Genomic DNA, 547,816 nt, shown 5'->3' with positions numbered 1-547,816 from the left:
GAGTATCTACCGCAACTCGTAGTGCTCGCTGTCCAATTATTTATAACCAACACCCGTCATATTTAATGACATTTGACACAATCGTCCGGCATAATCGCACAGGTATTTAACACGTCGATCGTAAACAAATAAATCGAAGAGAGAGAGAAAGAGACTGAAAGAAGAGCGCGGAAGATATTATTCACACTAAACGAAGATTTCGGGGGAGGTTACGACGAATCCATTCTGTTTTGCATCTCCCCCGAGCGGGGGAGAATTAGATTCACAGTTGTCGAGGTAGTATTCCCGTGGTACGCGACACACGATTTCACGTTATCCAGATGTTACTCCGTGATGGTAACAGGAATTTCCCTGTGCTATCCTCTCGGTTCTAAAAGACGACGACCATGATGGTAACGACAACGGCGATGACGACGGCGGCGGCGGCCATACGTCGGAACATGCCCGGCAACGAAGATAGGAACGATAGGGAGTACCGCGGGCGAGCGCACCAGGCTACTAGTAGGACACACACATACACACACACAGGCACGCACACATAACATGTACACACCACTCTTGCTTTGCGGCCAAGCGCGCGCGCGCGCGCGCGCGTGCGACACGACTCGACGAAGACGGTGGAAGAAAACGAGGAAGAAGAAGAAAGAAAAGAAACACTGCGAAAAAGCGTGATCCGCGTCGACACCGGATACCGCGCGCTAGCTTGCGATAATCGGCTAGCCCTTGTGCACGGACGTACCCGAGAATCTCTCTTGGAGAGACTCGTCACAAAACTTGGAGGGAGAACGCTCTCGCACCCTCGCAGATCGTGTCCCTCCGTGTCGCGCTGCCAAGCGCGCTCGCGCACTACGCACCACTCCGCTATCCGCCCCTTTTGCACCCCTTCCTTTGCCCACCCGCTGATAACCTCCTCCACCCCACCCCTCCGGCACCAGCTTTTTTCTTCTATCCTATCCTCTATTTTATATATATATATATATATATATCCTTCTCTCTCTTTCTCTCGCACTTTCGCTTTCTCTTTTCTTTTCTTTCTCCTACTTCTCAATTCGCTCTCATTATATCTCGTTCTCTTTCTCCATTGTACGTGCACTCGCTGTTTCCTCCTTCCATTCTTTCAGTTCTAGTTTCCTTCTATTTAAAATTTCTATCTATCCCTCTTTCTCTCACCTTATCGCTCTCGCCCCTTATCGCGGCAGGAAGAGATTTGCAGGCTAGAATCTTTCTCCTCGCGAGAGTTGCGCCACCTGTATCTTCATCTTTGCGCAAAGATGAAATTAGTTTTTTTTAACATCGGCGACACTGATGGCATTAACCGTTGTGCTTATCGAGCAACGCATCATCATTGCAATATTCAACATTCGGCGCTTCACATCCCTCATCCTCGAGTACGTTATCGATGACGATGAGATGGGTGTCGGACACGGACCGCCATCTTCGTTTTCGCACCGCTCCCTGTCCCGAGGACGGCGGCCTCGAGCACTTCCACCCTCCGTTCAACTTGTTCTCTCCGCATCTCGCGTATCCTGCGCCCCTTATCGCTCTCTCCGTCCATCCCCGCTGATCCTTTCGGACCACCCCACCTTTGCTCTTGTTTTCCCCTTCACCCCTTCCGTTCACTGCCTCTTCCATCTTCTTCCTCTGTCCTCTCTCTTTCTCTTTCTTTCCTCTCCTGCTCTTTGTCTTCTCTCATCTTAGATTCGTAATAATTTTTCTGTCTCTATTTCTTACCCTCCTTTTCCAGCTCCCTTTTTCCAGCTTTTGTCCATCTTTGATATACAAGGCGCTATATACGATCACTTTCCAACTCTTTTAATTCCGATCCCTGTTTCCCTGGCGGAATCCCGCCCCCGCGGAGAGATCGCAAACCTTCGTCCTCTCCTGCCATTCCTCTTCTTTTTCATTTCCATTCTTCTGACATTCCTTAACATATTTGTTCGGACCAGTCTTGCCAATGCCGATAAACATGGCAGTCGCCGAAAAAAAGAGAATAGAGAATAGAGAAACTGGTCCAAGTATGATCTCTCGCGCGCGCAGCGCAGTATGGATTTGTGCTCGTTCCGAGATTCGAGCGACCGTCCGAACGACCCGAATATATCGACGGCGGCCGCGCGCTGTTATATACGTTTCGACTTCGATCGGTGTCGAGGAGGTCGAGAGGCCGACTGAACCGAACGCAAAAGATAGAAAGAGATGTACCGCAAATTGTGAAGGAAGAGAGAGAGAGAGAGAGAGAGAGAGAGAGAACGCATGCTTACAGAAGCTTGGACTAATTTCGCATTCGTCCTCGTCTCGTCGACTTCCGATTACGACTGCTTTTCTTTGCGATGCATTGGAACAGTACAGACAATGTTTCAAGGAATGCTATCTTCTCTGGAGCAATGATGGTAAATCAAAAGCACATGTGCAAATTTTAACACGCGAGAAGATAATGTTGGGATACGACCAATTTTCTCATGCATTTATCTTTGTAAACATTTTAATTTTTACATTTTATTTTGTCTAATTATTTTAAAGTTAATGTAACGTTATTTCAAAGATAAACTATTCAAAAATATGTCTTTTTTGCGATATCATACCTTATGATATGCCACTTGATTATAATGTCGTTTTCAATTTTTATTATTGTGCCCTATTTAAACTCTTGTATTTGTTATCACTATCCTAGAGAGTTGGAGTTATCACATTCTCGCATATGCGGTAACATTATCATTCATGGAATTTACCGATTTGTCGAAATTGAGATGGCCTGCAAAAGCAACAGTTATAATAAAATTAATTTTAAAGCTCAAAAACGATAATTATTTTTACATAGCTACGATATATACATAAAAGCGCACCGTTTCTCTCTCTCTCTCTATAAGTTTTAATAAAATTTAAAAGTTAACTAGAAATTATTGCAAAGGAAATGAACGCTTATAATGGTTGATTGAAATTTAATGAAATTTTAACTTATCTGAATTTTTTACTATAAAACGTAACTAAAACACTATATATACATATATAGAAAGAGAGAGAGAAATTATCTTCATTTCTATACATACTTTTCTGCGAAAACAACTTATTTACATTCCATAGATCTTCCTCCTCTGTAAAAAGGTGTGATATATATTTGAAACTGATGTTACGTTATGATGTAACATAAGGCGAGGTTTAAATAAAATTCTAAGCGCGCTCGCAACATCTGCAAAGATCTTCTATCTCTATCTTTTGTCATCCTTTAAGATCCATTTATGCTTATCTACACTATATCCGGTAGAATGAGATGCAAATTTTTCAAAACTCATGCGAATATTTCGATCTCAATATATAAAAACAATTACATAAATTTGCATTTGCATTATTACTACGTTATATTAATTATTATCCTCTTGAGCATATTAAAACATACAATAATAATTCAACAAATTCATAAATTATTTATATCATAAATTATATTCATATCTATATAATGTATCCTATTTATTATTTATATCATATATATAAAAATTATATTCATAAATTATATTATTTATAAAATCACAAAATAACACCTTTAAACTTAAGTTATTATCATTCGATATTAATTAATACGTTTAGAAAATGTTTGTTTAAACAAAAGGTGTTGTCATCGCAAATACAAGTAACGTCTGATAAAATTAGTAAGTTTGTAACTGTATATATCTTGTGCATGCACGCACATTAGCATATTAGCAATGACATCAGTTTCCTTTTTCGATATAGCGCAACATACATGCACGCATATATATGTATCGCGCGCCGCCGCACTTCATCGATGTTGCGTGTGTGACCCGCTTTTTTCTCTTATGTTAAACTCAAGGTAGAGCTAGGGGTTGCGCATGACCATGAGTAAAGAGAAATTTTCACAAATCAATATTGCGACCAGCTGTAGCGATGAGTAAAGTCACGCAGCTTAAAAATCTTGTTGTTACTCCATCCGCCTATAGGCAACTCGTTGGAACTACTTCCGCTGTCCTCGCCTTGCCCTTTCTCCAGTGGCGCTCTTGCTCGCAGCAACCTTTCATAGTCGCATGACTCATGAAAGGAATCACGATACATGCTCTGACGGTTTGACTACATTTCCGCCCCCCATTACGTAAGTGATATTTGAGCATACATGTACACATATGTACCAGAGTAAGAGTCATGTATCAGCAGAATTTTTTGGAGAAAAGCTAGATCATTACTTTCCAAAAGTTATACTTAAAGGATTTTTCAAATTTATATCTATATATATATATAAGCCAAATACCACTCACTCACTCACTCACTCACTCACTCATCAACGTGCAGCCCGAACCACTGCACCTATCGACTTGAAATTTTAAGGGTATATTCCTACTATCACGTAGGTGCTCACTAAGGGAGGGTTTTCCGAAATTCCACCCCTAACGGGTGAGAAGGTGTAAAATGTGTTTTTATTTAACTCTACACATAAATATCGCGGGCGAAGCCGGGACGGGAGATGCTAGTATATAATAAGAGATATGTATAATTCTTTAGATTGTCTTTATATTTCTTATTTCTATTATATTATTAGTTGAATGTAGTTCTTGAAAGAAATTATTCTTTTAAGTCTTGTGATATTATGCATTTTATATATATTTACAATAAACAATTTTCATTACTATTACTTCAAAAATATCATGCACTTTTCTTGTTTATTTTCTTGTTTGTTGTTTTCTTGTTTGAGCATAATCAGGTAGAAAATTGTAATATTTTTAAGTTATTTATCTTTGAACTAAATACAATCAAATACCTCTCATAGTTACACATGACGCATAACTTCACTCTTTATAACGTATTAAAATCAAAGAAATCCGTGAAGCGTTCTATCTTTTTTGTTCCTTTTATGAATAATTATCGAAAGTCATTTAAACCTTTGTTCACAATGTAAAGATTCTGGTTTTTCTTTTTCTTTATTCAACATCGATCATCACGTGTTATAACATCGATGACGATTTTATGAAAGAGCCCGAGAAACCATAAAAAGTCTTTCTTAAAGGGGGGATTAACGAATCCATGTAATCGCGATTGAAATTGCACGATACTACGATTATCGCATTGCCTGTTTACAGAGTTTGCAAAGGCAGCGGAAAAAGGGAAAGATGAAGGAGGACAACGAAAGAAGAGAGTATGCAATTGTTGGAGGGTCTCGTCGGGATTGCTGCGATAGCGAAGATGGAAAGAATGCTTCTCGTGCCAACGGCGGTAACCACGGATAGTGGAGAAAAGTGGAGATCTTTCCAGCGAGAGGCGAGAAACTTACAGAAACAGGCGCAATTTCTTACTACCACGAACACAAAAGTGTATATACATTTCAATGCACTGCGAAGCAAGGAAACGTCAAGCGGCATTGTGCCGTCACGTGCGACCACTTGCCGTTCCATAAAGTGTTATCCCACTGATGCTTCTTTCTTAATATAGTAATATATAACACTCGAATTTTAAGTATTTACAATCGCAGTAGCATTTATCAAACTCTTGCAAATATATATCTTATATTATAAAATATCGAAAAATATTCTTACAAAACTAGAGGATAAAAGCTATACAATATAATAAAAATATAAACATATTTTATTTTTATTAGTATATTACATCTATACATAGTTAAACAATAAGGTATATAGCAAATACTTTTGCATCTTGATTTGAATTATAAAAACAAATGAAAACATCCTTTCCTACTGCTTGTACATGCATGTGTGTGCGCGCGCGCGCGCGTGATGTACGTGTAAGAACTTTTCCAAGTGCTATTTACAAATATTTATAATCTTGCCACATTCCATCTTATTCACAATCTAATTCCGATTTTCAACAGTTAGTCTATTATATTTTTTTAAATTAAATATTACATGTGTCTCTGCAAATAAAATATTATTTATAGTTGGTTACGTTTTCATTTTCACAATATTCACAATATTCCACTCTCAGATCTAAATTGAAATAATAGAAAACCGTAAACATTACTATTAACAAGCCTTCATATTTATGCATCTCATTTAATTACATATATGATAGTCTCTTATTGTATAACCGCATAATTTCAATCGATATTGTTTGCATTGATAAGAAATAGAATACAGGCATTAGCGAAATGTGTAGATAATTGCCGACTATACAGTTGATTTTCATAAATATTCTACTCTACCTTTTATATAAAAGTTAGTTTATACAATACTTTGGATAACAGCGAATATTTTTCGTAAAACTAAAGGCTAAAGGTTAAATTTCATCAACTTAATGTCTAAAAAAACTTGCAAATATTTATACAGTTCACAGTATCCTATGTCCTGCATTGAAATAAATCTGTACATTTTTGGTCTCTCCATTCTGTTATACAGGGTGTTTCTTATTTCGCGCCCACTAATTGTAAGTAGTGTTATTCCTTATGGAAAGTTGAGTCGAAGAGTCCTAAACTTTTTTTTTCTACGATGTTTAGTGAAAAAGTTATTGTTAAATTCCAGCAAATCATCCAGCGCAGTCTTTTACACATCCGTGAGTCGCGTGCGTGAATACTCCGCCGTCATGGCGTGCCCTCACGCCGCTGCGTTCATGCTGCTAAGACAGCCTGTGTGACTTGTAAAGAACGGCGGATTCGCTGGAATTTACTTAACAATAACTCTTTCCACAAGGAACAACACTGCGTGTACTTGGTGGGCGCGAGACAAGAAATATCCTGTATAATATATAATAATATCTAAAGAAATAATATTTACAGATCCGATATCGACAAAGGGGCTAGATTCATCACTTTATAACAACACCAGCGTTCGTCATTTAGTACTTATTGTAAACTATCCAGATACAAATACATGATTATGCATACATACATATGTATGCATGGGCGCGCCTTACATCGTATTTCTGTTGGTAATTAAACGACAAGAAGTACATAAGAATTTTTAAATGGATTCAATCTCGTGGAGCACAAATCAAATAGGCCATACTGGTGTACAAAATAACATTAAACGATGTAAACTAGAATTGCAGTCTTATTTATGTTTTTATTGAAAATAGCTCCGATTAAGAATTTAGTAGGTAGTAAAATGAAAGAATAACGTAATGTACATCTGGAACGAAATAACGGATCGTTGATATCGATTCCCACAAATCAAATTTAGTTAGAAAAACCTCTCTTGACAAACGTCGCAATTAGTATAAAATATAAAATTATCAATGCATAACAATCACTGCACATAGTACTCGTCGCGGAAGAGAACAATGTATATTATCTATATTACGTAATCCACCAAATACATGCCTGACGTACCAGCGCAAAAAAATATTTGGTATGAAGCAATGTCATAATATTATATGAGAGAAGTATAATTGTTTACATATATATATATTAAAAACACTATTTTATATTCATCGTATCTTGATCGTTCTACGTCATTTCTATCAACACCGCTTGTACTACGTCCTTCCATGAAGAAAAACAGGATCCATGAGCATCACAGCTGTCAGGCCATTACGTAACAATATCGTTTCTGTCGGAACTGGCCGATGCATCTACCGACATGTTATCCAAAACTTCGACATGACGATCAGAACTTGATATTGCGGGAACTGCAGCGACCCTTAGATGTCTCGTTGGTGCAATTTCAACAACGGATGGTGAGAGTTCTTGAGCGTTTGCATATAAACTTACCGTATGTGGCTTGGTGCTGCTGACCGATCGTTCCAATTCCTGTTGTTCACCTAATAATCGCATAAATATGAGTTGCAAGTGTTTCACGCATAGCGAATAAAATTAGCGATGAACCTTACCGTTTATACTATGGGTGTCCGATACCATGAAAACAGGTACAACGTTCGATGATTCGCCAGTGTTATTACTAACAACATCGTCAGTGGTGACAAAAGACTGTTCAGAGTCAGAGCTATTATCACTAGAATTACTAATATCCTGTCTGATTTGTGATCTTCTAGCTCTATTGAAAGGGTTCTCTCGTTGTCGCGCGAATGTTCCACCTTGTGTACCTAAATTATTATTTTTCACATTATTCGCGCTCTAAATGGATAAGAAGCGCAAATAGCTGATATCTATACCAGAAGAAAATATCTGCTCACCTTGATGACCATCGCGAATGAGAGGTGTTGTATCATCAGCATCTGAATCGCTTTCATCAGTCACAACTTGCTCGTCAGCCGTAAAAACCTTCCTTTTACACACGGGACAAATCCTTCGATTTTTTGTCAACCACGGGTCAATACATTTTGTATGATAAGCTAAAATTCAATGTTCCTTAATAACATTAATTTAATATTTTCGCATTTTTATTAAACACTTTCGCTACAATTCGCTGAAAATTCAAAGTAAGATGCACGGAGATGCAAGATAGTTAATATTCCATACTAGGGAAACGCCAGGAGTTATCATTGTTGAAATTAAAGATTTCAAGAATTTTCCCATTACCTGGGGGTGAACCCCTATCACCATGCGAAATTTGGTGTTTCTACCATGTCGGGAAGTACCCGATCAATTCAACGACAGACAGAATAGGGATTTTATATGTACAGATTACCTTACGTTAAGCGGTATTAAACGCCGCTTGCAATCCATAAAAAACAATTACGCAAATATTTTTATTTATAAATTTTTCTTTACGAAAACTTGATTAAAGTTTCATGAATTATGAAACTTGTCACAATTATTATATTACATCATTTATAAGAACCTAACATATACATACATATGTGCATCTTTCATAGGAAAAAGTTGAAGTAATTTTCAATCGAATAACTAAAAAGTCTTTGTTACAATGTAATATATGGAAAATAGTTTGAAAAAAATATTGGAAAAACATACCATGTGCACATGGCAAAACCCGTAATTTTTCTCCTTCCACGTAATCGTCTAAACAAATGGCACATGTCTCGTATGGGTCACCCTTCGTGTACTTGTGCGTGGGTATCTTCTTTAAACTGGAATTTGGTAATCTGTGTCGTCGCTGTCGCCTTCTGTCTTTTATACATCTAACAATCTGTAAGACATATAAACACCGTAAATAATAACATAATGGTCAGTAAAATTTTGACATGTCATGTCCGTAACTTACCATAAAAATGACTATAATTAGAAAACATATCCCAACAACGATAGCGAAGGGCAAGAGTAAATGTGTATTAATATTGAATGGCAGATCATCGTTAATTAATACAAAATACTGCTGATCATATAAATAATTTTCTTTTATAACTACTCCCGTAATATCACTAACAAAGACAGATGGTATCAAAATTCCTATTGGATCTTTTGCTGACATTGGTTCTGAAATCAATGATTTTAGCACGTTTTCACTAGAGAACAGATAATCTTTTTTTTACTTTCATTGTTATCAATGCGCAAGTAATTTACCTAATTCATTACTGTTTACATTATGTATGATAGCAGCATCGTATCCAGCTTCCTGTGCCATTCGAACTTTTATTTCGAAGCTACAGTTGTAACGTCGTATTAAAACTATCCAATTACTGTTGTAATTGGTATCATTTGGTGGAGGTTTTATTTTGTGACACGCAGCTGGAGGATCGGCATAAACTACCATACCCTAATAAAATTATCAATATTACATAAAGTGTCAATTTGTTTTTAATAAATATATCTATCATAAAATAAATCAGACATACCTTAATTCCTTCGGGTGGTATTATGCCTCCAAATTTAGCAGGTATGTCACGAAATTCTTCTTCAATTTGATGTCTCGCCATTGCAGAAAATACTAGAATATCTGCACCGCTATGGGCAGCATACGCAATCAAGAAGATAAGCCATAATAGGACTCGGTGATTTAAATAAAACTGTTGCATCTTGAATCTGTCCAAGCATCAACCTTTGTGTCAAATTTAATATTTCGCCAAGACTTATCTTGAGTGGATCATTATACAACTGCCGAATCTACTTTGTGGATGTTATACAGAGAGAATCCAACGTAGATGCAAAGCGCATTATCAAATTTGTAGCCAGGCTAGAAAAGCAGATATATTTTATCTTATTTTTTCGAACAATATTCTGTTTAATAAATCTTTATTATCTAATTAATTACGTAGAGCATATAGTGGAATCTTACTAATGCGCACTCAGCTACATAACCCAATTACGTCCAATGTAATATTTAACAATTTCGCTTCGTTAATTGTATAAGAGAAATTGTATAATTACAATACATGCATGATAAACATGCATACGATGAATCATAATACGCAACCAAAGCACAAAAAAATATAACGAGGTAAACAAACAAGTTGACCTAATAATCGGTCCGTTCTTTGTGATCTGCAATTTCGTTGTGCATCCGATTGCACGATTTGGTAAATTACCATAAATTTAACAAGACAAAGCGTTAACACAATGACATTCACTTATTAGCGTTGAAAAGTGATTAAATTAATCATTGCGCAGCTTCGAAGATCCATGCTGCACCGAGGCGAGGAGACCCTCCACCCGCGATCGTTGACAACGCCAGTTAATGAACGAGTTAAACACGTAGTAATGCCGAGCGACGATAAGAGATGCGAGCAACACCTGTTGTTCATGGAAATTCGGTCGCAAAATAGGTCACTGTGAATATCTGGTCGCGTGACGTCGATAAGTGGACTTTTGCTCATCCAGACGGCAGAACGCCGCAATGGTTCCCACTGATGCGTATCAATTAACGTGACGAGAGTAGCATTTTAACGCGTTAACGAATATACGCATCAATGTATCTGTGCGCGTGCGAGCGTACGAGAGTAACGAGACGCAATGTCCATTCGATCCGCGACCGTAACACCTTAACGCGTAATATCGCGACGATGACACGGCAGACGGGATACACCGCGGAATCGATTTCGGAAGAAATCGATCAATCCCACAACTGTCAGTTTTAAGCACGTTATAATTGTTTTTCTACTTCAGAGCGACGATCTTGCTACTCGTATTCGTATTTTCGCATCCAAATATACAATATTGCAGAGTTTTAAACGAAAACGGTGAGGAGGAACGCTCTCCTTCGTATTACCAAAATATCCATATCTTTGATACTTGATACGTACTTTGTAAATCGCATTTGCACGCGACCATTAGTCACTTTGTTTCATAAACTCCTCAACCGGCCATTAATGAAGATGATTCTTGGAGAATTCTTTTTTGCTTCCTCCCGTATCTCTCTCTTTCTCTCTCTCTCTCTCTCTCCCTCTTTCACACTTGCACTCTTGAATCCCGAATTTGGAATATTTGTCTCTCCGACAGATATTTCTTCGTCGTACGCGATTGCTCGTGTAACCGCGACGACAAAAAGAACGAACGTACACATTCACGACAAGAACATCATAATCGTTGCTTTGAGGTTAGATACATCTTACTCGGCAACTAGATCATCGAACGCAGGATGAAAATGTTGGATAAATGACAACGACCCTTCTTGGATCAGCGACAATGAATTAACGATGACGAACGATGATCACCGTAACATCAATTAAATTAAATGTTTATAAATCAGCTGAAACTTGATCGAAAGATCAAACGAACTGTCAGACACGAAATGCGTAGGAATCGTAGGATACGACCAATCGTGTGCGTGCATGAGTAAAGCGGACTCCATCCCATCAAGCACTTTGAAGTTTGAACTAGAATCCAAGACGTAACTGCACGAAAGCATGCAAGATTTATAGTGAACCAAACGATATTTGTTAACCGGTTAACTAATAGTAAACAGTGAAATAAAATTTGCAATTACCTGCGCAATATCGCATGTGATAGTTGTCATCAAAAATATAAATCGATAGTAAAGAATGTGCAGAAGAAATTGGTAATTAAAATTATTATGCACGATAACATATTTATATCGATATTTATATTTACTGTAATGTATGCATTTTGAAATAAAAGAAAGTAAAGACTTGTTCAAGTATTAATTATACTATTTTGTACTGTCTCACCTATAAAAAAATATCTATGATAGATACGTATATTTTTATACATTTATAATATCACTGTTCATTTGTACCTTATATATTATCGTAGTGTTATAAATATGATAAATATTGGAGGGAAAGTAATAATTGCAAAAGCTTTGTCTGAAATATATTATACATTTGTTTTATAACACGTCATAATAATATGAAATTAATTAGTCAAGTTGACAGTAACAACTTTGATCGATGTGATGCATTTTCTTTCCAATAGATTGCACGCATGGAACATTGCAAATCTTTTACGAGAATTATAATTAAAATGACATTTCAAAACAATCAATTTCTGTTCAATATTGTCTGCAATTATAAATATTATGTATGAAATATCACAATAGAAAAGTACGAATTATAAAGCTAAACTAATAGCTAAATAAATGTTTAAATTATTATTAATCGACAGAGATAGTAAACATTTTCCTAATTCAAGGCACTAATCTGTAACAATTATACTTGATATCAAATTTAATTTCATATTATTTACAGTTATCGCATTTCTATTACTATTCATGCCGCTCTTCGAATATTAAATTTGTCCGCGCGAGAATCTATCATCGAGCAACCGTGCTTTTAGCAAAACAGTCTTCTTTTGCGCTTGATCGAAGCGAATTTGCAGATCAGTGTTTCTATCGAATGGCCTTCTTGTCGATATTCCAGTTCGCTTCGCCTCTTCTTCTTCATTCTAAAAGCCAAAACATTTGCATTACGTAAGATTACTGTTGTAACGAATAAATGGATCATTATTCTGTTATTTAACAAATAACGGAATAAAAAATAGTTACAAAATTAAATTACCTTTTTTCTTTTCGCAACTTTTTTTTGGTGCATCTCTAACAATGATTTTTCGCGTTCTTTGCCTTTGTGCTGCCTTGTGCTTTCTTTGAGAGAGTCTTTCACGTTGTATTTTGTATCTGATTCTATCGCGTTATTGTATACTTTCGCCTCCTAAAAAGATATAATGAGCTTTAACATTAACGTATATGTACAATTCGAAACTTTTAATTGTATAAATATCTTTTTATTTTCGATTAAAAGGAAACAAATAACAGCATAGGTTTATTTACCAAGCTTTTTTGCTTTTGAGCCTTTTGTGCAGGGGTATCGGTCCAACACGATCTGTCCGAAATATCTGGACCATCTCGAAGCTTGAACTTGCGCGGGCCTAATCCGAGATTAGCAGCTTGAACTGGTGGTAAATCGGTCATCCATTCTTCACGTTGATTTTTCACATCAATCTGCAAAACAAATATATCCTTTCTTTTTCTAGCGAGAAAATCGTTTATTCTTAATGTAATATATTATTTTACCGTTTCCAAACATCTTTCGTCCCTAATTTTTTGTGCTCTCAAATTTAATTGTTCGTACACACGGTTGTTTCTTAAAGCTGGATGATCCATAGGCAACGGACCTATTGCACAATCATTGTCAGATTCCGAAGACGCACCCGAATCTTTTTCACATAATTTTGCAGTAGTCGGCAGTACAGGTCCGATAATCTCATTTTGAGAGTTATCTCTACATTGTTGCTGTAACAAATGTGGCGGTAATGCTGGTCCAAAAGTGACGTTTCCTTTCGCTGTAGATGTAGCGATGGTTTTCGCAATATTGCTTTCTTCCTCTTCATTTAATCGAGGTGACAAGCGAGGTCCGATCAAATCGCTTTTGTCATTTTCGTCAATGTTTTCATCGTGAACAGTTGATATCTCTTCAAACTTATCACTGTCGAAAGTGTCGGGCAGAAATCCTGGTGGCAAAAGTGGACCATATACCATTCGTTTTGCGTCTTTTTCTAACAACTGCGTATCATCGGAGGAAACGTTAAGACATCGCGGGTATCTTTCTTCCAAACTCGGACATTTGCTAGTATTAGTGTAAGCAATCGTTTTCTCCTGCTCGCAGTATCCGGAATTTTCTCCCTCCAAATTCTCCTTCCAAATTTCTTTTGTTATCGGAAGTGTCGCGGATAATGCAGCGTTCAATGAGGAATCTGAAATGGTACTAGGAATATTATTATTCGAACCAGATCTTGTGTCATTCCTTCGTTTTACCTCGTTCAATTCTTCCCGTTGTTCCATCTTACTTGTTTCGTCATCGTCCTCTCTCGTTCGTTTTGTCGAGTTTCCGACTTCAGTTTTCGAATCGTGCCTTTTAAGTTTTAACTTGGTGTTACGCGAGCGTAAGGATAATGTTGGACTCCTGGAATTCCGATTACCAGACGCATTTTCGTCAGTCTCGAAGACGTCAAACTGCGACAAATTCGAGTCCTGTATGTCTCTCTTTACTGATGGATTCCTTTCAAGATTAATGCTCGAATGGGCATTGTTATAGCTGCGCGTTTGCTCGACATTCTTCGGCGAGAAATGATCTTTGAAATTTTGCGACCTGTTCTCTTTTACCGATGTCTTCTTCAACGAATCGTGTCTCCTTGATCCATGATCGTCTCGAGACCAGTGATCACTGTTCGAAGACTTGATTCTGCTTGACTGATGAGACCTGTCCCGACTTCCATCGCGAGAACGATGTTTGTACCTTTCGTGACACCGACTTCTATGTCTATCGTCGTGATGATTCCTGTCGTATGAACGTTCTCGCGATCGTTGCGACTGGCTTCGATTTCTGCCAGTTTGCCATTTTGAATCTCGCGATCTTTCCCATGTATCATCGCCACTGAAATTCTTCGAATCTCTATCGTTTGAGGCAGATTCAGTGGATGCATCCCTGCTATTTTCTTGTTTCGAGCTCCTCGATTCGTGTTTCGAATGTTTCACGGAATGTCCGAAATCCTTATGGTCCATTTTTCTACCGCTCTCGTTTTTCGATCGTTCTTTTTTCTCCCGATAGTGCTTACTGTTTTCGCATTGGGATTTATGCTTGGATTCCTTTCTCAACGATTCCATCGTGTCTATTGATGCAACCGAGTCCTTACGTGTAGTCTCGAAACGAAACCGCCGTCCATCATCGCTATCTTGGCTCGCCGAATCCGAGTCCATTGTTGTCATGATTTAGGCCTGTACTGAAAGCAAATGAAAATTATCATAAATTAAACTTTTAATGACACATATGTAAATTATCTCTACATAATATCTGTTTTGTCTATTTTTATTAGCTAAGATACGTTAACGCAAGAAACGTTCTGTTCTCTCTCAATGAAACGAAATATCCTAAGAAAAAAAAGCTTATTGTAAAAAGTATGAAATTATACATATGGCCCAATAAAGAATATATCACACTGATTAATTGGAATTATCCACTTTATTTGGGATATAAACTACTTGGGGTATAAGAATTTGCAAATATACATAAAGTCAGAATTAGTTCTCTAAAAGATTAACAGCAATTACTCGACGCGCTTTTCAGTGTCCTTCGTCTCTGTCTTCTTTGCAATGGTCTCAACAATCTTATGAATTTTGCTCGAGTCCGGCTCCTTAGTCAGGATACGCTTAGGAGGGCTTGACTGCAACATCTTTATTATCTTGGCGCTGCTGTATTTAACGGATTTTACAAGACCTGCCGTTAAAATCCCTTTTAGACTCTGTGTCACGCTGGACCTCCAAACAATTTCCTTTAACGATCGTTCCAATATTTCACAGCATTCCGGATCGTGTGCGATAGCACGTAAGCAGTCCTCTGTATCTTTTGACCTCGGTCCCTGAGACCATGCCCTGACCAATTTAACTTGAGGTGTTCTAGGCAAATGATTCAGATGGTGGATCTTAGTCACTGGACTTGTATCTTGACGACATGTAACAGCTGCATCATCTGATTTCGGAATATCTACATAGTTATCAAAATGTTTCAGAATTGGTTCGTACAGTTGCTTGAAGTGATGCAATTGCGGCAACACAATGTTACTGATCTTTTCTTTGTTTTCACCAAAGATCATTCGAAAATCGCCGTAGTAAGATAGACCAGTGATCTTTTTAAAAAGATCGATCTCCGTGAAATGTTCAGGTAGTAATAACAGAGCCGCGTGTACTGCCGAGTGTAAATTCTGCACGAGAGCGGTACGTAATTGGGAAGTTTCATCTGGTTCGATCAATACTTTAACTGGCTTGTGCAATCTGCCTGCCAAGTACAAATGATTCCAGTCTAGCAAATCTATCATCAATGAAACTTCCGAAATTACTCCATATTTGATCAATTGACCTTGGCTCGTTCTGACCAATGTGTTGTAATATACGTTAGCACCTGCTCTTTCCTGCACATTAGTGATCGCTTTGTGGCCAAGAAATCTCAATGGCTGGGCATAATGCTTCGGATTACTCGCCAAGTTTTCAAGGTGCCACTTATTAGGATTACGTACGACGAATATAAGATCCAACATATTATTATCGTTATTATTAGCCTGTTTTAACGCACCTGATCCATAAGCGAAGCAAAATTTCATATTTTGGGGGAACTGCTGAATTAGGTGTTTTAAATAAGACACCTCTGCAATTTTTCCCAACATCTTGAATTACTCGGATCTTCGGTGTAACAAAACTTTTCCGAATATTATCTATGGATATATATATATTTACTTTCGCATAAATCTTACATTTAATTTCACGTCAAACGCATCAGAGAATTATTGCTACGTTGGCGCTTTATAATTACAAGCGATGTTACGATTCGCACTGTGAAACGCCCGAGGCAGTGACGATCATTCGGAGAAACGTCGAGTAAAGGTAATGAATAAATTTCAAGATTTTACATGTGTCCCTCGTTAGTGTCCTTCGTGCTGATGACTCGTGCTTAAGAATCTCCGCTCGAGATCAACCGTGCCCTTTCCCGATGCGAGGCGATCGCCCGTCTAACCTAAAAACGCATCTGATAAATAAGTTAATTCTCGAGTTACTCGAAAAGAGATTAGAGAGATTTCTTTTATATCAAGAAAGGGAATGATAGGGCCCGTTTAGATTGCACTTTTAACTTGGAACAAGCCAGACACGAGAGTACAAATCGAACGTAGTTTGCGCTGACGTACGAAAGCACAAGACAATAACAATAATTAATGTTTTTTTTCTTCCATTCCCACAATTTTCTCAATCAGATGCTCGAGTGCATTCGCGATCATTTTGCGACGAAACGTGAGCAGAATCTTACTTGATGCTCTGACTGAATGCTAGTCAAAAGATGAGCGTATCACACATTGAAATACTCTCACATAAATGAAAATGTTTAATTACCTTTTAATTGTTACACACTGAAAAAGCTTTACAATTTTCTTATGAACGATACGAGGTAACTTCGTAATAAAACGCTAACATCAGAGAGAGAAGTACGCTGAATTACGCTGATGATGATCAGTGACGATCTAGCCTGATCTAGCCCACTATACTCCACTTTTAGATGACTTTAGTATCATATTGATGAGTATCACTATATTGTGCTAGTATTAGGTTTGTTCTTTTTTGGTGCACTTGTAAAGTTCGAAACTAGTTACGATACAATCAAGGTCGATAGATGGAGGAACTGGCGAAGTAAGGTCCTCGCATCCACTTCACACGATTTGACCCGAAAATGGCGGCAAAATGCAGGTTATTCTCGTTTTATGCGGGATACATTAGTAAGAACGGTGAAGTATTTTTGCATAAATGCAGGTTTTGGCAAAACAACCTAGCATTTTTGTTTCACAACACTCTGTTCACTTTGTTGTCGACTTTGCCTGCTGACTGACATACACATCAATATACATGTATATATCATGATACTACGTGTACATACATACATACATACATACTCGCTGTCCCGAAAATGGCGGTCATGAGAGGACCTTACTTTGCCAGTTCCTCCATCTATCGACCTTAAATACAATCGTGTAGCCAATGAACTTGTAGTTTTTATGGGAAAGCTGCAAGATGATTGGCCACCGCGTTGCCGCGTTGTCCAAGGCCGGTATTCATAGTCGGATCTTATATTTAAGACCGTCTTAAGTGTATCTTCAGATACTCCATAGCCAATGAAATACCGCCGTATAGTTAGCAGACAAATATGATAAATCTTTTTTTTTTATTGCAATCGTTGGGGAATCATTTGGGAAAGTTTAGGAAACAACTGTTAGAGTTTGGGAAATAATAGTTTTTTAATAATTAATGAAAATTAGTTGAGTGTATAGTTAACAGACATCATTCCAGATAATTTTCTTTTTCGCTTCTTTCAACGCCAAATCATTTGGGAAATACGCCTATAATGTTTTCAGAGTTTGGGAAATAATGATTTCCCCTCAAAATCGAGTGAAAGTCATCACCCAGATGTGCAGTATAATCTAAGGAATAATCTAGGAACTTTTTTACTATAGGCTATATAATGGAAAAACGTTTATAATCTTTGATATTTCTCATTGTTTTCCATTTCAATAATTTGGGAATCGTTTGGAAAAGTTTAGGAAACTACTTTTAGAGTTTGGGAAATAATAGTTTTTTAATAATTAATGAAAATTAGTTGAGCGTATAGTTATCATTCCAAATAGTGTTCTTTTTCGCTTCTTTCAACGCCAAATCATTTGGGAAATACACCTGTAATGTTTTAGAGTTTGGGAACTAATAATTGCATCTCAAAATAAAGTTTCATGTCATCAACCAGACTTCAAGCCAAAACGCTAGGGATTTTTTGACCATAGCCTATATAATGGAAAATGTTTATAATCTTCGATATATCTCATTGTTTTCTAATGTTTTCTATTGCAATCATTTGGGAATCGTTTGGGCAAGTTTAGGAAGGCACTTTCACAGTTTGGGAAGCAATAATTTTTATAATTAAGGTGATCCTGGAGTGACTAGTGAAACAGTGTTGCCATTTGCACAAATATTACAGTTAAAATGCTTTTTACAAAAATTTGGCAATTTGTACACACAAGATTGAGGCGGTCCCGTATCAGAATAAAATAAAGGAATATAATGAAGATTTTAGAAGTGACTTTGGAAGCATAATAAAAAAGAAAGGTGTATTCTTCTTTACAGAATACAGAATACATATAAACTTCCTTACTGTAATATTATTAATTTTTTATACTGGGAAAGTATATGCTTGGGTGGAAGAGCACGAGGAGACGGGCTTCGCCCGTCACCTAGTACTCTTCCACATAAAAAAAATAACAAAACTTTCAGATGACCAAAAGTACTGCGTGGAAGTTACAATATAGAACCTTGCTTTGCGTGGAACCTCGCTTCACATGAATTGAAAACCTATTTGGAATCGTACTAATTGTACTTGCAATGCAAATTAGTACGGCGGTCAATGAAATGATCCATACAGCATCTTCAGATAAACTTAAGACGGTCTTAAATATAAGATTCAACTATGAATACCAGCCCAAGTGCAGCGAAAAAGAACAAACCTGAGAATTGCATATCGAGATATCGACTTCAACCTTCGGCAGACCAGCGCAACGCGGTTCGCGATGCGCGATACGCGACGTGCGATATCCAATGAGCGTACAGCTTTTCCATAAACACTGTACGCTCATTGGATATCGCACGTCGCATATCGCGCATCGCGTGTCGCGTCGCGCTGGTGTGCCGGAGGCATTCGGAGTTTCGGACGTGCGGACGTTCGGACGTTCGGACGCAAATAGTTTTCCTTTTGCGAACGCAACTTATAGAGCGAAAAAGGTCGACACGATGGCTGTCTGTACTCGTTTGCGTTGATCACCGCTGATTGTTCAGGTCGGTAAAGAACGCGGCATACATACGTCCTGACAGATTAGAGAAATTGTGTGTCGTCAACCCTACTGATACGTGCGGTCTCTCACTGCCCGAACTTTTCGCGCATTAAATCGCAAACGACCAAGACCGCAGAAAATAAATCTCGTATTAGCGAGGAGAAGGAGGTGACATGGACGTCGACATATCCACGGATAACAATACAAATGAAAATACAGCGATGGAGATCGACGAGGACAGCTCCGAGAAGAATACGAAGATGTCCGGAAGCACCATCAAGGTCATGGCATCTTCGGGTACCATCGGTTCCGTATCTGTCAGCTTGCATCCGCTGGTGATCATGAACATCAGCGAGCATTGGACCAGGCTCAGAGCTCAGGAAGGCAGTGATCAATTGGGTTAGATTCCTTATTACTAAATTGTTAGATTCCTGGTTAATAAATAATCTGATAAAGATATACTGATTTGTATTCCAAGTAAATTCTATAAAGATACATAAATTTTATCAAACATTCTTGTTTTTTTGACAATTGCAAATTTTCATTTCAATTACAATTATAGTTGTTACTAATATACAAAATATTTCTAGTGTATGGTGCTTTGATCGGCAAACAGAAGGGTCGTAACATAGAAATTATGAACTCGTTTGAATTGCTGTTTACCTGTATCAGTGATGATGTCATAATCGATAGAGATTATTATAATATAAAGGAGGAGCAATTCAAATTAGTTTTTAGTGAAATGGACTTTCTGGGTTGGTACACCACTGGTGATATGCCTAATGAGAGAGACATAAGAGTGCACAAGCAGCTCTGTGAGATAAATGAAAGTCCTGTATTGTTAAAATTAGATCCAAGACCAAAAAATACAGAGGCAAGTTCACCAAAATCCATGTGTCTGTGTCGGAATAAGTTTCTCTTTCTTACAGAAGCAATATATTTAGAATAATTTCAATCATTTTTAGCATCTATCCGTTTCCATGTACGAATCAGTGATTGATTTAGTTAACGGCGAAGCCACCATGTTATTTGTTCCATTAACTTATACATTAGCGACGGAAGAAGCTGAGAGGATTGGTGTTGATCATGTACAAAGAATGTGTAATAACGATCAAGGCGAATGCTCAGTAGGTAGGTAATATAACGTAGTTTAGACAATGCCTATACTGCAATTATTTATTACTAATATGTTATTAATATAAAAAAATATATATATTATTTTTGTATTTTAATAATAAAAAAATGAAACGATGCGAACGAAATCTTTCGATTTCAGTGGCTGAACACTTAACAGCGCAACACAGTGCCATTAAAATGTTGCACGCGAGAGTAAAGCTCGTCCTAAGATACGTACAGGCTGTACAAAATGGAGAATTGAAAGGAAATCACGAGGTTCTTCGAGCGGCTTGTTCTTTAAGCCATCGACTGCCTGTTTTAAACAATCCAAAGTTTAAAGCTGACTTTTATAATGTTAGCATCACATTACAATTATAATTCTTCTAATTAATTAAGAGTAACTTATTAAGAGTATATTTGAGAATAATCCGTCCGTTTCTATATTTCCAGCAATGCAACGACTTTGGTTTGCTGACATATCTCGGTATCATAACTAAAGGATGTAATAATATAAATCAATTTGTCAACAAATTCAACATTCTGTACGATAGACAAGGCGTGGGCCGACGTCTACGAAGTCTCTTCTTCTGATGTGTAAATGGAATCTGTTGTTTTTATACGCATCTTTTTTTACGTTTTAGATATGTAAGTATAGATAAGTAAGATATCGAACTCAGGTTAAAGTTGAAACAGCCAATTTAATCAAGAGAATTTGAATATTCTAGACACACACACATATATTGTATCAAAAATAAATAAAAAGTAAGGAAATTATATAAAAGTTACATAGCAGTTTTTTGAAGCAAGATATAACGGGAAATGATAGCAAGTAACGATCCAAAACACGTAGTATTTCGTCGGTAATATTATTTGAAAATAATATTTATTGAATGCTGTCTTGTATAAGTGCTTTATGTTTAACATATTTCAATTGACGTGTGATATTAATAAAAACTGTGATGCATTCATAAGAAACATCTCTTTATGTTTTCTGTTAATATCCGCATTTAAATCTTAATAATCTCAAATCTTAATAATAAAAAGGAAAGATTCACATTTTTATTGAAGTAAAGAAGTAAGTATAAATGAAGATTAGGGTCAGATAGATAATACCAAATGAAAGATTTCACATTGTAATATATATTAATATATATATAACCCATGTATGTATGTGTATATATCTGCAGGTGTGTGTGTGGGGGGGGGGGTGTTGTGTATGGTTTTGAAACATTCCTATCTGCTTAGAATGGGAAGTATATTGAGATTACACAAGTCGTAAAACAAATACTTTCACATGTTTCATTTCAGCAATGGAAGACCTCATTTTAATTGATTTGCATATTATCAAGCATAATATTCTTTTTCTAAGCTATGTCACCTATTCTACATCCGAATTTACGATTTCACAGAAAAGCGACATATGTATATATATCAATTTTATACTTATATAAAAAACGTCTCTAGTAACATTTTATTATAAAATATTATTAAAAACTTTTTTCTCTAAAAATCTATTTGCATACTGTATATACATATACATGTACACACAGGGTGTCCTATTTAAATTGCCCTACATGAGTAATTTTGTAATTATTTTGTAATTATAACATAAGAAAGTTTCGAACGAAAGTTGAGTTGATTTCAAAACATAATTTGTGTTTCAGCACTTCTTTTTATAGATATGAAGGCTTAGAAAATATGAACAACCATAGCAATATCGTTTCTCCAAAGGGAATTATATATTTTTTAATGTATCGTTTGATGCAACTTTTTATTCTTTCTTTCATCAAAAAGCATTCAGGTGATTATGTCGAAAAGTCATTGGTTTAAGAAACATTTTAATTTTGTCGTTGCAAGTAGTACTCATATTCATCATCTTCGTTACAGTTATGCGCATTTAACTATTATGCTTGTATTCATGTTTGTAAATAAATATTATCATTAGAACGTTTTCAAGTATTGAATTGCTTAAGCTTTACTTATCTCGCAATTTCGATTGTTATCGTAAATGAATAGCGAGATTATTAAAAATGACAAGTTACGCTCTAATCAAAATAGTTGACATAATTTTAATGTTGGGGCAGCGTCATCAGAATCGTTGTATCTGAGATATCTGAGATATGTATACTACTTTACAATAAAATTAAAATATCTCCTAATGATTTTTTAACACAACCACTTCAATATCTTTTTTATATAAAATGAAGAACTGCATCGCCCAATTAATTAAAAAATATATAATTCTATTATTAAAAAAGATTGATCTTGATCTTTTTCCTAAGCTTCTAGTTATAGAAAGCTAGAGCAAGAATTTTTGAAATCATATCTCATTCTAAATCGTTTAACCTTTATTAGGAACTTTCTTAACTTCGATTTAAATGGTACACCCTGTATGTTTATAGACTTAAAAATATAGAAATATAGAATTACTTATAAATATTATTGTAGAAAATATAGTTTAGTATATATTGTTCTTCATTAATTATTGCATGTAACTGCATATTCAATTATTCGTTTTGCATAAAATCAGAATTGATCTATCATACGTACATGACTAGACCGTTATCGCAAAATAAACTTACAATGAGTATTCTACGCTCTCTCATGACAACGTTATAACAATTTTATACCTGACACGTGTCATCATGTTACTCTCACGTGCTGCTTCTCGTTGCAGCAAGTAATTCAATTTGACTTAATAATGTGACAAACGTTACAAACTAGAAAATATCGTAATGCCTACATCTCACCTTATTTGATATATTGCTTTGTACAATTTGTGCCGGTTTTGCCTGATATTATTTTGATATGCTAGATGTGAGTTTAGGATGATTAAAAAAAAAGGAAACGGAAATGGCTCGATTGTTTTTTTCCCCCGAAATAAAATTCGAATAACACATCTCAATTATCTATGAACCTGTTATTTATAAATAATTAGATTAGATAATTAGATCCTCGATATGAATTATTTTCACCATAAATAAATACCCGCTGTGATCTTTTTATTCTTCTCGTAGAAGGCTGCATCGATGTACTAGGTTGCCAATAGGCCGTCTTCGATCATAGTAGCCAGCACGTCTACCAGGACAGACAGTATTATATTGGGCTAAGGACTCGGTTTGTCCATACCGATAATTTCCTCGAACAGGCTATTCTTGCCCTCCACCTGTTCCTCAATAATTTGTACAGCGTATTTCAACGTCGCAGCGGCCAAATCACCAACTGACCAACGTCTATCAATCAGAACTCTGCTCACAGTGTCCAACTGAAAAATCAATTCAAATGCAGTGAGCATTTTTCATGCTTAAACAGCAATATGCGAACTAATGGTAAATTATCACTTTATGTAAAAAAATCTAAATAGACCTGATGAATAAAAACAAACTGAACTATTTATTAGTCGTAATTTAATTAGTTTATACATTAGTTTATATAGTTAATGGCCAACATACTTGAAAATACAACTTTTACGGTGAATAAAATTATGTTTATTTTGAATATTTAAATTCTAATTTTCAATCAAAATTTGTGATGATAAAAATTATACTTTTATACTGTTCATACAAAAATAAAAAATAAAACAAATTACATTTTATAAAAAAGCTTATAACTTTTAATAGATTAATTAGAATAGAAAATCTCCCCGAATAAACTACGTTTACGACGCAATAGTTGATTTGTAAAGGTAAATTTGTATTTCAATATTAATTCAAAGGCAATGAACGATGAAAAATTCCTATTCACGTTGCTTCTTACCTTTGATAAGCTGGGATTGCCAGATGTATAATAGATTAGCCTCGGTACGCCGGCCAAGGAAGAAGCAAGCCATTGAATCACGAGCTTTAATTGAGGATCGCCTTTCAGTCTGGTTCCACATCCCCAGTTACCAGTAGCCACCGGTAACAATCCTCCTCCTTGAGGGCTGTTCTCGTGCGGCAACTGTGCATAGTAACATACGCAACCTATTATAAATTATTTTATTTCTCACTACAAGGAATATTAAGATTAATACAGTTCTGAAATTCTTGCTGTTATGAATGTAATTAGACTGAATATTAAAATCGCTGAAAATAACATGTAAAGATGGCATTGTAATTCTTTTAGTTATTTAGGTAAAAAAATTGAGTTCTTGCATCGTAACAATAGAAGGATGGAAATACTTTCGTTCAATAGTTAATATTGCATAGGCCATAGAGAAAAACGTGTGAGAGATATAAGCGTAAACCTGTATAAATTAGAGATAGATTGAGAGACAGATAAATTATTAGTCACAATCTTAAACGTCACAGACTGCAAGCCGATTTCATATTTTATGCCCATGCATCAAGGTGAAAAAGAAAATGTTTTATTTTGACGAGAAAATATCTTTTATTGAAGAGTTTCTCGACGTGAGATACGTGAGATGTGCTCCCTCTTCTAAGCGATTACAGATACAGATAATCTAGTTAACACTAGGTAACAGTTGTCTCATGCATTGCAATGTATAATACATGATGCGATCAAAGCCATCGTGAATCACCTCGAAACTGTGCGTGTTCACTTCGCCTGATAAAGCGTGATATGATTTATGCTTGTTTGCTCTTTCGAACGATTCGAGTTCGATGATATTTGATGCTTTTACGGGCGGTGTGGATAGGTGTATGGTTGTTTCATCATCTACCAACGTTTGCAACATTTTCGTAAATGTAACGACCCAAAGTTTCCTATGTTCGGCGTCCTTTGCTTTTCGTATCTCATTCGAGGCATTTTCATGATGATCTGTATCTTCGGACTTAAATACCTGCATAGCACATTTCGGCCGTAGCTCATAAACTTAAAAATCTTCATTTAACTTGCTTGATTGAACCGATTTAGACTGTCTCTCATTCCATCTTAATATATATTCAGTAAGAATATTTATATTGTTTGCTCTTACATTAAAAATGTACAAGTTATTTTTATCAGCGAGATTAATAGATAATAAAACTGGTATTGTAATTTAATTAATTCTTTCGTCTCACTTTTGGAAAAAGATATTCAAATAAACAAGAAAACGATTTTCGAGTTATTGTTAACCTGTTCTATTTATAAGATTACATACGATAGCAAAAAATAATCTATAGTAAAATCTTTGAATTTAATGTTATCTATCTCAGAGAATTCGCAAATCGTTCGCAATTCGTTTTATTATTAAATTATGTTCGTGAGTATTTTGCAAATATTTCATAAGTGAATATTATTTGTCGTATTTCTGTAAAGTGCCGCAGTCAGTTTTGTCGGAATAAATTCATGTTTTCCTAATTAAATCATTTTTTATAGTAATTTAAGATTCTTATAAAAATTTGCTGTTTCTTACCGATTGCTGTCTTCGAGTTTTCTGGCGAGCGAGCTCCAAGCTGAGACTTCTCACGGCTAGAGCTAGCTTGTGCCGGTGATTAATATCGTTTGTGTCAATAAAGGGCTGTGGTTCACCTTCCTGGACGGACACACCAGCGAAAGACTCGCTCAAAGCGCGTTTCAAGAGCGAACCGGCGAATCGCACGACTGCACGATCCCTCGGATCAAGTTCCCGGTTTTCATCCGCCACTATTGGATCTTCCAGCCACTTTGACAATTGCTCGTAGACTTCCTCCAGCTCGGAACAGAAATCTATGCGCGTGAAAGAATTGAGCTTTATAATTTGCCTGAAGGCAGACATCGTTCGCTCATACAGGCTATTTTTCTAATACTCACCGGAATTGTATTCGGTGCTAAAGCTATACTTGCTACTCGCGCTGGTGTCCTTCCGTTGAAACATCGGTCCCTGACTCTGTCGAAATCTGCCTAGCCACTTTTGCTCGGCTTCTAACGACTCCTTTAGGAATTCTTCGTCCACCGTTTCATCTCGCAAAACGAAACCCCTTGAACCTCCTCTTTTTACCCTGCAAAATTACATTGCAAGCAACTATTTCATATATTATGTTCTATACATAACTATTTATGTTATTGATAAAAAAGTAATGAAGTAATGATAGTTTGTTGAAATAATCTAGATCTAGATTGATTTTTAGTTGAGACTCACTTGATGTCCTGATCGCCAACGTGACTACCGCTAATACTTATACCAACGGCGTAACTGCTCTCGCCGGAAGATGTGTCCGATGTCATCCCGGTTGCTGTGCTCTCCCGTTTCAGAGCGTCCTTTAATCGCTGCGCGAAAGTTTCTCTTCTTTCGGATATGTCTGATTGTGCGCTATCACGTTTCATCACCTTTTGCTCTTCCTCTTCTGAATTGATTGCAAATTACATTGATACATATATTATATAATATATGTATATAATATGTATAACGAGATACCTACCAGGTTCCTCATTGATCGTCTCCTTAGCACTGTGAAAGCTGTCTGTGCTTTGACTATTGCAGCTGCTGTAGACTGACATCTGCCCGAGTGATTTACGCGTGATCGGTAGGACTTCGCCGCTCGATCCGAGTACAATGAATTTGCTTCTTCGGTTTGTGCAGCTCGCGTCGTTGCACACCTTGTGAGGACTCGATGATCTTACAGATTTACCATTCGGTCCAGTACGTACTTCCGTTACGTTTTCTAATTTGCGATCGCTTGCAGATGCAGGTTTATCTATTTAGGCAAGAAATATTAGGCGAGAATTATAACAGAATAATTCGATGAAATAATTGTATTAAATTGTCTTGCATTTGTCTCACCTTTCTTGGAATTATCACACGCCGTGAAAACATTGTCTTCGTTTTCCATTTCTGGCGGAGTGCTACTAAAGCTCTCGCCAATTGGTGACAATCTGCGTGAACTCAGGCCAGTCTCCGTTTCTAGATCCGCTTTAATGGGATCCGTGGGACTGCTAGGCACGTGTCTCTGCCGAAATCCCAGTAGCGACTTGTTCATCTCTCGTAAGATGTTATCCTCTTCGAATTGCGTTAACGGCAACCGCGAGTAATCTTCGGGATCTATGCAGCAAACCGTCACCTGCACTCGGGAAACTGTACGATTGTTTATCCTCCTATTTCAAACGCCATGGAAAAGAAATATTTTATATCCTACTAACCACATTCGGCTTTGAGATGCCTTCGAACACCGCCTTGTGTCGCGGATCATTTATTCTCGATATATGCCTCACGCCTTCGATTATCAATACTTCATTGTCCTCCAACGCCTCGACGGATAATATCGCGACGAGCATTTCCGGATGTGTTGCTATCTGAAAGGAAAATCTGCATCTGCATCAATAAAGAACCATGAGATGAAAATTCCAGCAACTTTAAGTATTGAAATATTTTATTACTGGAATATAAGACAAGAGTATTAAAAAGAGTATTAAAACTTAAAAAAACTCCACGATTTATCATTACTAATGAACGATCGTAAATGTAAATGAATGTAAAAAACACAAACTGTCGTTATATTCTTCAATAATCGCCTCTTTATTTATTTTATATCTTGCCTTACTATTGCAGATTATCGGCTGGAATAATAGTTAATTTCTTTCATTTCTATATATGCTGATGCTTTAAACATCTAAATTTTCGTGATAATTTGTCCTGATTAATTACATGTACAGCCTCCTGCGTGACATCGTCATCGAGCACTCCGCCGCCAATTCTTGCATTCGCGAAACAAACTTGCAGCGCTTTCGATCCCGCCTCGATTCTTTCCAATCGACCCTCGTGACGTATCGTCAGTGGACACAAAGGTACACTACTCTCTAGCCAATCCTCGATAGTTAACCATTGCTTAGACATCATCACCTACGAGTGTAACGAAACAATTGCATTCAAAATGTTTCACGTACATCATACATGTTTTATTTGTTTGTTTTTAAGACAAGATTCTAGATAAATCTCGAATAAATGATTGCAACAACTTGGAAGAGACTTTCAACATATAATCATATCGTGAAAGATACCTGTCTGGAAATTATTAAACGACCATCGAGTGCGTGCTCCGTCTCGAGATAATTGTAGTAATGGAAGATGCTTTTGAGTTTGGCCTTTTGTGTGTTTCTGAAAAGAGTAACATATATTATAATAATATATTTCACAAATGCGTGTATACATGTAACGTTAAATGTAATTTTAATCAAACTTACTTGTAAAGATGTCTGAAAAAGTTTGTAAAATTAAAATCGCGTAATGTGGGATGGGTTTTTGTCGTTCTCTTCGGGTATGTTGAAAAAAACGCATTTGCGATTAAGGATGAAACGAAGGCGTAACTGTACTCGACGCTGTCACCTGCGTAAAACAAATTCAAGTTTATTTGATCTCTTTTATGCATGCACAATCGCTTTTTATTTTATATTTAAATAAATAACATCAATAATAGTGATACCTTGTTGTTGCAGACTAAAATGTAAACCTTGTGGAGGTTTGGTAGACTTTAAGGCCTTTGCTCTTTCCACCATCCGCGGTATTGTCTTCGTAAGCACCTGTTCCCTTTCCGCAAGGTCGAGGTCTTTGTCTAGAAAGGTCGCTAGCCTGGAGAACAAATCGGGATCCCGCACGTCCTCTTCATCGAGACTTATGCTGAATAATATAAATATGTAGTAATCAGAAGAATATGTTGGTGAGAATTTCATCTTATCTTACTATTATTTAATAAAGTAGCATAATTATTTTACACTATTCTGACATTGTAATCGGTAATTTTAAATATTGCTATCAATCCATTTTCCTCGGTTAGCTTTTTCTTATTTATATAAATTAACTTCAGGAAGTAGATATATGTTTATTAAATATTATAAATTATAAACTATAAATTTTTATATATTGTAACTTTTAGAAATTATATATTCATATGTATATATTCTAGAAAAAAATATAAAAGCGTTTATTTTAAATTCTCTCTCTCTCTTTCTTTTTTCTATTATTTAATTTTTAAGAAACAAATAAATAAACAAATACACCACGTGCGCGCGCACGTGAAAATGAAGCGATCATCATACTTGCACATGTCATGCAATCGTTGCATTACGTTGATTAGGTCAGTGGAATTTCTGGCTGTAGCAGCTTTGTCCAGTTGCTTTATAACGGCTGGCCACCAGGGCAAGTCGCATGGTAACATTATTAGAGCCATTATGGATCTACAAAAAAACAAAGGAAAAGTCAAAATGCGCAGTTTGAAGAATGGGCCGGAACTTATTAACGATTCTTGTTAATTGTTAATATGTCGTCCATCGATCAGGACGGTTTGCAATTTTCGATGCATTCGATGTACATAAACAGATTCGATACTTGGAAAACACATTGATCAATCTTAATTTGATATATCAAAGCGACGCGTAAAGTAGCATAATTACAAAATAAAATAGACAAGCGAATTAATCATTTTCTACTTATGTCAGGCGCGTAAATCTCTTGTCCTGTAATCATCTGATTGATGTAGTTACATACATGCAATTTTTATATTTAGCTGATTAATAAATTTTTTTATTAGCCTAAAGAACCATCTTCATAAAAGTTAAATGTCGTCATTCGTATTTTGCCGGCAAAGAGACATTGGCCATGAACGCAGGCGCGGACCGGAGAAGATTGGCTCTGACCAATTTCAGTGGTTAGTAACCTCGTTGCATGCGAAGCAATTAGTTTCTTTCGTTCACTTTCGGCAAGAAAATTTATTGGTCTAGGATCATCAATGAAATCACGGCAGGCATGGCAGTATTTTGCAAACCCTTTAGCGTAATTCGTTTATATAATCACCTTCTTCATTCACTACGATTTCGTTGTGGATCAGCTGAGCAACGAACAGTAAAGTCACGTCTTCATTGCCGTCACGGCGACGACACCGAGCATTTCGTTACGTCGACACACATAATTAGGATAACACATCCTCGTTCTATTTTTCCGATTATATCTCGAGGTTCTCTGTCTGCGCCTCAAGTACGGTATTATGGAGAAACCTGTTATTTCTAGTTGTCTGCGACAAATCTTCCACGACTCCAAAATATCATAATTTCTTGAGAGTCGAACCGTTATGGTTATATTGGCTTATTTTTGCGACAGATGCTTACGTGATCAGTTTGTCATTATTTCACTTTGTTAATTTCCAGTCGCAAACTATTGCTTAGTTTCATGAGCTCGGAATTTTTCCGAGACACCGTCGACAAATACTTTTAGTACGCGGGAGGTTTTTCGTGTGTGCGTTCGCGTCGATTTAATTGATCGTCGTCACGGCGGAAGGCGGAACGCGGAAGGCGGAAGGTGGAACGAGATCAAGCAACGAAGCAACATCCGTAAAGGGCCGCGACACGACAAAGTAGTCATTCACTACTACCTTCGCGTCGCGCTGCTCGCCTTCTATAACCACTGTCGTCGAACCCCTTACAAATACTCGTCGCTCGTCTCTACCACGAGCGATGGACGGCGTCGCATCCACTATTTATAGAGAACAGCGCCGGCGCCCTGCCAAACCCTATATAGATGCGACGTGTTGTGGCACGCCACAAAAACTGATTGTCGCAACTGTTCGCGACGAAACGTATCGAGATTTTCATGTCATATTTGAATCTCTGTTCTGTTAAATTTTAAAATTTTCTTTCTTCATTTCTTTGAAATCGGCCGAACACATTTCTTCGAAAACACGATAAATTTGAGAAAGCATAATCTTGATTAAAAATCAAGATTATTACAGAAAAAACATAATTATATAGTAATATGTTTCAAAAGTACCTCTCGACAAACATTATTCCAATCCATTACTACATAACACTACTTTGCCTTTGCCTTTGTTTTGGATAATTGCTTAATAAATGTACGAAAGTTTGTTGATATATAATTTGTACTTATTATGTTTGTGTACCCAGCCAGCAAAACGGTAATATAATGATCAGCTCTTAAAGAGGTCATATTTGAGAGTATGATGTCTTACAATACCATCAAAAAGATATAATGATATCATAATGTTGCCCAATGCGTCGATTTTAAAGGAAATGAAGACATCATAGAAATGATGTCGCAAAGAGTTCTTCAAAGTGACATGTAATAGATGTCACAAAAGCCTTTATATTAGGAGGTGGACAGTGACCGAAATAATATTATTAATAACAGGGCAGCGATCACTTAACTGTTCTCTTAGAGAGGAAACGTGATAAGTTTCTGTTAAGGAAAAGTAATCGTGCTTTATTCGGTTTGTATTCGCCGCCCAACGTGGGCCAGTAGTTTATATTACTCGTATGTATTGATAACGCCGACGTGCGGGCACGATCTATATATCAAAATAAGGGCAAATACAGGGTCGTACACGTACACGTAGCCGATTATTATTCGCAGTCGAACTGTCAAGCGTATCGGTCGTAAACCCTAGTTGCTCCGATATCGTCGCTCTTTGTTTCTACCCGCGTGGCACACTCATTGTCAATTATTCTTTAATAAAGTGTTTATCTTTCGCATATAAAAACGTTATTCTCTACACCCCACTGCGCCAACAGGTTATGGGCCCAGATTCACGATGGGTGTAGAAATCTTGTGCGAGAAAGGACCGGTGAATGAGAAGCGAAGAGTAGAGACACATGGCAAGCTTAGTCATCTTTCGCGAAAGTGATCTTCGAGTTCGTGTGAACAAGAAGTCGAGATGGGTGAGGAACTGACGGCAAGATACATCACGAAATTCGACGGTACGAATTTCCAAACCTGGAAATTCCAGATGAATGCAGTTTTTACTGCATAACGCTTGCTCGACATTGTAAATGGAACGAAAGCCATGCCAGCGAATGCTGAAATAGCCGAAGGAAAAGCCTGGATTAAGGAAAACGCGAAGGCAATGTTCCTAATCTCGTCATCCATGGAGAATCGACAAATGGAAAGCCTACTCGTATGCATGTCCGCGCATGAGATGTGGAGGAAACTGAGTGCAATACACGAGCAGAAGTCGGCTGCGAACAAGTTAATCCTGACTCAGAGATTTCACGAGTACCGGATGGATCCAAGTGACAGTTGTTCAACACGTGGCCAAGGTGGAAAATATGGCGATGAAGCTGAAGGATCTCGGAGAAGAGGTATCCTTCGTAGCAGTGATGGCCAAAATCATAGCGAGTCTCCCCTCGAAATACAACTCGCTCAAGACAGCGTGGGATAGTGTGGTTGCTGCAGATCAGACGGTGGAGAATCTGGTCGAACAACTAATCAAAGAAGAACTTCGTCTAACGATGGAAGATGAAACGGCCACAGCGCTCGCAGCGATGTCGAAGGACAAGAACCAAAAGAAAAAAGGCTACAGCGAAAGACACGACGGTGCACATGGTAAGAAAAATTATAAAGCCAGGAATGAAGTAGAATGTTTTTCGTGTAACAAAAAGGGCCATTACGCGCGTGAGTGTCGAAAGAGAAAGAAAGACAGAGAACCAAAAAACGATGGTTCGACTGCTGCCTTTCTGGCAAGTTCCAATCATCATGGCGGAAACTCGAGATCGTCACGTCATCGCGCAAGGATTGCCAATCGCGATGTCGATCAAGCTACGTTATCACGCGAGTATGCGGAAAAGTTTCTCATGCTAGATGTCACCGAAGTGTGGTTGACTGATAGCGGCGCCTCACGACATATCACAAGCCGGAGAGATTGGTTCATCGATTATCGATTGTGCGGGGGTGAAACAGTATCGCTCGGTAACGATTGTGAGTGTGAAGTAAGTGGCCGTGGAACAGTATTAGTAAGCAGATTAACCGAAGGACAGTGGGTAGATGCGCGCCTTGAAGATGTGCTTCACGTACCGCAAATTAAGAAAAATCTTTTCTCGGTGGAAGCGTGTATGGCAAAAGGCTACAATGTTACAATGTTAGTTTCGAAGGAAATCGAGTGTATGTGAAAAAGAATAACAAACTGATGGCCGAAGGTGTGAAACAAGACAATGACTTGTATAGAATGTTTTTTAAAGTGAAATCCGATCTCAAGCAGACCGAGGCGAATGTCACTGATCTACGTGTGTGGCACGAAAGATTAGGACACGTCAATCAACGGACAATCAAGGAAATGGCTGAAAAAGGAGCAGTGTGTGGACTGAAATTATCAAGAACCAACGATTTCTTCTGTGAGTCGTGCCAATACGGCAAGGCCCATCGACTCAAGTTCGAACAACGAAAATCTGTCGTGAAGAAACCAGGTGACCTGATATACTCTGATGTATGCGGACCAATGTCGGTGGAATCCATTGGAGGAGCCAAATATTTTGTTAATTACAAGGATGTCGCAACTGATTACAGACACGTATATTTTCTTAAACTTAAGAGTGATGTATTCGATCGTTTTAAAGAATACAAAGCAATGTTAAGAAATAAATACGGGAAAAGTATCGGAACACTTCATTCAGATAATGGTCTCGAATATTGTAATAAGAAAATGACAAGTTACTTAGCAGGAAAAGGAATACAATTTCGAACCACCGCACCTTATACCCCGCAGCAGAATGGACGGGTCGAACGAGACAACCGCACGATAACAAAATGTGCGAGGACTATGATGCAAGCGAAGGATCTACCAAAGTTCTTATGGGCAGAAGCCGTAAACACTGTCATGTACATATTAAACCGCACCACTACGAAGAAAAATCCAGACAAAACACCCTTCGAAGAATAGACAAAGAAGAAACCGGACATAAGTCATGTACGTACATTCGGTTCCATTGCGTACGTACATGTACCGAAACAACAGCGTACTAAGTTAGAATCGAAAGCGAAGAAAATGCTGCTGGTGGGATATCAGGGAGAGTCCCACAACTACCGATTATACAACCCACAAACGAAACAAGTAATAGTTTCCAGAGATGTTGTATTCGACGAAGAAGCTCAGGCAGTGTCACCAACGAGCGAAGAAGAAAAGTCAATTGTTTTCAAACAACGTGAGGTTGATCAAACGGCGGACGAAACAGTCTCGTCTGAGGAAAAATACGCAGATGTATTGTCGCAGAGCGAAACGGACACGGACGAACCTGCAGATCAGTCAAAGTCTGATGGAAGCCCTCAACGATCTACAATGAAAACTTCGAGCACGAGTGGAACACCGGCCAAGAACCTTAGAGACCGAACTAAGATTCAGAAACCGGTAAGATATGAGGTAAATGTTGCAGAGTATAATATACCTGATTCTTTTGAGGAAACTATGTCAAGTCCTGATGCCGATCAATGGGCCAAGGCAATATCGGAGGAACTGAAATCTCACAAGGACAATAAAACGTGGATCATCGTTAAAAGAGACAGCACTCACAAGCCAATTGATTCTCGCTGGGTCTTCAAGGTAATAAGAGACACCGATGGAGAAATACACCACTACAAAGCACGTCTATGCGCGAGAGGTTTGCAGCAGCAACCTGGAATAGATTATTCAGAGACATTTGCTCTGGTCGCAAGGTATGATTCGTTAAGAATATTCTTAGCTATAGTCACACAACACAATCTTGAAATGATCCAATTCGACGTTAAAACGGCGTTTTTATTTGGAGATTTAAACGAGGACATTTATATGAAAGTACCTGAAGGAGTTAATTTTGATTGCGATAAAAATAAGTATTGTGTAAACTATAAAAATCTCTATATGGTTTTGTTATAATTTCGATAGGTATATGGAATGAAGATAAAGAACGTGTGACCTGGTCTGTTGATCTAGACAAAGTGTATTCAAATTCAATCGTTACATATATTCGTTCGCTTTGAATTCCGAACAGATAGCGGCACCTTACGGCGCGGTAATAGCGCCGCGTATTCGCACATTCGCCCGCGATATATAAAGTCATCACAAGGAAGTGCATTCACGCACTCTCCAACACGCCCCCTTGAATGTTCTTCCTTGCATGTAGACCTAACAAACTTGCCAATTTAATGTGCTTTGGTTTAGGCAATGGTTTAGTAAGGATATCAGCCACCATCTCATCCGTTGAAATATATTTTACTCTAATTATCTCTTTCTGTTGCATTTCTCGTACAAAATGATGGCGGATATCGATATGTTTCGTTCTCTGACTACAACCCAGTCAGAAATGACTCGTCGATCGACGTCGAAATGATGTCGAATCGACATTGATTTGACGGTTTCGACGTCGATTCGGCATCGTTTCGACGTCGATCGACGAATTATTTCTGACTGGGAACTATTATTCTTTGACAAACTTATCGCGCCACTATTATCACAATTTAATACAATGATATCGTTCGCAAGTTTCTCAATTTCCATTTCATTTACCATATTATTTAACCACGCGCCCTCTTGGCATGTAGATGCTAACACGATGTATTCGGCCTCTACCGATAACGCCGTAGTCCGTTGTTTCTTGCTATGCCACGCTATGGCCGCTCCACTTAATAAGAAAACGCATCCGGATACAAACTTTCTATCTCTTCTGTCGTTTCCTCAGCATCGCTATAACCTGTCAATTTATCAGTATTATTGTTACTATATTCTAAATAAAAATCGGTTGTCCCTTTAAGATAGCGAAATATATGTTTGACCGCTGTCCAATGTATATTTTTTGGGTCCTTGCAAAATCGGCTAACCGCGTTTACCGCCTGCGCTATATCCGGTCTAGAGAGTTGTGCTATATATAACAAAGATCCTACTGCTTCTAGGTACCGTTCCTTTGATACCTTGTCACGCGCTTCGTCCGTAATCTCATTACTGCCGGGAGTTTCATCTCCAAGATTAACATTTGGATCCGCTGGTGTTCCTACCGATTTGCAGTTGACCATCTCGAATTTCTCAATTGTTTTCCGTATATATTTTGATTGAGATATTTTTATCTCACCCTTCGCTACATCCTGGTGTATCTCGAGGCCTAGAAAACTTTCCGCTTCACCTAAATCCTTCATTTCGAAATTCTTGGTTAAATACGTTTTCAATTTCCTTCTTTCGACTTCATTTTTCGTTAAGATTAACATATCGTCTACGTATACGGCTAAGATTAGCATTCTCTCTCCACTTTCTTTCACGTATACGCACGGATCGGCCTTTAATCTGTTCATTCCGTATTCTCTTAATTTCTCGTCTAACTTGTCATTCTATGCGCGACCATTTTGCTTCAATCCGTATATCGCTTTCCCCAATTTCAAGACTTTGCCTCCTTCACCATTTGGTATTCCTTCTGGAGGGATTAGGTAAATCTCTTCTTTCAGTTCGCTATTCAGGTACGCCGTCTTTACGTCCATATGAGTAGCTCTTAGTCCATTCTTTGCTCCTACGGCTAAAAGGAATCTTATGGTGTTATATTTAACTACAGGTGAAAATACCTCTTCATAGTTCAGTCCTTGAATTTGTGTACATCCTCTTGCCACCAGTCTCGCTTTATAACGTGGTTCTCCAGTATTTGACTCCTTCTTTTGGAATATCCACTTGGCGCTAAGAGGTTTTATTCCTCGCGGTAGTTCAGCTTCTTCCCACGTATTATTCCTGTCTAACGCATTGATCTCTTCTTGTATCGCCTGCATCCATTCCTGATGCTCAGCGCTATTCATTGCTTCTTCATACGTCTCCGGGATTTCGGCAATCTGTTCCGTTGTTAAATAGGATACATACCCCGGTCTGGATACCGGTTTCCATTTTCGTTCTCCGTGGTGTATCTCGCGACTGTTGGTCCTTTCGAGTTCTGTTCGAGGTTTCTTGTGTCGTTGGTTGTATCCGGTGATTATTACCTTCTGGATCCCTTCTTTCGCTATCATCAGCCTGCAGAAATTCCTCCTCAGAGGATTCTGATTCGCTCTCTTCTTCTGAATCCTGCTCCTCTGTCCGTGCTTCTGCTATCTCATAATTAAGCAGTTTCCTGTCTTCTTTCTCCCCGGCTGGACTGGTGTTTCGCACATCTTCGCGGAACATCACATCTCTGCTGACAGTAATTTTCTTTGTCTCAGGATCGATTAATCTGTAACCTTTAATGTGACTATCATAACCAATAAAAGTCAATGCTTTAGCTTTCGGTTCCCACTTATCTCTCTTCTCTCGTGGTGTATGCGCCCAAGCCTTGCAACCAAATACCCGAAGATGTGTGATGCTTGGTGTTTTTCCTGACCAAAGCTCCTCCGGTGTCTTTCCTCGTAACGCACTGGCTGGGTTCCTATTTAATATATATGTCGCCGTTGCTTCTGCCCAGTATTCTCTCGGTAGGCCGGCATCTATCAGCAGACATCTAGCTCGTTCTACTATTGTCCGGTTTGCTCGCTCAGCTAAACCGTTCTGTTGCGGGGTGTAGGGTACCGTGGTCTGATGTACAATACCCTGATTCAGCAATATATTTCTAAACTCTTTGTTTACATATTCGCGCCCGTTATCCATCCTAATTGCCTTTATTTTTCTTCCTACCTGAGTTTCCGCAAACGTCTTAAATTTCTTAAACGCATCAATCGCTTCGCTCTTATGTTTGAGAAGGTACACGAATTTCTTACGACTAAAGTCATCTATGAATGTTATAAAATATTTCGCACCCCCTAGCGAATTTCGCGACATTGGTCCGCATATATCTGAGTGGATTAAATCTAACAATGCTCTGGCTCGCTTACCACTCGACGTGAACGGCTTTCGGCTCTGTTTCCCTTGGATACATACATCGCAAGTCTCCTCACCGGTTGCACCCTTGTAGAGATCCTTGCCGTAGGTTTTGGCCAACCGCTTCATCCCGCTGCCACCGATGTGTCCAAGTCTTCTATGCCATACGCCCCCTCGTTTGTCAGCTTCCGCGGATGCACAGGCCTGTTCCATTGCTAAGTCCAGCTTGTAGACATCCCCATGCGGCCTGGCAGTAGCCACCACGTCTTCTCGTGCGTCAGTGATTAAACATCCATCTTTGTTGATTTTTATTTCATAGCTCTTGCTCACAATCTTTACTGCAGAGAGCAGATTTGCAGCTAGGCCGGGAATGTACAGCACGTCCGAAACTGTGATCCGTTGTTTAGTTCCCTTGACTATTGTTTCGATCTCTGCATTCCCTACGGCCACTGCTTGCATTTTGCTATAATTAGCGGTTACCACTGTCTTCTGGCATTGCGTCATCTCCTTGAGACATGATTTCTTGCCGGTCATATGCGAAGACGCGCACGAATCCAAATACCAATCTTCCGTCTCGGTCGTACCGTTTGATATTTCAAATGCGGCAAACACTTTATTTGATGATTCGCCTTTGTCTTTGCTTTCTTCCTTTGGTTTGCTCCGACAGTTTGCCGCGTAGTGACCTAGCTTCCCACAAGCAAAACATTTTTTCTTAAGTTTGTCCTTCACGCTCTTCCTTCTTGTTTTTGTATACAGGGCTGCTTCTCCTGCTGCCGGTACCGTTCCTCCATTATGCTTCACTTCCTGTAATAGTTTTACTTTCATGGAATCTCCATTTATGGGTATCCCTGAGCTTTCGAGTCCCATAATCATCGGTTTGTATACCTCGAGTAATCCAGACAACAGCAACGCTCCTACCATCTCGTCGTTTACTTCGAGACCGAGCTCCTTAAGGCTGTGAGCCTTCGTTGTTATACGATTGACATATTCTTCTATCGAAGTACAGTCTTCTAGCCTCGTCGAGGTAAGGGTTCGTAGCAAGCCTACCTTTCTAGTGAGACCGCTATCTTCGAAAGCACTCCTTAGTCGATTCCAAGACTCCTATGAGGTAGTTGTTCCTTGTATATGTCCATAGTTTTGTTTTTGGATCGCTAAAATGATTTTCGCGCGTGCCTTACTCATCTTCTTGGCGTCGGTAAGGTACTCTGGGGCTCCTAGCACACATCCCCATAGGTTCTCCGCCTCTAAGCAAGCCTGCATCGCGAACTTCCAGGAGTTGTAGTTTTCCCGGCCACTTAATTTCTCAATATGACCAAGACTTTGATTTCCAGACTCTTCCATGGTCGTAGCACGTGGGTCTCTTAAGTGGTCGACACAATTCTGCCACGTTGCACGTGTTCACCACACCGTAATTCGGCCTCACGCACTACTTTACGCGAACGGAAACCTTTCTACCGCACTTCTTTAATAGTTCAAGCTTCTATTAACTCTGTGCGACTTATTCCAGAACGTTTAGGCGTCTGGGCCCATAACCTGTTATAATTTCGATAGGTATATGGAAGGAAGATAAAGAACGTGTGACCCGGTCTGTTGATCTAGACAAAGTGTATTCAAATTCAATCGTTACATATATTCGTTCGCTTTGAATTCCGAACAGATAGCGGTACCTTACGGCGCGGTAATAGCGCCGCGTATTCGCACATTCGCCCACGATATATAAAGTCATCACAAGGAAGTGCATTCACGCACTCTCCAACAGGTTTAAAGCAAGCTCCAAGGTGTTGGAATGTAAAGTTTTGCGATTTTCTTAAAGAAATCGGATTTGAACCATCCCAAGCTGATAATTGTGTAGTTTTTGGTAATTATCACGGCGAAGCTATGTATTTAGCATTAATTGTAGATGACGGACTGATTGCAGCAAAATCAGTGAAAACTTTGAACGCTATTGTAGACTCTTTTCGAAAAACGTTTGATATAACTATCGGCGATGCACACTACTTTGCGGGAGTAGAAATTAAACGCGATCGAAAAATCAAAACGTTATTTATACACCAAAAGGCGTACATTAATAAAATAATTGAAAAATTTGGAATGAAGAAAGTCAAAAGCGTTAGCGTACCCGCGGATCCACATGTAATTTTGTAACCCGTTGAAAATGAATATTATGATTATAAGAGAGTACCTTATCGCGAGGCCGTAGGCTCATTATTATTCTTAGTTACTGTTTCGCGCCCAAATATCGCATTTTCAGTCAGTAATGTAAGTAAATTCCTTAGTAAACATAACGACGAACATTGGAATGCGGTTAAGCGGATAATGCGTTATCTCCTGGGAACGCAGGACTATGGTATTTTGTACGAAGGAGATACCAATCATTTTAGTCTAACAGGCTACTCTGATGCAGATTATGCAGGCGACCGAGAGACGAGAAGATTCACTATAGGTTATTTGTTCAAACTCGCCAATGGTCCAATTACATGGTTGTCGCAGAGACAAAAAATAGTTACCTTGAGTCCGACTGAAGCAGAATATGTCGCAACTTCCGTCTCAGTATAAGAAACAATATGGATCCGTAGATTATTGCGTAATCTTAATTTTGCACAACCTGAAGCGACTAATATCTACATAGATAATTATAGTGCAATTAGACTTACGAAGAATCCAGAGTTTCATAAACGTACGAAACATATTGATGTAAAATATCATTTTGTTAGAGAAAAAGTCGCAGATGGTGAAATTAAAACTGAGTACATACCAACCAGTGAACAGCAAGCAGATATTTTGACGAAGCCTCTTTCCAAGGAAAGATTTTGCTACTTGCGTTCACTAATTAATGTAATAAAAGAACCAATAAAGCACTCATACGGTGGGAGTGTTAAGAAAAAGTAATCGTGCTTTATTCGGTTTGTATTCGCCACCCAACGTGGGCCAGTAGTTTATATTACTCGTATGTATTGATAACGCCGACGTGCGGGCACGATCTATATATCAAAATAAGGGCAAATACAGGGTCGTACACGTACACGTAGCCGATTATTATTCGCAGTCGAACTGTCAAGCGTACCGGTCGTAAACCCTAGTTGCTCCGATATCGTCGTTCTTTGTTTCTACCCGCGTGGTGCACTCATTGTCAATTATTCTTTAATAAAGTGTTTATCTTTCGCATATAAGAACATTATTCTCTACGCCCCACTGCGCCAACAGTTTCATTGATATATATGGAATTTATCAATGACACTTTTCGCGTTTTTTAACATACACAATTTATAGATAGGTTTTTAATTAACACTTTTAAATTTTGTAAAAAGTTTCTAAAAAATAATACGAATATTATGGTCACCAGGGCCGATAAGGGTCAGACGACTGTTATTATGGACAAGAGTTGGTATGTCGACCAGATGAACATTATACTTAATGATGCAACTACGTACAAAAAATTACCTCGTGATCCTGTTAAAAGGTTGACAAATAGAATTAATGATCTCGTTAAATTTTGGTGGGACAACAAACTTATTGATGAGAGGACATATAAAAAATTGTACAGAACTACATATAATCTATCCACCTGTTACGGCGTGCCGAAGGTATACAAACCAAGGTATAGGCAGGAGCACAGACTTTTGCATAAGCGCATAAAAAGATGCATAAGGAAATGAACCAATCAAATTCCTTATGCATTTGTTTATGCGCTTATGCAAAAGTCTGTGCTCCTGCCTTATCCATTACGGATTATAGTTTCTGCAGTTGGTAGTCCAACATATGTTATGGCCAGCTTTTTACATGACATTCTTAGCAGGTCGGTTCCAAAGCCGTCCTCGTTCATATTAGACAGTTGGACATTTGCAAAACAAATCAAAGACATAAAAATTAGAAACGACCATATGTTAGTATCACTCGACGTGACTTCGCTTTTTACGAACATTCCAAAGGAACTAGTAATTAAAGCCATAAAAAAAGATGGACTTGTATAGAAAGGAACTACGCTTTCAATTTTGATCAATTTAAGTATGCTATTGAGCTAATTTTAAGTTCTACAAGCTTTAGGTTTAATGACAGTTTTTATGAACAGACCTTCGGCACCCCTATGGGGTCTCCATTATCGCCAATATTAGCCGATATTGTGATGGAGGATTTGGAGGTTTCTTTGTATCGACTCTCTAAGTTTTACATTGCCGACTTATCGCAGATATATGGACGATATTTTCACAATTTTTACCTATTGACAAAATTGACGAAGTGGTTCAGGTTTTCAATAGTTACCACCACAGATTACAGTTTACCATTGAAACGGAACACAACAATAGGTTGAGTTTTCTGGACATTTCAGTGATTAGAGAAGGTAGTGAACTAATAACAAATTGGTATCAAAAACCGACTTCCTCTGGGCGATATATCAACTTTTTCTCGAACCATTCCATCAAACAAAATTAGCGTTGTAAAAGGCTTAGTGGATAGGGCGTTACAGTTATCTGACCCACGTTTCCATAAGAGTAACATCGATTTAGTCCGAATGATTCTGTCTGATAATAGTTATCCGATTGAGTTCATCAACAAACATATTAATAAAAGAATCAAAGAGATTAAACGCAGAAATCAGCTTGTTGATAGTACAGGCAGAGTTACGGCGGACAGAACGAATAAATACGTTAAAATACCGTACATCGGAAGTGTTAGCGAGACACTACGAAAAATTCTTAAGAAGTATGGTCTGCCACTCTTTTTTCTGTTCCTAACAAGCTAAATAATATCATTAAGTTAGGTAAAGACAGGATAACGAACAATCAAAAGATGGAAGTAGTATATAGGATAGATTGCAATGACTGCGATTCATACTATAATGGCCAAACGAAGCGAAAGTTAGAAACCCGCATTAAAGAACATGTGACCGATGTCAACAAACATGCCAATTTCCATTCCGTTGTTAGTAAACACCGTCTCAATCATGACCACGATTTTAACTGGCAGAATGTCAAAATTTTGCACCGAGAGAGTAATTTGATGAAAAGAGAAGTGGCAGAAATGGTTTTTCTAAAGCGCCATGACAGGACAATTAATTCGCAAAACGACACTGAGAATTTACCTATCATATAGGCTGGTATTCATAGTCAGATCTTATATTTAAAACCGTCTTAAGTGTATCTTCAGATACTCCGTAGCCAATGAAATGATCTATACAACATCTGCAGATAAACTTAAGACAGTCTTAAATATAAGATCCGACTATGAATACCGGCCATATAACAGTATTTTGATGAAGGCTTGAACAGTATTGTTTTGTCTCATGTCTCAAAACAAGTTCACCCTCAGATGACGATGTATGTACGTTTATCCGTGATGGTTGGTGACACGTCTTTTCTCTTCACTACAACGAATTATGGCGGTAACATTCTGCAAGTTCGTGTCTTGATGGCTCTTTTATAATCGCATATAGTTATACCGTAATTTGTAACAGATTGTTTATTATTATTTATTATTATTTTTTAGAATGTAACTTAATGGTACTTGGCACTTGAAAAGGACCGAAACCGACGGCCGAAACGTAGTGCTGTGCTAATTTCACTTATTATTTGCCGGCTTGGTCTTCAATAAAGTTTTCACAATAAATGTTATCAATTGCCTTACCAACTTCCTAATTTTTTAAGCTCAATGGGACAAGAGAATGTCAGCATTTTCATTTAGTTTTATATCTATTTACTGTGTTCTAATATACCCCACACAGCACATTTTATCTGAGAGATATCCCATAGATATAATTTTGGGATATCGCAATAGCCATAAGATATCCCAAGATAATTTCAATTATCCGTGGGATGTACAAAATATGCACAAGTATCCGCCTAAAATCCGTCTAGGGGATATCCTACAGATATCGCAGACGACATCCAGAGGATGTCCGAGTGATGTTATGAGATATTCCATACAGCACAAAAGTCCGAGAGACATCGAAGGGATGTCTAAAGGACATTTTATATCCTGTGAACATCCCTACGACGTCCTTCAGACTTTTGTGCATGATGATATCCTGACATGCGGATGTCCTGCAGATATCCTGTCGATATCACGCGATACGAAGATTTCAGTAGGATATCGTAAGGATATCCTTTTGGGATATCCTAGATGCTACTTACTTGGATATCTCTGGGATTGTATTAGTAAATCTGCGACAATTTGAGATATCCTCAGGATAAAGTGTGCTGTGTGGGACGATATTGGACATATACTTCCGTTAGTCTTGGAGAGATAGCATAGAGTGAAATAGATACTGATGCACTTACTAGCTACAAACAAATACATTTTCCTCAGTTTACCTTTCTCATTACCTTTAAACAATACATTATTCATATGTATTGTATGTCATTAAATATATAACTTTACCGACGCAAAGCTCTCTATAGATAATGTAAATAATCCACCACTATTCAATGTGAAAGCATTTTTTTACTTCTTTGTAATAAGAACAAGATCAACTTCTGTATCTTTAATGGTACTAAATACCATGGAGTATTGTATCTATAAAAAATGTGGCATAGAATTGACAATTTGAGAAGCATCAATTCTATTATTTTTAAAAAAGTATTGGTTTTTAAAATTATGGAAGTATAGAAGTATAGAATTATTAATAAGATGTATGAGCGCTTTCATCACTGAAAATTACATCAATAAAATTATAAAAACCACAGATAAGAATATTTCTTACACCGTAAGAAATATATGATTATTACAATCCGTAATTTCCTGTCCAGCATAGTTGGTTGCAAACATAAATATAAAAAGACAAATGATAGTAAAAATAGATATCCTTCTATCTTTTCGGTTTCTTGCATAGGTGACTTAACTTGCAATATCAAAAACACCATCATTATGCAATTAATACGTTAACATCTCTAATACTATTTATATCTTTAAAATTAACCATTTTCTACACAATCTCTAGTAAATATTTAAAACTTTGTGTTTAAGCATTTAGCATGATATTTAGAATTTAGTTTCTTAATATGATTCTCTTAATAGGATATTTATCTTCTTATTAAAACTTTTTTTCGAATTAAATATTGTAAAACGTTACGTAGATCAGTCATAACCCATACAGCACCGAAAGATTGCAGAAACGTTGCAGAAATCTTACATTGAAAGATTGCAATATTGCATGGAAGTTGCGAAATGTCTCTACAATGTTGCTGCAACATTGCAGTAACGTTGAAATGTCCGCCCTAGGAAACATTGCAATGAAACATTGCAGCAACATTGAAATGTGTGCTCCCAGAAACATTGCAAAAAATATAATAGTATAGTAAAAGAGAGTAATTTATATTGGTCCAATATTATAAAGTAATCTGTTTTTAGCTAATACTTAATTATGATTAAATGGGCAAATTTAATGACTTCAGATGCTTGCGGCGTGCGTGAACGTTGTCCATGGGAACCTCTACCGCAAGTGCAAAAATTCTCAGAAAAATTATTACCATGCCAAGGAACGTACTTATATAACTATGAAGCTAAATCTTAACGTCGAGTAAGAACTCGACATATGCACCACCTAGTGGTGCGGAGCGAAAACGCATACAACTTTGCAGGATCATTTTAGTGCAATATTGCAATTGTATATCTCTGTAATATCTCTGTAATATCTCTGCAAAATTACATTGCAACTTGTAATGTAATTTTGCAGAGCGACGCCAAGTACATAAAGAGCGAGGTTCCGAGCGGTGAGAGCCACTGCATAGACGTCGCGCGCTACCAAGTAGCTTATTCGGAATTTCACGTCACCCCAACTTTCGATTAAAATATCTCAGAAACTAAAGCCTTATGTAAAAATCTAACGGCACTTTAATAACATAATATGGATGCAAGCTTTCGATCGTGACCACTCTGAACGCGATTGGTGCAGTCTATCCTGAGATATCGTAATCGTATGCTAAATTCGTAACGTTCCGTTTTTCAGGTTCAGGTTCAGACTCACGTACGTACGCCCGGGTTAAGATGGAATAACCCACCAATGTTTTATAATATAGAAATTATTATGCAGGCACGCCAAGTTTTTTGTTTCACTATGATATAAAACTTTTGTTTCATATAATTTTTTGATTAATTTTGCATAAATCTGTTGTTGTATATAATTATTGGATATTGCATTGACAAAATCCATTTTTAAAGAAATACTAGATAAAGTGCATTGATTTCATATCCATTTGTGAACAGTGCACTTTCGAATAATAACAACGATAACTTGGCTACTTGTATTGATTTCATATATATTTTTGAATGAATAAATAAATTTGTATACCCATACAGCACGAAAACATTTCAAAAATATTTCAGAAGTATTTCATCTGACAGATGAAAGCATCTCATAAATATTGCAAAATGTTTCTGCAACAGTTATGAGACAACTTCGGAATAGCAAAATATCCGCGACACTTGCATTCAAAACCTTATAGAAAGGTTGCTGAAAGGTATAGATCAATTTGCAACCTTTCTGAAATATTGCCGAAAGATTATTAAAATAGCTGAAATCTTTTTGATATATTACTAAAGGTTAATTGAAATAATTTTGAAACTTTCCTATGATGTTGCACACAAATTACAAAGCTCTTATTAAAATAAATTGAAAATACTTCAGAAATTATATTTAAATTTATTATACGAGTATTCAGAAGATTGCAAATACTAAAAAGTTATAATAAAAATTATATATAAAATGTATTTATTATTTTTATTGTATGTTTTTATTTAATATTTGCAATTTAAGTAATATAATAAATATGATTTCTGAAATATGCTTAATGAAAAAAATATATAATATATATAAGATGTATATAGATATGCATATATATCTATATATATAAGATATATAGATATACACATACATAGCTAAACCAAGTATTCACCAAGTTTCCCTTTAAAAAGCGTGAATTGTTGGCATATTGACAAAGAGCCATTCTTATATTATATATTTTCCTTTTTCTTCCTCCAAATAGTTGATTAAAAGGAAAGAATTATATAGATATATAATTCTCTGTTCAACCAACACTTATATTTGAAAGAAAAAAAGGATACGTGAAAATAATGCATTTTTTTGTCAACTGGTTAGCTTCACTAAAGATCGAATACTTGGTCTAGGTATATATGTATATATATAATTTTACTTTTTACAATATTCACATTTTTTCAAATTTATTGCATGTGGTAGGTTTTAGAAACATTTCTGTTGCAACATTTCATATGACATATTGCGGAATCCTTTCAGAAATGTTGCATATGAAATGTGAAATCTTGAAATGATTTTAAAACCTTTCTGAAAGCTTTCTGTATTAATCGGTGCTGTATGGGTAATACTCTTTTTTAGAAAGATTTTTTGAATTACACTGTTTTTGCAAAGTCCGACACGTTTTATGTACTTGGTGTAAATACTTTTTCTTTTTTTAAAAAGGGTTTTGTAGGGATCTCACTCTTTTTTGTACATTTTTAAAATTTCGATAGCATAGAATTTCAATATTCAAAAAATAAATTATTATTTAGAGATTATTATTTTTATTATTAATTATTAACAGATTGACTGTTATTAATAGATTATTTTTCTAAAAAAATATGTATGCACCCTTAGCATTTCGAGGCCAATGACAAATGTCAATGTCTCAACTTTTAAATCATTTACGGAAATCCATTTTGTATCCTTAGCTCGCAACATGTTCGTGTAATGTCCATTATTAACATTTTCACCATGATAAAAAATAGCACTGTTAACTTTAAAATATTTAGATAAAATAAGTACTTCTAGGTACATCTAGGTACTTCTAAGTACTTCTAGGTACTCGGCTAGTTAACTATTGATTTCATATTTAGTTTTGATTTTCCTAAATAGTTTTTTAAACTTTTTGTTGTGTACAAGGTGGAATTTTTTATGTACTTGGCGTACATTTTTACCTTTGTGAGATTCTTTTAGTGGGATCTCATTGCTTTTTGTAACTTTTTAAATTTTGAGATATCTCGAATCCGCTTGCGCAGTCTTCTTTAGAATCGTTTGCAGTTGTTTCGTTTCGTTTGTAGTTGGACCGAGATATTTCAACAAAAGTTAGCAATTTTTTATTTAAACAAATGTTAATAACTTTTTACAGTTCAACTATAAACCAAACAACTAGAAACGATTCTGGAAAAGACAGCGCAAGCGGATTCGCGATATCTTAACAAATGGCAAAGTTAGTTATTTTTTATTTAAACAAATGTTAATAACTTTTTACAGTTCAACTGCAAACGAAACAACTAGAAACGATTCTGAAAATGATAGCGCAAACAGATTCGCGATATCTTAACAAATGGCAAAGTTAGCTATTTTTTATTTAAACAAATGTTAATAACTTTTTACAGTTCAACTACAAACGAAACAATTAGAAATTCTGAAAAAGCGCAAGCGGATTCGCGATATCTTAATTAGGTTATATTAATTTAAGAGAAAACTAATTAATTAAGTAAAATTGTTGTTATTAAATTTGATTATTTCGATGAACCGCGCGCGTTGATCTTTACCAACGAATAAATTAGGGCGATACGCATACTATTACTAAGCGAGTCACTGTACCTCAGTTACATAAAAACGCGCCTTGGCGGACAAACTCGCTTTGAATACATGAAAATGCGCCTTGGCGACAAACTCGCTTTGAATGTATCGTGTGTATGTGAGACTGAATATGAACACTGGAAATCAAAAGTGTCATTTTACATGTACTCGACTCGAGATCTCGGGATTGACTACACCAATTTTATTCGGGTTACTCGCAATCGAAAGTGCGTATCAACATTATATAATAAAAGTATCATTAGATTTTCTATTATGATCTTTGTTTCCGAGAATATTTCATCGGAAAATCTGACAAGGCGAAACTCGAGATAAGGCTACTTGGTAGCGCCTCGACAATGCCGCGCCAGTGTCGTGTCAAGCAGCAATTTCTCATGCGGCTATTTATTTTTTATGTACTTGGCGTCGCGACGCTACCGCGTCGTTTGATACCTGCGAATCTTGGTACGTCTCCAAGAAACTTGTTTTCCAGGATTATCCCAGCAAACACGGGTATATAACTGTTACATTACCGTAATAAAACGGAATGTAACACGCAATATAACAAAAATGTACTATGTTATATACACGTTACGAGTAATTTCCTACTCATATGAATAACAGTTATTGTTAGAAATAGGATGTTAGATTTTCGATCGCGGATCGATAGTTGCGCATGCGCGCCGAGCGGAATCGATAGCGATGTTCGCGCTTCGATTCTCGTAGTCTCTCTGCCGCCATTGTGACTTTCGCGCGCACTCGTTATGTTAGAGATTTCCTTCGTGTACCATGTACGAATAAAAGCACTTTTAGTTTACTCTACATCAATTGTTTGATTATCCTGTACGTTACATAAATTGGCGACCGTGACAGGACTGAGGTATCATTTGTAACGTGCATACGCGTGTGAGAAAGATAATCAGCAAAGTGCTACGATGGAGAGGTTAAGAAAGTCACGCACTGTTCTTCGAGCGGCGTTTACTCGCAGTTTAGGATTGCTCAACGCAGAATTAGTGGAAGAGAGGCCAGACATACAAGAATTGCAAGTTCGGTTCACGATTTTAAGAGATAAGACAAGCGAACTTGACGACGTTAACCACAAAATTTTTGAGGCTATGATTAATGAGGACGCCGGCGAGGAACAATTATTACAAGAAACGGAAACAGCGGACGAGTACAAAACAAAGTATCAGTACGCCAAGATTGCAGTGAACACTATAATCGATTCTGTTCAACCAGCAACAGCTACGTCAGATAACGGACAGGAGGTTTATGTCAACAGAGAAAACGTACGTACATTTAAGTTACCGAAAATACAGTTGCCCAAATTTAGCGGAGAGCTTAAAGATTGGCTACAATTTTGGAGTTTATTCAAAACCATTCATGAAGATGTGACTATCACCAAAGAAGATAAATTTCAGTATTTAATTCAAGCAATGGTGAAAGATTCCAGGGCCAGTGAGTTAGTCAATAGTTTTCCACCTACGGCGGCTAATTATGACAAGGTAATCGTCAGTTTAAAAAATCGATTTGGCCGAGAAGACCTACTCGTCGAGGTGTATGTGCGAGAAATGTTGAAATTGGTATTAAACAAGACAAAACTAGCTGGTAATATCTCGCTGTCTCGCGTGTTCGACAGGCTCGAAACGCAGTTACGTGCACTAGAGTCCCTCGGAGTCACTACAGATATGTGTGCCGCAATGCTCTATCCGCTGGTGGAATCCTCGTTGCCTGAAGATCTTCTACGCGTATGGGAGAGGAACCCTAAGGCAATCGCTACTACGTCGAAACAGCGGTTAGACGAGCTAATGTCGTTTTTCCAAGCAGAGGTTTTGAGTGAGGAGAGAATAGCCATGGCGGTAAGTGATTCGGCTTAGGCGATGAGGTGACTGCACATCCAGATAAGTCCAAAAGAAAGGCAAAGCTGAATCGAAGGACGTCGCGACCGCTGCTGGATTTCTCGCAACAAAAGACACGAAACACATTTGCATATTTTGTGGACTCAACCATGAGAGTGCCTCGTGTGGTAAGGCGAAGAAGATGTCCCGCGAAGAAAGATGTCAAGTCGTCAAAGAGAAAAATGCCTGTTTTCATTGTTTAAAGAAAGGGTCATGGTTGTAAATTTTGCCATTACAAAGGTAAATGTGAATGGTGTGGTAAGAAGCACGTTTTATTGATGTGTCGTGGCGTATCCGGAAATGCTCTACCAGAAGGTAGCCAGGCAGAGGAGCACAACAAGACGCAGCAGCAGTCCAGTCTCACAAATGCTTCTCTTATTAGTGAAGTATTTCTGCAAACTTTGCGTGTCAAATTATTTAATCAAGGAAAGGAACGAGTCGTCAGAGCCATTCTTGACACCGGATCACATAGATTGTACGTGCTGAATCATTATGCCGAAGAACTGGGTTTTGAGATCGTAGGAGAACAGTAAGTTGTACATATGCTGTTTGGCGGTTCTAAATCAAAACCACAGTTGCACAAAGGATACAGGATTTTTATACGAAGCATGGACGATTCTTATTTTTGTCACATTACCACTTTAAGTCAGCATACAATATGTCAAAATATTCCTTCGATAAGCAGAGGATCATGGTTACAAGAGCTGCAACGGAAAGGGATAACACTCTCTGATGTCGATATTCAAGACCAGCCAATAGCTATATTATTAGGAGCAGATGTTGCAGGAAAATTATTGACTGATGGCCGACGAGAACTTGAGTGCGGAGCTGTGGTGCTGGAGACATTACTTGGTTGGACGCTAATAGGAAAAACAAATGTACCAGTGAAACCAAAGGAAGATACAACGCTCATGACATTGTCGTTGCTTACTCAAGAGGCGAATGTTTCTGATTTGTGGAGGCTCGACACGCTAAGCATTACTGATCCCATTTTACAGAAGACGAAGGATGAGCATCAAGCGGAAGTTCAGAACAATTTTCGTCAAACAATTAAGATCAACAGCGACGATCGGTACGAGGTATTACTCCCGTGGAAAGCGGATCATCTATCATTAGAGGTCAACAAGGATGCCGCGAAGCGTCGACTCGATTCTATGACGAAGAAACTTAAAGCTCACCAACTTTATGACAGTTATCAAGAAGTGTTCGAGCAATGGCGGACAGACGGAATTATTGAGAAGGTTCCGGACGAAGAAATATTAAAGGATAGTTATTATTTACCACATCGTTATGTACTCAAAGAAAACAGCACCACTAGAATTAGGCCAGTATTTGATGCATCGGCTGTTGGAAAAAATGGTCTTTCACTTAATCAATGTTTGGAGACAGGTCCTAATTTAATCGAGCAGATACCACGCATTCTTCTGCGTTTTCGACAACGCAAGATTGGTGTAGTTACGGATATTCGACGAGCATTTTTGCAGATAAGCATCTCACCGGACGACAGAGATATACTGCGCTTTTTATGGTGAAACAAGGCTCATCCTGAAGAAGTAGAGATACATCGGCATTGTCGAGTTGTTTTTGGAGTGTCTAGCAGCCCTTTTTTGTTAGGAGGAACCATTGAATATCATTTAGAGAAGATGCTGCAGGAAGTTGAAACTGAAGAAGAGAGAAAAGTTATTCAACAATTAATTAATGAAGTCTTTTTATGTGGATAATTGTGTGACAAGCGTCGATTCTGCAAGCAAGTTACTTCTGTATGAAGACGTGGCGAAGCGAGTTATGGCTAGGGGTAAGTTTGATTTACGAGGTTGGGAATATACTGCACAAACAACAAATTAAACATCAACCTCGGTACTTGGTTTGTCGTGGAACAAAACGAAAGATACCCTGGGCCTAGCTCCATCCTTGTTACAGTCACCTACCACCAATGCACCGATTACGAAGAGGCATATATTAGCGGCAGCTCAGCGCGTGTTTGATCCCATTGGTTTATTGTCACCTGTACTTTTAAAACCTAAGTTGTTGTTACAGAAGCTTTGGTCACACTGGATTGACTGGGATGATGAAGTGTCGCAAGATGTAAAGGCTGATTTTTTAGAGTGGCAGCACGACCTTTATTGGTTACAAGAGCTACACGTACCGCGATGGGCATTTCAACAAAATGAAGAGAATAGCCAGATATCTTTTCATGTATTCGTGGATGCCAGTCAAGACGCATATGCAGCTGTTTTGTTTGCACGAACGCAAGGACTTGAAACTGTTTGTGTACAGCTCATAGAGGCGAAATCGAGGGTGGCACCAGTAGGACGAAGCACGATTCCTCGGCTGGAACTACTCGCTGCTACAATTGGAGCAAGACTGTGGCACTCAGTAGCAAACGCGACAGAATTTGGAACAACGGAGGTTTTTTCTGGTCCGATTCCACCACTGTCTTGGATACAACAAGATAAACCTTGGAATACCTTTGTACATAACCGTGTGAAAGAAATACACCAGCTTTCCGATCCGTCGCAATGGCGCCATGTACCCAGGGCCCATGAATCCGGCTGACTTACCTTCGCGAGGTTGCAAAGCAAGACAATTAGTAGAATCACGATGGTGGGAGGGCCCAGCATGGCTCAAATTGTCGCCGAACTTTTTGCCTTCCGCTGATTATGTCACAGATGAAGCAGCAGTTGACAGTGAAGTAAAGAAGTCGACATGCCGCAAGAAAAGCAAGATTTTGGCAGATAACAAGCTATCAGATGAAACATGCCTGCTTGTTTTACAACAAGAAGAAGATGAAGGTTGGTTCATGAAGAGGCAATCCCGATATTTGCGGATAGTACGGACTATGGCATGGATCCTCCGGTTTATTGCTAACATTAGGATGCCTCGAACATCAAGATTGTCGAACGAACTAACTACGAAAGAATTTATAGCAGCAGAAATCGTCGTATTGAGGCTGAGCCAGCAAGAATCTTTTGACGCTACGAAGGAGCAGCGTTTAAATAGCATGGACATCTACAAAGACGAGAATGGATTAATACGGTTAAAGTCACCTATGGCCAATCGAGAGGATGAATACGATTTTCGCCATCCCATTGTTTTGGATCCAAAGCATCCTCTGACGAAGAGCTTAATCGAGTACACACACCAGCGACTCAATCATGCAGGAATCCATATCGTCATGAGCACTTTACGAGAAAGATTTTGGGTCCTGTCTTGCAGAGCGACAGTACGGTCAGTAATCCATCGCTATATAATATGTAAGCGACATAGGCTTAAAAAAATAGATGTTATTCCGGGCAATTTACCGAATGAACGTATAAGAGATGCTAATGTTTTCGAGATCACGGGCATTGATTACGTAGGCCCTTTGTTTTTGAAAGGTTCGCAGAAAGCATGGATTAGCTTGTTTACTTGCGCCATATATACAGGGTGTCCCGGGTTTTAACCGACAAACTGCGGGAGCATATTCTACTAGTGGAAATAAGAAAAAATTCTTATATCGAGTTTGCTTAGAAATGCTTTATTACAAAGTTATAAACCAATATTGAAAAGAAATATCAGATAAGTAACAACGGATTTTTTCACAAAAATAAAAATTATCTACGCAATGATTTAGTGACGCATTTCAAAATGTTGTCCTTGCACATCGATACAAGCTAGACATCGACGTAGTACAGAATTTGTTACAGTACGACATTCCTGAAAATTTTGTTGCATCTCAGTAACTGAATTAGTAATTCGTTGCTTTAAATCTATCTGGTACTCTCCTGTTAGGAAATCTACGTTGATACTCTCGTACGGCAGCTCGTGCATTTCCGTCACAGAATCCGTACACGAAATGAATATCAGTGTATTCCTCATTTGAAAACACTTTTGGCATTCTGATAGTAATTGCTAGTTCACACGACGATTGAAATCTAACAGCTACTGTTGTGAAAGTAACAATCATACTGAATCGTTTCAACATAGTGAACATGAATACATGTGAATACACATAACATAAACATCTTCGACCTTCCAAATTCTACACTATGTTCCGTTCTTACTTATCTCATATTTCTTTTCAATATTGGTTTATAACTTTGTAATAAAGCATTTCTAAGCAAACTCGATATAAGAATTTTTTCTTATTTCCACTAGTAGAATATGCTTCCGCAGTTTGTCGGTTAAACCCCGGAACACCCTGTAGAGCAATCCATTTAGAACTTATCACATCTCTTTCGACTGAAGCCTTTTTACAAGCTTTGCGCAGGTTTATTGCTCGCAGAGGAAGACCGTCCATAGTTTATACCGATAATGGCACGAATTTTGTTGGAGCCCGTAACCTGCTCAACAGGATCGACTGGGACAAAATTACACGTTTCAGTTCGGCACAACACATAGATTGGCGTCTCAATCCTTCCTCAGCTGCTTGGTGGGGAGGATGGTGAGAACGCTTGGTGAGAATAGTCAAGGATCTACTGAAACGAACCCTACGAAAAGCATGTCTGTCGTATGAAGAGATGGGCACAATCGTGTGCGATTGCGAGGCTATCGTGAATTCGCGCCCACTGACATATCTTGCAGAAGATACAACACAATTACAACCCTTGACACTGTTACGTCCAGAGACTGCACAGTTCCTTGCTTCCAAGGAATTTAGCGATATTTTTTAATTGTCGGTCAATGAGGCGACGCGTCGAGCCGGTCGCGTGCGATCAATAGGGCCCCAGTGAGGGATTAGAAAAAACGGTGACACAGCTGTGTCGGATCCGAGGAAATACCCTCACAAGAACCGCGGGTTGTGACGCACGTGTCCGGGCAGGCGCGATATTTGATCCGGATACCGAACCCTTTGGTCTTACTGATCAAGTTATAAAAAACAAGCAACAAATTCGGTCGCGCGTGACTGTAGGCTCGCGGTGTATCACTCTTTCTGGAAGAGAAATGATACAGCTGTGCCGGATCATCCCCGGGTAGATACCTCACAGGAGCCGCGAGTCCGGCCACACACGTACCGGTGCTTCCGGCTTAAAAAGAAACCATCTGTGGACGGTTTATTGCCTCATAGACCAACCGTCGATATTTGCAATTAAATTAACTAACGGCCCTCGAAAGGTGGTTTCCCGAAAACGCGGTTCCTGGAAAAGTTACCTCTTTTCCACGTCATCCCTATCGTATAAAAAGGCGATGACCACTCCGGAGGATAGCTCATTCATTTTTGTCCGTGTCCGCGAACATACCTTGTCAGCCTTCGCGAACGACACAATTTTTCTACAATAGTTTTGTGAAGTCAAGTGCCGGACCGTGAACACTAATTTTAGTGCGCGAGTTACATACCACCCAAGCAACTCGACATGCGTTTGACTGCTACACCATCCACCGGACGGCAGTTCATTGGCACAATCGGATTTTCGAAGTTTCTTCGCACACCTTCAAACAAGTGAGCGATTTTTTCAGAACTGTCACTCCTTATTTTTCTTTTGTTTTTCTTTTCTCCTTTTGTTTGTTCATCGACAATTCTCATTCACATTTTTCCTTCAGCTCTCTTCTACCCCTTTTCTATCCATTTTCTTCCGGACTCATTCCGTTTGCCCCTTTTAAGTGTTTTCCGGCAAACGATCCCGGAGTCCGTCTCCCTCTGCGGGACCATCTAGCAGCGACCAAGGGTCGTTTCCTGGGGGCCATCCAACGACGGAGCCACCGCGAAAAAAAATCGCGACCGAGATCGATCCGCGGCCCCCCTCAGCGTGTTCGGCCAGTTCATCGGTCATAATAATTAGATCCTTTTCGGCCTCCTTCCCCTGCCCTTTCCGTACAAACAGTTTCTTCCACTTCATATCGGGCATCCCCTGATTCTTCCGTTCAAATACTGGAACCCTTACCCCTGTTACGTCAGTAACCCTTCATCGGATGGAAGGTTCTCGAACGATCTTCGAAGGCTCCGGCAGGCAAGCCTGCTAGCCGTAGCGGGCGTTATCGCGAGCCCGGCAATAAATAGTATAAACATCCGCGCATACCAGCATCTTTCTAGAACCTTCTAGCACGTTCTAAAACCTTAAAATATATATATAATATCATATTATATATATATATAGCGATTTTATAATTTAGGAAACTTTATATTATTATTTTCCTGAATGCAAATGATCATATAGACGGAATTTAATACGATTACAGCCTTCAAAATAAGCATTATTTCTTTTAATACACATATCTTTGGATTAAAAACAGATACAACAACCATTCAAAATCCCAGAAGATCCATTTTGCAATCAGGAAATTAATACCGAGAGGAAAATATTATAATCATAAGGCGAACTACGTAATTAATTAACTTAGGTATTAAGGTTCTGTACGGGGATGTTTACGCGAAGGGCCTCCCTCCACAGAACCGAGATAACCGTCGAGACGAAGACGCGGGCCCGATTTTCCTAAACATTATTGGTGGAAAATCAGTCCCACCATCGATATTTTCAACCACCCGCCTCTTCGTCCACCATATAAAAGGGCCTGCAGAAGGCCAGGGAACTCAGTCATAAGTGCAGCAATAAGTAATCAATTTCATTAAGCGTTTTCGTAATCTTGGGTGTCGAGTCTGATCTCTACGTTTAAGAATAAATTCCGAGCATCTAGTGTTAGCGAATCTGTGGCGACTGCTCTCACTCCAGAGCCACGACAAGGTAGATTTATTTGCGACACTGCGTTTCCGAACCCGATCATCACACTCATATAGTATCAATAAATAACTTTACTTTAAAGGAACAGTTACTGAAAATTAATGAAGCTTCTTCTCTATATTTCTTGTTTTCGTTCAAATTGTTCATTCTGATTTCCTGGAGGATTTGCAACTGGCGCTGCCGAAGAGTGTGGCCCTAGTTGTTCAAGTTGGCGCTGCCGAAGAGTGTGGCCCTAATTTGCGACCATAATCCTACAGGAATCCGCGGATAAATATAATTCAATCCATTCCCATGCCTACTAAAAAAGGGCGCAGATTCCAAGAAAAGAAGCTCCGTTATCATCTCCGACTTGCTTACTCAAATAATCAGGACCCGTTTCCTCTCATCCAAAAATTAACGAATCTAGAAGCCGACCGAGCATTATCAAAGCAAATTCCGTACGTAACCCGCGAACTCACTTTGGACCACAATTATCCTGATTACCGCAACATCCGTAAAGGTGATCCTCGTCGAGTTGTTTATAAATTACGAGAGTTGTTCGGATTGAACCGTAAAGAAATCGAGATTCCGAGTTCATATCCAGTGTTACCACCCATCCAAGAGTTTAATGTACAAACAAGTTCTAATCACAACGGAATAAAACCGTAAACCAAACGTGTGATGTGTCGCGGAATATCGAACCCTTCCCGGCGTACTGATTTAGTACTAGAGTATCAACGGCGATCCGGCGTGGTGGCGTGCATGAGATATACGGCGTATCTCCGACCTATAGACCGTTCTCTATTTTGTATCATTTGCTTCGTTAATAGAATTTTTCCTTCACAAAAACAAAACTATACTTTGCTATCAAAACACGATTTAATAGTGGGGTTGAGACGACACGTTCCTACGTGCGTAATTTGCGATAGAGACCTTGCTGGGTACGCGCCGTTTTACAATTGCGAAATCTGCTCCGACGAATATTTAGAGTTGCTCGATCAATTAAATTCAACCGGAGAGGATATTTTTGAGCTTTCAGACCCGACAGTAATTCGATCACGAGAAGAGTCGACGGGATTTCTTTCCCTCGCCTCAGAAAACAATTAGCTTCGCGATCCTCGGGAAGTATCCTCGTATTTAAACATCCCTGCAGTTATAATCACGGACACTCGGGACGTAACACCCCGAACACCTTCCCCGTTCTCTGTCTCTTCAACCGTCTCCTTTTCCGCACCCTCCGTTTCTTCTTCACGCTCCTCTTTGCGTCCTTCAACCCCTTCAAGCGTCTCTCTTTCTCTTTATCTCCTCCTCCTTCCTCACTTACACCACCTTCATATTATTTTTCGCTATCTGAGACTTCCTCACGAGGAAGTCTTCAAGCGTCACCTCCTAGCTCTCCCCGTTACTCTCCCTCTATTTCTCCAGCTCCCTCCTCCCTACGCTATTCGCCTGTGCAACCTGGCGATTTGGAGAATTTTTCAAATTCTCCTTCTCCTCGTTCTCCGTCGCCCATCGGAGACGACGTCATAGTCGAAGAGTTCATCCAGCGTTCACTGGTAACTCTAGGAGAGCAATTCCTCCACATTTTCCCTCCGGTCGCACACCCTCTACCACCTAATAGACCCCGATTTCTTTCCCATTCCCTCTCTCAGGGCCTCCCTTCGACACACGGACCCAACCGTCGGGATCCCTCTTATTGTCAGAGGACGGCTATATCCTATCCTTTTCCCCGCTACACTCCTGCGCCGATATTTCTTAAGCAACGATTAATGTTAATCCTAGAAGTAGATTTTAGAAATAGATCGGTCTCAGCAATTTTTATTTATGTATTATTATATTGGCTGAGTTGTTTTTACTTCGTTTCCCTTGAAATAGAAGTTACTTGCAAAATAACCTTTAAAGGTAAAATATTTGGCATTAAATATGTTATCTTAGCTTATTGGATAATTAATAATGTTAAATTTAGAATTAAAACAAAATACTTTAGTTATTGCTTATGTCAGTTTTAGTTAATAATTAATTTGAATCTGCCAGTAAATTATTTTACAAACACACGTTTTATAACACAAAACAACATGAACACATCATTTTTCCCTGGCAGATCCAACTAATGTTTTTACCAAAATTGTATTGCAAGTGGAATTTTTTAAATATAATGTTAAAATTAACAAATTAACCGTGTACCGATCATTTTAATTCCCTCTATTCATCTCCGTCTTCCCAGATCGTACGGGTCCTATCCCAGGTAAAAGGGATTCAGTTCCCTGACCTAAAAAGGGACCAACGGACAGACCGTTCCACGGCCTACGGTAAAATCGACCTCCGTGGTCGTTGACCTTAAAGCCGAAACAAGTGGTCAGTCCGACTCGTGCTTTGGGGCCTACCCGCCACAAAGTACGAGAGGCGTTCTGCTGCGTCCTCCCTTCGAGCTCTCCCGAGCTATGGACGTAACAACACCAATGATGTTTTTACAAGACGTTTCGCAGTATGAGGTGCCAGACTTAGACAAAATAGACGTCGACCTGAACAAGCGGATGCAATATCGTCAAAGTTTGAGAAATACTTTACGAAAGCGGTTCCGTTCTGAGTACCTGGGGCAACTATCTCGATTAAAAACTAAGGATAGTCGTGTCTCAGTGAAAGAGGGAGACATCGTTTTAATAGGACAAGATAATTTGAAGCGATTGGAGTGGCCTTTAGCTAGAGTGATCAAGATATTCCCGGGTAAAGATGGTATTGTAAGGGTAGCCAAAGTTAAAACCGCTACCGGCGAGCTTGTTCGACCTATCCAGCGTTTGTATCCATTGGAAATATTTTCGACGACAAGGGCAGCCGAGGAAACAACTGATGCAGCTGACCAGATGGAGAAGGCAGATGATACTACTTTACAGGACGTTCGGAAAGATGTTCGAACCAGAAGTGGAAGGCTAGTGAAGACACCGGACAGATTTCGATTTTAAATTTTATTTTGTTTTTTGTTATTTAGTATCGTTTTGGTTACAGAGCGTTATATGTAATTCAAATTATTTTTTTTGTTTTTGTTGAGTTGATTCGAATTACTCTCACAACTCAAGGTGGGAGGATGTTAAATTCTCGATCACGGATCGATAGTTGCGCATGCGTGCCAAGCGGAATCGATAGCGATGTTCGCGCTTCGATTCTCGTAGTCTCTCTGCCGCCATTGTGACTTTCGCGCGCACTCGTTATGTTAGAGATTTCCTTTGTGTGCTACGTACGAATAAAAGCACTTTTAGTTTACTCTACATCAATTGTTTGATTATCCTGTACATTACAGTTATATAACATGTATATAACATGAAAGTAACGTGTAACATAATCGTTATGTTACATGAGTATAACACGTTTATAACATGTTATTAAATCTTGTTATATACCTCAACTTTGTTATTACATAGTTACATTGAGATAACTTCAGAATTAAACTTTTAACTATTATAGAAATAACAAAGGAAAAATATAAATATTTAATCATATATTATATTTTGCACTCGAAACATTAAAATATTTATATACATAGGGTATTGTTGTGTGTTATGGAGGCACTCTCTTTGTCTAAGGTAACCCAGGCAGCACACATTGGTTTCAAAACCGTTTCATAAACATTTTATTGAAACGTTTATTTAGGAGAAAAATGTCCACCAAAAAAACGTTAGGAGAAACGTTTCTTTTTCGGGAAAATAAACGTTTCAGAAACCGTCAGAAAAATATCAATTCTATATATCAATGCCTCAAAGATAGATCAGTGTTAAGTCACATTTTTGTAAAAAACTAGACTTTTATATTTTATGAATTAACTTAACATTTCCTTAACAACCTCATTCATAAAATATAAAAATTTTGTTTTTGTAAAAAATGTGACTTAACACTGTCTACCTCTGAGATACTGATATATTATGCTTTCTAAATATACTCTTTGTGCAATTAATAATAATGACAAATATTGCTTGAAAATTTATCAATGATGCTTCATATAAAATTTCTTTGGCAAATTAAGAAACAACATTTGTCACTTTGTTTTTTAGTGTACAAAAATCATTTGGAAAGCTGAACGTATATCTTTTTATGCTTTATCATATAAATAAAACTTTGATATATAAAAGTATTTTAAATGATTTCTGAAATTGGTATTGGTAATATAGAAAATTACACCTTATATACTATATCAAAGAAGACGCTTTCTTTGAGATTTCCCTTTATAATCATTCTACACACACAAGCTACAAAATAAACTAAATGTTAATGTAATATTAAACTAATACATAATATAAAACTGAAACATTATAAAATAAAATGCTAAACTGTTACTAATATTTTAATGGTATTAAAGTATATAATTTTTGTTATATCTTTTTACCACCGTCAAAGTATCAGAAACATCGCCAACTAAAAATGTGTAAAAGTATATAATAATGCACATTGCGTATACATATATGTACTAAGTTTTAAATGTAAGTTTTTAAACTAAAAGTTTTTATCGATTTTGGTTTTAATTTTTAATTACATAATTGTATTACGCATAACATTATAACAAAACAACTAACAGTGCTTTTATATTATCGGTCATCTTTGCGATACATTATTATGTGGTAAAGAGATATATACTTATTTTAATGCTTCAATGAGAACACGTTTCAGTGGCGAGTGCGAGTACATTGCAGAATACTATGATAATACATATTCCTAATTGTCCTGCAAATTACTAAATAACAAATCTCATATTCTTAAAATGAAATGAATAGAAATATGTAAATACAAAATAAACATTAATATCGAAACTGAAACGATGAGAAATTATACTTTTCTTGAATTTGTCTTCAATGCCCTGGAATCGGCTAAGGTTACACGAAGAGGTGCTAATTTGAGCCAATCTTTTATGGACTTTTCTACATCATATATTGCAGCATTTGGTTCAATAGCCTTGACAATAGCTAAAAAAAAAAGAGATAAATTTACATATGATCAAATGCCATATATTAAATGTGATTGTTGATCAATACTAAAAATTAAGACGATACAACAATAAACATGTGAAATTATGATTCAACAATAATGAAGTTTTTGGAAGAAAATTTAATCAGAAAATAATTTTTCAGCGCAAAACTTATATGTAAACATCAATAAGAAATTAACATATGTAATATCGTATGTATTGTCTATCATGATTAGTATTTATATAAAATTTGTTATAAAAGAAGAAAAAACAAGACAAACCTATGACTAAGTCCTTTATTTTAAGAATCTTGAGATTTCTTCGGTGTTCTTCCTGCCGTTAAAACTTCTAGCATAATTATTTGTAATTATTCTTTCCAGAGTCCTTCTACTGATCTGAGAAACAGTTGTGCCACCTGATATGCTTAAAGTATTAACCTATCAAACAACGATAATTAATGTGTTAGTTTTATATGAAAAACATAAAGCAATAAAAAAAGATAATCACAATACAAAAGAAAGAATTTCAAATTGTAGTGTTAGAATTTCAGTGTTCGAAACATAAAGTTTAACTTTAACACTATTTGACACTGATGAATAGATCAAATAAAGAGGACAACAGAAATAACAATTACCATGTACTCAAAATTTGTATTAGTATCCAAAAACCTTTCGAATTCTTCCAAATTTTCATCACTGTCAACTGGAAGTTTGGGAACACCTTCCATATGAGATACTTTCGATAGTCGGAAGTGTACTATAAGTTGCTTCACCATTGGAAGAAGTATATTCATTGAGTTTTCTAATGCTCCTAATTTTGTAATAATAACACGAAACAAATCTGAAAAGAACATGCAACGTTTAGACAAATAAAAGTATTGAAAAAATAACAAAATCTAACTTAGTTTGTTCGCAATCGATGCTAATCGGTGCTATTATGATTTTGTAAATATAAAAAAATCCTGTCAAAACCGTACCTGATGAGTGCCTAAGTATTTAATGGAATGTCATATAAGCGCTGTGAAGACTCAGTTCCTCTTGATGAGTAACTTTTCGAACTTAGTACAATATTACAAGGTGAACGTCTTGGAGATGAACGTCTTGGAAATAAACATGATAGAGAAGAAATTGTTTTTGACGAAGGTGTACACGTCTTATATTTTGATATAGTGCATATTTATTATCTATTAAGAATTTTATTTATTGAAATAATTTATCTGCTTTATTTAATTTGTCTTGCTTTCTTTACAATATCATATGATATTGTTATGTCCGAAGTCTGCCCGAACACGTAACAATATTTATAGGTTAAGAATATTCATGTCGAGATAACTTGTTTCAATAAATAAATTTCTGAATTAGGTAATAAATTCTCAATCATGTAATTAGAATATATTAATAAATCAGTACACAATGCTTACCTTAATAAACTGGCTTTTCCCACTTTCTGCAGAGAGAGAGAGAGAGAGAGAGAGAGAGAGAGAGGGAGGGAGGGAGGGAGGGAGGGAGGGAGGGAGGGAGGGAGGGAGGGAGGGAGGGAGGGAGAGGGAGAGGGAGAGGGAGAGAGAGAGAGAGAGAGAGATGAAGAAATCGAGCCCGAGCCTAACTCTTCTTCTTTTTGCGGAACAGAACAGCTTTCCGTTCAAGGCAATAATGAGAAATAAGGTTAATAATTCAATTAACCAAAGCGCCGATACTCGCAAGATAGCCTAGGCACACACAAAAGAAAACCCGATTGCATAATACACGAACGTGTACAAACAAGTGCGTTCCACTGCGCTCGACAATCAACAGGCCGATGCTTCGACGTTCGAATGTTTAGCGTAGAAGAAAACAATATATAGCCTTTTCTATCTCTTGTCTACCGATCATGCGAACGCGCGCTCGATGCCAGCGCGCGCAATAATTATGTTATTTTTCCGCGCAATGTAAATGTATAAATAAAAACATAAATTTAAAAATAAAATAGGTACAACTTTTTTTGTTTCACTTACAAAAGAATCATCACATCACATAAATGGACATGACATATAATAATCACATAAAAGGATGTATGATACATAAATCATTTTCAATGAAAAAATTTTTTAATAGCTTTTACATAATTATAACAAACAAAATCTCCATATATCCAACACTTTTTGAAATTTGCCAAGATAAAATTCATATAATTATTAAAATTAATCTCTGTATTTCAAGAGTGTAAAATTATGTATACTTAGGCGCGCGCGCGCGCGCGCACACACACACACACACACATACTTGTGTTGATTTTTGTCTCTTGTTCCATAATCGAGTACATTGAAACGATGTAAACTAATTAATACTCACAAATTAAACAGAAATAATTAATACTCACAAATTAAGAAGAACTTAAGAAATTATTATTCTTTCTATATTAATTATATAATTTCGAATCAATTTAATAAAATAAATTTTTCGTTTCTGTGGAAACGTGAAAAATACGTTGTTGAAATTTAGGTCTAGAAACGGTTTCTATTTAAACCGTTTCTCAAATGGTACTTTATGTTTCTTAGACATTAAATACGTCTAAGAAACATATATTAGGCTAACATGTGCTGCCTGGGAATCCGTTCTAACAGTAAAGTGTTAATTAAAAGTATTCAAAATATAACAGGTATTATAAACAATAAGTATTATTATATTATAAAGACAACTAAATATTTGTCCCTATAGTTTTACCAGTATTCTTTAACTTATTGCAGTTAATCTATGCATATGTAAAATGGTGTAGTAGATGCAAAAGTCGCATTGCAAGAATGCAACGCCGAGTAATTTCCACTTCTACGGGACATTTAGAAATAATTTCATTATCAATCATCTTTAGAGTTTCGTACATTTGATAGTGATAAGCATTTCTAAATGTTCCGTAGAAGTGAAAATGACCCGGCATTGTATTCTTGCAATGTGACTTTTGCATACATAACCTAGTGCACCATAACTTACACCATTTTACATATGCATAGATGATTAACTGCAATAAGTTAAAAAATACTAGCAAAAATATATGAACAAATATTTAATCTTTATAATAATACTTACTTTTAATCAATGTTGCTGTCAAAAATTAAGGATTACCTTGAATAAAGAGAGCACTTCCATAACACGCAACAACATACTGACACGATCGAAAGAACCAGCGAGAAACACTTTAAATATATATGTTATATTCATGTTATAATATATATAATAACATCTCTGCATAACACGTTATATAACATCAAAGTAATAATAATATAGCATTTGTAATATATATTACATGTTATGTGCAATTTATATTGCTGTTATATTATTATAACCAGTAAATAACAAAAGTTTTAAAACAAAGTAATATTACAGTTATAAAAGGAAATTATGTAGCCTCAATATTAATAGTGTATAACAACTGTTATATTACGTGTTACTTCTGAGATATATAATAGTTATATTCTGTGTTTGCTGGGTTTTGTGCAGACATTGGTTGGCCGAGATAAGTAAAATGTAAGAACATATGTTCAATATTGAAATTGTAATAGGGGAACACAAATCGATAAGAAATGACGCGAGAAAGTTCTATACCTGCGAATCTAGGAATGTCTCCAGGAAACTTGTTTTCCAGAATTTTTGTTAACGTATTAATATGTATTTAGGTTGTTTAATCGGATATCGATCATTTTAATGTACGAGCTAAAATATTCGCTAATATATGTTAACACACGTTCGGCGGCGTGCGTGTTCCGTATGATTCGGCCTTTTATATTGTCGAGCCACGTAGCAAGTCAGTCTGTGACGATCTGTCCTACATGAAAGATTATATAATATACACAGAGCTATCCAGTTATAAAGTATTTTCTATTATTTATTGTGTGTGACTTCACTTGTAACAAACACCATCTCATCTGCGCATCATCCCTTCTGACATCCAAGCCAGAGTAACACGCTGCCACGCAGAGTTCATCAAGCCCGCATAGTATTTCATCGGAGTCACCGGATTGCGCATATTTCATATAACAATTTTAATTTCGAAAGTTATCTCGATTTCTGGCCAAAATAAATTCATTTTGTGCAAACATTGGTTGCCGAGATAAGTAAAATGTAAGAACATATGTTCAATTTTGAAATTGTAACAGGGGAACACAAATCGGTAAGAAGTGACTCGAGAAAGTTCTATACCTGCGAATCTAGGAATGTCTCCAAGAAACTTGTTTTCCAGGATTTTCATTTCGAAAGTTACCTCGATTTCCGGCCAAAATAAATTCATTTTGTGCATACATTGTTTGGCCGAGATAAGTAAAATGTAAGTACTTTTAATTTTTTGTAACAGGAGAACACGAATCGGTAAGAAGTGACGGGAGAAAGATTCATAATTGCGATTATAGTAATTACTTCGATTTTTGGCCAAACGATTTATTTTGTGCATACATTAATTGTTTGGCCTAGATAAAAGTAACATATGGAATTATTTTTAATTGTTTTAACAGGAGAACACGAATCGATAAAAAGTGACGGGAGGAAGATTCATAATTGCGATTATAGTAATCCCTAAAAAACCTTTTAAAAAAAGAAATAGGGTGGAATTCTGAAAAGGGTACGGCTCCGATTTTAATGAAACTTTGTAAAAAGCTTCCTCTCAGGTTGAAATAAAAGTCTTTAAAAGGATTTTTGGCGACTCTCATAAAAAGGTCATTTTTTAATAATAAATTCTCAGAAAATTAACAAAGATCTCTATTTGTATTTAAGTGAATATGGACTTGAGTTTGACATATATTACAAAGGTCACCTTCCCGAATAACCTACACTAGGTTTCACCCGTCGCTCGTTGTTTGTTAAAAAATTATTAACAATAAAAGTTTAATGAATAGAGCATAATTTTACGATACTACCCACACAGCACACTTTATCCTGAGGATATCCCAAATTGTCGCAGATTTACTAATACAATCCCAGAGATATCCAAGTAAGTAGCATCTAGGATATCCCAAAAGGATATCCTTACGATATCCTACTGAAATCTTCGTATCGTGTGATATCGACAGGATATCTGCAGGACATCCGCATGTCAGGATATCATCACGCACAAAAATCTGAAGGACGTCGTAGGGATGTCCACAGGATATAAAATGTCCTTTAGACATTCCTTCGATGTTTCTCGGATATCATTTTGCAATGAATTATATATTATACATAAGAAAGTTGAGAATGTCATAGATATCAAGTAAACGCGTAGCGCGAGATCGCACCATGAATTTACGCAAGTCGGCGAGCTGCGAGTACCCGAAATTATCAGATCTCAATAACGAGTGAATTGATCAAGTTCTAAGTAGGCTCAATCGATAGCTTGGGTATGATTTGCATAAGAAAAATAATCTTATTTTTTCGCTATGTGCCCTACGAGCGGAGATATTGCGATGCAAAGTCCAAAGCAACGTCGTCGTCAACGTCGATTGTTGTACAGTTGCACTTTCTGCCGCGAGAAAGCGCTAGCGATATATCTAGACTAGTGACCCTCTAATAAGAGTCTGGCCATAGAGCGATTTGGTCAAAATCATGCGAGAGAGAAAGATATATATATTCGCTAAGAATGCGCTCACGCACGCGCTACAGATAGTCCACGATACATTTTAATCAGTATATACTCATTAAAATGTATCGTGGACTATCTGTAGCGCGTGCGTGAGCGCATTCTTAACGAATATATATATCTTTCTCTCTCGCATGATTTTGACCAAATCGCTCTATGGCCAGACTCTTATTAGAGGTCTCTAATCTAGACCTTTGTAGGTTATGGTTATAGATCGAGTGAGCGAACAAGGGATTAACAGTCAGCGAGAGAGTGATCGTGTACAGGAGTGAATTATTTAAATGAGTAAGAGTGAATAAGTATGCGATGTGCGTACGTGATGTGTGTGTGTGTATAAGAGAGAGAGAAAGCGAAATAAGTGAAGTCAATAATTGAATGATAACAATATATTATACAATTCGCAGCGAGGTTAAGTTACAGGTGAGCTTTAATCAATCATTAATTAATCATTTTCATTGTGCAGTAATGGTACGATAACATATTTATCATTTCCACATGGTATTTTAAAAAATTTTCGTTTTACTTTAGACAATAGCCACATTCTAGTTTGCGATTACGCTGATTCCGATTTCTGAAACGACATACGTGTCTAGTAAACCAGATGTGCAAGGAGTATTGTAAAAATATGTTTTTCGTACAAACTTCTTTCCTATTATCACAAAATCATTCAACTGCACATGTCGTACTATTTGTTGAATAATTATAATACTACCATCTTCTAAACCGCAACAATTATTATCACCATTTCGCAAAATTGTAGAGTGTAAGTTTAACTTATAATTGAAAAAGATATACATCATCCAGTTTTTTCAGTAAAGTACAAAACAATGATATTATTTTATTTTTCAGCAATTATAATACAGTTGCATAATGATGCAACACTACTGGGAATAAAAAAGTGTATTATAGACTGGCTAAGACATGCCAAAGAAAGATACATAAGACATTCGAACAATGACAATGAGGAAGCAGCAAGACCATAAACAATACTACTTTTATTACTTTTCGTATTATTTCGTATTTTATTACTTTTTGTATTATGTTTATGTTTCGTGTTATATCGGAGGTATATGTTTAAAGCTTTTTCTTTGTGCTGCAAGAACTTACAAGAATTTTTTATTTACTTTTAACACTTACAAACTTGTAATTAAATTAACTTGTAATAATTTTAAGAGGTACTGTTAAGAGTTATATTTATACAGTTTATAAAGTTTTCTTTTATAAATGAAAAGTTATGTTATTGTAAACTTTATGTTTTTTAAAAAAGATTTGTTACTATTATATAAGATTAATATATACTTCTACAGCCGATTTTTACATTGAAAGACTGATTATATAAATAAACATTTATTCTGCAATGTAAACTTCTTTCATATATCATCATCCCCTTCTTTATTTTATGAAATGTCAAAAATGTATTATTATGTAGCATTCAATATCGTAGATATGTAGATATCCCAGATAGCACAGAGAGTTAAAAAAATTCACTTGTATGTCACAAATTGTGAATTAATTTTCAGATGCAAAAAGAATTCTTTTACGCTCCATAACATTTTTTTCTATTCTTTTTGCTTCTGAAAATGAACTTAGCATTTGTAACATACAAATGAATTCTTTTTGAACTCTCTGTGCTATGTGGAATATCTATACATACGATATTGAATGCTACATCTCATACAGCAAAACAAAAGTCCGAAGGATGTCGAAGGGATGTCCACAGGATATAAAATGTCCTTTAGACATCCCTTCGATGTCTCTCGGACTTTTGTGCTGTATGCGATATCTCATAACATCACTCGGACATCCTTTGGATGTCGTCTGCGATATCTGTAGGATATCCCCTAGGCAGATTTTAGGCGGATACTTGTGTATATTTTGTACATCCCACGGATAACTGAGATCATCTTGGGATATCTTATGGCTATTGCGATATCCCAAAATGATATCTATGGGATATCTCTCAGATAAAGTGTGCTGTGTGGGCATATACGTTTACAAAAGAGTATATGTGATGGAATTTTAGCTTTAAATCAGAAATAGTTTTGGGTTAGGTTATATTTTCTGAAATTGGAGCCCCGGACACATACGCTCGGTTTTCAGTCCGCTTCGCGGGAGGGCAGGGTGGGAGGGACGACGACGACATTATCGTCGTCGTCGTCGTCGTCGTCATCGACGTGGTGCAACGTCATCGTCGTCGTCGTCGTCGATGTGGTGCAACGTCGTCGTTGTTGTCGTCGTCATCGACGTGGTGCAACGTCATTGTCGTCGTCGTCGATGATGTTGCTTGCAATTACTTGCAATTTATGTCTTTATTGTGAAATAAAACATTTCCTATGTATCACATTTTTTATAGTATTTGCGATTTATATCTTTATCGTAAAATAAAACATTTCCCATGTATTATTAAAACATTTTTATTTCATAATAAATTAAATCATGCATGTTTGAAAGTAGCTTGAGGGACAAATCGCTTTGCATGTGTATGTGCGAACATACGTACGTGAGTCTGAAGCAGAATACGGAAAACGGAACGTCACGATTCTAACATACGATTATAATATCTCAGGATTGATTGCACCAATCTTATTCGAATTGGTCGCGATCGAAAGCTCGCATTCACATTTTATTATACAAGTGCCGTTAGATTTTTGATTACGGCTTTAATTTCTGAGATATTTTAATCATAAGTTGATATGACCTGTCAAATGGCATGAATTCCAGATAAGCTACTTGGTAGCGCGCGACGTTTATGCAATAAAATTGGTAACACTCGATATTATACACCCAGTAAGCAAACTGTCAGCAGTATGTCGACAGATTGGCAGCAGATTCAATCAGAATAATGCAACAGATCCGGTACCATCTGTGTCCGCATTAAGATTGTGTTCTGCCAGCAGATCCTGCTAACATGATCTGACAGCAGATTGGCGACAGAAACCGAGCAGAGCCTGCCGACATAACCTGGCGGCAGATTGGCGGCAGAAATAGAGCAGGATCTGCGCAGTGTAGTTGGCAGCAGATTGGGAGCAGAAATCGAGCAGGCTCTGCGAGAAAGTGCCGTAGTAGTACAAATTTATTGGAGCAATATTGGTTAACAATATAAATCTAATTTTTTATGTGGGGTATGAATTAATTTCTTATATTGGTCCACTATTGTAATCTGTTTTTTTAATCAATACTTAATTTGATAAAATGGGCAAATTTAATGCCTTCAGATTGCTTGCGGCGTGTGTGGACGTTGTCCATGAGAACCTCTGTGCCGCAAGTGCAAAAATTCTTAGAAAAATTAATATTATTATGTCAAGACGCGTATATTAACTTATATAACTGTCAGGCTAAATCTTAACGTCGAGTAAGAACTCAACATGTTCACCACCTAGTGGTGCGGAGCGAAAACGCATATTCCTAGCCGTGTAAATTTGAATAGTGTCAAAAGCTGCAGATCCTGTTCGGTTTCTGCCGCCAACCTGGCGCCAGGTTATGTCGGCAGGCTCTGTTCAGTTTCTGTCGCCAATCTGCTGCCAACTACACTGCGCAGATCCTGCTCTATTTCTGCCGCCAATCTGCCGCCAGGTTCTGTTCAGTTTCTGCCGCCAATCTGCCGCCAGGTTCTGTTCAGTTTCTGCCGCCAATCTGCTGTCAGATCATGTTATAAGCAGGATCTGCTGGCAGAACACAAGCTTAATGCGGACACAAATGGTACCGGATCTGTTGCATTATTCTGCTTCATATCTACTGCCAATCTGTCGGCATACTGCTGACAGTGTGCTTACTGGGTGGATTTTGTACCCAATCTGTGGCCTCTCTGCTCACATATTTTGTCGAACAGATTTTGTCAATGTCTGTTCTTCGCAGGTTTGGCTGACTGGGCAGTGGCTCTCATTGTTCGGAACCTTATTTTTGATTATGTACTTGGCGTCGCGACGCTGTCGCGTCGCTTGATTATCGTTATACAAGATTTCATTTTTAATCATTTGTAATTTAATTTAATTTAATTTGTTCTAAAACATGTAACATTATCTTACAACAAAGTTGTCTATGAGTAATAATGTTTAATAAATGTGGTGGGAGACGTTCAACCACACTTGTAATCCTTAGACCTCGTTAATCTTATATGAAGTTTTAAAAGAATGAAGTTATATGATCCTAAGATATTTATTAGCCAATCAGATAGCTGTATTAGTATCTAAAAAGTACATTTAAGTCTATCTCGTTATAAGTTCTTACAATTCCGACAGGTGTCACCACCTTGTAGAATTATTTCTGCGATTGCATCTAATGAAAAATCCAAGGAAGTTACAAGGAAAGTATCACAAACGGTAGCAAAGACAATTATGGCTGTGTTTCAATATTTCAATACCAAAAATCTATAGTTCACGTTACATGTACTATAGATTTACAGTACTGACAGTGAATATCAGAACGCAGTCTATATAGATCTGTTTTTTGCAGTTGCACTACTTACACTTAGATCAGATATTAGAGAAAAAAAGAAAACACTACAAGTTGGTAGAAGATATATATATATATATATATATAGAACAAACTAATATGAAAAGTTTCAAGTAACCTTAGGATCTGTAACTGATCTATCCGATTTTTTACTATTACTATTATTATTATTGTTACTTATATCTTTGAAAATTCTTTGAAATTCGTTAAACGCAAAGTTAATATGACGAGCATTCACGGCATGTTGTTCGGCCCTACAGCGACAGCTACGGCCTACGGCCCTGTTTCCGTTACAATCGTGCGGACTTGACGGACCCACAACGGCGATTGTATTGGCGAACCACCGGGGAAACGCGAAGAGGAAGGGGTTTCTGAATGTCGGTTTAGTGAGCTCATGCACGAGCTCATCAACGTAAGGATCTGTCGCGGTAGTACATCCAAAAATGGCGTTCCTTGCGTAGCCGTAACCCATCGTCGTCATTATCGTCATCGTTCTCATTGTTGTCGTTGTCATTATCGTAATTGTTTTTGGGTCGTTATTGTTGTTATTGCCGCCGCCTTCGCCCAACTTGATGTTTATCAACGTCGTCACTATCCGTTAGTGTTTGCTGAATTACCTGGTGGAGTCGCAAGGCGCCAGTTTGAGGAAAAGTCTAACGTAAATATACCAGTTCATGCGCCATGCATTCTTGCATTCTGCGTACGTGCGGCTATGGACAACTCTGTGTGTGTGTGTGTTTCTCTTGAAATTCTCCAAATGAGCGCGATAATAATATCGCTTTGTTATAAAACAAATAAGACTTGAATCACTTAGATCGAGGTGCTCCTACAGAGGCGCATGATTTGCAAGTTTGCAATTCGGATGTTTCCCTTGAAAACTTTTTAAACACAAGGATCAACGAATTGAGCCGCGCGTACAACGGATTCGTGATTATGTAAGAACTGTCAAGCGTAAAACACAGGTAATGACAAGAACCTGTCAAGAACGAAGAAGCTTTTGATTTGAGAACGTACACTATTATTCCACGCAATCGAGAATGTGCGATTAATTAATGCATTCTTAGGTTCCGTGCGTGTGAATTTTAAAATTTAAATTCATTATATATTATATATGAAAATGGTTTTTTAATAGTTTTTTTTAATAGTTTTTTTTTAATAGGTTTTTAGCTTTTTACTTCCATGTTTTTGAACGACACGAATGAAACGAGATTTTCGCTTATATATACGTGCGTGAATGTAAATAAAATTTGAGAGTGCAGTGAAAGTTGTATATTGCTTAGCGTATTTCATTCACTCGTGTGGGTGCGAAGAGCTATCCTTATTTAAGCACACTCGATGAGTTCCAATAACTGTCAGAAGCTCGATTCGCCTTATTCTATGCAAAGTACGAATATATTTGAAAAGTATAATATTTTTCATATCAAATTGAATTTTTTTATGTAGCGTTTATTATATTTCTCGTCCATCATATTTAGCGAGTCACGCAATTTTGGCTCGTATATGTTCGCTTTCTTCATTTTATTCACTTTGCATAAAAATCGAAAGTGCACGGGCGTCATTGCTCTGGCTGAACGGGATCTCTAAAATCAAAACTTTTGTGTCATTTTAAACTATATGAGAGTAGTTTCAATTAAGCGTAGGAATTTTTGACATGAATTTGCAACAAAATGTACAGTTTAAAAAATAAAAGTTCAAAATTTATAATAAACTAAACCATAAACTATACTATAAAATAACTTTTTAAATTGTTTTTCAAAAACAAATTGTCTAATCAAAAAATCTCTACGCCTAACTGAAGACAATATTGTTATATACTGTCCAAATTGCAATTCGGGTAAAAATTGGCTGAACTACGCGAGCGCCCAGCTACGAAAATGTAGTTTCGAGAAAAACGCGTTCATTATCATGAAACCATAAAGTTTATGCTTTACCACGCATTTTAAAAAATATAGACTTTATTTTACATATAGAAAATCAATTAATTTGTTTTACATTGTTTATAAAACTGTAATACGTCATAAAGTTGCTCAGTAGACACTCCTGATTACTGGTGTTTATAAACAAGAATAAAGGTTCTATTTAATGTATATAGTATCAGAAAATTACGTTTTCTTTAGTAAATTTTTTTGTTAATAACTTTTTAACAAAGTTATTGCTCTTGCATCTTCCTAAAAACTTTCATATATTTCATTCTTATAATAATTTTATTGCCATTAAAAAATTGAAGTTTTTATTGGAGTTTGAGACTGGCACTTTTAGATGTTTACTATAACATAGATTATAAATAAGAAAAAAGAGAAGGAAGAAAATAATATATAGTAATCGAAAAGGGTAAGCTCATATAATATATAGGAACATATGAAGTTATTGAAAGAGTGGAATTAAAAAGTCAAATTGGAAATTATAAATTATGAATAGAAAACAAGGTGAAGCAATATGATAATAATAGGATAAGTGGGTAAAGTAATAACAGTTAAATTAGGAAGAAGAAGAAGAGGTAATGAAGAGGTATAAAAAATAAACTAAAGGGAGGAAATATATTTATAGAAAACGATTTAACATGAGAAGAGAAGATAAATAAGGGAAAACAAAAACAAAGTAGAGGGGTGGATAAAAATAGATGTAGAAAAAATAAGGATTATAAAAACACTAGGATCAAATAGAATCTGAATCGCCTACATCGATAATGCATTATTATTCATATCATCCATATTAAACTTATAAGAATCCTTATCATCACAAGATAAGTTCGCACATATCGCAAAATTGATTGCTAATTTATTGTTAATTTGCTATATATTAACAGGCACACAATTCACTATTTCCAGTAGAAATACGAAAATGCAGTCGACTGAACAACTACGACCGGATCAATTAGTGGGCTTGGTGGCCCGTTCGGCCGAAGGTACAGCGGCCAAAGGAATGCCGATCAAAGGGCACGAGGACCTTTGGGTGGAGATCCAGGCTAACACCTTCCGAAACTGGGTGAACGAACATTTGAAACACGCTGGTGATGTAGGCGGTGGGCCCGTTCTGGATCTCGCCGAGGATTTTAGAGATGGTACGCGTCTTTGTGCTCTGGTCGAAGTTCTTACGCAACGCCGTCTATCGCGATGGAATCCGAAGCCGGCGAATCAACATCACCATCTAGAGAACGTGTCAACGGCATTGCAGGCCATCGAAGCTGATGGTGTTAAACTTGTCAATATTGGTGAGTCGTAATGTGAATCGTAATTAAGTGCAAATAATTGATTTTGTTAGAAATTGAATTATTAAAATGCAACTATAGGAAGGAAAAAGTTGAATTACCTTGTTACTAAAAGTATCGAATTATTTTAATATGTAGATGAAAATTGTTTGATAAATAAAATTTTTGCGCAACGGAAGATAATAAATATTATGTTATGAGGATAGAAGTAAGTATATATACGTCTATGAATGCATGAAATCATCAAAGCGTTACACATGCATTCAACGTTCAGTTAGATCGCTCGTAAGTGGAATGACGGGCAATCGTCACTTGCGTACATAACATGTATCAAGTATTTAATTTGTTTTAATGCAGTATCATTATGTATAATATATACTTAAACCGAGTATCCGTAATTCGTATACTACTGCTATAGTTTAAAACAGAGCGTGGAAATTGAATTGGCTCGAAAGTTTTCTCATTCTATCCTATATGCAAGGTGGCGAATTAATTAATCGTCAAAATACATGATATGATTGTTTAAGATGCTAAAACCGAGATTGCTCGATTTTCAGGTAACGTGGACATAGTAAACGGCAATCTAAAGTTGATCTTGGGCTTGATATGGTCCCTCATCGTGCGATATCAAATAGGCAAATCCAAGTTCCCGCCAAGGAAACTCATGCTCTCATGGCTCAAGGTCAGTGCGCGATATAATTACACGACATTGGTTGCGTCGTTTATCGCATTATATCGCATTTGCAAATCAAATATTAATATTACTATTAAATGAATTTTAAATGAAAAATCACATTGCACTTTTAGGCTGTCCTACCGGAATGTAGAGTGAACAATTTTACGACCGACTGGAACTCTGGCGTATACTTGAGCGCACTTTTGGACTACTGCAAACCTGGTCTATTCCCGTATTGGCGGCAGCTCGATCCAAATGACAGGTAAAATGATAATTATAGTTAATGTTAATGTCATAGTACTACGCCGTTTTCTATCATTGCAATTTACATGAATTCGCAGTGTTTACAACTGTCGCAAAGCTATGGAGATATCGAAACGAGAGTTCGATATTCCGATGGTATTGGAGCCAGAGTACCTCGCGTCACCTTATTTGGACGAACTCTCGGGGATGACCTACTTGTCATATTTCATGAAGGAAGGTTCGCCAGGCTTCCATGCAACGCTACGATGGGTCAATTCGCAATTATTACATACCTCTATACGGAACTTCACGGTAGGTAGAGTTGCGGTATCCCGGTTTAACAGTACTTCGGTGCAATATCCCACGGTGATATCCAACGTTTTTTCTGTCATTTTCGCAGACTGACTGGAACGACGGTAGAACGCTGTGCGAAATTATTCGAAACTTGGGCGGTTCAGCGCCGCCCTATGAAAAACTCGGTACGAACCCCGCTGCCTGGGAACATAATTTGCAAATGGGTAAGATACTCGTTATTGTATTTTTCGAAAATAATTAAAATAATAATTTTTAAATTATTTATGCGATGAATTTTATTTAATTTTCACACATACGTATGAACACTTTGGTCGCGCGCGTGTATGTATATTGTATTATGTGTGTGTTATGTGTGTTATACAGAATATTCCAAGTTTTAATAATCTAACTGCGCTAATGTGTTCTATGGAAAAACAACTGATATATAAAGATGAGTTGAAAGAAAACATTCGAACAAATGAATATAAAAATATCCAATTATATCCATATGTTTTGAGACGCGTTCATTAAGAAATTTAAAATATCTCTTATATACTGTATGTATTATATACAGGGTGTCCCGGGTTTTAACCGACAAACTGCGGGAGCATATTCTACTAGTGGAAATAAGAAAAAATTCTTATATCGAGTTTGCTTAGAAATGCTTCATTACAAAGTTATAAACCAATATTGAAAAGAAATATGAGATAAGTAAGAACGGAACATAGTGTAGAATTTGGAAGGTCGAAGATGTTTATGTTATGTGTATTCACATGTATTCATGTTCACTATGTTGAAACGATTCAGTATGATTGTTACTTTCACAACAGTAGCTGTTAGATTTCAATCGTCGTGTGAACTAGCAATTACTATCAGAATGCCAAAAGTGTTTTCAAATGAGGAATACACTGATATTCATTTCGTGTACGGATTCTGTGACGGAAATGCACGAGCTGCCGTACGAGAGTATCAACGTAGATTTCCTAACAGGAGAGTACCAGATAGATTTAAAGCAACGAATTACTAATTCAGTTACTGAGATGCAACAAAATTTTTAGGAATGTCGTACTGTAACAAATTCTGTACTACGTCGATGTCTAGCTTGTATCGATGTGCAAGGACAACATTTTGAAATGCGTCACTAAATCATTGCGTAGATAATTTTTATTTTTGTGAAAAAATCCGTTGTTACTTATCTCATATTTCTTTTCAATATTGGTTTATAACTTTGTAATAAAGCATTTCTAAGCAAACTCGATATAAGAATTTTTTCTTATTTCCACTAGTAGAATATGCTCCCGCAGTTTGTCGGTTAAAACCCGGGACACCCTGTATACTCCATGAAGTGGATTTTGTTAAGGGGGAACACCACTGTGATGGCTCAAAAAATTGCTACTTTTCATGAATTTTTTTTGCAAAGAAATAACTTTTATGAAATTTTTTTTATATGTTCAATGTACATATATTCAATATATTGGAAAAAAATCATTAAAAAATATCTGTGCTTCCTGTGAGCGATGCCGTATACCAATGTTATAAAATCTGCATGGGTGCATGGGCGCTCGTGCTGCATCTGAGTGGGACCTCTGAAATTAAATATTTTTGTAATTTTAAACTATATAAATGTAGTTTCAGTTAAGCGTAGGGATTTTTCGATACAGTAATTTTCAACAAAATGGTGCAGCTCTAAACAAAAAGTTCAAAATTGAGCTAAAAAATTTGCCTCTTTTTTAATTGTTTTTCAAAAACTAATTTTCCAATTAAAATCCTACGCTTAACTGAAGACAATGTTGTTATAAACAGTCTGTCCAAAGTTGAAGTCATTCGGATTAAAATTGGCCGAGATACGCGAGCGCCCAGCAAGGAAAATGTCATTTCGAGAAAAACGCGTTTAAAGTTTTACAACTGGTTAATTTATATAGAAAGATAGAATTTCGTAACAAACCAAAATACATCCAATCCGGGTGCATATGAAGTTCCTTCTTTTTCGGCAGCAGCTTCTTCAGTTTCGTTGCGGGTTTTTTTAATAATCTGGCCTCATCGGTTAAAAACTAGTGCAGCGCAGGTAGAGGCTGCTGAGCGCAGTCAATCTCGTACTACTAAATCTCGAAAAATACTATAGTTCCATTGCGAATTTCAACATAATATTTTAGGAACATATTTTTAAGACCTTAAGCGTTACGAAAATGCAAAAAAATTCGAAATTTTTCAACCATCACAGTGATCACAGTGGTGTTCCCCCTTAAGGTAAAGACTAAATTGAACCCAACAATTGTGTGTGACTACTGTTTATAAAATATGTATTAGTATCAGTCGCACCAGAAGCTATACAGAATGTGTATATACGTGTGTAAATTAAATGAAATTTATTACATAAATAAAATCGTAAGAAGGAATGACGATTTATTAAAGTATAAATAAATTAATTTTTTTCTGTAAGGTATCGATGGCGGTAAAAAATTAGGTGTAGAACCGATTCTGAAAGCGAAAGACATGGCGGATCAGAATGTAGAGCATTTAGGTGTGATGGCGTACGCGGCGTATTTTCAGTGGGTGAAGCCTCGTCCTCAAGCAAGCCAACAGATTGCTGTACACATCGATAGCACATCTGCCCGAATACAACAACCGGTAAGTCATTGTTTGTTAATCGCATCGTCGTATCGCAGTTAATTAGCATTTATAAATTTTCACGTCACGCGTCGCGTGTCGCCTGGATCTTTCCCAATGGAAACATTTTAGAAGGAGAGGGTGCGAAACTCGGAAAATGGATTTGAACGAGACTTAACTGTATCAATAGCATTTGACTATTATTAAAACACGGTAAAATAATAGAGGCTAATGCTTTCTCATTTTCGAGAAAAAACGAGCGAAAAACAAGAAAAAAAGTGAATAAAGTGAATATGCAATTTTATTATAAACGATTATCAAGAAGCCGGCATAGTGAAGCCAATATAAATCAATATAACAATATATCAATTTTTCCTTATATTTCACTACTTCCTTGATTTCCTTGGCTTTTTTAATATTGATATCATTTTGATTAGGCTGTTTTTATATGCTGTCTTGTTTGTAACATGTATATATGTACAATAGTTTGTTCAATTGATAGGCACATTTCAAATTGGAAATGCTCACCAAAGATGTGAACGTAAGGGATGTGCGCGGCGAAATTATTAGTCCCAGTGGGCGTGTGGAGTGCAGACTTACGTGGAATGGAATTCATGGCAAAGGCACTTTCATACCTACGGAAGTTGGCATGCACAAGGTTGGTATGCATAAGTTTATAGAACAAATAATTATGAACTCACGAAACATTTAAAACGAAATTTTTAATTTACAAACTTTTGATCTGTTAAGTTTTAAGGTATCTTCAGATTTTTATTTTAATACATATGTCATAAAGTATATGATTCTTAATACATGTTATAAAGAGTGTATTTTTCATGAGCTCGATTTTTGTTTATTTTTCCCTTTTAGTTTATTTGTAACTGTAATTATTACTTATGTTTGTAATTGTTACTTATTAAAAATGTCTCCGAAAATTATTAAAACTTGTTTTTTTTTACGTTTTAGCTGATGGTGTACAACGACGACGAGCTAGTGAATGGGTGTCCATATTACTTCAGGGTTTTGCCACGTCTAACGAAAATTAGATCCCCGGGCATGGATCCTTGCGCCATAGAATCTATTGTTGAAGTTCTAGTCAACAGTTACGGTACATATCCGCACAGATGTATGAAAGTACTTGTTCGAATTATGTGTATTCAGAATCTGATCTTCTACATTTAGGAACTAGTCATGATGGTATTGACGTGACCGCGTGGTCTCCAACTGGTAGATCTCTACCGTGTCCCGTCAAGGAAAAAGATAGCGTGCACACGGCGACTTTTCAGCCTGACGAGACGGGAGAGTGGAGCATCGCGATAACGCACAAGGGAAATCATATACAAGGTGGACCCTTCACTTGCTTCGTCTTCGATCCTAATGGTATCAAGGTACGATCATAAATTATTTATTATTAATAATTTCGCGATTTAGAATTACATTTTTATCACTTGTATATTAACGGAGATATTAACGATTAAAGTTAACGTCAACGAGTGAGAGCGCGTCTCCTAATCTAAATAATTACAGAAATGATTTTTCATTATAGCTCTTGGACACTGACGGCGCCATACCGGGACAACCATTTTACTTCACCATCGATGCACGAGGAACTGGTGGTCTGGGCGACGTAATTATCGACATTGTCCATGATAAGCAATCGCTGACCCATAGGATGGAAGACTTTGGTCATATGCAGTACCGAGTATCTTTCGTACCTAAGAATGCCGGTAAATATCGGGTGTATGTATACTTCAATGGTTCGGACGTACGCGGTTCACCATTCTCCATACGAGTCGGCACGCAGAAAGGATCCCGGAGATCGAAGGAATCTACGTCCAGCTTGGAGCGATCCAAAGTATCATCGCTGGAACGACGAATGAATGACTTGAACATCTCCGCGACCGAACAGGCCAGTCCGACCCAGAAGATGTACACGTCGACCGTATATAAATCCATTAGCCCAATGCAACGTAGCTACTCACCCATCCATCAGGCCAACTCCGCCTACAAAACATCGAGCAGTAATTACGCAACTGAGAATACCATCGCTTCGACGTACCACAACACTCGTTCGCCAAATCACTTGAGCTCTCACAGCCCCGTGCAGAGGAACATGCATAGTCCAGCGATACTTAAAGAGACAAATGAGATTTATAATAGCGTGTACAACCATCGCTCAAGATCGCCAAATCAACAGAGCCCTCTCGATTTCATGAAAGAATCCAAGGATATATATTCGTCCGACGTGTTAAACAGTTCGCGATCACCGGACCTAAACTCGAGCGCACACGTCATTAAGGAATCTAAGGACATCTATAATTCGGGATCTCTGAAGAGATCACGCTCACCTATTCACAGTCCGATGGCGTATCACAGCGTTACGCAGAACCCGGGCAATCGCAGTTTCAGTCCAAGAAATGGCGATGATTGGGATGTTTCAACGTCCAATAGGCGCATATTCGTGGACAACAGTGTTGTAGATACCAGTAGCAACGTACGAGTTTCATCAATGATCAGCGGCACTTCCAGGCGTGACTCATGGGACGCGATTGCCAAAACGAAATCATTGTTGTCATATGGCAGCCTGGAGTCTTTAGCAAATCTGACCAACACGGAGAATCGCGTTGGCAGCCCGAGCAGCAGGGCTCTCAACAACAATTATAAGAATGCACAAAGCTATCCTGTGAAGAATGTTTCGTCACACGAGTCTACGTCTATCAATTACTCGTCTACGCAGAAATCATTAAATTCCGATTACGGTACCGCGAAGAAGAATAATAATAATGATTTAGCAAGCCAGACGCCTGCTCGTTATACCCACGGCATTTTAAAGAATAAGAACAACAATTATGGGAGGGGCATCGACGTGACGGATACCGCAACGCGCGACAGATATCTGAACAATAATAGTCCTGCCTATGTGTCAACGTCGATATCATCAATCGACAAGAGTGGCTCGATTGTCGCCACCGGAAGCGCATTGGAGACGCTGTCGGTGCACCGGCCGACTATTTTCAGCATCAATTCCGATGTAGACCCGGACATGGTTTCCGTCACCGTCACTGGTAAATCTTAATCTTTAATCTGGCGATCTTTTATTGATGACGTTGATAGGACATAAAAATAGGACGGCAAATGAATACGTATTATATAATAAAATCTGATTTTACGCTTTCCGCAGGTCCTACTGGCAAAACTGTGCCATTACAGAGGTCAAAGCTGCGAGGTCTGACATATAGCATCACTGCCGAGGAAATCGGTGAGCACATCATCCAGGTTCTGGCGAATGGTCAACACATCAAGGGATCACCTTTCAGGTTTGTTGAATGGCAAGAGTCAATATTCAATTATTTGATATTTATTATTAAGATTTATCTTAAAAACTCTGATTATCATTTTCATTTTTTTTTTTTTGAGATTATGTTCCATTTTATGTGTTTTAAACATTAATAAAATAATAACTCTTTAAAATAGCAAGATGGCGGGAAAATATTTTTATTCTCTTAAATAGCTATTAGAAACTGTTAAATTCAAGGCCGCAAATTAATTTATATACCTAATATCTAATTACATTTATTAATTACATAAATACATTTCATGAAATGTTTTCTGAGATTCTTAATTAAGACAAACTATGTATAAGGTTATACTTGCGTCAATTTCAGATCTCAAGCATATAATGCCCGAGCTATGCAAGTTGGCAACATCCCAAATGGAATAGTAAATGAACCGGTGGAATTTGAAAGTATATATCGAATGATTTATATGTCCCATATACATCCGATATTTATATGCATCCGTTAACGTTATCCAAAAAAAACGTTTTATTTGTCAGTTGATGGATCGAAAGCTGGCTCGGGAAATTTGGAGATCCTTGTAAACGGAGGACACGTCACGAGTTTTGTAAGAGCGCTAGGTAATCAGCGTTTCTTAGCATCGTTCGTACCACACGAAGCGGTTACGCACTTGGTCGAGATGACATTCAACGGAGAGATCATCCCTGGTAAGTCACTTTTAATAAAAAGATTAAAAAGTATTTCTATAGGAAATCGAAATTTAAGTAAGACAATTTTAAGCACGCATTATATATCGATGAAGATAAAAAATTTCTAAATCACCCTTAAGAAAGCTGCAATGCACATTTACCATCAAAATGTTGCTTACGAGTACAAATAAAGCCTCAACAATCGAAAATCAATATTTCAAAAAAAAATCACATTTTATATAAATATATCGTTTTCATTCGAGTATTCCTGTGTATATATCTTTAAAATTGTTACTTCAAAAGTTTTAGAATCTTAAAGAGAAACATTTTTTCCTCTGAAATTGTTCAATATATTATACAATGCACGTAATTTCGTTCTTTTCTGCAGTGGTACCTTTAAAAGTTTTTCATTAATTTTCATGCTTTGCATACTTTTTCATCAGATGAAAAATCAAAGCAATAGTCTCGTCATAGACCACGTATACATAGACGATTGATCGGATTCATCCACGTCCTAGACGTGTGAGAGAAGCAAGCATGTCTTTAAGTCAGCGGGTCAGGTCGAACAGGTCATTGCCTTGCGATTTCACGCAATCATGTGATGTCCTACTGACCCATATGCGACGTTATCGTTTCCTTTGGTTTCCTGAATGAATTTTTCCATTACTACCTCCATCGTTGGTAATAGTCACAATGTGCTAGACCGTGTATCGTGATTCACAATGTTAAATCACGCGCGAGTGTCTCTCACATCATTTAAGTAACACGTATTACATATCTAGACGGTAGAAAACGTTGTACGCGAACAACTGGCCTCATAAGAGCATGCTGAGAATGAGACTATTTCAGTTGAAAATAGTTAATTATATTGCAACACTGTTTAAGTCTGGTTGATTAACATTGGTTATATCTACCCTTATATAATCAATTTAATAATTATTAATATTAATTATTAAAGCATCGATAAAAATTGAACAATGGAAATACCTTAAAGGTATTGTCTATAGAAAGACTTGGAGATATGTAACTCTGCTACGCTACTGTACATGTGTAAATAACATTATTTATAGATATACAATATAACTTTTTTGCAATTGTAACTATATGTACGTATTCGCGTAGCGAAGTAATAACGCTCTTGTTCCCATCAAATACACGTTATAACAGTTATACAACATGGAAGTAACATGTAATACAACAAATGTTACACCTTAATTACATAACATTAGAGAGAGAGAGAGAGAGAGAGAGAGTTACAATAATTATTCTTTATAACATAAATTATTACATGAGTGAGACATTATGAGTATGTGGAACATAACGTGTACGTTATAATAAGAATATAAAAAATAATATATTACCTTACATTACAATTTATTGCGATAATATATATTTACGTTGTGTGTATGTTATTAGATTATTAGTTGACCTTTTTTGCGTCTGTCGACGCACAAAAGAAAAAAAGAAAAATAAGAAGAAAAGAAAGGAGTACAAATTCTCTCTCTTATACTTCTGAACACTTTTTGTATCTTGTATATTCAATATTTCTCTTGCATCCACAATAGACGTTGTGCGTAACAAATATCGTATATACGATTGCGCACGCATGTAGGCGCGGTTGTGACGCTTGTGTTGGCGCGTAGACGTATTTGGTTATGAATGAATAGATATACAAGGTGTCTCGTAATTAGTAATATTGTACAAACGAAAAGAGAATAATTTCTCTCTCTCTCTCTCTCTCTCTCTCTGCGTTTACAAATAGCAAAATCTTTTTATATTAATACAATTAACTTATTTTTTATTGATATGAGTTTTCATCAGTTTTCAATGTATATTCACTTGATTTGACTTCGTGTGGCTATTCTCAAAATTCAGGTTGACGATGAAAGGAAAGAGTTATGACACCATTCAAGATATCCAAAGGGCTTCGACCGCGATCTTGGAAATGATATCGAAAACAGAATACAATGACACTGCTTTGAAAATGTTGATCGCTTTTAGCGTTTTATTGAGTTAAGAGGGGTATTTTGAATACAAAAAATTAAAACAAAAAATAATTAATGTTTATATCTTTTTCGGAATGTGCTAGATTATGTTATTTATGGGAAAGTTCTCGGAGATGTGGCCGCTCGATCATCCTTAGTCGGTTTACCAAACTGAATAGGACCATCATCTCTTCGGAATCGCAATTTGTCTGCTTGCTAATCAGACAATACAGTGACAGTAATAACGTAAGCTACGAATGGCAGCAGACGCTAATAGCTTGACTCGTAATGTTGGGATTTCAAGTTCGATCTTGGCAGAATCGCAATTCTCCGCTGTGACTTTTTCCAAGTATTAGTGAATTTTTCTTCGCAGAGAATTGTCTTGCCACGGTAAAGAGTTTCGGCTGCCAAAAATTCAGCTCTATCTATTTTTCAGACAACCTACTGTCACTGTATAAATATTACAAATATGAACTAACGATAATGTGTATATTTGTTAAGATAATGGCATACTTTGTTACATATTGTGAATTATTATTATTAAAAAAGATTAGATTTTCTAGAAGAGATTTTGACATCTTACATTAAAAAGTTCGAACAAAATCTTTAAAAAAATCAATACTCAAAGAAATAATTTGTAAAATTACGTAATAGACAGAATTCATTAATACTTATGTCCATTGGATTTACAGCCGTCGAAACAAAAAATCTCAATGTAAAAATAAACTTGTGTAGAAATGAATTTTTACTTCTATTTAATTTAGTCTTATATTTATAAGAAAAACTTGAAACTTGAGAGTTTAGCTTTGCTCCATCACAACATTAGCTATGTATTAGATATACTAGTATGAGTCAAGCGTATTTGAGAGTCTGCTATTATTATTGCTGTCGAAACCCATCGCAGATATTGGCAATCGAGGGAATCGAGTACGCGAGTGCGCGCCATAAAGCATACGGCCCTGAGCCGAGTTCTGAGTTCCAGAGTTCCAGTCCCAGTTCGAGCGGTAGCGGTCCGCGGTGCCAGCGGTGCGGCACGTACGCTTATTCCATCGTCGTTTAGCATGGTCGACTTGGAATTATTCGCGCAGTGTCAAACCACGTAAATTCGGTTGCTCTCTTCAAGACTTCGTTCGATCTTTTTCTCGCGATCTTGTGGTTGATCGCACTGTGCGCTCGCACTGTGTATGTCATGTGGGTGTGTCTTGCGAGATTCCACGGGCCCCACAAGTGTCTTCCCGTGCGTTCCGCGTGATGCAGCTGCGAGAAACTGCAGCGACGTTGCGACCGTTGTTGTTCGCAGCGAGTAAGCCAAGTGGTTTTCAGTGGCCGTGCAGTGTCGAGTGACCGATACCGTTCGTTCGTTCGATCGTAGAATCCCGGAGTTGGTGAAAACGAAGAGTAAAGTGTCCCGTTCATACGCGCTCGTTAATCGCGAGATTAATCCGCGATCCACCCTTTTCTTTCCTTTTTTCTCTTTGATCTAGGTTGCCCCTCGGGCGTTTTTTCAGGTTTCTCCTTTTTCTCCTGTGAATTGCCTAGGTAATTAGCGATCGCTTTCGCGCGTTTAGTTTGTAGTGTCGCTGGTCACGCGATAATATAATTTCTATGCGATTGTTCTCGATGACAGGAACTCGGTGATGTCGCGCCAAGCCAAGTCTCTCTTTTCGTGTCTGCACATAGAATTAAACTTTCTCCTCTCAAGACGTTGCTTCGGCTTCAATCGCCGAGATGCGTTTCTTTCGCATCAACGACACGCTTCTTCGCGAAAGATTAATAATTTCTAGCAGACAAGTATTTTTCCTTTCGGAGCTGGTTTGACAGCGCGTTCGTCGAGCGTGTGGCAGAAAGGTTAGGCGATACTTGAACTCGACTGGTATGTCACGTTACACTTCCGACCGAGTCTGGAATTCGAATCAAAACGGCCGCAATTGCGACTGACGGCCTATATCGGTTACGGATACTGTTATAATCGGACGAACTGTGTAACGGTATTTACCAACGAGCGGTGCAGGGACGAGTGTTGTAATGTTGTTTACGCACAAAATTCTCTCGGAAGCGAAACTGTTTGCGTGAACACCTCCATTGATATCTTAATCGATTGATTATTGATGTTCGATTTAATTGATCGATAAATCAATATTCATCTCTCCTTCTATTTCCTTCTTTTTCTCTTTCTCTGACAAGAATATTGTAAACCTGCAGTCATTTAATGGAAAATGTAAATGCACAGATGCATCAAAAAAATTTAATAATGGCTAAAATTATGATTAATATGATCAGAAACTATAATTTGCAGCAGAATAGTACTATACGCGATAACTTATATATATATTATGATAGATATTTATAAACGTGCAGCATTTCTCGTACCTAGAAATTACTACTACTATTGAACCAATAGGATTTTAGTTTATTAATTATTGGTACTTTAATTGTGCTGTGTCTATTTTACATGATAAATTGACAGGATCACCTTGGCGAGTTGGCATCATGCCTGTACCCAAGATGTCAGTGATCGGTGATTCCATCAGATTGGTTCCTGCCGGCAGTCCTGCTGTCTTTGAATTGTCAGCGTTAGGTTTCAACATTAGTGAGATCGATGTTCAAATCATAAGTGAGTTTTAATTCGTTTTTTTTTATGAGCTTCTATGAAAGCATAAGTGCCACAAATGTATCTCTGATCAAATACGTACATTGACAAATCGCAGCACCTTCAAAGAAGCACATTCCTGCAAAAATTGACGAGGAATTGGGTCGATCTGGCGAGTTCCGTGTTGAATTCACACCAACCGAAGTGGGCAGTCACCTCGTGGAAGTGAGCATTGCAGGACAAAAGCTACCGGCAGGACCTCTTGTCGCCAAAGTATACAATAGCAGTCTGATCCAAGTTACTGACGTACCTAGCGCCGTAGTTGGTCATGCTTGTCAGTTTAGAGGTAACTAATGGACCTGATAAGAGCTTATACATTGTAAATCTCTTAAAAAATATACATCTTGGCCTCTTTTGTGGATTTTACGATATAAGAAACTTCTTTAATAAAATTATATATTCTTTTTTCGAGAGAAATTTGAACAAGTTTAATTGTCAAGCTAAATATTTTTGTAACATCTGTCATAGTGGATGCCAGCGCTGCTGGAGAAGGCCAACTAGAGATTTCCATAAACGAAGGAGAAGTACCGAATCATGTGCAAGTAGTAGGTGGTGGTCGTTGTCTCGTGTCTTTTACTCCCGAAGTCGCTAAACCTCATTACATTGACATAAAATTCAACGGAGAAGCAGTACGCGGATGTCCCTTTGTCTGCAACGTGTCCGATACGAGCAGAGTTACACTCGGCTTGAATCACTTGGAATTAATACCAGTTGATGAGCCTGCCAGCTTTCATATGGGAGTTGACGGAAGCGGCAGTGCAGAACTCGCGGTTTCTGTAAGAGGTGAGTTATTGCGTTAAACATAAATAAATAAAATAAAATGAAATGATATCTCTTAAGTGCATGTTTGATAATTTTTGAATCATCCTCGCAGATTTTGAAAATCATTTCAATTGCATTTTAGGACCGAATAGTGAATTGCCAGTTAAAGTTACTGGTGACATAAGCAGCGGTTTTACCGCAGAGTTTATACCGAGGGACGTGGGTGTACATTCAATTAGCGTGGAATACAATGGCTATCCTGTAAATGGCACGCCGTTTTTAGCCAAGGCGTTCAACGCGGATAAAGTGCTGATCGGGTCTGTAGCTCGAGGCAGCGTCGGCCAACCAATCCATTTTACTGGTACGTAATAGCGTATTAAATATTAAGGTTAAAGGAGATTAAATGTAAACGTTACTTTGATCTTCTTGTCAATAGTCGACGCGAGTCAAGCCGGTGAAGGAAATTTAGAGATCACGATATCGGCTCGCGGTCAAAATATACCAACGCAAGTAACACCACAGGGAAATGCACGATTTTCCGTCAGTTTCGTACCGTTTGAAGCGTGCGAGCACGTTATCAATATAGCCTTTAATAAGAAAACCGTGCCAGGATGTCCTATAATGACACGAGTCGGTGGTGATAGCCACGTAACTGTGAGTGGCCAGGCATTGAGCAGCGCTGGATTAGGACGGCAAAGTTATCTGACCGTCAGTAACGTTGCCGGTAGCTTGGAGGATTTAGAAGTTAATGTTGAAGGTAAATATCGATACATCGCCACATAAACTCCGTTCGTTTGTTAGCACGTATAGTTTGTTTTCTACTTAAATTGATTCTAGCAACACGTTATAAGTTATAACCCAGCAAACACAAAGTAACAGTAATATACATGTTAGTTATAATTTCCCACTCAACGATGTAATTGTTACATAACACGTATGTTATGTTGTATTTATATTAATGAGTGGGAAATTATAACTAACATGTATATACATGTTACTTTGTGTTTGCTGGGAATATACTATATAGTTACTACATAGTGTATTTTAGTTATAATATATGTAATAATCTTCATTAGAACATAGAAAGATTAGATTAGTAGTTAACATGTTAAGAAGTATAATATACTGTGATAGTTACAAGTATATAAATTGTTAACATAGATTGTTAATGCACATAGATTGTTAACGCACATAGACTTTATTCATGTTCAATGCAATGTGTGTGTATATTGTGTCACTAAAGAAAAGCACAGAAACATTCTTGTGTTAATTCACTTTGTAGTTAACATTGGGAAGTATTTCCCATTTTGCTCGTAAGATCATGTACGTCGATGTAATAGTCCTAGAGATTGTACAGGATCTATCCTTGTTAATCTGTGGCTTGAGAACAATTCTCTTTCTCTCTCTCTGTTGCAGGTCGGCCAGCTTTCAGACTACGACATTACTAGACTTCTCAAAAACTAATTTCACTCTTATCTTAACTTATGGACTATAACGAAATACACGTACGGTGGTGGGTTCCTAACTTAATCTTCCGAGACTCTTGCATAAGGATTGTCTAATTGTATTACCTTTCCTCCAATTACACAATTCTTTGGCTGGTGATTTTTTTACTTCACTTGAAATTATTAAGTGCTTAACTTTTATTTATTCTATTCATTATTAATTTTCTTCAATTATTAATTATGAGAGAACGGTGGAAGTTACGCATCTGATATTTCTTATTGATACTTGTACTCTCACTTTCCTTGTGTGCACGCAAAATATCTCTGACTGGCACGTCAAAGTTATTTTTATGGTGTTACACAGTTATACTTTAAGTTGTACATAATTATTTCTTGACGTGATAATATGTGTCCAACGATATAATATTTGTTTAATGTAACATTACAGTATGCATTTACATTATGTTTAGTCTCGCGAGAGAATGATGTCGTTACGGTAGTTAGATAGCTAACAACATTTATTTTGATACTTAATTTCTTAATGTATCTTTGCTCGATATATCGATTGTTCTGCTCTTTTAAACATGCTTTAAATTCGAATTAACAGATAATCTGATATTAGCTCTATTTTGCGTTTAAACGCAAGCTAGACTAAAGTGAACTAAAAGTACCAGAGATGCGGCTTTCTCCTATTAGTTACAGTAACAATTATTCGTAGTCACTCACGTGCAATCGACTCTCTTTAACATTGCTTAATGCAAGTTTACATAATAACAATTATCGAAAGCAAAATCGGACGTGCGCGACATCCTTTGCTACAGTCCACTACCCCAAGTAGACGCAGCTGTCTAAATTGATATTAAACAACTAACCCGCCGGACTTGATAGGGCCCAACGGACAGGCCGTACCTGCTCAAGTCACTGACAACAAAGATACTACATGCAGCGTGGCGTTTACGCCGAGAGTCGTCGGTGAACACCGAATATCGGTGAGTCACCGGAACGTTCCGGTAGTTGGCAGTCCATTCAGTTGCAAGGTATATGATGTCGCCGCGATAAAGGTGAAGGATGCTAAGCGAGGTGTCATCGGGATGCCGGTAACTTTCTTGGGTATGTTTTCACGTCACACGCATCACTGTAAAATCAATTTCCCAAGTCTTCATAAGTCTATTTTCTCATTTACAGTGGAGACTAGTCAAGCAGGACCAGGAAATTTAGAAGTCACCGTAAATGGTGGACGGGTACCAACATCGGCACAGGCGCAGGGTCCCCACACGTACGCGATCTCGTTCACACCCCGCGAATCAATTGTGCATACCGTGGACTTGCGATTCAATGGAGAAGACGTGCCTGGAAGTCCATTTAGCTGTCAGGTACTCGACATTTTATTGTATACTACGGAAACGCCTGTCTACGCCAGGCGTTATCATTGTTGAAATTAAAGATTTCAAGAATTTTCCCATTACCTGGGGGGTGAACCCCTATCACCATGCGAAATTTGGTGTTTCTAGCGTGTCGGGAAGTACCCGATCAATTCAACGACAGACAGAATAGGGATTTTATATGTATAGATTGCAACTTATATATTACAACTTACTCAGTAGTCTAATACTGAAATATGAAGAATCAGTTTTGAATGTGTTAAAACATTCTTCAACATACGTGGCATGTATTTTTTTATAAATACTCAATTCCACTCAATTTACAAGATCGAAACGATCCTTCCACTAGTTGTAAGGAGGTTGGCATGGACTTTCCAGTCAATCCAATAATACTACAATTCTATTTTAATTATTTAGGTTAGTGATACGGCGAAAGTGCTGATAACCGAGGGACTCGAGAAAGTTTCGGTGAATCGTATCGCGACCTTCACGATAGAGGCTGATGCATCTCTTGGCATGCCCGTTGTCGAAGTGCTCTCACCAACTAGAGAGAGTTTGCCTGTACACGTTAAGCAAAATAGTCACGGCACCTATACAGCTGGTTTTACTCCGAAGGATGTCGGTATGTATTTTAAAATTCATAAAATTCAAGAAATGAATTTCAAATAATTCAAACATAAAATTGTAAGATTATATTAATTTTAATTAAACGATCTTTGCGATATATAGGCGATCACAGCGTCGAAGTAAAGCTCAATGGATCACACGTGGAAGGTAGCCCGTTTCTCGTCAAAGCTTATAATGCCGATAAAGTCAAGGTGACGGATATAAATAGCGGAGTTGTCGGAAAATCAGTATTCTTCAGCAGTAAGATCACTTTCTTTATAATATATAATGCAACAAGTTGACATGTTTATGGAATGTACAATGTCTTTCATAACTTTTTTTAGTTAACGCCAGTCAAGCTGGAGCAGGAAATCTGGAAATTATAGTCGCGGTGAATGGCAAGAACGTACCGAATTACGTACAGAGCGAGGGCAACGCAAAATTCAGAGTGAATTTCAAACCGCAAGAAGCTGCGGTGCACAGCCTCAGCGTTCGCTTCAATGGAGAACCGGTACCAGGTAGAAAGAGATAGTATATTCGATTGAATCCTGCTGAAAACTTATCCGACTTATATTGACATTCTGTCTAAATAAATTCTGTCTAGGTTCACCATTTAGCTGTAAGGTGATAGGCGCGGGTCAAGCGACGGTTTCTGGCCACAATTTGAAGATGGGTGCTGTAAAACGGGTGATATCGTTTACCGTGGACCCGCAAACTTCGTCCACGAATTGCGATATCATCGTGACTCCACCATCGGGAATCGCTTTGCCCATCACGATCGAGCCCATCGACGGCAAATACAATGTGAACTTTATGCCGACGGAAGTTGGCAGACACAATATCAGCGTTCTAGTGGACGGTGAACCGATCAAAGGCTCTCCGTTCGCTTGTAACATTTATGATGTAACTAAAGTAAGTGTTCAGCAAATAACTAGAACGTAGCCTATAACTTTTTGATATTTGTTAAACTATCCTAATGCTTATAGGTACACGTGTCTGGTCTTACGGAAGCGTTGCTGGGCCAGGCAACCACGTTTACCGTCGACGCTGCGGAAGCTGGTGAAGGAACGCTCGAGCTGGTAGTAAGCACGGAGAACAACACCGTTAAAGCCGAGGTCGTAGCTTGCGCTCGTGGATTGTACGACGTCACGTTCGTACCACAAATAACGAGTGCGCACTATGTTAATATCAGTTTTAATGACGACAACGTGCCAGGTTTGTAAACGGTATCATCAATTTGACTTGGAAAAGATTAAAGAGGTTGACATTATGCTAATTTGCTCACATTAGGAAGTCCCTTTAAATGTCCCGTTGTTAGTGGCATGTTGCATAATCCGTTGATGGTTCGAGTGGGCAACACAGCTTACATAGATCTGGATATGTCTGATTTGAGCGGGCCTGTAGCAGCAGAAGTTACTGGTAATTATTAGTTTTAAAAATACTAATAAATTATGATTCTCGTTTCCTGTATATCTCGGTTGGCTCTATTGAAAATAGAGGGTAATTCCCATTTTCGGCGTATATTAATTGGTCCCCCAATAAAAGAGATGATTTCATACGGTAAATTAAAATGGAAATTTAAAACAGAAAGTAATTTACATGAAAATGGATATAGAAATATTATGGTACGAAAAATCATGCGAATTGGCAATAGACGTCCACTGATCGATCGCCGTAATCCGCAACTTTAAGATCTGGTATCGCCTTCTAAGATAAGAATCATTTACATTTTTGTCAAATACCGCTAAAAACTCAGTCACCTCTGATGTATAATATTTAATATTAAATGAATATGTTGGAATAATAATTATATGATATCTATACTAAAGTAGCAATTAATTAATGACATTAAATAAATTTAATATCGAATAAAAACGGAAAAAAACATAACGTAAAAGCACATAGTCGGCGGCCAAATATGCCAAGTTGAATAAAATTAATTTAAATGTGAGCGAGCTTGAAAGAAAATTTGCCTTGGTTATTAATGTTTTGCATTCTTTCAGGTCCGGATGGAATAATTATTCCATGCACGTTAACAAAACTGTCTTCCAGTTTATATCGCGTGGAAATTCGAACACGACAAGTGGGAACGTATAGTATAATATTTAATGATGGACATAAATTAGTTAATTCGCAGACTCTTCAAACTTTCGATCCCAGCAAAATTTGTATGAAGGAAATAGCGGACGCGGTTTGTCATCGACCTGGAACTATTTTTGGTAATTTTGCTTGATGATTGTCACTGTATTAAATAATTTGCATAAGATATAAGTTATTTATATTACAAATGTAAATAACGTTTGATTTATTTCTTGTTGTCGTTTGTAGTCATCGTACCGAAAGAGGCTGGTCCCGGAAAGTTATCGGTTAACGTACGCGCTGGTGGCGCGGACGTAGATAGCTTAGTGAGGGAGGGAGAGAAAGGTGTCTATGAAATCGTGTTTCATCCCACGCGTGCCGCACCTCACAGAGTTCACATAAAATACAATGAAGTCCACATTCCTGGTATCTAATATAGCATACAACTATAAAATTTTATGTGTTTTATCAATTTTTTACCTATAGATACTAATGGCTAAAAAAACTTTTGGAAGAAGAAATTAACCTGAGGAATACTGAAAGAATTATATCTTGATATACGTTAATTTAGCGTAAGAATACACATACATGTTTACAGGGAGTCCATTGGATGTGACGGTACGTGGACCAACCGGAGGACGGGAAGTGACAGCAACGGGATTAGGTCTATATCAGTCGTGTGTCGGGAAAGTGACGTCTTTTACAATCGAAACACTTGGACGTCCCGGTAAAGAATTCGACGTTGTCATTAGCGGGCCACAGGGTAACGCCGTACCTGTACGTTGTTACCAGCATCGTGATGGCAATCTGCTCGCTGAATTTACAACAAATAACATTGGTAAGATGGAATATAGCCTCCGTTGCACATAGAATGGTTGAAAATGAAACTTTTGTTTCGCGAAGGCACATACAAAATCGACGTATTGCATGGAGCGAAGCCGGTATTGGGCTCACCGTTTTTCTGCCAAGCGTTTGATGCCTCCAAAGTGAAACTTCAAGAGCTGGGTCCCACGACAATTTCAGTTCATGATCACATCGCATTCAAATGTGAGTAGTAATAAGATCACGTTTTCACGTACGAAGAAAGTATCGAGGTGATCGAGATCGAAATCGATTTATCTAGCAAGAGTAAAACGTGCTGATGACGTATAATACCACGCCTATCCTAGGTGTGAATGTATCTCACGCATTGCATCTTGTGCTTATGTAAATGTACGTATACCGTGTACGTACAGGCAGGAGAAAGCGTTAGCAAGCGTTTTCTAGTACACTATAATACGTTTCAAGGCCGCATTGAGAATGTAATTGCATCAAACAGCTCAACAAACGGAAACCACTTTCAAATAGTCTCGTTCACGCCGTCTCGTCGCGAAAAACATCGCACGATACCGTTGAAAAAGCGTGATCGTATTATTAAACCAGCGGTAAAACGCTAATAAACCTAAATAGAAATTATACAGAAATTATCGCAATTATCACAATTATCGATTGATCGTTGCAGTAATGAAAGCTGATGCTGGCATAGCTGATCTGGATGTAATAGCGACGAGTCCATCGAGTCAGGAAATCCCATTGCAAGTGACTCCACTCAACGACGGTGCGGAAATGATTGAGTTTTCGCCCAGCGTGCCCGGCACTTACATGATCAACGTCACTTATGGTAATTGTGTCGTTCTTTCGGCACAAGATTTTTATTATTTTTCCATTACTTATATTCTTTTTGTATGTATTTTTTTATTTCTATATTTCGACATTGTTTGTTGGCAACAGGAGGTTGTTTAATACCTGGAAGCCCTCTGGTATGCACCGTTGACGCAGCCGGACAGGCTCGTGCAAAGGGTGAAGGTTTGCTAAGTGGTCATGTGGGTAAACCAGCGCACTTTATCGTCACTGGCACAAGAAGTCCCCCTGCGATTCAGGTATTTGTTTATACGGCACAACGAATCGTATAGAGTATAATGTAGAATTTTTTAATTTGATCATTACAGGTGGATGGGCCGGACAGCGTTTCTAAGGCTACTATTGAAGCTGGTGTTAATCCAGCTACATGGAACGTATCCTACGTGCCAACTGAAGTCGGAGTATTTGATGTGAGAGTCGTCTGTGCTGGACAACAGCTGCCTGGATCTCCGTGGCACCCGAAGATCATTGATACGCGAAATCTTCGTGTCATCGGTAAGTATTAGGGGTGTGATTTAGTTTTGAGGGTTTTTTTTGCTCAAAAACGCATGTATTTAAATATGATAATGAATGAATACCTTAATCAAAATATTTTCCTTCGTTTTCTATCACTTTTTCCCATCTTTCTGGCAAGAGATGGATTCCACCACGATAAAATGACTCTTCTTTTGAGTTGATCCATTCGTCGACGAATTTTCGCACTTCTTCGAAATTATGAAAGTGTGTATCCTCTAAAGCGTGTTGCATCGACCGGAACAAATAATAATCGCATGGAGCAATGTCCGGAGAATACGCGGGGTGCGGTAAGACTTCCCATTCAAGCTCTAATAGTGTTTGTTTCATTGATAACACAACGTCAGGTCGAGCGTTGTCATAAAGAAGAATCACTTTCCGTCGTTTACTCGCAATTGGTGGTCGTTTTTGGTCCAATGCTTGCTTCAACTTGTACAATTGGTGTCGATAACGATCAGCCGTGACAGTCTCATGCGGATTTAACAGCTCATAGTACACTATCCCACCAAATACAGAGCATTACTTTTGAACCGTGAATATTGCGTCTCGGAGTGGATGTTGATGGTTCGCCTGGATCCACCCATGATTTTCTGCGTTTCGGATTATCAAAATAGATCCACTTTTCATCCCCAGTAACAATCCGAGACAAAAGACTCTTCTTTTTTTGCCTGGCGATCAACGAAATGCAAATGTTCAACCGGTTCGCAATGGCACTTTCCGATAATTCATGTCGAACCCATTTCCCTTCTTTCTGAATTTTTCCCATTTCATGTAAATGTTTCGTAACTGTTGTACGATCAACATTTAATGCTATGGCAAGTTCTGAAGTGGATTGTGTTGGATTTTCGTCCAATAATGCTTGCAAATCTGCATTTTCAAGCTTTCTTGGTTGTCCCGAGCGTTCTTTGTCCTTCACATCAGTATCACCACTTTTAAAGCGTCTAAACCAGTATTCACACGTCTTAATTGATGGGGCAGAATCACCATAAGTTTCCACAAAAATTCTATAACCGTCAACCGCAGTTTTCTTTTGATTAAAAAACAAAAGCAACGCATGTCGAAAATGCTGTTTCGGAAGTTGCATTTTTACGATGATACAAACACGACTGTTATTGCATCTATTGCTATAATGCTACTAAATGTCATGGATAATGTCAAGACTGTAAGAAACAACAGTTATCGGAAACAGCTATTGGAACAAACTGACACTACAGCCATCTGTTGCAAAACCCTCAAAACTAAATCACACTCCTAATAATTGACATTATAAAAGAAATATTCAAAGTCAATAATATGTTCATGATTATAGGAGGCTGGTCCGCTGTATGTGATGATATTGGCCGGTTAAAGCTGCATCCTTCGAATAAGATTAGCTTTGATATCGCGGACGCTGGACCCGGCGAAATCAATGGAACTGTTGGCGATCACCCTCTCATCTTCGAAATGACATCTAACAACAAACTGAGACTCATCTCTCCGCAGATTAGCAGTGGCGAACACCGCCTGGAGATATTATTTAATGGTACACCGTTTCCAGGCGCACCGAAACTCGCAGTTGTGCAAGACTTGGAGGTTTTTCATTAATCAAACTTGCTTCTTTTTTTATTGCGTTTGCTGCAAGTACGTGTCGCACGAGTTATCGTTGTGCGTTTTCTAGCTACCGACACAGGATACAAGTCGAGTCCTATTGAAAGGACGGGGATTGACATCGGCCAAGTGCGGTGAGGAGGTCAGTTTTACTATTGACGGTTCTCAAGCTGGTAACGGAATCCCAAAGGTGCAACTGTTTTCGCCTACCAACGAGCTTAATGTTTTATTGCAGCATCTAGGTAAGAAGAATCGTAATCTTCTAAACACGTGTCTAAAAAAATATGATTTTACCTACTTGATAACGTGATTGATAACATTGACAGGCGACAGCGTTTATCGTGCAAGCTATATACCACTGACACCGGATCCGCTTTTGATGACCGTATCATGGAACGGAAGGCAATTAAAGGGCTGTCCTTTGCAAATCAATGTCACAAGCGCGGCTGATGCTTCGAGAGTTGTCTGTTCCGGAGATGGTCTAAAGCATGGTATTGTTGGGCAAGAGATTCGAAGTTTTATCGATACCAGAAGAGCTGGGCCAGGTAACGAATATTGTTTTCACATTTGGCAAGATTATTTTTTATTTCTTTTTTAATTAGATTATTTTTGAAATTAAAAACCTACCCTGTAGGCGAGTTAACGGCGCACTGTGTTGGGCCACACAAAGTAGCGTATTGCGAGCTGTACGATCACGGTGATGCTACTTTCACATTAAATGTCAAGCCTCAGGAAGCGGGACGGCATGCATTAACAATTAAATACGCTGGCGAACATGTACCTGGTTCTCCATTTACATTACGCGTCTCTGGAGCTCCAGATGCTTCAAAGGTACGCTCGAACATTGAAATTTTTCAGAAACAGTTAATTCTAAGAAGTGAACAATGTTTTCAATTTTCTAACTTAACGATGTAACGTTCATGTCATTTAATGTGATACGTTCTTGAATCAGAGATCAAGATAAACACTTCGATTAAGAGTAACAATTAAAAGTATTAATCTATATTAATTCATATAAATCAAATTTTATTAAAATATACCGAATGTTTGAAATACCAGGTTCGCGTTTACGGGCCAGGGATCGAGCACGGTGTATTGGCGACTTTCCAGTCGCGATTTATTTGCGACACACGAGGTGCTGGCGCTGGCCAGCTTACGGTAAGAGTACGTGGTCCTAAAGGGGCGTTCAGAGTGGAAATGCAACGGGAAACTCAAAAAGACCGAATCATTCTCTGTCGATACGACCCAACAGAACCCGGGGACTATAGAGTCGAGGTTCGTTGGGCCGGTGTTCTGGTACCGGGTTCCCCGTTTCCCGTCAAAATTGTTGATACGCAGGATGAATTGCTAATGCTTACACAGGTATGAAAAATCCGAATTTTTTATCCGTGCATAGAAATTAATGATAATATAATTTCTACGATTACGATCAAAAAATACATAATTACTTTGATTATGTAATCAAAATTCTATATAATTTCATAAGTTTTATCATAATGGAATTTATATGTATATGTATACGTGATGAAATAGTAAACATTCACACGCTCGTGTGAAGAACGTGTCGCTGACATTCTTTTCGAATATTTTCTAGGCCATTGTCGCGCCTAGAATGTTACACTTACACCGTTACGTGTCGATAATTATTGTGTCGCGAAACAATATAGGACTTTTTATTCAATTCAATAGGCTACGAGCGGTAGCACCTTACCAGACATCCTATAAATGGATATTCGTAGAAATATATTGAATAGATTTTTATAAGAGATAGTAAAATGAATAATGCAACGTGATTTATTTATACATTTCAGGGTGGAGATAATTATTCGACGGGCCATCATACTATCACATCGTGGCGTGGATCACAAGCTATACTGTAAAAACGCTGCAGTTAAAATTGTTATTATTTTCTATGTACTAATATATTCAAAAAAAATATGGTATTGTAACTCATACTAACGTTTTTAATAAACTCAATATTTCACTAAATGCTTGGCATTTATTCATTTTAGCATAACTTCTTGTTCCTATGGAAAATTAGTTTGACGTAGAAATATTTTATGTAAAATATACACAATTCTTTCAACTATAAAATAGTTCATATATATTTTTTACTATTATTTCACCTGTCTTTCTTCAACTGCTGCTGTTTTCTCAACTTGTTGACTTTCTCCTGTGCAATTAAAATGGAAAATGCACTACAGAATACATTGTTATCTAATAAATAAAAAGAAAACGTAAAATACATAATTGTAATATTTAATTCGTATGAAATAATAAAAAAGAAAAGCATTTTAATAATGTCGGTTCAACATTGCTTTCCAACTGCCGATGCTTCCGATTTACAACCAACTGTTGGTCAATTAATACGTGCTGCTCGGGATGTCTCATTAGCTTGTGCATTCGAGACTTTGAGCTGATGCACATACATTTGCATCTTTGTATTTGAAGTTGCAAATAGACTTGAAAGTTTCGTCTCAATGCAACTGCTACTATTATAGTTTTTTCAGTTTTTCACACCAAAAACCTTCGGGCTCACCTATTTTGATGTTTGGTCGTGAAAGTTGTCCCGTGTTATTAATTTTTTCAGTTTCTAATTTATGTAGTTTTATAAAATGTTTTTATGAAAATTAATTTTTATACTATACACAATTTCGTTTATCGCATAATGCGTATGTGTCTGTAATATAAATTTACTTATTTATCCTTTCGCATTTACTTGATTATATTTAAGACATAATTAATTACAATAATAATAACAATAAAAATAACACCAATAATGAGGATGATCTGGATGATGACGATAATAACTATAGCGAAAATAAATATAGCGATGCACGTGAGTTCTGTTGATACGTGAGCACGTTGTACCTGTCATTGATAACTGACACACGTGTAACTTAATCGTCCATCTCATCCGCATTCTGTGAGTTGAGCTCAACTTACTCTATCTATATGCCGAGCATAGTCCTTCCTTATTCTCTTTTTGCTTTCGGGTATCATTACTGTCAACACTGATAAAGTGAGTAACTGAGTAAGTGAACGTGAGCGAGTGATCGAGAGTGAATGTGTATATGTGAGGGAAAGAGAAAGAGAGGATATTGCTCTTACACAATATTATTTATTATATCGAAATATTAATATTTATATAATAAAATAAATAATAAAATATTCATAATTGTTTAAAGAAGAAACATATTGTTACGTTTACAAGTATTTAACGATATTTTCTTTAATGTGATAATATGTAAGGAGCATTAGGAGCATTAGTCGGTTGGATACGATATCACTCGCATAGTGCCATAGTATGTACTTATATCGCAGCAACAACGAACGCATACATACATCATAACAGCACTCTGTCGCGTCGCGAGTGTGCACGCACGCGTGCGCGCTGTGGCGCGACGCGGCGACGCACCCACACGCGCTCCCGTGGATGGCCGTGTGGTTTAGCTCATTCGATTTCAGTCGAAAGCGAAAACCCGCTTGACGTTCACCGTTGTGTACTCACTCGCACGCTCGTTCGCTTGCTCGCTCGTTCGTGGGACCTCGGTCCCGTCTCCCAGCGTGTATCTCGCACGCATCAGCCGCATCGGAGTCGTCGGAGAATTTGGCGGGTCGCATCGAGCCGTATCACGTCGCGCATGCTACTATTTTAACGTTGAACAGCGACACAGTGCCACATGTCGCACGACTGTTGTGGCGATAGCCGCGTCGCCGGCGATTCGCTCACCAGCGCTCTGCGCAGCGCGCTGCATCTCCTTCATGACAGTCTGAGCGATTTCCTTCTTGTCTCCTCGGACTATCGCTCGTGGACTCTTCACCTTGCTGTCGTTAGCATGCTGTTACTGCTGCTGGCCCTGGCCGGTTTATTTGTCATAGTGCGTTACTACGTCACCACGAAAGTTACTAGACCGAAGGAGTAGATCAGTGATAATGACGATCATCATTTGTAGAAACGTACCGTTGGCGATCTATTGGCTTGGATGAGATACACTGATACACGATACGGAGATTCGGAAACACTGAATTGAATCAACTACAATTTGTCGTACGACTCACTTGGATAATGCAAGTGCGACAGTACGCGTCCCAAAGTTTTGAAGAATAAGAGAAGGCACGTCCAAGGACACGAACGATGCACTGGTCGACGGATGCATTGGAGACAGTCCTACAAATGCACTAGAGCATATCGCGACGAAGTAATCAATTTTGCAGTGGCTGACGATTTTTAAAAATAAAATATTAATAAACGTCTATGAATGTCGTGTAATTGCATATTTATATCGCTTACTAGCCTGGACTTCACCTCGTGAATATCTTACATATTATGTAGACTCATGTGTAGTCTGCCAATTCTTATTATTCTTTATCGTTATCTATTTAATTGCATATTTAATTTTATTATAATTGTTTATTGTATATGTAATTGTGCATTTGATTGTTTTTCATTCGAGACGCGTCCCTTGAAATCTAAATAAAACGAATCAAATTGCGTTTATATTTTATTACGCATTTGTTGAAATATTTCTTAATTTTCACTCGACAAAAATATAGCTCCTTAATGCTTATTGAACTATATATACTGTTCACAACATGCGTACATACATATATCATAACGATTCATCTTATTCGCGCAAATGTCATGCGCGAGCTTGACGCGTCGCGCGTCGCCTAGAAACGCGCGTGTAAGCACTGCGTCCGTCATTAGTTAAACATCATCTACCACGCGGTTCAAACATCGTTTGTGCCCTGTCAAGAGTGTAACACGGCAGGCATGTAGCACGCGGCGGACTCTATTGCTGCCGTGACTACTGTGAGCGCGCGCAATAGCCGCAGGTCACGTGACAGCGCCAACTCTGATTCGAATGCGCGCGATCACGATTTGCCGCCAAACATGGAGAACGAGTGACTGTGACTTTTTCATTACTACTGGTGCTGCTGGTTTTGCCGATGATACCGAGAACGTGCGATTGAATGAACAATTGATCAACACGGAAAGATGCGACGAACGTTGCATCGTGATAGATTATTGCTTGCTGCCTATCGATTTATGTCGAGGTGAGTACTTATTTATTTGTGTGGTCATTACTGCCGCGCTAATTTCGCATAAACTTACTTATCGCAATACGAAAGCGATATTGATACAAAAATTGCCTATAATTTTTCTAATAAATCGCATTTATTTCGTTTCGTACATATCGCCAAGCTGCTAGCATTCTGTGTTTCTTCTGCTCGCGTTAATATAGATACATTCTGAAATTTATTTATTTATAGCGAAAACTAGGAAACTTGAAATGTGTATTAATATATTTGGCTCAAAATATAATCGTACTAATGTATGAATGAGTTCCCTTAAAAGCTTGACGCGGGAAGAAGCTTTACCTTCGTCGTCGTGATCGTCGTGATCACGGAGGTTATTAAAATACTGAGCCGTAGTACGAATGTGCGTCGACTGCGAAATAAACACAGAAATAAACGTAGCAAATGGATGCGCGCCGAAAGGAAGGAAACGTGGCAGTAGACGGACCACGTGCTTTTCTATGCAATGGCTTCTTCTGCTCGTATGCAAGCGCGAGTACAATAAAAAGATGCAGAATAGATGCAGAAAACGAAATGTGATTTTTTAGAGTAACGCACACTTTTGTATTTTTTTCACGTTTACTTTCACGTTTCAATATAAATCGATATAAATGAAGAATTTGTAATTAATCTTATTATTATTCGGAAGTATATATGTATTTTAATATCTAGCTTTAAAATGTTAAAGTTAAAACTAAGTACAGTTTTTGACAGTCATCTATATCCTTAAGAACGGATTATTAGATTGCAATTCTATTCTTCGTTTCATAAAATCTTTTATAAGAACATCATCTTTCTTAATTGCAGGCGGTACGCTCTGTCCTCGTGTTTGACTACCAGTGGTATGGTAAGTTTATATTTTTTTCTATTCACTTTTCGTTACCGCGATGCTATTTCCCTGTTCTCTCATAAATATGACACACTTTTCTGCCGTTTTCTTTTTTTTGTGAAATAATAATGTGCTCAATGGTCTAGTGTTGAAGATACAGTAAAACGTACATATCTAACAATAAATAATATCTAAAATATATCTAAAAAATACTGTAGATGAATAAAATATAATACTACATTCTTCATTTTCAATTTGATTTAGCGTAATTGATAAAACTATTTTATAATAAGAAGTTATTGTTACGTATTCTAAATTTTTAAGTAATTAGCTTGGTGACTGCAAATAACAATGATCAATTACAATACGAACTTTGATTAAATTTGTAGCGGAAAGTGACAGTACTTACGCGTACGTGTATCTTTCATTGACGAATATGCATGTCACGACTGCATTTATTACACGTTGCATGCAATGTTTATGTAATACTCAATCAATGAGCTCGTTTCTGTTATATTCAGATAACTTAATTATTAACAATACAATTTATTAACTCATATTGTACAGCGTATACAATGATTCTGTCTTATTTTATCTTATATAAAGACATAAAAAACAAAGATGGAGAATAAATTTTTCCAAGTTTTGCAAACCAATTGCAGGTACTATAAAAATAGATATTAATCTCAAGATTACTATCGCGTGTAGTTATTAGATTGTCGTAATTGTGCAGTTTTACGTTAAAAATTACGAAACAAAATAATTGGTCTGTCTTACTAATCAGAGAGCTAATTGGGCGCTATTATTATTCAGCCTGTATATCTTGTTATATCTCCGAGCAATTTCGTTCCTTTTTTGCTGGAAATGCGTCACGAACATTATCGAATAAATTGAAAGCATTAGTGTGGCGAATCGAAGGTTAGCGTTTGCTATGACTGAGGCTGCGGCTATTTGATCTCGTCAGGCTCGTTATCCTTTTTTTTAGATACTCTTGATGCAAAAGGAGTATTTGACCTTTATGAATTTGAAGAATGAGATTTTAAGAACTTTATTTAATAAATAAGCACATTGAAGATCCAACACTTTTCTGGAATATGGCGAAAATATATCATCCAAATTTATTCTTTTTAAGATTGAAATTGGAAAGAATATTTATATACGTCATTAACTTAAATTGAACGAATATTTTCAAATCGGAAATGGATTTCTTAGCTGGTTTTCTATCGGCTTCTTGATATCGTAATAAAATGCTACATTTGCATATGAGATATAATTTAATTTAAAACTCATTTTGTTTTAATTGCAAGTTTTATTAGAGACTTGAATAAAAAGATGTTTAAATTTACATTATTAAAAGAAAAAAAATACGACATTTAGTTATATTCGCGATCCGTAAAAAGTGATTCTAAAATACTTCGGAGATCTACGATTAGACAGAAGTTGAGGAATCTAAATAGAAATTGAGATATGTTATATTGAATGTGTTTTGACATTTCTCTTGATATGGGACAAACCTGAATAACGACGATCTGATCGCAGATCATGAATAAACTCGACGAATTTGTATAAAACGCTCGTTAAAATGATTTGTTTTCCGTCGCCCGTTCAATTTTAAACGAAGCTTCCTAAATGCGCCGCAAATATCTGATGGGTTCTTCGGCGTCGCGAATTTTTATTCCCACCGCTCGTAAATCTTCACGAATGCACGGTGATTTTTTGCGGCATCCGGAAAGTTCGATATCCTGAATTTAAATTGCGCTTAATTTAATTTGAGGCCGCGTTGCAGTCGAGCGCAATATTCTACCGTGACGAGGTGTCTCGGTGGATTTCGATAGTTAAGATCCCGATATAAATACGCTGCTCGTATCGATCGTACAAATTGATGTCTGTGGAATTTTTTCGATAAGAGACAGGAGAGAGGAAAACAGAAAGAGTGGATAAATCCAGCATACAGCGCTTCGTTTCATGTCCTGGAAAAAAGCGGGTCGCGTAAATCAGTCGATTGCTGACAGGATACCGCTTGGCAAGGACGACTGCCCTCATCGTCATTGTTCATTGGCCTAAATCGCAGTCAAGCTAGTCACTACGTGCAGTGTGCTAATTCGGAGAAGGAATGCTAATATCGCATCCTATTTTAGCTCGATGCTGATCTTTCGCCTCAGTTTGTAGACAGTTTGTAATTTGTTGGGCGATTAATGAATTTTATGGCTATTTGGCACGTCTTAATATTCTCCTAGCTTATGACAATTGAGTAGCTATTTTATGATCTTTGTTTTTACTGTCGTGTATCTGGACCCAATTACTTACTTATTGTGTAGTCAGTTGATCAGAATCAGAAGATTGATTCTTTTGTAAATTAGTAGAATTTATACGAAACATACGAAAAATTTTGATCAAGTGTCTTTGGTTGTGTAGATAGTGATTATTAAATCTTGAAAAAATTTGAAGAAAAAAAATATATATACATATATACTTATAATTATTATTATAATTGTATTATTTACATTGTTGTTGTTGTTGTTAATTGTCAACCTGCGGGGAGTAATAGCTAGCAGTTTAACAAACTATAAATTAATTTGTAATGAAGAATATGACGTGCATACATAAGATGCGCAATTTTGAGCTTTCACGCAACATGTTCTAATTTGGCTTTTGAGGAGGTCTTGAGTTCTCTAAATTGTCGGTGGTGACCGCTTACCGGAACTCGATCGCAAGATGCGCCAAATTCGTTCTGAGAAGAGGACGAGTACTACGTTTCGGTCTATCTAGTATATTTATATATGACAGGTGCATTAATCTATGAGCGATTGCGGCGCCGCAAATACTTACATGCTCCGTAAAGAGAAAATGCAATATTACAGCTTATAAAATTAATTAACTATCAGATTGATGAAAGCGCAAATCATATGGCATTTATCTTGTATTGCAGGAATCTGAGATTTCTTCAGACTTCAGTTTCTCTGTATTTGAATTTAGTTGTAAATAAATAGTAATTTAATTTTTTTCACACCATTAGAAATCTTAGATTAGTATAACAATGTAATTATGCCTCATATCTAGATACAACTTTTTTAAATTTACTTTACATGCAGGATATCATATTTTTCTAAATTATAGTTAAATAATAAAAACAGTATAGATTAGCTTAAAGAAGTACAAAATTCATTGTTTGAATGTCAGCGAACATCATACATATTCCGCATTTTTCCACAATCGTTATATTTATTATATCTATTTGACATAACAGTCATTGAATTTTTCTTCCGTAAACGCTCGTATGAAGAATCCCAATGATATGATAAGCAGGTAAATTGTAAAAGGAAAAAATGACATTTTCCGTTATATCGAAATTCAACATTGCAAATACGTTATCTGCCATCAAGCGTTTCTTTTCCCTGTAGTAACTGGGTTAATTGTTTTGATTTGTCACGTACGAACTTTATAGTGATCGATAGCACTTTAAATTACGTTACGGATACCTTTCGTAAAGCGTGAATTTGTGAGCTTTTTCCTCAAATTTTATCATTTTCCGCTTCTTTGTCATCGCCGACATTTGGCGAAATGTAATCAAACTGTATTCTATTCTAGCATGACCCGATTGTACTCCGCAAAGTACATTTCAATTACGAAACTAGTATGATTAATAACTGTATTTTTTCAGTGACAGCCACTGATATGTTGAGTATTGTCACGTGTCAGAGCTATTGTAGATTAATAATGCTGCTATGTCTATATTGAGAAAAGCCAAAATAATTTTGTAGAAATATTCAAAATAATTTTGTTAAAATGACGTGTAAAACGCGACGTCATTTCTGCTCGCAAAATTATATCATACGTACGTAGTTACCTTTTCATCTTAAAAATTATATGAAAAATATATTATTTTCAATGTATGAAACTCAAATTTACATTTTAATTTATTTTACCTGAAAGGACAGAATCTAAATGAATACAATTTTCTATATTCAGTATATTTGAGTTTCATACATTGAAAATAATATATTTTTCATATAATTTTTAAGATAAAAAGGTAACTACGTATGATATAATTTTGCGAGCAGAAATGACGCCGCGTTTTACACGTCATTTTAATAAAATTATTTTGAATATTTCTACAAAATTATTTTGACTTTTCTCAATATAGACATAGGATCATTATTTATGTAATTAAAACCAATTCTTTTTTTTGTATAAAATTTTAATATTTCCTAGCATAGCCTTATAAAATGTAGATGATTTTTGTGTTCTCAAGTATACTTCATTATGAGTTCTCAATCAACCCATAATGACGCGGATCACATTCTCGTCAGGCGTCCGGTTACGTACTCCAGGGTTGTTTTCATCCGGCGAAAACAACCCTGGTCTGCCATGGAAATAGACGATCTCTTCTTCTTTCTCCTCCTAAAGCTGCGCGATGTGTGCATGTGTGGGAATGGGGATGATGCAGTTGGCCTGGATAAAGGTCGGTGGCCGACCTAGCCCCCCGGTGCGAACGAGCCGACCACCACCGGCTCATTCTCCTCGCTGCTGTGCCACCCATCTCGGTATTGATTTTGTTAACCTTCTAGATTCTAGCGGCTCTCTACCCCTTCCGTTCTAGTTCAACCTCTTCTCTCTTCTGCGTGACGACATTTGAAAGCTTACTCAGCGTTCTCTTAACATCGGGTCAATTCTTCGCACTTTTAGTTTTAGTTCAAAAGATCCCCCACCAAACCCCGTGAAATTGGGCCCCGGTGAAAATGACTGAATTTGAAATATGTTGTACCTTTTGGGTCACTGAACAAATGTTTCTTCAGGCAAAATGTCAAAAAATGGACAGTTTCGTCGTTTCAACCCTTCAAAGCCTGAAGTCAGACCAGCAAAGATATCACTTTCGGATCAATGTGGTTACCATTATAAGGGAACAATATGAATTTTTAGTGAACAAAATAGTTAAAGAATAATTTGTTTATGTGACAGTATTGTTTAAACGATTTGAAAATGTCATTGTTTACAAGAACTGATTGCTGATATAAATTCTGTGTGAAAAATCATAACAGCGTTTTCCTATATAACGCATTATTTGTTTAAAATAAGCAATAAACAAATGGCTGATAGTGAAACCTATTCCAGTAGCCTGACCCTTAGTTATGAAACAAGTACTGTTAAACAGAAACAATGATATTGAGTGTTTTTATTACACCTGCGATTAGCCTATATTATAGTTACCGGAGTCTACCACGTGGAGATTGCAGTGCGATTTTAGACTCCTTTGGGGTGCTTTGGGGTACAATATATAAAGGTCTCGTAAATATTCCGACGAAACTTTGCGCTCTCATACGAAAACGGGGAATTATTATACAGTCACGTGTGTGTGTGTGTGTGTGTGTGCGCGCGCGCGCGCGTGTGTGTGTGTGTCTGGGACTCCCCCAGGAACCCCGAATCGTGAGAGGCAAGGGGACTCACGTACAAAAAGCATCCCAAAGGAATCTAAAATCGCACTGCAACCTCCACGTGGTAGACTCCGGTAACTATAATATAGGCTAATCGCAGGTGTAATAAAAACACTTAATATCATTGTTTCTGTTTAACAGTACTTGTTTTTTCATAACTAAGGGTCAAGCTACTGGAATAGATTTCACTATCAGCTATTTGTTTATTGCTTATTTTAAAGCAAATAATGCGTTATATAGGAAAACGCTGTTATGATTTTTCACACAGAATTTACATCTGCAATCAGTTCTTGTAAACAATGACATTTTCAAATCGTTTAAAAAATACTGTCACATAAACAAATTATTCTTTAACTATTTTGTTCACTAAAAATTCATATTGTTCCCTTATAATGATAACCGCATTGATCCGAAAGTGATATCTTTGCTGGTCTGACCTCAGGCTTTGAAGGGTTGAAACGACGAAACTGTCCATTTTTTGACATTTTGCCTGAGGTAACACTTGTTCAGTGATCCAAAAGGTACAACATATTTCAAATTCAGTCATTTTCACCGGGGCCCAATTTCACGGGGTTTGGTGCGGGGTCCTTTGCCGTGAGGAAATTTTATTATATTTTTCAAGACCAAAGAAATATTTGGAAAAATTCCTATATGTATCCTATTTAATATTGGGTGAGTGCAAAAGTTTTGATGGGTTTCTCATATATGTTGTAACTGATTCAGTTCTACGGCAGTACTTAGAAATTCGTAGATGTATTATATACCGTTTAAAAGGTAATACTTCTAGCTATCGTTATAAATGGGAATTGGCTTGATTTAAATCAGTTTTGTTGTTTTAGAATACAATTGAAAATGAATATTGATAGAATTCATTTGCGTGTAATTATGATGTACGAGTTTCGGAGAGGAACACGCATTTCGGATACCGTAAAAAACATTTGCGATGCGTTTGGACAGAACGCTGTGTCGATTCCAACTTGCGAAAGATGGTTCGCAAAATTTAAACGGGGTGATTTTAATCTTGAAGATCAGCCACGCTCCGGTTGGCCTTCTGACATTGATGACGATATTGTGCGCAATTTAGTGGATACCAATTCACGAATTTCGACACAGGAAGGTGCTGAGAGATTAAATGTTAACAGATCAACCGCATTTCGACATTTAAAAAAACTTGGATACAATTTAAAGCTTGATGTTTGGGTGCCACATAATCTGACAGAAAAGAATAAAATAGACCGAGTCTCTATAGCTAATTCCTTGCTTGGCCGATTAAAAACCGATCCGTTTTTGGATCGATTAGTAACGGGAGACGAAAAATGGATCCAATACGACAATGTGGAACGGAAACGAACTTGGAGGAAGAGTAATGAAAGCGGTCAGCCAATGCCAAAGGCCGGTTTGCATCCTCGGAAGGTTATGATCTCAGTATGGTGGGATTGTAAAGGTGTGATCTTTTATGAGCTATCTGTTGGCGAAACGATCAATTCTGATGAGTATTGTCAACAATTGGATAATTTGAAGGCAGCAATTGAAGAAAAACGTCCGAGTTTGGCCAAACGGAAAGGCGTTATGTTCCATCATGATAATGCTAAACCCCATACTTCGATGCAAACGCAACGCAAGCTCAGGGAGTTAAATTGGGATCTTCTATTACACCCGCCGTATTCTCCTGATATTGCTCCATCTGACTATCATTTGTTTCGATCGTTACAAAATAGTTTGAATGGTAAAAAATTCGCTTCTTTTGACGATGTACAAAACTTCGTTTCTTCATTCTTTAACGAAAAGTCGGCCACGTTTTATGACAGAGGCATACGAATGCTACCAGAACGTTGGCAAAAGATAATAGAGAACAATGGAGATTACTTGACAGAATGCATAAATCGTTTTGCATTAAATTACTCAGTCTATTTTTCTATCACGATATCCATCAAAACTTTTGCACTCACCCAATACATTGCGGCAACCTCGAGTAAGCGCATCTTATGCACATAGAAAACATTTTCGCATAGCTATTTTAAGAAAACTATCCTTTGGAAAGATAATTTTCAACAAATAATAATTCTCTTTTTCCGCACAAGTGTAAGAAAGTAAGTTAATGATATGACATTGAAGATGGTAGCAGTATCAGGTATGTATAATAAGATGAGTATTTGAAATAAGATATGACTTGATACAGCTAATTACATTGGCTTGGTATAACATCGCTTCCACTCTGACACTTGTAGTCCCACACATACATGCAATATTCATATGTATTAAGCGAACATTGTAAGCGCTTCGTAATAATGGATTCTTATTGTAATTTACGAGCGAGGCATTCTTACGCCTACTCGTCGATTCATTCACCATGTTCTTTAGTGGATATCTGTATCTTCTGTTCTGGAAACAGTACGAAACGTTTTCCTCCTGATATGCTGCGCTCGCTGCAGATTACAGAGCATGCTATGCTTTTTAATCGACAGCTAAATGATACATATTATCTCATGACGAACATAATATATATTATCCCAAATTGCTTGTTTTGCAGCATTGCTGTGAATTTATTGATTAATTTGCTAGATGATTTCTCCGTGAGAAACATTTTATTTTCATATTTGTTTACGTTAAAATTTAGAGATTAAAATATAATTCAATAAATATTATTTATTAAATATGTAAATAACTAAATTTTATATTTTACAAAATTTTAGTTAAATTATTATTTTTTCCTATTTAATAAGTAATAAAAGTCATTTACTTTATCTCGTTATCTTCCCCCAGTTACATAACAAATAAAATATTGATAAAGGAAATAAAACTTGGAATATAATGCAATCTTCTTGCAAGTCTGAGCGATAACTTCACACGCACACATGCTTGTTCGTTACATAGGCGTATGTATAATGCAAAGCTTGTTAGAGGAATCCTAATATCGTGTATCTGTGCCACAGTGCGAATTGAATTCCAATTATACACTTGATTTACTTGTCATTCACTCGCAGCTCTTCTCGGATTGCATCCGCGGCTTTTGGCGCCGCTTCATCTTTGTTGTCATTGCGGGGACATCCAGTAACTATCTCATATAAAGAAAGCATCGGTATCTATTACGATTGTACATTTTTATCTTTTAATCAATTATACCTTTTTATGTTTTTTATTTTTATTTTTTAGTGCTGAAGTTTTAAAAAAGAAAAAAAGCAGAAAAATAGGAGTTTTTGATAGTTATATTTATTATTTCGTATATTTTCTTGATTTATTACTATGGATTGACATTATCGATTAAAGAGCCATGTGTTATCTCGTGCTTATTTGGGAAAAAACTATTTATTTTTACAAAGATGTCAGATAATGCAAATATTTATTTTTACAAAGATGTCAGGTAATGCAAATAGACTGCAACCTCGTTTTTCTGCTATTAAAATACGCGCACGTCATTAAACGTACTTTAGTAACGACATGTATATAATAGATGAAAAGAGCTTTTTTAATCGGTGTCTGTCGTTATAAAAAAAGGTCAAGATACAGTGCTTTTTCCATTCTGACGAGGATAGATGCTTCGTAAAAAGAGAGACCCTGGTTAATTCGAGGCTGTGGCGATAGAAACGAGCGACAGAAACTGGGCCACGTGACGCAGGTACCTACAATAATAGAGGGAGCAGAATGACGACCTAGTTCGGTCAATTCCAGTATAGTCGAGATTCACGCGAACGTTAAAGCAACTCGACTTTGGATTCATTTGTCTAATCAAATAATATAGAATATTTAAATAAATAAAAGCCCCCGCTGATGATATCCTACAATGATTCGCAACGAGCGAGTATCAAGATGATAGAGTATCAAGCAACAGCTTTAAAAATTTGTGTCTTATATCAGGAAATTTTAAATGAATGTGAGAACGTTAAAAAAATAATCAGATCCGAATTGTGTTGAAAAGATAGATGGGAATTAAATTGTTGTTTTATATTTGAGATTATTTTTTATGTAAAAGATGTAAGAAATGATAAAAAGGAGCTTTCATGTTTCAATAATAGTTGAACCTTGCATCTTTACCATTTCTACAGTCTTACTTTCACTTTTTTGGCAGTCTTTTAAAGTGCTCTGCGACTGCGAAGAGAAAGCATCGTTTTCTTCGCGTAAAATTAGCGAGATCTTCCCAACGTTCTGCACGCGATAAATCACAGGGCACTCTTAAGGGAACATTGTTTAGAAACTGGGCACAAAAGCTGCGGTAAGAATCAGACAAGATGCCGTGTTGTGTCGGAGTCCTACAGAATTCTACGAAAATAGCTTCAGTGTCGCTGCAGTGATGCCTTTTCTCCTTTGGACAGCTGGTAGCACACGGTCGGTCGTCATCACGCTACTGTAACAAAGTGTATCTCTGAAACTTTGAAATCGCAGGGCGAAGCGTCAAAACGTGTAATTTGTAGGAAATGGCCAGTTACTTCAATCGAGCCTGCCTCACCTGCGCGCGACGCAACATCACTTTTTACTACAATTATCGCTATTAACGAAACGCACCTCATGACCACAGCCTCATTTTGATCTGTGGATTTGTGGGCGTATAGCTCTGGGCCTTTTTAAATTATAGATTTGTTCATGTATAGACTAGAATTTGTTCTGTAAAAATTGTAAAGAAAAATACACATAATACATTAAAAATTAAAATTATAAAAAGAGTATAAAGAATGTAGGAGAAACATAATAAACATATAAAGAATATAGGAAAATAAGAGATACACAACATTATGAAAATTGCAGGTAGGCGTACTTTTATGATACGGTGGAATATTCTTGTTTTATCTTGACGCGATAAAAAGACATGTAAGTTTATTCTTAATTCCGTAAGCAGGAAAAGGCACCTTTTATTGCAGACCGGTGCAGGAGTCTCGCTGTTTTCCTTGATACATCTGTCTGACTCGACGATTGTGTATGGACCGTTATACAATCGAGCGCATAACAAGTAAGAAAGAACCACCGCAAAAAGGGTGCAAAAAATGCCCGTTTTTCCGTCCTCGATTTTTCAAATGAATTTTATGCCAAATGATAGCTCATGATGAGACATTAATCACAGAAAAATTTTACGATGAGCATATGATTGGTTTCAGAGATATAGAGGGTCAAAGTGGTTACCCTATACTGAGAAAGTATGACACTATCGACACTGTATAGCGTGAATTTTGGTTGACTTTTTTCGAAACGTAGTACCTATGTGTTCTTTGAGTTGCTGATTACGAATCTGATGTCAGATTTCCAAAATTCAGGATGGCGGATCCAATATGGCGAATATAAAATATAAAAAAATTAATTTCTCCAAAAATTGTTATCTAAGCGTGTTCAGGATCGCGCTTTCCTGTGCGACTCGCTTGCGATCCTGAACCCGCTTAGATAACAATTTTTTGAGAAATTAATTTTTTTTATAAAAAGAAATTATCACTCTTAAATGTCAAAAGTATGAAAAAATGGGCAATTAGAGTGAACGCTGATATTAGTGCGTATGTTGTCACAAGACAATATATAATTTCAATAGAAATACACTAAAGTACGTTTCGGCTCAAATTCGTAGCCATCTTCAGCAATATAAAACCAAAATATAATAAGTATAATAAATATAATAAATATAATAAGTATTGATTAAGGAATTTCCAAGCTGTCACCATAAGTGTTGATTAAGGAATTTCCAAGCTGTCACCATAAGTACGGAGGAATGTGAGAATATTTTGGTTTTATATTGCTGAAGATGGCTACGAATTTGAGCCGAAACGTACTTTAATGTATTTCTATTGAAATTATATATTGTCTTGTGACAACATACGCACTAATATCAGCGTTTACTCTAATTGCCCATTTTTTCATACTTTTAATTTTTTTATATTTTATATCCGCCATATTGGATCCGCCATATTGGATTCGCCATCTTGAATTTTTGAAATCTGACATCAGATTCGTAATCAGCAACTTAAAGAACACATAGGTACTACGTTTCGAAAAAAGTCAACCAAAATTCATGCTATACAGTGTCGATAGTGTCATACTTTCTCAGTAGGTGGTAACCACTTTGACCCTCTGAATATCTCTGAAACCAATCATATGCTCATCGCAAAATGTTTCTGTGATTAATGTCTCATTATGAGCTATCATTTGGCATAAAATTCATTTGAAAAATCGAGGACGGGCATTTTTTGCGGTGGTTCTTTCAGGCAATGGCATAATGCCATCACTATACGAACCTCTCGCACGACTCAGTGGATTTCTTATGCAGTTTCTGTATACCCCTTTTCCGTCCCTATATCCCTCTGGTTCTCTGTCTGGTTTGGGTGCTTAGTTTATATTTTAAACAAACTTCAAAGGTTTTATTACTGTTACATAGATGGATTATTATGAAGTGACATCGTGAAAATAAGCGCTATTTAAGGCGAAATCCACTGTTTTTCTTTTTTCTTTTGGTATTTCACTGCTATATACAATACGTAATATACTATTTTATTAGATATAATATAATATTAACTTATATGGCTGCATATTCCAATGGTAACAATTCGAAAAACTTAAGATTCATTATTATTATTATACACAGTCTTTCAAAGGCTCTGCAGTGACTAAATTTAAAAAATTTTTTCCTGCAGCACCATTTCTTGATGAGTGGTTGTGTTATAAAATATGACATTTCAGTTATGACCACTCAAAACTTCAAGGTGCTACATATCGGTGTCATTTCAATGTTAAATGTGACAGTACTTTATTGAAAAAAGCACACACATACACAAAATAACATTACTGTAATAATGAAATTGTAAAATATTTTTGCTTCTTATTAATAATTCTACGAACAGTTGATGGATACGCGGTTGAATGTTAAAATAGGAAAATAGCCTCATGCTGTCGATACCAAACGGATCTATCGTGACAGCAAGCATTTCTAATGTTTGGCGTTTGTTCTAATAGAAAAACTGGGCACCTGCCAGAGGTGGGTAGCATAGTAAGAATAACAATACCATGTATCTACGTGCGCATAATTATGAGATATTTGCGAAAAAGAAATCCTTTTCAGAAACACGATTTTCCTATATTAACTGTTAAATTAATAATACTAGAACAGTATAAGCTTGATTTCATTGTAAATACATTTTGTTGAAATATACAAAAGTGCTTTTTTCATGCTTAAATCACGCTTATAAAATATTTGCGAAAAAACATTTAGGAAAAGGCACTTAGCGTTTTTTTATGAATAATGCAAAGTTCCTTTTGATGCGTGTATTTTATCAAGAATCAATGATACTTGGTGGCAGAAAATTCTTTCGCTTTACAGCCGTTTTCCTTGATAGAAAATAAGTACCTAGATAAAAACGACAATTGGTCATGTGCCAGGAGCAATCGTGGAATATCAATGGGGATCGTTACGCGATCCGATGGTGGACGATGCACGACGCGTGCAGCAGAATTGCCGCGGAGAGCGTAACTACATGTAAGACGTATCGGGCGCGAGGCCACCGGTGCATTGTCATCTTCCCACACGCCCGTGATGCGCGCGGAGAAATGCAAAGCGATTGCAACGTGATGTACCGACTGGTGAAAATTATTGACGTTTGGTTTTTGATAATTCTCCGTTTTGTAAAAGATTTTTCACGATCGCTTTTGCAGCGACGTACTGGCTCTCCAAGAAAACTCATCTTTCCTTTATACGGAAAATGTCTTTTTCCTTTTTACGTTATTGTTTTTTTTTAATGCAATGGACATCATCTGTATCAGTTATAATAAGTGTATTTTGATCAACATAGTCTAATGCAAGAAACGGTAGAGAGCAAATTGAATCTCCAATAATTTTTTGGTAAAACTTTTCCTGTTTCATATTTTTCGAAGATTCTTTTCAAATAAGAAATGAAATACAAGATAAAATATAATGTTTTACTTTATTCGTATTTTGGCGTTACATTAAGTTTGGTTTACATAAATCTTTTGTATTGATAAGGGGAAGGAAATGTTCTTAGATTTTTTAAATTTTAATTAACTGAGATATAGTAAGCAGATAAAAAGAAATTTAATTATTTAATAATATTGTTTAACAGCACTCTTTGATTTACCTTTTATTGAATAAATGACATAATAATATTCACGAAAATGCTAATATAATTCATTGATGATGAGTTACATCACTTTCCTTCCATGCGATTAAGTTGATATCTCGCTTTCACCGATAATCATTTGTATTATTTATCATGAGCCTCTCAGTCCTTTCAAGTTCGCAGTATCAGGCTTTCGCGTAATAAAATAAATTATCACGATAATTCACGGCGAATTCGTTAGTGTGCAACTGCTTCGATTCGGACAACAATTCGGTGCAATAACGGTTCCGGATGAAATGTTTATTCAGTAGCTGTATTGAGTGTGTAATTGAGATGATACTTTGTCTCAAATAAGTAAATCAATGTTCTTTTTTGACAGATTTTTTGAAAGTTTATGCGTTACTGAGTTGTGCGTTGTGAGTTATCACAGTGTAGCAATGACTGATGAAAGTTTGGAAATTATCGAAATGCTTCCGTCTGCGGAGGAACTTATTTTTCTCTAAAAAGAGAAACCAAATTTCTCCCTTTCTGAAGATCTGTCCTTAGCATTCTTTCAGCTCTTGGATTATGTAAAATTTACAGGTTTCATCCTTAATTTTGGCTCTTCGCGAGGCATTCGATTTCTCCTGATGTAATCCTCGATTCTCCTGTAACTTAACGATCGATATCTCGCCAAGTTTCCTTAGAGGCACGTGACGAGAGAAAGGAAGCGTGGTTGGTGTAGAAATTACTTTCGATGATCTTTATTTCTCACTGCCGCGCGCGCGAGCGATACAATTATAAGATTATATAAACCGCGAATACTACATTTTATATCTCCATATCCAGGGAAATGCGTGACACTATTTTTGGTGTAATATTAAGAACTGACGTAATACAGAATTATCGATTTCTTTTTATTATTTGCTTCTTTTCTGCCTTTTGCTTGTCTTACATTACGAAGGCTGTAATCTATTCAATTAAGATATTGATTTTATTTTAATTGAATCTGTCGTTATGCAAATACGCAATGCGTACTTTTTGCCTCGCTTCTCATGGCTCTCTGTACTAGGCACTGTACACATAGCAAGTAAATGGGTGACGGGGTATAATACCCACACGTCGAGTCTAAGAATTATTGGCCTTCTGTCCTTCGACCGCACGTGTCGTTTTGCATTGCCGCCATCACGACAGGTTTTCCCCACCAGACATGAGTTTTTGTCTAGGAAAGGCGATACCTCTTCGGTTTGTTTCTCACCAGAATTTCCAAATCGCAGGAGCATCTTGGGCGCATCTTATGCGATTTTAAAACAAATATAGACGTTAATAATAATAATCTTGTTTAAGTCGATCAATATTTATTGAAGTAAAAAATGTTAATATATATATAGCTAATATTATCTTATCTTCTTTCAATTCACAAATTCCTAATAAATTGGACTTTCTACTTTACTTAATTAAATCGCAAAATATTATACGTTTAATAATAGTACCAGCAAGATTTGCTAAGAAAAACTACTGCAGATTCGGCAACATCTGCTGAAGTACATTATTTTTTTAGCACTTTACATATGACAAATTTGTTGCTCTCTAAACCCTTCAACGCCAAGCCACTCTGGAAAGAATCGATTAGCTGTACTTGGCGCGTTATCACGCATCTTCGCGGAACTTCTGACGGCACTCCTACCGCTGTCTTCCGATAGTTTTTCCGTTCGGTATTCAATCGAGGTAGTATACGGTTTCCGAAGCTTCCGAATAGCGAGACCGTTCGGGCGTGAGATAACGAGTTTTCCATCCCTCCGCGAGTTTTCTCAGCAGCCTTTGCGATTCCATAGCATCGATGAAACGACATGGAAAATGGCTGGGCCATTCGAGGAAGTAGGGAGAAGGGATAGAGGGAAATTTGGAAAGGGACAGAGTAGAGGGAATACACGGAATAAACGAGCGGATGCGTAAAGTAATGCGCTGGCAAAGTAATGCGATTGGGCTCGTATACGATGCCAGCGACAGCGATGGCGACAACGACGGCAAGGAGGAAGAGGCGAAGGTACGTGGTGGCGGGAGGAGAGCTTTATAATAGCTCAACTCTGGAATGAGGAAGTCTCGTACGAGACGACACCGCGAGAATACTAAAGTCTGGGTTACTAGTTGATTGTTGGTTACTTCGTGTATTCCAGACTCATAGCGCGCGTGCGCGCGCGCGCACGAGATGGAACTTCCAGGGATTGTATTTCCGTCTTGGATGCTTTTGCGTTTTTTTGCCGTTTGAGTGAGCTGTAGCTTGCGTGTGTGAGTAAATGAGGAAGACGCACCTATTTCTTGGTGCCGCATACAGAATGTTTGAGAACTAATTCTCAAAATCGATTATTTTTTGTCATACTGATCGAAACCGTATTCTCCTAAATAGGATAGGATCTTTAATCAATTTGATTTTGATTGAGTAAAATTTGATTGTGAATAAAATTAGTCATATCGCGAAATTTTTAATTATTGTCATAGATGGTTAGAATTAGATTTGGCTTTCGGATTAAAGTCACGTTTCTTGTCATGAATGAATTCTGGAACTGGAATGATCAAAGATATGGCTTCAAGTCCGAAGTTAAATTCAATTGTAAAAATTAGTCATATTTAAGTGAAAGTAATGAAATATGAAAATATCGCTGTTATGATATGAAAATCGCGTTAACTGATTTCGATACAATGCTCACTGATTGTCGATAATGTAATGAAATCTCTCATTAAATTAAGGAAGTTATTTGCAATTCTTTTACATAAATAAATATTTAATCGACTTAAACAAGATTATTTATTTAAATCTGTATTTATCCCAAAATTGCTTAACGTGTGGCATCCGCGATTTGAAAATTTTATTGGGAAACAAAGCGAAGAAACATCATTTTTCCGTCTTTCATAATAATAACTCATAATAAATTTAATTATTATATGCTGTAAATTTTGGCAAATTAAATGTATTTTATGCTTCATTTATTGTTAACATATATAATAATAAAATATACTTAATGTTGAAAATTGCTTTTATATAACGGCTCTATTATATACAATAAAAAGTAATAGAGTTTCATTCGATTGCATCATTTTACAAGATCATTGAATCTTATATGCACGTTGTTTTTTGTAAAAATACTAATTACAGTAAACATGTTAATTTCGAATTTTATAATAGTGATTAGGATAGTAGTATGTTAGTATGTAGAGAATGTTATAATAGTTAAATCCTGAAATGAGAAAAAAACTGCATATCGTATATTATTAATTAATTATTTTGCAAAATACAATTTCCATAGATCATATTCATGTCTTAGATAGGAATATTTATTTGCTTTACAAGTATAAGTAAAACTTTAAACATTTGCTTTGCTTGACGATTGATGATGAAATCAAAATAATTTTAAACATTTGTATACATTATCACGATATTAATATATATGCAAAATATCATGTCGCGTCGACGACTTTATCATGCGACTCACTGGCAACCGGTTTATCAGTTTTCTATGTTTTATCGTGATGTGTTGATTCCTGAATATTGTCTAGTTGGATGTTTTTACCGTCGTTACTTATGCAAAGCGAAAAGGCAGAAAAACTTCATATAGAGAATAAAAAAATATTTACACTGAAATTTACACTGATTCGATTTTCTTTTCTAATCTGACAAGTAATAGTTCTTTATATGAACATACCACCGCATCAGCTTGAAGCAGATTACGAATTTGTGTTACATATAAAACGTTTAATATGTTATTAATATTCAATTATAACATTCAATTAATCTGATATCATATCGATTATTTGCTAAAGAAAGAAGATAATTAATTAAAGTGAGCTCAGATAAATATAGTTAGAGGACGAATGATATTTTTGTGTCGTATAATTGATGTGAAGAAGAAAAACGTTTGGGAGAAATTCGAGTTTTTATTTAAGTGTTTATCGAAGCGCTAAAAATTCTTCACATTGACGAGAAACGATCTCGTTGGACAAGATAAATGTCGACCGCCGAATAACCGCGACGAGTGACTTTTTTACTACGCACTTGTTTCTCCACTTTTTTCCCCTTCGACGCATTGCGGTAAAGAAAGAAAATGGAATTCCGACAAAATGTATAGCCACAACTAAGCGTGAAAAAATAGTAATGGCGGCATGTTCACGTCGATTGACAACTTGGCCGCTGCACCCGCTGCAGATTTAGATCGCACGTAAGTCACTAAGATCCTTTTAATATATTTGAGTTTTAATATTTTTGTTATTTATCTTGCCTCCCTGATTATATTTAAAGATCCCATACCTAATTGAAAAAGTGCATATGTTTAAAACTAAAATATAATTTAATATTAGATATAATTAATAATTAATAATTTAATATTACGAATTAATATACAGTGTATAAGAATTTGTTTATTTCCTTTAATTTGTATTATTTATTGATCCAAGAAATTTAATTTTTAATTATAGATAAGGGCGATAAGGGTTAGAGATAAAAAAATGAACAATTTTGGCATCCAAAAACAGCGATACGATGGTTATCGTTAAAGTACAAATTCATCGACATCTCTCGATTGATTGTTCGCTTGTCGGATGACGGCTTTGTCGAGGCCAAATCATTAAACTGTTTATATATCAATCGACCAACATAATTGACTTTCGACTCGCAGTTCTTTCCCATTGCGCTCGATATGTCCTCGGCTTTGACCTACAACAACATCGCCGATGTTCGGCTCATGGCTTGGGCAAAGCAGGTGAATCAGTCTCTTAAGAGATTCGCCCTTGGCCCTGGTGCCGGGCTTCGTGATTCCGCTTCGTTGAATCGCTCCAATCTGCCGCGCTTGATGCACTACAGGCTTAGGCCAGGCGCACTACCGTAACAGAGAAAAGGAGAGAAAGATCGTTGAGAGAGCGGAGAATCTCTTTGCTCCGCATCTCTTCGCAATGACCTACATGTCTGTCCGAAATAATCTGACATTGCAGACAAGACCTTAACCGTGACCTCTGACTTTGGAAGAGGAATGTTCTTAACGAGCGAACTACTGTCAAGGCTTGCGGACGATCGAAATGTTGGGTGCAGAGTAAACAATTAGAATATTAGATATAGAGTGCTGCTTATTTAATTATAATAACAATAAAAAAGAATATAATAAAGGGTGAAAAGATAATATACAATTATGATTCAAAATAATTAACATTTATTAAGTTTTTATAGTTATGTCAAATATATGTCACATGTGTCTCACATTTAATATTAATTTTATTAATTGTAACATTTTTTATTGGGTAATATATATATAAAATATTGAGAGAGAATATTTTGTCAGAGATTCAGAACTTAGAATTGTCCGAGTGCAAGTATCGATTCCTCGAAGTTCGGTACAGCACTCAAAGGAGGGAACATCGACGGGTGTGGTCGAGGAGTGCGTACATCGATCGGCACTTTAGCCTCGGCGAAAGCACACCCTTCCACGCAGGGGAAAAGGGAATGGCTCGTTCTGTCACGACCGATAGTATCTCTCGACAATATTCCCTTTCCGGCAATTTTAACATTATCCGGAAACTTTAGAACTGTATCGAGCGAATCTACGCTATAATTATAATTATAAACCACGTTAATAAATTAAATGTTTCTCTTTACTATTTGTTCGACAGTAATCACATTATTTATATTACATAAATAATAGTTTAAAAAATATATCTAGTGAAGAAATGTATAATGTAAACAACACTATATTGTATAGTATAATATATATATATAATAAGGAGAATAAAAAGCACAGAATAAATATTGCTGAACTATAAAGTTTTACGAGAACAGAAAGCCTTAATTATATTAGTTTTAAGTTTATCAAATCTTCTTCGCAGCACATGACAACTTGAGTTGAGCTACAAATTCACCCTCTTCCCCTTCTTCTCCCTATCAGCTCGATAAATCAGTTAAAAAAAATCACTTTTCTTCCTTAAAGCAGAACCGAGCATCTATCTGATTCCATAAGCCCTTCATGCGTGGTCTTTTCGTAGCGGACAATTGTCGCACAGCATCAAAAATCATCGAAGAAAGGGTGGGCGTTTGCCTAGTCGCAGTGAGCTAGCGGGATGGACCGAAATTGATGCCGAGAATCCAAATGGATAGATCGGGTTCGTTCGTGGCTCATTCATCGAACAGTTTTCTCTTTTTTCTTTCCTGTTCTCGAATTTAATCCGCGAATGGGGCAGGCAGGGGACGTACAAAGAGGTGGATCTCGTCTAGACGGGCCGGTGACGTCACGAGACAAGGTCGGCCGTCGTCTGCGTCCGCCTGGTTCGTGGTGGCACACACGTGCGCCCTCGCTGTGATGATGCGGCTTCGTCTTTCTGTCTCTTTCTCGCTCTCTCGCTTCCCCTCTCTTTCTGGCTCCCTCTTGTCTTCTCTTTCTATACTCAGGGTAGTCTCTTTCATCCCCCCGTCTTCCGTTAGCCTCTTCTTGGCTCGCAGGACGTCCCGTGAGGACCCATGTCCTCTACCGGCGAGGATGGAACCGCCAAACCACCCCCATTAAGTAGGTGTTTCGTCTTTCCTTGCCACTACCGCGCACGTCTCGCTACCCCCGCCAAAACAGAGGGAGAGCAACCGTGAACTATAATGGATGCTGGGGATTCGGAGAGTTCCAAGGAAGGATATTCAAGGTACTAAACAATACACTGGATAAAGATGTATATATAAAATATATGCACATAGAATTTTATATGTTTTAAAAAAGTTGTTTTAGATATTATATTATATGTGGATTTCAAAAAATTAAAATCGAGATTTTTGAAGAAAAAAGGCAAAATTGAAAAATAGATTTTGTTCTACATTATATTAATGTCCTATAATTATTTAATGATTAATAAGTTTTATTTGACTAAAACTTTCGTATAGTTTTAAATTTATCATTGTTATAATTGTAATACTTGATATATTTATATATAATTAATGACATTAAAGATTATTAAAATTTATATATATTTACACTAAATATTTATTATAAATAGTATTTTTTTATGCACTTATTTCACACTAATATCTAAAAGTGAATAAGTGAAAATATTGTGTTTGTTTATATACACACATACTTTACATTATATCGTGTTTTCTACACTTTTGATCTGTCTCGCGTGTTTGTAGTGAATACATTTCTGTATACAGATACGATCGCATACGCATACATATTGTTGGTTTCCGCGCGATATCAGTTTTCAGAGCATTTCGTTAGCAATCGCATTTCTTTATCCTGCCGCAGATCGGTGACCTCGATAGACGTCTCCGGTCAAGACGACTGGTCATCAATCACGTTGAGATTGCCATCGCGACGCTTTTGACTGTCCACGAGACGAATAATATGTGAATTCGTGTCGTCCTGGTATAGCCGATCACAGGCTCATCAATAATTCAGTGGGTCCACGAGCGAGAAACTCGAAAACAAGGCGAAAGAGTCGGCGCTCTTGTGTATAATATATTTGACGACGGGAACGGTCGTCATGCCTTTACAAATTGTCACAGACGCCTAAGAGTTTAAGAAATGCTCATCGGCATAAGATTGAATTTCGATTTTTTGAGACGCAGTAGCGCGAATTGCTTACACCTTGATGAATGCGCGAACGAAATAGAACGCGTATAAAGTGGCAGCGGATGCAAAGACTGAAACATTCTGTTACGGTTTTGTTATGACTTGACAATTTTGCAACACACAGTTTTTACCTTGCGAACATTTATCTAATATGAACGGATATCTTGCAGTGAAAGTTTTCATTAAGAATTAATTTGCATTGAAAATGTTGATTTATTATGTGGACAATCGACTAGTAGAAAAATTACGTACAACAATACTGATCGATAAGTAAACCAGCGCCATTTAATAACATTTGTAAGAAGATATTATTTGTGAATTCTGATATCATGGAGGGCTATTAATATCATATTATTGAGAAACGCAAATTTAAAATAGCATGATGGGCATGATCAGTTGAATAAGGGATAAGTCGTTACATAAAAATAATGAGACCCGGATGGGTGCGTAAAATCAAAATGACACATGTTGCATGGTACTATGCACAATGTGGCAATGTGTGCACGAGCGGACGACAGCTGACATTGTAGCTTCAGAACGAGACGAGTGGAAGGTACAGATTTCAATCGAGATTTGACAATACGGAGTGCAGGCGAGCGCTAATTTACTAATTTAAACATAATTGCCTTCTCGGAAGAAGCAGACGAAATATATATTAAGCCAGGGTCAATGGTACTGCATTAGATGTAAAGGTCGCAATAATTAAGGACAATTTGGAGAGATCCTGCAATGCACCGTCAGATTTCGTACACATGGACGCATTATGCAAAACACTTAAAATGCCAATCAATTACATCGAGATATCCTCGCTATTTTCAACGCCTTCTTACATTAAAAACACTTACATTTTTTAATTCTTATAATTCCATAATTGTACTCTATTGAAATAAATAATTTTTTCCAGGCTCAGAATGATATTTACGATGAGGTTTATATACGCAAACTATAATCTGTTCCGTTAAGCCTTATTAGTAATTTAATGCGAATCAGGATACGATGTAATTTGTGTAATTATAACTACATTAACGCAACGTTTCTAAGTTTTCTGTCTGTAAATAAAGCAATTCGCGAGGACAGTTCCGATATTTTTCGATTTCTGTAATATACATTATCTGTCATTATTTTCATCCTAAATCCAACATTAATTTTCTATAAGTATGATTCGTATTGAATATCTAATTTGAATTGATTTAAAAAACCTCGAATACGTTTGTATTAAACTACGTGTAAAAACATTAACGTTTCGATATTACAACGCTATAGTGATGACACACAATAACAGTAATTTGATTCGAGAAAAATGAGCAGTTTATCATTGATCATACGAGCGTGATTCGTCGTGGACAAATCGGTTAGCGACGTTTGCCGTTTGCGTCGGTTGTCCAGGCAAGCGATCAACTTCGTTGTTCCCTGATGAATAAGTTAATCGGGTTAATCCATATGTGCTCGGTTAAACGCTAGGAGGATTTAATCACTTCCGTGTGTACACGGTGGTCAATGCTCTTCCTCGTTGGCCTCCGCGTTGGCCGCGTCGCGCGGAATGTGCGTGCACGCTTACGTTATTACGCTCATGTTATTGTAACATTATGAGATTATCCACACAGTCGTCGTCGGTTTCGTAATTTCTGTCTGGCCACGCACGAGCGTGAGACTGTCGGTTCGCGTTAGATTGGATCTAATTTTCCAATAGAGACTAACACGCTTGCTCGCATTCGCGGGTACCGTCGACATGTATGGCTCTCTCGGTTTATTCGCAAAACCCTTCATCTTTCCATTGTGCGTGAGATTGGCCTATTTTGCCCTTCAAGCGATGCGAGAATTGTGTGGATGTATCTTACAAAAAATAGGTGAATGCATTTTGTAAAAGAAAAGGAAAGAGAAACTTTAGTAGACTTATCTACTACTTGTATAACTGCATTTGTTATTCTCGCATTTGTTACATTATTTGTGCTATTCTTGTTACGTTAAGACATACAGTCTCTTTGCGTCTGGTCTCTTCGCGATTCTGCCGTGATTTCAGAATTCGATCTTATTGATATCAAGTCGGTGCTGCGTAACTTCGAAATTGGCATCGGAATGACGGGAGCGATGGCGGCTCGACGTTCCGGCAGAGGCGTGAAACGCATTTGCATCGATATCTGGGCCACAGTGTCTCGTTTCCCAATGAAGTCGTTGGGTCCGATCCGCCTAATGACGATTCATCGTCACAGGCTGTTTGGTTCAACGCACTTGCACTCCGATCCTCAGCCGCGCAAATAACGCAAATGGCGGTGACGGCATTCGTTCTGCACACGGTCTTCGATATCTTTACTAATGAGGAAATCGCTTGCGCGGATTAAGCGTATTCGGAACGCAAAGCTTGTGACGAGAAGCGAAATTGTGGCTGATTAGGATTGTGCGTCCAGCCGTGACACCGTTCGCCAATTTTTTCTGCGATACCTCCTACAATATCCACCACTGACTGTTAAATGTTGTTACGCGTTGTCCTCTCGAGAATGTGAATATTAGATTTACACGCGTTTTGATTGATTGCGATGAAAATTTCAAGTTTAAAGATTTGTAAATTCGTATTTAAATGATTAAAGTATCTTCTTAAAGTATTTTATCTAATCCTTAATCTGACTATATATTATTCACAATAAGGTCTGAGAATTATACGAAATGGATGGTACAGTCCTACGAACTGCCTGAAATATAAAAAAAAAAGATATTGAATTAATAATTTGAGATGTTATATCGGAAAGCCTCTTTTTGGAATTCCGCATTCGGGTGTTGCGCAAATCGTAGTTATATGTCACGAACAAATGTCTGAATTCGTTTGAATTCCTCTTCATTCGATGACGTAAGTGCGCCGAATTGCGCATTGCGTTCTGCTGCGCTGTGACTATCGTAGATAAGAATCGGAGTCACGTTATCGCAGTTGCCCGTTCATTTAGAGTTGCACCGCGACGAATATAACGATTGCTGTATAAAGTAGGAAGCTCCTTGTTTGTCTGACTGCCCAAATTTGCCTTGTCGCAAATATTTATTTATATAGCTACAGTGCTTTGGAATACATGTTGACAAGTTCAGAAACACGTTTGGAGAATCGACAAAAATAACTTGATGATTTTAATTAAAGGAAAAAATTCTTTCTTTTAATTATATTAATAATATAGAAAGAGTTCTATAGAAGGAAAAAATTATTTTATGTAATTAATTATTTTATGTAATTAAATTATAATGTATACATAAGTATACAGCTGCAGAGATAATATTTTGCACACATCGTATTATATTGGTTTTTGAAAATTAAAAGATATTTCTGATACCATAAAATATACTTTTTTGTAATATCTGACATTATGTTTTGTATAATGGATGTTGAGTTGTGCGTTAAATATATCGCGATTGTAAAAGCTAGTAATATATTCTATAGACAGAGTCATTGCCCAAGCTACTTTGAATTATTACGTTAGCGTCTACAATGCAACACTGTTGTCGCGTATTTACTCGATCGATGCCAACCAACGCCAATATGACGCTATTTGACTAGGTCTACGATGTCGTTCTAGCAATAAACAAATTAATTACATGTAATGCCACACTTAAGTAGTTTAGATTGTGCGCATACCAGTTTAAAGCGCCTGTGAGTTATACTCATTGACATATCGATGCACATGATTCGACGTTGATATGATACATTGCAAGTTCTACACTGCGATATGTATTATATTATTATAATTACACTTGCTTTTTATAAAACGTAAATTAATTTTGCGTTGATTATCTCCAGAATATCATGTGATACTTTTTGAATTATTCAAATGACTCTTTTATGTCGCCAGTAGATGCATTAAGTAATAAATCCTTTTTATTGTTGACTAGCACTGGCTATACAATTAATAGTCATACACACAACGTTCGATCATTAGTTTTGGTCCTTGTCAAGTGTGACTATCTCTTATATTGAGAAACAAGTCATCTTCGGAAAGTACTTATATAAATTTCTTAAGAAAAATTTCAATTAAAAAGAAGATAATTAAAGGACAATAATTAACTTATTGACTTTTTGAATTATGTTTATTCTAGCCACTTAACATTGAATAATTTAAAAGATTAAGAATAGGCAATGAGAGTGAACGCTGTTAGTATTGCGTAGTTATTAAATATATTTTTGTTGCAGTAACATTAAAGTTGTACGTTTCGGCTCAATGATCTGGCCATCTTCAGCAAATTAAGTATACCCTCCTCAAGGTTGATGAAAGTTATAAAGTTACAAATCTTCAAACTTCATGAATGTAACAAAGTGAGCAACATCTATAACGAAATCATTAAACATTTACAAAAATATACTTCAAAAAATATACATTACCAAATTCAAAAAACCTATCACAATATTGAAGGAACATAAGAAACGCAATAAAGAAAAATGAGGAAAGTCAACACAACTTTTCCACCACTATAAAAATTCTGATGTAAAATACAATAATATCATTTCAGTCTGATTGGAATTGATTCTCACACGACGAAGTGAAACAATGTAATGATCCAAACCGCAGACAGACAACAACTCTACAGTCAAAAGAGATAAACACGAAGCAAATTGTCAAAAACACTAGACTAACTAGAGTCCTAAGTTTCCCAGAACAAATTAATAACTGAATAACATCAATCCAAATTAAAATTAATTCATTATAACTTAGCTAAAATAGAACAAGTGAGAACAAGAGTGTTATTTAATTGTAATATTGAATAATTTAGTTTCTTGTTATATAACAATCTCAATAATACAATTGTTTCCACAACAATCGGCACAATTATGTTTTATTGTTCGATCAATCGAGTTTTTGTGCGCATAATTTGCATCTCCCGATTGGATAAATTTCATTAAAATTAACTTTTTGTGCGTACATTATGCGTTGAATTTGTGGCATGATAGAGAGAGAGAGAGAGAGAGAAATGAATTCGCCTCGTCGGCGAATATAATGAAAGCAAATGAACGATGGGATGAGGAAAATGATGCTGCACCAGCCCAGTACAATATGTGGGCCAGATAACAATAATTGTTCGTCGTTTCCTGGTATATTATATCGCGTCTAATTGATAGAGAGAAGCCGCCACTAATTCCGAAATTGTTATCGTGCTATCTTTAGCTGGGACTCTGCGCATTATTTACCGGGTATTTTCGTACAAGAACATTCTTTTCATTATGCGTTAAATTTAAATCGCTCATCTCGATCAAACAAAACTATTTCAATTTCGCAAAATTGCAATTTTCATCGTGGCGTTACAAAGACAACATTGTTAGCGAACATATGGTGTAACACTTATTTTCATTCTTTGACATAATTCGCCCAAGCTACATCATTGCTCAAGCTACTTTGAATTATTACGTTAGCATCAACAGTGAAACACTGTTCAACACTTGTCGCACATTTGCTAGATCGATGTTGCCAACCAATATGACATTATATATTATTAGATATATATGATTGTTCTAATATATTCTCGTAATTGAGATATATCGTTTAGAGAGTCCATTTCTGTTTTAGACTCTCTTATTTTATCCAGTTTTTCAGATTTTTTCATTGGAAACTAAATGTCTTATTCTATTAATTACATTAATAATAAGAATTATATCAATTACAGAACTTTTGCAAGTTGTATATAATATGTATATAAATGCCATGAATATCAATTTATCGCTAGTGATGCATTAGCGATTATCTCAGAAAAAAGCGGTTGTTTCAATAGTACGAGTCATTTTTGTCGCTACCAAAGATTCTTTTGGGCATTTAATCTGATTTCATTAAGTAGCATCGATTAATCCCATATCGGTACCGAGTATTTCCATTGCCGCGATGTCGGTCACCGCGATCGATCTCCGGTACCGAGATACTCTGCTGGCAAGGATTACGCCGTCGATGTAGATAACTTCGTTATCCTTTCACTTGTGGGAGAACGCGGCTACCCTTATCAACATCTCTCGTGTATCGATTTTCTATGCGAAATTCCAAGGTCGCGACATTCCGACGAAGGTCAATCTACATTCGCCGGAGGATCTAATAAGGTCCTTTCATTTATGTTAATCTCATTGGCACGCGCTCACGATAACGACAAACTGCATAGCACCTTCATAAATCGTAGATAAGTGAATACCCACGCGCGGAAAGAGCACGACAACACTGTTCCTTGCATAATTTAATTATGTCGTATATGCGCGATTTATAACATAATATAATAATATAATATAATAGGCACATAATATTACTGTTAAATTACCTCGAGAATACCAGAGAAACGAGAGATAAACTTTCAACAATTTGTCATCAATGCATCAAAATTCGCGATGATCCTTGAGTCAGCAGATAAAATTCGACACGGTGATTCAGATTCACACCTAAAACTCCGTCTATTCTAATCGGTCATGTGCCGTTGTTCGGTCAATAGAAGATCTTGTCGACGATGTTCGCATAACGGTACCTGGCGGTCGCGACTTCTCGCACGTCGCAATAGCGTCGCGACGCCCGCTGGCTTGCCTGGATCCGTATTCGCACGCGAGTACCTGCGTATTCTATCGACGGCTGTACGTGCCGATGATACGTACGCAGTGTGTTACGTCGGCGTATTGATGTAGCGATACGTGCAACGTGTGTTCCTGTATGTATGTATCTCGATGCGTGCCAATGCGTGCTGAATGCCAATTGCCGCGCGAAACGGTTCAATACGCACGATTATGCGTGCGAATTTCTTCCTGCGACGTCGAGCATCGATCGGAGCTGGACGTCCAGACGACCGCCTTCGCTTCCTGACGACACCCGTGAAATTTATGACCCGGCTGCTGCGAAAGTTTCTTTTAACTTGTCTTGACGAACTCTTGGAAAAATATAAAGCTAAAGCTAAATATAAAGCTAAAGCAACTTAAAATCGCAAAATAAAAAATATGAAAAAAGAGGGAATTTGATTAAAGAACAGAAAGAGAGAAAGAGAGCGAGAAATGTTCGTTTAAAAGTTTTCAAATTACGTTAATATTCTTATGCGGATACCGTACTGTAAAGTCTCCGGTCGGGCTTCTCGCGGAAATCAGACGGAAATCTCGTCAGATGAACGTATTCTTGGATAGTGAGGACACCCCTTTTGCAATCACGTGGGGAATACCGCAAAGGACAATATCAGTGATTACGCGGCCAATTAAGACTGAAACTTGAATTGCACTATAAATAATTCGATCATAAGACGTCACTTTGTTTCTTTATTTTCCTAGAAAGAGTCATTACCTTTGCTTCTTTTACATATTTCATATATCTATACGTGATAACATGCGAAACGTGATTAAAAAACGACTTATTAACGTAGAATGTAACATGTGACGGAAATTAATATTATTCTACATAAAATATATTGATTTTTTATGATTACGAGTTATATTATCTCTTTCTCTTTTAATTTAATTATTTGATCGATAAAAGAATGACTCGCTAATTTTTGCGCCACGTTTAAATATTGGTCAATCAACAAGTATGATGAGCTGTACATCAAAGTCCACACAGAGTATTGAGGCTTAGATTTGAATTTTGATTAAGTTATAGTCAGACTCTAGTCAAATCGCGAAGCTTGTGATTTCGTAAAACTGATCACTTATTCCATCTTGATTCAATGACGCAATTTTAAACCAATTAACAAATTTTTATATTTTTTAAATAAATAAAAATGATAAATATTTGGTAATCTTATTATAATAAAGATAAACAAGAAATAACGATAGATTTAGTGAGAATAATAGATTTGAACGAGACTAAAATATAAAACTCAAAATTCATGCAAAATATATGTATATAACAGGCTCTTTCTTCATAAAGACCCAACTTTTACGAAAGAAGGGCAAAGGTGCCTAAGTGAGTGAGAACGACAATTAAAGAAGCGAAAAGAGAGAGAAAGACTGGCTATGGCACGGCAGTCTGGCCAGTCGATTACAGTGCCGAAACGAGCGTCTCTCCAACCAGTTTTGGATGGTGCCTTCGCTCGTGGCTATAAAGAGAAGGAAGGAGAGTTTTGGTAGGACCGCGAGAGGAGTATGCCGTCCACTCGACGGAGAAAGCGAAGAGCAAAGAGAATGGCCGAGATTGAAGAAGAGAATCGAGGAGAATGGGTGTTTAAATAGATCTGAAAAAATTGAAGAGAGGAGAAAATTTATCTATGAAGAAAACGAGGAAGGCGAAAAGGACAAAGGATTGATCGGGATACTAAAGGGAACTCTTAAGATAAAGAAAGCGCGAGTGAACGTAAGTATGGGAAAAATTGAAGAATTCTGTGCGTTACATCTTTTTGTTGCGAACTGTACATGGTGAAGATGTAGAATGAAGTAGAAGTCAACCTATAAGAAGGCAACTTAACTGATCGAGGTAGGAAACCCATGGCGACCAAGATGTGGATAAGGCGGGACGAAGAAGACACCAAAGGAACCACCTTGACGTCGATGAGGAGGAAGAAGAGCAACGTTGTATGAGGAAGATGAATAATACCATCAAGAAGAAGAAGAAGAAGAAGAAGAGTCGATAGAGGTGGTCGCCGAGTTTGAGTTTCGGTTTCGTTCGTTTCGCGCCTGCTCCGCACCGAACGGGAGCCGAGAGTGAACCTGTTCAGCGGCGAGGTAGACGGAGAAAGATGGAACGAACGTGAGAACGACAGAGATCGACAGCACGACCCAACCGCGAATGCGTCAGCAGCAGGAACGACAGAGAAAGACAGATTCCCTCGTAAGAGCGGAGCGAAGCGAGACAGAAAGAGAGAACGACTCCTCACGAGAGGGACAGTGAGAGGGAAATGGACGGGAACGTGATAGAGCAGGCGTGAGGGAGACGGAGTCAGATAGGGAGCGCGAGAGAGTGCAGTCGAGAGAGAGAGAAGAGGACAGACTTGAGGCGCTCTGCTTCCAATAACGACTCTCGCCCTCGCTCAGTCGCGCGCGAACCGCGGAGCCGTGAACATCTTTCTGTTTTTCTTGTTCCGATCAGAGAGGCTCCAGCGTTTTTCGCGTTCGCTTCGACCTGCCAACCGCGTGTCCGGACTAAACTGGCACGTGTGACAGGAAGGACAGGGAAAAAGTCAGGGCAAATCGGTAAGCGGCAAAAGAGTCCGGTTTATCCGAGAAGATGGTACCTTGATGATCGAGGATCACGCTTGAGAAGGGGTCGAAGTGGAGCGAGAAGCGGAATTGACAGATTTCCTCCGTCGTCCCGTGCGGACAGGAGCCGAGGAAAGACGCGGTGAAAATAGCTCGCTCGCTCTGAAAGTATCGGCTGATGCGAGGGAAGTGGCGCGCAGTGGGGTGATTATTCGCAAGGGGATTGCTCGGGAGAATTGTTCGCGTTAAGAACATAACACACAGGGAAGGGGTAGGGTATATCCGTGAGCACGGTACAACTCGGAGCGAGAACGACGACGAACTTTGGGGAATATCTATCGATCGTCTCCGAGAAAAGTGATGAGTTGTCGCCTTTCCTTTTCAACGTGAGAGATAACGTGTCCAGCTCTTTAGAAATCATAACTTTCACGACACACTATCAGAGATCGGTACGATCAGCCAAATAGATTCAAAATGTAGTAGTAATAGACCAACATGTATGCAACACCTATGTAAACTATTTAAGTTGTTGTGGCAGTTGTTTGTTAGCAACACTTGATGCTTTTGATGAAATCTGGTAGTCCTCCATAATAAACATTGGTTCCATATCATCAGGTTAATTTTCGATCACACAAGTGCCTGTTAATCAGCAAGATTCCAATCGTCTCAGACCTAATCTCGCGATCGGCAATCCAACATTGGTCCTGAAATTTCAAAGAGCAATCCGATAACGCGTACGTCGTGAAGATCGCTCGACCCAGCTTCACCAGACATCAGCATCGATCCCCTGACTGGAAGGAGCAATTCCAAGGAGCCGAGCAACCCCGATAATTCCACCATGATGCGCCAAGTGCCGTGCACTCCGAGATAAGACGGTCCGCGTGAAACGGAGAGGCTGGCATCGACGTGGAGGCAGCGGCGACGACGACGACGACGACGGCGGCGGCGGCGGCGGTGGCGGCGGGAGGACGGTGGCGAGGAGACCGAGAATCGATGGATTCATAATGTGTGCAAAGTACGATCGATGTGCATGACGACACGGATACCCCGATACCGCAGATCAGGTCACAGCGGTGGTGGAGGCGAAGGGAAGGTCGATGGGGACTGGACCGAAGATGTGGAATAGGGACGAATGAGCATTTTTCGCGGTTATCTTTTATCTTGGGGGGGGTGAACTCTTGGCGATATCAACGACGTCGGCGAGGACTACGACAATGACGTAATCTTACCGAGCGGTGCATCCGATGATACGTATTAACGAGTGAGAGAACGGAAGGAGACGATCGAGACGAAAAACATCGTCTATGCTGTGTTTGGCTATAAAAGTGGAGAGAACACTGACAACGAGAAGGCAATAACCAGGAGGCGACGACGACAAGGAAGAAGCGAGCGGAACGTAGCTCGTGTGTGTCGTCGCTACTGCGCCGAGGAAGCAGCAACACGCCGTCGGGGGACGTGGGGCTATTGCTATTTTCGAGCCCGCCAAATATCTTGCTGCTACGACGGTGCTGCGTTGAGGCTGTGTTCTCTTGCTCCTCTTCCTACCACATCCTGCTTCTCTCTCTCCTCTCTTCCTACGGATGCTCTGTTCTCTCTCCGCTTGATTCTCCCTCACGAACCAACGGCCGATTCTGCGCCGATGACGCATGGCATCGACCAAAAGCGCCGCGACGTGTGACAGGTAGGAGCTGCGTTTCTTCTTTTTCTTCTTTCTCCCCTTCCAACCCTAATCGCGCGGTGATCGTGAACGCAATGACTCGTGAGCCTCGGCAATGGGGGTTAAAGCGGGTTCGGGGATGCGCTTGTCTTTCGAGGGGTTGATCGAGAGTTGACCGTGAGAAACTGATGCATCGCGCGGTTGACTTACGGTCAGGGCAGTCTGTTCGTTACCCTTTATGCTCTGTCGTAACATAGGGTGACTTAGGATACGGTGTAATTGGATCTTTCTGTAGTTTGGATCCGATTGCACCAATAGTTCCGGTTAAGAATAATTATGTAATTGTATTTCGTTCTGTGCGCTATGCAGCTCGCCCGGTTTTGCAAAAAATTATATTTTAATAAAATCTCTTTTTTTAACATATTTTTCTTATATGTGTAATGTTTTTATAAGACTTTTATAATATTTACGTGGTTACGTATTGGGTGCAATTAAAAGTGATTATTTTTATTGAGAAGATTAGTCTTTTTTTAATATTACTTTTCCAAAAAAATATCTCTGATGTTATATTGTATGTTTTGGAAGAAACTTCGACTTTGCGTGCTCAACATAGGACAACGAGTATATCGAGATTATTTTTACACATGTCCCGCATACTGCGTCATCGGTAGTTTGCGATGTTGTGCTTTCCAGCTTACTCTGTCATGCATTAAAAAGATGCAATGTAGAATACATTTATGTTAAGAATTATTACTTGTAACAATTAAGAGTGATGAAATATTTCGCGTTATTATACGCTTGAAAAACAACTTTGAACGAATTCTAAAATATTATAGCTATTGCATTTTGAAATTTTCTTATCAATCATCGATATCAATTCATAATAGATCATTCTGCCATAATGATGTATTAAGACGCAGTGGTTTTACTAATTTTGACTCGGACAATATTTTCAGTGGATGAACCTTTCGCAGAGAAAATAATTCGGCCAGGAACACGTATTTGCGCGAATCGGTCCACTCTAGCGCTACACATTTGTTACTTTTATAATACGTTTGAAAACTTAGTAGTAAAAAGCATGTAATATTTCTGATAAATTGTAATTAATTAAATTAAATAAATATTAAATTTATTGTAATAAATTGTATTAAATTGTATTAAACAAATTATTCTGATAAATTGCGAAAGAAATTAATATATAATGGTATAGTAAGAAATAATTAAATGGTAATAAAAAATAAAAAATAAAATATAAAATGAAATACTATTTATAAAAAATCTATGATAAATAACTTTTAAATTGAATTAATAAAAATGTCATTGATTAGATCAGTAATAGCCAATGAAGTTCCTCTGAATAGTTCCTCTGAATTGGTAATTCCCACTGAATTATTAATAATTATTGAGAACTTTATCATTCTCTATTAGTAACAATCTTCCTTTGCTTTCGGTAATCAAATATAACTAATTTTGGTTAGCTAAATGTTACTAATTGCACTGTTATAGATATAATTATTTCAGTAAAAATACGCTGATTTTTCCTAAGAATAAAAGAAAGAATAAAAGAAATGATTAAAATACATTTACTGCTTTATTAACTAATGAAGCCTTGCAACTCGAGAAAAATGAGTCTTAACTTGAATATGCATAAAGCAAAGTATTTTTATCGATCACTAGAGAAAACATACAACATTCGCACTATGTACGTTCGCATTCGGCGAAGTAGTATTTTGCAGTGGGGTTTATCCTATCCCGGTTCGTCAAGCTTGGTCCGCAGAGAAATTCGTGTTTTTTCTCTCGCATGGTCAATGGCGCATGGACCGGACGTCGCTTGCCGATCACGTCTCCCACCCGCGGACTGAATTATACGCAAGGGGATAAAATTCGAGAGACTGCGCGACGCGCTCGTTCACCCGGGAGACCTTCGAAAAACCTCGGAAACGTGAGCTGCCGCGTTGACAAGCGCCGATTACCGTTTAGCGAATAGAGTTACGCCGTGCCTCGCACTTCGATCGATTGAACAAATACACGGAAGAGGTGAAGGGAAACCGCCGTTTCCTTACGCGAAATGTGTTTTACGCAAATCTTAGTCAGCAAAATCGCTTTGTCGATTTTTTGTACTCGAGCTAGAAGAGTGAAACTGTAAAAATTTATTTCATTGCTCATGTCTTTTAATCATTTCGCGCGGGGTAATAGTATTTACATATATTGTTAATGTTTACATTGATATTATTATCTCATCAAATTTAATAATATGATATAAAATTGATGATATTTTTTTATATTAAAATTCTTTTTGCATTTTTAGTAAAAAATTGATATAAATTGATAGAAGCAACATATAATTATATATTTACATTACGGCTTATTGTGAATGACATTGCTCTCTCTTTCTCTTGCACGCATATCAATATTTTGCATTTTTAAAAACTACTTCGATCTCTAGTTTAAATCTAGTCGATTTCAACGCGAAACTATAAACTTTCATAATTCGAAAGCTACAAAGGTACCGTTAAGTCGTCATAGTTTCTTCGTAAACGAAAAACTAAAATAGCCTAATGAATATTTATTTCAGTATTGGGCAAGTTGTAAATAAGTTTCAAAAACTGCGAACTGCGTCTGCTATTTAGGACCCAAAAAAGACATCCCAAGTTTTCCCACGATGTTTCACCAGAGTTTAAATATTCATAAAAGGTCGACTTTTCGAGGCTTGATAAATTGTACTATAAACGAAAAAATTTTATAATATTTATAATTCGATGCAATTGCAAGGAAGGGAACGATAAAGAATTGTCGGAAAAACAACAAAGTATTAATGTTTTTAATATAATTTTGAAAACATTACAATATACAATTATAATATACATTTTGTCATCGGCATTATTATTTCTAATCTTGTTAAAATATTTTGCTACGAAATGACATAAAGTTATTAGTAGAAATAATGTTCAGATATAGTTTGATGAATCGGGGGGAGGTGTGGTTTTATTATTTCGACCTCGCGATTGAAAAGAGGCACCTCTGTAGATGAAGAAGAGCGGTTAATGACGTTCCACGAGTTTCGCGACAAGAAACAACAAAAAGTTGGCTTTGACTTCGTATAACTGGCACCGATCCGCAAAGGAGAAACAAGTATCCATCTTCCAGTTGCATCCCTTCGGAGGTTCTCTCCTGGATTGATCCGATGAGAGGAGGTTACGGATTCTTTTGGATTCGTAAGATTTTTTTTACAATGATGGTTTGATTTTGTTTCTCTTCGGAACAGTAAGACACGTTTACAATAAGATCGGCATGATGATAGGTATTACATATCCAAACAAATATTTTTTGGTAATATTATTTTATATCCTAATTAATTGAATAAACTTAATACAAAATTGTATATTTAAGGTGTAAATATAACGTAACATTAATATATTACATTATGTAATATAACATAATATAATATAAGAAAGTACGTATGATACAATACATAATGTATTTAAATATTCCAGATAATTGAAGCATATATTGAAAATATCTAGTACACAGGTCATTATTTGCAATTTGCAATCGAGAAACGATTGCTGATTGGTGAATGCATATTACGATAAATTTTTGCCTGGATTTAAGTATTGAACGTGATTGATAGATACACGTGGACGTTTGCGAAAAGAATATAATCGTAGCCATAATACACACATGCGGTAAAGTAATAACTTGCATTACTACACTATCACTGTCGTTTGGCGTATGTGATTTGCATAGTCACGCGACGTGAAGCGCGAGAATTTCGCGATCGTTTCCAACTTTCGTTTATATTGATAATTAATAGCAATTCTGTACTTTGTTTAAGTTTTACTTAAGCTACCAAAAAAATATTAGATACGTAGCATTGTTTTTTCATAATAAACTTAGTATCATTTGTAATTTTTAATTATTTATAATTATTTAGTATCATTTTAATATCATTATAAATATAGTATAAATTAGGTATCTTATATTTCATATACATTGATTGATTCAAAAATATTTCTTTTGACAGACATTGTTAGTTATCATGTCCTTACGTTGTTACGTTGTTATGTTGCATTATCAATTGTTAGAGAAAGCAGCGTAATACAATACACTGTGCAATAAAAGTTCGTGATTAAACTCGCGAAAGTTAATGCGATTACTCAAGTGTCAATTAAGCCCTTTTCAAAACTTGTGATATTATGAGATGTGTGCTCGTTTTTGCAGCGCATTCTCTGTATTACGAAATTACGATAAACTCGAGTATATGTATAGATTATTTTATAACAATTTTTTTATTTTGAAAAGTTTTCCTCTAGAGAAGAATTTTTATTGTGGCCTGCGTATACTTGTTCGTTGTTCGGACTTGCGTGCAGTATAACACGCCTTTAAAGATATTGGTGTGTACTCGTATTGTGCTCTAGAATATCCGCTCATTGGAGTCTTAACCTTGGCCTCCCTCGCAATTTTTATCGTACTCAAGCGGCCTGGAAAACGCCGTGCTCCACGTACGTATTTCTCTGCTTATCTTAGTCGTAATACCCCGTGTAAAAAATTTATAGGGTCCTAAGTAGGACCCGATTAATTTTCCTCAATATTAATATGGCCCTAGAATGGTATGTAACAAATATTTTTTCGGGACCTTATAAGGAAATAATAAAAAAATATAATATCTAATCGGGCCACGATGTGGCAATGATAGGGCATCCCTTTTTAGGACATCCCTATTTATTCCTTATAGGGGTCTTTACTTTCATATTAGGCCCTAACAATTTTCTGCACGGGACCGTGCTTGAGCAGCGCGTTAGAGCCCGGGCGTTAGCTAAGCAAATATTAGTTGTAGAAACAAACATATATTAACTGCATTATGCTGGCAAATCAATACAAGCTCGCGAAAATGCGTCGCTAATTATGTCTCCATGCCGCGCGGATAAAATACCATTCCAAAAGACGTGCTCTCTCTCTCAACGTGGAGTTCAGTCTCAAAATTATCAAATAGAAACCGCTGTATATTATCTTACTTGTAGACACTTTTATCCCATTATTTTATTTTTATATTTCCCATAATTATAAATTATTGTGTTGCGTTTATCTATCTCCTCTCTCCTTTATCTCATTTACTTGTTGTATCCATTTATACCTTACTTTCTTCAAAAATATTACAAAGAAAAGTATTACATATGTACATCTTGACTACTCTCGATCTTTGTCTCACGATGATGATTGCCATAATAATTGACTGAATAATTAAGTAAATTAAAATATTTTTTAGTTGCTGTGGACCAGGTTGCATAAATGAAGTAAACTTTCGCCGCAATTGGCACGCGAACTTTGTTTCATCTGATCAGTAAAATGCAGTATCTATCATCGATTTTGATTAACTGTCTTGACGGTAGTGCGAATTTTTTAAAATTCTCATTAAATCGGTTATATATCAATATCGATGTTTGCTCGCATTCGCGAAGTGCTTATTATAATACGCGTCTTACGTCGGCACTCTTTGAATAACTCGGATTCCAAGTACGTGCACGCGATCGCTCTCTCGCTCGTCGTCCGATTACGCCCGCACTGAATGCCCGAGTGCATTTTCGTACGTGCAAAACACTCGTTTTCCTCTTGTCTCCGTGTTAGGCCTTAATCTCGAAACGAAGGTTATCTATCGCGCTCCGATTCCAGCCAAGAAATGTCAGACAGCCGCGGGTCGATACTTTTACCGCCGTTTAAAAGGGGGGATAAACGTATTTATCATATGATTAAAGACATTATTTCAGCGAGTGCCGATGCGACTTGGCTTTCCTCGTTTCAGAATCGCAATTTTAAGAGATATTTGATATCAAAAAATAGGCGTGAAAAGAATGTAGAGGAAAGGCGCCGAAACTGACACAGACCTTCTAAAGAGACATACCCCTATTTCTCACAAAGTACATGTTATACTTTATCAAAAATAATATAAACGCGATCTATTTAGTTAGTTAACGTAATTTAAATATATTATTATTTATTTAAATATATTATCATATTTCTAACATGTTTTAACATAATTTTTACTAAATATATCGGTTTTGGCGTCCAATTTCTCAGAGCTCGTTAAAACGTTATTTTCTTAAAAACTAGAAACGATATTATAAAAAATATAATACTATCTAATAAGAGACAATCTCTAGTATATGTGTGTGTGTGTGTGTGTGTGTACGCAACTTTTTATTTCGAGCTTTATGTTAAAAGATAACTTCCAAAAACAAAATGGTATGTTAGTATTGGCGTCTTTCCCCTACGTGTGGAAAGCCAAGAGATTTATTTGCGGTGAGTGTGAGATGCCTGTGTATACTTTTGTAATGTCGCATGAAACGTCCGAGCATAAAATGCTGCGAGCAAATAAATGAGTATACGTTGATTGTCACATTGATAAATTACTTCTCTTGCGAGTTAATGAATTCTGTGACTGTAGTATATATGAATATTCACATAATGTTCGCATTTGTCGTGAAAAAAACATCGATGAAGGAGGAAGAGCAGCTCAGTCTTGCTTGTATGATAATAAAACGAAAAGGAAGGAGAGAGGCGAGTAAAGCTGATAATAAGGCCCCATAAAATCGGACTGCTTCTTTTCGTGGCTCCTTCTCTCGCCCTGTCAGGAGATACTGCCGTGTTCATTATGTAGCTTTCACACGAGAACTTGCCGATTATATTATCGGTTCTGATGAGTCACTTATTTCCGGTTCGTAATAACAACAACGGACATGTGCACATTTCGTAATCAGGAAGAGAGCGATTAAATTTGTACACGAAGGTGAATAATTGTTAAAATTAATGATTTTTCAGGAAGAACCTGTTCTCTTCCTTAAAAAGTTTCTTCCATGCTTAATTATGTTTGAGTAAAAAAAGAGTATTTTTAACTTAAGTATGAAACATTTCATACAATATTCTATACTATTTTATTGAGACGAATTTGTTTTTTAAAGAAAATAGGTATATGACATTAAAATGTGCGATTCTGATTTCTTTTAAAGAAATGACAGAGTATTACAGCCAGAAATGTATGTTATAATGTATGTTATACAACCAGCTTTGGTATGATGATAGCTTAAGCCAGCATCCCGAAGCACATCACGTCATTAGTTAAATAACTGCGCCACACAAACTATGTAAGTTTGCTTTTATTATTACTTCCCAACGTAAATTTGCGCACTGTGCGAAATCGCAACGCAAGCAACTTTCCAGAAAGCTCATAATAAAAACGTTTGTTGGTCTGTCAGAAACAGCAGTGATCTCTTTACGTGTCTGCTCATATATTATTACTCTGCCATAATTTTCTTATGTAATTGCCAAAATATAAACAACACGTAAAATTGTATTTTAAAATATTTTAATTAAGTGATTATCCTCTCTTTATAAGCTCTTGTTTAAGAAAAACTGAACATTCTACTTCGTCGTAATAATGAAAATAGATCAATTATCCTTCCATGTGTATTTCTTTAAGTGCATCGTCAATATCAAACGTTCCGATAGTGGTTGTAAATGGATTAACTACATGAGAACAACGAGGTTATCGGTCGAATAATGAAAGGATCGGCTGAAATGGTTGCGCAAGAGGAAGCGATAATACAAGTGGATTTGTTGGGGCAAGGTTTAATATCTTCCATATGTACGGCTCAACACACGTACAGGAAGACACGCGATCGCGGGTTTCGCAGATACAAAGGAGAGTTCGAGCAACATGCCTCGCGCGATCCATCGATCGCGATGGATCATCATGAGCTGCCTAAACTGGACCCGAATCACGAATTCGCTCACCCGGCCGCTCTCCATGCGGAAACAGCTGATGGCGGTGCTTTGATGCTCGACCGCTTATCGATCGGCGGGGTGCCGCGCAACCTGTCCCCCGTTATCAAAGTCACGATCGAACGAAATAATTCGAACGAGTCACGTACCCTCCTTCTCCTCCTCCCCCGCTCCCTTGACTGCCTCTTCCTGCCATTAAATGGTAGTTCCGTTACCCGCAATTTGCGCTTTCGATTGCGTTATTAATGGTGGGCGAAATAATTACGAGTCGCGTGTATGCGTCATCAATGATACGTTTTCGCGAGCATGACTGGCTAAGAAAAGTACTTCGGGCAAACAGAGTGATATAAGTGATGTTCGAATACTCAGTTCAATCTTTCTTTCACTCTATTCTATGCACTATATATTCACTATGTTCTATATTCTAGATCTATATTCAGATATCCATTAGTTCACGTCTACGAGAATGCCGTTTCCGATCGTCGTGTTACTGGACAGTCCAATTTAAATTGAACCATTTTCCGTCTTTGTCTCTGGAGGACCAACTTTAGACACCCGGTGCTATTTAAAACTAAACTGATTCTCTGCCAAGACGAAAAGAGAATGGCGCCGATGTGTTCATCCTTGATATATCTTCAAATTAATATTCAAATTTCTACGTAAAGATACATTTAATAATATTCCTTAAATATTGCGAAGTTGGCACCCCGAAATGAGAATTAAAAAAAAATTGATATGGTATTCGATTGCCCACAGTTTGTCCACATTTCTCCATATAATTATAATTGTGTTTTTTCCACTTTGAAAAAAATTAAAAATTAATAAAAGTAGAGGAAAAGGTGGTATCCCGGCCCCCTGCTTGTAAGTTAGCCTCCCCATGATTTTCATATTTCTGATAACGCCATATGCGCCGAATCGTCATATGTGCTTCTCTTATGTACCATGTGACCAGGGAAACAATGGTACACTGAGTGAAGCAGTGGTGGTGCTCGTATCGGGCATTCCTGTCATAACGCGCAGAGCGAAAGTTTATTGTCCCGTCGGAAAAAAATCATTTCTCAGAAGTCTAGAGAATTCCGAGACTTTTATGGTTATATATCTTCGCCAAAAGGTACATGAAATCGATATTTCCGAGTCAGTTCGCTTAATGTTCAATAGTTTTAATTATAAATAAAAAATTTCCGAAGCAATGTAAGTTGACATGTTGGCCCCCCATGATGGAATGTAATTTGGCCCCGGGGCCATATTGACATCATTTCACCTCGAGAAAAACTTATTTTGAATATTCTTTATTTAACTCATATATTTTAATGTAGGACATTGTGTAATTTAGCATGAACGTTGTACAATACAAAGTACCAATGCGATCAACACAATTTGCTCACAATTCGCTTAGGGAAATGTGGACTGTTAAACGATTGAAACTGGTGAGGATCCTGATGATGCAGTATGCATGTTTTGCCAGGAACGTTATTCCATGGACCAACACGGCGAAATCTGGATACAATGTCTTATTTGTCGTTCATGGGCACACAGCGAATGCACATCGTGCGAAAAAGCGGAATATGTGTGCAATTTTTGTTCGTAAATGATAAAACTGAGAAGATTATATATTGTTTCATTTATTCTATAATGTTTATGCATTAGTTTTTAAGCACTGTTATGAAAAGAATTCGTTTTTTTGTAATTTTTGATGGGGGCCATATTACCCTCACTTTTTCCAAACGTCATAAAATGATATGCTTCAGAAATATATGTTCTATATAATGCAATTGTTTTTTCTTTGGTTCCACCTTTTAGCAGACACAAACTGAATAGTCTACCTTCATTTTAAGCAAAAGTTTAGATCAATTAAAGTTACAGTTCAGATTTTATGAAGAAAAAACAAACTGGGGGGCCACGATACCACCCTTTCCTCTATTAAAAAAATTGTATCATGTGCACTCTTTTATGTGCGATTTTTTAAAATTATATATGAATTTTGATTGTTCATCATTTGTCTATAAATAATTATTTATTACCGGCCTTTAAAAGGAATGATTAATAAGCAAATAAAATTCAGCAAATTTTGTCACATAAAATGACGTGCATACGCTTTATATTATCTACTTTATGTGCAATTCCATCGTTGTGTCTATTTGACGAAGACACTTCAGAAATTGTCTAATGGGTTAACTAGCACGTGCTAGATGTGGATTAAAGCTTATTATCTCGATCTTCATTTCCGCGTGTGCTTGTTACATCAGTACGTCAGAGTACGTGATGCAGTCTATGATGAACATTGATGACTTGAGAACGAACTTTGACCCGAGATTGTCATCGTTAAGCGCGATTCCGTGATTCATTTGCGTGTGATACGTTAAGCGCTTCTACGAGGGGGACCAATCTCTTTGTGTCCACAGGAAGGAGAACGAGTTACATCTCGCGTTTAAAATTAGACGGTCTGCATAGCGAAAGGGCAACCTGTTTTCGTACAATGCCGAGAATTGGCGCGATTTATGGAAGATTACATCTATCGCGCGTGTAATCTCATGAAGGGATTACGTGCACTTTATGAGGCTTTTTTAGATTTTTAATTTTGTGTATCGATTTTTTATCTATTTTTCACACTTGACACCTATAACTGAATATAAAATCGAAATGTTGATTAACAGAATAAAATTTTTATATGCATCTAAGCAATCCAAGCTTACATATGATATTGATAATACGAAGTATGAACAAAATCTTCTCTGTTTCGATAACAAAGTTACATTTAAGTGTGTTAAAAAAAAGAATTTTATTGCATTATTAATTATAGTAGTACGACTAATTCGTGTGTATACGTCTAGTGTTATACAAGCCCACGTTTTTGTTTCCACGATGACGGACTAAGAAAATCCTAAATGGAAAGAACCCTAAGGTTCAAATTTCTTTACACAAGTGCAGGCAATTTTCGATTCTTGTTAAGGAAAAGCTGCCCTTAAAGGTCATGGAAGAATATCGTTCTGAAATTTTATGAAAAGTACATGTGACACATTTGTTAGTTTGTAATCGGAGAAGGGAGGCAAGTCGACACAGTTGCTCGGCGATGTCGGAACAACGGAGTACGTCCCTTAATGGCGTGACTAGGGAAAAGTTCTCGTGCGTGGTCCCAAAGGGTCGGGGCGTGGAGCGCGGTAACGTGACTGCTGTGCATTCTGCTATCTTCCGCGATCGTAATCACGGATGCACGCGGGAATGAACGCGGTTATTTATAACGCCTTTGAGACGGAACGTAGCAGAGCATACGGCGATGATATTGCATGCTAGAGGATAGAGAAAGAGACAGAAAGAGTGTCGAGTGCCTTCTCTATAATGAGTATATAATAAACGAGTGACATAGTTAACGTCCACGAACCCTATATTGCGAGTTTGTTATAAAAAATATCACATCTTTCGAAACAGTCTGGTTTCCGCGCTATTCCGTTTAATTGCTTATTTCTTGGTAATAGATTATTTAATCAGCATTCACTCATAGCACTCATACAGTTTACTTGCCACTTCTATGTTCTTGATTAGCACTCTTAAGCTGATATCTCGAATCGATATCAAGGCTTATATTAAGAGGAAATACGTTGATCTAGGTCGTGAATCTTATCAATGTTTCTATGACAAATTATTTTTAGGAAAAAGCTCTAACTGTCTTTTTATTATAACATTAATTAAATAACATGAAATATATAATTTTTCTGATATGCAATCATTTGTTTCAATTTCAACAAATGTAATTAAATTGCTTATTCCGGCAATATATTCATATGTATGATTTCGAATTTTCATATATGACTTGATTTATAGTATACTTGATCAAATTGACTAATTGACATTTATTTGACATTTATTTGACTTTTAAATTAATGCGATAATTGAAGTATCAAAAATGGATCAGGTTCTTGGACAAGTTAATTTAGAAAAATCTATCTTGTACAGTATAGGTTTCATATAGCAATATATGCGAATAAACTGTTTAATAAAATAAAATATATATAATGAATTTTCAAATTTTAGCAAACTTGTGTTTCTTGTTCTACCTTTTTTAATATTAATCTTATTTTTATATATTTCTTTCTTCTAACTTGCTTATTTCGGCAATATATTCATACGTATGATTTCGAATTTTCATATATGACTTGATTTATAGTATACACTTGATCAAATTGACTAATTGACATTTATTTGACATTTATTTGACTTTTAAATTAATGCGATAATTGAAGTATTTCCATATACACTATTTAGTAAGTTTATAAAATATGTCTCTTACAAATACGAAACTTTTTATATTACATTTTCGTTATACACTATATTATGCTTATTCCTGATCGGATTTGATTCTGTTTGGATATGAAGATGCAAATATGAGGAAAAGACGGAAATGAAGCCAAGAGAGTCAATCTTTTTCAATGAAAAAGGAACGAAGGATACGTCGTGGAAAATGAGTTCTCGCTCGAAATGCATTTGCGTCTCGTCCATCGTTGGAAAGCATATTGCTCGTGGGCTGCTGTTACAAGTCGCGATGAAAACAGGTTTAAAGGACTATCTTGAGTGAGTACTCGACGGAGAAGTACGTCTACGGCACCCTCCGCATCTGTTAACAGATGCTGAGTTACCCTCCTCGGACGACACAAGTCACGCCTCTGAAGGGCGTTTTACTTACGCGGGTGGTAATCGTCGACGCTATTATGGCCAATTGAAGGGTCAGGAAAGGGATGATAATAGGAAAGCTTTCTGTAAAAATCGGTATGTTAACCGCTGTTCAGTATATAAGTTAAGTGCGATTGCAGAAACAAATTTATTAACATTAAAAATAAGAATAAGACTTCTTATACACGGAACAAATTAAAGACTCTATGAAATACATTCTAAGATTCTTAAAAATTCTAAGAATTTTATAATTGTATTGTAAAAACATAAAATTGTTTATTATATATATATTTTTTATTGTTATGTTTAATTTATTTATGTATGCATATGTATGCGAGAAAAATACACCTTTCGTTGCATTTTTCTAAGATTAAACAAGATTAGAATAATACGAAACTACAGTAAAGTTACGTTTTTTTGAATGATCTTGAAGGTGTAACTGCGTTTATTAACATCGCGAAGTTTTCTCAGCAAACGTTGTAAAACTTGCCTCGTTATCTTCGCCATAAACGTGCTGTTAGAGCGTGGCGCTTAGACAATTAATCCACGAACAGCAGTTTATTAACTTGGCGATGCTGAAGTCTGTAAGCGCGGTGGATAAAAGTTTTCGTTATCATTTCCACAGCTTGCACTTCTTGCGCCACGATTTTGGAATCCCGACAGATAAATAGGGGCATGGAGTATCTCACGTAAACTGCAAAGGAAAGAAAATGTTTAACTGACATCTTTACGATATGAATAATTATATCTTATCTGACTGTCTGATAAAGATGCGTCTCAGATGGCAACGTACTCGAAGAGAAATTTTGTAACATAATTCATTAAGTAATAATATAAATATAAACAGAATAGTGTGCTCTACAAAATTTATGGTAATCTGACGTTATTTAACCTGACGGTTTTCCAAATTTTAGCGAATTAATCTGCTCCAAAAACCAGTGTGAATATATGTTATAGAGAAAAATATATTTCTAAAATCGTTTTAAATTGTTTACTGATTGGTAAAATCATGTTTTTTTTTGTTGTTTACAGTGATATACTCCGTTACAATGATTAATCGAATTGGATGAATAAATGTTCGGCGACACAAATTTTTTTATTTTCTTGCGAAACGCTATGCAATAAAATAATATTGATCGTTTCGCGAAATCAATTTCGCTTTCGGGAGACAACGTGCGTAATTTATTTTCACCGTGCCTCTTTCCGCGCTATGCCGTTGCACTGCCGCAACTTGGAGTGCAATCTAGCCGAATGACGTTGCACCATACGCAACGCCGCCGCGCCACATGGTGTAGCGTGTGATACTTATGAATGAGAATTAAAGACCTCGCGTCTCTCGTGTGAAGCGATATGCTGGGTCAACGAGGAAGGCTGAAACGCCAAGATGATTGGAATGATAAATATCTGACATTGAGATTTTTTTATTACTGCAGCTTTCTTTACCTTCTCTTCTTTCTATACATATATTATGAAAGTCCGTGTAAAAATTCCACGTGAGAAAAATCCCTCAAAATTTTCACGTGGCTGCAATACGAATGTATTGCACATGCTGCATGTGAATCGCTTGTAACATCGTTAAATTGGAACGTATCAAACGTATATATACGGGATATTGAGCAAACTTAACAAACAATTAATTTTCCTGGCGTATTTTGTACGCTCGGTTGAAAATTTATTCGTAGAGTCATTGTCATAAGTTCGCGAATTTGTCGTCGCGCAGCTGCGCCGCCACTTCAACATTAACGTGAATGTATGGATCTATTAACGGATAAACGTATGTTTGCGATCAGCGCGTCGCACATTCATTTATTCATCACTGTCATCACTGATGACTGCTGAGCGGTCTTCGGATTCAAGTAATGGTGGACGTCTTGGATGATGCACCTTGCATCGCTCGCGCATCTGTGCGCCGTTGTCACAGCTTTTGACGAGATCGGGGCCACCTGCGATCCGATATCCTCGTTTTCCCGATCCGAATCTTGGGTATCTCGAGTATCTCGGATGAAGCCTTGGGCGAAAAAGAGATTTAATCTAACGCATTGATTTAAATCACTTGTTTTTGCTCGAAACACATTTTTTTAATGAAAACGTAAAGTCATATGATGTGCGTAAAATTTCTCTCGATACATTCTCTACTGTCTTTAAAAGCCATACAAAATCTGCGAAAATCTACTTTCTCGTTTTCAAATACTGCGTCCTGTATCAAACATTAGTTGTTTCTTCTTATACCTTAATATTATTGCTTTTTAGATAATATAGGAATTTGAATTTTTCGTTTAGCGAACACCGATGAGTCGGTGGAACATGTTTGTGTATCCATCATATATTGTTCTGAATTGTTTCTATTGTATAATATTTTGATCATTGTGTACCGTTTTGACAAAGACATCTATACATATAAAATCCCTATTCTGTCTGTCGTTGAATTGATCGGGTACTTCCCGACATGCTAGAAACACCAAATTTCGCATGGTGATAGGGGTTCACCCCCAGGTAATGGGAAAATTCTTGAAATCTTTAATTTCAACAATGATAACGCCTGGCGTAGACAGGCGTTTCCCTAGTGTAAGATAAAAGAGATGAGATAAGAATTTTAGAACCGAGCCGCGATAAAATCAAGACGTGACATTGATCTTTCATATGTTGAAGTCGTTTTGTTCGTTTTTCTTCACCAGCTTCGCTGTTCGAACTGTATTATATATTATTATATTTATATTTATATTTATTATTATATATTATATATATTATCTACTGCATTTTAATTATAATAAATACCAGTTAATCAACAGATTACAATAATTGATAATTAATAATTCCTAGATATTTAGCGAAATTAATAATTATTATTAATCAATCAACTGACTTTAATGTTTCCTATATAAAATAAATCTTTCTTAAATAATAATCTAATTTAAAGAATTACGGAAACGAAATTAATATTATTTAATCGCTTCATCCAACATCACCCGGTATATAGAGGTTAAAGCGAGTGATATACTTTTCCACTTTCTCCGCGACCGAGATTACACGAAGCCTTGGGCATAACACATAACGAGGCAGATCTCGCTTTCGACCTGCTCGTACATATGGCGGTCCAGAAGTATTTGATGATGTATAATAGATATTACTTATTCCTATTATTCATACATATTACTTATTCCTATAGGATAATATCAATCTCGTTGAACATTAGTCCTGATTACATACTTATACATCATCATTGGTCGAATCCATTAGAAAATTTGGTCTATTAGAAAACAGCTTATATTTAAGGGCTGATATTTTTTGCTATTTTTTTACGCTTGATTCTATTTTGCGAAAACTAAGATCCTCACTGTTTCTTAAATCTTGTGTCCTCAACTCAATTCATTATCAGGATTTTCCACGCTGAAACACTATTAAATCGCAAACCAAACGCGGTCAGCGTGGCTCGCATGAGAGCCGCTGTGTGTTCCCATTTCTCCTTTCAGCGGTCGGTCGCTCGATCCGCGGTTGTATAACACTAATGAAAGTATTCCGACAGGCAACGACCAACATCACATCCACATGGGCCGTCCATCGTGTCCTTTAGCCATAAACCGTCGTAGCCGCTCGTCTCGCGGCTCCAGTCTCTCTTTCTCTCTTCCTCCCTCCCTCTTTCGCACTCTCTTAATCTGTTCATATCTAAACGAGTACATAACACGCGCCAGTGGCACGCGGTACTCCAGATACCGGAACGGCCGCCACGGTTCTCCGCAAGCTATCCGCTATGATGACCGAAATCGACACGGATTAGATTTTACGACGATCTCTGCTTGACAAAATCGACGATCTACCTGTGACCCAAGACTTGGCATGATTGGCTCGTGTGGGACGAAAATTCTTGCCGCTAATGTTGCTTCTCTTTATTCTTCTTGTTCTTCTCTTGTCCAAAAAATGCATTTTTTATTCACACCAATGCACCGATAATTTTTATTTTATTGCGCAATTTTCGAATTTTATTCGCCATTTAGAAGTGCCTCGAGATTTTAATCATTTTGCGGGTGATATCACGATTCTGAGGAACAACGTCGTATATCGATATTGAGCTAATCGATGTCAAAATTGCAAATTGGAAAGATACATATATACAGTCTTGATATCTTATTAGTAAAGTTGATTCGGCATGTGACGAGACGAAATGCATCTCGAGTAGCGTTATCTCGTATCGATTATCTCACGCAACGGCGATAACGTGCAAGTGCAACGTGCGATATCGATATCGCGGTCGTCAGGTGATTTGATTTGGGTCAATACTTTTTAGCGCGAGCGAGTGTTGCGGATCCACAAGTTCACGCATAAAAGTGCAGCTGTCGCGTATTTTCCTATCAGGTGCTGCCATATGCCGGCCCGATAAGATAGCAGTTTTCCTCATGATAAATTTATTGACCCTAGGATACATTACGACGCGCGAACGTGCTCACAATTTTTTTTCTTAACATTGGACTTCGCTTTTTGTTGCATAAATGTTATTTGGTGAGCGTTCATATCGCGGACAGCGCAAATCGCGATATTCGCAGAGCGTACGAAAATATAAAGAGAACTTTTGAACTAAAAAGGATGATTATTGACTACAAATAAATATATTTTTATTTTTTTTATTCTTTTGTTTTTTTAAAATTATATTTCTTTTTATTTACTATCATTTATTACATATTTAACATTATTATTTTTTATCATATATTTTTATAATCATAATAAAAAGTTGATTAATCTTTTTTTAAAAGTATGAACATTGGAACATGCACATGGATAATCTGCAAAATGAACAATAAAACATTCAACAAAAAGAAGCAATAAATATTAAAGAATATCAATTATCTCACAACGTAACTTTACGAGCTTTACGTGATGTAAACTCGTCAATAATACTTTCATAATTAAGTTGCCTTGCAATCGAGTTCTCTATGGACAAAATGCCCAAATTTGTCAATCTATGTTGCCCCATAGGGGACCTTAAATAAGTTTCAATGTACTAAACCTTCGTTGGAATGAAGTTATAGTAACAGGTAGCGTGAACTCCCCTGAAGCTTGCGCCTGGGCGCGGGAGCACCGCCCTAGTACGGCACTATAAATAATATAAATATATAAAATAATATAAAATAATATAAATAAATTTCAGCACATGAGATAAGGCGCTTTATATATTCAGACCAATCCAAACCGAAACGACATGGCACATTGTTCTTCAAGTCGACGACTTTATCCGTCGACCTCACGGAGAGATGATTACCTAAGGTCAAGCGCGCATTCATGTCTTCCTTTGTTCGTTGTCGTGTACAGAAAATTTCATCAGTAATTGTCTCAAAGACAATGTGACAAGTCACGATACAGCTGCGGTCAATAAAAAATTTAATCTTATAAGCAAATGTAATAAATATAAAAACGTGCGTGCAACCTGCAGAGAGATAAAATAATATACATTCTTTTTTAAACTTCCTCTTAAACTTTAAATTCAAATAAACATTGTAGAATGTTATAAGCCTAATTATGAAGAAAGTTGATTTTAAATAAAAAGTTAAGCATTAATCAAGTGCTTTGGCACTAAAATTTTAAAAACTTCAAAAAGTTAATCACTTTGGCCTGTAAACAACTCGTATAAATGAATATGTAAGATCTTTCGAATTATACGATTACAGCAGGAGACTTTAATCCTATAGATACAGCTAGGGCAACGAGTTTCCCTGACCGGTGAGCTTTGTCATTGCAGTTCAGCGTGCAGGACGCGAGTGCAGTAAAAGGCGATGCGCGTCGCGCATATCGGTGTACGCTCATTGTGATTAAGGCCATGGTCATAAGAGCTGCCTGCTGGCATGCTTATGGATGCGAACAAGTTAAATACTTGGTTCTGATCTAGGCGCTTATCGCCGCGCGCGCGTTCGGTTACAAAGTTCCTGCCTGTTTGCAACGTGAAACTGCGGTTTGTCGACTGTCGCATATTACACAATGGACATGATGGTATTATTTACGGCACATTCGCAAACTTATTTTTCTACCACTTTAGAGGAATATTCTTGGAACATTTATTTTTATGTCTGTGCTAATGAATCTGCAGATTACGTTGAGCGCTTGACAATGTTATTACATAGTAAACAGTTTAGTTTACTATGTAATAACATTAGTTATTGAGTAACGTTTAGTTACTGAGCTATTACTTTGTAAATGTAAAAGAGAACGTTTATTAATATTATCCGTTATAGATAGATAGAATATTGCACTTTGGAATTTTTAAATGCAATTTTATTTGATTTCGTTATTATCTACTTATCTTTCTGAGAAATGAAGAAGGAAAGTATTTAAATACCTCTCTCACCTTTGGTGAAATTTTCACGACAGGTTCCCGGAGCACGTATCATTGCGTCTGAAGAATCGATCGGTTTCTCGAAATTTCGAAATACGCGACGAGATTTACTAATGCGGAGACCACATAAAGAGAGGTACATGCGTTTTCGTATGCGGAATACGTTTTTACGTGGCGCGTATTCTGCGATGTCGTTTTGGGCAGTGAAAATGATGCTCTTTGGATGGAGAAAGAGATGGCAAGATATCTAAAAGCGTGCTTGTGTGCACTCATAAAACACGCTCGTACTAGTGTACTCGTGCAAATGTGAGAGACAGAGTATGACAAAGACAGAAAAAAAGATACTCAAACGATCGAACTGAAAATAATCGATGTGCAGTCATTCGTCGATATTGACCTTGTTTTTATGTCTTTTGTTTGGATGCAAGTTTATATGTTATAAAATAATTTATATTAAATATCTAAATTGCTCGCACAAGAACTTGATAAACCTTACCTTATTCATGTAGCTAGCGTTACGTCAAAGAGAATAATTTCTTACGTAAGTTTATATGTCATACGTAGCAAGTGCCAAGCTTGCCAGGTATCAGCTGTCGATGCTTACCTCAGATGTAGTGTGCACGTGTTCAGGTGTGCATTTCTTGGCACGTGTGTCTTGTGTCTCACTCTTTTCTTATGTCATTTTCGTTTTACTCATTTTAATTTCCCTTTCGTCCATACATACGTATGGTGCGATCTGTTCAATACCAGGTGCGCAATTGTCTCTCTCGTCTATTTCATCCTCCTGCACTTTTCTCTTTTTTCGGATCAAATTCTCCTTCGCTCGACCTTGTTGTTACTCTGCATTTTTTCTCTTTCTTCCTTCTTTCTCTCTCTGCAACATCCTCTCCTCTGCTTTTAGCTGTGTGTCATTTTCTACACATGGTGCACGAATCCATGCGCGTGTTAGTGAGCTACGAAGGGGCCAAATAACTTTGAGGGGTAAACGACTTCCACGCGTAGCGAAGCGCTGAGGAAGCGCCGTCGCGTGCATGTCGATGCGGGAGACGGGTCTGGCATCCGCCAAACTCTCGGTTGATTAGAGCGTGTTCCGGTCCCCGGCCCCAGGAGCGCTCGGAGAAATCTGAGTCTGGCAAAGAAACTTTCGAAAAGTCGTGGTTTATATTCCAATGAATTTCAAGTGTAGAGTTTAGCAATATAAAAAAATTACTTTCTATTTCTTTTCATTTTATATAAAATAATGATTAAAAGCATATTTAATATAATTTTGTAAATAATTATTAACGTAGGTATAATGTTATTATACGCTATGTCATGCATTAATTATCAAACATTAGATATCATCGCAGGATATTTAATCAGACAATAAGTTCTTTGAGCCAGTTATCTTCTCTCCGCGAACGATCGAAATATCCTGACGCGCACGATTACACGAAATTACACGGTTGTGTGAACGATGTTGAGAGAACGACACGTGCTCGTACTCGTCGAACTTATTGGTAATACCGCGCGTGTCCTGTGGATTACAGCGACGTGCATATACAGATGCATAGGATGCGTCAATGCAAGCATCGACAGATTTCGATATGGATGGATGAGGGGTAGACGAGGGATGAACGAGGGATGGACGCGAGATGTACGTCTGTTATTCCCAGAGATGGAAGTGGGTCACGGAGTCGCTGTACGCGGATGAATAGGGGGATAGAAAATGCATCTGTGCGTATGCACGTGTATATGCATGTGTGTGTGTGAGTACTGCACACGTAGCGAGAGACGACGATGCGTCGTACAACGCGCCTCGCATCTGCATACGCGCCGAGCGTGCGCGCGCGTCCGTATTGTCGAGCTTTTCCGCCCATTGCAGCTTCCTCCTTGCTTTTTGTGGCGCAGTCCATACGTCCGAGTCATATTATCATGCCGGATCCAATTTTAGCATTTTTGTTATGAAACATCCCTATGCGCGCTCTATGAATAAATTTCGATCCAGATATTTGATTATTCTTACGTAACGATCGCGAACTACTGTTTATTTTCTCTCCTTGCGTCTTTCATTTTTAAGCTCGTTTTCGACTATGCAATATATTGCGCAAAATTTAACACAATTTTTAAAGCAAGAAATATTGCAGAATATCATACACAAATTGCACAAAATATTGAAAATGTGTTCTATTCCTGAGCAATTTTTTGTCTGCTGGCATACATCACGGTTTGTTTCGAGATCTGTTCTTTTTAGCAGAACTGTTTGCACTAATACAAAAAGTATATACATACATCTATTCGTTAGCTGCCTACACTAGTGTAGAAAGAACCTCGAAAAAGAACAAACTTTTGTTTCTTGTTTGTTTATGATTAGTGCAAGATTATGATAATCGCCTCTGTATTATTCATTTTGTTACATATGTTCCTATTAATAAGCACGCTATTCCTATATAACTGATACGTTCTTCCATGTTTTCAGTTTTCAGTTACATATTGCATATATAAGTGCATATTGCGCAAATCTTGCGTCAAATAAAATGTACAGTATAAAACACAATACAACTTAATGGCAAGCAATTCTTGCAGCAAAAACTTGCTCAAGAAATTGCGTCAAATCTAGCGCAATATATTGCATAATCTAAAACGGGCTTTACATTTCTTTTCTCTTTAATTCTGTGCAAGTGTATGTACAGAAATATTTGTTTTCTAAGCGCTAGATTTCCCGAAGAATTTTTTATCCCAGCCGCGTCGTCGTTGCGAGCATAACGTGCGAATCGGCGCCGGATCGAGAGAAGTGCCTGGCCATGATGTTTGACGTCATTTGGCAAACATTCACGTCTCGAACAATCACCTCTTATTTCGTACATCCTCTCTCCGGTCTCTTTCTCTCTATCTTCACCGGTTATTGCCGTGAGGAAATGCTTCCGATGAGGTGATTTGCCTTCTTCACCAACTTTTCTGGCTTGACAGCCTCGACGGAGTTTTTAATTATTCAAAACGGATTATTCTTGAGAAAAATGTTCTCTAATTTAAATCTAATATAATTACACAATAAAATCATTGAAAATTTTTATATAATTACTATTTTATTTTATATTTTATAATTATTATTATATTGATAATAATAGTATTATACACATAATGGTATCACACATATATACGCAACATTGCGCGCGCAACATACAAATAGTAAATCTGTTATAATTAATTAAACAAATATTAAGGCTGAAAATTACATGACAGCAACTGCAGCTATTTTTCGCTCAGCGTTTGCTTTTGTAGTCCAATCTGAAAAATATATTTTCTCCTATAAATTGTCATCATCTCCTAAACTTGGATATTTCTCTTGAATAACTGATGTCTTTTCCAAGTTGCTTGACCTCTGTGATGTTGTTTGACCCAGATCGAGCTTGAGATGAACTTTTATATTTGCAACTATAACCGTCTTGCCTTTGAATTTTGAATCTAAAAACGACAGACACGTAATCGCGCGACAAAAACAACGAAATAAAGGCGCGTTATTTCAGAGTCCGGCGATACTGCGGTATGTGTACGCCCGTAGATAAAACTGCCGGATCGAGAGATAGGATCGATAAGCGTTTGCACTCGCGGTTACATTATGCCGAATGCAAATAACCGAATTAAGCCAGCCGCAAAAATAGCCGGATGTATCTACGTTGCGGGAGCTTGCGGCTCGCCTTGGTATAAAATGTCAATATGTTCGCGCTGCTGGAGAGAACAGAAATTCAGGCGACACTCGTGGTGCGCATATAGGGCACCTGTGCACACGCGTACAACGGTGCAACGGTGCGCGCTTGCAACGGCAAGCGTGTGTTTGAACGTGAGTCAGGAACGACGATGTCTCGTTGACCCAGTTCGGCCGATCCGCTGCAAGCTGCGAGCAGCGCCCGCCACCGTCGCGCTTGCATGTGCGAATGCACGTGTACCAGGAGGATCCCTGATCCTCGCCCGGAATCGCTGGAGTTTCATCGCGGACGAGCTCGAGGCCCGACAATCGAGAGACGCATCTCTGTAAGCAAAGATATCGTTGTAACGAATGTAAAACTTTTTCTTCGGAATTTCGGAATTGGAAATGAGATTCGTAATTGCAGATTTTTTAAATTAATTTTTATTTTTTATTAGCCGACACATTCTAATTTTTAGGAAGTTTACACGTATTAATTAAGAAATTTAATGCATTTTGTTTTATCAATTAAATCTCGAATTTTTTCTATTTTATTATATGTAATCGTTGTATATTATTGTCAATCAAGAAATATTGGTGTCTTGATTAATTTTAATTTTCCACATTATTGTAACATGGGAAACTTTTATGTGTGATAAATCTGGTCTTCTCAATTTCCGATTTCTTCCGTATTTTTTGTTACAAAAAATTAAGTTCTGCATTAATTTACGCGGCCTTGCATTATATGAATAAAAAAACGTAAACGAACGCGTACTGTGGAATGGAGAAGCGTAATTCTCGACTCTAAAGATATTATCTTACGTGCACGATGAAACTGAATTACAGAGTAATTGACACGCATTACATTTGTGTTCGCGTTCGAATTATTTGAAAATCAATAAGTATTGCTAAGAATACGTAAATGACCTGATGCACTTTCAGTGCACTCGCTTGGGCGAATAAGCCGGCCAGTGAGGCGCGCAGAAGGCCGGCCGTTCGCTTCAAGGTGAATTTATAGAAGTACGGTCGCGGATTATTTGCGGATCCGCGCTGATGGAGGTCGCGTATAAATTTCTGTTTGGACTAAACGTACGTCTCTCTCTCTCTCTCTCTCTCTCTCTCTCTCTCTCTCTATGAGTCCAGAGAAGCAAAGTCGGCATGTGTCAGAAAACACTCTCCGGAATTTCAAAGTACCTCGTTTGCTCTCGCAGCAAGTCATTCAGGCTCTTTTGATAATTCATTTGATAAAATAATTTATGAAATTAACTTAATAAATTTATTAAAATTAAAAATTAATTAAAAAATTTATTAAAGTTATTCGCTGCAAGGGCATATACACAAAATGCCTTACGTGACTTGAATTTTACAATCGTAAGGCTTTTTTATGTCTATAAACTGTCGATTTGATCTTTTTATCTCAACAATGCAATAGGTTAATCTGGCTATAAATACCCGAGTTTTATCAGTATCGATAAAGCTTTTTAACCTTGTCGAGAACTTTGTGTATTCCTGATTCATTGCTTTCAATATTGATTCAGCTGCGTTTACGAGAACGTTGCATTAGACTGCAGAACACAGTCGGTGTACAAATGCACTTAACGTCGTGCGGTAATTAATCGTTTATTTGCGTGGGGTTGATTTACCCGTCCATCTTAATTATTCTTTATCTCCCCGTAAATAGGTCGCTTTTAGCATCAATAAAGGAGTTTCAAATGAGATGAAAGAGTTACCGAACACTTCATGTTCGTCGATACTGTGGATAATAATGCAAAGGCACGTTTTATATTGTGCAGGAGCTTTATTGGTGCATTACTTTGGTTGGGCAAGCTTTTTGCGCGCGATGCAGATAAGGGGAGCACTTTGTGCTCGTTTTCGATATTTTGATAGCCGCCACGAATAGACACGTTGTGTCACACGTCAGCTTTCTGATGTCATGATGTCTCTGGCATGTGCATGTCTGCGCCGCATTGCGTCTACGATGATATTACGGCCAATAATGTGTCGTGGACACCTCGTGCAATGTAAACTCTCGAGTCTCGAGTAAGTTGGATGACCAGACAGCACTCGATTCCAGACCGACTTGTACAAGTATCCTCGACCAGATCAAGTGCGACTTCGTCGCATTTAACGACTTCCAAGGATGGAAGGTCGGCGTACGATAAAAGTGATTGCATTAATTCTGCGTGCATTTACGCCGTGCCGCTGTTGCGTTTCAATATTACTTGGAGAAAATGCTGTTGATCGGGAAAATTCTCTCTGGAAACGTAGCGGTGTCAAAGATGTAATTTAATATTCGACGCTGAATATTTGACGCTCGTTCTTGTTGGTCCATTCTGTATTTAATTTGAATTAAAAAGGCGTTTTTTGTCTAATAAAATATTAATTGGCGATATATGTATTTGGCAAAGGCAGCTTGATTTATAGCTTCATTTTAATTTCAGATTTGCCATTGTCATTTATAATTAACAATTGGAAAGTTTCTGTGGATTCATCCCATAGTAGTTTCGCACAATTGCGTTTTCGTGCAATTACCAGCCATAAATCCCTAGAAAAATTACACATCACACTTTAAGCATCTTTTTCGCGATGTACGTCAAGATTTCTATATTTAGCGCAAGGATACGTCGAGTGCGCTCTCTTCGTCTCGAAATTGCGTCGAGTGCATTAACAGTGAACGGTGACCTCCTTGTAACGTATCTCAAATTCCTCGAGTGGAGTCACTGCCGAAATCTTGTACGGCGAAACGACAGAATCGACGGGTCATATAATCCGACGGGCTTGACGATGCAAATCGTCTTTCGCGATATCCTCGCACTTTCCCTTTCGATTTCTCTTCTTACTTTTAAACCATAAAGCGACAAAGCCCAAATGTTTTATCGGTGAAAGGATCGAGCATGAGTGAAGCACGCTCATTATTTAGATTGAATTTGAAGGTAAAAAAAGAAAGCCAAATAAAGATACCCTTCCTCGTGATTAAAAATAACAAGAAAGTTGTATAAATATGTTTTATTAGTCAGTTTGTAATTAAAATCACAATTGCCTAGTTCGATATTTTATAACGCTCGAAATAAAATCGATAAATATCTTACTCGAAATCTGGGACGCGTTTGCAATTCGAATTACTTTGGATTTGTGATATGCCGCAGTATGAAAATATGCGTCTTCGCACGTCATCTTGGAGTATCTCCAACTAAAATTTCGGTCTCTGTAGGGCAATAGTGTGGATCCATTTACATATTATTTAAATATATTCAGTTAAGATCCAACTTTAGATCACGCGATTATACTTTCCGGGAAGATTAGTAATAATCAATCAGGTTGTCAAGTAAGAAACATTTGAATAATTAAAGTTCCTGCTTGATTTAAATTGATCTACATAAAAGGAGAGTGTGTGAGAGAGAGAGAGTGAGAGGGAGAGAGAAAGAGAGAGAGAGAGTCAAGAATAATTCAAATAAAAAGTTTGTTAACGGTAACTTTTAGTTTATGTAAAGATATGCAAAGCGTGCAAAGTGTAGCAAACAGCTTGTTGTCGGAAGGATAAATCATAGCTGATTGAACGTCGCGCATAGTTCCTTGTTGTCTCACATTCGCGGCAAAATCCGCGCCGACCTCTCAACGAGTATTTAGGCCGATGTGCTCGAAATCGTCCGATATACCACGGATGCACCGAAAATTGGTGCATCGTGCCCCGCGAGGCATCTACCCTCGGCAGCAACGGTGGTGGTTGCGCTTGCGCTCGGCGATCGGTGCATCTCGGTCGGTGCTTTTGCTCGAGTAAAGCACGTCGGTGTCGGCGAACCGTGTGTTCACGAAGTAGGTCAGGTCTCAATGACGAGAGACGAACGTGCGCGCGAGCAAGTGTCTGTGTGTGTGTGTGTGTGTGTGTGTGTGTGTGTGTGTGTGTGTGTGTGTGTGTACGCGCAGGCCGATGCACATGCAGCCACCAGTGCACGTTATGCTCCTATCTTTGAACTATGTACGCTGAGAACGTCGCACGTCGCCTCTTCTTAATTCCTCTTTCTCCTCTTCTCAGCGTTTCTCTTCTCGTCTCCCTCAACGCTTCGACGCTGCCGTCGTCGTCGCGATGCGCAAAGTGGTGGCGATGCAGCGAGTGCGTTGAGTGCATCTGACGGATGTAGGGTTCTTCAGGTTTTACCGAGTGATTATCATCGAGAGCACTCTTGTCAGTCGGATGCAAAATTGTTTAGCTATTTGTGTTTTTGAAAATGGAAAATTGCGAGCATGATGCATCAATTTATTTGTTATCAATTTATATTTCAATTTTAATTTTTCTAGTGATATAATAATTGTGTCACGTGTTTGATATTTTGTTTGTTATATAGAAATATATTTGTGACATATTGTTTTTGTCATATAAAATTATCATGTATAATTATTATATTAATATATAAAATTATTATATATTAAATCTTTTTTATCGTATAAAAGATTTTGATTTCTTAATTTTGACGTTAATGCTGTTCTAGTTATGATTTCTGATAATATATCACATCACATATTTTATTTATTGTATAAAGATATTTCCGTGCCGATATTTTCTATTGTTGACATTTCATTCATTATTATATAGAATATTATATAGGATCGATCATGCGGTTCGTTGTGTTGTAAGTAATGGATTTAATATCGACCAACGTGCATGTGCGGGGCGTTCTTCTGTACTAGTGATTTTCCATCGTATCGAACTGGGTCATCAACGAGAGCGTAGGGAGAATTAAACGGAAGGACGGAGATACGTAGGAAATTCTATTTCATGGTGCGTCGATGATATCACGAAAAGCGAAACTGGGATACCGCGATTACGGCCCGGCAAAGAGGCGTTTGGAGTTTCATTTTAGTCTTGCACACTAGAGTGATGTCATAACAATCCGTCAAGTTGCCATCAATTAATCGTTTGTACGAGAGTGCTCAAAAGAGAAAGAGGATCGTACCCGGATGACCTCGGGGTAGCAGAGCTTCGGGGCTGCAGGTACGCAACTGCAGCTTGCCCTATATTACTATGGAGGGCTCCAGGACGTTCGATAACCGAGATATCGAGACGTGACGTAGGTGTGCGAGGTGAGTGTACCGACCTACAGTACACAGTTGGTGTGTGCGCACGTATGTTACGCATTACGTACAGTTTGCTTAATGAAACAATTGGTCTAACCCGGACTAATGCTTCGGCACTAGTCCCAGTCGACACTCGTTCTGCAAAAAGTACGATACGTAAGTTACGACCGCGTGATGACGATTATTACGTTTCCTTCTTGCCGAGAGGAGTGCTTACTTGTTCGCGATTTCGTCATGCATTGTTCATTTCAAAGTTAGTTATTTAAAATTGTGCAATGTTTGGAAGAGTACGGGTGCATTATCGTTGGTGCTTATCGCTCCCTGAATTTTTCGTCGCGTGCAGATATCATTATCGCAAAGCGCGAAATATCTGCTGGCTCCGATTATTTTAATTGAGTTGGTGTCTTGCAACTTTGAAATGTTAAACAGACTCGAGATAACACGGGAACACGCAGTATTGATTTCGCAATGAAAATAGATTGTGGAATATTTGATGCCGCTTAAGCTGGCACGACATTATTCACCATGGATACGTCCTTTGAGCATTCTCTAAGCATTGCACGTGCCTATCTGTTAGTGGACTTATTTCGTGAAATTATCGCCGCGATAGGCATTAGTCCGGGTCAGAGCAATTTGTTTCATTAAGCGAAGCATGTACAGTGTGCATCACACGTACATGTCACTTGGGTACGAGGTGATACAGCCCTAGCGTCACGCTTACACCTACGCGAGGTTTATGACGCGTATGTGGAGCAGGTCGCAGATGCTGCGTACCTGCTGCGTCCCCGCAAGTGCGGATTATTATTTCATTTGTCGTACTTTGCGCGTTGAACCGATGATTACGCGAAGCGAGAAGCGTTCGTCATTGTGTACGAGCGTCAATTCCGCTCGATTTGCTCTCGTATCCTCGGCGCATTCTTAAGGAGGATTTCTCCTTCCCTGAAGGACCCTTCTTGGCGACACAGGTCTTACAGGAGATACACCAGTCCTCAACATCATCCTTACGAGTGGTTCAATAATACCGCTTTCGAATTTTTGCTAGAGTCTTATTTGTTCCAAAATACCCTCCTGTCGGCGAATCTTGAGTCCCCTCCAAGATTTCAGCAACTTTATCAGAAACAATGATTTGCAGTATAGTGTCTTTCGGACTCGGAGATTCTCATTTTTTATGAAGAACGTCATTTTCGACAAAGCATCCCATTAGGACCAGTAAACCTTCGCTGAGACCTCTTATTGAACCACCTCCTGCCAAGCAGGGCATCCACCGGTCTCCTTAGTTAGCAGAAAGCTTGACGTCACTGGATCACGGAGCTGAGCTATACGCTACTCGTGGGGATCACTTTCTCACCTCGTCGAATCTCTTGCGTGCGAAGCTGCACACGAGCCGTGCGAATTTTTTCGTCAAACGCAGAGACACGCACATCGCGTGTCACTCATTGAGGTGTTCGCGCCCACGCTATCCCGCGTGTTGGACCGGTTGCAGTCTCCGCGTATCTACCTGCTGCACTACCATACTATGGCTGCACCATGACCGAGGTCATCCGGACAGCGCCTTCGTCTCTCATGCTCGCCGCCTGTCGTCCCGCATAATCGTGTCGGCTTTTTCACTTTCTTTCACTCTGCTCTCGTTATGTCGTCGTCGGTCGATCGCAGACTTCCGCGCGTCCCTCTTAAGGTTTCTCTGTACAAGGATTTCTTCCACAGTTCCGCGAGCTTGTGCGATCGACGCACTATATTACGCACTATAAATCATTTGCTGTCACTATATGCTGTTTCCAGAGGTGTCTGAAGCATTCCTTTTCGCGCTCTGCATTTGATGATTGTAATTCCTTGTTCCTCTGCTTCTCAATTCTCTGGCTGATGTTAATGATATAATCGCTGCCAATAATTTTTCATATGGCGGCTCGATGGACTTAAATAAAAAAACGATGAACCGTGTAATAATAGTGAACGCATAGCGCAGATGCATTGATAAAGGGTTACCGCTTGCAAGACGAACCCACAAGGGTTTCACTAGTTCACCAAGGCTCATTTGCGCGTTTCCGTGCCTTCCAGGAACTTTCTGTTGGATCCATTACGACCTCTCGAACGATTCATTTCGAGTGCCCTCTTAACGACGTAACGAAGAATCCACTGCGCGAATGTTGTTTCCGCGAATTCATTAAGACTGGCACACTCGCATGTAAACTTGCTATGGGGTGCAGTCGCATACTTGTTGAAATAAGTGTGCAATGTGTGAGCTCCGTCGTGAGCAATTTACACGCATACACGCGTGAGTGCACGCATGTGGACGCGTCGAGTCGATGAGAACGAGCAGACTTGAGATTATGAGCCAGTCAGACAATCGCCTTAACCGTTCATTTCTTTAAAGATATCGCATTAATAGAACAACAATGAGAAATTATAATTTTTTATTTGTTAATCTGATATATACATGTATATACTTCTTTATTATTTTCATTATACAGCGATAAATTAATGTTATGTTAGATAGTCTCTTTGGCATAGAAGTGTTACATTCTAATATCGAGTTTTCTACAGATCTTTTCTTAAATGTATGGTTTATAAATTTATTTTGTTAAAGTATTGATCTCAACATATTCATTGTACATAGTTCATATGCAATGACATCATATGTAACAAGATATGAATTGTCTCATGTCAATGATCGGATTACTGATAAATTTAAAGTTTGCAACTATTTGTGTGCAATTCTAGTTGTTGCTAATTATGCATTAATTCTGCATTTGAGTCAATTTGAATAAGAAATTAGGGAGACTGAATTAAAAACTTGTCAAAAAGGAATGCTATAACGAGTGTGAAGTAATACTCAGCAACTATTTAAAAAATAATACATTTTGTTCACTCAAGTAGGCTGATGCAATCAGATTAAAACTTAAGTCAATTTAATATCCTGCATTTTCTTCTTATTTTTAATAACTTTCTCATTGCGTTTTGTTAAATTCCATATTTTTGTGTCTAACGCTTAAAACATGATATAAAAATATAATTATCATTGAAATTCGTGAATGCATACTCTTCATTATAAATTAAAAGTTTAGAATATATTTCACTAATAATAATTTATTAATAATGACTGAAGAAAAAGTTGGAAAAATTTCGATTGAACGACACATAAATATCGTATATGAAATCAGTAATTTCTTGATTATCACGCAGTCTAAGACAAAATGGAATGCAAAAGAGAGAACCGGTATGCAATTTTTTAATACGAGATACGATTTGCCCTATGATCATATTGATTTGCCGTACGAGTTCGTACCAAAGACATGGATTATTATTATCGTACGAGCTATGAAACTGCTGTGAATCAACCGAGACCTTGATGTGGATGTACCTTCGCAAATTATTCTCGAAGATCCCCTCATTGCAACCCTAGAACGTGGGATGCAGTATATGCACATAGTCGTAACGGCTGCGGTATCAGTTTTAGTGCGCCGTAAGCTAGTGCATTACACCGCGCAAGTTCCTTTAAAATTAGTGCGTAATGAGCGGGTCTGTAAGATCCGCCGTTGTAAATTAGTGCAAATCACGACTTAACAAACTGACTGGTATCATCCGACTCTGTAGAAGCGCTGTAATCGAGATTGTTGTCGAAAAATTTCGAGAACAGGTACAGGAAAAGTCTGTATATGTTGATATATGCTGATTAGTATAAATAACACTAATTAAGTGTAAATGTGTAAATGAGAAAATAATTAAGTAATCTTTGGAAAAGAACACTTTTTATAGAAAATAATTAAGTGATCTTTGGAAAAGAACAATTCTCTGCGCGTGATCGACATATATAGCTCACTTTTAGAGGATCCATCACTCGAATGATTCATTTTGTGAGATCCACGGTTGAGATAGATCAACGATAAAGAATCGCCATCAGCCCACTGACCAGGGCATAGATCGGCGAACTGGTTGCAAGTAACTAAGCACGACGAATCGAACAGGCAACCTTCCGTCCATGGGAAAGCAGCAAGAAGAAGGAACAGCTTGTGAGAAGAGCCGAACACAGCGTAGACCCCGGGAGGAAAGACGACGACTGTACAGCGTAGGTCTGGCCGTAAAGAAGACCATCCTAAGCGAGGCTCTGTGTTAGTCATCTCGCGTACTCATCGAAGCTCGCACCAGGTCCGTGGGCTCGATTCAAATCCAGAATAGATAACCAGCTATCATCCGGCTCGATTGCATCTAATTCTCGCGACTTGTCACAAAAAAGTGCACATTGTTGCCGCGCCGCAATAACTGCGGCACAAAACTGCCAAAGAACTCATACACACGCACACATGGTACTCACACTAGTTGAACCGCCACAAACTAGTACACGTTGCAACGCGCGCACGCGCGCGCATAGGCGATGTAATAATAGATTGTATTCACGGCCCGGTGTGCTGTGGTGCACAGGCCTCACCGCAAATTACGGACAATCATCCCCGCCGCGTGCGCTATCGGTATCATCTTTTTTTCGGCAAATAACACCCTGTGCGTATCTACGGGCATCCATAGGCGAACAGTGCAGCGCTACGAATTCTCGATAGTCGGACTACCTGGACTAAAGCACGAGAGTGAAGTTGCTATATGTATCTTCTTTCGGTAGGCAATTTTATTGTATAATATATTTCATTTATTTTTAAAAATTCAAATTGAAGATTGTCTTCTCTTATACTTGAAAACTTATTTTTCCGCTAATGCAGTGGTTCCTGTTTAAGTTGAGAGAGATTAATACATTTATAATTAATTTATTATTTATATTATTATGTTAATTCAGATTGTTTGTCGAAAAATTAATTAATTTTTCTAAAAGTTTTTATTCCCAAAATTATGTTTAATGGGCTTATTAGTTCCAAGTAAAAGTTCTGTTAATAGTATATAGAACCTGGTGAAATTAAACATTACTATAACAAGTGTTCATAATCAGTTTTATACATTTTTGCCAAAAACATTTGCCACATAGGCAAAGGAATTTCCTTAGATTTATATAGATAAGTAAACACGTGGGAAATAAGTAGAAAATATCTTGAATGTAATGACACAAATAATCATTGAAGTTAACTTCACGCTGCCCTTTCGCACCGTTTCGAAAGGCTTTATAAAACCTGAATCGCGTATTATTCCGGCCACCCTGTGAAAGCCTCGCAACGTGACTAGCGTGGTACGAGATATGGAGGAAGGCACTATTCTTTACTACACGATACAGTCTGCAGCTCATGGAAGCACGGACACCTACGACCTGACCACACGCAATCCTCCGTTCCGCCTGTTCATTCCCCTCATCCTGCCTTGTCCTTCTCCTGTTGCAATTGATTTACAAACCCATATTAAGCTTATATACGCGCTCGAATTGAGCAGATGGCCGGCGGACAAACGCGGGATATCTTTGTGCCGTGATATCGCGAGTTAAGTGCGAAATTATTAGGGGGCTTGATGCATCAGCAAGACAGAATATATCCTGCATCTGGGAGATCGCTTGAACATTATCAATAATCTAGGAGGATGCGATAAGCTTCCATAATTTAATAATCTCAGTTTTCTGCACGGAACACAACAGTTAGATAAAAAACAAACGCAAATAATATTTCCAACGTGTGTTGTCTGGAATCAGTACACGAACAGTATATCACGACATTCAAATAATTAAAGCCAAATTCTTAAGTACACGGTCTTTCCTGGGTCTAGTGCGACTGATTATTTAAAGAAATGCAAGAAAAAATATAATAATTATTTTTTCTTTCTATTTCTTTTTTTTCAGAATACATTCCTTCTGAGTTAATTCAATGCTGGAAGATTGAACAATATTTCGAAACAGTCCCTATGGTTTTGAAATTGCCTTCAAAACCGCGATCGAAGTCGGACTTTATAATCGCTAAATATAGCATAGTTCGAAATACATAACAATATCGTGTCACTGTAATTTTATTTCCAAACTGTACCATGTATTGTAAAATAATTCATCAAGTTACATCGAATTCTCGAGTTTGAGACGAGAGAGTGATTTCACGTAGAAATTTATACGGAATAAAGGAGACTCTGTTCTCTCACAAGGATTTCTGAATGTGAATAAAATTTCATTGTTTAACGAAGTAGGTCGAGTACGCTGTCCTGCTTTCCCATTCGATACATTTTCCACTGGCAGTTCCAGGGATAGGGTGGTATTTCATATTCTCGTTCCTTCAATACTGTGCTTTCTTCTTACGCGCACGCTGAATCGTTACTGCGAGCTTGCGCATTATGTTCCGTGTCATCGCTGTCAGCCAACTTTTGCATTTTGCCAACTCTTTACGTACTTCCTCTACGTTTGTTTCAACTCTCAATGGACACCCCAGATTTCACAGAATTGTGAGAGTTCCCTATATTTCATTCGCACATTTCTGGGTTCATTTATCTATTATTGTTTATTCAAGAAAAGAACGATCTAAATATATCGATATCGTCCATATATCGATTATTAATTTACTAGAAATAATTTGACTATCGCGTGTGCAGTGTGCGTCTATGCGCGCGCATATGTATGTGTAATTTATGTACTATTATCTCCTAGTTTAGAGAAGAGTTCAAGCAAAGGATTATTATTCATAACGCAAATTACGTTCATGTTGCTTTTCACATAATAAATTGCGTCACATAAAACCAACAATGAAACAAAAATTGTGTTAATTATATGCAATAACGTACTTGTATGTGTTTGTAGAAAGTACGAGGACGATGCTCAAGCGATTTTGTCGAGAAGATGCATAAAGCCTGTTTTAGACTATGCAATATATTGTGCTAGATTTGACGCAATTTCTTAAGCAATTTTTTGCAGCAAGAATTGTTCGCCGTTGAATTGTATTGTGTTTTGTACTGTACATTTTATTTGACGCAAGATTTGCGCAATATGCACTTGTATACGCAATATGTACAAACTGAAAACATGGAGGAACGTATCAGTTATATAGGAATAGTTTATTAATAGGAACATATATAACAAAATGAATAATACAGAGACGATTATCATAATCTTGCACTAATTATAAACAAACAAGTAACAAAAGTTTGTACTTTTTCGAGGTTCTTTCTACACTAGTGTAGGCAGCTAACAAATAGATGTATATACTTCTTGTATTAGTGCAAACGGTTGAGCTAAAAAGAACAGATCTCGAAATGTACAAACCGTGGCGCATACCAGCAGACAAAAAATTGCTCAGGAATAGAGCACGTTTTCAATATCTTTCGCAATTTACGAAACACATGCAATTTGCTTGCAATTTGTGTATGATATTCTGCAATATTTCTTGCTTTAAATCAAATCTTGCGCAATATATATTGCATAGTCTAAAACGGGCTTTACGCAATGCATCAGGAAAATAGCGAAGTTTGCAGCTTTTGACATTGGCGTAGTAGGAGAGAACTCTGAAAACTCATCGGGTTGCAAAACTCGTAAAACATCGAGCAACGCGTATTATGCGGCCGCGAGGGACAGCGCGATACATTGCCGGTGCGTTGAACGTCGGCGCCTCGAGTAACGTTCCCCGTCGTTAGTTTCTCGCACTTTTATCATTCGTGGGAGAACAACGAACTACCCGCCGCATCATCTCCACATCTCTGCGGTTCGTTCCTCCGTGCTTTATGTAACCGAGGATGATGCGCTTCACGCTGGTATTTGCCTCCGCGCGAAAAGAATTCGACAAGATCTGCGAGATTCAACGAGGTCCGACAGGATCCGACCAAGTCGAGGCTCATGCCGGACGTAAAACCATACGCGTAAACTGTCCATAAAATGATTCTGATTTTATTCCTCGATAAAAGAACTTCTATTTTCATCCATCGCTGAGTCGTACTACTTGAAAACGAGTCGCGTGCAGTAAAGTTACCATTATATCGCAATACAAGGCATTTTATATTGTATCATACTATAGATCGCGCGTCTGTGGAACATTTTATGTTCAAAGACAGGTTTTTACGAGAATCGCCGTGGGCGACGCGGATCAAAATGGGGAAGCAATCCGGCTTCCATTCAAGGCGGTTTACTTCTCATAGTCGAATACCACGTTATTCTAGATTCGGGAGAAGCTGGGAGGCAATTCCCAGATTGCGTCGTCGCGACGTAGATATTGAATCATTAATATTACCTGCGTTATGTGGCTTCCCCGCCGGGAAGCGGCCGGACGAGATGCATCACGATGCGGCGCGATGTGAGAAGAAAATACGTTCCCTTTCTTTCGCGTCGCTTTCTACAATAGATACCCGCGGATCGAGATTCTCCGCTCCGCTCGGAGCGAGAATTACTTTCGCTACTTTCAGCTCTTCCAACAATGCTGTGATTTAATAGTGAGCGGACATGAGTCGCGTGAGCGCGCTACTTTCATCTTCCTTCGCTCGCATTCGCACGATTACGAGAGCTCCCTGGTCGTTTCTGTAATAATGTACCGCGCGCATTCTTCCCGCGAGATGAGATGCCCGGCGAATATTTAATATTCCATTGTTCCATTACGTGCCGCGAGTCAATTGCGGGACTCACAAAGGAATCATCAATTCTGTTTTCCAATTTTTTCGGTTGTGAACGTCCGTTGAAACGTATCGCTCTCCAGTATACAAGTATAATAGTTTTTCGTATCGATGTGGACAGGGCCTGACAGGGGCTTCAGATTGAAAGAGTAGACGCCGCATACTCTCAAGAAATTAAAGTGAAAAAAATCGAATCAGGAATTCCATACGTTTTAGAGAAATCAAAGAATGACGAAATTCTCTTGTTAAGCACTTATCTATAGCTGTGATTCAAACCATCGAAATACTAGTGGCGAGCGACGAGGAGGTCGACGAAAAGATAACCGGGCTCAAAAATTGTTCAAATGATTTCTTTTCATTTTCAAAGATTTGTTGCGTATGTTCTTTTGTAAAATGTATAAGTATTAAAATAATAATATATAATACTGTCACTGAATACTGCCTGAATACTGCCACATCAAGTTAAATTTCTACAATATATTTTTAGACGGTTTTTTTCCCTCATAATACGAACAATGTTGGAAATTTTTACATTTGACATTGCAAAAAGAAAACAATTTGGAAATTTGAAACAAACTTTACTATAGTTGTGAATTCGGTACTATTTTACAGTCGAGATTTTATCGTCAAGAGAAAACAGGATTAATCGGCTCTTTTCGCGCGTGTTACTGCGTGTAACAACATTGTTGAAATACTCAATCTGTAGAGAATGGCGTATATTTTTTTGAAAATCCGCTACGCTGACGTAGAACGAATGCGTCGAGTGAACTTGACAGATGGCTCTTCGTTTTTTTATCACGAACGTGCATACCCTGTAGGGGTCTGTTTATATATAAACTTATCAGCGAAACACCGCTGCAGCACATTTATGTATATAACCCATTTGAGTTTGCTACCCGCATAATTTTTTAACCTCCATCATTATTTAATGGCGAAATGCAAAATGCAATATGTAATATAAAAATCAAAATTTATTAATATTGGCTGTATTAATATATATTATTAATATTAATATATAATATAATATTGTATTAATAATTGACAGTTATTGCAAAATAATAAAATATTAATAAAAATATATTATTTAGAAAAATTTTGATTAACTGTTATAATGAAAAATAAAAAAAGAATAAATAAAGAAATAAAAGGAGAATAAATAAAGAAAATAAACAATTAATAAATAAAACCAGTAAGGATTGAAAGTTGCGTAATCGGAAAATTTGTCCAACATCTCGATATTGTGAGAAAGTAATTATCATTCGGAGACTGTACACGAAAAATTGCCAACTTAATTTAAGGCTAGCCGGTTTCGCCTCCCGCTTCGAATTAAACTGTTTGATAGATTGTGATCGTTGGACATGCTGGCATTACCACGGACGGCTTACTTGACCGTGCAGGCGCGAATTGAAGGAGAATTAAACGAGAATTAAGCGAGATTAACAGATTATGAAATGTGCGCATTACGAATAATGTTTCTATAATTTCCTTTGTGTCTTTCAATAAATGATTATGATCGTGTACGTTGCAACTAAGGAAACGGTGTCATGGAAATTTTTGCTAATGCATGTAAATACTAAATTTATCTCTTTGGGGCAATAAAATACTCATTTAAAGTTATTTAAAATTATTAATAACAAATTATAAACGCACCTTCAGTGATATTACGTTAGTCCGTAAAAATGCGATTATATTCAAGACAAAATATTTTTGTCATGTGTTTGCCTAGAGGTTTACTGTTTACGAATAGCGGAGTTTCGCAGATTTTGGCATCGATCTATCTCAATATTGAAATCGACGCTTGTTGACGATTTTGGACACGTGGTCACGTGGCCGAGGAGCCATCTCTTTTGAATCGCTCTGTATGACAACGTGCTACACGATGGCATTGAGGTGTAGCCTAAGCAGAATAGGCTAACTAACCAACTAACCACGAGACCACGTCAGTAGGACAGTGAAAGGCGACCTAGACCAAGTCTCTTTCCAGCCATACAGTGCGGCTCTGAAGCTTAAGAGAGTGAAGGAAAGAGAGATCGAGAGAGAGAGAGAGAGAGAGAGAAAGACAGTGAGAAAGAGAGAGGGGGGAGGAGAGGAGAAAAAGAGCAAGAGAGAAAGAGAGAGAGCACGCACGTGTCCCGCGCGTGTGTGTTTACCAACACGCGTGGCCACGTGCAGCGCGTGTGCGGCGCGTGTCGATGTGCATACGCATATTGCCGATGGATGCACTCACTGCACCGCGCGGAGCGTGCACCGTGCATCCTGCAGCAGAAGAAAAATGGAGTGACGGCGAGAGCCAGATTGCGCCCGCGCCAGAGAGTCAACCAGCTAGCCAGCTCGCACGCACGCGCGCGTGAATATTTGAACGGTTGGCCGGAAGTGTAGCTAAAGCGTCGTTAACGTTAATGGGAATGATTTCGCGGGCCTTTCACAACGCGCCGGGGTTCACTTCCATATACTTACCGGCGAGCTAATCGCCGGCCAGCGCATGCACTTGCGCGTGCCTATCTACGTTGGCACTCTCGGCCACTCTTAATTAGGTCAGCCCGATCGTGAATTACGCGTGACTCCGGAAAACGCCTGCCAGCAACGCGAGCAATTCTGCTCATTGATTCCGAGACTGACGGCGCGGTATCTGTCACCCTGATATCTCTATCCCCGGTGGCCGCGTACGCGTACGTACGTGGGCCTCCCTGGGAACGGCTACGAGATATTAGAGTCTCCATTGAAGTCTACGAGCGACATGCCAGGGACAATTTATTACCGGAAATTTCTTCCCGGCGGTTGCGTCACCGCACCTGGTTCCACGTCGCTCGAAGGAATCGTAGACGAAGTCACGTTTCCATACCCGAGGCCGTTGGGCGTTATGTGTGAATGACTGACGTCGACGTTCTGGAGGACACGCCGAGTAGCGCGTAGTTATTTGAAAGTATAAAGCACGTTACGCGTTTATGCGAATGTTATCTTGTTATGTAGCGATATACGCAATAATGTCTTGCGTAATACATTAAAACCTAATAATCTCTGAGGATTGATAAGTGCAACGTTCTTATTATTCTAGTTAATGTCGTTACTTGTACTTTTGTTATGTCAGCCTAGAAGCAGGTATTAGGTCAATGCAAAAGGTTGATCTTTTTCCAGCGCTCTCTGGTATTATTATTTAAACTTGAAATAAATTCTTGTTTTTTTTCGTTTTTGAAGAGTTGGCATCGAAGTTTGTAAAACGTCATGATTTAACGATAAACATAACTTGAAAAACAATAGTTAACGCGATGAGCTATACATGCTTTATTCTGCAAACTATTTTGTACTTGGACTGGAAAGTTTTTCTGCACATGACGTATTTATCCAACTTGGCATTTTCGAATTTTGTTTTTTCTTTGGAACAACATGTGAATATCGTTATAAAACATTCTGCAAAAACTGGGGAATTATTTTACTCAAGTGGGAACGCACGATTCTGCCTGATTCCTGCGACTGATTCATTCGTGAGATATTTGTGGGTCGAGAGCTGGTTCCGCAGAAGATTTTCATCCTGGATGCGAGCGATGGTAGGAGGAACTTGTCCGAAAAGGATTTACGATCGACAAAAACACGCTCTCGAAGAATTTCCAGGCCATCGTGGCCGAGCGACTGTTCTAAGCGATGAGGGAATTGGTCGGGTCGCTTCGGTCCTTTCGGTTTCGTTCTTCTTCGAAGATTGCAACTTTGATGCTGACTCTTTCCGTGAGGACAACACGGCCAAGAGATAAAAATAGCAATTTCCGACAACCTCTTTGGTTACCGAAAGAAGAAAGTCGACCTCTATCAGAGCTACAGAAACAGAAAAGAAAAAAAGAAAAGAAGAGAAAAAATTGATGCAACTTTAACTAATATGCACACTAATAAAGCAATTAAGCAAAGTAAATTGTTATAATTTTTTGAGATACTGCGCTTTACTCACCAAACAATGTAATATTTGTCATATCTGAAATATAAAAAGTAATACAATTACGAAAATAATTTATTAACTTAATTCAAATAAATATAAAAAGTAATACAACTACGAGAATAATTTATTTAACTTAATTAAAATATGTCGAATAAAGATTGCTATTCAATTGCTATTGTAAAATTGCGAAATGTAATAACTGTTGGTATGCGCAGACGTTAAGTCTGTGCGTCTGTTTTCGAGAGGGCCGCGAACTTCATTCTAATTTTCATACTTGCACACGGTGCATGGCTAGTGAATGGCGAACGTTAGGGTCAATGGCGCATAGAAACGGCATCGTAGCACCGTAAACAGATTCGTATTCTTAGACAGGATTTTAGGGGTCAGCCACCATACGCCGTTAAGCCATTAACGATGATATAAAATCGCTAACGCACGCGACGATGTTCCGCAATTTCCGCGCTGTTTATTCAGTGTTGCGGTTGATCATACGAGTGTCTGTTCTTGCAAATTCTACGAGCTGGAAATAGCGATGTCTATTAATTCCGTGGGCATGCCATCCTGCGATTTGTCGTTCCTGCGTTAACAAAATCAATAATTAATTTTAAAGCAAAATAACGGCGCTTTCGGTAAACCGATTAATTTCATCTTTCGTGATATAACATTCGGAAAAATTGTTTCGAATGTTTCGAAATGAAATTGCATTTTTAAATTTCAATTGTAATTAACTGTAATTAATTGTAATTGTAATTCAATTGAAATTAACATTTTTAACATACTAATTGCTTGCATTTATTTACAAAGGAAAATTTCTGCGTCGTAATTAAATATCACCGAGCGTGTAAGTCGGCATGTAATTGTAAAAAAATCCTGAAGCGAAAGTGAGAACGCGTCTTTGCCGTCTTTGCTGCTGTTACACATATCCAGTTATAGCGGAGTCTAGTGCACAAACTCCTACTCGCGGTGTGAGTGAAAACCGCATCGGTGCGATAGCCCGTGGAATGGAACGTGAGGGAAATGAGGAAAGTCGGGTACCGATGAAAGTGAGAGGACGCCGGCTACAGGGTGTCTCAGGCGGCTTATTCCGCAGTCAACCGCGAGAGAAAGGGGGGTTCGCTTCTAATGGAGTGGTTGGTCTAGTAGGTTCGATCAATGGAAAGCCAAAAAGGCATGGTGGCGAAGAAAGTTAATCATCAGCCGAGATTAAAAACTTGTAACTTTTCATTATTCCAATAATAAATTATGCGAAAAAATAATATAATACGTAAATCGATCTTCCGGAGAAAGCAAGAGATCTATCGATCTATCGCAAATCTTTACGTATTATATAAGTGGGTAACTTTTAACAGAACAGCTTTCCGGCTTTTTAGCCAGCCAACTAGAAAATGCGAAAGCATTTTTCTCTTGAAATTAATTATTCTATTATATAACGTGTCTTGAAATTAATTATTCTTTCAGAATCTATACAGTTTTATATAAATTCTATCGTCCACGTTAAATAAAAATTTACTATTGGATTGTAACATACCATTATTAGGAACATTAAAAAACTAGAACGAATATATGTTACAATCCAATATAGTAAGTAAAAGTAGGCACAATCTTCGCTGCTCACATCTTTGACCTAAACAGTCGACCCACTTTGACAGATTCTCGGAAGTAAATCGTTAATCGACACACCCACTCTAAACGCGATAATAGAACCGGAGAGTAGTTTTCACGTTTCCTATCATATGTTGATTCTTCTTTTTTACATTTAACATATATACTACGCTCTCTTTATCCGTATCTTTACGCGCACTGGCCGCGCGGCCGCCTGGAGATTTCGTAATACGATTGTTCGAACGTGTTACGTCAATGGCGGACTAATTCCATATAATACAATCCGGCTGGCCAGCTTGTGCGGGTATCACAAAGACCTACATTTTATACATCGTAACGTTGCCAGTGCCGTTGAATTACTCGCATTACACACTTTCGACCAGCTGCCCCTCCTTATTAAGGGCCGATTGTTCCAACTTCTTGGTAAGTTTTACCTGACAGATACTATATCTTTATCTCTTTTTTAGGACTTATCTGAAAAGAGACAAAGATATGCTACCTGTCGGGTAAAATTTACCAAGAAGTTGGAACAATCGGCCCTAATTGTTTGTCACAAATAAGTACGTGATAGGGCGATCAATCGTAAATATTTCCCTCGACAAGCAAAGATGAGGCGATTAGATAACACGCCTTTAACGATCTCTCTTTTGTTCCGTTGGTTGCAGATTAACCGTTCGAATGCGAGTCTTCTGAACGGTCAAAGGGTTCCTTCGACGAGAAAGAATCCCGGCTAGAGTTTGCGAGGGTGCGAGGGACGCAGAAAGAATCCAAGAAGTGACCACCCCACGTCGTTCACAGAAAAGCGAGTGGGAATAATGGCGGGCGAGGACACGCAGATCTTGTCGAACGGCAACGTAGAGGCACTCACGATCATTCCACCGAAGATGGCGAACGGAAACGGGCTGATCTGCGGCGGTAAGCAGCACAACAATAACGGCTCGATACCAAACGGCAAGCTGCACAGTGAAAACGGCGGCATGGAGAATGGGAAATTGATCGTGCCAGACGAGAGATCGAACAGTCTTCAGACGGAATTCGATGACGCCGATGTGTCCTGCGGATGGGGCCCCTGCAGACCGCGTTGGCTGCAGTACTTTGCCACGAAGCAGGCCTTTCTCGTGACCTTTTGTCTCACCTGGGTATGCTCGATGAATAATTATTTTTGAAATATTTTTAGATTGATAAATTGTCTATTACATTACAGTCGTGAACAATAATTGTGAACAAGTAGTTTATAGATCACACAAGAAATTTATCAATGACCATAATAGAATGAAGCTAAAGAGAATTGTTAATGCTTGGGAATTATAATAAATGTGTAATTTTTGCTCTGCAAGAATAATATAAGGATAAATGGTTCTCAGACTCTTTCGATAAAGTTTTGATGAGAGCTCTATTCTTTGATGTAGATCAGCAGAGATTTGTAACGACGAATCCATCTTGATAGTTAATTGGCACGAACTAATTTTATTTTTTTTATGCATAGGTGCTTCAGGGCATGTACTATACGTACTTCGTCTCTGTCATCACGACAATAGAGAAGCTCTTCCAAATCCAATCAAAAACGACGGGCATCATTATGTCGGCTACGGAGATTGGTCAAATAGGATCCTCCCTATTACTAACGTATTATGGCGGCCAAGGTCACAGGCCCAAGTGGATAGCTTGGGGCATGATCCTCTTCGCCGTGAGCTCGTTCACCTGCTCGATACCCCATTTTATCTTTGGTGAACAGCTGATTCTTCAGAACGAGCTGATGTTCAGCGGTATTGAGCCTGGTGCTGACAATCGCGGACTCAACGGTACAGAACCAATACCGGCAAATCTTTGCAAGTTCCACGAAAAGAACAGCATGCTTGATGGGTGAGCATTATTGTTATCGCTACATCGTATTAGGCTCCTTCATTCCTAATTTCTTAATTAACGACGATGCCTGCTAGCTAAGTTCGGTAAAGCGATTTGTCCTAATTAAGAAAGATATCACGCTTTTGTTACGTCCCTTTAAGCTATTTGCACAGCTTAAAATAAAATGTAAGATTTGCTCTTTGTTCCGTAATGTCTTTTTGACATTTTTTAATAAAGTCATATTTAATATCAAAATTAATGATGTAGATATACTTGGGTGGTCATAGCTGAAATGTCAAGCTTCACAACGTAATTATTTATCAAGAGATAGGGCCGATTTTTCCAACTTCTTGGTAAGTTTTACCCGATAGGTAGCGTTTCTTTGTCTCTTTTCAGATAAGTCCTAAAAAAGAGATAAAGATATAGTACCTGTCAGGTAAAACTTACCAAGAAGTTGGAACAATCGGCCCATAGTGCTGCAAAAAAATATTTAAAAAAATTAATCGCATAGAGCATGGACAGTCAATGTATGTATATAATTACATACAACTTGTACTTTAAAATGTACTTCACTAAAATTCATCAGAAAGATTAAAGAACACCGTGTTGTTAATAACCGATATATCCATATGTTCAATAAATATATATCGAAGTAGCAAGACACAATGCTTCATATGATCAGCTTTATTTTATTTTCATCCCTTTTTTTAAAGGTGGAATGTATCGACGAGCGCACCACAGACCGATTCAGCGGAATATTGTGAGGGCGATTTCCTCATGGAGCAAAGAATACAGAGCAAAATAACTACGGTGGTGCTGGCCATATTTTTTGTATCATTGCTTGGCGTAGGAATGGGTCAAACGGCAGTATACACCCTTGGTATACCGTATATCGATGACAATGTGGCAAGCAGAGAGAGTCCTTTGTATTTTGGTAAGTTCCGTTCTCAACTCGTAAATTACTCTACTCTTAGCCGCTCTTTAATTTTCATATATTTTTATTTCAATCATTATTTTTATATCAATTGTGTTTTTATTGAAAACTATTCAATTTTCTACTTATTTAGTTCATTTGAATATTTCGTTAAATTTAATTGGAGAAGTAAATCTGAATATTTGTATTAAAATCATTTTTATAAGGCGGATTGTTGAAACTTTTTACTTTGTCTTGTAAAATAAATTATCGTCCGAGAATTATAGATGTGAAACCTATAAAATAATATCTTTGTGTGCAACAGCGATCACTATTGGAGTGCGGATTCTTGGTCCAGCACTAGGTTTTATTCTGGGTTCCTTGTGCACAATGGTTTATGCGGATTTATCGAGGAATCCACAAATTACGCCAACAGATCCAAGATGGGTCGGTGCTTGGTGGCTTGGTAAGTTTAATAAATAAATAAAATCGTAGCGTCTACTGAAAATAATGAGAGATTATATAACGTAGTTTCGCTAAGAAATTAGAATACTCCGCACGCGTAATTGATAGTTCAGATTAGTCGAGAATTCAGATTTATTACTGTCATTCGAGTAATTGATATTTTGATTTATATGTAATTCTTCATTTATGGGACTTGATTTATTTCTCAAGAAGAATTTCTCTGCAGCTCTCTTTCGAAATTACGCATGATGTTTCAGGACTGGTATTAATATCGGCAATGCTGATGCTAGTCAGCATAGGGATGTTCGCGTTCCCGACGCGATTGCCGAAGAGCAGAACGCCGCCGAGACGAGCGGATACGAAGAAACCCAGTCTCCGAGGTAAGTCCTGATTTATTCTTCGGTTGCCCCGATTACTCTCGTCAGGCTAGCTGCCGTTTTGGCCGCGCAGCATCGGATCTCATGCCGGTTTAATCTGTTTTTATGGTTCGCCATAAGCTGCTCGTGGTCTCTCTCTCTCTCTCTCTCTCTTATTTTCTCTCTGTCTCGCGATTTTCCGAGCGAATCCTCTCGAGGAGCTATCCTCAAGAGTAAAAAGGACAACAGGCGATGCACGTTGCGGCTTCGCTGTGATATCGGTTTATTCTCGTTGCAAGACGCGCGCATAAATTTAGCCCCATGGATATGTTGCTGCGTTTGCGGTCGCGTTTTCTTTCTGCGATTGCAATTTGCAACTACCGTGTGCGCGATTATGATATCTTGATGCCTGATAATGGTTTATACTCGCGCAGTAAATTACGGGGATATCGCTTTTGCGTGATCACTGCTTATTCTTCGAATAATGGCAAGTGTTCTCGTATACACCGAGGGAGTTTCGTCCCGAAAGGCGAAATTCTGCTACCGCTGCCATTTGCCACAGCGCCGATCGAAGGCTAACAGGAATGCAAATAGAAGCCGAAGACAATGTGTTCTTCGTAAGTTAATCGGGAACTCACGACGAGCGATTTCGCCTACGGTCCAGATAATGCGTCCTCTTATACGCATATTTATGTTGTGCATTAAGACGGCTGTGGACTGCGCCGGTTCTAGAACGCACCGGCTTTCTGTTGTGAGCGACGTGCGTTTTGATATGTCAGTTTTGAAATTCCTCGTTTATTCAGTAGAGTTTTAATAATGCCATCTCTTAAAAAACCGCACGAACTTTCCGAACAATCCAATATAATAGCTCACAGAGAGGAGTTATTAACAATTAGAATCATCTTTGGTTCACCACGCTGGTTGTCCAACGACAACCTCCACAATAAGATAAATCACCAGATCCACGGTCGCGTCGATATCTTGGGCGAGGTCCCGATATTGGTTCCACCATTGGTTGTGTCGCGACGACGACGCATGATGCATTTGGCCGGCTCTATTGGTATGCGCATAAAAGGATGAATAAACCGATCAGATGATCTCTCTCAAGCGTAAGCCCCTGCAGTTCAAGGTCAGTGACGAATTTAGATGGCGAGCGGAGAATTGGTGTCGCCTTTGCCTTATACATAATACGCGTGTCCAATCGCAGCAAAGTACAGCCCGCGCGGAGATTTACAGGTTTCGACGACCGCCAAAAAGATTAGCCGCATGATTAGCTTCTCCATGGAGAATTATCTCTCCGAGCGACTCCCGAGGCAAACTCGGCGACCGTGAATAATCAACCTCGTCCCTGATTAGATTTTTGTCGGTGTTTTCTTCGAGTGTCGCCGTTCTCAGCTAAACCAGAAGACTGCCAGAAGATGATACCTTATGCTCCATTTGCGATTCAATCCCATGAAATTGACCAAATGCTCTTTGAAAATTTTCTACAATTTCTTTTCAATATAACAATCGAAAGATCAAGAAGGAGGGAAAGAGCAAAGAGATATTAAAAATAAACTTTTGTACTTTGTACTGCGTACATATCTCATCGAAAAAGGTGCAAATGACATGCTTAAACGCAACTGTTAAAAATTCGCGGAGAGATTTTCCAATTGGTCGTCGGCCGATTGCAATTGCGTGACATAAAAAATATAACTCGGTAACAAGTTTCAGCTTGTTCCGGTGCCGAAAGGCTTGAAATCGTCGGATGCTCCTTTAACGGACCCTTGCGCGAGGATGATGCGTTCATGCGTGTGCATACGCTCGCGCCTGCATGCGCAAGAGCGCACACGCTGCCGCTTTCTCTGCATGTGTACGTTAATAATAATGACTGACCGACTCGTGCACGAGGTGGGGCAAGTTCACGGTCACGGGTCTTGTACAGAGGCGGCGGTGGACATGCACGCGTGTACGTTTGCGCGTCTACACGAACGCTGCGTGCGTGTGTCTCTCACTCTGACTTCTTCTTTTACATTGTGTTCTGTATCTTTCCTTCCTCTCTTTCTCTCTCTCTCTTTCTCATCTCTCTTTCTGTCGGTCGTTCTACACGTTACCAACACTGTCGCGTTTAATTCGGCGGATCACCTACGCTGCAGTCTTCTTCTTTGACGTCTAACATTTTAACCCGCGTCTAATGTTTTATTTGTACTACGCCGCTACTTCGTATCTCCGGGCTCTTGCATATTTATAACGGATATTCCAATGCTACGTTTCGGTGACTGTTTATCTCGGAGTCCGGATGTTCTACACGTGTAGCTCTCGAGGACATGCAAAATAAATCGAATCGTACACAATGATCCCGAAAAGCCACAGCGGTAGCAAATGTAAAATTCGTAAAGATTAAATTTGCAATGATGAAATTCAAGATCCAGTTATTTTCATGTCTCTTTTGTAGTTTGTTTTGCTACTTCCGCTGATTGGACCGACAAAAACAGGTGTTTCAATCGATCAGATTCGACACAATGATTATTTAACAAGTGTTCAATCTGACAGCAATGCAGTTATAAAACAGAATTGAGTAACGTTATGTTAATTCATCTGGTATGAGACGAGTCGAGTAGCTTTTTCGCACGATACTGTACCAAGTGTACAGTGTACGCGTAACCTTGTGCGTGCAAATATAGCTTTCTCTCTTTCTCCCTCTCTCTCCTCTTTCTCTTTCTTTCTTTTTGTATACCTAGGACTGCCTAGAAGTCTTCTAGGCAACCGGGAGAAGCAAGCTAGTCGTGGCAACCCAGCACACGATCTTGCAGACCATGAGTAGACAAACGTGACTAACATTGCGTTCTGAGTATTATCGCGCGTGCGTGTATAAGGTGTTCTTTAAAGGTACAAACGTGTTTGCGTAATGCGTATCACTGCCGTATATTCATACGTATATTTATTCTTTATTTTAACACATATGTTTGAATTAATTGGCTTTACAATTATTAACATTGTTGTTAAGTCCACAATTAATTTTGATATTCACTTATCAAATTAATTTCAAGAAAACTTATTTCTTTCCCGAAATATTATTATCTGATTGTAAGATGTTACACTCTATGTGAAAAAGTACACGTTTTTTATTTTGAGTTTTACTTACGACTCGTTGGAAACTCCTCTTAGAGCGAAGAGAGCAGTCGTGCACATTCCTTTAGCCGGTACTTTTGAATTGACCATAAATTGCAGCAGAGGACGTTCAAACGCCGAGTCTTGCTAATAATTTCGGACGATTCGATCGCGATAACGATCGTTTCCTTAATCGTTATATCTAGTAGAACTATTGGCGCACTATAGCGAGCTTCTGAGTTCTGGGTCTATGCGTTTCAATAACTTTGGTTTCTAATGTAGTTCTTTCGTAACTGTACCTTCGTCTGACAGGCATATAAAAATCTACACACCGCTTCTATTTTTCCCAATACTTAATACAATAAGTATCTTAACGTTAATTCCAACGGAATTGCCGACAAACATTGACGTGGTTGGTGTTGAAACCATTGAAATTGAAATCGCTTATGAACGTTTAGTACTCTGCAATACACAGAGGTCCTCTCTTTCTCTCTCTGTTTTCTCTTTAAAGATAGTATACAAGACAAAAGCCTGTCTACGCCAGGTAATCCCTGGACCGAAATTAAAGATTTCAAGAATTTTCCCATTACCTGGGGGTGAACCCCTATCACCATGCGAAATTTGGTGTTTCTAGCATATCGGGAAGTACCCGATCAATTCAACGACAGAATAGGGATTTTATATATATATATATATATAGATATGTACGAATGTATAAATTGATTGTTACGTTCATACGCACGTTCGATCCTGCAATATTTTGTGCTCGCTGTTGCCGTAGACTTTCCGAAAGCAGTGAAGAGGCTGTTGAAGAACGAGATCCTGATGTTCAGGACGGCCAGTAGCGTGCTGCACATTCTACCAATCGCCGGTCTTTACACCTTCCTGCCAAAGTACCTCGAGAGCCAATTTCGCCTGCCAGCTCATCATGCGAACATGATCTCAGGTAATTATCACGGATGAACGTGCGAGTGGGACCTGGCAACCTCGAAACGTATCCCCAATTATTACTAATGACATGCGCCACAAGAGATAACTCGTATACTTGGCACAACAACGACGTCAACGTCGTTCCCAAAAGATCGGCCCGGCGACGTCGCAGGATTTTGCTGCCGGATGTCCGCCGCGATTACGAAGCAAAGTGGATAATTTGGCGTAAATGACAGAACGGACGTGTATTCCGTGTAATTTTGCTCATGGAAAAAAGAACGTTATTCTCGTGCTTCGTTTGTCATGAAGGAAGTTACGAAATTGCTCGACTAATCTGTCGGCCCAACATACTTAAACCGAATTATCTATTATTACTATTAACGTTTCTTGAACAACTCAGGAAAACATAATTTTTAACGATATTTCATATCTCTAGCTTCACTTCACGAGAAATTGTATATTATTTTTTTATTAGTACATACATGTAATTATACTAATTAGCAATGCAGTTCATAATTAACATATAAAATGTGTTGCAAGGGTTCACAATTGGCTACGCACATGACGATAATGTAAAGAAGATAATTCGATATAATCGGTAAAACGGATCGCGTATTAATTGTACGGTACCTGATTTTATGTGTGTACATATGTGTGCGCGCGTGCTAATTAATGATGATTGCTCGTCGAATAATTGGCGCCGAGCGTAGAACAAGACTGCACTTCGCTTCTATTCTATTCCTCGTCGTTCTACGTCCATGTATTAATCTACGGTCGTATTATTGAGCGAATAATTTGGTATAACTATACTCTGCTATGCCATTGTTGCGTGACGCTATTGTATTGATTTCAAATTATTCCACAAGTGCTCGTAAACTTACATATTGAGCTACTAAAAATAGAAAAAAGAATTTGACGCTTTCGCGCGGTTAATTATTACTGTCTGATTTGAAGCTATATTATGTGCATATAATTTACAAAAGAATTTAATAATAGCTGTTAGTTAATATATCTGTCTGCTTTTATTTGTATATAAATTTAATTTCTTATCATATACTATTCAAATAGGAAAAAAGTTTTTCAATTTGTATCCGCTTGTTTTTAGTTAACAAGAAAAGTTTCTATCAATGAGTGGTTTAATGAAGCGAGAACCGTAGTCATCCTTGAGTTCCCACGAATTACTATAGTTAAACTATGACTCAAATCACGAATTAAGTGAGGCTTTGTACAATCGTATAACGCGTGTTGACTTTCTGTGTAGGTGTTGGTGGTATTCTAGTGATGGGATTGGGTATCATAATTAGCGGAGTATTTATCTTGAGGGCGAAACCTAACGCCAGGTTCGTCGCAGCTTGGATTGCCTTCACTGCGGTCGTTTATGCGATTGGCATGGGTGTACTGATGTTTATTGGCTGTCCGATGGACGATTTTGCTGGGCTCGTATCGCATTCCGATGGGTAAGAGTCTTTATCGCATTTAACAAAATTTAACAATGTATCAATAAATTTACTTTGCAATTATGCTCGAAGTGGATGTCCTTGAAAAGATAACTTAGGCTACTAATAAATTACAAATAAATATAACGATAGCATACATATATCAGTTTAAAAAATCATTAAACGTTTAATTTAACAATAGATATTGTACTAACATAATTATTGATCAATAAACTCACAGAAAAACATTTTGTATTATATTGTATATACTTGTACATACTTGAAAATTATAATAACACAAATTTACTTGTCTGTAAATATTACCAGCAATAAGTGCAACGTCTTTTATATTAACTTTTTTAATTACGCAGTTAATCTTTTTGTTAAAAAATTCGATAAAGTTCTTAATCATTTCAATAAAATCTGCATTTTTGAATTAAGTGAATCCATTCGTACTTTAACATTGTATTAAATAACATTGTCGTTAGCAATATTCTCGAATATGTTACGCTCATGCTAATAACATTGTCGCAAAACTACTTAATTGCCATTTTGTGGAGATAAAAAGTTGACCATGTAAAAAGTAACGTGTTCGGATATGTGTCCTGTTAGAATGTGCATTGCAAATATAATACATGTGTTTGAAACATGTGAGAACACCTTTTCCCTTTCTCATTTACAAGTCAACGGTCTCTTCCGGTTCTTTCAGATACATAAATTTCAAATTTTTCAATTGGACTTCTCGTTTATCTCCTGTAAACGGGAAGACCTCTACAGTAACTTTGTCTAATTTAAAATATGTGTACTATATGCCACTAAGTATAAAACAAATTATTATAATATCATTATTTTCCCATTCATCGAACTTGAACAAAGTTCATCATAAGTTCTTCAATGATAAATTTTAGTTGTATTTTATTTTATTTCAAAGCGGAGGAAATCATACTTTAAATGATACTTTATAATCTGAATTCAATTACTATTGCTGGATATTCTAATGCTAAAACTAAATTGATATGCAAATAATATTTCCACAGAATTTCCACATTTGAGCCGACCTGCAAGGCCACTTGCGATTGCGATCGGAATAAGTTCAGTCCAATCTGCGGTGCTGATGGCAAAACATATTTCTCGGCATGCCATGCGGGTTGCTCAAATTATACAGTTGCTGATGGCAAAGTATCATCGGTAAGTGCTAAATTTGACAGAATTAGTAATTGAATCAAATATATTTTGTTGTTACGAATAACTATTTATCTGAACGAGATTACATTGTAATTGTGCAATGTAATTGTGTATGTGTGATTGTCAGTTTATCAGTTACATAAATATTATAAAATACTAAGTAATTGTCAAGATAAAAGATGATTTGGAGAACAATATATATTTTTTTTCATAAATTACGTAGCTTCTGGACGAAATCTTTTTATAGATTCATATTCCTCATTATAAAATACAAAAATTTTTAGCTAGAATGTTTTAACTCAATTTTTATTTATTAAAACGTTTAATGTAATGTTACATTTAATGAATTATAAAATTTGATTACTTTTATATATCGAAAACTGAAGCGATCCTTGCTATGTTTTTTCTCCTTTAACAATGATTGATGGTGATGAATTAACATTTCGCAGTTCTATAATTGTCAATGCATCGGACAGAACCTAACGATACCTAACGAAGAAGAAATAATAAGTATGGCGACGATCGGTTACTGCCAATTAGAATGCAGTAACTTTTGGATTTACATGATCCTATTCTCCGTCTTTGTTTTTATTCACTCAACGAGCGAGGTAGGCTCCATGTTGCTCATTCTGCGGTGTGTGGATCCTAGAGACAAAGCTATGGCGCTTGGTTTGATACAGTTTGCCATCGGCTTGTTCGGTAATTATTTGATGAATTTCATTTTTCAACAATGTTATGGTAGAATATAAACTATGGTGTACATTTGCGCGAGAACCCATTCGGTTCAAGCTGGAAAAACAAACGAATAACTTTGATAAATTCTTGTTTGAAAAATTTTGATGAATTATGATACTGATTTAATGATAATGCTAATTAAGAAAATAAAAAGATTGATATCTAACATAAGAATTATAAGATTTTAGCATTCCCAGATTGTCTTTCATACAGAAACAGCATAGTATGCTTAGATCTTTATTGTTTTACTTCATTCCATGTTCAGGTAATGTTCCGTGTCCTATCGTTTACGGTGCTGTGGTGGATTCCGCGTGTCTCGTATGGGAGTACGCTTGCGGTAAGCGGGGCGCCTGCTGGCTTTACGATTCGAATGTCTTTAGAATGTTCTATCATGGTATGTACATTTTAGGAATGTGTAAAAACTCTTTTAGTTTTAAGAACATATTATTGAGGGTTAAATTAATCCTTACAATGACGAAGATTAATCCTGACAAAGAAGAATCCGTTATTGATTGGAGGAAATTTTTCTTTTATTCTAAAACGATAATGTAGATAAATTGAGTGAAAATTGCATGATAATATGAATAAATTAAAGGAAGATAATTCATGCTTAGTAATTTGCATACAAAATGTGCATATAAACACAAAGTTTCTCGGCAGGTACGACCGGCGGTATTCTCATGTTGGCATTTGTGGTGGATATAGTCGTCTGGTACAAGGCCGGGAGCATAAGCTTTGTGGAGGAGCAGGAGGGCGAGGAAGGTACCGCGGAGGAAATGGCGACGTTAAATTCGCAAGACGCCCAGGCGGTCGAGAACGACTATTTGTGAAGGTTTCGCATTACTCTTTGCGGTGAACGGGCCGCGGCCAAGTACAGCGGCGGCAAGTTGTCGTTATCTAAGGACGTAGGACAGTATCGTAGAATACGTAGGGACGTCATTCTTCATAAAAAAATGCCAGTATAACTCGCCGCGTTTTCCGAGGACGGCGAAAGATCGACTTGTCGGCGATTACGCGTCAAGATAAATTTCTCGGGAGATTTCCACATCGTCGGATCAACAGAAGTGTACCGCGTTGACGGCAGACGAGCAACGCTCTCGTCACGGTGCGAGTTGTCTTCTGGAAGAATAAGAAAATGAATGTAAGAAGGAGAAAATTCTAGGAAGATTAACTAAAGCGGGAGAATGGCTTGCAAGATTTTAATTCACTCACTTGCGAGCAAATACAATCGGCGATGATAGAGGGAAAATAAATAGAAAAGAAATAGATGCCCCAAAGTGAAAAAAGCATGACTCGAAAGATCATGGCTTACTTACGGTGAGCAAGATTTGAAATATTTTCATGTGGTAAGCAATGATTGTGGACACGAAAGCGATGTCTCGTATCGCGAGATAGTCTTGTAACGAGCACAAGATAGCAGCAAGGAAGAGTGGCCGATTCGACCGTGAGTAAAGTGGAAAAAGACCGGCAGAAGACGAAGCTGCAGGCGACAAAAGCGATAAGGAGATAAGAAGCAAGAGGAAAGAGACGAGTATTTTGGCTGCGCATCGCAATGTGATATAAGTCTCTCGAGTACGCCTCGGAAAAGTTAGTAGCGTTTCTCTCTCAGGGAGACTGTCAGTAAGTACACGCAATAAAAGTAATACTTCCGTGCCTACGAAACGACGGTGCTTGCGGCGAGCACGCGGTCCGCTTGATAGATCCGGGGAATCGAATCGAATCAAATAACATGAGGGCCTCGCGGTGGCGATAAATGCGCTTCGCACAGAGAGACAGTAAGAGATTGCACTGTGCGTTATACCGACGTCGATCGGTATAATGTTTAATTAATGTAATGGCAATTTTTGCCGTCGTGCGCGTTACCTAACTCTCTAACGGTAACGCTCTTTTACGCGAAGGAAACGTGGGGTGTTACATGCTCCGAGAAAGCTCCTTTAAACGGGATTTATTATAGAAACAATATGAGTTAATCATTGCACGGTGCAATTAAGACTATCTCTGGAAACGTAAAAAAATGAAGAGAGGAAAACTGATTATTTTATTCGATCGATCATTGCGATAGAAACTCTTTCTTTGCAGATAAAGTGTGTGTACGCACAAGAAATATATGTAATTAGGTGTGTTGCAAAAGTATTTAGGTACTCGCATATATAGGTACGTAATGTACAGTTGAAATCATCGAGTCTGGTCAGTTCTCTGCCGCTCACGAACGAATGTCTACGCTGCGAGTACATGTTCGCGTATAATTCTGCTTTAATTCTTGCGTGTATTTCAGCAATGTTCTGGAATACTATCGCGATGATTGATATGCCAGGTTTTCATACAGGCATCTTGGGAAGGTAGAAATTGTCCGAGAAGAGCATTACAGAAACGAAGCGCGCCACGGATGGCTTAGACTGCAATAAGGAAATTTTTAAAAAGATAGCGGAAGATTAAATCGAAAAATTCATGACGAGAGTCAAGTGTGCTCCACAAATTGGTAATACATATATTTTTATCTGTAACAAGTTGCATCTTCTTGACATAAGATTCGACGCGAAGACGTTCGTGCTAGCGGCTCATGTTTCTTGATGAAGTTGTCTCAATTTGTGCTCTTAATGGATTTTCAAGCACCGAGATTTTATACATATAATATGCATAATATTTTGTCTGTAACTAAGGTTTTTAATTTTTTCAATTTTAGTGAATTTTTTAAATTTTATACAACATTCAAAATTGTATGATGATGTTTTCTTGCATTAATTTTTAGGAATGCATCAAAACAAGATTATTAATGTTTAGCTTACAATTAACTAATGAGAAATTTATAAAATAAAAAATAATTACGTAATAATTATAAAATAAATGAAGAGCAATATATTGTATATGTATTTTTTTACATTTTTACATCTTGGATTTCTCGGCTTCCTCTTGAAAATAATTCAATCGCACAAATTGATGTACCTGATGTACACAAATTGTTTACTTTGCTTTACTTCGCTTTAAACGTCGACCCATCCAAATACATATTGTTCTTATATTTGAAATTCTCGGATCTCGAGTGACTTCTTAGGCACTACCGTCCGTGTGTTTTACTTGCGTATACAGTACTACGATGGTAAATATTATACATAGACATGTAGATACATACCTGTAACAATTACGTATTTGTCTTGAATGAAAAATCGCGTGTACGTTGTGAATGATTTAGATGGGGATCTCCAATAACGCGAAATGAAGGGAGACGACGAGAGAAAAGGGAAAAATAAAGTGAGAAGAACGAAATCGAAAACGAAGATACATACGACATATTTTTAGATAATTTGACGAAAAGGCAAGTAAGATAAAATAAAAGTAATGTTTCCGGTTCGATCAATTTCGTCGATGGTTATTAACTCTTAAACACAGACGTGATTTAAAGTTACGACAACGTGGATTATTCATCATGTATGCTACATGACTTTTATGCAATTTATTTCACTTTTTAGTGTGAGCTCTTCATCACACTTGTATGTACATATTTGTGTTTTCTGTAGACGATTCTTTCTGGATGATTGAATTTTTCTAGCGTTTCATTTTTACTTCTGTGACTGTGCGTATGTGACTGTGCGTGTGCGTGTGTCTGTAAATATAGTCTGTATTTAAGGGTTAATTTATTCGAGCGTGCAGCTTAGCGCGGAAAACGGGAAATATATTTTTGGAGAATTTTATGTTTGGGCGGTTACGTGCACTTCTCCATTGATCCCGAGAACCGGAGGCACGTCGTTCGCGAAGATGCACGAAGATGCGCCTTTGCTACGCGATTTAGAATGCAAATGAAGAAAGAAAAATGGAAAAATCAACATATAAAATAATACGTAATATTACATTATAAAAGACTACTTATTAGTTTATAAACGGCTGTTAAGAATGATTATTTATTCATTTCTACTTATTAATAATCTCTCGATTATTATGAAATTATAACACGTTCGGCACTTAGCTTCAAGATGATTGAGTGTCTCTTCGTGCATTTGTCACGAAGAAAAATCAGGCTACTTCTCTTCTCAAAGCACGGAGAGAGAGACTTTATCAGTCAGTGCAAACAAGCAGAAACTACTTTTTTTACGGTTAGTGTGTGAGTGCAATTAATTAAAACAAGCGATCTAAAACCAGAATAATTAATGTCGATCTGCGATATTTGCAACTAGAAGAACAAAGAACTTGTATGTGAATCGTTTATCTCCCAAAATTAATTTTGAAAAACTCCGAGATATTTATATATGTGTAAACGGATTATATTCAACAATTGCTGCGTATTTAAATACGGATTTAAATACAGATTTATGCCAATAATGATATCAGACGATATCAAGCGACGCGGCAGCGTCGCGACGCCAAGTACATAAAAAACATATATTTTTTCTTTTTTTAAAAAAGGTTTTTTTAGGGATTCTTGCAGTTGCACATTGCCGAACGACATTAGCTGTTCTAGCTTCATGTCACAGGTATAAAGTTGATATATCTGTACCAGATAATCATTCGAGTATTCGTGGTCAAAGGCGTATGTAAGCGGTCGCGTTATGTCGCGTACGTTTTTCGTGCAGTGCTGTTAACCGCAACCAAGAATCGTATTTTTGTATTCGCGAAAAAAATCATAATCTATATTTTAAACGAGCATGGGATGCGGAGCACGGCACGGCAATACAGAGATTATATTCGATTAATCCAATATATACGTATATGTATATGTATACGTATGTGTGTGTGCGTGTGTGTGTAGTGTGTGTGTGCGCGCATACGGAAAAATTTCAGACATAAATCTATATATGAAGAATATATTAAACGAGTACTTTCGAATATATATGAATTAAGCACTTTACAATGCCCGTATCTCGATGATCAAAATTAAGTTCTCGACGAAACGTCAAGAGAACGTCACGCTATTTAATAACTCGTATAGTGTAGGTGATTACTGTTCTCCGTAATACGTAATAATATCTATGCCATGTAGAAATCGTAATAATTCGCCGTCGTTCGATCGATGGCAGATATTTTTTTTCAATCGCATGATAGGATAGGATGTAATCTGCGCCGGAATCGATGGCGACAGCCGCGTGTACAAATAATGCGTTTCCCGTTGAAAGCGTCGGTCGATTTTTTCCTACTTCAATTCCGTTGCCGTTCGCCAGAATGCGATCACGGTCTGCTCACACTGTAACGAGTCCCTTTAATACCAAAATACGGAGAGCCAAATACGCAACTGAGTATCTCTATTGAAAATTTCGTCCCTGTGTGTTGACGAGTTCTTCTTTACGATACCGATTATTTTCCGAAACGTTGCATCGTTCGAAAGTTATATTTTTGCATAGAGGAGCACACGCACGTATTTGCCTCTCGGTGTTTTGCGCACGTACATATAATGCACTTGTAAATATAGACAAGTACAATAATTGCCAAAATAATGTAAACTCGAGATCGAGTTTCGATGTTCATCTCTTGAGCGATGATGAATTAACTGGTGATTCAAATGATTCACAACTATTTCCTATTATCTGGCCTTCGTCTGCACTTAAAAGCGCATCTATTGCAAACGAATTTCCGTTAAGATTAGTTGGAACTGACTAGAGAGTTAAATAGTTGATATCTCTTACCGCAAATTACTTGTCGACCATCAGTTACATTTTATGGGCATAAAACTGCGACGATGTGCAAAACCCCAACCAAAACGGAAAGACTGTCTTAAAACCGAAAACTGCCGATATACTCAAAGATATATCATATTCTCTTCTTAAAAATAACCGTACTTTAAAACTGCCTACTGACACTGCCCGTAATAAAATTCACCGTTTCCCACTGCCATACACAACTTAAATACTATACCGTTGCATTTATTAATTGTCAAAGTTTGTCATCTGTGTCTGACAATGAAAGCTGGTTTCACTATTCTAGGAAAGCAGTAAATTACTATCAATACACTTTTTTACGGAGTTTTACACTTTCAAATATTAATTTCCAATTCTATCATAATGACCAAGGTGTGCTGCAGAAAAATAATGGAAATATACATGTAAGAAATTGTCTCTACAAATATGTGAATTTTATATAAATTATATTGTTAATAACGTCGATTTTTATCGCAAAATCTCTGTCATTATTTCCTATTGCTTGCTACATTTAAGATTCTTTACATCTGCATACTGTATTAAACAATTTCGTACTCGTCGCAGTTTTACGAGCTCATTTGGGTGATGATTTTACATAACATTTTTTGTCGTGGCGCCCCAATTGCAAAGAACGATCATTGGCGAATCACGGAATATGATAATACTATATTTTAGTAAAAAATTTATCTATAATGTATCCGTAGAACTGTAGAGAGTGAAAGAGAGAGAGAGAGAGAGAGTCGGCCGCACAGCGTCGGCAATCCGCCGCGGTTTTATCTAATTAATGAGTGGAATCCTTTGTGAGAACGATAATTGCTAGTCCTTAATTCCGTGATGTGCACGCGTATATTCTCGTCCTGTCGCCGATGCGAATGTACACGCGCATATCGGATGCGAGAGAAACAAGTATGTAAGAGTGGATAAAGAATTGCTCGGAGGTCGGGATGTAGGTCATGTAGGTACAAGCGTGAAATATAAGTTGCCATTTTTTTATGTACACACAATATTGTAATTATAATTATACATTGATAACTGCTACTATTTTATTTTATTGCTATTGTAAATTATATTATAATTATTATAAATTTATACTGTTATAATGATAATTATTTTTAAATACTGCTAATGTTTATTATACGTAATAGGAAATTATGAATGTAATAATTTGATTTTTATATATAATGTTACACACACACACAGACACATATTATAAAAAAAAGAGAGGAAAAAAGGGTTACAATTATTCTTCAAGAGACGTAAGTGTATTTTGATATATAGTATGTATGCCATATTTTTTGTGTGTAAGTGTGATACGAATAATTCTAAGCGCGTCCGGTTTGCACGAGGCCGGAAGAATCGCAAAACGAATCTTATCTTTGCGAGTCTCGTTGAATCGGCGATTCGTTTGTCTTTTTTTCCGTTCACTTTTCGACTAACAAACATTGTACAAGAAGACCTTGTATTTGTATGAAGTATATATTTTTACGGGAATATTACTTTTTGACGGGACATCTAGATGTATTGTAATTACACATCGAAAATTTAAGAGAAATTTTAATTGCAACTTTGGAGCATTTTATACAATTTGTCGTGAAATTTGGACGAACGAACAATTGTTTCCTAAGCTACCGAACACTTTTAAGGTTTTTTAAGGCCAGTAATAAGAGCTTTTGAATTGTAATTGTAGTTTCGCGGCAATTGTCTTCTTGGATGTGAAATTTCGTAGTTTAATTCTTTCATTTTTGGACTGACATGCGAATTGTTTAAATACTATTTATTTGGATACAATCCGTTTCTTTTTCGGGGCGTTGTATTATGTCCTCGATTAAGGCTGTAAATAAGAAATCTACCAGACGTTCGATGACCCACGACCTTAAGGTTCCCACTGACTTCCGACATTTAAGTGCCTAAAAATTCAGAGATACATCTATTCTCTTCGTTGTCTAGTTTCTACAGTTGGATAAAGCATTGCTCATCGAAATGACGAAGAAACAAGTTTTTCCATAATCGATTCTGTTTATGCACATATGTGCAACAATATTGTTCGCTGTCATAAAATTATTTATTCAAAAATTCATGGGCATTTCACAAAATTGTTAACTTCAATTGCACTTCTCAAATAGAGTAAAGTATGTGGAAGTAGAATGATCTATATCTCAGTTTTTAATGAGATCTATAGTACCTGTGAGAGAGAAAATATCTCAACGATATAACTCAAAAAGAAAATTTGCACAAATTTATCAGATTTTTATCTCGATGAACTTTCCAGATCTCGTTTTTACGTATATTAAATTATTTTGTTTAATACTACTATACATATAAATTTTTATAATTTTGTGTTACAAAAGATAAATAGTGATATACATAGTATAGAAGAATGTACAAACTATTAACCCTCTAGTGACTTCAAATGATCAAAATAAATTTCAAAATGCACGTTATTTATTTAAAACTGTTAAACTCCATTGAGATGATGTTTTGGTTGATCGTGCACCGCAAATAATCAAAATCCCAGTTAAAATCTTGATAATCCATTAGAGGGTTAAACAAGGAAGTTATATACTTCTACGATAAATATGATATAACACGTTGAATTATTTATAACACGTTGCAAGACCTAGAGAAAATGCAATAAATAACGAGAAACAAAATAAAAAATCTATATATACGTCTTTATAAAAGTGAAACCTAGAGTACATACCATAAACTGTGCCAGTGCTTTATCCAACTTTACTAGTTTTACGTCGCAAAAGACGAGAGACTGTCACTCGACATCCTCAGTAGATCTCAGCACTCCGACGAAACGAACAAGGATCATTTATTTTTTATTCAAAGTCGCGGATGGGCCAGCTCGTTTCTGTGGAGTGCGCCTAACGAATAGATAATTATATATCATAAATATAATAATAAATAAATATATATATACATATACAGATGTGCGCGTGCATGTACATACACATACATATATGTAAATTTAAGTGCGGGAACCTGAAGGTGCATGGAGCAACGGAAAGAGAAAATCCTCGAAAGTGTAAGCACCGAGACATCGTCAGTCAATGATGTTTTGTTTCTGAAGATGCAAAAGTCAATTTTTCGATTACGTAAACGAAACTCCTGCATCACTGTAACATACCTCTATAGCACGTCTCATAATTTAATTAGCCCTCGGGTTATTGGTTGTTTAAATTGTCTTAAACGCGACAAAGAAAAAGCTCAGAGAGAGAGGGAGACAGAGAAAGATAGAAAAAAGAGGAGATGGTAGCCCTAAATATATATTTATTTTTCTGACTAGAAACTGGTACAGTCGAGAAATAGATGAACGGGATAATGTACGTTGCGAACAAATACGTTTAGTAATCCGAGGGTTAAGACTGATTCTACAAGCGCGTTATAAAAATGTTAGATCGAGTATATTTTACAATTATACTGTCATTATTATTGTTTGTAATTATATAATTACTATCGAATTTGTTTTTAATAAACGGCAGGTGCCATGATTACATACTCTGACTGGAATACAATTATTTTTAAACACACATTCCAATTTTCCTTTCTACTAATAGTAAGTAAATTCTGATAAATATTTATTATATCTTTAATATCAATATATCAGTAATTATAAACATTTGAATAGCAATATAATGTTTAAACGATGTTTACAATTAACAAGTTTAATACAATTTAGTGTATTTATATTTATTGGGGAAAGATACAAGAATAAACATTTTATTTCTATTCGTTTATTAATTTTATTAGTGTATATAGATTATTAGCATATACAGATAATATTATTGAAGTCACATTCACATGCAGCAATGTTTAGATTAATTTAACGATTTTCTTAAACTTTGTTTGCGGCTCACACATCATTTTCGAACCCTTCATTCTTTGACTGATTTTCATATGAGTCCCACATATTGACGTTCTGATTGGCGATTTTCATTTTGTTTGAAGTTAGTACGCTATTATCGAAATTGCGTCTGCCTTCAAACGGATGAATGCCATTGATATTTATATTAGCGTTCATATTATCAACATCTTGATTCGACAATAGCGATCTTCGGAAGGCAAGACTGTCAACTTGGGCAGATGGGAGTTGTTTTTTCAAGTTTGCCTGCAATACAATATTTGTGATACATGCAATACATATAACTGAAAAGTCCAAGTTATTTTAGTACACAGAATATTCCTAGATTTTACGCGTTACCTGCTAATAGCATATTCTTGAATTCATTTGGAGACGAAAATCGTAATACAAAAATTGAGATTATGATAGTTCAAAGAAAGTGTAAAATTCATCAATTAAAAACATTCTTTGAAAACTATTTTCTTTAGACAAATTTTTTCCAGAAATATCTAATTTTTTTAAATATATTGGACAGTAAGTAAAATTGATTGCATTCCACATTTACTTTAGCAAAACATAAAAAGCATAGTGTTTATATTATGTTTTATTTTTTATATTTCTTATGCATAATACCTGAATCTGTTTTCTAGGTAATTTTGGCACATCCAAGGCAGAGTTAAGTAACTTGCAAGGAATGACGCAACCGAATTCACTGTTTTGCTGGGCTTGCTTGAAGACATCCTCAATGCGTTCTAAAGTTGCCAGAATGGACGCCAAATATTGAGATTTTGACGTGTCACCATATTGTGACAATAAAATTACCAGCTTTGGAAAAAAAATTTAGTTAAAACTTAGATTAGTTAACAAATAACTGCTCTGCTTTAACAAGTTTTTTTATAAACAAATATTAAAAGAAGAAGTTAATAAATAAGAGAGATTAATATAGTAAATCTATTAAAATGTCAATGTTTGACAAAACTTAAACTTAACAAATTTTATTTATTATTTGTATATCTAAATAAAACAATTTACTTACTAGACAACTGAATATTTGGCGCGAAATCATCAGGGGTGCCATGATTGTCAATCTTCGAGTTTCTTTTCGACTTTGGGTTAGTCGCTTTATACAGGGTATTCATATAGGGACTTAGTCGGTCACGCTAAAATTAAAACTAGTTTGTGAATTTGCACTTGAGATAAAATTGTGTAATAAAAATCTATAATCCTATAAGATGCATGATGCGGTCATTCAGAATATTATTACTTGCATGAGTAAATGTGTAAAATTCAATTTACCTTTTACGATATGATCGAGATTAGCGTGTGCGAAACTGTAAAATCGCAATGTTTTGGACTTTTCGTCAAGGTAGATAAATTGCACGCTAGAGAGGATATATATAGGAATTTAATTATTCTGTGCCTGCGTGCGTGCATATACATATATATATATATATATATACGTGTGTACGCGTATCAAAAAAAGAAAATGTGCCTCAATCGGAAACGGAGTACAATGACTGCTTCAAACAGTTTTTTAATCACTTCCACTTATATTGAGATCCAGGAGTGTATTTTGAATAAAAAAATTAATTAAAACAAGATGTAATTGACGTTTTGTAGTTTTTTCGGTATCAGTCGCATCACAGATTGCACATCGTGTATATTATTAATATTTTATTACACATTCTACTTGCTAGGAACATGGATACGAAAAAATAATTTTTTAATCGAGTTATTTTAATCCCAATTTCTGTTTTTAGTAAGGTAAATAACATATTCTATTAAACAAGTTATAGTTTTTACACTTTATATAATAGTAACATTATATAATAGTAATATTAATGAATACTACGTTATTTTAGAAGATGTAAAGTCAAGAACATTGTTCTGAGTAAACTTCAAAAGGTTTTAGCCGTCGCACGTTGTTTATTAAAAGATTATTAGCAAAAGAAATTTAATAATTTTGCACGAATTTTCAGCTGTCCACGCGAAAAACTTGACATATGTATATTATAGATATATGTATATATTTGTATATTATATTGGGTTGTTCGGAAAGTTATTTCGTTTTTTCAAGGAAAAATGAAAGGCGGTTTTTTCATATTTAGAAAAAATTTTATTCAGTGATGTATTGGCCATTTTGTTCCACTACCTTTCGCCATCTTTCTGGCAACTTTAAGATTCCACGCTCATAGAAGTCCTTCTCCTTATTGACAAAAAATTGAAGCAAGTGATTTTTGACGCCTTCATTTGAATCGACGTTTACATTGTTCAAAGAATTTTGTAGAGACCGGAACAAATGGTAATCGAATGGTGCCAGATCAGGAGAGTATGGTGGGTGTGGTAGCACATCCCATCCAAGCTGTAAAAGCTTCTGGCGAGTGACCAAACTTGTGTGTGGTCTGGCATTGTCGTGATGGAATACGACACCTTTCCTATTCGCCAATTCTGGTCGCTTCTGCTTGATGGCAGCATCCAATTCATCCAGCTGACGACAATACACTTTCGAATCAATCGTCTGGTTGCTTGGTACTAGCTCGAAAAATACGATTCCCTTCCAATCCCACCATACAGAAAGCATGATCTTCTTTTGATGAATATCTGCCTTGGATGTCGATTGAGCAGGTTCATCTTGCCTGGACCATGATCGTTTTCGCTTAACATTGTTGTAAACAATCCATTTTTCATCTCCAGTTATGATTCGCTTCAAAAATGGTTCATTTTCTTCACGTTTCAACAATGAATCGCAGATGGTAATGCGTCGAATCAAGTCAATTTCCTTTAAATTGTGTGGAACCCAAATATCGAGCTTTGAAACGAATCCAAGGCGTTTCAAATGATCGTAAACAGTTGAATTCGATAAATTTAACTTTTCAGCACTTTCGCGTGTTGTTATGCGACGGTTTGCATCCACCAGAGCCTTTATTTTCTCGTCATCAGCTTTAATTGGCCGACCTGAACGTGGTGCATCTTTCAAATCGAAATTTCCAGTACGAAATTTCGAAAACCAATTCTGACACTGACGTTCACTCAATACATCTTCTCCGTACACGGCACACAATTTTTTCTCGCTTGCACTGCATTTTTACCCTTTCGGTGGTAAAAAAAGCAAAATATTACGAAAATGCTCACTTTGATTTTCCATGTTTGATGTGATGCCAAAAAAAATTACTTGACAGATCGCAACACAATAAGATACTAAATGACGTCTGAAATGTCAGTTGTCAAAATATAAAACGAATTTGTCGCTTAGAGTAAGGTTAAGTATCGAGGAACGCGACTAACGACATCTCTTTGTGAAAAACGAAATTACTTTCCGAACTACCCAATAGAAGTCACTCTCCCGAATAATCTACAGAAGATTTTAGCTGTCGCTCGTTGTTTCTTAAAAAGTTATTGATAAATTTTATATGATAAATGCCAGTTTTTATATCATAAGTGACACAGGTTACAAATAAAATAAAGCAATCGTAGTAATCAAACACATTATTTATTTAAAAAATAAATATTCGACTTATTCCGATTTTATAAAAATTTTCTACATATTTTATCAACCTAATATGTTTTTATTAAGATAGGATGTTCTCGAAAATCGTTCGGCAACATGGACGGTGATGTGTGAAAGCAGTACACAATAATGTTACTTGAGATAATACACACGTTATATTTCAATGTGTACAATGAACGAATACGTTATAACGAGCAAAAGAAAAATACACTGTGTGAAGTACTCGTTACAAAGAAAAAATCGCTAGTAGCAGGCAGAACGCCATCAAGATGCGCGCGAGCGTAAAACGGTTGCGCGTGCGCATAAAACAATATAAACAGACGCCATAAACTATAATAAAGCATGCATCAAAAATACGCTGAATATAAAATAAAAAAGATAAAATCTCAACAGTTTTGTTTTATAAATATCACAACAAAAAATACTTTTTTTGTATTGAAAGCAAGACGTAACATCTAATTATTGAAGCGGATTCACAATGTCTTCTTTGCGTGTCTTGATTCTAGCATTTACATAATCGCCCTGTTCGTTGTCGTTTGTAGACTTGTCAATTATTTCTCTTCCAGATATATTCTCCTCGTCAATAGCCTACATTTGATTTTTCAATGTTTTCAAGAGAAACGCTTTTATGCTAGACATCATATTTGCTACGATGTCTCTTGTCATGATCTCTTTGTCTAATATGTTTGTAGCCGGAAAATATGTATTTAGTGCATTTCGGGTAATCTGATCGAGCTCAGTTGCTACTTGGTATGTAGACGACATGCTTTTCCTGGCGGTGGTGGGCGATATCAAAGGTGTTATGGCCTTTTCGAGGTTCTCTATTATTTTTTGCTGGCTGCTAACATCGCTGATATTAGTTAAATGAATCTCTATGAGTTTCCATAATTCCTCAGCCAGAGCCTTCGTATCCACATTCACGATGATATTCACATTTTTGTTGTGGACGATTGTTCCTGACGATTGTTCCTGGAAGATAGAGTTTATTTTTATAAAGGCGCAAATTAATGATGCAAAAACAATTAATAACATTTAATATCTTTTCTATAAATTATGAACTATTCCATCAACTAAGTATTTATATAGCGCATTTTTTTACTAATATTTTCATTGTATAATACAATCAAGTTAACATTTTGATACAGCTAAATTTGCACAAAACATAAATTAATAATAACATACTCGTATATAAATCATATATAAATAAGATATAATAAAAAATAAAAACTATATGTATATTATAAGATATAAATACATAATAAAAAAGTTTTATTGATTTCAATTTATATGCAACAATATCATGATGTATCTCGTTACTTTCTTACTTGCTCTGGTATTTTTACTTGGTGGGCCGTAATCACCGCTATGGTGGTGCACAATATCGGTAAATGCATAACATTGATCAATGCCATAATGTAATAGTTGTACGCGTGGCTTCGCACTTGCCTCGAGAACGACTGATATCGAGGTGCATAGCAATCAACTATCGAACTCACACGTCCTGCTTTAATTCACATAATACGTAACCATTCACCGTGCTAAATTCGGCTGTATGCAATCAATTCATCAACGCTCACAATGCGGATCGATACAGCGCAATGCCAGAAGCCATAAATGCAGTTTTCGCAAAGCGCGCGAGCAGTATTCGTTCATCGAATCAGACCTGAAGATCATAACTCATCATGTACATTTGCCACTCTGCTACGGTTAATTCACACCACGACTAATCATACATCGTACAATTAATTACATCTGTACTATTTGATTCCTCTCGGTTGTTTGTATCTTTAAAATTGTGTATATTTAAAATTTGTTATATAACAGAACAAAAGTGTAACAGAAGTTTCGTCATCTTGTAATTGAATACATAAAACTAATCAAAGCGGAAAGACGAATATGTTCTGCTTTGTAGTTTGCAGTCGATTGACTCTCATAAAGATAGTGGTATACATGCTATAAAGATAACTGATTTCATGGATTTAATTTGAAAAAAAATATTGTTCTGATATACTATATCTCTTCTAAAGCTAATTCCAATAATTATTAACACTAATTTCGAACTTGACAATATGTAACTTATATTTGATCCTACAAAACGATATATCTCTTATAATTATTTGCATTGCAATCACAACCAGTCGAATCGTCTGTTCTTCACTGATCATTAATCGCGAAAACGAGCATTCGAAATGAGAATTTAATAAATATTTCAACATTACGCCTGTTTCAATATTATAGCAATTGTATTTATACGTTCTCTGCTCGATTACACATACAAGTATTCAATCTGACTTACTGCCTATTGTAATTGCACTTATCGATAAATATATCACTTTATGTGACATGTTATAATAGGAAGAAAATGAAGAAAAGAAATAGATAATATCTATGTAAAATAACAATTTTTATGTTAAAATTACATTGTTCAAATATTTTGCATTAAATTTTTGCATTAAAATTGCATTGTTACAAATATTTTGCATTAAATAAAATGTGTATTATGGAGCTATAGAAACGTAAGTCTATGTGTATTTTTAAGATTGAAGAGTCTTTAAAAAAGCTGCGCAGCTTTCTTCAGTGGGTAAACAATGTCCAAATCCTTCCAACATTAATGGTTCTGCTTTGACTGCCGTTTCGTAATCCCGAAACGAAATTTTGCCATCGTGATCGATATCAAGCTTTTTTAAGGCCAGTTCCGATAAATCTTTTACTCCTTCATCCGGATCTTCTTCTCCAGGTTGCTTTATTAGACAATTTCTATAAACAAGAATTTCAATAATTAGATGTTTATAAAAATTTTTATTTTTGTGTACAAAAGATTATTATTGGAACGATTAAAATAAATTATTAGATTATTATAATTATCCTTTATACTTAAGTAATTGAAAGATTTCATCTTTTGTGATGTATCCATCGTTGTTCAGATCGTACACACGGAAACAAAAAAAAATTCTATCATGTAAACTGCCTCGCACAAATACGTCAAGTCCCATGATCCATGGCTCCAATCTGATGGCACCCTCGATCTCTCGATCCCAACAACAGAACAAACGTTCTATCAAAGTATCCTCCGTGATCACATGGAATGTGTTATGAAGTAGTTCTCGAAAAATAGTTCTATCAATTCCCTGAATAAGAAATTAGACATATTTTTACAAGAATTTTACAAGGATGATTTATATGAAAAACAATATATATATATATATATATATATATATATATATATTATATCTTATCTTTGTGAGAAAATATTTATATAACGCTAATTAACATCCGATTACTAGTGTTTTAATTACTTCGACAGCTGGCCTTGATTGCGATTTTTTCCCCGTAGATATTGAACGCCCAACTTGTTGTTGTTGTTGTTGTTGTTGGCCGGTGTTGATAGCTAACTTCTTGTAAAGTTTGCAAAGATTATCCAGTTCCCTTCTAATAAATGCAAATCAAAAGCATGTACTACATAATTATATAAATAGTAATATAATATATGTAAAATAGATGCACATTGGCATCCGAGTATTATCATAGTCGACGCGTTCTACAGGCACTCACTTGGAGAATTTTGTTTTCTTTTTAAGGGATTCAATCACTTTGGTAATGTAGGCGGAATTCCTACCACTTCCGCCATCCGGCATTTTTCTACGATGTCTTCTTCTCGATGGCTCGTTCTTGCCAGCAGATATCTGCCGCTTCGAATTCCCGGACGCTTTACGACCGCTTGTCAGGAATATGGAAACGCTTTTCATGAGCGTCGCGCCAGCACGAATGCTTATACTAGTTGATCGCTCGGCGCCGACGCCGACGCTTGGCTGATCCCTCCCAGTTGGCGTAGTACTTCGTCGTTCCGACATCCTGCTTCACTCGAGAACTCTGAATTAATTGAAACCTTAGCATTAGATTTCTTGGACTAAGGAATTCTGTACTGAAATTTTTAGATTTGCTAATTTAGATTTCTCAGGAAGCAATAATATAATACAAAAGCAAACAAAATGTAATTAAATATTATTTTTAAATATTCCTGGATTTTTTTTACAGAAATAGATGACACTAACCGGTTTTATTCAAAATATTAAACTACTTTTTTCATTTCAGCTTTTTTTCATTTAAGAATAGCATAATTAAGAGCATTTAAGTTCAAGCTCTTTTTTAAGATTAACATTATTGGTGATTATGCATAAGACTTATTATTTAATTTAAGGAGATGATTATATTTAGCAATGGATTCATAATAATAACATGTAGTAATGAATAATTATGCTATTGGAATATAACTGACAAACATTTGTTACAAATATTTTTATTATGTGCATATTTGGATAAATATTTGTTATAGATATGCTAATGTTACCATTATCGCTGCTTTCACATTGCATGTATATTTTAAATGAAGCAATTACTATCGCGATTGTAATAAAAATGCAAATCAGTCTAATAGAAATAGAGAAAAAAATGTATGGCAATACCGTCACCAGATCGATATAGCCGTGGAGTCGATTAATCGATAAGAAATAATTCATAAAGAACGATAGTTCTTTTTTTCAATAAAGATAATCGAAAATTGTAGATAGCCAATTTGGCTTATCAAATGTTATTTCTCTCTTGTGCAACCCAGTTATTACTATATTTACGACCAGATTTGCGTAATTTCCTTGTAATGTTAGTTGATTTGTCGACTTTGCCAGTCAAATCTCGTGTGCATTTCTGAGATAATAATACCCCATGAATTTAAATAGCGTACTTACTCGCGCATAACTTGAGTTCCATGCACAGAGAAAGAGAATGCAATTTGCATAAAAATGGCTCAGATTCATATTATGCAAAGCACGATGTGTGACTTACGTTGTATATATTGCAAACAGCTCAAATTATATATTTTGGGTTAGTCAAAAAATTCCGTTCGATTTTTGCGTCAAATTTTATTGCATTTAATAGAAAGAAATTATTCATCAACCACAAGCAATCAACATCGTTGTTTATGATTAGACATTATTGATACAGACACTATCAGTATTGTTGCCGGTATTACATATAAATTGATTTGCAATTAAAAATGTTGATAAAAATTAAAAATGTTTGTATTTTCTCGATGTTTAACCCATATTAAATCGAAGCCTCTGCTGTAAAGGGTTCATGTCTCGTAGTCGTTTTGTGAAATAAACTGTCAAAACTTTTCTCATTAGGTAATGAATATAACTCACGCTACAAGTTATATCTGAAACAAGCTGATTCGCATTATTTAGGATTTGCATCAATCGGACATGCAGTGTCAGGCAGAATACGGAAAACTGTGGAAGCTTTCGCATGTAAGCGCATGAGATTGCAATAGTGCATTTAGATCGTGCTGCTGATCGCGATAGTGATCGACACTTTTGTATCCAAACTATGGATTCTCAATTTAACTTCTTCAAGTTCTAATTCACATCGACGTGGCACGTATCTACATATGAGTCTCACCTTATAGAAGTTAATCAAAAACGTACCACCTGCAGGTTGCTATCGATATAACTATTTTCTAGGTTTCAGGCATAGAATTGCACGCCATGTCAATCATTTATTATCAAAGATCATAAAATGAGAATTATTACATTATATTACATGATTAAAAACTACACTTACAAGTAAATATTATGTTATCAAAATATATTTTTAACATTGATCTTCAAAGCTTTCAGTGTAAATAATCACATTTGGACTTGGTTTTGAAACCAAACACTAATAAGAAATCCAATTGTACATGTTGTTTTGACATTATTTTTATACATGCATGTGTTAGTCTTAAATATTTATTTTTGTGCTTAATAATTTCCTTATTAAAATTCAGACATAAACAATTTTATTCTAAATGTGAATACATTGCAATAAATAATTAATCGGTAGAGCAATTGCATTTGTAATTAATCATTTAATAAAATAGTAAATCTAAAAAATTAAAATAAAATAATGTTCCTAGGAGATTAATATTATAATCTAGAGTATAAAAATCTTATGGAGTGACTTTTGATCACTGTCATGCACTGTCATGCTGTACGAAAATGATTCAGCATTAAAAATTGATGGAAAACTAAAACAAAATTTATATTGTTTCTTTTGTTTAGTATGAGTTTGATATATGTCTAGCACTTGATATATGATTCGATTAAATTGGAAAAAACTTACTGATTAATGATAAAGAGTTGCTTGTGAGTTCCGTCGCGACGAGGGTTTCGTCGTCAGTGGTGACTAAGGTTTATCGATCAAACGTATCAAATAGCAAGACTGTAAAACACGTTAATGCAATATCTAGTATAATAGATCGGATGAACATGTTGCGTAAATGTTCAGCATGTAACGACAGCGTATGCAAATAGTTATAACAAAGAGAAATAGAAATTTGAATAACATTTCTTTTGTTTTATTGTAATCGTTAAACATTAGACATTAAACATATTCCTTTGACGCTTCGCACGTAAGCAGGGTATATGCATGTGTGTGAGATGTCACTTTTATAAACTTAGTATATAACTTTTTTACTGTTAGTCAGGCCAAAAGTTATAGTTTTATCTGTGTAAAAATAGACGATAACATTTGCTCTACTGAACAGCATTAAGAATGTCTTCTCTGCGTATCTTGATTTTAATATCCACATAATCATTTTGCTTGTCGTCGTTTGGTGAAGCGTAAATCATTCTTCTGCCGGATAAGCCCATCTCGTCACTTTGCGATCGAACTAAGTTTTTCGAGAGAAGTACTTTTAACATGGCCATCATATTCGCGGCAATATTTCTTGTCGCGATCTCTATATCCAACATGTTCATATTTGGAAAATTTCTAATATATGCTGTCCGAATAATCTGATCGAGATCAGTGGCCACTTGGTAAGCGTGCAACTGGGACATGCCTCTTCTAGTAGGTGATACAAAGGGTTTCACAGCATTTTCCAGATCTTCGATAATGTTCTCTTCGCTGATAAAATTGCTGGTGCCATTGTTTAAGCGAGTCTTCATTAGTTTCCATAATTCCTTAGCAACATCTCTCGCGTTCACATTCATGATAATGTTCACATTTTTATTATGGACCACTGTTTCTGACTGGAAGATAAAATTATTTTCTTATTGGTAAAAGAATTGATGTATTAGTAGTGGTATTTATAAAATATATGTACTGATTATTGTTTGATTATTATATATGTAAAATATATGTAACTTATCGTGAAGAATTTGATAAAAGTTTAATTTTAGCAAATTATATCATCTATTTAATCGTTTTCCTACTTGCATTGCTATTCTTACTTGGTGGGCTTTGGTCACCCCGACGATGATACATAATATCAGTAAATACATAGTATTCATCAACGTAACCATCGCATGTAGAAATCACACACGTCGCTTAGCACTTGTTGCTGGAACAACAGATGCATATGGAGTAAACAAAATTTTTATACATATAATAAAACCCAACGACTCACGTGGAATTGCACTGGATATTGCGACGCGTGAAAATTTAAAGTCGAGTCCTCACAATCCGCCTTTTAATCCATACGATAATCTATGATTGCAAGACAGCATACAAATGTATAGATCAATGTAACACAACAGCTTGTGAACGCAGTTTTCGTGAAGCGCGCAGTACTCGCTCGGCTAATCGTGCGCAAGAAACATAACTCCTCGCACATTAAAGGCCATCACACATAAAATTCCGTAAGGACGTAAGACGTAAACGTAAGCAAATTGACCAATCCCAATGGAGTATTGGGCTCTGGAGGGGTTATGGAGAGTCCAATACTCCATTGGGATTGGTCAATTTGCTTACGTTTACGTCTTACGTCCTTACGGAATTTTATGTGTGATGGCCTTTACCATTGCTACGGTTAATTTACACTATCACAAATGCTAATTCTACATCCATACTATTAACAACACCTTTGCCATTTGATTCTCTTCGATGGTTTTTATCTTTAGGAGTTGAGTATCAGCGTGGAGGATTGAGCAATCAAAGCTATATACACGATTAAAGACTTGAACTATTAATGTGCTGAAGCATCCACGATAAAGTGGATACAGAAAAACATCGGAGCTCAATAAAAATATCATATTTAGAATTTGTTGAACACACTGATAATGATAAATTAATTGCCATATTATTACTGTTTAATCATTATTTGAAATAGAGATAAGTAGTTATAATAGATATCTTTAAATGTCGACGAAAAATTATGTTATTTTGTTCCTTCTTTAAGTTTATTTACAAAAAATAGTACTTACAATAAGTATACAAATACGATTATTGTCACAGGAGTTCAATTTTAATAATAATTATTGTCCCTTGAAATCTTATAGTTTCATCGTCCGTAACCACGAGAGCTGCAAAAAAATTATATTATTTTCAACCATACGCTAAGGAGCACTTTTAATATGTAATAATGTAAAATATAAATAATTAGCAAAAACTTGGAATTTTGAGAAATTAAAATTGTCTTTTAGATTTGTATAAATATTTTAAAACAATTTATTCGTGAAACATATCTCGAAACCGATCAAAAATTCTTGACAATTATTCCGTGATATTTACCCAGAATTGGCAAAGGAACTTGCGAAGGAAGCGCTTCCAAATGGTGTGCTTATAGAACCGGCATGAGCTCCACTATTGGCAAAAGAGTTGCCACCACCGTATCCGCGGTGTCCTCCTAATCCGCCGCATCCTCCAAAACATCCATGTCCTCCATGTCCTCCAAATCCTCTATGTCCTCCAAAACCGTGATGACCATGATAGCCACCGTATCCACCGTATCCACCGTATCCTCTGTATCCGTAACGCTTAACACGGACGACTTCCGGTAAGGCTGCTCTTATTATTATTCCTTGCAAACCTGAGTTAAAATTTTGACATCTAATTTTCCCATCGATTTAAATTGCTCAGCTTCTAGTCTAGAAGATAGAGTATTAAATTCTTTATCAATTCAGTGTGTGTTAAATATGTGTTTACAACTACTGTCTTGAAAATTTTCATAGAAAATGTTTTATTGTATATGACTGGCTAATCGACATTATTTCTTAAAGCACACAGACGCACACACATACTCTGATTACACATAGTATGCGTCAAGATTCAAACACTATTTGATCACTTTCGATTGAGAATTTTCGATAATCTTGCAATCTTAATACCAAATTTAATGGAACAACATCAAACGCCAAAATTTCATTGTTCGCACGTTTTATCACTTTCACAAATTCCTATGTAAATCGTTGCCTTACGCGTTTACGCGTTTACCTTGAGGTGGCTGTGGCTGAAGATCGTTCGTCGGGAAGGCAACTGCAACCGCGATGAGTAGCGCGACGAACAAATAACTCGCGATCCTTGACATTCTGCCGATGCTGATCACACTGTGACTATCCAATGCCAAATGACGGTAAGAAAATTGGCAAAGCGGTCTTTATATACGGGAAGCCATCCACGTTCCGGGATATCCCGGAGCCGCGCGTTTACGCAGATACAAAACAGACACTTTCGGCCGCGTCAAATCCGTATATCATTAACGTGGACAAGTCGAGCCTCTTCTTTGTCGGTGTTAAGCAATGATACGCCATCGGCGCCGTTGTGTCCCTGGGACGATTTCCTGTTCATTCGATGGAACGTCATTCCGTGACAAGCTCGAGCAGATGATCGAGCAATTGTTAGTATCGCTTAATAAAGCGGTTTGATCATTAGATTTTTTAATGACTGAGAAATCATAAGTCTTGTGGAAAGTTCAACGATTCATAGATGTATCGCATGTGTACGCGTAAAGATTTGGATTTTATGTGTGGAGGAATAATGATGCGAGATTTTTTCCTCTATCGTCAATCAATCACGCGAATCGTATTGATGATGAATCGGATTGACGCAAAATGTTTTGCGCGTATAAGTAATAGTCAACATTCTTATACACACTATCTATCTAGCTTATTCTTGGCAGAACGTGGTAAAGTATTTTTGCACGCGTCTTATATGAAAAATAATGATTATTTAAGTGCGCGGTTTAAGTAAATCGCATAAATGCAGAGAGCGTTGATAGCCATGGTTTACTGCATGCAAAGCTGAAAGATTCCGAAATTTCTTGCTTTCTTTTATTTAAAGAAGAAGTTCTAATTGCAAAAACTAAACATTGCATCATTACATCATAACGTATCTGCGTTCTTCAAATTTAATTTCTTAAAGTATTGTCATGTATCATACGTATAATTCCTCTTAAATGACGTTCGTTTCTTCATATTAATAGAGTCGGACATAGCAAGCATGCTTTAAGAACCGCTTTAAAAGCAAACATGCTTTAAAATCTAGCTGTTTTGGAAGGTACGTCAACGATGTGCGTCAAAAAGTATAACCTTGATTTTTCTCGGGGATTTACAGCCTTAGGTCGATGAACGAATATACTTTGGAATTCCCATTTCATCACTGTTATTGCGCGAAGAACGCAGATTGAGAGTTCTAGAGTTCTAGAGAGAGAGAGAGAGAGAGAGATTGAGTTTCTGAAATATACCATTCAGATATCGTTTTTGTCCTTCCTTTGTATCTATATCTCATTTGTTTTGACTCGATTATATATTCATCTTTGAAACAATATTTTATTGATTAAATATAGTAATAATAATTTTTGCATACATATTTTATAAATTAAAATCTAAGGTGTGAGTATTACCTAATGTTTATTTCTGATTTATATAATGATATCTGAAAAGTTACGTATTCATACAATAAAATCACATTTTACGCCGGACTCAGAGAAGAATTGATGAGAAGAGTTATGTCAGGTCTAATTTTAGGACTGCGAGCTAAAGAATTGGGCATTATGCGCAGCGATTCTGAATTACCATTTCTCATATGATCTCATATAACATATGAATCTGCACATGTTACTTATAATGTAAAGTTCATATTTCATTTTAGGTGCGCGCACTACGTGAATAAATTGTATAGAGATGACACGCAAAACAAATAATAAGTAAGAACTCAGGAATTACGAAATAAAACCAGCTTTCCATTGAAATACTTTTTATTGCATTAAAATTGACGCTTACTATAAAGCATTTACATAAATTATCGAACATATGGAAGAATAAAATATTGATTCTTTTTGTGAAGCACTATCGCAACGTTGCATAAAATTTAATAAATTTTACTATCTCTTAAATATTCAATTTTCTTGAATTTTTCTACGAATTTTGGATTTTGGACGATACACTGATTTTCGCGTAAATGCTTAATAATAAATTATTAGTTTACATAGAATGTGTATGCTACGATTATGAATTACTAGTATTAACTCTTGACATGTTACTTTATGTAAATTACGGCGGTATTTCATTACATCAAGAGATGTTAAAAATAATTAATCCTTTTAAAATCAAATTTATATCTAACAGTAAGAGCGCATAAAGAGTAAATATAATTGAAATAATAACTACAATTAAAGGATTCCAACTGCATGGAACTTTACTATAGAGCAGTATAATAATTTAAAGCTCGATGCATCCTAAACATTAAGAAATTAAAAATGTATAGTATATCAATATATATTTACTTTAACAAAAAGTATTTTATCAAGCATAATTTTTAATACATTTAATGATCTCTTTAAACCAAGATTATTTTTCAGCTATAATGTTTGTTTATATAATTATACATTACATGCTTTCTTTAGATGTGTAATATTTAATAAATCGTAATTTTTATTTTTACCTTAAAAGTTTCTAAATGATATTGGATGCATTTCTTCGTCTCATCTATAAGGTCCATCGTTTTAAGGATTGCTCATATTGCTGTGGGATTATTGCTGCGGACGTCGTTTCTTTCTAGCGACGATATATATAAAAGATTTTATAAATTTCTTATTACTTATTAATATTTTCATACTGTATGCATTTTAGTAATATTAGTATAGCATTATAGTATTAGCATGTATGTATGTATAACTTGAAATAAAAAAAATATATATATAATTTACGGAAAATTGATATGTGCTTTAAATATATTTTATCATTTATTATGTTTCATAAGAATATTTAACTCACCCAGTAGGAGACCCGCCATAAGCCGTAGCCACCGAGCTGGCGACTCCACCTTTTCCCGTAGAATAACTATTTGCGATGGCTGTAATAGTTCCGGGAGGAGAACCGGAGGATCCAGCGCGAGAGGCCACTCTCGGAAAGCTGAAGACCATGGGAAAGAAATTGTTCAAGTTAGGATATCCCTGGCGACGCTTGTTGCCTTTGAAAGGCACAAATGGTACGATCGGTTCGTCCTCTTCATCGTCCACTTCCTCTTCATCGTCATCGTTGTCGGTGTCGACAATCACGGGCGTTTTATGCGTCTTCTTCGTATGATGCACTTTTGGTCGAGCTACGGATATTTCCGTACTAGTAACAACCGGTTCTTCAGCCGATTGCGTAACCTCCGTGGTTAGTGGAATCTGTTCAGGTTCGTGATGCTCCTGTAGATGTAACAGATGATAGACATATTACTTATGTTGTACAGATTGAAATAAGAATTATATTTAACGAACATAATACTTATAGTTATTTTACTTTGTTTATGTTTAAACAGTAAGAGATAAGCTTATTAAGGAATCTGAATGATGATGATCGATGTTGTACCTCATCATCGTAATGTCGATGCTCGTGATCATGATGGTGTACTTCGTTCTGATGATGTCCTTGTGGTAACTGCTCGTGGTCCTGCTCCTCTTCGGATGCCGGCGCTGCTTGCGCTTCAGCACTGGATACTTCTGATTCCTCGATCGGTTCCGGACCACCTTTAAGATGCGGCGTATGCACACCGCCGAAGAAAGCCTCGCCGCTTACGGCATTTCCTTGCGCGAAAACGCCCGTTGCCTGGTCGCCGTTACTCGAACGACGTATCGGCCTGTAATATCCGGTGAACATCATCGCCCTGTGCGGATAAGGATGAGCGGCTGTCCTTTTGTCCCTCAGGAACATTATGGGATTACCATAGGCATCCAGCATGACGGAAACTGTGAGAAGCGTAAAACAATTTTTTAATTTAGAGATAAAAGTAATATCGTCGTTACATATTTTTATATATATTTTGTATATATTTTTTTATGTTATTAGTTTATGTCTACTAATTGAAATATGTATCATTACTTTGACAATAAAATATTTATCGTTACTTGTATTTAAAATTTTTATCATTTATAATATATAGTCTCAGACATCGCTGTTATTCTATTGTTATTCTCTAAGCTAACAAATATTAATTTTTAACACTTACTGGGTTCGGCGGGAATCACCCTCGACTCTGCTATCGCAATCATCGTCGCGATCGTCACAAGAAGGAAACTTATCCAGCCAGCCATCGTCTCTTGAACTGTAATCCTCTCTTTAAGTTTCGTGCAACGGTCTTTTTTTATGTTCACTCGTTTTGTTCAAAAAGGTTTCTTGAGAAACACCGACTTTATTAATATTGTGCGATCTTTGATGGGAAATTCCGGTGAATCAAGCGATTCACTTTCACCGATCTTGCCGGTCTACCTGATGCACCAACTTTTTGCACGATGCTGCTAGTCTTGTTACCGCAATCGCTTTTATACCATGAAACACACGGACACATTGAATGGGATGGGTAGATACGTTAACACGGGGGTGTGGGATGGGATCATTGGTGGATACATGGGGGATATAGGGTCGAGCGAATCCCCCACCAGATTTCGTCAAGCGGTCAGAATTGCCGTAAAACAAACGCACGCATCGTTCAGCGGTACGTGATTGTCATGATCAATGCGGCATACACTGGATCTGATACATTAATTGTGATTCACGTCGATCGCAATATCTGGATTCGCGGGATCGTATCAGTATATAGAGATGACCCATCGCGTCTGATCAAATCTCTCTGATATACCTATGCGAATAAAAGATGATGTCCGATCAATATCGGTCACACATTATTCCATACCTGCCGGCAAGGAAATCTTGGAAGAAGCAATCATTATGTACGGGATGACAATGTTTAAATTTTGATAGAGGAGGAGCCAAGACATGTGCCAACAAATGCGCACATAATACAAAATGAGTTCTCACGAAATACTTGATGAATTCATCTACGAATTACAATAATTCAAGGCTTTCTTAAATAGATAACGCGCAGTTGTGCGATTAAAATTGAATTTTTAGCTTATTTGTATAATACAGTAGTGATTTTTCTAAATTGCTTTTTAATTGAAAAAGACATTTTATACTTTTGTCATATTAGTTTGTTGAACAAAGCGCGTCACGTAACCCAGTAAATCCTAGAATCAGAAAAAGAGGAATTCAAGGCTTTTAGCTCATGACTGAAACAAGGTGTTCGTAATGCATTCTCTTGAGAAACGGCGGGAATGTGAATGGGTGATGGTTGACAAATGTCGCGCAGGACCGATGGTCCATCACTTTTCCTCTTTCACGACGCGAGTTACTGAGTCACCTCGATCGAAGCGTGATAAAGGGATCTAGCGTCCCAGACAAGCAGACGCGGAGGAAGGTTCATACATTTTCAACCATTCTAAAAATACGCGCGATCGTTCACCACCGTCTTCGGTCAATACCTTCGAGGAAAATATTCAGAATCTTTCTCTGTTTACATTGTTTTCCTCTACATGTAGAAATTAATAGAGCTAAATTGAATAAAATAAAATAAAGATTGTTGAAATATTGATGTACGTAAATGTCTCTATCTATTTAAGTGTAAACTAAATTTTATATAATTATTTGAAAATAATATCATAAATATTTTAATATAAAATAATAACAATAATTAAATAGTATCAAATAATATTAAATAATATTAAATATCGCAACAAAATATAAGATTACAATATACCACACAACTTGAAATTTAAGCTAGAATGCCGACCACAAAGTCAGTTACAAATAAACGTAACGAAGGAGAGGTTGAGCTAAAGCTAAGAGAAATACAACTGCAAAAAGCGCTGCTGCATTCGTTGCAAACATAGAGTGCGAATAGAAACACACCAGGAGTGCGTCGTCTATAGGAGTCTGATTCCGCTCCTCTTCGCTGCCTTTGAAGCTGAAGATGATGGAGCGCAATAGAAAGGACACTGACACATCAAGGCGGATCCGACTATGAGAGAGCACGTTTTACGATTCCAGACACGATGACTACGACCACCGCCACTGGACTCTTACGGCCTCTCCTTGATCATCCCATAAGAATTATCGTCGCCTCTGACCAGTCGTATCCACGAATGCTCGGGCGAGTATGACTGACATAATATTAATATTAAGAGGTCGTACGTCGCGTACGGAGTTACGTCAAACATACGTCATTATCCGTACGCGATGGGACGAAGCGTTTGCACTATTGGGATCATACGAAATCAGCCTACTATAGTTAAGAATAGACAACATATTATTTATATAGAATGACGGATGTATCTAAAATTAATCAAGAAGATCGTATAATGCTTTGTAAAAGCTGCACTTTTAGATGAGATCTAATCAAATCGAATTTTTCAAAAATCTATTGTACGGATGAACATTTTTGATATATAATTTAATCAGTCAGTAATATTAATCGTGTGTTGTCAATTAATTTTTAATAAATAAAAATATAAGATAATTGTGTGTTTGAAAGTAACTCATTCAAAATTAATTAATTAATTTAATTTAGATCCGCATTTGAAACCGCATGAAAGCTGTGATCGGCATAAATTTTAAAAGTAATTCAGAATCTGATTTCTTTCTCGCCAACGAAGAATGTAAAATCGATATTAGAATTTGATTAAATTCATCTATCGCCATTCACAGTTGGTGATGAAACCTGAAAACATAGATGGGTTCGATGATCGTACGGTATATCTGATACCAATTCGCGAATAAGACATTTTTAGACAAAGACAGAAGCAGGTACGTTCAACGTTGTTGAATTACAATTACTTCTTTTAGTATTCCTTAAAATTTTGGAAGCATCAGTTAGAAAAAGTTCGAAAAAAAGGAAAGAAGGAAGAAGAAATAATTATGTAAAAATATAGGGTTATTAATTTTAATTATTATTGTTATTATTATTATTTCTTTTATTAAAATTGTTTGTAAGAGTAATAAAAATCCTGTGTCTCGATCGAGCATCATTGACAGTTTCCGTTTGTGGCATCTATTTAGGCATTGAATTCAGTCTTATTAATCACATCGACAAAGTCAATTTTAATATTTCGACATTTCTGTCACACGCGGTTTCATCTTCATTATAACATAGAATGAGTTTCAATGTATGCAATTAATTTTATAAATGCTTGTTACATTTATATGCATATTATAGTTATATTCGTTAATGTTTTAATGTAACGCATCATAAAAATTAACTGGACTAAACGATACTGTTTAAAGATACCGTCTCATCATTACGCAACATTATTTTCTCGAAAATTCTGAAAACAATTACTGGAACTTACTGGCCAAACGATAAATTCGTATCTCGTGTACGAAGCCGACGGAATTTTCTTCGTCGCGGAATTAAAAGCAGAAATCTCAGAATTCCCGGAATTTCGCGGTACAGTCGACTCCTACTTTCGCGAATGTCTACGCGGGTTTGCCGACGGAATCTCATTTAATGCCATTGCGTATGCTGAATTAAGATTAGCCGAATGTTGAATTACACGGGCTGTGCAACGGCGTACAACGGAATTGGACACGTCGGTCAGCTCACGTGCAAGAACTGTCGGAACGCAAGACATGCTAATCGCACTACTTCGGTAGCCGCGCCTAACTGAGATCTCGCTGAGCACTCGGCCAGTAAATGATGCTGATTAATTTGTGACGCATGTCAAATCGACAAACGATACGAACGTGCGAATCTGTCTCTCGCCGTTTCCACAATTCCAAAGTGAAAGGTTTAATCCCAACACCTTACTCATGTGTTTCAACTTCTAATTCTATTGGCGGCATAAAGATTTAGCTTTGGACTTTTTGCAAAGCACGATTGGAGATCAGATGATAATGGAAATTACTGTCTCAGCTTCTAGAAAATATTACAAGACATTCGATAAACGTGCAGAACTAGTGATAGATACCTGCGGCCTGCCTATTTGGAAACGAATCACGAAGAACAATCCAGTAAGTCCGGCAAGCATGATGGGTTGAAAGACCTCGTAACATCTCGCCTGTGGATTACGTTTATTTGGAAGTTTTCAAACTAAAACACAGAAAAAATTTGTCGAATTGCAGGAATGCAGGTACGTGTTGCCTTAGAATTGGTATCAGATCCTGTTCAGTGGCGTAGTTAGAGCGAGAGGATTGAATCTTGGAAATCCTGCAAAATTCAAAATAAATAGCGAATACTATAACAAAATTATTAAAATTTATTTCCCTTTATATCAAATTAGAAAAATATACCTGCATATAATATGTAATTATTTAACTCATGTAAATCTCTAACAATATAATATTACGAGTTATTTTAAAAATATTACTTACCTAAATAAATGAAATAAGCTTTATTAAAACAAGAATAATATTCTATTATTGTAGTATTGTATAAATATTAATTAGATTTTCATAAATTCTTATATAGAATAAGGAATTTACAGAAGCAAAGATCTATAATATAAAATAAGGTAACTATATAATACGTAATACATAAAATGCAAAATATAATATATAAGAAAAAGTAAGATAAACTATAACATAAACTAACAAACAAGTTATTAAAATGTCCATGTTCTTAAGATTTGCATATTTAGTAAACGAAGTATAATGTGATTCTCTTTTCCACGGTCGTCCTAATGTTTTAGCTGCGCCACTGACGCTACTGATCAGCAGTCAACGGATCGACGACGGATACTCGTTTGGGATTTAGTGTCCAGCTTTTCCAAGGAAGACATAAAATAGTCGCAGGTGCACTGTCGACCGAGATAAACGCCCACGCGTATATGTATACAGCGATATACGCACACGACGAGCGCTACGGATTCTGCATTGCGATAGAGATCTGATGCAAATGTAAGACTGGGCCGAAGACAAATCACCTGCTCCGCTCGATTATCCACGATATCCGTAATACAATTTCTGCAACATGGTCAACCATTTATGACGTTTGGTAAAGAAAGAAAGAAGAAAACGTACGTCAATCCGGTAGTCTTAAATCAATGTCGCCATCGTTTCGCTAATTATAGAATATTTTTGCTTGCATACGGTAAGCACAAGTATGATGCACGAACGCACAAGTACGTCAACGTGTCTACGAGGTTGACCACGAAATCACCATAAAATATATAGTTCAAACTTAATGTTCGGAATACGGAATGTTCGGAGATTTTCCTGTTGCCTACACACAAAGCATACGATCAAGTATTTGCGACCACTTAATCGTAAATCAAAAACCAAGGGTCTTCCGGCACACACACACACACACACGATTGATTTGAAAAGTCTTGATTTTTTTGCATTACATACGCAGATAAACGGCATACGCAAAGTAGGATTTCATTTGTCACATACGACTTATTTTACGTCATTACTGCTTATTAATGTGAAGATTGCGCTCGCCTCATGAAGTCAAACGTGCGGAATAAAACGTTATTCTTCACATGTTAGTTATTTCATAAAATATCGACATTATACGCTTTAGTGGTAACGTATCCATCGGAAAGATAAGGATTACACGAATCAGATGCGCTTGAAAATGACAGGCAAATAAACAACGTGTTTTGGACGTTCGTGTCACGTGCCATGGATGCATCGCATGGTGCGGTGCATCGATGCAACGCATCACCGCATCGTGATGGCGGCTGTCTTTTGAGAATGGACTGCCATATTTCAGCCAACAAATCTTTTTTTCGTATACGAACGCGGAATGCCTAGTAATCGGCGGTCGCATTGTGGGACCGTGATAAGCTGTCTAACGATGCATTCGTAAAGAAATACCGCGTATTTATATTGCACTTGTCTGTATTCTGCAACAATATTCGCGGTATTTTATTTAGATCTTAAGAAAAGTATTTGTCCTCTGCTAATACTGTAATAATTATTGCAGTTGTACTGGTTGTCTTTGAAGATGTACTAAAATTTTACGAAAAGTCAGAATTTCAAAATTAAATAATTAAAAATTAAAATTAAATTTCTAAAATTCTTAGAGAATAATTCTATGAGTATAAAATAGAGGAATTGGAAATGTTTTATGACACAGAAAAATTTTATTATTCTTTTTTTACATGAACCGTGGCCTAAAAGTTCATCGAAAGAGGTGTGATCACAGATGAGGGTGTGGAGGGTCGTGCGGTTGTCTTCGGGATAGAATTTTCACCGTTTCCGAGATTTCAGCAAGTATCCCGCGACGCCCAAATCCAGATACCTGAAATTCAGTTTATATGTAAGTTTATATGCAAATTGTAGTAAATAAAATGTATATGTGCATATTTATGCATGCATTATATAATTTATATTAATTAATAATGTTTACATTTTTACTCTGTACATTTTTACATAAATTTTACATTAAATATATTAAAGTTTACCTTAATAATTTGATAGTCACATTGTAATTAATATTTTGTGAAATAATTTTATAAAAAATCAATAATTTATATAAATATTCTAAATAATATATAAATTGCGTTTAATAATTGCATTTCTATATAATGCTCTGCTGTCGATTATATTTTCCTTAATTATTTGTTATTTGTTTTTAAAATTGATTATATAAAATATATTTTTTCAACTTAGTAATACAATGTAAATTTGGTTTTTAGTGTTACAATTTAAATTTTAAATTAAATGTGTTACATACACAACTGATATTTTTGTGTGTTATATTGTAAATGAAAATTATATTATAAGAAATTTTATTTTGATGATAAAAAAATTGTTTCGCAATCGATTAACGAATGGATTTATTGAAAATTATGCAATAGAAAAATTATTATCGGCGGACGGTACACATATAATTAATTGAGATTTAAAAAGTTAATCACTCATTTTTGTATGGATATTTAAAATAATGTAAAGTATAATTTAACCGTCATCAAAATGTTGATATTTTGCCAAATATTGATTGGAATTGGATCTTATCGACAAATCATATTGACGGAAGATGTTTCTCTACCTCCTTCGCTCTGTAACAATGCCACGCTTCTCTCTTTTTTCCGGCGTTATACGGCTTCCATCGGCGGAAACAAGTCTGGACGCAATTGCAGTTGGCTTTTCCGGTGGACCAGTGGTTCCTGACGGCACGTTCGATAATCTTTTACCTTGACGATTTTCTTTTGATTTTCTTCTGACATTTAAGTCTGATGACACGACAATTTCATCAAACGTCTGACCGAAAAATGCTGCGCAATTAAAAAAACATTTAAGCAAATTATTTGACAAACTATTGAAGAAGAAATGTCAAGGAAAGTTACGAATAAAACATTTTATAAGTTTTTCTTTCATAAATTACAGTTAAATAAATTTATTTTATAATTTATATTATAATATAATTTTATAATTTTTAATATATTATAATTTTTATAATCTTTACTTACGTTTCTCATTAGCCGTCTCTTGAGCATTAATTATGACGCAGATCAAACTGACCATCAACAGAACCAAGACTTTCATCATTTTGTAACAAGAATTTTGATGTATCCAAAAACCGAAATTATATTACCCTGTAAACAAAGAGAAACAACGTGAGATCTGATAAGACAAAAACTGTTGCAATATTTATATATTATTGATTTTCATACGAATGACTAATAACGTTTTAGAAAGTCCGCCAACCATTCCGCAATCACTATTCATATAAATGCGAGTTCGAAGAAGTACTAACTCATATTCTAGAGTAGCCAACATTTATAGAATCTTATGTAAGAGCAACAAGATTGTGCAACTAGTGGCGTTATCGCAACTAGATGGTTATGTTGAAATTACGACAAAATGTAAAAAATGTAGAGTTTATCTCCCACACACATAAATCTTCATAAGAACCTATAATATACTCTCAAAAGAACCTATATATTCAGCTGTGTAAAATAACAAGTCAAACAACAACAAAAAGATCAATAAAGTTCCAAAAAAATATTTTAATAATATTTTTTTAGGAATTAAAATAGTTTTCAGCCTCTTGCTTTGTTTCGCATAAGAGAATTAATTTCACAAAATTGCGCCCAACAATTACTCGCTTTATAAAATTGCTTTTTGATATTCAATTTTCAAGTTGCGGGTGATTTGATATCTATTCAAGATACGAGAAGATACGAAAACGCGTGTTATCGCTCGAGAAAAAGTTGCATTGAATTTAACACTAAATTTTTAAAACTCTTATCACTGTTAGCTCGGAGCGTCACCCTTGTCCACGAGCTCGGAAATAACAGCGGAGATGAGCGACCTTAGAGCAGAGAGGGTTTCACTTACTTGTACTAGAGGAGCTCAGACTTAACACTTAATACTTCTAACAGTGTATACGTCGAACTTACCGGCGATAAGAGGATAGAGGATACGTTCCGAGTCGACAACCGCACGAGAAATGCGAGCACAATAATGCGGGAGCCTTCAAGAAAGCACCGCGAGCTCGCTATAGTGCGTGGAGAACAGGAACAGGCCCTGGGTACCACCAGGAGGAGGCGCTTTAAAAACTTCATATACTGTAGTCTGTTGCACCAGCCGGACCACTTTCTATTTCATTTTTTCCTCTCGATCCTCCCTTCCTCCTCTCCCTCTCATTTCGTCGTTCTGTCTCTTTCTTTTGATATCCTCTCGCTCCATCTCCCTCTTTTTGCTCAGACGGAGGGACTGGTTTACCGGCTGGCAGGGCCGTAGGTGCCCAGGAGCGGCTAAACAATGGTTAACGACAGGATGGACCTTTAACGAGCCTCTTTGACGCAGCTCGGGTGTCGTTGACGTCACTTCTTCAGGATGGATATCGTTGTGATTCAGTATTGTGAACTCTACTCAAGGATCGGTCAATGATTCTTGAGACAAAGAATTTATTGACTTGGAATGCTGTTGATTGATATTAATAACGACAATAATATTAAAACGAGGAATAATTATGAAAACTATAAAATTCGATCAACTGTTCCTCTCGTTCCTCTAAATAAATAAATTCTAAATAAATAAATGAACTATGTCTTTTTTTTGTTGAAGAAATTACGTATTATTGATCTTGAATTAATATTCATGGAACATTGTATTTGTGTGCAAAGGCGATAAAGTCGAACTCCAGTTTTTATGTGATCATATATAATTTTGAATCACATATGTAACTTACTTATAATTAATATCTTAAACAGTTTCCTAATCTTTTGTTTCTGACCATTGTAGATTAATATTTTTAGTGCGATTATGAAAATGAAAAAAAAAACGCAATTGCAATAATATATTTATTTTACAAACAGAAAACAAAATCACATACACACACATGTCGTTCATTCGTATATATATTTAACCAAGCCATTATTTCTTAACTAATTAATTAAATTATTTCTATTAGTATTTGTGTTTTACATGGCACTGAAGAAAACATTTTGTTTTTAAGATAAATATGTTAAATAAAAGCATGACGTTAATCTCTATCTCTTCTTTTGCAAATTATTTTTTCTCCGTGTTCTTTATTTTTCGATAAAAATTGAAAGAAGAAATAATTATATCTAATAAAAACTCAAATACGTTATTAATTTCGTACAATTTTAACAATTTAATACAAAATTAAATCAACCGTTCTTCTCGCCAAGCAAGAAATAAATAAACCATCTTTTGCCGAAGATTCATCAGATACGTCCTACGTATCCGACCTCCATAGGGCGCCGCTCTTTCTGGAGGTGGGTCTCTGAGAGAGGAGAACGAAGAGAGCATCGTGAGGATGTTGCACCGGCGAAGATCGCGTGTGCAGATCGCCCGGTCATTGCACGGGGCTTTTTGGATCTCGATTTCAGGCGCTGGTTCTTTACGAGGCCCTTCTCCCTTTAGCTTCCTATCCCTTTGTGCCGTTTATCCAGCGACCCTTCGTCTCGTGGCGTCTCTCTGCTCCGTCGTTCTCCAACCTCGCCATCCTTGTCCCCCTCGCACCGGATTTATCCTCCGTCTCGCTTATCGTGCGCGAACCGCGGTGCTATGTTGCGATATTTTGCCAGTTTTATTTTAGGGAACATCTGGTGGCTGGCATGCGGACAAAGGGAACTTGCTCTCTCAGGAAATCTCAGGAGGCAAGGGGGTGGATCGCGCACGCGGTTAGGCTTATTTACTTGCTTCTAGTGACGTAGAATGTTTGTAAACAATGATCCCACGATAATGGCAGAGAGACGATGATGGTGAAATGAATTAGGAGTGATTCGAGATCAGCTTCGAGAGTAGCTCCTGAAACCTGTATAACATATATCCGTTACAATATCCAACGTGTTCTTGTTGAGCAGTAGTATGTGTATAAGAGCATTACATATAAATATTATTATCTGAAAATTTTGGTGATTTTAAATAAGTTTAATTGAGTGAATTTCTTACATCATTGTGATTGATAAAACGATAAAACGATTTGATGAATTTCTCTTTCTTTGTAACAATTTGTCATAAGATGGCGATAGTTTTTCAAAGAAAGAATGGAACATGTAGCAAAGCAGGTTTTTATTTTTAACAGGTCCGAGTTGAGTCTAGCTGAGTCATCTTTAATGAGCACAGGTAAGCTTCTATCAATTTCCTAACTACATTTAGCGATTGCGCAATGAAGGTTGCGTCGACAGAAAATCACGGATTATATATGTTTAAATTGAATTACGACGCAACGACGGATACGACGCATCAACGTCTCTCAATTATACTAGCGTAGTATAATGAGATGTTTATGAAGTTGTGCAGAAATGTTGAAGATGCGACATAAGAATTTAATATACACGTATATTAAAACCACGCGAAATTGATGTGTATTGTATTAAATTAATTTTTAGAAGATACGAATGAAATATTTTGTTCGTGAACGCGATGTTTCGAGTGAAAAATCGCGATTAATTTTGCCAGTTATTTTACGTCGGTCAACTGGAACGATCCGATTTAAATACGTTTATTCGCCTCGAGCTCTCTGACTCCCTTCGGACGAACAATGGCCATTTACTGCGTGTCCAGGCGTCGCAAGTGTGTGCATAATCGACACTCCGATTCACGTGTAGGTGCATCTCTCTTGAGAGATGAAAACAGACCGGTTCGTCGCGCCGAGGAGAGCGTCGTACCTGGCCTACGGGCCCCAAAACAACAATATGGCGTCTGGCCGTCCCTTTAAAACGAGTTAATCCGTCTGTCTGGCCGTCTGCCGATCGCCTGAGAACCAACAAGATTCATTTCCCCTTTGTTCATTCTTTTTCACACGTACCCCGAAAGGACCGTACCTCAATGGCACAATGCGCGAACGCCGCGCCAGCTCGCATTCGCGGGGCCTTCCGGACAGGTCCCAACACGCGCGCGCGCGCCTATATCGTCGCTCACGCGTATATACACGCTCGCGCGCGTATTCTGGCGAAAGTGAAATACGCCTGTACTCTCCGATGAAGATTGTTGCGTCTTCGACCCGTCAGCCCTGCCGCGCCGGACAGATGTTTGGGCCCGTTTCATCCGTGATCGGCCGGCGCAGCGAGATCACGGCAATATAATGCGAATCGCGGATTCCCGGGCCGGACCTCGGCCCTCGGTTCGTTGACCTCCGCCCGAGACGAGCCCGACGTGATTTCGTGGGCGGTCGCGCAGCCGCGCGCGTTCCGGATATTACGGATGCTGTTGTGATATCCTTGAATTTTAATGCTTCTCGGGATACGAAAGTTGCAATATGCTATTTGTCTATGCCTCTATGGTATATAAAACATGACGCAAATTATAATACTTCGACGCAACGTAAAATTTAACGTCGTAGTGAAAGATTTGTAATATATCGATCGAATAATTGTAATGTAGTAACCAAATTTTATGAGATTATATTTTAGTATCAATTTAGTATCAAATTTTATTATTAAGTATCTACTTCTGTTATGGTTTAAGATTCATTTATCAAAATGAAAAAATTTTATTTCTCTCTTTCTCTTAATTTCATGCGCGATGTTTGCTGGATGATTTAATATATCGTGTAATAATAATATGATAAATAATGTAAATTAATGTAGTTTGGCAACAAAACATGAGTGGTTGCCGATATTAATTAACATATTTAGAACCACGCTATTCTTATGTACGTATTACATAATTGCTGTATATATAGCTTCGTAAATATATTCGACAGAATAAATTTTTATGCACATTAGCATAATGGGCTAATTGATTTACTTATATATTTAAATAAATGAGTTTTAATTAAATATCGGATCACAGTAGATCAAAATAGGAACAAAGAGAGGTCCAGGTGTTTTTCGACTAGCTTTTCAAGTTACCTCCTCAAAGATTTAAAATCCGCTGTTTCCTGAGGCTTGAGCAGAACTGAAAGAAGCTGAGAAAGGTCCAACGCTAAAACTCGCGCTCTGTGCATTGGCTCCGCTGTGTCCTCCATTGTAAGGACCACCTCCACCTATAGATCCTGCTGACGCTGAGGCGAAAGACGATCCTTGTCCACCATAGTAATGGCCGCCATAATCCGGTTGCAATCTGTATAAATCAGAAAGTAAATTGTATTTAAATAAATCGCATTAAATTAAAAATAGATTATTGTTTGTTAGAATGGCATTTCAATACATTCGCCACTTTGATACAAATTTTAGAAATTATATATACCTAGATATTGTTTTAAAAAGATATTTATATGTTATAGTTTGATTGAATATAAATATAATATATATTTTTAATGATAATTAATTTTTAGCGAAGCAGTAATATTTAAGAATTAGAAATTTAAAAAATCAATCCTCCTCCTTTTTCTCCTCTCTCTCTGTGTCGTCATTTAAGATATAAATATAAATAATTTGCATTAGATATACATATTCTATGATATTAATTTTATATTTCTCATAGATGATTAATAACGCAATAATTAATTTCAAATAGCATAATGTTTGCATAATTACAATTTCTAAGTAACCTAATATTTTTCCTTTCATATACATACCCTCCACCACAGCCATAACCGCGGCATCCATGTCCTCCAATAGGTTTATGATGGTATGGTTTATGGTGATGATATTTACGTTTACTTCCATAATAAAAGCGTGCATTATCACCGTAATCAGAATAATCACCGTAATTGTCAAATAAACCGAATTGTGGCGATCTTTGTTCTCTTACAGTTTCTAAAATGATACACATATATTATCTCAATTATGTATCAATGTTTATAACTGAAAAAGTTTATTGAAAGAGTTTATATTATAATCTAATATCGTTAAAAGTTTTATTACTGACCAACAACGGCTTCAGAAGAATTATTATTCGCAGTTGATGCAGCGGGATCCAGCACGTCAGCATTCTTCGCAATTTCCGTTGGCTTACCGTGCGATTGATTCAGGAAAATCGCACATAGCGCTATTATTAAAGATACACTTTTCTTCATCGTGGAACCGATGTTACTTGTCGAACGTCTAAAAAACGATTCAAAGTTAGTCTTCCGTTTCTCCTGCTTTTATAGAAAGTCCCTTCACCATCGAAATTCAAGGAAGTACTCATAATTTCACAACTCCGATAACTCCAAGTATTCAAAGATGGCCATTGGTTCTCACAAAGTAGACGACCTTTCGCTCCAGGGACGACCGGAAGTATAGATCGGAGACTAACACGCATACACACACATGGGATTCTTGTACTAATACATATTTTGACTTTGACCACAAACGTCCGCGTGTCCACTTGTGAAGTTAGTTCTCTATTGAATGTTATGTAGATGAGTTTGTGTCGTAGCTTTCTAGGAAGAAGGAAATAGATTCTCCTTCTATATTATAAATTGAAATATTATTAGTTACTAATACTAATAGTTAGAAAATATTATTACAGATTTTAATATTCAATAAGAAGAGTATTGTAACATTGATATATTATTGTCTTTTTCATAAAATATTTATCTAACTAATATGCGAAATATCTATTGAGAAATAAGGATGTATTTTTAATTACATAAATTATTATATAAAATATGTATCAAGAAGCACGGTAGTGTCTCGCGCCAAGTATACGCGCAACGTGAGAAGCAGAGTGCCTCTTTACGCGAGACGACGTTTCGAGAGAGCCTTCGATTATTAGATCTCAATAACGGCTGATCCGATCAACTTCTAAGTAGGCTCAATGGATAGCTTGGGTTCGAATTGCATAAGAAAAGTGTTTTCATTTTTCTCCTACGTGTCCTACGAGCGGAGATATTGCGATGCAAAGTTCGAAATGTCACGATTTTACGACTCACAAAAATTACCTTTTTTAAAAAAAAGGGAAAAAAGGCGCCAAGTACACGCGTCAGTCGCACCCAACCAAATAAAAATTAACCTATTAAAACAATTTTAAATTAACCAAGTAAAAATTAACTTATTAAAAAAATCTCGTATATAAATATGTTTGTTATATACATAAACCTATAAAAAATATGATATCAGAAAATGGCGCCAAGTAAAAATTTATAAAATAAAAATTAACCTATTAAAAAATGCCGTATATAAATACTATTAAAAAATGTCGTATATAAATAACATTTAAAAAAACTAAAAAATCTATAACATATGAAATTCATCATAGATTATATATTTTTATATTACAAATACTATTTCTATGATATTTCTATTTATATATTAATTGTTTTAATTAATCAATTAATTATTTTTTAAAGTAGTTAAACAATTAATTATTAAAATAAATACTTAATTAACAAACAATTAATTAATTAAACAATATTTAAAACGTTTAGACAAAATCAAATGAAATTTAATTAAAATAAAAAAGTGGTATTGCTAAATAACTTGGCGCTGCTACATGAAATAATACATTAACTGACAATGTTGACTAATGTAAAATTGTTATTTACTTAGTGAATATTATTCTATATTTTTCTATGTTATCTGAAATATGCCTTTCTGCCGATATATTAGTCGACTGAAGGATAGTATTCAGGACGTGTGCAAAAAGTAGATTCTATCTTCTAAATTTTAATTCACTAAAGCCTAAGGATAGGAAACTACTTATACATGTTATATCTAAAGGAAAAAAGTATTGAGAACGACATACATTACTGTATTCGGTATAAAGTGTATTAGTCCTGAAAACTGCCTTACGATATGTCGGTCTATTTATCTTGGAAAGTACACAAGATTTTTAAAAAATTCAAATGGCAATGACTTCTATTCAATGTGTACTCTATCTACGGTGGTAAATTTGGGTCCTTCAAAAGTTCCTGAAAACTGCCCTTTCATAAACACATATATACAGGGTGTCCCAGAATTGTGTATGAAGCGCTCGTGAGCGGGTAGAACGCATCGAACTGAGAAGAAAAGTCCTTTACCGTTTTGAAATTTTCGCAATAATTAACGAATTATTAATTATTAAAAATCGCTATATTAGTCCGGCCTACCGCCGAATGCAAGCGCGCGACGAGATGCGACTGCCTAGAGATCGAGGTTGCTAGGCGAGCGGAGAATTGTTTATTACAAGTCGCTCCTGCCTAGCCATTGCCACTTGTAATAAACAATTCTCCGCTCGCCTAGCAACCTCGATCTCTAGGCAGTCGCATCTCGTCGCGCGCTTGCATTCGGCGGTAGGCCGGACTAATATAGCGATTTTTAATAATTAATAATTCGTTAACTATTGCGAAAATTTCAAAACGGTAAAGGACTTTTCTTCTCAGTTCGATGCGTTCTACCCGCTCACGAGCGCTTCATACACAATTCTGGGACACCCTGTATATAGTATAAATGTTATACATTATTCCTTTGTGTTAGACATTTAATACCTTACATACATATGTTGAAATATATACGTGACGTTTAAAAATAAAAGAAATATTATGGGGAAAGAATAAAAGTACTAAAAATACTAAAATACAGTAATGGTATATTTGCATAAAATACATGAAATAAGTGGAACAATACAAATATTAATAATAATAAAAATCCGCAAGATAAAGTAATTAAAAAATGTTAGTAATAATATGTCGAAATTATTAACAAGTATAATTTATCGTTATAATGATCAAACATGCTCTTGTAATATTGACCATGAAAATCATGTGCCCATCTTGTTCATGAAACGTAAAATTTTTATAATATAATTTATACATACATGTGTATGTGTGTGTTCACTTTTATCACTGCAAGATATATGGATAAAAATCTTTTAATAAAATTAGACATACGGACATAATACATGTTAATAATAAGTATACGTTATAAACGTTACGTTGTAATGTATGCACTATTATTAGATATTACATTATATACATATATAATGTTATAATATATACAACGTAACGTTTATAACGTGTACTTATTATTAACATATATTATGTCCGTATGTCTAATTTTATTAAAAGATTTTTATCCACAATGTTTATAAATATGCACACGCGCACACCTATCGAGCAACTTATTGTCGTCGTAGCGTCGTCATTATAAAGCGAAGAACTTTTTCCACCAATATATGTCAAACGGCATTAAAAATATATGTGAATAATATAATAATATTTACGGAATGTAATTTTGTAAATGTAATGAAATGTAATTTTTCCAGAAGCGTGCCTGAAAACAATTATAAGAAACAAATATAAAATATTTAATATATAATACCATTAGATAATATAGTTCCATTAGAATATTTAGTAATTTGCCATTATAAGGACATTAGAATTATATTAAAACGGTTTCATTAACGCATTACATTATTAAAAATAGAAAACGAATAATGAAAATTTATTAAGATTTAATAAAAACTTTGTAAAACAAAACTAGAACCTGATTTGATTATAAAACTAAATCATTGTAACAAAATAGTGTAAATTTCTTATATATTTTTTTAGCAATGTTAGTTAATGATCGTGTATATTTAAACAACCTTCTTTTATAAAAGTTAATAAAATATATTTAGGATATATGACTAACGATATATGTATAATGTCATCATTCTTGAGCGTCATTCGTGCTCAAGGTGTTTCAATTTTTAATTGGACGTATGGTATTCCCATTATGGAATCTATGGGCATCATTTCGATTAAATTCATCTATGGGTATTTCATCTTGTCCGGCCTGTTCTTGTTCCGGGATCCATTGTCTGCGACGTACATATACGCAAGGGGTTACAAAAGAAAAAGCAGTTTTATATGCAGTAACATGGATACATACACATTTAATTATATTATTATATACAAAAGATAAATCTGCAATAGCATGAATACTTAGTGAAAGGAAAGTGAAGAATTAAATGGTCAAATTAGACATCTTGCAAAAAATAATTATGTTGCGTCGCAGACGTTTTCACTTGAAAAATAAGAATAATCAAATGTGCATATTAATCGCTAAGAAATATAAAATAATTAATTTATAATAAAATGAAATATTTCATACGCACTTCTGAAATATATATAAATAAATGTATAAATTATATAGATTAAAATATATGTAAATAAATATATAAAGTGAAAGAAGGGATTAAGTACATATAACGGTATGTTATCAATAATATTATCATTTCATCTTACAAATTATTACTAGTGTTAAAGTGCCTAGTAGTATTATTGCAGCTATCACATATGGTGGCATTGTGAACACTACTGCTTATATTTACGGAAGATATTATTTAACGCTTCTTCAAATTAGTGCTGCTTCGAAATCTCGAAATAAGCCTGCTGTATTCTTTTGTTTTTATTTTATTTAATCTTCTTAATATCGTAATATTGTAGATCAAGTCTGAAAGCAATGTAATAAGTTTTTAACATTAGAGTCGCGTAATACAATGTTATTTGGTTGTATAGTATCACCCTCTGACACGCTGTAAAAATGTCTAGAATATCGAATAAATTAGAAATGACACATTATAAATGGCATAAATACCGACATATAAGTACTAGTTAAAGCTAAAGCTTCTGTTTTAATGTTTAAGCTAATTGGGCAAGGTAAAATCTTAGTTGACGTGATTATTGATGCGTACTTATCACATATTATGTTTGAAAGTAAACATCAAACAGTTTATTTCGAATCTTTCTCAGCGACTGCCAACAGTAACTATGATCATTGTTATGATGAACTATGATCAGAAAAGAACTATACTTGCTATTCAGTCAGTTTCTGACAATGAGGGTGATCTGAAATAGGTTCGTAATGTTTAAAATATTCTTGCGTATAATCAGCATAAGTACGTATCGCCAAGTGCTGTAATAAAGATTCTTAGCTATCCATTAGCTTGAGAATAACGATATCTAAGGAGGTTTTACGAAAAATATAACATTTTACGTATATATTCAAGGTTAATTAAAAAGTCTTTAAAAATTAACTACACTTTTTCATAATATAGTCACGGCTTGGAAACGCATTAAAACGGTAACCATTTCCTCACCTTCAATTTTCTCATCTTTTCCCCTCTGAAACTAGCTGAGGCTGTGTCTTCTGTAGGACTGATACCAAAATAATAAGCGTTTGTGTTATATGACGTACACAAGATACCTAATACACTATGGAAGGGAGGCTTATTTGCTTGTGTTTTATTATCATTAGTTAGAGGTGGACAATATTTACTTCCAAGGGAAGTAGTAAAGAAATATTTTTAATAAAAGAATAAAAGCACAAAAAATACTAAAGCACAGTAGTGGTATATTTGTCTAAAATACATGAAATCAGTGGAAAAACAGGAATCCGCAAGATATAAAATAATTAAAAATGTTAGTAATAATATAATGTCGAAATTGTTAGCAACTATTTATTATACGTATAATAATCAAACATGCTCTTGTATTATAGAATATGACAATTATGTGTCTATCTTGTTCATTAAATGTTAATCATTAAATGTAACATTTTTATGATATAATTTATGCATACATGTGTGTGTGGGTGTATAATTTTATTAGTGCAATATATATATATATATATTTCTTTTTGTACATATATTATATATATACACACACATATATAAGTGTATATAAATTTATATATGTACTATTTTATATATATATATATATATATATCATAAAGTTATATGTATATGTATGTATCATGTCATTATATAAGTAATATGTAATACAATACTGCATACATTATAACGTAACATTTATAACGTTTATAATGTTTATAATATATTGTTTCTATATTATGTCAGTATACATATCAGATTTAAAAATTTTTTATCGAAACATGTTATAAATTTGCATACGCATACACATGCAGCAATTCACTGTCATCATTGTCAAGTCATTGTAAAGTGAAAAATGGTTTCCATCAACATATGTAAAATAGCGTTAAAAGTATATATCAATAATGCTATAATATTTGCGAATTCAATGTAATTTTTTCGGAAACCTGAAAACAATTATGATTATAAATGATTATAAAAATGTATATAGTAGCAGATAAATAAAAATTATATACAAACATAAAAGTTTTAGAGATATAGAACCATTAGAATAAGTAATAAGTTGCCATTATAAGTAACATTAGGATTATATTAAGACGGTTTCATTAACACTGCGTTAAGAATTGAAAGCGAATAATGAAAATTTTTTAAAATTTAATGAAATGTGTAAAAAAACTAGAACCAGATTTTATTATAAAACTAAATCATTGTAACAAAATGTTGTAAATTTTTTATATATTGTGGCAATGTTAGCTAATGATCGTATATCAAGGCAATATGGTTTTATAAAGGTCCATAAACTGTATTTGGAATATATTACTACCGATATATAATGTCATCATTCTTTAGCACCATTTGGTGCTTCAATTTTCAATCGGGAATATGGCATGCCCATTCTGGACTATATGGGCGTCATTTTCATTAAAACCATCTATGGGTATTTCAACTAGTTCCAGGTTACGTCGTCTGCGATGTACGTATACACAAAGTTTTGCAAAAGAAAAATCATTTTCATATGCAATCGTAATATGGATACATGTCTATTTATTATATTATTATACCCAAAGGTGGATTTGCAATAGCATGAATAATACTCAATGAAAGAAAATTGAAGAATTAAATGGTCAAATTAAACATCGCAAAAAATAATTATGTTGCGTCGAAGGCGTTATATAAGGCAGTTATACTCTACAAAATTCTTTGAAAATGCGAAGCCATTGAAGTTACATTCTAATCACATAGTCTGAAAATAAGATCCTTAAATTTTTAGATCAAACTTTTTAGAAGGAACTATCTTAGAATTCAGTACAATACAAATTCATAGTTATATCATCATACTTCTAGGCATGATGTGCCATTTGTGCAAATGTATTCATAATAATGTATACGAAAATGTCTATACACATTGTTGAAATAGAACCAAATTGCCAAGAGAAAAGCAATTATTCATCAAGACGAAGATATATTTTCTAAGATAAAAATACTTAAAATTTCTATTCGTCTTAATATTTTTATGCTTTTTGAATGATATGTGTGGTCTAATCGTCTAAGATGACCATTATATAATTATTCAATTACTATGCGCACGTTATGAAAAATTAAGTTTATTTACAGATTGATATGAACTCACATAATTACAATATATATAATAGCAATAGTTGCTCCTACTATAGTTCCCACAACTAGCTGTAGTATCCAGAGATCGTTTTTCCCATCAATTATCCAATCAATTATCCAATCAAAATTATATAAAAAATTAGATACAATATAATATATTATATACATTATAATTTCAGCTGAAAAATCATTATGCTTTAAAACAAATTATATCCAGAAAATATAAATGTCTAAAACTTTACACTATCACATCGTAATTGTGTTATTTACAGAAATGTATTAACTAATCGTTAAGTGCGTTAAAATTCGTGAGTTGTTATTAGGAATTAGGAATTAAGAATTAGGAATTAGTTTAAGAGTAAAAATGCATTATCACTGAGTAAAACTTAATTGTTAGCAGCCGATACTTGTTACATAAACATTTTTTGGCTGTATCCATTTGAATAAAATGAGAATAATTAAATGTGCGTATTAATCGTTAAGAAATACTTAATAATATAATTAATTTACAATAAAATGAAATATTTTATACGCACTTCTGAAATATATGTAAATAAATATATAAACTATATACATTAAAATATATGTAAATAAATATATAAAGTGAAAGAAGCGATTAATCATATTATCATTCCATCTTATACTTTTAATACTACTTCAATATTACTTACTTCCCTTTGCTGCTACCAGTAAGATCATTAGTAAGGTTATTATTGCGACTATTGTATATAGCAGAGATAGTAGCATTGTGAACACTACTGCTTATATTTGCGGCAGATGTTATTTAACGCTTTTTCAAATTAGTGCTGCTTCGAAATCTCGAAATAGGGAGCCTGCTGTATTCTTTTGTTTTTATTTTGTTTAGTCTTCTTAATATTGTGATACTGTAGATCAAGTCTGTAAGCAATGTAATACGTTTCTAACATTAGGATATCGCATAACACAAGGGTACCGCATTTGTTTGGACGATATGAACCTCATACACGCTATAACAAAAATATCTGGAATAGCGAATATGTAGAAGATGACGCATAAACGTATAAATGACGTAACTATCAGCATACAGAACACATAATAATTGCTAGTTAATGTTTCTGTTTTAATTTTCAAGTTAATAGGTCAAGTTAGAATCTTGTTCCATTTGGTTAGTAACTCGATCTATCAAATGTGAAAGTATACATCAAAGGTTTTATTCCTATTTCGAATTCTCCGCGATTGTCAATAGCGACCACAATGATTGTCGCGATTGAAAGAACTGCACTTGGTACCTACAATTAGTCAGTCACTGCAGGAAATAGATTCGAAACATTTAAAATATACTTTCATATGTAATTATGTAATCGGTCGTCAGTACGCGTCGACAACTGGTGCAATAAAAGGTTTAATTTGTCTATTAATTTGAAAATAATGATCTCTAAGAAGATTTTACAAGAAATATATAAAACCTAACATTTTATGTATGGACTCAATTTTACTTAAAAAGTCTCCAAAAATTAAACTTACTTGTAATTCGTTCTTGGCACAGAGAAACTAAGGTATTGAAACAGTAATCATTTGCTCACCTTCCCAAATACGAAGCTGTCCTCTGTATCAGCGATACAAAAATAATAAGCGCTTCATAATATGATGTTTATGAGATTCCTAGCACGCTATGGAAGGGAGGTTTATTTGTGTTCTATTAGGTATCAATTGTCAACATATTTACTTCTAAGGGAGAACGTGAGAAAAAGTAACTATACGTATATGGAAAAGTATTCAAATGGAACCGTTATTCAAAGTAAAATAATAGCTTACAGTTACATAAAGCAAAATAAAACAGTAACGTATATTTTGAATAGAAGTATCTTTTTCTATCCTTTTTAATACTTATTTCTTTACTATCTATTCCCGAATTTTTGGTGTTGCAGAAATTTTTCGTGAAAAATTGCGTAAACGACAATAATCGTATGACATTTACATTTCTTGTTCAAACATACAGATATTATGATACTGACATAGTGACATACAGATATTGACAGTTTTCGATATTCTGTGCTTGATCTGTTTTCGTATGTCTCTATTAACTACGTAACATTTTTGTTAGTATCTAAATACTATTTCTTTTTCTACTATTATATATGTATTTAGCATCTTACATACATATGTTTGGAATGTATATGTAACGTTTAAAAATAAAAGAAATATTATGGGAGAAAAATAAAAATACTAGAAATACTTAAATACAGTAACTGTATATTTTAATGTTTAAAGTACATGAAATGATTGGAAAAACATAATTCGCAAGATAAAGTAATTCTCAGTGTTAGTAATAAAATAATAATGACGAAATTGGTGGCAAGTATTTAACACTAGCATCCCCCGTCACGCGGGCTTCGCCCGCGATATTATGTGTAGAATTAAATAAAAACACATTTTACCCCTTCTCACCCGTTACGGGTGGAATTTCGGAAAACCCACCCTTAGTGAGCACCTACGTGATTGTAGGAATATATCCTTAAAATTTCAAGTCGATAGGTGCAGTGGTTCGGGCTGCACGTTGATGAATGAGTGAGTGGTATTTGGCTTATATATACCTAAAAAACCTTTTTAAAAAAAGAAAAAATATATACGCCAAGTACATAAAAACTTCCAACTCGTCAAAACTCAAAACTAAATATGAAATCAATAATTAACTAGCCAAGTTTCTAGAAGCAGTTTGAGTATTTTACCCAAACGTTTTCCATGCATACTTTCTTATCGCATGACGACATTGAAGTACTTGGCGTGCCCGAATCACATTAAAACGTCCTGTCCTACCTATAAGAGACACAAAATCATTTGCGAGTCATTATTGAAAATCATGAAGATACAAGATACAATACAAATCAAGATATTGTACAAATTTACAAGAATACATGACCACTGCGATTAAGGCACGCCAAGTACTTCAATGTCGTCATGCGATAAGAAAGTATGCATGGAAAACGTTTGGGTAAAATACTCAAACTGCTTCTAGATACTTGGCTAATTAATTATTGATTTCATATTTAGTTTTGAGTTTTGACGAGTTGGGAGTTTTTATGTACTAGGCGTATATATTTTTTCTTTTTTTAAAAAGGTTTTTTAGGTATCTCACTCTTTTTTGTAAATTTTTAAAAATTGATTATATTTTAGTTTTACATTCTTTTGAACATATAATTAGTATTACATAATTTCTTTTTATATGTTTTATTATCAATTATTTTGCATGCTAACATGTACATCGTTCCGATGCACTTTGTAATAAGTTTTATTAAAAATAATCTTTTGATTTTTATATAATGTAAATTATTTTTATATATTTTATACTTTTTCCTGTTTTGCTAACAAACTTTCTCTATGTGATTTACAATATTTTTTATTATAACTTTAACAATATAGTTTTACTTTCACATAAATCATTTTTATGAGTTTTATAATTTTATGCAATGAATGTGGTAGCGCTCAACGTTATGCAATGAAATTCGTGGTATTGATGCAGTCAATCTGTCAATCCCTTTCTCACTAACTAATATGACGTTGCACCACGTCGATGACGACGACGACGACGACGACGTTGCAGTTATTGTTGTCGCCGTCATCGACGTGGTGCAACGTCATCGTCATCGTTGTCGTCGTTGTTGTCGTCGTCGTCGACGTGGTGCAACGTCATCGTCGTCGTTGTCGTCGTCGTCGATGTAGTGCAACGTCGTCGTCGTTGTTGTCGTCGTCATCGACGTGCTGCAACGTCAACGTCGTTGTCGTCGATGATGTTGCTTGCAATTACTTGCAATTTATGTCTTTATCGTGAAATAAAACATTTCCTATGTATCATATTTTTTAATAATTTTTTTAAAATTAGTAACATTCGATATTGATTATATGCGGCTATTTACTTTTTTATGTACTTGGCGTCGCTTGATTAATTATTTTTTTTTATAGTATTTGCGATTTATATCTTTATCGTAAAATAAAACATTTCCCATGTATTATTAAAATCATTTTTAATTCATAATAAATTAAATCATGCATGTGTGAACAGCAGCTTGAGGAACAAAATCGCTTTGCATGTATATGTGCGAACATATGTACGTGAGTCTGAACCAGACGGAAAACGGAACGTCACGATTCTAACGTACGATTATAATATCTCAGGATTGACTGCACCAATCTTATTCGAATTGGTCGCGATCGAAAGCTCGCATTCACATTTTATTATACAAGTGCCGTTAGATTTTTTATTACTTTAATTCCTGAGATATTTTAATCATAAGTTGATATGACCTGTCAAATGGCATGAATTGCAGATAAGCTACTTGGTACACTGCAAAACATGTCCACTTTAACTATAACAGAAAAAAAGACTTTTTTTCCGTTATAGTTTCGCGGAATTTAAAGTGGACATGTTTTGCAGTGTAGCGCGCGACGTTTATGCAATGCAATTAGTAACATTCGATATTGATTATATGCGGCTATTTATTTTTTTATGTACTTGGCGTCGCGACGCTACCGCGTTGCTTGATATAGATTATAATGATCAAACATGTTCGGGGGGATTGCGCATAGGTTGTTTTTGTAGAGTTTCTGTTTTGAAAGAACTGCGGGCGCGCATACTTGGCGCTTTTTTTGTACCTTTTTTAAAAAAGGTAATTTTGTTGTGATTGTAATTACATAACTTAATAGTCAGAAATATTATATAATAATTCGAAAATTCTATTGACCTTCTCCGCTTCAAGGATAATCGGAAGTAGATAAACGATCGGACAGAAAAGTTTTACACTAATGAGTCTTAATGTGAGGTGTGAATCATATATTGAAAGTGACATAAGACACATGCGAAAACATATTTATTCAAGGCTGTTTTATTATTATGTATTATAAAATTGCTCATAATAAATAATATAATTGTTTTTAGCAAGAAAGAAGACGGGTTAAGGAAAGGATTGACCAAGATGCCGCATTAGTTGCATCGAAAAGATCACAAATTTTATTAAATTCTTATATTCTCACGTATTGTGCATAATTATATTACATAAGAAGCTGCAAAACGCGACACGTCAAGTCCATCGCATGCATATACGCGATAATAAACGATAATTCTTGGAATCTGCTAAACAAATAACGCACGCAGTGTAAAAAACTATTATCGATAATTACGTATTAATTACAGAATTTCGTAAGAATTCGCAGTATCAACAGACAAACGTCATAATCGATTTTGTTGACATTTCTTACTTATCCACGCATCTTTACAAATCTCTCTTCCGTTTTCCTTGTTCACACTCTCTCATGCAGAACAAGTCTGACAAGTTCTTATCCCCGTTGTTTCCGACACTCGAGAAACGTCTGCCATCGTGAGAATAAAGACAAAGAGAAGAGATGTCGCTGACGCCAATTGCAACGCAGTTCTACGACTTCATAAAGAAAAATGCATAGACGCAAGCACGTTTGATTTAATCATCATCACTATTTTTGTGATATAATAATATAGTTGAGATCGCATTTATTCCTCGGGATCTGAAACAGTCAATATAATATTTCTTGTCGCAAATATATTAAATAAAATAATCAGCGGAAAGTGAGCAAAGTATAAAACTTGCGTAGTTATATTAGTTACTATATTAAATGGGGATATAAAGTTGATTAATTATATTTTTGAGCACGCACTACAATCTTTATTAATATTATTTTTTTTATTTTTATCAGTATTGGCACGTTTTATGTAAATCACAGATCCAGAGTTCAAAGGAGGCGATCTGCATAGCTATAATATAACAGATATATTGGGTTGTTCGGAAAGTCCGTGCCGAGTTTTTTAGCAAAATTTAAACGCACGACTTTGTATTATTCTTAATTTCCGATAACGTCAAACTTTGTATTAAAAATTAATACAAAATTTTGCATTTAAATTTTGCTAAAAAAATCAGCACAGACTTTCCGATCAACCTAATAATTTAAGTATACTTATACATAAATACATATGGAGTATTAAGTTAAAGTATTTGAAATGCTCTAAATGTCATACTGTATTGTCCGCGAAGGAATATACAAGTTCGCACATTAAATTCTTTCCGGTCGACGCAAAATGTTGCAAGATCGGATGATGATGGTATAGTGATACAATCTGAGGCAGATATGTCAAAATCAACCAATAATTTTAAATATCGATTACGTGTGTAGATAATTTTTTTTCGTATTCAAAAGATGTTTAAAAATTATAATATTTTGATTTTATTTACATACACATGTATATACACACAACTAAATCATCACATAAGCAGAATGTGTAATCTGCCTCAGATAGAATTCACATATACATATAAATAAATATACTATTACATCTTTAATAAATCTTAAAAGTCAGATTAAAAAATTTACAATTAGAATTTCCAAAATGCGTTTAGATCGATAACTATTGTATCTAAAATGTTTTACTGAACACATAATTTCGTAAATATTTCCAGTTTTCTAATATTATGTTTCCCCAATCACGAAGTTATGATTAAAGAAGGGATAATGTTTGAGTTACACATTATTGCTTTGTTCGCGGAGCATCATGCTATAAAACAGAGTATTATGTCATTGTTTTGTCAAGAAGTTTGTTTCTGGAACTTCGATTCATTTCGCTATATCACAATATTTAACTGAAAATCAGCATGTCTCTGGTGTCAGCTGAGGCGGACGCCTGACTTGATGCCGACGTTTTTGATCCTAATCCGTGAGATCCTGAAGAAGCGTTGCTAGACGCGTGTGCATTAGCGTTTGCAGATCCCGAACCGTTAGCCGATGCTTTGCTGGAACTGTTCGCTAACGCTGATCCGCCGCTGGAGTGCGCATTAGACAAGGCATCGGAAGTGGCACTAGATGAACCACCACTGGATGCGAGTGCATTCGACGACGCTTGAGCGTTGGCGTTTGAGCCTGCGGGATGGAATAGGGAATCATTTAATTACGATCAGTCCCGATTTCACAGCCTCCGCCATGAACGATGCTGATGCCTCGGCCTCGGGGCTTAGGTCTGTGAAACAGCGAATACGAAACGCTCTGTTACGATAACTGATGAACGATTTGTTGAATGAAGACAGATGAATTTTTATCACTTTCTTCTCTAGTAGCGTTTATGATCGACAGATACTGAGTTGCTGAAGAGGTGCTGAAAATATCTATTATGATGTGGCGCTTGTTAACTCTTGTAGCGCTGACAATGTGTTAGATGTAATGATGTTGGATGATGTGGTATTCATGAGTTTGATCGTCAATTAATGATGATACACAGCGTAAGATAATCTTTCATCTGTGGTATACGGAATAAATTATAAGCTGGAGGAAAGAGGCATCATTTGATCCATGGCCGAACATTAGAGATATTTACATACAATAAGATATTATGTAACAGAGATAAACTTCTGTAAGATGTTATGTAATGACGCTAATTGTTAATTAAGCAGAATTATATCTAATTCTAATAAAATATAATTATTTAGTTATCAATTTAAAAAATTATATGACTGTCAAAACTGTGATTTATATGCGTGAAGTTTAGAAAAGATAGATTATTATGAATAACATCATGAATAATACGCAGTATAAATCTACGTGTAAAACATATATGTACCTCCACCATATCCGCCAAGATTTAATCCAGAAGAGCCATCATGTCCATTGTATCCATGATATCCACCGTGATCTCCAACGCCTCCGAGAACACCTCCGCTACTTCCAACAGTAGCTCCAGCATTAGCATTAGCATTGGCGCCAGCATTAGCACCGGCTTGTCCGTGTCCACCATGTGGACCAGAGATTCCACCTAATCCTTGACCTTCATAATCACCAAGAACAGTTACTCCTGAAGATTCTTTGATTCCACCTAACCCTTGACCATTGTAATCACCAAGAACAGTTGCTCCTGAAGGTCCTTGACCATCGTAACTACCAAGAATAGTTGCTCCTGAAGATCCTGATTCTTTGATTCCACCTAATCCTTGACCTTCGTAACCAAGAATAGTTGCTCCTGAAGATCCTGATTCTTTGATTCCACCTAATCCTTGACCCTCGTAACCAAGAATAGTTGCTCCTGAAGATCCTAAAGATTCCATGATTATCCCACCTAATTCTCCTTCAAGAGCACTACAAGAGCTAGTAAAACACTCACCACACTCACTACACGGTGCATTGGCACCGGCGTTGCTATTGGCTCCTGGCGATCCAATCGAGTCCAAATATGCAGGAGGATGTTGTCCCGGATAAATAGTAGGAAGACCCAGAGGTTTTTCACTCAAGATGATACCACCTGCATTTCCTGGTTGATAATTTATTCCTCCTGCTCCACTATTGGCAGCACCGCCATGAAGAAACGGATTATTTACATCTATCGGACCTCCTCCATTTCCAATAGCACTAGCTCCAGCGTTAGCATTAGCTGCAGCGTTGGCATTGCCATCACCATGTCCACCACTCAAGAAAGGATTGTTTCCAATCGGCCCCGTAGATGAATCTATCGGATAATTGCCACCTTGTTGATATCCTCCATAACTTCCTAGACCTCCATTGTTTCCGCCAGCATTTGCTTGAGCATTGGCGTTAGCAATAGCGTTGGCGTTAGCATTTGATCCTGCACCGCCTAAAAAGGGATTGCCACCGTGAACTCCTTGTTGCCCTGGGTAAATTCCATGAATACCTCCATTTCCGTAACCACCACCTGTAAAAATAATTATTAATTTTTTATTATTATACTTGTGTAAGGGGTAAACTTTATACATAATCCAATATAAAATAATGCTGACACACATATGTAAGGCTAAAAATTAGTTAATAATACAAAGGTTATGAAGTTCATGCTCTCAGTCTCAGTCACGCATAACGTCAGATTCTTTAAACTTACCTTCTCTATATTCAGATACTCAGAATTAACGAGGAATACAAGTTAAATTAGTAAATACTTATTTCTTTTTGTTGTAACAGTAACAATGTAATATTAAAGAATACTCTTTGCAAAACACAGCATGAAACATGGCCTTCACTCTTGAAATTTATAAAACAAATATCTCGATATACATGTATCGAGTATATTCATTCGATCTTGAATGAACTTTTTATTCAACATAAAATTTCACTTCGCTGCACGATGTTTCGAACAGCGAAGTGAAAACAACATGAATATAAAATATAATAATTATGTATGTTAATCACACAATTAGTTATATATAAAGGAATAGAATGTTTACATGAATTCTGATGCGTTCACTTCTGTCCATCATTCAATAATTATCTACATAATTCACATATGGTAAGACATATATGGTAGACATCAATAAGGCAATTAAGCTTAATTATGAAGTAGTCATTTTTGCTTCCATGATGAATTATACAAAAACAGTGCAGAGACTTTGCAGTGCAGTCACTAATAGTGCACCTCAGCGTTAATCACGAATACATTTCGATCATGAAGTATCACCTTGATTAGGACTTGATTCCTCGATGACGATGATCTCAACGGGCTGTTCTTTTCGTTTGCCACCATATAGTTGACGATGGTGGTGATATGGATTTGGACGGTGATATCGCGGTGGATATTGTGTTGCAGGCGAACTTTCAACAACAACAATAGGTATTACTTGTCCACCTTGGGGAATTGGTCGGGAATAGACGGGAGGCTGTTGAGGCATTGGATGAACTGCAGTCGGTCGAGGGACTGGCTGCACGTTTACAGGAATGATCTCTAATTGACCAACTCCTCTGTTAGGAGGATAATATTTGTTTGGAATCGTGTGTATGCCACCGTTACCTACGGCGTTCGCAGCCGCGTTTGCTTGAGCATTGGCATTGGCATAGGCGTTTGCAGCTGCATTTGCTTGAGCATTGGCATTAGCATTGGCATTGCCAGAAGGTACTGGGTAACGAGAGCCAGAGGGATAAACCGGAGGTGCTCTACCGTTGCCATTGGCATTTGCATTAGCGTTAGCGTTAGCACTGGACTGAGAGCCACCGTAATTTCCATAACTTGGTCGATTATATTGAACTGGGACTTGGCTAATGTCTGGACGGTAATGACCGTTATTCATGCCATTACCGTTGGGGTATCTCCCGGGGATTCTTGAATAACCTCCGTTACCTAAAGTTGCCGAAAGCGTGTCACTCATTAATAACGTGCGTTAGATCTCTTTAATAAAATTTTAGATGTGTTTAAATGAGTTTAATGAAAAAAATCAATAGATATTAAACTAGTAATTTAAAAAATTATTGTACATGTATGTTTTATTTTTCTCAAGTAAACATATTTTTGCTTGCAAATTTACCTTGTGCATTAGCACTGGCAGAGGCTTGGGCATTTGCATTGGAACCACCATATCCGTATCCGCCGGCTTGAGCATCGGCTTTTGATGAAGCCGAAGCTAAACCACCACCGTTTGCTGATGCCGATGATGAGGCTGATGCCGAAGACAATCCACCGCCGAGTGAAACAGGTCCAAGACTAAATGTTCCTCCCAAATTATGAGCACTAGCATGACTATTAGCATCAGCATAGCTGTCTTTGGGCTTCAAAATCTGGAATGGCTCCAATATACTGCCGACTGTGCCACCGACAAAATCGCGTATCAAACCTTCACATAACATACAATAAAATTAGATAAAGACCTTACAGATATAGGAGAAAACAATATACTTTATGTGTTTCACAATTTATGTATAACTTTTTCATGAATTTAAAATAACGATTTAATAGAAAAGAATTTAATAAAACATAGTTATTCATAATTTTTTAACATTTAATTTCAAGAAAACTCAAAGTAAAGTTCCATTAAGATATATTTGAAGTTACATAGGAAGAGAATATTTACGTATCTCAAATATATTTATTTCTTGAAAATCTAAAGATATATATTTGTATCGCATGATTAAACATGCAAATTATATATTAAATACCTATACGTTATTAATACTGTTGGTAATCCAATTTCTATCTGCATTTTTAATTAGATACCAAGTAATAACATTCCAAGCAATTTATTTAAGATCGCAAATGTTAGTTCAGTACGGCGGTTAACTCGACTGTTCAAAATTTGCGCATGTAAAAACTATCTATATACTACGTAACTATATATATACGTAATTATCTCAAGCAAAATATTACGTCATCACATATATAAATATTTGCCTAGCAAGTTTCACAACTGAAATGATCACGAAACAAAGGGAATGATGAAAAAATGATCCTTCTTTAGTTAGTCGGAAACTCACCAGGTCTTGCAGAAGAATCCTTAATTAACAGCAGCACCACCACCGGCACCAAACACTTGAACAACTTCATGATGTTTTCACTTTCTGAATAAACTGATTAGTTGCTTGTCATACGCAGTGTATGATTTTCTTGTTTTGCTTGTCTTACCGATATCTATTTCGATAGTCGGAGAGTCAAGAGCGACTGAAGCTCCCGCGTAAAGACACATCTTTTATACGACACGCGCGAGGATTTCACGCTGGACAATAATTGTCCCTTTCGCTTTCTCTCTCTCTCCTTCTCTGTCATCGTGTTCTCTCTCTCTCTCTCTCTCTCTCTCTCTCTCCGGCTGCTTCTCTGCTTCTACACTTAGAATTTCCTAGAATCATTTTTTCCTACGAAGTCAATACTGGTCCTGCAGAAAATGACATTTTCAGCATAATTTTGAAAAGCATTGAAAATTGTAACGCATGTTTAACATTAGATGCTTCTGTAAACTTCCAAACTAATAGTCGTAAACGCTGGTTGATTGACAATAATTCTGCCACTCACTCTGATCGTGGCGCTTGGAGTCGGTTATCAAGGTCCGTTCATTTCGACGAAGCGTTTTACATTTTTCGATCCCGGGGTATTCCTTTCCGCCTAGTAAAGAATGATCAGCTGCTTAAATGACCATTCTACTCATGCGGGATTTCTAGATTGCAATGGGAATTTTTCATAACAGCAGTTGAATATCAAATGGAAAAATAACATTTGTTTTTAACAGACGTTTATATTAATCATGAATACCGTTCACTTCTCTTACGTAAGCAGAGGAATTATAAATTCAATAAAAGAAAAATATTACTTCCCAAATAGTTTTAGTAATGTGTTAATTTGTAATTTAAACTCTATCATAATGTTTCGTATATATAAATTTTAAATATTATTTTGCTTTTATCGATGACTATGATCGCAGATAGATTACAGATCTTATTAGAAATTTAATCTGAATCTGAAATTAAATGGAAAGAAAATTTAATATTTTTATCTTTATATGTCAAGTTAGATAATCTTGATAATTATTTTATTAACGTACAAAACTTAACTAAAATCAGAGTTATATAGAGCTTTGTTAGGAATTAACGTGTACAATTTTTGAGAAATTTTGATTTTAAGAAATGTTGTATATTTATAAGGATCATAATAGCGTTAAATGTAATAAAAAATAATAAATATGCAGTAAGAAATGTAATTTATATACACAACTTGTCCGCAATATTCCAGGACTAACGATATAAAAATGAATAACATATGGTACATGGTATTATTTACATGATCTTAAAGATTTTCTTCGAAGTATCTTCCTCTTACATCAATAGTAGACAAAGTTTATTTTAGCACTGCGAAAACAAACTAATCAAATATTCATTATTTGCCTGCAACGGATATAATCTTAAAATTTTTCGAACTTAAGATACATTTATTTATCATCCACCGCTCTATTGCTGATGATTCGAAACAATAAGGAAAACCAAAATTTTATTAGTAATCTTCGAAGTTTTTCGATGTAATGGGTCTTGATGCACTTGATAATGAAAATCTATATCAAGTTAAGGGAAGAATTACGAAATAAAGTGTGGTAAAAAAGTAAATAATAAAATATTACGTGCGAGAAAAAATAAATTCTCTCTAACTTTTCTTAATACATTGATTTATCATAAACAATTAGGTTTTATAAAAATTGATTTATATTAAATTAGAAACAAAGTGATATGTGAAGAAAAGATCTAAGAATATTACATATTTTGGGAAATAGAGATATATAATTGATTAATAATATAATAATGAAATAAAAAATGTGTGTGCATTTACTATAACATTCTCTTTTTCATTTTTGCTTTCAAAATTATTTATACATCTATCTTTATTTATATATTTATTATATATTACTTATATATCTGATTTTACTTTATTTTTCATAACTATTCCAAGAAACAATTTTGAAAACAGGAAGAATATTTTAAGATAATTTCTGATAATTGGTTTACTAAATATATTATATTTAGTCGATATCAATTCTAATATAGGGAGCTAATAGATGTTTGCATTCCTTTAATCGATACCAACTAACAGTCGATTTGACCAGCTACAAGAATGTTTCGTAAACTTTACTTTTACGTTTCTTGCGAAACCTGTATCGTTCCGGTTTCTCAAGGTCAGGTTCAATGACTGGCCTTTAGTCGTCGACAAATTAACAGTTGCCTGCAGAAGCGTAATAATACAAAATCTAGAAATCGTAAAGTTGGTAAGAATGTGCAACATTGCTAACCGTGATTCGGCGCATCCGGTTGCAGTTGTATTATACTTGCATCCGCTGATATGTATAAATTCTTCATGTATGTTATAAGTATATTATAATAATTATAATAATATATATAGCATATGTTATTATAATTAATATTTTACTTTAAGTCGTTTTCTTAGAATTAAAAATTATTACTTATAATTGATCAAATAATCAAAAAGCTAAGTCTCGATATTGTTTTAAGTATAAATTTAAGCAAACCGGAAGATAAACAATTATCTTCAATGATAATATACACGACCTTGTTACTAATCATAAATGCATAGATATTCGTATAAATGTTTTATATTTCCGATTTCTGCTGTGCGCGATAGTTTGGTATTTCCGTCATCGTAATGACGGTTGATAAATGAAATAAACTATTTTATTTTTAAGCAAGTTTATCATCGACTAACAACTTTCTAATCAATAATTCATTATGACATTACACTGACTGGTCCAGAAAGGACCTCTCATGCATTTCAAGAATCAGGGAATCCCTATGACGTGTCCAAGGCAAGCTGGTGTCGCGAAGTATAAATGTCATTCTGATTTTAAAGTCACTTATTTGATTCAATGATGTTATTAATAATAATATTAACAAACAATATAGTAATTAATAATATAATAATAGTTATTCGACCATTAATTGGCAAGCACAATTTATTCAATTGACGTTTCGACCAGTATTGCGTGTGATTTTGTCTCATGATGATCAGAAATTTTGACTTCTCATTAAGTCATGTTGACATATGTGTTTTAAAAAACAGCGTTTTGGTTTATTTTATACTTTTGAATTTTTAATTATTGACGTGCAAACATTTTGAAATCAATGATTATTGCGTCCACAATTGTTTCATATTTCAAATGATTGTTATGAAGCTATTGATGTAAATCGTATTTTTGTCTGAAGAGGACCAGAAACCTTGTTCGAACCTCAATTGAATAAATTATGCTTGCCAATTAATGGTCGAATAACTATTATTATATTGTTGTCTTACACATTGGCGAACAAATTAATATATATTTCATAGTAATTAATACTTTTTCTAATAATAGTTTTATAGCGATATTGTATGCGTTATATCAATAGCATAAAAAGTTATACTTATATATCTCACATATTACATTTATCAAAATTTTTTACAGAGCGAATCTATATTTACATTATAATATATATTACAAATTTATATTTATTATAAATACAGATAACTATTCTATATAAATAAATATGGCTATACATTTAATCCTTATCTGATTTTAAAAAGATTTTCATATTTTATTAAAAACTGTCAGCAAATTTACTTTTTTAAGATACTCCTTAAATAATCTCAATATTTCAAAGCTGGGAAAGATGCATAAAAGATTTTGACACTGTGAAATGGATGAATCAAGTTTGATCAAAACAAAATGGAATGGCAGTATTACGAAGTGGGATCATGGTGAATGTAAATGCAAATTTCATGGGAAACTCCGTACACTTTTCCATGACTCACCTTTTACCATGTAATTTATCCGAGTAACAAAATTTTTGGCGTCCGCTTGGAAAACCCAATCGTTTAGCTTACGTGCTTTAACTGCCATATCATTGATGAAGTATTTACTACACTTACGTGACGACCAATGACGTAACCCGCGTGTGTATGTATCGTGTCGCGTGAGTAGCAAAGGATTGTTCATCATGCATTGTTTAAAATTAGATCGTTACTAATGTTAATAACATTTATCAAACCGATCTTACTCACGTAATAATACATCACTTCACATTTTGCCATGCATATCAATGATATTATAATTAATTTATTCCAGTCCTTACGAACAAAAATACAAATCGACGCAGAATGCTACTGCGATCGTAGCTAATAATTAACAAATTCAATTTATTTAATTGATATATTTAATTAATGTCACTATCGTACGACCGGTTCAGAACGGTAAATGCGTCAACGGTTAAAAACCAGAAAACATAATACATTTAATGTGCAGCCAGTGTATTTGGTTTTGTATAACATTTTGCATAAATTTGCCGTTTTCAACTATTAGTGGACTGCTTATTACATTACATTGTAGCGCGTAGTTCTATATAATTTTTAGTTATTATTCGTGCTTGCATTGCGTCGATTGACGTACGTACAATATGTTTGACTGCCACATTAAATCACTGATATTGCGCGCAATGTCGAGGTCGACGTCAGAGACTCCATTTTTCGATATTATTGTTTATCACTTCTTCTTCATCTTCGTTCTACGTTTCCAATGATGATATTACATCATAAAATTATGTTGCTCGTTTAATGCTCGTTTAAACATTCGTTTGTTATTTCCTCGCTATTATCACTAGGAAACATGCATTCCTCACATTTACGATTCTCTGGTGGACATATTCAACAATGGTTGTTGAAAATGTTGAGGAATAAAACTAATATAATAAATTAATAAATTAAAAATAATAATATTTGATAATGATAATAAATATATATATACGTTTATTGTTTCTTTAAATATTTTATTAATTTATTTTATAGATAGAGCAAATACATAGATGGACGCATCATTATAATTTTGTTGACTGAAAAATTATATAAACTTCTATAAATGTACATAATTATATTACACAACTATAAATTAAGATATAAACTAAGATCTAGAAAATAGTGAGTTAAAGATTATCGACCCTTGCGAATCGCAATTAAGAAATTATAACACAATTATAATATAATTGTGAATTTGAGAATCATAGAAAAGTGCGTAAGAATCTTTTACAATATAGCTTATGGCACATCTACTAATACAGTAACTAATTCTTACAAATAAATTGTATAAAAAGATCATACACTCCCTTCGAAATAAGCCGTAGTTATACGTATATGAATTCTGTATTGCATTATCAATAGAATGCGATGGATTGCAGAATCACATGTCCACCTCTCACGTAAAGACGTTCTCTTGATAATAGCAGTATCATTATTGTCATCTTTTGTTCGTTTGAAAATATAAGATTAGATTTTCCTCTACGTAAAGCGATCCTAGCTACTACTCGAAAATAGTTGTCTAATACACGTGGAATATATAGACAATTGCTACAGTTAGCGCAATCACAAATCTTGATTTGCAAGGGGTTTGCGAAACGCACTGCGAAAAATTGACTTTTCCAGCCTTTACGTCTGTCGACACAGTTATAGCACGATGTTGATAACAAGAATACAGTGATAACAAGCGATCCGCTCATACACTGAGAAGGAATTGTACAATCACGCTCGGAATTGGCGTTATCCGTTAATTATTTACCTATGGTAAATAGAAAGAACGACATAAATATATTTTTTTATAGTAGAAGATATTACAGAGATATATCATACTATAATATTCTCTGATATCAATCTCTATCAAAATTATCTACTCTCACCCAACAAAAAGTAATAATGAAAACATAAATATATGTATTTGCAAATATGTGAACATATTGATGTTCTTATATTTCGAAAATTTAGTAATGTTTTTCTCATCGGCGCTCGCACGGAATAAGATATGGTCCTGCTATTAGTGCACATTTAAAACAACAGATATGCAACATTAAGTACTCTCAATCTTACAATGCGTCGAAAAACACATTTAGAAAGATATGTTTAATGCGATTTATGTGAATCTTGCTGTAAAGAATTTTCATCAGATAACATCTCTGTATTTCCCAATCAGCTCGTTATTCGAGCGTGTATTTTATGCGTCACGGAAACAAATTACTATTTGCACAATTAAATGAAGAAGTAACAAGCGCCGCTACGTCATAACGACATAACATGTCGGTTGATTAATATCTATTGAGTCATCAAATATGTATTAAAATGAATGAAAATGTAAACGTAAAATTTATTGTTTTACAATATATTAAATAAAATACGTTAAATTTCGTTAAATTTCAAAACTCAGATAATATTTTATTTCTCTTTACCGATCTGATATGTAAAATTGGAAATTTTATCGTATTCGAAATGTAAGTGTACATGAAGAATCATCGAAGTGGATTTTAAAGAAAACTTGCACCCATGACAATAGTGAAGTATGCGAGGTAGAAGTAAACTAAGTATACATTAACGAAGAAATCTATAAACTTCATTACCGCATTCTTTTAGCTAACTAAAATTAAATCATGGAAAGAAATCATGTAGATATACGTAATATCAATCACAGTTATTGTTAATCTGAATGTGCCATTTAACACCGAGATAACTGTATCGCGTGTAAATAGAACAAGGTCACAACTCTAATGGGTTTGAGAAATTATAGATCGCCAAGTTATTGTATTATTGTCTCCTTAAAACTGTGATGTAGATGCTTTTATGGTAATAGCATAATACAGAAAATTATATTAAATTTTCATATGAAATGCTAAGAAGACAAAACTGTATATTCATTAATCGTAAAAATATTTTTTTCGCAAATTAATAAAATGTAAAAATCTACACTATATATTTTATATTGTTGCATTATTCAAATAATAAAGTATAAATATAAAATATGAAAAGCATTTATCATCCACAGTAAAAACATATTTCTTTACGGCCTCGTTGGAATTAACACGATTGATTATCTCGCTCCTTTCTCAATCCTCAACAGCTTAAAATTCTCCAAAATTACCCACTCTGACACAATACTCCTAACACTTCAGTTTCGTGCAAATTCGTCATTACTTATTGCTCACGGTAATGGCGATTGCACTGCCGTTTCTGCTGTTTTACTGCAAGAATCGTTGTCATCGACACATTCGTTTTGTTTGTTCTCCAGCTCGGTCTTGTAAGCAAGAGCGTAGTTGTTCAAATATTCCACCACTTGCATGTGTCCGAAAGTCTCGGCTTCGTCGACTGGCCGTTTACCCCATCTAAAAATATAACGTCCTTTTATCTTATATCAAACTCACAGCAAGTAAGAAATATTATATGCGGTTCAGTACGATCGTCATCGATTTAATCATCTGCAACCATCCATAAAAAATTGATTGAATTAATTGATAAAATAATTATATTGCAACATTTAAGTTTTATGCAATTCAAGTCGTATGATGGTTACCTATCCTTGGGATTATGTAGGACTCCACATTGCTCGATCAGAAACTCGACACAGTCCAGGTGGCCTTCACTGGCGGCCAAGTGCAACGCGGTTCTACCGTCGTAGTCTGACAAAGTCATGTCCATTCCACTCAATCGATGCCTAAATTGTAAGAACTTGATAATAACTGAACTTAATAATGATTCGAGTGAGATTCATTACAGAATTACTGATGGAATCGTTTCGACAAAGAGTTTACACAGTTTCTATCAGCTTTCTTAATCTCAGAAGATCACACTACTTATAAAAATAACTCAGTATTCTATTGCGCTTGTACTTAACTCGTCAAATTAATAAATTAATTCAAATTAATAAAAATAATACAACTTTTCTTTATGTATAAGTATCGTTCTGTCACGAAATATTTTTAGATAATTTTAATGGAATCTGTAAATCTTTGCATATTGTCTAGGAAAATCCTCTCGGCAGTTATCACAGCGTAAATCCATTGTGTGACGTAACAGTCGTCTTGCTGTGTTAAATTTGACGCTGCGGTTTGCACACGCGAACTCTAAGTACAGGAACCTTGTGTGATAAAAGTACCACACAAACGCACAAGTCTACTCATCTTTATTAAACAGGTTCTTCAAAGAGAATCTCACCTTCTCATCGCTGTGACGTCACCACTCGCAGCGCTGAACAGAAGATTAACGATCGAGAGGCCTTTCGTTTCGTACTTGTGCCGTCTTGGATCCTTCTTGTTCGTCGCGTGCTTTAAATTATCATATCTGCGATCATGACAGGCTAATCAGCATGAGAAAGATCAATGAAAAAAGATAGTTTTTAAAGGTCTAATTTTTACTTTTAATCGTGCAATATTTGACGTTTCAGAAAAAGTATTACATAGTGATTAAAATATTAAAAAAACATATTCCTCAAATTATCACCTAATAAACAGATTATTTAATCAACTAATTAAAAAAATGAAATTGTGTTTCCTCAGTTTCTCATACTCTTTATCCAATTTGAATTTTTTATTAATTGAACAGTTACCTATGAAAGTTAAATTCACGCACGAGCTCCTCACAGAATTGCACCCCGCGACATGAATTGCCAAGCGGATCTAAAGGTGGAGACCACATGCAAATTCCCATAACATTTGGAATTACTACTAGGAGGCTTCCTGATACGCCCGATTTTGCTGGTATACCAACCTACAAAATATATAATATTTCTTAAGTTTATATATTCTTAATTCTACTCTATGATTCTTATCAACACATAAATATACGATATTTTATGTTAATTAATTTTAATTAAAACAATAAAGTATCTAAAAATATAACTTAAATTAATCGATATCTACAAGAATATTGTAATAAATTTTTAAATTAAATTAATAAATGGTAAAATATTATCGTGGATAAAATATTAAAAGATCTATCAATATTTTTAATAACCGCTTTATAACCGCTTTTTAATATCCTGTTGGATTACATAGATCTATTGAACTAGATAGAAAGGACACTTTTATTTGAACTTACTTTGAATGCAAACTGTCCACTGTAGTCATACATGCCGCAGCTATGCATAAGACTCAACACATCACGAACGCTGTCCGGTTTTAGAACCTTTTCCTCAGTAATTGGACATATGCCACCGTTTGCTAGCGTGGCCGCCATTACTGACATCGTCTCACAATTTGCTTCCATGGCACAACACTTGCCAACAAAATTAAAGTTCATTATCAGCATTACATATTGTATCACTGTCGATATTTAAAATATATGTTAAGTATCTAAATATTTAAAAAATAGCTTGTGATATTTTACTTCATGTTTAGAGCTTACACGGGAAAAATATTTACCTGAAAATAGAAATCCATAATTTCGCGCAGGTTCGTCTTGTCCGGATAGCAGTTGTGCTCTCTCATGTAAAATCCTAAAGCATAATTTCGATCAGCCGCTTCTCGCTCTGACAAGAAAACGGCATTGTTGAAGCCGAGATTCTCTCCGCCGGCCAATCGTTTAAAATAATCCATCGTGAAGTCGAATTTCTCTGCCAGGCCCATTTCCGGTTTGACCAACGTTTTCAATAATGAGCAAATCAGAATCGCGCCGGCGTTAATCATCGGATTATGTGGCTTCTCTAAAAAAATATCCATGTGCATTAAAAATTAATTGTGCAATTGCAGATCATAGGATATTCAGTCAGGCCATACTCACTGTTATAATCCAGCACGAGTTCGTTGAAATTTCTACCGGACGGCTCTTGGCCGACATACTGATGAACTACTTCTTGACCCAGCCTGTCCAAGGCTATCGCATAGGTCAATGGTTTGCTGCAGCTTTGAAGAGTGAACGGTATCAAGGTGTCACCGATGCTGAATCGCTGACCGTCGATGGTGCACACAGAAACGCCCCAGTATTCCGGATTCATTCTGGCTAACTGCGGTATATAAGAGGCGACCTTTCCCTCGGTGTTCGTCTTGCATTTCCAATAAAAATCCTCGATATGCTTCGTAAAGCCCGCCCAGTCGGGAATTATAAATTGATGCCTGAATGCTCGCGAGATCAAAACGATATTTGGATTTATGATGCTACAAAGAAAGATAACAACGAATTGTTCAAAACAATAATGATTTTCATTTAAAAAAATATATCACACATCGGATTTAAATTATTTTGTATTTATTTGTTATGATGTTGTAAATAACTTTATATTCTTCATTGTGTTGGAAGTTATATCAAAATTTATATTGAAAGATGGTACATTATTTCAATTCAATCCGTGTTTCAAAACCGATATTAATATTATATTAATATTAATATTAATATTATACTACACATGATTATTTCTTTAATACTCACCTCCTGAATTGCTCTCTGTCTAATTTTTGTGTTTCGTGTGATATACCTTCATGGCCGCCAGTCTTTGCGTGTTCCTTCTTCAGAAGGTCCGAAAATTCCTGAAGTCGAGGGTCATTCTTGCGCAAACCGGTTATCCTTAAAGCCTTTAATGGATTAATATAAATAACAATCTTCCTATATTGTTCTTATAAATTGATCTTTCTATTATACATACAGCTAAAAATTTTCCCACTGACAAAAGGCCGGTTTCCTCATTCTTGAACATGTCAAATAAGACATCTTCAGCATTTGTTGCTTGATCTTGATCTCGAGTACTATAAAATATTAAAATATAAATATTATTTAAAAGTTAGCTATTATAAAGATGAAAAAACATTAATATATATAATATTCTAATGGGGTATTTTTTAAATAATTAATGGAAACGTTAGTATACTACTATCAGCTTTTGATGCAATGCAATGATGCGAAATATTAATTGCTATAGTTGTTAATTACAATGCGTTATTCACATTGCACACCATGCATTAATATTGTGCTCGTAGTACTCACTACATATAGTGGCTGTCATGAATGAAGCTGTATTCGCTGTAACGAAAAGCAAGAGAAATGGTTTTGCATTAGTTATGGTATATAATTGTTAATGCAGTTGTTACCTAAGGAAGCGCGCCAACATCCGCGTGGTCTGATCATCTTTTTTCTCTAACCAGATTGAACATGCGATTTTCGATTTGATCGCATAGTCTTCCGAAAGTTTAGCCAACTGGAGATTAGAATTCGGTTTGGGATCGTAATCGATTGGTTCAATGTAAGGCATAATGATTGTCGTGATTCGCGCTTTATTATTAAGAATCACTGAATGAACTAATATTTATAATTATCACAAATATTATTTGGTGTGTATTTATAGATAATATCCAAATTTAATTTAATTTAATTTTTTATTTTTATTTTTATTTTTATTTTTATTTTTTATTTTGATGTGCTTATTAGATTTGTTAAAAAATTTGTTTTAAATATTTATTAAGTTGACTTGATCAAGATTACTTCTTCCTGCACTTTTGTTTAAATTTGTTGCACGTCGCAGTTTGTAGCAAATATATATTACAGCACACTGCACATCATAAAACAATCACTAAATCAGCAACTTTTGCACATGTCCTAGGAATCCATTACGAAGTAATTCTCGTTCTCCTTTAAAAAATCTGGGAAGTATCTTGCAAACTAGCTACGAGATTACAAAGTCAATTGGCCACCAGATTTACCGGGATTCTTATATCACTTGAAAAAAAACAAGACCCCCCATCTTCCCGTCTCCCCCACGATGAAAAGAAACAAACCTTAAAATAGATCGTCATCTACGTCAGATTGAAGCAGGTGACATCCTGGAAGCGAAGAGCAATATGCAATTTGCATTGAATGATGAATAGTTGCAACAAACAGAAACCAGTAACAAATAATTGCGTGATATATTAGAGTCTATTAGAACTCGAGGTGGAGAAAAGAGGAAGGAGAAGTGTCAGCTGGTCGATAAGAAAAGTTCTCATACTTTGGATTTGCTAATACGCAAGCTTAGGAAAACCAACATGATAAATAAAATGATAAATAAAACTACAAAAATTAATATTAAAATGATATAAAAATTTATGAAATATATAAAATATATCTAATAAAATTCAATGATAATATTAAATAGAGAGACTCTTAAGATTAAGTTAATCTTACCGAAAACACCTTAATGGCAACTGTGTGAAATCACCGATGGTATCATAGAAATGACCACTGAATTCGAAATCGTCCATTGCACTGACTTTAGAAATGCCAAATGAAGAAAGAAACCAGTCAATTATCTCAGAAAGCTTACATTTTGGTGCATCCAGTTTTACAGTGTGCAATATATTTCGTGATCTCGCGAGATCTGCTTGCTTCAGTACAGCGACAGATGCAATCACGGTCCAAGAAATCGTAAGAGATTGAATATTATTGAACGTACTTAAATGACAGCCAATAATAACGCTCGGTGTAACATAAAATTGCTATGGTCAATAGATCACGCTGGTGTTCCATTAATATCGGCCGCTTCGATAAATTTATTGCACGACGATCACTATGCCTTTTATAGGAAATAAGTTTTATATATATCCGTATCATTTATAGTTTATTAAGATTTAATAAGCTTATATCCGACTTTATTAGAATTTATAGATTTAAGTTTATATTCGAGTTTTAAAATTTTAACGCAATAAAACACGTGTCAGAAAGAATTTGCATGTTATATACATCCATTATAATTATATTGTATTATATATTGCAAAAACAGATTTACAAAAACATTCATAAATTTGTGGAAATTTTTCCACTTTTGTTTGACTTAGTTCTTAGTAAGAATTAAAATATAAAGGAATTAACAATATAAAAATGTTCCCTTACCGTATTTGAGAATGTTCGAAATCCACAGCTGTAGTTCCTAAAGTAGTGTCCAGATATCTCGCATTTCCGGCTCTTATGAGCACTGGTACAGCACGCTTCTATAAAATAATGGAAAATATTTGACAGCAATTAAAAAAAGATATATATATATATAACTGCCTTGAAACTGCGTTTAAACTGCAAATTGTTCGAACAAATTAGCAGCAATTGAAATATCTTTAAATGTCTGTGCAGAAATTTATGTATATTTATTACTTAATAAAGATAATAAAAACAGCGTAATAACAATGTTTCATTGGTTCTTCTCATTGAAAAAAGCCGGTCGGTATGGTTGATGGACGAAGCATTTTGTGATGGTCGCATAGAGGGATTGCGCCGGTTACCAGGCAACTCTGTATTGATCCTTCATGAATCAACTTCTAGTATTCTAAGCGGAAGCCTGTCACGTGTACTCTAATTCGTAATCAGTAAAATCGCCTGTAAGCACGAGTGTAATGAAAACTGAAAGCCCATCTGATTAGAGAGCAGGATTAATGAACCGAATAATGGTTGTGCAATCGATATTGAAAAACGTTTATAAACGTTTGTGTCTTGAAGTTGTGTTATAATAATGTAGTGTGCAATATGTAATATATTTTTCAAGATTTTTATCAAAATTTTTGAAAAGTAGTATATTAATATATTTAATTATATAGTTATATATAACTATATATTTATCGGAAGTATGATTACATGAGACGAATAATAAATAATAATATAATGTCAAATGATAACAATGATAACAGATACGAATTGTGTACTCTTAATAAATTATCGAGGATTTATTGTGCAGGAACTGCTAACTGCAACAATCTAATTTGAGCATCTCGATGGCATAACTCGCCGCATGTGAGCTACGACGTATCGAAGTATTTTTGTCACTAATATAGGCCATTGTCGCCGCCCACGTGGTTGTAACAAACGAAATGAATCAGTCATCTTTCCTATCTGATTTTAGAGAAAAACATTGCTGGATTGCAATTTAATCAATGATCCCAATTACATGTTATAAATACATCAACGTCAATTTTTAAAGAGGTTTGCCATTATTGCGTAATACACTTGTAAACATCATGTTTAACATCTTCCGTATTTGGCGTTAACATTCGTTAATGTTGACCTTCTCATGGTCGTTTAATGATTCACCTTCAAATTTTTCTCATCTTTTGTGCAATATTCTCTTACCTTGTTAGTAGAATGTAATCTTCTGAGCCCATTTGCTCCGACTTTCACGATCTTCAACATCTTTACACCTTGTATCATCACTGCTCAATATTACGATCCTTCTCTAATGTCTATATAATTTTATTCTGCGATATCGATTCGAAAAAATCACAGTAAATAATTCGTAATGACTCGGGGAATGGTAAATAATTGAAAACTGAAAAATAACTTCTTGACTCGCAGCTTACATATCTCGATTTACAATCTGAATTTCGCAATTTATGTTTCAGTGCAGTAATTGTCTTTTCAGCTGAAATAAAATTCTTTTTGACGAGAAAAATGTTCTGGTTAATGTCACATTACACACGAATGAATATCTGCCGTCGAACTTTGCTTCGAAGATGTTCACTTGTACATCAATCCGTATTCCGGAGGCAACATTGTATAATTCGCGGCTCTAATTACTTAAATAAATTTCACACCGTGGTAATATTGTTCGAGAATTGACGTTGGTTCGTGCGATTTTACGGGCAGCAGCTATGATGTCGATGGAAGACATGTACAGAGTCCCGGCGACTGGCGTCTACTGCACTAAGGGTCGTGCAGACGCCCGTAGGCAGGAAAAACTGGCTGGTGGACATGCGCGATTTGGGGATGGAAATCAGCTATAGCTGATCCAGAATGTCATGAACTCGTAGGTCGATGAAGTTCATGTCATGAATTATCCTGCAGGAAATAAAATCGCAAAATGATAGTGATATCTCGGAAAAGTTCTGTATGAGAGCGTAAAATCATTTTCGTGCGCTATGTAAGTATCATTCATTTATATTTATAAACATTAGCTATCATATTTGATGTCATATGAGATATGTATAACAAGAATAAAATATAGAACGCAAGAGAGAGAGAGAAAGAGAGAGAGAGAGATGTGAATAATATATTAAATTAAAATTAACAGATAGAATAATAAACACTTATCGTTTATTGTCTTACAATTGTTACACAATAATACATTGCAGAATAATTGTAAACTTTGAATAATATAATCGTGCGTATTGAATAATTGTTCTATTTCGGTGTAATCAAATAATCACTATTAACAAATTATTGTCGTAAAATCGTGTGTGTCATTTAAAATTGCAATATGTGATATGTGAAAAATAATCTTAATAGCATGAAGTGCACCAATATAATTCTATATATGCGCTTTGTAATCGATGAAACAGCTGCCTTAAATTGCTGCCTCGTACGAAGCTATTCTACTACTAATATTTGTAAGCTTACCTAATTTATCTAGCTTGTCTAATTAACAAATATTACATAACTAAAAAACTACAAACTTTTTATAAGTAATGAGGACGAAGTAACACGTTCAATTATTCTTTCGCTTATCGAGCAAGTCTCAGAATTAATTCTACTAATTGTACAATAATCAGGACAGGTGAGGCAGTTTGAAAATTAATACGTCTTACGTGTACATCAATATTTAATACTTTGGTTTCCATCTCCCCTCTTATTCGAAATTCTCGATGCACTTATACTCTTTGTAAATATCGTAACAAGTAAAAAGGAACGAATAATTATTATACGTGAAAATCATATTTTATATAATATCCATTTTCTCAGTTGAGCTAAATTACGAGCTTCTCAAAGAATATTAATTGATACGTAATGATACGACTGATCTAAAAAATTAACTCAAGCGCGTCGGAGTCAATTTCATTTCAATTTATTTTGCAAGTAATTTAATATTAATATTAATTTACTATTACTTTTTCTACTTTAGACATTATTTTAGACTTTATTACAAAACGGGCAGTATTGCACACGTCATAATATTATATGCCGTTCTATAAATTGTCATTTACAGCTAATGTAGACAAGAGTAAATCGTAGAAATTTTTAGTTTTCAAAATCTATGACAATTGCAGCAATTGGAAGACTATAATATCGTGTACGCTTAAGCATACACATGAGTTATTAAGTATATGCTTCTAAAAAGTTGAGTTAAAAATATTTAAGTATCAAAAATGAGAATATGTAATTTTCAATTGTCATAAAAATAAACGATACAAATCGTTCCTTGAGGCAACCTCGTACTTGGAAAAAATTATAAATAAAATCGACATTTGTTTTCTAAATTGTTATGGAAATGTGCTTATATGAAAAGTAATGAGTGATTATTAATCTATATTTACAAATCTATATTTACGTGATGTGATGAGATTTTGATTTTACGCACAAAACAAGATTTTTAAATGTATGATATAAATAAGATGAGAATGGTTTATGAAAAATTTCTACGAAAGCTTCGGTAACGAGAAGGAAAATAGAAGAAAATAGTTTAAGTAAAAATTCTAACATCATTACAGTTCTCTTATCCATTAATCTTTATACTTTAAGTACATTAATTATGTCAGTCGGATAGAGCTATCCTGAGAGTGAAGGCAGCCTTCATTATAATTCATCGTGTGAGCTGTCTATTTTAAAAGTGGCGCAAATTTAATTCGCACAATGCCAAATATGCGTATTAAATTATTGCATTATTAAAATTAGTATTTTCCCAAGTACTAATTTGCACCGTTTTTAAAATAGTTTCTTCACACAACTGTACGAATTTACCATCGATATGATAATCACTTATATTAAACCAACAACGGATCATAAAAGTGGATACAACAATGCATCCGTCAGTTGAAACTTTTTAAAACAATATTGTAAAAATTGTAATAAAAAAACAGATCGTGGTTTTTCAAGTCTTAAAAATAAAATTGTCTCTTACAAAAATTATTTCTTACAGTGCAATGCAATGTGATATTAGTAACAATGTATCGCATTGATCCACACTAATTGTAAATAAAGCTCTGAAATCTGCGAGATCGCGATGCTTGCTGCACTCTCGACTACTATTTCTTGTAAGCATCAGCAAATGTAATCATCACAACTATATATAATTATTCAGATAAAGTTAATTACGTGGAACTATTATAACTTGACAATATCAGTGATAAGAAAAGAATTGATAATTCATATTATAACTATAGTTTCCTTTTACAAACGTTTGTTATATTCACTTCTCTTTGAATCGAACACGTCGCATGAGCAACTAGCGCTATCAAAAATAATACCGTTCTTGCTACAATATTTCTACGAGATGATACTATCTCACTCTTTTTATCTACGATCAATATTATTCCGTTTGATTATATGATAAATAGCAGAAGATTCTATAAGGCCTATTTGCAATTTCTTAATTTGACATGACGCGGTGCTTCGCAGATCGCTGCGTTAGATTACTGTGTCCTGGTAAGCGGGCGGTCCGCTTAGAACGAACTGTCGCTGGCTCTGTCTGACAACGTCGGTCCGATTAGGCACCTGCGGTGTCGCTCGGACGCCATGGTAGTTGCTGTAGCTGGATCTAGCACTGGCCGGCCTATTGCTATACAGATCCTCCATATCCTCACCGTTCAGACTTTGCGTGCTAGTCTGCTGAAAGGTGGGATTACTCTGACCCTGCCATTGCATCGGATTAAGCTCACTCGGTGCTTGCCAGTTGTCAGTGAGATTGCGAGTGGAGCTAGTGCTAGCGTGCTGGTCCCAGTTCGGTGGATTCTGTCCGGCCGAGAAACGAGACGAGGCGTTTGAGTAGTTGTTAGAGGAATCCGGATTAGTCGGCGGCCATAGAGTCGGCGACGACACCGCTACGTTAACTGCTTCAGACTGCCAGTTGCCGGGATTCCGCTCGCGGTCCCAGCCAACCGAGATTCGATCATAGTTGAGCGTGCCCTGCGACAGCGAGTTCACGTTCTGATTCGTCAGGTTGCCGATGCAAGGTCCGGTGTTGGCATACAGACTCTCCTGGTGGTCCATGATGCGGTTCACCGGGTTCTTCCGACGCGACTGGCGTACCGAGCTGCGCCGCGTACTCGAACGACGCGAGCCATCCCGTGAAATCACTGAGCGTCGCTTTACCCGACGCGGCGTCATCGGCTTCGGCGACACGCTCTCATCTTGCACTGGCGGTTCCGGCTGCGAGTACTCGATGCTGTACAGTGGTCGCGGCTGTTTCTTCTTTCGCTTAGCTTGTACTGTCGGGAAAACAAAGAGAGAGAGATGATCAGTCTGTGATACAATCGAGAATTTGAATGTTTTGCCAATTTATAAAAATCAAACGATAAATGTTAAGAATAATGGAAGCAGATTAGTTATCTGAATTGTACTTTTTGATAAACAACATATGTTTTTTTTCAATACTAATAAATAGATATAAAATCCCTTGTTTACTTTATCCTAGTGTATCTTAAACAATCATCTTTTTTAAAGTATTATTTTCGAAAATATAATATTAATTTCTACTATAGTTGTTATATGTGTACAAAGAAAAATATAAAAGATATGTATATATCTTTCTTTGCTGTGAAATACATGAAATAAATAGCTAATAATAAAAATAGTTCCTTTGCAAAAAATAATAGCGCTTGTATTGTGAAATGCCTTGTCAATTTAAAAAATGCTAAATAATTTGTTAAAACCAAAGATTTAGAGATGAACTAAGAAACAGAGAAAAATAAAGAAGGTTCCCCAGAAACCGTACAGTGTAGGAAAGTGTTAAAAAAGGAAAAGAAAAGTGTAGGGTTAATAAATAAAAAAGCAAGCAAGTAATAGCACATTGCATTTTTATTATTCCCAATTAACTGCACCAAAATAAATAACATGTGATACAGTAGTTAAATATAAAATTAATTATATAATGATCTTAAAAAATACAAATATATTATACAAAAATTCTCGAATAGAGATTGTGTTTGATTCGAAATGTGAATCTGATGTGACAAAGAAACCTTGTACCATATTCTATTTCTTTTTACTTCATTTTACTTCAAAAATGTTATTTATCTAAAGTACTGCCATCAGTGGCTAATAATATTCCACATCTAATAAATAAATTTTCTATCTAGTCTCTGTAAGTACTATGCAAAAACAGATATGTACAGTATAAAGTGTTTAACATAGTTCTCATTTCTATTATTATGCTTATATTGTATAAATAATCGCGTGTATTTAATTATATTCATAAGCTATCAAAGATAACAATCCTGCTGCATAATACACTTATGTATATTATTATAGAAAATATCTAATTCATAAATAGTTCTATCTTCTTCTCATGTATAAAGCTTAGGCTGTTTTATGATGTACCATTTCTCTTTTTTGGCAGTCTTTTAATCAGCATTTAGCTATTTAATTATTTTTTTAATTTATACAAAAAGAAAGTGTGTAAACTATTAGATGTATATGTTTCGTGATGTTACCTTTGATTTTTTTATATCAAAACTATATAAGAATATCTAACATAATGCAAGCGATCAATCTCTTACAGAAATAATATCAAAAAAAAGATATATCAATTTTTATAAACGTGTACGCATTGCCAAACATATTTAATATAACAGAAAAGAGTTTTTTAATATTTTCACATATAATATATCATTTGCCTACGTGATTTAATTTACACTTTTAAACACTGCAATTCATTCCACAAAAATAATTATGGAAATTTTAAGAGGCCAAAAATATTCGACACTATGAGTGATAAACACAAAAGAACTACAACTACCATGCACTACAAGTGAGTCGCATAAACTGCCCCTTAGAAGTTCTTTCTTTTAAATAAATCCTATTTCAAATATCTTATAATAAAATTTTGCATAGCACCGGAGCACTAAGTTCAAACTGATGAAACTGTGAAATAAACCAACTAAATACAGTCAAATTACTTTACAGTATCAGCTTAAAACTTCTATTCATCCACATGTATGCACATTTAATATGTGATAAAGTTCTATAAAAATATATTAGTCTTAACACATGGGATCTAAAAATAATACTATTGCAAAATAATATGCTTTCTATCATCTTTACGTGAACTTAAAAGATGGTGCTAAACAAAGCTATATGAATGAAACTTTACGCTGTAATACGTTGCAGTCATGCTATATATATATTTTATCACCTTTCCTTTACGTGCAATAAAGTGTCCCAATGCAAACGATTTTCGATGTATTAATCAACTCTCGCAGATAACAAAACCATAAATATTCCTTATGATTTTAAATAAATTCTATACATATCACAGTACACATATCAAGACGTGTTCGTTAATTCATACGTAAGGCATGAATATTATGTTTACGTAAATTACAAGATAATTCAGATTTATCATTCATTTCCTTTCTTTGTATATAAATAAAATTGTGGAAATTAGTGGTTGTTTTCCTAGTTTTCGCTACAAATCATTAATAGTATCAACGCTATTAAGATAGTGCAATAGGACCATAGCAGTATTCATTTTGTGCTATCATAGAGCAAATATACGTATACACTTTAATTGTTTATAAATGAAATAGATGTGAAAATGTTTGGTATTTGGAAAGTGAATGATAATTTTGGACAATCTTGTAAATGAATATATGTAACGTTTATGAATTAGTAGATATGTTACATACTGTACTAATTCGGATGAACGAGCAAATACTACTGAACACATAGTCCAATGTCAGTCAATTTGATGCGAAAATGTGAAGAACGCCATGAAAGTTACATAATGTTATACTAACACATAATTTATAGACTAATGAAATCGCTGAGAAGAGGGAGAGCACCTAAAGGTAATCTATATACTAACAGTTCTATTTGGCAAAAGTAGGAATTATAATGTTACTGCGCGCGTATGTAAACACCACACGCGACAGTGCAGAAGTTCACATAAATTAATTTTCATTAAAGCAGAAGCAGCAGAAGACCGTTTAAAAATTTCGGCAAACAATTTTGTCTGCTTTTTTTGAACCGCATGACGAAAATGTATATCATCAACTTTATATCTGCTAGGAACAAGTATAATAGTCATGTCTTCGTAGTCTCATTTCAAAAATCTCGTTTAAAAATTATTCGCGTAGAGAGACAGGGGTCGGCTATCTCGTTTCGTTTGAGACGACGATCTGTCGTGCTCGCTCGATGTCTGATGCTGATCAACGGCCAATCTCGGATCGGAGTAAAATGATCTCAGACGCTGATCGCGAATGTGATCGGTGAAGACTCGAGGCTTGCCGGGATTCCTAGCTTGCTTAATGGCAATCGGGCGAGACTTGATACGCGCAACTGGACTATACTTTGCCGAGTGCGGGTAGTACAGCTTGTTCTTCTGATACCTTAGCTTCGCGGCACTGTCCAACGAGTCGTACTCGTCGTACACGGGCGACACGGGTCGCTGTAAGTGGTCCACGGGATTAGAATAATCGACCGAGGAATCGACGTTCTGAAAGTCACGATTGGACGAGCGACTGTTGTCACTGTGGACTGTATCATTCCTAAGGGTAAGAACGTTGCTTTTGACGCGCGCGGAACCGTCGCCGAGCAGCAGCTTTTCGCCAGCGCGTTTCGGAAAGCTCGATTCGCGATACGTAGATTGATGAGAGCTAGCTGTGCCGGTTGTGTAATCATTTTGAGTAGAATTTTTGTGAGAGTAAGCGGGTGGTGGAAGAGCCGAATAGCTAACGTACATAGGATGCAACGGCGTATGGCCTGCCAACCCAAAGTCATCACCTCCAACAAAGTCAACTGAAATATCATCCAAGAATCCATTGTATTAGATAAAGTCCACTGATGATGGACGGAAGATAACATGTGTTAATGGTCGATCAGGAACAAGTAAATACGAGATCAATTTATTACACCGAAAATATTATTTTGTTTTATTTTTCTCTTCGAGAGAAGGGAGAATATCTCATTTCAGAATACTCGATTGCAATATTTCGTCCCATTACGTGGCATAGTCTGCTTAATTTTGCCCTTATGATCATATTTATAATTATCAGTTCTGCTTTCTGGCTTGAAGCCGCGTCTTTTATCATTCTAATTCTGACGTTTCGTAAACATTTCAGTCCATCTCACCAGGAGCGAGAAGTAACCTGATATCAATAACCAGTCTCTTACTTTTTGCCTCTGACGATGTGGACGGAACTGATAATAATAACTAGCGCGCAAGCCTGAAATTTATACTTTTTGCAACAGAGAAGTAAAAATCATCCCATACTACATCGAAATGCAATACCATTCCGTTCATGCGAAGATAAAGGATAACGCTATTTGAGCAATATCGTGTAACAATAATCACTATAATGACAAATATAAATCACAAATCTCAAAATGCAAAGTTTTACACTGCTACACATATTCAAACATAATCGTACTCTAGAGCTTCATGACTGTACTATAAAAATTATTGATTCGTGCCAAAGGATAGCCAAATATATAGCGTGCACTTGATGAACATGATTAAGCGGACTTACCAAAATGGAGGATCAAATCCACCAATGAAATCAACTGTAACCGATAACCCTCTTTTCAAGCAATAATACATAATCGCGTGTGCTTATACATAATTAGTGAATATCTCAGAGATAACAGATTCAATTTCTTATTACTAATCAAAGTTTCAAGGAATGTGCTCCTACTAGGATTGCATTCTATCACTGGCAACAGAAATCTTAAACCGTTAACTTTGAAATACGTAATTATTCAATCGCGTGTATATACTTACAGCTATCATCTTCCTCGAGGAACACTTTACTCAGACAGATTCCACCGACAATGGCCATCAGCTGAAACACGCATAATAGATGAATTTTTGAATGAATGAAAAACAATGTATAATACTAAAATAAATAAATAATAAAATAGAAATTAAATTAAACTAATAAAATAAAATAATGCAATATCTATGGCATATTATATGATTGTAAATACTCGACTTACACCCAAGACACACTGCGTTGCAGCATGTAAAATTTCGATTACTTCGTAATCCAGTACGCAGTCCGTTACATTGGTGGGACGTGCAGGTCTGAAGAACTCTGGTTCCGTCACGTCGTAAACAACTTTGCAACCTGGTCCATTCACGTACCACCAGGAAAAACTGCCAGTACCAAGATTGAGGATATCGCTATCCTGAAAACCGATATCGAAATATTATACTTGGCACGGTTACATAATTCGATTCGTACACCGTATTGCATAAATATCTATCTGATGAAGGTAGAAACTGGTAGAAACTCCTAAACACGATATATCGATGCTATGTAATTACATTCCACACTCACTTTGTTCAGTATTCCTACGCTGAGGTAAAAGCATATTATAAATATGTTCCATCCTAGCCACAGCGTATTCCATACACAATACTGGAATAGAAAATTACAATAGCTTTAAATAAATATGTATGCTTAATTATACAAATCTATATGAAACAGCCTTGATTTTTGCTTTTTTATAATAACCTAAACTTCTGAAGAAATAAAATGTAATCTCTTCATTCGTTTTAAGACTGATTAGATATATTAAAAATAATTTAATGCATTGCAATCTACATACCGATATGATGTATTTAGGTCTGTATTGAAAGGCCCCAAAGAATCCTAAAATTACGAAGATAATATTGAAGAAGTTGACCAGTATCGGGGCCCACATAAATCCCAGGAAGTCGAAAACCTGGCGCTCTACTGTGGTAATCTACGAACAAAGATAAAGTGCTAAATGAACGTAAAGTGCGTATGTAACAAGCACTTGACATAGAGCACAATATAAAGTAATATGATCAAGTGACAACAGGCATCTCAATTTCTACTGATGCCTTTTACTGATGACTTGTGCGTGGTCTTAATCGACGGCAATTGCTCCATGTTCTAAATACTCGATTAATTACTCGTTCTGAGTCACAGCACTTAAATGATATAATACTACTGTAAATACCGTAGTTATATACATGAAACGTTATCTCGTGTTTTTACTTTCTAAATTTCTTCATAAAAATATTTATATTTTATATTATTATTATAATTAACAATATTAAGATTTAGTATTCTATGAAATTCTGTACAACTATATAGTTTAGATAATTTATTTATATATTATTAATGCAATTAATTATAATATAGAAATATAAAATCAAAGAGAATAGATAAGAAAGCAAAGAAAGAAGAAACAATCAAGTAAGTAATATTAAGTAAAATATTAATGTTAGATTGTGTAATAGGTTCAAATATTCCAATAGATAAATTTCTTTAATTAAAACATTACTTCAAAAAGGTACGAAATAAAATTGTTGCATTTAGAGAAGTTTAATTATGTGAATTGGTTCAGTTATATCTAAAAACTCCGAAGTTATTTATTACAAAATATATGATATGTAATTTCTGTTTTTGATAATTTCATTTTTATTATAAACTCTTGTAAATATATTTTTACATATCTATTTCATTATTTTATAGATAGAATAGAGAGCATAAAATAGAATACACTCTAGAAAGTGCATCGTACACAGAGAGTAATGATCCATGATTGGTTACTTTGATGGAGTTTCACTCATAATTCACACCAAAGGAAAAAACTGATAATGTTCAGTAGTTTATTAATATTATGTTAATATTATATTAATATTAATTATATAAGAATATTAATATAATTGACCGTAAAAAAAAACAAATCAGCGGTGATACAACAAGATCATAATACAAGATTCATTTTTCGGAGCAATGTTTGCTCCGAGATAAACCGTGCGAATCGGATAGATAAAACGAGACGATAATACACGAATTCGGAGTTGAAGATAAGAAAAACGTGGTAACAGGGGGGAGGGAGAGCATTCTACTTTTCCAATGGACGCTGTGTAAATGCGGGTCTACTTTAGCGAGACACAATGACTAACGACCCGTACCACATCACGATCCCGGAATTCACAGGAGAAGAAAAAACGAAAGACGTGACTCAGGCGGATAAAGCTATAGCTATATATTTATATACGGTACGTCTGATTTAAGTGGATACGCGTATAATTATTTCGTAGAAAATTAAAGATACAAAAAAGTTGTTCAGGCAAAAGTTGTTTTGTCAGAAAGAGGGCATAATGTGACGCAATTAGCTTTTTTGCGAAGGTATAGAGGATATCTCAAGGTCTGAATTTTTTAAATGGGATGCTGTACTTATATATACACACACACACACATACATATGCATGCAATTTTTCCAGACACGTTGCAACGTACTGGCATTTCCGCTAGTGCCTAGATCATCTAGATTAAATGGATACTCACTAGTTGCAGGCTGCATATTGTCAATAGAAAGTGCCTTCTGCTGCAAATTCCCATATCATTTGGCCGCGCTCCGCTCAACGAGCTACTTCGCGCGGAACAATCAACAGAGTCAACAGGGACAACAGCACCGGAGCACACTGCATCACTATTGTGGCACGTTTCGGTATACCGCCGCCATCTTTCACTCTCCCCGTGTTACTCGTGAAAACACTTGTTCCTCTCGCCCTACCACGCAGATCGCCGTCTGCACGCTGCAAGTGGCATGCACTGTACGTTTACTAGTCGTCGTAACCGAGCAACCGCGACGAACTCGTCCCGTCAGAACCGTCGACGAGCGACTGCCACGGCTTGCCGGCAGAGATGCCAACTCGGAATTCGGTCTGGCAGTCGCTCCGCGGCTCCGTGCTCGTTGATGGTGTTGGGTAAAGTACTACCACGCCGCACGTGTAACCAATCTACCCCCCTCCTCCATCGCTGGACAAATTCTACGAGTCGCGTGACGTGTTCAATTGAATTGACTGAAAATAATATATGTACAGAATGAACTTGTAAAGAGAAGGACGTGGATGTAAATTTTAGAAATTTCAGACACTACCGTGTTCAAGTGCGCTTATGTTAGAAAGAAGGTAAAACTTTTTGGAATTACAAATTTTTACAAGTAGGGCACTGAAATACTTCGGTACAGGCCTGAGATCAGGTCTACCAATGTGTAGCGAATATGAATTTTCCCGCCATTGAGTATCTACACAAAGGAAGCAACCGAGTACGGACAAATATATATGTTTATATTTAATAATCAAATATCATAAATTGCTACATTCGCATCAAAACTGTCATGTGCAAACATGTACATGTAGTAACTAACTAATACAGAATTTATTCTAAAAGTCTGTCTGATGTCTGGCTTTTATTTATGTACGCACATATATCATCGAAAAATTTTTGAATAATAGAAAAATTAATATAACGAAAATATGTGATTTTATGCCGGAAGAAAAAGAAAAGGTTATACGGTGCATGATATTCAAAAGATTGTGATCATCGTTGCACATTATTCGAGAATGAAAAGGAAAACAAGTTCAAAGAAATTTACGCAAAAACAATCCCGCATGCCAAATCCGTTGAATTTCCGGCACATAGATTTCGACACGAACCAGTACCAGGGGTACGAGGTGCATTTTTAGATAATACAGAAGCAAACGGTCTCAAATCTTTATAAAGGTAGTTTGTCAAAACACACATTCTTGTGTTTGCATTAGCGATTAAAATAACGCATATGCATTGGGTTCCCTGCAGATACGGCTCTATTAAGGTGTAACGAAGGCACGTTTCGCGTGCGTAAGATATACGGAGATGGCAACTGCATGTTTAGGGCGATCAGCTACATTTTATGGCGAAACGAGGAGGAGCATCAATCGCTGCGAACAATGGTCAGTCTACAATTTTAATCCAAATATTAAGATCATGTAGATAGCATACAGTATTACATAAGTATCATAAAAGCTGAAGAAGTACCGCTTAAGAATGGACTCGCTTCGTAAGGAGATACAAGGTCTAACAAGTAAATCGAATAGATGTCATTGCTACTCCTCAAGTGTGATTTTTTATGGCTTTGACTTGATAGAAACTCATGCGGTAATTGATATATGACGACGCATGATGTACGAGTCGTGGGTCGTTTGGCAGGTTGCACAGCACATTAAGGACAATTGGCGGGAGTACGGTCCGTTTGTGATGGCTGAGTGGAACATTTCAGATCGCCAAGAGTATTACGATTACATGAGCTTGGTGGGCACGTTTGCCAGCGAGCTGGAATGCACCGTGGCCACCAAGCTCCATCGTATGAATCTATCAATTTATCGTGAGCTCGCTGGCAGATACGAACTCGAATTGGTTTTCCACAACCGCGTAAACGCTAATTATGAGACCGCCAGGCTTTTGTTCACCGGATGTTCAGAAAATGGTCATTATGACGTGTTGTTACCTGATTACGAAGTCTTTATATGAGACAATGGGTGAGTTCGCAAAAATGGATAAAAATTGGAATACATATAATTTTTAATGAAATTAAATCAAGATATCAAAAATTTGAGGCTCTCGCGCTGATCAGTTCTGGTTTCCGGGTTGAAGCCGCCTTTTGTATTTTCGTATAAATTACAAAAATCTTTATTTAGTGCAATATTAATTTATAATGCTTTCTAATTCAATAGTATAGTATAAATAATTAATTAAAATATCAAATTAAATCTATTAATTTTACAAACTGTCAACCGTTAATAGTTTGTTCCACTTCTAATTAATTCGCCAACAGAAAATGTAAATTCCCACACGCATGGTAGTGGCCTCAGGAATGTTTCACGCTCCATGAGCAAGAACAGGATTTAAAAAGAATCACATCCCTACGTGTGAAGCCACTGTGTGAACCTCGTTATTGCACTATATATCACGCAACTAAAATACAAAAGATCACAAAATTAATTAAAAATGCTCTATTGAAAATTGCTCAATTATTAATAGTAATCTAGCTTTGTATGATTTAATGATGCAACAATTTTAAGATTTAAGAAAATATAAAAATATAAATAAAATTTGTAACATATCCATTATTAACATTGGGTGCATACACGAATTTTAGTCTTCTCTTTTTGAAAATCTTTTTTATTCTTATAATTATTTCATTTTTATAATATGTAAAGAGCAATCGATTTATCACGTCATATGATATTTTAGAAAGACCTAATATCTTACAAATTGATTCCGACAATAGATAATCGATAGTTTCGATTGATTATTCAATCAAATCTATATTTACCTTATTCGATAGAGCACTTCTGAGCTCCAACTAATACTGATACTGCACTGGTCCCTACTCACTGCCTGTACGATATCCTTAGCCATTTGTTGCTTGTTTTGTACAGTCGAACTACAATAAATTAATGTTAATAAATTAATATTGGCGCTCTGAGAGAGTAATGAAATTGTTTTGTTTATGTAAAACTTACCCCTGTTCTGCCGTTGGTGAAATCGTGAGGAATGTAAGATGAGTATTACGATTACTCAATTCTTGACTCAAACTTTCCATAAGACCTGCATATAAAATCACGCATTAATAACCGACGCCATGATTATTGCTTATCGTGCACGCGATTTAACGAGCAAGTTTTACAGGATCGGTTACCAACTTGCAATTGCCGCTTTTGAGCCCATAAATGCATCCTCGGTTGATAGGATTGGTGTAATTCCGACAATGTGCGCTTTATCGCGTCGTAGCATGAATGGCAAGAATGACAACATTGTCTGCAACAATAAAAGGATGACAAATCCGGTTATAATTTATTATCTAATAATTTATCTAATAATTTATTAAAATTTTTAAAAATTAAAGCAAACCAACATCCTTTTAAAGATTTTTATTCCTCATATTAGCAGTGACTCATATTGCAATTTACTATTTAATCAAAATTTACACACTACAGATATTTGAATGCCTTTTTCAATTTTTTACATAAAGTCGTCGAAAATTTGTTTTTATTGAAATTTTTACATAATTATTGCAATATGCATTAATTTACATTTACCCAATAGTGACTCATAAGAGTCGTATTGATAGTATTGAAGATATCTTGGTTAGGCTGGCCGGTGCAGGTAACCAGGATGTCGATGCCGTTGACCTTGTCCTCGACCTTTTTGACGATCTCGCGAATGGCGTCACGGTTCAGCAGATCACACTCGTACGCCGCTATTATGGAGCCTACTGCATTCTCCGGCTGGCTTTTCCTGTACTCAAGTCCGATTCCCTCCATGTGGCATCGCGATCTCAACCTGGCGGTTATCTCCTTCGCGGATCTGATGTTCTTATCCACGCAAATTACGGAACATCCACTCTTTATGAATTCTTCGACGAGGGATTCACCGAGTGTCGACGAGGCACCAGCGATCTATTAAAAAAGACACTCATTTATCCGCCAAGAAAATACTTTTAAATACTTTATTGGTTGATTTTTAACTTACATAGTCATCAAATGTTATCAATCACATAGAAATAAGTATACGTACCAAAACTACATTGCCGGTTAAATCCCTTGGCGGCTTTGGCAGAAATGACTTTATAACATTAAGGACGGCCAAGAAGCCAGAGATGGCCGCGGCAATTAAAAATTCGATACTGAGATATAGCCAAAGATTATTCGTAGAGTTTGTTCTTGTACTTGCAATTGTTACGTCCTGAATTGGTAGCATCATCCGCTGCAGAGTAAAATAAAATAATAATTTAAAAATTATAATTAGAAAAATAATTATTTTATTAATTATTCTAGTGCACCAAATCAATAATTTTTACATTTGAATATAAATTAATTCTTATAACAATATGTTTTAAATGTATACTGAATCATATAGTTACTTGCAAGAATAGATAATAATGCACTTATTACTAATTAAAAAAAACCTTATAAAGGTGAAAAAAGTACGCCAAGTACATAAAAAATCTCACCTTGTACGCAACAAAAAGTGTAAAATGCTATTTATAAAAATCAAAACTAAATATGAAAGACATCTTCGTCGTCGTCGTCGTCGTGCAACATCATTATTAAAATGTATTATTAAAATCATTTTTAATAAATAATAAATTAAATCATGCATGTGTGAACAGCAGCTTGAGGGACAAAATCGCTTTGTATGTGTATGTGCGAACATATGTACGTGAGTCTGAACCAGAATACGGAAAACGGAACGTCACGATTCTAACGTACGAATATAATATCTCAGGATTGACTGCACCAATCTTATTCGAATTGGTCGCGATCGAAAGCTCGCATTCACATTTTATTATACAAGTGCCGTTAGATTTTTTATTACGGCTTTAATTCCTGAGATATTTTAATCATAAGTTGATATGACCTGTCAAATGGCATGAAATGCAGATAAGCTACTTGGTAGCGCGCGACGTTTATGCAATGAAATTGGTAACACTCGATATTATACAGTGACTCATTGTTCGGTACCTTTTTTTGATTATGTACTTGGCGTCGCGACGCTACCGCGTCGCTTGATTAATGTATCAGCGAGATAGCAATAAAAGTAATTTAAAAATATATTTCTGCAATAATATTATCATAAATATTTTACACAATTTTTAATTTTACATCAATTTAAAAAATTTCCATTTTATAAAAATTTTATAGAAATATTTCTTTTAAATGATTTTTCATCATTAAAAGATATGACAAATATTACATTCGCGCACTCTGTCGAAATCAATGCCTTTTCATACGAGAAAGTATCAGCACGTTGTGAGCAAGTTGATTATGCAACATGTAGATTTTTGTGTACTTATTACATGACGTGTAACAAAGGATGTGGCGTTTTAAAGACAGCAAATTCTAAAGCAAGCAGACTTTAAAAGATTTATGGCTATTGGTCATGAAAGCAAACGAATCAAACGGAAATGAATGGGTTATGTCAGACACTGTTTTAGATATTTCCGCTGAGATAAAACATGATCTTCTCTATTAACTAATTACTTTTTTCAATATTAATTAATTTTTATTATGACACAAATTGCAAACCTTTTATTGCGGAAATTTTAATTAATTATTAACTTAATATTAATTTGCGCTGGTAATATGCATTCATTCATTATAAATATTTTTATTATATTTTTAGTATTTCTAGATCTGTTTTAGTACTCATCATTATATTATGATGAAGATGCGTTTATGATTAGCCATAAAAAAATAATCATAAAAATCAAAGAAGAACCTGTTTGTTATGTAACGCTCGAATTAAATTCGACGGTTAATTAAAATGGAAACTATCATGTGGAACGTTGACGCACTATTTAATTAACACATTCCTGAAAACGTAGTATTAACGTTCTTACTACGCATGCAAAAGAACGAAATTACGAATGTGCATGTTAAAAAATAGGGTAAAATGTGATTTAAGAATTATTTTAAATCTTTAATTCACACATCTATTAATAAAACACATTCTTAATAAATATTTAACATTTATTGCATAGTCATTGTATCTTAAGAATATTAGACAAATCATAATTCGTTTATATAATTAATAACTACGTTATTCTATAACTACATATTTTTTATAACAGAAAAATATAACTCACAAAACAATAGTTGAGTCAATTCAAAGCTCAAAAAATATCTTTGTATTTGATAAAGCAAATATTATTCAAATGCACACATTTGTACTTCCTTCATATGTACTTAAATCTAAGAAAATGTGAAATATGTGGCAATGTTGCGGTCAAACAAACCACAAAGTCGCTATTTCGTTCGTTTCTTCTCTTTCAATAATATTAATTGATTGGTTGCGTTATATTGCGTTGTATAGGATAATCGATATCGCATAAGTAAGAACAAATAATAGTAGTTTCGAAACACCTGGCTTAGATATTGCTACAATTTTGCTGTTGATCGACACAAAAAATATTACGATTTTATTCGATCAAATTTTATGTCTTTTATATAGATTATACAAATTACATAAAAAAATTGTGCAAAAGATTTATATGCATATCTCATTACGTTAATTTACGTTATATTATATTATTTTTATCTTACGTCTAATTTTGTTGTAAGAAATTTTATGAAAACATTTTTATATCGATTAATTTTTTTATTGTTGGCACAAACAACATTCACCGTAATGTAGCGGAGAAACTCGTTTGAGAATGCATGGTTCAGTGCACCCAATTTTCGATATTAATGTTACATAACAGCATCTATGTATGTGTGTGTGTAATTATATTATAGAGATATAATTGATATAAAAGATATAATTGACATGGTAAATATATATCAACGATAAGCTTTTAAGTAATTTTATTGTTTCTAGAAAGTCGCTTGTCGCCATTGATGAATACCTGTCTGTATTAATATTAAATATTTATATTATTATATATTTTCCGATAGATATTTATTTATCCTATTTTTGACTATTTCTACCTGTAATTCACAAGGTAAATATGCAAGAAAAATGCAAGTATATTTATTGGGATTATGAATTATTTAAATGCGAATTATTTAAAAAATTAAAACGCGTTTCTCCTATTTTATATTTTATTTAAGAAATCGTATTTTTCTTGTCTTATTTTTGCACTATAAATAGATATGCAATAACCAAAAATTATATATATATATTTTTTAATTTTTTCATTTACATTTTATAAAAATAAAAAAAGATGTGAATTTAGTAATAATTATTTAAGTTCTACCAGTTCTAATAAAAAATGAGTGCATCAAATGTGAATCTATTGCAACATTTGTTTGATATTTTTTGTAGGTATATAAATATTGCGACCGAGAATCTTCGACATTAAAACGGTTAATACTAAAGAATATAAATGTAACTTTTAATGTAAAATATAATATTGTATAAATCGAATATTATATTTATATATATTTATATACACTGAACGCATTGCCTCCCAACAAGCAGCAAGAGTTCATTAGTCGAGTTTCACTTAAACTTGCTGCAATCAAATCCCTCTTATGTGACTACTATTGCTTTCCATACTGCAGAAATTCAAGTAGCTATTGTCTACACATAGAAAAAGTTCGCATGAAACAGCATTCTGCAATGCAATAGTGAATGTTACATAAGAACATTCATTTAAAATATAATATAAGATAAATAAATCAAGTTTAATTAACTTGTTTAGAATATATATTTTATATTGAGAGAGAAGATACAGAGAGAGAGAGAGAGAGAGAGAAAACAACAATAATTGACGTTTTAAGCAATTAAAATCGATGATTTGCAATATTAATGAGCGATATTGATCATTCTCTCTCTCTCTCTCTCTCTCCTCCCCTCCTCTCTCTCTCTCTCTCCTCTTCAATAATGCACGATAATAAATATAAAAAATTGAAATGTAAGTGCAGGGAGACCTAATTTCTTATAGATTAAAATAAAATTACGATATTATCGTTTTATTGATTGAAGTTGAGACGGAAGAAATTTGATTTCCCGCGTCCTGCTTAGTGATTGATGGATGATCATATCTTACTATGTATCAGCATAATTGAACAAAGCAAAATCTTATTAAGCAATAATCTTACGTAATTTTTATAAATATTTTTTTTGTGTTCTCTCTTTGTATATTCTTCCTCTCTTTCCTCTTTCTCCTCTCTATTTTCTTTCTATCGTGTACAATCTACAAATTGTTTATTCTCATACTTTGAGTAGTTATGTGGAACATAATATAGAAAAATAAAAATGTGTGTCGAGTTTTAGTTGACAATTTCCGCAGCTTCTGAGAAACATTAGTATTGAACTGATTTGCGAAGAGGCTTTGACTTTGTGAAACAGGTATTTTAAAAATTTTTCAAGCTAAATTTTTATACTTTTCAATCTAATGTAAGACTTACAATATGTTGTGCAACTCTTATCTTTCTGTATTTCCTGTTTTAGATGTTTAACGAGATTAACATAAAATTAAATATGGATTATTTGGAATTGCACTGACCTTGAAATAAATGTTAAGATAAAAAGTAACGATGTGAATAACAGTCTAATTGCTTAAAGCCTGGTCCAATAATGCAAAAAATTCTATGATTATATGTTACGTAGTAAAGTGGTTATTTTATAGAAATACAGCGCACAGTGATCAAGAATCAGATAAGATTGATCACCATAATACTTGAAAAAATGAGTTCTAACTAAATGTTTCGAATTCTAAATTACTGCGCGATATCACAACGATATTATAATTGTTTTTATGTTAAAAGCTCTTAATATAAATATGAATTTCAAAACATTTCAAAAAGTATGTAAGTAAATATTAAAATGTTAAATGTTAAAATGTAAGTAAATATTAAAATGTTAAAATTTCTACATCCTATATCAAAACATCGCAAGGAAAACTTTCAGACAATTAAAGGCTCTACGAATTAGAATTAGAAGTTAGAAACGCTGCACTTTCTATGTTTTAGTTCCACATAAGTGAAACTTTAAAACGTATGAAACTTTATTGAGATATCATATATAAATTTAACATACCTGTTTAAACAAATTTCAAACAGAATTGATTTTGAACAAGATGAACAAGAGTCACATGTAGCGCGACACGTCGAAGTCGGACGAAAGGAACGTGCTTGCAGCGAGAAACGTTACTGCGGAGGACGTGCAGATGACTGGATCACGTTAGGATCTCCAGCGTTCAAGTTCCTTGATGGTTTCATGAACAGTGCGTACAGTGTGTGGGAATAACAATTTTACCGGCGCGATCGCGAGTACTGCAACGAACACTCGAATCGCTTGAACTTGACTAAACGCTGCCCAGGTGCAACGTACTGCTGAGCTCAGATCTCAGACAAGGTCATCTTCTTTACTATCATTATTTTCTTCCTTTTCATTTTCTTGCATGAGCATCGAAGTGACTATGTAGCAAACAACTAGGAATGCCACATAATTTTCTGGTTCAATTTCTCGATGTAACATATTTACGTTCATTTCATATTATTCATTCAAGAAACAAGAAATTTTTTATTTTGATATCACACAGTATGCCTGTACGTAAATCATATTCGTGAAACAAGTTTTGCCACTTGACTTAACTTTGTTTATCACATACATTTTTACATAACGGATTTTTTTCTTTTTTAATATTTAATATTTAATTTTTTCAGTTTGTCCATCGTATGTTACATTACCTTATCACACATGATGCATATTGACATCATTACTTATGACTATAATATTTTGTTAAAATTATATAAAATAAAAAATGTATTTAAATAATAATAAATATGATTATATATGTATATATATTTTGATTTTGAGACTTTCGCGGCTATCAGTTTCGTTAGTATAGTTATGGCTTCCGGATGGATACTGCGGATGGAAACTGCAATGTTTATTTCTCGATTATTTCTTGTGAAACTGTTTTCCGTTACATAAAATCAAAGCTGAAATTGAATATTTTATGGAAAAATATTCCATATTTCTATAAACGAAGACTCCTTCTGCTTGATCAAAACTAGTAGTTTATCAGTTAACGGTTACACTACGTTTCGGCCAAAAGTTCAGGCCCTTATCAAGTGAAATATTCAAAGAGTTATTTTCTAAAAAATTGTTTTAAAGACATTAATCAAAATAAAAATACTAATAATAAGCAAATTCGTAAAATAACTTACTGGCTGAAAATGATTAGATAATCTATAAGAGCAATTCCAAGACAACCGCAACTCCAAAGAACAACTACACTCGAAGGAAAACAAGTCTTATACTTATGTCTCAATATGTGATAATATAATTTGATAATGTGATAATCGTAAACATTAGGCAAGTTTTCAGTATCTTTTTTCAAGTTAATGGAATTGTAATGTCTTAATGAAAAATATTTCAGCTATCCCTCTCTTTTTATTATTCTTCTCATGATGCAAAATTTTTGTATTTAACCCATCGAACTCATGATTATTAAAAACTCTGTGTTTACTTACAACCGAATGATCACTTTCATGTTTAATTATATAAGAATTAATTTTGATGAATACCCAACCGTGTGAAAGTCTTAAATTTTTGAATATCTTAATATTATAATATGTTTTATTATAAACTTATCTGAATTTTGTGACATGCTGCTGCTGCAAAAGTAAATAGAACGAAGGAGCCAAGGTTAATCTTTATACGCACTTCTTGACGTGTATCGTGTGGTTTGTCATTATAGTTCATGCAAGAAATACTTTGTTATTTTACTCGCTTTATTAAATATTAAAATGAGGATATCTTGGAAGAGGAATGAGTGATACTTGATACAAGATCGTATCTTGGCGGTAACTAACGAACTATTGAAATAAATCTCTTTTATTTCTGTATAATTGGTCTCAAGTACGACAAGGTACAGAGTACGTATAATTAGAATGACGTTCAATCGTAATGCCACGTACTGAACAACAACACATATACTGTATAAAAATTATGTTATATGTTATATTTAAAAAAAGGTGCTTCATTTACTACATTTATAATCATATAGCTGGTCTAAATCATTCCTGGAAATCATCTTTAATTCATTATTGTCGAAAGACACAAGATGTAAAAAAAGTCAGTATTGTATTTTACGTTCACCTGTTACACTGTTACCTTGAGATGGTATCACATAAAAATATGAAAAAAAGTATAAAATATACATGCATAAATAGTTTTTTCGACTTTGTGAACAGCTCATTTGCACTGTACATTGAAGTTGGATAAATACTTTAGAAACGCATGCATACATTTGAGTATTAAACAATGTGTACTTACATCATATAGCAAATTTATATACATATATGCAATGTGAGAGAAATTTGGTGTTAGAAAATAATGTGAAAGGAACACAGGTAGCGAATGTAATTTATCATACAATAGATACAGTCCGCATTGACAATCAATCAAAATGTGGTAATTCATGCATGAAGGAACAAACGCATACATGAGTTATATAATCTAGCAAGGCAAAGATTATAGCGTGTCTGTGACTGCGCATTTGATATCTCTAGTTTACTTTCTACAGCGTCAGTGTGCCTTTCCTTCCGGTATATTACAGGTTGGTTGTGATTTATCTTTTTACGATGTGTTTACTTCCATCAACATCATAAAAAGGTAAAAAAAATAAAAATAAAAATGTATCGACTATTTGTAATAAGGACACATTATATTTTCTACAATATATTCTGCTATAATGCACACATAAATGTAAATTTAATAAATCAATATATAATCAGTTTTACTATATAGTCTGTTATGCTAATGGTAAGCATATATTAAATATTAAATATATTAAATATTATATATTAAATTGAGTTACAGATTCATTATATCCTTTTCTCTCTCTGTTTTCGATCGACATCCGCCAAGAAGTCCAATATCAAACGCATTACAGTTTCGGGAACGATTCTAACGAAGCGAGATTATATAATAGATTGTTATCGCGTAAAAATTTTCAACTGGAGCCAATAATTATTTACATGTTAATTACATTTTAAAGTCATATAATTATTTACATGTTAATTACATTTTAAAGTCACATAAACTTGATAATTGAATAATCGTAAAGAATATAATACGCACATTAACAAATTGTAACATACTACATGACTTTTAATACACCTTGTACATACCTGTTGATTGCATTCAATGAAAAAAGGCATCGCGGTATCGAATGTTCCGTGTAATTTCTCTGAATCGCTTTAATTATTTCTCGCGCAGCATACTCTGGCGTCACGACACCAAATATATAAGGAAATCTGCAATTAATCCCGGACTGAAAGATTATCCTTAATGCGCAATTATAGAAATCAAAACAAAGATACAAAAATGAGATTATAGATATATAATAAATTATAGAATTCACAATAAGAATCTTTTTTGTAATAATCCTCTCCTATACCTATAGTAATTTTGCCAATAAATTTTATGTTGATTTAGTAATTTTGTCAATATATGATATAGTACATTCTATTTTTATATTTTCCTATCACAAGATATATAATAAAGTTCCATTGTGAAAACATCAAATAAGTGTTATTAGAAATCGTATAAATTGTATAAATTGTAGGAAAATAATTATCTTTTTATTGCTTCATATTTCGTTAGTTCTACTTAACGCGTACTAATTACATTTAAGTTACGCCTGATGTTAAAATAGATAAAGACGATTAGGTGCGTAAACACAATGCTCGTTACGTAAATGGATTGCAAGTTACCACGCCTGTTTATCATGGACATCGTTAAAGCTGGTGTTAAAGGAACTTGAGCAATTAAAAAAACGATATAACTATAACTGTGCAATAAGTAACATAATTATTATATATTCTATCAAATCTATATGTTTTCTGTTTTGATGTATTGCAAAAACTTAAACATAGGTTTTTATTCATTTAATGCAAATATAGTTTTACCTGTATTTAGGATCCTCCGCTAATCCTGTATCGATATAGAACGGATAAATTGTCGTGAAATGTATATTAGGTTTTCTTTTATCCAATCGTATTTCCTCGTGAAGTGCCTCCATAAGACCTTAAAGAAGTCAAATTCACGTATCATAAATAATACACTGTAAATACATTTTGAAATGTTGGTAAGATACCTCTTACAGCAAATTTTGATGAACAATATGCTACTTTTTGTGATACCCCGTAAATACCGCACATGCTACTTATCGCCACTATGTGACCGCTTCCTCTATGCAACATCATAGGCAGAAATACTTCTATCGTCTAAAATATAAATCAATATACAAATAAAATAATTAATATATAAGTAAAAAATCAATATATAAATGTCTTTCTTTCTCATGATAAAATATATATGTATATTTTAATAATTTCGAGAAACACGCTAATAGTTTTAATTCAAAAGTATTATTAATAATTGTTATATGTAGTACATAATAATTGTTTAGCCTGAATCTAAAAAGCATAAATAAGTATTGTTGTTAATAAGCCTCAGAATTGAAATTTATATGTATAAGCAGTTGTATCTCAATTCGCACTTCCATCAATTACTTTCATATATGATTTATTCTATAGATGCATACCCAAAAATTGGAAAATACATTAACTTTAAATGTATTTTCCACATCGTCCGGATTATAATTCAGATATGGCTTGTGATATAACACAGCCGCATTGTTAATAAGTATTGTCACGTCAGGCACATCGATTCTCTTCATCAATCTCATCGTTTCTTGCACCTCCAATCTCTTCGAGATATCGACTACAAAACCGTAAACCTAAAAACACTTATAACTTATATGTCTTGCTTTTCTAACAGCTCTTTTTTCCCACAAGAAGATAACAGTTTTGATTACATGTAGGAAACGTAAACCAACGTTTTTTACAAATGTAAAATATAATAAAATAGATATTATTTGTTTATATCGAAAAAATTAATTATTATTAATTAGGGTGAATGCACCGTTTGTGGCCATTGCACCTATTTTGGCCATCTTCGTCATTTATTAAGATTTTCTAAGTTAGAGTTGGCTGTAGTGCGCAGCAATCGCGATATATTCATTTCGCAACTATTTTTCTCGATCATGTAATGTGACAAATTACGTCACGTTTTTTTTCATGTTACAAAAAATTGTTACAAAGAAAAAGCAAAACAAATTAAAGTAGCAGCAAAAAGAATAAAATTAGAAAAGAGAGGAAGCAAAATCAAAAAAGAAAACCTGTAATAACTAAAGACAAAATAGTAATAAGAGAAAATATGATATTAAGAATCGTTTGTTTAAAGCTTTATTAAGTTTATTGAGTTTTTTAAAAGTTGAAAGTTGAAAGTTTTTTTTATTAAAAGTTTATTTTTATTTATATGAAATAATATATCAAAGTGCAATTTTGTCCAATAAACATTAAAATATATAAAATTTTGCATTTTTGTTATTTACTATCCCTTTTATTTTGAACAAAGTGTGTTGTAATGCTAAATCTTCCAAATGGCCAAAATTGGCACTCTATATGGCCATAATAGGTACATAAATGGCCAAAAATGGTGTAAAATAAAATATTTGCAATTATTTAATTTTTCCATTATTTAGCCGCTTTTTTCCTAAAATTTATTTAAATATTAAAAATTAAAATACTAAATAATGTATTTAAATGAATAGCTTCTTCTTTTTCTGTATTAGTTTAAAAAACTTATTTCAAAAGTTGCAAAAATGATTAAGGTGGCCACAAACGGTGCATTCACCCTACCTATATTATATAAATATACATATGATTTAAGTTTTTAATGATTTATATATATATACTTCTCCGCCATTTTTTGACACTTCTCTCATCGTTGACCGATTGTTATCGATATTGATATCCCAACAAATAACAATGCACCCCATTGAAGATAATTGGATGGCTAATTCGCGACCAATACCATGGCCGGCTCCAGTAATCTAATTTCGAAATTTGTAAAACATACATTGACATAACATATGCATATTTTAAAGATTCAAATGATTGTTTTGTCAGAAAACAAGACTTACAAGAACGGTCTCTCCTAATAAATATTTCAAGGAACGTGGTACAATCATTCTAAAAGTCGCAACTATCATTGCCAGACTTATCTTTATTGACAAAAGACATAAATCCAAAATCAATCGAGGTAATTTGATGGTTGTGAAAACATGTTGAATCTTCTCCATTTCGTAATAGTTAATAAAAATGTACTTTAACCTGTCAAATATAAACTTTAATAAATAAGTGGAATTAAATATTTCTGTTATTTTTAATATTTAAAATATTCAAAAATAAAATGCAATTGTGTAATCGTTATAATAAGAAATAGATTTGTGATAAGATTCATAAATAATTATAATAAGAAAAAGAATAAATAATTTTTCTCGTGATTTTTAAGTTATTTGTCTCATTATAATTTTCATCTTATTAATCTAAAATGCCACATCCAATTGCGCAGCAATAACTGAAAAGAGTGGTAAATTATCTATAAAATATTAAAGTTTATTTTGACAAAACTGATTGCAATCTTTTAGAAAACGTTAGAAAGTATAGAATATTGGAATCTCAAGCTATGCGCGAAAGAAAATAAAGAGAAATAAAAGAACAATTTGCACATAAATCGTGCGAATGTGTACCGCAAGTTAGTGACGCAAGCCTCAACAGAGCGTAATGCTTGTCGATCACTTTCCTTCCTGCTGCGAAAGCGTCGTCAGAGCGGCGGTTGTGGTTTATTTTAAGAAAAGCTGTCAAACCTAGTATTAAAAATACTGTCACTTGATTAATGACAATTCGTAGTCATAGTAGCCATAGAAATATTTACAATGCATGTTAACGCCTTCAAATGTGTTGTTCTTTTTATCTTTATTACCTGATTTTAAAATAATAAATGGATAAATAATAAATGAAATTAAAAATTGTCATCACATTCAGAAGAAATTGCGCATAATTTCGAATACACTTTATTTAACGTTATTTATTTATTTAAAAAAGATCAGTAAGCACATTTCAAAATAATTATTACTATTTAAAAATAGACATTATTACAGATGTGTCATAATAAAAATACTAATACTCCTGCGTAAATTCGTTAATGGATGTCGTTTCTTTTGTTTTTTTCGTAGTAATAGTTTTAATTCTCCCAAAAGAGAGGCTATCCAGAAATATGTCTATTTGATTTCTCAGTTATGTGAAAAATACATAGCCGTATTTTCTCTTTTCGTTAAGTAGACAGAAAATTAATTTGAAAAGTTTAGCAAGATAACATTTTATTTTATGCAGAATATCTAGATGTTGAGGGTAAGTAAGATCATCAGACATCCAAGATTGAAGAGGTTCTGGACGAAATGGCGAATCCTTATGTGGAAAGCCGTGCTTATGCGACTGCACAGTCCAATAATCACTGTACTGGAGATTATTATAGCAGTTATCTTTTCTCTGCAAATACGTTTAATGTTTGAGCCGCATGTTCTTTATCCACAGGTAAACTCAACTGTTAATCATGAAATTGTACGATTATATATTTGTCATCAAATCATGTAGTGTGCGACTTAATTATTTTTGACATAATCAACATATTATGCTTTATTAAATTGTACATCTATTATGCTTTTACATGAAGCATTTATTTAAATATAACATTGCATTTTTTATATATATGTATCTCTTATAATAATTTGAATAATAAATATAACTAATAAGTATAAAAAATTCAATGTTTAGTTTCGTGTTAGCCTTTAATATTTATAAATAAAATCACTTTAATTCTGACATTTACATACATACATACATATGATAATTTTTGTATATAAAGGATTTAGATCGATACAGTCGCGATGATATCTTGAAGAAATTGCCAGACAACGTGCAATGCTGGTACGCACCAAAAACTGCATTTATAGACGAGTTGATGTTGAAAGCTGCAAAGATGCTTCGTACAAATAGTAAGATAGTATTATATTGTAAATATACATAAAAAGAAAATAAAATAAAAATTGTATATTGTCAGTTCAAGCAGCTGATAGTGAGATTAGTCTCGTGCATTCCCGATACATGAAAAATGACACATCCAAAGTGTTATGGGCTATATTTGAAGTTGATAAATATGCAGTTGAAAAACCAAAAGCTTTAGAATATAAAATACGTTCGTCGGAAATAGGCGAGAATCGAATAATTATGATGCATGAGGAAGAACCATCCCATGAAGGTAATTAAACATATTTTCCATTAAATTTTAGCCGAATATCCTGAATTTCAAATTCAATACAAGAATCTGATCTTAATATTAATTTTGTGATATTGTGTATTAAAGACATCTTTTGTATCTCTGATTAATAAGTACTGTAAAGTAAATACATTAATTATATTAACGTTTATCATTAAAGATCCTTACATGTTAAGTGGTTTTATGGCCTTACAAATTGCAATTGAAAAATCCTTTGTAGAGATGTGGACAAATCCGACATTACCAAATATAGCGGATAATGTAAGTTTTTCAAATATAAAATTCTATGATTAATCATTACAAATATGGAGAATACGATTAAAAAATGCGATCAACTAGAACATACTCTTTTATTTTTTTCAGCTAACTATAGGTCGATTCCCATTCTATAAAATGGACTTTCTAATCCTACCATCTGTAATTAGACCCAATATAAGCGTGATTTATTACATGATGGTTGTTGCCTTCCTTCTGTTACCAGTAGCAACATTAAGCAAGGCACTTCATGATAAGGAAACTGGATTTAGAGTAAGCTGTTAAATTTTATTATCGCATTTATTATTATTATACTTCTTTCAGCGCTGATCGCAAAATTTTATCCTAGATACGGTGTTCTAGAATATTAATTCCATTTTTAATCAATATTTTGTTATATTATCATAATATTCATTACTAATAAATGTATTTTTTTAGGGGCTTATGAGATTGACAGACATGTCTTTCTCAATGTTGTACATCGGATGGCTTAATTATCTCATGATCACTTTATTGCCTGTGACAATTGCATGCACGATTCTATTATATCCTGTGTTTTCGACTGCAAACGCGTTGATTACTGTCATTTTTATCATGATGTATAATATCCTTTCGGTACTTTTCATGCTCACTATTGGTACATTTTTTAATCACTGTAAGTTAAACATAAAAGATGCTTATGACATTGTGAATGACATTGCAAATATTTCTTACGATATTATTCCGTCATAGCTACAAAGGCATTGCTCGTGTCGATCCTATTTTGGTTTTTCCTGACACACTTTACCATAGTTGTGGATCAATTCCTGTTGAGAGCATCTATCCTATGGAAGATCGGTTCGTTGATCCTGCCTCATAATGGTTTGCTGTATGGACTAATAGCCTTCACCTCTCGTATAGATCTTGGTAAGCAAGCGAAACTTCATTAAAAAACGTTTATAATTATTATAATTATAAATTATAAAAATATTCGCATACATAAATATATCAATTTACATATACAAATGGATAAACGATGCAATCAAAAGCTTGTTCTTGACTCAAAATATATTTATTTATACAACGAATTTTTAATAATAAATTTGCATACTTCAATTTTGCTTTCCATCAAAAATGAAACTTTTACAAAAAAAACTACATTTTTTGTTTATCGCATATAAGTTATTTGCAAATTGTTTTGCTCGGCTCTAACGTGCGTAATATATAAATTAACACCGCAATTTTAGTTATTTCATTCATGTACGTGAAAATGTATATAACTAAATACGGAAATATCGATATCGATTGCACCATGCGCGTTACTTATGAATACAAGATTTCATGCAGCTAAAACTGCAATCCAAGCCTGCGTGGCAGTATTTACGTCACTACGATTTCTAAATCAACTCTATTTTTTATAAAACTGACATTAATGTATCAGAATATTAAAGTCGTATGCACATACGCTTTCTCTAGACGAATTTTAATTAATTCTTTATTAATTAATTAATTCCTTTAAACAAAAGTTCTTTTTAACAAAATAAATATAAGTTTAAAATGGGATTACAATATAAGTCTGAGAACGGTATGCGTAAAATTTGTTATTTATTTATAAAGATGTTTTTTAAAAATATTTTCCTATCGATAGATGATTATGAAAGCGAAAGTGTGAGAAATATCTTGCGGAGGATAAAACCGCGCAATTACATTGATCCTTCATATCTATGGCCTCGATGGTTCTCTGAATTGATAGCACTACGAAACGCTCATGACATCATTCACGTCAAAGAAAAAATTTCTATCGGTATAATTCTGTTTGCATGGAGCTTGCACATTATCTTTTGGTATCTATTAGCGGTATACTTGGATAATATTAATCCAGGTAAATTTGGCAGTGCAAAATCCTGGTACTATTTATGCAAGGTAAATAAATAAGTCAGTAATTGTCACATCATTCAAATATATAAATCATGAATGCAAATACATTGTTGCTAGAAATGTAATCGTGATAACAACGAATTAACACTCCGAGGATCCACTAACTGGTCAGCAGTGGAACACACACCGTCATATATAAAGGTACATATATTTTTTATATTGTTCATAAATGTATTTATATGATACTGTCTATCCGACGTAATTAGATGCATTATAAAATTGCTACTTTGAGTATTAATACTTAACTTATAATTAACTTATAATAATTATACTTGTGTATAAATAATTTTTAATGATTAAGCAATAAAAATATTTTTGCGATGTGAAAATTTAAATAAAAAAATCAGTGTTACACGACGTTAATTGTCTCTAACTTAACATTATTTTAACTGGCGTTTTTATTGCTGTGTATGATCATACACATAGCCGTCTATTCGAGTAAGATGTGTCAGCAAGGAATTCGGCAGAATTCGCGAACGCGTTACAGCTATAGATAATGTTACGATTGATTTCTATCATCAAGAATTTAGCGTCATTCTTGGTCATAATGGCACTGGCAAGAGTTGCCTATTAAAAATAATTACAGGTAAAAAAATACATATTTCTTTTGATAGCTGGATATCGTTAAAACAAGAATGTATATGTGAACAGGAATGTATAAACCGACTCGTGGTCATGTCTATTTGGAAGGAAGAGACTACGGCGAATACGAAAATTCCATGGATCCCATCGGCTTTTGTCCACAAGAAAATATATTGGTAAATTACTTAACAACGATGCAACATTTATACATATTTGGCATGGTAAGCCAATATTCCTATATTATTGACATAAAAGTCTAACATTATTATAAAAATTGAAATTATTCTTATTAGCAGAAACATACGTTTTTACAATTTATTTTCAGATGAAAGGAATGACTTATAAAGATGCTCATTGGGAATCATTGAAGCTGTTGAAACAACTTGATTTAGAATTTGTAAAAGATACGAAAGTAAAAGCTTGCTGCTTTAGTACACAAAGGAGAATTTGTTTAGGAATGGCACTTATTGGCAATAGCAAGGTATACAGGGTGTCTGACACAAGGCGAAAAACCTCTCGCCCACTGGTAGATCTCGTCAAACTGAATTAAAACGTTCTGTACCATTTTGCAAACAACCACGTAAAATTTTGAGTAATTAAGTAAAGAAAGTTCGTTAATTCAGTGGACGCGATTGGAGGGAAGTAGGCATGAATGAATGTAAAAAAACGGCTAGTCGCGCGCGCGACGCGATAGCAGCGAGTATCGAATTACAGCGGCAGACGAGACGACGCGTGGACAACACTTTCTCGGCAACACGAGCGCATGAATGAGACGCTGAGAAATTATTGTCCACGCGTCATCTCGCCTGCCGCTGTAATCCGATGTTATCGCGTCGCGCGGGCGGCTAGCCGTTTCTTACGTCATTCATGCCTACTTCCCTCGCTGTCAATCGTGTCCGCTGAATTAGCGAACTTTCTTTACTTTTACTCGAAATTTTATGTGGTTGTTTGCAAAGTGGTACAGAACTTTTTAATTCAGTTTGACGAGATCTACCTGTGGGCGAGAGATTTTTCGCCTTATGTCAGACACCCTGTATAATCGATTTAAAAAGAGAAAGAAAAAGAAAAATGTATCCAAAAAATTTATTATTACAAAATGACAAACAGTACATATTAAATATAAATATAATATAAATATAATATAATAGTAATAATAGACAAATTGAGTAAATTAAATAATTAAAACATAAATTTTGGCAGATCCTGATCCTTGATGAACCTACATATGGGATCGATCCTGAACATAGAAGACATGTATGGGATTTGCTTTCGGTAAATAATTTTCTTTGAACTACATTTAAATAAATTGATTTTGATGAAAATAATGGCTTCTAGGACATAAAAAGAAAAAAAACAATATTAATGGCAACGAATTCCATGGAAGCTGCAGAACTTCTCGCTGATAGAATCGCCATTATCGTAAATGGAAGAATCGAATGTTACGGTTCAAAAATGTATTTGAATCGTCGATATGGTAAGAATCGAGATATGAAGAAAACAAAATTTATAATAAAAATTAATAAATTAACTAATTCAATATTTTTAAACTTGCTTATAACAAGGAATTGGTTACGTTCTGAGTTTATTGGTACAAGAGAACTGCAATATACAACGCGTTCAGACGGAAATACAAGAATTCTGTGCAGATCCAATTACTCTGCGTGGCAAGATGGGTTTGGTAATAAGATTTGATGTACCAAGAAGTAGCCGATTTACAAAATTACTTCAATATCTGAAGTCCAATAAGGAAGAACTGGGAATTGTGTCGGCAACACTTAGCGCTGCAAGCATCGAGGGTCAATTTCTCAGGTGTAGTCAAATATACAAACTTACTGTTACGAAATTAAGATGATCATTTAGAAATTTTTATTTTGAGTCAAAAGCTTAGGAAGCTAAATGTAGCCATGTAGACAATTAAATGTGATTGCATAATAATATTTTCAATTTAAAAATATGTATTAATATACATATAACAATTTTAATACATGTGTCAATAAAATAAAATAAATAATATAAAAATATATAATATTCCAATAATATAAAAATAAGTTTAGAAGCTGTTTTATACTAATGCTAATTATTTTCTTTAGAATAGGTTTAGAAAGCCAATTTAAGGAACGTTGCATAAGTGTACCTAACAAGTATGAACTGATTGTACAACGGAGACGGCAAGATTTGCTACGAAAGGGTAAAATTAATAATTTTTTATTTCGAGAACAGATAATTTTATTGTTCTTTTGCGATGTAATATGTAACATCTGTAAACGTGTTCGGTTTTGCAGCTAAATAGAGGTTTATTATTACAAAACTATTAAAATTCAACTAACGAATAGGTACCGGTCAAATTGATGAAATGTTACTTACATTACGTATGTAATTAATTAACATTTTTGTCAATTTCAAACACATCCTAAGTTGAAAAATACAAAATTAATAAATAATAATAAATATCACATACATACACGTAAGATAAATTGCATTAATGTAAAATATGATTGTTAGCTAAATTATGGGAGCGATTAACTGGCGATGCTTTATGGCGACAACAGGTTCTCGCGATGTTCTACAAGAAATTATTACACATTGCTTCGTCCTGGAAATTATATACGTTTTCAGTAAGCTTTCCTTTCTTCTCATATAAAGGAACTTTACCGTATACTTTAACATATTTAAATTATAATTGAGACCATTTTAGGTAACTCTAGCGATTATTACTCTCACTTTGACTACAATGATCGGCGAATTAAGTAGTTTTACACTTTTCGATACGATGTAAGTGAATCTTATCGCTTTAAAGCGACAGGAAAGAAATAATTATTCTTTACATTAATAATTATTTAACTAATGATATTTTTTAAATTATTTTTCTAGCGAGAAAGTAATGAATTTGACGAGTTATATCGATAACAATTTTCACGTACTGTATTATGCAGCCGATGACAAATCCGCGAGAAACTTTCTTGTCACGCTGTATACCACTGGCCAAGCATATAGTGACCGGCCTAATTACCATATTTCCAGGAACATTACGGCCACGGATCTTATGGTTCATCCTGATTTACATTCAATTGAGGTATTAAAAAAATATAATCTAAGTTTGTTTTGCGGTCTTGGTGATATATATTTTCTACTAGTTTAGGGATTGTTACGTAATGTCCATCGATATACACGCGAATGGGTACGTGCAACTTATGTACTCGTCCACTGCGGTACATAGTGGACCGATTGCATTAAACTTACTGCACAATGCGTTATTGCGTTATTATACCGACTCAGACGACCACTACATCAAATTGACAAGTCGACCTTTGGTAAAACCGGAACAGGTAAAATTTCTAACATTAAATAAATATTATTCCAATATTCCAAATAGATAGAAATACATTTTATATCCGTCTTTTCGATGTCTTAATAATTAAGAATATGTTTTACAGTGGCAACATTTGTTGATCCATCCACGCAGTGTGCGAAACTGGGAGAACGCTGCTATAATAATTACTTTGTTCCTTCTTCTACCTTCTATCGACATGGGCATACGAGAGAAAAATACACTCTCGAAGATGCTGCAAACCAATGTGATCGGTATGTCTACACGAATCTACTGGATCTCCATGTACATCATCGATTTTTTATTGTATGCCTTCTTCGTAATACTTCTCGCAATTGCTATTTTGATTGCTTATCGCACCTTGGACTCCTCAGCTTTAGAAGTTGGTATGAATTTTGAAATTAATAAAATATCATTAGATACACAAAAGAGTTTTCAAAATTTCTCACTTCTTTTCTTGTGTATTTAAAAATTTAAGAATTTATTAGAAATTGTGATTTTTTAACATTTCGCGAATTTCACGTAAGTAAATCAAATTTAAAAATGCGATTAATTAATGTTTCAGTTCAAGTGCTGATGATATTCTTGTGTTACGGCGCGTGTGCTATTCCATTAGGCTATTGCATACAACTCTTTACAAGGAAACCGGAAAATGTGTATCTAATTGTGATACTGATCAACGTTGTGGTTGGTCAGTAATTAAAAAATTTTATTCGTCATTATTGTTAATTAATTTTACGTTAATCAACTAATTCTAAAGTAACATTAAATTTTTACCTATATACAACAATCCTTATTTTTTTAAATAGAGTATTTTTAGTTTTATAGTATTTTACTTTTACAGTATTTTTAGTAAATGGTTCTATCATATTTCCATTGGTGTTTCGCCTATTCAGCAGCACCGGAAGATATTTATTTGAAGCTCTTGTACATATATTGCCACCATACGTTTTAGCTTGTGCTTTAAGCAATTATATTATGCTGAACTTATACAACAAACAGTGCAGCTATTTTCATACTTGCGATACGGAATTTTACATTGAAGATCCTTGCTGTCGTAAGTTCGCAAATTCTCTTTTACTGAAATTATCTTTGTTATAATTCACTTAACTAGTAGTAAACAATAAGACAATGTGAAATTTCAGAAAACTGCAAAGGCAAACATTGTTACAAACAATTAAATGTAATGTTGATTAAACAATCTGGTGCTGAATATCATCATTCAGTTATAGATGACATACTTTTAATGGTATCTCAAATGGTATTTCTTCATATAATTCTGGAGATTTGCGAAGAAAAAAATCGTCGAAAATGGAATAGTTATTCTATGCCTTACACGAAAGACAATGATAACGTAGACTCGGAAGTTATAGAAGAAAAGAAGCGTGTTGAAGAACATATAAAACGTAAAACACAAATAAAATAAATTAAAAACTGATTATTTATAAATATTTATGCATTTTAGAAATTAAAAATTTTTTTATATAGATTATGATGAGACAAAATCTTTACCATCGCACGTTGCTCTTGTTGTACAAAATTTAAGAAAAGAATATGCTGAACGAGCAGTTCAAGGAGTCAGTTTTAATGTAAGGAAATTCATATAATTTTAATAAAGATTCTTTATTTTCATTTTGTTTTCCTTAATATGTATTGTGCAGTATTTAATGCAAATATATTTTATTTGTGTTAGATCTACAATCAAGATTGCTTTGGCTTATTAGGATTTAATGGAGCAGGCAAATCGACAATATACAAAATGCTGACAGGTCAAATAAAAATGTCGGCTGGAAGAGCAGTGATTTACGGATACGAGTTTACTAGAAATCAAGAAAAGGTGAATATTACTATTTCATTATAATCAAAATGTTTTATATCAAAATACTTTACATCTTGTACTTTATTTTCAAAATGCTTTATGACCTCTCATAACATTTTAATCCTTTTATTTTATTCCAAATATTATTAAGTTTATAGGTGCAATAGGGTATTGTCCGCAAACTAACGGACTGAGTGATTTCATGACGGGAAGACAATATTTGCGACTTCATGCAGCACTTCGCGGTATTCCTTACGAACATCTTAACGATGAAGTAAATAAATGGCTAGACGTATTAGGTAATCTAAATTAAATACAAAATAGCATTGTTTTATTCTTTTAAGATAGTTTCAGTCGCAAAATGCCATAATTAAATAACGCATCAAAATGAAATTTATAGATATGTTAGACTTCGAGAATTTAGAAATTGCTGACTGCCCTTGGGGTGTTCAAAGAAAACTTTGTATACTACAAAGTTTAATCGGTGATTTGCCGATGGTATTTATGGACGAGCCTTCCGCCGGCATTGATGTAATGACTAGACATGCTCTGTGCGAAATCTTGTATCAAATACGAGAAATGGGGAGATCTATATTGATCACTACACACAGGTCTGTTCAAGAATTTTAATAATCGAAATATATAAATATATATAAATTCGATTCTTTTATGGATCTTAGCATGCGAGAGGCAGAAGCAATGTGTCTACGTGTTGGAATTTTGGTCAATGGCCAATTCGTCGCAATTGGATCTTGCGAGCATCTAAAGGCGAAACATGGTCGAAATTTTATTTTGAATATCAAAGTAGTACCTGGATTCCAAATTGTAAACCTCGAGAAGATCAAGAAAACTATTGAGGATACCTTTCCAACAATTAAATTTCAAGACAGTTATTTAGTAAGTAGAAGACGTAAGCGGGATATAAATGAGAAGAATATCATATATGTATTATATATATATTCTAATTACATTAGAAAATTATATTAATTTAAATCTAAGCTAAATTTGTATTAATTAACCAATTAATTTATATATATAATTTTTATTCATCTGTTTATTCAGTGTGTTCTTAAATATGAGCTAGAGAGCGGTATCTCGTACAGTCACGTATTTGATAAGCTGGAAAAGTTGAGGCAAAGATACGTGTGGATTACAGACTTTTCTGTTAATCAGCCATCCATGGATGAAGTATTTTTCACTTTAGCAAAAAAACAAGAAGAACCACTCCAGAAATTAACACTTTATAAACGTTTGCGTTTGTGGATTGTGCGTACTATAGAGTATGTACGTAAAATATAGAGAAGTTTTATTATTGTGTACCAAGTTCTCTTGTAAATATAATCATGCATATCATGCATTAGTTTTGTTTAGTTTTGCAAAAACATAAAGTTGACAATTGGATTTTGGTTCATTTGTGTTGCTGTATTTTATTGAGTTCAAGTGTATTAAACATTCAACTGTATTTGATTGCGTGTTTGTTGTTTAATCGAGCCCAAACCGCACGAACAGGTTGTGGGCCCAGACTCGCTGTCGTAATCTGCGTAGTTACTTGGAAGTAAAAGAAAAGTTCGCTCGCAAGAAAGTGGATAAGAAATCTTTCACGGATCAAAGAGCTCTTGTCAAAAAATTAAGCGGTCCAGAGGATTGGGCAAAATGAAAATGGCATATAGGACACATATTTCGTGCAAATGCGCTTGAAAGTATTGTGTATGGAACCCGTTTATGGCCACAACTGAGTGCTGCACCAACCAACGCACAGAAGGCTGCGGTTGAGAAATGGCAAGAAGTTGACGCAAAAGGAGCTAGTTACATTGCAAACGCATGGACAATCCGTCACAAAATTAGTTTTAACATGCAAAACGGCAAACGATAAAATATGGATAAAGCTGTGTGCGCGTTTTGAACACAGCTCTACTCAACGGTTGAACATATTAATTGAAATGTTTTTTTAAGGCTGAGCGTGAAGAAGGTAATGATATGAGCACATCGCAAAGCTGCAGAAACGAATATCGATGAACGATAATCGTCGTTTGCACTTTAGATGAAGGCACGTGCAGGGTTTACCGTCTGACAATACATCTCTGAGCGATACAAAAGTAGCCAATAGAAGTAATAGAAAAAGAGAGCAATTGGCCGTCACTTCGTTCCCTCTTTGTCTAATTCTAGCGGCACTTTTCCAGGACATTTTCATGTACGGATCGCGCAGTCCATACTATAAGTCGATGTCCCAGACCTGCATTGGCCTAGAAAACTGTTCTGCATTAGGTTGACTGAAAAGTACGTGAGCGCTTCTTTAGCAAAATACAAAGGCAAAACTTCGTATTGATCCTTAATACAAAGTTTCGCGTTTGAATTTTGCTAAAACAAAATCCGCTTTCCGGTCAACCCAATATTTATCTTTCTTCGTTGGTTCAAAACTTTACCTACGGTTGCGGATCCTTCTCTTGTACTGAGTGAATACTGTATTACCAATTGTGCATTAGAAAGAAATCTGTATCATCTTTATATATGGATAAATTAATAAGAGTACAGCCTAATATAAAACTAAAGGAGCTCAAAAAGCTAAAGCTTGATGATTGACAAATTACAGCTAATTATGTTTCAAAAAAAATATATTTTTGATATACAATATAAACGTACCTCTCTCTCTTCTCTTGAAATTAAAATATAATTATTAAAGAGCATTATTAAGGAAAAAGATTTAGAGTTTGCATTTAATGAAGAAGAAAAATATTTCTCATTATTATTGAAAAAGTTCTTTATTGTAACTCTCGCATCTTTCAAACGAATGATTAATTAAGCTGCAGAAAGCGCAGTACGGAAATGCACTGCTATTGCAAACGTTGTTAATAGTATTACGTAAAATGCGACTATCAATTATGCCAAACGATGTTGAGTTTCGTTCTTTTTGCATGAAGAAAGTACGATAGCGCGCAAAAATATCCTCGCCGAGACACGCTCGCCCATTTTGAAGTTTTTAAATAAACGAGATGCATTATTATCATTTAACATATAGATGTCAGCCGTGCGGATGGTATTATCACCTAGATAGACCTTTGAACCGCGAGGGTTGTTCACGGCGAAAAATCCACTCCCATCTTCTCTTTTCCGTCGTGATAAAACCCACCCGTCAGTCGTTCCGACCACTTAGGCACCCGTGCGTGCACCGTGAAGTCAATTATACCGCTCATTAAATCCCGATGTGACTAGAAACGCGCGTCGAGCCGAGACACCTGACGCGGCTTCTAGTCGAAGGAAGATAGTCGCGACGAGTCATGGGAGGAAAAGCGATTACGAGTCGCGATACAATGATACAAAGACCAAATATAATAGCATCGGCACAATCGCATCTCCTTCTCGCTTGCCTCCACGTGAAAGCACGAAACATCTACCCCAGCTAGATATTTTTTTCTTCCACATCGTCTTCCACACCCCACAAGAAGAGAGAGAGAGAGAGACAGGTTGCTATAAAATTCAATGTAATCATGACAGCAATTCAACCGTTTACGTCATAATAATAGGCTACGATTGGTGCAGTTTTTCTGCAGCGATAAAGTCGCTTTAATATTTCACCTTTCGCGACGTTGTCTCATTTCTGAAGCGCACATCGCTTCTCGGAAACAATCTATTCGTCTAATTACGAGAAATAAACGCGCTGCAGAAAAAAGATACGTGGATTAGTCGCGAACGCGTGGAACACTTCCGTCATCTCTGGCTACGTAAGAGCTTTATCATCGTGATATCGCGCGTTAAGTCATCATCACGCCTCGCCTTTTCCCCTCTAGCAATGTCACTGTCGCGGTATCCACCAATTACCGGTACCGCATTATTGGTGGACGTTAAAAATAAGCTAATGATATTGAATTTCGTGCACGGATGAGCGTGTGTGTCCGAATGTATGTGCGTGTGCATCTCGCGGATGTACTCGAACTTTACCTCTTCTTCGGCCGAGGAGTTGACCCGACGGTCTATGCCCGATATCAGCGAGAACGATAAATCCGTATTGTAAACACGGTATGCAATTCCTACCGACGCGAGAAACGAGAATACGTAAATCAGGAATGTAACTTTCGTTCGACGATCCCGACGAAACGTTCAAGGATACGGATGCCGTATAGATAGAACTTCAGTGCGGTAATAACTCGGTAAGTCGATTGGCACGGAAGGGGATAATTCGAAATATATTTTCTTAATCGACGATTAATAAACGAGATTAATCGATAAATTACTAGTCGATCTCGATCACGTATAGATAAGTGAAATAGAAGTACACGAGCATCAAAAGGAGAGCAGTATCTCCCCCGAAGTCTCACCAGTATCTTTTGGGAGCAACGAGCTAATCTCTTCTCGTACAACAAAAATGAAACAGTGCGGTTAATTAGCAAAAATCACGGGGGAATGTAGATAATGGACAATGTGCTTCTCTCTCCCTCTCTTTCTTAGGCAGTTTGTCGATCTTCTTTCCGCCCTAATGTCGCTTTCTTCATCTCCCACCGCCGCTTTCGTTAAACCGAAGACAGAAGGGGAACTCCTATCGAACGAATAAAAGGCTTTTCGTCTGCGGCGGCGACGAAGCCGACTGCAATAAAAGCTTAATTTATAAGACGACCCTTGACCTCGCCTTGGTAAATGGCTCGTTGCTATCTTTGCGTAAGCATGTGCATGACTACAATGTTGAAAACGCAGACGTTCGGGGAAAAGGAGGGTTAAATGTGTAAATAAAATAACGAATTTGCATCTTGCTAAACAAAGAAACTAAAAACAAATAATAATTATCTCAAAACTAAAAGCAATAATAAAATTAACTGAAAATAAATAATAATAATTATTTATCGATACCATTTTTAAATAACTAGCAAACGTAATGCTAATCCAGATTATTCACGATATTGCGTACTTATATGAAAGATGCGTTTGTAACCGAAACCGAAATGATCGTGGCAGGAAACCATTAGGGGCCGACCTGTTCTTGAAATAGCATGCGCGACCGTAATTTTGAGTTTTCGTTTCCAAGTGGAAAGCCGATGTAAACCTTTAATTTCGATGTTTTCGGAGTCATCGGCCGCGCCCACGTCGCAACGCGGCGATCCCGGGGGAACGTGAATTGTTGTTGATTGCGGCAGGAATGAGCTTCCGGTTCCATCGACGAGCCGAAACTCAAAAGGTATGTAATCCCTCGTTATATCAACCGCAAGAATTATCCTGTTTAATGCACGCGCAAATGCACGTACCGTAGATAATAAAATGGGCGGCATATAATTAGTTTCATTTCTGCAGTCGTTCGATTATATCGCTAATTGCTGGCGAATTATGTATTAACATTGCCTTTAATATCGCGGACCGCTGCAGAGCAATTTTTTATGCAATTCCTACACCGACTTTTACATAGCCTCACAAAAATCATTGAAACATCGAATAATCGTAAAATTTTGATTATTATTGATACCATGAAAAAATAAAAAAGATTTTTGCTCCACTTGCTTTTCTAACTTTTCGTTTTTAAAACGTTATTATATATTTTATTTAAATTTTAATCTAATATGGTTAATGAGAGGTATTAATATGATTTGTTGTAAACGCAATTCGCCATAAATAGAGAGAGATATTAGCAAAGAATTAGTGATCGTCAGGTGAAATTATGAATGTTATAGGGAGGTATGAGCCGGCATTTCCGGTTCACGGGGACCGGAACTACACGCATAGCCGGCTCGGTTGTCGTGTCACGGACCCCCTTCCCCCTATTGCAGCGAGAACTCGCCCAAAGTCATTTCACGCCCAGCAGAGCGCGGAAACGAGCGTTTACTCGAGATTTCGTTCATAAATCAGGACCTGCCTGAGAGTGTCCTGTCCCCGATACATCCCGCTGCACCCCTGCGGTCCGCCGCGATCATCATGGGGGTTTCATTAGCAGTTACAATGGGCTTTGAAAGCGACTGAACGAAATCGTTCTGGAAATCAGTGTTCTCAGCGAGGGGACGTGGCTTTATGGATAAAATTATTACGAACGAGAACGACATTAACTCTGAATACAGTAACTTGTAATTCTTGCTACCGTGAGAAATGTGTAAATGATATAATATAAAACAATTTACAAGTCAAATTTGTTACATAAACGACAATGTACATGTCAATAGCTTAAGCAAATTAAAATGGATCTAAAATGCCTGCTATTTTATGTACAACTCTGCAGAAGAAACTTAATGTTACGATTAAGGAACGGAAAGAAATGATCGCAACGGATTTTCAGATGTATCCACTTCCGCTGCCGCGGATATTTATATTTCCTCGGGAAAATTCGAGAAGAAACATCAAGGAAATGTGGCGACCGTGATATTATTTTGATTTGAAAGAAATCAACAGGTGGACTGCCGACAGCCGGGTAGCGAATGCCAGAAGCTTAGAGAGAGCCCATTTTGTTCTCTCTCTTCTTCTTCCTTCCTTTCTCGTACCTGTTTCGGATCATTTTGGATGTTATCCCTGCAGCATATGCCCGACATGGGGCAGATGGCAAAAAGTGTTAAGTTAGTCTACATACTATGACACGGGACGCTTCAAAAGAATCATCTCGATAATAATTGCGTTAAATAATCGATTAATCATAATAGATGTCCTAATTATAAGAGTCATTACAATGAGAATTAAAGTGTCAAGTAGATGGATATGATAACATTGATAATTATATATAATTATGTTTAATTATAATTACAATAAGTTAATACAATTAAAACAAGAAATTAGAAGACGCAACACTCTTCTTCCTCTGACTGGTCTTATTCGAGATGCGCATTCGAGGAATCGGAAGTATCGATTTTACCCTCGTGTCACTAACAAGTGACGGATGAAAAGTAGCGACAAAGGCAGGAGCCCGCGAGAGAAGGATGAGAAGGTGGTGCAGGAGCCTCGTGATCATGCCTTCCACCTGTACGTACACGCACATGTACTGACATCAGCACACACGGCGGATATATTGGTTCCTTATACACGCTACAGCTGCCAGAATGTCGAGGTGTTCCGGCAAAGAGAAAGGGACGTACAGGTGCGATCATTAACTCAATTGAATATCGATAAATAAAAGTGCGCAAACAACTTGATTTCGAAATAGAATACCTCTATTGCGCGTTCTCCCCGCAATCACCGCAGATCATTGATCATCTGAGAGCGTCTGAGAGCGAAACCGATAATTTCATCGTGCCATTATCGCGGCTGTATCTTTATATACGCGTGACAAAGGATCAATGCTTCCCAGCAACATACAACTCTATGTGAAAAGCGAAAGTCATGGATTTCTCTCTCTCTCTCTCTCTCTCTCATAACCGACGCCTCCGTCGCGCGACTTCCGAGGAACCGCGCTTTTTGCTTTAAAGGAATTAGAAGCGGCCGGTGGCACGGGCAACGGAAATTCGGAAGGATCTCGAGAAAGGTAAAAGGTGCTCGCGCGCGTATGTATGCGTGCCCGTTCGCGCTCGTATGGGACAACGTGTCATTAAATCGAAAAGGCACTTGTGCCGCCTGCACTTGCCGTCCAGGAAGAAGCACCTGACGGTTCCTCCACGACAGGGTGGGTTTTTAACGGTCGAAAACATACCGCCACATAGTGATTCCGAAGAGTAGGCTTCGAGAATAGGGAGCGATCGATAGATGATCGATAATAAGACGCAGGTGCTTCTTCCGCGCGTATTGTTCTCGTTCGTTCTTATTTTTCATGCCTTTCTGTTTCCACGCTCCTTTTTCTTCCACTTTGACGTCTTTTCTTCTTCCTTGTTCCTCTTTTCTTCTTCTTGTTCCGGTTCTCTCGCTCGTTTCATCGTTTTTCTGCTGTGCTCCTCTTATTTCTGTTAGACCGCCTTCGACCCATTGCATTGTACTGCTCGTCTACTCGTGATCTCCTTAGGCTTCGCCTTCCTTCGCGCTTCTTTCTTCCTTTTCTCTTACTGACCTTCATTCGTATTTTCATTACCATCCTCATCTCTTCGTTCATCATCGCGAGCTCGTTAATTTCTTTTTTCCTCGCCGCTCCATTCTGCGCGATGTTTATTACATTACATGCCTCTCGGCGTATGAGCAGTTCGTTTAATGTAACGTTATGATCCTGTTACGTCAAGCTTTATATTTCGAAAAGGCTCCGAGATGGTTTATTAGTGCTGTAATAGCTTTAACTATCGCTGAGAGCTAATTAAGCCCCCCTGCCTCACGTTATTTATTATACGCTAGATATATAGAGCTTCTAAGGTACTTCTGTTGACGATTAGCACGCCCAGTCAAACAACAGTTTGAATGAACGAGGAGTCGATATCCTCGCTCGTCTCATAAGTACATCTTCCTCGTGGGGTGGGTACACCGGAGAGGGTGGTGGTGGCGCTCCACCGAAAACGACGGTTAGAAATCGTACCGGCTTCTCGCGTGGGACCTTCAGGTAGACGTGGAACTTTTTAGTTCTCCGCAGTGCTCCTCAAGACGCTCAGGGTGTGCACCTGCTATACACCTGTTGGCCGTTGGTTGCTACTCCTGCTGTCCATCGTGAAGGAGTGGAACCGCGCGTACACGTGCGGGAACGTCTTCGAGACCGTTAGAAGAAAAAACAAATTGATACAATCTCTTTAGAGGACGATAGTAACAGGAAGTAGTAAGGAAAGAGAATGAAGAAGTCTGTTAACGACAGCAGAGTCCTAGAACGCAATAAAATCGCGACGTAATCGTGAAACTTTTAAGATAATATATTTAAGGAAATATATTCGCAGGAGATTTGTATATTAAGAAAAAAATGTTTTAAAAAAGGCTATTGAAAACTGTTTTTTCGAGGGTATTCTTCCGCGCAGAAATTTCAATCGGCGCATCCTGCATAAATGGCGTCAGGCTTTTGTGAAGGACCTTACCAAACGAGAATCTTATGCCGTCAAAGTCATTCAAAAGGGGATGCGCTGAAATTGTTTCTTTCAGCAGGCAAAAGCTTGGCAATCATACGCTATTAGCCTCCTCCACAGCCTGATCCAGCACGCGCTCAGGCAACGTCGGTTACGAAGGCAATTTTCAAATGGACCAATGACCACTTCGGTATCGGTAGCAGCGGCATTGAAGTGTCATGAACGGAGAAAAGAATAATCAAAGAAGCACGCGTTACGTACTACGTATCCATTAAGAGTCTCCAATTTTTTATACATTACATTTTTATGATATAGTAATTACAATATAATTCTTTGCAGTCGTACTTTTTCTTGCTCTAAACTCTCTTTCAATATATAATAATAAGTTTTTAATTTATAATACAGATATATATATATATATATATATATATATATAATTAATTTATGTAACAGTTATTTATTTATTTTTATCAGCTTTTTATTATTTTTAATACTTAGCTAATTCTTTCGAATCAGCGCAACGAATCTCTAAACGATTCGTAATTTGCAAGAACAGGTCGATCGCGCACACTAACACACGCAAGCGGCCGAATCGTTTCCACCAAAGGCAATAGACGACGGTTGAAGGGCAATTATCGTACGAAGGGCCATCAGGTATTCCATGGCATGTGGAGGAGTATATAGGAGGAGAACGCGGAGGAGAGCATCGAAGAGGGACGTGGGAGACGAGGTGAAGGAGACGGGGGAGTGCCTGATACACTTTTAATACGGGACCGAAGGAGCCCCCTGCACAGCAGGTGCACCGCAGGTGATTCTCCTCGTCCTTCTCGCTCGCTACGCGCAGGCTTCCTTTCACAACTCCTCACGACCGGCCAGCACCCTGCGTACGCGATCTCCCACAGTGGTAAACTCCTCTTTTTTCCACGCGGAGGGGAACAGAAGGAAGGCTTTTTTCGCCGCATCGCCATCCGGGACTCGCTGGAAAGAAACGATCGATCGGTAATAGCTGTGCCAAATGTGCTGGCTGAGTAATAATTCTAATGATTATCGATTTATCTCGCTGCCTAAATTTTCAATTAAACCTTACCTCATCCAGCTCACATTATAGCAAAAGGAAGGCGCAAGAGTTTAATGTACAGGAGAAATAGGAGAAGGATTTAAATTTATAAATTCGTTGCTAATTTTACGTTAAATAAAATAAATTTACTCTTGCATTATTTATGTTTACGTTATTTCTCCTATCTTCTAGTCTCATGAATTCACAGGAGCTCTTTTAGTCGTCGAGAATGATGCTCGTTGGCCGCCCGTAGTCAAGATTCTCATTGACGCGTGGGAAAGAAATGGGGCGCCAACCCTTTTTCCGAGACGCCGAACAAGACGTTGGGGGTGGAAACGTAACCGATACGCTCCGCAGGACCCTGTTTGAATTTCATTAAGCTGACGCGATGTCGGGATTCGTTCTACTTGACTGGCGTGTCCATCGAAGCGATCAGGAATGCCAAACTGGGTTTCTTGCACACATTCCATGTAAGGTGAGTTCAAGTGCCGAGAATGAGGATGAGGGTATGTAACAATACATGGCATTAAATCCATTTACAGCCACCTACACACCGATATGTTCCTCTTGTATCAATTTATATTTCTACGTATTAAAATTTGCGATGTAATCGCATGTATGTACGCGGATAAATTCTAATTCGGCGGAGCCGCTCTAATGTCGTTCACGAACGTTTACGAAATGGCTCGGGAGAGCTCATTTTGCGGACAATTACGTGCGCGCGACGATTTAGGCGCGATTCTCCTTTATCGCCAATGGGCGCGCGTGTTACAAAGTAACTTGTGGCTGGAAGAAAGTAACACGTATTCCCGTATCCGGGCATATTATCTAAATTACGCGAAACACGCACATTCGCGCGCGCCGATCGCTTGTGGCGCCGCAGATGAATAATCCCTCTTAAGTCGTCAAGGCCCGATCGGCTCGTCTCACCTGCTGCACATAACGAATAAATTCTGTCAAACATTTTACCGTTCGCGCCGCTGCGCTGTACGTTGACATTACCGTTGCGTAACGCAATTTGCACTATACTCCCCGATGTCCATAAAAAAAGAGTCGAACGATCGCGTCGGGCGCGTGCAGGCGAGCCGCTAATACTCGCGAATTGACACTTACTTTCTCTCGACAACTCAAAGCTAAAGATGAGAAGCGCAAGAAGCGTAAAACAAACATAAAGAAGGATGAGTGAAAAAGTCAGCGAGCGTAATGCCACTCAGGTGTAACTACCTGCTGACAAGCGGCGATAAATTAACGCTAACCGAATGGCCGATTACGCTATGTAAATATAATAATAAAGTCTAGTTAGCGAGGGGGTATAGGGTATCCTCCAACGCAATTAATTATAAGCAAGGCCGGCCCCCGAACACACACGTCTCGCTTCGGAAATGGAATATGCGTGTCACAAATGTACAAGCTGCAGCGGCGTGCGCTCGGCATTCTGGAAGCAGCGAGCGGCTGGACCCCCATAAAAGATTGGCGCAGCTGGATTTTTTGGAAAAAATCCCAGGCGTATGTGCGCGCGAGCGGGCATGCGGTTGCCCCGGGGAGACAGCCACGAACAAGAAGCCGAAGTGCTGGCGGGATAAAGGCCGCAAAGAAGAGGAGTAGAACGAAGAAAACGAGAAGGCGAAGGAAGACGGCCTCGATGAAGAAGAGAAGACGCGTAGATGAAGATGGAGGAGGAAGAAGAAGAAGACGAGGAAGAAGTAGAAGGCGGGCCAGGAGTAGTAGAAGAAAGATAAGAAGATTCGAAGGAAGAGTTCGTCTGTGGCGGTGGAATTGAAGGAGGACAGCGAGGTGGGCAAGGTGCTGCCAAGGTGGCGGTTAGGGCAGCTGATCTTCGAATAGCAGCAGGTGAATGTGAAGAAGCTCACGTGGATGGAGCGAGACAGGAGAAGATGGCGGTTGTGGTGGCGGCCGTGGAGGAGGAAAAGGTGGAATCCACGCGTGCATAAAAGGTGTTTCGTTATTGTTACCAGGCGAGCGGCAGCTCCCTTGGATTTATTAATCTTGTTCTGCTGGCAGCATGGCCCCGCGTCGTCTGCTTTGCAACTGATAGATCAGAAAAGGATGGTACCTTTCGTTCGTCGCGATGAATTCCTCCGTGAACATGCTCGAATTTCAGGATACTTAATTTCCGAATGATTAAGCGTGGATCTTCATTACGTCGATTTCACAGTTGATGATAGTTTACATATCTTTATATTATTTTAAATTATAAGTTAACTTATAAGTTAAATCATAAGTTAATTTTGATAATCATAATTCTCATGTCTTATATCTTAAAACACAAACTGATCCTAAATGTCGTACAATGTCGTACAAGTTCATAGACGATTTATTGCCAATAACATATTCTCATCGTTCATCGCGTATATGCACATCGACATGTCGAAGACTTCATCGAAGTACCGAGAAACTATCGAGAAAGTATCGAGGATGAAGAAGCCAGTAAAATCAGAAAAAATATTAATAAATTGATTTACTCGTGTACTATTCTCATCACGGTTACGCGCATACAAACATGCACACAAAAAGTATGAGTTTATCTCTTATAACAGATTGTTATAGTATCTCCATAAATTAACCATCAAGTTGAGTTTAAATGAGCTGATATTAGTAATTTATAAAAAGTCATAAAAATTATTATTCTCCATTTTCCATGCAATTTAATTCTAGATTGTTTCCTGATATTTATGTAAAATGATACTTATCACATGTAGGTGTCATTATGTAACTTGACGATCATTCGAGCACGTCAACGGCAAGAACAAACTCACACCCACGCCCCCGTGTCCACTTTGCGAGCAGAAGGTGAAGGGGGACCACGTTATGTAGGACCGTTCGACTTCCTTACGAAGGTCCGTTCCCATGTCTCTCCTGGTTCTCGCTTTATGGGGCTTTCCGTTGTCGCCACTTCCCATGGACTTCCTAAACATTGACTTCCTTAAAGGCGGCGGGGAAAAGCAGATGGTCTATTAATTCGATGGCCGCGAAGAAACCGCCGTCGCCACCGCCACCACCACTACCAACGCAGACACCTTGCAACGTATATGACGAAAAGAAACCTCGCGAGACATCCTTCCCAGGCGCAGTACACGCACTTGTCACGCCCGTTCTCGACCGTTAAATTTGTCGAATTCCCCAGTGACCTCGCAGCGTAACGATGTAGTAGTAGTAGAAAAGAGGGGGAATCAGGTTTGCATTCTTTTAAGAAAAGTTTAACACTTTAAGGATGGGATTAATATTTATAGATTAATTAAAAGCTGATGACTATTGGTTTCCTCTTTATTATTGAAGTGTCACACTGTCCTTGCCTCACTGTCGCTATTATTTCGATGAATCATATATAATGCATAAGTGTCATGCAAACACACAACGGCAGCGACGTAAAAGACGTAATAGAGGGCTTATCGGAGATAAGCAATTTTCACGTTGTTAATGACAGAATGTTCTGCCAGAGGCAAAAATTGCAAATGTCCCTTAACAATCCAATCAACAGCGGATAATTACTGTCATCATGTCTTTTTTGTGAAAGACAGAATAAGTAATCCATGTCGACGAATCGAGATTTTGTTTTATCTCGTATCGACCGACCGATCAACAATAATAAGTAATAGCATATCTGACGTTGCACTTTACACCGTACTTCGTACGTGCATGAAAAATAACATTAATAATAAAACCGCCCAGGGGGGCGACAATTTTAATGGACAATAGCGTAAGTATCATTCACTAGAATCTAAATTAAAGCGATAAAGGCAATCTTGTACATCCGTTCAAAAGATGAGTTATCAAAAATCGTATTAAGAGATATGGTCCTTCCGTTGACTGTTATCAATCAAAATACGATAGAAGTATCTAATAGTACATATATTTATAACACTTATGTACCAATGATTAATACCTACTAAATATATCCAACGATAAAGTTATTATTGTCAATTAAAAAGCTACATTTTACATTTAAGAGTATCATGCCATTATCAGCGATTGAAACCTTTTGTAAACATATAAATTACAAATATTCTTCGCATTCTTCCGTTAAACAAATTGTCCAAAGAATTAAAAAAGATTGCACTGCGACGGAGGAAAATTGCACATAATTTATACGGAATTTGCGTCAAAGATTGCGCGAAAAGAAACGTCGTATGCTTTATATTGAAATCGACGGAGAAATCGCTGTCAAGCTTGCTTATGCAGAAAAGTTTTATCCAATTGAGTATTATTATGCAATTAATTGCCACGAAGATCTATACGTAAATATGTCAACGCAAAACTGCTGCAAAGGTTGAACGTAGTCTCTTCAGCTTCCACTTAAATTGTGCATTTATGTGAATTCCCCTTGAATTATCCACCTTCAGATTTATATTTCATGAATTTTGCTGATTATGAGCTTTTATCAAGATACATACCAGTCATTTGTGCAATTATCTACATTTTCAAACTACATAAATAATAATATATTTGTAAATAATATTAAACGCTATGCATATGATTCATATTGTACATACAAGAGTTCTGAATTTCTGTTTTACAATACTGAAATATGATGTACATGTAACAAATTATGTTTTCATGTTTTTTAATTGCCAAAAACTTTCCACAATTTGTTATCTTTTACAGATGCGGTTGACGCAAATTGAATTAAAGATAAGTAAATTAATGAATTAATTATTGTACTATCGGCTTCCACGGGTCGAAGTAAGATTTTGTTTGTTTAAACTTTTTTGTCAGCGGACATAATTTATCGTCTCAAGCGTTAACCGCAAAGCAGATATTTAAGGTAGCAGTAATTCTTTTGGTCCGATCATAAAGAATCACCGAAACAATTTATTTTGAGGCGGGACGACATGACGAATTTTCCAATGCCAGGATCTTCGTAGTAATAAACGAGAGGACTACACGGAGTTTTGGTCCTCAATCTGTCTTAGCGTTCGACGAGAGATTTAGGGACGAGATGAAACCGCGGAATGAAATAATGCGGTCAAAGGAAACGAAGGTACAAGGGCCACGGAACGAAAGAATGACGAACGTACGAAGGAAGAGCTGCCGAGATAACATAAAGAAAAGAGAAAAGGGAGAGATAAAGAGGATGGGATACGCGCGATACGATCTACGATAGCTCCCGTCTTCAGCGTGACTTGTAAAGGCTCAGATCTTCGCAGGATACCCTTTGATAATTGCCGACTCGTGAGCAAGTTACGTACTTTAAAGCGTATGCACACACACACACACACACACAGTTATTATTATGACGTTTGATTATTTTCCCCCAAACGATTTTAAAACCAATGTTTGCGCCATACTGAATTAATTTTCATGATGATTCTAGATCGGATATCTATGCTGCAAGTAGAATGCGGCAAATAAACAACTTGCTTAAGATCTCTTGGAAAGCTTAATCTCTCTTAACAGGTAGCCTAATCCCTCGCGGTGTGATTTACCGAAATCTGCCTGCAACTTTTCTTTGAAATATGATAGGTATTTACAACTTCTTAACAAGATTACTGCTTCAATGGAACTAGTTATCATTAAGACTAACAAATGGACGTTCTAAATTTTAGATTGTACATACATAGGAAATGAGATACGTCGCGGATGAAGTTGTCGACTGAGAAATTGGAGCAGTCGAATATTATCGTGACCTGGTGACACCGGAATTCCCAATTATCACTTTTTCACCGAGAGTGATACTGGCAAATTAGCGAGTTGAGCGTTAAACTCGTGAATCAACTCTAATTCCCATAATTTCAGAGGAAGAAAACATTTTTTCTTTCTCTTGAATCATTCATGAAGAGTGAAAAGTTTCTTTCGTACTGAACTTGTTCTTAGAATTTTCAAGTTCCTTTCACCCTGCGTGCAATCCCCGCGCATCAAAGAAAGGCACAAATCGGAAATCACGGAGAAAATGGGGAGGAGACAGGGGATAACGATTTATACAAGCGACAATGGTTGCATACGAGTGCACATGCGCTCGGTGCATGTTAGGCCCCCTCAGGTTTTGTACTAGCTCGGTGGAAATAGCGTGAAAAAGAGCCTCGGGAAGGAAACTGGTTGGCGGTCCTCACAATGGCGAGCGGGATTACGTAGGCGCCCTTGGGATCCCCTATTCAGGATCAACCTCCTTGAATAGAATCTTGGAAAGGATAAGTGCCTGCCTGCATGATTATGTTCGGCGTGTATTCATATCCTTCACATATACCAATAAAGATCGCAGGAAAAGTTCATAAAAAAATAATATAAAATAATAGCGCGCGCAAGGAGAAACATGACAGATCCTGTAATAGCAGCCGAGTCCGAGCCGAGTTTTCTATTTGTACGTGACGCATTGATACTTGCGTACATCTCGGCGCATTCGCATACACGATACGCATGAAATCCTACATTAGCGGCGAATTAACGACACGCAGATTAGAGGACCCACGTGAGTAACAATAATTAAGATAAAAGGATCGGCGTTTATCTTCGATGGAAAACGGATGGACGGATACACGGGTATACATGCAAATGTACATATATGTACCCGTATTATTCAAAGCGCGTATGCACGCATCCACCTGTTGCCCCTCCTTACCTCCTATCGCACGCATTAAAAGCACACGCATACGCGTGCGTGTACGTGGGACAGCCGTTTCCTGGGGGCACGGTGAGTCCTAGCTCGATGATGAAGAGAGGTGGAAGAAAGAGCGAACAGAAGGATGGAGATGAGGGACTGCATGCAAGGAGGAAGAATCAAGAGGAAGAAGAGAGAGAGAGAGGGAAAGAGATGAGCTGGACAAAAAGAAGAACTGACGAAGAGATAGATGCTGAGAGAAATGAAGGAGGTGGAGGGGAAAAAAAGGATAGCATTGAGCCGCCCCCAGCAGAGAACGCAGCCTCCGTAGCTCGTCCTGTCCCACGCCAGGATACAGTTTGCTCCGTTGGAGTTCCTAGGAAGGCATCCTTGGCTCCACTTCCTTTCCAAAAACTTTACTTATTGCAAGTAAAGACGCGTCATATCTGCAAGCTGCCTTATAATTTTACTGTTAACAATTACTCATTGGCTGGATATTTTGTAAATATAAAAATATATAAAGCTTACCCCCAGCAGAGCTTACAATCTGCACATTTATCTTTTTCCCACGTTAAAATATGGTTCACTCAATGAAAGTTCCACAATGAGTTTCTTTATTCATAAAATGAATGGAATATTTGACGAAATTTAGCAAGTGACGAATGTGATCCTATATGCTATCGATCCAGTCAGATAAAACGAGAAACAAATAGAATCAGTCTTAAATTTATCTTTTTCAAATTATATTTTTGTATAACATTAATAATAGAATAAAAAAATTAAATAGTGATTAGATAAAGTTTAGTATTTGTACACAAATACAAATAAGTCTGTATACGTCTATTTAAACATTAGTAATAGTTATGAAAGCATAATTACGAATAATGTGCATCAGATTTTGACTTACGTGATATCAGTGTTATCTTGACTATCAAAACGGATCTCGTGAAGTATAGGAAAATTTCGACGTCTGAAGTATGTCGCTTTTAAGGTCAACAATCGTTTTGTGATTACGATTAAAAGATACTTCTTTTGACTACCTTAAAATATTTTGATAACTATAATATTTAAGTTGCCTTTGCTTAACTCACGCATAATTATAGAATATATCTAACTGGTTTAATCCGTTATTATGTTAAGTACAGTTTCATGAAATATTAACAGATTATGTGTAAGTAAGATGATTATAAATATTTTATACTCTCTTCATAGTTTTCAGATTTACCAAGATGAGAATATGTCTCTGAATCTAATATTTATCGCGAATGACATTATCAGGAATTAGAAGATTTCAAAGTTCAAGGAGATGGAAAAATTTATAGATAGTAGACTTAGATACTATTAACGATAACTATTCTAGCTTCTGATTTAAATCATAATTAATTGCTATCTCCTCTCAAAATAATTTTGAAGAAATCGCCTCTGTAAAAAAATAATCAAACCATAACTTCTTTGCATGACTGGTCTCGTTGAAATCTCGTTGTTTGGCTGAGATTGTCACTGATCGTCAGCTGGTTCATCACCAGTCACAGACCATGGTAACACGAGCCCTTTTTCGGCATCCCGAGTGACCTAATTGGGACCACCGTAGTTGTAGTTATTCATTGACCAGTCGTAACGTGGCATCAACGCGTAATTACCAATTTACTGCGGTAGGTACTTTGATATTTTTATACACTTCAAATAATATCTAGTTTTGTCGAACAAAACAGAAATTCTTGATTAAAATTCTAAGTTACTGATAATTTAATGTCACTTTTGTTACATGTTTGGAAACTTTATATCTTGAAAAAACTATAATTTCTCTTGCGAATTAAAAGTATAGTGTTTTAAGCGTTCAGATGTTTAAACAATTTTCATACATTTATCGCAAAATACAAGTAATTTGTGTAGCATAAAGGGTGATCTTGAGCAAGAGCTTCGTAGTAATGATTCGTAGTAATTTAATTTTAAATGATGCAGCAAATATTTTCGACTACTTTAAATCTTCGCCTCAATTCACGGATCTCACGACGAACGCATCGTGAATACACGCGCCCAGCAGCGGGCGCGTTATACGCATCGCGAGTGAAACGCATTCGAAGCAGGGGGCAGGTCTGCCTACGTCTTCTCGGGTATATTAGGATGATTCTTCTGCTCGCTGCATGATGCACGCGTGTGCGTTACGCACAGGGATCCGCACGTGTATATACGGGAGCTCGAGCGCGGGAAGCCGATGTCCCTTTAAGAGCATGTATGTATGTGGGTGTAGGCTGTGTGTACGCGTGTGGGTCGTCCTGTGGGAGTCTCTCTCTGCAAGCTTTCTTATCCCTTCCGTACCCATTATCCGCCGAACTGTGTATGTACGTACATGCATTCATATTGCGCATGTTTTAATCTATAAATTGGATAAGTAAATGAGCGAGAAGAAATGAAATGAAAGAAATGAAATTAATATTTCTTTTATTATAAAAAGAAACGCAGAGAGATGTATTTATGATTCATATGCTCTGTGGACTATTTGTAACAGCCTTGAAATATTTTTGGAAGTCAATTTATATAAAGAAATAAATAGATAAATACATATATAATGATTGTTATTCTCTTCTAAGTTCAACTGTCTGGAAACAGAAAAATCTATTTGTAATTAAAATATCTTATCCGTTTTTCATATGTGTTCTATACGCTTATTGTCAATTTTGTTGTGTCTAGTCCAATATAGTCATCTCCATTAAATATATCATAATAAAGATTATTCTACGTATTATCTGTTTTTACTCTACACAACGCACGTGGCCTGTCACGTAGCTACCACCGGCGAGCCGGCAAACACTTCCATTTCTTCGTTGGGATCCTTAGTTGAGTGCGGTGGTGGTAGGGGTTAAGAGTAATGTGTGGTGGGGGTGTTTTGGTCGGGTTAAGTTAGGTTTGAGGCTCCCTCTCTCGGTGGTACGACGACCGCCTCTCCCGGGCCCGGGGGGCCCACAAACGCCACAACGTCGGCCCTGATGAAGGAAGGAAAGAGAAGATTAGCCAGGAAGGAGAAAGAGCGAGTGAGCGAACAAGAGTGAACGAAGACCAGAAGATTAAACCTACGTAGAGAGAAAGAAAGAGACGCAAGGCTGGAGGGAGAAAGAGAGAAAGAGAGAGAGAGCCGATCATGAGAGCGAGAGTGATGGAGAAGAAAAAAAAGGGAAAAACGAACCGAAAACCCACACCCGAGCCGGGGACTCGCGAGGGGCCTCTTCGTGCTCTCAGTTCGAACCGAGCATCCTTGGAAACCGGCGGTTCGATTCTAGACTTTGACTTTTCTGTCGTGACTCACACTTGAAGTTCTGTCTCCTTATTACAGCTTTTTTTCTTTTCCTTCTCTTCTTCTTCTTCTTTTCTTCCAACTTCAGTGTTCGCACGTGTCTTCAACGAAAGCATGAAATTGCGACCACGGAGCATCCACGGAGAGATTCAGCGTCACGTGACGTAAATATCTCGTTACTTGTGTCCAAGAAGTCGCGGCGCAACCACGTGGAGGAGATCCTTACTGATCTGTCTACGGTCAAGACACCAGTTGCAAGTGCGCGATACCGAATTCTCGTTCATCGCGCTGCACAACAGTATTCCGCGGCAAGTGATACGAAGATCCTTGATTTTCCCTCTTTCTTATGAGGTGAGGACACTGTGTCCCAAAGGATTCCTTCCACGGATCTTGGATTTCGATGATTGAAAAGAGGATCTGAGGAACTGGCTAATCTGTCGTTGGTGAGTTAAAGATCATTCCGCATAAATATATTTGTTTTCAATAAGAACTGATACAACTTCTTCATAGATTTCATCTGGAAACGATACTTTCGGACTTGCTTATGATGTGCTTAATTTTATTGATTCAAGCAAGTTGTATATTTATCTTTAATTTCTTTGATATGATATTTCATTACATTCTTTGAAGTTATTCCCGTTCAATTATTGTACTGATCGTTGATCTATAAATAAATATTTTCTTTCTCATTTTTATTTAATTTCAGTTAATTTTATTTTAAAAAGTAATAATTTTTTCTTTGTTTTCTAATGTGACTAACTACAGTTATCAAGTCGTGATTCAAACAATTTTATTAAATTTAAATGGATTATATTTACTAACTGGAGTTTAGATCTTGATGGCTTATATGCACAAATGCAGTAAAGAGATATTATCTTTTTAATACATCTATGTCAATCATATGTCAATATAGAATGCAACATTACAATATAAAGTAAAATATAAACATAAAGTTTCAAGTCAATATAAAATACATATTATCATATTTATATTAGTTTTATTTATATAAATAATAAGAGGGCAAAATAAATATGATATAGAAAACTTAAAAAAATATATGTGTTTATATTATTTATATTATGAAGAAGTTATATCAGGATTCATCTGATTAAACCTGATTCCCGTGGCTGTCATTTCATACCAATCATACGACAGATCGATTTTATTTTTTTATTTTTCGCTCAACGTTGACCGAAAACGATCCATTTATCGTGATCAACTTTTTGAAGGAAGCTATCGATCTCTCTATGATTCCACGAAACGACGGCACTGGAAGACCTTTCAAACCAGTTTCCTAAATTTGCGGACGTGAAAAAGGTTGCGATGGACGCCTTTATGATTTCGCGGTGTACACAAAAACCGAGCAAAGACGTGCAGTTATGATACTCGCTCGCTTTCCGTGATATCCACTATTACTGTTACAAAATATTTTGCGATATTTAATTTAACGTATAATACGTCACTACATTCCATATTCTACATCCAACACAGATCTGGTAATATTGAATATCTGCACCCTCTTTGAAAATGTTGCTTCATTCACTAAACAAACATTCGTTACTGACGTTTCTGACGCAACTGGAAATTCTCGGGATATCGATTTTAGTCCGGGATGATCTATTTTTCAAATCCAACGGAAACTCCCTCGTTTCGAGCGACAAAAATAGGGGGTGACAAACGTCGTTGCAGCTACGAGATTCGCCATAGCGTGACATACAGAGGGGAGGAATGACATAAAAGGAAAAAGCGAAGTGAGAATGGGATATCTTTGAGCAGGACCCAGTACAGGCATTTTCGAATTCACGGGAGAGACAAGATGGGGTATCAGATCCCTGGGATAAAGCGCACATGGTGCAAGGATAGGATTATCTCAGGTCAGGTACAAGAACGTCCCAAATCGAGGTCCTCTGAAGCGTCGTGCCTCGGTAACAATGTGACCCACAGCAGATTCAATGAGGTTGCGTAAAAGTCCATACAATTTGTTCAAAATGTGGGAGTCTGTTCGTCTTTCATGCACGAGGTTCTTTCTACAAAACAGGCAAAAATATAAAAAGATCTGTACATGAAATGTAGAATGTGTTAATGTACTTTTTGCTATTTTTTGAAAAACTTTTATCACTTTTTTAATAAAATATTATATAAAACTTAATTTATAAAAATCGAATACATTATCTGCGTCCAGACGAAAATCTTGACATTGATTCAACCATAGTCGTATTACTTTTTGAAAGTAATATTCAAAACGGTCTCATCTCGTAAAAAGAACGCACACGTTGGTTGAACAAGTCGCCGAGCAAAAAAATCTTGATCCTCGTCGTAACGAATCATCTGATATACTCGTGGAAGAATCTCAAATTGGGTCCAGTCCCTACGAATATCCGCCTCGAGCGGCCGTTGACCGATGCGCGTTCAAAAGAAAGAACCCAGAAAGATGATCACCTATGAACCCACCGGCGACCGTTACGCGGCTTCCAGCTTCGCCCGAGTCATTTTTCGAATTCGCCTAATCTCGCCTAGACAATGGCACGGCGATGCACGCCTGGAAGCAGGACGAAACGTCCCGCTTCAGGATGCGCGCTAGAACCGGTATCCTGTCGCAGGACCGTTGGCCGGGACACCTCGCGAGCTCGGGAAGGAAGGAGGCTATAACGGGGACACGCGGAGGGAGTTCAAGGAAAGTTGGTGGGACCTATATGAGAGGGTGCATATGTATGTGCACGCAGGGATACGCACGATGTCTTTGTGTCCCGCGCGAGGCGATTGTCCTATTGTTACGCGGGATAGGCGAGACAGGTTTCATTTATAGTCACGTATGGTAATGATCCCGAAGAAAGAGAAAGAGAGAGCGACAGGCTCCCATAGGCCTATGGGCTTCGGGCGCAAGTGGGTAAACCGGGCAGTCAAGCAGCCAGGCAGGATGAGGAATCGCGCACTGGGATACGCATATAAATTTGCATATTTTCGGCCCGCATCCTTCGACGCCCGGCCCACGTGGGAATCCGCGGGCTTCTGGGCGATCGGTGCCACGGTAAGTCGTCAGGAGAATGACGAACTCTTAACGGTTTCTTTTGTCACGGACTGGAGGTTCCGTTCTGCATTCAGTCTCGCGAGCGGGAGATCTATAAGTTGGTAAAAATTAACGTAGCTGCTACTATACATTTAACTCTCGTTGTACGACAATAGAATATGAATGACGAGTACATGGCATGGAGTCGAGTGCAGCACGATTGCTAAAAATCAACGTCCCCACTTTGTTTATTGTCCTGATTATACACTTTTAGCATATCGGAACGACCACGACAAGCCGGACAATTTCTTCCGCCCTTTGGCGTTCCGAATCACGGCGCATTAATGGTACCAACTACCGGGATCGCCCTATTTCGACTAAATACATTTGATAGGAAATTCCGATTGCGCCCGTTGCATCCTGCATTGCAACGAGTTTTTGCGAGCTGTCTGCGTTGGTACTGTACTTTACGTGTTGTTCTACAGTACTCTACATAATGAGAAAACAGATTCCGCTTCAGCCTTCGTACGTGGCGGGATCGCATACTGGGTACCCAAAACACCATAAACGATACAATGAGGTGTTTTGGTTCGCTGGCCAAACTTTTTTTCTCAACCCGCAAAAACAGCAAGCGACGGTCGTAGACAAGAAGGCTCTTTTGTGCGGCAACCTTCAGCCAATTCCTGTTTGTAGGTGGCAAGACTAGTGGTGAAGATTTCATTGTTATTGACAGTGGATGGTCCTGAACTTAAGAAGGACAATAGACCACCAGAACTGCGTTTAGAGACGCGCAATTAATAACAATGCGGGAAGCTCTCCCGCCAGGCATGTTTCCAGACAGCTTTTCTAACCCGCATGAATCCTAGCCAAGCGTCCCACCATGTTTTCTCTTTGTCAATCCCGTCATACGGCAGCATCGTGCAACCCGCAGTCTGTTTTGTCAGAATTGACATTTATAATCGATACACGATCGATTTATAATCGGAGTTTCCAAGAACATTCACAATTTACAGCAATCGTCTTCTGAGTAAGAGAATAAAGAAATCTATCTCTTTATTAATTAAATCTTATTATTTTCAATATCTCCAAAAAATCATGATACAAAATATTTTTTATTCTCTCGTATTAAAAGTCTTCCAGCATGATCGCGTTATTCGTAGCATCGTTTTTATTAATTCCAACTGGCAAGGATTTCAATTACGTACGGCTGCCCGGAATTTTCGACCGATTCCATAACGAGGTATCACGAGTGGAGGCTGCGCATTTTTTTGAAGCTCCGTTTCGAGTGTGTTTAATAGCACGGTGGTTAAATGACTCCTCTCTCCTCTTGGTTTCCTTCTCCGCGCGCGCGTCCTTCCTCCAACGTTGCTCACCCCGTCTTTTTATTTTCCCGAGGAACAAGGAAGAACGCAAGGAGGCAAGTGGCGAGGAGAAAGAGGAAAAAGACAAGGGGAGGGGCGATCCTTCGTGTGTGGTCCTGCCGGAGTCCTCGGTCAACTCGGTTGGCCAAGGTGTCGCGTTGTGTGTGGTATGCTTCGGTGTCTTACATCGCGTCGAGACGTCCCATGCGAAACACCATAAGCACGGGGAGGTCCAATGATTCTATGCACATGCAAGCAACGTGCAGGATGACGACTCGCGAATGGTGCACACACTCCATGCGAATCCTCTAAGAAGATTTGCAAATGGACTGAGTATGTCATTGTTCTTTACTTATTCGTAGATATCTTTGGATCGCCATTGTACTCCTGACGTTTCAAGTTTAGCATCATTTGTTATTTCTACACTTCGTTGCTTTGAGAGATTTTAATCTATGATGGATTTTTTTAACAAGATATTCTCACATTCATCTCGAAGTAATGTCACGCTAATAATAGGAACTTTCGACGAATGCGAAAAATTCTTAATTTTTTAAGTTTCCTTAAAAGTACATAAATTGTTAATCCCTTATTCTTCAATTTATACATCTGTAAACTTAATGAGAAAATTTACAGACGTTTTGGATCCATATATAATTCCCAAGTCCCAGAAATATTTCTTTATGGTCGTTGTTCCACGGATCTTTAAATATTATGTATCTTATTTAGACTTCTATATTGATTTTAATTTGTCGATTAATCGCTTTTGTAAATGCACTTGCTTTTTAATAGGTGACACTTTTAGTCAATGTTGCTCAATTCAAGCACTTGTTATTGCAAGAAACCTAAGCATACTGCGGGCACTATGCTTGTGCTATTATTGGAAGAGCGATAATCTCGTTAAAAGATACTTAAAACGTATTATGCAATACAATACTGTCACTTCTACAACAATTTTTTTTGTTTTTAACTTTGTACTTAAGCAGCTTAGCTTAACTTTAAAAAACGACATATTTTTCAAAGTATCATTTTTAAAAATAATAAATAATTTTGTCCGAATGACGGAATAATGAACAGCTGAGCACAATCGCACGCTTAACTGAGCAACTAATTATTTATTTTTGTTAATGATACATGCTTATGTCAGCTATTAAATAGATCGAGTAAAATGTATTCATTTTTCAGTTATCGATTTACATAAATAATTTAACATTAAATTCAACGTGTGAATTCGAGTTTGAAAATATCTTTGTCAAGCTTTGTAAGTAATCTCATTCTTAACAAATTCATTACAGTATATCAATATCAGTATTTGTGCAAATGCGTGCATTATTCACTCAAATCATACAATAATCAGTTTGTTACAAGCTACGTACTTATCAAAAAAAGACACATTACAGATTTTTTAGCAGAAATAAAACCAGCGATAAAGAAAATTATGACTATATTTGATCTCGCAGAGATCGTGTCACCTACCTTAGCCCTGGAACAAAATAGAAAATGTAAAAAATAAAAAAGAAATAGAAACAAGCTACGAAAATGCGCGACGGCAATATTTATTCGATGTGGGAGGTCTTACGGTTTCCCTAGCACAAAATGTTCGAATCATTTGTCAATGCAGTCCAGTTTAGCGATTCGTCTCACCAACACCGAAGTTCCACAACGATACCATAGGTGCTGGTATGGTCTGTAGATCCTCCTGCCCCCTCGATTCCTTTCATTCTGGATCCTCTTTCGGAGCCTGGGCAAGGATGTAGAGTAGGGTTCTTCCGCGTCCTTCTGGAATGGCTTTCTTTCTTGTGGTCTACCGAAGGTGTGAAATTCGTGATTAATTATCGGTTTTCGTAAGCGGGTTCTCTATAGATCCATAGAGAAAATAATGCTGGTTGCATATGATACTTTCTCATACCCCCTACATATTATACGTAACGTAAAACGTTTATGAGAAATAATATTTTGCAAAAAGATATTTTATAAAATTATACTACAGGTAACTATATATCAGTTTCTAAAGGTAATGCATCCTCTAAAGAAGAATGCGCAGCTTCGAATGTCTGACGTGCTCGTGTTTGCAAAAATATTCTTCCAACCTCCCGTGTAGCCATTCGCCGGGACATTCCTGCGCGTCGTACAAACAGAGAGGGGAGTTGGCAAATATTTTCTTTCCTACGTTGGCGGACGCCATACGCTTTTTCAGAAATGGAGAAACGTGCGAAGGTGAGAGTTTTGATCGTCTCCGACGGTTGAACGGTTATACAGTGTACCGGGGTCAGACGCTTCGGGATAAAATCGTAATTTATTAGTTAAAAATTAAGATATATAGATCGGGAATGCATCGTACAATAGAAAGCACAAACCCGATCTCTTGTGGTTCTAAAGCAACATTATTACAATAATAACACCACCAATGTATCAAATTGCCGTAAGATAATGACATAATCGCAGAATTATTTAATTGACGTCTCGTTTTCTCGTGCTGATGATATAAGAACCGAACGACGTGTATCACGCACAAGCGTATAAGATCATCTTTACGGAGAGAATGCAGGAAGAACAGAAGACCCCACGGCGGGAGGATTTAATCTTCAATTCCGAAAATCAACGTAATGTATTCCACCCCGAAGGGGGTAGTCCCTCCTACTCGGCTTAGGAGTGGACGAGAAGGTAAGAGAATGGAGGGCAGGGAGCTCGCAACCTGTAATTTCAACGCGAGCGGACTAAGTCGTCGGTAATATGGGAGCCCGGAGCTGGTATATAACGGCTCATTTCCATAATTTGTTCTTTAAGCATCATTTTTAATAGGCCCCTGGCGCCGAGTGAGCGGACCGCGCGGCGCTTCGCCGCCGTCGAGGCCGGAGCTTCGTCAGACCCCCGTAGTGCTTACACGACATCGGTCAGACTTCTGTTGTCCTTAGTCTTCGTTCGCGTCGCGATAACGTCTTCATGTTCCCACGAACATAACTTAGTATTTTTGAAAGAGAAATAATATAATTTCTGGAAATCTTATTCTTCCTTTCCTTTGTTTGATGCGAGTGCATGAATAATAAGTTTCGTTGTAAAAAATAAGGGAGCGCACTTCTTCATGTCCGAATCGAAATAGCATAATAGATAATAAGGTGTAGTTATTGGTTTCGACCAGATTGTGCGTAATTTTCTGCAATTTTTTTCAGCCGGATCATATTCTTTTCGTTCCGCTCTTTTATGATATATACGCTGCAGGAAGGCACTGAGGCGCAGATGTCACCTCATTGTCTCTATTCTTGTAGCCGCGGAATAGGCATCAATCAGCACAAATGGCCTACATCGGTGACAGCATTACGCACAGGTTGCACCAGTACCCCGAATTTCGTTTAATTGGGATCCCATAAAAAAGCGGAAGTGCGGTGCAACTCGCGGGATGAGATGGTGCGCGGTGAGCAAGTGGCGCACCGTCTGCTGCTGCTGGCTTTATAAGCTGGTCACGTGATCGAGCAGGATCAACGAATCAACGCGTGGTGGTGCCACGCGGATCGGAAGGTTACCAGCATGAGAGGAAATTGCGGGGAAGGAAAGAGAAGAGCGATAGATGTACGAGGAAGGGGAGGAGGAGGAAGAAGATAAAGCCGGAGCGAGATGAAAGTTCGCTTCTTCCTCGGTAGCATGGTCTCGAGTCGGCGTGGAGGTACAGGACCCCCGCCGTGCTCTCCCGCTGCGACCGGTAGCCATCCTCCTGTCCCGTACGTAATACGCATTACGTATGTGTGTGCGTGCGTGCGTGCGTGCGCGACCAAAGTCTGTGGAGGACACACGCGCATACCGCGACGGAGGACCGGCATCGGCGGCGCACGCCATTGCGATATTAATATTCCGTCTTTAAGCACAGTAAATCAACGAAGAATACGTCGTTCATCCCCCAACTCCGTTGCTGACCTCGTCCATGGTTTCGGGTTACTCCGCGCGGAATCGCCCGGAAGGGGAGTATTCGAAGCTTCGATTTGCTTGCGCTTTTTGTACCCTTCGTGCGTATCAAAGAAATTAAAATATAATGAATAAAGATAATTTCCGTACGGTTGAAGACAAACATCTACGATACAAAGCGAGTAATATTGTACGTGTACGTCATCTCATCTACATCATTATTTGCTTTGATGAAATGACGAGGATCGTCTGAGAATTTTCAAGTTCACAAAGCAGACTCGAGTTACTCCCCTCCATATGTTTCTCTCACGGCACTCGAGGCCCGCGTGACTATCGACTGCTCCCCGACTCCGCGCCGCCAGTGGGATTTCGAAAGAGTGGAAAATAAAAAAAAAGGCGAACTCTCTCGACACGGCCCCCCTGACAGCGCGACTAAATAAAAAGTACGACGAGAAGCACTAACCGCGACGTAGCTGCGCTGCGTACAGACCGCGGGAATTTCAACCCCCGCTGTGAGCCACGGTGGAACCACGGAGGCTGTTCAACGGAGAGATCGCTCCTCCTTTCTTCCCCCTTCGACATATTTTTGTGATGCGAACCACACGCAAAGCGCCACGCGATCTATATATTCGGTTTCTCACCTCGTCGCGGCTGAAAGTGGTCTCTCGCTGAGCACGCAGCAAACCAATTTTCTTCTCAAGGTTTCCCTCGGAAACCGGGGGCTTCCCGTAGGGCTTTCACTTCATCGAGATGGGAGGTTCTAAGGTTAATGAATGTTTGACGGAGCAACTATATTCGCTTTCCGCGCGCTAATGATAATAATGGATCACTTTGTCCCTTCAACGCTTCGTTGAACTCGCTAGGGAAAACTCATATTCTCTTTTTTCAATTTTTACTAATTAAATTCACAAGAGGTACACCTCAACGCAACGTTCCTAGCAAAGTTTGGTACTAAATAACGTTACGCCTGTATCGCTGAATTTTACTACCGTGCCCCAACGTAGCTTTAATTAAGCAGGCATTCGGCATGTCGAAAGCAAATTATTAGTTGCGGCGGCATTGAACGTGAAACCGCCAGCGAGTAGCTCGTACCCACAAGAGGCGGTTCAATTTTTCACAATCGTCGTAAACAGGCTCCTGAGGACATAACGGCTACTGAAATGGTCGCTTCGTTGGTGAGCACAAGCCTTCCGAAGATCCTGGGGCCCGATGATATTCCCCAAGGGAAAGCACGGAATCAAATCTAAATGAAAGATCTGAGGAAGAGAGGAGAAGAGAGGGAATCTCCCTCTTGGAGAAGCGCGGTGGAGGGAAATAAAATCTCTTTTGGCGTTCCTCGGACACATCATAAGCAGCAGTGGCGAAGATAGTGGGAGGGAAGAAAGAAAGGAGGGGAGAGGGAGTAGGGCTATCTCTCCCGGATCTCAATCTAAAAACTCCGAACATATTTTCTCGAGTTTAGAGTTGGGCACTTCCATTGGCCATCGTGGAATCTCCCTCTGTCGGGCCCGGGTCTTCCTTCTTTCCGTTCCCTCTTCTCTCTCTCTCTTTCTCTTGATTTCTTCTACCTGTTCATCGCGTTCCCCGAGATCAAAGCACGCCGACGCCAGTAACCCGGTCCGTGGGGTGTCATCCGAGATGAAGGGTGGGAACCAGCAGTTGTTGGGAGCATCAGAGGGGAAGGCCAGATAGGGCAGAAAAGGCCATACAGTATTTATTAATGCACCGAAGCAAGGTCGCTGGGGGTACTTCTCGGAGGATGAATCCAAAATTGAGTATTGTCCTACGTGTGGATATAAATCATAGCGCGTCCGCAGAATTGATCAAGATCTTCGTCGCTGAACTTCTTTAATGGCTTTATATTAAACGCCTGAAAATGTTTCGGAAAATGAAAACAACTTTTGAATAAAAATTTATGTGTGAAAGTGACTGATATTATAAATAGCAGCATTACGATCTGCATAAAACTAACAAAAGAAAAAGATAAACGACACGATGGATGGTTGTTTGAGACCGAGGCACACAATAATAATTTTTTTCAAGTTAAGATTGCAGGACGATAACGTTTATGTTCTTCAATCGATAGTGAGTTACCGAGAAATATTCGATTCCGCAATATCATTCTTTAGACTTTGTCACAAATTGCCTAACTATTTATATTAATTTTATAATAATGTTTTTAGAGATATAATTAAATTTTTCGAAGAAACCTGTTAAAATTCTTTACTTTGTAAAGTATTCCATGATATCGATCTTATAAGATATTGTGATGACAGGTTCTGATAAAAGAATATTTTTGCAGAATATGACGAAGCAGCAATAAAAATGACGGTGATATTAAGCCGCGATATTAACGTAATGGATGGGTGTTGTTAAATTTGTGTTTATTCACTTATCAGACGCAGTTAATGTAAGAGGACCCCCTCAGCGGTGTTATCGAGAAGTCAGCGTCGATAATACCGGAATGTGCGTTCTCTCACGTACTCTCGCGCTTTTGTAAAACCTTTCTTTCGCCTTTCTTAGAAAAAAAAATAAGACAGCCGTGAAGAAAAATTGCTTATGTTATAAAGATATTGATAATACATTGATGAAAAATGCGAGCAATTAAATGTCACTTTTTTGTAAATGTTTTGATCATGTTATAGTAAGAAAAAGAATGCTTTTCTGCAACATTGAGAACCACTCGTGCTGATAGCAACAGGTGGATCTTATTATGGCGATAACGCCCAACTTATGTACTTGTTTACTTCAAAACGCCAGACAGCGGATTCTGAGTCGCGACAAGATTAGATTGTCGTTCAATTAGCACTCCGACGATGAAGCATTGCTACCAGACGGTATTTGCTTTTGGCTTTTCATGACTATTCAATGACTTTGACTCTTCACGACTTGTCCAATTTTTTATAAGAGTAAAGCTCGTTAAACGAATAAATGGATACACGAAAAAATGGCATCTTGTGCGTAACTCTCACGTTACAAATCAGATCAGCGAACAAAACAGCGTGGTAAATGAGATTTCTTATAGATCAGGTCTATCCTCTCTTTATCGAAGAAAGTCAATCAGTTTCCCGGGCTTTGTTCGCGGAGCATCGGCCGATTGTGTGATGCACCATGATGCGATCATCTTACACGAGATGGAAAACGGGACGAGATTCGTCTGATTTTTTATCCGAGAGAATGAACCATTATCTCACGCGTATGCATTTACGATATCTGTTGTGTCTACGAGAAACGCGTTTTCCGCTCAGGAACGAATTTTTATTTAAATCGCTTTTGGCGTTACAATTTACAGCTGAGAGGTATGCTTCCATAAATTCTTCCTAACTTCATGCAATATAACATACTTCTATAAATTCTTCTTAAAATACTAAAAACTTCCACACGCACCGTTCAATTATTTACGTACTTGTATCTCATGTGATATAACACAGCAACCAAATGAAGCATGAAAAGGAATTAAACGTTTGCCATTTTCTAAATATAGCAAATAACTTCTATTGTTCGTATTACAAAAGAGACATATTAAGCAAAATATTTCTGTTTCAATATGAAAAAAGATATACTGCAAGAGAATATTCTATTGGAATAATAAAATTCACATAGTACAACATTTGGATAATAGAAAATTCAGATAATATTGATGTTTTCTAATAACGGAAATTTTACTGTACTAGATAATGATTCTAACACGCTGCCGGGAGTGAAGATAATGTTACCTTGACCAGTTGTCATGGCTAGCATAGTAAAAGATTTTAAAAGATTAGTATTTGCATTAGCATTACAGAAAATAATGTTTCCGATTAGTGTGTTAATTCTGAGTATTTAGATAACGTCTGTGACCAGTGTTTACCAAGTTTACCAAGGATCAATCATGTTTATGAAATTGCGTTAATCACATTTATTATAAATACTGTCACGACGAATGATCCGTGACAAATCGAATTATATAATTCGGAATTTGTTCTTCCTCGTATGACGCGATGTTCCACGTTGCAAATAGATGATGATAAATGCATCGAACTGTCTTTTCTACATCGTAAATTGAACCCAGTTTTGATCGCCAAGAGCAATCCGGCATATCGGTGTAATCGAGGGCCTCACAGGTTGAATATGTTTGCTGGGTGCTATAATATTATATTGCCTAACGAGTCTGCTGATCTCTAAGGTCACGTCATACCCAGGCAAGATCATCGCGATCATCATCGGCGCGCGCTCGTCCAATTATGAATCTCGCGCCTACGGTCAAATGTCATTATTCTTTATATCCACTCTAATATCTGCGCCGATCGCCGTCGATGCTCTAATCGTTCTTGCCAAGCGCCACGAAGACGCAAATCGCTTCTCCTGTCGTTATCAATTACGTCATCGGCCAGAAACGTGTTCTCCAGAGACGAGAAGTCCACGGCGACCTTCACTAGTTCGCCTTTCGAAACTGCGACAACCGGCCACTTCCTGATGACGAGGGCCCCCCTGGATCGAAAGAGCCAGCCGCCATCACTCAGGGACGTTGTCGTCATTTTCGCGAGCGCGTGATTTCGCCGCCGGGAAGAAATTATACCAGGCCGCGGCGGCGAAGTCTGTTGACTCAGCTTGCAGCCGCCCGCTCATTCACACCGACACGCTAATACGCCAGATAACATGTCGTCAGTTGTGAAAGATACGCGCGGACTTTGTTCCCACCCGCGCTGGTCGGTTCGCGAGCGCTGATCAGCAGCCAAGCGCATGGGCCAAATCAACAATACGGGCCACGCCGAATTCGGCAGGTCATGATTACACCGCGGGGGGTAACCGAACGACCCGTCTCGTTATTCGTGACAGAGACCCATCTGTCCTGCTCATACTCATTGATCAACGCGGTTGATCTTTGTCTCGATAAAACATCAGCGGAATGAATCACGATTCTCACTCATGTAAAATTTGATTTCATTTAAAAATTCCGATGTCTCTATTAGACTTCAATAACATTATTTGTTCGTGTCCATTGCCCTGATGTCATCCACGTGATCATCGTCAGTTTTAACAATTGTGCCGATCTTATTTCTTCTTAGAACTGCTAAATTATTTAACGATCAATCCGAGAGTCGCTGTTAAACTATTTATATTATGTTGTAATAACTTTTGCGCACGCGCGCAACTAAAAAAAATGCAAGATTAAATTTCTTCTGAGATTCAAATACGCTCTGGACTGTAGATTTCATAACAAATCGCTGTTCAATTAACTCCAACATCAAATCAACTTGATACTGACTCGTCTGCTGAGACGACAGTATCGAAGGGGCCGCCGAGGAGTGCGCGACAAATTGTTATCATTCTTCTTTTCGCTGTGTTGGTGATGCTCATGGAGGGGCAATAGAGGCGATAGCGCGACTATATATAAATGTGCGCATCCGTCACCGCATCAGTTCGATGTTCCTCCGTTTCGTTCTGTCTCGTTGGCAGTGTCCGTACGACGTAGTCCGACCACATCAGGCATTGGAGCGCAGATTGCCGAAAAAGCTACTGATAAACAGTTATCTTCCAGCTACAAAGAGGACAGGCGGGTCGACGCGCGACTGCAGCTCAATCAGTGAAGATCCATTTGGCTTCGTTCTGAAGTCCGATCGCGATTTTTCCTGCTCGTCTTTCCTTCTCGACGTGTCGTTTCCGAAATCACTGTCAGCAAACGGCAAGCCACTTGCGACCAGGAACGATGGGATTCTCTTAGCATCGATTAAACTCTTCTCGCGACTTCAGCCGTTTTCCACCGAGTAGGGACATCGAGTTTCGTCTCAGCATTATTAAACAAATCCGCCAAAATAACACGTGCAGGGATTGTCCTCTGGAGTGCGACGACAGTGTCTCATGACTCATTTACCGCGGTTGTCCAGCCCAGTTATGTTCTCCATCGAGTACAGCAAGCAATTCCTGAGCTACCGTATACTCAAGTCCAACCGGTTCAAGTACATCTGACGATACGGACTCGGACTACGTAGTAGAGGGTGTGCGCAAGGTGGTGTGTGTGTATTGTGCTGCGGGCGACTTGTCGTACCTACGGTGCTCAGGAAGATAGCAGGAGTGTCTCAGCAAGACCTGGAAAGTCTTGTATCGGAATCAAATGGCCGAATCACTTTCCTCAGCTTCGTGTATTTGAGGAAGTGCGTCGATAACGACGGCCCGACTCAGCGTCATCGAAAATCGCTAGTGAGGCGAATCTTTCGAAGATACGGAGCAATAAGATTAGGGAGACAAAATTATCAAGTTAACAGCGTTCTATATAAATAGAATTTTATAAACAGAAGTAAAATATTCAAATTTAAATCCAAACGAAAAGGAAACGCTAGCAAATATCTCATTGATAACAGCATATTAATCCGTTATCAGAAAGCTCTTGTGCAACAGAGTTTAATTTGACAAGCAAAAGAAAAGATTTTTATCCATTCAGTTTACAAGAAAGGCCATAGCAATTAATGCTTTTGTCATTAAGGAAATTTTGAAACAGTAAAATAAATCAAACATCAAACAGCCATTTCCGTCTGAAACGAGACGGAAAGTTCCGAAGGTTTAAAACGGATTTATCTAAAATAATGATACTGCTCGCTAACATGATGCGCTTTTACATTGGCTTGTAAAAGATCATTAGAGCGAGAATCGAGCGGCGGAATCAGAGCGAACGGAAAGCGAAATTACTTGAAAATCTCTTTGAGAGGCAGGGCGCGTCCGCTAACTTTCCACGGCAGTTACATCCATATACGTACACATCCACACATACAAACCTGTAATTAGACCTGCATAAAACGCGAATTAAACGGATTCACTAATTAAAGCGACGATCGAGCGAAATCTGCACGTCTTTGGCAAATCGGCGAATCGGCCGGATAAAATCAGAGGCAAAATGATGAAAAAAATGATCGTTTACGTTCCGGGCAGAATGCCAACTCACGTTGGTCCCTACGGTGCGGCTCGTTACTCGGGCACCCTGCTAGGAGCTGTCCCGGGTTTTTACAACCCGGTTTCCGGCTACTCTACCAGCCCGGACTCGAGCTACTACGGGAGCTTCAGCGTCCAGCATCAACCGTCGCTGGACCTTCCGGTTTGGCCGCGAAGGATGCCGGCCGAGGAAGAACTAGGGGCCTCACCGGCTGCTGGCTTGGCTGGGCTGGGGGTATCCCCGGGCACTCTTGGTAACGGTGGTCCCCCGAGTCCAGCACACAGCGACTCCGATGCATCCAGCTCAAGTTTAGAATTGGGTACCATCAGGACTGGCGAAAACGCACAATTAAAGTGCAGGTAAGCGCAAAAGAATCATTAAATTTCTGTAATGTATACAGTTTTAAATTGATCTTCTAATAGTAACGTATAATTAATAATAATTAGTTCGTACGCTTTGAAACATCTCTGAAGTCAAAGATTACTGGATCGAATGATTAGCTCAAGAATATTTCTCTTGCTAAAAGATCAATTAAAATAGTAATAAGGAAGATAAGAATGCAGCGTCGTTACTCTGAGGAAAATTATTAAACGACAGAAATAAATGTATTATTTAAATAATCAAATTCAAATCACATTAAACTCGGCGCTAGTCTAGAGCTTATTTATAGTTTAGAATACAATTGTACAGATACAGTTTTCCATTCCGCGCTCCGTGTTGGCTCTTCGAGATATACGAAATCACGTTATCTAAATGCAATACAAATTTCTTGTATCAGTCGATATACTTTATTGACGTCGTGTTCTCTTATCACAGCAAAACCAATATAATCTGTTAAGTTTCTTTTCATTTTTAAATTTGTACTTCCCTTTTATATTTTTATCCGTATCTTAGCACCTCGCAATGTGTAATCTCTCCATCTGTTCCTCTCCCCTACCTTACATATTAATTTATCTGATAAACGCTATTGTAAATTGAAACGGTAAAGCGATATGCTTTGCGCAACGCGTAAAGCATAATCTCACCTCACGTGTCTGTTATCAAGAAATTATATGCACTGCATTTGAAATGATCAAATGCGTAGTCTCGCTTCAAGTTTGCACTTTGTCACAGACGTCGTGTTTGCGGTTCTTCTTCTTAAACAATGCTAATTTATCTCTCGGCATAGATGCGCCATGTCTGTGCGCGCTCACACGCGCGGCGCGCGCGTACCGGTTCCAACCAGTTTTCCGGTTATCTTGGCTGATATATCGGGGGGCCTTTCCACTCCACACATACCAGAGAAAATTCTAGAATTCATCTCCACGGGCACCATATTAATTTTGAAACATTCTATCAGAAATTATAAGAGCTCGATTCGCGATCTCCTGTTTATTTTTGTGCGTTTTCGCGGGATTCAGGTCTACTCAATATTTTAGAGACGGTTTATTATATTGAGGAAAGAGGATTAGTATCTCTAATGGTAAACACGTTTGCAACCAACTTGGTTTATATCCAAAGTCTACGCACTTTCGATAAAATTTAGACTCAACATAAAATGAAATGATAGCGGTTGCCTTTAGATAATGCCTTGAGATAAACGATAGAAGGAAGTACTGATATCGCAAAATGATGAATCACTAAATGGTATATGTCGTTTAGATATTTTCTATTGCAACTCATATATTTTTCGACTACATGGGTGAAAGTGATATATCGAATCTCTGTTAGCTTGATGTTATCATGGTGTAAATAAAAAGTATAACGAGTACTACCAGAGGGCTCATATTATTACGGTTTCAGAGAAGCCAGCTATCACGAGAAAGTTGTTTTTTTTCCACGTGATGAACACGTGAAAGCTGGATCACTTGCTCTTATCACAGAAAACACCATGCTCTGTAATCTAATATAAAGTCCACCATATCTTTACATTGAACTTCTCGCAATCTTTATTACATATCGTGCACGTTCATATTTTTTACATTAGTTATAAAACATGGTAAAAATATGTCATAATCGTTTGCATCATTTCTTAAATCCAGAAGTTAGAAACGGAGTTCAGCCCCTCTTTTCCTCCTCGCAGCCTAGTCATCAAATCACTCGAAATTACCTTGATCTACGACCTCCCGCGGACATATCCGTGCCTCTTAATTGGCAGCATTCGTTGTCGTAGACTGGAATACTACTAAACTCTGGTCTCTCTTGGGATAAACTGATGTCAAACGGCGGCAATTGCAAAATGGCCGGAATTGATATCAATTGGACGAGTCGGCGAACACTTGTGACGCAAATCATATGTCGATATTTCAGTGCGGCAGAAAAAAGCGGCTATATTTGCACATAATTTTCGATGAGTTGCAAGTCGCGATTTTACGAGACTAGATTAATATTTTTAGAAAATGGAACATTTGTTACATTTAGTCGTGCAATAGAAAAATAAAATTGGCATCCTCTTTTTTTATAGATGGCAAAATTGTGGCCGATGGTTTACTTCTCTGGAACAACTTGCGGGGCATGTCTCGAGGTTGCATGCAGCACCTGGTCCACGGGGTCTGTTTTACTGTGGATGGGAGGGATGCGTAAGAGGTGAACGTGGGTTCAATGCGAGGTAAATAAGGTTTCTTTGAATAAATTAATGTGCATGTAATAGAGGTCGCTCTTCCATTCTTAACTCGTACTTTCTTTTATACACAGATATAAGATGCTGGTCCACGTACGCACACACACGAACGAGAAGCCGCACCATTGCTATCAGTGCGACAAGAGCTTTAGCAGAGCAGAGAACCTGAAGATCCACGCGCGTTCTCACACCGGCGAACGTCCCTACGTCTGCCCCATCGAAGGTTGCAACAAGGCCTACTCAAATTCATCAGACAGATTCAAACACACTAGAACTCATGCCGTGGACAAGCCGTATTGCTGCAAAGTGCCGGGTTGTCCAAAGAGATACACTGATCCATCGTCCTTGAGGAAACACGTGAAAACCTATCGCCACTACGTGAATAACAATGACAAAGTTCAAGAGAAGAATTTCGACGACACCAATATTCAAGAGAAAACCAGGTTTGACGCTAATTCGCCCGACAAGCAGAGCAGCAGCGCGCACTCCGAATCGGATAAAAAAGACTCGAGCATCGAGAGCAATACGTCAGTTTCGAGTCCAAAGGCGAGCAACAGCTTCGAGGAACAAAGAAGCTTCGTTGAGTGGAACAACATGTACAATCTTCAAGAGCAGCGGAAGGAACAGGAGCAGGTGACTCCATCAAAGCCGTACGAGCGGGACGTGAAGATCTATCCGAGGATGTACGACGACAATTACATCATGTCAGATAGGATTCAAGTGAATCCTATGTACGCTTCCGGGACCACTATCATCAAGGACTGCCCCGCAGTATCGTCACCTCACACTAGTCCGGGTCGAGTGTCTGATGCGCTACCGCGCATCGGTATGCAATCGACGCCCATCAAAACTGAAGAACCCATGGAATGCAGCAGTGTCAAGACCTCCACGGTCGATTACAGAAACATTGAATCGATCGTCAATAGCACGCCTTGTAAGAAGGAGAACGCCATCAGTTGCGACCCAGTGAGGCACTCGGTGATCAAGCGGGCGGAGGACCTGAAGATGGAGGTGGAACAAATGCCGCTCAAAGAGGAATTCAAGGAGACCAGTAATGATTGCTGTTGTCGCCACAAATGTTGCATGCACAGTAACAGCAATATTTTGCAGACGAAGATTTTTTCAGATCTCATCATGAAAGCTTCGAATCCGCTCTTTCGACACTTGCTGGGCTCGGTGGATCTTCAGTATGGACTAGAGAACATGTGGAGCAATATCGTGGATGCCACCAATACGTGCGGCCAAGATCTCAGGGTAAAAAATGAGAATGTCACCGAAATGGAACAAGACCTGCCGCTGGATTTGACAATTAACAAATAAACGAGTAATTGGCTGGGAAAGCCAACACCAAAAATGCGAATTACATGAAACGTCGTGTATTTTAAATGAATCATGATCGTCATTGGTATACGAATAATGATCACTGGAACGAAAACCATTTCTAGATCAGACTGCGAAACCAAATATATTTTAATATTCTGTAATGCGATACAGCAAGATGAAAGCAGTCAGAAATTTCCGACAAAAATTTGCTCAATCCACTTAAGTAATTGTCTACAAGTAGCTGCGTCAATTAAAAGCGTTATTCAAAGATAATCACGCTAACTTGTAGATGTAATGACAATTTTAATTCATTCGATCGATACTTTCAAGATAATGTTTCTAGTTTTTTTTTATTAACTACAATTGTGAGTACGTATAAGTAGTATATATATATAATCCAGTGAAAACGACCTAGTCAAAATGATGTTAATGTAGCATTAAAACTGCAGTTCGTTTTCACTGGGTAATAATAAAACTGGAAACTTATTATATGACTGTAAATATATGTTTGTGTCAGATACAGAAATGAGAAATACAAATTGGTTCTTGTATACCAAATTTCTAGGATTTGATTTCAAGAGTTATGCTTTTTACATAATGGCATCCTCAACAAATCGTACATTTTATATGAATAAAACATATGTATCATATGTATATAGAACTTTATATGAACGTGTATGGAAAGTCAATTAAGGAGTGAAGTATGTTGAAAAATAAAATATTGGAAAGTGAAGTATGCAGGAAAATGCTTTTTTCTGTTTAGTAAAATGTGTTTAACATGAAATGTAAACTATTTCAATAAAAATACATTATTTATGTATATATTATTCGTTTTCTTGCCATGCGCCAAATTTTCTGTACAATGATTAACTACAATTGTTTCTTTATTCTAATTAATTTAATTAAAGTCTTATACACTTAAATGTGTTGTATAATTAAAAGTTTTTGCTCAAAACTTTCATGGAATTAAAATATTTTTTTAAACTAATTTAAAATATATATTAAATATCTTAATTAAACGATGAAGAAAATTTACTCTTTTCCTCAGGATTAACATCCTCCACCAGGAGAAACATCTGAGGAAAAGAGAAATATAGCTGAAATGATGTTCATAAAAAGACATATAGTAATTCGATCAATCTTCAAAAAGATACCGAAAGCTTACCTGGTATACATGAGCCTATTTTGACAAACATCATAACATCTTCTTTTTGAATTCACTTGCCTGTTGCCTGCCACCAATTATACAGACGTGTTTCACCGCAAGTCGATCTCTGTCATATACGGAATTTTTAATCTTTTTCAGCCAGTAAATGTTTTAAATTGTGTTATTATTCCCAGACAACACAAAATGTCCTCAGGATCATCCTGAATATGTCCAGGACGATTCAGAATATTTCGAGGATGTTTTAAGATATGATTCTAAATTTGTTTTATGAAAATTTAGTATGCATTTAAAATTATTTTCAATTATGTAGAATATTTAACATAATTAGAAATTTTGAATATTGTAATAAAATATAAATATCCCATAAATATCCACTAGATAACCACAGGATGTTTGTAAAATATCTGGCCTGTCTATATTATGTCAGATAGCTTATAACGTCCTAAAATTATCCTAAACACATCCAGGATATCCTGAGATTCCCTCCTCTAATTCATCAAGCGACCGATAGATGGCCAGGTCAGGCGTGACGTTCTCGCAAGAAACATTTGCGTTATCACCTTATAAATAACCATCCGGAAAACCGATCCAGTACTCTTTTCTTCTTCTTTTCTTTTGAAATCATTATTGCTTGAAGTGATATATCATTCCAAAAGAGTGAGATTCCACTAAACGAAATTTAGAGAGTAATTCATAAAATATAAAAAACTATTTTTTTACAAAAATGCGACTTAACTGTGTCTATCTTTGAGGCACTGATATATAGAATTGATAAATACCCATACAGCACAGAAATCAATTAGGACATATATCCTGTGGACGTCCCTGCGACGTCCCCTGGAGCTTCTGTGCTGTATGGGTTTCGTCCTTGAAACGTACGAATAATATCCCAAACATATCCTATAGAAATTCTTAGGATATTTCATAGGATTTCCTCGATATTCCAGAGGATCATATACGGTTATCATTTCCTCTTCCTCGGGACATCCAGAGGAGATCCAAGGATTAAAATGGGATATCCTCAGGATATCACACATGCACGTCCTGGATGTTCTTCGGATGTCCTTAGGACATTCTTGTGCTGTCTGGGTTTGTACTCCAATAAATTGTATAGCTTGGTTTTTTCTGTTCATTTTAGAAATAAATATCTTAAGACGACTTCAATATTAAATATGATTATTTATTTATTAACCAATCAAAACTCTGTTGATAAAACAGCAACGTAAGCGTTGAAAATAATTATTAATCTATAATGGTAAGAAACTTAAAGAAATTTATTCTAGTAATAATAAATTGTGTTATTACAAAGATTGTAATAAGAAAATTCTAATATCTAACGGAGTTTTTAATTACTATTTGATATTTCGAGCTTTTGTCATAACAACACTATTGTATCGAAATTCAATAATCGTATCGATAATCGAATTGGACATTTTCCTCTCTATAGTCTTGTGTGCTCCATGACGAATGAAAAACATAACCTAACACCAACTTTTCGATTACCCCTTATCGAGATAGTTCTCCAGCAGTAAATGTATTACAGTGAAAGCATTTAAACGCAATGGCAAACGATCGAGAAGTACTTCGGGAAATTTGGGATGGTAAAATCCCGGTTTGTTTTACTCTCGATTCCGAGGAAACCTGCGAGTTACAAGGTCCGGATCCGTTTTATCTAATGGTACCCAGATTAAGTTACTTCCCATTATGTACAGAGAAGGTAAGGCATGTGTTTATCAGGATTTTGGTTTCTCTGCTGTGCAAAAATTTTATTAGCACGATTTGATCTCCGTTTTAGGTACGAAAACACTTCATACGACACATACAGAGCGACAGCAAACAGGAGCACGAAATGTGGCTGGAATTTAATGGAATCCCGCTAAAGTGGCATTATCCAATTGGTGTTCTATTGGACATTTATTTTAATGACATTCAATTACCTTGGAATATCGTTGTCCATTTTGACAAATTTCCAGAAAACGTTTTAATGCACTGTCAGAATAAGTATGTAATACATTGTTTTCTTTCTAGACAGATTCGAGATTATAACCATAATCTTGTGTCATTCTAGGGAAGTTGTAGAAGCACATTTCCTCTCTTGCATAAAGGAAGCTGATGTCTTGAAGCACAGGGGCCAAATTGTCTCTAGTATGCAAAAGAAAGACCATACGCAACTGTGGAACGGTATTATGAACGATAAGTTTGATCAGTTCTGGTCAGTGAATGGTAGGCTTATGGAAGCCAGCAGTGAAGAAGGATTTAAATATATACCTTTCCGATGTTACACAAATGAGGATAAATACATTCAGAAGTTGATAAAGCCAATGAATGAAGAAGGCCAAAGAAAAACTTTAAAGCATTTATTAAGCGAAGTGTTCCCGGATCAAGAAAATGGTACGTAATGCTACACAAGTTTTTCTTACGAGTCTTGAATTTATTTAACGAATGAACAAATTGTGATTAGTCAATTTGGTTTTAGTCACAGTGCGCACTCATGGTATCCTGCCGTCGTTGGAAACGCCGCTTCAATGGATGTCCGAGCATTTAAGTTATCCAGATAATTTTTTGCATTTAATCGTGGTAACTTCATAACGTTCATTAGAGAGCAGATAATTTTCGTCTCAGTAAGTGATAGAACAACAGTTTTTCTAATTATTTTATATATATATATATATATATATATATATATATTGCTTTAAATCGTTTTGTATCAAATTATTTATTTTACGATAAGCGCGATAGGAATGTACGAATACCCTAAATTTTCTAATGTTTCGAATTCGATTAAGATAGAATTGTATTAGAATGGGAACTTATTAGAATTTTACAGGTACTTGCACATTCTTAAATAAATGATTCTTGTTTTTGTTAAAATGTGTATTTTATGAGTGAGACGAATGTGAGAAGTAGTTGAAAACTCGATTCACATGATGAATTTAAGAAGAATATATAATCGTGTGAATGATTTTGATCGAAGTAATTAATCTTTAACGAATTTAATGATAAAAGGTCATTAACACTTCATATACATTTTGTTTTTGACCATTTAACTCATGGGCATCTTATATAAAACACATATTCGACAGAATAATGATAGCATTAACAACTAAGTGTATTGAGACAGAGAGAGGGAATACAAGTAACTTCTAAGATTTTTTATTCATTAAGATACTGCACATTTTTCTTCTGGTTTACGATGCTCTCGTAAGATCTGTGAAGATAAATGAATATCCTGCATAATAATAGAACCTGCAGGTTTACGTATGATGACAGGATGATTTCCGTTACTGCTATATTCCGTTGTCCTACGGCTGTTTCCAAAACTGAGGTAATTGATGACTTCCTGCTTTCTTCTTTGTTCCTCCTACAATGAAAAAATTCCTTAATTAGAAATTTATTTCTTTCGGGCTAGGTTGATTTGATTTTTTTCCTACTTTTTTACCTTAAATATGATCATTGCGGTGTCTTGATATCTTTTCTGAATTTCTTCCTTGGTCAAGTTAATAGCTACTTCCGGAGATTTATAACGTGCAGTCATTAATACGTATGTCTTTCATGCATATTTAAATGTATCTGTCTATGATGTTTATATATACATCATGGTTATATCTGTAATTATATGTAATTTGACTGTTAGTATAGTAGTTTAGACACTCCTAAATATATGTAATTTTAATAAATTAGAAACAAGAAAAAAGAAAAATTAAGAGAAGAGATAATTCTGATCTTAAAACAATTCATGACATGAAAGTAACAGAAACAAAAGAAAAAAAATATATTAAATCTTCCATAGACTTTAATTTCTTTTATTTTCATTGAATAAATTTTGTTTTAGTGATGAGAGAGAGAGAGAGAGAGAGAGAGGAGATAATTTTCATAAAATTAATATTCTTTTAAAGTTGATACATCGATGATGCCAGATATATCCCTGTTGTTAAAGTAGGAAACTGTAATGATAATAAGCACATCGCACAAAATTTGATATGCTGGTGATTCAGCAAAACTCGTGCGCATTTTATTTATTTCATAATATAAACGACACGCGCAAATGCAGATAAAAAAATTAAAATTTATCTTCTATCCGTGAAACTGCTGCACGCGATAATGATTGCATAATCCGCATGCATTGGCATCACGTCATTCACTTGCAACACGACACAGACAAAAATAAATCAAATATAGGATGTCGTCGACTAATGTAATTTTGGAGATGTCTACATTTTTGTTAAATCATCAATGAAATGAAATTAAAACAATCTTAATTAAAACAATCTTAAATTCACTTAAATTAAATAAAAACAGTCTTAACATTAACTACTGTTAATTTTAAATATTAATTACTGTGGAATTATATTATTATTAACAATGGCTTTAAGGAATCTATTAAACAAAGTGAACATGAGCAATAAACACAGAGTGCTTGCTATAACAGTAGTTTTATATGCTGATAAATTCATGTGTATATCCATGCCCACGTGTTGTGCTCCTACATTATGCGAGTATACGATGCGTGCTTAAAGAATCTATCGCGTATGGCTATGATTGCGCAAGTTGCCAATCGACCGCGATAACGGAAACAATGCATCGGTGCAGAGTAACTGCAAGGGAGTAACTGATGTGCAGTAGCGACTATGATTTGGCTCGCGCTTATCTCTTTTGCGTCTTTAATCCTCGTCGAGTGAGCCAAAGCGAAATATTGCAGGTTCTTAGGTAACAGTCTGCAATTTAGAATTCACGCACGTAGTACGAGAAATTATATACGTTGCTGATTAAATGGAAGAATATAGCCTCATTTTATATTATCCAAGAACTGATTTCCCAACTTTCCTCTATTACTAAAAATTGTTACATAATAATATCATCAGAGGAATGCATAATTCTGTATACAATTTCTTTCAATGCAAACTTTACTAAAATTGTTAAATTGTTAAAATTATGATGTTATTACCATAAATAACAACAAACGTGCCTAATACTTCATAATTTTAATATTTCATGATTTTAAGAGATTTTGAAGAGAGCAATTTGGTTGCTTTAAGTTGATGCTTGAATTATTAAATTAAATCTATATACACGATTAAACTTATATATATATATATATATATATGTTACTACACCGAAACTAAAGTAACTGAAAATGTTTAGTTGTTATAACCGATTAGTTTTTTCCGTGTGGCATCTTGCAAAAACCACGCTGATGATAAATTAATAACAATGACGCATGCGATCTTAAAAGATAAATTTAAAGATAGACAGGGAGAATAACAAGGCGTGAAGTTTTTAAAATAATCTCTTATATTTTCTTTCAAATTCGAATAAAGTTCTATATCATATGAAGCGTGCCATACCAAGACATTATAAGTGCAAAACGGACATTTTGTTGACATTTTGGCACGTTTCATATAATCTATATGAGTGTGCATATTATACAATATTTAATACAATAATTCTTGCGTCTCGGAACGTACAAAAAATCATCTCAATGCCTTTCTCTTGCACTCATCGAACATTAAAATAATATATTTTTACTCTCGCTCTCTGACATTCTGCTATGCACACGTACATTCGTAAGCACTCTTTCTCTTTTTTTCTTCCATTTGTTACTTTTCGATAAATCACAATGACGAATATGATCACTTTGTGTAAAACTCGGCATTAATAGAAAACTATATACGCAAATAAATACAAAATGAACGATGTTATCGTTATTAATCGTCATCGTTATTATTAATCGTCATCGTTTACAACAATGAAGATATCGATAAATTGTTCAACTGTTCTCGATTACCGCATTTTTGAGCTGCCGTACGTCGCAGGGACCGCGTGCTTCTTTTTCTCGTATCGTTCACCAAGTATGTGCCAATAAATGTATGTACATATAAGATAAGATATCGATGAGCAACAAGTCGCCGAGTAATGGTTAAATCGTCATACGAATTATATTGATTGCACACAAGGTGTGATAAAAGAGAAACTCAACGTTCTTGCGAAGTACATGATCGGGAAGATATAGAAATGAAGGCGCACGCAAAATTCCATAAGCTTATTGAATTCCTTTCCGAGATTAGGGAATCTTTGTGTCACATAGAGTAATAAATAAGAAATAATTTTAAAATACTGATATTACGCTTGCACGTGAAGAGGGGGCACTGGTGGATATTCGTAGATTGATTTTTCAATTCGCATTTTCGGACGTGCAGAATCTTGTCAAGAAAAGATCGATTCTTTTTACATGTAATAAACAGGTACTCGTTAAAGAGTACATGCACGATGCTTTTTGGTCCTGAATTTTCTCCTCGCGCAGGAGATTGTAAGGCACGAGCAATTCGAAGGCACCGGGTGAATTTAGAAGGCGCATTCGTCGTGTATAAGTTGATATATCAAAATATAACTTTCGCTATATGTATATATACATATATATATGTATATGCATATATATATATAAATTCATATGTGCTTTCTATAATCTTCGCTCTAATTCTCTATTACGTTTATTTATATACACATATATATACATATACATATACTTGTGTTACATGGACTACAAACGCGGGAGATCGCAACCGAGACTTCCCTTTTGTATGGACTTAAAAAATATTGCTTATATACGCCTTATGCTTCTTGCTGACAGACTCTTGTAGTATATACGTGGCATACGTACTACATACAAACACAAGCAACACGCACACGAATGCACTCACACGCATACAAGGCACTTTGGCGGAGATTTATTTTTCGCGCAATAGAGGGTCTTTTTGTCAGTCGATCTCTTATTTAAAATATCTGTTATGTAAAACATATTATGGCATATGTAATTTATTATGGCTTACGATTACGCTTTTATTGTACATTGCCGCCTTGACTACTGTGACAATCGCAAGCAAGGCACAAACGTATTTCCCTTTCAATCTCAATCCTCGGACTTGGTTGGCGAATTCTTCAACTATGGAAAGAAACATATTCCTTATTATATATTTCATACACATTCGCATGGTATATAATTAGAATCTGAGCGAGATTAAAATTGTATTTACATTACGCAATTTTTAGAATATAATACCAAACTGGAAAAAATGCTGACCATATATTATTTGAAAACTTATAGCAATTATATTTACGTGAAAACAGACAGACGATGCAAAAGAGAGTGATATTCCTTTATCGCAATATGTTGCCTCATGAAAGTAATTATTATAATATCATGTCATGAATTTATTATTCGTGAGACGATAAATTAGAGCTCGGTACGAAGCGATCGCACAGGCAATAGTGTTGGATAATGCTGCACGAATGAGCTCGATTAAGCGTGAATATTGAAACATTAATGTAACTGCCCTGTCTGCTACAGTGATTTACAGAATTGGCCTTCTCCCTCTCGCTCGCTTGGCAACTGTTATTTAGAAATCCACTGAATATCAATTTCCTTGGCTTATCATTAAAATATGAACAATATTTGGAAGGTATGATCACAATACCGCATGAGATTTATTTCAGATACAATATAAGTATTTTACGAGAGAGATTCGTGAATAACTTGAAGCAAAATATTAATTGATACAAAGAAATTGAGAAAATGTATGCAATACTATAATTACTTAGTATTGCAATGTTCCTTCCGGTCTACAAGCAAGATATCTTTTACAATCTAATATCAATTTTTTTATAGCGTCAATTATGATTCATATCGATATTTCTTTGATAATTCGCCAGCAAAGCCGGACAAAAGTTATTTATCTTCTCGAGGATCGTAATAATCTCGACATACAGCGCCGATTTCAGTACATTGAGAACGAGAGCGCATACATTTTATAAAAACATATATGTATAATTATCACTTTCAACATTGTGATTTATTCTAAGAAATATTATTAGTTTATTTCTAGACAGTTTATATTACAATATTTAACACTATACAATTTATATATCCCTGATCTCATCTCATGATCAAGTTGAAACGTCGCGTGATACTATCTTGATTTAAATACATTACATAAGGCACATGATTTCCTTTTAGAGACATTCTCGTTGTGTCTTTTTAATCCCATTCAGTCACCATTTCCCACATTACAATTGACCATTAACCAGCGAATTAATTATCACCAATAAAATCTTTTACGCTTGGTATGCACACGATAAAATCCTCTTCATTTATCTCTGTATGGTTTTAACATATAATAGTGAGCATATTAATCACAAAACATATACTGTCATTCTTCTTTACCATTATTTAACAAATTAATTCGCTGGGAGCAAACTATCAAGCTCGCTTTCTACCAAGTCTACATATAATCTTCTGAAAATATTAATTTATATGCTATTATAACCGCATATGTGTATATGAATATGCGTTTTTATTATACATCGAGAACGTTTGATATATCTTGTGTTCAATTAAAGAAGGCACGAGAAGTGGTGTCTGCGGAAGTGATTCATTTCAACTCGAATTTCCGTCTTCTTTCCTCAACTTCTTTTTTATTTTTTCTTATTTTTTTTAGATGATTGGTACTAAAATAGCCTATTTCCTCCAACTGGAGATATATATTGAACTAAACTTCTTGAAATAAAACTACGATACATTTTTCAAAATGCATCATAGAAATCTCTAATGTAGTGGAAATCCAATAACGTCATGTTTTTTCTTAATTCTCTCAATATTTACATATTTACATATTTACAGAAAGGCCGTTTGAGAAGAAACAATAAAAGAGTGAAAACAAGAAATAGATAGTAATTGTTAACGGTTGAGATATAGAGATATAAGGACGATGATAAAGTCGCATTGTAATACTAATATGATACGCGTGTGACGCACGTGCGTACATGGAAGAAATTGTTTGAGCAATTAAATGATTTTCGCAGATTAACTGCATATTCATTCGCGATCAATGATGAAAATGCAATCGCGCGACTAGTTTGCAGAAAATCATGAGTGACGCGTCGTATTATACTACTAAGAAATCAAGCAATCAACGCCTGCCAGCGAATAGCTTTCCACGGAATATAAGGAAAAAGTAAAATATGCTTTGAAATCGTTGTTTTTGTTTAATGTAATATACAATGAAAAACTGAACAGAACTATAAACTAATTCGAATAAATATATTAAGCAAAAATTGGCCGAAAATATTCCACAACGGAGAAACGTAAAATAAGATTTTCTATTTTTCCAATAAGAAATATTGTAGAAATATAATTATCGTTTCTACACCTCATTATATATTGTACTGCATATTATACTGCAAGAACAGAAACAAATGGTTTTTTCCATGCAAAAACGATACTTCGGTCCAATTATTGCTTTCCGCAAACTTTTCTTTGATGCGATGGCTATGCTGACATAATCCTACAATTATAGCAAATGCTTCGACCTCTAAACGGCCTAGCCGATAATCACTATGCTCTAATCTCGACGATAAAACGATGAAAAAAATCTGCCGAGATATCTGCGTAATTTTTTATGGAGTAGATGAAACGGAGAGGAAGAGGATCGAGCAAATTTGCTGGAGTTGGAAGAAGACGCGCTAGCCGAGGATGCGACCATGTATAATCTCCTTCCACACCTCGGTTCGTCCAATGGCCGATTAAGACTTTATCGCGATGTATAACACGGTACCGACGATCCGTGGAAACGATAAGAGCTTACGTGGCCCGCTACGTGTAGTAGATCACGTACCGATCGATCTTTTGCTGGCAAATTTTCACTCGAGAAACTTACCAGTCGGATTTTTACTCTAAACTAATTAACTATAACGCGAGCCAATTTTATAGCCAATTTTGGAATCTTTTTGTAGCGTCATTTTCTAAATCCATCTAAATAAGACAAAACATGGATGATTTATAATCGTTCCATGCAACTTTTCATCATCCGCATCAAAATAGGAAAAGTTAAAAAAAAAATTACATGTAAAACGATGATACGCCAACGAATGCGCTTTGCTGCGGAAAACCTCTATACAGACTTCCAGACCTCCAAGAAACCGGCACTCGCAGATTAAGCTCGAAATCATAATTGTGACTTTGACCCTCGTTAAAATTGCAAATAATCTGGCAATTATTATTGTTATTATTGTTGTTGTTATTGTTGTTATTCATGTTGTGGCTACTGATAGAAGACAAATCGCTCTGAACGGCGCATTTCTTCACTGGTTTACTCACGGGATTGTCTAAATAAGGCTTAAAAGTGATGGCATCAGGATTGTTCGAAGTCGGTACAGTACTGATTGGTATAGTAATCAGCTCCGTTCGAGAAGGAGAGACATCCCGTGGCAACTTGGGCTTCACGAGACAAAGCGGCATATCTTGAGGAGGTACGTCGTAGGAGTCATCCACATCCGAACAGAATCGTTTTGGCGACGGCGTCACTTCACAACAGCAAGGAAGTATACAATGCTGCCTTTTTAGAGGCGAAGATCTTTGCTCGCATCCTTCAGAATGAGTAGACACTTCAGAATTTGCTCTAGGCGAATAACAGTACGCCTTAACTGAAGACTCCGTGTAGTTGGATTCTCGTAAAGACAAGTCTTGATAAGAGGATGTCGTTGTCGTTGACGTTGTCGTTCGATTGTCTACGGAGCAAGAGAGATTGCAGGGCTCCATAGGTTCTATCTTGGAAGATGACTCTATCTCAGAAGAGTATTGATAATACGAGGTATGTTGCGAACGAACAGAATCAACATCGCAGAAATAGAAATGCGATCGTTCCTGTTCTGTCTCAGCTTGATTACGCAACATTGAAATGCAGTTGAGTTGCATTTCGATGCACTCAAATGCAGTTGACTTGTATTTCGAACTCAAATGCGTCGAGTTCGAAATATAATTTGTCAACGTCAGATCCAACGGCGATTCACCGGAAGTGACTTCCTGGATAGGGCCTAATCGTTGGCGCAAGTCTCCTCGAAGAGCAATTTCTTCCCTGAGTTCTGCTTCCTGTTCTAACCATTTTTGTACTTGACGACGATTTATGCCGAATTTTCTTGCGGTGGCTCGTTGATTTTCCTTTACTTCTTTGTCTCGATGGAAAGCATCGAGAACGTCAAGCTTGAAGCGTAAGGGAAAGGATCGTCTGCGTGTAAAATGGCCAAATGAATGTACATTGCTGATAGAACATACGAGGGGATCCATCTCGCTATCTGACCAGCTACTTTTAGATCTTCCGGCGCTAGTAGAATCACGAGGACTCGATGGTAAGGAGTAACCGTTGCGATCATACATCGGGCTTACCGGTCCTGAACTACCCAAAGATTTGTCGACAGGTAATCGTAATGGTCGCTGATAATCAATACATGAAGAAGATGTAGCTCCTTCCTTTTCGTCATACGCTTCTTCTTCATCCAAGTCCAATTCCTCTTTGACTACGGCTTTGCAGTAATCTGTGTTTTCCAACATCTCTTCCTCTCTCTTCTCCTCGGTATGCCGCATCTCCTCCGACTCTCTCTCCTGCTGGTGCAAGAGCGAAGGGACCGATTTCTCGGAATCCAGCGGTGGACATGCGTGTGCGTGTTCATGTGCGTGCACGTGCAAGTACGGACTTGCGGAGGTTCGTGAGCAGTCAACAAAGTGAACGGACGATGAGGAGTTGCCACTATCGGCAGCTCGATGCGATACCGGCGAGAGTGGGGCCCGTGAGTTGCTGGGAGAGCTCGATGACTCGTACAGCCCTGACGTCGCCGCTGTGTCTGGGCTCGCTGGCTCTGTCTTTATCATCGACGGCGCTAGTAGCAAGCCATACGATCTTCCGTCGAATGAATCGACATTTCCATAATTTTGTTCCCGTTGCTGCGAATGTTTAGGCGAATGATTATGCACACTTGTACTGTTGATATCATTTACGTATCGATGCTCCTGATGCGGCGAATGGTAATTCGTCAAAGTCTGATATACCTTTGTTTCGTTTCTGCTGCTGAAAAGAGACGTTGTTTCTGTATCTTGCTGTCCGTCTCCATTCAACACGTAGTAATTACGGTCCTGATCCACTTGCGTGTCTGGATATACATGAATCTCTGGTATGTGGACTCTTTCTTCGAGCTCCAAACGAAGACGCTGTTCTGATGAATATTCTTGATATCCTACGGAAGTAATACACAGGGGCAAAGCCGTACCGGTGGTAGTAGTTTGAAGGCTATATTGGGGCGAGGAGGGTGCACTGCCATGCGGAGGATGAGGAGGTGGGGGCCCTTGCTGTGTAGTCAGCTCGTCGCCGTGCTGTCTGGCGAGGTTGAGGTTCAAGGCCGGCGTTCCAGGAGTCACGACAGTTCCTGTAACTTCCGTCACAGTACCATCCGATTTAGGAACACCAGCGGAAGAAATAGTCGCCGACGAAGCAGTATTTCCGTTTTCAACACTGTTTCTGAGTTGCTCCTCACATTGTAGCCATTTTTGTATTTGACGGCGATGAATACCATATTTTCTCGCAGTAGCGCGTTGATTCTGGCGACAATCCTTGTCGTGCCTATAAGAATCTAGAACTTTAATTTTGAAGACCGTTGTAAAAATACGTCTGGTACCCATAACGCCTACAGATTTTCGCATATTCTGCTGTTGGTGTTGTTGATGCACTGATTGCTGGTGCTTCGAATGAATCATTTTCACTGAGTTATCCTCACTGAGCACCTCACTCACGTCATAGGTCATGAGTTTTTTTAAATATTATATACACGCAATATCTTGTCGCACTCGTGACAATGGCCGTCACGCCGACTATCAAAGCAAATCCGAGTATACTGACGACGCAGATAACAACTACCATGAACTTTAAAACCGGCACTGAAAACGACGCACGAGACTACCTTAACGCTTAACATTGCACGATGCGATCTGACCGTGCGGCGCCGGAGTTCCTTTTAGGTCTTGGTAGATGCCGTAACTAATTTTCATCCCCACTACCGACAAGAACCGCCGCTGCTTCCCACTAGTCTTTCCCCTCCACTTTATAGCTGTCTCTCACTCTCTTATTTCCTCGAGCCTCTCTTCTCGCACTCTCAGCCTCTCCTCCATGTATCCCCACCCGCTGTTCACTTCGTTTAGCGCTTTCTGCGTTCAATGTATCACCTTCATCGCTCTTCCTCTTTCCATCTAATGAGTGCCTCCTCGACGTCCCGTTGGCCCATTCGTATAGTGCGGGCGCTAGTCCATTGCTGAAGGCAGCTACTAGTCATTCTTCTTTCTCTGTGCCACCGACCTAACCTTCTCTCTTTCTATGGTCTCTCGCTATCCTGCTTCGCTTGCCTATCTAACTACTCGCAGACGTAGACACCACGGCCGTCTCTCATATCCCATCCTTTCTCTCTTCCCTTTCACACCTCAACGCCGTAAAACTCCGCCATTTTGTAAGCTCACTTCCGTTAATGACGCGCGCGGGAAACGTCACGCCGGCGTGACGACGACGCTCTCGGCGCCATGTTGTCTGCCGAGGATGTCTGACTGCCTGCTTGCCGCGCCGCTTAGCAGCTCGCCGTCGCAGCCAGCCAGCATGGAGCCTCAATTTTTACTCGCCTTTCTCCTTAAGCTGATTATACCTCTATTCGACTTCTCGATATACGGAATTAAATACAAATCAAATGATTTTCTATCATTTATATAGCACATACGGAAAGGGGGGCAAGGAATCTGTACAGATTTTACGAGTAAGAGCAATATTGCAAGCTATTGAGATAGATAAACATAAATGGTAAGATGTATTCCTTGAAAATCGAAACGTGTATATATAATTTAGACCAACGGTAAGTCACGACATAAAATGATGTGACTATTATAATATACATGTATCTTACGTGCACTCTCGACTCAACGGTAGCACTGGAAATTTTACAGTCTGGTAAAGCGGCTAGTGGGTGACGAGATCTCGACTTCCAGGAAAAGCGCTTATGTCCATACAAGCTCACGACTAATGCTAAGCTTATTGGGGTTAAAACAATCCACATTATAACTTTGTGATATCAATATCGTATTTTGCTAGTTCTACTCAGCAATCTCATAGTTTACCGTTAAATGCGCGTTAAATTTTTCAGTATTTTATTTATGTACGATTATTTTTTTGATAAATAGAATTTCGTATTTTTTCTTTTTCTTTCTCTTTTTTTCTCTTTCATATCATTGAGGGCGCTTTTGAATGAGATTTGAAGGTATATGATAGCCTCTTGCATATGCGCCGTGGAATGAGATCATGTTGTTTTTGTGGCGTGAGCCGACAGTTAATATGTTTAGCTTCACGCGCCGTTGCCATGTCTTCTTAGCCACACGTAGGCCGCAACACATACAAATGCGTGGAGAGACCCGCGAGGCAATGACGCAAGCCGCACGCTCGCATATACTTCGATGAACGAGCGCGTGAGCAAGATAGACCGATAAAAAGAAACGGACGAGGCCTCGTAAATTTCCACGATTCGCGCCACCAGCAGAAACCAAGGATGCCGACGAATCCTCTCGCAGTTCTTTGAAGAGGCACCCTACTCTATTTCCAAGAATCACGGCGGCTATTCTTGTGCCCGCCGATCACGATGAGGCCCCCTTTTGAGCACGTCCGTCGTGCAGCAATAGCGGCAAGAAGGCACCTGCCTCCTCGGCCTTCACGTAGTTATATAGGTACGATTCATCGCTCAAGTATTCCACTATCCATCTCCTTGAAACAGAGATCTCCCTGTCAATTTTCTATACAAGTAATTAATAACGTGTCCGTTATACCACAATAATGTTAGTAATTTATCAATATTTTTTATTTAATTCGTACTGATGCAATAAATTAATCACAAGTCGAGCAAACGTATAATTTTAGCTCTCCTTTATTTTTCTGCTCTTTGTCCTGCTTTTTGCCTCTTCTTCATTTATCCTATTCTGCCTCTCGTGCTTCCGCGAACAGTCGAGAGTATTCGTTCAATATAATATTGACGGTAAGCATCATAAGGAAAACATCGAGGCAGCAGCAGCAGACCGGCAGTCGCCTAGTGCAGTACGACGGCTGGCACGGCTCGTCGGATTTGTCCTTGGGGCCGAAGGTAGGCGCAGCACGAAGATCGAGGACGTGGCAACGCAGCACTCGGGCGCCCCCTCTTTTGTCCGCCGGCCGGTCTTGCCAGACAGGGTGTCGCCAGCTCGGTCGGCCTGGTCGTTCGGGTGAGCGCGAGGGACGAAGAAAGGGAGAGCATGATGGAGAACAGGGAAGGGAGGGTATATACGTGTACGTATATATGTCTGTGTGCAATAGAGCAGCATTAGGGGGGAAGGGACGCGCTATGGAGGGAATCGTTCGAACGGTCGACGTAGGAGAGGTGAGACGAGGAACGAATGCAGCTCGCAGGAGATCGCTGTGTGCGTATTATAGGATCGGTCATGGACCTACATTCACGCAGGCCAGGTATGTTTGAAAACTCGCATTCTTCTGGAATGTGGCCTGTGGAGCCCCCTTTGGCGATCTCCTGCTTTTCTCCTCATTCGCCGGCCCTGCAAGCTTCTCTTTAGCACGGTGGACGTTGCTCGACGCCTACCTACACCCTCTTCTTGCCCCGTCTTCCTTCTCCAATCCCCGTTCACCGCCACATTGCTGTGGCCACCAGCTTGGCGCCCCAAATAGTCGCGTAACCAGAGACGCGCCTCTGGCCTGGCTTGGTCGAGCCAGACTTCTCGGCGCCCAAATGATGTACGTCGACCATTCTCTGTCTCTCTTCTTTCTTCGCGCTCGTTCATGTGGCTGTAGTAGCCTTCGCTTTCTGTACTCTTCTACGTATTTATGTACAGATATGCCCTTCGAGCAGACTATAGGAATGTCAAAGAACAACGAAGAGAAAAAAAATAGACGGGCCAAGTCTCTATTTACTGATGTTCCGACTTGCAACACCTTGCTTCCAATCCACTGTTCGTGGCTCTTGTCTATCTTATTCGTATTGATTTTAAATATAAAGAAAATAGGAGCACGAGTTTTGCAATTACAAAAAAATTTGTCTTCATTTTTTATAGATAATTTTTAGTTTGATTTATTAGAATAGAAGTTTAAATCTCTTGGTAAAAACAACAAATGCGTGCAAATATCTATTTCGTCGGAGTTGATCCCAGAATCCTGTTAAATTTTCGTCAAGTTGGCCATCGTTCAAAAATTCGTATTATTTTGCAATGCATGTTTTGTGCTGACCACTGTTGCCAGAATTTGTTTCAGGCTTTCAAATTTTATCATTTCTGAAGTCGAATTTTATTTATAATTGTGCGTCTTTTAAATTCTTACTTCACTATTTTCTCCCCTCTCTCTCTCTCTCTCTGAACTGTATAAAAGACGTTATTTATCCAATATGATACAAATCGCAAAATAAATAAACTGCGTTCCTAATTTAATGATTAATATTTAGAACACTACTACTTTTTCATCATACATAAAATACATTCCGATATATTATAGCCTGCATTTATAATTTTATGAAAATATTTGTATTCTCAACTGATATGAGTACATAATATATTCCGTTGAAAGTACGGTCACTCGATAACAGCGGAATGACTGAAAGAATTCGTGAACTATGACATGTTGCGAATGGAAGTGCGATAAGCGATCATGGTCATTGGGAAACAACTGTGTATGTATGCACATTCATCTTTTATCCAGGGTAAAGAATGCGAGTCGTTGAATTCTAAAGTTTATAATAGAGTTTACAATAGAGTTTATAATCTACACTTATTTATGTACTGTGCAAATGTTACAAAAATACACAAAACACACATATAAACATACATATATACATACGCAATGCATACCACGCACGTGCACGTGTCATGCATACACACTTTAATGCATGTATGCATATATAGAATGCTCATTGCATATATGCGTGCATAGCTTCGAATCTAATCATACATACGAGCAAAGACAGATTAGCTGTGTGCGTAACTGCTCATACATTTTTTAAACTCAAATAATTTATGCCTCTGGATATTCTAAACAGAGATAACAGCTTTCTCCCTCAATACTTGTCAAACAATTTCTTGATAAATTAAATTACATTTGGTAAATGTTATTTCTGAATAAGAGTCATGAATATCTGTTATTTAATATTTGCAGTAACGTCTTAGAATATTATGCTATAATAAGAAATTAGTAGTATAATTGGTAGTAATAAATTTATGCGTTATATCTTGATTGTTTATTTCTATTAAAATACATCGAGCACGATCGTAATTTTATGAAAATAAAATCTTGTGATCGCATGTCATATAAATGCATATGCGCGTTCAGCCGGCCCGCACTTTCGTCCACGTATCAATGTGGAAGTGTATCTCCCTGTAGGCGGTCACGATGGCGCCTACTCGCATACCTACCTGTAACCACTAAGCGGCTAAACGCACGGGCGGAGCCGCTGCAACGGCTCTCGAAACTCTCGTTTCACCGAGATTCCTTTAGTCATGCGTCACAAGTACAAGTACGTGTGCTTGTATGTACACGTCTCTGCTTATCACGTACAGATGGGGTAGCGTCTGCTATCGTATTACGCGAGCATTAGAGAAACGGACAAACATATGGACGGCCAGCTATGGAAGAAATCGTGTGCAGAGGAGAAATGAAGCATTATCGTGAGGGTAGGCATGCGGCGTCAACGTGTGCACATGAGCAAGCTACGGTGCAACGCCCAGAGTTTCTATGACGAGCGTCACGCACATGTGTAATATACGCGCTAACCTTTATCTTATCATTGGCGAAGGCGTATCGAGGTTGACTGCCATGTGTTTGCCTTTAGCACGAAAGCACGACGAAGACTCGATACGACGTATTAACTAACACTTTCTTTCCTTCTCTATCTCTTTCTCTCTCTTTGCCATTCTCCGCCATTGTGCCGAAAAAGGAAAATCACCGAACGACGTCACGTCGTCACCTCGTATTTTCATCTACGCCGGCGCAAATATCGGTCCGATTGGTTATTTGCCTTATCGGCCGAGCAATTAAAACCCGATGTGCTGTTTTATCCGTAGAACGTGTTATCGACACATCAAAGCGGTTGACGAGATCAATAAGATATTTACACTTGAGAATCTCTCTCAAAATTATTTTATTTAGAATCATTCTATTTAAAAAATGTTGATTTATGATAATTATTATTATGACGTCTATTTTTAGTCTATAGACGTACAACTTGGGATAATACTTATTTTATTGAGTTTTATTATTTTTATAAATATTTTACTGAAGTGAAACAATTCTTTTACAAATATATAATTATAAATTTTTATATTTATATATTACTAGTATCCCCCATCGTGGCTTCGCTCGTGATAAGTTTATAGAAAATGATATAGCCTATATGACATTCCAGGGACCCTCAAGATACTCATACTAAAATTTCAAGTCGATTGGTTCAGTAGTTTTAAAGATCCTAGGTAACAAAGGAAAATGTGACTTATCTTTATATAATAGTAAGATATACATTGGGAACTGAATTCGAATATATCATAAACATTATGCAATTTTCATATCAATCTGTAAATAAATGATTATAAAAAGGAAGGAAAACAAGGAAATTCTGTCAAAACTGATTTGAGTTTAATTACTGAAATGTTCATGTATATAAATAAAGTACAAATATAAGTGATTGATGCATATTGATGTGTATGCGTGTTTATCTCTGAATGTCTACTGCAGTCCGACTTAATAATATATACATTTTGTAAGTTGTTTTGTAAATCGCAAGAAGTCACACAGCTAATAAACGTATTTTGATAAATTAGTACTATTGTAAATAAAATTCTTCCTTTATCACTCGATAGTCTTGTTAAAAGATATCTAAACCTGAAAGAATATATATATTTTCATAAAACAAATTTCTGAAACTATGAATTATATCGTACTTGCTTTTCTCTTTTTTTATTCAATAAATATACAGTTTTAAGTGTGTGACTTCTTTACAATGTAAGCACCTTAACCGAGAGTCTTATTTTACTCCACCCAATTTGTACCGCTTATGAATCATTTCATAACGTTTCTATCGAAACGAGAAAAAAATACTTAGTAAGATATCTATGATGAGCTCATTAATTAAGTGGAGTCGATAAACTTGTAAAGTATTATGATTGTTCTTAAAGATTTATTCGATCACTTACGCATTCGGTAATATGTTATACCTCGAGTATTTTTCATTTCCACACTGAATGTATACATTCAAAATTTCAAGCTGTAGTACAAACACGCGACAAATATACATTCAAGTAACTGAATGCTTAAGTGCTTCTTTCATCCGTACCTGTGAGTTCACGAGTAGAGGTACTCTTGTTTATAAGTCTCAAAGAAGTTTTTCCAGCGGCTACTCATAAGAGATTCGTACTTTGAAAGATTTTTCTCTTGCTGTGTTTATGTTGTTCTTTCTCCGACATTGTTATAATTAAATTATGAGACTAATATCATATTTTCGGAAATAAAATTTGCATTTTCTTTCGGGGAAATTTTCTTATGAAAATTACGGAAACACAAAATACAAATCGCTTCGAGAGTACCGCTAAATCGTAAAAAAATCTCCTCTTTTCTCTTCTTTCGTCTACGCTTAATTACTATCTTATCACTACTTGTATCGTTAGAGACGTTAGTGAAGCGTGAATGTTTAAATATTGCTAGTCTTGATACGGGTTACAAATCGATCTCCATAGATTGAAAGCAATAACCAAGTCCGCATCAACCATCAGGAGACATTGAAAATTTTGCTTTGAGCAATACGAAAAGTCAATTCGTTTGCTCGATTCTGTTCTCCTTGCAACCCGATCAGAAGTAGCCACTAGAAGACAGTTAGCTGTTTCTAAAAATATTCTTAAATAGTCTACTCATTGCAGTTCCAAGGTGGTTTTAGTCGCGAGTGAGCTCCACGAAATCTGTCATATATATGCGCGTGTATGTGTATCTGTATATGTATATATGTGAAAGAATTGGCCGCCAATTTTGCGATAAACGTCTTTAAAAATGTGCCCGACATATGTAAGTCATCATTCAAGCTTCAATCACACTCGCTGATGTAGCATGCATAAAAACGAGAATCGTATCACCAAATTTAATTGTACAACTTCTGTTTCGACATAAAAGTTAACGTAAAAATTATATTCATCAATCTTTTTATCTTGTCAATTGCTACAATCTTTTTTACATGTATATAAGTTCGGCATGCAAACTGATCTATCATTAATATTTTTTAAATAAATCTATTGAAAATACTGATTTATGCTAATTGTTCCTTTATACACATTACGCATCAGTATTACTGATGAACCAATGTCTAGTCGGACATTATATATCGATTTTTCCAATCGTCATCGATGATTTATCATTCGCGCGGAATACTAAATGCATTAACTGCAATTTCAATGCAAATTATAATGCAAAAATTGTTCCCATCAAATAATGATTTTTTACCCGTTATCCTCTTATACGTGTCTCAGCCGTTATAAATATAATAAAAATGAACAGTAGGAATGAAAGGATGGGTGAGTATCGCTACGAATGAATCTTTTGATAACTTACGATATGAATATGTATGCATGTGTGAGAATATATGCGTGAACTCCTCGCACTCCTTTTCGTTATCATCTTCCTCGTTTACTTTTGCGATTTCGATCGAAGGGACGAGTGTCTTCGCCTTTTAAGGCATCATTTTGTGAGGTGCCAGCCACTTCTTCATGTAGTAACTGAAGATCGTGGAAATATAGAGAAGTATCAGGAGAGCACATGTCACACCAAGCGCTAATACCGAGGTTTTCGTTGGGCATGGCTCTACAATAGTCACTGTTTTATCTGGAAATAAGTATCGTGTTCAAAGGCAATGGATACTTAGTTTAAAGTTAACAACATCTTTGTCAAATATGCCGAAATGCGTTTTCGAAACGCGAACTCACCTTCATTGAAGTCTATGCTAGCGTCGTTCTTGAAGAACTCGGATTGTTTCTCATCGCCAAAGTCGAGCACCAAAATTTCTTGAGAAAGAGTCATATCTTCGGTTTTCTCCTCCGTTGAGTTCGCAAGACTTCTTCTGCGTCTCTTGCCCCATGATTCTACAGATTCACGTCCCCACTCGCAAACGGCCTATAAGCATGTTTATGAGTTTTTCGAATTTTAATTGCTTTGCTTCTGCATTTATAATTAACAGAAAGAATGACAAGAGTAATCAATTACCGGTTCACAGGGCCCCAAACAGTACTTTACGTTACATTGGAAGATCACGCCGTAAGATTCGGTGAATCTGAAGGCCTCGTACACAGATTGCAGGGCGTTACCGTCCGGAGTAAAACTGGGGAAAATGGAGGGATCGACGGGACACCTGAAAGTTTGGTCAGATTTACTTTGCGAACTCTATTCTCATGCTTAGATAGAAGATAAAATCATCACTCACCCTTCGTCGTCGATAATTTGGAACGTGCTTTTTGAATCTTTTGCCATAGCTACGCAACTGCGAGCGAAAATGCCGTACGGAGCTGCATAGAATATTAATATTAATTTTTGACAAATTACTGTCGGAGATTGCAGGTCAATCCTAAATCAAAGTCAGCGTTCTCGCTTTTTTCAGGAAAATTTGCGGGAATTTTTTGCAGGAAACGAACTTACTGTCTTCCGGAATTTCAATTCTGAAGGTCAATTTGTCACCAATGCGTACAGTTTCAACCTCTCGCGAGCGACTATCAAGAATACGAATCCTTGGTGGCGGCGCTTCTGGTGCACTAGTAATGCTGATCATTTCTGGATCTCTGATCGGCATCATGCCAAAGGTAATATTCTTCGACGACATATCATATGTACATTTAACTTTGTAGATTTTATCAGCCTTTGTCATTACCACGGAGTGATGCTGCAGTACCACCGTGTTTGAATAAATTCCAGTCTGAAAACCGTCACGCTGCCATGGTGAAAAGAAAGTTTGAACAGAGATTATGTACTCAAAGAAAGAGAGGTGCGATTTATTTATTGCAAACTCTTTATCGATCTTTGAAAAATGTGCATATATGTATAAGAAATAGGTTTTCCTAATTTTATGTTAAATATTACAGAATATGGAAACATATTACATATTAATACAGAAACAATATATTTTAAGCGTAATATCTCGATAAAGCGTTTAAAACTCAGCAACAGTGCTATTTAATTAAACTATTTCTAAACATGCGTATTTTGCTATATAATATTCGTGCTTTAAAGTGGCAGAATTTCATATCTTATTATTATCAGCCTGTATCACTTACCACACTTTGAGTATTACAATCCTGTCCGCTCATGGTGAGATCAAGCTTGAAATAATCGCTGTTGATAACATCAATGTTGCAGGTTTCGGATCGTCCAAGGGCGTAGATACGTCCATTGAAAGGTTTATTCGTACGAACTTGAACGGCAATACGAGTATCTTTACAGTCAACTGACACTGTAACACCAATCGTTAATCATAATTTTGTATATAGTATTACAAACTGTACTACGATTATCAGGAGATTAATTCTATACCATCGTAGCAAGTTCCAGTCTTGTCGCAATTAATATCATTTCTAGTGAGATTGTTTATCGTAGGATCTTCCGTAGTTTCAAAGACGACCGGTAATGGATCCGTTAATGGTCCAGTACCCTCTAAAATGAACGCAACAATATACACATGATTAATATTGCATTTTTCGATTATGTTAATCACGCTTGAAATGTTATCTCACTTTCACAAAAGTTTTCAAAGTAAGTGCCAACTCTTTCTCCATTATCGATTAAGGGCCTCTCCGCGTTAAGATACGTCGAAGGTCCATCCGGCAGAGTCCAATGGTCCAAATGGAAGAGTTGACAATTGTAAGCCGATCCTTGAGGAGCGCCCCGATAAAGGAAGGATCTGCAAAGAAACTCGTTCTCAATTTCGCAGGCTAATCTGCAAGCGGATTCGCTTTGAGTTTGCAACTCCTTGTCGGTGTAATAATGCAGGCCTGCGTATTGTGCGATTTTATCATCCGCCACTCCAATCCTGGGCATTTGGAAGATCCTTTGAAATTTGCAAGCCTCTTTTCCTACAAGCGTGTGATTAAACATATAGTTTATATGAATCATACAGTTTTCTTCTAATATCTAAAATTATATTTTTAATGATATTTTTAAGACCATTTAAACATTTACCTTTTAAACATAAATTCTCAAAATAATCCACACCCTGAGCATCCACAAATTGAACGTATTGACCCGTAGTTCGACGATCCGAATCACTCAAGTGACACTGAAGCGTCACGTAATTGTATTCCACGGAACGGCAGGTAAAGCGATGCTCGTTTAAGCAAGCCGCAAGACATGCCTCTTTTGTAGATGTGTAAATTAATGCATTATCTAATCCGCGAATCATCTTATTCGGAATGCGCTCGAACGCCCATGGCCGCAGGCAAACATTTTCTAAAATAATATATGATGCATGTGTTAATTTTATTTTTTTATTATGTTAATATATGATTAATTATATATATATATATATATATATATAATTATATATGTTACATAATTAATATTCTTATAAGATTTTAATACCATATTTGTAATGTCTGCTTATAAATATTTTACAGGCATGCTTGTATGTTGCAGCTATAGTAAGGACTATTTATGTAAAATGCACTTTATGTAAAATATGTTTTCTCGCTTAGTAGTTAATTTAAATCAATTTGATTTCTTATTTAACGTTTTTAATGCATGTACGATTCCTTCCTTTGAGACGTTTCAAGAGTATTAAAGCAATTGTGCATAACAAAACAAGTTTTGCCGCTTTAAATACTTCAAAGGGCTTATCAACATTTCCAGATTATGCAATGAGGGATGCGAATCATCGCGCTAAAAATCACAAGACACTGGCATGTGACTTGGCATCGTTGACACGTTGATGCCATCGATGACGCACGCAGTTGCGCATTTTGGCACGCTAGCCCGGAATATATTTCGGCCGGGCCCGTTCGGCGTTCCAATTTCTTTTGTTCCGCCCTCGAAACCGGCGCTAAAGTCGCCACCGACGAGACTTTAGCAAGCGGTGCCAATAAACCGCTACGACGCGTGACTTCCTTATGGATGAATCAGCTTCAGCCATGCAAATCCCTGACTTCGTTGACAAGACTCGCTAGTTTTGAGTAAAGCATCGTCCAGTTGATGACGATTATTCTTAGAGCAACTTGTATTTTTGAAATTTAATGAAGTCTACTTGTATATCATGGCGGAAGTCTAGTTTAAAATATTTCTAAACGTTTTATGGCCACTTGCACAACGGGCGGCACACAGAAATATTAAACATATAATACAGGATTGTAAGGATGTCAAAGAAGATTGCTAGAATGTCAAAAAAGGATAGAGTCGGTTACTTTGATCTGATATTGCAAGCCGACAGCAATAACGACCAACAAATTTTAAGCTTATGTTGGACCGTAGCTAAGATATCACCCATCGAAGTCTGTTGTTAAATTTATGACAGACTTACGAAACGCACTTTATGCTTGATTAGAGGTTGGTTTTAGAGCTATTCATGTGAAATTTTGCACGATCGTCGGCTTCCACAGAGCAGCCGAACTAGTCGACTAGTTTGACCTCTCTTCCACGAAATTCCTAATATCCTATACACACTTTTCCTTTTCACTTTTCTATTCTTTTCGTCAGGTACCTGCAAGGGCAATATTTTGAAATGCGCAGTAACTGTTGAAAAATATAATCTTTATTAAGAAGATTATATACAACTTCTCGAAATGCATTTTTCTTCAAAAATTTCTATTTATGTGCAAAGAAACGTAATGCAAACTTTAACTAAAAGAAAAACTAATCGGTTATAACAACCAAAAATTTTCAGTTACTTTAGTTTCGGTTGCAGTAACATATAGCCTTTCTGTATCAACTGAAAGATTGTTTATATCAACAAATGCTCTCGGTTCAAGGAACCGAAATATTCCGTTCCAAATGCGCCGTTGCTGTAGCCGACTGTTCGGCTATCCGTACAAGGAAATATGATTGCTATTTTACGATCGAAATTTGGCCAATCAGATCAGTCTTGCTTTACCCTGATTGATCGAATTTGAATCTTCAACTAGCAGTCTTTAATTTCCAATGTATAATCTACAGTAATGCGGATTGCATAGGTTATTGCTAAACTGCTACACTATATACACACAGTTTATCTTTTTTACTATTATATTGAACTATTATTACTATTATTATTATTATTATTATTATTATTATTATTATTTTTACTATTATTTTTTTACAATTGGTTTTGGTTATCACAACTGAATTTCAACGCGTCCAAGAACAAAAATCTCGTGTCATAACTGTATAGCTGTGTTATGACATCGAATATTACGGTTGGTACAACCGAGAACCGAAATCTTTTAGAAGAATTTTTCTGTTCCTATAACCCAGTTTTCGTTTGGTCTCTAGGAAACAGAAAATTTCGTTTGTCACAATCAAAATTCAGCTGTATTAACGGATTTTTTTCGTATATATATATATGAAATAAATGTGCTATTTTTCTAAGCCAGTATAAGTCAGCCTTTGCTTGTGTATTTTCGCTTACAAAATGTTTTCCGTGAGAACATAAACAGAAAGAAACAGGAATCTACAAGTTCGGGTCATCCGTCACAATGGTCATTTTTTGAAAGGGCATTTTAAAACCGATTATACTTTTCGTGGAGTTTCTTCGAAGACTTCCTATCTCTTCAATAACTCATCTTCCCACCTGATGATGTTTCTATCGGGTAGCGATTTTGTGAACATAAGACCATATTCTAATATTTTGCGGTCGTAACCGTCTGATTCTAAGTTTTATTTATTTTATATAAAAAACGTTACGTAGAACATATATATAAAATAAGAAAAAGAAGAGTAAAACTTACAAGCATTTGCGAGAAACAGAAAGTGAATTATCAAAAGTCCCTATTTATATACTTCTACATATCATGTTATATATTCATATCATATTTTCTCGTTATAATATATTATCCCTTAATTCTTGATAATTTTTTATTTAAATCGGAAAGAAAACTCGTGTAACATAATATCCCTTAGAATACTTTACACATGCAAATGTGCTCTCCTGCGTTCACTCACCGGATCTTATTTGCAATTTCGTCATATAGTACATATTGGCAGCTCTTTGAGGCTGCGCGGCCGGATTCGTAGCGGCCGTTTCGTTTTGCAGCTGGCAGAGAGTATCCTGCATCGGCGCCAAGGGATTCACAACGAAGGAGAACGCAGCGGCCTGACACTCCGCCTCTTCTCTACACCATCCCTGGCACTCGTACAACGACAAATTCCGTACGCTGTAATAGGTAGTGCCGCGGTAATCGTAGTCAGTAAGTTTCTCAAACGCCGTCCTAGCTGAAATGTAGAAATAATCTTTTATGTATAATGTCTTACCATTATCGATGCTAATAGAGTGACTCTGGGAAGATGGCCATTCTTTTTCTTTTCTTCTTTTATTGTTAAAAACACATTCTATTTTGTAATAAAAAAGTTTTAGAAAATATAAGCTATTATTTTAATGTTTTCTTTTATGAAATATTGTTTTTAGAACTATATTATATAAGATAATACATAATGATCTATCCCGGAATTAGTGATTTCTTTTGTTATTATTAATGACTGAGAAGTTTTTATGAGACTTTATCGAGTGCAAATACCTACCATACCTTTCCTGCCATCGATTAATTTTAAAAGAACTTACCCACCGCGGCATCGCCACGCGCTATCAGTATCATAAATATCCAGCTCGCGATTGCAGCTGCTACTGTTCTGATCACAAACGAGCCCATCTGTAATAAGAATAAGAAACCTCAATTAGAGTCGTAATTCAAATTATTCTAAATGATAATTCTAAAAGCTAAAGCGTTTTATTTTGTGAGCTAGCGCAACACCAACTCCGATGCATAAGGAAGAATAATTTCCGCACATGTGCCAAGTAATAATATACCCATTTTAAATAAAATCACATATGATGATATGAATATGTGTAAGAATACATGGTAATGAAAAGAATGTGCAAATGTTTATAAAGAAAACATCTGTCAGTCTCCTTGAAGACAAGCATGTAAGCCAGTACTTGGTGAGCCAATACTTGGTAAGCCACCGTATAATCGCATGTAGAACTTCCGCTTTCGGGGGAGTGGACACACATTAATCCAGCACATTAATCCGCAAGTAGACGGATGCTTCGATAGAGTGTTGGAGTTAATTGACTACATGGTTGATCAGGAAATACGCCTCATCTACACGAAGAGCCCGTTGTACATAGCCTGTTGAACGAGTTTAACGTTCATAAAGTTTCGAGGAGACGACTCTACCAGCCTCGATCGAGGAAACCGCGCCATTCGCCGCTGCCAGGCGTGTAATCCGCTAACACCAGTTGGGAGCATGCGAGTGGTCGACTTCCCGCGCGCGTTTTGCTCACGTTTCACGAGACCGCTTCCTAGTTTCCTTCTGCTGCTGCTTTTTGTCCCGTTCTGTTCTCGCAGGTGGTATACAAGAGACCTTCCTCCCTGTACCCTCGAGACTCGTGTCTTGATCCTCGACTTCAAGACGGCACAGGTACCGCCAAGCACGCGAGATCCTTCTTGCATATTCTTTCCCGGCTACGCTTATCTGTTACCTCATGCGATAATAACAGCAAGAAATAATACTACCGGCGAGCGTGAATACGAAAAATAAACCGTGCACCTTTCCGCTATTTCACGGTCGCTCTTTTGCCATTTGCAGGTGATGATAAAATTCTCCCGAGAACCTCTCTTATTTCTCTGGCATTGAATGCAGAGCCCGCGAATGCCAAGGATGCAAACAATGCCTTCATATTATGTAAATCTACGTGCAATGGCCCATCATCGGATTCCACAATAAGTCGTTGGCTTTGCTGACCAACTTTCTTCTCTTTCATACACGGTCAATCCGCATGACGGTAATGCGATAACAAGGTTGCAGAATATGATTATACCCAAACGGCGCAAGACCAGCCACGTAGTCTCGCGGAATTCGAGGTCACCAAGTATAATAGAGCTCCATTGGAGATTGCCAGAGGGAAGGAGAGCCACATCGTTGCCTGTACCGAGGCCAAAGGTTCAGCCTCCCCTCTCTGTCTGCGACCCCGTAGACTCTCATCGCGACCCGGCACCCACGAGATGCACGTCGTGGCAAAGTCGCGCGCTAACAATGAGGAATGCGCTTAGGTGTGCTCGGTAGGCAGGTTGATGCACTGTTACGAAGATTAATGCGCCTACCGAGGTGAAAGAAACGCGCGCGCGCGGAAGAAGCGTTTCTTCTTCGTCCCGCGCGAGGTCACGAGTTACCTGAGAAACTCGGATTTCCGGGGTGCAGCAGCCTGCAGCCCACACATATACGCATACATACATACACGCACAGTGCAGTATAAATTCTTTAGTTCTACTTGGATCAATCAATATACGTATCGATATTCGACACTCGCAACGCAATGCTACATCGATCATTATCGAAATGAGCGGCTCCTGTAATGATAAACGAATCATCATGTTTATCAAGATGTATGTATTATACAAGCCAGAACAAGTATTGTCGTGTTCCAGTTCTCATTGATTCGCATCAGGAAGAGATGGAGATACGCAATGCGGTAACTCGACGACCTTAATGATCGCGCGCGCGCTTGGCGATTCATGCTGTCGCCAGCCGTTGTGCGTACCAGAAAAGTTATTCCGCGTACGCACAAAGCCCTGACCTTTACGTCACAACCGGTCTCGTCTCGCGATATACCAAGGAGAAACCTGGCTGACGAGTTCGCAGGCCGGTGATATTCCGCAGGAGCCTAAGGCGCGTTCGGCGTGCGGGATCGACACTTCCGGTAATCCTCGATGTACCTGTGCGAATAACACGCCTACCGGATTTCAGTCGCCTTTTTGTGAGAGATGCGTTTCTTGGTAGCGAGAAGGCCCTGATTACTTGGTGCATCGTTCCTATGTACCAGGAAGGTTGCGGCTCGACGCACCCCGGCTACTGAACATGCAGATTTATGCTTCTTGCAACGTCAATGCCGTTTGAATTAATGGCTTCCCCGAAGGATCCCGTCGAACGCTAGAGAGATGCGCGGCGACTTGTTTCTCTTGCTATTTCCCATATTCGCAGAGGATTTATCGAATGGTAAATCTTTTATCACGTTTGAGTACTTCATGCAAATGCAATTTCTCGTACCATTCCATTTACAGATCGCAACTCGATGATAACTGCTCGGCATTGCTTGGACATTGTAGATGAAGCATGACTATCTCGATGAAGACATCAACTGAATGCGCATCAATATTCCGTCAATGTTCACCAGTACCGATATCGATGCTCTCCAGGTGGAACTGATTAAATGGTGAAGAAAATTGTTCCGCACACCGTGTTATATCCCCGGCATCGGAAAGGGAAAGGGAAAAAGTTTTACGGAAAGGCAGGATTGTTATTTCTGCCAGCGCATACGTTGCGCGCATAGTACTCATCGCGATTCTTGAACTTGTACTTCTTATTCTATTTCTCTCTCTCTCTCTTTCCTTCTCCTCTTCACTCTCCCACGAATGATGCTGTGATAGAGGGAACCAGCGCGGCGTTCCGAAGAGAGGAATTGTTGTTCGTCTAGGGTCGCTTCACACCCTCTCGGCAAACCGCTTCCCGTCACGATATTATATCCGCTTTCGTGATGAATCGGACTGCTCACCGTAGAGATTTACATGAAAGCGAAAAGCAGACCTTCATGTGCGCACATGAGAAATGTAAACCTCATCTCAGTGAATAGCAATGAGGTAAAAAGGGAATGCGATGCACGGCGCCTAGTTAATTAAAATAACTCTGTCTGTGTGAATATGTTAACGGTTCGATTTTGTTTGTTTGCGACATTGCAAGACATTTATTCGTGAAGATTCTCTCATGTACAAAACTAATAAAGTAGAATTTATTACAGTTTATTATTACTGCATTTGTTTATTACAATTTATTATATCAGAAAATTTGCTTATTACGTTAGGAAAATAGATTATGTATTTGCTCAAACAAATGATAAAATGAGCGATATTACACACAAGATAATTCGAAAATATCTTATAGAAGACATTATATGTTTTAATATGAGAAATAATAAAACAATTACAATAAAACATAAATCGATTATGAAAACTTGTAATTCTCTTGAGAATTCTCTTCGTCACGCATTTCTGGAACTTTCATGAATAAAAAAAAAGTCGTTGAGTATTTTCGCACACCATGATGAACTCGATGAACTCGAACCTGATCTACGGCTATCCCCAGCGTAGTGCAGGCCAGTAGCATCAGCGTGGATTCATAAATAATGAGCTTGCAGGAACGCAAGAATAGAAGGCAGGGAGTAAGGGAATGAGAAAAAAGAAGCGAAACGAAAGCTGGCGTGGAACAACGGATTCATAAACAATAAAGGCACGCATATTGTGCTCAGACTTTTCGAAATAGTTAGAAGAAATATGCAGCTGCGAAAAATTTTCATAACCTCATTATAAATATCGTGTTTCTCTTTTTCAAGAGTTTATTCATTATATGGACCATGAAATTGAATTTGCTTCAATCTGCCACGAGAAAGAATTGGCTACTGCAATACTTTAACGTACTAAAACTAAATATTTCTAAATTTTATTATTACTCGAAAATCACATTATTTTAAATATTAAAGAGTACATCATTGTTGTTACTTTCTAGACAGCTACTCTAAACGTAGAACTCGCCTAATGATATTCCGTAACATACAATCTGAGTGCAGAAACTGGATGAGAAAAAGCTTTTGCCTTCCAGTGATAACGTAAGATGAGTAATAACTTCTTGGAATCGATCGATCGATCGGATAAAACGTGCGCGGGAATGCACTGGTCGATCTCGATAAGTCCTGTAAGTAATTAGCAGCTCAACCGTCAATGTACCATGTTGAGGATGCAGAGGCGGGAAAGCCGAAGACGGAACAAGCAAAGGAAAGAAAAAATATATGATTATACTTGTACGCTCTGCCGTGACGGAAGACTTCGTCTTGGTGTGACGACCTACGGCGTAGGAGCCCTTTCCTTCACGCTATCAGCACGGGAATAATAATCAGACAGGCGAGAGAGAAGGCCGACCTTTCGGCTCTCATCTCCATCCATCCGGGATATTATCCAGGTAGATGCTATAAACATACTATTCTAGCGGCGAGACTTGTCCTACAACAGTGAATATTAAAATGATGTATTGCCGTTGTAACGAGTTCTATAAATCAGTGGCTTGAAATGGCTTTTCTAAAGTCGGTTTTCTTTACTCGCCAACAAAGTAATAAAAATCACTTTTTTATTTAATCATAATCATGTTTGCATGATTGTGCAAAAGTGTAAAATATTATTCTGCGAAATTGGTTAGTTCTTGAAGCTATGAAGAGATCATCCTGAGCTGATAGAGGATACGTGGAGGAACTCTCGCGATGAATATTCTGTCAGAAGCGCATTATTGTGGAAAACTTTGACATTCAATGATGAGAAAAAACATTCAAGCCAGAAGATAGATGCGTACAGAAATCTATGGTTTTACTTTAAGGTTTCATATCATGGAGACAGCAATCGCGTGAAACTCATAAGCGACCTTTCAACTCGCGTCTTCATCTTTATTTTCCAAAGAGATCATTTCAAGCCTGATTCACGCAGAGGAAATGTTAACAAGATAAATTACGCGTGCGGAGAATCTGCGCAAATGAATTCCATGCTTCTTTATGAAGAAATTAAGCCTTTATTTTCTCTTTTTCAGGAGGAAATCATCAATTGTCCGATAGATGAAGAAAAGTACTAGAAAATCATGGCAAATATTTTGAAAATTGACATGTTTAGTACTTCGATCACTAAAGACTCAAGATTTTCCTTTAAAAAAGCACCGAATTAATTTGCATCTCTCTTGTTTCTTGCTAATCATGATATCGATGTTCATATAATCGAGAAGCGGCGACAGTAATCATTGCGAATGTTGAGTAATCGACAGTATTGCTGTAAGCGACAATACTAACAGTACATTTGAGCAAAAGCTATTAATTATCGAGAAAAGTATTAATTACGTAGCGAGACAGTTAGTTAGGAGGGCTGTCTACATTTATTTCAAATTGAAGGTTTCACACAGCTGAAGAAAGCGAGCATACGACTTTATCATTTCTCACCCGGCGCGATCCCGGATTTCTTCATCCTTAACGGAAATTATCCTCACGGCGAATTACGGTGCTTAAGCGGCTGAATAAAGAGAGATGAAGCACGGAAATGTACTGCGCTCAAAAGCGGCGCATTGCACGTAAACCGGAATAAGTAAACGCCAACTCGCGTGAGATAGTGATACAGGATAACATCTGTGACGAGGTAATGAAGAGACACGAGAGAGATTACTTTTCTGCGGTCACGAATCGGATTGCGCGCGTGAATCATTCTCGCTTTGAATGGACAACGGCTATTAAATGTACGCGAGCTGAGGAGATGCAATCCGAGTTCCTAAAAGATATATAATTGTATAGTACGTTGATTTGACATTAAGTAGATAAATAGTCATTTAGTGACGTGGTAAATTTAAGAATTATAAAATAGAAAAAGCATAATTAGACTTCGTGTGATGAGAATAAAAAAGATTACATTTAGATAATTATACGATAATAGTGCAATTTAATACAAAAATAACGTTTTTTTAATTTTTCTCACGATTATCTACACGATATCCCGTAATTCACGAATAATCGATAAAAATTGCATTACATTTCATGTTAGGATCTTTAGTCAGGATAAAATATTAAATCCACAAGCAGATCTCCGATATATTTGAAATAAATCGAACACGTTAATTTACATCATCTATCAATTACAGTTTGATATTGGCTTGGTGGATATATATATTAATTATGATCATAATAATAGTGTTTAGTTTGTTGAACAAGAAAACTAACAGGGAAAGAAAAAAGAAAAGAAGAGATTCTTCCGCAATGAGGTCGCGCTTATTTTCTTCGTAAAACCAAGTACCCTACAGCTACACTCGAGGTAATCTTTATATTCGCAGGGCAAGGAAAGGAAGCAGCTATACGCCACGATGCTGAAAAGATAAGGCAACCTTGTAAACTAGATTTCCTGCGCAGAAAATGTATCGCGGGATTTCAGACTAGTTGTGAAAATCTTCGTCGAGATCTTCACAACTTCCTTCGATAAAGTTGTAAGTTGTAAGAAAACATTGCAAGGAATGACAATTATATGGCTAAGGAAAATTTGCAGTGACAGCGAATAAAAATAATTAACCATTCAGTTAATTAACTAGTTACATTATACGGAGAAAATTTATATCATTTTCCTGTTTACGAGAAAAAAATTTATCAGGAACTTGTGTTATAAGTTGCAAAGATGCAACGTTGAGAATATCGTCGTGCATAGCATGGAAAACAGTAGCCGATAAGACAATTCTCACACTTCGAAGACCGAACTGATAATTAAATGATGGCGCTCATTTACAAACTACTGTTACTTCTACTTCACTTTTACTAGAAAAAGTGCATTATAAACTATTTTATTTGCAAAAAAGAAACTGTAGAAGCAATTTCTATTGCTTCATACTTAGCGAAAATTACAGTTTATAATTAATGTCTAGACAATTAATGATTTTGTTAATTTCAGCTAAGATAAAGACTGATAATTAATCAATCATATTGATTAATACCTAGATGTTAGGTTTTGATGGATATAAAATAAATGAGAATTTTATAATAATTTAATACTAGCTTTCAAACAAGGTGACTAACAAGGTGACAAAAGATTGATTAATGTATTCTTGCTTTCCCTGTATTTCAGTTATGTGAGAAGATCCAACTTAATTGCCCAAGGCTGAACACAGAGAGAGCAGAGAATGCTGACAACGTGTGTAAGTAAAGTTCGCGTTTCCCGCGGACAAGATTGATAATTAACCGGTCGAGATGACGGTCGCTGTGCCGTTACTCCGTATTATAATGAAGCAAAGTGCGAAATTTGAGGACACAGCTAAGGATGCCAGGAACGGTGCGCTCTCGTGTTTACAGTTAAGTCGCTGACGTAGCGGATCGCTTATCCTACCGCGGTACTTTCATGTGATGTGGTCACTCCGTAGAATCGTAAGAAATTTATCCCGAGGTAGTGGGAAGAAGAATAATGCAGAATGCAACCAAGCTAGCATCGCGTTACACCGTTAGACCGACGTGCGCCAGCAATCTACCGTGAATCGCATCATGAAATCTTGAGACTGCTCGCTGATGAGCGAGAGCGGCTGCAGCATCATCGCGCGTGAGTGTATGTTCCCAAGGAAAGTGTCTTGAGGGATTGATCCGATGCGCTTGAATGTCCGTATATTAAACACGTATATTGTATTCATTTTCTTGGCGGGACTTCTGCTAGGCTACATACCTTTCTCCTTCTCTCGCGGAAAGAGTAAATTTCATCCGCAAGTTTTTGCTAACAAGAGCATTTTTCGAGCGCTTCTAAATTCAATGAACTTCTAACCCACTTAGGGCGGGATCGCAACGGGTTCGATATCGGGCGCTCTCGTGTCGCGGTGTCGTATAAATTTAATTACGCTAGAAACACCGGTTCGCAAACTGCCGACACGACAGCCGCACGGCAAAACCGGCAAACGACTCACGCTACCGAGAGCGCGATAGCTGATCCTGCCGCGCCGCGCCGTCGAGGACATTACGCGGTCGTGCTCATGCGAAGTCGTAACTACGAGGACATTTTGTCCCCTCGTTGGGCGCCGCTCCAGCCGGCGTGTTTCGTGATTTTTGCGTCCGGCACCCTGAGCTGATCTCGCGCCGCATTTTCTTCTCTCTCCTCCGCGCTCATCCGGCTCTTCTGGTTGGCCGATGCAAATGGAACGACCGGGAATAGGAGCTCGGAGCAAAACCAGCGAGGCAGGACGGCGAGACAAAACGATCTCCAGGAGGAACTGTATCCGCTGTACCGCTCAAGGACACGATTCAACTCGAAAGCGGGTGCAAGCCGTGACAAGCGGTAGAAGAAGCGGGAGGCGAAGAAGAAGAAGAAGTCTACAAGAGATCGAGAACTAGAAGAGCGAGAAGGGGAGTATTTACGGATCCTGATCCGTGCGTCCACGGTTACACGAAACCGCTTGTTCGCGGGATTTTTCCCGATTGACCGCTGCAGATGCAGCCACCGGAGAAGCTTGGAGGTCTACCGATCCTAGGACAGGATGCGGTCCGACGACGACTAGCGACCCGAAGAGGAGGGACGAGGGAGGATTCGTTCCTCCTTTATCGTCCCTTGGATCGCCGCGTGGATGCGATAAATTAATGCTCTCGGGGGCGGCTTCGCCGACGGGAACACTTAGGATAATTTCCATCCCGTGTCCCTTTGGTCGGCATCATCGGCCGGAGAGCGCTCCTCGTGAAATGTTCGCGATTTCGAGACGCTTTTACGCTCGCGCCAGTAGGGTACACGTAATGAATACCTTCGCGAGTCTTTATCGGACGATCGGTAGTTTCATTTAATTTGCGTTAATCGTCTCGCAGGAAACTTACATAGCCGCGCGCATCCTACGAGCGCAGTTATTAATAATTCGCGCTTTTATCAATTGAAATTTTTACTCTTCTTCTATCGATCACATTATTGCTCAACTTAATCTTTTTTACGACTGCTTTAATTTACTTTATATATGATAGTTGGATCATCATGTTAATCGACAGTTAGTAATGCGAGCGTGAAGGACGAATCGCGCTGCATCTGGATGCACTGCTTTCGCTCGCAGGAACGACCGATGCTCGCCACGGAGTTCAATGAACCGGTCGATAAATTGCGCGTCTACGATTCCCCCCACTTTGCAGGCGCGAGTCGACGTCTCTCATACTCGGTAATTACGGATTCGCTGGTCAGCTAATGGCTATTTAGAGCGGACCAGGCGTGATTTAACATCGCGCTCGAGTACTTTACCTTACTCGCGGCGCGGTGTACTTTTCGGTGGTTCGCGTATTGCATCCCGGGAAAACCGATCGCACCCAACAGACTGCGAGTGCCAGTGCGTAGAGAGAGGAAAACGAGCGAGTCCAACGGCGCAATCGTCCAGTTAGGCGTTTTTCTATCGCGGGGATGCCGCGCCCGCCGGCGACTGTACGCTAGGTAATAAATTATTCGAGGATTACGCGATGAATCTAATTATATGAGCAGTGCGATTGCGATTGCGATTTACGTTCGGGCTGGTTCGACTCACGTGTACGTAATTTGCATGTTAATGGAACGAATAATAAACACGCATGCTCCAAGCATGCGCACTGATACCGCGTTGTCTTCCTTATTCGAGCTCGAGACCGCCTATACAGCTTGGCAATTAAAACTTGGCTCACAAACATCAGATTAACCGTTCGGGAAAAATTGCGGCAAAAACATCGAATCCTTGTAAAATCGATTTATCGATATATATCGATGTAACGTCTAGACACATAACTAGTTAGACGTAACTACGCTAACGACCCGAGTGATCCCGCTTACGAGAGAAAATGAGAGAAAATGACTGGAAAAGATGCGCAGAGAACTTATTGCAATTTGAGTACGAGATAACAAAGCGCCTCGAATGTTTCACGGTCGCTCAAAATGCGGGTTAGTGCTGCGGCCGGAGAAACTTTCACCGTGCCTGCTCGAGTTTGAGAGAATCTTGATTGCATCCTGCTTACGTAACGCAATAGCCGCGGGAACAATGGCATTCGTCTATTAGCATACGAGTCATCCACAGTTGCATCCATCACTTGTCAGTTCGAGACGCGTGAACCAGATCAAGTCTCGATCAACCCCGAACTTTCATTCGGGCGCAGACCCACCCTCGAAGAGAGGAGCTAGCGGATGAGAAGAAAAAAAAGAAGAGGGAGTAGCGGGTGTAACCGGGCCGATTATTCGAGCCGCCCGCGGTGAACGAGACGAGCCGTTGTCCGTGCTCGGCGCAGCGCGTAATGAGAAATGATTTGGAGTTAATGAGCTCCTCGGTTGACGAACACGGCCCGGCGCATGCACGCGAATGCACGGCCGCAGCTGCCGAAGAGCGAATGCAGATGCAGTGGCGCGCATGCAGATACAGCGGCGGCCGAGTATCGTTCCGCGGAGATGAGTAAAGCCTGCGTGCGGCACGAACGAGCGCGAGACACGGCAGGAGCGCGGCGTGGCCGCTGAAAACGCACGGACGGGAACGACCTTGGCTTCTGAACCGCATGGTGCTCACACATGACCGGTTTCGGTCGATTCGTAGCGCTACCGGTAGCGGCGAAAGTGATGGCTGCGTTTTTACGTGTCTCCCGCCAAGTCCATGTACGCGATCTCTCGCGAGATAATTGGATGTGTGCGAGGATCCCTTTACATGTGCCTCCCTATTAATTCGAATCGGGAGAGATAGGTAAGGACGAAGGCAGCAGGATCGCGAGGATGCACATGTGCTCGTTTCGCGCCGGCTATAAATGCACCCGTCCGCCAGAAATAAAATGAAGAAAACCGAGCGACGTGAGGCGCAACGCGTTTCTCGGATGAAAGCTCACTGTTAGGATCGAGATCCATATTCCTCCAGCTTTCTGATGATACACGCACGATGATTGTTCAATTAAAAAATTGTGCTCGTGCACGTTTTATTTTGCACCTTTCGTATATCGCTGTTGCGTCAAACAACCGTGATATATAATCAAGGAACCCGTAATCAACGCAACTCAAGTCACGGTAAAAAGCGCACCGGGTGTTTTCCTTGGATATAACGTAAAGGTAATGATGTAAAGTGAACTTAGAAGAGTTGGCAATTATGCGACGTACGCGATTCATCGAGAAGACTGTGCGAGCACAAACCTACGCAATGTTGATATTTTCAATTGATTTTCATCTGATTTTTCCGACTATTACCCTGTCCTGATGTATCCATTACTGCTTCGCGAATTGAAATAGCTTAACCGCTCGTAATATCCCGTATCATCGGCGGAATTGCAGACGAGCCACGTGGAATCGGTACAGGCGAGGCCGGCACTGCGTGTGGTTGGAAAATTTTTTTTTTTATAAAATTTTTCCGCGGCCTATTATATACGCATCTCTCGGCGATTTGCTTTGCCGCCGGCACGCGTGTACGAGCGATTCTCCGGAGTCGTACTCATCGTACCGGATGCAGCGGCTGCAGCGGCAAGACTGCACACCGTGTAATCAGTCCGTAGGCGCGTACCCCAACTCATTTCCAACTAATAACGCATCTGCGTGCGGCGATCTCATCAGAGGAATATCAAATCAGGAAATAGAGAGTTAGATTAATAATTAGTTAGATACATAAGTAATTCAAGCCTACCTAGAGTTTTCTTCTTTCCTTCGGGGAAAGAAGAAAACGTAGCCTCCGAGAGCGCGAATAAAACCGCACTCAGAGGCGGCAAGAAGGTAAAAAGGAAAAGGACCAAGTTCCAGCCGTAGCGCGAAACTGTTCATCCTGCGAGACTGCCCGCAGGCACTATTGAATTATTTCATTGCCTGTCTCGAGATAGGAAGTTACAGCTGGCTAGCGGATAAAGTGGATAAAGAAGATGGCGTATGCCCATATGGACGGAGGTATAAAAGATTGTCACCCCCAGGCGCCGAACTCGGACTTTAATTAATTGCCTTAGGAAATTTTACATTGTTCATGTGTAGATTCCTCTTCTTCCTTCCTCCTCTCGCTCATTCTCTTTTTTGGTTTCGAATTATTATATTATATTACTCCACTTACTCAATTACGTCATTATTATCATGCTATTCTAATTATGTTAATGGGCAGCTCTCTTGTCAGAGCTAATAACTACCTGCGGTGGATCAAAGTAGGCAAGATCCCTGTACTTTCGTGAGAACAGCGCTTGCTACATACCACCTTCTGCCCATAGCAACTGTGCCGGATGCTCTTACGGTACGTATATCTCGTACAGTGTATAAATATTACATGTTAAGATATGCCAAGTTGCAACTTATACCGCAAAAACATGGATTAAAGGCAGATTAAGGTTATACGTTTCCCAAGACAGATGCAAACGGATTCAATGCGGTACGCGCTATAGCGTGCAATCAATCCACAAGATGACCACGCATTTCTCGCCAAGACTAAGGATAGACACAGTAACGCTTTCTTAGTTAGTGGTTCACGGACGAGCCGCATTTCATCGAGAGCGATGCTTCTATTTTTCCGCCGCATTGTAGCGCTTTATAATTGCTCTAAGGCTGAATTTTCTCTGTGAATAATTGCGCCATGAGTAATTGCAAAGACCTCGGATATATCTCATACGAGTGATTCATTTGCTGCCGATCTTTTCGCACGAGGTTGAATAAAAATCACACGGGAGATATAAATTACGTTCCTTATTTGTGGATCTTAAGGCAAGAGGAGGCGCCGGTACGAGATTATAACGGTACGCAAAGGGCTGAAACGGCAGATCTAAGCGTTCTCGTATGACGTAGCCAGACAAGACTGGGTGTTCACCGAGTAATTAATCAGCAACTTCAAGTTCGATTGCGCAACCGTGAGTTTTCGAACGTCAGTTTCGCCTCAACTCTCGGCGAAGGTACCGTTACGCAAGAGACGGCTACGAAAAGGAGGAGGAAAAACGGTAGACCCCCTCGTGTGCGTGCCTCTTTCTTCTCTGGTTCCTTCGTCATTTTTTTCTTTATTTTGCTCTATACTCCTCTTCCGCTTCTGCTCCTCCCACGCTTTGTCCACCTACTCGGTAGTTACGAGCAACGGTTTGTCGTGAGAGGGCTCCTCGCGATTCCAATTTTCTGCCGCTTTGGAAAACCTTCTGATCCCGGAACCATCGTTCAGACACCTTCGTATCTGCGATTTGAATGTTTTTGTTGTCCCAAAATGCAATTTTAACGCGATTTCCTATCGTCAGACATGTTGAATTGAAAAATTGTAACACGTGCTTTCTGTGCGGATTTAACGGGATTAGATGCGTGATTTGTGTAGCTGCCAGATACAAGTTACCTACTGCATTTACGGTCGTTTCATGCATCGTACTATCGGCGCTTTTATGGTCAACGCTTGTTATGGAATTCATGCGTGAACTTGATAACACGCAATGGTAGAATACAAATGTAACAATCGAGGAAGTCTCTGTCGGATTGAAATTATCATTACCTCAAGTGCAATTGAAGGGTTGAGTGCAACAATGATTTAACTCGTCCTTCTGAGAAATTGAGGAACTCTACATTAAAGATGAGGAAGCGTGGTAGTATTTTATACTTCCTATGCTATTTCGTGTTTTATATTATTTATTTTTTACAGGAAATGACAAAAAGAAATTATATATCATCTTATTTATTTTATATTTAATGCACGCAAGTTTATTAAAACATTTTGTGATTATATATAATCCTGTAAATATAGTCTGGCCGTTCCGGATCTTTTGGATATTATTAGAGTTTTCACGCTTATTCACATTTACAAATTCTAGTTTCATGTATACGATTTAGTAATGAAAAATTCTCGCTGTTAAAACACAACAGGTAACAGGTAGAAATAAGTTTCCAATAAACGCAGGAAAAAAGATTTCCGAAAGACGCTGCACGCAACGGTCCATGTTTTACAAATTCAATCGTCTTTAAATTATACCCTTCGATGTCGGGGGTCTGTCGTTTCTCGTAGCTAATGAAAATAAGAACGTAATGATGGAGAAGATAAAGAGGCTGAAGCCGAAGGCCAGGCCATACAAGCAGAGGCGAAGAAAAAGGAATTAAAAAATATCTAAACCTTCGAGATGCCCTCGGCGAGGAAAGGATTCAGAATATGCCGACCGATAATAAGACAATAAATCACAGAAGAGAATTTTGCGAACTTTAAGGCTCGTGAATTTTTTAGTACCGCATTTACGAACATGGTTACAGTTTTTTTTTCTAAATGTCACAAAAATGAATAATTATATGCACACATTCCATGCTTATTAAATTCGTCGTGACCAATACGAGTTGCCAGAGAACAATGAATTCTAAGAGCGCGACTCTCAAGTAACTTTAACCGCCTGTTATTAACGCTGTCGGGGCGTCGTTGTTAAAGTCGCGTTAAAGTTAGCACCGATTGTTCGCTTTCCGCAGTTACGACTTACAGTTATCTACACATACTGCACGGAATTCAGATCGCCGATTCTCAGCTGGCCCGCCTGCTGCGTTAAATCGCCGATCTCGGTGTAAAACTCATCGCGGAAATGACGGTAACGGTCTTGCACGAACGTAAATTACGAAATGCTCGCGGCATTGACCGCGATTGGCTCTGAGCCATCTGTCCTTGTCGCATCGACACTGTATTTATTAATATTTTCCTGACAATGCAAAATCTATAATATTGCATGGAATAATTCGATGCTTCAAATTCCTCTTCAAAGATCTTAGAATCAGTTGTTTTGCAATAACGTATTAATGAAACACGTAGAAACTAACACTTAACATTTACGTAATGGAATCTCATATCTTACCAGTGCCTCTTACGAAATTAGTATGAAACTGGTATGAAATTAGTATGAAACTGGACTCAAGAGTTTGCCGAATAAAAGCAAAAGGTCTGCGGGCTTAACCATAAATAAGTAATGCAACGACACTCGTGTATCGATGCCGGTTAATTAATTTAATAAGGGTTGGTCGTCACACCGTACAGAACCCAACCATCTCGCGTGTGTGATCTCTTGGTCGGCGCTCACGCGTAACGTAAGATCACGCATGTTTAACTCATATCTCGCCAGCAATTTCGCGTCGGATTATCACGTATCACGAGGAAAAGCTTTGAGAGATGCCGCACCCATATTATTTATATTTCCACGTTCCATCGCACTGGAATCCAAACCAGGAAGCTTTTGCAGAACGTAAGTCTAGGAAGTCAGCAACGCCTCGAGAAAATCGCCGTTAAGTCAGACTTAAACCTGGGCGGTCGTCCACCTGATGCTGCAAAACGACAATATTGCGTAACATCGCGACGTTAAGCGTCATCGACCGGTTGTTCTGATAAATTCGAGCATCATCGTTTAATTTCCCCGCTCGGATATCACTTGATATTCTCGTATGGATATCACTTGATATTCCTGTTCGTGGAGATTGATCCGCAATCTAAATTAATCGCCTAGTAATTCCGTTCATGCACTATGTAAATAGCTGATCTAGCTGTCACGGATGTGAACGAGTAGATTCGTACATGTCATCGTTCTTTTTTTTTCCCCTGAAATCATAACTGGTCCCGTCGGATTAGAGATGATTGGTTGATCCAGATTCCGCATTGAATTATCGACAGGAAGATTGATACAGCATAGAGAGTAACTGTTAGAATAATTATTTTACACGTCTAAAATCCGTTCCAATACAAAATTCCTGATTCCACATTTGCATTAATATAAAACCGAATGGTGAATGTGTCTTCGTTTAATTAGCATTTCTCAGCGGAACTCGTAGACTTTCGTGTTATCTGAAAGTCTACGACGAGTAACGGCAGGATGTAATGATCTTCCTAAAGCGGCATGAAGAACAAGGTCGTATCGAAGGTAGCTGATGAAATCACCATGTGAAACAGGAAGCGCCGTGTCCGCGCTCAACGCTATCCATCTGAACGATAATCGATGCAAACATGCAAACCGCCGCTGAACTTGTTTGAGGATTCACAGCGGATCAAGGAAGCGATAAAAGCGCAATGCACTATTCTCATGCTCGTTATTTCCTCATTAATAGACCGCGATCCGCTATTAACGGGGACTGCTCGATTTAGGAGTGATAAAATCCGTGCACGGGATCGAACCTGACGATCTCGCGTCTCCTCGCTCGAGCTGCGAGATCCAAGCGTCTCGCGGATCGTTTGCGTTTCCGGATCGGAGATTCCGCGTGTGCGCGGTCGGCGTCATCGCTCGCTCGGTTTCGACATTTCGCGAAGCCGCACATCGCGTTAAATTGGCGTCCAGCTGCGATGATATCATCGGGATAAGGACGCTCGCGTGCGCAGGACTATCAAAGGGTCTCGGATCCTGTCAGCCAGCGAAATAACGAGACTCGCGCGGACGTTACTACTAAAATCGTGACTAGCGGTTTCTGCTTCTCCGAGGGACTAAAATGGGCGCCGCATCGATGATGTTGCTAATTGGAGTGGATTGAACCGAGCAGTTTTTTTTTCCTCCTTGAAGCAATTGCCATTCAGGAAGCACTTCGCGAGCATGTAAAACGTCTGGCTTGAATAAAAAAAAAACGTCAATTCGATTGAATTACTCGCGAAATGCTTTTTACGCATCGAGCTTTACACTGTGCGAGCTCGCGCACACTTAATTCTTGATTTCTTTTTCGTTACCTCCGATGGTAGGCAGTTTAATTGAAGCTGACAGTTGAATGCAACCGATGGCATTATCGTGAAGTACGACCTGCAGAATCTCATTCGTCAGCCGTCTATTATAGCGTGCGCGAGCGCGCATGCTAGTGGCTACGGAATTATTACTAATTCTCGCAGATATGAACGGAGATTGCAGTAGCGACTGTAACGGTGTACGTTTTCTTACGGGAGCTTAACGCAGTGGAGATTTCATTTCGATTGATACGCATTAAGGGATTAGGAGCAAATAGTTATCCTTTTGTATAATAGACGCCTGTTTCACTGCTAGTGTTAGAACCTGTTCGAGATAATGTTCCACACAGCATCCCGTTAAGCATGATAGTGATCGAGATTTTGCGATATTCGCTATTCGGGCATCCATAATGCGCAGCTCACAGTGTCAATTTGAGAAACGCATGCTTCCGGTGGAACAGGAACGGTAACAGCGTCCGAGTAGCGTCACCGATTTGCCGGAAAGTAAAACGTGGATCGGCGGGTCGCAAATCGTGGACCTCCAACGGCGACGACTGACTGGAGAGTGTAACGGTCTTCGGACGCAACAGCGAGAATCGAAGACGAGCGGTTACCGTTGCGCGGTCCACAAACTCGAGCCGGCAGATAACTCCGTACACTATGCCAGCAAAGTCGTGTGCCGCTGTTTGCTTTCCATTGCTCATTCTCGTTCCTTTGTCTGTCCGCCTTCGTTACGCTCGTCGTGACCGCGCACCAGCGCTTGATGATCTGAATGTGGCTCATGTGGCTCATGCTGCTCATCGCGGGAACCACAATGCAGCTTCATTCGTCAAAATGATGGAGGCACGCCGGGTCACGTAACAGAATTTCTATTATGAGAGATCGTGCATGTAGCTCGAAGTGAGGTAATTAGGCTAAGCGGCTACTCAGCCAGAAAAACGCGGAAGAAGTGTATTATAAGTGTATTATAGCAGCAAGTTGACAAAAGATTCACGATACGTGCTAACACGTGATAATTCGTTCTACTGGTTAAAAGATACAGTGACCAGATCTTCACGAGCTACAAACTGTAAGTGGTACATGCAACTCTCCCATGTGACACGTTTGCGTATATACTTGCAGGGCCCAGCGTCCACCTCCGTGCTGGATCATCTGGATTCAACCGTGTCGATACGCACGTATAAGTTACGAGATAGAAGAGAACGTAAAGCGATCCGTGCGAAGGTGGTCTGTAGGAGTCGCGAGCCGATTCGGATATTCTCTCTCTTTCCCGGTGGCCGATTGGATACCGTTGGCTGTGCCACAAATTCCTGAAAAGCGATATTTCTCAGCCTCCGCGGTGCAACGTGTTATCTCGCATGGCATCGCCTCCACTCGATAACGCTACTTAGCGTGAATCCTAAAGCCGTTAACTCGCACGACGTCGAAAATGAATGGCGGCACACGGGCCTGCTGAGGAAGATGCGGTTTCATCATGTTGCTCGTGCAAGCTCATCTTGTTACTGCTTTTGACGATCAATTCTCAAAGTGAAAATCCGAATCATTGCTTAGTGGCTCGCATCGATATCTGCTCGTGAATCAGCGCGAGTCGCACTGTTATCTAAAGAGTATTTCTCCCGTTAGTCTACTCCCTATTACCTGACTAAACGATCGGATCGTACGAGTAACGATTAACACTGGGAATCACAGTGGGATTATCGAAGCGGATATTATTAGCGAGCATGAGGTACTCATTTCGCAGCAGATGTCTGACGCAAATCGACGTTTTAAACTAAACAGTGAGTCGCCGTATATCAATGAAATTACAGTCGCGTGAGGAAAACGCTTGAGAAGATCGAAACGATTTTCTAGTCATTAGAATTTATTAAGAGTCATTTATCCAAACATTGCATGCCAGAGGAGACATCTGGTGCAAGCAAGGTATTTTCATAATTGTTTATGTAATCTTAGATTTCTTTCAATTTTTTCACCACTCAACATAAACATGATTATTTTATAATTGAATTGCTTAACACTACGTAAGTACCAACGTAAACAGCCCTCACCGCGAATATCATAGGCTTCATCTGCATTCAAGATGTGCATGCAAAATGAACACTGTTCCACTTGCGAAACGTTTCGGAACACTGATTGCCCCGGGCGAGGTGCTTCCGCAAAGTTGTTCGAATGCCAGCGGTCAGAGTGGCGGTCAAGTGACTGGACCAATATTTGCGGTCGATCCGAGATCGTTTCAGCGACTACTCATGGCGAGCAAACGGTCTTTGTCACCGAGAACAACTCGGTCATAATTTATTCGCAATCTATAGTTCCCTGTTTCCATCTCTCGCATTCATTATTCTCGAAGAATGAGATATCATAAGGCGCAACGAAATTCCTCTCATGAGTCACAGTGGATGAACAAATACGACGTCGGGCATTACGCCTAGTTCGAGACTTGGAGCGAGCAAGGGGCTCGCGCGTTGAGCGATTCAAGATGGAAAAAGATGCTGTGGTCAAGCACCGCTAAGCACAGGCGGGTGAATATGTGGGTAGTCATTCGGCTGGAAAGACGGTACTTCGAGATTGTCGTCTAACCAGGTCAAAGGCGTGTAATATAAATAATACCGATCCCCGCGTGTGTAATGTTACTGGCAAGCGGGTCATTCCACTTTTCCGGTGTCATCGAACCGATCGTACTGATCGGATATCTCTATCGCATAGATCGCTCTGCAATTTATAATGGCTCGCGCATGTTCACACTTGCTGAAACCAATTATCCCGTATAAATCGTAAACGGTCGCATTGTAACACTCGTTTTAGACATTGGGATAAATGATGAAAGTTTCTTGATAATTTACAATCTCTGTTAGATCTTGTCAGCAGCGATTAATTTAACGCTCTCCCGGATATCTTCCGATTGCCACGTCTTTATTATTCTCCATTTATCTCCCGACGAGTGTCATAACTATATTTTCCAAGCACCTGACGCCAACTTGATTTAGAACTTTATTTCTTCGTGCGAAGCCCTCGAAAATCACTCGAGCCAGACAAGCTGTTTTAACAGAACGAGAAAATCCTCTTGCTTGGATCGCACGATCGTCACGAGACACATGAAATGTGTCTCGATCATATATCTTCATCGCCGTCGATGACCCCCTTTCACAGCGCATCTTGTTCATCCGTACCGTTAATCGATCAATTTGCAAAGCGCACGTTTCGATCGCGTCTTCTTCGCCGTGTACCCGGGCACGCTGCCGGTTTTCCAGATTGCACGATCTGATCCCATGGCGTACGGGGCCACTTGATTATTACGTGTCCGCCTAGCAGCTCCGAGCGAGCGAGCGAGCGAGGGGTTCGATATTGATGACCCACTAGCACGGTTTATTATTCGCTACAAAGTGAAGCGGCGATTAGATCCTTTAGCGAGTCGGCCAAATGACGTTTCTACCGGCTACATGATGCGCCATATGCATCTCACGTATGTATGTACGTGTGTGTGTGTGTGTGTGTGTGTGTGTGCGCGCGCGCGCGCGCGCGCGCGCGCGCGTGTGAAGCAAGCGTTTTACAGACTGACAGTGCGATAGAGCACCGTAATACCGGATATATGAACAATGGACACGAAGGAGTTTGAGATATGCGTAAAGCAATTTGTTCAAGAATGGCAAGCTCCTGATCGGATAATTAATATTCGTGGTTGAAAATTTTTGGAGACGACAGTCCGCCAAACATTTTAGCTAACGGTGTATCACAACACATCCGTCTCTACTTATTAATATTTGACTCCGATATTGAAAGCAGAAAGCGCATCAAACAACGCGGCGTGCATGTGCACCCGGAACCAGTGTTATATTTTTAAACATACGGGGTCAATTAGCACTTAAGCGAAAAATGCATCAGCAAGGAAACGCCCGAGATAAAACAAAATCGTTACGTTCGGAGTTAATTCGCGTATCTGCGCATACTGCATTGCGTATGTACGATATAAGTCAGGAAGTGATTTTAAAGCACGTGCTAAGCATGTAGTAGGAAGTTGCATCAGTTGGTTTGTCATCGTTCCCTTCGAGTTCGTTCGCTTCTTACGCAACTTACGCACGATCACGCGTGTAGGAGCCTTGACCTGACGTCAGCGTGCGTCTCGAACAGAGCACTCGCATGCCAGTTTACGATCCACGATCCAAGATCATTGATCTTGATGGTTACACATTGTTAGCGAATGTGAATTCACTTATGAATTCATTTATAAGCGCGCCGTTATGCGATCCTTCAGAAAACACCAATGAGCTGGATCACGCGATGTATCATCGAGCATGGACGACGTATCTGTCTCTGATGCCGAGAACGATTGCGAGGACGTGAACGGCCGTTTAAGCCGATTAAGATCAACGGCATAAGATTAACGACTCCCTTAATGTCTCCGGGTCTTTTTATTTGCGGTTGAGATAGCTGTGCATTGTCTTTCTATGCCTCAGCGTGCAGATAGTTGTGGAATTGTATTGAGCAGTAACATATGTTCGTTTTTAATAATTTTTAATATTATTAAAAACAGTAAAACGAGAGCGAACACACGTTACAACCCAATAACGCATGGAAATCTGTTGACACTCTTTCCGCGGAAAATCGAGGTATATGTGCCGGTAAAAGTAACACGGCCGCTGGAATTATCGCCGTGGACTGCATTCAGTTATCGCTTCCTATAAATACCTTCTGCCGGAATCACTCGTCCGGAAACGCGCGTGGTGATCATTCTCTCGATACTTTATTATTCCCGATACGTTTAGCGTGCCATTGCGGGGAGTTAATTTCAAGCTACGTTCTGCCCATGCGATGCTTCCTGCAAGTGAAGCGAACGAGCACCTGCATAGAAACAAGTAGCCAACCGAGATGTAACTCGTTCGACTTGGACGCTTCTTTCTGTTGGTCCCATTTCTCTACACGCTTCAAGCATGTAAGAACGGAACACGCATGAGAGAGCGATACCCTCGTCTCCGCGAGTTTTAAAAGTGCGAACGTACCGCGCTCAGAATTTCAAAATTCCGCTGCAAATAAAAAGGAGCACGTACCTATAATCTCTTTAATAAGACAGTATACTCTTCTTCGGGATGTAACAAGATATAACAACAAGTAAACGGTGATTTCCTTCCGCCGATAGCGTAAGTCGTTCTTTTAAGGGAGATTGAAATCGCCGCGATCACGCTAGAGTTCGAGTATAACTCGGCTTCTTTTCCAGCTCGGAGGAGATGATGCGAGTTCACACACGGTGATCGTATATACCTGCATACGTCGGAGCCGGCCTGTCCGTACGAGAGTAGTAGATGGAGATGGAAGAAGCGTGCGAGCTAAACGGAGTCTTGGTCAGGGCCGTTGGCAGCTCGGGGTCAACGGCCAGGCGGCGCCTGCGAGATCTTCCATCGGTTGGACGCGAGATAGTGGGGCAGGTCGTGCTTGCAACGACGTCAAGGAAAAAGGAAAACGACGATAGAGAAGAGCGAAAAAGACTCGGATACGTGCCCGGCGAAAAAGTCTCATTATCGGCCCCGAAGTATCAGTATTCTAAAATCGCGTCTCTAGTAAACGTCTGAGGTAAGCGCTCGACTTACTCGAGTAAAAATAACTCTCAGCGAGACGTTTGTGAAGAGTGATGAATTCTCGAAATAAATCTCGCGTGATCGCTGCGTACTTGAATTGTTTCGTTATTAAGCAAATGATACGTCGTCTTATAAAATAAAAAAATCGAGCATCATCGAGGTAATAAAAAAATGTTACGGATAAAAAAGATATCTCATCTGTTTCTTGAATCTTTTTGGTGCAACACCGTGAGTTGCGCCGACAATACAGCAAAAACTGATCGGAGAGATGTCGGAAACAACGAAGGGAATGACGAAGAAAAGCAAACGATGGTTACGCCGTGGTGATTTTACACCTGACGATGAAGTAATTCACCCTCCCTTGCTTGTTTAAATTGTCTATTGTCGCGATCTGGCGCTTACGCTAATGGGGCTTTGATATCAGGTTAGTCGCACCGAAGAGAATGGCAATTCTAAGAAAAAGCAGGATACCATGTCAATGATTGAGCGAGGTGCATCGTTCAAGCACACACTATGCGAAGGTCGTTCGGTGCAACATGATGGAATTGTATGGAATCATTCGAGGCAGTCGGCCAATAAAAACGAGCGCTATCCGCGCAAATGGGGTTTTCTCAAGATATTATACTACGGGGCAAACGTAATAACCAGAGTAAATTGAGGTGTACTAATAAGTGTAATAAGCAGCGGCAAAAAAGCGTGTTGCCCAGATAAAGCTTATGATAATGAACACGAAGGTACTTGTGGTAAGGATTATCAAGAAATTCACGGAACATCATAACACAAAGCGATTAAAATTTATAAAATACGCTGATAATCGAAATATAAACAACTATACGTGAGCCAATTTATGAAACATATTAATAACAAGATATAATGTACTAATAAAAAGTAATATAATATGCCAATAAATATAATGTTATTCTTTAAAAGAGTTCAGTGATAAAGGCTTAAAGACTGGACAAGATATTTACGTCAGACATTCGGTTACATGGCAAATATAAATAAATTAGCACACATACAAAAGACTGATTTCTTTTATAATCTTCCATCTTTAATTTTGTATATAATATTACGCATCGAATAGTTATGCAGCGGTGAATTTTACGGTTGGAGTCACTGAAACTAGAGTCTAGATTTTATAAGAAAAACATGCGTTGTGGGAAGAGATACTCATTAGTAGACCGGTAATTATCGCTGTAATAACAGTTTTAAACCACTAATTTATCCAGGATTCGGCGATAACCTGGCAGTAAAACGTGGAAAAATAAATGTAATATACAATCAAAATTGCTATGCGTAACATAAATTGCTGGAAAATGCATTAAGCCATTTCCATTTTTTTTTTGAGAATTTATCAAGATCGTCTAGCTCGCAACGTACTACACGCAGAATATAAAGTTGCACACGAATATAATATGAGTTTAAATTTACATAATCATAATTTACATTTTCTTCGCTTTTTTTGACTTGATTAATTAGACGGAATGGAATAACAAATGTTCAGCAACAAGTGATCGTAAAACACATTGTACTATTCTTCAGAAGCAAGTGATTCATAAATTTCGTGGAAAAATCATTCTGCAGCACGAAGAGTATCGGAAGACGTTACGCTTCCCTGGCGTTGAACTCTCCAGATCGAGAACTATTTTGTCATGGAAATACAGGGAAATTCTCGCGGTATCATTCAACAGCTCAACAGATAATGGTGTGCCATCTAAATAGAGTATTAAATCTTATTATTATAATTACGTTACTTAATTAGATGAAAATGTTTTCGCACTGATTATTATTACCAGTTTTGGTTTCCAGGTTGGAACCAAAACTGATAATTAATTAGATGATTTTGTATAATTTATTTGATTTATTATTTTTTGATAGTTCAATAAGATTAGTTGATTCTATTTTCCATCAGACAAAATATCGAGTTTTGAAGATGAGTTTTACGCAATGGATATTTTACAAAAGTTTTAGATACTCCATCAAGAAATGCAACATTATTCAGTTCGCAAAGGAGTGTCCAATTTCGGTAACTCGTGTAGCTTGAGAGGTCAATGGACTGGCGATAGTCCACTGACAGAGGTACCAGCATATATTTATATTCGGAGCACGTAGATTTCGAATACACGAAATTGCTTATCTCGAATGCGCAGGTTTCTCTTACGCGTCGTGGACACCGCTTAACTTTTCGCGATTTTGAGCCAAGTTCAAAACATCGTTGACAGATATATCGAATAAATGAAAGCGAGGTGTAGAAACGGTTGTAGTGAGACATTAAAAATTTTTCTTACGGGCATCCATTTTCTCGACTAAGAATAATCTCTTTGACCTTGAAGAAGCTATTCCGTGCGCGGCATCGAACTCTCTCTCATTTGTTACGCGAGCGCAAGGTTAATCCATGAACGCGAGGCGAATCAGCGTCGTGAACGAGAATCGAGCGGCGCGTACGCGTCACGCGCCGCTTAAGAGAAATGAGTTTCGTTTTCGCGCCCTCAGCTGCAGCCTGTGCGCGCTCGTCTCGCTCAAATTAAAGAAATCATGCCTTCGTAGCCGTTGGTATATAACAATATCCCTTTGAAGCGCCGTGATTACAATCGCACGTGCACAATCACAATTAGTGCGTCTGCATGGAATATACCAAAGAAATTCACAGGATCTCTTTTCTAAAATATCAATCTATGAGGATATGACACATTGTTACGCGTTCAAAGAGACTGCAACGTTACATTGGCTGTCGAGCTACGAGTCCCGAGAGTACACAGCTGTGTACAAGAGGATTAATCACCTCATCCTTGAGAGACACGAGACCTTCTCTCTCGGGGTACAGCTTGTGTGCTTTTGTAACGTCCGCGTGGTATTACCGCGTGGTTGCTCAACAGTTACGGCCCTGACTTTGAACCACGCTCTCAGCGTGGGAATGGCGGCGGCGAGAAGTGCCGGCGATCGGCGAGAAAGTCTTTTTTATTTAGCCGTGATTTTCGTGCCCGTTATTGCTGAGAATCGATCGTACTTCCAAACTAACGTGTTAACAAACACAAATTCATGTGATTTCAATGGTACTTTCACCGTCGGTGCTTTCGGTGCACTGTGAGAATATCCTCATTGCTACGAAACATATAGATGCTCCGCAGTGTGGGCAATCAGAATTCTTGATTGATCGACTTGAAGAACGTTCACTTAAAAGGCACCGCCGAGGAGGACCTTGGCCGCAAACTCCCGCACGTTTTCCATGCGCCAATCACTCATCTTATGGCCCGATCAAGATCGTTAAGCGATCTTCCATCCGTAGGCCTTCTCACCCAACGAACCTGTCTGGTCATTGACACTTTTTCCACGTCTGGTGCCTCGTCGGCCGTGCCTTCCGCGCGCGCGGCGAACGCGACACTGTCCGCACTAAAGATTAGCACCAAAATCCCACGTACCTTGGCCGATTATTCACTGATACGATCCTGGATCCTAGGTTTATTCTCGGTCCTTAATCACTTGGTCTAATCACTGGTACCGTTTCCCAAACTTTGTCGAGCCCGGAAAGTCTGTCTGAGGGTGGCGGAGATATCGACGTATCGATGAAGAATCTCTCCGCCGAGAGATTTCGACACCGGGTCGATCACACGCGACTTCAACACTTGACGTAAGAAAAAAAAGCCGCTCCTGTTAGCTGGACTGTCGGTACGCCTCTGTCTTCGAGGCAGCGCATCCGGCTGACTTTATAAACCGAGCGGGTCGAGTGGTGGTCGCGGCTGCTTGCCGGTTATACCTGGAGAATCATTGGAGAAGGTTGCTTAAAGGCGCCCACGGATTGGCTCGCGAATCTAGCGGTATCGTGGCTCCATCCTGGGGGATCGACTGCCTCCGCGGAGCCGCGGTGTTCCATGCGTCTCTCTTCCTGCAGCCCGGCTAGTTACTCGCCGTAATTAGGGAACAGTGACATTTTACCGTTTTTCCCTCTCTTTCTTTCTCGTCCTAAGTCTAAGACCTGCCTTCTTCGACTGCGCTATCGGTCGACCGATGCGCGCACACGATCGATGATGACCGCGACGAAAGAAAAATCCGGCCGCTACGTGTTGAGGATATGGATTAGGCGCAACGACGGCAGAAGTGTGACACGCATGAGAAGAAATCGATTTCAAATTATAATATCTTTTAACTGTTCTCTAGCTGATCTTGATGCATCTTCCACCGCAGAGGATGTCTGTGTAATAATATATTAGGTGTTTACAAAAGATTTAGTCATTTTTTATACATTTTCGTTTTTTACCATGATACAATACAATTCAGCCAAGATTTGGAATTTTTAATGATTTTCTGCCATGTCTCGGATACATTTCGAAGTTTTTTTACAAAGAAAGGTTTTTTATATTTCAGCCACATCTCGAAAATACTACTCAGTTGTAAAAGTATTGTATAGATTAAATGATAATCCGAAACTGAGTGAATTTACCACATGCAGCAACATTTTCTAGGCTAAATCCGAAATGATTTACTGAACACAAAAAGCTGTTTAGCTTTTCATCGCTCATCGCGTTCATTATTGTTTCTAGAAATTATGTTTATCATCAAATTATACAATGTTTTGCAAATTTTGATGCTAAAACTCTTTACACTCTTTACAACGTAAAAAAGCAAGAATTTGTTTGAAGTTTGAACAATATATGTAATATTAGAGCGCTGAAAAACAGACTAAAACTTTTGCAAATATCTAATATATATTATACAAAGGAAAGTAATAAAAATAAAATTAAGGATCACATGATTCCCACGCTTGCATTCTCATATTGCATTCAATTAAAGAGGTGATAAAAGTTCTTTTTAATTGTATAATTCTTCGTAACAATGACTGCGATCAAAGGATCGCTAAACACACGACGCGAGAGACAGGTTTCAGAAAATTTGACGTATTGCGAATGCCGATCAGTCATCCGGTATTTAGTGTGTACCATTACGCTAATAATATTCATCATTAACGAGCGACGTTTAACGCGACGAGAAGTCCATTATACCGGTGCATTATTCTCAATCATTATTCGCCGTCTGCACGAAGACAGGTATACGCAACATACGGAGAATGATCCGTAGGAAAATAAAACCGAACGCTAAATAAACGTAAACGTGCTCAACTGTCGGTGCCGCGAACGTATAATTTCAGGCGAGCTAAAGCGCGACGCAGGGTTCACGATAGGATTGAGCACGGCCAATGATTTTTGCGAGGCATCGCAAGAAGAGAAGAGAACCTCGTAACTTCGGCGTCGATGCAGCACCGTAAACGTAATGACAGTCGCGGACCATCAGCCATTGGTCAGCCGTGAAACTGTTATCCACAAGTTTGAGCCAGGGGGAGTCGATCGAGAGTCGGATTTGCCGCGATGGAATGCCAGCGATCAATCGAAATAACACCATCTTTTTCTCCGAGAGAGAAAAGAGAGAGAGAGAGAGAGTCTTCAAATTCTTAAAGATTTTTCTTAGTACAGAACAAAACTGTGTACATCTGTAAACCTGTATATGATCTACTAATATATCTATATACTATATCTAACACACATGAGTAATTATTTTTTTCTTTTATAAAAATATTAAACATATTTGTTTTTATGTTAACATTTGAAGCTAAAATTTTAAATCTTGGTTACTCATGACAGATACCATAATTTACCTGTAGAGATTCGTGCTATATTGAGATTCAATTCGTTCTTCGTTAACAGGTTGTTTCGTTTATGCCAGTGGGTCGATTAAGCAGAATGACATTAAATTTACGAGCTGATGTTATTTGGTTCACCAGAACGCATACCTCTGCAGTCGTTAGACATATAAACCGATCATTAACCGCATGTTATTTATATCGCTACATGATCGCAAATACTTTAGCGTTATGAGCCATATCAATGACGAGAAGATGACTTTTATAGATAAAAGATAGCATCATCATGTCGCCTTGATCATTCGAATGAATTCATGCTGCTAAAAATGTTCGAAATAACTGTACAGACTGGTACCAATCAAGAGAGCGCTCGCCCCTCATGTAAAATCGTACCATTTATTATTGTTCAATTAAGATTGAATAAAAAAAATTTAACTAAAATTAGAGACTCATAAACTTTCAGCAATTGGCAGATATCAAAATGCATATAAAAATTCCAGTTTCTGAAATGAAAGCAATGAAATGTGAAAAGATAATTTAGATTAAGTTTAACCCCAATTGCGTTTGCTAATTCCATACCAGAATCAGAACATACCTCTAGTCATTTCCACGCGTGATATGGGTCTGTTTTTTACATTTAATTCTTTATATTCTTTATCGTTCTTGATAGTTTGTCCTACATGTTGATTACATCTTACATGCATAATCAATAAACTAGATTTATAATATTGCAATGTATCGCATGTCTGATAAAGTTTTAGCTCGTACAAATTGAATCGAAAAGTCTTATACGTTTTTGCGATCTTTGTAATAATTAAAAAATTATTAATTAAGAGTAGCAAATTACAACGCGCATAAACACGCAACAAGGAAAAAAATAATGCGTCGCTGATGTTCTTTACTACTAGGTTTTAATAGATCGCATGTTGCTATTATATGGCTGCTGTCTGGAATATTCCGCTTACTGCCTTTTTAATTATTACAAATCTGGCAAAACGGTACAGGACTTTCCGATTCAACTCAACCCATTCTACTTTTATACGAGTGTTGGCTTGAGCTTTATCGAGCACCCTGTATATCGGAATATGGTTAATTGGTCGAACGCGCGATTACGTTAAACGCGCTCGGCAAAACAAAATATAGCCTCGTGCACGTGACTATATTGCAGAGTAGCACGTTGTTAGAGACTTCTGGTGAATTCCCTGTGAACAATGTTGTGCAGACTCGTTATCCCGTTGTTCGTAGTATGTTTTTTCTTCTTCTAAAAAATGCTCGAGGAGTAAATTGAAGATTCTCGCTTTAATGTCAGTTGTTATGCACACGCGAGCATCGTTACCGACTCGCACGGGAATTGTCAAAGGAAAATCTCCGAGGAAACCTGCGTGAGTTCATCTACGTTTCCACGGAAGGTCGGCCGTGTTCGCTGGAATACCAGTCTAATTGTTTAAGTAGAACAAAAGACTAATGATACGGATTTGAGAAAGAGGACGGTATTTGCAATTACGAAACAGATGAGTACCAATTCGCTTTTATTCCTTGCGAAAGGGCAACATCGTGGGTATAGGCTGAGACTGGGCGGTGCAAAAGCAATAATGTAGCTTCCTCCATGAATCTATGTGAAGTTGGTCATTCATAAGAGGAAAGGGTAAACACGCCAGCCTCGCAAAAAGAAGTGAATGGCACTTTCGTCGAGAACAAATCGGGTTACAACAATGATGAAGAGCATAGCCAGGTCATGATTTAGCGAAGGGTTACCGCTGACCTTGGTAACTGCCGTCGTTGATTATTCAATGGGACTATGTCCTGCGCGCCGTCATTAAGCTTCTTGTTTTTTCATTTTTTTCTTTGACTTGATATTCCTCTCTTCTCCCTTTTATTCTACCTTGACTCTTTCCCCCCGACCTACCTATAGGTATATTTCTTATAACAGCAGACATTCTGCCCGTATAACCACTAGAGGTAAGATCCTTTTACAGCTGAACCTTTCCCGGTAGTGATTTTCGTATTACATCCCTTTCTCTTCTTCTTGGATATTATTTCTTAGTTCTTGCCCTTAACGAATCTTTTGCGGCGGGACAAAAATCACGTTTGAAATGCACTTAAATGCACATATAAATGCGGAAAGGAGTATTGATAGTGTCGAAAGCAAGTTTTACGATTGAGATAAGATCTAATAAAATATCTAATAAAAATTATAACTTAAAGAATGGTGCATAGCTTCACAAAACTTTATTAAATTATTTAGAAATTCAATGTAACGTAGATACAATAAATTTTGATAGAAATCAGCAATTATTTCGAGAAAATAAAAATATTACTTTGGTGTCGCAGCTAGACGATTTATGACGAGTTACACGGTCGCCAACGGGATCATCAACCATGAAGAGAACTGTATAGCATACGGACAACCAAAATCAGCGACGATGGTCAGCCTAAGTGCCTAACTGTAGTATTTTATGCTTGGTGATCTAACTCGCACATTAGTGTGCACCAGTGTCCATGTGGTAATATGTAAATGAGTGTTTTTTTTCCTCCAGATCAAGCAAAGTTGGGTAATTTAACTGTAGAGTTTTATGGTTTGCTAACCTCATACCAGAATCCAGACATACCTCTAGTCATTTCCGTGCGCGATATGCGTCTGGTTTTTACTTCTTTAGCGTTTCAGCGATGAGGATGTTGATTTAGGTCATGATGTACAACCACCTATTTGAGTCTTTTTATCGTAAGATAATAAGAGAGGATTTATATAAACAGCATAACTATAAATTCACGCGCGCTTTTGTCAGGACACGAATATTTAAGCGTCTTCGGCTAAACTTTTTGCGAGACGCATCATAAAACTGTCGTGCGGTTTTAACACCATGTATGGTCGCACAATGCTGAAAAAGAATAGTGATGGGACTATGGGATGCAATAAACTACGGCTACCATTTTCGCGAGCTTACACACCGTAAATATCATAACGGTACAAGGAAGATATGTAACACAGTTATTAACGATACAATGAACACACAATTGTATATTTGATTTGAATGAGGAAGAAACGACGACTGCTGAAGTTAATTACACTTTTACATATTCTGCAAAAATATGCAAATATATTTACTGTTTCTGAACTATTATATGTATTGTGTTACGCGTATTCGCGACTGAGATTTTATCAGAGACTTCACTTAACATCGCTGATCTCGTCGGACCTTGCCGAAGATCTTTTGATCTTGCCGGACCTTGCAAGATCTCGTCGGATCTTTCACAAAAACTGTTGAAAGTATATAGTGCGGGAATTGCGAGCTGGGTGTTACCCGAAGAAAATTTACAGTTTTTCCCTCGTGAAAATTACCGTAGTAAATTTTTCTCTTCCCCAGAAACACCGTGGATAATTTTATTCTTGGATGTTCCGAAGCGTGCGGGGCTCTTCGACCGATGTAATAAACTATATTAATAGCTCATTGTATAAATGCATCCTTACAGTAGCCGCCTGAGGATACAGACGCGTTTACCTGCACGCGACCATTATTCGACGCGAAAGTGTTACGCGCATTTACTTCGGCGAAAGGGATCAGGCGGCCGTGTTACGTCTTTCTCAGAGTCGTTTCCTCATGAGATGCCGATCGTGCGAAGTTATTCCGACGACGATGATCGGCAGGGGAAGCGTCTAACTGTGGCGCTTGCTGCTGTTACGAGCCTGTTGCGCGCCTGATCGTGTGTAGGCGTGGAAAACGCGGCTGACCAAGCGTGCGGCTCACGAAAGAGCGTATGTGGCGGCGGGGTTATTGCGGGGTTAACTGCCTAACTGTGGTACCCTCCGAGATTTTACGATCGTTAGGTCGCTGCGTCGCGACACGGTATATATCGCGTCGCGCTGCGTGGCGATTTACGAGACTGCGTCTCGAGCGGGAATGAGACGACCTTCCCTGGGGATCCTTGTATCCTTGCGAACCTTGGCTTACGGACTATTCTCCGACAATTCTACCATTAAGATGATGATAGCAATAGAAGCCGTTGCATTTCTGTCTTCCTCGCACGTTCATTCGCCCCAAAACGAAACGTTGTTTACGCGTTGTTAACTTTAGATATTAGAGGTGCACTTCTCGCCGTGCCGCGCCAAGTCGTTAGACGTTACGGCAAAAACTGTAATACTTGCGAAGCGTCACCTTGAAGAGGCGCAGCGTAGCGCGAGTGCAACAGCCGATCCCGCCACGCTCGTTAGGATCGGACGTTACGCCATTGTTGTTGAACTCCGGGTTCACATTTGATTCGCTTGATCGTTCGCCGCGCGGCCGACGTGCACGTCGAGGAAGCGAGTGTCAGAAGAAAAGGCGAGACCTTTCAGTCACGGTCCTGTGATCCGCGAGACGCTTTAATCCTCGAATACTCACGCATCCAGGCGCATTCATACTCACCCGGAATGTCTCAGCAAATTATGTATCTGTATTGTATGTGTGAATATGATCCTGAGCTATTACATTTGTAGTCTATCTCTGTCCCCTATCATCGCTTTTCAGTTCACGCTGCTAACTCTTGCTTGTAAAGTTAGTGCACCCGAGTGTAACTTTGAAGGTGACAAAGTTAATCTGTTTGGCCTAGATAATGTCTTATTTTCTTATTTATTGTGCTCGACAAGTGATTCGAGCTAAATAATATTACATGATAGATGCAGGATAATTAATAAGACAAAGTATCAATATATCGAATCTATCGAATCTTATGTATAAAATCCCTATTCTGTCGTTGAATTGATCGGGTACTTCCCGACATGCTAGAAACATCAAATTTCGCATGGTGATAGGGGTTCACCCCCAGGTAATGGGAAAATTCTTGAAATCTTTAATTTCAACAGGGACTACTTGGCGTAGACAGGCTTTTCTCTTGTTCGATATAATGTATCAAAGTTCATCGAAATATCTGAAAAAAACATTCCGATCTACAGAGGCGTCTAACCTGGTGAGGTGTCTATGGGACAGTTCCGTCTACACCTTTCCGAGCAATCCTGCGCCCCTATAATAGAATAGATGATTGTATGCCCCGATCATCGGGAGTTATAGCTGATTAACAGCCTGGTTATGCAATAAACCGAGCCGACCCTGCAGTGGGTCTAACTAATACGATTTATCGCGCGTCGAGTCCAGGTTTGAAATTGCTAGAGAGCGTCGCTGGATCATATATTGTTGTCAACAACGCTGTTGTTGCCGGGAGCCCGCGGGAACGGGGGGACGGAAACGCGATGACAATTGAATTTATAACGCTTACTCGCCTCTTGATTTGTTGCATCTGCATGCGGGCAGGTCTCCCGATTTGCATATGACTTTTGCGTCATGCAAACTGGTTTGCGAAACATCCTCGATTAACGCATTACGTTCGCGATCTTTATTTCCGTATAACGCAATCTCGAAGTTACGTTGCCGTAAATCGCGGATCGTTCAACAGAATGAAAAGGAATGTTCTGTAAGAAGCCCCGGAAGCGTTGGCGGGCGCAGACACGCTTTGGGCGCGTAATCGAGTAATCGAATGCATCATTGCGAATTGATAACAATCGATCACCGTTAAGCAGTACTATGCCGCCGCAAATTCTCACGCTCGCGCACCTAGCAAGAGAGCGCCTGGAAGAGAAGAACGTAGCGTTCTTCCGCGGAGTCGCGAATAATCAAAAGGAGCGACGGAACGACCTGCTTCCGATCGCATCGTGGTAAGGATACTTTTTGCCGGTCAAGACGATTCGTTCCGCGCCGCAAATCGTGCCATGCCTGTCGTCCAAGGAGCCGTCGCGTTACGAAAAGGATCACCGTCTGTCCGTGCGAATAGCACGAGCGATCGATCGACGAAGCGACTGATCGTTCGGTTGATCCCTTTGTGGTTATGAAATGTGGTTCCGAAATTGGGATAAGATCATCGACGCATGGACCGGTACCGAGTTTTTGGAACGTGGACCGCGCCGGTTTTGCGATTGGATTCGCTCGGTGTGTTTCGATACCGTTAGAGAACAGAGGCACCTCGATTCACCTTTATGAAGCTTGCGGTGAACTCGTTCGGCGTGTCGACGTGAAGGATCGGAAGGTCAGAAACACAACGGAAGTCTGGAGAATCTATCGAAATTGGAACTAATAGATTATTTTCTCGGGCATTAGCCACCATTCCGCATCTGCGTGCTTATCGTCAATCTCTCTCGTCTATCATGCGGAAACGCACGAGCCGACAGAGAGCGACGGCAAGAGGTACAGCCCATTTAGATATTCCCGGCGATTCCCTTAGCCATTCGTTCCTCACGATTTCTTAGTTCCTTCGCATAAGTTTCCTTCTCCGCCTCGTCCTCTCCCACACCCGCCCCCGCATGTAATCACTATATTTTAGTTCGTTCGTTCGAGAGGCATCGACTCTCGCGTGCGGCAGCCAATGGGATACCAGGCGGCTTTCCACTCTTCTGGGTTCAGGGCCGGTCAAGGACTCGCGCGCGTTGTTGGTACAACGGCGCTGGCAACAACAACTTCGCCGCGCGAAGAGAAGATTTCAGAAGGGAGATTTGCAACTATCTTCTCTAGGCAGCCGATTTCTAACCGCCGCAAGACAAGCCTTAATCTTTTACGAAGCTCGTCATCGGCGATATAATTACGGTTATTATTCATTAGACCGTAGATTGCCGAGGTTGCTGGCACTTGCCAGTCTACCGTGGCAATGCCGCGTTCCACGCAGAAAGTCAAGCCGATGCCGTGAATCCTGGAAGGACCCGTCATTCGCCGATCCTACAGGTGGATTACTCTGGTTACGACGGACGCAAGCGCTCGACCGGCGCGCGGCGCTTAGTTATTACGGCCGTTCGTTGAAGGGAATGAAGGTTCCCGTTTTTGTCGGGACGGGGGCGATAGTCACGAGGAGGAGGCGGCGACCGCGAAGGACGCGGAAGATGGGTTCTTTTATTATTTCCTCCCCGGTCATCCTCCAGAGAGAGAGAGAGAGTTTCTCGTTTCGACGAACTGCGAAGGGTGGAGCGGCGCCTCTCGCCTCGACTGGTACATGATTACTTCTTCTGCTTTTTTATTACAATTCTCTATTCTCGCCGGTACTCGTTTTCCGCCGTCACGCGGATGCGATAAAGACTTTAAAGCGTCGCCCTTATCTATTTTCATTACAATTATCTCACGCACTAATCTTCTCAACGACTTCCGTTCTGTCCCCATCGTTCTCACATTCTGGCGCAGTCTGTCGTAGCGCCTGGCTGCGCGCAATAAACACCGAAGATCGATCCATCGAACGCGGGGCGACGACCGTTCAACAAGTTTTCCCCCGCTTCGGCATTCTCGCGTTTAGCATATCCGCTCTTATCTCACCGCATCTACGAGGTAATATACCCGTGTATCATATGTCGGCGTAATTATTGTGCGTCATGAGAAACTACACGTCCCATGTCCCGTGTACTTATCGCCTTCTCTACTTCATCGGTGACGAAAATAGCTGCGTCGTGCGACGAGAATAAACAATTTTGATCCAACAGTTCGTGCGGCGGTTACCGTACCTCCTTCAGTCGCTAATTTCGCTTCGCGTCACGCGTCAGCGTGACAATGACAAAAAAATGACTTGACACAATGGTGAATTCACGATGGACGCAGTTTTCCCTCGCATCGACGTATGCAAATCACTCGCAATCTCGGGCTCAGCTTGGGTGGAAATAATTGATTTCCCACAGTAAACGCCCGAGAGATATGTATCCAATCGAAGCGCTTGAAAGCCCGATACCCTCGCCTTCATGGCAATCTCATTGGGCGCGGCATCGAAGCTTCGTTATTATCGTTGGCGCTTGCCCAGGTTTTTCCATACGTCCAAGTCGTTTGTTGCCCCGTAAATAAACCCCATCGTGAGGTCGCCGCGTCGAACTGGACGATAATTGCTCCACATTCCGTACGATTCGTTGGCACCTGTGCGCATATCCGAGGCTACGGGGAAACGTGTGACATGCATTCAACGTCTCATATGAGTACGTAATAACAGGTATCGCAAGAACGGCGCTCATTCTGCTCTTCCTCTTTCTTCATCGTCCGCATCGAACCGCCTCATTTTCACGCACCATCTTCTTACTCTGCCTGTCGTTTCTTCGCACCAGCGCACTTTTCTGCCGCGGGTCTAAAGGTGATTTTTCACCAAGGTCACGCAGTCTACCGCCGCAACGGGTCTATTTATAGACACGTGGCTAAGTCGCGGTAGCAACTTGAGCATCGCGGCTGTGTAGCCACGCTTCTATCATGCAAGGCGAGGGCATCGTTTTGCTATGCGTTGCTGCAGCATTTTAGACGATACGGCCGATCGGGTGTACCAGTTGCTACGTGTAGCATAAACCGAGCATGAAAATGACCCGAGCTCTCTACCTTAAAAGGTATCCGGCACGGCTACCACTATTGGCGGCGGCGACGGCAGCGGCGGCTGGCCAAAGAGGCGAAGAGGACGAAGACGATGTCGGTACATAGCGGCTCTCGTGGACACATCTCGGACACGAGCGAGGAAATCGGTTACGCGCTTGCCAAAGCTGCAGCAATCGCAGTTCTCTTCCGTGAAAGGAGCTGCTTTCTCGGTACGTGCTCGGTTCAATGCAATATCCTGTCCACCGAGGTACCAGCGAGTGATGAATGCGAAGTTTAACAAGCGCCCTTCCTCAGCTTTCTACGGCAATCGTGCGGTTCAGATTGTATCCCCGGGATTATTTTTCGCGAATGAAATTGAATGGAGTTATTGTCAAGTAGCCGCGAGGATGGCAGGACTTCCGTTTTAGATACTATTGATAATGCGCGCCTCCGCTTGGCTTCGGCCTCGCGCGCTCAGGGTACAATGGCTTCGTGGGATTTATTACTCGCTGCTGATACGTCACGATCCACTTTGCAGCAAATTGCACGAGATTAGTATGAGAAGACTGCAGCCAATGCACGAGATCAATCTTGGGAGGAGATGAAGCTTTGCAGTAATACAGCGTTACCATTATTTAGAACTGACGCTTGAGGGACAACGGCAAGCGGCCTCGGCTCATTTGAGATTCATCTGTGAAGAACCGTAGTGTTTACGTAAGGTTACGCGTAAAAATCTAAAGTAAACTTGTTGGCAATCACTTGCGCGCGAGACCCCCTTGTCCATCCACCTTGTACTCCACTATGTACATATGCACCTCTGCGACTTCGGACATTACGTAACACGACGAGTAAAACAAACCCTCAGCTGCCTCTCTCGGGTGCACTTCGTTATTCAGCGATTTTGTACGATTTGCACGCGTGCAGCGTGCACACGCATGCAAACGCGTGCGGTAGCAGCAGCAAATACTCGAGCAAAACGTCGTGCGGCATCGCTTCTGGGTAATGCGCAATAACTTCGTTGCGCTCTATCACGAGGCCCCGGAAGCCCCGGTCCCGGTCGGCACCGTACTCTCCACTTCATCGAGTCACTTGTGCGCCTCTCCACTCCGCGAAAGGAAACGCTCGTTTGTATTGCCCGATTCCGAGAGGAGCGCGATATCCTGTCGAGCTGCCTGCCATCGGCTAACAAATCGGCGAAAAAAGCTCAGCTATCTGTTCCTCCGCGACCCCGCGGATTATGTTTGTAAATTACGCGCGTTTGATTAATGAAACTGTACGGCCTCGCGACACAAAAATGCATGCCGCGTTTCTCCCGTTGCACCGTAACATATGCATGTATGCTAATATTATATAAGTTAATGCTCATGATATTTACGTGCACGTCGGTGCGATTATATGCACGCAGCGTCCCGGAGACCCTATCAGTGTAACCGGTGGCGTCGCGGTCTCCCGCGTGATTGGTTTATTTCTCGTGAGGCCTATCTTCCGTTCGTGAATTAACTCGCGCAATCTGCATGTAGAATGCTTATCTATTAAGCTTATACTATTTATGACGGTTAATTAATTATTTAATAATTGCTTTAAACCCAGATCGCAAGATAGTGTTTAAGTAAATTAGGCAAGAGAAAATCTATTTTATTTATTAGTTTATTTCCAACCGATGGATTACTTAATTATCGAAGAGTATCGTGTCGCGATGCTCCCCGAAAGTAAATTTTTCTATTATATAATGTACGTTAATAATATCCACAAGTTTTATAGAGATTTCTCTGCCTTGACTATTTCTCATCCGCGGTAAAATCCCGGACGTATCATTTTGCTTCACGCTCGCCGTCGTTTTAAATTTCACGGCTCTCTCGCGGTTTACTCGCTAACTATCCCGACTATTCTTGACGATCCCTCGACACACCGAGAATCCGATGATTTGCCCGAGCCTTTAACATTGCGTCGCAACCATCACATTGAATTCCAACGCGTCTGACGCGGTTGGTTGCAACTCCCTTGTCACGGTAAACCGCAGACCACTGTTTCCCCTCTCGACACGAAATCCGCCTAATCGATTTCCGGCTAAATGACACGTGTTTGCGATGATGGACGCAAGAGTGCACGTTTTATAAAGATACAAAAGGTTTTTGTAATAAGGCACCGCAGCAAGCGAGAATAGATAAGTACGTTTTTCTTCTACTCGCCACCGATGCGTGTTATTGGATCTTGACAAGTTCACATTGTGATATAGAGAGATGTTTTCTTTTATGATACATTGCAAAAATAATACAGAAAAATATTCAAATCTTTTTCTTATAACAATTATGATATAGTGATCATTTTTGTCATTTTAATCATATTACAAAAATTGAAGCTTATCGCTTAATGAAGAAAGGCGGTGGATGATTAAATTTATTTTAGTTTTGCAATGCGTACAGGATATAAACAAGTTTTAATGATTCATTTAGTCTATAATTACCATAAACATTAGGAAAGTAAGATGCAAATGCTCAGTAAATTATCATGAAGAATCACACGTGATATTCATGAATACCAGAGGCGATGCCAGAAACGATACTCGCCTTAAAAAAGGAGATAAATTGGATTCCTGCGCGTCTCATAAAAGACATGACTGTAATAAATTTAATTAGTATACTCGGTATCGTGTAATTCCTAGTTTATTCAAGTGCTCGTAACAAGAGCGGCAACTTGTTTATGCACTTCGCTATTTGAGAATGATCGGTAACATGGACTCGTCTAAATATCCTCCACGTGAAACGGCCTGGCGACCAGTCGCTTCACCCTCTTTTCCTCTCCCTGTTCTTCATCATCCTTATCGGAAGCTCTTCTTCTTCCCTTCGGTACTGTACGATAGCTCCTCAGTAGTCTCCTAGTAATTAGTGTGCACGAAATGCGAGTATCAAGTTTATTAAATTATTTATCGCCGCCATCGCATGGCTATCGAAACCGTCCTTTTCTACGTTCCTCAATAGCACATTTTATTTTCATTCCTGGAAGCTTCACTTAGAAGCTTCCCTAGAAGAAGATTGCTTCTCAACCACATTCTCCCTTCGTTAGCCTCGGCATAACGAAGACAAAAGTGGAGAGGCGTAAGCAGTCACGGCTATCTCCATAAATCTTCCTGGACGTGCGGCGATATCAACTACGTAATTGTTTATTGCGAAAAAATTTACAATCTTTTTCTAATGACGGCTAAACCATTTTCAAGATACGCCCAGAACATTGCGGAAGCTTGTAGACAATAATAATTTACTAAAAAAGCTGTTCCTTGTATGGTACGGAAAAAATTAATTAGTTCCATTTTGTCTTCCGCATCCGTGATTAATAAATTTACGTCTTCTTAAACGCGTAAACTATTAATTTCAAAGATTCTTGACTCTATGGATTGTGTGTTCTACATAACGTCATGATCACTCTGTGTGCGCGTGTATGCATGTGTGTGCGATCGGTGGAATCTTAACACGGTAAAAAACATTATTCAATTATCACACATGAAACATCGTTGCCTTGTGGAGCCGTTAAATCTTTTCTGCTTCTTGCGCCCGCTTTACACGTTTCTTCTGCACATTGAGACAGCTTGAAGGGAACAAAAAAAGTCCGACTAACGAAGGTATTCGCCTGACTATCCTATCAATCCTGTCTCACGTCCATTTCAAGTTGCTAATTTTTCTTGCCTCACTGTTTTTGTCGACAGCCGACATCAGTGCTAATCAAACGCGACTTGAACAAAATAATCTTGCACAGCAAATTAAAAAACGGAAGAAATTTACATTTGTCATAGACAGATAAATAATAATTAATCATCGTTTTTGGGGTAAAGTATTACATGTTCATACACAGACCGACAAATAATAAAGTAGAATCACGTGTGCGTACCAGTTTACTGAGAAAAATACACAAGCTCTCATAAATTTCGCCTAATACCGCCGCGTCGAGGATGTTTCAGAATGGAAAAAATACACACGTAGAAGAACGCGTTCGCTTGCGGGACTGCTAATTTCACAGAGTTCAGTTGCTCGTCCGGCCTTTCAGTCGCTAATTTCTGCGTTCTCGCTGCGCCTCTATTCTTCTCCGCGCGAAGAAGCAGGGAATGTTCGCTCATGTTCCCTGCATCTCTACGACGACCAATCTTCTCTTTTCTGTAGAACTTTCCTTGTCCCTAAATTGGAATTACTTGCTTCGGTATGCTTCGCTTGACGAGACATACGCGTGACGAGAATCGCCAATAACGGTGCTCGGATTATCCCTGCGGAATCCTGGAAATAATTGGCTCATTCTGATAGTCGCGGAACGAGAAACAGATGGCAACGCGGTCTCTTTCGATCAAGCGGAAAGATCATTTTTCGCACTGCACTTTGTTCAGCAATCGTCAGTAGTTAATTTGGCGAAAAAAACATTTAGTTCAAATCGCAATAAACGAATTTAAACTATTCTTACTTCTCACAAGCAATCACGTTTCCTTTATCGAATAGTGTGAGGAAAGCAAGTATTAATCAGCAATAGTATGATACTTGACGAATGGCGTATATTATATTTCAATAATCTTAATTATAAACTCTGATTCACAGGCAATGCAGCTGTTTTATTATTGATCGGTTCGATTGTCGCGTTCAATAAACAGCTTAATGCAACGAGCAATAGAAATGGTCGTTTGCGATCGTATACGTATACGTATACCCTTAGCAATACAGCATCGCAATTTGCGGCTGTCGAATGATTCCCGCTGACAGCAAACTATTAATATCGAAGATAGATAGCGAACACCTCTCGCGTTCGAAGGATCTTTTTCCAAAGTCTTGACCGTCGATATAGATATAGCGGATGGAAACTCATTGGGTGGTCAACATCCGGACGCTCACGTCATGCCTTCCTAGTCGAAGCGGAATCGAGTTAAAGACGAGCGCGCGCGGAGAAGCAGGAGCACCGGAAGAAGAACATGGACTCGCGCGGCAACCGTACGGTATCTCGACGAGAGTGCGGCGGATATTAAGACAAAGGAAAGATGGATGCAGATTTTGTGGTTTTGCACACGGCGCCGGCGCATGTACTGAAAACCGCTGGTTCATCTAAGAAAAGGACATGCCGAAGAATGCAGCTGCGCGTAATAAGATCGAAAGTACGATAACACGGCGATGATAGTGCAAGCTGCAGCGATGTTTGCTTATTGGCGGGAAACAGTAAATTATTTACAGATCGTTGAAGAAGAGTAACTAACGGAGTGGAAGAAAATAGCAGGAAGGAGAAAACGAGAAGACGCAGAAGAAATAGAAGTACGAGGCGAAGTGACGGCCGATAGAAGAGAGGGAAGAGGAATTCTCTCGCGATGGAATGAGGAAATTACGAGGAGGAAGCGACAGCGAGCCTCGAATGTCACCGCGGCTGGTCCACGTCAGGCGTATCGCAAACGGGACGACACGCTTGGTGGATGTTGCGCGCTCGAGGTGAGACCTGAGAGAACATTCGCTGCGGACCAACACGAAGGCACTCGCGCGTTCGCACTCGTGCACGCGTGTATTTAGATTAAGACCTACCCGTGGGTCTGGAAGGTTACTGACCCTGGTAATGCACTACGGGAAGGCGTGCAAAATCCCGTCAGCAGGCAAAAAATGAAACCGTCAGAACGGCTGAATCGTTGGCGACCTAGGATTCTCCATGCGAGCGCCGATAGCGATGCGAGCGTGGGAAGGGGCAAAATCGATTCAGCTGTGTGAAAATTGCGTACGGAGATATAAATCTGCTTTTAGTCGACGATCAGGGGAATTCATACAAAATAATTACCCAGTGAACCCAGCGACTTCGTTATGTTTTTTTATCTCAACGTATCTACGTAGAGAACGGTATGAGATACGTTATCGTGACGTTCCGTTACGCGTTCCTCGTCGAAGCTTTTAAATTCTCGTGCGCAACTCATAAATGACGAGGCTCACTTTGAAGATCATTTCAAGTATGATAGCATTATCATAATCTAGTAATTAACTTGGATCTGCATTAGCAGGCCATTAGACTGTTACCCGTGTTGTTACTACGTACAACAATCATCCTTTCACGCAACGGCGGAATCCAGTCGGGCTCAGCAAAATTCAACAAAAGTTGGTACACAGGAAATTTTTAAGTCTGATCATTTCGCATTGACGAGAGAAAAATATCCCGATAAATACGACTCGTATATTTGGACTAACTGTGCGTATATTTATGCAGACTAAATGTGCTGCAAAACCTATAGCAGTAGAGGAGACTGGGGCTCGTTGGCACAAGAGGCAAGTTGGCATTGCGTTCAATTAATGTATTTGTGGCAAAAAAACTATAAGAAAGTTACTTCAAAATAACTCTTTCATAACGTAGATACTTTTCTCAAAGTTTCATTTAAATAAAAAAAGTATTATAATAAAAACAAGGAACATTCTGATTCAAGAGCAGCCAAGTAAATTTTTGAGCATTTTAAACTTTCGTATTAATATTCTTTAGCTTGAGAGAATAAATCTAAGTATCGCATTATTAGTTAAAAGAAATGTTTCTGTTACTGTTAGCACATGTTATTTTGAATAATGACAATAATTATTTATAATAAAATGATTTAAATCAAATGTATGTAGAGCTGGGGTACGTTGGCTCAAATTTTATGGGGTATGTTGGCTCATAGCATTAGCATAGCATTAGGTCAGGTACGTTTATGTATTGTTGCTGTGTGAGAAGTGAGAACATACCTACGATCTTACGATTGCTATAGTATTTAGAAGTGATACATAAAAGTGATACATAGAAGATTAATTGTAAGTAACTTTATATATGTATAATATGAGACTGCTAGAACAATTCTATGCGTGTATATAATAATGTAACCTCAAATCTAATTGTAATTGTTGTAATTATCGACGCATAGCCAACTTATACCGTGATGTATGTCAATTTACCCCACTATCGGGGCAAGCTGGCTACAATGCAATACGTTCGTATCTCACTCATTACAAAAAAACTGCAGTATACAGGATCGTTTCTGGCATGGAAATGTAGAGAAAGGTTTGCTCTATCATATTAGTACAGTTTCATTATTATAATTAGTTGTTTAAAGAGTCGAATGACGAAATTATAAAAATGGTGCCAACGAGCCCCGGTCTCCCCTACTCGACTGCTTGACTTGAATGTAGCGGGGTTGGACTTGGAGACTCGAGCATATCTACTACTCTCGCAACGCCGGTCGAGAGGTCGACACTCGTTAAATTGGCAACATAATCTACGACATTACGATGTCTAATCGTCTCTAATGCGCTGCGTCGTTCTCAAATCCCCGTGGCTGAAACACGGAAGGAATAGAATACCCCGAAGGGACGAAGCCTTGAAGCATCGAAAGATTGAAAACCTAGGTGAAGACTTTCGCAACGCTGGCGCTTCGCGGAATTCTATACGCAGAGTGGCGGACGACGTGGCAGTGACTGTGGGAAAGTAGAAATTGACTCGAACGATTCTCATAGATAGGGCTAATACGTGCAGGTACTGCCATTATGCTCCTCAGGACATTCGACCCACGTGTAATGGCCGCTAATGGATGGGCTATGTTGGTCAACCAGACAAAGAATTCGAACAGAACGAAGGCGGAACCATGGCGAAAACATGAGAAGAGAATTCCATCACACGTATATAGCTACACGAAGAAAGCTTTTCTCCACTACAATTAACGGACAAATTTACCTACAGATTGTTTGTAACTTGGCTTATTTTAGTGATATTGTTATACTTTTATAATAAATGAGACAAAATTTCTTCTTTCTTCAGGAAAGCTAAGAATAAAGTATAGAGACAAGTATCGACTGTATCGATAGCTACAATTTCTCAAAATAGCTTTAAACGTTGCCTTGCTGCGTACGATAAGGATTCGCTGTCAAGACCGTAGGTGCTTTAATGCAGTACAGTTATGATACCGACTCAGTAAATCATAACTGTACACCTAATGGAGATACACGATTGCGGAGATTGGACACGGTTTCGCCAGACCTGAGCGAGTTACCGACTTCGCACGATCGTCTCACGCTGCGAGAGAACAAGGAGCACTTTCCCGCGTTCGACGCAAGCCATTTAACAACGAAACAAGCTGAACCAAGTCCGGTACAAATCATCCAGAAGTTTAAGTTTCTGCTTAACATTGAAGAGCAACCCGACCTTCACGACGCGGTACATAAAGTAAATTCTTCTATTCGACGGAGCAGCCGCGGAATCCGAATCTCCCTTCGTTGTGAATTCCAGAATCCCATTTTCACTTTAGTAGTCGATACGCCGCGCTAAACACGCGCATTCTGAGAGTACGATTTCAAAAAAGAAACGCCGTGCGTTTTCGATCTAGTTGGATAACGTTTCCTGATTCCACTGTATTTTTAACATGTTTCTCCAATCAGAACAAAGTCAATGAGATAATTATGTTGATACATAGCGCCGAAGTGATAAAATTATTAACATTTAAATAATTTGCGATAAAATGTAACGCTATTATACAAAGAAATGCCAGAACATTTGGTGCTCTTCAAAGACTTTTTACGACGAAAAATAGAAATTTTCATGTGTTTCATGTTCTGCGTCTAAGAGTTCGACCATGTCATAAGTTGTTGCCAAGTGCGTTTGCGGAAAGCGCTGCTCTCAAGATAAAATGGCAGGACGGCGAAACAGGACTCAGCGCGGCCTCAAAGGCGCGAGGAGTCACACGGTGCTACTGCCACGCAGCTCACTCTCGGGCCGTTCAAGGTCATCCAAGGTCGTTCCCGAGGAGCAAGGTCCTTGGACTCGAGAAACGCTCGTAACAAACTGGTCCCTCTCGACCTTCGGCACGGCGTGGCTGTTGAAAAGAAAGCGAGCCAAGAGCGGATGTGTTGCAGAAAACGCGAGGCTTGCATTATTACTTTCCTTTATCTCTCTTCCTCTCCGAGCGTGCAATTGCACTCCTGCTGCCTCCTGGGCAGAGATCCCGCCTAGTCGTTTTCTTCTCGTTCCTTAAAAAATACGAGCGCGCGGCGCGGCGTAACGACGATAAAATCGAAGGACTGCTCTCAATTTGCTTCTTTGTCGCTTCGCCTCATCGTTCATTTCTTCTCTCGGTTCCTCTCGGAGTTCTTCCTCGTGCGACTCCCTCTTGTTTCCGGTCGCCTTGCTGCGCGCGCGTGTTCTCCACACGGAATTCTTCCGGGCTGCTTCCCTTCCGTTCCAACGAAGATGCGAATCAGTCAGAATTTAACTTTTATATTTCTGCTTTCTCATAGACATCTCCTTCTTCATTTCAGCCAATGTTAGAAAATTTTTCATTAAATTTTACTAGTTCTCCCCTCTTCAAAATTAATTCTCCCCTCTTCAAAATTAATACATGCCGCACGATTGTCCACAATTTCCGTAGCGATCAGTTGCATGCATCGTGAGTTGCCTTACCATCGCACGCGGTAATTTCGCGCGCTAATTATAACTGCATGAATGCCTGGACAGTTCTTTCTTCTTTCCCTGATCTCAGTCATCTCTCTTTCTTGTGTCTACTATAATATATGCTCCACCCTGGCTTTTCCGCCGCTCTGAGCTCCGTTTCTTCTGCTGGCAACTCTCTTTTCTCTCTCTTTCTTCCTCTCTCTTTCTCTCTTCATGTCTACCACGGTATCTCCTCGACTTGCTGACTAATAATATAAAACGGCCGATCCCCCGACGTATTATATACCGAGGTACGATTCACGCACGAGCGGACACCGTAAGGAGGCACTCGAGAAGAGGAATGGCGGGAAGGAATCTGGTCCAGCATGTGTCACGGCCGACACGGTGCATCGGTGCAAGGAGAGAAGCGAACGAGAGAGGCGTTGTCGCGAGAAAATCATTTCGAATTATATACCGGTCAGGCGATTCTATCTCCGATGTATGGGAGCCTCAAGGATCGTTCGAAGCGTGCGGTGTCGTCCTCGTATTACGGGAACACCGTCGCGCCTCCCCAGTGTGGACTGACCGCGATCGCAGGATGAGATTAAGGTAATGAAGTTGCGTTTACTTCGAAATTACCGCGGCGGATGTAGAGTAACGCGCGCAATCAACCCGCGTCGCTCTGACAATTTATTATTTATTTTTTTTGTTATGAGGTTTCTGCAGTTTGACACGTATGCACGATTGTCTGAGAGCAACGCGCAACTCTGAACGGCAGTTATCGCACTGGTTTATCATCCTTCGTCGTCGTGTAAGGTTGCCGCGAAAGTGCGCTTCGAAGTTTCGCAGGAGTTCTTCCGCGGGAGGACAATTAGCGCATCGTAAATTTATACGTGCGATGCCTCCGATCAAGATAAAAAAGAAATCCCGGGGGAGGGAGAGGAGGAAAGATTCCGAGGAAGTTTTCGTGATGCATACACGTAGATCCTCGCGGTGAATGCAACGCCTTATCATGCGAACGAGGTATGCGCCGGCAAAAACTGCGAATCGATCATAGACGCGGTTAGATGTAAGCAGTCGAAAGAGATAACTGTGAAAGACGATTGTGGAGGTTGTAATCGATCTTGCGGTGAGCTCGATCGATGAACCCGGCTTCCCCTCGCTGTAAAGCACCTCCTCGAAAACGACACTTCCCCCGTAATCGCTCGCGACGCTATGCAGCTTCCTGAGCAACATAAATCTCCCCGCTTCCTCGTATAAATTACACCGGAGGGGATACCAAAGTGACCAACGGGGTCCCAGATGTGACGGTACGACACTTTGCAATAATCTTCCATGGTTCACTAAGCTGTTCCGTAATATCATCAATTTGCACTGACTCCGGAAACGCTGGCGGCGCGATGCTAATTGCGCCCGACGTCACAAAAGAGATTGAAACTGTGATATTTTATTGACACTACATCATGCCGATAAATTAACCGTTAGATATTCATGCTATTTCTTGTGCATCGAGCGCTCTCCTAACGAGCATTCCGTTTAGCAAGACGAGAATGTGCATAAAATTAATATTCAAATAATTTCGAATGTTAAAACCGCTGAGACCCAGATAGAATTAATCCGATCTAACATCATTCTGATTATCAGGCATATTCGAATATATCTGCAGCTTCCTTCTTCAACGGGACGAGGTTTACGGTCACGTTCCTTCTTCTTCCTCCGCGAAGGGGCGTATCGTAAACGTTTTTCTGTCAAAAGATATTTATACTGTCGTTTGAGCGAATAATCACTGCGTCAATTAAGCGGCAAAGCGGCTCATCGCATCACGCAATCACGCATCCCTCGACCGACGTGCGACATGCAAGATAAATCTCATTTGAATGAGTAACACGCGGCAGAGAAAAAACGGTACCGTGTTGTGCTCGAGTGTCGCGCGAGCGTTTATTCGCTCAAAAAGTCGTTTCGCCATCCGGTTCGCTCGCATGCTCGTCGTCGCTCGTTGCCTTTCTGTATACCTTCCGCTTCTCTTCCTGTTTGTTGCCAACTTTCCGTGTCATTCTTCCAACGTCGATTTACGCTTGTCGCTTCCGCATGCGCGTCCTCCGTGTTGCAACGCAACGTCAATATTTAGATTGTCGCAAATGTGCTACACACATGATGATCATTTATCGTTTACAAATAGCTTGAGAATTAAGATATAAATTAAATGTCTTTGAAAACAGAAGAAATAAAATTATGTCGAAATGAAATTCCTTGCCACGAATGCAAGTATTCATTTTACGGTTCGTAATTTTACACAATTGCGAAAGTGCAATTTCTAACAAGCCTTCTCAGCTTCGCATCAATACGGACAAATAAATTATTAATCAGCGATAAAATAAACGCATTGCCATACGAGAGATGTTAACGTGAAGTAAATAAGAATTATGTCATCCCACGAGAGTCCATAAATCGTCTCACTCGTATCACACGACCATTTCTTCCTATTCTCTCAGATTTTTTTCTTTTATTGCTTCATTCTCGTTCGTGCCACCTCTCGTCGTCGTCGTGCATCCAGGCCGAGTTAAATTGGCATGAAGCGTGACTGGTGTCCACTCTCCTCTTCCTCTTCTTCCTTCTCTCTACCTTTCCCCTTTCCTCTATCTTTTATTTTCTCTCCTTCTGTTTTTCTTCGTATGCTTCTCTCTCTTCCTCTCTCTTTCTCTTTCACTGCGATTCACCTTCTCGTTCTCGCCGCTCTGCGCAGCGACTCGACGGAGCAGTAGCTTCCGTATCGCGCTTTAATTACAATAGCGATCCCGTTTTTTGCAGTACTTTTATTAATTGAGGGAACACGGGGCTCTCTTTCTATTTCTCTCTCTCTCTCTTTCTCCCTCCCTCTCTTTCTTTCTCTCCCCCGCCTTTGCGTATCGCTCCGAAGCCGCGCGTGTGCGCGCGATATACACGTACGTGTATATCGAAGCCACGCGTCTCACCGTAACAAAAGATGATTACGGTACCTGATTCGTCGTGGTCACACGCGCCGCGGGTCCTGGCACAGCGGTAACAATCAAACTTTCAGCATAATGTCGCAATTATATTCCGGCGACGCCGTCCCCCCTTCCCTATCTCTCTCCTGGGTCAAGATGAACTCGAGATCGCGACTTGATCTTAATTACTGTCTAACAATGTAACAAACGGTAGCCTTCAGCTCTATGAACAGAACGGAAGACTCCGATAATCTCTGAACAAAGAATACTTTTAGTAACAGAATGATTAACTGAGTCCTGTAATTAAATCAATCAATTTAATGAAAGCTATATGGTTTTTAAAATATTATGAAAATATTTAAAAATTACATAATTTTTCTTTTTATTAAATTCTCTCTCTTAAATGCAGTCCAGTTGTTCCTGGTTTAAAGTCTTGATACCAATTTGAGCGTGCTTAATGAGAGTTGGAACAATACATTTATTTCACAACATCCGACAGCTTGGAACGTACTATTGTCGGAAAGATGAAAAGAAATTTGCAACTTTCGCACGGAAAGCTTCCGCGCGAGCGGCGCATCCTCGCTTTTTACGGGCAAATTATTCGATTGTTTCAGAATCTTAACGATGTAAATAATTGCTTTCTGGTCGCACGCCCCTTCATGTGGTAGATCACGAGATGTCAGTTAACGAAGTATGATCCTGCAAATGGGATGCTATGCAAATGACCTGCCAACTACATAGATTATAGCGGATGAGTGCTGCCAGAACCAGAAACTTCCTTCTTTTAACATAACTTCATTAACATAAAAGAACAAAGAAATTGATCGTTCGATAAAGAAGAACAAATGCGATGCTAACGTATTACAGCGATAACATTAAGAAAATTAACAAGATATCTATCATTCAAAATTAATTAACTTATTCAGCATAGCTGAATGCCATGAGGAATGCCATGAAGCTGTTTTACATGAAGTATTTTACATAGTTTCGCTATTTTATCGCATCTTATAAATTTCTTCAAAGCGTCATTTTAAAAGCTTGTAGAATCTCTTGTTTGTTGTGTAATTTCAATGTTTTACCGGAACAAATGACACTTTGCCCAGAGCAGGAACCGACTTGTGTCGTAACAAACTGCTTCGACGAAAAGATGAAAGAACACGAATGACAGAGAGAGTGACAATTCAAAAAAGAAGTCGAAAAGTCTCTTGCTAGACCTCTGAAGACACCGCTAGAACGACTGAAGTTGTAAAATATTTGAGAAGTGTTCGTAAAAACGGAAATTCGGCCGTGGTGAATGTTAAACGATCTCGAATCCCCTTGATTCGATTCACGTTCATCGAACCCGAAAATCCCTTTACGCGGGATGTGGTACTAATTGTGCCTGAATACCGTTCATGGATACCACCGAGACGCATCACTGCCTGAGGCCGTTATTACAACACTGTTCGTTCCAGAAAGGCAGAAAGTAACAAGCATGATCATGCAAAAGTATTCTTATGAGTTTAATGATGGAGAAGTGTCGTTTTCGTTCCAAGCTACTTGATTGGCTCCGTTAATTATGATGTTATCATATGGATTTATGATGATATTAAGCAATTTATGTATCATGTTTGCTTGTACGATGAACGATTGTTCGCTTGTAATTAATTATCTTTCACCGTGAGAAGACGACGATTACTGTAATTTTGTTCATCTAATTTACATGGTATAGTGCTCAACAAGGTATCTTCATAGTGGCGTCTCAATCAGAGACTGGCCGGTAATTATCCCCTTCGTTTGAACCACGCGACGTGCCACGTGCGTCCGCCTGGTCGTAAATCAAAAATTCCAGAGTCAAAGGTCAATAGTCCCGAGAGAGGCGGCCGCGCTTTCAGAAGTTTCCTCGCGACTGACGTTTCCGTCGGATCGATAATTGCTGTCACCTCGTGTTTGCGCATTCTGCGCATTCTGCGCAGTCCTGTCGGACGGCTATTCCTGATCATAAACCTCGTGCAAACCGCGCACGTGATGGGCCACATTGAGCCATCGGTGAAACAGGAAAATTGATTCGCATAGGAAATTCAGAGAATCTTCCCCAACGATGTGTCTTCGAGAGAATTAATACGAACACCCACCGCGTTTCGATAACGGGAACACGAATGGGAGAATTTTTCATTAAGTCTCACGACGTGAATTAAAATGCCGCATATCACCTTGGCTTTTAGAGAAATACGTCATAAGCCACGACCCCGTATTAAGTACGAAGTGCATTTCAGCTTGGATAATTGCTTTCAAGAATGATGATTATTATCCAAGTATATCATACTTCTTTTTTTTTATACCGTACTAATTTAGAGTGGCTATTTAAACTGGAATTTCCGCAGTCTCGTCACAGTTAGGACTCTCATCAAGTCATTCAAGCATCATCGCTCAAGAAAACTACAGAGTCCTCGTTAGAGTTGAGTGATTCTCCCGTTAAGGAAGAAAAACCGCCAAACGTGAAAAACTTTGCTGCCGATCGACGGCAATCACAGGCCAATATACACGACACTCACTTCTGTATCCATTTTATATTTAACAGTTGCAGTTATGTATGTCATGATAATTTAATAAACTACAGTTACATAGGGGAAAAATGTGAAGTTCTCATAAAATGGAATCTCGTTGTATAACTCCATTCAAATGAAAACTTTATTATAGTCCGCGGTGAATATGCATAAAATTGCTCCTGCATACACCGGGTCTCTGATGTCAAATCAAATGGTATTCGCTGGAAACGAGTCGTATACCGTTACAACTGCATCAGCTAGCACAGTTCCCGTAGCTGCTTGAAAGAAAGGATATTTTCTGAAACCACCGGAATATTTCCCAAAATTATTAAACACCCATGCCGTACAGAAAGATAGTTATAACCATTGCACTACAATCGCAACAATTGCTATAGTTACAAATGCGTCGAAAGAAAGCAAAATTAGAATAAAGTAAAAATAGTAATAAATTGCATTTTATGCTTGTTATCTTCACTTTATTCTCTTGTGACAGGACGAAAGGCATTTCCGCGTGTATCCGCGGAATTTCTGAAACATTGTGCGTTAGTGATTAAAATATCTCCGGGTCATCGGGAAAGGAGAAGCCGAGGTTCCTTATTGCACTTGACAGTTTGGAGAGTACTGAATCGACGCGGATGCCGGACAAGAGGACGGCCGTATAAGTCGGATTAATCTCCAGCAATTTATGGGGTATTATCCGCCGACCTTCCGGTACGCGAACGACTATTAAGGTAGATGAATGTACACCGCCCAGGGGGAGAAGGAAGGGGAGAAACGGGAAGAGGACAAGCAAGACGCAGGAATGTGCAGAAAGAACAGAACATGTATGCATGCGCTCCTGTGCGCACATTGCGGTTGCGTGTCGCTCGTACCTCATTCAATCGCGAACAACGTTAGAACAGGATGTGACGCAGCTTGTGTACGCATCTGAAAAAAATTGCGCTAGCCACGCGGACTGATTCGGAGTGCGCACGCAACTGCATTTCGAAAACGGTCGGCGGCATTGACGGAGCAAGATGTACGTAACATTCGTAAATAAACGATATAATTTGGCGTTTAAATGAAATTAAAACAATGAGACGAGAGGTATCTGCGAACGCAGAAGGAACAAATTAAACAAATTTTCGCATAGTCGCGTTTCGTCATTAAAACCGCCATTAGCACATGCGTGGACCAAATTGGCGAGAAATGTGTAAATTAGCGGTGCTGTTGCGAAACTCTGTCGAAACAATGCGATAATAAAACAATCCCGAGAGAAAGAGGGAATCCCGGTGACGTTTTATTCGCGCAAATCTTCCGCGATTAAATTTGCACACAAGGTATCACCGCTATTGCTTCATTACGGTTTGCGGAGAGCGTGTTTGTCGCTCGCTTTATTGCCTCGTGCAATAATTGGATTAATTTCTGAAGCGCATAAATCAGCAACGCACGGTTCGCGTTATCGTGCCTTACACGGAACCATCAAACGATGCCGCCTCAATACTGTGAAAAACGACATGTTGTTCCCAGCAAACAATGTCTAAGCTGGTGTCGCATTTTTGTCCAAATAAATGATTATGTAAATGAAATGAATTAACATACTTAAAATTACCGATCCCGATTTACATGAGATAACAACACCACCTTCCGCAATTAGTCGTTCATCGCATCGAAATTGCTGAGAAACCTATTAGGAGACCTCGCACAATACACGCGAAACACGGGCTAAGATTGCCTTGATAAGCAAAAGTCGTTATTATTACCGTTTTCGTGAGGTCGTAAAAATATCGCGAGCGCATTCTCACGCGAGCGCCACGAAAAAATGAGCTCCGCCGATTTACGGAACGCGCGTTCGCCCGCGAATGCCATCATATTATGAATATTTTACGTACGTAACGCCATTGCCCGTTACGCTATTGTTGTACAGTTACGCGGATGCGTATCGTGTAACCGCGTGGCGTTTATTGTCAATAGAATCCACGAATAGAGCGCGAGAAGCCACCGCCCTGAAACGCACCGTTCAACGCATCAAGGCATGAAGACACCAGGCATACATACGTGATACTGTACGTGACACTGTAAGCTCGAATCGTTTACATGCTCGCGTTGCATACCTACCTGCGCAGGACCCTCGCCATCTGCTACGCGCGCACGTTTGCAGAAATAGCGGTGCTGCGCCTCGGCATCGTGAGCCGCGCGCCGCTCGCTCGAATTCACGCGTAAAAAAGGAGCGCGCTTTTCCGGGATTTTACAAGGATCACGTTCGCCTCGCGTAATAAAATAAGATCCGCGGAAGAGCGCGGGAAAAGAAACGTGTTTGCGTGTAGCTCGTGTAAATTATGCAAGCAGGCTTCTGAAAAAGCTGGCATAATCGTTTCTTCGATGAACCGGCAAAACTTACCCATACCAGGTAGCTCATCCACAGCGTCCGCAGCTGATCGACGTTTTCCGGCGAACTCGTATCTCGCTTCCGTGAAAAAAAAAACAGGAAAAAATTATGAAAAAGACTCAAGGAAGGCGCGTCAGTAGATCTTTAAACCTTCGCCGCAGCTAAATCGGGGAACAATCGCTTGACAAGTAAGATAAGTATGTCCCTCGACTTGGAAATGGAATTTGCAGACGTTTTGACCAGCCAGGAATGATCATGAAGCATTGGTCTAAATCGGTTGCAAAAGGTTAGATTTCAAAGTCGAGGAACATACCTAGACTTACTTGTGAATACTTACGAGCGACGTAGCTCATTTGCAGACGCACCGCGTATCTTTCGGTGGGCCGTAAAAAGCGACAAGCAAAATTGCAAGATCAAACGAGCCCGCCGAAGGCGGGCGAAGTTTGATCGAAATTATATGAAACGTCTCGTTCGAAGATGATAATATTGTAGTCATGCTCGTCATGCCTAACATCACAACGTTTAGCGTCTAGTAAATTTGATATTTGGCGCCCTCCGCCATCTTATCCCTAGGATAACTTCCTCTTATCTTCATATTGTTTTGTGTAACGAACTGAGAATTATCACAACTTAATCGAAAGATGATAGCGGGCGTAAGTATTAATTCATGCGTAGTCTTATCGGGTATTCCAAGGGTGGGAGACTATCATCTTCGAACGAGACGTTTCATATAATTTCGATCAAACTTCGCCCGCCTTCGGCGGGCTCGTTTGATCTTGCAATTATATTGCACGTCTCGTTCTCGATGATAATATTGTAGTGTTTTAGAGCTTGTGAGAATTCTCATTACATTGTGTTATGCAATTACACATTTGTATACTTAGATACAGATATTCGCTTATATGTACTTATAGATACTTATCTATACCTATCGCTACTGTAAAATTGACCGCGCAAATTGATCATTAGGTGCTTGAATAGGCCTATTATAGAACTTGAAAAAGGTTTGAGATCCAGAAGCCCATCCAGCACATCTTCTAATAGTAGCAATATCTACTCCTCTCGAATGCGCTGCGGATACTGCCGCATGTCGGGTGCTGTATGCCGTAAATTGGTTAGTGTCAATGCCAGCCTTGCCTAGAAGTGCTTTAACCCAATGTCCAATTGTTTGTGCGGTTACTGCGTTAAAGGGCTTAGTAGTAGCAATGAATAGATTTCTTATACGTTGATGTCGTAAATCTTTGGTAAGTTCAATATAGTCTAGTATTGCCGATGCCACACACAAGCCCGGCTTCTCTTTGTAAAAAGGTAATATTAATTCGGACTGAAAACTGCCTGGCTTGAGGTCTTGATTTGATCCGTAATTTTTATACTAAGACCGAAATTAAACACCGAAATATTCTCAAGTCTTATTAAAGCTAAAGTCTGTAATCACTGCGCAGTTGTTAACGCTAAACGCGTGGCCACTTTTTCAGCCGTATCCTTAAACTTCAATTGTTTAAGAGGGTGAAGTCTTTCAATATAATGTGAAACGGGAGTAACATTCCAGGTTGTAGAGTACTTAGGTTTAGTTGGTCTTTGCTTGAACACGCCTCGTAAAAAACGCGAGATCAACCCATCCGCGTTTATATCAGAACTAGCAATTAAAGAGATAGATGCTCGTGCAGTATTTAACGTACTATACTTTGCACCCTCTTGAAATCTGTGATTGAGAAAATCAATAATATCTGAAGTTTTCGGATGAAAAATATCGAAACCGTTAGTGTGTGCATAATACCACCAACTTCGCAGATTACACTCATATTGCTTAAGTGTAGACTTTGTAATGGAATCAACCATCACATCCACCGACGCTTCGCTGACTCCTTTCTTCAAGAATGCCGTCCTGATAATTTGCCTGCCACCAACGAAAGGTGGAGAGCTAACGGATGGTGCTTGCCTCTATAGGGAGATAGTAATAACGAATTACTTGGATTGAATGTGATGGTAGGTTTCGAAAGCAGCGATGTAAAAAAAGGATACCACGGTTGGGTAGGCCATAAAGGTACAAGTACCCCTACCGCCTTATCATTGATAATTTTTCTTAATGTACGCAGGATAAGTGCGAAGGGAGGAAAAGCATAGAAAAATTCATTTGTCCAAGACCGAGTGAAAGCATCCACTGACTCTGTTTCAGGGTCTGGAAAACGCGAATAAAATCTATCACATTTTCTATTCAATCTAGAGGCAAAGAGATCGACCGATAAGGGTCCAAATCTCCTTGTAATCTCGTCGAAAGCCGACGGCGAAAGTTCCCATTCTGTGTTGACATTAGTATTGCGTGATGCTCTGTCCGCTTGTACGTTTTCTGCCGACTTAATGTATGATGCTTTTAACCATATATTCCTTGCTTCGCACCATTTCCAAATGTCTCTAGCAAGTTCACTAAGATGTGGATATTTTACACCGCCTGCTCGGTTCACATATGATATAGCTGTAGCATTATCTAGTCGAAGAAGTACTTCGGTCCGGACTAAGTTTGAGGCAAAGCATTTTAATGCAAAAAAGACTGCTAGTAACTCTAAGTAATTTATATGTTTCTTTCGTTCTTCCGTGTTTCAGAAACCAAATGCACTGATATCATTACAGTGACAGCCCCAGCCAGATAAAGAAGAATCAGAATATATTTCCATAGAAAAGTTATGACTTCGTATCGGATTTGAACCAATAGCTGCGTTTAGTTTCCACCAGTGAAGGTCCTCCATTATACATTCTCGGATATACACTTTGCCTTCATAGCTATTACCATTGACTTTTAGGGCCAAAAATGTCTGCCTTTCCAGTCTTTTGCAATGTATGAATCCGTAGGCTACTGCTGGACAAGCCGCCGCTAAAATTCCCAGAAATTTTGCGAATTTTCTAATTCTATAACCATTTCCTTTCTTAAATTTATTTGCGAACTCGATGATCTGATTCTTCTTTTTGTCCGTTAAATTTAAAGTAAAGTTCACTGAATCAAGAATGAAACCCAGATATTTACATCGTTGACTAGCAATTAAAGAGCTTTTTTCAAAATTTATGAGAAACCCTAAATCTTGTAGGAAAGTAATAGTATGGTTAATATTTTTCTCACATAAGTCTTTTGAACTATGAATAACAAGGAAATCATCAAGATAAAGGCTCAATAACATTCCTTGTAATCTCAAGGCAGCAACTACGGGTTTCATTATTTTGGTAAAAATATATGGACTGGTACATAAGCCAAAAGGAAGGCATGAAAATTGAAAAAGTTTGCCTTGAAATTCAAATCTAAGGAACTTTCTATGTGGCCTATATATGGGCACTACGAAATAAGCGTCCTTTAAATCTAAGGAGCCTATGAAATCTCCAGGAGATAACAGACTTAAAACGGATCGGATGTCTTTCTAACTTGAAGTGTGGGGGTTTAATAAACTTATTTAATTCTGTTAAATTAAAAATAAACCGATTGGAACCATCAGGCTGTGGCACCAAGAAGTAGGAAGAAAGAAACTGACCATCACAATATTCACATTCCTCAATAGCACCTTTTTGTAGTAATTTGCTAATTTCTACGACAAGTCGTTTCAATTCCTCTCTAGAAAACACTTTTGCTTTTGGTGGAGAATATTGAAAAGGTTTTTCGATAAAAGGAAGTCTATAGCCTTTTAAAGAATTAATGATATACTTATCAGTCGTAATTTTTCGCCAACTATTTACGAAAAAACGCAAACGGCCTGCCGGCTTATCTACCTGCTTATTTCTTGGATGGAGATTGCGTCGTTTGAGAATTCGTCTTGGATGCACTCTACGATGCCTTCTGAGGAGCTCGTTTCTTGAACTTGAACAGACGTCGTTTCTGTTGATAACCCACCTGTCGATACATCGCAGGTGGGTATTTCAAGTTTCCCCGATTAAATTTCAGGAAACTTTTCTTTTGTGGTTTATCCTTAATTTCTGCGCAGGCCTTTTCAATTTTCTTTGCATCCTTGACTTTATCCTTAAGATTATTGCCATAAAGCCACTCGTCAGAAATCATCGCATCCGCCGTTGGTTTAATATTTTTATTTAGCTGCGGTGTGATGAACGATTTGCGAGCTACGGACTGTTGATAGAACACATCCGTCAGGACCTGACCAGCGTGGCTCAAATAATCCATAAAGGTATCTTCATCCAGACCGTCTTCTGGCGGATCTATGAGCATAGAAACCGCAACGCCTAGGGCGGCTAAGGCTGTGCCCACGCAATTCTGCGTCTCTAAAAAATGCTGGTCTCTCTTCTTGGTAATATCCGAAAGGAGCGGGATAATTTCTAAATTCACCTTGGGAGCTTCTGTGTATAAATCTTCTTTACGATTGTAAAGTTCCAGAAGTTCTTGTTTGTTTTTCGCTGGAAGACCTTGCTTTATCCATTTAGACCACGCATCTAATAATTCCGGGTGATATTTAACCTCCTTGAATTTAGATTCATTTAAATCCACGCCTAACACTTTCAAAACATTATCTCGTAATGTTGATTCCTTAGGAATATCGTTAGTCGAGTGTTGGATATTTCCCTCGACCTCAATATTCGAATCCCTTGATCTTGAAATACTGTCATCGACTTCTGTAATAAAGAAGCCAAGAAAAAAGGAATAACGAAAGAAAAGAATCGGGTAACATTTGTTATGTATTTTGCGAAAAACAGTTCTTGTTGAAAAAAATTTCATAAAAGTACTCTGTCAGTGTCGTGTGGACACTGAGTCACAAGATTCGTATAGAATCAGGGACATTGAGCGAAAAAAAAGGGTAACACTTATTGTGTGATATGTGGCTGCTCGGTTCTTGTTGAACCATCCACAAAATTTACCCTGTCAGCGTCGTGTGGACCCTGACTCTCAAGATTCGTATGGAATCCTTGAGATTTAACCTAAAAGCAAGTTCCCTTTTTGGGAATGCGCTCAGACTAAACTTACCAATGACCTGAGCATCATCAATTGCAACATCGGTAGAGTGATCATGTAGTTTCTGTTCCGGTTGAACATGTACCAACGTCTCCATAACCTGTGTTAGGTTATCTAACCTACGTTGTATAAGATTAAGCTCTTCCCGCTGTCGCTTATGTCGACGATCGTCGCTAGATCGTGACCTAGATCGTTTCTTCTTGGAATGATGTGGCATCATAAACCAAAAATACGATAATTATGCCAGAAAAGTAATATTCTTTGCAGGACTAAACGAAATACGTAACGATGCTTCGGCACAACGAAACAATATGAAGATAAGAGGAAATTATCCTAGGGATAAGATGGCGGAGGGCGCCAAATATCAAATTTACTAGACGCTAAACGTTGTGATGTTAGGCATGACAAGCATGACTACAATATTATCATCGAGAACGAGACGTGCAATATAATCGATATCGATAGTGCGATCAACGGCACAGATCGGCGCCGGCAACAGCAACTCGCGGGAAGGCGCGAGTGGCACGCGAGGGAAATAAGCGCCGATCATGTATGCGCTATTAAATGGTACATTACCTTCGCGTGTTATAGAGTCATCTGGTACCCTACGTGCCTACGCGGGGTACATGTAGCGGTCTACCGGCGCCGCTCTCTTTCTCTCTCCCTCGCGTGCTCCTCGGCAGCATTCGCTGCAGACGGACAGACGCGCGCGTCTTCGGCGTCGAGATTCCGCTTTTGAGAGACCTACTTTCCGCAGCTGCCGCGAACAGAGGATGATATTAAGAGAAGACGCTTAATTCGCCGATGTGCGTTTCGCCAATCCTCGTCTCAACGATGTAATAACGTTTCATCGCGCAAAACAATTAAAAAATGCGGTTTTACGTGTATCCATCCTGATGGAGCTGCCGTCACGGCGCGCGTCTCGGTGTTAGAAATCGTGGTTTACGGAAAGGTGCGCACACATGCCGCCGACTGGTTAACCAGCTGCGGATGGTCGGGTAAATTCATATCGTGTGACCTTGCGGTGTACCGTTGAGCATGGCCAAGGACCCGGGGAAGTTGAAACGCGATTAAGCGCAGCTCGATCACGAGGAATTAACGCTAGACTCGGCTTGCCGGCCAAGACACTCGTTGCTTTCGGATACGAGCGATCATCACGACGGCGAGTTTTTACCGGAGCGTTACCGTTGTAACGATTTGTACGATTTATCGCGGCGTGCCGTCGAATTAACCGCCGCGGTTAAAACGAACGCGCGTGATCGGGCTTTTAATGATTTCAATCATTACGAAGTGCGATCCTGACCCTGTACCGTGACCCCTCAATTGGAAAGCGCGCGTGAACGTGCATGTACAGGGCGGGATGCGCCGACGCGTTGGCGCGGATGTAATGATTAATGATCCATTAATTAACTTGTTCCACGTTTTCCGCGGCGTGTGCAGGGGGGAGAAAATTACAGCACTCTAGAGGAACTGCGTTTCGCAATTTAAAAGCAATCCCGTAAATCCGGCGCGAGACGGCGGGTCGCGCATGAATTTATTGCGAAGCTGGCAACGGCGAGCTCTTACTTCGCCCGTCGTCGTCGCGGCGACGACGGGCGAAATTTACTCGAGTTTGAAACCTACTCGCGTCGAAAATCGTATTACCCGCGGCGCGCCGGCGGTAAAATTTATTTTATTCATCCCCGCGATATATCATCCGCCCACGCGATTGCGGCCCGCCGTCGGCTCCTTAGGCGATTCGCTGAAAGGTAATCCCGCTGCTTGGAAACGTGCTGGAATCTTGATAAAGCGTGTGGCACTCGGAGGAATCTCACCCGTGGCGTAGTCGCTCTCGCGAGTGATTGTTAGGATTCTTTTCGAGATGATGCGCGATACGGGCACAACGGCCGCCCGCGCGCGCACGAGCGCCCGTGTAGAACAGCTGGAGGCCTTGCGGAAGATGAAGTAACTGTAGATTTGTCACTGACACCGTGTGCCCGACCGAATATTCGCCGCCGTTAGGTCTTATCACCGCCTCGTGATCTGATATGATCGAAATAAAACCCGACGTCATTTCCATGTTTTAATTATATGTTCGTTAATTAACTTCTTCTCGCACTTTCTGGCCGAGGCCTTGCATTTGCAGGCGTGTTAAACAAATTAGACACGTTCAACTCGCTCGGACGGTTTGTAACACGATGCAAACGTTAAACGTGTAAACGTAGCTGATTTTATACAGGAAGATGTTTAACGCGGAATTGATGTGCAGACAAGGTCAGGTGTGCTATCATATCATACTCGAGTATCGCTTTTAATCCTTCCGCTACAAAAGGCGATGATAGTCAACCGTAAAATTACATCCTTATTGAGCTAAAGAATCGCCTGCAGGTTACGCTACATTATATATATAATGTGTTGCAAGTTTAGAAAACGTGCGCTGAAATATCGATTTTAATCTTTCCGTTATTAGAATCGACAGTGATACCCTGCATATCCTCAATATTATTTCACGGGATTCCTGTGCCTCGGAATCCTCTCCGTTCATTGTTGGAGCAACAAATACGTTTTATGTCGATGATGCACATCTAAACTTCTCGCGCTACTGATCACAATTTATTCACAATAAATACAATTATAATCGACAGTCGAAGATTTCCCTCTAACGTTCTGCATCGTTGCGTCGTTTGAATCAATCAAAGAATACGACTTCCTAATTGTCGCAGAAGACAATTTTTAAAAGCATTTCACGCATTTCAAAGACCACTATCACTGCCTTTAGACCGTTTCTCAACCGACTCAAAAGCATAAGTAACAAGGGAATTTCATCACTTTCCAAAAATCAATCGCTCGATCTCTCGCTGGTGCGATTCGCCTCTCTACAAATACGCGAAAATCACACAGTTCCCAGGAAGGAGCGCAGCGACGACGTTAAAGTGTAGCTTTGGCTCTATGGTTTATATTTACGAGATGCCCATAGCCTGTAATTCCTTCCTTCTTCCAGTTATCGTCCTGGGCAAATCCTGTCATTATCCAGCGCGTACCTCAAACACCATGGTTAGCTAGGCCGTTGCGCTAGCTACGACTGCGTCGTCTTTTCTCCCGATACCTCGAAACCGATAGTGCGCGACTTTTTGCTTCGCGTCTCCGGCTACCATCTTTTACGCAAACGAGGAAAGGACTATTTCACCCTCGAGCCATTATGATTTACTCGGATCATCGTACTGCCGAGAAATACCTGATAATCGTGCTGCCTCATCGACGCATTACGTCAGATACTTTGTGCAGGTGAGTTTTTCTTATGGGATATCGCTGATGGACCTCATATCCAATTTTACCGCTGACAAAAGCGTTTAAAGACGCTGGCTAAACGTCTTTTTGATGAACGAACGTCTTTTTGATGAATTGCGGACTCGACGAGTTCAGACTGGTGCTATTTTTGTGCTACTCGGCTTACATATGCCAGAAATAAAAAGCAAACATTGTTTCGATTTCACGGTGACAATAAGCATGTCGGAAGACGTGAACAGCGGCGCCTCATTTAATATGTGGGCGGCCTAAATATTTGAATATTTTATCATGACGATGCATATGTATAAGGTTCCACTGATTCACGTATGCGCTGTTCCGTGTAACAGTGTTTAGTCACATCTATAACGTGGACCTGCTACCTGACTCGCATGCAAATACGCTTATGTCATCATTGCGTGTGCTCGAAGATAAAACACGCAACTATTTCCACCTCGGTCGTTGATCTCAGGAAAATCACGTGCGCATGCGCATTTAATGAGAAATTGCATCGAGATATCGCTATCGACTCGATTACGATACGAGTTACTTTAACATTTTCCTTACATTTTATATATTTATTCATAATAAATACAATTTTCATATATTTATTAATAAAATTGTCCTTCTTCCCGAAATATCTCTTCTCCGAGATCAAATACGCGTTCCCCGGTTGCACGAGGTCCTTGACCGATTATCCGCGAAGCTATCGCTCGGACCTCGAAATAACCGTGCGGTTATATAACGTGTGTCGTTTCGACACCGACCGGTTTATTTCGGTCACTCGGCTGCCCACGCACGCGATGATCGCGTCGCGGCGGTACTTGCCGTTCTTTCGTGGGCAAAGCCTTGGGATCTTGAACTTGACTGGAGACCATGGCCGCAGGTTGCAGCCTTCCAGATTATTACCGTTAGCCATTGCCATGTTGACGCAATGTACGCAGCCACGTTTCCTCCCGATCGTGGCTGCTTACTCGAAAGTAATTATGACATTTAACGTACTTGCAAGCACCGCGCAGTTGTTCGCATAAACGTTCTGCCGCGCTTCACGAGGCATTACAAACGCGCGGGGTGTTGGGTCACGTATTCACGTATCTTATTACTACCGAGGACATTTTCCAATGTGCCTGTGTACGCAAGCGATAGTAAAAATTATCAGTAATATGAAAGTAATGATCAGTCTCTTTCACTGCTTCTTACTCGCCGTGAGAGAAGGCTTTTATTTAACTTATTTAAACTTTGTTAGATTCACTTAAAATTCTTACTTATTAGTTAGATTTTCACATAAGTTTCTTGATGTCCATAAGCATCTTGAAAATATTCTACTAACTTTGTACCACTAGAGGATAGGTTTTAATTATATTCTTCCGTTTTACGATTTTCCTGTGTTACTTGACGCTTTAACGACGATCCTCCGAGATCTGAAATAAGATTTGTCACTTAAATTACACGTGATATACGCCTCGGGTCACGCGAAGAAATTACATGAGATTTACGTTGCGAAATAATAATAATAAATTGTCATGTACGCACCGTGACGCTCCCGGCTCTCGGTATTTTAGTCGCGCGACGAAAAACGTGGGCGAAATGAAAAATGTCTGGCGATTCCGAAATAATTGCGCATCGGCGAATTGCGACACCTTATCCCGGGGATTGCGCCCCGTTAAAATGCGGCGGATCGTAAACTCACAGCAACTCACGGTTTTATTTTACGAGACACTCCGGCGCGCACTGAAAATGCCGTAATGTTTGCGGACCGGCTCAGATTATGGCGATGATTACTCCCCGCCGCGCGCGCGTTTGCGTTTGCGACGGTTTAGTAGTACGGTGTCCGCGTCCTCCACGTGTTTATCCCATAACGTTAATTACGACTCATTTTGATGCAAATGGCAGTTTCGTCGAGGAGTAACGAGCCAGCCCGCCCCGTAATCGCGATCCTTTTTTGGGAATAAAACTTCCGTATAACGTAACGTGGAACTTAGCGGATCTCGCGCTAATAATGTCGCGTCGAAACGGCTATAACCGTGGCATGAAATACGTGACAAGTGTGCGGACGCGATGTGAATACCATAATACTAAAGTAGCAGACAGTAAGAGACAAAGTAAAACATCGATACGAGCAACAATAAACTCCGCGATAGCGAAACGCGATAGTGATCTCACGTTAATAGCGAGTTGAAAAGATTTCAGAGTTTTATTGACCGATGCGAGCGCATACCAAGTCTTTTAAGTGACTGGCAAAAATTTCGTTAAGGTCGCAATTCTGACGCGCGGTGTCAGCGCGCATAAATCATCGCGCGTGACGTATAAATTATTTTATGAGTGGTCGATTCTAAACAAGGTCCATTCGGCGGAACAAAAAACGTCGATCAATCATCTGCTCGTTTTATGTGATGTATCACTGTGAGTGGCGGGCGAAATTCTTCGATGAGATCTACGTTCAGAAATCCGATGATCAAACTGATCTCGCTGACTCGGCTGTTCGACGTTGCGACCGATGCGAGTTAGGGCGACGCGGAATAAATCAGTTAATCATCGATCGACTTAATGAAGTTAGTATGCTGACAGCAAACACAATTATAACAGTCGGCGCCACTGACCGGTATCCTTCGTGCTACTGACTTCCGACGTGTTCATTGACAGTCATCGCTGAAGCCGCTCGTCATATTTGGTCAGCTTTCCGTGTATCGAATCATGGGTGAGGGATCATAGAAAGTGGAACCCGTTCTAACTTGCTCGGAATTGCCACTCCGATAAATATAAATAACACCTTCGCAGGTGCAATCAATTTAATTCGTTTCGCCAGAAAATTCAATAGAAACAAAGCCTCCTTCTATTCGACCAAACTGGCAGTTTCATTTATTGTACCGCAGGTGTTTATCTAGATTCTCGAAAACGACATAGGATAATCGAAACACCTTGCAGCATATAAAATTGCGTAATGTTGCAACTTACAAGTAGCGTTAAAACGAACGAATTCTCAGTCGCATGAAACTAGCTGAATGCTGAATAGCTGAATGCAGCGTATCTTGCGAGTACTTCAAGTACCGAGATAACCGACAAGATAGCCGCACAACTTCCCCAACGTTTGTTACTGGTAATCACGGTTAATTAAATGTTCGTTAGAGAAACCAGTGTCAAGAGCTCGAGAGTGACGCAGGAAAGAGCACTTAAAGTACGGTTAAGTCAACCGGTCCTAAGCGTGAATAAAAACGGAAAGGCGTGGGTGACGGAACCCGGAAATTGTACCGCAAAATCGCGCTCTCCAGCTCGCAACGACTGGCCCATATTTACTCGGGTTTCGAAGGCGCGTATACAGTTATCTCGCTCGGCGCCGTTTGGAACGCAGTCGCGCGCGCGATACGTTCCTCTCGAAGCGAAATTCCAGAAATCTCGTAAAATGTTCCGACAACCGCGGCAGCTGCACGCCACAACGGTTCCGTGGCTCCCTTTACACCACATCTTTTCCACTCCTCTTTTCCCGCGATGAACGTAACGACCGCGCAGAATTCGAGCTCTCTCCAGGAGCCGTCCGCGGGGAATTCTCCCGGTGCTCGCTGGTAATGCCCGCTTTTTAGACTCCAGTAGCGGAGTTGAAATAAATCACGGCAGAGCTAAGCGCGAAAATCTTAAAAGCGAGGATGATCGACACGCCGAACGTTCGCCGAATAAATTGCTCGACGGTTTGTAAGTGCCGTTTGTAAGTACCTGAGAATCTCTCGCGCCCGAGACGTGCGGAGATTCGAATACTGACCGAATTGTGCCCATTCGCTAGCCAGCTATATCAATATTTGCCTTCCGGTCACTTAATTCTCTGACGTGGTACATCGCTGCGTATGTCGCGTGCGGCCGAAAATAAAAATCAACCGTGCACGCAACACGTGCAACTCGTGCAACGTGACTTTTCAGCGGGCATCGCGTTGAGTTTACCGCCGACAGGACTGCGGTTCGAGTTACATCGAATTTTTCCAGCAGCGCACATTTTTAAAAGTTAGACAAGGTGAATCTTATTTAAATGTTTTGCGCGAGGTGAAGGTATATGGACGTATAATGGACACCCTGCATATAGAACCTGCGTAGGATGAGGAAGACGCATTATCCTGTCGAAGTTAAGACACGAGCTATGCGGAAACGTCCTGTGAAGTCCTGACATCCCGCGGCTACAGGTCCATTACAGGTCATGTAGCTCGAGTTCGGATATGTTTTAGGTTTCAGGGAAGACCGGCATTTTACAATTTCGACGGGAGCAAAGGTTAAAATTCGCTGTTATTATCGTAATGGCGCGGAAGGGCGTTTTTAAGCTCAATGGTGAGGTAATGAGCATTAAATTATGCAGAGACAAAAACTGCGCGCGTTTGCGGTATTAGGTATAATGGCGACTTTCCTGCTGCAGACAGTAATGAGAATTTGTAACATGACAGAGATTCGCTGGACGTAATGACAATCGTGGTAATCCATGTTCGCTTTCGTAATGTAATTGCTGCTCCTTACTGAATATTTTGACATGATCCTTAATTCGCACGTGCACGGATGTCCTAAAAAATAATGTTTATGACCTTATCGAGAACCAAAGAGTATCTTGAATTTCATAGATATATATTATTACCTATACAGATTTATCATTATCTCTATAGGTATATTATTATAATATTTATATAAATTATCTCTATATAGGTCATCCGCTAACGCGAGTCTCATTTTTCGGAATCTGAGCGTACTTCTTGAGGTACTTGAGATCTGTTGCACATTATATCGCATCTTGCGTCTCGCAAACTTCACGGGAATTCTCGATAGTTCGTACGAAACTCACGTTGCTCGGTCCTCTCTTTCCCATGAACGAGTATTCTAATTTTTGCCCCGTGACACGTAAGGGGCGCCACCGTTTGCCGCTCCTTTGTCTCTGCGTTTCAACTTTGCCTTATCTTTCGCTAGGCTAAGACGACAGTAGACATACTAATGAACGCTATACTTATCTACGTAGCGCGGTATGTATCGCGTGGGTACAAAGTGTTATACAGGTGTTTGACGCGTTCACGAGGAGGAGGTGGAGGAACACGCCGAAGAACTCTAACTGTTAACGGTTAACATAAGAGGGAACATCACACCGCGAGAGATCCGTTCGTTATTAATTATTGCGCGGCTGGAGAACAGCCCGGAGGAACGTGAAATATTTGGATGTTGCCAGGAAAGGAACAGCTATAACGTGAGCGGCATAAATCACGCGAGGGAATTCAAATGTTGCGCTGCGCGCAGAAATGGAAATTATCTGTTATATATGTAACTGTAAGATGAAATTGTTCGTCGATCACGTCAAATTCACGAAACACGCTTCATTCGTTATCCAATCACGCGTTTCATAGCCATTATAGAGTGACATCATTACAAACTTGAATTGCAAGAAGCTTCGTTTCGCCAATTACTTATATGCCGATAAGACATGTAATTTCATGTCGATGCGGACACTAATCCAAATCCACTGACATTAGCATATTTGATGATTCGTGATTGATGACCCGAATCGCAAAAAGTAATGCGAGTGAGCGGAATCTGGATTTTTATTCCATGCGTTATTAAAACATGCACACATACAAGTATAATTATTAAATTTTATCAATGATTTGATTTACAAATTTACTTATTTATTATTTGATTTTTATTTATTATTTAATTTATGAGTTGATTTACTTATAACGTGTCAAGAGAAATTACTGCACTTTCGGAGATTATGCCGTATCACATTGTATGAATGCAACTGGATCAGCTGATCATGAACTTCAGTCGACAACTTTCTTGGCTAATAAAATGATGAAGCTGGAAATTATGATTGCTTTTTCTGTAAATACTGCATCGCCCACCACAATTTCCTACTTAAATCCGATTGAGAGATTCGACGCACAATATCAAAAGGTAGCAGTCAATGTAATAAATGATAGAGCAAACTCAAACTGCGGTTGAGTTTACAAGTACGTTGAACCTCTCCTATTCAATTAAGAGGTGGTGTTATTTTAGAACTATATGATCATATGCCATTTATAGTACTTACTCTTCTTGCCTGTATCATCTTCATTCCGATTCAATGATCACCGCTACTCGTCCCGACGACTACCGATTCGTCAGAGAACACGCTTTAAACCACGCGCACATACGACGTGCAATCTTTACGAGATGAGATATCATTTCTAGATTATGTTCCGAAGATACCATGTACAGTTAGCCAAGAATGTCACAAATTATTCTGCGAATCTTTCTCGCTTATTTCTATTCTCGTCCAACACAGCATAGTTTTGCATAGTGAAGTGAGCAAGATAGGATGATAAAAACGTCGCTGTCATTTTCCTTATATTTTTTTGACGCGTTTTTTTAAACTTTGGATCTATATTAAATTATCGTATCACGGGGCGTGTGAAATCTTATCACTTTTATCGACACATTGATTGGACCTGTTTTTAAATGATCAATATTCCAACGCACTGGCGGCGTCGAAGGACTGTGTAGTCATGTTCTAACTGAACCACAGCCGGAAATATCTATACTTTTCAACAGTCTAAGTGGAGTCATTAAAGCCAACAAAAAATTGGCGCAGACCGGAATGTACAGCGATCCTTCACACACACACACATACACGTATGCACGTGTGCAAGCGCATGTGCAAGCGCGTACGTGTCGGCTGCTTAGTCATTTAGACCGACGTGCACATCGCTTAACTTGCAGCCATTCACTTGAAGCCTTTACCGTTCCGCACTCAGCGGCATGTAACGATGCTACCGGCCGTTTTTTATTATTCATTAGCGGGTCAAGTTTGAACGGCCGGCGCAGCCGCGATCATTTTCACGCGTGTCTCAACGTGCTTGCCGGCGTGCCCTCGGGGGACCACGCCGCGACTAACAATGAGAACAAACGCGGAGACAAACGTGAAGACTTTCAGATGTCAAACTGGCGCGTCAGGTGGAGACCGACGTGGACGGCATGCAGAACGCAGGAATTTTGCGAAATGCTCTTCTTCGCGCATTTAGCGAACAGATATGGTGTAACACCACATTTATAAATTATATAATATTTTTGCGAAAATTATTAAAAGGGTTTTTTTTTAGGAACACGTATAGTCCCTAGTAGCACAGTACATTGGCAATATTGGTTAAATATTGGTTACATTGGGAATATCTTGGCCAAAATCTCCCAATGCGAAGCTAATATTAGTTACTAACAAAATGCAAATGCACTGCCAATATTGTAGTGCCCATGACGACACCAATATTGGTTATCAAATAAATGTTAATATGCTGCCAATATCTTAACTATATTATAATATCTTATACTATACAATATGGGAAATGAATATACACCCAACATAAAAGATTGGATATACATTGTTAGCCAATATTGCTGCAATGCAGTTGTGCTACTAGGGGGGGTATGCAACGACTGTAAAGCTCCACAGGTCGCGGCTTTATTATCGGGTATTCTTGGGTAATATAAATAATATATATGCGTATATGTACGCGTATGCAAATTCCACGGCGCGCACAATAAACGGCGCATGAATTAAAACAGCCGTGCAGCGCGCAAATGCTGCCCGTGCTGCACGCAGACGTTATATGAATTGAAGAAAAAGAAAAGGAAATCTCCATGATTGAGGATGCGTACGCTTAGCTGAGCCATCGCAATCGCACATTTTACCATCACGGACGGATTCCATGTTGGTATGTCGACCGTAAGGGCCACAAGTGCACGTAGATTTGATTTCCGCTGTCACGACGGCGTTAATTGCTTAATCGGCCGCAGGAATTTACGATCGGTATTTGTATGCAGTTTCAACGTTTCATCCGGCAGAGGAAAACGTACTCCTCACGTGGAGCGCGAGCCAGCCGCACTTGCGCTACCTGCATCGTCGTACGCAATCGTACTATTTCCGTAAAAACGATGGGCATTCCCGGAAGACGATCATTCGGATTTATATTAATTATATTGTTAAGCGCAGCGCTAATGGAACGGAGCACTCCACGCGAGTTCCAATGAGTTGCGATAGCATCTCCGTGAGAAACATTCCGTGGATCCAGCCACCCGCTGCGCTCAAGATAAGCGGTACGTATTCAGTGCGTGCATACGGCGCGACGCGAGTTTTATGGGATCGCGCGCCCTGTTCCGTGTGCACGTGCGTCCTCTTAGGGGCGCGCACGTCCAAGATTGGAGGCCGATCTGCACCGGTCGTGGACACGCATGCGTCGTTCGCGCGATCGCGACCCAGCGATCCCGGTACCGACGCTTTCACGGACGGATTCATGCGGCTAGGCCGCGGTGCACGCGGAAACGCACCTGATTAAATCGCCGGTGATTTAATCAGGGGTACTCACGCGCGTTATCTCTACGAGATAACGCTAATTGCGCCGCGGTGTTCCAGGTGCAGCTGAAAGTGCGCGAACGCCTCCGGAAGCTCTGCTATCGAGCTACTTGTTACGAGCCCCGTTTGATTTTTCAGCTCGTATATACACTTGGGAGATCAAATATCTGTCAATTAGGGTAGAATATCAACTCAGCGATACCGACCACGAATTGAAGATGATGTTTTGTAGCTCTTATTAGACACTCGGTAGAGCTAAGAAAGAGAGAAAGAGAGGGAAGTCGATTGCTCTAGAGTCCGACTGCAATCAGTGTGCACCGTGTGTATGTCGAGGCATTCCTCTTACATGCATCGACGGTTACGTCGACGAGAAGGGCTTGTTACGCTCGCGAAGACCTTTGTAGATACGTGGACGAAGGAGCGATCGACCATGGTTGGAGCGGCTCCAATCGCTCGGCTACCTTACTCATGTGCCGCATACGTGTTTATCTACGTATGTAAATGCGAGGTAAACGCGGATGCTAGTCTGGATATATATCGCTTATGGGAATGCACGAGCGTGCCAAGTTCAGGGCCAACAGCGGCAAAAATATATTAAGCCGTTTATCTTAGCAACACACACGCCTGCCTTGCGGCGCAATAGTGTATATCGGGTTTATAATAAAGCTGCACCGAGAGAGCACCCTTCGTTATGCAAAACACGTCGCGGGATGCGCAACAGCCTTAATACTGCGGAGCATATTTCATGAATGCGTACAAGTGGCTCCTCTCTCTACGAGGATAGTTTCGCCAAACTCTACTGTACGAATGTAGTAATCGCGATTCATTATTTTCAGCTATTAATCTTTGATCGCACATGCGTATATCTACTACCGTGATTATTCGCACTATCAAGGTATCGTAGGTAACAATATAAAATTATTATTATTAAAATTATTATTATATAATTATTATATTATTATACTACTCTCTATATAATATAATCAGTCTATATAATTAATACAGTATACATAATCATTATGCACATGTATGCTAATTAGCTTTTATTATTTAAGCGACAATGTTAATCCAGCTTAACTAAAAAGTAATCCACTTTCCAAGCTGCGACTCGCAAGTGCTTTTAGAATTTCACGTTAATTAGCGGCGCAGCGTAGCGCGCGAATACACGATTCGTTTACATGTAGTAGTTGCCTTTTCTTCAAGACGCTGTGCGCATTATTAAAAGCAGGAGAGCTCGCCTACACATACTCATACCCTTATGTAAATGTGTTTGCAACGTACAAGGTGCTCGCGAGACCACGCCATCAACATGGTTTCGAGCTAATTGCGTGCTGCAATTAACTAGACGCACAAAATTCGTGATCGCGGATAGCGTCCCGTCTCGGAATATTTCTCCCAAGGTCGAGTGCTGGCCTGTTCTCATGCGTCGAGTAGACACTATCAGAAACCTTTTCGCGCTTTGCTTTTTCAGTAATTTAGCAAAACGTCCACGCGCATACGAACTAAATTACTTCCAGTTCGTCGCGTTAGGCCCTAAAGAATATTCTTGTTGGGAAACGAGTCACGTGGTACTTTGCAATTTCGCATCGTCGAACAGCTGACGGCATTTTGACAGCAGTCACAGTATCGGGATTAATCGGGATCGGCGTGCGCCAACGGAGCGCGGCATTAAATCGCGTCGTAAAGGCCGGCTCGCGGTTACAGCCTCTCGCTTGGTGAACATCATTCCTGGCGTATTCCCGGGTTTCCTCCTTTTTCATGGTGGTCTCCTCGGCTTCTTGCGCGCTACGTTGCGTTGGAGAGCCGCCTAAAGACCGGCCACAAAACTCGAGGCGCAGGTACGTACTTGCCTTACAAGGTCTCGCTGGCGAACTATAACTATGAGTGCCATAAAGCCCCGGCGCTCAGGCACAGGTACAGGGATGCACTTTTACGTTCAGCGTTCCAAGCATCACCAGGTGGAACACCCGGACTAGGAGTGAGCCAAGAAAATAAGATCAAAAACCGACTGGAGAAACCCTGATGAGTACGCGCAAAAAGGGCGAATCGAAAGCAGGAAAAGCTTTAAAGTCTAATGGAAAATAGAGAAAATACTGCTTAATTGCGTAATTAAAATTAATAACGCGCTTTTGAAAAATCCATACTTATTAAATGTTTATTAAAAGACCGTATGTAATTAAGTAAAAGTTACCCTGCGACAATATTATTCGTAATTAGGATACCTAAGCAATAAGATAGCAGCATTACGTAACATTGCCCCACGATAACACAAACATACGGAATTCGCGATACGTAACCGGTTGCGAAGCAACCGATTAGGTCCGATGCAAACCAGCTAGTGCGACGGTTAATTAGAAAAGGAAACGAAGAAAAGAATACGCGATGTCATTCGTGTACGTCTCTCGTGCTCAAAGAGAGTCATTCGTATCCAGATGCCTTATGCTTAGTCGGATGGCAACTCGAGTCATCCAACACCTGTTGATAAACGCATAGCCTCGCCTATGAATCTTCGAGAACGTCGCTGTACTGTTATTCCAATTGAAAGATCGACATCCTTTAAGGTCACCCACTCTTAAGTAGCCATCATGATGGGCAAGCTTTGCATACTGGGACAACTGCGGGGAATTGTAATACTGAATGGGCGATCTTTAAACTCGTCTCGTGAAGCGCGCAGCTTATGGGAAACCCAGTTAATAACTTATCGATGATTCCGCGCATTTATACCGGTCATCGAGTCACGCGAATAAAATCCGGCGCGCACGCAGTAAACGCACGTAAACGGTTACTTAATGAAGTTTCATAATTTCAGGAATACTAACTCGATAAAATTGATGACCGGTTTGCGTTATTAAAATACGAATAATCGTCGTATTCCTCAATTCGTGGGAATTGCTTGTAGTATGCAAACGATCAGAAACTTTCTCTTTCTCTCCCTGTTTCTCTCTTTGCCTTTCTCTCTGTCTATCTGTCTCTATCTTTCTATTCATCAAATTATCATCTATTATTCTTATTGAAATTATTATCCACAGTACGGCATTGAAATAAAATATTCAACTTGCTTTCAAGCAAACCTACTAGATTATTATGTCGCTATGTTATGTCATTTGATTATTAAAACTACAAATACAATGTAATAATAATGTAAAAATATTCCATCTTGACGAAAGTTTCAAAGTTTCCGGTACTTGTATTTTCATCAATCAGTCACTTACTTTTCGCAGTCCAGAGCTTTCCGTTTCTCTCTCTCTCTCTCTCTTTTCCATTTTTTACAGGATGCAGTAACTGATAAGTATTTTCTCTCGCACCGAAATAGCACCGTGTGAACACGTGTCTCTCTTCTTCGGCCCGAACCGTTTTTTTCGCGGAGCTATTTTTCTGCATCAAGTCGATCGAGGCACGAGGATTAATTAAAAGCAGCCGGAATGCGAACACAAGGAATAAACTCCTTGGAGAACCGGTCTAAATGCAAGATGCCGTGAGTATCATCGATTTGTCATCGGACGATAAAAATCGACAGCACCCATGTGCTATACTCCTCCTTTTTTCCTTTTTTTCTCTGTGGATGTCTCCTCATTAGACAGACCTACCGAAGCATGGGGCGTCGCTGTCCAATCGTATTGGCCAATTCGATTATCGATGAACTGCTATCGTTGAAAAGCGACTTGTTAATTGCGTGTCTATAAATCGATACAACGTGTAAAATGAATCCACATGCTTCATCTCTCATAGGAACTTATCGTGGAAACGCGTGTAACTGTTTCATCACTTTTGCCGTTTTTTTTTCACATCTCTCGAGTTGTCTGCCGGCGCGGCGCGACTGTTGTATGTTGTTGCATTTCGAGCACTGATTTTATTACTGAGAAGCACGCGACTGTGACTAACTAGCGTTCAAGCTTAACTCATCGGATGATTGCATAATTACGCTGTAATACGAAACGCGTGTTAAACGAAACGATTGAAATAATTTATGATCGAATGGATGAGAGCGAAAAGGGAACAATCTTTGTGTAAGAGTTTAGGATTTTAGTAAACCAAAATTCGACCGTTACACGGCATTTTTTAATCTTTTCTCGTTTTATCAGAGACGATGAGCGCACAGTGACGGTTCTGATTAATTAGCGTAATGAGAAGAAGAGGAGAAGTACGGAGTGAGGTATGCTGTGTACGTCGGAGATGGCGATTCAAAAACGTACACCGCCATCAAAAACGCCAAACCGTATGGTGACGAACTTTTGGTGCAAAGAAAAGAATGTGTCGGCCATGTAGAAAAAAGGAAGAAAGAAGAGTTGCTGCAAAGATGTCTCGGTGCGTACACGCAAAATAGCAATGAGTCATATAATGCTGTACTCTGGAGACTGGCACCGAAACATCTCCATTGTGGACTGTCTTCTTTAGAAATCGCTACATACATGGCAACCTGCTTTTTTAACGAAGGCTTCACATCGTTGCTAAAAGTTATGTCAGCGATAAGTATTCGTGTAGGCGACGAGGCGCATAGATTTGCAAGTATACGCGACGAGGAGCGCGTCAAGCGTGCTGACAGAAGCTCAGCATTCGGCTATTAGGAAGAGAGAAATGCTCAACGAGAGGTCAGAACTATTGAATACGAGTTCCATCTGGAGCAAGAAGGTCCTCAGTATGGCGCCGGAATAGCTGATTAAGTGTAAGGTGCTGAAATTAATATCGAAAAAACTGCACGAAAAACTTTAAACGTGTTTTTCTCGAAACCACTTTTTTTTTAACTTAGGACCATGATATCTCTTCAACCAATGAAGCGGTCGACTTCAAATTTTATGGGCTTATTAATGACACATCTGGCTATCGTCCCTACCTCGGACAACTTTTAAATCTGAAAATTACGATTTATAGGAAATTAATAAGACTTGCAAAAAAAGAAAATTTTGATATTTTTCATTAATCATGCGGCCATTTTGTTAAAAATTTTTTTTAATATGATCGTGGTAGGGACGATAGAGGCTCGTCTCTCGGTTATAAATATGCCTGATTTTTTTTCAGATTATTAGAACGGGCGCAATCATGGTCTCAATCGTTCAGCAACCTCTTCAAGATAGCTTTGTATCCTCCTTAATGAATCAACATTAATCGATATAAAAATTTGTATACGATGTATAAACATAAGTAAATATACTCAAACTTTTATTGTAATAAACTTAACGCTTCCCTTAAAAAAAATTAATGAAAATACACAAAAAAAACGCCCAAAGAAACGGGATTCTCCCCTTAAACGAATCTCCGTATCGTTTCCGAAGGCATAAAGTACAGTTACGAACGTGGGTAAGACGCGCGGTCCACGACGGGTCCTGTGCAGGTTAATCCTGCAGGATCGCTGACCCGCGATCACCTGAGATCTGGGAAGCATGCGTAAATCGCGATTTAATTTGCGAGCGCATCGACAGCGTCGGCATTCATCTCCTTCATGTTCGATCATGTACGACCGCGCAGGCATGCCAAAAAATGCCACTTACCTCACGCATTCTCTGCCTATCACGACCATATCTGGCTATTGATGCGAAAGAGACAGGCGCTGATAATCATCGGCTATAGACGACGTTACACTCGTTCGTTAAACGCGCGTATCGATCGCGTTGCGATCGAAGGTGCACGACGATGTCCATTAGAACATTAATTAAATAGCTTCCTATCTGTTAATTAAATAGCTTCACGTTTGTTCGTGACACGCGGAAATTAAGCCTCTCGACCTGCAGAATTATGCCCCGACTTAGAAAAAATGTCAACCCCGCCCTAATCAAAGGAGCCTTATTAATTATCTCGTAGCGTGTCAAGACAGAACAGAACTGAGCGGTGAGAACGTGGAGTTATGAGCGTCGAAAAATCGATGAATGAATATCGAAAGCACGAACAAAGGACGTGACTTTGACATCGTATGTCGAAGAAGAAATAATCGTTTTTATATGCGGTCAAGGTTCATGCCGTGAAACGGGGTCGTGCGATAACGGTGTCGGTATCACTGGGGTCTCCGGGGGTTAATCAGGACGCGGAGATTGATAGGCGCGCGAAACGTAAAGCGCCGAGATGAATTGATGCGGAGGTATTTATCTGTAATTAAGTCGGTCGCAATTAAAGGTAATCATCGATCAAAAATTATTTGCTATTTCAGGTGGGTACACGAAACCCTTGCCGGTGTATTAATGAGCGTTATTGCGCGCGGATGCGCGCGCAAAAGATACCGCATGAGATCAAGGTGGGCTACGAGGCGAGAGGGAGCGAGATGAGACGAGTAGGAGGAGGAGAGATCATAAATCTGTGTAATTGACAGGTCCCGCTGAAAACCTTCGTGCGGCATAGATGCTCGGGCAGATACCCGGCTAATAATGCTCTGCCTGCTCGCTAATAATCTACGAACGTGTATAATGGCTGCTTTGAGAAAATGCCATCCTCCATATCGTAAAACATTGCGGCGCGGTGACGGAAAAATCAGTATCCGTGTACAAGGAAACTCGTATTAATTGGTGGAGATGGGGGTGAAGGAAGAGGATAGTCACGCCCGTAATTAACACCTCAGGACTGAAAACTCCGGATAGGGAAAGTATCCAATCTCGCGTGCAAGACTTTCAGTCATCCTCCCTAATTCATCGGCGTCGGTTCGCTACGGGCTAACGTTGAAATTTACATCCGCGTATCCTCGCAACAGCACCCTCGCGCGAGTGCCAGCGATGCGGCGAACACAACGAGAAACATCTATCGAACGTGTCTACAAATTGCTGCGGGCTGGACGGTAATTTAATTTCAGATCAAAGATCTATCTCCCGGCGAGAAAAGTCGAATCCGCGCGAGCGGATGGACCTCCATGCATGCCGCGAATAAACAACCCGCGTGTGGAATTATGTACTTGCCCATTAGCCGGACGCTTGGTATAATCGGAGCCCTAGGTATAAGTTTCCGCGGGTCCGCCGCGTTCAACCCCCTTTGCACCTCTTCGCACAGATCGCGTGAGAGCGTAATAATTTCATTCAAGCGTCGGACACAACCCGCGCCAACGGACAGGATGCAATCCGTTGAGCTTTTCAGCAGCGTGTCCCTTCCTTCGCGCGTGTCCCTCGGCGTGGGGATATTCACGAGCGTGTACCGGCGCAACACGCATCCACGGAAGCATGGCCATGTGTTCGCGACACGGCCGCCGCATGCGGCACGAGAGCATGTCCTGCGAGTCCTCGTTGACTAATCGCCGACGGAGATCGAGACGGGGACGCGATCCTGGCTCGGATCGGAATTACACCGAGTGTGAGCGTGCGCGATGTAATGCTAATGAACGCGTACTTACATCATAAATCCGTTTCTGTCGCGGCTTTTTCAGGTAGACGATTTTTGTCGACGATATTAATCTCGCGTTGAGGCCTCGCATCAATTTGAATGCCACGCATCTGGAAATAAAAGAGCAACATTATGGGTGTATCAGGCGTGAATATTTTTTATATTATTAATAAGTTTCTCTCTCTCACGTATGTACTTGTGATGCAATGTGCAGTAGCAAGATGTACAATTTGTACGCAATAAGTATGTGAAGGAATTTTGAATATTAGGCCACGAATCAATCGGTGGTCTGCTTTAATCGGCAATCCTCGCGGTCAGCGTTGATTATTTTAAATTCTCCGGCGAAGCCATATAATCCGGCCTTAAAACCCCTTACGCCCGAGGGTTTATTGGCAATCAGGAGCGGCAGGAATACGAACCGTCTCGAATCGCTAGAGACGTGCCACGACCATTAAGGCCATCCACACGTGCGCCATTAAGGCACCCCTTACCGCGCAGAGTAATTCGCTCCTGTAACAAGAGGCGGATAAAAGAGGCGAATTTCGCGGACAACGGCAGCAACGCACCCCTCGTAATCGCCCTCGATGATCGTAATGCGACATATATGTATATGCTCGCCGCCGGCGTGAAATTAGCCGACACCAGCCAATCGGAACCTCGGTCGACGGGTGTGCAAAAAAATTATTCCACCGTCGATTACGTCGCTCTCATTAGACCCGAGAGAAGGAGGGATTCTCCTTAATTGTGTAAAAAAGGAGCTGCCGACGCGCGACATTATAGTTATAGTATAATATTACGTGTCGGCGGTCTCGTTTTTCTATGCACTCGAGCGAAATGCCACGTTCGAGTTAACGAGGACGACGTAATCGATGATTGAATAAATTTTCACTCGAGGTTTTGCAGCGAATAAAATCATAACCATTTAAATAAATTATTGAAAATCAGAGCAAGATCTCGATGTAAAAGAAAGAATTTTATATTACAGCGTTGAACTATCCTTGAACGTCAAAGATAATCCAAATGCTAATCGAATATTCAAAGTGGCATCTTTATTTAACCAGCCGTTTTACATTCGTGTGTGTGTGTGTGTGTGTGATGCAAGCAGTAATCGAAAATATAATCGATAGAGAATACAATTTGTCTGTTCGCGCCGTTGTAATTGAGTGGTCATTAATCATGTGGAATGTTGTCGCGGTGAAGCGTATTATAGATTCCTGGCGAGTACATGATTAGGCACGACCCCCATGACCATTCACAAGCTAGGTGTCGATCGTATGCATGCGCTTATGGTAACCGTTATTATGGGCACCGTAAACGGCTTAACTGGGACAGCGATGTCGGGCTTCCGATATCGTTAACGAGACCACTGGTCAACCGGAATTGCCCTAATTCACAAGTGAGCTCTCACTTACTCATACACAAAGTTTCGCCATGCAAAGTAAAAGAAGCATTTTGATAACGAAGAAAATTTCCGCAAGAAATCATATTGCATAAATAATCATGTTTCGAGCAAGAACTAATTTGCTAGATTGCCTCTATAAATACGAGAACATTAGCGTGATGCATAACTGCGGTTGACTTCTCTTTTGACCCATATATCGGCAGAACGGACACAAGCGAAATTGAATCCTATCAATCTTAGAAACGGAGAACTGTCGACAGCAAAAAGTTAATTAACTGTGAAATTTTCAATTAATTTTTATCTCCAGATAAACGATTAAATGAAAATAATAGATCTGGCTGATACTCTTGGACTTTCAATTAATTTAAACACCAAGACATTTATGGCGCTAATATATTGTGGCGGGGCGATTCGTCTCGTCGGCGCGCTGTAATGGGATAAATCGTAAACGCCTCTCTCTTACGCGGAATCGCGACTAATGTGTTATAACTTAGCCGCCATTAAAACGGTACAACATTAAATAATGTTCCGAGACAAATCGGCGCAAGACCAATTTAATGCCGTCTCGCAGCATGAAATCGTTCGGCGCTCGCTTCGTTTTACTTATCGCTTGGATACTTGGATGGTCCACTTACGAACGTCCAATATCCAATCTTTGACTAACATAAGCAACACGTACGAGGCGCGATTACGCAACCTGCGCGATAATTCCTGGTCGTGCATCGCGCATCTTTCGACGTTTCCGAAGATAAGGAGCCACTTTATCGCACTGCTGCAGCGAGCAGCGCGCACTTATCCATTACACATTATAGGCGCACACAGTGTCTGCGATCTGCAAGGGCCTTAAAACGGCCCTGACTGTGGCTCGGTGTTTCTTATCTGACGCGCCATAAAATTCTTATCCCATGCATTCGAGACCGGTGCTATCACCACGGCGGAATATGCGAGCAGTAACTGCTCCTAATCCTCGTAATCGCGGTCTTCACCGCGGAACAAAACGATCAGTAAGAACCTATCGAGGCGCGATCTGCGTCGTCGTTATGTGGAACGGCTGCGATATTGCGGTACAGTTACCTTGACACGACGAGAGCACATCCTTGCGCAGTGCGTGAATCGAGGATGAAAACGGGGCCGCGCCGTGAATGCGCGTCGACGAATTTCTAGGCTGTGAATGCGCGCCGCGAGAGAACACAACCGATGTGCTATCTCGACAGGATGCGAATCGATTAACTGATGATCGATCGTGCCGGTTAAATAACACTTAACTTTTCCACTCCGCGTAGCATATCCTGAATATATAAATCAGCGGGCGACATGATGAGCGGTGAAAGGCAAAAACGACAAGCGCAGTGAGAAATACAGAACTCGAAAGTAGGAATTTAGGATACCAAGTAATATTAGCCAAATGGAGCATGTCTCTCGAAAAGAGGCGAAACCAAACTGTCGCATAACACTTGAGTGCAATCCAAAATGTGTAATTCGCAAGTTTACGCACTTTGTCAGTGAGCAAGGCATGTATAAAATATCCGCCACAAGCAGTCGTTATGGATTCGCGTTGTCTCGATACTCTATGCCTCATTTGAACTGACCGTCTAGCGTTCGAGCTTATCTGGAACACAGATGTTGCTACCTACAAACAATTTTTCTACGTGCCAAGCAATACCATGGAGATATTCGATTACGCCATGACGTTCGCAAAATCAACAATAAGTGCGACAAAGCCATCTGTCAGACGTCAATGAAAGCCAATCTTCTTGCGTAAGTATGTCAAGTGCACAGTCAAAATACAATTAATCATGTTATAAACTTGCTTATAAGCAAGTTTGAAACTCCCCCAACCAAGTCTTAATTTAATTTCAATTATTATTATTTTTTTCATTAAAACTTCATTCTCTTTTGTACAAAATGATTAATCTTAAAATTGACCTCGAAATTTGATTACGAAACATATAATAATAAATAAAATATTTATTAAAAAATTGATCTGGCTTTCTGATGTAGCTACCAATTATCGCTTTAATCGAAATTATATCGATTCCAACTCGATGTTATAATTCGTTATAATTTTACTTTGCAAACTACGTGATGTTTTGATTGAAAACATCCTTTTCAGGCAGCATCGACTGCTCTTCAGCAGCAACGCGGTTCAAAGTACCGAGGGACGACGTTAAACGTGGAAAGTACCCGTGGATGGACGTGAAACGACGATGTAATCACGAGTAAGTAAGAAACGAAGTAAAACGAACTTGGCGTAGAGGCGAGATTCAATCTCAACGGATGGATTCACCATGAAACGTCACGATTCCCGGCGCGATTCATCACGTGAGCGTTTTCACGCGCTCTTCACTCCTGCTATTGCTTTCTCGCACTTGTTTGCGCGCTTCCTTCCTTCGGGATTTTTCCCTTTGGAGTCACGATTTTATTTTTGTATCACTTTTCTATTTCCGCACTTTTTTTTCTTCCTCATCTGTACACTTTTGTCACTTTTGGAATAAATTTATGTGTTTAGAAAAACTGCCTAGTTTGATTTATATATGATATTGCTAGAATATGATACAAATCTTTATAATAAAGTAAATGTTTCTAGTATTTGAATTAAATATCGATGATACAACGCATCATGTGTTGTTGCTTTTCTCTCTAAGCTCGGTAATTACTGAAACTGCTGTAATTAGCGTGAATATATATGCAATATGGTCGGTACTAACAAGAATTAACAGTTTCCGCCAACCTGGAGTCTCCTGGCGCAGACTTGTGTGTGCGCTGCAACCAGCGCAGTATAGTAAATTAATAAAATAATCATGAAAAAAAATACTAAACTAAAAGGATTTATACGTGGACAAACTTATTTATTGAGATAATAATTTATACGGCGCATACGCCCACGCGGTCTAGGAAGTACACGATAAAATTGTTGTGTATCGCGCAATAAACCGCAAAGTATAATAAACGGTAATGATGTACCGCATTCTTCCGGGCGCTGCAAAAACATGATTACTCTGTTAACGTCAGTATCAGCCTTAATTGCGATGTAATAAGGATTATAAGGAATGGCGCGTTAAGAATTAATTGCGATATATGATATATGATTAGGTAATATCCGCTTAATATAGTTATTGTAAGAACGTTGATTTCCCTTTTTCAGACGCACACTGTCGCGTGATCCGTTCTATTTAAAAAGGTAACGCGCACAGGTAAAAGTAGATATACATATAAATAAAGAACAAGACTCTTGCGGCGTTGGAAGAAACAAATTTGCATACTTCTCAACAAGCACGGTTATCCTTATTAGCGGCAAAAAAGCAAAAGGTAATATATCCTAGCCAACACGATGTCCCAAGATGGCGCGGATTTTTTCCAGGCACTCGTTTGCAGCTTAAGGAGATACTTTGCTTCATTTATGAGACACATCGTCATCTTCGTCTTTACTCCCGCCGCGCATAAATAGCAGAACATAGCGCCTAAATGTCCGTGGGCGATTCTTATGGAGTCCAGATTATACCGACCCGCATCACTTATCTCTTAATGCGCGTTGGATGATGTTGCTCGTTTACGCTTTATCCGACTGTCCGGTTGCCTACTTGTACAGTTGCCGTTTAAAGACCTCGTGTAATGTATCTCGTCTCCATCGCCGAGGAGCTGGATGGAATCCGTCCGTGGACAGGCGACACCAACGGTATCCGCTACCCACAACCATGAACGTCGTTCCACTTGACGACGCTGGCGCCCGACAACGTCACTGCACTTTGCCGAGACAAGCGGTATACCCTGTACGTCTGTACGTTGCACGACGCTTCCACATTGGGCAAATAATTGAAGCATTATTTGCTACAACACAGCACCTTTGTCCTTTGTAGACATCACTAAAAGATTGTATCATATATTTTTATTGAACAATTTCTGTTAAAAGCAAAATAAATAATATTGGAAATTTATTAATATATAAAAAAACGTGTAACATATAAAAATATGTGTAACACAAATTTGCTAAAATTGTTTTAATTGACAATTTGCGTGCAAAAAAATTTGTCAGAAGTGGGATTCGAACCCACGCCCACAGAAGTGGACTGCGACCTGAACGCAGCGCCTTAGACCGCTCGGCCATCCTGACTTGACGACTACTCATGTACAGAACGTAGAAGTAGACGATGTAATTTCTAAATATAGAATACCTTCTAATTCAAGTAAACTATTACTACATTATGAAAGCAATAAAACAAGTAAATGAATCGTATATATTTATGTACATGATAAAACGCTCAATAATAACAGTAAAATATTTTCATTAATTTAAAAAGATGTTAGTAAATAGAATATTTTGCTACTGATGTGATCATATAATTTGCTACTTTTAATTTTTTCTTAAACATCACAAAATAAATGGATGATACATTTCACGAATTAATAAATTTCGACCTAAGATTTAATTAGATTTTAAATGTGATTTTCAAACGTTAGTAGCGCCGTCTTGTAAAAACTAGCATAATCGACGGACAGCACAGTTACCAACAAACAGAAACGACGTTCAACAACAAGAATTGCACGTACTCTGATTCACCGACTGCAGATATAAACTATTGAAATGAAACGTCGATCAGAAGAAACTCTTACCGCGGTTGAGAATGAGAAGAAAAGCTTTTCTCTCGATATATTGACTTTCACTTCCTGGTGTGTGAAGGCTGACATACTCCACGCGCGTTCCGCATTGTTACCATGTAATAGTTCTACTAACATGCGACCGACTTGTTTAATATGTTCTTCCATCAGTGCGGATGTAATGCAATATGCGATTACAACAGCATTTTTAATTTTTCTTTAAAGGCTTGGTAAACCGACATAATACAAGTGAAATTCAGTTTGGATACTTTGCGTGATGATTATAAATTTTTCATTTTTATCTAATTTCGTAAATAATTTATTTTACAATGCAATACATGATATGCTTAGAGCGGCATTTAAAGTCCATTGTTATATTAAAGATCGATATAATTTTTAAAAAGATTATTAAGCAATAAGAAAGCTTTATTAATGCTCTAAGATTCTATATTTATACTATATATGTTATAACTATTGGATGTTTAACAATTTTAATATAAGGACGCGCATTATAAAGAGTAAACTTTCTAATCATGACTCGTACATGATCCATCGTCTTTTAAAAGTTGTTGACCTTATACTCGACCTAAATATGCGCATAAAATATGGCGCCGATTCCCCTGAGCGTTACTTATCTTCGAAATATCACACAAAGATTCCTTTTGATACATAGTATCCGTTGTATTCTTTGACTATCCGCAGTTACTCAAAATTGTGACCGCCATCTATTTTACAAGTTTAATGGCACTCTGTGAAGGCCAGGAAGAAGGGACGAGAAAATATATATGTATTTATGGCGCTAAAACAGTATCCTTCCTCCTTTTTTAACAATATCCTCTAGAAAAAATATTTTCAGAAAACTTTAAATAAATATTTTTTTTTCTTTCTCTCTGTACATTGATTCTTAAATGTTTATTTCTTCCTCGTTATTCGTGTAAATCAATTAAACTTTGTCATTATCAAGTGCAAATTAATTTAGTATCGTTAATATTTTTTTTTTAATTGCTATTTTATATTTTAACTACTCATTACTGACTATTCTAAATTTAAATATTTAAATTAAAATTTAAAGTGCTACTAACAATGTTAACGAAACGCCGTAAAAACAAAGCAAAATATCTCTAAATCTAATTCTTTAACAATTCTGACTTTTACTAGAAAGCGAATTAATTTACATAAATAAAGTTAAAGTACCGTTTCGAGAATATGTGTAAGATCTGATCATCAGAATCAAGTGGTATCAGTCGCTTAAAAGAATCTTCCCAATGCCGACACTCGTTGCACGTACAATTACTTTCGCGACGCATCGAAAGCAACGAGAGCAAAAGTTCGAGATCGATCTCCCGCTTCTTGAGCAAGGACCGGTTGATCACGTAGAAAGCTCGGTTGCATAAGCCACAACCGGATCTCGCCAGACGTTGTTTCCGAGAAAGAGAAGGAGATGGGAGTTAAGGTACGCGCAAATTATGACGAAGGGGGGCAGGCTGGGAAATTCGGAGAAACTTCGAGCTTCCCGATGTACACGAGAATCGACGAATGCCGTGACGGGTGAGAGTCGCTGAAAGTTGTTTGTAACAATTTTACGTGCACTGATCTTATGTAAACATTAAATAAAAGTGAAAACATAAGACTGTGCACGATTACTCAATTTTCGTCGAGGATCCCGAGAATCCCGAGACGTTCATATTTATGCTGCTGTTATCTCTTCTCTTGCACACACCTTGGCTCTCTCTTTTCCCCGTAGACTTGAAAACTGAACATCTTTATTTTAAGAGAAGCGTTAATATTGCAACATGTGTGCAGAATGCAGAACATGTGTCCGCGACGGAGAAATCCAAGAGCATTTCGAGCGTTTATCGGCGATCGTATTAAAAACTTCCGGAAAAAAATAACTTTCGATCGCGCTTCGATTTGACGTTGTAGAAAGTTGTTGGATCGTTGTATCGTCCGGTAATCGATGAGAGTCAACTTGCTCATTCTAGAAGGTGCGACGAAGGTTTGGCAAATTTTACAAGCCGAGAAAGCGAACCAGAGGAACATTCGTTCACCTAGGAAAAATCGATTTGCGAACCGCATTCGGTCAGGGAGGACAGGAGTAATCTTCTCACATCAATTCTACATTGTAAGACAAGTAGGAAGATAAAAAATGTACGCAGCGGATCGCATGGGGAAAGGCTTACGCCGGGGATGCGGTAACTCTGCGGTTGAAAAATTATCCTACGTGCATTTCTTTTCTGCTGGTGTGATATATAGCGCAATAACAAACGCGCGACTTTCCGTGCGCAAAGTACATAATTACGAATGCTTCCCACATCCCATTCTTTCGTGCGTTGTACATCCGCGCCTATGAATAAAACAAGTAGCGGTTAGAGGTTTTCGCATTTTGTATTAAGCAAAGAGAAAAGCTCGAGTATCAATGCACTCTTATCCACGTAACGTGCATCTCGTTGTCGTCAGTGTACCGTGGAAAAAGCTTATGTACATTTGCTTTGAACTACTAGACTCATATTTCTTCGGTTTACAGCCGAGTAAGCCAGATGTCTCTCGGGAGGAAAATTTCCTTCGCCTCGGGGTCCTCTTTTCACCATTTTCCATACCACGCTATCCGGCAGAATGCCTGGACCGTCGATTCTCGCCCTTACTCGGCACGCTCCTCTCCGCTACCAATCTCAACCGAGATCAATCATTCTACCCCTATTTACTTTATTATTTTAGGTGACGGCAAGAGCCTTCCGGGTCAAGGCCACGTGGATGAACCTATCATCATTGTTGTACAACAATACCGGAGCTATTATTTGAAAATATTCATACGAAGAATTGTAAAAAAATGTTTTTCGATTTTTATATATATTTTCATCTTTAACGTATCGCGAATTTACGCTTCGCTCGTTGAATAAATTAGTTTATTCACTGAATGTTCGATTTCAGTTATCTATTAAGCGATTTCGATCTTAATGCATGACGCATTTAATAATGAGAAGCGGCATCATTACCCTGATGTCTGTGAAAGCGAACGATACTCGCATAACGTAAAACGTAATAAGCAATTAATGCCAATAATAGGAATATTGAATTGGTCATTTATAACTAAAGCGCTGAAGCTATGCGACATGGTAACAGGTAGGAACGAGAGAACACCTACATAGCAATGTAACTGGCTTGTAGGTCACTACATTCCTAGAAATACCCATGCGATCCTTTTAGTTTCCAATCAGCCATTCCTTTGATTTATACACGCGCATATCCAGATATCATTTCTCAAAGTATGCAGACAACTACTTCTCTTCGACATTTATCTAATAATACAAAAAGGAACGAATCGCTTGCGTAACCTAATGTTAAATAATTCTTGTTACACATTACACGTGCGGAATCACGAGGAATCGTATTAAACGGTGCATTTTTATCGGAGAAATTTGGAAAGTAAGTGGTTCTTTACATAAGTGACACTCATGTCCGCGTATGTTGTAACTTCTCGTATTATCGCAATTATGTTGAGCTATCTTTTGTCTATTACTAACTACGTACATAAATCGATTAATAAATGGAGCGGAAATGGAAATGGCGTGTTCAATCGTAGGTATGCTTTTCCGAGATATTACGATAGCGTTACATGTGCAAAGCGGCAGTTTCAGCGAAAATTCCAAAAATGATTTATGTCAAGATATTCCGTCAAGATATCACACAAAAGCGACGAAATAATTTAATATTATCACGTAATTAATATCGAAATAATTATATAGCTATATATATATATACACATAGGGTGTTCCAGACCTATCCGTTCCTGAGTTCAGTTGGAGACGAAAATTCTAATACCAAAATGTCGAGGCTGCTATAGTTTTTCAACGGGAAAGGTTTAAAGTTCTCCAATCAGCTTGTCAAAATTTCGCGCGCTCAAAAACATCGTATAACAAAAGAGCCCTTTTACAACACTTTACTGAACTCGATAATGATAACAACAACTATCATCATCCCGATATTTGTCGATCTTCGAACAGTGTACAAAGAAATAAAGTGAATAATATTTTCGAGTGTTATTGTTTCTAGCGAACATGTCAGATCGCATATATATATGTATATGTTCGCTAGAAATAATAATACTCGAAATTATTATTCACTTTATTTCTCCACGTCCTCCATTTAGCAATCGAAAAACCGGCCGGGCCACGACATTTCTTCGTAATCCGGAGAAGGAAATGCGTTTACGGCGGCAAAGTGCATCGCCGTAAGAGAAAGGGGAACCTACTGTCCGCGGGTGAACGCTGCAGACTTTATTCGCTTCATTCAGTGCGTGATCCTTAGTCTCTCATATATGCAGGCACCTTCTTCTTCGCTTTGGAGAGACCTTCTGCAAATTTTCTCGTGCTCGCTATCGTGCTCTCAGTGAAAAAAGAAAAGCAGAGCGTGTGCAGTGTGTTTACAAAGTGCCAAGATCTAGAACGGTCCACACCGAATCTCTTGATTTTATCGTTGTATCAGTGGGATTTTAAAACGCGTCATAATTAGTAATAATATACGTATTTCGATATTAGAATTTATCGAGAGGAACTCTCATTCAGATATAATTAATGTCAGTCTCACTCGGAATGTAATGATTTTTTTAATTAAAGATATTTGTATACAAGAGATTTAGGTTCAAGAGTAATTTAAATTGATAATCGATGAACAATTCGTTGGCTACTCTTTGAACAATTTACTACATACTGCGAAGAGTAATTTCTCAAATTTTGAATCAATATTTTCCCGCATTCACGTTCCTTCTTCAAACATGCTAGAGAATCTGATCAAGTAAATATCTCTTGCAACAGTATTACAACTTCCTCTGGAAGAATCTATCGAGAGAAGATGACGGCATTCAGAGACTCCAACGGCGGAAATCGATGAAATCGATCTTGCATATAGATCTGAATCAATCGTTTTCCGAGACGCAAGTGAGTTTTGCGAGGTGGCATTTCTAATAATAAACAGTGGAAGCATGGCGCGTTCGTTGAGTTACCTTCTCGTGATCGCGTGTATCGGCCACGTGATCGCGGAAAAGGAATCAAACATCCTTAGGCTGAGCAAACCGCAGACACTTGCTTCAATCGGGATAAACACGACAACCTTTAATGAAACGGAATACATAGAAGAGAAAGACGAAGCCAAAAAGCAGGCGCCTCTGGTTGCCTTCAGTAAGAATAATCCGGAACTGGACTGGAAGAACTACTTGAAGATATTCGACGAAAAGGAAGAAGAACATGGGGACCTAGACATCGACTTCATGAAAGATAAACTTGAGAAAACACCTAATAGTATACAGTGGTTAGTTGATCTTTATGATCCTCTTAGGTGGACCAGAGTGCCCGGCAAACTTCAAGACGAATGTCGAAGAGACATGGAAAGGTTCCTCGATGGCTTGAGGAACGGAAAGCTCTGGGCTGCGAAAAGTAAGTGACTGATTGGTTAAACTACAAGTACTGGACACAAGAAACCTTGAAACTTTCATCAAGATGGAATATTTTTACACTATAAATAGCACAACATAACGACATAATAATCTAGTAGCTTTGCTTGAAAGCAAGTTGAATTTTTTATTTCAATGCCGTATTCTGGATAATGATTTTAATAAGAATAATAAATGATAATTTGATGAATAGAAAGACAGAGACAGACAGACAAAGAGAGAGAGAGAGCGAGTAAGTTAGAAAATGTGACTGCACATTATGTATAATTCGGTCAGAAAAGACTGATGAAAAGTTTGCTAATAAAGAGTCACAATAAATTTTATTGACAACGTATTCTCTTCACAATCAATGAACATAAATAAGATATTTAGATTTGAAAGTCATGGTTGTTACGATTGTCGGTCAAGTGGAATGCTGAAAACCTCATTATTTTATGAAGTTGCTGCAATTTCTCGTCTCGCAATGATTGGTGCGCTGACCTAGTTTATGGTTTTGATTTAGTAAACTTCTTGACGCGTTAAAGGGATTCACGAGTGTTTACTTTATGCGTTTCCCGCAAACGTTTATTAAATGCATTGCGGAAATGAGATTTGACCAGATTTATTTCGAAAATGGCATTCAACGAGAAAATCAAAGGAGAATCTTGAAGTCGTGCAATGAGTCGTGCTGAAGCATTTACATAAATTTAGAACGAAACTTCTTGAGCTCGTAATGAAGTACAATTGTTTTCATAATTCAGCATTGATCTTGAAGAGAATTTTCCGTATCAATTAAAAGATGGAAATGTCATTTTATTTTCTTTATAAACTCCTAGAATTAAGTATGTCCTATAAAATAATATAAGTAAATTTTCTCTCATTATGCTCGATAAAAATCCAACCTAAAACACCTAAGATAAAACATACAGATAGACATTAGAACACATGAAGATGTTTTCTACTATGTCTACTGTGTCTCGAATATCTCGATAAACCCGACTGAGCAAGATTTCCCTTTCAACATTTCACGCAGATTCCTCATGCTACGGGAAGGAAACTCTCGCGGTTCAATGACACAATACTTAAAAATATTATCGTTCGTGCGCCTATCGACGTATTGTCCATAAAATTGTACGATAGCTAATAAATTAAAAAAAAATAATAATAAGGAGTATACTACTCCATAAATTATTTTTAAGGCAATTAAGTAATTAAATCATGTCGCTGGAGATTGAAGTATCATTATCGAACCTCCCGCGATTTAGAAAGCGAGAGAGGCCAGAGAAGCTGAAGTGGCCGGCTCGGAGCAAGCAGCTGCACCGGGGGACCGCAAAAGTCACATTCGCCCGATGCGCGGATTTACAATGATTTCCGGTCACGAGCTGCGTCCGCATTATCAATACCCGCAGTAATAACGGCGACGGATGCGCCAGCGGTCAATTGCCGCGCTGTGCCGTGCTGCGTTGCGGTGAAAATCGCGAAACTGCAATCGCAATATCTCGCGATACGCGATGTTCGAGAGCGAGTCTCCTCGCGGCGCCAATCTGGGCGTACGTGACAGCGTCTCTAAAACGAGTCGTAATTATATTTAGAAAGCGATACTAATTGTCGGAAATAATTTCTTTGTTCTTAGAATCCTCGATTCCATTAATGACTGCTATCTCTTGCCGAGAAAAGCGGTACGCCAAATGCATGAGATGCTGAGAAATTATACCAGGACCAGATATGTTTTTAAAAAAAAGAAAAACGCGAATTCGCAGTTGGTGTGACCGATTTAAATTACAATTTATGATTACATAGCAATTCCGTTGCTGTTCTGTGCCTACTGCGTTTTAGGTTCTTATTTATTCTATTTGTCTCAATATTTGAAAGTTGTAAGGCCTTTTAGTAGTAGCAAATGCAATGTTGAACACACGATGTGCGTGTCTATCGCGTGAGAAAGATTTGAGATACATTTAGGTCAATTTGCGATAGTTTTATGCGCCAGCGAAAATAACAACGTTAAGCAACGCGATCGCGAAATATGCGACGATAATAAGCGAAACTTGAGCAATTATCAAGTTGCCGTGTAGCGAGCAATAAAAAGTTGCATCGGCAATTTCGTGTCATTGTTGCAGGAATTGTTTCTAAATATTCAACGGACTTGCATTATGCAATTTCTTTCGGTGACTAGATCTCGCGACTGGCATAACGTAACGAGGAGTTATTATTCGTAAAGCCGGATTATTAATCCGTCCCGTTACGTCATTATTGCAAATATATCCGCTAAAAGTGCAGCAAGAATTTTATGAGTTGAAATAATCTCAATGCAATTTTATGGTTCCCACTAAAATTACATAACGCATCACGTGCACGGATTAAAAATTCTGGCGCCTAACTTTCATCGAGAAGAAATCACCTGCGGACGCCCACAAACGGACCAGAAAAGAAATCGTCCAGATCTGAAACGTGCAATAAATCCTACTTTAATATCGTTTATGACACCATCTATTAACCCCGCGTTTAATTGCGGGATTCATTTGCGTAATACCAGTGCTCTTAGATTACCGAACAAAATTGATCACTTTCGCGATAACAAGGTACACGTTACGTTCTTACGACGGCGATCAACAACCGACACGGACATGTGCATACGCAGTCCACCCGATTGCACTTTCTACTCTCGCGGTCAGAGCGAGTCGTTTTATGTAACTGACAATGAACCTTCCGCCGACACAGTCGCGTAATCGAGTCCTGCGGGGAAACGACGAAATTTTATGGCGTGCTCGATGCAGACGCTGGTAAAGCGACAGACGTTTAAGGAGAGAGACGAGAAAAAAGAGAGCAAGTGGCTATCTCCGTACTCGTAACCGAGTAACAACATCCGGGTAACTTCTACCCGGAGAGAGTGATTTTCGAGAGAGGGTCGGAAGTGGTCGCGTGTCGCTCGTGCGAGTTTGTCGCACATCGTTGTGCACACTCTTCTAATTGAAGTCTCACAAGACTCCTCTCTTTCATCCCTTGTGAGAGCAGGACACGCAATAAGATCGCGCGTGTGCGAGAATAGCACTGTTACCCGTCGTTATCGTTCCACCCCGATGACAGACATTATTTTTCACCATTTCTGTTTTCAGTGTCGGATGCGAGCGGCCGCTACTCCTCGCAATTCCATTTTGGAAACGGTTTCTGGCTGGGCTCGAGCACTCTCTGCAAGGAGCTCAATGTCACCGAGCAGAAAGGGGCGATGCGCGTCGACAAGGAGCAGCCACCCTTTCGCTTGCGATTTCACGTCGCGCGGCTTTATCTAGACCTGCCGAAGGAGGTCGATTTTTCGGTGAGTCGATCACCGGGGTAATTAATGTAATCCCGAAAGGAAGGTACTTTTGCACACTTTTGCTGCATTACCTGCAAATTGCAAGAGTTAATTAAGCGCATCGAGTCTCCGTGTGAGCTGTCAAAATTGTCACGACGCACATGCAAGGTGCGCCTCTATATTTACCGGATTATTCATTGGCCATTCATCATTTATTCCTATGTATTATTGGATAACTGTCATACTGTAAACAATCCATGCTCAGTCGCGACGACAGCGGCGCGAGAACGTGCTTGTGGGAAAATGCATTGCGCACAGCTATATGTATAATATATATGTACTTGATGATTTTCGTTGCTGATGATAAGTCGGATGTGGGACGTCCTTAATGCATCGCATTTTCCAGTTACATTACTAAATTTAGTACGTTAAATTGAATTCTTCTTAAAGTTAAATTTGAATTATAACTTGTTCGCACTGCATACGTATTTTGTCAGCGCACAGGAAATGGATTTGTGGCATTTACAGCTTACATTTGACATGCACTTGCAAAGCTGTAATCCCTCGAACTCAATATTTAATACCGTAAAATTGGAAATCTGTAATACATATATTTATTTAATATTTATCACATATTGTTAATTATTGAAATCAAGTTAATCGGTTTAGACTTATCGCGACAGTATTTCATGTGGTTAAAGTCGATAAAATAAATTCATAATGTTCAAAAGTGCTCTTAAATCTCTTATATTCACGGAAATTACAGAAAGGTACACAGTAATATATTTTATGCAAAAATATTATTTTTTTAATATAAAAAAACCGTGTTAAATCGCAAATGTTTTGTACAATTTAATTTTATTACGTGTATATTATAATTTAAATTTCTGCATTTAAAATGCAGAATCTTTTTATTCGCTTTTCATATATTAAAACAATTTCAGATGATTCCATCGATATTGCCAACATCATCAATATATTACCGATAATAATGATAAGATAATATTAAAATATAAAATGGGCAATGCAACTGGAAAAAATTGTACAAAAAAAAGAGAAAAAGGAGTTATTTAAGAAGTTACAAAAGAATCTTTAAGTCTTGAAACGCTGATTAATTTTTTCTTTTTCTTACATTAATTAATTTATTATGATCAAGTTTCAATATTTCTAATTATTATGTTATAAGTACTCTGCATAGCATTGATATATAGAGAAAACTTTTGCAAGATGTTTCTCATTATCATAATAGTACCTGAATGAAGTTTTGATGTGGTGAAATCCCAAGTTTACCAAACAGATACCGAAAGCGCGGGTCGGTGATATTTTCGTTAAGCCTAGTAACAGCTGACGAGAACTAGTTTAACTTCTAGTAGGAAAAGTAAGTTTCGGCATTCGTACGAATAAGATTATTCGGTGACTTAAATTCCAAAGTTCTTCGGTAGCTGTTTCCCAAGCACTGAAAAGCCCTCTAATTTTATTACCATTATGGAGTTGGGCAATATCATCGTTTGTTAATTAATACAGCTTTCCACTCAACGATCTCGCAATTTGTAGACCACGATTCGCGCTGCTCACCGACGCAAGATCAGAATTATCGCCAAGTGATAAAAAAAGCGTCGCGTCGATGTAAGACCGGTTGCTAAATTCAATAAAACCCATATTACCCAGGTAGAAAAAGTTCTTCTGCTCCATCGACAGCGGCGACGCAGAGGCAAAAAAGAAGAAGAAAAATGGAACTATACGTCGTGAGTTACGCTGAGAGTCGACAGAAAAAGTTGGAGCTATGTTTTTTCGCAGCCGCAGGTTCTCATTCCCATTGGCGCGCGATCGTTAAGTCGATGCGATCAAACGAAGATTATAATCTTGATACTACATATATTTTGCACACATGTTACGCGAGTCCTTTAATCCAATGCATAAGCTGAATCCAGCTTATGCATTGAAAAAGTTTAAAACCTCGTCGCTGTTTCGTTTTCTTTTTCGTAAGCGTGAAGCACAAGCAAGGTACATGGCAAAAACTTCGCGGGGAGTAAAGCGCCATTTTTTCAAAAAATGTATTTTTCTGTCAGAATATCACTTTTGTGGTTTAGAGGGTTGCAATATATACCTCTGTGTACACCTTTGAATATATCACCCGCGGCTCTCATGCAGTCAGTACTTTTTGTATAAAAAAGCACCAAAACGCCAAGAAAGTAAAGTATCCTCCTGCTCGCAAAATTCCTTAATGAAGTAACTTTTGTAGGGGATAGAAGCGCTCCACGCACTAACGACGTTGTTTCATTTTCTTTCCAGACACGTCAGGTGTTTTTGGGCCTCTGCCTGCCGGGTACATGCGATCGCGCATCCCTGACCTCGATGTTAAGGGCCAGCGCTGATAGGGTCGAACGCGAGGGTAATTCGACCTATCGATCGAGCAACGTAAAGATTCACATTGTTACGATGAAGCCCGTGCCATCCAGCAATTACTGCGCCTGGCAGGATCCCAAGTTTTACGTGCTCTCGTGAGTAATCCGAAAAATCCTCTTACGGTTGGACCGTAAATTATTTGCTTGGGTGGGATGAGATCGTGCCGAACGGTAGGCTCTCAATATGGCCTTCCACGTGTACACGATAACTCGATATCGCTGTGACCGAATCAATTCAGCAAAGAGAGAAATGTAACCGCAATGTAATTGTCGACTAACCCCATTTTGCACGAGTGTTTGATCCCTATAATGTCAATTGCACAAATATAACATCACTTATTGTGTTGAAATATGATATATTTCATATGATATTTAGAAATGATTTCGTAACGTTTTACTCGTAAACAAAATTATTTCGAAGAGCAGTAGGAAAATATTATTCATGCGGTTTGTGCAAAGTGAGTAAAGCATTTGAGCTATCTAATGGCGCAACTTGGAAAATTTCATTCTGACGAACACGGAAACTTGCTCTGGCGGAACTTATGAAACTTGCTTACCGTACTTTCGGTAAGCGCAGGTATCTTCTCCTTTTATCCGGATCCCTGAATATCAAAGTTGATATTTCTGATATTGGAGAAGGACTGTAATACCATGCTCAGACAGAATCTATCTCTTCTACGTATTGAAATATTTATCAATTCCCACGACTTTGCCTAAACATTTTATGACTTTATTTAAACGATTACACACATATGTTACTTACAATTAGAGAAACAATTTGGTGATATTAAACTGGTGCACGTAAAATATTTTTGAAATTCAAATAAGAATATTCCTATAAAATCTGAAATATTTATGTCAGGTATTATGAGATATTTTGAATCACAATGTATTCTGAAAACTTTAATTATTTCAACGCATGCAACGTTATATCGTTCCGCTTAGTCAAATTTTTTACGAAACATGTATATGTTAAATATTTCCGTGAGTTCTATGTACTTGCGCAAATGCGTAAATATATATATGTATATATTTACTTCCCGGTCTTGTAAAGTCTATTTAAATTACTACATGACATGTACAAAAGAGTAAATACATTTAAATGCGCATTACCATGGCGAGTTTTAATAGTAATTAATTACAACGCTCTTATAATTCTTGGAGAAAATGAAACAAGCAAAAGCGTAAAATAATTTACTGGATTTAGTGAAAACTTTCATAGACACAAAGGCAGGCTTGTGATTTCAAATAATAGCAAATTTATTCCATAAATTTTTCATTTTCACTTTTTATTTTACATATGTACATATGTAAATAGAAAGGAAAATAATCAATGCAATTATGCATTTCACTGCATTAGCACTGCAAACACAACTGGTATTAGCAGAAATTCTCTTAACCGAATTAGGTGTCACAAAAGCGGAGTAAAACAGCCAGCTACGCAAACCAGCTATGCTGGAACAAACTTCGAAATTTGTGGTTGAGAATTAGCTTAAGCTCTCACCACTTAAGTATTAGAAATTGCATTGAACCAAAGTAAGGATATCTATACTGATCGCGTGTACTGCAATTACTGCTCTCGTAAAGCTCCATCCATGACAGAAGCTATGTCGCTCGACCTCCCCAAGGTGCGGGAGAAAGCAGGAGGCCAGTGGAGCCGACCAATTCAGACCACGGATTACGACCGAAGTTTGGATATGTATTCGAAGTTCGCCTCGTTAACGGGGACGTACGGAGAAGCACGTAAGCGGATCCCGGCCTTTCGAACCCATTTTTCTTGCTATCCGATCGAAAGTTGCACTTTGGCCGCACGCGAATGCGCTCACGACTACCGTTTACTGATCAGCCCCGTATGGGAAACGAGATCAGCGACACGCTCGATTATTTATTACGCGGTCACGGTACCCGCGCGCGAAATGCGATTTACGCGCATCTGACGTGGTCGGTTACGTAAGCGGTAAGGCGGTACGCTTTGCCGTGGAAAGAAAGTGCGAAAAGTATGTTGTGAGTATGAAATGCACGTACGTATGTATGAAGCGACTGCAGGTGCAGGCACCGGGTTGGTACGTACGGTTGCATCGTGGCAATGACTCGGTATCGTGACATTTTTCGCGTTACGTAATCATCGAGTGATATCGCGTACTTAGCACCGTCGCATACCCGATTGCATGAATGAAGATGGCATACCGGCTTTTACAAGCGAGAAAGTCTCTTTCGTGTGCGAGGTATGCGTACATTCCGCGTGTTCTGGCAATCGTACGAAAGCAGAACGACTCAACCAGGAGAGCCATTAGTTATTAACGCTTTCAATTTAACTTGATCTATCTGTTAAGCAACTTTGATCTTAGCTTGGCGCGTCCTTAATACTTCTTCGGTTGAAGTGATGCCCGAGAAAGCGAAGTTTACATCGTCATGGATATATTATGCGCTGTGACGACGCGTCAAACGCATGCGAAACAGGTTGGCACGTACGAGAGTCTCTTTGCTTTCCTTTTACGTCAAGTTTTCTAATTTGCACTACGTTCGGGGAAAAAAATTCGGCGACCGAGCGTTTGGAATCAGTGCCAAATGTTGATTAACATACTTTCGCGGTTGCATTTCACTCGTCACTCGCCTACCGGGAGGAGAGCATTGCGAGCACGACTTCGGCCGTTGCATAATGGCACTCGCGCGATCTGGTAGCGTTTGCGAAGAAGGCGAACGCAAACAGCCCCGATGGACATCGGCGTATCATGGACGTGAAATTGAGTAAGCGTCATTGCACAGACGCGATGCAACCGACGCCGCCGTGTGTCACCATTAATCTTTTTTGACCCGACGCGACGCACGGATCTCTCGCGACATTACCGCAATCATTATCATGATGCGCGCCGGCTCTTGCCGTAAAACGTTATGCAAATTGCACAACTCGCCGCTCGAAAATTGACTGCGCCTAATAAAAACGGGACATTCGTCGTATTATCGCGATATATCGTGTAATAAATTGCATGCAATCTCAGACATGCGATCCCCGCGCTTCGCGACTCCACGTTGTACCCATTTTGAAGAAATGCATATTTCATTGATTCACCGCGATTACCTTAAGCGCTTCCTTTTCATATTATGCATGTAAATAAGATGTTACTACCAACCATGCCCATCAGGGGACTGTCATTGATATATGATGTGTACGAGTGCCTATTGAGGTTCTATTAATGTGCATTTATTAATAACCATCTTTATCCACCGTTTTAACGACTTTGGAAACACTGCAAGTGTAATCGCGCATTACAAATTGTATGATTATTAACTCTCGACTAGCCATACGAAAATGAAAGTAATACCTACCAGCACGCAGAATAAAATAATCGGCGATCAGATTAAATTCTCATCAAGTAGAAACTGTGATATAATGAAACACATTATTCTTGAGAGTACTGCGTACTACATTCGCGATCATTAAAATCATTAAGTTTTACTGACGTGACTGATTTCAATATTACGTACATGTAACATTAGCGAGTTGCGTAACGAAAGTGTGATACTATTTAAATGACTATTAGCAGTAGGCGATTGCTTATTAATTGTGAGTCACCAATCGAGCACGAGAAAGCAGAATTTTTATCGGCAACATTAGTCATCATCTTCCTGAGAAGATTACGCGTATTGCGTAATCGAAGTGCGTTACAAAGCATCTGTCGAACGATTAATTGCCAGACGCTCCATCAAGCAAAGCAATAAAAAATGACGTCGGTAATTTCGGCAGCCAACTGTCTGCAACGATCTGTGCCGTGTGTTACGTCAACCGATGCTGTAATGCGTCACGTCTTGCCAAATGTAGCGGGAACGTCCGTATTCCGAAGAAACTGATAGGTGCTACATATGTCGCGTGACCTCAAAAAACTACTCGCGCTCGTCGAGAGGCACATCCCAAAGAGATGAACGGTTTCCGATAATTCTGGACCGCGTGATTCGACGTCAGGCGGACTTATTATATCCTCGCGACGCGAGTTCGATAATAACACCATTCCGCATTGATTTGATAATGAGAGTAATTTGGTCGGTTTCCAACGGTGCTGATCGGATGCTGACGCACAAGATTGCGCGAATAATCATCGTTACGGAGGAGAGCGTATCGCCTTCTTCGCAAACCTGGTTTGAAAGTTCTGACACCGCGTAGTCTTGTTTGAACTCGATGAGCCTTCGAGACGTTCTAGTTGCAAGTGCACTGCTATTGCGGAACGTTGCAGCGTCCTTTCGTGTAATGAATAACAATGATGAAATAACGAGAACGACGACGACAACGCGGGATTGTCCGGCGCGTTACCGGGGAATTATCCGAGTTCAACTTCCAAGGAGAGTTACAATCTAATGGCCCGATTTCGTGCTCCTGTGAAAAAGTCCGTCGATCTACGGAGACTGGTTCTCGCAAATTCGCCTACGGAAATGTCATCCACAAATCCCGCGATGTTTACGTGTTTGCGCACTGTTTTCCGATGCAGTTTCAAAACGAATTTCGGAACAGGCGTTCCAAACGATATGAATAAAAATGCGTCGCATCCCTTGATGCGGATTAATGCGACTGCGTTATTACGTCACGGAGGCGGCAATAGCCGTGCATTTAACAACGCCGTGCTGCCGACTGGCGTTTATTATTGAACCGTGAAATCAAGCGACGCGGTAGCGTCGCGACGCCAAGTACATAAAAAAGTAAATAGCCGTATATAATCAATATCGAATGTTACAATTTCATTGCATAAACGTCGCGCGCTACCAAGTAGCTTATCTGCAATTCATGCCATTTGACAGGTCATATCAACTTATGATTAAAATATCTCAGGAATTAAAGTAATAAAAAATCTAACGGCACTTGTATAATAAAATGTGAATGCGAGCTTTCGATCGCGACCAATTCGAATAAGATTGGTGCAGTCAATCCTGAGATATTATAATCGTACGTTAGAATCGTGACGTTCCGTTTTCCGTCTGGTTCAGACTCACGTACGTATGTTCGCACATATACATGCAAAGCGATTTTGTCCCTCAAGCTGCTGTTCACACATGCATGATTTAATTTATTATGAATTAAAAATGATTTTAATAATACATGGAAAATGTTTCAAATAGATCAAACTTTTAAAAATAAATTTCGTTTGTTTTTGCGTGCGCGGACGACCTAACCTGGTACTAACCGCGATGCGCGCAGTACTAAACAGGAAAAAAATGAATCGCGGTACTAACCAGGAAAAATGCAGGAAACGAAGGAAAAAAATTAATTTCTTGTTTTTGTGTGCGCGGGCGACCTAACCTGGTACTAACCGTGATGCCCGCAGTACTAACCAGGCAAAAACGGACGCAGTACTAACCAGGGAAAATGAGGACACGCGCGCATGTCTCACACATGTTCTTTATAGCTGCAGTGCTGAACCATTGCCAGGTATCGAAAAAGTATCGAAAGTATCGAAAGAGCGTAACCAAAAGGTACTTAACGCGCGCATGTCTCACGCATGTTCCCCGACGTGTGTTCTTTATAGCTGCAGCGCTGAGCCATTGTCAGGTATCGGAAAAGTATCGAAAGTATCGAAGTATCGAAGTATCGTCATCGACGTGGTGCAACGTCATCGTCGTCGTCCTTGTTGTCGCCGTCATCGACGTGGTGCAACCGTTGCACTGCAACGTCATATTAGTTAGTGAGAAAGAGATTGACAGATTGACTGCACCAATACCACGAATTTCATTGCATAACGTCGAGCGCTACCACATTCATTGCATAAAATTATAAAACTCATAAAAATGATTTATGTGAAAGTAAAACTATATTGTTAAAGTTATAATAAAAAATATTGTAAATCACATAGAGAAATGTAGTTAGCAAAACAGAAAAAAGTATAAAATATATAGAAATAATTTACATTATATAAAAATCAAAAGATTATTTTTAATAAAACTTATTACAAAGTGCATCGGAACGATGTACGTGTTAGCATGCAAAATAATTGATAATAAAACATATAAAAAGCAATTATGTAATACTAATTATATGTTCAAAAGAATGTAAAACTAAAATATAATCAAATTTTAAAAATTTACAAAAAAGAGTGAGATCCCTAAAAAACCTTTTTTAAAAAAGAAAAAATATATACGCCAAGTACATAAAAACTCCCAACTCGTCAAAACTCAAAACTAAATATGAAATCAATAATTAATTAGCCAAGTATCTAGAAGCAGTTTGAGTATTTTACCCAAACGTTTTCCATACATCTTTCTTATCGCATAACGACATTGAAGTACTTGGCGTGTCCGAATCACATTAAAACGTCCTGTCCTACCTATAAGAGACACAAAATCATTTGCGAGTCATTATTGAAAATCATGAAGATACAAGATACAATACAAATCAAGATATTGTACAAATTTACAAGAATACATAACCACTGCGATTCGGGCACGCCAAGTACTTCAATGTCATCATGCGATAAGAAAGTATGCATGGAAAACGTTTGGGTAAAATACTCAAACTGCTTCTAGATACTTGGCTAATTAATTATTGATTTCATATTTAGTTTTGAGTTTTGACGAGTTGGGAGTTTTTATGTACTTGGCGTATATATTTTTTCTTTTTTTAAAAAGGTTTTTTAGGGATAACATTGTCCAAGAATCGTCATGCTTGGAGCACAAGTATCAGCGAGGATGCTCAGCATCTTCGCTGACACAAAAAGAATCCTAAAATAAAAAATTATTCCAAATAGCGCCATCATAAAAATATATGCCAAAACGTGAAATTTCGATAATAAAATAGAAAATATAAATATACGTAAAAAAATATAATAAAATATAAATATACGTAAAACAAATATAATAAAATATAAATATACAAATTACACTCAACCTATCGGTTAATTGTTTCTTTTCCGCTTGCTGCTTCTACGTATGAAAATATTACGTGTGATAAAAAATTTTATTTGATTAATAACAGACAGTAAGTAATATGGGGTATAGGTACATACAAATCTATCGGGTGCAGAAGACTGGTGGACGGTTTGCGGTTTGAGTCTTGTTGCTCCCTAATCTGCCTTTGCACAAAGGCCTCTGCTATTCTGCCAAGGTATGAATCCGCCCTAAGAGTGAAACTCTTCACTTTTTTTCTTAAAGTGAATGAAGTCACTCTATTGGAGTGTGTGGCGACTCGGCACCTAACAACCGGCAACCAGTCGACCACTATGCGGAGCGAGGCGTAATCACAAACATCCCCGATACGCGAGATAACACCACAAAACAACGATAGAGGGCGAATTCGCGGAATCGTTACTCGTAAGTAAAACTTCGCCCGGCTGAGGATATAAGGACCGCGAAGATGAAGAGCCGACACACTTGCAATATTTTTAGCCCCCTCCCCCCCCCAAACGTAGGTCTGGCTACGCCACTGCCTTCCACGTTTTCTACAAACTCTTCCATTTTCTTATGTACTTCATAATTTGATTTCGGGTCTATTACACTTTTGTAACCTTCTGTCAGCTCTTCCAGGTCTTCAACAAATTTTTTTATTTTATCATTTGTCATTTTATCAAGCATGTTAATGCGTTCTTCTGCCTGTCTCCTGGCAGTAATAGCTTTCTAATATGCTGCCTGTTTTACAACAATACATTTTAATAAATTAGATTAAGTACGAGACTTTCGTATCAATTGCCCACAGTGCAATTGCGCACAAGGCGCACTAGGCCAATAAAATCAATCAAATTTAACCTAACCTAACTAAGCACTTTGAGTGGTCTAGTGCACCATGTGCGCAATTGCAGTGTGCCTATATGTTTGCCCATATTGAAAAATACAAATACCGAATGTGAACTTACATTGGGTGACGAGCCCAACACTTCTCGAGTGGCAAGAACCTAAAATATATCGGAGTTCGTAAAAAAACATATTTTTTAGCAATGTAAGAACGAGCATTCTTAATTCACACGTGTAACGCCACGGTTTGATCTTGCTATCTTTAGACTATTAGACTTTAGACATTAGACAAATCACTGCACTCACTACTTTTATGAGTAAAGCATGAAGTGCATCGGTCAAGCCAGTATCTTGCAACGACGACAGTATCCCAGGCTTTTGAAACACATTGATTACCATGTCTTTAGCCAATAGGAATACTCCCGGTCCATAGTATTCAGCATTGCTGATAATATGTTTGAGAGCCATATCTTTGAGCGCAATTTCACGCCGGCAAGAGGCAAAATGAAAAATTTCCCGTGGCTCCCCAAGTGCGGCCTAAGACAACACAGATAAATCATATGCGGTAAATAAGGCGCCCAGCGGCGCGGTGCGGCACGCGCATTAAATTATTACGGCCTTAATTTACCATTGAATCGATAGTTACCTAATCCCGCAACGACCTCTCGCTGATCCATAATATCAAAGTGGGAAATTGCGTTTAGTAATTGCAGCATCAATGCAATATTTTTTTAAACGCATTCAACACGTTACGGCAAAGTGCATCATTGCGCTGCACAAGTCATTATACGTGTTTTAACGAACTACATTAAACGAAACTCAATTTGCCACTTGAACAAGATAAAGCTCGAGCAATTTCAACGGATCAGAAATACATATAAAGATAAACGTTAAAGAAGATAAAAAGATAAAAATTAAAGTTAATTTAAATTAAATTGAAAATTAAAATTAAATTAAAGTTAAAAAGATAAAAATTAAAGATAATATTATGTATTTAAAATACACGTTTTAACGTGCAATAATTATTCTCTTAAATGTGTTACTAGTACATCAATATATCAAAGCAGAAACAAAAAGCGCAGACTAAAGACGCGTAATGAACATGCATAAGTCTCAAATATAATACATAACAGAACAGCCGGAATAATATATTGCGACCTAAATCTCAAGATATCTGGAAACTCAGTTTGCCGGATTGCTTGCGAAACAAAAGGAAAACGCATGAGCCATAAATAATCGCTCTGCTTGCGATACGTCACAATTTTCAACACGTAATTCTTCAACGCTTGGTCCAGGCAACGCCTACCAACGCCTATGTCGCGTTAGACCCACGAGTTACGCGACTGATCGTTATATGCGATTCTTTAAATTTTGATACAAACGTATTTCGGTGGCTTGTTCAAACACAGTTTAAACAATCTCTCCGTTGGCGATCGCGTGTTCACATCACACACGAACCCGCGATAATATTTACGCAGTTGCAGTCCGGCACACGGTTGACAAACAAGGAGACACGGAAGGGCAATTTGTTTTCCTCTACCAGTTCTCGCCAGTTCTGAATACGAAATCAACGATTTCGGTTGAATTCCGAGCGTTTTTGCGATCACTGCGAGATAGTTCGTCGTTTCTAAGCGCGGCATTTCCCATTCCATCGTCTCAACCACGTTCGAATGAGATTGAAGAGCCTACTTCGAAACGGAAACGGAACAAATGGACGTATTCTGGCGGAATTGAAAGGAAATTGCCAGCTACGCCAGCCAATTAAGGTTGACCCTCAGGAGAGCAGCGCGATGTCCGGCACACCGGCACGTGCAATTATGCATCAGGCTCGACGTGCATCGCGCGCACTTGCACGCATGTTGGGAGTCTATTACGCAAGATCATAGAAAGCCCTCCGGTGCACGTGAAAGTCTCCACGCCGTCGTCTCCATTCCGGCGGAATGCGGGTCTCGGCGGATGCAAATCATGTCCGGAGTGCGTTCGGATTCAGTCGATTAAATGATTTACGGAAACGAACAAGCCATTAAACACGCGTATTGTGCAGTGCTGCGATACCGTATGTTTTATTCGCGTAAAAATTGGATAGCGATATCGATTTTATATATATATATATATAAACAAAGCGATACGAAAGGCCAATTTGTCCTGTAGCGCCAGTTCTAAATATCATCAACGATTTCGATAGAATCCCAAGCGTTTTTGCGATCACTGCGAAAGATTTCATCGTTTTTAGCGATTATATATATATATAATCGATATCACTAAAATGAATTGAAAGCAAACAAGATGGATAATCTTTTATAATATAGAGGAAAGTCCCCGATTATGAGATACTATATCGATTTTGTCGAAGTAAGGAAATCTATAGGCAGAATTTAAAAATGTAATACGTTCTCTTGAAGAGAATTTAATAAGCTTTAGGTTGGCGAAATGAAAAATCTAATTTAAATATTATTTTTTCTGAAAATTAAAAAAATTTGAAAAAAGAGCTTTACGCAAGATCGCGGAAGTGTGCTCCTAATATAAGATACCTTGAGAAATCGGTGTTAAAAGTGCAAAATACATCAGTATTGCAAGTAAAAAACTTTATTAGATATTTTTACAAAAATACTGCTGCCACAGCCTTCGCCAAATCTTCACGATTCCACTGTCAACGCTTCCTCGTTTCTCTAACCTCCATAGTCAGATTCTATAAAAATTAAATACACAAATATTCATAATATAAATTCGTATTAACTTTTCTTTAACCTTAAGTAGTATTTTCTTTCTTTTTATTACACTACATACTCTTCATATTCGAGCAATAATTATCTCATATTAAGAGTACCCTGAATATCTCATTATACGAGCCACGCGCCTAGCGGTTCCGCGATCATGAAATCTAACCTCTACAATTAAGCAATTCAACAAATCGCGTATTTTCCTGTTACTACGATTCTACTCTATCATTGCATACTGAATTTATTGCCAACCATTTCTTTATTATGTAATAAACAAGGTTTAAAGACTTACCTTAAGTTCCTTTGACATGTTCACAATTTCACAAACCTTTTCTCGCAAAAGCTAAACGCAATAACGAACAATGAATTTTTCACTAAATATATTTTACACCAAGAGTAATAAGTTTATGGTAGAATTAACAGATGGTACTCACTAGTTTAGCAGAAACTCCAGTATCTCATATTAGGAGCATATCTCATAATAGGGGATTCTCCTCTATATATATATACACACACACACACGATTATGTATGCTGTTAGAAAAAGCTTATCCATCTTTTTTGCTTTCGATCCATTTCACATTATAATGTACCCTACAAAAACCTTTTTAAAAAAAGAAAAAATATCACATTATAATGTATTCCACTTTGCATGCGGGTATACTTCGCAAGTATTACAGCAATCTTGCGATAGATGTGTCGCTTTGCAGAATTGCAACACGAAATAATCCTTCAGCGCATTCTAAGTGTACGCACAACTGCAAATTAGCGCAACTATGGTAAATATCCTCACATTTTCTCAGCGCGAAGCGATAGACGATATCAGAAAGGGAGCAAGGAAACGAGATTAAATCATAATCGTTTAATCGACACAGTGACACGAAACGATGTTGCCTTGTCGATATAGAGTGAATGCTAAACCGGATATAAAAATGACGGGGAGTTAAGTACGCTAAATTAACTCACCGGAATCGATGCTGCCGATGCTAAAATCTGATACAAATAAAATACAAAAGAAAGTTTTTCTATATTTATTTTATAAGAACTTCCATATATCTTCGCATGAAGAATTTCAAAACTCCAGTTCGCGGCTGATTCCATCGCACATTTGAAATTCCCTTCGGGCAAGTGTAGAAAAAAGCTTCTTTAGCGAATGGAAGTTGTAAGCACTGATAGTAGCCAAGAAATTAAATCAGGATAACGGAAATACATAGCACGTAAGGAAGAAGGAAGAGAAAGAAAATAGTGAAGAAGAAGTCGCAACGGAACTTTGCTTGCAAAACTTTTGTTTCTCCGCTATGGATCGCTTCTGTTGCTTTCTCTTCGTCGGGATTGTGGATAGTAGCGTGTTAAAATGGGTTGGATATTTAAAAAAGAGGAGCTTGTTACTATTCTATTTTGCATAGGAAGCCGCGTTTAAGTTGCACACAAATGTGCTATGGGGAAAAAAGAATCCACGAAAGTCTTCTCCCCTGCTCGGTTCGAGAATAATAATTTAAAACCGACAAGAGGATATAAAGCGGAAGTTTCTCCAGCCGTTAACCCCGAAAATAAATGCGCGACCCGAAGCTGTGAAATTCATTGCCCGAATCCGCTTTATTACTCGCTTCGATATTTCGCCATGTGCGATAGTCGATGCAGAACTATAAGCACAAGTATGTATATATTATGAAATAGCTTGTAATATTTTCACGATTTAATACAAAGATTAAACGTAAAAAATTAAAACCTGATAATATGAAAGCCTTTAAATCTACACTCTTTGACATTTTCTGCAGGAAATTTAAACATTGATCAATTCAAGCGAAAATTATTTTATTATATATAATAATAATATTAATATATAAATACCTTTATAATCCTGTGAAGTACGAAATGTTATTAAATTATCTGTAACTACTCAATAGCAGTTTTATCAATTTAAAATCTTAATTATACATTAATTTTCAAGGCGAAAATTCGATATCACGTTCACGTTCGTAGTTAATGAAATACGGAGACGTCAATTTTTCATCGCCAGAATTGCCAGTAGTTGCACGTCGGTCGTGATTAATCGAATCAATAGAAACCTTGCTCCGATTCATCATAATTTAAACTGAATTGCGAATTGTAATTTCAAATACATTTCAACATTAATGAAACCTTACGTCATTGAGAGTAAAAGTTCCAATTTCTACAACAAAAAATTACACTGCATTACATTATTATACATAACATTATTATAGTCTCTATGCAGCAAGAAGGTCAGTCATACATTCATCGAAAGAGATCACTCTTAAAATTCATTAAAAAAACTTGAAATTTTCTTTATATATTATATGTTATAATACTCAACAATATATATATCAATGGCAGATATTTAATATGCTTTCTATCGTTAATTAGTGGAGACGGAGGATGATATTAAATTCAAGAGATATTAAGTTGAAAAACGGCTGTGATAAATTGTACGAATAATTTTCCGAGTTTAATGCTAAGCTTCCCTCGGTGGTCACACAACCAATATATTGTCCGACTAAAATGAAAAAACTTAACGCGTACTATGTTCTCGGTAATATTTGATTGAAAAACCACGCTCTCTATAACCATATTGTTTCTTTTTTTTCAATAATTTCTGACGTCAATGCGTTAGTTAAGTTAAGTGTGCGCGAAACAACTAATGAAAAGAGAGGGAGAGAGAGAGAGAGGGAGAATATTTCTAGTTTTTCCCAGCGCAGTAGCATTAACGCACATCTCTCTATAATGTAATACAATACATAAAAACGTTGAATACAGAAGTTTACTATTGTTAGAGGTAAATGCAAAAGGGATGGATGGATATAGAACTTCTTACAATTTCATTTTATGAGCCAAGTGTAAAGCCATGACTAAACGCGCGTTCTACCACCGCCATTAGATGGTCCATTAATCTTTAGCTAGCTTTGCTTCAGCTTTTGACCTATATATACATAGCACTTGGTTTTATTTGCATGTTAATATTGCGTTAACGTTATTACATAAGAGATGCTCTGAAAATTTTCAATATATAATATGATATCTAACATACATATATTTCTCTATGTAATAATAGAAAATAAAGATATATATACTACTTTTATAGACACGTATAATAATCTTTAATAATTGTAATAATCTTAATAAATCTTGATAAACTCTTTATTATCTTTATAATCTTCGAAAATTTTTCTATGCACATATTTAAAATATACACAAGATTTTTATGAAATATTAATAACGCTTGCAATTTTAGAGGCATTGCCGGCGCGATATTGGTACTGATGATCTGCGCGACCGTATACGAATATAGATCGCTTCCTTCCGTGAGGGACGTCGAATCCTCGAGCGTGTCGAATAACAACGACAAAACCAACGATTTCGTGGACAAGAATCTGAATCAAGATCGCAGGATCTCAATAGGACAGGAAAACGGTCAGGAATTGATTGAGAAGGGCGTAAAACATCCGCAAAAAGAGAATCCTATCCAGAAGAAGGATAACGGTGAAGGTTGTTGACATATATCTACCACACCTTTGTCGGCGCTTTCTTGCGTCAGGTATCCCCAAATTCTGTAACACCCTCCTCGTCATTTTTCAGGATTCTGGCTGCGATGCTTGCTCGCATTCAGCCCTATCGTCAACGGAAGTAAGATCATTAGCACAGAACCTGCGGCAAAAGACAGTTTGACTTGTCTCCACGGTCTTCGAGTGTTCTCGTTAGGATGGGTCGTCATGGTGCACACGTATCTCCAAGTCTTCTCTATCGCTGGTAATTTTTGTCGAGAATTGCAAAAACCACTCCCGGAAATGAACACATAGATGTAAAAGATAATAGTACATAAAGTGCATCGTCATTAATAGCAAACTAATTGGATTGCTCCACTTTCCATAAAGTTCTTGACGCGTTTAATAGACGTTCTGACGTAACAGGGCGCGTATCGGGTTTTCTGATCGGTGGTAATCGAGTCTCTTCCCTGCTTTGTGTATACTTTCACTGACAATTACACGATTAAGCATTTCCTCATTACGCTTTGTAGAGAACAAGATGCTACGAATGGTCACAGAGAGGAATTTCATGTTCCAGACTATCAGCAACGCAACGTTCTCTGTGGACACTTTCTTTTTCATCAGGTAAAAGATGATAAACTAAGCCCGCACTAACAAAGATATTAACTCTTTTGGCAATGTTGTACAGTGGCTTGTTAGTGACGATACTTTTCTACCGTTCCTTGGGTAATTTTACCACCGAGAAGGGCAACTTTTTGAAGACAAGCTCCACCAAGTTCATAATCATGATTCTATACCGATTCATCAGGTATCCTTTAACTGTAATATATAATTTTAAAAAATGTCATATATATAATATTTTATAATATAATATATAATTCTATAATATAATATATAATTCTCATAAAAATATAAAGAGACACTTTCCAACACTCAAAAAGTTAATCTGCAATTTAGATGAAACGAATATAAACATATGGTGCTTATCTTGATTTCTGGCTTCCCTTTCACAAAGGTTGACGCCAGCTTATCTCTTTGTACTGGGGATGAACGAGATCGCCATAAAGCAAGCTCAAGCGAAGACAGTCTTTTCACCTGTTATTATCGACCACCTGACCTGCGAGAAGTTCTGGTGGCGAAATGCTCTATACTTGAACTCATTGTATCCTCGCACAGAAATGGTAACGTGTTTTATGTCTTGCTTATCCTAATGTGTTTCTTTTTTCTTCCTATGTATCTTGTGAGCTAAAACTTTCAACAAAATGTGAAATTTTTTGTACGCCTTTATTTTGTAACGGCACTTGCTGCAAATGTAGATTTTCAGCAATATAGAAAGACATAAGAACTTTGTTGTTGTCTAAAAAAATGTTCATATAGTTATCGCTATTAAATATAATGAACTAAAGAATAAAATTAATTCTTTATCTCATTTAAAAGGATGGTGCTTTAAATATTCGATAAATGAGAGTACTGAGAAATATTACATAAGATGCTGTTATATAAAAACAAGTATTCATTAATGATGTACTTTCAACGGCAAGAAATGGATGAGAAAAACCGTTGAAATCATTTTCTATGTCGATGATTACTTAATGCGTTGTTTTTTTCAATACGTCGATTTTCCTCCGTTTGAATCTTTTTGCGAAGAGAACTTTCGCAACTCAGTATCCGTCGCAAAGCAATCAGTCTAGTAATTAATTCGCTATTACTACATTAATCATTTCTAGTGCATGTTATGGAGCTGGTATATGGCCAACGACACGCAGTTCTACGTACTTGGGATACTCCTTCTTTTGCTCTCCGTAAAATATTTCAAGACCGTGATCGCTATCGTTTCGCTGTTGATTGCCTCTTCGTGGTTCACCACGTTCTCCATAGCTTACAGCAACGATTACGTAGCCAGGTAATGCACTGTTCTGTGTAGTGTTCTGGACTCAGATCAGTATTATGTTTGTCTTATATATAATATTTCAATACTTTTTTTTCTAAACGAATAAAAATATATCGCATTTATGAATCTCTTATTAAAGCTATTCTTTGTTGGTCGAGAACTAAATTTATTATTTGAAATATCGATTATCAGCGCGCTATATAAAGCTACTTGTGCACTTTAAATAAAGATCGTAAGATATAATCGTCGCGAAGCTCGTTGAAGCTTTCTTAATTGTGTATCAGTGAAATAAATGATTTCAAAGTTACACAAACGCCTTTCACAGCTATTCAATTGAGGTACAACCGAGATACAACTCCTTGTAGTATCTACATGACTTGCTTTTGAATAAAGTGCTTCGGTCTTTTTATCAGGCCTGAGTGAATACCGCGAAGGAACAATGCAATAAGCCAGGTATCTGTTGAAGCATTGCCTGTAATTGGAAGCAGGCTTTCATTTCAGCTAGCTTTATGGCGGCGCCTCCATTATAGCACGCCATCGACAATGTACTTTGCATTATTCACCTGCCGATGCGGCAATTTTATCGCGCGATATTGCGGGTACACGCTTAATTCTTGATCAATTTCTCTCATAGGATCCAGGAGCCGTTTGCCCTCTTTGACGAGCTTTACGACAAGCCTTGGTTGAGAGCGGGTCCGTATTTCATCGGCACGATCACTGGGTACATTCTCTTCAAAACGAAGTGCCAATTGAAGTTACCTATGGTGAGTGCAGAGTTTTCATGATTTTCGTGTTTTCGAGTTGAACACTTACAATTAGTCAATCGATCAATGATGTTCACGTACGCCTCACCGTGCACAGATGCACGTAAGAATGTACGTTTATCAAATGTATTATTGCAAAATCCGTACATGAAACATGCATTGGGCGATATGCAAGTGCGAACAGGGCAGCGAAATAACATAATAGCATAATAGTATAAAATAATGGGAATGTCAATGCGAATAATCTCCGTAAATGTGCTAATAGAGACAAATGCTAAATGGTGCTGTTCACACTTGTAAAGCAACCTTTATATTCTTCGTCTCTATTTTCCGAAGAAAATTCTTGATACTGGCTTAGCAATAAGTGAATCTCGATTTCCTAGGGAGCAGAATTGATCGGCTGGGTACTGTCTGCGATGGTCATGTTCTCAGTGGTGTACGGACTGTACCCCGGAAATTTGACGGTGCTGGCGAGCTCCGCATATGCGTCCTTGGGTCACACCGCGTGGGCGATGGCCGTCGCTTTTATCGTGATCCAATGTTGCACAGGGTCGGCACGAATGATCGACAGTTTGCTCTCGCTTAGGCTAATGTACCCTCTCTCGAGGCTCACATATTGTGCCTATCTAGTGCATCCCGTTATCATGATGATCACGTGTACACAGATGGACGGGCCGCTGCATCTTCATAATGGGATGGTGGTAAGACGGAAAGAGGATTGTCGGAATATGAAATCAGTTTGCATGATTCTCATACGAGAGAAGTCACATGAAGGGCTTAGTTTGCTTGAAGTGACGATCGTGACGTTTTCCCCACAGCTTATCGTCTATTTCGGCAATCTGGTAGCTTCGTACCTCCTGTCGTTCTGCATTTCCATCGCCTTTGAGGCGCCAGTGGTAAATTTGCTGAAAATTGCATTCACCTCGCAGAAGAGGGTGAGATAGGATGCGATCGTTCACCTGATAGAAGAACAAATGCGATTATCCGGCGCAGTAAGTACGTAGAAATTATGCACATGAATTATCAGATCGATAGTGATTATACACTGCAACCACGCACTTCTTGCATGCGCGTTGGTTACAAAATTTCCATGTACTTCTTCATTTAAAATAACGTAATATTAACGTAATATTAACGTAACGTATATTATTATAACTATAGTCCAGTTAGCACTGCTACAAAAATTTCAAATAAAAAGAAGGATAGAAAGTATTTTCTAGCATTATATAAAATTATATATGCCATCAGATCTTTTCAGATCTAATTATGTATACAAATAATCAAATGATGTCCATTTTTTCTCGGGTATACATAGTAACAATATAATATTGTTCCTAATAATTCGAGTAATACGAAAACCAATCGAATCTCAAGGATATCTAATATATCGATCTTTTTTTTAGTAACACGTTAATGTATTTTGCAGGTATTGCTTCGAATTTGAGTCTCAACGAAAAGAAGATGAGAACAGCGAACTTTTCCATAATGTATTTGTGATAATAGTATCATGAAAATTCACTGATAATATTTCTCATAAAATAAGCATGAGGTCCTTAATGTTGACAAACTTCAAAATACAAGAAGCTAAATTCCTCATAAATCAATCTGTCATTATTGATGAGTAGATAAAATATTAAACAAGTTCTTCAGATGTGGCAATCAATCAATTCTCACAGACAATGCAAATATATCGAAGATACAATAAAAAAATTGAAAGTCACGAATAACCGAAAAATATAAATCTGTCTCACCGAGAGAATTCTATCGAGCTTGGAAACAGTGTTTTTATTTGTAGAAGAAACACTCGAGTACAAATAGCTCGACACACGTATTATTTTTTCCCTCAGTTTTGATATAGTAACGATTACGTGTTAAACAGGCACCACCTGCAAGAGCTATGTTTATTTACATAATGGATAGAAAAACGTTATTCACGCCCAACAAAGTGCAAATCGCTGGTTATGGAATACAAAATCACATAGCATGTCAGAAGACTTTCCTCGCATGATGTGTACCCGCAAATTTATTATGTCGCGTGTCTACGTGCAAATGAGGAAAAATCTATGATCGTACGTATGAAAATATGTACTATCATACAGAAAACAACAAAGAACATTGAAGCATGCAACATGGTGGATATATTATATTGCATCACGATGACATAATTTCTTGAGTGGAAAATAAAAAAAGAACATGCTACAACGTTAAAATTTAACAAGTTTTTATTTTACAAGTTTTTATTTTGTGATACTTGATAGCACATTGTTCAACAAAATAATAAATTCAGTCGCAAAAATAGCGTGAAGAGGCGAAAAGAGAAAAAGCATGCGTGACACGTTCGTTTCAGAATTTATACCACACGGGATATATGGTTCGATAACGGAAAAAAAAACAGCGAAGAATATGTTACAAAGGAGGTCGATGAATAGAAGTAAATGGAAAAAAAATTTTACGCAACTATTGGGTAATCCTAAGGTAGCGAAAATATGGTTTGCGAAAAAAAGCGATTTATTTACACTAAATAATGATATATTTAATTATACTTTTAATTAATTATCTTTTCCTCGCTTTGTTTTGTTGTGCACTGCTGTCATTTTCCGAATCTGTAATTATAGCTCCTTGTGAATAATATTAAGTTTACTTGATACAAGATACGTGTTTTTTTTCCAAAGACTTTGATGTGAAAGTCGATTACGATTTTTACCGTTAAACCTGAAATAGATTTGAAGTTGCTTATCACTTGCAACTTCTTGGACATATTTAGAGACGTAAAAGCCCGCTTTCCTTTTCAGAAACTATAAAGCGATACGTGACGTGAAAGGAAGCGCATGTCACAAATTGATTTTCGATGCTCAGCAAGCATGCATCTCCGGATGCAGCAACGTTGCGTTCGCGAACGCGTTATCTGTCTGCTACAGACGCGAAAATCATTTCAAGTTCCTTCAAGGATGTAACCGTCTGTCATCACAATGTAATGATAAATGGATAGCAACTGCTAACTAACTTGTAAATGCATAACAATGTTTTGAAGGTTCTTAGTACTAATTCATACCTTGGAAAAAATACATAATGAGCAAATGTAGTAATAATTTTCAACATTAATTTAATTAAATATTATCTATTCGGCCGAACAATATAACTATCGTTAGGTTCTATAGTAGCTAAGCATGTACAATCAAAATCATATCATGCGTATCAATATTCAAAGATTTAGTTTAAGAAAATTGCATTTTTTATATAATATAAATAATATAGATATTGTTTGGAAAAGTTCGAGGGGGCAATTTTATCCCGCATGGCGCATATGCAATGCTTCACAACAACGTGTAAGAACATGTCCAATATTCTTTCGATGATTCTTACAATTTTTACAGCGTAAGTGCATTTCCAGTTTTATCTCAACCATATCCCGTACATGTCACAGTTATATCATATGCATACAAATGGAGAGGAAGTAGGAAATAATATGACGAATAAACATTTGTAGAACGTTGGCGACAGCATATCGTTATACGTGATGCACCGAGCAAATACTGACTATGAGAAAAATTCACAATGCACTTGGCGCCGGAAATTTATCGAGCACGCATTTCGCCTGAATACTATGACGGTACTACTGTCTTCTGAATTTCAACTTCAACGAGGCAGTAATGTCATTTTAACAGTTGGTTTCTTCAAAGTTTTTTTGTCGAGAGACCGGAAATGGAGGAGGACTGGACGTCTGAGATATCGTCGATAGAAGAGGTCGGCAAAATTCAAATTAACGGATTACGGCTACGTGCGTAAGCATCTAAACGTGCTAATGCGTATACACACAAGATAAACCGCGACTATATTAAAATTTTTACGTCGACGTGAAATTACTCTCTCATTAAGAATACAAGCAAAGTTTTAGCAAATTTTTGCTAAATCTCACGAAATGCACGCTCAAAATGTCAAATTCACTTTAAACTGAAACATAGAATGTATCATACGACAGTCACGATCTACGATTGCAAACTGAGCAGCAGAATATAAAAATTGACGATGCGATGCATTAATCGCATAGTTATAGTGATAGTTTTCAGGAGCTAATTTTTTAATCTCGAAGTTTTATTAATTCTAAGCGACATAAAATCACAAATTCCACGATAGAATAATATTTTATTTTACCGACGGTAACATTATTAAATTGCCGGAGCTTGGGATTATCGCAAAAGTATTACAGAGGATAAGGATGGACATAGTGAAATCAACGTGGAATTTAATACCAACAACACTTGCCGTATCAGCCATATTTAATACTGACATCTGTCATTTAAATAATAAACTAAAAGTTATGTGTTAATCTAACTTTAATAGACTTTTAGAACTCAGTTTATGAGACTCTCAAACAACTCCGGAGCCAGCTCTTATATAGTCGGTAAACGTGACAAGAAAGAAGAATCCGTTGGCGACAATCTTAGGATGACTCTCTCCCCGTTCTCTTTCGAATTGTAGCCAAAGCCGAAAAGGATGACATCCAGAAGAAAGTTTATAAGTCCCAACACATGATTCATTCCGCAGCTTGGTCGACTCGAAGAGGGCTAAAGTAAAGAGGACAAAGTAGGATCAACGTGAGGTCGATGCGAATGAGGTTTTGTCAACCTTTTTGTCCTATCTAAGCCGTCTAGTACAACGTTTAATACCAAAATTTCTTACTTTAGCAACAAATCGAAATTTGTAGGTTAATCTGATTTTAATCGGCTATTAAAATGCAGTTCATGTGAGACTCCTATACAAGACAGAGTTATGTCTTATACGGGTGGTAGATAAGAAGAGAAGGGATCCGTTAGCGATGATCTCAAAGTTGATCCCTTCTCCTTCGCTCTTCTTTGGAAACCCAAAGCTCGAGAAGTTTGCAGTTTTAAGATGTTATGATTTCATTTTCGAAGTATGACTATCGGCTAAAGGAGATATCGTTGAACTTTGAAATTTATTAATGATCTCGTCTTCAAAAACAAAAGCTATAGTCACATTATTAATGATTATTCGACAATGTTATGTAGCAATATCGAGACGTTATATATATCTACTTCTGGAAACTATTTATGAGAATTTGATGAGAATAAACTATGCTATGCGCGTCGAACGGCATTCGCGGACGGCATACGCATATTCTGACTGCTAATTTACTGCCGCCGTAATTGAAAACAGAAAGATAATATTTCTTATTCATTATTATTCCCGTTCTTTCGAATACATCAATTGCGCAAACTATCTATATTGAAACAGTCATCGTATCGATAGAATTATAAACTGTTGCTCGCGAGAGTTAATTAATCACACGCATTAATAATTCCTAAATACAAAGGACATAGAGGTTTCCACCACTTGCGTTCGCGTTTCGAGAGGGACACAGAGGATAATTTGCAGCTTGCTTGCTCATTGCGTGAATACAATACAAAGTAATCAACATAGTGCGCGCTGTATGTCATAAAAAACATTCTACATTTATGTATGTATATGGCACCCTATTTTAATTATTTAGCCTGTCATATCATAAAATTGTAAAAAAAGAAAATAACTATCCCCAACCTCATAGTTTTTATTAATGCCTGATAGATTATTCTTCTTATTCAAGTCGAGATCAATATTTATAAAGGGATGGCAATAAAAATCCATTCATATGAGTTTCGTAGTGGACAAAGTGTTAATGGACACACCCGCATTTAATTCTCCTATATCAGGTTGATCGATACACACATCGGAAAATCGCTCATCCATTTACCGCGATTTGGCGGTGGTAAAACGTGACGGCCTCTGTATGCACTGGCGCAATCATGGTATCCATACACAAACGTGAGGAAACGCCGGATGTGGCTGCAGATGTACTTTCACAGCACGTGGATACCGTCGGATTAAATCCACAACATACCCGAGCGAAGACACGTACGTGACAACGCGGCCGCAGACCCGACATCTCATTAAGAAAATCGATATCACTTTAATTATCATGCGAGTCTTTCGTCAGCTGGACGGACATCAAACGTAAACGCAGCAATTAAATGGGCGAACAAAACGTGCCGCTAAACGTTCAATTAAAAGTAGACTGGAAGTTTAATTAAAAGTCACTCACATTTTAGATGCGACCGCATTTTGAAAGTGCCAGCAGATACATACATAGTACCTGCAAATAATGGTGCTTGCTTTCATTAAGTAAGGGATAAGATATATGCGATAAAAGACATCACGAAGGGCGGAAAGTATTATTTGTTAGAACGCGACAATTTATGGCGGAACGTTACCTACATTTCACCCGATGCGCGAGAATCCTCTTGACAATTTTTAATTTATTTCTTTTTGAAATCCGTTTTGCGATTTTGCGATCAGTTTAATCATACTACGGAAGATCGACTTTCTCGGCTGAAACACGAACTGAGGAAATTGCTGCGAGAACATCGCGAAATGCGGGCAGACATATTATTGTACAAAAGCCATGGCACTGGCGGGCAGAATTTTGTGCACAAAAGCGCTGTTCATAAGCGAAGTGTAATAATACGCTCTCGATCGCGTCCGTCGCTTAAGCATTGTGGTTTCGATTTACGCTTTGAAATATGTACTATACCATCGTAGCATACATTATTGTTGTATATTAAGGCAAACCTATGTAAAAGCTATGTATACATCAAAATTACGTAGTTCGTTTATGGTTCGTTCAATTTTGCAAGATTTCGTGTAGTATTAAATATACAAAGCACTATTGCGGAGCATGGGATCAATCCTTTATAAAATAATTAAAAATCTCGTTTCATTTTGTCGCTATACAAACACATAGACACGCGCCGTTCTCACTCATGAACACACGAACTGTATGTATAACCGCTTGCATTCTTAACCGAGCTTAACGTAACCCATTTCCTACCGGTACAAGCTCAGCTTCCTTACAATTAGCAAGCTGAATTTCTTCGCATGCGTTTCGGCAACATGGTAAGTATCTCTTTAAGAAACAATTTACATTTAACAAAATTTCTCTCATTCCTGCTAAAACAAGACGCTTGCCTCACGTTTATTTTTACTTTACGTAGAACCGTTACAGACTTATCGTGTTGAAGTTCGACCGTAACGCATTCGAATCCTGTATTTCTAGCTTCTTTTCTTCACTTTTATTTTCTCCACTATAAACGAACTGAGAATGTCTGTTTGTAACACTGTTTCTAAATTTATAGCATCCTTTCTCTTTCCGAAGGGACTATGTATGTGTAAGGGTGCATGTGTATGCGTGTGATTGTTCTTTCAATAAAAATGCAGGATACCTGGAGAATCCTCGGGGATTTACAGGTTCATGAAATAACACGACTTGATTAATTATCACCTCCGAAGGTGTGTTTATCGATTTTTGCAAACTCTGAAAACAGGGTCATTCGGATTTCACTGTAACTGATGGGATTTTAGATAATTTTACAACGGAATTAACATGTGACATCATCAATCTCTATATTACGCTTATACGTGTTTGTTGCATATAGTACACTGTCGTGAGAAATTTTTATTATAATAAAACTTTCAATAAATTATAGAGGGTATCCTGAATTAAATTGCATATATAACTTTATTCATGCCTAAAACAGAAAAGATTACTACTTACAAAAAAAAAGATAACCATTTGAAAGAACAATGAAATAAGAAATATAAATCGATGTTATCTCTAATAAAACTTCAAATTGAGCAAATAACATGATTATCATAATATTTAATTTAATAATTATTTCGAGAAAGATAGTTTCGCTCTCCCTCAAGTTTCAACCAAAGTCCAATATTATTTTAAAGCTAGAAATTTTCATTTTTTGTTTGAAGAGATAACCGTGGTTGGTTACTTCGGAATTTGTGAACCATAAATTAATCCCAAATGATATAGCAACGTCAGAAGACGACATTATGTCGTCATACGCGTCATTATGTCTTCATACATCATTATGTCATCTTCTGACATCACTTTGCTACTTGGGATATTTAGAAACACTTGTGATCGCGGAATCCTAGGACTAACCAGCAAACAAATCCTTCGTAAGCACAAGTGAATCGCCGTACATTCGATTACCGGTCCTGCAAGTTTTCTAGGCTTTTCATCGAAATCTCGCCTGATATCTACGGTGGCACATGCGCGGATAACGGAGCGCGCGAGGTAGTCGTGTTCTCGGTCAGTCGGCCGAGAGCCGTTGGGAAACTCGAATCTCGCATGCGAATTTCGGTGCTCGCGATACACGCACGAGGTCTTCGTAATCATCAACCAAAATCACGTCTGTTCTACGCAGAAGAGAATAGGTATTTTCACACACCGCAAAATACGGAGATTGCTGTATCAGCATTATCGATAATGAAATTTAAACCTGCTCCGATACTGACTAGGCAGAATGAGTACTTCGGTCAAATACCTGGCAGAATAATACCTTGAATTCTCTCGTGTGGAAAATTGGCACGTGAAAATGGAGTGTCGTGCAGCCGTGATTAATCGCAGGCCAAAGCGAGAAAAGGCCCAGCTCTGAAAGTTTCGCCGAGCGACGGAATCTCGAAAGAGAGCATAAACGTGACTCGCCTGATAACGTGAATCGAGACCGACGAACTTTGGGCTACTCCAAGCGCATTTCCAGGAATATGCTGGCGTGTTGGTGACAGAGAAAAATCGATCCTTAAGTGTCCCCGACTTATGTTGCACGATAAAGAGTACATCTCGGAATCATTTGGCAACTCTGTGTAAATGAAAGTGTAGTGTTAACGGGAATATTCTGAAAATTGATGTGGTATTTAAACAAATCGCAGTCAATTGATCACAGCATATAAAATAATATAATAAATCCAAGCAATTGATCATATAATTCATCAATATTCAATAAGGACAAATTTCCATAATTCTAACTGCAGAGGATCAGACAATTTTTCAGACATTTACATTCGTAATAAAAAATTGTATGGACTACGCTTACGAAAGTCTATTATCGGAAATTTTATATGTAGAACCCTTAATTAGCTTATAATTTTTATACGAAATTAGCGTAACGTTAATACCCACAAAGTCTCTCTCTTTCTCTCTCCCTCTCTCTCTTTCTCTCTTCGAGATATTAAATGTCAAACTACCGAATGTGTTCGGTGAAGGACTTAGTCTAAGGAGAGTTAGGGTTCATGAGAATTACTGTTCGTCGTTCCTTCAACTAGTTCAACGAGGAGAATACATGAAGTTAACCAAGCATGAACAAGAGGATACCCGGTGCTACGATTACCCGGAAAATTTTCGTAGAGCTTGCGTCTCGAGGATTTCACGCCCTATAAATTAATTCTCAGGTAGGTTGATTGGTCGTACTGACACCTCGTATCTACAATTATTCTCGGAATCTCCCTCAAATTCACTACAATCTACCCGTAATTCCTGCATGACTTATGTGCAGGTGAAACATGAAGGAATGAACTGTTTAATCTACAATATGCCATAGTCAGCGACAATTAATGTCGTTGTAAATTTGTATTCATTTATATTTTACCATTATTTTACCATTATGCAAAAACGTAAGATGAAAAATGTTCAGTAAAACGTCTGTATCGACATATCGTTTATTGATATTGTATTGAAAATGCTTATTCAATAATAATAATAGATTAAAAGAAAATCAATAATATTTTAGAAATATATTTTAGAAATACCGAAAGCAAACACATGAGAGAGGAGAAATTGTGTTCTTCAAATATTTAAAAAGTATTGTAGTCTTTATATTCTTTTTTAAAACAGTGGAATCGTAATTTTTGATGCTTCGGTTTCCCTTCTATCAAAATCAAAAGTAAGAGAATCAGTAAAATATTGATTAATCCTTCTTCTTTGAGCTTGCTTCAAGAAATGTTGAATTATTCGTGCTCGACTACCGCGAATAGTATTCACACGACTTTGTGTTCGGCTCGTTATCCAAAAATTTAACCGATTGTATTTCTCTGTTCACATTTCACAATGTGACGTATCGACTTTCGATACTCGCCCATTGCTGATTCATGACTGCGAATGGTTCCGACGGAGCTTCTATTCTCCTTGCAGCATTAGCCCACATCGCGCACGATATGACGTTTAATAAACGAGATATAGAGAAGCTCTGAATCGCTTTCGGATCGAAAAATTGCACTTTCATTCTGAAATATTGCTTCTACTCTGTTAAAAGCTGTAATCTTTTCTCAACCGAGGCGTGCGTGGCATCTGTCATTTTCATCTCGGTACTATTTCATTACGTCTCAATAAGCACGATAACATGATAACATCTATAAATTACAGTATATGCAAAATAACATGTTTTTTGCAACAACAATTTTCATGTACTGTTTATCACGTATTTTTTATCTACTTTTTGTCAAAAGGAACACCAGATACTTTCTCTTTCCAAGAAAGAATTGACCACTATCCGGTGTCATTATAATAACGCAATTATGCAGTTAATTAATGTAGGTAATTACAGCAAAGTAATGCTGAGATAGAATAAAACATTATTTTCTTACATTTTTTGTGCTCCGCTATCCGATGATCAAATGACATAGTGACTATAATAAAAAACAGTCGTCAAATGCTGGCGCGTGATGAAAGAAAGTCTTGCCTGGTAGGTAGAGTTCATTTTAGAAAATGAGTCTAATCATGAGGGTCACTTTCGTGACGGGAATTAAGTACTGACCCAAAGTAAACTGGCAAGTCTATGGATGATTTTCAATCCTTCTTTCGCAATATGCGATTGATTCGTCGCACAAGCGATTCAGTTACTGAGATAAAAAGATAAAATTCAGCAAAGAGATCAAATCGACTGGAACAGAATTGATTAAAAAGTCAAGCAGAAACAATCGAGATGCACGTGGTTTTCCAATAATGGATCTTTTTTTGTTCTCTTCGATGTACCAGAGATTAATATTATAACGTTTAATGTTATAATATTATAATAACGTGTTATAATATTAATAACATTATAACATTAAATGATGAATTAGAGCGTAATCTATTCAATCGTATTTATGAGTTTAAACTTTATGACAAAGGTTATAGTACAAAAAGAAAATGGATTTTCCCATGTATAATATATTATAATACACAATCATAATAATTGGAAGATTAATTAAAGAGAAAATGTTACACACTCATCCAATCGGAAACAGTTTAATGTTTCTTCTGTTTATATTAACAACGTAACTGAAAGTGACGCTTGATATGATTAATAACATAAATTTTACAGTGAAAGTCGCGGCGTATCTAGATGTACCCAGGCATATGTAGTGTAACCCAGCAGCCTAATTTAGATGTGCCCGGGCACAGCTAGCTCTGTCCAAATGTCGCTGATAACAAATAGCGTATACAGAAATTTCTCGATAATATGGAAATGTACTTTATATTTATAATACTTAAATTAATATTAAAACATGTCGTACAGGGCGCTTCAAGTTTATCCACACATCTCCTTTTGAATCGTCTCAATTATTTGCAACTTATAAATAGCATTTTCGGAAAAATAAGAGTATATGATGATAAAAAAAGAGATGAAAACAAGAGGAAGTGGAAAATGTAGATTGAATTTTGATTGCAATGCAATTCTCTTCCATATCACAAATTCAATACACAACGGCAATGGCTTGATTGCGAGGCAATTTTTTGCCTTCAGGCAGGCGCACCCGCTTTACCGAAACTTTTATAGTGAAGTAAACGTGTTATCCAGATTCATCCGAAAGCGAATCAATAGCGGCAGCCGGTGGAATTGCCAGTACTTGCCAAAGAGAAATGATACGATGCCCCACGGGTACGATACTCCAGAATTCAAGATTCAAGTTTCCCGTCTCGTTAACCCTCGTGGCCTTCTCGCGATCAATTCCAGATGGAATTTCATCTGTACGAAATTCAAGCCAGCGGAAACTCCAAGGAAACGAATATGAAATATCACGATGCGGCTGGCATAAAGAAAGTAAAAGCCTCCAAACATCGTTCACGGAATTCTTATATATTAACGCCTCACAGTTGCGCACTATCATGTACGCTGCAAGGCGATAAATTCACACGTACTTATTTCATGAATTTCCGTCACCGCTCGAAGAACTTTTCGAACTGATGTCTAAATAAATGCGAATACACATACAGTTCATATGCTTCTCATAAAGAGAGAATTTTTATGCTTGGTTAGAAAGTTAGCAGAGCAGAACTTGCAGCAACTCCCGAAGAAAATAACAAGGAAAGTATCTGGAAAAAGAGACAAGATGCTTATGTGTTTGTATTAATGAAGTTACGCTTCGCGTCGATATCTCCCAATTTATATGTGATGTAAGAATAATGTATGTTCACACATGGCAATGTCCTTCCGTAATGTTAAAGCAACTTAGAGTTTTATTACTTTAGTACACGTTACTCTCTAGTTTGATAGCGTTGCGTGAGACTCCGCGACTAGTAGAACTTTTATTACGTTCTTGCACTGTAATTCTACGTACCACTTTGCTCTCATTTCTGTTTAACGCCGCACTCGCGCTTTACGAAATAAATAGATAGAAATAGTTAGATAGAAATTATCAGGATTCCGTGATTATTATAACGAGATAATATCATAATCATCAGAAACATATTCATTAATAATGTACACGCCTTGATTTATTCACTGAATAATTATGATTCGTGAATTACGTGAGTATATGCAAATTCAGTTATGACTTAATAATGCCTGTGAGTTTATTACAGCGGAAGATGATACACCGTAACAGAGATTGACGTTACAGAGCTTGCACAATTTGGATATTCATGAATAAAGCGCGTTATAATTGTCTATGTTAATTAATGCGCGCGGAGTGTCTGTTCCAGAGCTTCGCAATCGTTTTTAAGAAAAGTACTCCAGTTCATTAGCACAACGAGCTCTTATATTCGGAATTGTTAATTAAGTGCTTGTATAATGAGACCGCATTTCACGTAAAATACCTACGAGAATTGTTTTTATAATTATAAGCATCATAAAAGACTATCACAATTTCAATTTCACTGTTTCTCTTTGCTGGTTGAAAATATTAACAAAAAAATTCCATATAGTATTATTAGCTAATTATATCTCTTTGTGCTGCAAATATTTAACTACTTTAAAAGGGCCTATATACAAAAGCATTTTTATTTCAAACTAATTATATTTGTTGAAAGACAGAGTTCTTTAAATTGGATTTTCTTTCTACATGTTCAGAATAATGTTGCCTCAACATGTATTTACATGTTTAATTGACGATGAAGCGTATTTTTAAGTACGCTTCATCGTCTTTTTTATTTTACAAATGAGATTTTTATGAAATTACCCTTTAGTTAAGTCCCTCGGCCATTTCATAGTGTGGATCAAACTTTTAGCAGGAATTCTTCCAACACAGCGGCAGATTGTTTCGTACAAATTACGGTGTAACCCTTTAGTGAGGCCTGTTCCAAGTTATTGCGAAATTACGACGCATTTTCCGTAGCAAACGCAATTTAAAGTGCTAACGCAATTAAATGGAATTAAGTAAGAACGCGCCAGCTGAGTAATCCCTGCGAAATTCACAACATCATCTAAAAAATTTACATCTCAGCGAGAGTAAAAAGCGCTCGCTACTTTTGCCATTTTTGTGGTACTTAGGTGTGCTCTCATATGGATAGGTAACCGCCGAAGCACGCCTGAGCAATCTTTCGTAACTTAACTCTCAACCTGCAAGTAGTCGTGCTAGAAGAGCCGCACTCAGCTGGAACATTATTTCCTAAACAACTTCAATTATCTTGCTTACTTTCCTAGAATGGCGTTTTCCGATTTCGGGAACTTCATTACGTGTAAAACTTTAATCCTGTATAAAACCAACTACTTGTACGCTTTGCATTCATCGCATGCAATTTGCATCATAATATACTTGTGCTAAAAAAATAATAATGTAGCGTGTACTTCATGTCTTCCTACTGTTTTCTAACGAAAATATGAATATTTTTTCTTGTATGATGTAACTCATATTTTTGATTTCTCATATAACATATTCGAAATTCGAGTTTTCTTCGTTTGATAATATAAAAACTTTTTGCGATGTATCCAATTAAGGTAATATCTCTTCATTTCTTACTCTATCAGCCCGTGATATTTTCAATATTCTTCGGTAAGCCCACATTTCAAAGGTCTCGCTCTTTTTACTTGGCTTCTGTAAGCGTTCATGTCTCAACGCCATAAAAGAGAACGCTGAGACCATAAAACACAACGCAATAATTTAATTCTGAGAGGTACTTTTTAAAGCTTTGTTTGTTCGACGTTTCTTTATTTTCTGGAATGAGACTTTGGCTTTTTTAATTCTTCCTCAAATTTCTTACGGCAATTACCAGCTCTCATTGATCCAACAGCCAAGGTATTTATAAGATGTCACCTTCTCGATCACCTCATCTTCTATTTTAATCCTGTTTTGGGTGTTTACCTGACTTGTATTAATAACTAACCATTTAATCTTGTAAATCCCTGTTCTCACTATGGTATTCACTACTAAAGTAGAACCATATCATTCGCATATCTTATGTTGTTAATTAATTATCACATCATTGGCAATTATGCCTTCTGTCTTTTCTTTGAGGGCTTCTTTAAATCTCTTTTCGAAGTATAGATTAAACAATAGTTCAGGGAGGAGGGGAAAGGGGAGAACTCTAACATCTCTCAATATTGATACTTCTTGTAATATCTTGTATTATCCACTCTAACTGCTTTCTGACTAGTTTCAGTACATTTATTATTATACATCGCTTCAAACCAGTTCTATTTCCTCGAGGATGTTTATCATTTTATCATGCTAAACTGTGTTGAAGGCGGGACGCTTTACAGAATGCAATTCTCAAAGATATGCATTTATTTGTAAGCCTCCGGCGATGTTCCGAACTCTGGAAACATTTAAACGTATCTCTGACCCAATCTTTAAAACTACGCGATTCACGGGAATGGAAATGCTCTTTAATTATCTCTGTTTGCATTTAGAATTATTTGTATTAATGCGAATGGTATATAAAGCATGATTAGTACAAACGAGATACAACAATTTTTGTAGCATTCTAGTCATTCACCGTCAAGCGTAAGAAATGCCCACAAAATCACCAATGTTTTCTGGATTTAAACGCGCAAGCACTTTGTGCAAAACGCGTGGAAGAGAAACATAAAATTGTCACTGCAATACTGCCGTCTGACTACTTTTTCATGGCGTTCCAGAAGGCGCACTTCCGAAAGCCAATAATGGTCACTTTACCCCTTTTTCCTGCGTCCGTCTCTGCGTACTCTCCGACACGCCTCGCCTTTATCCTCCGACACGTTCAAAAAGTAGACCACCGAAGGGTCGTAGTTGTTCCGCTTCCTAGTTCCCAGTAACGACATGGAATTTACCGAAACGGAAAAGAGGGTGATATCCGCTTACCGAGCAATATCGGAGGTACTACGATATTTAAAGTAGGGAGCAGAACAAGGATTCTCCCCCACTAATGGTAAACGTTGCACCTGCGACTCTCCCATAGCTACAAGCTCCAATTAATTATAATTTATACCCCGGAGAGGAATGTTGAAAGCATCATTGTGCCGGAAGCAGAATTGTAAAAACGAATATGAAATATTCAATTATTTTTTGATTTTTCAAAAATGTCCTCTTTAAAATTCTCTTGATATTCAATCACAACAAATCAACCGTGTAGAATTTGTTTAATTAAATCGCTATTGTCACGGTCAAAATAGTTTTATTCTAAACAGTGGATTTTATGCATATTTTGTCACATCATAAAGAATCAATACTTTTCCTCACGTTTAACATATTAATTTTGCTCTCTTCACGATTGAAACCTAGATTTTTATGAATTATAATATCAAAGGGAAATATCCGTCTCTTATTTGGTGACTGAGAATATTCAATCCAGCAAACAAAGGAACATTATTGCGCGGCGAGAAGTCAGTCGTAAGCACGGAAGAGGAAGCACTTTGTCCGCAAGTACGCTTTCCTAGACACGCCATTTTCTCCGGTCGTCGTCGCATCCCTTCAATTTGATCTACATCGAGATCCGAAGCGCCAAAGTACTTTGTCCACAACAGTGAAACTGAACCTCTGCCTATCTCCTCGAATTATGTGCCAGCCATTCATTTAATTAACCATCTCATCCCGCAATTTCATGCACCATGTGTACTAGGATATTGCGATATTCCTCCTAGATCATGAATTACTGATACTAAATTCAACGTTTAATTAATCTTTTGCAGAAATTATTTCCAAAACTACATTAACCATTTCAGTCTTTCATTCTGACATTATCAGCATAACTTAGTCTAACAATGAATTGACGTTTGTTACTTAGAAGATTTTATACAAAAGATTCTTCAAATACATTTAATTTGCTAACTACAATTATGCATTATTTCAAATATTCGGAGAATGCGAAAAGCTAACGCAAAGTTCTTTGTTGAGTTTATCCCAGCGTACAACCGCGAACGATTTTACGAGTTATTACGCTTTTTCCCATGAAATTCCGATGCGATCGTAACGAAAATAGATCGTGCTTTGCAACGCGATGGATTCACGCTTTGGAGGTACGCTGCGAGAATGTTTGCGTAAAGGAGCAACATCGCTATTGACGGATCAATTGACCAACAATAATGTTATTGCAGTAACACGCCGTTGTACTGCAATCAGTGTCGTCAACCACCCCCTCGAATAAATATCAACGAACAAAAGATAATAGGCCAAGTCAGACAACAACGTCGATAATGACGGAAAGAGAACGGGGATCGAAAAGCGCGGAGCGATGACCAAGCGCGATACATAGAAGGACGAGAATAGTTCTCGGTCGAAAGAGATAGAAGCGACGGGGATCGACGGGTTTGCAAGGACGGCAAACAGATAAATGAAACTGTTCGCTGGCTATTATGCGGCGGTTCGTTTCACGTTCCGCGTGCAATCGCCCATTCCGCTTTCTGTATCACTGTTTTGCGTAGCGAAGAACAGAACTGCGAGAAACTGTTTTATCGTTAATAAAGAAATAAAAGGACTTGTAATATACCGCGCTTGAGCAATAATTCTGTTATATTGTGAAATTTTTGCAGCTTTTTAACGAGTCTCTTTCAAGCGCAGATTTTTTAATAGAAGGATAAAGAGAATATGTGGAATATGCATTAAAGAGAGATTACCAAAAAGGCAACATGTCATGCTTAACAAATAATTCGTGCTTGAACAAAATCGCATGAACGTTACTTTTTCCACATCATTGAATATCGTGTTGAATCGAAAATTCCATTTCCACATGGACGGATGGAAATAAAACGCGAAGCTCGATCGAAACGTCGATTGGGTAAAAAGTGCAATTTTATTAAAACTTATAATCGTTTAGTAAAATTAACAGGATATTTTACGTACCAATATCAATGGCTACTATTATTATACAACCTTATTATATTTTATTCAATTTTAATGTATTTTAATATAACGGTAAAAATCCGAAACACTATTACGTATGCACGATGTTATATTGATGATATTATATGACAGATAAATATATATTGCATTTTCTACGTACATATATATTATTGGTATTGCTGAAGAGCACTTGTGTGTTTACTGAATATGCGTTTACAAATTACGGATGAGTAATCTATACTATAAAGTGCATTGTAGTTAACGTTAAATTTGATGATCGTATGTCAAATTTGACATACGACAATAAAAAGTCCTGTCAAATTTACAATCCGACTAATAACGGACTAATGCCGCGAGCGACTGATATCAGAGAACAGCCTGGGTAGCGGGAAACCAGTTCATATCTCTCAAACTGCAAGCAAGCCGAATTATTAAATTACGCAATCATTCATGTTATAGCATTCATTACGAAAATCTAATTTGCGCTTATCATAGAAGCGCATACATCTCGAGTTTATATTCCCAAGACGAAAGTTTCTGAAACTTCGACGACTTGCGATTTAGTGTCTTGTTATAACAAATAAAACTAAAAAGAAACTTTTCTTCTAACCATGTGAGAATATGCGAACTTTACTTGGTATTGTATTTCAAGTAAAAATCATAAATATCGACATTTTCAGTTCAATTATGATGTTATTAATAAGATATAAGATAATAGAACTTGCGTTATATTATATATGCGAAAAGATAGCAACACAATATCATTTTAATTACTTTATTTTTAATCATTTTAATCATTTCACGCAATATTAATAATTGACAGATTTTCCAAATATTCCAGTCCATTCCAAATATTTCTCTAGAATTTACGGACATCAAATTTACTCAGCATCTTTTTGATGCAAATAACTAAAAAATTCCTCGGAGAGAGATCGCCAATTGTTTCCAGAATCTACTTTAGATCGCAGAATATTCTCTGAAGGGCGAAAGCTTCAACTTTATAAGAAAAAAATAGGATGAGAATCTGGTTGAAAAACAGAAGGGTAAAAAGAAGTTTGCTGGATTCCGAGGATGTTCAGATGAAATGTGAATCATCGATTTCAAGTAGCCTCGCGACCTGCGACCTTTATATTTCAGATATTCCACTGGTTATGTCAGATCTCTTGACAAGGGAACTATCCAACAATATTTTCAAGAAATATGCACAAATTTCGTAACGCAGATATTATTCCGCACAAAAAATGCTGCTCTCTCCTGCATACCGGAATAGAATTATCGCGGGTCTTTATTAAATCTACTCTTTATTAAATTCACGAATCCTATATTCTTTGCGGTTTAATCGATAATTTACACTACTACTGTGGCGTATATTTGTGTAATAATTGCGATATGATATGATATGTATTGATTTAAATTTGCATCGTATTACTTTCTCCTATATAAATTATTTCCCGTCTCTCACGTTTTAGACTCTTTGAACAGAAAAATAATAAAACATATTATACTTTAGAATGCTCAAACTTTTTTCTAAAATTATTTTCACAGTTTTTGTGTAATTTGTAAAAAATGCTGTGTGAAGATTTATGCTGTACAAAATTTCTCTCAGATTAATTCGAAGTATCCTTTAGATACGTAGAGTGTGAAATTACAATCCAATCATTGCATTAATACCGTAGCAACATTCATTTCGAGAAGTACTTCGACAAAATAAATCCAATAGATGATACCACAATCATACAACTGTGAATATCCATCCATTTGGGAATAATCATACACATGAATTATGCGGACACTGATATTTCTTCTGAATACGTTATTTGGAATGTGTTATAATGATCCATATATTACAGTACAACAGGTGGATCGCGATGGATCACTCTCACGACACACACGCCAGTACGCGTAACAATTACTCATCGGTTCTGACAATAAATAACGCTCCATCACAGCGTGGCGATTTCACACGTACGCTATGTATGACGTATTTTGGTGATGTTTTCCGAAGAAGAACGGTTTCCTCTCTGAAAAAGAGATAATCCTCCAAAATAGTCATCAGACTTTTTATGATGGAGCTTTCTCGGAAAGAAACTTTTGTGTATCTCCAGTACTCATACAAATGTATGAGTTTCCTGATTACGTTGGAACGAACTGCGGCACACTCTACATTTGCGATGTAGAACACATGCACGTGTCGGTTGTCCCATAAAACACGACAAATTTTTGGCACGATGAATAGTGTCGAAAATAAAATGCTAACAGAGAGATACATAGCCAGCGATTTACAAACATTATTGCGATTCTTGCTAACTTTGAAGACATTGTGTCAGAAATACCAAGACTTACGAACTTTGGGTAACTCACAACGCATTCTCTCACACTGTTTCCCTTTGAGAATACTTTTTGGAAGTTGTGATGAGCTATCGTAAATCATTGCGTACATACATGTACAATATATGTCTCAATATATGTGAAATCGTAAACCGCGAAACAATATCGCGATTGACTAATCGAAGAAAAATGTTTCACTTTATTGTCATATTATAAAAGGCGCACGCATACACACATATATATTATAATAAAATGTTATTTAGTATATTAGAAAAATATATAGCAAATGATATTTTTACATTTTTTACTACATCGTAAAGTTGAATTATTTCGTTACATAAGAAACTACTTTTGTCTAGGTTACTCAAGTGAGAAGCTAATTATAACTAATCAATAATAGCTACGCGTGCGAAGGAAGCAAAGGACGTTGACGCGAAATGCTATAAAATTTCTATTCGTGACTCATTTCCGTAACGTGGAAATATCTCGACTTTGATACCTACAACAGTAAAAGCATTTTTATTCGATCGCTGCTCAAGCAAAGTGTTTCAGTTTTCTCTCGCGTTGCTCACGCTGGTTTTTCACCCTTTTTACACCCTTTCGACCTCCGCGCTTTAAACCCTCGCGTTCGTTCTACTTTCATTAATATTTCCTGCTCTTATTCACCGACATCCACGTCTTTGTGCAGCGTCTAATCGCAATTAGCGACTGGACTGACGCCCAATTGCAGTAATAATTATGCACAATTGCAGTAATAATTATGTCACAAGCATGCCGGAAGCATATTGTACTGTCTTTCTGGCATCGTAAAATCACGGAAAAGCGAGAATCTATTAACACTCCATAAATATATTATAAATATATTAAAGTAATCATAATATTATAACTTCTTTGTTATTCTTTTGCTTTAATTGTTTTCGATGGCTGCAACTTGAGCTAAACAATTACAATTTTTAATTGCAAGTTTTCTTTATTCATATCAGAGAAAGTTATAATAAATCAAGTTACAGTTATAAATAGAATAATTTAGCACGATTGCGGGGTGACGCGATGTGTAAAATTTCCATTGAGAAGTTTATCCATTTTTTAATTAATCAGAGAACACGCACAGTGGAAGTATTCGCGTGAGAGAATTTTAAAATCGATTAAAAGGCAAATACACATACAGAGCATGCGCACATAATAAATAATAAACAGGTATTTAATTGCGTTTAGCTGGCCGATCAAATTGGAGTGAATAAGATCACATTTTCTCATTAATGTGGCTCTAACACGCTACTCGGATAAATCCACATCAGTGATCTGGGTTAACGAGAAGGCAACGCCAAACTGGAAAAGAACTTACAAATGTGTGAGTTTCGTCTACTGTGTATACGGTCAGACGAAAAATGGGAAAAGGAAAAGTCATATTCAGATGCGACAAACATGGTTGCACTTGCATGGTAGATGTTTTTTATGATATCCTATCTGGTTGGAAAGTATCATAGAATGATATCATTGAAATTGTGAGGAGACAGAAACTACAAAACGCGTCCCGGTATTTTTACTCAAATACTACTCAACAGAAAGGCTCTTTCCCGAGGGAAATTTCTACGCTGAAGCTGCGGTCATGAGAAAGGCCGTGTTTTGTTCCGTTTTAGTGGTAATGGAGCACTAAGTGATAGATGATAGAATACCAAATTTCATGTTACTATATAATATATTTAATGATTTACTGAAATTTTTTAATAAAATTTGTATTTATGTCATATAAATGCATGCATAATGCAAATAAGAATATACATCTAAATGCTGGTCAAACTATGGAAAAAACTCGATAGTACATACACATATATATATCCTCAATCAAATTCACTTATGGCTTACGTATTATTTCCTATCATCTGCGATCTAATCTATATTTTAACAAGGAAAAACCATTTTCCTAAAAATAATATTACCAACACATGTCTATGTTTTTTCATGCACGTTCATTTTCCGAAGAATATTAGATTTCAGCAAAGCCGAACTCTAGTACCTTGATTAACGGTAAACCTCACTGTTCATGTTGCTCTTTGTACAGAGAGCGCACGTTTTCTTTGACAAGCGTAATTTATAAGTGATCGATAAGTCGAGACATAAGAATGTGTTTATTAAATAGCGATCTGAGCTAATAATAAGAATATAACAGTAGATCTCACCAGAGATATGCGGAATTTAATACTTCTGGTATGCGCATACCTGACTGAGGATGTCCTGCCGTTGAATTATAATTCAAGTCCCGACAAGTGAAAAAAATATTGCAACTGACCGTGAAAACGAGACGGCGAAGACACATGTGGAAAGTAATGTCGCTCTATAAACCGAGGAAAAATTACCACGGACGTTTGTCTACGAGTTTTTCCACGGTACGGGGGAGTATATACTTCCTATGCTGCGCACGTAAACTTTGTAACACATATCCTTTTTCACCGGATTCGAATGGAATAATCCGTAGCTGGAAGTTTCGGATATATAATATACTTACATACACATACATACATACATACGATAGTTATGTATGTTAATTACAATAAAATGAAAAAAATACTAGGAAGAATAATTATAAAAATAAGTAAGTATAATTATATAATACCCGTGGTTTTCATATTATAGTACATTCAAGGCACTTTGAACATTTAATACGAAGTATGATGAATAAATAAAAGTGAAGATAATTTTTCCTATTCATAATATTCTATACCATAATTATACACAAAATAGGTTTGTCTAAAAATCTTGGTATTAGAAAACTCAAGGGAGATAAAGTGTTGAACCGCAAGACCAAGTAATATTTCATTTTATCGACAAACATGTCCTTTACTATGGGAACAACGGCAGACTTCGCATATAGGTCCAGAAACAAGTATCTATACATGTTCCTGGCAAAAGTCATAAATTTCCAGGACATCGTACATGTAGCTTCGACCGCGTGAGACAACACTTTCAACCTTACAACGGCAAATTTCACAGTCCGCGCTGAATTAACTGTTTAATGTGACAACATTAAACATTAATAATCCTTCTTGCTTTATTTGATTCGAAGATGAAACGGATCATTAATTTTACGCACGACAGAGAGAAAAGTATATGTATAATTTCATATAATTTCAGAAATAAGTTATAACAATAGCCGCAACAACACGCTTCCTTTGTACTCATACATCATGATGTAATAATTATGAATAATTAACATATCAAACTAGTTGTTTCGCAGAGTCTGCCGCGAGGTATTTTTGCGACAGAAAACTTTTCTTCAGTTACGATTCGCGGAAATGTCTGGTAGCGAGGAATTCCAGTACCGAGAGATATTCTCGTCGTCTGACTGCAAATATTAATGTAGAAGATGTTTGTGCACCGGAAATTGCTTCGTTAAAATATTTCTTTAATATTCATAAAAATAAACCGTTACAAATTATCCACTAAATGAATTATATTAACTAGATTAATCCAGCAGAGACATAATATCGTAAATTATCAGAGGTAAAATTCACGATTATAATCAAGAATTAACATACATACGATTAAGTTAATTCGACAAATGCAAACCATCCATCAATTATATACGAATTACACAATCCATCGTATGTGCAATTCTTGGTTTTGATAAAATAAAAAAAATGTCACAAAACAATACTATACAATATAAAATCTTCTAGATAATAATAAAAATCTTATATTAACCTAGATATCTTCAAAACATAAAGTTTACTCGTAATACGAAATAATGCTATATACGTAATATAGTGATTCAATCTTGAATAAATTGAGCGAGAACGCAATATATAACTCATGCAGACTGTGAGACCAAGAAGCACGCGTTTAGAATATAAATTCAAGAATGTGCAATGGACGCGGCAACTGCCTTTTACCTTTTGTGCAATTTCTTTTGAAGAGATACAAAAGCTCTGGCAAAAGCAAGGATTATTCTCTCAGCCACACACATACATACACATTGACAGGAAAAAAGTGATTTCAACTTTTTGAAATTTACCACGTACATCCTTTCTCATCATTTATCTTTCTAACAAGCTAAAACAAAGCGCGAATATTCTCCTATCGTCTAATTACGTTATTTCCAGTTTTATGTCTCTGTAAATCTACTTTTATGTTTTTTTTAATGAGAAAATCTTAAACATAAATGCTTACATGATTAATCAATTACATTTTCTTTCGTCGTAAGATGTGGCGCACTAGGAGAACCTTAATAGCCATTAAAACCATTAGGGGTTTAATGGTCGGGAGAGCGTTTTACGAACGTCTAATGGATGCAAGACTTACGTTGGTGGCCGAAATTGCTCTGGTCTCAAGTCTAACTTGTAAATGTGCAACGGTGACCTCGTATAACTAAGAACTATAAAAATCTCAATACCTGGCTGTCCTTTTGGACCTAAACGAATAAAATATGCGAACCCCTGAACGTATCCGTACGTATCGAGAGTTATCGATCACAGAAACAAAGATAGATGGGTACTGCAGTGACTTTTTGCTCCGACAAAAATACTCAGTAGCTCGCTTTCATGCGTTTTTCCCATAAAAATTGTAACTTAGTTATCTCGCGATCACAAAAAAAACCATAATTTATATACGATTCTTCCTGCGGATAATTTGTAATAATAAATTACTGAAACATCAATTCCATTAATGAAATCAACATCAGATGAAGTATAGTACTTTTTGTAAAATCGAGTAGGATCGTGATCAAGAAAAACTTAGTAAAGAGGAGCATTAAAATTTCAAAATGTTTGCTTTGAAGAATAACAGATTAAAAGTGGATTTAGGTATTTACATTACAGAATTTGTCCTCGCTGATAATCGTTTCTGGGGAATAAATTCTGTATCCATCTCCCTCTCGATAAAATGCTCGTTCAATTTTCATAGAAAAATGCTTTTCTACACTAAGCCTGCAAGGATCTGAAAATAAGTTACTTATCGATACCCTTTCACATTCTCGAGATTAAAAACCAACAATTTGGCCATGTACAAAGCGCTACGTTTTTATAAAAGGTCGCTGTCTCTTTAGCAAACTGTGCCAATCAATTTCACTGAAACAAACGAAATACCACTTTGCAAGTTTGAACTATAAATATTTTATCGACATCGTTTAATATTTTAAATTATATTTTTTTTTCTTATATTATCTTTAATCTCAGTTATTTAATATTTTCATATTTTTGACGACCGTTTCCTGGAAAAATTAACGTTTCAACGCTCAAACACAATGTTCCATTGCCTGATCTCCTGTCTTTTTATTGCCTGCTTCCAGGATATTGTGAAGGAAGCAAAGAGAACAAAGGGGTGTATTTTCAGGAATCGTATCACCGAGGACGTGTTTAGGTCCCCGTTTCGCGTCACGATCACATTTCTCGGTGTCGTTTTGTTCCCAGCGATTTCGGGGTAAAATTACGGTCACGTGACGTTCATTGCCCGAGCTTCAAAGGACACGGCATGCATGTGCAAGTAACATGGCTCGTATGAGGTCGCGATATAGTGGACTGTTTCTGTAGACAGGAAATTAATAGACTGGCGCTACTAGGAATTAATGAATCTCTCATGAAAAGCAATTACGATTGATAACCACATAGACAAAGGCGCTCGAAACACGCTAACGAAGAACGATTTCATCTAGTGCTAGACGTTAGAAGTGAATGGAATGAGAGACTGTTGCTAAACTCATTAAACAATGTTCTGCCTTTCTAATCTATAAATGGTAGAACAAACAATCTCAATCATCTACAACTTAGAGATGTTTAGCTAAGCCTTGACCACGACCTTACTAACTTAGAAGTGGCGAATTAACAGTTTCTGAGTTCTAATTTCGCTGGTAATGTAGTTAAAGGTCAAAGATGAGATTTCGTGTTCGTGACCCGAAGGAAGATAACAAGAGCGTGGAGCGGAAGTAGCGGAAGGTGAGAGAGTAGGCTGGATAAATCGTGTTTATCTGCAACATAATCGAGGTTGCTCTAAATAATGGAATGCATGATAAATGATGCGGATTAAGCGACCTCCTCTTTACAATCGAATGAACCCTGACCTGAAATAGTGTATCACTTGTATCAATCCATCTTCACGAAATAAGTAACATTTTCTTCGTTTTTATTTCATGAGTATTTCTTATCTAGCAACAAGAACGGATTGCAAACTGTTCAACAAATAGCTCCAGAAATTAAACGTTACGGTCGAATTAAGTTCGTTGCCGTAATCGGATATGATCCTCACTTAAGCTCTATCGAGTAGAAAAAAAGAAGGAAAAAAAAGGAAAAGGAGGAAAAAAGGGAGAAGAAAAATGTAATAAGAAGCGAAAAGAGGAAATATACGTTAGGAAAGAAAATGCTCATGGTTTCATCAGATAGAAATCCAAATTGATATACATATCAAAGAATAATAGTTCTCAAGATTAAATCCGTATCAATTAGATTGATAAAACAAGTTAGATGAGGAGACAGATGAATATTCGATTCTAATCTCATATCAAGTATCAAATACAGTGGCGTGTCACTGTACGTAAACTAAGGTGCTAGGATGCTTAGTGCTTCACACTCGCATTCACGCATGCATATGTACAAGTGCGAGTATACCTCACTCTACTACGAACCTGTCAGAGCGTCGTATGCAGGCCTGGACCAAACATCTCGCCTGCTCCGAGAGCGGAATACGACGAACCCCGTATACATAAGCGATGTAAATACCTTGACATTCCACGATGTTGGGGCAGTATGGAGTACCAACTTCCCGCTGCCGTACATACCGTTCATGTATTCCAAAATGTGGGAAATGCAGATAAAGCTGTTAGCTATCACTGACCCTTAAGTTGCGCGTCACGAGACACAGTACATAAATTACAGGAAGACTAAAACATTGATAACAATAATTTTTATACAAAAATATATATAATACAAGAAAGATGTCTCTTTCTGACTTCAAGATAATTATATTCTTCCCCATAATACACCGTCCTTTAAATTTATAATAATTTTATGTAGGAGAACCTACACATACAAATATGCTGTTTCAGCGTCCGAAAGATTCCCTTGCAAGATTACATTTCGATCCAATTGATAACTCTGAAGAATTCGGGAATTGACTTTTCGTCTTACGCGAATATGTTCCGTGAAATGAGATCTTTCATACAAGTATGGTCGACCTATTTAGATAACAGGCACGTCGTAACTATTATTTTCCGGAGACCAGAGAACCTCATAGGCTAGTTTCACGAACATGCACCGAAAGAAGAAGATTACTTCTCCCTTTACTAAAAGTTAGTAGCTAATCTGGATGCTAATAAAGCAATCTGGTCCGAAACGTGAAAGTCCTGTCAATGTCTGAAACAGTGCCAACATCTCAAAATTCACTGTTTTTTCAACCCAAGCAAGTTTTATATATATTCCTGCCCTAAATCCTTGAAATAAATTCGGATTTCCTAAAAATAGTGCCACTACCATTCCTTATCTTTTTCCACAATTAAGCATCCCTGTGCTAACCTTCTTCCCCCTCTCAAGTAAAACAACCTTTTTTTTCCCCTCTAACACAATCTACCTCGTAATATCGCATAAAGTTAGGTGATCAGCACATTCTCCCCCAAATGCAAAAAACTTCACGCGCGTCCGGGGATGTTTTCCGAGATACGATAACGGCGCCCTTCCTCGCATACCTTTCCCCGCGAGTATTATTACCAGCTAAGGCTCCTTCGCGCTTGAGCGTAAGCAGAGCTGTATATATCTACAAACGATTTATAGTAGCAATATTCGACAAGCCACCGAACTAAAAATAAGGGTGGTAAAAACCAGTCGAAGAGAGATACGCCAAACCCTGCAGGCAATATTAGGGTTCTAACGAGAATCCAATCTGCCATAAATGGTGGATTAAAGAAAAAGATGCTGAGAAATAAGCAAATTCCAAATGCGTGGCCAAACAATGTCCTTACGTAACATATAAATTCCTTAACAAGCATATCTCACTTTAAAAGAACGTTGAATTGGCAAATGTGTGCGAATTGATTGACAAAACCTGATAACCTCGTGATAATAAAACGTGATAATAACGCATGAAATTGATTCGCGTTTACGAGGAATTTTCATGTGTACCTACTACCTACTGGAGATTAACCGCTTCGTAATTGTGCTACGCCCTAGCTAAGCCAGCTGGGCAAGCCTTACGCGCGCGCGTTATCCTATATTATCTCCTTCCGACGTCCGGCGATATCGCAAATTCTCGATGGGCTATCTCGATGGTTGTTATTACAGCTATTACAACTAGATATCATCAATAGAATATCAGCGATAGTTTTTTCCATTACATACTGTAATAGATACGCGCGTAATTGCATGAAATTAAAAGAGAAAATACGCTACATTTAAAGTAAGTTTGGAATACGTTTGTAGAGAAAAAGTTTCTGATAATTAAACAATGCTATCTGCGGAAACAAATACCTTGAAAGCTGAATACTTTTTATAATCACATTTCTTTTTAGAAGGCAGCTGTCAGAAATTTTTATGAAAAGTATTTACGCAATTCATCACAATCAACTTTCAGTAAAAGCACGGGAGCAGTTAAAAATAAAAGCTTTCGTATTTTGCATAGCTTTTCACATAATTTTATTAAAGCTTGGAATATTTAATATTACTGAAATAGATATAGAGATAATGTAATCATGAATTGTATGTTTTACAATTACGTATAACATACTGTATGTGGAGAGAGCTTTCTCACCGTAATTGTCATCGTACTTTGGGTTAAACATACTTAATAATAATGAATGAAGTAATAATGAAGCGTCAATTAAGATAAAATAAGATACGAGATGTATAATATTTATTTTATCGCCTTGTATCCATAAAAAATCATAGTTTTCATTAAATAGAATAATGTCGAGCAAACTATTCTTTGATAAAGATAATAGCGGAATATGATATATATGGCGTCTTATATAAATACTGCTCTCGCGAATATAACGCTCATGCAGGAATATCCGATGTTACGAACTTACGATATTCGCCACTCGCCAAATAATTTAAATCCCCAGAGTAACCAAGTACACTCGACGATCAAACGATTCTCGCGAAGAAATTCGATTCTCGCAGAGATTCCCTGTGTGCTGCGGATAACGGCAGCAATTCCACGTCTCTGACAAGGCGCGAACATCGCCAACTGATTCCTGGCGTGTGCAAATCGCACTTTGAAATCAGAGCTGCAGGTCTACCGGCTATCGATTCTACTCGATGCGAGTGAACTGCGCATTCCTACGCAAGAAACGTAAAAATCGTTCGTTATTCAGCACTCCCCCCTCGTATAACAAGCCGTCAGAACACTTGTCAGTGATGGCAGCAACGTAGTTTGATGGATCGCTACGCGACAAGACCTTTCTGATTGTATTCTGCTGTAACTACTCTGCAACAGAATTCGAATGCAGAAAACATGTCCATTTGACGTACCAAATTTCTGATCAAATTTAGATTCTGTTTTCTGTTTCATCTTTTCTCTTTATTTTAATTCGCTGCTATATGTTCTATGAGAAACGTATGTTGTGCACTAGCTAAAAGGGAGAACGAGGTTTACAAAGTCAGCTCAAAGATGAAATTCCATTCAGTTGCAGAACAAAGAAAAATGTCGGCCGAGGTGAGAGCTGGTCGACCTACCATGCCGACAATTCCGCACTCCAAAAGGCCTACGAACTTGGTATATCCTACGGGTAAGAGATACCATGTTTCTAATATATGAATTCTAGCTAGTTATGTTGAAACTAAGTTCTGGTTTACCACACGAAGTGTGTAACCATATGTACATAAGACTGGCTTTGTCTTGAGTCGCGCCGGTCTCTCATTTTGGAAACGTAATAATATATTAACTACACAGAGGAACGTTTAATTAGATACTTGTATGAAGTATTAAATCGTGCTCGCGACAGTGGTAAATTGCAAGTAAGTAACTGTAGCAGATCTCTTCAAGAGGTGTGGAGAGGGAGCGAGAGAGGATGAAAGATAGAGGATTGATAATGTAATTAGTGTCAGCTGTTCGCTTGTTATATAGAATGAATTGCGAGAATCAGAAATCCGCTAACATTAGTGCAATAACATGGTACCACTATCCAATTGTTCGTTGATTAAAGGCTTTGTCCGATTGCTATTAATTACTGACACTTGGACGCATGCAATCACGCAATCATTTCATTTCGTCATGCAATCACGAATGATCTGGCATGTAAATGTGATAAAGAGATTCTCGAGGCTATTTCAAATCGATCTTTCGACAACTATGATTTAAGAGATTTTTAATTAATACTTAATTGTTTAGGAAATACATTTTTAAAGGTGTAATTACTCCTTACTTATGATCCTTAATAATCCTCCTTAATAATTTGGATGATAGAACTGTTTGGATTACGGTTTTCGGCAGCTAATTAATTGACATTAAAACTCTATAAATTTTCAGCTTCGTGCAATCTGCAATCGGCGCTTCATTCAAATCCCTACAATATCCCTAATTTTCAGCAGCAGAACAACTCGTAGAAAACGTAATACGCACATGTTGATTTAAAACTTTCCAGGAATACATGGCAGCACGTGCGCAATATAAATTATATGGACATGTTGAAATTGTTTACAAAATGTATTATGTATAATCTTATAGAAAGTTATAAATCAATAAATATGTAATATGTTATTTTTCCATTGTAATTAAATTCAAATGTATTATTAAATTAATATTCATAATTATTAAATTATTAAATTAATATTCATTTTTCAACTGTTTACGAAAGCAATGTAGGATAATAAAAAATAAAGTTGTGTCCTATTTTCTTTCAAAAGTCGTCTACCATTGATAAAAAGTTTTCAAAAAGAACTGAAGAACTGACTTTTCTTTATACAAGAACATTCCAGTATGGAAGCTATGTCAAGTCTCACATATTGTATAGCGTTTAATCCAAGAAAACTGGGACACTTTTATTGAAAAATATACATGTTACTACGTTATGCGCTGTGTGCAAAAAGTTTTAATCAAATAGTTCTGTCATACTCGAGTAAACCAAGGTTTAAGCTCTTTTAAAAGGAAGTAGGAAGAGAAACTGAAAGTCTAATCACTACTATCTTAAATCCTGTCTTATAATCTTCGACTCAAGCAACTACTAACTTCGCTCTTATTATACGCTTGAAAATTTCGTGAACTGACAAACTCTTAAGAAAGAAGATATGTCTCCTTTAATGACACAAAACCTGCTTCGTGATTTAGAATATATAAATCTCTTTACGATAAAATATTGTATGCATTTTATTAAAAGAATACACATAGATAACAAAAAAAGTAAAACTGAGGAAAAAATTCCGAGATAAAAAGGTTAATTTGATTTTGTATGCATGAATAAAATCATATTTACATGCTAGTAAATTCGAAAAATTTGTCAAAAGTCTGTGAAAAACCGCACTAAAAACAATAAAAAATACCCAAACCGTGTTCACGTCGATAACAATTCGACTATACAGTTCTGGTAAACTTGATACGAGTTAGTTCATCGTTGTATACGCTGTCGAAAATAACTGTATAAAAACGAGCGTGTCAATATATTCTTCATTACAAACTCAGATATATTAATTTTCATGTAAAATAATCAAAATAATTCGTTAAAAAGCTTTGCTCAAAACTACAAAGAATTTCAGCGTTAATAGATACAATAATACTAATTACGAAATACCAACAGAGTACGTGATTAAATTGCATTTGCCACTTTCAGTGACCCCAGAGAGCATAATAATACCCATCGTGTCGTGCATCCTGGGATTTCCATTGCTAGCGTTAATGGTAATTTGCTGCCTGCGGAGAAGAGCGAAACTCGCCAGAGAACGGGCTCGACGAAGAAACTGTGATTTGGATCATGGTGCACTAAGCCTCGTTCGTTTCAGTCCAGTTCATCGTCTGGGTGAGTACTCACCGAATTTAAAAGTGAAATTAGAACACGCGCGCACGTGGAACAGAATTGCCGTGTGAAACCAAATCGTCCGCACAAAATAATTAAATAAATAATTATACTAATTAACCGAACATATAAAACGCACAACAGCTAGCTACAAGAAGATTGCTACTAATAGCTATCCAGGTTTTTCAAATTTCCAATTTTATGATTATCATATCTATAATATATTTTAATGAAACTTAAATAGATAATATATTTTGTTGTTTAATTACTATTTTATAAAATAAAATATTCTACTATAAAGTCTTCTATAAAAATATAAACTTTCAGTCTTTATAAGCGAGCCTGGCCTTTATCGTTCTTTCAAACGTTATTTTATAAATTTATATCTTGTTTGTAGAAGTTTGTTGAGGAATAAAATGCAACAGCGTTTGATCCTAGTTTTTTGTTTCAGTAATGACTACCGTGTTTTTCTCCCTATATTTTTTCCCTCGGCTTCCTGATTGACTGAATGCACGCATATACGTATACGCGAATATTCACCAGCGAGGCCATGTAAATAGCTACGTATATATACTATGTATCTAGTCATGTGTACGTGACCATTGGAATAAAATGTAAAGAGACCGAAAGAGGCTCTAAAACAGATTGAGTGCTATGCTGAGTATTCAAACTCCACGTTCATGATGAATATTTTTTAACATAAAACTGATAGACGTATTTGAACGACCGATTGTTTATATTTAAAAACGCACGCTTAAGAAATATTTAATTAAATTCGTTATTGTTTCGCCGTTGTTTTCTTTAGTATAAAATAATTCAGGCATTATTAATTGTGCCACACGCACGCACGCACGCACGCACGCACGCACATACACACACACACATGAAAAAAGACATGTAAAAAAATTAAAAAACAAACATTATTTTTACATGTAAATTAAATGCGTTAAATCACATTACAATATTAGAATCTTTTTGATGAATCTTAAAAAATTAAAAAATCGCACAAATTGTCAGAATCACTAATTAATATGATATAATATAAAGTAAATCTCATTCACGCACGCATGGAAAATCTCTTGTGACCCAATATCGTAAAAAAACGTCGTAATATCAACAAGGACCTTATATCGTTCTTGATGATCCATTTCCGTGGTGCAATGTGCTGCATAAAGTATGATGCTCTTGAGCGCCATTTCTCTTATACCGCAACATCTTATCTGATTTTACGTGTGCACATATTTCTACGCGGTCGGAAACAACCATCGAAATATTACCACGTTATTGTTCCACTATTAAATTCAAAAATATTTCCTTTTAAATCAGAAAGTCTTTTTTATCCTGCATCCAACACATTTTGTTCCCGACGGATGGAGTTAAAATATGACAACGAACATCGTTATGAAAGCATTGCATTCGCATCGCTAATAAACTCTGAAACCGTTCATTTACATATTGTTTGCGAGAACTTGGTAAATAATCGTACACTTCGATAGACAAATTTATGCTATCATCACTCTAAATTGCTTACATCGCAAAGCATTGCAAAACGTAATAATGCTTAAATTTAATATCATACTATATGAATAATTTGTAATCCAGAATATAATAGTTATATGTTTCATATATGTTATATGATACAAAACTTAATGTAGAACGTGTTTTCTAAATTCTGTGAATTTTAATTAATATCAATAAATAATTATTATTAAATTGTATTTACTATAAATACGGCATTAATTAAATGAAGTAATTACTGAAGCAAAATAGACATTAATAATGTGTTTGATATTATTAGATATCCTCGAAACAAGAGAAAATCAATATAAGCGCGCACATAGTATAATCTGAAATATTCATGTTATATCATCTTAAAATTTCTAAAAAAACGTGAAAAGTATGATACGTAATAAATAAGTAATAAAAACTAAAATCGTGCAACACATAAAACTCGCGCAAAATACAGCTTTTCCAATACACAGACGGATTTAAATTGCGATCCGTTATCGTGCACCGACTAATGTAAAAGAAAAAAAAATTGAAAAACCGACGTAACGCACTCGGGCATCGAGGCGGATTTATTTCTCGTACGCACTACTATGGCAAAAAGTTTTCTTTTTATCTCCCCACGTGAACAGCCTATCGTGTAAGGTATCACGTCCACCATGGTCGTTGCAAATTCTCGATTTACGACAATCCAGTGGATGGCTCGACGGTCATTTCGGGTCACTGCCTAGTGGACACAGTAGTCCAAGTATGAAATTTATCGTCCGGAATATTCGTCTCTTAACAACGGTCGGAGATTGTTCGTAAAACGATAAAAGATCTAGGCGCACCATGAATAGAACATGAGTAACAAGCATATAAATCTTTAATGCTATCAATTTTTCCAGCAAACAGTCTTTCGAAATATCTTCGATACAACGAGAAGAAATGCAGGCGTAAAAACGTAATACACGACACGTTCTCTTTCATACCTCTGCATTCTCTCTTGCATTCCTCTGCGATCGATGTTTATTCCTCCTGATACAATATTCGTGCATTTACGGAAATAAGTGAGAAATAAATGAAAAATATTTCAATTGCCACGGAGATTAATTTGATTTAATTAATCGTTTTAATTTTCATTTAATCATTTATACCACGAACGTGCTCTAATTATTGCTACATAGAATAAAATTTTTAATAAGATACACCGGTAAACCGTTCTCGAAAAATACATATATACCCGTTGAAAATAACGTATAAAATCCATTTATATACATATTACATGTATGACTGTAGAATAAAGTTTTATCTGAAATATACTTAATCCGCATTGAAAGGTTTTCATTCATTTGTTGACAAGCGCAGCATCAAGAGAGGATTTAGGTAAAATATAACGTAGTTGTAGCATCATTTGGTCGCTAAAGATTTGCCCGGATTGTGATATCTCATAAAACTTAGCAATTGTCTTATATATTTTTAATTATCTTAGTTTTTATAAACGCTCATGCTATTGTCGCATCGTGTCTTAGGATTTAATACGAATCAAGTCGAAAGATAACTGAACATTATGTAAGAATGACGCGGTGTGAGCTCTTATGCATATATACAATTAATATAAATAATACTAGTGCTGTGAAATACTTATTATAAAAATGTGTAAATAGATGATTAAACATATCAAAATACATCTTCTTGCTTGTTTTTATTTCGCGACAATCTACGTTTTATCTTAAAAGATCAAATAAAAATTATATATCAGATTTGCATGGCTCGTTTGCATAAATTAGCTTATATAGCCAGTGTAGAACTAGAGTCTCTTAGCTAATTGAAGTAGAAAAATCCGATCCGCCAGAAGCTTGCTACATTGGCAGGTAGTCGCCGATTTCTGACATTTCTGCCAATAGACGCGCACAACGTTGTGGCCGTGAGACTTCAAAACGGCGCGAGCGTGTTCTCCGAAGCAGAAGCAGACGAGAAAATTAATATTACTTTTATAATCGACTCACCCGTTGCCGATGCATTTCCACAGCTGGCGTGGACCGTCCGCCGCGCACTGTGTCCTTGAGGAGCGACCGAGGATCCCGAGCTTTCGCATCCTTGGAGCTGGACACCGTCGTCGAGGAGCGTTCCGATCCCGAGCAGAGCACCGCTCTAGAATTGAGCAGTCCGGATTAGCATCCGACCCTGGCACCATCAAGGTAATGACAATGAACTGCATCACGGTACCTCTTCCCCTCCCCCCAGCTTCGTCTCCCTATTACGGAACCCTCGTGAAATCTACGGAGTTGCAACGTATTCGCTACGAATCGTGTCTGTGTCTCGCACTTTAGAGCGAATTAATTCGAAATTAGTAGAGTATATATGTTACAACCCGTAAATTATTAAAAACACTAAAAAAAAGGGCGAGACGAACATACGTTGCAACGAACATACGTCACGTTAGCGGCTTTGCAAGCTTTGCCGCCGAATTCGCGGATTATGCGATCGATACAGTGCTGCCAAAATCGTATTATTGCCCATAATCGATAATCGCGACGCCAATCGAATCGATATATTTTGAAAGAGAAGCAATCAAGTGAAAAAAATCGGAATTCTTAAGTGCGAGCGCATCCTCCTTCGCGCTTTCTTTGCTAAATGATCTTATTCAGTGCTGCAACACTACGTGTAGGTAGCGTTTCTGATTGGCTACTGCAATTTCAAATAAAATCGCAGTAAATAAACTGCGTTCCGATATACACTACAACTACAAGTACTGAAAATCTATTCTACGGTATAGAACAATATACATGCGACGTAAACTATAGATTTCTGCACTTACAGTGAATATCGGAACATATATATTGGCAGGCATGGTTGAGCGTTCTTTTCAGAAAGAGCGCGGTGTTCGATTTATTCTATTCAAACATTAACAATAGACTGAAATTCCAGCGCGGTTCTTTTATTTATTCGAAGAAAATATTTAAATGTGCTTATTTTTCATGTTTTCCAAGTAAATATTTCTAGCTTTTATTAAATACCGACAGAATCAATAAAATATCCCATATACCTCCCATACAGCACGGCAAGATTGTCGCAATATTGCAGCAACATTTTTCGGCAAGATTGCAACATTGCAGAACCATTGCGAAATATTGTTGCAAGAGTACTGCAAGATTGCAGCAACGGTAAAATGTCCGCTTTCAGAAATATTGCTACAAAACGTTGTAGCAATATTGCAGTAAAATATACATGCAAACTACTGTGGAAATGTGCCAATATATGGTTGAGCTGGGTCTTTTGTGCCTAATAATATATTTCGCGTTAATGTATGTATATTTTTCGCTTAACAAACTATGCAATCACGTAATTAAATTTAATTATGTGATTTCTTCTAGCTTCAACTTGAGACTGCGTTTCAAGACCGATAGTAAACGGTCTTAAAACGCAGTCTCAAGTTGAATCGTAGTTTAAGCGAAGTCTAAGCGAAGACTGTACATAAATTCATGTAAAAAAATATTAGACACAAAAGATCCAGTCCAACGATATATTGGCACATTTACTTGATTGTTATAATAATCATGACTAACATTAATATAAATACACACATTATTTTACGTTATTTTAGATTATACACAAGTTGGCATAATAGCTTTAACACGAAGTAAAACCATTCTAAAACACATGGATCTTTTATGAAAAGTTTAAAAACCACTTAATGTATTAAGATTAACATGCCAACTTGTATGTATAATAACGCATAAGTTTATTTTATTTTAATCTTAGGGTTTGGAGGTAATAGACAAATTTATATACATATATAATTAATATAAAAATGCTTTCAATCCTATGTGTATTAAAATTATTATAATAATAAACATTTTTGAATACTTACTCTAATTGTAAGTGACACACAAACACACAATAAAAGTACATGTTATTTTCACAATATTTTACAATGTTGCTGTAACGTGTTTAAACTATATTGCAAATTCATGACTATACAATATTTCTGCAACATTGCACTGCAATGTACAATATTGCAATATTGCAGCAATGTTGCTGCAAACTTTTGTGTTGTATGGGCTACTATATAGAAATGCTACGAGTAATAAATATTTCGTAAAAGAGAAATAAAACTATAAAATTGTATAAATAAAGTAATTGCGTAATTTGGTAAATAACATGCGCGTAATATTTCCGTGAATTATCGTTAAAAAATGCAAATACATTTCATCAATATTCTCAAACAAACGTTTCGCGGAGCAAAATGCTGCTCTTACGTGCAGACAATATTTTGTATTTCCATATTTCCGTCGTTACAGGTCCCCGCGGCCGTCCAAGTCCTTGCCGGTGCCATTACCTGTGGACCACAGTCCGTTATGGACGGCTTTAACGCACGCTAATGCGGTCACCGCGGCGTTAGGAGATACAGGAGGATCCTAGCAGGAGGTGGAAGACGGCAGCTATATCGAAGCTCTCGTCCTAGATCTGCCAATCATTTACTGACTGACCAGACTCCCCGAAAATAGACGCTTTAATGGAGCGTCTATTGGAAGCAGGCTGGCCAAATTACTCGGACACTATCGCAACGCGATAATGGTCACGGGCTCTAACAGGAAATCGCATTTCTCGTTGACACGAATAAATAAAATGACAAGAAAAATGTTCATGTAATGCGATATACCGTATAGTCCTTGTGTACGTGTGTGTGCATGTGCGTACGTGTGTAAACGGGGAATCGCTACGTCTTACTATGTGGAATTTTATACTACTTATTATTTGCTCGTGTAGCTTTCTACACGATAGTTACGAATCAGAACGTATGTAATAGCTGCAGAACGTAAGAAACTGTAAGAAATAATTGGAATGTCCACGATAGGAATGTGTCAATGTAAATACCGATTTATCACTGTACAAACGAGAGAAATGAGAAGTTATAAGTGTAAATAAAATATTATTCGTAACTGTGTCACACAGTGGTGTTGCGTAAAGGAACGCCGTTCGGTAAGGAACTCTTAACACATCAGTATCGGCTCTATTCGCCAACGCAGAAACGCATGGTATAATATATATTTAGCTTGATCTTTCTACACCCTAGAGTTTTATGGAAACAACTCTCGACAGTGTACTAGAATGTACATGACAAATGTATAAAATTTGCAAATATTCTATACAAAGATGAGTTTCATACAGATATAGGATATCGTAGTAAACATCAGTTTTACATATGTATATATATTTTTTAAGGAACTTCCGGCATTTTCGCACGCAAATGTACATAAATAAAAATTATATCTTTAAACAGAAACAGAACGCGTGTTCGTGTCGTGATATAAATTTTTATTACGAAGTATGGAAAGTAAGTTTTTTTTTTCGAGAGAGATAATTAATTAAATCCGGATATCACGCGTCCTTTCTTCGCTGCCTTTTTCAATTTATTTGCTTTCTTCTCTTTTTTCCTCTTCATAATATTCTCCTGTCGCTTCTCCTGTCTCTCCTGCAGAGATTTTTGTACATTCTCTATCCTAGAATTCCATTTTTTCGCACTGTGCTTCTTTTGTTGATCTTTTCGTTTTATAGTCCGTTTCAGCAACTCTGGATCATCTTTAATCTGTCAACAAACGTAATCGATTAAAACCTTTATGTAACAGAACTTTGATAAAAGATTCACACGATATATAACAAAATCAATCGAGTCAATCACCAGTAATTTATGAGCATAGACAATGATGGTGATTATTTGGTTGACGAATAATTTTTTTCTATTAAATGCAATAAAATTTGACGCAAAAATCGAACTTTTTGACTGACCTAGTACAATTATTCCTCAACGTACCTTTTCACCACTCGCTTTCGCTAATACAGACTTCCACGCATCCTTTTCTTTCATTTCTTCAGCTTTTTCTTTATCACCTGATTCCTCTAATTGCTTTAACTTTTCTTTCTTCTGTTGCAGCTGTTGTAACATCTTTTTAGGGTCACTTTTAGGCAATTTCTTCTTCACACCAATCTCAGAGAAATCAAACTTACTAAACACCATTTTGCCCTCTGAATTGAACACTGGTTTTGGCTTAGGAACTTTCGGTGTATCCTCATCTTCGATCTTTATTTTATTACCACCAGCGGCATTCTGTTCCGTCTTAGCACGCTTCTTCCGTAACAAACGTTCCTCCCTCTTCGTCTTCTTCTTTATCCTATTCTCCAAATTCTTTTTGAGAAGCTTTTGTTTGTAATCTAATTTTTTAACCCCCTTTAACTCTTCCAGCTTTGCATGTAACTCCTCAAAGGTCTGTGCCCTCTTTGTTTTCCCAGTTGGCACTGTCTTGACTGCAACAGAAAACAATTGTAATTATATTCATTACTGCAATTTACAGTAAGTATTCTTGTCTCATAATTGTATTAATAAATTTTCAAGTAAATTTTCAAGGATAACCTTACCCTTTTTTATCGATTCTTCTCTTTCCAAGGATAGATTTTGTTCCACTGAAATAAAATATAAGATTAACTTGATTATTATAAACACACAATTCTTATACTATTTTGAGGTTATAATATCAGACAAACATTCTCACCCGGTACTCGCACTGGCAAAGGCGTTCTCGAGAATATGTCGGAGATAAATTCATCTTCTAACAAAAGCTTTTTGTATATTTCCTTTTTATTAAATGCCTTCGACATTGTCATTTGCATTCTCGTTCCAACTCACATGTGCGAAGAATAAAACATAAATAACTTATAGGTTATGATAAACCAGCCCACGGTCTCAAGCCTCGTGTCCACGATGAAGTCCGAGATGATTTGAGATGATTCGAGAAACGTGTGGCCAATCGACTTACGGCTCAGAGGTTCTTCATCGTACCGCCAAGACCAAGTGGGGTATATTTTTTTCTCTTGCGTATGCGCAATTGCGCGTTTCTCCCAGTGCGGACGTATCGAATCTACATACGCGAAGGAGAAAAATGTAATTATTTTTAATCGTCACACAGTCATTTTGCATACATTTGTTTATATCTTAAAATAGATTGAATTTTAAATCTGTGTCATGAGTAATGAAATAAAATGAAAAATATATCTTTATATGACTATGATATATTTATATAAGTAAGCTTTTGGCATGTTTTGATTATTATGATATGAAATACTCAATTTCAAAATTCAAGTAATTCAGAAAGCTTTTTGCATTTATTCTCAATCTTTTTATCGTTTCGTTTTCAATGCCTCGCTACTATTCATTTCTTTGTTTCAATTGTAATGTGTTTGTCAAAAAATCTCAGCGCTGCTGTTTTTCATACCAAATACCTTAAATAATTACAAAATTAGTATAGTGTGACACATCTATATATTTTTATTAATTTTACGATACTCGGTAAAAGCTTTTAAAAATTGCAAATCTTGAGAAAGAGCTTTTGCTGCAAGTAAAAGTTCATTCTTATATGCTTTTACGTACAAAGTAGCGAAAAATAGACAAACATTCCGAAAGCCACTCTCTCTTTCAACTATATATTAAAGTCGTTTCGAGATAAAATCATTTTTAAACAATAAATGGACTTAGCCATCCATCAGGCATGGTGAGAAACTCCTGGAGTTTGAAAAGAAATTCTCTAAAAAGATACAGTCTACAACTACGAGTTCGAGTAATTCTCGATAATTGTTGCTCTGCTTGAACACGAAGAATATACTAATGTGACTAGAATCTTCGATATTTGTTCTCTTCTTTTGTGGATTGCCTTGCTTGGGAGGGCAAGGAGGAAACTTATTTGTATGACAATGCTCAGCTTATATTTTAGTATTAAAAATACATGTATTTAACAAAATAAAAATAATAGTTTTAAAGAAAAAGATGCATATTTTTAAAAATATGAACTTCAATTTCAATTAACACTTTAGAAATTCGTTGCCTCTATATGTCATGTCGAATTATTAAAACTTAGCAAGATGTGCCAGTCTCAAACGCCTTTCCATTGTCCGATCGAGCGCAATTTTTTTCATCAAACGAAACAACTTTAGGGGACGTCGCGAAACAAATTTCGAAGTTAGAAAATAAGATCCACCCTAATGCTCATACATTCAGAAACATAGTCATTACAATCTTTTTCTCATCATCATAGTAAACATATTTTACATCATATTTTAATATTAGAGATTACATCTCATTAAGATATCTTCATTACGATTATTACAGTTGTTCATGCCTCAGTTCATTCTTGAAACTGTTTTTATAGACTTTGTATAAAACTCTATGTGCGATGTGATATTCGAATATTTTATTATAAATTAAAAATGTAAATCTTTTACAGAAAATGCATTACAAAAAAATAATTCTCGTTCCAATTCAAGTGCTCGGTAATTCAATAATATGCAATACAACGGTTCCAAGCGCAGCTAGGTATTGGTGCCAATCATTTATTCATCCAAAGTAAAATACAGACGTTTCTGCACTGAAGAGGGTCCAACGTGGACCGAAACGTCTGCAAATTACTTTGGATGAATAAATGATTGGCACCAATACCTAGCTGCGCTTGGAACCGTTGTATTGCATATTAAAAAAATAATTATTTAAGTAAAGCGAAAAATTATAAATGTATAAAAATAAACTTCTTTCATAAAAAAAGGGAGTAAACTCATTAGCAAGAAAAGGTCTCATTTTAATAAGTATTAGTGTAATGAAAATAAAAAAATATATATAAGAAGTGCTATTTAATCTTAACTTCTTTAATCAACTGTAATTTTCGTAAAACAATAAGGCTTCTTCCAGATAAAACAAAGTTATCGAATTCTTTTTCAACCGCCGTAGCATCCTGTACGGTCTCAAAATAAACGTGACAATACCGTATGTCAGTTTCAGGGATAGTCTGTACCGTCGTCGCCGCAATTGGATTATATTTTTCAAACAAATGTAAAATGTAATACATGCCATAGTTCGTATGAATGTTAGCAACAATTACTTCCTGCATCGGCATTACAAACGTTTTGGCCGAGGCATTATTCAGTTCCGCTAGTAACGACGACTCCGATGTAGCATCGAAATCTCTCTTCTTTATTTCCGCGTCAGAAATTAAGGCCGGTATGTTACTTATATTATTATCCACGTAGTTGTCCCCATCAGCTTTTGCCAGAAAATGAGAGGAACCATCCGATTGTCCTTGCGTCCAATTGTGATCAGATGCTTTATCGCTGCCGAAGTTTTCTTGTCTCGAGGAAAGTGCGGGTTTCTCATTGGACGCTTTATCACTGCCGAAATGTTCTTGTCTCGAGGAAATTGAGAGTTTCTCGGTGGATGCCAAAGGTGATTTGTCATCTTTTCTGTTACTTAAATTCGATGTTCTCATAACAAACGATGACAATCTGTTTCCAGCTTCCGCGGGTGTTTTATTATAACTGAAGCTCGAGAGTCGCGTCCTAGTAGTGGACGTTTCTTGACTTCCGTTTTGATCCGTTCTCTTAGTCGTACTGTTCATTTTATCCTTTTGTGGTAATATGCTTATTGTACTGTTGTTCTGTAATCCTTTCAAACAGTTCACCGTCTCAGCTACTGTTTTATATTTGACAAACACGAATCTATTATCATTATCATATACATTTAAGACGTTTCCATACGATGAAAATAATTCCTTTATCTCGTCCAAGGTAAGGCCTTTTTTGTTTATAAAATGTACGCTGTAACACGAATCCTTCGTTTCTCTGTAATATCTTTCAAAATTCATTGTGTTTGAAAAGTTCTTGTCGCTGCAACCTTCTTGTCCTAAAAATGGAGAATGTCTGTTAGAATCCGACGAATTTGATTTCCCTGAATTAATTGTGTCTGCCCTATATTTATTGTAATGTATCGCATTTTCAGAATTGATATTCAAGTAAGCTTGAGCTTTATCAGATATGTTATCTTGCTCATAAGTTTGTAGATTGAAAGTGGGTGTCGCTTTCAGGTTTGTGTCATGAAAGTTTGATGTAAATTGCTTATCAATATTAAAGAGAGAGAATGAGTTTTCTCTCTTTGGTAGCTGCCACTGATTTGAATCGTTCTCTTCCACCTTTCTGCTTACATTATGTCTCAACTTTTCTGGCAATAATCGTATCGAACTGTTATTTTGTAAGCCTTGGACACAACGGATTATTTCATCCAACGTCCTATACTTGATAAATCTATATCCATAGGTATCTCCGGCAACATTTACCGCTAAAACTTTTCCAAAAGCTGAAAATATGCCTTTTATTTCTTCTATATTGTATCCCTCGCTGTTCAAAAAATGTACATTGTACGTCCCATCGTTCTCTACTTTGTAATACTTATCACAATTCATCACAATGGAAGAAGCTCTTGCCTTTTTTCAAATCTATGCTCCTCACCTCGAGACTTCTTTATATTCGATAAGCAACTCACAATTTAGTAATGCTAATCAATATCACGTTGTATGTATCATGAGTGAACTATGATTAGGTTAGATTAGGTTAACTTGTCCAATAAATGTATTACAGTTGCAGCACACGTGCTTTTTATCTAAAATGTTTCAATAAAATTAATAAGAATTATACTCGTTCGACTTTTAACTAAGATAATATAGAATAATAACATTACCTTATTAGTGTCCACTATTGCGAATCGTTCTTTACTTCTATTGCATACAATAAATACACCGGCCGGCAAGTTGATCGATAAGCAATGCTTTATCAAATGCGTTTATTAATCAATTTATTATTCCAGATTTCTATTTCGTTATTAATAAGTATTACTGATAAGGTTTTCTATTTTATACTGTACAACGTGCAACTTGACATGCTACAATGAGTTATCCAAATTTATCGGATAGTCAAATACGGGGTACGGTCCAAGTCACGCTTCGAAGCGTTTCTAGACACTTTCTATCTTCTTCTCATTTGACAGAAAGAAAAGGATGGAAAGTGTCTAGAAGCGCGTCGAAGCGTGACTTGGACCGTACCCACGATGAGATACAGAAGTAAAGCTCATTTTACAATGGCAGTTATCAGTAAATATCGATTATTTCAAAAACGGACCAATGGGAACGATGGGAACTCTTACTTCTTAATGCCATTGTAGACTGGGCTTAAGAAAGTACGCGGATGCTGTTTCCCGCTGTTTCCCGCTCATTTCCGTATTGCTGGAATCGTGATTTTGAACGTGAAGGTTAAGAACGGTTAAGAAGGCAAAAGATTGTGGCAGATTGCGAGAATAGTATCCGTAGAAAGATGTTTCCTAACAGGTTTTTATTATTTATGAAATATATTATCCCAATTCTCTAGCACACAGATGTCTCTGAATATGTATAGTTTCTTTCACTTTTAAGAGATAGTGCAATACTTTTTAAAGCTCGAGTTTCTTATTACTCTTCATTTATACTTTCTTCTAAATTACCTGTTTTCTTTTTCTAGAAAGAGAAAGTATCCCTTTTTCAAGAAAAACTTCAAGACACAAAATAAAAGAGGTCGTTGGGCAGAATCAGAAGCCAAAGTTGCATCTTCCGTCCCGTTAAAAGATTATAATTCCATGGTGAACTTATTTGCCTCCAGATGTCAAATGAGGGAGGGAATTAATCCTACTAAAGCCCAGATTTCGAGATATCATATTCTAGAAAGAGGTAATACGGGACGAGAAATATGCCGGAGGATTATAGGCACGCATATTGGACCTAGTCGCTCTTATAGTAACTTTGATAATGTTATTCCTGCATTGTCACCAATACTGGAATCTTTTAAGAATCAGCACAACCGATTCAATTATCTCGATAAATTAAAATTCGTAATAGCAACAGGAGATAAAAAGTATGCAAAGCAGAAATACAAGAATCAAATCCACATGCGTTTCATGCAAACTTTTGTGAAAATATTGCTGCGTAAGATTATTCCAGTGGAATTGTTTGGAACGGCACGAAATGTAAAAGTTTTAAAACATACGATAAATTGTCTGTTGAAAACCGTTCCAAAGAGAATGAAAATAAAGAAACCTTTTAAAAGAACTTTGCACAAAGAGGATGGTACTGCTATGGGTGCATCACTAGATATACGACCACTATTGAAAAGACTTGATGTACGTCTGTTTGAGGATATCAAAAGAACGTATCTTGATTTTACTTGGATTATATCTTTTCTTGATCAATTTGGACACTGAATGCTTCATGTGACGTTATTCTTTCATAGATTTCCAAAATTAACTGGTTGCATTCAATTGAGAGTAATAATGGACGGTGGATAATGATTCTAAAACTGTTACATTGGTTTTTCGCGCAATATGTTGTAAAGATTCTTCATAAGTACGTGGTGTTAATACCACTTAAGGGACAGTGGGTTTACATCACAAAAGACGATTGGTGCAGGATGCAAGAAGAGTTTATAAAGGAGAAAGAAAGTAGTGGTGCTCTGGAACCATGGACACCTACATCACCTACATCACTAGCTAAACTACCATCTTTTATACCCATCGGAAGTTACAAATTTATTCCGGGCTCTTCTGGCGTGAGAGCTGTATTTTTAGCCAAGTATATAAACATTTTCTTGAAACATTCTTTGCACATTGTTCTGTTACAAATACTACAAGTAGACAAAAAAAAGAAATCGGGAATATCATGAATCATTTATATTACATATAATTTCAGATATGCTATTAAACCAATTTTCGACGATATTGATGTTACTTTGAGATTTTTACAACAACTATACGCCACAAAGTTGAGTAAGAAAGTGCGAAATGTAACGAGGTGTCACGAAGATATTAATAAGTTTAAAGAGTCGACCAAGAATCGATTATACTACGTGTGTTGCGATATACAGGATGCATTCGGCTCGATAATACAAGGTATAATTTGAGACTCATTTCGTTCATAAATAATTATTTTAACAAATGTTAACATTGTATAATCATTTAATTTTGTATAGAAAAATTATACGATATCATCAAAATGTACTGCAGAGAATTGTCGCATAATAAGCCACTCTCATTATCGACTTGTATGCTATCAAGAGCTAGAAAGAGCTGTATGAAGAATAAGAACCAGAACAAAGCACAAACAGTGCTATTTAAAGATCTCAAAAGTGCATTGAAGAATATAGAGTCAAGCGAAGCATGTTTAAAATCAGTTTCAAGGGGGAAACTAGTTAGTAAAATACAGAAATTGATATTTCAGCAAAAGGTAGAGCAAATAAATACGTCTTAACTTAATATAAATCGATGTTTTATATTAAGTTTTATATTAATGCTTCCATCGCAGGTTAAATTGAATGATCGCGTGTACTCGATAAAGCTTGGTGTCCCACAGGGTATCTCCACATCGCCTATTTTATCCGACATATATTATCAACACATGATTAACGAGCTATTTTCCGAGTACATAAGCAAGGGATTTTTAAGGAGATATGTTGATGACATATTATATATTACTGAGAGTGAACATGCTGCAACAGAGTAAGTCAAATTTTCAGATCTCGCAATGCTTGTGATATATCGCGCGTACCGAATATGCATACATTATATCATAGGTATAGTATCATTTTATTTTAGTTTTTCCATTTTATGTAGTATCATTCTATTTTACATAGAGTTTTAGAGCTGGTAAGGAACGGGATACCGGACTACAATGTGAAATTCAATCCCAACAAAATAGAGTCCAATGTAGGCCTACCGTACACACCTACAAAGATTAAGTTTCTGGGATGTGACGTTCAATTTTAAAGCTTTCTATACTATTATATTATAATATATGTATTTTTACTTTTATATGTACTATTATGTGTATTTTTAAGTTTTTAATAAAGATTAATAATTTAATAAAGATTTCGTAGATCGCTTCATATACATATAATTAATAACTGCTTAAATTTCTATATTATATACAAATCTATTGATAGATATGTAACGTAGTTACATTTGTCATCGTTTCATGAAAAGTTTCTGATACGACGATGGCAGCTTGCGTAATAACGACGTAGATTAGTTACTGCATTGAACGTAGCATCGTGAAATATGACACCGACGTACGTACAATCTTGAAAAAGAATAAATGATATTAAAATGCGATATGTGTATATATATGAACACGACAAAATTTTAATGTAAATTGTCAGTATAAACGTGCTTTTCTTTTGGATTATTCTAATATATAATATAGTAAGATAAGTATTAACCAACTTAAATAAATTATTAAATATATGATTGACTATACGTAGACAAAAATAGTTTCAAGCATTTTATGTTATACATGTATCATGTACAATACCTTACCGTAGAGAAAGTATCCATGGATATAACGAACATTTTTCCTGCCGTTAACACACATGGTTCTCGCGTCCTCATTATCATGAAGAGTAAGATTTTTCTTGTCCGAATTGAGGTCTGATACCATGCTATATTCATTCTACAAAAACATAAATACTCTGAGAAACGTAAGTACCTATATAATATCTAAGTAATTTTATTTTCCTTATTTAGCTTTAAAATAAACGGGAAGGAAATTATTATAGGACACGCTGCTATAGACAGCAATGAGAGATTGTAATTGAATATTTTACAGATATAACACATGGTTATTGTTCTCTCAATTATATTTTTATAATACATTAATACTCGTACATACTAACAATCTAATATAAATGTGCGCACTGTGATCGATTAAACGTTGCGCTTGAAAACTCTCGAAGAACAGATGTACTAACAAAGCGCATGCGAATGTTATTTGCCTTAGAAATTCTTCCGGTTTGTCCACATTTGTCACTGCCTAGTAGGATTAATAAATTAGCTAAATACAAATATATAAATTAGATATATTTATATTATATAATTTTCATATTTCGACGTTTTATATTTTTTCTATATTGTTTCTATATTTCTATATTACTAATTATAAAAAATTTTCAGATTTGTTTATTACGTAAAAATCTGTGAGCGATTTATTATTTAGATGAAACAATTAATACTCATATTAAAAATTTAATAATATTAGAAAATTAAAATAACTGCTATTTAAATGATATGTGTAAAACCGGACATACCGTGACGCCTGTCATGCTCATGATAAGCATATTAAAACCTGCTAACACGAGGAACATTTGGTTGAACGCAGTTTCAATGAGATTAGCGAACCTTTATTCAATATGCGAATTACTTATATAAAATTTTTGATGTAAATATTCGGTTTATACATTTTTTTTATTAATATAAACATCTATATAAACATGTATGGAAATATTTAAGTTAGAATAAGAAATAAAAGTTTAGAGCGCAAACCTTAAAACCCTTTTGTGTGCATAAATGCTCTTTATAATATTTTCATATGGTTTATCATCTTGTACAGTTGGATAAAGATTTATCTGAAGACTATCTTTATTATCTTTCTTTATTATATTCTCCATCTCTTGTCTGAAATAGTCGATACAATTTTCAGAATTTTACTTTTATTGTGTTATTAATTATTTAATATATTTCACACATATAACTCTTGATTTTTAGTAATATATTAAAGATTGACAAGAACTGATAAGTTGCTTACCCGATAATTGTAAATAATCCGCAAACGTGTTGTACCATGATCACATACATCGTATCTGTCGCGATAGCTATGCTTATACATACAATAGCTGTTAGATACCCGTGAATCAAGATAGGAAAATAATATTTATCCATATCAATGTAATATTCAACCCGATGCAACAATGGTCGATTTGTACTATTCAAAGAGGACTCTAATAATAATGATTGTAATGGCACCAACATAAATAATATCAACGCAGAATACAAAGTACCTAAATAGGGATACAAGTATTTCTTCTTAGTTTTTACTTATTCTTTATTAAATGTCTTGTGATCTTTTGGGAAAAATTGCTGATGTATGTTTTGATTCTAACAATAGAAGATAAATATTCGAAAAAAAGATATATGTTTTGTGAATTATTTTATAAAACAAAGATACTTGAGGATTAAATATCTCTTTGCTATATGTGAAATCAATGTGCTTACTCGCGTATATGATCGTAAATTTCCGTCCATTCTGCGCGTAAGTATCAAGAATCTTAATTTTCGTGGACGTCATCAGCGATTGCCAATCACTTTGTATTTGGTCGAACAGTGCTCGAATCTACAATTAAACTTTACGTTTTCCTCATTTATAAAAAAATCATAAATTTTTTAATTTTTTAACATATTTGTGATTTTATAAGTGCTTGTTAATTGCACTATAATAAATAATTATTATTAAAAATTATCCCTTATTTATTACGTATCTATATCAATCATTGATCATGAATATTATGAATAGTTAGAATTTAGACATGATAGCGACGCGTCACGTACCTCTGGTGCTTTTAATATACAAGTTATTAATTTCACTCCACATCCTATATCAACCACTAACGGCGAAAGAGAATCGATGAAAACATCGATATCATCAATGGAAAATAAACCACATATCTGAGCCCAATACATGCAATTATAAAATATATAGTACCGGCCAAAAATATATCACCTTTTTAATTTTTTGAGCATAATTTGGTTCAAAGTGCATGGATGGATGCTATCAAAGCAAAATATGTTTTCATAGTAACTATAGCTCACCGAACAAATGGCTTTTCATTAAATCACCAAAACCACAACTTGTGTAAATAAATTTTATTCAAAATCAAAAAGGTTATATACTTTTGGCCGATACTTAAATAACTTGCCTTTGTATGTACAAACGTTGTCTCAATTGCAAAATAATATTTTTATACATGTAAAGAAAAATTGATAAAATTCTTATGTGAGATGAACAAACGATTCTAAATTCACGTGACGTTAAGTATGCTTTTTCGTACCTTTGCGACAAATTGCGTGCCAGCTAAAGATACTATAATGACAATAATAGCGCTGCTACTTTTGCTCGTTTGATACGGCCATTGGCCAATGCACAATAGAAGGACTTTATTGATTCTATAGTTGCGACCATCGAAGAACTGCATCTCGTGCATATCAGTAGAACTCAGTACTAGAACAATATATGCAGAAAGAAGACTATTGTGTACTTTCATCTTTGCCCCGGTTGCGTGCACCACGATACAAAGATGATTGTCTTTAATAATTCCGTCTGTGAACGTCCTGTCGGCACCATCACAAAATTATTTTAATGTGTCCACTTATATCAGCAAATAGTCCGAGATATTATCAAGTACAGGCTTCATATCCCTTGAGTCGGAAACGCTTAAACCTGAAATAGAATCCCACCGTTCTCTCTGTCCGACGTCAACATTTCTACTCTACATACGATAAAAAAACTTATCATCGAAAACCTTGTATATTATTATTTTATATTATGTATTTATTTTATCATGTTATATAATAATATAAAAGATAGAATAACAAAAAAATAAAATTATACATTATTATTTTATATTTTGTATATTTTTATTACATTATATAATAATATAATAATATAAGAAAATAAAATTCATGACATTTTTATTAGGTATTTAAAGCAAGCAAGATTTAAAATTTCAAGAACTATCAGAAAACGGAACAGAATGTTCTTTTGTCAATCGGCATTCATTTATCGGTATCTAAGGTCTTTCTGGACACGCGCACGTCGCACTTTTACAAATGTTCCGTTCGTTTTAAACGTCATACAGGATTCATTTATACTATATATATTTGTATTACTTTTTATTTTACGCGAGAAAAACGGCAAGAAAGTTTTCCGCCATTATTATGTCAATCCAGCAAATCACTCTTTGAACGTATTACGTATCATGCGAGGTGATTTCGCACGTTATGACGTGAGTATGGTGAATGCTTATTTACAATTACCTTTTTCAAATCTATTTACTTCATTCGTCATTGAAACTTTTCGATCGGATTTGCAGAACCAGTTCGACACTACTACAACTGCTGAAGAAGATTCGTATATTTCTTCGGAATTTGATTTATTAAATTCAAGGTAATGTTCGATACTCTTGATTGGATTTGAAATCTCATTTACCATTACCAATATTACGCAATATAATATTTTGGAAGACTGATAAAACCTTATCAAAGATCGCAATTTGCACGTCGAGTATTGAGGAAAAAGAAAAATGTTCAACTAAAATTTTTCGGATTGCCATCGAGATCGTTGCATCGTCATCAACATCCGATTGTCAATAAACAGATTAGTGAAGCAAAATTACGTAAGTGATGTAAGTGTTCATGAGATTCAAACGTGCAAGTTTAAAGCATGTAACAGAATACGCTTTTTACATGATAAAAAAGATTGAACATCCATATTATTTTTTCTAGAATTATTCTAAAGAAAGCGTTACATTTTTTTGTTTATTATGTATTTTATATGTATATTATTTCGTGGAGATACATTTTAGCTACCAACAAGAACAGTCAGATTACTATCCCACAAGATATTTTAAATATCGAATCTTCCCCTTCGTGTGTTTGCCTAAAAAAGTTGGAGGTAAGATAAAATGTATAATAATGATATATTTTTAAGACATTCTTAACTTAAAGCACTTCTTGTATAAAATATTTTAAACGTAATATATTCTTGTTCTTAAGAATAATACATATATGAACACATAAAATTCCATTATTTGTGCGACTTATATTTTATTATTACCTAAAATTGTAATTCTAGCTTCAGCAATCTAATTAAGACAAATAAATAAGCTCAAATTGTCTTGATATTCTAGTCACAAATAATTTTCGAAGAAAGGTATTCGAGCGAAAACGAGAGGTTCAATCATAAATTTAAAGAGGAAGCCTGGTAATTATCTTAGAAATTAAAGCGATCGCACGTATTTATTCATGATCGCTTTAAACTTTTGAGACGCGAATCGTCTTATCATCTCATTCAAGGCGCCTAATGCATTGTGCTAACAATAGGAAGGGAAGAAGTACACCGCGGATCGTAAGAGCCATTCGACGCAACAGTAAGAAACGTAAGTTATCTGCCAGAACTATAATTCCGGGAAAGACAATTTCTTTTATATTATTTAAAAAGTTATTTTGAAAAGTCAATTCACTCCAGATTGGGACTTTTAGTTGATAATACAGCAAATCGATCGCTGACGATCGATCGACCACGAACGAGTAAAAGCAGTGTCGTTGTACTGTATCACGGAAGATCCAATACTCCTCCGTCATCCTCGTCGAAAGCTCTGGTGCATTTAGCAAAATCCGATCAAACAATAGCGGAAATATCGCAACCGACAGCTGCAAGTCCTACGTTATCTGACAAGTGAGTGAATAGACATTGGTGCGACAGAAATTCGAAAAATAGTGTTGTTATACATATAGAGAAGATAAGGCAATGATAGCCTTATAAATTAATTAATAATTTATTAATAAGTTAATAAGGCGATTGATATAAATTAAACCTTCAGTCAAAATATGTTTCAATAGGACAAAAGTAATTGAAACTCCAGAAACTCTATCTCCAAGATATCCGCTATGTCGACGAAGAACCGCTTCTAAAAGGTATCGTCGTGCGTCGAGGCCTCACCTGAATGTGAATATTTATCCGCCCGCAAATCCGGTGGAACGTATTGCGTCACCGTCACGACGTCATCGCGCTGTCTTCGAGAGACGGATAGAGGTAAATTCCAAGGATAAGAAATTTCAATGCGCAGCCAAGCATTCCGCAGATTCTGGCGAGTCGCGAGAACGGATAGTTGCTTGTCACAAAAACGAGATTAATCGAAAATCAGAGAAGCGTATTGAAGAGAGAACTTGGAAGAGACAATGCTCGCCCATTGAAGTTGCCGTTTCGAAACCTATGGACTATCATCCAAAGTAAGAGATCTGAAAGAAGTCGGATAAGTAATAATACAATCACGATAAAGAAATAATAAAAAAATTACTTAATTAATTAAAAGATTAGCAAATAAAAAGTTATACTTTTTACAGACGAGCGGAAACGGATGGTGTAAAGCAGCGAAGGCAATCAGCGTTGTGCTCGAGCCGGGCTTTTCCGGCGCAGCAAACGCACATCAAAGAACCAGGCATTAATTCGACATTTATCAGCGTGAACGAGGGTGACGAGGCGAATCGCGTATTTCCGTTTCAAGCTACACCGAGCGGTAATCTAAAAATCATCCCAAATCAGGTAAAAAGAGTGCGTTTCAACAGTCGCTTCTTTGGGAAAATGTCGGCCTCTAGGCAGATATAGCATAGTTGTTCTAGGTGGTGTTCGAGTCGAAGAAATTCAGTGTTCTCGTCGCTGATCCGCGACACACGAAGGTGAACGTCAAGGCAGAGTTCAGCCGATCTGGTGTCGACGTTGGGCCATCTGTCCTCGGTTCTTCGAATCGTATAAGGTACATCGATCTCCCTCCTGGCGTTACACCGTCGACGATCAATCAGTTGCAAGTGAGATATTAAACAGTTCTTTTCTAATTGATAATTATAATAGATACAGTATATAACAATTTCTTTTTGACTTTTATAACATTGGTCGAATATTGGAGAAAAATATATTTTTAATAACAACTTTGTGCAATATACATATGTCTGTATTTTACACAACAGGCTCAAAAGAAGTTACCCTATATCGACGCGAATTACCGATCACGAACACAACCAAGCGCGAAGTTCCATCCATCCGAAATGGAACAAAAGCAACCAGCATCTTATCAGATACCGCCACTGAACGAAGTACCACTCTCTTCGTTAGTTTCCTTTAAATTTGCTGATCCTAAAGAAACTAAAGAAACTAAGGAGATTTTTATCTTAATCTTTGTTATTCTGGATTTCAGTTTAGGATTTACAAATGAAGAACCAATCAAGTGGGACAGCATAATACTTCCAGAGAAGACCGATTTGTATCAAGAATTAGCTAGGCGTATCACAAATTATAAGTAAAAAAAGAGATTCTTAAAAGATATGAGAGCTTTAAATATAAAATCTTTGATTTTATACGTATTTCTAGAGTTATAAAATATCAAATAAATTATTTTATTTTATTTAATAAAACAGATTTTAAAATATTTTATCTTTTATTATGTCAAGAATTAAATTATATCAAAACAAATAATATAGTTTCTTATTTATTTTTTATCTATATTTTATTATATGTATATATACATATATATAATTTTATATTATTTTATTTATTATTTTCTTATCGTCTTTTTTATTTATTCTGCTAGGAATGCCGACTGTATCGTTCAAATTGACCAAGATGAATTCTACTGTCACCTCCTCGTCTTGCAAAGTTACAGTACGTTTTTCGATGAGAAGAAGAATTGCAAGAACATTAACTTATCGGATGTAAGAATTTATTTAAATTATATTTAAATATTTATATTTGATTATATTGCATAAAAATTTCAAAAGTAAAAAAAATAGTTGACTATTTTGAATTAGAAGATTCATAAAAATGTGTTTATATGTGTATCAACATAAAAGGAAAATGTTACTATTATTTAAAATACTAAAATATAAAAATACTAAATTACTGCAATCGATTATATGCATTAAATGTAGAGCAACGTCACTGCCAAGGCTTTTTCTATCATTTATGACTGGATGATCAGTCCAATCAATGAAAGTTATCAGCTTTTACGAAGAGATAACATTTTAGATATCTTTATGGCTGCACAATATCTTGGTATCAAAGGTATGACTTCATATTTTATTTCTTCATATATTTCATGTTTCGTAACTTTGTTTTCCACATTCTTATGATGAAAAATGACAAATCGTCATTCTATAAAAATTATAGTAAAGAATTCAAAGAAATATTTAAATAAAATAAAGAAACATTCATTAAGAAAGTTTCTGTTAAAATATGTGGATTATATTCTCTAAAGAATTAGAAGAGCAATGCTGGGCATTCATTGATAACGATGAGCTTTTCTCGGAGGATACGGCTTTCTTGTTGTACTTGGAAGCAAAAAAGATTGGGAACACTGCCGTGATGGAGCTTATGGTTCCAAGAATCATGAAATTTTTCTTGGTGCTTGTTAGCACGAAGGATTTTTTAGAATTATCAGTGGACGAACTGTGTTTACTACTGAAATCCAATTATATTAGCGTGAATAGGTACACTTATATTAGAATATCTTTAACTCTTTGCGGTCTCATAGAAATGCACCACTGTTAGTCTGATTCTTTTTATGTGGCAAACAACAATATGCAACTAGTTAATTTCGATGTACAGAATGAAATCCTTACATACACTGCATATACAGGGTGTCTGACACAAGGTGAAGAACCTCTCGCCCACAGGTAGATCTCGTCAAACTGAATTAAAAAGTTCTGTACCATTTTGCAAACAACCACGTAAAATTTCGAGTAATTAAGTAAATAAAGTTCGTCAATTCAGCGGACGCGATTGACAGCGAGAGAAGTAGGCATGAATGACGTAAGAAACGGCTAGCCGCGCGCGCGACGCGATAACAGCGAGTATCGGATTACAGCGGCAGGCGAGACGACGCGTGGACAACACTTTCTCGGCAACACGAGCGCATGAATGAGACGCTGAGAAATTATTGTCCACGCGTCGTCTCGTCTGCCGCCTATAATCCGATACTCGCTGCTATCGCGTCGCGCGCGTGGCTAGCCGTTTTTTTACGTCATTCATGCCTACTTCCCTCGCTGCCAATCGCGTCCGCTGAATTAGCGAACTTTCTTTACTTAATTACTCGAAATTTTACGTCATTGTTTGCAAAATGGTATAGGACTTTTTAATTCAGTTTAACGAGATCTACCTGTGGGCAAGAGGTTTTTCGCCTTAATTATGTCAGACACCCTGTATAATTTAGCTACTAAAAATATTGATAAATAAAATTCTATTTGTTAAACGATTCTTTGCCAAGAAAGATCTCGTGCAATAATATAAGAGAATTTCCGATCATTTTTCTGACAGCGAAATGGAAGTCTTGATGTCTGCCGTAAGATGGTTGATGCATGATTGGAGCGAAAGGAAACAATACATGCTGGAAGTACTTAAATGTGTTCGATTTGGTCTTATAGCTCCGTGGCAATTGGTAGACGTCAAAAGAAATCCCGAAAATCCAGAATTTATGGAACTGATGTCTTATCCCGAAGTGCAAAAAATGGTGGATGACGGACTTGCGTATGAATTTCATTCACAATTTTACATTCTAAAATATTTCATGCACAAGACGCGTATAAATTAAAGCATAAAGAAGCAGAATTGTGATTAATGTTAAATTCTGCAGATTCGTTATTATAAAATATTGGTATGGCAATCAAACGGAAGATTATTATCACTGGATCGATCTACTTGGACTTAACGAACCGACCAACCGTAATTGGGCGGGAGAGGACAAGGCAAGTCATGCTGTTTTGATCCAAAAAGCATGTGTATAATTTGTACTTGATGCGTAAAATACATTGTCGTTTAAAAATTGTTGTGGCATATCTTTACAGAGTCTACAATACAATTTACAATCTGATAACATATTTTCCACTTCAGAATTATGTCACTTATCGTGAATTTCTACTGTATCTCGAGGAATATCAAAAAACAAATATTGCCGAACTGAGAACGCGCAAAACACGAACGAGACCCACACCTCCCAGTTCTCCTCCTAAAGATTGTTCACCGTTACCGCCAGAAAGAACACGTACGGATAGCAATCAGAATTATTGCTGCGTAGACTCGTATTCTTTAGGTAGAAATCATTATGAACATGTTGAAATTTAAAAATTAGATATAAAGCAAATAGCTTTATAATAGCATGATGTCCGATAATGAATGGACCATGTTCATGAGAAAGGAGAGCAGATAGAATTAAATAGAAAAGTTCTGTATCGTTTTATGATCTTCGTAATAATTATCGAGATGATAATTAAACGAATTTAGTAATTAATAATTTAATAATTAGAATTTAGTAAATAAGTTGAAGACATATTTTTTTTTTATAATGCAGAATTACACTTCACGTTTGCAGTGAGATCACCCATTTTGCTAATGTTTATATTTTCAGAACAATATAGTACGACGCAGAGTAGAGTAGTACCGAAAAGGTACGTGTCGAAAGTTGCAACTTCGCCAGGCATGGTGATTCCACCGGAAATTTTGACCGAGTGTCTCAGTAGCATGGGTAGAAGCAATAATATAAGAACGGTGAATAGATTTGGATATTTGTAAAGATAATCTCTCGTTTAAAATTGCTAGTTGTGATAATATAATAATTTGTTTGAAATGTTTATTTGTACATCATGCTTACCACACAATAATATACTCTTTACGTAGAACAAAACGCAATGCGATAGAAATAGGAACTGTAAACCCATCATTCACGACGCGAAGTATTGCGGAGCAGGTGAATCCCCACGAAGACCATCTGTAGACTTCTTAAAGAATACAAAATACACGTGCGAACATCAGTGTGAGATTTCGACGGTACGTGCATTCTTGTTTTTGGTTTAATAAAAATAGGAATAAAATAAAATAACAATTAAATCACAAATGAAATAATAAACAAAATAACAATGAAATTAAGATAAATGAAATAAAAATTTGAAGAAGTTGAAGAAGAGACTGCATACATTTTGCATGTATTTTATATATTCGATAATCGCAAAACATGATACGATATATCTGACATGAAATGTAGTCTCTAATAATACTTCAAGACGTTGGAAACCATAGAAAGACCATGACACAAAGCATTAGGCATTTGAAGGTCGATTCAAAGTAGGGTTCTGATTTTATTTTGTTTATCGAATATACGTGTAAACATTAAACGTTTATCCGTTTACACTTATTTCCAGAAAAACGTTTACTTGTGGGTAAACGTTTACACGTTTAGTCGTTTATTATACGATTATTATACGTTTATTATATGTTTAGTATAATAGACGTTTAGTAAACGTTTTTTTTATTATACGTTAAATGTACTCTTACAATTTATTCTTTAAGCTTGGATAATGCTTTTAAAACTAGATGCGGTTGTCAGAGCATAAAGACGAGAAAAAAGACGGGCAGCTCGGGAGTTAAACTTACAGAGACATTCAATAAACAAATAATAGAAACAGAGGTCGCTGTTCTGATAGACTTGCTTCCAGAAAAACGTTTACTTGTAGAAAAATGTTTATACATAAGGCGCGATTATAAACAGATAAACGTTTAATATACGCTAAATATACATGTAAACGTTTTCCGTTTATACGTATAATACCTTATTGAAACACGTATATTCGAGAAAACGTTTCTAATGAACGGATATGCTAATTATACGTGTAAACGTGTTTCCATTTAAATGTATAATAGCGAGGCCTAATTCAAAGGTTTTTTCAAAGCTTCTGATTACTCCTCTTCGTCTTTTCATTATGTATGTCCAGTATTTTACATGTTACATGCGGTAAAGTAATTTTATGCGCGTGACGAAAATATAATCGTACGGATACTTTGCATATGTGTTACGTTAAGACCCCTTCTCGATGCGCAATAGGGAAACACGTAGGACAAAGCAAGAGAAATTGTACAATCGATTGTCGTCAAAATGACGCGTTATATGTATACCTCTACAATTGATCAAAGTTGACTGTGTTATTGTAACATAATTCGGCTAAATGTCGATAATATTTGTTCGTTTTAATTACCTTCAGTTAAGTTCAGTTATTTAAACACACATAGAAATAATTAGAGTTTATCGATTTATTGTAGCTTATCGATAAATCGAAGCACGAGGCACGACATAACATTTCGGATATCCACAGTCGCAAGCAATGGGAACAAAACGTTAAATTGTCTGCAAAGAAGCAACAAAAAATGATGAAAAAATCGAGGTATCCCGCGAATCGTACCGATTCGGCCAAATCCGAAGAAGAAGCGGCTACTATGATACAGGCAACATACAGAGGATATAAAGTTAGAAGAAAATTTGATGAAGTTAGTATTAAAATAACTGCTTTAATCTATACATGTGCCTTAAAAATATAGGAACTAGAAACTAAATACGTATTCCTTATCACTCCATAAATTAACGTATGAGTTCTTTATATCTTTTTTTATGTGTTTTTCTTTATCTTTATTAAAGTAACGCTATTTAATACAGAAATAATTAAGTTAATAATAGTATTTTAATAATTAGTACTATAATAATTATTTTATCATTATTACAGATCAAAAAATCGTCTTCGGAAGAGAAACAGAACGTCCAAAAAGTGGCTGAGTTGTTGTCGATGAGTCAATCTGGCTGGCCACTTCAAAAATCACTAAATTCTGTTAAAGCATCAAACAGTATTGCAAATCAAAATAAAAATACATTACATCATATCTAAAAAAAGAGAAAGAAACGCAAAGATTAGTTGTGTAATGTTGTAAATGTCTAGTAGTAAATACACATATCATATTTATAACAAACGAAAAAAAGCAATCTTGTGTGTACTAATATTGTGTAATAGCGGATTTCTATATATTCAATATTTTTTCAAAGCTTTAGATATTAGTCGAAAGTAATCGGAAACCCATCCTATATACTAGATAAAACTAACAAAACTCCAATAAACAAGTGCCAAAGAATTTTCAATTATATCAAATTCATTAACGTTAGGCACAATTTTTTGAATCTTAAACTCAACGAATGCATCGGAATTTGATAAAAAACACCTCAGAGTAAAACTATAATTAATTTCTTATTTCTCTTTTCTTTTAAGCCAAAGTTTCATTAAAATAAGTCTCATTAACAATTAATAATTTTCGGTAAAACAATATCCACAAACTATCCACTTTTATACAGAAAATATTTAAAATATACCGCCATTCTCTGGCAGTTCCGGTGATATCATACACCATAAAATATACATTCCAAAACTGATCAAACATTTATCTTCCAGTCATCTTCTGATTCATCGATCAACACGTCGCTCTTCCTGCTTCTGGTACAAAGTACGATATAAAGTGATAATAATATTCTCTAACAAGTGCATAATACTTCGAGATTATCAGCCAAGAATTGTCACGTAGGACGCTTCTCCAGCTATTCTACTGGCTTTTTAATAGTAAGTCTCGGGCTTCTAATCAATTTCCTATATTTTTTTAAGTCCATCTTTCCTTTAATAATTTCCTTCGTTCTTTCTTTTAGTATATATTTTTATTTCCTTTTTTTCAAAAAATACAATCGAATTCTTAAATGTAGATTTCTCTTCCATTCCGTATATTTCGAGTATACTCAACCTACATTAAGATCTTCCCTGTTATAACCTCACATTCTTACCTCGCCAGACTAAGAAAAGGTAACCTTCACTTTTGTAAGGGAAAACGTACAAGGTTAACGAAATACGGCCCTGAGATGTTTGCTCGCATATCGGCGAGTCTAGCGGATCAAACCTATTAAGAAAGTTCGAGAGAATTCGACAGGGCGAGCGAATGCGAAAATAAGAGCGTGTAGGGTGAGTCGTACCTTAGCCTTCGGACGATCTACAAGTATTAGAGATATAGCTGCGATAGTAGATAAAACTGGTGCGAGTTATAACTGTTAATAATAATAAAGTCATTTCTTAAATTATATAATAAGTTACTGCAAGACGAATTTACCACCTGCTCCGAAGAAATCTGTGTTTCTCTCCTGACGACTTACACTTTTGATATCTCAAAGTATCGCGATGTTCTGCCTAATACTTTCACCATCGCATCCGATTCGATAAACTCAGTTCAGGACATTACCATGCAGTACCAGTACTCCACAAAATTAATAATTATTTTATTGTTAATATTCCTTTTTACTCAGATCCTCTTTTGTTTTCCTTGATTCAAATTGTACACATAATTATATTTACACATTCGTAGTAGCTTCGAGTAGTAGTAATATACATATTAACATTTCGAAAATGTAGAAATTAATTAGAATTTTCCCGCATTCTCTTGATTAATGATCGCCGCTCTAGCATTCGTGAAATGTGACATGCATGTATACAGGGTGTCTCAAAACTCCGACCAGTTAATGGCGTATAGTTTGGACTTAGCTGAGTAGAAAAATATACTGAGACATCCTGTATAGACGCGTGCACGCGCACACGCGTCCACTTCATTGTATATTGGATTCAATGGAAAGTTCATGTCGATGCTCTTAAATTCAAGCAAAATTCAAACGCAAAACTCTGCATTAAGAATTAATACAAAGTTTTACATTACCGGGAGGTCCGTACGGTCTTTTTTTTTGTACGAAGAAGAAAAATGATGTTATTTATGTTATTATTAATTTTATTCAGGATGTCATGTATACTTTGAAGGAAAAATGTGCCAAGTTCTTTTTTAAGACGGACTTGAGAAAGAATACACAGGAATATAATTAACTTAATATATGTACATATAAAACTAATATAAAATAAAATACCAGATATATTATATATATAAACACACAACAGAGAGAAAACACAATCAAATGGCAATTAATAAGTTTCAAAAAGTACGATATAATGTGCGATGCACATAGCAGTCATAATAGTTATGTCTTATCTATCAAGAAAACGTGATAACATGATAACGTGCAGCTAGTTTATGATCATTTAGTTTACTCAACCAAAATGTGAGATTCATGCATCGTAGATAACAACTACTAACAAAGTAACGTAATAACTTATGATACCAATAGTGTCAGACAGTTATTATTCCATCATGAATCGGCCGATCGTGACTGTGAAGCAAGGAAAGTTGCAAGGAATTCTTCAAGAAAATGTGCTTGGTTCCCATTACGTTGCTTTTAAAGGCATACCTTTTGCCGCTCCACCTGTGGGCGAGTTAAGGTTTAAGGTAAAATTTATTTTAAATATTATAATTAAATGATAGTGAAATCAAATGATGAATTTCGATGAATCCATACAATGTTTTGTCTTCTAATTGCTTCCCAACAAACATTACGTAAGCAAATTGATTTGATGCTTCCTGCTTTATCAAAAAATATAATGCATTATATGTTATATCAAAAATTTTTAATATAAATTTAATATTTTCCCTTCTTTCTGCATTTCTTAATTTTGATATATTGATATACTAATACTGATAATTATACAAAATAAAGGAAACAATGTAAAATTACGACTTATTAACTATAAGCAATTATATCTTGTTAAACATATATACGTTGTTGTTCAAAATCAGGATCCCGAACCTCCAGCTTCGTGGGATGGCATCCGTGATGCATCCGAAAACGGCGGCGATGTTTGTTCACAACTAGATCCTTTTACTAAAACGGTGATCGGTGGCGAAGACTGCCTTTATCTTAATGTTTATGTATCACGTGAGCTCTATGGAACAACGCGGAATCCAGTTATGGTTTGGATACATGGTGGAGCCTATCTCGTTGGATCTGGCAATGACATTTTATATCGACCCGATTACCTCCTGGCAAAAGGAGTAATTCTAGTATGCGTGAATTATAGATTAGGTGCTTTTGGTAAGATTTATATTTTTTTTCTTTTCATCAAAATACCAAATCTTTCTTTTATTGCGTCTTTGCGGGAGATAGCCTCGTAAAGACATACATCTATCGTTAGTTACCTCTATGTACTCTGGTCAAGCATATATATGTATATATACACGTATTTATACACTAAATTCCGTTTCATTTAAGGTTTCTTGAATCTTGGTCATGAGACAGCAAGTGGAAACCAAGGTCTGAAAGATCAGATTGCTGCATTAAAATGGGTGAAAGAAAATATTCGAGTATTCGGCGGAGATCCAGGAAACATTACTGTTTTCGGTATTAGTGCTGGTGGTGCGTGCGCGCATTTACTAACGTTATCACCAGTGTCTAAAGGTGCGTGATCTTAACACACAATAGTAATGATCAAATTTAAATATATTCTGTAGTTGTGAAAATGAAATGTATTTCTTGATATTTATTCATATACGATGTTTATACCTACAGATCTTTTTCACAAAGCTATTTTTCAAAGCGGTATAAGTACATGTACATGGGCAATAGAGGAGAATCAACCAGAAGCCAACTCTTTTAAGCTTGCCTCAATACTTGGCAACGATTCCAAAGATCCCGAGACAGTTGTTGAATTTCTTCGTACCGTGCCTGCTGAGAAAATCGCCGAAGCGCAGTATCAAGTTCTCACTGCAGAGGTGAATCGTTTTTCGCATATATCTTTACTTAATTTCGTTCAATTTTTTATCGTAATACTACGAGAATTTATTTAAAATGATAAAATTATGAATGATAATGTTGCTAAAAGAAACGTGTTGCAGGAAGCACGCGTCTCTAACGTACCATTTACACCTACGATCGACAAGAAAGCCAAGAGACCTGTATTACCACGTCCCCTTCATCAACTGCTCGATGAAGATAATGACATACCAATCATTCTTGGTCATACTTCTCATGAATATCTTATGTTCCTAAAAGGTAGTAAAAATTGGCGTAAATTAAATTGGTATGAAACATAACATTGCATTATACGTAATGTCGCTTATTATTGTTACGTCTCTTTTAAATCACACATACACGTGTGTGCATGCGATAAAATGATTCATTGTTATTATTATTTAATGATAGATACCGAAGAAATAACTGTTAAAACGATCTATGGAAACATACCGCGCTACGTGGAGAAATTTATAAATTCATCAGATCCGAAGAAAGTAATGCAATTGACGGAGCACGTTAAACAATGGTATTTCAACGATAAGCCGTGCACTGAAAACAGTTTCCCCTTTATTATACAATTTCTGGGTGATATTTTCTTTGGTCTCCCCACTAAAGAATTAGTCAACAGACGAAGGAAAAGAAAACAAGCGCCGACCTATCTCTATACGTTTTCTTACATCGGCAGTCAGATAACTAGCACGAAGCTTATGGGACACGTACTGCCTATAATTGGTAATGACATCATTTCAAAAATCTTGGCTCAACATTGAGTCTTAGCTGCTCGTTTGCAAATTTCGTAATATTGGTCTTTATAAAATTGGCATTTTCTTTAGGAGCGTCTCACGCTGATGATACATCATACCTATTTTACAAAACTAAATGTAAAATTAATGATTCTAAACCGCCGGCAGTAGGCACAAAAGATCGGAAAGTAATGGAAGCTCTCACGAGTATGTGGGCGAATTTTGCAAAAACAGGGTAAGTACAAGTTGTTAGGAAAGCATTAATATGCAATAATTGAAAATCATAACAATCATGAAACAATTATGTCTGTTCGTTTTTAGAAATCCTACGCCCGTTGTCGATCAGAATGTGAGTACTATTTGGCTGCCAGCGACGGCAGATGCTTTTAATTATTTGGAAATTAATGATGCTTTACAATGTGCAACGATCACAGATTATACTAATATATTTCAAGAAGTAAAGTAGTAAAACAGTTATGCAATTATAATAAGCGTATAATGTTATAAGCGTAAAATTGTCCTATGTAAAAATGAATCATAAGTAATAAAATTTTAATGGATGTGTACTTTTAATATACGTATTAAATGTTGTATTATTTAATGCATTTAATTTATTTGACATAAAAATCTCTAAGCGAATATCTATAATATATTAATATCTATTTAGGTATGTATTTTTAATTAAGTATTTAAGTATTTAAGTATTTATAAAAACTTTCCAATCAATTCCAATCTTGGCCGTTGCAAAAATGTAGGATTTCATCAATAAACCATAATATGGATGTCTTATCAAGGTTGGATAATAAGATACACATTGTGCAAGATTAATATTAGTAAGTCACCAATAATTAATGAAGAAATTGAAATTACACAATTGTGTGATAAAACCGTGTTGAGTTTTGTCAGTGGGTTTAACATTAATGCAAAGTATTCATTAATTTTTTTATTCATTATTCTTCAATGATGAAACATAACATTTACGAATCCTACAAATATTAACTTATACATACATACTTTTGGTTAACAGAAATTCCAGACTGGCTACAAAAGATACAACATATGATTTAAACGTACAGTAGATAATCGTAGATAGTATAATTGTTGGACTTTACTTCGTTGGCTGAAGCCTTAATGAATTTGAATATATTCAAATTTAGAAAAACTTATCTTTAAATAGATGATAAGCAATGTTATACGAACGCGACGAATGTCCAGCACGTTACGAGCCTTTGCTATATGGAATGAATTGAAAATATTATTCCATTTTTGGATAGAATGTGGATAGTATGTTTATTACTATCTTATTGTCTAAATCTAATCTAGATTTCTTCTTATGAGGAACTTTGAATATATTGTAATTGAAGAATATATTAATTGTACCAACGAAACGTATGTAAAAAATCATTGCACATATTTGTGATTTTTCAATATATGAAATGTTAATTATTATCGATATGTCGACATGATTGGTATATGTGTGTCAAATGTCAAATGCGATGTCAAATTGAACGTAATGGCATTCATAAAATTCCTTATTTACGACATTATTTATACTAATATGCTACATGTATAGTAACAATCACTCGTGCTTTACTTATCACAAAAGAGAAGAACACTACGCTTGTCTAGTATCACATTTATTCAAACATTTCAGTGACAACTCTATGCATTACAAATAATCATCACAAGGATTCAAGTGCAATTTCACGATACTGAAAGAAAGATTTATGTTTATAAAGTACATTAATTATTAAATAATACTTGTAAAATAACAGACTGCAACCATATGTATGCTTTATGCTTTACCTTTATCCTCAATTTCTGGCTATATTTGTTTGCCAATTGCTAATTTTATCATCTTATCCATTTTCCAAGTCATTGTCCAAGTTCGCATTTTTATCTTGTAATGTCATAAATAAAACATAGTTCGACGATAACAAACGATAGAACGCAATGATATAAGAATGCGAGCAATGTCAGGCAGTTATTATTATTCTACCATGAATCAGCCCGTCGTGACTGTGAAACAAGGAAAGTTGCAAGGAGTTCTGCAAGAAAATGTGCTTGGTGTTTCCCATTATCTTGCGTTTAAAGGTATACCTTTTGCTGCTCCACCAGTTGGGAAATTAAGATTTCAGGTAAGATTTACAATAACATAATTATTAAATGTTTTTAAACGATTCTGTAAGTTTTATCTTCTGCATACACCTGTAATATATATTGTATCAGATCTACAAACTAATTTACCACATGTACCTTACATGTTTAACCAATTCCAAAACTTGTTGCATATATTGTCTACAAGGTGTTTGGTGATGAACGGACCGTCGTTCGTGAAGAGGTAGAGTTGAGAAATAGTGCTATACAATGTTACAATCTTCACAATAATTATTGATACCATGATTCGAAAAAAATTGACACATAAGTGCATTGCATCCGCTTTGGTAGTAAATGCAATGCACTAACGTTAAACGGTGCGTAACAGCCTATTAAACAATATTAGAAAAGAATATCAGCGATATTTTTCCTTGACACGTGACTACGCCTGTTGCTAGATAATGCGGCCATTACTCTACTTAAAGCACCTAATGTAACCCTTAGAACAATAAATATACACTCATCTGTCAATCTTCCGTACTTAACATCTCAAATTTTTACGTAATTTGCAAAGTGGTAAAGGACTTCCTCATACATTTTAATCAGCTCTACCTACATGCTAAAGTTTTGTATTAAAAACGTCTTACATAATATATGAAAGATAATATAAAACATTATAAATATTATAATTATATATATATTTGTTATGACCACATCTTGGAGAATCACAAAAACACAAAATTTATTTCTCATATTACATGATATACAAGGTATCCTACTTTATATTTCATATCGTAAGAACTCGAAAACGTTTTGGTTAAAACCTGTTTCAAATAAAAATTGTAGGGTTTTATGAAGGCCATTAAGTGAATCAAAGTGATTTTCAATATACTGCCCGCTTTAAGTCTAATATAACCCAAATCACTCTTCTTAAATGGAAATCCCCAGTTTTTTTATTACGGCTTCGTGTTATACAAGAAAAAATAAAAAAGGTTTGTCTCATTTTTCGCTAAACTCCATGCAACAGGTTTAAAATAAAATACGCTCAAGGTTCTTCTTTTAAGAAACATTATGGAATGCCGATTTTTTGTCGAATGATGTCGAAGAAATAACAGGATTTTCAGATTACAATTTTTACTTTCCTTTTCAGGTTTACCTTAAAATCAACCTTTAGCTTTGACGTAGTATCTAATTTTCTCGTAGCATCTCATTAATCTAATTTTGGGTCGATTTTAGGTACAGAAAAGCCTCGTCGAGTTTATTGAATTAGAACCTGTATTATGTGTAATATATAAATGGTCAGAAATAAAAAAAATAGTGTTAGTCCGCACGATATATTATTTTGATCTACGTAACTAAACTCTGATTAAGACTATTTATTTACATTGTTTGCAATCAGGACCCTAAACCTCCTGCTTCGTGGGATGGTATCCGCAATGCATCCGAAAACGGCAACGTTTCTTTACAACTCGACCTGTTAACTGAAACAGTGATCGGTGACGAAGATTGTCTTTATCTTAATGTTTATGTACCATGCAGTATCCACGGAACAATGCGCAATCCCGTTATGATTTGGATTCATGGTGGAGCATATCTTATTGGGACAGGCTCTGATGTTAATCAACGACCTGATTATCTTTTAACAAAAGAAGTCATTGTAGTGTCAATAAACTACAGACTCGGTGCTTTAGGTAAGACTAATTCCTTCAAAAATGCGTTGATGGTTTCCTCTTTAAACATTTCTGAATAATATTTAGTGACTGTTTGTGAAAATAGCAGCATAAAAATATGTATCTCAAACCAATTAACTCGTATATATCTTAAATTATTTCTAAAGGTTTCTTAAAACTCGGTCATGAAACAACAAGCGGAAACCAAGGCTTGAAAGATCAGATTGCTGCACTGAAATGGGTGAGAGAAAATATTCAAGTATTTGGCGGAGATCCAGCAAATATTACTGTATTTGCTAACAGTGCTGGTGCTGCGAGCACGCATTTACTAATGTTATCACCGCTTTCTAAAGGTATCCCAAACATGCTCTAATCTAATGCAAAACACAATGGTAGCATTACATAAAAAAAGTATTGGGTATGAAAATGAAATTTGATATCATTATACTTATCGTTATATTTATATAATATTTATACCTACAGGTCTTTTTCACAAAGCTATTTTTCATAGCGGTATAAGTACGGCCAGTTGGGCGATAACAGAGACTCAGCAAGAAATGATCTCGTTTAAACTTGCTTCATTACTTGGCAATGATTCCAAGAACCCCGAAGAAATTATAGAGTTTCTTCGAACGATACCCGCTGACGAAATCGTCAAAGCGCAAGGTCAATGTCAATTTCTTACTCCAAAGGTAATTTGCTGTTTACATAAATTTTTATTCCATATAGATTTGATATAGATATTTAATTTTTATTATAGTCAACAGGATTTATATTTATCTGAAATTGTAAAAGTTATAAGTAGAGCAAAAGTATTAAATATTAATGAGGAAATATGTTATTTATATAGGACAAGTACGGCTTTAATCTACAATTTTCACCCGTGATTGACAATGACGTAAAAAAACCTTTGTTTCCATGTCCTCTGCATCAGTTACTCAATGATGATAATGATATACCAATCATAGTTGGTTATACTACTCATGAATATATATTATTTCTTGACGGTATTAAAAATGCACATAAATTAGATTGATGTCTTTAAACATTAACATTAACATATTTTCATTCCTACATATACTTATTTTGCTTCTTTCATTCATATACCGTTTTTATGTTAATAGATCCTAGTGAAAAAACTTTGAAAATAATCTACGAAGACTTACCGCATCATGTGAGAAAAGTAAGAAATTTACAAGACCCGGTAAAAATACTGCAGCTGACGGAGCGCGCCAAGCAATGGTATTTTAATGGAAAATCATGTACTAAAAACAGTGTCTCCTCAATCATACAATGCATGAGTGATATTTATATGAACATACCTATAATAGAATTCGTAAATAGCCGAAGAAAAAGGAAAGAGGCAGTGACATACTTTTATAAGTTCTCTTACATCGGTGGCCAAACAACTACTAAGCATATGCTGCTGGGAGACAAAGTGGCCATGACTGGTAATTGCGTTATGTAACATTCTTTCATATGTTAAGTTTCCACTGTTTGCTTTATGTTTGACAATATTAATTTCTATGGAACCGGCATTCTCTAGGAGCGGCTCATGATGATGAGTTATCATATCTGTTTTACATGCCTAAATATAAAGTTAATGATCCTAAACCACCGGCCATAGGCACAAAAGATCGAAAAGTATTAGAAGCCCTTACAAGTATGTGGACGAATTTTGCGAAGACAGGGTAAGTATAAAGTGTTAAAGCAGCATCGTAAGAATCAGACATTACAGATCGATTGAAAGTCATAATAATATTAAATATGAATCAATGATATCTTTTCTTCTACAGAAATCCAACACCTGTCCTTGATCAGAACGTACCTACCACTTGGTTGCCAGCAACAGCAGATGCCTTGAATTACTTAGAAATCAACGATGCTTTACAATGTGCAACGATCACAGATTATACTAATATATTTCAAGAATCTGATTAGCAAGCATCATAAAGTATAGCTCACATTAATTCATAAATAAGTTCGAATATGTAAGCCTATTACTACAATTTGTCTTTCTTAAGATTTCAGATATTAATTCTATCTTACAATTTTTTATTTATATCTAAGGATTCAATGGAAAATAAAGTAAACTTTATTGTAAAATTAATTGTGATAAGTATTTCACAACGGAATTAATCACTTTTAAAGAAAACAGAATTATGTTATTCATCAATTCGACAAGTATTTTAAACATGGAATGTTAAAAAGTTAATATATAAATATTATATAAATTAAGGTAATAATAAGTATAATGATTATGATAAAGAGGAAGTAGTTTATTTATAGAATTCTGATAAACGTGAACGTTTTGATACGTAATATAAAATGTATTGTTTTTAACTTGCATTATATAAAATTAATAAAATTGTAATGGGTGTGTATTTTTAATATACTATAGTACATGAAATGTATTATTTGTATTATTTAATTCATTTAAGTTATTTAACGTTAATGACTATCTCTATGCGAACATCTATAGTAGGTAATACAATCTATTTAGCTAAGTATTTTTAGATAAGTATTTATAAGAACTTTCTTAAATGCGACCTACTCGACGAGTAGCGAAATACAGCGCACGATGACTTTCGTCTCTTGCACGTAAGGTAAAAACTGCCATTAGAGAACGCTTCGTTCGCTTATATTTATTTGAAATATCTACTATCATTATCGATAAAACTACATGAACTTGCAAACTTCTTATTTAACATACAAATTTACAATATATTGGTATTTACTTTATCTATATTTATGAACGATTGCGTTACACGTTCATGAATAATACTTACCACTTCCTTGCATACATATATTTTCACTCGTTTTATGTATATCTCTTAAAATTAGTTCAGTGTTTTATTCAGATTTAAAAGATATATCTAACAAACGCGTTGCATGTAGTGAATGTAGTTTTTTTTCAACTACTACTTTATTATCTTTTCCATTCTTATCTTCCAAATTTGCATTATCATGTTGTTCATAAATAAAATATAGTTCGATGAAAACAGAAGATATAATGCACACATATAAGGATGCGAGCAATGTTAGGCAGTTATTATTCTACCATGGATCGGCCCGTCGTGACTGTGAAGCAAGGAAAGTTGCAAGGAGTTCTGCAAGAAAATGTGCTTGATGGTTCCCATTATGTTGCTTTTAAAGGTATACCTTTTGCTGCTCCACCAGTTGGTAAATTAAGATTTCAGGTAAGATTTAAAATAACGTATCTAATTGTTACATTTTTAAACGATTCTTTAAGTTTTATCTTCTATATTGTCTTGTAATATTCTCTGCATATCAGATCTTGTACTCTGTATATCAGGTCTACGAACTAATCAAACGCTAATATTTTAAACTCTAAAACCAGTTTCAAATAGTATTTACAAAGCGTTTTGTGATGAACGGACTAACGTTCGTGAGGAGGTAGAAAGAAAGGATGTCCAAAATATTTTTTTTTGTTTTACCTTGACGGGCCGTTTAATGATAATAATTGTTCACAACGTTTCGACCCTTGTTTTGGGTCCTTCTCAAGTGAAATACAATCAATCAATCACTCCGAACATTAATGTCATCCAAAACAACAGTTTATAAATCGCTCAATAACAAAAGTGTACATAATATAGTTCAAAAGTGTCACGAAAAGTAAAAACCGAACAAAAATATTAACTGCTCGAACAGTCATCTCCATCCGTACTCTCTGACAGCACAAAGCACAGGTAGATTGAGTTGAAAAATAGTACGACATCGCATGTTATAATCTTCAAAATAAATATTGCTAACTTTATCTTGATCTAACTTATATAACTAAAATCACACTAAGTCTATTTATTTTCATTGTTTGCATTAGGATCCCAAACCTCCAGCTGCATGGGATGGCATCCGTGATGCGTCCGAAAACGGCAACGTTTCTTTACAAAAAGATCTACTAACTAAAACGGTGATCGGTGACGAAGACTGCCTTTATCTTAACGTTTATGTACCACATAGTATCTATGGAACAACGCGGATTCCAGTTATGGTTTGGGTTCATGGCGGGGGAAATCTACATGGGTCAGGCTCTGATATTAATCAAAAACCTGATTATCTTTTGGCAAAAGAAGTCATTGTAGTGTTAATAACCTACAGACTCGGTGCTTTAGGTAAGATTTATTCCTTTAAGAATATGTTGACGGTTTCCTCTTCAAAATATCCTGAATACTATTTCGTGTTTGTTTGCGAAAGATAGCAGTATAAAGGTATGTATCTAATAATGCCAGTTAACTCGTATGTACCTTAAATTCTTTTTAAAGGTTTCTTAAAACTCAGTCATGAAACAACAAGCGGAAACCAGGGCCTGAAAGATCAGATTGCTGCACTGAAATGGCTGAGAGAAAATATTCAAGTATTTGGCGGAGATCCAGAAAACATCACTGTATTTGGTAGCAGTAGTGGTGCTGCATGCGTGCATTTACTAATGTTATCACCGCTATCTAAAGGTATCCTAAACATGCTCTAATACAAAACATAATGGTAGCATTAAATAAAAAAATATTGGGTATGAAAACGAAATTTTGATATTCATTATACTTATCGTTATACATATTTATACATAGTAATTATACCTACAGGTCTTTTTCACAAAGCTATTCTTCAAAGCACTACAAGTACGTCCAGTTCGGCAATAAAAGAGACTCAGCAAGAAGTGACCTCATTTAAACTTGCCTCAATACTTGGCAATGATTCCAAGGACTCCGAAGAAATCGTAGAGTTTCTTCGCAAGATACCCGCTGACCAAATCGTCAATGTGCAATGGCACTTTATATCTCTAAAGGTCATTTGGTTTTTACATATTTATATTTTTTATATATTTTTATTTACCGATTTGATAATTATCAAAATTTTATAATATTTAACAGGATTTATATTTATATGGAGTTATAAAAATTATAAATAAAGCAAAAATATTAAATATTAATGAGGAAATATATTATTTATATAGGATAGGTACAGCAGTAATCTACCATTTACACCCGTGGTTGACAGCGACGTAAAAAAACCTTTGTTTCCACGTCCTCTGTATCAGTTGCTTAATGATGATAATGATATACCAATCATAATTGGTAATACGTCTCATGAATATATATTCCATCTTGACAGTCTTGAACCTGGTAAATACCTCATAAATTGGATTCATGTCTTTAAACATTAACATACCTACCCATTCCTGCATATTTTTATTTCGTATCTTTCATTCATATATCGTTCTTATGGTAATAGATCCTAGTGAAAAAACTTTGAAAATGCTCTACGAAGACTTACCGAACCATGTGAGAAAAGTAAGAAATTTACAAGACCCGGTAAAAATACTGCAGCTGACGGAGCGCGCCAAGCAATGGTATTTTAATGGAAAATCATGTACTAAAAACAGTGTCTCCTCAATCATACAATGCATGAGTGATATTTATATGAACATACCTATAATAGAATTCGTAAATAGCCGAAGAAAAAGGAAAGAGGCAGTGACATACTTTTATAAGTTTTCTTATGTCGGTAATCAGACAACTACTAAGCAAATTATGCTGGGAAACAAAGTAATCATGTATGGTAATTGCATTATGTAAAATTCTTTCATATGTTAAATTTCCACTGTTTGCTTTATGTTTGACAATATTAATTTCTATGGAACCGGCATTCTCTAGGAGCGGCTCATGGTGATGAGATATCACATCTATTTTACACACCTCAAAGTGTTAATGATCCTCAACCACCTGCTATAGGCACAAAAGATCGGAAAGTAGTAGAAGCTATCACAAGTATGTGGACGAATTTTGCAAAGACAGGGTAGGTATAATTGTTAAAATAGCATCGTAAGAATCAGACATTATAGATCGATTGAAAGTCATAATAATATTAAATATGAATCAATGATATCTGTTCTTCTACAGAAATCCAACGTCTGTCATTGATCAGAATGTAACTACCACTTGGTTGCCAGCAACAGCAGATGCCTTGAATTACTTAGAAATCAATGACGCTTTACAATGTGCAACGATCACAGATTATACTAATATATTTCAAGAAGATTCAGATGATTAGTAAGCATCATAAATTATACCTCACATTAATTCATAAATAAGTTCGAATATGTAAGCCTATTACTACAATTTGTTTTTCTTAAGATTTCAGATATTAATTCCATCTTACAATATTTTAATTTTATCTAAGGATTCAATGGAAAATCTATATATATATAAGCCAAATACCACTCACTCACTGACTCATCAACGTGCAGCCCGAACCACTGCACCTATCGACTTGAAATTTTAATATTCCTACTATCACGTAGATGCTCACTAAGGGAGGGTTTTCCGAAATTCCACCCCTAACGGGTGAGAAGGTGTAAAATGTGTTTTTATTTAATTCTACACATAAATATCGCGGGCGAAGGCGGGACGGGGGATGCTAATATACAATAAAGTGAACTTTATTGTAAAATTAATTGTGAAGTATTTCATAACAGAATTAATCACTTTTAAAGAAAACATGATTATGTTATTCATCAATTCGACAAGTATTTTAAACATGGTGTTGAGAAATGTAATTTTCACCGCGTTTGATTCACCCGCGATTAATTACTGTCGGGATGGAGATGGCGCGTTTAAGGAAATGGGCATTGCGGCACAGTTGAGAGAGGAT

General features: G+C 37.3%; 35 protein-coding genes, 4 long non-coding RNA genes and 1 other non-coding gene across 95 annotated transcripts; 16 read left to right on the top strand and 24 right to left on the bottom strand.

Moving 5' to 3' along the window:
- The first annotated feature begins 3,495 nt into the window (after positions 1-3,495).
- On the top strand, positions 3,496-5,889 carry LOC113562047. Its single transcript, XR_003406600.1, has 2 exons — positions 3,496-4,096; positions 5,079-5,889. It is a non-coding gene; the product is annotated as an uncharacterized LOC113562047 (long non-coding RNA).
- LOC105280193 (E3 ubiquitin-protein ligase RNF13) lies at positions 5,585-11,682 on the bottom strand. Its single transcript, XM_011340507.3, has 8 exons — positions 11,044-11,682; positions 9,640-9,977; positions 9,368-9,560; positions 9,069-9,280; positions 8,819-8,993; positions 8,080-8,238; positions 7,777-7,989; positions 5,585-7,707 (listed from the first exon to the last, which is right to left on the bottom strand). The coding sequence occupies exons 2-8, from the start codon at positions 9,817-9,819 to the stop codon at positions 7,478-7,480; spliced, it is 1,362 nt and encodes a 453-aa protein (XP_011338809.1). The 5' UTR covers positions 9,820-9,977; positions 11,044-11,682; the 3' UTR covers positions 5,585-7,477.
- Positions 11,683-11,945: 263 nt separating this feature from the next.
- On the bottom strand, positions 11,946-17,312 carry LOC105280195. Of its 7 annotated transcripts, none has more exons than XM_026970026.1 (6): positions 17,130-17,312; positions 16,321-16,758; positions 13,269-14,974; positions 13,026-13,196; positions 12,757-12,906; positions 11,946-12,643 (listed from the first exon to the last, which is right to left on the bottom strand). In XM_026970026.1, the coding sequence occupies exons 3-6, from the start codon at positions 14,958-14,960 to the stop codon at positions 12,488-12,490; spliced, it is 2,169 nt and encodes a 722-aa protein (XP_026825827.1). In that variant the 5' UTR covers positions 14,961-14,974; positions 16,321-16,758; positions 17,130-17,312; the 3' UTR covers positions 11,946-12,487. The 7 variants fall into 7 exon arrangements, with proteins under 7 accessions (XP_026825827.1, XP_026825828.1, XP_026825829.1 ...); XM_026970027.1 differs by having other exon boundaries at positions 16,655-16,758; XM_026970028.1 differs by having other exon boundaries at positions 13,269-14,969; positions 16,655-16,758.
- On the bottom strand, positions 15,299-16,411 carry LOC105280220 (phosphatidate cytidylyltransferase, mitochondrial). Its single transcript, XM_026970451.1, has one exon. It carries the CDS (start codon positions 16,409-16,411, stop codon positions 15,299-15,301), a length of 1,113 nt encoding a protein of 370 aa, XP_026826252.1.
- A 2,148-nt stretch (positions 17,313-19,460) lies between the features above and the next one.
- On the top strand, positions 19,461-24,115 carry LOC105280198 (COP9 signalosome complex subunit 6). Of its 3 annotated transcripts, none has more exons than XR_894097.3 (6): positions 19,461-20,002; positions 20,194-20,477; positions 20,569-20,734; positions 20,880-21,073; positions 21,170-21,364; positions 23,737-24,115. XR_894097.3 is itself a non-coding variant. In XM_011340523.3 (5 exons), the coding sequence occupies exons 1-5, from the start codon at positions 19,777-19,779 to the stop codon at positions 21,308-21,310; spliced, it is 1,011 nt and encodes a 336-aa protein (XP_011338825.1). In that variant the 5' UTR covers positions 19,462-19,776; the 3' UTR covers positions 21,311-21,694. The 3 variants fall into 3 exon arrangements, 1 of the variants encoding a protein (XP_011338825.1); XR_894096.3 differs by lacking the exon at positions 23,737-24,115 and adding an exon at positions 21,445-21,694; XM_011340523.3 differs by lacking the exon at positions 23,737-24,115 and having other exon boundaries at positions 19,462-20,002; positions 21,170-21,694.
- On the bottom strand, positions 22,007-31,045 carry LOC105280197. 2 transcript variants are annotated; one of them, XM_011340522.3, is made up of 14 exons: positions 30,405-31,045; positions 29,651-29,788; positions 29,038-29,231; positions 28,799-28,940; positions 28,616-28,712; positions 28,263-28,457; positions 27,758-27,910; positions 27,402-27,678; positions 27,040-27,315; positions 26,760-26,961; positions 26,432-26,619; positions 26,055-26,347; positions 24,476-24,658; positions 22,007-23,984 (listed from the first exon to the last, which is right to left on the bottom strand). In XM_011340522.3, the coding sequence occupies exons 2-14, from the start codon at positions 29,779-29,781 to the stop codon at positions 23,826-23,828; spliced, it is 2,490 nt and encodes an 829-aa protein (XP_011338824.1). In that variant the 5' UTR covers positions 29,782-29,788; positions 30,405-31,045; the 3' UTR covers positions 22,007-23,825. The 2 variants fall into 2 exon arrangements, with proteins under 2 accessions (XP_011338824.1, XP_011338823.1); XM_011340521.3 differs by having other exon boundaries at positions 26,760-26,964; positions 30,405-31,044.
- LOC113562063 lies at positions 25,074-26,047 on the bottom strand. Its single transcript, XM_026970131.1, has one exon. It carries the CDS (start codon positions 25,503-25,505, stop codon positions 25,161-25,163), a length of 345 nt encoding a protein of 114 aa, XP_026825932.1. The 5' UTR covers positions 25,506-26,047; the 3' UTR covers positions 25,074-25,160.
- A 41,411-nt stretch (positions 31,046-72,456) lies between the features above and the next one.
- Positions 72,457-99,915, top strand: LOC105280206 (filamin-A). 10 transcript variants are annotated; one of them, XM_011340534.3, is made up of 40 exons: positions 72,457-72,640; positions 75,057-75,439; positions 75,994-76,118; positions 76,244-76,374; positions 76,454-76,667; positions 76,756-76,873; positions 79,090-79,277; positions 79,759-79,914; positions 80,223-80,364; positions 80,418-80,644; positions 80,803-82,321; positions 82,438-82,573; positions 82,922-83,001; positions 83,092-83,259; positions 87,694-87,840; positions 87,935-88,162; positions 88,345-88,659; positions 88,781-88,999; positions 89,075-89,395; positions 90,972-91,193; positions 91,269-91,456; positions 91,883-92,087; positions 92,195-92,332; positions 92,416-92,589; positions 92,676-92,983; positions 93,058-93,286; positions 93,362-93,490; positions 94,075-94,290; positions 94,400-94,576; positions 94,749-94,988; positions 95,054-95,197; positions 95,652-95,810; positions 95,921-96,069; positions 96,139-96,325; positions 97,653-97,915; positions 98,001-98,172; positions 98,257-98,475; positions 98,565-98,761; positions 98,990-99,292; positions 99,742-99,915. In XM_011340534.3, exons 2-40 carry the CDS (start codon positions 75,070-75,072, stop codon positions 99,808-99,810), a joined length of 8,892 nt encoding a protein of 2,963 aa, XP_011338836.2. In that variant the 5' UTR covers positions 72,457-72,640; positions 75,057-75,069; the 3' UTR covers positions 99,811-99,915. The 10 variants fall into 10 exon arrangements, 9 of the variants coding, with proteins under 9 accessions (XP_011338836.2, XP_026826384.1, XP_026826378.1 ...); XM_026970577.1 differs by having other exon boundaries at positions 72,598-72,886; positions 80,439-80,644; XM_026970576.1 differs by having other exon boundaries at positions 72,598-72,886.
- LOC113562168 lies at positions 99,837-101,367 on the bottom strand. 3 transcript variants are annotated; one of them, XR_003406698.1, is made up of 5 exons: positions 101,276-101,365; positions 100,802-100,944; positions 100,470-100,610; positions 100,057-100,147; positions 99,837-99,957 (listed from the first exon to the last, which is right to left on the bottom strand). It is a non-coding gene; the product is annotated as an uncharacterized LOC113562168 (long non-coding RNA). The 3 variants fall into 3 exon arrangements; XR_003406699.1 differs by having other exon boundaries at positions 100,057-100,610; positions 100,802-100,935; positions 101,276-101,367; XR_003406697.1 differs by having other exon boundaries at positions 100,057-100,610.
- LOC105280205 (solute carrier organic anion transporter family member 3A1) lies at positions 100,967-194,953 on the top strand. Of its 4 annotated transcripts, XM_011340530.3 has the most exons (14): positions 100,967-101,811; positions 101,887-102,991; positions 103,820-103,859; positions 177,835-178,308; positions 178,656-179,032; positions 179,728-179,948; positions 180,253-180,393; positions 180,650-180,772; positions 184,620-184,784; positions 186,030-186,225; positions 187,242-187,392; positions 187,839-188,088; positions 188,390-188,518; positions 188,785-194,953. In XM_011340530.3, the coding sequence occupies exons 4-14, from the start codon at positions 177,985-177,987 to the stop codon at positions 188,952-188,954; spliced, it is 2,247 nt and encodes a 748-aa protein (XP_011338832.1). In that variant the 5' UTR covers positions 100,967-101,811; positions 101,887-102,991; positions 103,820-103,859; positions 177,835-177,984; the 3' UTR covers positions 188,955-194,953. The 4 variants fall into 4 exon arrangements, with proteins under 4 accessions (XP_011338832.1, XP_011338833.1, XP_011338835.1 ...); XM_011340531.3 differs by lacking the exons at positions 100,967-101,811; positions 101,887-102,991; positions 103,820-103,859 and adding an exon at positions 133,820-135,673; XM_011340533.3 differs by lacking the exons at positions 100,967-101,811; positions 101,887-102,991; positions 103,820-103,859 and adding an exon at positions 158,269-158,420.
- Positions 109,476-111,889, top strand: LOC113562167 (histone-lysine N-methyltransferase SETMAR-like). Its single transcript, XM_026970584.1, has one exon. It carries the CDS (start codon positions 110,126-110,128, stop codon positions 111,266-111,268), a length of 1,143 nt encoding a protein of 380 aa, XP_026826385.1. The 5' UTR covers positions 109,476-110,125; the 3' UTR covers positions 111,269-111,889.
- An 863-nt stretch (positions 194,954-195,816) lies between the features above and the next one.
- On the bottom strand, positions 195,817-203,240 carry LOC109611025. The gene is made up of 4 exons (XM_020031956.2): positions 202,429-203,240; positions 201,696-202,072; positions 198,229-198,430; positions 195,817-197,862 (listed from the first exon to the last, which is right to left on the bottom strand). The coding sequence occupies exons 1-4, from the start codon at positions 202,513-202,515 to the stop codon at positions 197,608-197,610; spliced, it is 921 nt and encodes a 306-aa protein (XP_019887515.2). The 5' UTR covers positions 202,516-203,240; the 3' UTR covers positions 195,817-197,607.
- Positions 203,241-203,323: 83 nt separating this feature from the next.
- LOC105280204 lies at positions 203,324-214,136 on the bottom strand. The gene is given in 12 exon segments (XM_026970447.1): positions 203,324-203,860; positions 203,978-204,231; positions 204,400-204,532; positions 204,656-204,961; positions 207,677-208,170; positions 208,990-209,077; positions 209,651-209,948; positions 210,353-210,471; positions 212,896-212,913; positions 213,133-213,551; positions 213,663-213,705; positions 213,707-214,136. Coding segments are annotated over 12 exon segments (2,772 nt in total). The 5' UTR covers positions 214,084-214,136; the 3' UTR covers positions 203,324-203,637.
- LOC105280202 (glycine-rich cell wall structural protein) lies at positions 207,473-210,527 on the bottom strand. 3 transcript variants are annotated; one of them, XM_026970585.1, is made up of 4 exons: positions 209,344-209,359; positions 208,548-208,627; positions 208,372-208,481; positions 207,473-208,170 (listed from the first exon to the last, which is right to left on the bottom strand). In XM_026970585.1, the coding sequence occupies exons 3-4, from the start codon at positions 208,441-208,443 to the stop codon at positions 207,673-207,675; spliced, it is 570 nt and encodes a 189-aa protein (XP_026826386.1). In that variant the 5' UTR covers positions 208,444-208,481; positions 208,548-208,627; positions 209,344-209,359; the 3' UTR covers positions 207,473-207,672. The 3 variants fall into 3 exon arrangements, 2 of the variants coding, with proteins under 2 accessions (XP_026826386.1, XP_011338829.1); XR_003406696.1 differs by lacking the exon at positions 207,473-208,170 and adding exons at positions 209,651-209,948; positions 210,353-210,527 and having other exon boundaries at positions 208,462-208,627; positions 209,344-209,442; XM_011340527.3 differs by lacking the exons at positions 207,473-208,170; positions 208,372-208,481; positions 208,548-208,627 and adding exons at positions 209,651-209,948; positions 210,353-210,527 and having other exon boundaries at positions 209,298-209,442.
- Positions 214,137-220,245: 6,109 nt separating the features above from the next.
- On the bottom strand, positions 220,246-222,627 carry LOC105280223. 2 transcript variants are annotated; one of them, XM_026970531.1, is made up of 4 exons: positions 222,528-222,627; positions 221,595-221,720; positions 221,174-221,399; positions 220,246-220,423 (listed from the first exon to the last, which is right to left on the bottom strand). In XM_026970531.1, exons 2-4 carry the CDS (start codon positions 221,671-221,673, stop codon positions 220,372-220,374), a joined length of 357 nt encoding a protein of 118 aa, XP_026826332.1. In that variant the 5' UTR covers positions 221,674-221,720; positions 222,528-222,627; the 3' UTR covers positions 220,246-220,371. The 2 variants fall into 2 exon arrangements, with proteins under 2 accessions (XP_026826332.1, XP_026826333.1); XM_026970532.1 differs by lacking the exon at positions 222,528-222,627 and adding an exon at positions 221,799-221,887.
- Positions 222,628-223,472: 845 nt separating this feature from the next.
- Positions 223,473-228,007, bottom strand: LOC105280209 (cold and drought-regulated protein CORA). Its single transcript, XM_011340536.3, has 4 exons — positions 227,416-228,007; positions 227,123-227,303; positions 226,455-226,665; positions 223,473-224,413 (listed from the first exon to the last, which is right to left on the bottom strand). The coding sequence occupies exons 1-3, from the start codon at positions 227,561-227,563 to the stop codon at positions 226,467-226,469; spliced, it is 528 nt and encodes a 175-aa protein (XP_011338838.1). The 5' UTR covers positions 227,564-228,007; the 3' UTR covers positions 223,473-224,413; positions 226,455-226,466.
- A 5,138-nt stretch (positions 228,008-233,145) lies between these two features.
- On the bottom strand, positions 233,146-237,025 carry LOC105280210. The gene is made up of 5 exons (XR_003406658.1): positions 236,164-237,025; positions 235,332-235,557; positions 234,674-234,839; positions 233,867-234,009; positions 233,146-233,489 (listed from the first exon to the last, which is right to left on the bottom strand). It is a non-coding gene; the product is annotated as an uncharacterized LOC105280210 (long non-coding RNA).
- Positions 237,026-239,619: 2,594 nt separating this feature from the next.
- Positions 239,620-246,092, bottom strand: LOC105280211 (uncharacterized PE-PGRS family protein PE_PGRS54). 3 transcript variants are annotated; one of them, XM_011340539.3, is made up of 7 exons: positions 245,896-246,090; positions 244,953-245,258; positions 244,112-244,768; positions 242,810-243,355; positions 242,549-242,740; positions 242,273-242,476; positions 239,620-241,578 (listed from the first exon to the last, which is right to left on the bottom strand). In XM_011340539.3, the coding sequence occupies exons 1-7, from the start codon at positions 245,963-245,965 to the stop codon at positions 241,298-241,300; spliced, it is 2,256 nt and encodes a 751-aa protein (XP_011338841.2). In that variant the 5' UTR covers positions 245,966-246,090; the 3' UTR covers positions 239,620-241,297. The 3 variants fall into 3 exon arrangements, with proteins under 3 accessions (XP_011338841.2, XP_011338840.2, XP_011338842.2); XM_011340538.3 differs by having other exon boundaries at positions 242,273-242,740; positions 245,896-246,089; XM_011340540.3 differs by lacking the exon at positions 239,620-241,578 and adding an exon at positions 241,585-241,675 and having other exon boundaries at positions 242,273-242,740; positions 245,896-246,092.
- Positions 246,093-250,686: 4,594 nt separating this feature from the next.
- On the bottom strand, positions 250,687-260,360 carry LOC105280224 (glutaminase kidney isoform, mitochondrial). Of its 4 annotated transcripts, none has more exons than XM_026970830.1 (12): positions 259,769-260,360; positions 258,545-258,642; positions 256,667-256,702; positions 256,329-256,428; positions 256,115-256,257; positions 255,470-255,843; positions 255,112-255,392; positions 254,789-254,965; positions 254,298-254,458; positions 253,907-254,032; positions 253,266-253,406; positions 250,687-253,077 (listed from the first exon to the last, which is right to left on the bottom strand). In XM_026970830.1, the coding sequence occupies exons 1-12, from the start codon at positions 259,844-259,846 to the stop codon at positions 252,897-252,899; spliced, it is 1,896 nt and encodes a 631-aa protein (XP_026826631.1). In that variant the 5' UTR covers positions 259,847-260,360; the 3' UTR covers positions 250,687-252,896. The 4 variants fall into 4 exon arrangements, with proteins under 4 accessions (XP_026826631.1, XP_026826633.1, XP_026826634.1 ...); XM_026970832.1 differs by lacking the exon at positions 259,769-260,360 and adding an exon at positions 256,771-256,877; XM_026970833.1 differs by lacking the exons at positions 256,667-256,702; positions 259,769-260,360 and adding an exon at positions 256,771-256,877.
- A 346-nt stretch (positions 260,361-260,706) lies between these two features.
- Positions 260,707-271,308, bottom strand: LOC105280214 (sodium/potassium-transporting ATPase subunit beta-1-interacting protein). 4 transcript variants are annotated; one of them, XM_011340548.3, is made up of 7 exons: positions 270,895-271,308; positions 269,177-269,314; positions 268,906-268,986; positions 268,562-268,753; positions 268,347-268,407; positions 266,693-267,364; positions 260,707-263,832 (listed from the first exon to the last, which is right to left on the bottom strand). In XM_011340548.3, the coding sequence occupies exons 1-7, from the start codon at positions 270,946-270,948 to the stop codon at positions 263,036-263,038; spliced, it is 1,995 nt and encodes a 664-aa protein (XP_011338850.2). In that variant the 5' UTR covers positions 270,949-271,308; the 3' UTR covers positions 260,707-263,035. The 4 variants fall into 4 exon arrangements, with proteins under 4 accessions (XP_011338850.2, XP_011338849.2, XP_011338851.1 ...); XM_011340549.3 differs by lacking the exon at positions 266,693-267,364 and adding an exon at positions 268,096-268,129 and having other exon boundaries at positions 263,696-263,835; positions 270,895-271,263; XM_011340550.3 differs by lacking the exon at positions 260,707-263,832 and adding an exon at positions 268,096-268,129 and having other exon boundaries at positions 267,259-267,364; positions 270,895-271,263.
- Positions 271,309-272,187: 879 nt separating this feature from the next.
- Positions 272,188-273,358, top strand: LOC105280213. The gene is made up of 2 exons (XM_026970834.1): positions 272,188-272,324; positions 272,581-273,358. The coding sequence occupies exons 1-2, from the start codon at positions 272,259-272,261 to the stop codon at positions 272,899-272,901; spliced, it is 387 nt and encodes a 128-aa protein (XP_026826635.1). The 5' UTR covers positions 272,188-272,258; the 3' UTR covers positions 272,902-273,358.
- Positions 273,016-280,181, bottom strand: LOC105280212 (17-beta-hydroxysteroid dehydrogenase 13). The gene is made up of 7 exons (XM_011340541.3): positions 279,919-280,181; positions 274,951-275,139; positions 274,473-274,832; positions 274,077-274,191; positions 273,897-273,981; positions 273,707-273,817; positions 273,016-273,345 (listed from the first exon to the last, which is right to left on the bottom strand). Exons 2-7 carry the CDS (start codon positions 275,134-275,136, stop codon positions 273,294-273,296), a joined length of 909 nt encoding a protein of 302 aa, XP_011338843.1. The 5' UTR covers positions 275,137-275,139; positions 279,919-280,181; the 3' UTR covers positions 273,016-273,293.
- Positions 280,182-282,716: 2,535 nt separating this feature from the next.
- On the bottom strand, positions 282,717-286,114 carry LOC105280225 (short-chain dehydrogenase/reductase family 16C member 6). Its single transcript, XM_026970519.1, has 7 exons — positions 285,884-286,114; positions 285,656-285,793; positions 284,441-284,635; positions 283,991-284,120; positions 283,803-283,920; positions 283,023-283,148; positions 282,717-282,798 (listed from the first exon to the last, which is right to left on the bottom strand). The coding sequence occupies exons 1-7, from the start codon at positions 286,040-286,042 to the stop codon at positions 282,717-282,719; spliced, it is 948 nt and encodes a 315-aa protein (XP_026826320.1). The 5' UTR covers positions 286,043-286,114.
- Positions 286,115-290,901: 4,787 nt separating this feature from the next.
- On the top strand, positions 290,902-297,326 carry LOC105280226 (ATP-binding cassette sub-family A member 17). The gene is given in 18 exon segments (XM_026970621.1): positions 290,902-291,053; positions 291,088-291,153; positions 291,155-291,313; positions 292,033-292,104; positions 292,168-292,306; positions 292,395-292,641; positions 292,923-293,020; positions 293,335-293,447; positions 293,528-293,604; positions 293,704-293,905; positions 293,967-294,158; positions 294,253-294,267; positions 295,299-295,566; positions 295,649-295,749; positions 295,854-295,997; positions 296,131-296,278; positions 296,380-296,590; positions 297,083-297,326. Coding segments are annotated over 18 exon segments (2,598 nt in total). The 5' UTR covers positions 290,902-290,903; the 3' UTR covers positions 297,279-297,326.
- Positions 297,327-329,252: 31,926 nt separating this feature from the next.
- On the top strand, positions 329,253-335,655 carry LOC105280215 (zinc finger protein GLI4). Of its 2 annotated transcripts, XM_011340552.3 has the most exons (4): positions 329,253-331,270; positions 333,355-333,498; positions 333,585-334,561; positions 334,637-335,655. In XM_011340552.3, the coding sequence occupies exons 1-4, from the start codon at positions 330,876-330,878 to the stop codon at positions 334,828-334,830; spliced, it is 1,710 nt and encodes a 569-aa protein (XP_011338854.1). In that variant the 5' UTR covers positions 329,253-330,875; the 3' UTR covers positions 334,831-335,655. The 2 variants fall into 2 exon arrangements, with proteins under 2 accessions (XP_011338854.1, XP_011338853.1); XM_011340551.3 differs by having other exon boundaries at positions 333,585-335,655.
- A 1,795-nt stretch (positions 335,656-337,450) lies between these two features.
- Positions 337,451-338,872, top strand: LOC105280216 (autophagy protein 5). Its single transcript, XM_011340553.3, has 4 exons — positions 337,451-337,718; positions 337,797-338,002; positions 338,070-338,392; positions 338,478-338,872. Exons 1-4 carry the CDS (start codon positions 337,563-337,565, stop codon positions 338,588-338,590), a joined length of 798 nt encoding a protein of 265 aa, XP_011338855.1. The 5' UTR covers positions 337,451-337,562; the 3' UTR covers positions 338,591-338,872.
- A 2,403-nt stretch (positions 338,873-341,275) lies between these two features.
- LOC105284944 lies at positions 341,276-508,734 on the bottom strand. 4 transcript variants are annotated; one of them, XM_011348829.3, is made up of 15 exons: positions 508,638-508,734; positions 439,835-439,934; positions 416,003-416,068; positions 362,639-362,726; positions 362,023-362,292; positions 359,077-359,343; positions 358,632-358,970; positions 358,432-358,551; positions 358,176-358,351; positions 357,544-357,832; positions 357,332-357,413; positions 357,115-357,259; positions 356,838-357,024; positions 353,650-356,736; positions 341,276-342,941 (listed from the first exon to the last, which is right to left on the bottom strand). In XM_011348829.3, the coding sequence occupies exons 1-14, from the start codon at positions 508,724-508,726 to the stop codon at positions 356,585-356,587; spliced, it is 2,370 nt and encodes a 789-aa protein (XP_011347131.2). In that variant the 5' UTR covers positions 508,727-508,734; the 3' UTR covers positions 341,276-342,941; positions 353,650-356,584. The 4 variants fall into 4 exon arrangements, with proteins under 4 accessions (XP_011347131.2, XP_019889000.2, XP_026826371.1 ...); XM_020033441.2 differs by having other exon boundaries at positions 357,544-357,817; XM_026970570.1 differs by lacking the exon at positions 416,003-416,068.
- Positions 341,283-353,643, bottom strand: LOC105284943. Its single transcript, XM_011348826.3, has one exon. It carries the CDS (start codon positions 348,624-348,626, stop codon positions 345,894-345,896), a length of 2,733 nt encoding a protein of 910 aa, XP_011347128.2. The 5' UTR covers positions 348,627-353,643; the 3' UTR covers positions 341,283-345,893.
- Positions 416,075-421,236, bottom strand: LOC113562165. 2 transcript variants are annotated; one of them, XR_003406693.1, is made up of 3 exons: positions 420,942-421,236; positions 419,741-420,592; positions 416,075-417,931 (listed from the first exon to the last, which is right to left on the bottom strand). XR_003406693.1 is itself a non-coding variant. In XM_026970573.1 (2 exons), exons 1-2 carry the CDS (start codon positions 421,147-421,149, stop codon positions 419,796-419,798), a joined length of 1,005 nt encoding a protein of 334 aa, XP_026826374.1. In that variant the 5' UTR covers positions 421,150-421,236; the 3' UTR covers positions 418,837-419,795. The 2 variants fall into 2 exon arrangements, 1 of the variants encoding a protein (XP_026826374.1); XM_026970573.1 differs by lacking the exon at positions 416,075-417,931 and having other exon boundaries at positions 418,837-420,592.
- On the top strand, positions 442,030-443,740 carry LOC105284942. Its single transcript, XR_002193700.2, has 2 exons — positions 442,030-442,984; positions 443,340-443,740. It is a non-coding gene; the product is annotated as an uncharacterized LOC105284942 (long non-coding RNA).
- Trnal-cag lies at positions 445,254-445,337 on the bottom strand. The gene has a single exon. It is a non-coding gene; the product is annotated as a tRNA-Leu (tRNA).
- LOC105284941 (nose resistant to fluoxetine protein 6) lies at positions 449,949-476,178 on the top strand. The gene is made up of 13 exons (XM_020033452.1): positions 449,949-451,251; positions 454,361-454,560; positions 456,832-457,040; positions 470,621-470,874; positions 470,965-471,135; positions 471,404-471,497; positions 471,562-471,681; positions 471,889-472,054; positions 472,601-472,776; positions 473,399-473,528; positions 473,912-474,229; positions 474,347-474,524; positions 474,955-476,178. Exons 1-12 carry the CDS (start codon positions 450,801-450,803, stop codon positions 474,470-474,472), a joined length of 2,415 nt encoding a protein of 804 aa, XP_019889011.1. The 5' UTR covers positions 449,949-450,800; the 3' UTR covers positions 474,473-474,524; positions 474,955-476,178.
- On the top strand, positions 481,666-507,181 carry LOC105284940. The gene is made up of 4 exons (XM_026970575.1): positions 481,666-482,825; positions 502,822-502,923; positions 504,961-505,146; positions 505,595-507,181. Exons 2-4 carry the CDS (start codon positions 502,839-502,841, stop codon positions 505,645-505,647), a joined length of 324 nt encoding a protein of 107 aa, XP_026826376.1. The 5' UTR covers positions 481,666-482,825; positions 502,822-502,838; the 3' UTR covers positions 505,648-507,181.
- A 2,905-nt stretch (positions 508,735-511,639) lies between the features above and the next one.
- LOC105284939 (surfeit locus protein 6 homolog) lies at positions 511,640-513,434 on the bottom strand. Its single transcript, XM_011348819.2, has 4 exons — positions 513,183-513,434; positions 513,049-513,093; positions 512,447-512,937; positions 511,640-512,221 (listed from the first exon to the last, which is right to left on the bottom strand). Exons 1-4 carry the CDS (start codon positions 513,298-513,300, stop codon positions 511,997-511,999), a joined length of 879 nt encoding a protein of 292 aa, XP_011347121.1. The 5' UTR covers positions 513,301-513,434; the 3' UTR covers positions 511,640-511,996.
- A 671-nt stretch (positions 513,435-514,105) lies between these two features.
- LOC105284956 lies at positions 514,106-517,469 on the bottom strand. The gene is made up of 2 exons (XM_026970571.1): positions 517,184-517,469; positions 514,106-517,105 (listed from the first exon to the last, which is right to left on the bottom strand). Exon 2 carries the CDS (start codon positions 516,906-516,908, stop codon positions 515,304-515,306), a length of 1,605 nt encoding a protein of 534 aa, XP_026826372.1. The 5' UTR covers positions 516,909-517,105; positions 517,184-517,469; the 3' UTR covers positions 514,106-515,303.
- A 129-nt stretch (positions 517,470-517,598) lies between these two features.
- Positions 517,599-520,374, top strand: LOC105284938 (telomerase reverse transcriptase-like). The gene is made up of 7 exons (XM_011348818.3): positions 517,599-517,826; positions 517,996-518,650; positions 518,761-519,098; positions 519,216-519,415; positions 519,496-519,749; positions 519,828-520,021; positions 520,156-520,374. The coding sequence occupies exons 1-7, from the start codon at positions 517,813-517,815 to the stop codon at positions 520,286-520,288; spliced, it is 1,788 nt and encodes a 595-aa protein (XP_011347120.1). The 5' UTR covers positions 517,599-517,812; the 3' UTR covers positions 520,289-520,374.
- On the bottom strand, positions 520,090-523,929 carry LOC105284937 (odorant receptor 13a). Of its 4 annotated transcripts, none has more exons than XM_011348812.3 (10): positions 523,402-523,929; positions 522,902-523,018; positions 522,569-522,686; positions 522,102-522,354; positions 521,840-521,971; positions 521,605-521,695; positions 521,190-521,330; positions 520,838-520,970; positions 520,482-520,601; positions 520,090-520,247 (listed from the first exon to the last, which is right to left on the bottom strand). In XM_011348812.3, exons 1-9 carry the CDS (start codon positions 523,612-523,614, stop codon positions 520,495-520,497), a joined length of 1,305 nt encoding a protein of 434 aa, XP_011347114.1. In that variant the 5' UTR covers positions 523,615-523,929; the 3' UTR covers positions 520,090-520,247; positions 520,482-520,494. The 4 variants fall into 4 exon arrangements, with proteins under 4 accessions (XP_011347114.1, XP_026826373.1, XP_011347117.1 ...); XM_026970572.1 differs by having other exon boundaries at positions 521,194-521,330; XM_011348815.3 differs by having other exon boundaries at positions 522,102-522,168.
- Positions 523,930-523,962: 33 nt separating this feature from the next.
- On the top strand, positions 523,963-532,935 carry LOC105284947. 7 transcript variants are annotated; one of them, XM_026970218.1, is made up of 22 exons: positions 523,963-524,355; positions 524,443-524,516; positions 524,615-524,745; positions 524,935-525,023; positions 525,259-525,332; positions 525,425-525,507; positions 525,611-525,806; positions 525,971-526,360; positions 526,475-526,682; positions 526,751-526,936; positions 527,096-527,235; positions 527,323-527,424; positions 527,716-527,836; positions 528,053-528,185; positions 528,379-528,610; positions 529,437-529,646; positions 529,753-529,864; positions 530,010-530,208; positions 530,524-530,663; positions 530,793-530,942; positions 532,209-532,433; positions 532,667-532,935. In XM_026970218.1, the coding sequence occupies exons 1-22, from the start codon at positions 524,104-524,106 to the stop codon at positions 532,823-532,825; spliced, it is 3,606 nt and encodes a 1,201-aa protein (XP_026826019.1). In that variant the 5' UTR covers positions 523,963-524,103; the 3' UTR covers positions 532,826-532,935. The 7 variants fall into 7 exon arrangements, with proteins under 7 accessions (XP_026826019.1, XP_026826020.1, XP_026826018.1 ...); XM_026970219.1 differs by having other exon boundaries at positions 524,594-524,745; positions 525,452-525,507; XM_026970217.1 differs by having other exon boundaries at positions 524,594-524,745; positions 526,475-526,673.
- An 89-nt stretch (positions 532,936-533,024) lies between these two features.
- LOC105284946 (esterase E4-like) lies at positions 533,025-537,981 on the top strand. 2 transcript variants are annotated; one of them, XM_020033455.2, is made up of 10 exons: positions 533,025-533,545; positions 533,769-533,935; positions 535,138-535,295; positions 535,644-535,938; positions 536,116-536,301; positions 536,413-536,615; positions 536,739-536,895; positions 537,046-537,369; positions 537,471-537,615; positions 537,702-537,981. In XM_020033455.2, exons 3-10 carry the CDS (start codon positions 535,161-535,163, stop codon positions 537,844-537,846), a joined length of 1,590 nt encoding a protein of 529 aa, XP_019889014.2. In that variant the 5' UTR covers positions 533,025-533,545; positions 533,769-533,935; positions 535,138-535,160; the 3' UTR covers positions 537,847-537,981. The 2 variants fall into 2 exon arrangements, with proteins under 2 accessions (XP_019889014.2, XP_019889012.2); XM_020033453.2 differs by having other exon boundaries at positions 534,755-535,295.
- A 136-nt stretch (positions 537,982-538,117) lies between these two features.
- On the top strand, positions 538,118-547,393 carry LOC105280761 (putative inactive carboxylesterase 4). 7 transcript variants are annotated; one of them, XM_026970225.1, is made up of 9 exons: positions 538,118-539,518; positions 540,877-541,168; positions 541,315-541,500; positions 541,631-541,839; positions 541,998-542,154; positions 542,272-542,598; positions 542,694-542,838; positions 547,066-547,215; positions 547,300-547,393. In XM_026970225.1, coding segments are annotated over exons 1-9 (1,641 nt in total). In that variant the 5' UTR covers positions 538,118-539,344; the 3' UTR covers positions 547,301-547,393. The 7 variants fall into 7 exon arrangements, with proteins under 7 accessions (XP_026826026.1, XP_026826025.1, XP_026826028.1 ...); XM_026970229.1 differs by adding an exon at positions 539,686-539,854 and having other exon boundaries at positions 539,428-539,518; positions 547,066-547,385; XM_026970224.1 differs by having other exon boundaries at positions 547,066-547,387.
- The last annotated feature ends 423 nt before the right edge of the window (positions 547,394-547,816 follow it).

Source organism: Ooceraea biroi, chromosome 6, assembly GCF_003672135.1.
Source record: "Ooceraea biroi isolate clonal line C1 chromosome 6, Obir_v5.4, whole genome shotgun sequence".
NCBI classification, from domain to species: domain Eukaryota; kingdom Metazoa; phylum Arthropoda; class Insecta; order Hymenoptera; family Formicidae; genus Ooceraea; species Ooceraea biroi.
This window is presented reverse-complemented; position numbering and strand designations above follow the sequence as displayed.

Excerpts from the sequence above, each read along its gene's own strand:
- LOC105280195 (XM_026970026.1), bottom strand. The coding sequence starts at position 14,960 with ATGACAACAATGGACTCGGATTCGGCGAGCCAAGATAGCGATGATGGA. Across the intron at positions 13,197-13,268 it reads ACGAAAGATGTTTGGAAACG|ATTGATGTGAAAAATCAACG; the intron begins GTAAAATAATAT and ends TTTGTTTTGCAG. Across the intron at positions 12,907-13,025 it reads CTCAAAAGCAAAAAAGCTTG|GAGGCGAAAGTATACAATAA; the intron begins GTAAATAAACCT and ends ATATCTTTTTAG.
- LOC105284943 (XM_011348826.3), bottom strand. The coding sequence starts at position 348,626 with ATGACCTATGACGTGAGTGAGGTGCTCAGTGAGGATAACTCAGTGAAA.
- LOC105280220 (XM_026970451.1), bottom strand. The coding sequence starts at position 16,411 with ATGTTGGGAAAAATTGCAGAGGTGTCTTATTTAAAACACCTAATTCAG.
- LOC105280224 (XM_026970830.1), bottom strand. The coding sequence starts at position 259,846 with ATGATACAAGGTGTAAAGATGTTGAAGATCGTGAAAGTCGGAGCAAAT. Across the intron at positions 256,429-256,666 it reads CATGACAGCCACTATATGTA|TACTCGAGATCAAGATCAAG; the intron begins GTGAGTACTACG and ends AATATTTTATAG. Across the intron at positions 256,258-256,328 it reads CAGTGGGAAAATTTTTAGCT|GCTTTAAGGATAACCGGTTT; the intron begins GTATGTATAATA and ends AATCCATTAAAG.
- LOC105280206 (XM_011340534.3), top strand. The coding sequence starts at position 75,070 with ATGCAGTCGACTGAACAACTACGACCGGATCAATTAGTGGGCTTGGTG. Across the intron at positions 83,002-83,091 it reads TGAACCGGTGGAATTTGAAA|TTGATGGATCGAAAGCTGGC; the intron begins GTATATATCGAA and ends TTTATTTGTCAG. Across the intron at positions 98,173-98,256 it reads TGTTTTATTGCAGCATCTAG|GCGACAGCGTTTATCGTGCA; the intron begins GTAAGAAGAATC and ends TAACATTGACAG.
- LOC105280193 (XM_011340507.3), bottom strand. The coding sequence starts at position 9,819 with ATGCAACAGTTTTATTTAAATCACCGAGTCCTATTATGGCTTATCTTC. Across the intron at positions 9,281-9,367 it reads TGTAAACAGTAATGAATTAG|AACCAATGTCAGCAAAAGAT; the intron begins GTAAATTACTTG and ends CATTGATTTCAG. Across the intron at positions 8,239-8,818 it reads GGTTTTGCCATGTGCACATG|CTTATCATACAAAATGTATT; the intron begins GTATGTTTTTCC and ends ATTGAATTTTAG.
- LOC105280215 (XM_011340551.3), top strand. The coding sequence starts at position 330,876 with ATGATGAAAAAAATGATCGTTTACGTTCCGGGCAGAATGCCAACTCAC. Across the intron at positions 331,271-333,354 it reads AACGCACAATTAAAGTGCAG|ATGGCAAAATTGTGGCCGAT; the intron begins GTAAGCGCAAAA and ends CTTTTTTTATAG. Across the intron at positions 333,499-333,584 it reads GAACGTGGGTTCAATGCGAG|ATATAAGATGCTGGTCCACG; the intron begins GTAAATAAGGTT and ends TTTTATACACAG.
- LOC109611025 (XM_020031956.2), bottom strand. The coding sequence starts at position 202,515 with ATGGCATTGATCAATGTTATGCATTTACCGATATTGTGCACCACCATA. Across the intron at positions 202,073-202,428 it reads AAGTAAAAATACCAGAGCAA|GAACAATCGTCAGGAACAAT; the intron begins GTAAGAAAGTAA and ends TCTATCTTCCAG. Across the intron at positions 197,863-198,228 it reads TACCTAGAAAACAGATTCAG|GCAAACTTGAAAAAACAACT; the intron begins GTATTATGCATA and ends ATTGTATTGCAG.
- LOC105284941 (XM_020033452.1), top strand. The coding sequence starts at position 450,801 with ATGGCGCGTTCGTTGAGTTACCTTCTCGTGATCGCGTGTATCGGCCAC. Across the intron at positions 454,561-456,831 it reads CGAAGGAGGTCGATTTTTCG|ACACGTCAGGTGTTTTTGGG; the intron begins GTGAGTCGATCA and ends TTTTCTTTCCAG. Across the intron at positions 471,498-471,561 it reads GACACTTTCTTTTTCATCAG|TGGCTTGTTAGTGACGATAC; the intron begins GTAAAAGATGAT and ends AATGTTGTACAG.
- LOC113562063 (XM_026970131.1), bottom strand. The coding sequence starts at position 25,505 with ATGCAGGTATTTAAGTCCGAAGATACAGATCATCATGAAAATGCCTCG.
- LOC105280211 (XM_011340538.3), bottom strand. The coding sequence starts at position 245,965 with ATGAAGTTGTTCAAGTGTTTGGTGCCGGTGGTGGTGCTGCTGTTAATT. Across the intron at positions 244,769-244,952 it reads TGCCAGTGCTAATGCACAAG|GTAACGGAGGTTATTCAAGA; the intron begins GTAAATTTGCAA and ends CGGCAACTTTAG. Across the intron at positions 242,741-242,809 it reads TGCACCGTGTAGTGAGTGTG|GATCTTCAGGAGCAACTATT; the intron begins GTGAGTGTTTTA and ends TGGAATCTTTAG.
- LOC105280216 (XM_011340553.3), top strand. The coding sequence starts at position 337,563 with ATGGCAAACGATCGAGAAGTACTTCGGGAAATTTGGGATGGTAAAATC. Across the intron at positions 337,719-337,796 it reads TCCCATTATGTACAGAGAAG|GTACGAAAACACTTCATACG; the intron begins GTAAGGCATGTG and ends TCTCCGTTTTAG. Across the intron at positions 338,393-338,477 it reads GTTCCCGGATCAAGAAAATG|TCACAGTGCGCACTCATGGT; the intron begins GTACGTAATGCT and ends ATTTGGTTTTAG.
- LOC105284956 (XM_026970571.1), bottom strand. The coding sequence starts at position 516,908 with ATGAATTGTGATAAGTATTACAAAGTAGAGAACGATGGGACGTACAAT.
- LOC105284944 (XM_011348829.3), bottom strand. The coding sequence starts at position 508,726 with ATGCGAAAGCTCGGGATCCTCGGTCGCTCCTCAAGGACACAGTGCGCG. Across the intron at positions 416,069-439,834 it reads GACAGAAACGGATTTATGAT|CGAGATACGAGTTCGCCGGA; the intron begins GTAAGTACGCGT and ends TTTTCACGGAAG. Across the intron at positions 358,971-359,076 it reads TGAGAATTTATGTTTAAAAG|GAAAAGAGGCTTGCAAATTT; the intron begins GTAAATGTTTAA and ends ACACGCTTGTAG.
- LOC105284939 (XM_011348819.2), bottom strand. The coding sequence starts at position 513,300 with ATGCAAATGACAATGTCGAAGGCATTTAATAAAAAGGAAATATACAAA. Across the intron at positions 513,094-513,182 it reads TTTGCCAGTGCGAGTACCGG|TGGAACAAAATCTATCCTTG; the intron begins GTGAGAATGTTT and ends ATTTTATTTCAG. Across the intron at positions 512,938-513,048 it reads AGAAGAATCGATAAAAAAGG|TCAAGACAGTGCCAACTGGG; the intron begins GTAAGGTTATCC and ends TTTCTGTTGCAG.
- LOC105280212 (XM_011340541.3), bottom strand. The coding sequence starts at position 275,136 with ATGATGCTACCAATTCAGGACGTAACAATTGCAAGTACAAGAACAAAC. Across the intron at positions 274,192-274,472 it reads CTCTTATGAGTCACTATTGG|ACAATGTTGTCATTCTTGCC; the intron begins GTAAATGTAAAT and ends TTATTGTTGCAG. Across the intron at positions 273,818-273,896 it reads TCACCAACGGCAGAACAGGG|TTCGACTGTACAAAACAAGC; the intron begins GTAAGTTTTACA and ends AATTTATTGTAG.
- LOC105284946 (XM_020033453.2), top strand. The coding sequence starts at position 535,125 with ATGATACCAATAGTGTCAGACAGTTATTATTCCATCATGAATCGGCCG. Across the intron at positions 537,370-537,470 it reads ACACGTACTGCCTATAATTG|GAGCGTCTCACGCTGATGAT; the intron begins GTAATGACATCA and ends CATTTTCTTTAG. Across the intron at positions 537,616-537,701 it reads GCGAATTTTGCAAAAACAGG|AAATCCTACGCCCGTTGTCG; the intron begins GTAAGTACAAGT and ends GTTCGTTTTTAG.
- LOC105280209 (XM_011340536.3), bottom strand. The coding sequence starts at position 227,563 with ATGAAGAAAAGTGTATCTTTAATAATAGCGCTATGTGCGATTTTCCTG. Across the intron at positions 227,304-227,415 it reads TTCTTCTGAAGCCGTTGTTG|AAACTGTAAGAGAACAAAGA; the intron begins GTCAGTAATAAA and ends GTATCATTTTAG. Across the intron at positions 226,666-227,122 it reads GGTTATGGCTGTGGTGGAGG|ATTGCAACCGGATTATGGCG; the intron begins GTATGTATATGA and ends TGATTTATACAG.
- LOC105284947 (XM_026970217.1), top strand. The coding sequence starts at position 524,104 with ATGTTCTTTTGTCAATCGGCATTCATTTATCGGTATCTAAGGTCTTTC. Across the intron at positions 525,024-525,258 it reads TTTGCCTAAAAAAGTTGGAG|TCACAAATAATTTTCGAAGA; the intron begins GTAAGATAAAAT and ends TTGATATTCTAG. Across the intron at positions 525,333-525,424 it reads AAATTTAAAGAGGAAGCCTG|GCGCCTAATGCATTGTGCTA; the intron begins GTAATTATCTTA and ends ATCTCATTCAAG.
- LOC105280225 (XM_026970519.1), bottom strand. The coding sequence starts at position 286,042 with ATGGAGAAGATTCAACATGTTTTCACAACCATCAAATTACCTCGATTG. Across the intron at positions 284,121-284,440 it reads ATGTATTTTCCAATTTTTGG|ACGATAGAAGTATTTCTGCC; the intron begins GTATGCATCTAT and ends TTTATATTTTAG. Across the intron at positions 282,799-283,022 it reads TCATTGAATGCAATCAACAG|AATCGTTCCCGAAACTGTAA; the intron begins GTATGTACAAGG and ends TCGCTTCGTTAG.
- LOC113562165 (XM_026970573.1), bottom strand. The coding sequence starts at position 421,149 with ATGATGCCACATCATTCCAAGAAGAAACGATCTAGGTCACGATCTAGC. Across the intron at positions 420,593-420,941 it reads TGATGATGCTCAGGTCATTG|AAGTCGATGACAGTATTTCA; the intron begins GTAAGTTTAGTC and ends TCTTTATTACAG.
- LOC105280223 (XM_026970531.1), bottom strand. The coding sequence starts at position 221,673 with ATGATGAAAGTCTTGGTTCTGTTGATGGTCAGTTTGATCTGCGTCATA. Across the intron at positions 221,400-221,594 it reads AGAGACGGCTAATGAGAAAC|CATTTTTCGGTCAGACGTTT; the intron begins GTAAGTAAAGAT and ends TTAATTGCGCAG. Across the intron at positions 220,424-221,173 it reads ATTGTTACAGAGCGAAGGAG|GTATCTGGATTTGGGCGTCG; the intron begins GTAGAGAAACAT and ends ACTGAATTTCAG.
- LOC113562167 (XM_026970584.1), top strand. The coding sequence starts at position 110,126 with ATGAATATTGATAGAATTCATTTGCGTGTAATTATGATGTACGAGTTT.
- LOC105284940 (XM_026970575.1), top strand. The coding sequence starts at position 502,839 with ATGTCGGCCGAGGTGAGAGCTGGTCGACCTACCATGCCGACAATTCCG. Across the intron at positions 502,924-504,960 it reads GAACTTGGTATATCCTACGG|TGACCCCAGAGAGCATAATA; the intron begins GTAAGAGATACC and ends TGCCACTTTCAG. Across the intron at positions 505,147-505,594 it reads CAGTCCAGTTCATCGTCTGG|TAATGACTACCGTGTTTTTC; the intron begins GTGAGTACTCAC and ends TTTTTGTTTCAG.
- LOC105280761 (XM_026970225.1), top strand. The coding sequence starts at position 539,345 with ATGCGAGCAATGTCAGGCAGTTATTATTATTCTACCATGAATCAGCCC. Across the intron at positions 542,155-542,271 it reads ATATATATTATTTCTTGACG|ATCCTAGTGAAAAAACTTTG; the intron begins GTATTAAAAATG and ends TTATGTTAATAG. Across the intron at positions 542,599-542,693 it reads AGACAAAGTGGCCATGACTG|GAGCGGCTCATGATGATGAG; the intron begins GTAATTGCGTTA and ends GGCATTCTCTAG.
- LOC105280198 (XM_011340523.3), top strand. The coding sequence starts at position 19,777 with ATGGACGTCGACATATCCACGGATAACAATACAAATGAAAATACAGCG. Across the intron at positions 20,478-20,568 it reads CAAGACCAAAAAATACAGAG|CATCTATCCGTTTCCATGTA; the intron begins GCAAGTTCACCA and ends AATCATTTTTAG. Across the intron at positions 20,735-20,879 it reads TCAAGGCGAATGCTCAGTAG|TGGCTGAACACTTAACAGCG; the intron begins GTAGGTAATATA and ends TTTCGATTTCAG.
- LOC105280202 (XM_026970585.1), bottom strand. The coding sequence starts at position 208,443 with ATGGTTACGTTGATGAATACTATGTATTTACTGATATTATGTATCATC. Across the intron at positions 208,171-208,371 it reads GGGTGACCAAAGCCCACCAA|TCAGAAACAGTGGTCCATAA; the intron begins GTAAGAATAGCA and ends TTTATCTTCCAG.
- LOC105280197 (XM_011340521.3), bottom strand. The coding sequence starts at position 29,781 with ATGGCTCTAATAATGTTACCATGCGACTTGCCCTGGTGGCCAGCCGTT. Across the intron at positions 28,941-29,037 it reads TTTTAGTCTGCAACAACAAG|GTGACAGCGTCGAGTACAGT; the intron begins GTATCACTATTA and ends TGTTTTACGCAG. Across the intron at positions 26,965-27,039 it reads GACGATCAATGAGGAACCTG|AAGAGGAAGAGCAAAAGGTG; the intron begins GTAGGTATCTCG and ends CAATCAATTCAG.
- LOC105280213 (XM_026970834.1), top strand. The coding sequence starts at position 272,259 with ATGTTTAGGGCGATCAGCTACATTTTATGGCGAAACGAGGAGGAGCAT. Across the intron at positions 272,325-272,580 it reads ATCAATCGCTGCGAACAATG|GTTGCACAGCACATTAAGGA; the intron begins GTCAGTCTACAA and ends GTCGTTTGGCAG.
- LOC105280214 (XM_011340548.3), bottom strand. The coding sequence starts at position 270,948 with ATGGGAATTTGCAGCAGAAGGCACTTTCTATTGACAATATGCAGCCTG. Across the intron at positions 269,315-270,894 it reads CAATATGCAGCCTGCAACTA|ATTACCACAGTAGAGCGCCA; the intron begins GTGAGTATCCAT and ends CTTTGTTCGTAG. Across the intron at positions 268,987-269,176 it reads GACCTAAATACATCATATCG|TATTGTGTATGGAATACGCT; the intron begins GTATGTAGATTG and ends TTTCTATTCCAG.
- LOC105284938 (XM_011348818.3), top strand. Across the intron at positions 519,750-519,827 it reads AATTGATATTTCAGCAAAAG|GTTAAATTGAATGATCGCGT; the intron begins GTAGAGCAAATA and ends CTTCCATCGCAG. Across the intron at positions 520,022-520,155 it reads AGTGAACATGCTGCAACAGA|AGTTTTAGAGCTGGTAAGGA; the intron begins GTAAGTCAAATT and ends TATTTTACATAG.
- LOC105284937 (XM_011348812.3), bottom strand. The coding sequence starts at position 523,614 with ATGAAAGTACACAATAGTCTTCTTTCTGCATATATTGTTCTAGTACTG. Across the intron at positions 523,019-523,401 it reads GCACGCAATTTGTCGCAAAG|ATATGTGGTTTATTTTCCAT; the intron begins GTACGAAAAAGC and ends TATTGGGCTCAG. Across the intron at positions 521,331-521,604 it reads TGAGCATGACAGGCGTCACG|GCAGTGACAAATGTGGACAA; the intron begins GTATGTCCGGTT and ends TAATCCTACTAG.
- LOC105280205 (XM_011340530.3), top strand. The coding sequence starts at position 177,985 with ATGGCGGGCGAGGACACGCAGATCTTGTCGAACGGCAACGTAGAGGCA. Across the intron at positions 178,309-178,655 it reads TGACCTTTTGTCTCACCTGG|GTGCTTCAGGGCATGTACTA; the intron begins GTATGCTCGATG and ends TTTTATGCATAG. Across the intron at positions 180,394-180,649 it reads GGTCGGTGCTTGGTGGCTTG|GACTGGTATTAATATCGGCA; the intron begins GTAAGTTTAATA and ends ATGATGTTTCAG.